The following is a 576,716-nucleotide window of genomic DNA, read 5'->3' as shown; positions in this document are numbered from 1 at the left end:
CACACACATCAGGGGAACAGCTGACGTTACTGAACCCCAATAACAGAGGAGGGACTGTTGACTGTGCGTACAGCACTTCTGGACGGCAACTGGCGGTGTTGGAGCCCAGGGACAGGTGGAAAAGCAGAGGAACACAATGTAGGCCGAAGCCTGAGAAAGTCGAAAGGGAACCTTTAACCCCCCCCCCAAGGCGTTTGTAGCTGAAAGAGCCAGCTTGTGCAGCACAAAAGATGCAAAAGGAAAAGGTGGCTCTTTTCATCATGCTCCTTGCAAACACAGAACTAAACACTTATAAAATGTGTCCCCTGCAACCGTAAAACCGTCCCGGAGGTGGGACTTTCCTTCGTAATGTGACGCAGCACAGCCGTCATTCCTACCCCCCCGGCGCCGCGCACCGGCTCCTCAGCGTTGGTTTATTCCGTCCCGGAGCCTGCGCTGTTATGTTATCCCGTGGCCAGGCACACTTAGCGCTGCCCGTCTTCTGGCATCATTTGGTGTCAGGATGGCTGCGCCTGTGCGGCCGCACTGGCAGAGAGCCCGCCTCGCAGTGTCTTCTGATTTAATCCCACTGGGGGCCTGGGATCCATGGACATGCGCAGTGCATATCCTCGCCTCTCACTCCCCTCCCTACGGCTTCTTAAGACTGTGCGGTGTCACGGCCGTGGCATGCTATTAGGGACCAGCTGACACCGAACAGTCTGAAGAAGCCATAGGGAAATGAGTGAGAGGTGGAGGTTCAGATATGCACTGCGCATGTCCATGGATCCCAGGCCCCCAGTGGGATTAAATCAGAAGACACTGCGAGGCGGGCTCTCTGCCAGCGCGGCCGCACAGGCGCAGCCATCCTGACACCAAATGATGCCAGAAGACGGGCAGCGCTAAGTGTGCCTGGCCACGGGATAACATAACAGCGCAGGCTCCGGGACGGAATAAAACAACGCTGAGGAGCCGGTGCGCGGCGCCGTGGGGGTAGGAATGACGGCTGTGCTGCGTCACATTACGAAGGAAAGTCCCACCTCCGGGACGGTTTTACGGTATCAGTGGACACATTTTATAAGTGTTAAGTTCTGCGTGTGCAAGGAGCTAAACAAAAATAGCTACCTTTTCCTTGTGCAGCATTACTGCTGCACAAGGTGGCTCTTTCAGTAACAAACGCCTTGGGGGGGGGGGGGGACAGATTCCCTTACATTTCAGTTGTTGTGTCAGCGTGGCGGTCGCATGACACATTGCCGGCTACACAGCTGGGGATCAGCTGACGTTACTGAAACCCAATAACACTGGGTCGTATGTTTTGACTGTGCAGACGGCACTTCTGAGCCTCAACTGGCGGTGTTGGAGCACAGGAATTTAAGTTCAGGTGGTAGAAAGATGAACACAACAGGAGACCTGGATAACGTATACAGTGACCTAATTATTTAATCAGGAGGAGGAGTGGCAAATTCCTGCGAGATCCAGGCCTTGTTCATTTTCAGGAAAGTAAGCCGGTCAACGTTATCGGAGGATAGTCGCATGCGACGGTCAGTTAGTACACCACCTGCAGCACTAAAGACACGTTCCGATAATACACTGGCCGCAGGGCAAGACAGCACCTCCAATGCATACTGGCTTAGCTCTGGCCATGTATCCAGCTTTGAGACCCAAAACTTGAAAGGGGAAGAGCCGTCTGGGAGTACAGCAAGAGGGCAAGACATGTAGTCTGTCACCATCTGACGGAACCGTTGCCTCCTGCTGACTGGAGCCGTCTGTGATGGTGTAGACTTTTGTGGGGGGCACAGAAAACTGTGCCACAGTTGGGCCATACTGGTCTTGCCTTGGGCAGAGGCACTGCTTCTGCTCCCTCTTTGTGCAGAGCCTCCTCCACTGCCTGGACGCACTGAGCTGCTTTGTAATGCACTAGCAGCACTTCTCTCAGTTGGAATGGAGAAGATGATGGAATTGACCAGTGTGTCTTGGTACTCCCGCATTTTTCGCTCCCGGTTCAACGGTGTGATGAGGCTTTCTACGTTGTCCCGGTAGCGAGGATCGAGGAGGGTGAACACCCAATAATCAGACATGTTGAGAATGTGGGCGATGCGGCGGTCGTTTCTCAGGCACTGCAGCATGTAATCCACCATGTGCTGCAGACTGCCAACTGCCCAAGAAACGCTGTCCCCTGCTGGAGGCGTGATCTCTGCCTGCTCGTCATCACCCCACCCTCGCTGTACACACTGAGTACTGGACAATTCGGTAACTCCCTCCTCTGGACGGACGTCTTCCTCCTCCATTGACTCCTCCTCATCCTCCTCACAAACTGTCCCCTGCCTACGCGTTTGTGAGGAACCACGTGGCGCTGACTGTCCAGAAGATGATGGAAATGGTGAATCCTCATCCTCCACCTCTTCCACAACATCATCCCTTAGCGCTTGCAGTGATTTTTCAAGCAGGCAGATAAGGGGGACAGTCATGCTGACTAGTGCATCATCTGCACTCGCCATCCGCGTGGAATAATCAAAGGGATGCAAAACCTCGCAGACGTCATTCATAGTGGCCCACTCTGTGGTTGTGAAGTCTGTACGGCGCTGACTGCGACTTTTTTGCGCCTGAAGCAGCTGGTACTCCAATACAGCTTGCTGCTGCTCACACAACCGCTCCAACATATGTAACGTGGAATTCCACCTGGTAGGTAGGTCACATATGATGCGATGTTCCGGCAGGCGGTGTCGGCGCTGCAGAGCCGCAATGCGCGCTTTTGCCGTGCTGGAACGCCGCAAGTGAGCACACTCTAGGCGGACCTTGTGCAGCAGTGCATCAAGATCCGGATAGTCCCTCAAAAAGCTCTGCACGACCAAATTGAGCACATGTGCCAGACATGGGATGTGAGTGAGGTTGCCGAAGCCCAGAGCTGCCACCAGATTTCGGCCATTATCACACACTACCATGCCTGGCTGGAGATTCGCTGGCACAAACCACACATCGCTCTCCTGCTTGATGGCATTCCAGAGCTCCTGCGCTGTGTGGCTACGATTCCCCAAAAAAATTAATTTCAACACGGCCTGTTGACGTTTGGCCACGGCTGTGCTCATGTCGGTCGTAACAGGTACACGTTCATCACGGGTCCATGTGGAGGTGGACTGTGACGGCTCCTGCAGCGATGATTCTGAGGAACTGGTGTAAGAGGAGGAGTCAATGCGTACAGAATGGATTCCTGCAATCCTTGGAGTGGGCAGGACACGTCCTGCGCCACTCGCACGGTCTGTACCTGGCTCAACGACATTAACCCAATGGGCAGTGAGGGAAAGGTATCGCCCCTGTCCATGTTGACTGGTCCACGCATCGGTGGTGAGGTGGACCTTGCTACTGACGGCGTTCAGAAGCGCGTGTTTTATGTGTCCCTCCACATGCTTGTGCAGGGCAGGGACGGCTTGCCTGCTGAAGTAAAAGCGGCTGGGCACATTGTACTGTGGGACTGCCAATGACATCAAGTCACGGAAGCTGTCAGTCTCCACCAGCCTGAATGACAGCATTTCCAGTGACAGCAGTTTGGCAATGCCTGCAGTCAGAGCCTGTGCTCGTGGGTGGTTTGACGAGAAAGGCCGCCTTTTCTCCCATGCCTGTACTACCGATGGCTGTAGACTGGGCTGGGAGTGTGTGGATGACTGGGAAAGTGGTGCTGCGGGTGGAATTACAGCGGGTCTCTGGACAACAGGGCCAGAGGTTCTTACACGGCGATCCTGGGAGGAAGCCGAACCAGCTGCGTGTGAGCTAGAGGAAGAGGCAACACGAGCTGAAGAGGTGGTAGCTGCCGCTGTTGGTTGGCCTACCTCTTCAGTGTGTTTTTCTAACTCCGCCGGGTGCCTGTTGCGCACATGTTTCCACATGTTGGAGGTATTGAGGTTGCTGACATTTCGACCTCTTTTGACTTTTTGATGACACACGTTGCATCTGACATAGCAAATGTCATCTGCAACTGTGTCAAAAAAGGACCAGGCACTGCAAGTCTTGGGAGCGCCCTTTTTGGCTTTTGGAAGAGACATGCTCCTAACGGGTGCCAAAGCGGAGGCTGCAGGATCCGCAGTCTTCCCCCTCCCTCTCCCTCTTTGGGCCGTACGGGGAATCTCTTCCTCAGAGCTGCTCCCACCACCTTCCTGTCCCTCACGCCAAGATGGGTCGAGGACCTCATCATCTACACTACCCTCTGCCCCCAACTGCTCCTCCTGGGTAGTCTCAGCAGCAGAGCACGCACCAGTAAGTGGCACCTGAGTGTCATCATCAGCTGATGCGGCCTGCGATGTGGTGACCGGAGCCACTGGCCCACCCGCCTCTTCAGAGGAAGACAGAAAAAGCTGTTGGGCATCACTGCACCCTGCCTCTTCTTCCATTTCTCCAATGCTGCTTGGCTGGCCCCCTGTTTCCAAGCCAAGAGATTCAGAGAACAGAAGTAGAGACGGCTCCTGTCCTGGGCTCTCTGTCTGCCTGGGCAATTTGGCAGGTGGTGAAGAGACAGATGGCTGCTCTCCAGTGCTCTGTGTCTGAGAGGATGTGGCACTAATGGAAGTTGATGCATTAGCTGCCATCCATCCGACAACAGCTTCAATTTGGTCTTGACGCAGCAGCGGTGTACGACGCTCTGACACAAAGCTGCGCATGAACGACTGTTGCCTGGTGAAAGTGGGTGCTGATGAGTCACCGGTGCCCGCAGCAGGCACAGAATCCCCACGTCCCCTCCCTGCTCCGCGCCCACGCCCACGCCCACGTGCCTTACTCACTGCCTTCTTCATCTTGGTTGACTGATAAAGATAAGCAGAAAAGTACTAACGGATTTGTGTGCTTATTCCTGAGCAACTCCTCCTAACAGGTATAAGAAACACTAATTTTCTAAAGTGTGGACTAGACTTTAATATGAGCTAATGTGGCCTACAGAAATGTAAAGTGGTGTCACTGGTGTGTTTGGTGAACTTTATTATTTATTTCTTTTTTGGGGGCTGAACTGACAACAGATAGAGCTGCAGTCACACAGAGACCGTGCAGACAGCCGTAAACGGCGCTGCAAGGCCCAAAAACCCTCCTCTACTTTATCCTATGTAGTGTTTTTCCACAAATTAGCTGGAGACGGGTGGAAAGACACTAATAGGATTTTTTTAAATTAATTAGCAGCAGACTACACTACTTGAAAAAAAAATTAAAATTGATTTGGCGGTATGACGCAGTGAACAACCCTGAGCTGGAGACAACCAGGCTACGGCTGCTCACAGACTACAGGGCGAGCTGCAGTCACACGGAGACTGTGCAGACAGCCGTAAACGGCGCTGCAAGGCCCAAAAACCCTCCTTTACTTTATCCTATGTAGTGTTTTTCCACAAATTAGCTGGAGACGGGTGGAAAGACACTAATAGGATTTTTTTAAATTAATTAGCAGCAGACTACACTACTTGAAAAAAAATTAAAATTGATTTGGCGGTATGACGCAGTGAACAACCCTGAGCTGGAGACAACCAGGCTACGGCTGCTCACAGACTACAGGGCGAGCTGCAGTCACACGGAGACCGTGCAGACAGCCGTAAACGGCGCTGCAAGGCCCAAAAACCCTCCTCTACTTTATCCTATGTAGTGTTTTTCCACAAATTAGCTGGAGACGGGTGGAAAGACACTAATAGGATTTTTTTAAATTAATTAGCAGCAGACTACACTACTTGAAAAAAAATTAAAATTGATTTGGCGGTATGACGCAGTGAACAACCCTGAGCTGGAGACAACCAGGCTACGGCTGCTCACAGACTACAGGGCGAGCTGCAGTCACACGGAGACCGTGCAGACAGCCGTAAACGGCGCTGCAAGGCCCAAAAACCCTCCTCTACTTTATCCTATGTAGTGTTTTTCCACAAATTAGCTGGAGACGGGTGGAAAGACACTAATAGGATTTTTTTAAATTAATTAGCAGCAGACTACACTACTTGAAAAAAAATTAAAATTGATTTGGCGGTATGACGCAGTGAACAACCCTGAGCTGGAGACAACCAGGCTACGGCTGCTCACAGACTACAGGGCGAGCTGCAGTCACACGGAGACCGTGCAGACAGCCGTAAACGGCGCTGCAAGGCCCAAAAACCCTCCTCTACTTTATCCTATGTAGTGTTTTTCCACAAATTAGCTGGAGACGGGTGGAAAGACACTAATAGGATTTTTTTGAATAAATTAGCAGCAGACTACACTACTTGAAAAAAAAAAAAAAAAAAAAAAAAAGAACAGTATGAGGCAATGAACCACCCTCCCTGAACTGAATACAACCAGCTATGGATGGCCTATGTGGCTGCACTCAGACTAGAGAGTGGGCTGCACTCACACACACACACACACACAGACCTTGCAGATCGCTGTGAAAACAGCGCTACAAGGCAAAAGCAAGGTGAATAGTAGGTGAACACAGCGGTTGCTAAATTAGCCTTTGGAAAGCACAAAGAAGCAAATCGCTATCTCTAAACTGTCCCTCAGTCAGCAAACAGCGTCCTGTCACTAACTGAATTCACAGCAGAGTGATCGGAAAATGGCGCCAGCGACTTTTAAACTGCATCATGACATCATTTCAGCAGCCAATCACAGCCTTGCCAGTAGTTTCATGCCCTCCATGCTAAACAGGATGTGCCCACACTTGGAATCATTCTCATTGGCTGAATTTCGGAATTTTGAATCTGGGAACTTCCGATTCCGGTATCCGATACGCGGCAAGTATCGGAATCCCGGTATCGGAATTCCGATACCGCAAGTATCGGCCGATACCCGATACTTGCGGTATCGGAATGCTCAACACTACCTAGCAGGTACAAACAATCTGTCAGGTGGACAAGAGTCAGGCCTACCAACCTGAAATCTCTGCAACACACGTCGCAGATCCGGAGAAATAGCTGACAAAATAACTCCTTCCTTAAGAATACCCACAGGTTCAGCGACTCCAGGAGCATCAGGCACAAAGCTCCTAGACAGAGCATCGGCCTTCACATTCTTCGAACCTGGTAAATACGAGACCACAAAGTCAAAACGGGAGAAAAACAATGACCAGCGGGCCTGTCTAGGATTCAGGCGTTTAGCAGACTCGAGATACATCAGATTTTTGTGATCAGTCAAAACCACCACACGATGCTTAGCACCCTCAAGCCAATGACGCCACTCCTCAAATGCCCACTTCATGGCCAACAACTCCCGATTGCCCACATCATAATTTCGCTCTGCAGGCGAAAACTTCCTAGAGAAAAAGGCACAAGGTCTCATAGTAGAGCAACCAGGACCTCTCTGAGACAAAACGGCCCCTGCCCCAATCTCCGAAGCATCCACCTCAACCTGAAAGGGCAGTGAGACATCAGGCTGGCACAAAACAGGCGCCGAAGTAAACCGGCGTTTCAACTCCTGGAAAGCCTCCACGGCAGCAGGAGCCCAGTTAGCTACATCAGAGCCTTTCTTGGTCATATCCGTCAAAGGTTTAACAACGCTAGAAAAATTAGCGATAAAACGACGGTAAAAGTTAGCAAAACCCAAGAACTTCTGAAGACTCTTAACTGACGAGGGCTGAGTCCAATCATGAATGGCTCGGACCTTGACTGGGTCCATCTCCACAGCAGAAGGGGAAAAAATGAACCCTAAAAAGGGAACCTTCTGTACACCAAAGAGACACTTTGAGCCTTTAACAAACAAAGAATTTTCACGCAAAATCTTGAAAACCATCCTGACCTGTTCTACATGCGAGTCCCAATCATCAGAAAAAAACAGAATATCGTCCAGATAAACGATCAAAAATTTATCCAGATACTTCCGGAAAATGTCATGCATAAAGGACTGAAAAACTGAAGGCGCATTAGAGAGCCCAAAAGGCATCACCAAGTACTCAAAATGACCTTCGGGCGTATTGAATGCGGTTTTCCATTCATCTCCCTGCTTAATGCGCACAAGGTTGTACGCACCACGAAGATCTATCTTGGTGAACCACTTGGCACCTTTAATCCGGGCAAACAAGTCTGACAACAGCGGCAAAGGATACTGAAATTTGACAGTGATCTTATTTAAGAGCCGATAGTCAATACAAGGCCTCAAAGATCCGTCCTTTTTGGCCACAAAAAAGAATCCCGCACCAAGAGGGGAAGAAGAAGGACGGATATGCCCCTTCTCCAGAGACTCTCTAATATATGAACGCATAGCGGTATGTTCAGGTACCGACAGGTTAAATAATCTTCCCTTAGGAAACTTACTGCCTGGAATCAACTCTATTGCGCAGTCACACTCCCTATGAGGAGGCAGTGCACTGGACCTGGACTCGCTGAAAACATCCTGATAATCAGACAAATACTCCGGAACTTCCGAAGGCGTAGAAGAAGCAATAGACACGGGCAGGGAATCCCCATGATTTCCACGGCATCCCCAACTTGACACTGACATGGCCTTCCAATCCAAGACTGGATTATGGGTCTGCAACCATGGCAACCCCAAAACAACCAAATCATGCATTTTATGCAAAACAAGAAAACGTATAACCTCCCGATGTTCAGGAGTCATACACATGGTAACCTGTGTCCAAAACTGCGGTTTATTTTCTGCCAACGGTGTAGCATCAATACCCTTAAGAGGGATAGGATTTTCTAATGGCTCAAGAACAAAACCACAGCGCTTGGCAAATGACAGATCCATAAGACTCAGGGCAGCACCTGAATCTACAAACGCCATGGCAGGATAAGATGACAGTGAACAAATCAAAGTTACAGATAGAATAAATTTAGGTTGCAAATTACCAACGGTGACAGGACTAACAACCTTAGTTAGACGTTTAGAGCATGCTGAGATAACATGTGTAGAATCACCACAGTAGTAACACAAGCCATTCTGGCGTCTATGAACTTTCCGCTCATTTCTAGTCAGGATTCTATCACATTGCATTAAATCAGGTGTTTGTTCAGACAGCACCATAGGTGAATTTGCGGTTTTTCTATCACATTGCCTTAAATCAGGTGCCTGTTCAGACAACACCATAAGGGAATTTGCGGTTGTGCGCTCCCGCAACCGCCGGTCAATTTGAATAGCCAGGGCCATGGAATCATTTAGACCTGTGGGAATAGGGAAACCCACCATCACATTCTTAATGGCTTCAGAAAGGCCATTTCTAAAATTTGCGGCCAGTGCACACTCGTTCCACTGAGTCAGCACGGACCATTTCCGAAATTTTTGGCAATACACTTCAGCCTTGTCCTGGCCCTGAGACATAGCCAGCAAGGCTTTTTCTGCCTGAATCTCAAGATTGGGTTCCTCATAAAGTAAACCGAGCGCCAGAAAAAACGCATCAATATCCGCCAATGCTGGATCTCCTGGCGCCAGCGAGAAGGCCCAATCCTGAGGGTCGCCCCGTAAAAAAGAAATAACAATTTTCACTTGCTGAGCAGAGTCTCCAGATGAACAGGGTCTCAGGGACAAAAATAATTTACAATTATTCCTGAAATTTCTAAACTTAAATCGGTCTCCGAAAAACAATTCAGGAATCGGTATCTTAGGTTCTGACATAGGATTTCTGGTAACATAATCTTGTATGCCCTGCACACGAGCAGCAAGCTGGTCCACACTTGTAATCAAGGTCTGGACATTCATGTCTGCAGCAAGCTTGAGCCACTCAGAGGTAAAGGGGAAAAGAAAAAAAAAAATGAGAGAGAGAAAAAAAAAAACTCAGAATTTTCTTTCCTATAATCCCGCTTCTGCAATGCATATAACATTTAATACGGGCCTGGCAAACTGTTATAACCCCAATGGCGAGGGTCTCAGAGAAATAGGTAAGTCTGCGAAGTACAAAAATCCAGCTCATAGGGCAGTGGTAACTGGGTTGACCATATATCTACTCCTAACGCCAACACTAGAAGTAGCCGGGGAACATGCCTACGTTGGTCGCTAGATGTCTCGCGCCAGCCGGAGAACTAACTACCCCTAGAAGAGGAAAACAAAGACCTCTCTTGCCTCCAGAGAAAGGACCCCAAAAGTAGGATACAAGCCCCCCACAAATAATAACGGTGAGGTAAGAGGAAATGACAAACATAGAAATGAACTAGGTTTAGCAAAGAGAGGCCCGCTTACTAATAGCAGAATGTAGTAAGATAACTTATATGGTCAACAAAAACCCTATCAAACATCCACGCTGGAAATTCAAGAACCCCCGAACCGTCTAACGGCCCGGGGGGAGAACACCAGCTCCCTAGAGCTTCCAGCAAGGACAGGATACAGATTAAGTACAAGCTGGACAAAAATGCAAAACAAAAACAAATAGCAAAAAGCAAGAAAGCAGACTTAGCTTAATCTAGCAGGAACCAGGATCAGTAGACAAGAGCACAACAGATTAGCTCTGATTACAACGTTGCCAGGCATTGAACTGAAGGTCCAGGGAGCTTATATAGCAACACCCCTGAACTAACGGCCCAGGTGAGCATACAAGGGATGACTGACATACCCAGAGTCAAATCACAAGTAACCACTAGAGGGAGCCAAAAAGCAAATTCACAACACCTCCCCTTCCGAGCCTTGCCGTGCACCCAAACAGTGGTTTACCCCCACATATGAGGTATCGGTGTACTCAGGAGAAATTGCCCAACAAATTTTAGCATCCATTTTATCCTGTTGCCCATGTGAAAATGAAAGAATTGAGGCTAAAATAAATTTTGTGTGAAAAAAAAGTACTTTTTCATTTTTGCGGATCAATTTGTGAAGCACTTGGGGGTTTAAAGTGCTCACTATGCCTCTAGATGAGTTCCTTGGGGAGTCTAGTTTCCAAAATGCGGTCACTTGTGGAGGAGCTCTAATGTTTAGGCACACAGGGGCTTTCCAAACACGACATGGTGTCCGCTAACGATGGAGATAATTTTTCATTCAAAAAGTCAAATGGCACTCCTTCCCTTCCGAGCCTTACCATGTGCCCAAACAGTGGTTTACCCCCACATGTGAGGTATCGGTGTACTCAGGAGAAATTGCACAACAAAATTTAGGATCCATTTTATCCTGTTGCCCATGTGAAAATGAAAAAATTGAGGCTAAAATAAGTTTTTTTGTGAAAAAAAGTACTTTTTCATTTTTACAGATCAATTTGTGAAGCACCTGGGGGTTTAAAGTGCTCACTATGCTTCTAGATAAGTTCCTTGGGGGGTCTAGTTTCCAAAATGGGGTCACTTGTGGGGGAGCTCCAATGTTTAGGCACACGGGGGCTCTCCAAACGCGACATGGTGTCCGCTAAAGATTGGAGCCAATTTTTCATTCAAAAAGTCAAATGGCGCTCCTTCCCTTCCGAGCCCTGCCGTGTGCCCAAACAGTGGTTTACCCCCACATATGAGGTATCAGCGTACTCAGGACAAATTGTACAACAACGTCCGTGGTCCAGTTTCTCCTTTTACCCTTGGGAAAATAAAAAAATTGTTGCTAAAAGATCATTTTTGTGACTAAAAAGTTAAATGTTCATTTTTTACTTCCATGTTGCTTCTGCTGCTGTGAAACACCTAAAGGGTTAATAAACTTCTAGAATGTGGTTTTGAGCACCTTGAAGGGTGCAATTTTTAGAATGGTGTCACTTTTGGGTATTTTCAGCCATATAGAACCCTCAAAATGACTTCAAATGTGAGGTGGTCCCTAAAAAAAATGGTTTTGTAAATTTTGTTGTAAAAATGAGAAATCACTGGTCAAATTTTAACCCTTATAACTTCCTAGCAAAAAAAAAAAATTGTTTCCAAAATTGTGCTGATGTAAAGTAGACATGTGGGAAACGTTATTTATTAACTATTTTGTGTCACATAACTCTCTGGTTTAACAGAATAAAAATTAAAAATGTGAAAATTGCAAAATTTTCAAAATTTTTGCCAAATTTCCGTTTTTTTCACAAATAAGCTCAGAAATTATCAACCTAAATTTACCACTAACATGAAGCCCAATATGTCACGAAAAAACAATCTCAGAATCGCTAGGATCCGTTGAAGCGTTCCTGAGTTATTACCTCATAAAGGGACACTGGTCAGAATTGCAAAAAACGGCAAGGTCATTAAGGCCAAAATAGGCTGGGTCATGAAGGGGTTAATTTCGCTTTTCATATATCTATATATATAATTTTCTAAGGGTTTTTCCGTCTGTCTGTCTGTCTATCTGTCTTTCTGTCTGTCTATCTGTCTGTCTGTCCTGGAAATCCCGCGTCTCTGATTGGTCGAGGCTGCCAGGCCTCGACCAATCAGCGACAGGCACAGTATCGACGTAGGTGTCATAATGGTTGCCATGGCGACGATGATGTCATAAAGGTTGCCTCGACCAATCAGCGACGGGCAGTCTGCCGCGAATTCTGGAATCATCATTGTCCATATACTACGGGGACATGCATATTCTAGAATACCCGATGCGTTAGAATCGGGCCACAGTCTAGTATATATATATATATATATATAAAACTAAACCCGACTTTGGATTACAGATCGTGTACCGCCGACCCGATCCCAGAGTGGGATCGGGTCGGGTTTCATGAAACCCGACTTTGCTAAAAGTCGGCGACTTTTGAAAAGTGCCGATCTGTTTCGCTCAACCCTACTGATCACATTACAACTTGAAGATCGTGGACCAAAGCAAACAAAGCAAAATGTTCAGCAGGGCCCCATCTATTAAAGGTCATTAATAGAATTGGCCTTTTCATATGGGCTCTATCAACCTTGTGCAACAGTATCCCCTGCACCCATTATAGATGTGCTGGCCCTACGCTGATCCCCCCTCACTCCACATCCACAGTGTAGAAGAGAATGGAACAGGGGTCAAATATGTTCCTTGCTGTACCATTCAATTTATATGGGGCAGATGGAAACAGCTGAGAAATTTACTCAAAAAACTAATTGACTATGGAGCGACACACCATAAAGTTGACGATAGATAGATAGATAGATAGATAGATAGATAGATAGATAGATAGATAGATAGATAAAGTGTAGAAAATAAATATTTGATACACTGTCGATTTTGAAAGTTTCCTCACCTACAAAGAATGGAGAGGCCTGTATTTTTTTCGTAGGTACACTTTAAGTATGAGAGACAACATCTTTAAAAAAAAAAACAGAAAATCACATTGTATGATTTTTAAATAATTAATTTGCATTTTATTGCATGAAATAAGTATTTGATCATCTACCAACCAGTAATAATTCTGGCTCTCACAGACCTATTAGTTTTTCCTTAAGAAGCCTCATGCTCCGCACTCATTACCTGTATTAATGGCACCTTTTTGAACTTGTTACCTGTATAAAAGACACCTGTCCACACACTCAATCACACTCCAACCTCTCCACCATGGCCAAGACAAAAGAGCTGTCTAAGGACACCAGTGACAAAATTGTAGACATGCATAAGGCTGGGATGGGCTACAGGACAATAGGCAAGCAGCATGGTAAGAAGGCAATAACTGTTGACACAATTATTTAAAAATAGAAGCACAAGTTGACTGTCAATCTTTCTTGGTCTGGGGCTCCATGCAAGATCTCTCTTCTTGGGATAAGGATGATTTTTAGAAAAGTCAGGAATCCGCCCAGAACCATACAGGAGGACCTGGTCAATGACCTGAAGAGAGCTCAGACCACAGTCTCAAGCATTACCATTAGTAACACACTACACCATCATGGATTAAAACATGCAGGGCATGCAAAGCCACCCTGCTCATGCCAACACATGTCCAGACCCTTTGATGTTCACTAATAACCATCTGGATGATCCAGATGAGGCATGGGAGAAGGTCATGTGGTCAGGTGAGGCCAAAATTGAACTTTTTGTTATCAGTTCCACTCGCTTGGAAGAAGAAGCATGAGTACGACCCCAAGAACACCGTCCCAACCATAAAGCATGGTGGGAAAAGCATCATACTTTGGGGGTGCTGTTCTGCAAAGGGGACAGGACGACTGCACAGTATTGAAGGGAGGATGGATTCATATATGTCAAGATTTTGGCCAGCAACCACCTGTAAGAACACTGAAGATGGGTTGCGGATGGGTCTTCAAGCATGACAGTGACCCAAAACACACAGCCAGGACAGCAAAGGAGTGGCTCTGTAAGAAGCATTTCAAGGTCCTGGAGTGGCCTAGTCAGTCTCCAGACTTGAACCCAATAGAAAATCTTTGGAGGGAGCTGAAACTCCATGTTTCCCAGTGAAATCACTGAAACCTGAATGATTTGGAGAAGATCTGTGTGGAGGAGTGGGCCAAAATCCCTGTTGCAGTGTGAAAACTTCACCAAGTTTGACCTCTGTTTGACCTCTATATTTGCAAAGGTTTCTATACCAAATATTAAGTTCTGCTTTTCTATTGTATCAAGTACTTATTTCATGCAATAGAAGTCTAATTAATTATGTAAAAATCATACAATGTGATTTTCTGGATTTTATTTTTAGATTCTGTCTCTCACAGGTGAATCGTACCTATGACACAAATTACAGACTTCTCCATTCTGTGTAGGTGGGAAACTTGCATAATTAATGGTGTATCAAAAGCTTATTTTCCCCACTCTATCTATCTAGCTATTATCTATCTATCTATCTATCTATCTATCTATCTATCTATCTATCTATCTATCTATCTATCTATCTATCTACTGTATATATAGTGCTCAGCATAAATTAGTACACACCCTTTGAAAGGTAGGATTTTAATCAATATCTCACTAAATACAAAAACAATTTCCAAAAATGTGACAAAATTGAGTCTCATAGACTTTGCTTTAACCCATTTCATAAAAGTAAGTTTAATAATATAATTATACTTAGAAAATCTTCAATTTTACTCAAATTAGTCTTCTCGGCCTGAAATGAACATGTTGGTGACATATTACAACATACAGCATTTTTCTAATCTGCAAGAACGACCTCTGTTAGAGCCTGGATGCTGGATGGAGAGTGCAACTTGTGTCATCCAAATTCCCCATAGGTGTACAATTGGGTTCAGGTTAAGAGACACTTGGCCACTGAATCACTTTCACTTTGTTCTTCTTTAGAAATACAACAGTGGCCTTAGATGTGTGTTTTGGATCATTGTCATGTTGGAAAAGTGCACGTCTACCTAGGACATGGAGTGATGACCGCATCTTCTCTTTCAATATTGAGCAGTACATCTGTGAATTCATTATACAATTAATGAAATGTAGCTTTCAGACACCTGTAGTACTCATGTAGCCCCACATAAAGACACTGACACTATCCTGCGTCACTGTAGGTACAATGCAGTTTTCTTTGTACTCCTTATCTTTGTGACACCATACAGTTTTGAAGCCATCAGTTCCAAAAACATACATCTTTGTCGTATCACTATGGAATATAGCCTTTCAGCAGTTTCCATATTTTTCAGCATGGGCCATGGCAAATTATAGGCAGGCTTTCTTTTGTATGGTCTTTAGGCTGAGGTTTCCTTTGTGGACAACACCAATGCATGTCATTCCTCTGTAGTGTATTCCACACTGTGTCACAGAAAACACTCACCCCAGTTTGGCTTTTTACTTCTTTAGCTAACTGTAGTGAACTTGAATGTTAATTTTCTTCAACCCTTCTCATTGTAATACTTATAGGGGATAACTCAGGAGACTCTTTGCGTGGAACAAGACAACTACAGGACACAGTTTTATAAGTGGTAAAGTCTATATTATCACACGGTGATTCAAACAGGTGCAGAGAGAAACTCAAGTCCACAACACTTGGTGCAAATATCAAATGCAGCTCAGCAGTCTATAGGAAACCTCAGAGGAAAATGCAATCACACAGAAAGTCTATGAAGCACAATTATTCTTGAGGATACTTGACACGAATAAGTCCTTGCTTAGTCCAAAACACAGATAGATATGCTTATAAGGCAGGTCAAATAATATTTTAGCTCAACCAGGGAGGCCTGGGTAATAGTCTCAGGTTTAAGCAAAGCAGCAAACAGCTTACATGTCCAGCAAATGCAGATGGAAGTAAACACGAGCAGCAGATGAAGGAGGATTACTGGAACTGGTGTATGCAGCAGGAACTCAAAGCAGAGTAGCAGGATAACCCCACAGGTTCACAGGAGCAGGTATATAGTCAGGGAGTCACCAGAGGTCAGGAGCTGGATGCAAGGCAGAATACTCTAGCACAGACTGAAGGCTGGGGTGGAGTTTTATAGCAGGAATACGCCATCTTGGAAAAGGGCAGTAATGAACAAAAAGGTAATAAAAAATGTTCAGAGTCCTGACACTCATAAGAAAATTCTCCAGTTTAAGTGTTAATGAGTCGGCTTAGATGTTTCTGTGAGATGGTTTCAGTTCCAGCTTATTAAACCTTTGAATCACTTTTGGTCCAGTATTCTGACTGATAAATAAAGCTTTGCTGATATTCTTGTAGCCTTCACTTTTCTTGTGAAAAGAAATTATTGTGACATTTCTTTTCCATGTGGTACCATTGCTGACAGCATGAAATTGGAAGAGGTTTTATATGTTAAGTAACACCCTTTTGTAGTCACCTTTCTACTGCTTAATTAATTAGACTTAGCTGTGGTTTAACTCTTGTTGCTTAGAATTTTATAGTCTGAACATTAGCTTTGTTCCTAAGACTTTCATTGGAGTGTATCTCCTGGGACACTTTAGAGAAATGGTTGTACCACTGGTTGCATAATTTATCCATTCTGTACTGCAAGTGAAATTGGATATCAGATACTAGCCTAAGGTGTCAGTGTCTACACAAACCAAGAAAAGGCATTTGCATGACATTGGGGTACGAGCCAGACATCCAACTACAAGTGTTCTATCGACCTCACGCCACCACTCTCAGAGGCTATCATGGTATGAAGCAAGATGGCAATAGAGACTGGAATGGAGGTCTATCCTCTTGAACAATAAGTCCTGCCTTTATCTTGGATGCAATGATAGCTGGAGATTGATCTGAAGTCCACATGGACAATACCATAAAGAGACATTCACAAAAGAACATCACACTGGTCATTTTTCTGGGATTATAATAGTTGATAGCGTAAAGCATGGTAGCAGGACCCATCTAGCCTTCAATTCAGGTACACTAACAACTCAACTTTTAAAATGTTTCAGTTGTGGAAAAGTTGTATGTCCATGTCTGTAGCTCATGCTACTTGTGTTGCTCTTGCTACTATGTGCAGCCTGCATGGCGTAAAGGTGCTATCATGGCCTGCAGTGTCTCTGATCTTGTCTCCCACTGATCATCATCATTGGCCAGTAACTGCAAAGGGAGCTGCAAGAAGTGGATCTTGATGATTTGTCCAAGTGCATTCAGTGTGACAGAACAGTCCTAAGACAACCATTAATAACCTCACTGATAGCAGCTAAGTCCGGTAACTGCATGTATTTTTGTGCGTTGTGCTCATACTGAATACTGAATAAATTGAAATACTTTGGAAATTTTGTTTGCATTTTTATATCATTTGCATATCATTAACAAGTTTAGCGATCTTGTAATTTTCATAATTCCACAATGTAAATGTTGGGAATTGTCTATCTATCTATCTATCTATCTATCTATCTATCTATCTATCTATCTATCTATCTATCTATCTATCTATCTATCTATCTTTGTAAACAGTATATATACAGTATATATATATATATATATTGTGGTGCAGTGACCCACGTTACAGCCAGGGGGCGCTGTGTGTGCGCTTCAAGATGTGCTTGGAGGCATAATGGTGATGAGAGAAAGTCCGGCAGGATTATAAATGGCCGGTATGTGTGTCGCAGAGGAGGTCACTCTGCGCTGTCAATCTGCAGTTAAGTTGGGGTGCTGGGACCTGTAGTTCCACGTGTAGTTGTGTAATGCTAATGGGAGATTGGCAGGGCTAGTTGTGTGAGATGGGCAGGACAAACTAGCCACACACACCCTCACTCCCACCCAGGGGAGTGGTTACAGGTATGTAATGTGACCAGGTTGTGGGTCACATGTACCTGGGAGGTTCCTGTGCAAGGTCCTGGATGGTCAGTGTTGGATTGTCCTGGTATGGGCTGAAGTCCTGGAAGCACTGAGACCGTGGACCTGATGTATGGTCAGTGTTGGAGGCTCCTGGCTGGTGGAGTCGTCCTGGAAGCACTGTGAGACCATCGACCTGGACGGTTCTGTTGTGGACCTTGGTCTGATGTGGAGTCTACCTGTGGAGCAGGAGTTCCTAAGAGGTAACCCCTGGTATGGGGAAAAAGAACTATTGCTGAACTGTGCAGTCACCCGGTAACTGCAGGGATACCAGTGTGACCACTGAAGGATTTGTAAAGCCATATATAATGAACTGTTTGTGTTATGGTTTATGACATTTAATAAACCAGAATAGACTGTTTAAAGTGGAGAAATCGTGCCTGAGTGCTTAAATCCCATGCTAAGCGAGTGTCCCCGAACACACTCAGGTAGCGTATCACCACATTTGGTGTTTCGAATGCGGGCACGGTCCAAGAAGCACATGTTGCAGCGCTGGCTGATCTGAGCTAGAGGAGTAAACGGTCTGAGGACCATGTGTAACAGACAGGAGTCTGTGCTGACTGGGGTCAGTGAGAGACTGTGAAGTTTTCTTTCTATAGTCAGCTGGCTGTGGCTCGGCGGGGTCACGAAGGTGACAAGCGGCTTGCTGTGGATCGGCGGGTCCACGAAGGTGACAAGCGGCTTGCTGTGGATCGGCGGGTCCATGAGTTTGCGGTGGAGCCGTGCGGAGCCTTGTGGAGCGTAGCTGCAGTTGCAGCAAGAGGTTCAGCAGCAGCGGCTTGTGGTTGCCAGCAGGAGCTGGTGAACAGTTGAATAAAAAAAAAACCACATTTTTTTTTGTTTGCAGACTCTTAAAGGGCCAGTGCGACCCAAAGAGATTTGTTTTTCCTGTACTGTGTGAACTGGTGCCGGAGAATACCGTTGTGTGGTGTCCCTAAAAGGGGTAGTGTCCCAAAAATGGGGCGTAAAACCCAAAAAGGGATGGTTGCCCAAAAGGGGGCGGAGTCCCCAAAAGGGGCGGCACCCAACAAGGGAGTTGGTGTCCAAAAAGGGGTAGAGTCCCTTAAGGGGGTGGTGACCCTAAAGGGGGCAGAGGCCCAAAAGGGGGTGGAGCCTCCTGAAGTTAAAGGGGTGGCGCAGATCAGTGGGCCCCAGGTGCAGTTGTGCTATCCAGGTCCAGGCTGTGCTGTGAATTACTCAGCTAATGTTTTGCCACGACAGTGCTCTTTTTCTTTGGATGGAGAAAGTGTGGTGGGACTGATAGACCCAGGGAGTAAGGCGACTTTACTGAGAACCCCTTCTGAATGCACTGTGTCACCTGGGTTAGGGACAAGAGTGAATGACACAGGTGGGGACGTTAAACGACATTTGACAGCCTGCCTTTACATTGACACGACAGAGGAGACCCTGTACCATGAAGTAAGGGTAGTCCCGGACTTACGGTATACTATTGTAATAGGGCGAGACTTGGAAACCCGGTGGGACTGGTGGATAAAAGGGAAAGTGTCTGTGGGGTTAATGTGTATGAAAACTGTTGCAGAGAATGCACCCCCGACAGTTGACAGTCCTAAGGTGGGCGTGACCAAGGAAAATGGTGAACGGGCCCAACTTAGTGACACGACGTTGGCAGTAACACCTCCCAAAACTGACGGGTCAGATAAACTGGTGACCAAAGGAAGTCGTGGATGGGCCCAACTTACGGACATGATGTCACCTGATGTGTACCCCAATATGACGGTTTGTAATGTGGTAAATAGAACCTGTGGAGCTGACACCCAGTTAGAGAGTGACTTGGAAGTTCACCATACTGTGGAGTGTGACACAGACTATGCGGGTGACTGTGACTCGGAGGAAGCAAGAGAGTACAGTAAAGAGCCCCACTAAAAGAAAAAATCTTCCCGTCGCTGGAGACGTAAAAGGTGCAAAGAAATGGTACCAGTTGCACGTTGTGAAGAAGTGCAGAAGGCCACCAAAGGAGTGGGGTCTGAAGTACAAACCCAGTTAAAGCAAGAGGAGCTACAGAGACGGGCTGCTGAGTGCCGGGTGAGTGCCTTAGAGAAAGATGTGGCGGAGCTCAGAGGTCACCTGGAAGAAAGCCAGTCAATGCATAAAGCAGCCTGGGAGCAGGTGGAGCGGCAGGTGTCTTTCCTGGCCAAACATCTGGAAACTGGTGATGTTCAGAGGAAGTTGGCTCTGAAAGCTGAACAAGATGGGTGTCTAATGACAGCAGAAGAAAAGAAGAGTTCCTTGTTCAAGTGCATGATAGACGTACCTGAAGACCTGAGAGAGGCGTGTGCTAGGGAGTCTATGCATGAAGGGTTCAAGAAGGCTGTCGGAGCGTGTAAGGTGAGCTGGACCCCGGAAACAAGTCAGTTAGTGATACAGCGAAGAGGGTAGCTACCCTGAGTGACATGCACTGGAGATATGTGCGCACAAAATGGATGATCCAACTGCGGAATGAAGACGCTGCTAGACGACTGGCGCATGTGAGAAAAGCTCGGAGTCGTCAGGAAACTGTAATACAGATACCCGTCTCTATGGTAAAAAGAGTCATTGGAAGGAATGGTCAAGCCATGCAAGAAATGGTGGATAAATCTGGAGTGGTAAGGTTGAGAGTACCTGGTGTCCATGAAGACCAGTTACCTCGAGAAAAGGGTATGGTTCCTTTCCTAGTTGTGGGAACAGAGGAGAGCCTTGGCAAAATACGGACTCTGCTGGAATATCGTATGGTATTTCTGAATGAAATGGAGCAGTTAAGGGTTGAAGGACGGCGCCTTACAGGACTGCTGCGCCCTGTTGATGGAAGATGGCTGCCACGTTTGACCCAAAATGTGGACACACAGAGGGATGGAAGTACCCAGCCTAATAAAAGCGGTAGTGTCACCTCAGTTGACTTAGGGATGAGTGACTTGAGGGCTAAAGCTCAAAACCGACAAACTGACCACTGGGGGAGGCCTATCAAAGGTGACGTAGGTTCCCGGTATCGGAACCCCGGGTTTGTGTCATGTGTCCACCCCAATAGGGTTGAACAAAGGGGAGAGGTATGTGGTGCAGTGACCCACGTTACAGCCAGGGGGCGCTGTGTGTGCGCTTCAAGATGTGCTTGGAGGCATAATGGTGATGAGAGAAAGTCTGGCAGGATTATAAATGGCCGGTATGTGTGTCGCAGAGGAGGTCACTCTGCGCTGTCAATCTGCAGTTAAGTTGGGGTGCTGGGACCTGTAGTTCCACGTGCAGTTGTGTAATGCTAATGGAAGATTGGCAGGGCTAGTTGTGTGAGATGGGCGGGACAAACTAGCCACACACACCCTCACTCCCACCCAGGGGAGTGGTTACAGGTATGTAATGTGACCAGGTTGTGGGTCACATGTACCTGGGAGGTTCCTGTGCAAGGTCCTGGATGGTCAGTGTTGGATTGTCCTGGTATGGGCTGAAGTCCTGGAAGCACTGAGACCGTGGACCTGATGTATGGTCAGTGTTGGAGGCTCCTGGCTGGTGGAGTCGTCCTGGAAGCACTGTGAGACCATCGACCTGGACGGTTCTGTTGTGGACCTTGGTCTGACGTGGAGTCTACCTGTGGAGCAGGAGTTCCTAAGAGGTAACCCCTGGTATGTGGAAAAAGAACTATTGCTGAACTGTGCAGTCACCCGGTGACTGGAGGGATACCAGTGTGACCACTGAAGGATTTGTAAAGCCATATATAATGAACTGTTTGTGTTATGGTTTATGACATTTAATAAACCAGAATAGACTGTTTAAAGTGGAGAAATCGTGCCTGAGTGCTTAAATCCCATGCTAAGCGAGTGTCCCCCAACACACTCAGGTAGCGTATCACCACAATATATATATTCATTTATCTTGCATCTGTCACGTACAAATGCTCCTTATATGTTCTATATTCTGACTTACTTCCTTTGCTTTTCATCACTTTTAGCTCTCTTTTATCTTTCCTCATTGACCTTGTATCTCTCGAAACCTTATGATAGTAGTCTGTCATCTGAAACACCGTGCCTGAGCCAGCGTTGGCGACATTTTCAATCAGGAGCAATTTCAATTAATAAAACATTTGAGCAAAGGTCAACAAAGTACATTTCGTGATAGTAATAAAAAGTGGTCAAAACAGAAAAGTCATGAGAGAGGGACACGGAGGGTAATTTATGTTCATTCTGCTATTAAAAAAATGTAATGGTGGCTATGAATTGCTTGATTAATCTTCTGTGATTAATGATAATGACTGTGAGATTTAAAAGAATAAAGTCTTTAATACATAGGGAAATACTGTGATGGTAAATTTATTTCTTTGGTCAATGACTGATTTATTAATTAATTTTGGAACATTTAGATGAAAAATGTATTGGGTGTGATTACCGATGGGTCAATGTGCTCAAAATTTGAATTCGGCAGTTGGCCGAATTAAAAAAAAATATATATAATACTCATCGCTTGACAGTCATCATCTTTTCTGCGCGACACCCCACCCAGAGACGTGAATAATACTTTGCTTTATTTATTTATTTTTTCCAGCCCTTTTGAATTAAACAAAATTGTGGCCTCCAGAATAACTTTGCACAAATTGAATCCTAAAAATGTGGATTCTGGCAAATCCAATTTTTTTTTGTTAAATCCTTTACAAATTTGATTCACCACAAAGTGATTCGCTCATATCCAAGTGAGAACAATTGAACAAATTAGTAATTTTATGGTTTTTAGCTAAATATTACCTCCAGTAGTTTGCTCATTGTAAAGGCTCATTCATATGCCAGTTTTTCATGTTCGAGTTCTATCCACGTTTTTCATAGATAAAGTAGCGTTCACACCTAATATAGTCTATGTAGCTGATACTTTATCTCTCCGTGTTTTTTTTATTGTCATTTTATTTACTAGATAAAAAAACAGATACACTGGCAATCAGTGTTGGACTGGGTGCCAAGGGCGCACAAGTGATCAACTCCAGGGCCCCACTTTTCGGCTACATATAAATGTGACATTATCCTCAATGACAAATTGAATTTTTGGCATCTGATTTTGTGTACTCTCTTTTAATACATCCCAATGAAGGTCACTGATTACTTTTAGAGTCCTGAAATTGAGATAATTAGATACTACAGGTGGTTTTATAGCCTGTGACTGCCAAGCGCACTGCGCCTGAACTCGGGACTGCCAGAGGTACGATTATTATCGGGTAAGACCCTATTGCGCTTTTGGCACCTCAGCTTTTTCCTAAAATAGGAGATCAGGCCTGTGATCAAATGATAGTGTGGGTTCCATAAATTTGAACACCAGTAATCAGAAGTTTTCCAAGATAGGCAAGAAATGTATTTCGCAAAACAGCACTTTACAGAAAAGGGTCCCTTGCATGCAAGACTACGTCTCCTACATCTGGATGGTATAAGGGTCCTGTTGAGTCTAGGTTCCAAGTTTGATATTTGGACCCTTTCAATGTTATTCCAGTCTTGGGAAAAAAATGTTAGTTGTAAAAATACACTTACTTATTAGCCTTGGAAAAAAAAATTCCGGTTAAATTTTTATTCTTTGACATTATTTTACAAAGTTAATTTTAGAAAGTTGTTACACTGCAATTTATGAGGAAAACATATTAACATGTTATAGTCAGTTCAGGTGTATAGTAAATTATAGAGTGAGGACGCATTTGGAAATACACATTAGGATCAGCAGAATGTCTTTACAGCAAATCAATGTAATGGCTTTTATGGTGAAGGCACATATTTCAATATGGCAGTGTCTTCCTCATGTCAGCTGCACAAAGGGGGATAATTTTAGGTAAAGGGCTGAGCAAATGTCACATGTGAAAAATTGCTCCTGATGTGCTCAGGCATTTAATGTGACTTTTCTTCTATGGTGAGCTAATTGTAAGCTGTGTAAAATAATGTCATGCCGTAGGTTTAACGATGGGAAATTTGTAACAAAGAGACAATTTCATAAACCACATTTCTCCTTGAAAATAATTTCATTCTTCATCTAGATTTAAAGAAATAATGTTACCAAAAATAAGCCTTTACTTTAAAGGAATTACACAGGGCTCCACATTTCTTCAAAGACTTTGGCTTCGATATATCAAAGCTTTTAAGCCAAAAAGGTGGCGTAAAAGCTTTGAAAAGTCACAAAATGTTGGCTCACCTTGACGTTGTGCCCAAATTATGCCGCTTTTACTCCAGTTTCTCCCAGCTTTGCCAAATGAATATTGGAAATACATGATGAGCTGTGGCATTCTGTACTCTAGAAATCTTACTCCAGTCTGTGACTGGAGTAAGATTTTTGGCATAGTGCGTGAAGGCACATGCCACTCCTCAGACTCTCCAGATTCTTAAAGAAGCAATCACATGTAAAGCGCCATGAAATAAATGGCGCTATAACAATAAATAATAATAATAATAATCACTTATTCATGAATCGGGTTATGATTACTCAGAGCCATAGAGTTAAATGCTGAAGATCTGTTAGTCTAAACCTTCAATATGAGGGTCCTTAGTAGCTTACTGCCTACTGGACATATATTGATTTCAATAATAAAACAGTATGCAATATGCTCTCAAGCTCCCCCTATTGGTATCTTCAGGGAAATACAATTAACTCTTTGGGCCTAATGAGTACTTTGAGCTTGGGATATTATTTTATTAATATTATTTTTATGTAAAATAGCACCTTTCAATTATTTTATGCTTCATCTTTAGCATAGGAAGTCCCGTGAGATGGAGACTCTAATTTAATCGGGTTGTTTACTCTAGGCAACCCTGTACTTACAGTGGACAAAATAAGTATTTGATACATTGTCAATTTTGCTAATTTTTCCACCTAATTTTTATCGTAGGTACACTTCAACTGTGAGAGACAGAATCTAAAAATAAAAACCAGAAAATCACATTGCATGATTTTTAAATATTTATATTGCATGAAATAAGTATTTGATCACCTGCCATCCAGCAAATAGTCTGGCTCTCTGTTAGTATTTCTTTAAGAAGCCCTCCTACTCTGCACTCATTACCTATATTAATTGCATCTGTTTGAACTCGTTACCTGCATAAAAGACACCTGTTCACACACTAAATCAATCACACTCCAATCTTTCCAACATGGCCAATGCCAAAGATCTGTCTAAGGACACCAGGAACAAAATTGTACACCTACCCAAGGCTGGGAAGGGCTACTGGACAATAAGCAAGCAGCTTGGTGAGAAGGCAACAATTGTTGGCACAATTATTAGAAGATGGAAGAAACACAAGATTACTGTCAATCTTCCTCAGTCTGGGGCTCCATGCAGGATCTCACCTCGTGGGGTAAGGATGACTCTGAGAAAGGTCATGAATTAGCCCAGAAAGACATGGTCAATTAGCTGAAGATAACTGGGACCACAGTCTCAAAGACTACCATTAGTAACCCACTATGCTGTCATAGGTTAAAATCCTGCAAGGCACGCAGGTCCCCTTTCTCATGCTAGCACATGTCCAGTTCCATTCGAAGTTTGCCAGTGACCATCTGGATGATCCAGAGGAGGCATGGGAGAAGGTCATTGTAATGCTGCTGCAGTGCAGTATAGAGCAACCTCCACCAGGGGATGCTGGTTAGGGAAGAGAGGTTGCACACACAGCGTAACACCACTGAGCAGCAGCACAAGTGTCACCAAGTGGCGAAAGAGTAGCCAGATGAGCTGAATCAGAAATCATCAGGACAAAAAGTATTAGAGGTCACAGCAATACACATGGTCTAATACAAGCCAGAAGTCAAAGCCAGAAGGGAGCAGAAATAACCGAGAGGAGAGACAGTAAAACAGGTCAGAAGACAAGCTGGGTCGTATACCAAGAGGTTCAAGAACAGGGAGGGAATGCTAAGACAAAGTGGGATGGCAGGAATGGGAAGTCACGGGAACAGAGTACACGGGCCGAGGACAACATACGGTATCAAGGGGTCAGCTGCTCTAGCCTGGGAGCATGAACTATCACTGTTATGACCCCAATGGCGAGGGTCTCAGAGGAACGTGGAAGTCTGCCGAATACAAAAATCCAGCTCATAGGGCAGTGGTAACTGGGTTGACCATATATCTACTCCTAACGCCAACACTAGAAGTAGCCGGGGATCATTCCTACGTTGATTCTAGATGACACGCGCCAGCCGGAGAATCTAGCTACCCCTAGTAGAGGAAAACAAAGACCTTTCTTGCCTCCAGAGAAGGGGACCCCAAAGCTGGATAGAAGCCCCCCACAAATAATGACGGTGAGGTAAGAGGAAATGACAAACACAGAAATGAACCAGGTTTAGCACAGAGAGGCCCGCTTACTGATAGCAGAATAAAGAAAGGTAACTTATATGGTCAACAAAAACCCTATCAAAATCCACACTGGAAATTCAAGAACCCCCGAACCGTCTAACGGTCCGGGGGGAGAACACCAGCCCCCCTAGAGCTTCCAGCAAAGGTCAGGATAAAGTTTTGGAACAAGCTGGACAAAAATACAAAACCAAAACAAATAGCAAAAAGCAAAAGGCAGACTTAGCTGATATAACTGGAACCAGGATCAGTAGACAAGAGCACAGCAGACTAGCTCTGATAACTACGTTGCCAGGCATTGAACTGAAGGTCCAGGGAGCTTATATAGCAACACCCCTAACTAACGACCCAGGTGCGGATAAAAAGAATGACAGAAAAACCAGAGTCAAAAAACTAGTAACCACTAGAGGGAGCAAAAAGCAAATTCACAACAGTACCCCCCCCTTAGTGAGGGGTCACCGAACCCTCACCACGACCACCAGGGCGATCAGGATGAGCGGCATGAAAGGCACGAACTAAATCGGCCGCATGAACATCAGAGGCGACCACCCAGGAATTATCCTCCTGACCATAGCCCTTCCACTTGACCAGGTACTGAAGCCTCCGCCTGGAGAGGCGAGAATCCAAGATCTTCTCCACCACGTACTCCAACTCGCCCTCAACCAACACCGGAGCAGGAGGCTCAGCAGAAGGAACTACAGGCACAATGTACCGCCGCAACAAGGACCTATGAAATACATTGTGAATAGCAAACGACACAGGAAGATCCAGACGAAAAGATACAGGATTAAGGATTTCCAATATCTTGTAAGGCCCAATAAAACGAGGTTTAAATTTGGGAGAGGAGACCTTCATAGGAACAAAGCGGGAAGAAAGCCATACCAAATCCCCAACGCGTAGTCGGGGACCCACACCGCGGCGGCGGTTGGCAAAGCGCTGAGCCTTCTCCTGTGACAACTTCAAGTTGTCCACCACATGATTCCAGATCTGCTGCAACCTATCCACCACAGAATCCACCCCAGGACAGTCAGAAGGCTCCACATGACCCGAAGAAAAGCGAGGATGGAAACCAGAGTTGCAGAAAAAAGGTGAAACCAAGGTGGCGGAACTAGCCCGATTATTAAGGGCAAACTCAGCCAACGGCAAGAATGTCACCCAATCGTCCTGATCAGCAGAGACAAAACACCTCAAATAAGCCTCCAAAGTCTGATTGGTTCGCTCCGTCTGTCCATTAGTCTGAGGATGGAAAGCAGACGAAAACGACAAATCAATGCCCATCCTACTACAAAAGGATCGCCAGAACCTGGAAACGAACTGGGATCCTCTGTCAGACACAATATTCTCAGGGATGCCGTGCAAACGAACCACGTTCTGGAAAAACACAGGAACCAGATCGGAAGAGGAAGGCAGCTTAGGCAAAGGAACCAAATGGACCATCTTGGAGAAGCGATCACATATCACCCAGATAACGGACATGCCCTGAGATAGCGGAAGATCAGAAATGAAATCCATGGAGATATGTGTCCAAGGTCTCTTCGGGACAGGCAAGGGCAAGAGCAAACCGCTGGCACGAGAACAGCAAGGCTTAGCTCGAGCACAAGTCCCACAGGACTGCACAAATGACCGCACATCCCTTGACAAGGAAGGCCACCAAAAGGACCTGGCCACCAGATCTCTGGTGCCAAAAATTCCCGGGTGACCTGCCAACACCGAGGAATGAACCTCGGAAATGACTCTGCTGGTCCACTTATCCGGGACAAACAGTCTGTCAGGTGGACAAGACTCAGGCCTATCAGCCTGAAATCTCTGCAACACACGTCGCAGATCCGGAGAAATAGCTGACAAGATAACTCCATCTTTAAGAATACCAACAGGATCAGCGACTCCAGGAGCATCAGGCACAAAGCTCCTAGAAAGAGCATCGGCCTTCACATTCTTTGAACCAGGTAAATACGAGACAACAAAATCAAAGCGGGAGAAAAACAATGACCAGCGGGCCTGTCTCGGATTAAGGCGTTTAGCAGACTCGAGATACATCAGATTTTTGTGATCAGTCAAGACCACCACACGATGCTTAGCACCCTCGAGCCAATGACGCCACTCCTCAAATGCCCATTTCATGGCCAACAACTCCCGATTGCCCACATCATAATTTCGCTCGGCAGGCGAAAACTTCCTAGAGAAAAAGGCACAAGGTTTCATAACAGAGCAACCAGGGCCTCTCTGCGACAAAACGGCCCCTTGCCCCAATCTCCGAAGCATCCACCTCAACCTGAAAGGGAAGTGAGACGTCAGGCTGGCACAAAACAGGCGCCGAAGTAAACCGGCGTTTCAACTCCTGGAAAGCCTCCACGGCAGCAGGAGCCCAGTTAGCTACATCGGAGCCCTTCTTGGTCATATCCGTCAAAGGTTTCACAATGCTAGAAAAATTAGCGATAAAACGACGGTAGAAGTTAGCGAAGCCCAAGAACTTCTGAAGACTCTTAACTGACGAGGGCTGAGTCCAATCAAGAATAGCTCGGACCTTGACTGGGTCCATCTCCACAGCAGAAGGGGAAAAAATGAGCCCCAAAAAGGGAACCTTCTGTACACCAAAGAGACACTTTGAGCCCTTGACAAACAAAGAATTTTCACGCAAAATTTTAAAGACCAACCTGACCTGCTCCACATGCGAATCCCAATTATCAGAAAAAACCAAAATATCATCCAGATAAACAATCAAAAATTTATCCAGATACTTCCGGAAAATGTCATGCATAAAGGACTGAAAAACTGAAGGCGCATTGGAGAGACCAAAAGGCATCACCAAGTACTCAAAATGACCTTCGGGCATATTGAATGCGGTTTTCCATTCATCACCTTGCTTAATGCGCACAAGGTTGTACGCACCACGAAGGTCTATCTTGGTGAACCACTTGGCACCCTTAATCCGGGCAAACAAGTCAGACAACAGCGGTAAAGGATACTGAAATTTGACAGTGATCTTATTTAAAAGCCGATAATCAATACAAGGTCTCAAAGATCCGTCCTTTTTTGCCACAAAAAAGAATCCCGCACCAAGAGGGGAAGAAGACGGACGAATATGTCCTTTCTCCAGAGACTCCTTGATATATGAACGCATAGCGGTATGTTCAGGTACCGACAGATTAAACAGTCTTCCCTTAGGAAATTTACTGCCTGGGATCAAATCTATAGCACAGTCACAGTCCCTATGAGGAGGCAGTGCACTGGACTCAGACTCACTGAAGACGTCCTGATAATCAGACAAATACTCCGGAACTTCCGAAGGCGTAGAAGAAGCAATAGACACAGGCAGGGAATCCCCATGAATACCATGACAGCCCCAACTTGAGACTGACATAGCCTTCCAGTCCAGGACTGGATTATGGGTCTGTAACCATGGCAGCCCTAAAACAACCAAATCATGCATTTTATGTAAAACCAGGAAACGTATCACCTCGCGGTGTTCAGGAGTCATGCACATGGTAACCTGTGTCCAATACTGCGGTTTATTTGCAGCCAATGGTGTAGCATCAATACCCCTAAGAGGAATAGGATTTTCTAATGGTTCAAGAGTAAAACCACAGCGCTTAGCAAATGAGAGATCCATGAGACTCAGGGCAGCACCTGAATCTACAAACGCCATGACAGGATAAGATGACAGTGAGCAAATCAAAGTTACAGACAGAATAAATTTAGGTTGCAAATTACCAACGGTGACAGGACTAACAACCTTAGCTATACGTTTAGAGCATGCTGAGATAACATGTGTAGAATCACCACAGTAGTAGCACAAGCCATTCCGGCGTCTATGAATTTTCCGCTCATTTCTAGTCAGGATTCTATCACATTGCATTAAATCAGGTGTCTGTTCAGACAACACCATGAGGGAATTTGCGGTTTTTCTATCACATTGCACCGAATTAGGTGTCTGTTCAGACAACACCATGAGGGAATTTGCGGTTTTGCGCTCCCGCAACCGCCGGTCAATTTGAATAGCCAGTGCCATAGTATCATTCAGACCTGTGGGAATGGGAAAACCCACCATAACATTCTTAATGGCTTCAGAAAGGCCATTTCTAAAATTAGCGGCCAGTGCACACTCGTTCCAATGTGTCAGCACGGACCATTTCCGAAATTTTTGGCAATACACTTCAGCCTCGTCCTGCCCCTGAGACATAGCCAGCAAGGCCTTTTCTGCCTGAATCTCAAGATTGGGTTCCTCATAAAGTAAACCGAGCGCCAGAAAAAACGCATCAAGATCAGCCAATGCCGGATCTCCTGGCGCCAGCGAAAAAGCCCAATCCTGAGGGTCGCCCCGTAAGAACGAAATAACAATTTTTACTTGCTGAGCAGAATCTCCAGATGAACAGGGTCTCAGGGACAAAAACAATTTACAATTATTCACGAAATTCCTAAACTTAAACCTGTCTCCGGAAAACAGTTCAGGAATCGGTATTTTAGGTTCTGACCTAGGATTTCTGATAACATAGTCTTGTATGCCCTGCACACGAGTAGCCAGCTGGTCCACACTTGTAATCAAGGTCTGGACATTCATGTCTGCAGCAAGCATAGCCACTCTGAGGTAAAGGGGAAGAAGAAGAAAAAAAAAAAAACTCAGAATCTTCTTTCTTATAATCCCTCTTCTGCAATGCATTAAACATTTAATACTGGCCTGGCAAACTGTTATGACCCCAATGGCGAGGGTCTCAGAGGAACGTGGAAGTCTGCCGAATACAAAAATCCAGCTCATAGGGCAGTGGTAACTGGGTTGACCATATATCTACTCCTAACGCCAACACTAGAAGTAGCCGGGGATCATTCCTACGTTGATTCTAGATGACACGCGCCAGCCGGAGAATCTAGCTACCCCTAGTAGAGGAAAACAAAGACCTTTCTTGCCTCCAGAGAAGGGGACCCCAAAGCTGGATAGAAGCCCCCCACAAATAATGACGGTGAGGTAAGAGGAAATGACAAACACAGAAATGAACCAGGTTTAGCACAGAGAGGCCCGCTTACTGATAGCAGAATAAAGAAAGGTAACTTATATGGTCAACAAAAACCCTATCAAAATCCACACTGGAAATTCAAGAACCCCCGAACCGTCTAACGGTCCGGGGGGAGAACACCAGCCCCCCTAGAGCTTCCAGCAAAGGTCAGGATAAAGTTTTGGAACAAGCTGGACAAAAATACAAAACCAAAACAAATAGCAAAAAGCAAAAGGCAGACTTAGCTGATATAACTGGAACCAGGATCAGTAGACAAGAGCACAGCAGACTAGCTCTGATAACTACGTTGCCAGGCATTGAACTGAAGGTCCAGGGAGCTTATATAGCAACACCCCTAACTAACGACCCAGGTGCGGATAAAAGGAATGACAGAAAAACCAGAGTCAAAAAACTAGTAACCACTAGAGGGAGCAAAAAGCAAATTCACAACAATCACTGACATTGGTCTGCAGGCCACAGCCGACTGAAATAGCCACACAGAACCCAAAATGAGGCAAAGAAGGTTAACCCCCACATGACCAGACTGGGGAGAAAATAACAAGAAACAAATCCAGCCTGGGTCATCACAGTCATGTGGTCAGATGAGGCCAAAATAGAACTTTTTGATATCAAGTCCACTCGCCATGTTTAGAGGAAAAAGAAGGATGACTACAACCCCAAGAACACTGTCCCAACTGTGAAGCATGGTGGAGAAAACATCATACTTTGGTGGTGCTTTTCTGAAAAAGGGACAGGATGACTGCACCATGTTGAAGAGAGGATGGATGGGGTCATTTATAGCATGATTTTGGCCAACAACCTCATTTCCTCAGTAAGAGCATTGAAGTTGGGCTGTGGCTCGGTCTTCCAGCATGACAATGACCTGAAACACACAGCCAAGGGAACTAAGGAGTGGCTTCATAAGAAGCATTTCAAGGTCCTGGAGTGGCCCAGCCAGTCTCCAGACCTGAACCCAATAGAAAATCTTTGGAGGGAGCTGAAACTCAATGTTGCCCAGGGACAGCCCTGAAACCTGAAATATCTGGAGAAGATCTGTATGGAGGAGTGGGCCAAAATCCCTGCTGCAGTGTGTGCAAACTTGGACAAGAACTACAAGAAATGTTTGACCTTTGTAATTGCAAACAAAGATTTCTGTACCAAATATTAAATTCTGTCTTTCTATTGTATCAAATACTTTGTTCATGCAATAAAATGCAAATTAATTATGTAAAAATCATACAATGGGATTTTCAGATGTTTTTTAAGATTCTGTCTCTCTCAGTTGATGCATACCTACGATAAAAATTACAGACCTCTTCATTCTATGTAGTTGGGAAAACTTTCAAAATCGACAGTGCATCAAATACTTATTTTAATCACTGTATGCCTCCAATTTGGAGATGTCAAGGGAGAGATGTTCTTTCCTTTCTATATTCGCAGAAGAATGCCACAACAAGTTCAACTCAATGTGTCTGTGCTTAGTCTGTGATTAACATGAATGGTTAATGGATGCTAAGGAGCCCCATGTAAATTTTCAATCACAGCAAAAATATTAACATTCATCAAAGAATACAATTTTAACTTTGAGGACTTGGGTAAGTATTTTTAGATATATTAATTTGTCAAAAAGTTCTATTAATCTACATCATCACCTGAGTGTGCTAAATTTTCATAGCTTTACTTTAAATTAATTTGGTATTCATTTTATTCATTGATTTTAATACAAATTAAAAAGATAACAGCAATATAAAGAGAGATCTAAAATACATATCCCACAATCTGAACTTTAGAGTAACATCTATAAGATTTTCTCCATCCAAAAACTGTACAATCATTCATATTTCCTCATTGTTTATCTTTGGTTTACTTAGCAGCTATTTTAAAGGATATCCTCAATTAGAAAACTTAAATTTAATATCTCTATTAAGACATTTTGGCCCTGATTCATTAAAGAGAACCTGTCTCCAGGTTTTCCCAATATAAAGTATGACACCACGGGGATGGGTTCCCTTTAACTAGTTTTTACGAGAAATCTGTCATAAATTAGTTTTAAAATTTGAAAATGTATTACCTAAATATTTTCCAACAGCTGCACAAACACAGGCATTTTTTGACTTTTGCTGTTTTTTGGGGGCCATTCCCAGACAGCTTTTCCAAATTTTTGAAGATTGGGTGGAGAGTATCCTAAGGTGGTGTGGTCAAGAGCAGACAATAAAGTGATCATATTTCACTCCACAAAAAATTATAGCAGAAAAATAATGAGTACAGTTCTTTTGGTGCATACCAGGTAAGAGATGCTTGAAATTCATTAAAGCATGAATGCATTTTACCCCTACAAACTCTATATCAAGACTGGCCTACAAAACGGTGGTCTTGATGAATCAGGGTCTATGAGTTTTTAGATGTGTGAGAATCTGACATTTACTACCGCTAACTTAATATATACTTACCTTGTAATGTCTTCACATCTTGTTCCGTCCAGATGTGTACGGATCCCAGAATTCCAAGAGGCAGAAGTTCACCAACCCCCATATTGGGACACCAAAGTGATGGGTGTCTCAATATGGAAACTGCTGGTGGTACCAGCTACCGTCGCACCACACACACACGCACACTGACTCACACTGTATATGCTGTATATACACACACACCCTGTATATACCATACACACTACACACACACACACTGTATATGCTGTACGCATCACACACACACACACAAACACACTGAATATGCTGTATGCACCACACACACTGTATATGCCGTATGCACCACACACACACAGTATACGCCGTATGCACCACACACACACACACACACACTGTATACACCGTACGCAGCCTCTTGCGTGGTACCACCAGCAGAACACCATCGTGAACACGCCGCCGCCAGGATCAGCTGAATGATTCACTGACCGCCACCATCTTTGTACAGGAGGAGCGCATAGCACATGGAGTAGACAGGTCAAAGAAGAGAGCACAGACAGGAGAAGTCAGCAAATGGGGAAAGAGAGAGTGGATAGGTAGGTGAGCACATGGGGGGCAGAGATTCTCAACGCTCCAAAGCCTGCCCCCATCGTGATATTACCGCCCTCCCAATGCGATAGCATTGGGTCTCCATCTAGTTAATTAGGAGAGTGGAGAGAAGATACAAAAAATATATTTTACAGTGAGGTACTTTTAATTAACAAACCATAAGGCAGATAAAAGTGTATTTGCAGAATCAGACAACAGAAGGTTTGTTTGTAGTCTGTTGCTATGGAGATATTTTTAAACAAGACTAATTGTTCAATGATTTTTTTTATTGTAGATGCATTTGAGTCAAAAAGAGCTATGGTGGAAAAGTCTTTCAATGTTTGCTTGTAGAATAATTAGGTATTTAGCTTTGCAATTCAAAAGTAAATGACCCCCATCTTGCCTGTGTCTACCGTGAATGTCTACTTTATCATCACTTACCATCAGGCAGTCTTGTTTTTAATTAACTGTCTAATGTGGTTATGCCTAAAAGCAAACAGTTTCTTTTTTATGTATAATAAAACATAAACACAGTGATAGAATGTCTCTACTGGTGCAAAGGGCAGATGATTTAATAGTTTGCTGTATTGAAGCCTGTACGCTTAAAGTAAATTGTTTTAGAAATTCTACGACATTGTATAATTAAATCTGTATGTGATCTGATCTCAATTATTGTTCGACGTTTCACATGTCTGACCTATATCTTTCTGTTCTTCAACGCTGTTTGATAAATATGCTGAATACAAAAATGTTCAATACGGAATATTGTTCATATAATATACAATTTTGAATTTATTTAATAGGAGAACAAGCTCTTATTGCAAGAGGTTGGCAATGCTATTGGTAAAGGTCATAACTTGGTGCCAATAAACAGTGGAATACCATTGCTTCTAGGAGTGGAACGTGAAAGAACAGCCTAACCAAGACCAGTCAAAGTGACAAATGCACTGACAGGATGCAGGCGGCCTCCATTATATAGGCACAGGTGCAACCTACTGATATAACCAAAATTATGGAGGGGTGGCTGCCTGGTAGGAAAAACTGCACACTGATAGGGCATGCATAGTTCACCATTCACATAGATATGTGTGATGCAGGTGTCTGATTTGCAGCCAATTGATGATGCCCAAAAGTTTATAACAGGCAGGCTGCCCAGGAATGATGCCCCAGTGTGCCCAGCCATCAAAAAGCATAAGAATGGTAAGTGGAGTGACAGGTACAAATCACAACAACTGGTGCCATATTTTAAGAATTTGTGCTATTTAAAGCATTGCATAATATGCTAATGGACATAATTCATTAATTTGCTTTGTGATTAAGCATTGCAATAACATAACATTATGGCAACCCTATTAATATACAGTATGTGAGTTAGGAATATCTTGTAGTGAGAAAATAGTATCCCTCAAAATTTACTGACCACAGAAAAAGTTGGTTTTCTACAGTTTGTATAAACCCCTTATATATAGAAGCTAAATGTTACTAATACAAATGGTAAGTAGAAGAGTTTAGGGAAGAACAAGATGTTTCATGAACATCATCTAAAGATGAGGAGACACAAAAGCCTGTATCGTATCTCCATCTGCCTCTCCACCCCCATATGATAAAATTCCTACATACTGGGAACTTTTGATGATATCTAAGCAAATATCTAGTGAAAATAAAATGAGTCTGACAATAAAAAGGGAAAATACTTCCATCTGCTGAGGGATTTTGCTGAGGCAAAGCCTTGATTATAGAGAAATATTTTATTTAGACTCAAGATTTTAATGTAAGATTTGGGACATAACATATTGGTTAATACAGGTAGGGAAGGCTCAAAAAAGGAAAGGAATACAATTTGCTAAATTTTCTGACTAAAATAAGCCAGAATTCTAGCACCGCAGCCATGTACTATAATTATAAATCAATAACACAAGTGAAAGATAAACCAGGGCACTGAGAATTGGTAAATTTCATTCCATTTATTTGTGCAGCAACATCAGAACGTGGACAAACATTAGCATGCCCAAATATATATACCAGATTTATCATAGTATGAGTTCCAATTATTGATTTGGTGCATTTTTGGACACCCTAGGCTGGCAAAAAGTGTACATTTGCTAACTTACTGTAATGGCTCGATTTGAGCTATTGCTTATTTCCTTACCTAGCCAAATGCTGATTGTGTTTTTGTCTTTATTCTCCCTTCTTGGTTCTCTCATTTTCAGATGTTTTACATTTTCCCATTTTGGTTTACCCTATCCTATTTTGGGTGGGGGTCTATATAGTATCCCTTCCCTGCACTTCCTTGCTGGCTATTTTTCCTGGTGGATGCATATTTAAGAGTTTCATCTCTTTATCTTAGGGGTTTACCTTGCTGGATAAACTCCAGTGTTATTCTTGCAGTAAGTTGGTTTGGTTTCCCTGCTAGAATCTTTTCCTTTTATCACTGTTATGTTCTTGGGTGTAGAACAACAAATGGCGGATTTTAGAAGGAGCGCTAGCGGCCGTCCCAATGAGGAGGAAATCAGTGTGTAGGTCCCCGCATCTCCAGCCAGATACCCCACAACAGGGGAGAAAGACTTGCAAAAGGAACAGAATAGCCGGTCTCAGGAGTGCAGAAGGAGAACAAAGACACCAGTTAGGGTAAAACCATAACTCGTTTCAACGGCGTGCGCCGTCTTCTTCAGGTGGATATTTCACCTGAAGAAGATGGCGCACGCTATTGAAATGTGTTGCGGTTTTACCCTAACTGGTGTCTGTGTTCTCCTTCTGCGCTCCTGAGACCGGCTATCCTGTTCCTGTTGCATGTTCTTGGGTGGTCTTACTTGTTCCTTTATTTTTGGTACTCCTTAACCTTCACTCCTTCACTTTATTTGAATGTGTCTTAGTTTCTCAATCTGGGTTCTCATTTTATGAGAGGAAGAACACTTGCTCTCCAACCCCATTGGTTCCCTGCATTGTCATATCTGAGAGCAGGTGATTATCATTGCAGGAGTTGGATGTTATATAAGCACCTTGGGGTCTTGTTAAAGTTACTTTTGAGGCCCTGACATAGATATTGTCTTCAAGGTGCCCCTCTTAGTGCAATACTGCATTGCTGACAGGTCTAATAGCCAGCAATCCAGAGGTTTTTCAGTGTATTACACCATCACTCAGGCAAAAAAATATTCAAGTCGCACAGAGAGACTAAGTAAAAAAAGTTTTGTAAAAAATTGGGAAATATATATACCTCCACACAAAATAAAGAACATAAAAATAGCAAAAAAAGTTGCACTAATAAGAATGCAGTTTTTGCTTAACAACAAAAATAAACAAAATAAGTACACATCCATCACATCCAGAATTATCCAATCTCTAAAGCTTTTGCACTGTTTAACTCCTACAGTGAACACCGTTAAAAAATAATCACAGAAAACCTGCTTCTTTTTCATTATTCTGCTGCACAAAAAATGTAATAAAAGGTGATAAAAATGTCATATACAACTAAAATTTGTATAACTGAAAATGTCATCTTGTCACACAAAAACTTCTCAATCAGCTGTATGTGAAACAATAAAAAAGTTCTAGCAAGTTATAGTTATGTAGAAGCAATTTATTTTTCTACAAAATTGTTCTTGCTATGATAAAGGTGAGAAAAAAAGACCTAAATACATCTGTTGCAACTGTATTGTAAACTGCTGTAAGAAAAAAATATAAAAAGCAGTTCTTGAACGGCTGTTCATTTGAGCATTCCGATTCCAAAAAGTGGAGTAGAAAGTGATCAAAAAATGTACCCTAAAATTGTGAGATCAAAGACTTACACACATCATGCAAAAAAATTCTCCATCAGCAGAAAAATTAAAGTATAGCTCTCAAAACATGCTGATGCAGAAAAGGAAAATTGCGTAAAAAAAGCGGTTTTAATGTGTAAAGGAAGAAAACCCTGAACTAGCTATATATTTTTTGTTCTCACTGTAATCGCAGTGACTTGAACAGAGATGCGCTATCACTGATACTGCACAGTGAATAAATAAAATCAATTCTTGAATTGATGCTGATTTGTTTACTCTGCCTCCCAAAAGTCACAATAAAGGCCAGTTCACATTCATTTTGTGCTTTACTCTGATCAATCATGTTGAAGCTTCTGTTTAAATCTCAGAAAAACAGGATTGAAACAAAACTCCTAATGGAACTACTCAACGTAGAGACGAGGGTATCGATCCACAGAGGATCAAGCTCAAGTCATATTTCCTGAAATGTGTGGTTCCATGCTAAGTCACATGCTCTGCAATTCTATTAATAAGGATCGGTAACAAATATATCTACAGTATTTGCCAGGTGCAATTTCTCACAATGCTGAAGATTCACTGAGCATGTTAATGGCATCAGGCGCACTGATGTGGGCTTCCATATAATGCTAACCTTAGTAGCAAAGCCACAAAAAGCGGACTAAAAATCCTCCATAAATTCAAGAATTTGTACAGCAGAAAAGAGGCAGCAGTGCTTACCTGCCCAGATCTCCGAACGAATGTACTCTCAGGATGCAGAAAATCCATGTAGTAAAAATGGCGGAAGCACAAGTGCAAAATACTGATGAGACAACCACTCACAACAACCTGCCAATTCATGGAGGTGGTGATTGCTTAGTATTAAATTGCAAAATTGCACAAAAACGGCTTGTATAGGGTGCTGGTCACACACAGATAATGCATATGTCTGGCTTCCCCATAATGTTCTGTAGAAAATGCTGCCAAGTTCTGTAAGCCATGGAAGAAGGGACACTGCCTTTGGTTGTAGAACTGTAAACAAGGACAAACATTGGGTTGTGAATAACGCTACAGGGGTCAAGGAGCTCTGGCCATTTCACACATGGAATCATATGTCAGACAAATCAGGGATAGTGATAAAGATGATGATGATTTGTGATGGGCCAAAAAGGGGTGACAAGGAGGTCAGACATTCAAAAGAGGAAATTGATAGCATTGGTAATACAGAATGCAAGTGACATGAGTGAAAAAGACCCTCTGGGGAAAAAAAGTTTTTCCAACTGTCAACTATGGAGCAAGTTGTGCCACACATGTTGTTGGAGGAGTGGTCTCTCAGCACAGGGCACATAGTTGATTCCCCTCACTGAACACTTTTCGCTCATGCAAAATAATTAGCACTGTCTCCAGATCATAAGATGTACCCCAAATTTTGGGGAGGGAAAAGGAAACATTTTTTTTTTTACTAAAGCAGGGGTCCATCTTATAGTCCAAATTTACAGTAGCTGACCAGGTGAGGGGCGGCGGTGGTGGAGCAGGCTCACAGGAAGCTGGCGGCAGCAGGAGTGGGGTGATGTTGCAAGCCACTGGCTGGGAGGAGGAGTGGTCATGGCGGTGTGAGAAGCTTTTGCAGAAGAATTTTGGTTTATGTAGATTTTGGCAAGTTGCAGTCTAGCTTTTCTGTTCTGTGTCAGCAGTGGGGTCTTACTGAGTCTCCCGCCATAGTGTTTCATTTCATTGAAATGTCGATGGATAGTTCATGCTGACACTAAAGCACCCTAAGCCTGCAGGACAGCTTGATTTTCTTTGTAAGTTGATTGGGGCTGCTTTTCCACAATCTGGACTATCCTGAGTTGCAACCATTCATTAATTTTTCTCTGCGGTTCACGTCCAGAGAGATTAGCTACAGTGCCATGGATTGTAAACTTCTGATTATATTGTGCACTGTGGACAAAGGCACATCATGATCTCTGGAGATGGATTTGTATTCTTGAGATTGTTGTTATTTTTCAACAATTTTGATCATCAGTAGTGTTGAGCGATACCGTCCGATACTTGAAAGTATCGGTATCGGAAAGTATCGGCCGATACCGGCAAAGTATCGGATCCAATCCGATACCGATACCCGATACCAATACAAGTCAATGGGACTCAAGTATCGGACGGTATTCCTGATGGTTCCCAGGGTCTGAAGGAGAGGAAACTCTCCTTCAGGCCCTGGGAACCATATTAATGTGTAAAAGAAAGAATTAAAATAAAAAATATTGCTATACTCACCTCTCCGACGCAGCCTGCACCTTACCGAGGGAAGCGGCAGCGTTCTTTGTTTAAAATTCGCGCGTTTACTTGGTTACGTGAAGTCCCGGCTTGTGATTGGTCGCGGCGGCCATGTTGCCGGGACGCGGACCAATCACAGCAAGCCGTGACGTAATTTCAGGTCCTTGCAGGATTTTAAAATTACGTTCCGGCGTTGTGATTGGGCGCGTCGTGGTCACATGGGCGACGTATTTTAAAATGCGCGCTTGTCCAGCCTCCCGTGACGTCACGGCTTGTGATTGGTTGCATCGCGGTCAACCAATCACAAGCCGGGAGGCTGGACGTGCGCCGCATTTTAAAATGCGCGCTTGTCCAGCCTCCCGTGACGTCCCGGCTTGTGATTGGTTGCATCGCGGTCAACCAATCACAAGCCGGGAGGCTGGACGCGCGCATTTTAAAATGCGCGCTTGTCCAGCCTCCCGTGACGTCCCGGCTTGTGATTGGTTGCATCGCGGTCAACCAATCACAAGCCGGGAGGCTGGACGCACGCATTTTAAAATGCGCGCTTGTCCAGCCTCCCGTGACGTCCCGGCTTGTGATTGGTTGCATCGCGGTCAACCAATCACAAGCCGGGAGGCTGGACGCGCGCATTTTAAAATGCGCGCTTGTCCAGCCTCCCGTGACGTCCCGGCTTGTGATTGGTTGCATCGCGGTCAACCAATCACAAGCCGGGAGGCTGGACGCACGCATTTTAAAATGTGCGCGTGTCCAGCCTCCCGTGACGTCACGGCTTGTGATTGGTCGCGGCGGCCATGTTGCCGGGACGCGGACCAATCACAGCAAGCCGTGATGTAATTTCAGGTCCTGCAGGATTTTAAAATTACGTTCCGGCGTTGTGATTGGTCCGCGTCCCGGCAACATGGCCGCCGCGACCAATCACAAGCCGGGACGTCACGGAAGGCTGGACACGCGCGCATTTTAAAATGTGCGCGTGTCCAGCCTCCCGTGATGTCCCGGCTTGTGATTGGTTACGTCGCCCATGTGACCACGACGCGCCCAATCACAACGCCGGAACGTAATTTTAAAATCCTGCAAGGACCTGAAATTACGTCACGGCTTGCTGTGATTGGTCCGCGTCCCGGCAACATGGCCGCCGCGACCAATCACAAGCCGGGACTTCACGTAACCAAGTAAACGCGCAAATTTTAAACAAACAACGCTGCCGGTTCCCTCGCTGAGGTCCGGGCTGCGTCGGAGAGGTGAGTATAGCAATATTTTTTATTTTAATTCTCTCTTTTACACATTATTACATTAATGTTGTTTCGATACCCGATACCCGATACCACAAAAGTATCGGATCTCGGTATCGGAATTCCGATACAGCAAGTATCGGCCGATACCCGATACTTGCAGTATCGGAATGCTCAACACTAATCATCAGACAATTCATTTCTCCTCTTTCTGTTCTCCATACTTAATGTGGCACACACAGAAACTCAGTGCAAATATGGAGTCAACTTATCCCCTTTTTATCTGGTTTAATGTGTGATTTTCATATTGCCCACAGGTGATTTGCCCACTGTTGCCCACTGTTACTTGCCACAGGTGAGTTTGAATGAACATCACATACCTGAAACAAAATTGTTTACCCACAATTTTGGAAAGGTGCCCACAATTTTGTCTGACAAATTTTGGGGCTTTTGTGTAAAATTATGTATAATTTGCCTTTTTTTCTCTGTTTGTGCTGTTCCTATACACGCAAAGGAAATAAGCATGTATTTAACAAAGCATGAGTAATTGCAATACGTTTCTGGGAGAAATACTTCATTTTCTGAAACAATTTCAAGAGTGCCAGCACTTTCAACTATGACTGTATGTGTATTGAGTCCAAACAAAAACAAACATCTAAAAACAATTAAAAACAGCCATATGGTAAAAAGCAATCATACAGTAAACAACTCAGACCTCTGGTCTGGACAAATATAAACCAGAAGGTTCACCCCATATGGGCAAAAAATATAAGAAGGATGCCAAGGATATAAATAGAAAAAAAGACGAAGCAAAACTATACTAAGTGATACACAATGGAAATACAAACCTGTGCATAAATATTATATCAAATGGAAAATTATAAAGAACCCTGAAAAAATAAATTTCAGTGGATAGTTTGCAAGGTATAAATAGTATGAAAAACAATTTATTAAAGCGTAAGTTTTACTAATTATTCAATAAAATGGAACAATTGACAACCAACAAAGGTAGGTTAACCAGTGTTACCTACATACTGACCAGCGCACTACATGCCTTAAACCACATATGGTGAAGACGTAGCAATTGAAAAGGTGCCAGTGCATGTAAAAAATATTTAGATATCATTCATTTGAGCCAACAGACATTTGGTTCTATAGGAATCCAGGGGAAGATGAGTTCAATTTCTCCTTTTGTCTACTCTGTCATGCCCCGTATGTTTGCTCCCGCCCTAAACAAGGGCAGTACCCAAGTCGGCTCTAATAGTAACCCCAGAAAAAAATCCCTCCCAAAGTGTTTCTTTCTCAATAGTGAGATGCCATCAGGTATGTGTTGGGAAAAAGAAGAACGAGGCATATAATTCTTCATAGAAAAATTGCCTCCAATCCAATAAAGTGCTAATTGACAAAGAATGTGTATTTCCTCCAGAGGAGTGTCCTATAGTGGTAGGTATCTATTGAATAGAGTGCAGAGTGTTGTACTTTTCTTGTAGAAAAAATGGAGATACTTAGCAAGGAACATAAACTGCATCCATGTATCTAATACTTGTGAGAGAACAAATTGGTGCACACGGTTCATGAATTTTGGAGCAAAATAAAAAATACTCTTTATTTTTCTCTTTGTTTTTTCCAAGTTTTTAGGACCAAATGTCACAAATTTAATTGAAAACTCCTGCAGATACCTTTCTCCAGTGGGAGACGGCAAAAAAAATGGTGACATTTGGCAAAAGTCACATTTCAGAAATCTGTCTTAGGCCTCATTCAGATATTTATTTTACTCAGGTACGAGAAAAAATGAAATGGATGATTATTTTGTTAAGACTTTGATCAGAGTTTGATCAAAGTTTGGTCGGAATGTCATCAGTTTTTCTCATATGTTGAGAAAATAAAAGTTTCTCATCCTTCTACTTTGTGACAGAACGTGAAAATCAGACAGCACTCAGAGTGTGTTCCAATTTTTTCTGTGAACCCATAGATCACAAATCTTGGATCAAAATTAGATATGGCACTTCTGCTTTTTCAACAGACAACTTAGTCCGAGAAAAAAAAACAGACATATGAAAAGCCCCTTAGGTCTGTTTTATGAAATCCTGACTCCACTATGCATGCCCGCTCAATTTTTGTTGTTCACACTATGCATGCGAACACGCATCCGGCGGCCCTGCGTTTCCAGACATGCGGCGTGGCTTTTTAGACTGCAGCATGTCTATTTACCATACGGCGACGCTCCGTCTCCACAAGGTAAATAACACACTCCTATGTATAGGGTGCGGCGATTCCGGATGTGTTCAATGAACACATCCAGAATCACCATGTGTACAGAAAGGGGTGGTGCTTTGGGAGGAGCGGGGTTTCCACTCCGGCCAAAGCGCCAACAATCCAGCCCGTGGAAACATACCCTTAGACTTTCAAGGTGCAATATGTGAAAAACAAGCATTACACTCTTATGACCAAAACTAACCTCTGAATGAGGCCTTAACCCCTTTCTGACCTCGGACGGGATAGTACATCCGAGGTCAGAACCCCCGCTTTGATGCGGGCTCCGGCGGTGAGCCTGCATCAAAGCGGGGACATGTCAGCTGTTTTGAACAGCTGACATGTGCCCGCAATAACGGCGGGTGAAATCGCAATTCACCCGCCGCTATTAACTAGTTAAATGCCGCTGTCAAACGCTGACAGCGGCATTTAACCGGCGCTTCCAGCCGGGCAGCCGGAAATGAGCGCATCGCTGACCCCCGTCACATGATCGGGGGTCAGCGATGCTTCTGCATAGTAACCATAGAGGTCCTTGAGACCTCTATGGTTACTGATCCTGGCTAGCTGTGAGCGCCACCCTGTGGTCGGCGCTCATAGCACACCTGCATTTCTGCTGCATAGCAGCGATCTAATGATCGCTGCTATGTAGCAGAGCCGATCGAGTTGTGCCAGCTTCTATCCTCCTATGGAGGCTATTGAAACATGGCAAAAGTAAAAAAAAGTTTAAAAAAATGTGAAAAAAATAAAAAAAATATAAAAGTTTAAATCACCCCCCTTTCGCCCCATTCAAAATAAATCAATAAAAAAAAATCAAACCTACACATATTTGGTATCACCGCGTTCAGAATCGCCCAATCTATCAATAAAAAAGCATTAACCTGATCGCTAAACAGCGTAGTGAGAAAAAAATTTGAAACGCCAGAATTACGCTTTTTTGGTCGCCACGACATTGCATTAAAATGCAATAATGGGTGATTAAAAGAACGTGTATGCACCGTAATGGTATCATTAAAAATGCCAGCTCGGCAAACAAACAATAAGCCCTCAACCGACCCCAGATCATGAAAAATGGAGACGCTACGGGTATCGGAAAATGGCGCAATTTCTTTTTTTTTAGCAAAGTTTGGATTTTTTTTTTTACCACTTAGATAAAAAATAACTGAGTCATGTTAGGTGTCTATGAACTTGTAATTACCTGGAAAATCATAATGGCTGGTCAATTTTAGCATTTAGTGACCCTAGCAAAAAAGCCAATCAAAAAACAAGTGTGGGATTGCACTTTTTTTGCAATTTCACAGCACTTGGAATTTTTTTCCCGTTTTCTAGTACACGACATGCTAAAACCAATGATGTCGTTCAAAATATCAACTTGTTTCACAAAAAATAAGCCCTCACATGGCCATATTGACGGAAAAATAAAAAAGTTATGGCTCTAGGAAGGAGGGGAGCGAAAAACAAACACGGAAAAATGGAAAATCCCAAGTGTTGTGAAATATGTGTATATACATATATATGTGTGTAGGGACCTATGTCTAGGGTTATATGTGTGGCTACTGATAATATAACATCTGTCCTGAAGGCAAGTTGCACCTAGATGTTAATAGGTACTTCCTTGGGACTAGTAGGAATTGTGTCTCCATATCTCACCAGGAGGTCTAGCTAGAGCCAAGAAGAAGGTAACATTTGGCACCTCTTAGGTCTTGGAGGGGAGATGCTAATTGCGGCCGGAGGGCATCTATTCCTGAGAACCTTTTCACACGTATCTCAAGAGAAAATAATGTTAATGCAGTTATGATATTGACCTGAGGGGTTGGTCTAGAAACCTGACCTCCAGACCAAAGTTATAAATTTAGGCTGCAGACAGAGAATTGTGTTCACATGTGGGGGCAGCCTGAGAAGCTGATGTATTCCACCAACTCCATGTCTTTATATTATCATATTTTTATACCTTTTTCTTATTGTAAGTATTGAACCTTTTGTTATTAAAGTATAAAACTTTAACAAGTTGAACCTTGAATGTTCTAAAAGAATCCATAGCCTAAGGTGTGTGAGCCTTATCAGTGATAGACATATTTTTATTAGTATTATTATTATTTTCCGGGACTCATCGCCCGTGTATTCGATGAGTGGTGGCAGCATGTATGAGCGGGTGTGTGGCCTGGGTCGGTGTGTGATTTATGCTCCCATTACAGCATAGGACAGAGGTTGAATGCTGGACTGAGAGAGGGGAGATAGTTTAACCCTTGCAGGCACAACCTTAAGTCATGTGTGAGAGCGGGCACGTGACGAATTAGTGACACCACGGAGTAGGGATTTGTGACACCAAGGTCATGAAGGGGTAAAACATCAGGGTAAACAAAGTTGTCAAGAAAAAATTAAAAAAGAAAGCAAATTAAATAGTGGCACAAAACATTTAGAGAATTACAAAAAAAATTACAAAAGCCATTAAAAAAGAGAAAATTACTCCCGAAAATTTGAGAAACAGCAATGATGAATTGGGTTTTAAGTGTACTAAAGAAGATGATTATTTTGTTATTTGATCGTTCCTTGAAGGTCATTTAAAGTGTTAATTAATATATATATATTAATAAAATATATGCTTTGTTTGTTTTTATTTGTTATTAATATAACATAAGAATACTTATTTTTTACAATTTTGGAAAGAAAAGCAGCAATTATAATCCTAACATTGGATGACTGTCATAAATTTTATTGAGGAATAGTAATCCTTCCAGGTATTCTTATTATCATAGATTTCATACATTTCGCATACATTTGTGTCAGATTCAATACATTCATGCTATGTTTATTCATGTGAGAAATAATTTCACACTCTATTGTACATGGTATAGGAAGCCATAGACAACATGTTCTTTTTTTTTTAATTGGAGAAGTCATTCATACCTGAGAATCGTAGAGGCTGTAGGGTGATACTTACAGTTAGAGGCATCAACAACATACAATTTATAAAATACACCATATTATAGTTCTGCTGTCCACTATATCATCTAAAAGTTTTAATCTTTAACACCTATGGGACCGTCCAATTTTTCATTTTCATGCTCATGAAATGAGTTATAGTTTTGAATTACACCATTAATTCAAAATGATATGAATTGACATACAGGAAAAAAAAATTCCAATTGAAATTATGAAAAAAATATATCTACCAATGTTTTTTAGGATTTGTTTTTATGGCATTTATTGTGTAGTAAAGATGACCTGCCAAAATGGTTCTTGAGTTCAGTACAGTTATGGCGATATCGATGCCAGTTTTTTTATATATTATAGCAGTGAAAATTTTCTTTGACATTTGTGAAAAGAAAAAATTGTGTTACCGATTTGAGATGCATAACTTTTTAATTATTCTTTTGGAGCTGGGTGGGGACATGTTTTTTTTTTTTTTGCTGAGCTGACTTTTTTATTGATACTATATTGGGTAGATAGAGCATATTAATCCCTTTCTTTTGCATTTTTTTGAAGGAACCGTGATGACTGAAAAAGAAAATCTGGTGTTATGATTCTTTTTCCCTTTGGTGTGCAATATATATTGTAAATAGTTTTATATTTTGATCGACTGGACTGCTATCGTTGCGGTGATATCAATTATGTAAATGTTTCCTTTATTTCTATATTTTAAAACTGGAAAAAGGGAATTATTTACATTTTTATATTTTTATCATATTTTCTAAAACTTTTTTGTTATTTTTTGCATTATTTTTTATTCCCCCTAGGATACTTGAAGAGATCGTTTGAACGCGTAAATTGCTTATATTATTTATTGCAATACCACAGAGTTCCAATATAGAGCATAAATCGAGTTCTTCTTTGAAGCCCAGCCTATAGCTGAATTTCATTAGGCAACCGAGATGGCAGATAAGAGGGCCGACAGTAGGCCCCTGGCTGCCCTGGTAACCCATTGGTACCAGATGATTGTGTCAAGGGGCCAATGGAAGCTGGTGCATGTACAGATGCCAGTTCTATATTTCAATTGGCATCTTCTCTTTATGGAGTTGGTACAGCTTCTGAGCTTGCTATATACACTCACCGGCCACTTTATTAGGTACACCTGTCCAACTTCTTGTTAACACTTAATTTCTAATCAGCCAATCACATGGCGGCAACTCAGTGCATTTAGGCATGTAGACATGGTCAAGACAATCTCCTGCAGTTCAAACCGAGCATCAGTATGGGGAAGAAAGGTGATTTGAGTGCCTTTGAACGTGGCATGGTTGTTGGTGCCAGAAGGGCTGGTCTGAGTATTTCAGAAACTGCTGATCTACTGGGATTTTCACGCACAACCATCTCTAGGGTTTACAGAGAATGGTCTGAAAAAGAAAAAAAATCCAGTGAGCGGCAGTTCTGTGGGCGGAAATGCCTTGTTGATGCCAGAGGTCAGAGGAGAATGGGCAGACTGGTTCGAGCTGATAGAAAGGCAACAGTGACTCAAATCGCCACCCGTTACAACCAAGGTAGGCCTAAGAGCATCTCTGAACGCACAGTGCATCGAACTTTGAGGCAGATGGGCTACAGCAGCAGAAGACCACACCGGGTACCACTCCTTTCAGCTAAGAACAGGAAACTGAGGCTACAATTTGCACAAGCTCATCGAAATTGGACAGTAGAAGATTGGAAAAACGTTGCTTGGTCTGATGAGTCTCGATTTCTGCTGCGACATTCGGATGGTAGGGTCAGAATTTGGCGTAAACAACATGAAAGCATGGATCCATCCTGCCTTGTATGGAGCATCTTTGGGATGTGCAGCCGACAAATCTGCGGCAACTGTGTGATGCCATCATGTCAATATGGACCAAAATCTCTGAGGAATGCTTCCAGCACCTTGTTGAATCTATGCCACGAAGAATTGAGGCAGTTCTGAAGGCAAAAGGGGGTCCAACCCGTTACTAGCATGGTGTACCTAATAAAGTGGCCGGTGAGTGTATATACGTGCACCCTGACTGGTTCGCTCATTCCTAGTTAGGATGCAACAAGGAATTACATACTTAAAGGCAACCTGTCACCAGAAATTACCCTGTTAACCTGCAGATATGTAGTTCATCTGCAGGTTAACATTGTTATGATGCTGCCTGGCACCTGCATGTAGACAAACACAGCGGGAAGAAAATGATCTTTGTTCTCCACACCAGCATTCGGTATTCAATCATGGAAGCGAGGGTGGTGCCAGTTCAGTCATGCTCCTAGTATACAGTGACTGTACCCCCGACCCTGACTGACAGCTGAAGCAATGTAAAGCCAGTGTCAGTCAGGGCCGGGACGTGGTTATATAGCGGCTGCTATGTACATTCAGAGCGGTGAATGTTAACTGGTGGGATTTTTTTAATCCTATTATTAAAAACTTTACGACACCAACTTTATAACTTTACAATGACAGCTGCATATTTCTTATTGATCTTTTTACTGTTCTCTGTAATAAATTGTCATGTGGTAATAGGATATAAAGGATAACTTTAATTACAAATGTGATAACTAACTTGGCAATATTCTTTTTGTCACTTGTGTGCACTGCATATCAATTGATTATTAATTTTTCACAAGTATTTTAAATAAAAGCAACAGAAAACAATATTTCCAGCTATGTTATCTTTCTAAGCTTCAGTCTCCTGCTTGTAATATGTTTCTCCCAGTATGCTTTTTCAATCAGAATGCAGGCAGAGCAATGTGCAGCTCAAGTTCAAATGAATATACAGGGAATTATACAGTAGGAATTTAATAACTAAAAGGCAGCAATTCTATTTTGCTGTTGTTTTACTACTCTCTTTACATTGGACCTGGAGCAGTGCAAATGCAGTGTTATAGAGTTCTGCCCTCACTGTGTCTGGAACATTCTAAAGGCTTTTTATCTTCAATAGAAAAATAATCCAAAGACACAATGTCTTGTAAAGGGATTCATATTCCAAACAATTAGGTGTGGAAAACACCTAAATAACACATGATACCTATACAAAAAGTGGAATATCTAAACTCCAAATGAAGTAAACAAATTAGTATGTAAAAATGACAATTTCTATTCCATATACAAAATGAATAAGAGATACACAAAAGTAAAAATAGTTAGTAGCTATCAATGGTGAAGGCTCAAAAAATGCACAGTTACACACATATCCGGTAACAATTGTATGCCGGTGGCAAAAATATTAGGAACTGCTAAAAAAATCCATGAAGTAAAGCATGTCTCTAAAAGTACAATTGTGCCTCAAAGTAGAGTTAGAAAATAACATAAGGACTGAAGTGAGTTCTAGTAATTGGATCTAATAGGAGCATATCACAATATAAATAAGTTATACTGCTCAGCCATTTGAGAGTATGTCCCAGTATGAATGTCCGCAGCCCCGACGTGCATTTCGAGTGGGCTTGCTTGGGGGGCTGTATTGTGATGTGTGAAGAGTCTAACAAAGATATACACCTTCCCGCAGTTGCACAAGGTTTAAGCCATCTTGATTGGGCTAATGTGTCCAAACAGTCCATTGCCTGATTGCCAGGCTATCTCGGCAGCATCACAGGTCAAAGGACCAGTGTCCTGTGATGTCAACCCATGCACACACCATAAGGATGCCTTCATAAGCAGAGGTGGTTTGGATTATCAGAGGGCATGTGCTCCCGTGGCCGCAATATTTAAGAAGGTATGCAGTGTGGGCATATAAAACGAAAGGAAAAAAATAATTTTAATTAATATTGAGCATGTGCGTAATATGTGTAAAAACAATAAAGAGAGTGTAATAATGTACAAAGTGTGAATGAACAGTGTAAAGTTAAGCATGCTGTATGTCATTATGTAATCTGTGTGATAGAGTGAGCGTCAATACAGTACGAATTACGGTAATCATAAATCTTATTAAGCAATGTAAATACAAACACATGAAGAAAATTAATAAGAATAGAGTTGTACTGAAACAGTAAATAAAAAGAAAAATATATTTAAAAGTAAATAAAAGAATGTGAAAAATTATTTTCTGGACTATTGTAACTCTCTACTAATCTGTCTCCCTCTTACCAAACTCTCTCCTCTCCAATCTGTCCTGAATGCTGCAGCCAGAATCATATTCCTTATCAATCGTTATACTGATGCCTCTACCTTGTGCGAGTCATTACACTGGCTACCCATCCACTCCAGAATCCAGTACAAAACTACTAACCTCATCCACAAAGCACTCCATGGCTCAGCACCACTCTACATCTCCTCCCTCGTCTGTCTACCACCCTACCCATGCCCTTCATTCTGCTAATGACCTGAGGTCAACATCCTCAATAATCAGAACCTCCCACTCCCGTCTCCAAGACTTCTCATGTGCTGCACCAATTCTTTGGAATGCACTGCCCAAGTTAATATGGTTAATCCCCAATCCCCATAGTTTTAAGCATGCCCTAAAAACACATTTCTTCAGACTGGCCTACCATCTCAACACAATAACCTAACTATCCCTGTGTTGCCCATTCAATTTTTTTTACCATAACCAGGTTCCTCGAATCATGTTCTCACATGCTTCATGCATTTAATAGCCCTCTGTGTCTGTATTGTTACATACATAGACTGATAACCGGTTCATGTCGCATTACATGAACACCCGATTCTAACATTATGGCTGGTCCGAACAACGAAAGCAATTGTTACCATCCACCTCTTGTGTCTCCCCTTTTCCTCATAGATTGTAAGCTTGCGAGCAGGGCCCTCATTCCTCCTGGTATCTGTTTTGATCTATGTGTTTATTGTGGTGCTGTAATGTCTATAATATTCTATTGTCCATTGTATGTACAAGTCCCATCTAAAATGTAAAGTGCTGCGGAATATGTTGGCGCTATAGAAATAAAATTATTATTATTACTATTATTATTAATAATGAATTAACATATAAAGGAAAAATTAAAAAAAATAAAAATGAAATAAAAATGGGGTAAAAACTTAGAAAAAAGGAAAAAGAAAAAATGCCCAAACAATTACATAAACCCAGACAGGGCGGTTACACTACAGTGTATAATCCTAAAAATATGTGAAGGAATCCTGTCATCAGAATGTCAAAGGTCATCAGATCGATGTCCAGCTACTGATACTAAAATTAAAATAAAAACATATAATCAGACACACATAATTAAAATCCAATATACAGGGAAAACTACAGAAAAGGTGCAAAGCTAAGTTTTTCATTTTTAACCAGAGGTTGTTACTGTAACTAAGGTTTCAATTAATAGGCATTCAAGCTGTGCCAGAATGCATTTAGAATCACCTACCCTAGCATCACAATGAACCAGGCCAATGCCGCATATTTTTTAACTGTTGGTGCTGCAATTGTGGCACAGCTTGAAGTATCTCAGAACAGTTTTTAGGGATGCAATATCCTCTTTTGCTGCCAAAATATCCTTAACATGCTCCCTGGTTCATGTGCGAAGTTCCCGTGATGTCAAGCCAACATAAATTAATTTACAGGTTTAGGTAGCATAGTAAACCACAAATGTAGTACTGCAGAAAATGTAATTGGAAATGTTATATTCCTTGAAACCATCAGATAATATGGAGGATGTTGTGGAAAGTTTATTCTTACAGGCCATACAGTAGCCACATAAAAAACAGCTTCATTTCTGTCTGCTGGAGCCAAAGAACTGCTGTGGTTTAGCCACATACTGGCTTCTGACCAAAATATATTTTTAAGATTTTGCTTCTCCTTGCAGTGAGTAATGGATGGCCTAGAAGTACTCAGCCCAGGGTAGGTTCTGTTTTAAGTACAGGCCAATGTTTATTTAAAATCTTACGTATGGCTTGCCACTGGTTGCTGAAAGTGGAAATATATCTAATAGGCGGATTTAACTCAGATTTTTTTTACAAGCATTGATCAGTAGGGCATCATGAGATGTAGACTTCACCGGATAGAAACCTGTTTTGATATTTCTATTGTTATATCCCCTTGAACAATAACCAATCCCAGAGATCATGCTTATAAAATTGAAATTCTGTTGAGCAAATCCGTCTCGTTCTTAAAAATTGGCCTACTGAGACAGCTCTTATTGTTGAAGCTGGATGGGCAGATGAACCATGTAGAAGAAAGTTGACTGATGTTTCCTTGCGGTAAACATGAATCTGTAATGAATCATCTGTCATCACTTCTATTTTAATATCTAGAAAATCAACTTGTCACCTATGGCATTTGAAAGTTAATCTGATATTACTGTCATTGTTGTTTAATTAAGAAGAGAAACCTCTGAGTTAATTCTCAGTGCCTTGTCAGACAATGAACAAGTCATCAATATATCTGTACAAGCACTAAGCCTGGGAAGTGGCGTGAGCACCATCACCAAAAACCTCCATCTCCCAGTAACTGAGAAAGAGGTTTGCATTGTAGGCGCACATGTCGTGCCCATTGCAGTGCCAAAATTTTAAAGAAAAAGTCTGTTTTTAAAGACAAAAAAAGACTCAAAGTAAATTACAAGACCTCCAAGATCATGGAGCACAGCAATTTATCTAAAATTGTTCATCTAGAGGTAAAACCGTACAGCTTCCATACCATCAATGTGATTAACGAAATTCCACATCCACAGACACTAGGAGCATACCTGATTCCAGGGTAAGTCCATCAACTTATTGAAGGATGTCTGCAGTGTGTCTGACATATGAGGGTAAGGTTTCAATCAACAGGTGCAGATAATACTGTATACATTTACAAACAGGATCACATAAGCCTCCTAGGCCAGAGACAATCGGACATCCAGACTTTGTATCTTTGTTAGCACATAAAGGCTTCCATGTAAACATAGTGACTTTACTAAAAAATAAAAACGTGTTTCAGCACAAGGTTTGCACCTTCATCAAGTTCAATATCTGTCTCTGGAGAACAGGAAGCACAAGGAGAAATTATGCCTGCTGGGCTGTCAATCAGATAACTTTAGCGGTATCACATGTAAAGGCATACACAAGAGCCTTTACATTATTCTTTGACAAAAATCTGAAAAGCTTTTTTGCATTATCTTGCTAATTAATCATAGATGAAAGGGTTGAATAAGATTAGAATACGATTCAGAAATAGTGCCACTCTTCTCCAGACCCAAATAAATTCAATACTTGTATATAAATCATAGGATTACAGTAAAAATGTGAAACTATAAGGACTCCTCAAATATACATTTTTTAATTTTTTACCATGTATGGAAAACAATATTTGATTGTTATGCTAACAATACATAATTACATAATTATAAAAATGATGCACTTGACAAAAATAAATAACAACATGCCATTTCTCAGAGTTAATGTCAGCAGCTTGCAGGCACTCATAAAACAATACGATGACATTATGCTATATTTACATATTACAAATCATGTCAAAATAGTGCATTTTTGTCTTGATCATGTCACAAAAAAAGTGTGAATCCAGCCGTAGGGCTTGTGCAGATGACTGTAATAAATGGATGCATGCTAATCGTCATTTTGAAGGATAGCATTCATTCCCACGCTATTCTATGGGGCCATGCAAATGCATAGGGTCCATCTGGGGGAAAAAATCACATCCATGCCCGAGTTTGATCAGATATTCCAATCTCACTTGGCCATGCAAGTCAATGAGTCAGTGGAAACCATCTAACTGCATTCGAAAAACAAATGAGTGCAGTCTGATTTTCATGGACTGCCAGAATAGAAGCGATGAAGACATTTTATTCTCCATCTTCTCCGCATCCAACAGAATTGGATCTCAGCTTGATCAGAGTGTGATTTCAAAATAGACCTGATTCCCTTGGATGAGATAATTTGCGCTTATGTGACCCTATCTTTATGATCAAGGCTGCCCCTCCTTTTAACAAAGTGAAAATACATCATTTTTTGTTACATTATTGTAAAATTAATTTATTTTAATATTCGCTTTTATACAATTTTGCTGCATAAATTAAGCTTCAATATTAATATTACAACATGTTAAATGTAATAAATGCTATACATTTGGTGCACTTACTTTTTCACATAGCCACTATTATATGTGCTATTAAATTTATGCTTTTTTTTTGTTTTTTTTGTTTTATATTTATCCAAAGTGAAATCCTGGATTTATTTTCATATAATGAATGATTTTAGCCTTTAACATTTCATTTTAATACAGCTCACTGGCTTCCCAGGCTGGTGGAATCTTGTCATTATTGTAATGTGATTCCTCCAGCTTTCCAGCTGCTAGTTCAACAATGAGATGTATCCTATTATTACAGTGTTATTTACTGGGCAAAGCTTTTAGATTTTAATGCAACTTATACATGTTCTAGATTATCACTATAAAAGCAAAGTAAAATCAGCTGGGAAGAATTATCTGACCTCTCCGGCAAACCACAATGAAGTCATTCTATCGAGAATACAAGAAGGGAAGCAGTTAAGTCCCAATGATGTTGCCATAGAGACTGGAGACTTGACAAAATGTTCTAGGAAGGGTAGTGAAATGGATGAGGTATTATTTGGCTGACATACCTTTAAAAAGGTATAATTCCTTCATCAATAGCATTTGTATCTGGAAGGGGTTTTTACATTTGGAAATCTCTTTCCACAAAGATTTGCAAATCGGTGGACAACAAAGAGTGTTGCTTGCTGCCACAATGTTTCATTTGGGGTTTACAGGATAAGTGGTAGTGTGATTTATACTTACATGTTCTGGCAGCAGCATTAACACTTCAGTAATTGCACATAAAGGCGATTTTGTGTGTCATTCTAAATGATAGGATAATAACTTTCTCATGCTTGGAATGTTGGCTTTTTGGTGAACGATATTACTTTTAGCTTTTATGTGAACTAATAAAATCTGAATATATAGAGCATGGCCCTTCAGACCATGTGGGGTCATCACTAGGGTTGAGCAAAACAGATCGGCCAATCTCAAAAGTCGCTGACTATTGGGAAAGTCGGGTTTCGTGAAACCCGACCTGATCTCACTGTGGGATCGGATCGGCCATCGGCGATCTTCGCTCCAAAGTCGGGTTTCGTTTTTTATATATATATATATGTCATTGAGACACATATATATATATATATATATATATATATATATATATATATTTATATTTACTTCAGCGCGATAGATGTAAAAAAACAGTAATTCAATTGCCGGCTTTTCATTTCTCCTGCCTAAACCTGACATGATATGAGACATGGTTTACATACAGTAAACCATGTCATATCCCCCTTTTTTTTGCATATTCCACACTACTAATGTTAGTAGTGTGTATGTGCAAAATTTCGGCGCTGTAGCTATTAAATTTAAGGGTTAAATCGCGGAAAAAATTGGCGTGGGCTCCCGCGCAATTTTCTCCGCCAGAGTGGTAAAGCCAGTGACTGAGGGCAGATATTAATAGCCTAGAGAGGGTCCATGGTTATTGGCCCCCCTGGCTACAAACATGCCTTGTTTTTGCCGATCCCCGACCCTGACTTTTCAAGAAGATCGGCCGATTTCACTCGACTCGACTTTTGAGAATGTCGGGTTTCGTGAAACCCGACTCGACCTAAAAAAAGGAAAAGTCGCTCAACCCTAGTCATCACAACAGAACCAGACCCCAATCAGAGGACAATAAAACATTCCCTATCTAAGAACTGGTCCAATATTTATGGACATATCTGTTTATCACCCATGGTAATTCTGCTTCATGTCACCTGTCTTATCCATGTTTTGTTTTTTTTCTATGATGTTTTGTGCATAAATATGTGATTCTCCAGAATTTCTTTTAGTCTATGCCTGATGAAGAAGCCTGAGTAGTTTCGAAAGCTTGCAAATTGTTACTATATTTTCAGTTAGCCATTAAAATGTATCAACCACTGAGGACTCTCAATTCTAAATATTTTTGCATAGAGCATGGAAGTAATCATCAAAACAATTTGTGTCTTGTCCCAAGATGCCAAAAAAGCCTACGGTAATGCATGCTCTGACAGCTAACCTTCATGAATGGTTTTCAACCTGTAGCTTCCAGCTGTAGGGAAGCTGCAATTCGAAGCATGCTCTGACAGACAACCATCATCATAGTTCCTCTCCAAATTTGGAAGAGCTACAACTTCCAGCCCTAAAAACATACAGTCACTAGTGATCTACAAGCCCATAATACTCTTCAGTTGTTGAATTGTTAAAACTTTCAGCATCACATGAGTATCTATGACCATTTGTCTCAAATCTATGGCCTCTCAGCTGTTGGGAAGCTAGAACTTTAAGCATGCTTTGACAGCTAGCCATCATCAGAATGTTGAAAAGCTACAACATTAAACTCTGAAAGCCTACAATCTCCGGTGATCTACAAGCCCCTTAAACTCTTGACTTATTGAAGAATGAATATAGGAAACATGGTGGCTCAGTGGTTGGCATAGTTGTTTTGCAGTGCTTTGGGCCTGGGTTCAAATCTCACCCATGAAATCTGCAAGGAGTTTGTATGTTCTCCTCATGTTTGCGTTGGTTTCCCCTAGGTAGTTTGGTTTCCTAACACACTCCAAACACAAACTGATCAGGAATTTAGATTGTGAGCCCCAATGAGCACAGTGATGATAATGCCTGTAAAGTGCTGTGGAATATGATGGATCTTCATAAGAAATGCATAATGAGTTAATAATTAAAATGCCTTGAGTACCTACCATAGCTGGTCTCCAATCCATTGCTTCTCAGCTGTTGTGAAACCATACCTCCCAGTTTACAGCTTGGAATACCAAGAGTAGCAATTTTACATTTGCAAAGCAATAGGTTTGAGACCACTGATGACAATTCATACAAGGTTCTAGCTAGACCCCAGGGTAACTGATTAAGTTATCTTCAGTTATATTAAGCCACTTTATTTTGAGTATTCTATCTTTTTCTTATAAAATCAATCATAGACCTGCAAGTTTAAATTCAGTGAGTTACTTATGGCTCTTTTCTGATGTAGATTTATAAGATTCAGTATATTCTCAGTACAGAAAAGATGTACACACCATAGATTAAGCCTATATTGCTAAGATTTTGCATCCTAAGGCAGATTGGCTTCATATGGACATCCAATATTTTTATAATTTTAGGATACAAGGAGGTAGTGTCTAACCAAACGATTATGGAAGGGTAGTAGGGCAAACAAGCATGAAGTTTGTATTTCCAATTGGTAAAAAGTGTGAAGAATTTCGTGAAGGGGCCCTTTGCTACGTGGCCCTCTCATTGCTATTTATGCTTCTGACCTGACATAGGCAGGAGCAGCATGCACCTTATATGATCTGATACAGTTGGAAAGGTCTATCAGTGGGATTGACTGTAATGTATTTTTTGATTAGTGCACTTTATATTTGTAATTATATTTTATGCCAATTGAGTATTTTGTATTTTTGGACCCTGACTGAACACTCATATAGACCTACATACCAACCTCTTCGGACGTGGCACTTAGGTGTCGCCACCCCTTTGATTTTTTACGTGATATTTTTTGTTGTGAACTCTGTTTTCGGGCTCCCTCTTGTGGTCACAGGTGGTATTGTGTGAGTTTTGTTTTTGGGCTCCCCCTGGTGGCTTTGTTTGTTATCCTGCGGATCTGTGGCTGGATCAGCTGCCTCGTTATGCACTAGGGAGTATTCTATTTAGCTCTGCTTCACCTCCACTTGTTGCCGGCTGTCGATGTATTCAGTGCTATTCTGATCTCCCCTGATTATCTTCGTTTTCAGTCTCTTCTGGAGAAGCTAAGTTTCTGTTTGATTATTTTTTGCTCATCAGTCTGCAATATGATTTCAGTGTATGATGAGTTTAGTCCAGCTTGCTAATATGTGAGTTCTTGCTGCTGGTAAGCTCTGGGGTACGGAGTTGCTTCCCCGCACCGTTAGTTGGTGTGGGGGCTTGAGCAATCTCTGCGTGGATATTTTGCTTAGGGTTTTCTATTGACCGCACAGCTCCCTTCCTATTTTCTGCTATCTAGTGTTAGCGGGCCTCATTTGCTAAATCTATTTCATCTCTGCGTTTGTACTTTCCCCTTAACTCACCGTTAATATTTGTGGGGGGCTTTTCTATATCTTTGGGGTCATTTCTCTGAGGCAAGTAAGGACTTAACTTTCCCTCTAGGAATAGGTAGTTTCTCAGGCCGTGAAGAGACGTCTAGGATTTCCAGGTAACGTTCCACGGCTGCCTATAGTTGTTTGCGGATAGGATCAGGTTGCGGTCAATCCAGATACCACTTCCCCAGAGCTGGTCGTCGGTTTAGTTACTTAGCTAGTCAAACTTGCGATCCTTGCCACTAGGATCACAACAATTTTTACCCTATATGTCTTGTTATCTATGTATTGCTTATATCTATATGTATAAATAAAATTTGAACTTAATTATTTTCTATCATTTCTCTGATGTCCATTTTTTCTTTGGTTATTTATGTTTCTGACTGGACTTAGGCAGGAGCAGCAGTAATGCAGTACCTCACACCTATTAGCCCTCTCTCAATACTGTCCGTTCCTTTCCACATTGACTTCACCCTAGTATAGAAATACTAGGAGTTTGGGTGCCGGTGATAATTTGTTCTGTTTGGGACTATTAAATTGACACTAGGTCTTGCACAGTATTTAGGGAGCAGTAGGAAGTCTTATTGGCGTAGTATAGGCGTAATCTTTGTGCCATTTTATACAGGGTTCATGGGCAGTCACTGAATATAGGAGTTTTTTTCCATTGGTTTAGTAATGTACTCATGAATTTACGCTGTTTTTAGTCTATCTCTCATATGGTCTTTAACTATTTTTCATCTTTTGGCCAGGAGAGCAACTACAAGTTGCAAAAGACTTCAACCTAGTCGGATCAATGATCACTCAAGATGCAGCGATGACACTGGAAATCAATTGGAGAATAGCTATGGGCAAATCAAGAATGAAGTCACTGAAAAAGGTCTTCAAATCGAGTACAAAGGCACAGCTTGAACATAGTTTTGTTTTTTCAATAGTAACATACAGATGCAGAATCTGGATGATAAATAAGCATGACAATAGAAGAATCGTTGCTTTCGAAATGTGGTTCTGAAGAAGGATGTTATCTATACCATGGGTGGCAAGAGGAACAAACAAATAAATTTTGGAGCAAATCAAGCCTGACATGTTACTCGAAGCAACTATCGCCAAGCTAAGACCCTACTTTGGACACATCATATGAAGAGAGCAATCACTGGAGAAGGACATCATGGTCAGAAGAAGAGAAGGAACAAAGAGAAGGGAAAGATCAACAACCTGATATCTTACTATCAAGATAGTGGCAGAGAAAACCCTGAAAGACCTATCTAGTAGGGTTGAGCGAAACGGGTCGGCCATTTTCAGAAGTCGCCGACTTTTGGCAAAGTCAGGTTTCATGAAACCCGACCCGACCCCTGTGTGGGGTCGGCCATGAGGTCGGCGATCTTCTGAATCTGGTATCGGAATTCCGATACCGAGTTCCGATATGTTTGCGATATCGGAAATCGGTATCGGAATCCACATTTAAATGTAAAATAAAGAATAAAAATAAAAAATATTGATATACTCACCTCTCCGACGCAGCCTGGACCTTACCGCTGGTAACCGGCAGCCTTCTTTGCTTAAAATGAGCACGTTCAGGGCCTTCCATGACGTCACAGCTTCTGATTGGTCGCGGCCGCCCATGTGACCACCACGCGACCAATCACAAGCCGTGACGTAATTCTCAGGTCCTAAATTCCTAGAATTAGGAATTTAGGACCTGAGAATTACGTCACGGCTTGTGATTGGTCGCGTGGCGGTCACATGGGCGGCCGCGACCAATCACAAGCCGTGACATCATCTAAGGCCCTGAACGCGCTCATTCTTAAGAAGGAAGGCTGCCGGAAAGAAGCAGGGCGCGTCCGAGGGTGAGTATATATCTAATAGGAATATACTCACCCTCGGCTTCTTTCCGGCAGCCTTCCTTCCTAAGAATGAGCGCGTTCAGGGCCTTAGATGACGTCACGGCTTGTGATTGGTCGCGGCCGCCCATGTGACCACCACGCGACCAATCACAAGCCCTGACGTAATTCTCAGGTCCTAAATTCCTAGAATTAGGAATTTAGGACCTGAGAATTACGTCACAGCTTGTGATTGGTCGCGTGGCGGTCACATGGGCGGCCGCGACCAATCAGAAGCCGTGACGTCATCTAATGCCCTGAACGCGCTCATTTTAAGCAAAGAAGGCTGCCGGTTACCAGCGGTAAGGTCCAGGCTGCGTCGGAGAGGTGAGTATATCAATATTTTTTATTTTAATTCTTTATTTTACACATTAATATGGATCCCAGGGCCTGAAGGAGAGTTTCCTCTCCTTCAGACCCTGGGAACCATAGTATCCCATTGCACTGCATTGGGTTTCGTGTTTCGGCCGACCCCGAACCCGACTTTTTTATAGGATCGGCCGATTTCACTCGACCCGACTTTTGAGAATGTCGGGTTTCGTGAAACCCGACCCGATCCTATAAAAATAAAAGTCGCTCAACCCTACTATCTAGGCTTCGATCTTCAAGATTGATCTTCCTACAGAGTGTTCATCCATCAAATCGCCATGGCTCAATATCGATCCAAAGGCCATTAAATAATCATAACTCTCATACACTGCGAGCAGAATTATTAGGCAAGTTGTATTTTTGATCACATGATACTTTTTATACATATTGTCCTACTCCAAGCTGTTCAGGCTTGAGAGCCAACTACCAATTAAGTAAATCAGGTGATTTGCATCTCTGTAATGAGGAGGGGTGTTGTCTAATGACATCAACACCCTATATAAGGTGTGCTTAATTATTAGGCAACTTCGTTTCCTTTGGCAAAATGGTTCAGAAGAGAGAGATTTGACGGGCTCTGAAAAGTCCAAAATTGTGAGATGTCTTGCAGAGGGATGCAGCAGTCTTGAAATTGCCAAGCTTTTGAAGCTTGATCACCGAACTATCAAGCTTTTCATGGCCAATAGCCAACAGGGTCGCAAGAAGCGTGTTGGGCAAAAAAGGCGCAAGATAACTGCCCATGAATTGAGGAAAATCAAGCGTGAAGCTGCCAAGATGCCATTTGCCACCAGTTTTGCCATATTTCAGAGCTGCAATGTTACTGGAGTATCAAAAAGCACAAGGTGTGTGATACTCAGGGACATGGCCAAGGTAAAGAAGGCTGAAAAACGACCACCTTTGAACAAGAAGCATAAGATAAAATGTCAAGACTGGGCCAAGAAATATCTTAAGACTGACTTTTCAAAGGTTTTATGGACTGATGAAATGAGAGTCACTCTTGATGGGCCAGATGGATGGGCCAGAGGCTGGATCAGTAAAGGGCAGAGAGCTCCACTCCGACTCAGACGCCAGCAAGGTGGAAGTGGGGTACTGGTATGGGCTGGTTTCATCAAAGATGAACTTGTGGGACCTTTTTGGGTTGAAGATGGAGTGAAGATCAACTCCCAGACCTACTGCCAGTTTCTGGAAGACAACTACTTCAAGCAGTGGAACAGGAAGAAGTCGGTATCGTTCAAGAAAAACATGATTTTCATGCAGGACAATGCTCCATCACATGCCTCCAACTACTCCACAGCGTGGCTGGCCAGTAAAGGTCTCAAAGAAGAAAAAAAATGACATGGCCCCCCTTGTTCACCTGATCTGAACCCCATAAAGAACCTGTGGTCCCTCATAAAATGTGAGATCTACAGGGAGGGAAACAGTCCACCTCTCGGAACAGTGTCTGGGAGGCTGTGGTGGCTGCTGCAAGCGATGTTGATCGTAAAAAGATCAAGCAACTGACAGAATTTATGGATGGAAGGCTGTTGAGTGTCATTATAAAGAAAGGAGGCTATAATGGTCACTAATTTTTTTGGATTTTGTTTTTGCATGTCAGAAATGTTTATTTCTATATATTTTGTGCAGTTATATTGTTTTACCTGGTGAAAATAAACAAGTGAGATGTTAATATATTTGGTTTTTATTAAGTTGCCTAATAATTCTGCACAGTAATAGTTACCTGCACAAACAGATATCCTCCTAAGATAGCCAAATCTAAAAAAAACCCCACTCCAACGTCCAAAAATATTAAGCTTTGATATTTATGAGTCTTTTGGGTTGATTGAGAACATAGTTGTTGATCAATAATAAAAATAATCCTCTAAAATACAACTTGCCTAATAATTCTGCACGCAGTGTAGATGCAAAGCAGCTAAAATTAGTTGATTTTAGCAGTTTTTGTATTATAATTATAATAAAAACAGAGGGATGCTGCACATTGTGTATGGAAAAGAATATGGTTATTAACTGCACCACATGCGTATAACCTCCTATCTAATGTATTCACTGCAGTTAATTATTGCATGGAAAATAATGATTGCTTCAAAGTAGTTATTTAACAAAAAATATGTACACAAGAAAATATAGTTATTAATAAATGGGTTGACAAGGGCTTAGACATTTAAAACCTTTCCATGTGATAAGGCGTTACAATCAGATCAGTAAGGGTCCACCAATAGTAACTTGGGCACTGCAGCTAAGCTCCCAATCACTTGCAGCCCAGCAAAATGTTTATTTTTTTCTATCCCTACGCACCCTACATGTTTATTATGATTTACATTTCTCTTGCACATGGTGTACTTACTTCCATGTAGTTTATCCTCCTTTTTCTTCTTTTATTCATCTATCTTGATTCCCATATTTCAGCCTTCATTTTATTTTTTTATGCTTCTCTATCAATCTTGGGGGGCATGAATACAGTATCACATAGGCAGCTAAAGTCAGTGCCAACTCTGCCTGCTGTTGGTACAGTGTGATTACTGATTATCCTTCTCTACCTACATTCCCAACTAATCTAAGGAAGATGAATTCTAATTGAATAATCCAACATCCGCATTCGTTAAAATGATTTTTTTTATTTGCTTCCACATGGCTGCAGCAAAGCTGATCGCCATTTGGTTAAACTGTAAAGAGTCATCAAATGGTTAAAAAATTACTTATTCAGACAGTTGGCTGCCATTTTGCTGAACCGCAAAGGGCTATAAAATGGTTTAAAAAAAATACTTATACTCAACTTACTGCTCACCCCTCACAATGTCCTTTGTGAGCTTGTGTGCAATTGCACAGATATGTCCCAAGCCTCAGAGCCAAAACTCTCAATTAAGGCTTCTTTCACATTACCGTCTTCTGGGGGCCGTCGCAATCCGTGGTTATGGCAAAAAAACGGATCTTGCAAATGTGCCCGCAGGATCCGTTTTTTTTTGCTATTGACTTGAACTAAAGACGGATTGCGACGGATGGACACACGTCGCATCCGTCGTGCGACGGATGCGTCGTGTTTTTGCGGTCTGTCGAGACGAAAAAACGTTCAGTGTAACGTTTCTTCGTCCGTCGAATCCGCCAGTTCCGACCACACATGCACGGCCGGAACTCCGCCCCCTCCTCCCCGTAACTCACAATGGGCAGCGGATGCATCATAAGACTGCTTCCGCTGCCCACGTTGTGCACAATTGTGCACAACATCCGTCGGTACGTCGGGCCGACTGTTTGTGACGGCCCCGTACCGACGGAAATGTGAAAGAAGCCTAAGCGTGGTGAGTCTCATAGATTCAGCACTCTGTGGTGGTGACAATCATCTGTGCAAAGGAACAAAATGGGGGATGGTGAGGGGCAGAGTGGAGAGTCTTAAGGAGGTGTGTATAATTATATTTTATTTTCTACATTTTATGTTTATTATGCTCTTGAGACTGGAAAGATCCCAGGGCATAAATGATATTCAATTTGCTGCAAATCAAATTTCCTGGGAAAATTACACGATTTATCGGATGCCCTCATCACTAGTGGTTAGTTCCCCAAGATGTTTGGAACAACCTCTCTGCTGATTTTTTTCAAAAACTGTGTGTAAGTCTACCTAGAAGATTGTTGCTTTTTGGAGGTCAAAAGGCAGTCACACCAAATATTGATTTTATTTAGATTTCTCTTTTGTTCATTTATTTTAAAGTTTTCTAATTGATAAAAATAAACTATTAACACTTCTATTTTTAAAGACATTCTCACTTTGCAGCATTTTTTGACACACTTTTAAAATATGTTTTACTCACTACTATATATATACCAAATAGGTGATACATATCACCATTTTATGATAATGTAAGTTGAAATACAGTGCGACAAAGTCACTGGCACAGTACTAGAGGGGAGATATGTAGCTCTGAGGTTGTTAGCTTCAGTAATATAAACCTAGGAAAAATCATCCAGCACACTAAGCGATGAGAGGGGTTAATCAGCCATGTTTAGTGCTAGGATGATTGAAGAGCTGTAGAGTGGGAGGAGTCCAGAGGATAAGCACCCAGCTTTCTAGAGCATTTGAGTGTGGGTGGGTCTGGAGGTGCAATCTCTGGAGATGTGCTTTTGAAAAACGGACATGGAAGCTAAAGGACATGGAAGCTGGAATCTAAACCAGGTGGGCTAACCAGCACTATTGTATGGACTTGTTATTTTATGTTTTACCTTCTGCCAGACAAAGGCTGTATTTTCACTTTTTGTTGACGTGGTTTATGAGGATTGCCATAAACCAGGCGTACTTTAAATAGAAACGGTTCCTGTGTCTACCTCTTTAAGAAGCAGAGTGAGTTGACCTACCACAACAGTTATTCTATAAAAGGAATATCCATGTAGGAGGGTAAATACTCGAGGAGAAACAGTCAAACTGTACAAAGGTGAGGTTGTGGAAGACAATTTCATGTCAAATGTTATATACATCATGGCAAGACTGAGCGCACAGCAACAAGACCCAGGGTAGTTATAGTGCATCAGCAAAGTGTCTTCCATGCAAAAATTTCAAAGCAGACTGTGATTTATTACACATTTTATTCAGAGTAAATGCACACAGACATAATTTGGTGTCATCGGCAAAAATAGAAAAGAACACTATTAATCCCATATTTTATATAATTAATAAGTTAAATACTAGTGGACCCTGAATTGATCCTTAGCATCACCACTTATAACCAGAGCCCATTCAGAGAAGAAGTAATTCACCATAATTCACTGGGTGCTGCCATTGAGACATTTTTCGATCCAACGACAAACCTTACTTTCTAAGCCTATGGACTTATAATTTATCTGTTAGACATCTATGTGGAACAGTGTTAAATGTCTTTGGTTGCTGTTTTCTGTCATTTTGTTTGATAATTTTTCTGCAGCTATTTTCTGTTGTGTGAACATCTGTTTCATTGAGACATTATATGGTATCATTCATGGTTCTTGCATACTGAAACAAGCAACCATTACTTTACTAGGACAAGAATACTTTAGGCAATGGATTTCTCCTACAGCATGAACATCATCTTTTACTTTATTGTAATATAAGCTGAAAGGATCTAAAATTTAACAACAAATTATTTTTGTAATCATCTATATGAATATTTCATTTCTGGAATCAACATTACATTATGTTACCGCATTGCATTGCTACTAGCCCATCATATAATGCTGCAATATTGAGGTTATGGATCGTTTCAGTTTGTATTGTTGGCTTGACTTGTAAAAGAAAATTTGTTTCATATAAATCATGGAACACACAGTCCTAAGAATAAGCAATTTGCTAGAAATCATTTCCAACAGTTAATATCCTTCTTTGGAAGGTGTTCAGCAGTTCTTATTCCCTAATTTTGCAATGTACTCACATATAACAAAAGAAAACAACAAAAAAAATACAGAAAAATTGACTCTGGGTAGAATGGGATGAAAATTGAAAAAGAATAAGGTTAAGCGGATCAGGCAAAATTCACTTGTTTGTGCTGTATTTTCCAGGAAGATTGAACTTAATTTACCTTGGTATGTATGTTCTGGGGTCTCGAAAGACATAATAAGGGTAATGTGTTCAAAATAAAACAAAAAATACTTATACTCACCTTACTGCTCACCTCTCCAACTCCTCTTCTCCTCACGATCACCTCCGATCCTTGTCACATCTTTAGATTCTCACCAAGCACATTGAATTCCCCAGGTCTCTCACGCTGGGCCTGGATTTCCAAGTTTGATGAGGGACTGGAGATTTCTTTGTAAGTGCACTCCTAAGGTCATGGCCTAATGCGCACATTCGCAGAACCCATCCGGTGATAGTGAAACCTCAAATCCCAGTGTGAGAGGCCTGGGGAATTCAATAAGGGGGCCGGCAATCTGAAGATGCTACGAGACAAGCAGATGAATGATGGTGAGGAGCAGAGAAGCCAGAGAGGTGAGCTGTAAGGTGAGTAATAGAATGTTTATGTTTACTTTTTCTGAATCTGCATGGAAGTGAATTACAAAAATTCAGCATTTTGGCAAATGCTGAAATTTTGTAATATGCTAATAGAATACAATTCCACTTTAATTTTTTCGCTCATCTCTAGAAAAGGACAGTGAGATATCAGATTACAGAGCCTATTGTACTCTATGTAGATGCAGAGTGTAAAGACCAGAGGTCCAAATAAGATCCAGTGGGTCACAAACCGAGACTGAGGCAGAAATAACAATACTGTCTTTACTGACATGACAGTTTGAGTGTGGTTTAGTATTGAAGGAAACAGACTGAAATTCCCTTTCAATTACACTCATTCAACCAGAGCTGAAATCAATGTGCCAATCCCAAAGTTCCTGCTTTGAGTGTGTTACACTGAGGTTTAGAATAAATTTACCTGTCCAAAAGGTCAAACAAGGTACTAAGAAAACAGGTATAAATTGGATGGGGTGCTATTTTGGGACCGACTGGGATGGCACACTGAGTATAAACCGTTCAGAACCCACAATAACAATACATATAAATATAACAGAAATTCTTAAACACTTAATCTGGGGATACCCGGGTATCTGTTATTATGGTACCGTTAACCTGAGGTGATTCTCTACTCAGGCATATTTGCATCGGCTGTAGCCAGTCCCAAATTCTTTGGCACCAAAATAGCTACAGCAAAACAAGGCTCCGTGTCTTGTCGGCCGATGCCGAGCCCACACACTGGGGACTTACAGTTCTGTAGCCTCAGGATACGGTACGGGATAGCACTTCAACGGGGCTTGTCCGCATCCCTCTCAATACGGATAGTACAGGATATCGTCTCTCCTCCAGCAGTCACTCACAATTTCTCTGAAAGGTAGCCGCCTGGGTCTGCACAGGATCAATGTCTTGTTGCTTTTCAGCTCAGCACAGCAGGGATTCCACAGCGCTCCAAAGTCACACAGCTCTCATGAATTCTCTGTACTTGTTTCACAGCAGAACCACAGGTTCACAATAGGAAGGGGTTAACACCCTCACAAACACGTTGGCAGCAAACAGTCCTTACAGAGTCCAAATTTCTCACTTCTTATCAGCTGCCTCACACTGTGTTTCACATGGCAGCCTCTCTGCTTCCAGAAGCATCACCTTTCAGTGTCCTATACAGCAGACACTAGGCCCCACCCCCAGCACACACTCTTTCTCAAGCTTTTTCTCTCAGCTCAGACATGCAGCAGCAGGGTCTTAATGTTCTCCTGATGTTATCATAGTTCATCCTCTTACAAGATGAAGCAATAAGGCTATGAGTGAGAAAACATGTAGATGGAGACACAAAAAGACCAAACAGCGCTTACTAACAAGTATTTTTCCTCACCGCAAAGCTGGATTCACATCTGCTTTGATAAGTACTGCTGCATATTGTCCTCCATGATGTTGCTGATTCTTTTTATGTACTAACTAAGGAATGAAGAGCAGGAATCCATCTCTGTGTTCTGTGCAGTGTATGAGAGATATTATAATAGCTAGTCTCCTCACATCACCTGAGCATCAACTGAAAATTAGAGATTGAGCCTGCAGAGGAAAAAAGTGAAGTAAATGCAGGATACAGGTCATATAATGACCATAAATTGTGTTATTCCTCATGTATGCATCCAGGAAAGTTATTTTGAAGAGTAATTTGAAAATGCAGTTACCCTTTGAAAGTGAAATAAAAGGGGAAGGTAAAGAAAAAGAAAAGGCAAAAGAAAAAAGAAAATGGAAAATTGGCTGAGTAGCAAGAAAAATGTAAAAGTGAAAAACAAAGATTAAGGAAGACAAGAAATGAGAAAAACAAAATACAGTGGGAACAAACCTATGAGAACATAGAAATACAAAAATTTACTATATAACAAAAATAAAAATTTTGCATAAAGGTTACATGAAAATATATTTGTATATGGAAGCAAATACAACAAAAAATACAATACTTTTATAGCTGCCTGTTACAAGGCATGCTGAATATTTATTGTTTTTTTTTTCCTTCCTATCTGCTAGAGTTTAACAAAAAAATGCATTTTATTTTATTTTAAGCCTAAAACCCAGATGGGATATTTGTTACTTGTGTGAAAAAGATGCTGCATTTGTTGCAAAAATGACAAATATAATAACCTTTACATTTTCTCTGACCTTGCAGGATGAACCGTTCGTTGTAGTTGGTCTTTATTACAGTTGTTGTCTTTGCAGATTTCTTGGCAAAAAAAAAAAAGAAAGCTTTTTCCTTAGAGTTTTACAAACAAAACAAGACATTTACTGGAAAAAGCGTGAAACATACAGATGATTGTCATAGGGCAAAATAACTAGGTGATGCAAGCCAAGCATGCAAATGTCATGTACTGTGTTTTTATTGTTACAATAAGAGTAGAGATTTGTAAAATATCGTTATTTTCTGAAGAATAGTCAGACACTGAGCTCTAAATCTCCTGCTTAGACAAAACATTAAATAATAAAATGTTGTTTCCTTGTAATCACCACTTCAGAGAGCAAAGACGCTTGGTAGATGTAGTGAAAATGAGCAATCTGAAATTAAAGGGGTGATGTGAAACAAACATTTAATGGCATAATCTAATCTTTTTTCGAATGTACTTAACAAGTGACGTCACTTACAGGGTCTGGGTTTGTCTCCTTACAATGTGCACTGACAGTGCGCTCTCTTGCCGGCTCGTGACTACTCATCAGACATAGAGAAAGAGCGCACTGTCACTGTGCATTAAAGAGAATACTGCACAGTGGCAAGATCCTACTAAGCATACATCAGAATTGACAACCTCCACACGCTCAGCAAAGTAAGGACTAGTCCAACCCCTGAATTGGACACCACTAATGATGCTTCGTTTCAGGGTTGGGGCAGAGGCTGTGGCAGTGCCCGCAGCCTCTGACCACTGATGACGACTCGTTTGAGTATGCCGTCTAGTACACCATAAAACTAGCAATAAATGAGAGGCCTATATCTCTGGAAAAATATAATTACTCAAGTAATCAGTGGGAATATCATAAGAGCATAAATTAGCTGCTTTTGACCTAGAAACAGGTTCTCTTTAAAGGTGTTTAGCCATATAAGTAAATTCTGGATAATTCATAGGATATATCATAAATGTCTCAAAGTAGGGAGAATGTCAAGGCTGTGGCAAGGGACACATGCAGCAGTGCACTAGATCAGTGGAAACCAGTAGACGAGTGTGTGTTCTTGGTTGTTTTAATACCATTGTGATTATTGTTTTATTAAAGAAAAAAAGCATAAGAGGTGCAACCCTTAAAGTTATAAAAAAAACAATATGTACTTAATGAATTGTTCACAGTTTTCTAAGACTCTGGTTGTAATAATTACCGGTCTATCCACAGGTAGCAAATATTTGAAACTTGAAAGCATTTATCATTTTAAAGACATATTTTTTATATTATAGCACAATCTCTAAACTTTATCTGTTAATTTATTTTTAAATTAGAATTTACCCCCAAACATTTCTGAGACATAATAATAGAAAAATCTAAAAGCCCCTGTATACATCAGACAAACCTATTCTAGCAAGTTTGTATAGGGGCCCCCGGCTCCTCCCGACTGACAATAATGGGGGCTAAAGGGGAAAGGATGAGTATTTTTTACTTTTAAAGCCCAATTGTTTTTTTCTCCTAGTAGAAAAATAGATATCTGACAGCTGCCTACTCTCCCCTCCCCATACCCGAAGCTGAGCATTCGTATATATGGGGGGAGAGAGTCCATTTGAGCTGATTTATATTGTGTATGGCCACCTTAAAGTTATCTTATTTTTTTGCTTTATCAATATTTCCACCATAATAATCTTCAGCTATGTACATAATTTCTTATTTTACTATTAATTACATGGTTATCAGCATCTGAACATCTAACAAACATCTACTAATTTTACGTCTAAACTTAAAAAAAAATTGACAATATTATGAATATGCCACATTACTTTCCCCAATTAATTTAGCCTTTTTCTATTTTCCAATTTTTTCTTTTTAAAAACTTCAATAGATGTACAACCAAGAGAAAATAAATATCTGTACACGACAATTATGAATTCAAAAAATATAAAAATAAATGAAAATAAAACAAAGTTCTCATTAATATAATCTGTTAATGTCAGCTAATTTGTATTTATATATTTGATGTTATTTCCTAGCCAATGTGTTAAAATAAATCATTGTGAACCAAGTGACACCAAGCATTGAAAATGTAATAAAATGCTTAAAAAAAAATCTGTTTTGTATGTGGCTGCATTGAACACCTTTCCAGAATAATTAATGTCAGCAAATACATTGAACTTTAAATAATGAAGGCAACCAAACATGTCTGATTTGTTGTTTTGCTGAACATGAATTAATGATTGAATGATCAAAGCTGATGCTGATTTCCATAAATCGCATCCTGAAAATAAGCACAGCTCAATACAAAATACAAATAAATGCAGGTATTCAGATGCTCAGTGGTGTCCTATCTGGGGGAAGTATGCCAATATCATTATTTACAGTAGTTGGGCAAATAATGTACTATCTCTTTACTTGACCAACTGAGAGGTGGATTGTTCCCTGGTAGCAGAGAATATGAATGAACCAAAAAATGGATATGGATTCTATATGTTGTTACATTTTAACCCCTTCGGGCCGCAGCCCTTTATCATTTTTGCGTTTCTGATTTTCGCTCCCCTTCTTCCCAGAGCCATAATTTGTTTATTTTTCCATCAATTTAGCCATGTAGGGGCATTTTTTTGTGGGATGAGTTGTACATTTGAACGACACCATTGGTTTTACCATATTGTGTACTCAAACGCTGGAAAAAAATTCCAAGTGCGGTGAAATTCAAAAACAGTGCAATCCTACAACTGTTTTGGGGATATTTTTTTTAACATATTCATTAAATGGTAAAACTGACCAGCCATTATGATTATGCAGGTCATTGCAAGTTTACAGACACCAAACATGTCTAGGTTTTTTTTTATCTAAGTGTGAAAAAAAATCCAAAGTTTCTTAGGGAAACCTTAGGGGACCTGTAGCATCTCCATTTCATGATCTCAGGTTAGGTGAGGGCTTATTTTTTGTGTGCTGAGCTGACATTTTTAATTATACCATTTTGGCGCAGATACAATCTTTTGATCATCCGTTATTTTAATGCAAATATGTGTATGTTTGATTTTTCTTTATTGTTTTATTTTGAATAGGACAAAAGGGGGATGATTTAAACTTTTATATTTTTAAAATATTTTTAAAAACATTTTTATTTTACTTTTGGCATGCTTCAATAGTCTCCATGGGAGACTAGAAGCTGCCATAACCCTATCAGCTCTACTACATACAGGCGATGATCAGATCACCTGTATGTAGCAGAATTGTTGACTTGCTTTCACAGCGGCATTTAACTGGTTAATAGCCATGGATGGATCGCGATTCCACCCACGGCTGTTCCGGATACATGTCAGCTGACATGTGCCGGAAAAGAGGTGTGCTCAGCGGCAGAGCCCACATCAAAGGAGGAGACATGATATTTGCAGTACTAGTACGTTGCATGTCGTGAAGGGGTTAAATATTGTCATATATGAAGCTAAACTGTTCAAAATAGCTAAATAACAGTATAAATTACAATTGCTATTAGGTGGTTCTAGAAGTCAGTTGTTCCAGGCCAAAGGTATAGATGGACAAGAATCGAAGTTGCAACACAGAGCCATGGGGAACAACAACAGAGAGATGGCAGAACGATGAGGTCATATGGATATGGAAGTTGGTACACTTTCAGTTAGTATGGTATGAGTGGATCCAAGACAGTGCAGAGACTTTAACACAAAGGGAAGAGAGGATCTGTAGTAGGAGGGAGTGATGGACGGTGATGAAGGCAGAGAAGTTTAGAAGGAGGAGTATAGAGAACTGTTTATTCGCTTTGGTGGTAATTTGTTAGTAATTTTGGTTAGAGCAGTTTCAGTGGAGTGGTGGGGGGCTGAAGCCAGATTGTAGGTTGTCAAAGAGTGAGTTAAATGTGCGGTGGGCTGACAGTTCAGTGTAGACATACTGTTCAACAAGCTAGGAGGTCGGGTTGAGGGATGGTTTCTTCAGAACAGGTGAGATTGTGGCATGCTTGAAGGAAGAAAGGAAGATACCAGAAGTTAATGATAGGTTGAAGAGATGGATTAGAACAGGGATAAGCATAGTAGTAAGATTGCAGAGAAGGTGGGATGTAATGGGCTAAAGTGGTGAGCTGGTGTGATTTGGAGGAAAGATGAATAACCTCTCCTTCAGTGGTGGTGGGGGGGAAGTTATGTGAAAAGGCAGTGGTGGTTGAGCAGTACCAAGACTTGCCTGATTTAGTTAATCTTATTTTTGAGATGTGCAGCAAAGTCTTCTGCAGAAATTAGGGAGATAAGAAGGAGGCTATGGTGGACAGAAGGGGAAGTCAAAACTTTAAATAACTATTTGGGGTCATGGGATATAGAAGATATGAGGATTGTAAAGTAGTCCTGTTTAGCAGAGCTGAGGATCGATTTGAATATGAAAGTTGCTTGTTTGAATGTGGTGAAGTATTCCTGTGAGTGAGTTCTCTTCCAGCTCCGCTCTGAAGCCCTGGACACTTGCTGAGGCTTTTTAGAGAGGCTGTTGTTTCAGTGTTGTCTTTTGCTTCTTTGCACTCTGCCATGCTAGTGTGGCGTTGTAGAAAATGGTGGCACTCTCTGAGTCATGGAGTGAAGATATGGAGGACAAAGGTAGAATAGAGTCAGAGAGCATGTGGAAGTCTAGGTATGTGAGGTTTCTGTGGAGGTGCGCTAGTCACTGGATATGGGGGGCAGGGTGAAGAGTAGCGAGATGTGAAAATGAGTAGATAGTTGTCATATATGGGGTGAGGTTGTGAGGATAGATAGGGAGTAGAGACAGATAAAGACAAGGTCTAAAGTATGTCTGTGTGTTTGTCTGTGGAGGACCGCTGAGTAAGACCAAAGGATGAAGTAAGTGACTATATATATACATATATACTGCACAGAAAAAATAAAGGGATCACTAAAATACCACATAATAATAATCTTTATTTATATAGCGCCAACATATTCCGCAGCGCTTTACAGTTTCAAACACAACAGTCATAGGTAACAACGTTAACAATACAATAATTAAAGCGAAATAAGACGACCCTGCTCATCAGAGCTTACAATCTACAATGAGGTGGGGGGGAAACAAAGTACAGGTGTGTATTTACAATGATGTATTTACAATGATGGTCCAGCCCTCTTCAGGGGGTAGATGGAGATAGTGAATGGGCTACACACACACACAAACATAAAATGATTTTGATTAGTGAACGTGGTAGGCCGCTCTGAACAAATGTGTTTTGAGCGAGCGCCTAAAACTATGCAAATTGTGGATGGTCCTAATATCTTGGGGTAGAGCATTCCAGAGGATTGGTGCAGCACGGGAGAAGTCTTGGAGTTGGGAGTGGGAGGTACGGATAAGTGCAGAGGTTAGTCGAAAGTCATTTGCAGAGCGCAGCGGTCGGTTAGGCCGATAGACAGAAATGAGGGAGGAGATGTAAGGGGGTGCTGCACTGTGCAGAGCTTTGTGGGTGAGACCAAGTACTTTGAATTGTATCCTGTAATGAATGGGCAGCCAGTGTAATGACTGGCAAAGAGCGGATGCGTCCGAGTAACGATTAGCCAGATGGACGACCCTGGCTGCTGCATTAAAGAAGTTGTCCACTACTATAACCTTTTTTTTTTTTTTTTCATAAATCTTGCTATTATGTGCCACTAAAAACATCTACTGTGTTTATTTTAGCAATATTACCTTTTATCATGCAGTAGCAGCACATCTTTAGTGCTGGATTCAGCTCTCATGGGGTTAATCGACAACTTCCTTTCTCCTGAGATATTGTGCTCTAATTCTACAAGTTCCATGATGCATTGCACTGGCCTCCAAGCCCGAACATACCACACCCACTTCAAAACACACCGAAACCCCTCCCTCCTCTCCCCCCTCTAGCTTCAAAAAGATTTGTGATGTCATTTCTGTCCAACCTCCTCTTTTACATTTGTCCAACCCACACTCCATTACACACAGATAGAGAGATAGATAGATAGATAGATAGATAGATAGATAGATAGATAGATAGATAGATAGATGGATAGATAGATACATACAGATATATCTATATATCTATGTCTATTTCCATAGATATGTCCATATCCATGTTTCTAAACCCCTTCACCCCTGGAGCTTTTTTGTTTTCGTTTATCGCTCCCCTTCTTTCCAGAGCCATAATTTTTCCGTCAATATGGCCATGTGAGGGCTTATCTTTTCCAGGACAAGTTCTACTTTTTAACGACATCATTGGTTTTACCATGTCGTGTAACAGAAAATGTGAAAAAAATTCAAAGTGCAATGAAATGGCAAAAAAACTGCAATCCCACACTTGTTTTTTGCTTCGCTTTTTTGCTAGGTTCACTAAATGCTAAGGCTGCGTGCACACGTTGCGGATTTGATTGCAGATCCGCAGTGTTTTTTGCTGCACTGAATTGCATAAAATCCGCAGTGTAGTGCACAACCAATGTAAGTCTATGGGAGCCGCAGACTTGTTGTGCACATGCTGCGGAATAAGCCGCACCGAAACGCAGCTTTTTTTTCTCACAGCATGTCACTTCTTTTGTGCAGAACTGCATCATTTCTGCAACTTTACACTTTCATTGAGTTGGGCACATCCGCAGCAAAACCGCAGATGTAAAAAAAATCTGCAGTTTTGCTGCGGATGCGGGTCCGAGAAACGCTGCAGCTCGGGAGGATGGAAGTGTGTGGGCGGTGACGGTGTGCGTGTATGTGTGTGCGGGCGGGGTCTGCAGGCTGTTCGGATGTGTGCGACGCTGTGCGGGACTGTTCAGGTGTGTGCGGGGTCTGCGGGCTGATCGGATGTGTTTGGGACTGTTCAGATGTGTACAGCCCTGTGCGGGACTGTTCGTGTGTGTGCGGGACTGTTCAGGTGTGTGCAGGGCTGTGCAGGGGGTCTTTTGGGGTGTGTGTGCAGGCATCATCCGATGGGACTACAAGTATGCAGCATCCAATCTGCAGCTCATTCAGATGTAATCCGGACAGTGGACACACACCCTACGCTATCCATACATCTATCAATAGATATATCTATCCAGACACATCTACAGATAGATATATGAATAGATAGATGTATGCATCTATAGATCTATCTATATGTAGATCTGTCTATCCATTTCATCTATCATCTATCTATCATCTATCTGTCTATCTGTGTGTTTAATGGAGTGTGGGTTGGACAAATGTAAAAGAGGAGGTTGGACAATAATGACATCACAAATCTTTTTTTTTTTTGTTCAATAATACATCTTTATTTTGCTTTCAAAAATGCACCAAAACGCCTAAAAACCGTGCAAAAAACGCAAAAAAACGCATCAAAACTGAAAAAAACCGCATCAAAACCGCACCATAATTGCATCAACACTGCACCAAAACCGCACCAAAAACTGCATCAAAAATGCACAAAAACCGCACCAAAAACTGCATCAAAACCGCACCAAAAACTCCATCAAAACTGCACCAAGAACTGCATCAAAACCGCACCAAAAACTGCATCAAAACCACACCAAAACCGCAAACTGCACCAAAACAGCAAAACTGCACTAGGTTTTGATGCAGTTTTTGGTGCAGTTTTGATGCAGTTTTTGGTGCAGTTTTGATGTTTTTTTTGGTGCGGTTTATGCGCGGTTTTAATGCCGTTTTTTTAAATAAGTAAATAAACGGAAAATGTGCATGATTTGAATGGAAACATGCATGAAAAAACGGATTCCAAGCCTGGATTCATAATTTCACAGCTCAGTTTCATACGTTTTTTTGCTGGATCCATCGCTGTGCGTTTTTTCGCTGGACAGAAAAAACGTTCCTCTGTATGTGTTTTCCGTCCGGCGGAAACAGCTTTTTTGACGGATCCGGCAAAAAACGGATGAAACGTGTGGCCATCAGGTGCAATCCGGAGCTAATACAACTCTATGAGAAAAAAACGTATCCTGCGGAAAAAAATGGATCCGTTTTTTTCAAAACTCAACGCATTGTGCCTCATGGCAAAAACCTGATGTGTGAAAGCAGCCAAATATATGGATAGATACTAGGGTTGAGCGAAACGGGGCGGCCATTTTCAGAAGTCGCCGACTTTTGGCAAAGTCGGGTTTCATGAAACCCGACCCGACCCCTGTGTGGGGTCGGCCATGAGGTCGGCGATCTTCTGAATCTGGTATCGGAATTCTGATACCGAGTTCCGATATGTTTGCGATATCGGAAATCGGTATCGGAATCCACATTTAAGTGTAAAATAAAGAATTAAAATAAAAAATATTGATATACTCACCTCTCCGATGCAGCCTGGACATCGCCGCTGGTAACCGGCATCTTCCGTTCCTAAGAATGGCGCTTGAAAGACCTTTCGATGATGTCACGGCTTGTGATTGGTCGCGGCCGCCCACGTGACCGCTCAGCGACCAATCACAAAGCCGTGACGTCATCGAAAGGTCCTTCACGCGCTCATTCTTAAGAAGGAAGGCTGCCGGGAAGAAGCAGGGCGCGTCCGAGGGTGAGTATATACCTAATAGGAATATACTCACCCTCGGCTTCTTTCCGGCAGCCTTCCTTCTTAAGAATGAGCGCGTGAAGGACCTTTCGATGACGTCACGGCTTGTGATTGGTCGCGGCGGCCCACGTGACCGCTCAGCGACCAATCACAAGCCGTGACGTAATTCTCATGTCCTAAATTCCTAGAATGAGGAATTTAGGACCTGAAAATTACGTCACGGCTTTGTGATTGAGCGGTCACGTGGGCCGCCGCGACCAATCACAAGCCGTGACGTCATCGAAAGGTCTTTCAAGCGCCATTCTTAGGAACGGAAGATGCCGGTTACCAGCGGCGATGTCCAGGCTGCGTCGGACAGGTGAGTATATCAATATTTTTTATTTTAATTCTTTATTTTACACTTAAATATGGATCCCAGGGCCTGAAGGAGAGTTTCCTCTCCTTCAGACCCTGGGAACCATAGTATCCCATTGCACTGCATTGGGTTTCGTGCATCGGCCGACCCCGACTTTTTTATAGGATCGGCCGATTTCACTCGACCCGACTTTTGAGATAAAAGTCGCTCAACCCTAATAGATACATCTATGTATCTATAGATATATCTATCTATAAATATATCTATGGATAGATATATCCATAGATATATAATAGAAAGGCCGATGTTTCTAAGGCCTCTTTCACACTAGCGTCGTGCACTGCACGTCGCAATGCGTCGTTGTGGAGAAAAAACGCGTCCTGCAAAGTTGTCTGCAGGATGCGTTTTTTCTCCATAGACTTTTATTAGCGACGCAGCACGACGGACCCTTGCCGATGCTAGTGTGAAAGCAGCCTAAGGCTACTTTCACACTTGCATTTTTAGCAATCCTTCTTTTTGGTAAAAAAACGGATCCTATAAATATGCTCGCAGGATGTGTTTTTTACCTATAGACTTGTATTAGTGACGGATCGCGACGGATGGCCACACGTCGCGTCCGTCGTGCAACGGATGCGTCGTGTTTTGGCGGACCGTTGGCACGTCCATTGCGTCTGCCATTTTCTACCGCGCATGCGCGGCCAAAACTCCGCCCCCTCCTCCCCGGACTTCAGAATGGGCAGCGGATGCGTTGAAAAACTGCATCCGCTGCCCACGATGTGCACAAATTTCACAACCTGCGTCAGTATGTAGGCCCGACGCATAGCGATGGACCCGTACTGACGCAAGTGTGAAACAGGCCTTAATGAGCGTTTAATTTAATAAAAAAACGGAAAAAAAATGGCGTGGGCTCCCGCGCAATTTTCTGCACCAGAGGGGGAAAGCCGACAGCCGGGGGCCAATATTTGTAGCCTGCTATGAATATCAGCCCGCAGCTGTCTGCATAGCCTTTACTGGCTATTAAAATAGGGGGACCCCCCCCAAAAAAAGACGTGGGGTCCCACCATATTTTATAGCCAGAAAGGCTACGCAGACAGCTGTGGGCTGATATTCATAGCCTAGAGAGGGGCCATGGATATTGGACCCCCCCGGCTACAAATACCAGTCCGCAGCCGCCCCAGAAATGGCGCATCTGTAAGATGCGCCAATTCCAGCACTTAGCCCCTCTCTTCCCACTCCCATGTAGCGGTGGGATATGGGGTAATAAGGGGTTAATGTCACCTTGCTATTGTAAGGTGACATTAAGCCGGGTTAATAACGGAGCGACGTCAATAAGACGCCTATCCGTTATTAATCCAATAGTAAGAAAAGGGTTAATAAAACACACACACTTTAGGAAAAAGTATTTTAATATTCTTCATTTCACCATACTTACCATACTTCAGCCCCTGCAAAAAATTTAAAATAATAAACTGCATACTACCTGTCCGCCGTAGTCCAATTAATAACGAGTGTCCCACGACGATCTCCCCTATAGAACAGTGACATCAGGTGATGTCACTGCTCTATAGGACCTCTCAGTGACACACTGACAGGAGACAATGGCTCCTGCAGTGCATCACTGAGAGGTTACTATAGTTCACTGGTCTCACTTTATGGCAAAAAGCTGCATGGGAACTTCCTCACACAGCAATGCCATAAAGTGAGACTAGGGACTATTTTCTCACAGGGGCGTAGGAATACATTGTGGGGAATACATTGTGGAAGGATACCTTCCTCCCCTCATTGTGTTCCTGGAGCCCCTGGAGAGTGGTTGCATCATCTGATGCTCCTGCTCTCCATGGAAGATCGTCGAGGGACATTCGTTTTAATTGGATTTCTGCGGATCAGGGAGTATAGTGTTTATTATTTTAATATTTTTTACAGATGACACTGGCTTTGGGGATCAAAGTGACAAGTGATGGTGAGTATGTAATCTATGTTATATGTACTGTATGTCTGTATGTATGTATGTACTGTATGTATGTACTGTATGTGGCATGTCGCATGATGTTGCATGTCGTCGCATGGTGCATGTTGTCACATGCCACATGTCGGCACATGGCGCATGTCGTCGCATGGTGCATGTCGCATGCTGCATGCCGCCGCATGCTGCATGTCGCATGTTGTCACATGCTGCATGTCGTCGCATTTCGCATGTCGTCGCATGCTGCATGTAGCATGTAGTCGCATGGCGCATGTCGTCGCATGGTGCATGTCGCATGCTGCATGCCGTCGCATGCTGCATGCCGTCGCATGCTGCATGCCGTCGCATGCTGCATGCCGTCGCATGCTGCATGCCGTCGCATGCTGCATGTCGTCGCATGGTGCATGTCGCATGTCATCGCATGGTGCATGTCGTCGCATGCCACATGTCGTCGCATGGCGCATGTCGTCGCATGGTGCATGTCGCCGCATGGTGCATGTTGTTGCATTGAGCATGTCGTCGCATGGTGCATGTCGCCGCATGGTGCATGTCGCCGCATGGTGCATGCCGTGGCATGGCGCATGTCGTCGCATGGCGGATGTCATTGCATGGTACATGTCGCATGCTGTCGCATGGTGCATGTCGCCGCATGGTGAGTGTCGTCGCATGGTGTGTGTTGTATGTATGCATATACTGTATATGTATATGTGTTTGTTTGTTTTTTACATTCATCACATTACTACTGTCCCATCATTGGCTAATGTGTCACTCACTGCCACTGTAGCAGGCAGAGCCCGATGGGACTTGTAGTCCCATCGGACGATGCCTGCACACAGAGACACACACACACACACAACACACACCCCAAAGACCACCCCCCCAGCACATACCGGCGCCGGTCCGCACAGCGCCGGAGCCCGGGACCGCACAGCACCGGCGCCGGGGACCGCACAGCACCGGCGACCGCACAGCACCGGCGACCGCACAGCACCGGCACCGGGGACCGCACAGCACCGGCGCCTGCTCACACATCCCTGCCTAGCCCCGCCCGCCCCCAGCACAGCCCCGCAGGCAGCCTAAGCCCCGCCCACAGCCCAGTCACTCTTTATGAATGACTGCTGTCTGTGGAGCCTGGGGTCACGCCTGCTACTGACGTCATGCCAATTTCCAGAGTCTGGAAATTGAAGTGACATCGGCGGAAATGAGCAGCGGCTGAAGCCTGGGGGTCACGTGACCTGGACTCAGCCACCAGCATAGCGCCGCTCACAGGCGAAAACGGCTAAGGAAGGTATTTACACAATTCATCAGGGGCCCCGGGGGGATACATTGGGGGGTTAATTGAAAGTAGTGGACAACCCCTTTAAGGATAGACTGGAGAGGGGAAAGTCGAGTGAGGGGGAGGCCAATTAATAGAGCATTGCAGTAGTCCAGGCGGGAGTGGATCAGGGCAACAGTGAGAGTTTTTGTTGTTTCCATGGTGAGAAAAGGGCAGATTCTAGAGATGTTCTTTCCACATCATAGATATCACTGAATGAAATATTGCAGTTGCAAATCTTTATTCATTACATCATTACATAGTGGAATGCAAGAACAATAAAACATAAAAATAATCACTGTAAATCAAAATGAATATCTCATGGAAGTTTGGATTTTGAATGATACTCAAAATCAAAGTGGAAAATGAAATTACAGGTTGATCCAACTTCAGTGGAAATGCCTCAAGACAAGGAAATGACAAGGATGCTCAGTAGTGAGTGTATCCTCCTCATGCCTGCATGACCTCCCTACAATGCATGGGCATGTTCCTGATGAGACGGCGGATGTTCTACTATGGGATCTCCTGCCAGACCCAGATTAAAGTATCAGTTAACTCTTGGACAGCCTGTGGCGCAACGTAGCGTTAGTGGATGGAACGAAACATGATGTCCCAGATGTGCTCTATTGGATTCAGGTCTGGGGAACGGCCATTCCAGTACATAGCATCAATGCCTTCATCATGCAGGAACTGCTGACACACTTCAAACACATGAGGCCTAGCATTGTCATTGTCACGGGAGACCTAGGTAGGATAGAGATAATAACTCGGGCCCCTGCGATTTCCCTCAGACTAGGGAAACCCTGACTGACCCTCTACCCAGAGTTTACACTGATCGTGTGCATGTCTGAGCCTCCACCCTCGCCCTATCTCCTGTTTCAACCCTAGGCTGAAACCACCACCCAGTGAAGAGATATCACTCCAATACCCACAGTTAGCACAGACAAGGATAAAGTAAAAATAAGCTCCACGCCGCAGTCACTCAGGAATACACTAAAGTGCAAAGGGCAACACAAATACTAATATGAGAAGGAGAAAATAAGACAAAGGGAAATACACTACCAGCAACGATACTCCAACTACTAGCTCACCACTCCAGACCGAGATAGCAATGCACAAGACAGAAGCTATAATCGGCGATGCCCAATGTTCAGGAGAACTATTTAAAGGCAGTGGGCATGGCCCAGCTTCCAATCCGAGCACCAGGTAAATTAACCCCGGACCAGCTAGATAAAATCTAGCCGACGCCAATGAGCGCATAGTGGACAAAAGCGGAATTACTGCTGTCTGTTGGATGACCTGGTCTGAACAGCGTCCGACATGACAGTACCCACGCCTTCTACGAGGGACCCCAGGGCCCTCACGGCTTATAGGACCCGGTTTGTCCGGATGGCGGCGGTGAAACAATCTGACCAGCCGATCCACATGAACATCCAAGGCTGGTACCCAGGACATTTCCTCAGGCCCATAACCACGCCAGTGTACCAAGTACTGTAAAGTGCGGCGCACTACATGAGAGTCAACCACCTTGGAGACATCAAATTCCAAGTTACCATCCACCAAGACTGGAGAAGGCATTGGTGTCACGTCCACAAGACCCACCACCTTCTTTAACAACGATCTGTGGAATACATTGTGTATTTTATACACCGTAGGAAGCTCCAATCGGTACGCTACTGGGTTAATGACAGCGGCGACCCTAAATGGACCAATAAACCGTGGACCCTATTTAAGGGATGGTATTTTGAGTCTTATGTTTTTTGTGGATAACCACACCCAGTCATCCACACTCAGGTCCGGACCTGGCACACGCCTACTGTCAGCCACACATTTGTACCTAGCACCCACACTCAACAGGCGTTGTTTAACTCTCCTTCAGACTGATGATAATTGTGCTCCTAACTGGTCTTCCTCCGGGACCCCGGAAGAGCCCCCTGACTCAAAGTACAAAATTGAGGATGAAGCCCATAAACACAAAAAAACGGAGACTCCCCAGACGACTCCTGGCGGTGATTATTGATGGCAAACTCAGCCAAAGGAAGGAACTTCGACCACTCCTCCTGGTTATCCGAAACAAAGCAGCGTAAGTACTGTTCCAAATTTTGGTTCATACGCTCAGTCTGACCCTTTGACTGAGGATGAAACGCCAAAGAATGAGACAACTTGATCCCCAGCCGTGAACAAAATGCTTTCCAAAATTTTGCCACAAACTGAGACCCCCTATCAGAAACGATGTCAAACGGAACCCCATGAAGTCTGACCACCTCCTGCACAAATACCTGAGCCAGAGTCTTAGCGTTAGGCAATGAAGGCAAAGACACAAAATGCGACATTTTTGAGAATCGATCAACAATCACCAAGATGACCGTGTTCCCAGCTGAGGAGGGCAAGTGAGTGATAAAATCCATGGAGATTTCCGTCCATGGCTTACTAGGTACCTCGAGAGGAAGTAGTCTGCCAACAGGATGGGAGCGGGGCGTCTTAGTCCTAGCGCATGTGACACCAACTCCAAAGTACCCCTAACCCCTGGATGACCAGCCAGCACAGTATCATGATGCTCCGCCAAAACCTTTAAGCGGAGATGAAGCGGTACAAATGTTTTGTTGATGGGAAGCTCAGATGGTACCTCCTCCTGGGCCTCGGCAATCTCAGCCTCAATCTCGGTAGTGAGAGCCGAAACCACAACACCCTTTTGGAGGATGAGTACTGGATCTTCCCGAGGCTCTCCCCCCGGAAAACACCTGGACAGAGCATCCGCCTTAGTGTTTTTAGAACCAGGTCTGTAAGTGACAACAAAGTTGAACCGCGTGAAAAACAATGCCCAGCGAGCCTGCCTGGGAGACAGACGCTTGGCAGACTCCAAATAAAGCAAATTCTTATGGTCGGTAATAACAGTAACCTGATGAATCGACCCCTCCAAGTAGTGTCGCCATTCCTCAAAGGCCAATTTGATTGCCAACAACTCTCTGTTGCCGATATCGTAGTTACGTTCGGCGGGCGACAGTTTCTTGGAAAAATAGGCGCATGGACGCAAACCGCTCAAGGATGAGCCTTGTGACAGCACCGCCCCCACACCAACCTCAGACGCATCGACTTCCACAACAAAAGGTTTCGATACATCTGGCTGCACAAGAATGGGAGCCGAAACAAATCTGTTCTTAAGAGATTCGAATGCGCACACAGCAGCCTCAGGCCAAATGGAGAAATTGATACCCTTTTTAGTCATGTCAGCTAGCGGTTTAGCAATGATAGAAAAATCCTTGATAAACTTCCTATAGTAGTTAGAAAACCCAAGGAACCGCTGAAGTGCTTTTAGGTTATCAGGCCGTTCCCAATGCAACACCGCTTGCACCTTAGCGGCGTCCATTTTAAACCCTGAAGCAGACACAATATAGCCCAAGAAAGGCAACTCCTGTACCGAAAATACACATTTCTCCAGTTTTGCATATAGCTTATTCTCTCTGAGAAGCTGTAACACCTGCCTGACACGATCTAAATGAGTATCACGGTTGCAAGAATATATGAGGATGTCATCTAGGTACACAATAACGAATTTCCCCAAAACATGCGAGAACACATAATTTATGAAATGTTGAAACACTGCAGGTGCGTTTGTCAACCCAAATGGCATCACCAAATTTTCAAAATGACCCTCAGGGGTATTAAAAGCCGTCTTCCACTCATCACCTTGACGGACTCTTATGAGGTTTTACGCCCCCCTGAGGTCAAGCTTGGTAAACCACTTAGCACCTGCCACCTGGTTGAACAAATCCGGTATCAATGGCATACAATATGGATCACGAATCGTAATCTGGTTTAACTCCCTGAAATCCAGCCGTAGTCCACCATCTTTCTTCTTAACGAAGAAGAAACCTGCTACCACAGGTGAGGATGAAGGCCTGATGTGCCCTTTGCTCAAACTTTCAGCAATGTAATCTTTTAGCGCTTGTCTCTCCGGACCGGAGATGTTAAACATCCTTGCTTTAGGCAATTTAGCCCCTGGTTTAAACCTGATAGTACAGTCATAGGAGCGATGTGGTGGCAACTCTGAACAACCCTTCTCAGAGAACACATCCACAAAATCCAGAAGTGACTCAGGAACGCTTGAAGTCACAGCAGCAATACATGTGGCCAAGCAATTCTCCTGACAGAAATCACTCCACTGAATCATGTCCTGAGTTTTCCAGTCGATCACTGGGTTGTGTGTAGACAACCATGGAAAACCCAGAACCAATTGTGCCGGAAGTCTCTTGAGCACCTTACATGTAACCTGCTCGAAATGAAGAACCCCAATGTGGAGTTTAACCTCAGCCACAAACTCAGTAATCTCCCCCTGTGGGAGAGGAGCAGAATTGATGGTGACCACGCGGATAGGATGAGGCAGTTTTTCGATCCTAAAACCAGCAGTGCGCGCAAACTCCTCATCAATGAGATTTTTGGCAGAACCACTATCCACAATAGCAGTGATTGGCAGCTCTCTGCCAGCGACAACAACTTTGGCAGGGAGCATGCACTGAGAAACCATCATGGAGGATATACATAAGCTCAGATTGGACTCCTCCACACCCTCTGAGCTTAAATGTTTTTCCGCCGTTGCGTTTTTCTTAGACAACAGAGGACAGATATTAATAAAATGACCAGTTTTACCGCAGAAAAAACAGGCTCCCTGCTTCCTGAGTACAGGAGCATGATGCTTAACATGTGATACCCCTGCGATTTGCATAGGTTCCATGGGCTCATCTGCAGCAACCTCACGTGAACCTAAACCTCCACCCACAGGCGGCGTCTCATGCTCCTCCAAACTCAAACGGCGATCAATGCGGACAACAAGACTCATAGCGGAATCTAGTGAAGTAGGGGTCTCGTACATCAGGAGGGCTTTTTAAACCCTATCAGAAACTCCATGAATAAAGTGACTCTGCAGCGGGGAATCATTCCACTGAGTGTCGACCACCCAGCGGCGAAATTCAGAACAGTAATCCTCTGCAACACGCTCCCCCTGGCGAATAGTGCATATCTTAGATTCTGCTAGCGCCATTCTGTCAGGGTCGTCGTAGATGTGTGCAAGAGCAGAAAAAAAACTCTCCACTGAGTTATATGCAGCAGAATCAGATGGCAAAGAAAACGCCCATGCTTGTGGATCTCCACTTAATAATGACAACACCAGGCCCACACGCTGAGCCTCATTACTGGAGGAGATCGGACGCAAGCGAAAATACAGTTTGCAAGCTTCACGAAAAGTAACAAATTTATTGCGTTCCCCAGCAAACTTTTCATGCAAAGGAAACTTAGGCTCAGCAACTTTATCTGTAACATCGGCTTGCACATTAGATACTGCTAGTCCCTGTTGCTGCACTGCCCCCCTCAACTCAGTGACCTGTAGGAACAGCGCCCTCAACTGGCGGGTTATGGAAATCATGGGATCCATGAAAATAATGTTGGCCGATTATAATGTCACGGGAGACCTAGGTAGGATAGAGCTAATAACCCGGGCCCTGCGATTTCCCTCAGACTAGGGAAACCCTGACTGACCCTCTACCCAGAGTTTACACTGATGGTGTGCATGTCTGAGCCTCCACCCTCGCCCTATCTCCTGTTTCAACCCTAGGCTGAAACCACCACCCAGTGAAGAGATATCACTCCAATACCCACAGTTAGCACAGACAAGGATAAAGTAAAAATAAGCTCCACGCCGCAGTCACTCAGGAATACCCTAAAGTGCAAAGGGCAACACAAATACAAATATGGGAAGGAGAAAATAAGACAAAGGGAAATACACCACCAGCAACGATACTCCAACTAATAGCTCACCACTCCAGACCGAGATAACAATGCACAAGACAGAAGCTATAATCGACAACGCCCAATGTTCAGGAGAACTATTTAAAGGCAGTGGGCATGGCCCAGCTTCCAATCCGAGCACCAGGTAAATTAACCCCGGACCAGCTAGATAAAATGTAGCTGACGCCAATGAGCGCATAGTGGACAAAAGCGGAATTACCGCTGTCTGTCGGACGACCTGGTCTGAACAGCGTCCGACATGACAGTCATACATCAAAAGGAACCCAGGGCTCAATGCACCTGTATGTTTGACAATCTTATCCCTGTACCTAATGGCAGTCAGGGTACTTCTGTCGATCACATGGAGGGCTGCTTGGCCCTCCAAAGAATTTTCTCCTCACACCATTACTGACCCACTGCCAAACCAGTCATGCTGGAGGATGTTGCAGGCAGAACACTCTCCACTGCATCTTCAGACTATATCATGTCTGTCACATGTGCTCAGTGTGAACCTGCTCTCATCCGTGAAGAGCATAGGGCACCAATGTTGAATCTGCCAATATTCATGTTCTCTGGCAAATGCTAATCACCCTGCACAGTGATGGGCTGTAAGCACATCATCCACTTGTGGATGTCAGGCCATCATACTACCCTGATGGAGTCTGTTTCTAACAGTTTGAGCAGATACATGGATGTTAGTGGCTTGATGGAGGTCATTTTGCAGGACTCTTACACTGCTCCTCCTTGTTTGCACAAAGGAAGAGGTAGCACATCCTGCTGCTGGGTTGTTGCCCTCCTATGGCCCCATCCACATCTCCTGGTGTACTTGCCTGTCTCCTGGAATCTTCTCCATGCTCCTGAAACTGTGCTGACAGACACATCTACCCTTCTTGCCACAGCTCACATTGATGTGCCATCATGGATGGGCTGCACTATCTGAGCAACTTCTGTGGGTTGTAGACGCCACCTCATGCTACTGTACAGTACCTTTAGGGGTAAGAGCAATGACAAAATGTAAAAGTGACCAAAACAACAGTCAAAAAGGATGAGAACAGAGCAATGGTCTGTGGTCACCCCCTGCAGAACCACTTTTTATAGGGGCTGTGTTGCTAACTGCCTATCATTTCTACCTGTTATCTGTTCCATTTTGCCAATAGCAGGAGAAATTGATTCACAATCAGTGTTGCTTCATAATTGGACAAGTTGATTTCACAGAAGTGTTATTGACCTGGAGTTGCATTGTGTTGTGGAAGTGTTTCCTTTATTTTTTTGAGCAATCTATACATATATTTATATATATATATATATAGAGAGAGAGGGAGAAACACACATATACATATGCACTCACACCCTGTAAAGGTTTGGGCACCCCTAGTCAAAATTACTGTTATTATGAACAGTTAAGGAAGTTGATTATGAAATTATCTCTAAAAGGCCTAAAGTTAAACATGACACTTTTCTTTTGTATTGCAACTTGAAAATGCTTTGCTATCTTCTTACAACATTCTCCTGATTTGTGGGTCTCCACCATTTTCATTTTCAGAGCGCTAGGCAGCTGTTTAGAAGAACCCATGGCTGCTGAACCATACTGTCAAGAAGTCGGCATAGGGTTATAATTAGTGTTGAGCATTCCGATACCGCAAGTATCGGGTATCGGCCGATACTTGCGGTATCAGAATTCCGATACCGAGTTCCGATACTTTTGTGGTATCGGGAATCGGTATCGGATCCATATGAATGTGTAAAATAAAGAATTAAAATAAAAAATATTGATATACTCACCTCTCCGGAGGCCCCTGCACCTTACCGCTGTTAACCGGCAGCCTCCTTTGCTTAAAATGAGCGCGTTTAGGGCCTTCCATGACGTCACGGCTTCTGATTGGTCGCGTGCCGCTCATGTGACCGCCACGCGACCAATCACAAGCCGCGACGTCATTCTCAGGCCCTAAACTCCTCATTCTAGGAATTTAGGACCTGAGAATGACGTCGCGGCTTGTGATTGGTCGCGTGGTGGTCACATGAGCGGCACGCGACCAATCAGAAGCCGTGACATCATGGAAGGCCCTAAACGCGCTCATTTTAAGCAAAGGAGGCTGCCGGTTAAAAGCGGTAAGGTGCAGGGGCCTCCGGAGAGGTGAGTATATCAATATTTTTTATTTTAATTCTTTATTTTACACAGTAATATGGATCCCAGGGCCTGAAGGAGAGTTTCCTCTCCTTCAGACCCTGGGAACCATCAGGATACCTTCTGATACTTGGTGTCCCATTGACTTGTATTGGTATCGGGTATCGGTATCGGCGATATCCGATACTTTTCGGGTATCGGCCAATACTATCCGATACCGATACTTTCAAGTATCGGACGGTATCGCTCAACACTAGTTATAATTATTCACAATGTGCCACAGGGCCGGATTTAAGAGGTGGGTGGCCCGGGACCCATTTTGGGCATGTTGTTGCAATATGTAATGCAAAAACACAAAATGAAGCGAACGCAAGTTTATTTACAAAAATTATTTACGCAGAGTAATTCAGGTAAAAGCATTCATTTTTTACATTCCAGGCACTTTCCTTGATTTTCGAGCTGCAAAATCACTAATGATGTCACTAAAGTCCAATTCATGCAGTATATCTGACTCGATGCTCATGATAGCCAAATTTACAAGTCGTTCCTGCTTCATGGATGTCCTTAATCGGTTTTCAACTAATTTGAGTTTTGAGAAGAAATGCTTACCACTGCAGTTTGTTACCATCAAAATTAGATATATTCTTAGAGCTATCTTAATATTTGCTGTATATCTCAGAGGCTGTTTACCTGTATATATCAGAGGCTGTTGCTGTGCTGGCTGTATATAGAATAGAGGCTGAGGGGCTGTATAAAGTGTATACACAGCACTATACTGTAAACAGGTCCACACTATATGCTGTATATACAGTATACACAGACACACTGTAATGCAGGATATAGTGTGGACCTGTATATACAGTATGGTACTGTGAAGAACAGGAGTTGCAAGAAAGATACACAGACAGACACACACAGACAGACAGAGATCATACTAACTCACCCACCACGACACTGTGAAGACTGAACCACTTCACCTCTGGATAGTGTTGAGCATTCCGATACCGCAAGTATCGGGTATCGGCCGATATTTGTGGTATCGGAATTCCGATATCGAGTTCCGATATTTTCAGTATATCGGATACCGTAATCGGAAGTTCCCACAATTCAAAGCGCCTGAATTCAGCCAATGAGGAATAATTAGAAGTGTGGGCACATCCTGATCTGCATGGTGGGCATGGAAGTACTGGCATGGCTGTGATTGGCTGCTGAAATGATGTCATGATGCACTATAAAAGTCGCTGCCGCCATTTAGGGCTCACTCTGCTGTGAATTCAGTTAGGGACAGGACGCTGTGTTCTGACTGAGGGCCAGTTTAGAGATAGCGATTTGCTTCATTGTGCTTTATTAAGGCTAATTTAGCAACCGCTGTGTGAGATCCTTGCTTTTGCCTTGCAGCACTGTTTACAGCTGTCTGCAAGGTCTCTCTGTGTGTGAGTGCACATCGCTCTGTAGTCTGTCTGCAGCCACAGCCAGTTGTAGTCAGCTCAGAGTGAGTCACTGCCTCATACTGTTCTATCCATTGTCCTTTTTTTGCAATTAGTGCAGCCTGCTGCACATTTTTTAAAATATTTCCTATTAGTGGCTTTCCATCTGTATCCAGCTAAATTGTGGAAAAACACTACATAGGATTACATAGAGCAGCTTTTTTGGCCTTGCAGGGCCATTTACGGCTGTCTGCATGGTCTCTGTGTGAGTGCACATCGCTCTGTAGTCTGTCCGCAGCCACAGCCGGTTGCAGTCAGCTCAGGGTGCATGACTGCCTCATACTGTTCCATTGTCTGTTTCTAAATTAGTGCAGCCTGCTGCACATTTTTTCAAATTTATCCCATTAGTGGCTTTCCCTCCATATCCTGCTAGATTGTGGAAAAACACTAAATAGGATTACATAGAGAAGCTGTTTTGGCCTTGCAGCGCCGTTCACGGCTGTCTGCACGGTCTGTGTGTGAGTGCAGCTTACTCTGTAGTCAGTTCTGCAAAAAATAAAATAAAATTAATAAAGTTCACCAAACACACCACTTTACAGTTGTGTAGGCCACACTAGCTCATATTAAAGTCTAGTCCACACTTTAGAAAATTAGTGTTTCTTATACCTGTTAGGAGCTGTTCAGGAATAAGCACACTAAGCCCTTAGTACTTTTCTGCTTATCTTTATCAGTCAACCAAGATGAAGAAGGCAGGAAGTAAGGCACGTGGGCGTGGGCATGGGCGCGGAGCAGGGAGAGGACGTGGGGATTCTGTGCCTGCTGCGGGCACCGGTGACTCGTCATCGTCACCCAGTTTCAGCAGGGAACAGTCCTTCATGTGCAGTTTTATAAGAGATCGCCGTACACCGCTGCTGCGTGAAGAACAAATTTAAGCCGTTGTCGGATGGATGGCAGCTAACACATTGACTTCAATTAGTGCCACATCCTCTCAGGCACAGAGCACTGGAGAGCACCCATCTGTCTCTTCACCACCTGCCAAATAGCCCAGGCAGTCAGAGAGCACAGGACAGGAGCCATTTCTACTTCTGTTCTCTGAATCTCTTGGCTTGGAAACAGGGGCCAGCAAAGCAGCATTGGAGAAATGGAAGAAGAGGCAATATGCAGTGATGTCCAACAGCTTTGTCTCTCTGACTCTGAAGAGACGGGTGGGCCAGTCACCACACTGCAGTACGCATCTGATGATGAGACTCAGGTGCCACTTTCTGGTGCATACTGTGCTGCCGAGACTACCCAGGAGAAGCAGTTGGTGGCAGAGGGTAGTGTAGATGATGAGGTCCTTGACCCATCGTGGCGTGAGGTACAGAAAGGTGGTGGGAGCAACTCTGAGGAAGAGATTCCCCAAACAGGTCAAAGAGGGAGAGGGAGGGGGAAGACTGCAGTTCCTGTAGCCTCCACTTCGGCACCCGTTAGGAGCATGCCTCTTCCAAAAGCCAAAACGGGCGCTCCCAAGACTTGCAGTGCCTGGTCCTTTTTTGACACAGTTGCAGATAACATTTGCCTTGTCAAATGCAAGGTGTGTCATCAGAAAGTCAAAAGAGGGAAAAATGTCAGCAACCTCAATACCACAAATATGTGGAGACATGTGTGGACCAAGCATGCGGTGGAGTTACAAAAACACACTGAAGACCTAGGCCAACCAACAGCGGCACCTACCATCTCTTCAGCTCGTGTTGTTGCCTCTTCCTCCAGCTCACACACAGTTGGTTTGGCTTCCTCACAGGATCACTATGGAAGAACCTCTGGCACTGTTGTCCAGAGACCCACTGTAATTCCACCCACAGCACCACGTTCCCAGTAATCCTCACACTCCCAGCCCAGTTTACAGCCATCGGTAGCACAGGCATGGGAGAAAAGGTGGCCATTCTCGGCAAACCACCCCCAAGCACAGGCTCTGAATGCTGGCATTGCAAAACTACTGTCCCTTGAAATGCTGTCATTTAGGCTGGTGGAGACTGACAGCTTCTGTAACTTAATGGCACTGGCAGTCCCACAATACAATGTGCCCAACCGCTTTTATTTCAGCAGGCAAGTCGTCCCTGCCCTGCACAAGCATGTGGAGGGACACATAAAACACGTGCTACAGAACGCCGTCAGTAGCAAGGTCCACCTCACCACCGATGCATGGACCAGTCACCATGGACAGGGGCGATACCTTTCCCACACTGCCCATTGGGTTAATGTTGTTGAGACGGGTACAGATCGTGTGAGTGGCGCAGAACGTGTTCTGCCAACTCCAAGGATTGCAGGAATCCAGTCTGTACGCATTGACTCCTCCTAATACACATGTTCCTCAGAATCATCGATGCAGGAGCCATCACAGTCCACCTCCACATGGACTCGTGAACGTTTACCTGTTACGACCAACATGAGCACAGCTGTGGCCAAATGTCAATAGGCCGTCTTGAAATTAATTTCTTTGGGGAATCGAAGCCACACAGTGCAGGAGCTCTGGAATGCCATCAAGCAGGAGAGCAACGTGTGGTTTGTGCCAGTGAATCTCCAGCCTGGCATGGTAGTGTGTGACAATGGCCGAATTCTGGTGGCAGCTCTGGCCCTAGGCAACCTCACTCACATCCCATGTCTGGCACATGTGCTCAACTTGGTTGTGCAGAGTTTTTTGAGGGACTATCCAGATCTTGATGCACTGCTGCACAAGGTCCGCCTAGAGTGTGCTCACTTGTGGCATTCCAGCATTGCAAGATCGCGCATTGCAGCTCTGCAGAGCCGATTCCACCTTCTGGAACATCGCATCATATGTGACCTACCCACCAGGTGGAATTCCATGTTACATATGTTGGAGCGGTTGTGTGAGCAGCAGCCAGCAGTAATGGAGTACCAGCTGCATCAGGCGCAAAGAAATCGCACTCTGCGCCGTTCAGACTTCACAACCACTGGGTGGGCCACTATGAAGGACGTCTGCCAGGTTTTGCGTTCCTTCGATGATTCCACGTGGATGGCGAGTGCAGATGATGCACTAGTCAGCATGACTGTCCCCCTTATCTGCCTGCTTCAACAAACACTGCAAGCGCTAAGGGATGATGTTATTATTATTATTATTTATTGTTATAGCGCCATTTATTCCATGGTGCTTTACATGTGAGGAGGGGTATACATAATAAAAACAAGTACATTAATCTTAAACAATACAATTCATAACTGGTACAGGAGGAGAGAGGACCCTGCCCGCGAAGGCTCACAATCTACAAGGGATGGGTGAGAATACAGTAGGTGAGGATAGAGCTGGTCATGCAGCGGTTTGGTTGATCGGTGGTTACTACAGGTTGTAGGCTTGTTGGAAGAGGTGGGTCTTTAGGCTCTTTTTGAAGGTTTCGATGGTAGGCGAGAGTCTGATGTGTTGTGGTAGAGGGTTTCAGAGTAGGGGTGATAGGCGAGAGAAATCTTGTATACGATTGTGGGAAGAGGAGATAAGAGGGGAGTAGAGAAGGAGATCTTGTGAGGATCGGAGGTTGCGTGTAGGTAAGTACCGGGAGACGAGGTCACAGATGTATGGAGGAGACAGGTTGTGGATGGCTTTGTTGTGGAAGAGGTGGAGGATGAGGAGTCACCAATTCCATGAGCTTCTGGACAGTCAGCGCTACGTGGTTCCTCACAAAGGCCTAGGCAGGGGACACTTTGTGAGGAGGATGAGGAGGAGTCAATGGAGGAGGAAGACATCGGTCCAGAGGAGGGAGTTACACAATTCTCCAGTAGTCAGTGTGTAGAGTGAGGGTGGGGTGATGCAGAGCAGGCAGAGATCACGCCTCAAGCAGGGGAAAGTGTTTCTTGGCCCGTTGGCAGTCTGCAGCACATGGCTGATTACATGCTGCAGTGCCTGAGAAACGAACACCGGATCTCCCACATTCTCAACACGGCTGATTATTGTGTGTACACCCTCCTAGATCCTCGCTACCGGGACAACTTACAAAGCCTCATAACACCGTTGAACCGGGAGCGTAAAATGCGGGAGTACCAAGACACACTGGTGAATTCCATAATCTTCTCCAGTCCAAATGAAAGCAGTGCTGCTAGTGCTTTACAAAGCAGCTCAGTGCATCGAGGCAGAGGAGGAAGCTCTGCACAAAGAGGGAGCAGAAGCAGTGCCTCAGCACAAGGCAAGACCAGTATGGCCCAACTGTGGCACAGTTTTGTGTGCCCGCCACACATGTCTACACCATCACAGATGGCTCCAGTCAGCAGGAGGCAACGTTTCCATCAGATGGTGATAGACTACAGGTCTTGCCCTCTTACTGTACTCCCAGACGGCTCTTCCCCCTTCAAATTTTGGGTCTCTAAGCTGGATACATGGCCAGAGCTAAGCCAGTATGCATTGGAGGTGCTGGCTTGCCCTGCTGCTAGTGTATTATCGGAACGCGTCTTTAGTGCCGCAGGTGGTGTACTAACTGACCGTCGCATGCGACTATCCTCCGATAACGTTGACCGGCTTACTTTTCTGAAAATGAACAAGGCCTGGATCTCGCAGGAATTTGCCATTCCTCTTCCAGATTAAATAATTGGTTGGCTACAGTATCCAGGTCTCCTGTTGCGTTCATGTTTCTACCACCTGAACTGTAATCCCTGGGCTCCAACACCGCCAGTTGATGCTCAGAAGTGCCGTCTGCACAGTCAAAACACATGACCCAGTGTTATTGGGTTTCAGTAACGTCAGCTGATCCCCAACTGTGTAGCCGGCAATGTGTCCTGCGACCACCACGCTGACACAACTACTGAAATTTAAGGGAACCTGTCCCCCCCAGGCGTTTGTTACTGAAAGAGCCACCTTGTGCAGCAGTAATGCTGCACAAGGAAAAGGTAGCTCTTTTAGTTTAGCTTCTTGCACATGCAGAACTTAACACTTATAAAATGTGTCCCCTCATACCGTGAGACCATCAGCAGTAGGGTTGAGCGACTTTTACTTTTTTGGGGTCGAGTCGGGTTTTGCGAAACCCGACTTTGTCAAAAGTCGAGTCGAGTGAAATTGGCCGATCTTCTTGCAAAGTCGGGGTCGTTGTTCGGCCGAAACACGAAACCCAATGCAAGTCAATGGGGAAGCACAGTCGGCAGTGAGTGGAGGCCAGGAAAACACCTACAGTGCCCATTTTAATGCCAAAAACATCAATTCTTGTTACTTAAGCTTGTCAATCTTTATTTACCTTACAATAATAGGTAGCCATTGAAAATTGGGGGGTCATTTGGCTAAAGTTGTGGGGGGTAGGGCTGGTTCAAGTTTTCAGTGGGCCCTGGAAACGTGGAGTACGTCACGGCGGTGGAGCAGTTAGAGGTAAGTATTGCAATGTTGCAAGTGCTGTGATCCTGAGCAAGCAGGGGGTCCCACTCGTTCGCATTGGCACTGGCACAGGGCCCCTCACAGTACGGCGGTGTGTTTGCACGGTGGGGGCGCCTCCCACTGGCAGCGACACTTTGCGTACTATGAGGGGCCCTGTGCCAGTGACGTCGCCAACGAGTGTGCCCCCCCACCTGATGAAGGAACCTGCACTTTCACCTGCACCTTCCTCTTTGTCCCCGTGTAAGGTGGTATAGTATGCGGGAAGAGGAACCTGACTTTCAGCAGGGTCAGATTCAGGCTGTGTAGAGTGCAAGGGGAATGTAGTGGTCTGGGTCAATGTACCAGTGGGCTAATCTAGCAGTGGCTGGGCAATGGGCAGGATGAGGAGGAAACACAGATCTAGGCCCAAATAATAGAGTGGCCTAAATGCAGTTCAAAATTGGTAACAGGACTAACCAGGCGGCATTGCTTTGTTCAGTGGAGGACCACTGTAATGAGAGGCTGACAGAGTGAGTAGGGCCAAATAAGTAACTAGGCTAAATGCAGTTCTAAATTGCTAACAGTAGGAAACAGGCGGCACTGCTTTGTTCAGTGGAGGAGAACACCAAGGAGCGGCAGACCCCGTTACTAGGCCCCAACCCAAGTAGTATGGCAACTGTAGTGTTACATTTAAAAATACTTAATGAGAGCCGGAAGATTGAAGCTCAGACAAGGAAACCCTGAGGAGAACACCAAGGAGGAGGAGAACACCAAGGAGCGGCAGACCCCGTTACTAGGCCCCAACCCAAATAGTATGCCAACTGTAGTGTTACATTTAAAAATACTTAATGAGAGCCGGAAGATTGAAGCTCAGACAAGGAAACCCGGAGGAGAACACCAAGGAGGAGGAGAACACCAAGGAGCGGCAGACCCCGTTACTAGGCCCCAACCCAAGTAGTATGGCAACTGTAGTGTTACATTTAAAAATACTTAATGAGAGCCTGAAGATTGAAGCTCAGACAAGGAAACCCGGAGGAGGACACCAAGGAGGAGGAGAACACCAAGGAGCGGCAGACCCCATTACTAGGCCCCAACCCAAGTAGTATGGCAACTGTATTGTTAAATTTAAAAAATACTTAATGAGAGCCGGAAGATTGAAGCTCAGCTTTTTCAGAAAAACACTTGCCACTGTGTCAGTGGGGTTCAGTAACATCAGCTTTTCCCCTACACTCTGCTCCTCCTGCTGTCGCTGGGCTCTAACACGGCCAGTTGGTGCTCGGAAGTGCTGGCTACACAGAGAAAAACACTCGCTACTGTGTCAGTGGGGTTCAGTAACGTCAGCTGTTCACCTGCTGTGTAGCCGGCAACGTGTCCTGCAAACACCACGCAGACACAACAGACACTATGCTGCCTCATGTGCAGGCTTCGGCCTACACTCTGCTCCTCCCGCTGTCCCTGGGCTCTAACACCACCAGTTGGTGCTCGGAAGTGCTGGCTGCACAGAGAAAAACACTCGCCACTGTGTCAGTGGGGTTCAGTAACATCAGCTGTTCCCCTGCTCTGTAGCCGGCAACATGTCCTGCAAATGCCACGCAGACACAACAGGCACTATGCTGCCTCCAGTGCAGGCTTCGGCCTACACTCTGCTCCTCTGCTCCTCCTTGATTCCCTCGGCTCTAACACCGTCAGTTGGTGCTCGGAAGTGCTGGCTGCACAGAGAAAAACACTCGCCACTGTGTCAGTGGGGTTCAGTAACGTCAGCTGTTCCCCTGCTGTGTAGCCGGCAACGTGTCCTGCAAACGCCACGCAGACACAACAGACACTAAGCTGCCTCCAATGCAGGCTTCGGCCTACACTCTACTCCTCCTGCTGTCCCTGGGCTCTAACACCGCCAGTTGGTGCTCAGAAGTGCTGGCTGCACAGAGAAAAACACTCGCCACTGTGTCAGTGGGGTTCAGTAACGTCAGCTGTTCCCCTGCTCTGTAACCAGCAACTTGTCCTGCAAATGCCACGCAGACACAACAGACACTAAGCTGCCTCCAGTGCAGGCTTCGGCCTACACTCTGCTCCTCCTGCTGTCCCTGGGCTCTAACACCGCCAGTTGGTGCTCGGACGTGCTGGCTGCACAGAGATAAACACTCGCCACTGTGTCAGTGGGGTTCAGTAACGTCAGCTGTTCCCCTGCTGTGTAGCCGGCAACGTGTCCTGCAAATGCCACGCAGACACAACAGACACTAAGCTGCCTCCAGTGCAAGCTTTGGCCTACACTCTGCTCCTCTGCTCCTCCTTGATTCCCTGGGCTCTAACACCGCCAGTTGGTGCTCGGAAGTGCTGACTGCACAGAGAAAAACACTCGCCACTGTGTCAGTGGGGTTCATTTATGCCAGCTGTTCCCCTGCTGTGTAGCCGGCAACGTGTCCTGCAAACGCCACGCAGACACAACAGACACTAATCTGCCTCCAGTGCAGGCTTCGGCCTACACTCTGCTCCCCCTGCTGACCCTTGGCTTCAACACCGCTAGTTGGGGCTCTAGGAAGACAACCTTGAATAGGTCCCCCAGGTTCCAGTACCGTCAGCTGGTTCCGGGCAGAGCCTTTGGCTTAGGTGCCTCCTTCTGGGTATCCGAGTTCCACCAACGTCAGGTGGTCCTTGGTAGTGCTTTCTCGCATGGGTACCTCCTGCTTAGTAACTGGGTTCCAGTAACGTCAGCTGGTACTCGGTAGTTCCATTGGCTCTTGGACCTTCGGCTACCCATCCGGGTTCCAGTACTGTCAGCTGGTTCTCCGCAGTGTCTTTTGCTTTTGTACCTTCTGCTCCCCATCCTGGTTCCAGTACCGTCAGCTGGTTCCAGGCAGAGCCTTTGGCTTAGGTGCCTCCTTCTGAGTATCTGAGTTCCACCAATGTCAGGTGGTCCTTGGTAGTGCTTTCTGGCACGGGTACCTCCTGCTTAGTAACCAGGTTCCAGTAACGTCAGCTTGTCCTCGGTAGCTCCATTGGCACTTGGACCTTCGAGTAGCCATCCGAGTTCCAGTTCCATCAGCTGGTTCTCGGCATTTTCTCAGCCTTCTTGTACCTTCTGCTACATTTCCACGTTCAAGACCCTAAAGACGACGACCCGGAAGACCGAGAAGCAGAAGAACAAGAGGCTGCAGAACAAAGCAGAAAAACATTAAGCATAAGACTAAACATCAGAGCAAAATATATTATCTAAATTATAAGCAGAAGAAGGCTAAGCAGTGTATGGGGGTGAGTCCGTTCCTCCTCGTGGTGCCCCTGGAAAAAGCCTGCTGCTGCAGGCCTAACTGAACGCGGACAAATCCTGTTGTAACTCTTTTGTGACAGGCAGAACGTAAGGTGTAATCTTCAAATTTTTATAGATAACAACTACAGGAATGCCTGTCACAAATAAGAATATGATGAAGAAGTAGAATATGAAGAAGAATAATAGTTTAATAAAAAGAATATGAAGAATGTAAAAAAAAAAAATAGGTAGAAGATGAAGAAGAAGATGAATAAGGTGAAGAAGAAGTTGATGTCAAAGATGCTGCTGCTGAGGATGATGAAGAAGAAAGTGTGGGAGAAGTAAAAAAGAAGGTGAAGGGCATGGAAGTAGTGAAACATCAATATCTGACAAAATAAAAAAAAATCTTAACATAGTCAATATCTTTGTAACTCCGAACGTCTTAAAATTTTTTTTTAAATTCCAGCTATTCTATTTGATTGGGCTAAACCTATATGCCTTTAATGTCTCCGCCACCTCCCCCAATACATCCTATATTATTCTTAGTTGTTTTCCTTCATGTAGAATGAACCTACAAGGAAAGAAAGGGTTTATTTTAATTCTGATATTTTGGTCCCATTGACTTGCATTGGTATCGGGTATCGGTATCAGCGATATCCGATATTTTTTGAATATCGGCCGATCCAATCTAATACCGATACTTTCCGATATCGGAAGGTATCGCTCAACACTACCTCTGGATCTTCAGTGACTGAATATCCAGAGTGAAGTCCTGCCGCTCTCCGCGGTGGTGAATCCTCTTCTCACGCCGACATCGTGCCTCCGCCTCCTTCCTCGAAGGTAGCTGAACAAACTGTCATCTGATCTAATCAAGGGAGCGATCATATAGCTGAACAGGTAGTGCCTAGAAGCTTCTGTTGGGATCGGAGAAGGCTGCTGCATGCCATAAGCTAAGCATTAGGTACAGGGAGGGTACTAAGGAAGTCTGGCTAGCCAGGACAGTGGATGCTGACACAGGTCAGGTGCCATCACTCTGTCGCTCTGCGCCAGCCACTGAGATGTAGGACCGTAGCCAGGTCCCTACACTTTCAATAGTTTCTCTTTTGTTAAATGTTCCTTATCATTAGAAATGGTTCACAGTAGGGTTGAGCGAAACGGTTCGGACATTTTCAAAAGTCGCCGACTTTCAGCAAAGTCGGGTTTCATGAAACCCGACCCGATCCCACTGTGGGATCGGCCATGCGGTCGGCGATCTTCGCGCCAAAGTCGCGTTTCATATGACGCTTTCCTCGCCATTTTTTCAGCCAATGAAGGAGTGTGGGCAGCGTGATGACATAGGTTCCGGCTTGCTTTGTGCGGCGTCACAGGGGGTAAAACCGCCATCTTAACGTTTGGGATATAGCGATTTGCACAGGGAGGAGGAGGAGGAGGAGGAGGAGAGGGGAGGGGAGGAGGAGGAGGAGGAGGAGGGGAGGGGAGGGGAGGAGGAGGAGGAGGGGAGAGGGGAGGGGAGGAGGAGGAGGAGGAGGAGGAGGAGAAAAAAAAATCCCCATTGACCTGCATTGGGTTTCGTGTTTCGGTTGGCCCCCGACTTTTCACAATAATCGGCCGATTTCACACGATCCGACTTTCGAGACAGTCGGGTTTCACGAGACCCAACTCGATCCTAAAAAAGCAAAAGTCGCTCAACCCTAGTTCACAGCAAAGAGATGTGTATTTTACATGTTTTGACATATTTATCCCTATATTGGTGGGAGGCCCCCGCTTAGTGGGTGGCCCAGGGCCAGGGCCCCTTGGGCCCCCCTCCTAAATCCAAGCCTGATTTGCCAAATGCAACTAAAGATCCCTTATTCAAGACCTGGTTAAAACATAACTTTTTTATTAAAAACACAAAAAACTTAGGGAGGGAATAATTGTGGTCACTCACTCCTATTCGTAGGTATGCAGTATAGAATTATCTCACTTCATGACAGTCTCTTATCCGATCATATTAAACACGAAATGATCAAGAACGGACCTATTTATCAGCTGCTAATGCATGCCGATCCCAGAACTTAAATGCAATGCGTCACACCTATTGATAGGAAAGAGTATATCACAATTCTTACATTGTGTTAATCTATTATCTGGTTCTATTTATCAGAATGTAATCAGAATAAAGATACAGCTCTGATCTCCTGGTCTAAAGGCCCCGTCTCACATAGCGGGATCGCTAGCGAGATCGCTGCTGAGTCACTAGTTTTGTGACGCAACAGCGACCTCAGTAGCGATCTCGCTATGTGTGACACGTACCAGCGATCAGGCCCCTGCTGTGAGATCGCTGGTCGTGTCGGAATGGCCTGGACCTTTTTTTGGTCGTTGAGGTCCCGCTGACATCGCTGAATCGGTGTGTGTGGCACCGATCCAGCGATGTCTTCACTGGTAACCAGGGTAAACATCGGGTTACTAAGCGCAGGGCCGCGCTTAGTAACCCGATGTTTACCCTGGTTACCAAAAAAAACAAACAGTACATACTCGCCTTTCGGTGTCCATCAGGTCCCTTGCCGTCTGCTTCCTGCTCTGAGTGCCGCCGTACAGTGAGAGCACAGCACAGCAGTGACGTCACCGCTGTGCTCTCACTGTACGGCGGCTCAGTCAGAGCAGGAAGCAGACGCCAAGGGACCTGATGGACACCGAAAGGCGAGTATGTACTGTTTGTTTTTTTTGGTAACCAGGGTAAACATCGGGTTACTAAGCGCGGCCCTGCGCTTAGTAACCCGATGTTTACCCTGGTTACCCGGGTGCTGCAGGGGGACTTCGGCATCGTTGAAGACAGTTTCAACGATGCCGAAGTCGTTCCCCTGATCGTTGGTCGCTGGAGAGAGCTGTCTGTGTGACAGCTCCCCAGCGACCACACAGCGACTTACCAACGATCACGGCCAGGTCGTATCGCTGGTCGTGATCGTTGGTAAATCGCTATGTGAGACGGGGCCTTTACCTCCTGCATGATTAGAAAGAGTAGCTAATTTTAACTACTATATATCACATTACAAACGATTTTGTCAGCTCCCTTCCTCTCATAGCACTGTCACCTCTGTTGCACTGCACCTCCACACTGAATGTCCAGAGTAAAATCACAGTTTGCTTTTCAAACTAACAAAGCCTGGGTACAGGGGCTTTTTTGAGAGTTGAAAATTACTTTAAATTTACAGCAACCCTGTTTAGGCAAGTGGCATGCTCTTCTATAGTTTTGCTCTCTCCTTTTGTGTTGCTTGCTGGTATTTTTTTTGTACAAGTAAAATATATACTAATTAAATAAAAAAATATTTAAGGCAGAATAAAACAAAATTTCTTTCATTTATTATATAACAACAGACATAATATTTTTGTAAATAGATATATATTGCAAGTAAGCCTTCATATACATTTTGAGGTGATTATGTGGCTCAGTTTCTTTGCAGAAAAATAAAATTTGTTAATCGTGATTTTTTTTCTTTGTAGGGTTGGGGGAGGGGAAAGGACAGCTTATCCTTTCAACTAACACAAACACAAAAAGAATTGTATCTATATAAAATTCATTTTTATTTAGACTATATGTAGATCTGAAAATTGTACATGATAAATCAAATGTGAAATATGTTATTATGTTTCAGATAGAATTACTGCACACACAACTTACAACTGGGAGGAAAAGTAAATATAATAATGAATACCAAGAATAAAAGTAGAAGTAATGTACTCCAAATATTAATTCAATAAATCAGTTTAATGTCAGAGAAAATAAAAAAAATAAATTAAATAAAAATTAAACAAGCAAAACTGTATGTGATTTTTATGTTATAGCATTTATAACTGTGCTTTATAAAGTCATTTTAATGTACACAGAATTAAATAAAAGTGCCCTTTCTATCTTACAATATAAACTCACAGTATATAATATCTAAAATCCCCAAATTTTGGGCATCCCTGTAGGTAACATACAGTAGGCTGGGATATGTCTTTTTGAGTTCAGTCCTGCTATAACTTATTAAGCAAATAATAACACAAGAGTTCTCCTTTAAACATTCAGTCACGCTATGATTCCGTACACTGCTGCATGAATAGCAAATTCTTATGAAATTTTGTGAACTTTAGTAATTTGCTGAGATTATTCTGAAAAAATAATTTTCCGTATTTTTTAATTCCCTAAATTATTGAAAAATTCAACTTCTTCCTTTTTGACTTTACAAATAGGGTAACCTGGTAAAGTTTTCACTAAGTTAATTATTAAAAACAATGAAAAATCTCTTTAAATATTTTGCTAGGATATAATAACAGTTGGCAATGTTTTAGAGTTTAACATTTTGTAAAAATGTAATTTTTGGGGTAATTTTAATTTTATTATTCAATCATTCTATAATATCTAAAATGGCCCAATAATCATTTGTCGAATTCTGTTATTTTTTAATTGAGTAGTCTAACATTTACGTAAATGTGTGTTACATATATATATATATATATATATATAATTGTACTTATATGTTTATGCAGTAAATATCTGTCTGTATATAGAGCTATATATATTTATATAAATATACACGTGTGTGAATATATATAGATCTATTTATGCTTCTAAATTTGTATATATATATATATATATAAATAACTATATAGATATACTGTATACATATGTATATATACGCATATATATTTACTTAACGTTATATTACTGAATAAAAAAATAACAGAATTTAATATTAGAAAAAAAAAATATATATATATATATATATATATATACATACATATGTATGTTTATGAAGTACATTTTTTTTATATATATATATATATATATATATATATATATATATATATATATACATATATATATATTTGTATTTTCAGTTATTAGGTCACCGTATATTTTTTATATTACTTTAATAAAGGGGAACCAATTGTTATTTATATCTTGTCCACTGTCTCCAGAGGAAAACACAAAAATAAAGAATCAATATTTTTCCCTCACAATAAAATTAATAAATAAAGGTAATACAAAGTATTGTTGCATATTATAGTTTTTCAGTATTACAGTATTAAAAGGCAATTCAATACTTTAAAGAACAATTAAAATATGGATTCCTTATAAAAAGTCATATTTTCACATGGATATCTTTGATTACTTGCTTAATTTAAAGAAGTAGCAATGAATTTTTTTAAAATTATATTTAAAAGTCTGAATCTAATAAAAGAATTGCGTTAAACAAAACAATAGCCGTTAAAATGCTACACCACAAAAAAAATGTAGCTTTTATGTCTCTATACAATGTTTAATTCCCTATAAACAGGTCTCCAAATTCCTTTTTTGCCGCTACTCAGAGGTGAATTCACTTAACTTCATTTTCAATGGAAGCTTCCCACATCAACTCATGGCACATATTGGTATTATTGGCACAGGTTCAAAAATCACAGTCCAATTCCAAAAATTCATATGATCAGTCTTTTTGCTTGATAATTTCTTCAAATCATTGAAATGTGTTTTTTTTTCTTCGTTTGTCTTTTATCCAAAACAAACCAAAAACAAACAAATTGTTTGGAGGAAAAAAATTACAGTGTCTGTAGTTTTTACATATTATAAAAATATATTTGTCCGGTAGAGTTCTGCTCTGTGAGTCCCATTCGTAAACAAAAATAGTAGACACCTGTTACATTTTTTACAGGTTCACTAAGGGAATCCTGAAGGAAGATGGAAGAAACAAACAAAAAATAAAGTTATTACAGTGAAATCAATCAACACTTTTGTTATAGCTACATAGTATTTATTGCTAGATTTATATATTTTTCAAAGAGCAACAATTATTAACTACTGTAAACATGCAGGCATATTGATAACAATATTATTCTAATAATTGTAGTGAGATGACACATGAGGCCACTTGATAGTCACAATAATTTGCATAATTAAATGTTGCTTTAGCCCTTTAGTCTTATTCTTTACTGATTTGTTTTGCTTGTATCTAGGAGCAGAAGAGAAGATGCACCAAGTTAGGAGGATGTCAATGCCACACAGGTGGGCAAGATTACAGTGTGTAAAACCAGACAGCTCTCGTGAAGAAATGCCTCCCACCTACTGACTATTCAGGTCCATTTTCATCCATGGTGCATCCATTCAGGTCCATGACGGCATTAAAAGGTTATTTTTGTGATAATAATGGGTATTTTCTCGTGTATCAATACAAATATCTCTCAGAGGATCTTTTTATACCAAGGAATGTGATGGTCACAAGGGGGCATTCTCTCCGACTAGAGGAGAGAAGGTTTTTCCAACAACATAGAAGAGGATTCTTTACCGTTAGGGCTTAGGGCAGTGAGAATGTCACGGGGAGACTAGGTGAGCGAGAGCTAATAACCCGGGCCCCTGTAATTTCCCTCAGACTAGGGAAATCCTGACTGACCCTCTACCTGGAGTTTACACTGATGGTGTGCAAGTCCAGGCCTCGAACCTCACCCTGTCTCGTGTTTCAACCCTAGGCTGAAACCTCCAACCACCACCCAGTGAAGAGGTAATACACCAATACCCACAGTTAGCACAGACAAGGATAAAGGAAAATATACACCACCAGCAACGAATCTCCAACAACCAGCTCTCCACTCCAGACCGAGATAACAACGCACAAGACAGAAGCTATAATCGGCGACGCCCAATGATCAGGAGAACTATTTAAAGGCAATGGGCATGGCCCAGCTTCCAATCCGAGGATCAGGTAAATTAACCCCAGAAAAGCTAGATAAAATCTAGCCGACGCCAATGAGCAAATAGTGGTCAAAAGCGGAATTACCGCTGTCTGTCGAACGACCTGGTCTGAACAGCGTCCGACATGACAGTACCCCGCCTTCTATGAGGGACCCCAGGGCCCTCACGGCTTATAGGACCCGGCTTGTCAGGATGGCGACAATGAAAAAACCTGATGAGCCGATCCACATGAATATCCGAGGCTGGTACCCAGGACCTCTCCTCAGGCCCATAACCACGCCAGTGTACCAAGTACTGTAAAGTGCGATGCACTACACAAGAGTCAACCACCTTGGAGACTTCAAACTCCAAATTACCATCCACCAAGACTGGAGGTGGCATAGGCGCCACGTCCACAGGACCCACCACCTTCTTTAGAAGAGACCTGTGGAACACGTTGTGTATCTTATACACCATAGGGAGCTCCAATCGGTACGCTACTGGGTTAATGACGGCTGTGACCCTAAACGGACCAATAAACCGTGGACCCAATTTAAGGGACGGTATTTTGAGTCTTATGTTTTTTGTGGATAACCACACCCAGTCATCCACACTCAGGTCCGGACCTGGCACATGCCTACTGTCAGCCACACGTCTGTACCTAGCACCCACACTCAACAGGCGCTGTTTAACTCTCCTCCAGACTGATGACAATTGTGCTCCTAACTGATCCTCCTCCGGAACGCCGGAAGAGCCCCTCTGACTCAAGGTGCAAAATTGAGGATGTAGCCCGTAAACACAAAAAAACGGAGACTCCCCAGACGACTCCTGGCGGTGATTATTGATGGCATACTCAGCCAAAGGAAGAAAGGTAGACCACTCCTCCTGGTTATCAGAGACAAAGCAGTGTAGGTACTGTTCCAAATTTTGGTTCATACGCTCAGTCTGACCATTTGACTGAGGATGGAACGCCGAAGAAAGAGACAACTTGATCCCCAGCCGTGAGCAAAATGCTTTCCAAAATTTTGCCACAAACTGAGACCCCCTATCAGACATGATGTCAGATGGAACCCCATGAAGTCTGACCACCTCTTGCACAAATACCTGAGCCAGAGTCTTAGCGTTAGGCAACGAAGGCAAAGACACAAAGTGCGACATTTTAGAAAACCAATCAACAATCACCAAGATGACCGTGTTCCCAGCTGATGAGGGCAAATCAGTGATGAAATCCATGGAGATTTCTGTCCATGGCTTACTAGGTACTTCAAGAGGAAGTAGGGTGCCAACAGGACGGGAGCGGGGCGTCTTAGCCCTAGCGCATGTGGTACAAGCTGACACGTATGAAACAACGTCCTGTCGGATCTTAGGCCACCAAAACCGATGTGACACCAAATCCAAGGTACCTCTAACCCCTGGGTGGCCAGCCAGGACAGCATCATGATGCTCCGCCAAAATCTTTAAGCAGAGATGAAGCGGTACAAAAGATTTGTTGATGGGAAGCTCAGGTGGTACCTCCTCCTGAGCCTCGGCAATCTCAGCCTCAACCTCGGTAGTGAGAGCCGAAACCACAACACCCTTTTGGAGGATGGGTACTGGATCTTCCCGAGGTTCACCCCCCGGAAAACACCTGGACAGAGCATCCGCCTTAGTGTTTTTAGACCCTGGTCTGTAAGTGACAACAAAATTGAACCACGTGAAAAACAATGCCCAGCGAGCCTGCCTGGGGAACAGACGCTTGGCTAACTCCAAATACAGCAGATTCTTATGATCGGTAATAACAGTAACCTGATGTATTGACCCCTCCAAGAAGTGTCGCCATTCCTCAAAGGCCAGCTTAATTGCCAACAACTCCCTGTTGCCGATATCGTAGTTACATTCGGCGGACGACAGTTTCTTGGAGAAATAGGCGCACGGACGCAAACCACTCAAAGATGAGCCTTGAGATAGTACCGCCCCCACACCAACCTCAGACGCATCGACTTCCACAACAAAGGGTTTTGATACGTCTGGCTGCACAAGAATAGGGGCTGAAACAAAACTGTTCTTAAGAAACTCAAATGCGCGCACAGCAGCCTCAGGCCAAACGGAGAAATTGGTACCCTTTTTAGTCATGTCAGTTAGCGGTTTAGCAATGATGGAAAAATCCTTGATACATTTCCTATAGTAGTTAGAAAACCCAAGGAACCGCTGAAGTGCTTTCAGGTTATCAGGACATTCCCAATGCAGCACCGCTTGCACCTTAGCGGCGTCCATTTTAAAACCAGAAGCGGACACAATATAACCCAAGAAAGGCAACTCTGGAACAGAAAATACACATTTCTCAAGTTTAGCATACAGCTTACTCTCTCTGAGTAGCTGTAACACCTGCCTGACATGATTTAAATGAGCATCACGGTCGCTAGAATATATGAGGATGTCATCTAGGTACACGATAACGAATTTCCCCAAAACATGCGAGAACACATCATTGATGGAATGTTGGAACACTGCAGATGCGTTAGTCAACCCAAAAGGCATCACCAAATTTTCAAAATGACCCTCAGGGGTGTTAAAAGCCGTCTTCCACTCATCACCTTGACAGACTCTTATGGGGTTCTATGCCCCCCTGAGGTCAAGCTTGGTTAAGCACTTAGCACCCGCCACCTGGTTGAACAAATCTGGTATCAGTGGCATCGGGTAAGGATCATGAACCGTAATCTGGTTCAACTCCCTAAAATCCAAACACGGACGTAATCCGCCATCTTTCTTCTTCACGAAGAAGAACCCTGCTGCCACCGGTGAGGATGATGGCCTGATGTGCCCTTTGCTCAAGCTTTCAGCAATAATAATCTTTTAACGCTTGTCTCTCCGGACCGGAGATGTTAAACATCCTTGCTTTCGGCAACTTGGCCCCTGGTTTAAACCTGATAGAACAGTCATAGGGACGATGTGGTGGAAACTCTGAACAACCCTTTTCAGAGAACACATCCACAAAATCCAGAAGTGACTCCGGAACGCTTGAAGTCACCGCAGCCACACATGTGGCCAGGCAATTCTCCTGGCAGAATTCGCTCCACTGAATTATGTCCTGAATTTTCCAGTTAATTACCGGGTTGTGCATGGACAACCAAGGAAAACCCAAAACCACCTGAGCAGGAAGATTCCTGAGCACCTTACATGTAACCCGCTCGGAATGTAGAACCCCAATGTGGAGTTTCACCTCAGCCACAAATTCAGTATTCTCCCCCTGAGAGAGAGGAGCAGCATTGATGGTGACCACGCGGATAGGATGAGATCCTATTCAATCCTAAAACCTGCTGTGCACGCATTCTCCTCATCAATGAGATTTGTGGCTGAACCACTATCCACAAAAACAGTAATTGGCAGCTCACTGCCAGCGATAAAAACCTTAGCAGGGAGCAAGCATTGAGAAACCACCATGGAGGATATACAAAAGCTCAGATTGGTCTCCTCCACACCCTATGAGCTTAGAAGTTTTCCGCCGTTGAGTTTTTCTTAGACAGCAGAGGACAGATGTTAATAAAATGACCAGTTTTACCACAGTAAAAACAGGCTCCCTGCTTCCTGAGCTCAGGGGCTCGACGCTTCACATGTGACACCCCTGCAATTTGCATAGGCTCCGTGGGCTCACCTGCAGCAACCTCACGTGAACCTAAACCCTCTCCCATAGGTGGTGTCTCATGCTCCCCCTGACGCAAACGGCGATCAATGCGGACAACCAGACTCATAGCGGAATCTAGAGAAGCAGGAGTCTCGTACATCAGAAGGGCTTTTTTAACCGTTCCAGAAACCCCATGAATAAACTCACTCCACAATGCTGGATCATTCCATTGTGTATCGATCGCCCAGCGACGAAATTCAGAACAGTAATCCTCTGCAACTCGCTCCCCCTGGCGTATCTTAGATTCTGCTAGAGCCATTCTGTCAGGTTCATCGTAGATTTTTCCAAGAGAGGAAAAAAAACTCTCCAAAGAGTCAAATGCAGCAGAATCAGATGGCAAAGAAAACGCCCATGCTTGGGGATTCCCACTTAACAATGACAACACCAGGCCCACATGCTGAGCCTCATTACCCGAGGAGATTGGGCGCATACGGAAATATAGTTTGCAAGCTTCACGAAAAGAAACAAATTTACTGTGTTCCCCAGCAAATTTTTCAGGCAAAGGGAATTTAGGCTCAGCAACTCTTCCTGTCGCTGGCGGGTTATGAAAGTCATGGGATCCATGACAAAAGAAAAAAACAAAAACCTTTTTTTTTCTTTTTTGTTGTTGGGCCGATTATAATGTCACGGGGAGACTAGGTGAGCGAGAGCTAATAACCCGGGCCCCTGTAATTTCCCTCAGACTAGGGAAATCCTGACTGACCCTCTACCTGGAGTTTACACTGATGGTGTGCATGTCCAGGCCTCGAACCTCACCCTGTCTCCTGTTTCAACCCTAGGCTGAAACCTCCAACCACCACCCAGTGAAGAGGTAATACACCAATACCCACAGTTAGCACAGACAAGGATAAAGGAAAATATACACCACCAGCAACGAGTCTCCAACAACCAGCTCTCCACTCCAGACCGAGATAACAACGCACAAGACAGAAGCTATAATCGGCAACGCCCAATGATCAGGAGAACTATTTAAAGGCAATGGGCATGGCCCAGCTTCCAATCCGAGGATCAGGTAAATTAACCCCGGAACAGCTAGATAAAATCTAGCCGACGCCAATGAGCAAATAGTGGTCAAAAGCGGAATTACCGCTGTCTGTCGAATGACCTGGTCTGAAAGCGTCCGACATGACAGAGAATCTGGACTTCCTTGCCTGAGGAGGTGGTGATGGCGAACTCAATCAAGGGGGTTCAAGAGAGGCCTGGATGTCTTCCTGGAGTGTAACAATATTATATCTTACAGTTATTAGGTTCTTTTGAACGACGTAGATCTGGGGATTTATTCTGACAGAATATAGGCTGAACTGGATGGACAAATGTCTTTATTCGGCCTTGCTAACTATCACATTGTAAATTGTGCTAAGGTTGCTTCTGAGGCTTCAGGGATATGATAGGTTTCCCTTAAAGAATAAACCTCATTTTAATTTTTACTTCATAAACCAATAGTACACAAAAAATAAGAAACTTTGTAAAATATCTTATTAGAGAAATCTGCTTCCATTTCCCGTAGAACTGATAATTCATTCTCCAAATTTTCAAATTCTGGTTAAAATCTGAATTCGGTGAATATAGACTTCTACATACCTCAGCTAGGAGATGGCAATTGATACTGATGAGATTCTATGGAGAGGTGAGGAGACAGGAACTAGAGATAGAGCTCCTCCCTCCTTCTATCCCCTTATGGTTAGAATATTAGCAATAGTCATCTCTTGTCTCAGTAATGTAATAATCTGCTTACTCTGAATACAGATGAGATCTTACCTGTGATTTAAGAATTTTAAAACTTAATAATCAGTCCTAGAGGAGAAAGAAGCAGATTTATCTGATAATCTCTGGTACAAAGTATCTTATTTTCACATTTGCTGTTGTTTGATAAAAAAAAATAATAGTTTGATGGCTACTCTTTAACCCTTTCACCCCCGAGTCCATTTTCACCTTCAGGACCAAGCCAAATTTTACAATTCTGACCAGTGTCATTTTATGTGGTAATAACTCATAAATGCTTCAATTGATCCCACAGATACTGAGATTCTTTTTTCATGGCATATTGTCCTTCATGCTAGTGGTTACATTTATTTCATATGATTTGCACTTATTTCTGAAAAAAATTGGAAATTTGAAGAAAATTTTGAAAATTTTGAAATTTTCAAACTTTTAATTTTTATGCCCTTAAATCAGAGAACTAAGTCACACAAAATAGTTAGTAAATAACATTTCCCACATGTCTACTCTACGTTAGAACAATTTTTGAAACATAACTGTTTTGTTAGGAAATTAGAAGGGTTAAATTTGGTCAGCCATATCTATTTTTTGCAACAAAGTTTACAAAACCATTTTTTTTAGGGACTACATCACATTTGAAGTGACTTTGAGGGGTCTATCTGACAGAAAACACCCAAAAGTGACACCATTCTAAAAACTGCACCCCTCAAGGTGCTCAAAACCACATTCAAGAAGTTTATTAACCTTTTAGGTGCTTCAGAGTAACTGAGGCAATGTGGAAGGAAAAAATGAACATTCAACATACTTTTTTCACAAAAATTTTAAATGTAGACCAATTTTTTTATTTTTACAAGGGTAAGGCTGGTTTCACATTAGCATATGGGAGTGCTGCGGATGGCAACGTACTTCCTCCCTTCTTCCTCCATGAAACCATGTCTCTGCATACCCAATGATAAAGATAGGTACGCAGTGCACTGCAGGAAGCAAGGAGGCATAGGAGGAGCGTAGGCATGGTTTCATGGAGGAAGAAGGGAGGAAGAACACTGCCATCTGCAGTTTCTCCCATACGCTAGTGTGAAACCAGCCTTACAGGAAAAAATGGACCACAAAATTTGTTGTGCAATTTCTCCTGAGCACGCCGATACCTAATATGTGGGGAAAAACTACTTTGGATGCACAGCGGGCTCGAAAGGGAAGGAGCGCCATTTTACTTTTTGAATGAAAATTTGCTGAAATCAGACACGTCTTGTTTGGAGATCCCCTGAAACAGTGGAAACAAGTGACCCCATTTGGAAATTAGACCCCTCAAGGAACTTATCTAGATGTGTGGTGAACACTTTAGTGAGCACTTTGAACCCCTCAATGGTTTCTCAGGGCTTTATAACTTTGAGCCGTAAAAATGAAAAATCTAATTTTTGCCCCAAAAAATGTTCTTTTAGCCACAAATTTTGCATTTTCATTTCATAATGGTAACAGGAGCAATTGCACCATATACTTTGTTTTGCAATTTCTCCTGAGTACACCGATACCCAACCTAACAATTACTGTTTGCTTGCACGGCAGGGCTTGAAATGGAAAGAGCACCATTTGACTTTTTTAATGCAAAATTTGCTGGAATCATTAATGGATGCCATGTCACATTTGGAGAGCCTCTGATAAGCCTAAACAGTGGAAACCCCCCACATGTGACCCCATTTTGAAAACTAGACCCCTCAAGAAACTTATCTATATGTGTGCTGAGCACCATAAACCCCAAGGTGCTTCACAGAAGTATAAAACGTTGAGCCATGAAAATAAAAAATCACATTTTTTTAAATATTCGTTTAGCCCCATTATTTTTTATTTTCACACGGGTAACAAAAGAAAATGTGCCATTCAAATTGTTGTGAAATTTCTCCTGAGTATGCTGGTACCCAAAATATGGAGGAACTACTGTTTGGGCACAAGGGCTCAAATAAAGAGTGCCATTTGAATCTTTAAATGCAAAATTTACTGGAATCAAAAGCGAATGTAATATTGCATTTGAAACGCCCCTGATATGCCTAAACAGTTGAAACCCCCAACAAATGACCCTGTTTTGGAAACTAGACTCTCAAGAAACTTATTTAGATGTGTGGTGAGCCCCTTGAACCCAGTCGCTTCACAGACGTTTATAACACTGAGCCGGGAAAATAAAAAATCTAATTTTTCCTACAAAAAAATGTTCTTTCAGCCCCAATAAATAAACCCAATAAAAGGTAACAATAAAAAAGGGCTCCAAAATTTGTTGTACAATTTCTGTTTAGTAATAACACATATGTGAGGGAAAACTACTGTTTAGGCGTACAGCATGGCTCAGAAAGGAAGAAGTGATGTTTTGGAACTCAGATTTTGATGGAATGGTGAACAGGTGTCATATCTTATTTGGAGACCCCATGATGTGCATAAACAGCAAGAAAAAAAACCACATCCCATTTTTTAAACTAGAACTTCAAGGAATTTATCTAGATGTGTGATGAACACCTTGAACACACTGTTAGGTGTCGAGTTCCTGCCGCTGCACAGGGGGAACCTTGAGCCACCTCCGCTGCGGTCTCCCATTCTCCTCCAGCTGCAGTGGAGTCTGCTCAGCGGAGACGTCTGTCCCAGCGTCTGGCTCAGGCTGATACTCTGCGCTTGGTTACTGCTGCTCTTCCAGGCTCAGCCATTGTAGCCAGTACTGCTCTGCGGCGAACAAACATCTCTGGGACTAAGTCCTGCTTTTTCCCTTCTGAGCATGCCCAAGGTAGGACCTCTCATTGGAGGTCGGGGGTCACACGCTCAGGTGCTGTAGCAGCTCCCATTGGTCCTCTAAGAAGGTCCTGAAGTTGCTAGTCAGATCCGTCGAAAAAACTGATCCGTTGCATCAGTTTTTCACAAGCTGCAACGGATCCGTTTTTTCCAACATTCTTCGGAATTGTGCCAGATGCAAAAAACCTAATGTGGGAAAGTAGCCTATTCTGACAACTTTTACTATACTGTCCAGTAAGAAGGAGCCATGTTGTAATTTTTTGTAGTATTAAGAACTATGGTGTACAGAGGAGGAACATTTGTGGAGCCATACAAGGGTACAGCCTTCTTATTTTGCATGACACTAGTAGAACTATTGGAAAGCAGTAAAGGAATTTATATATGAAGAAATAAAACAGGTCTAAACAGACAAATCTAGTAAATAATAAGCAATCATAAGGCTTAAAAACAGATTAGGATAATGCAATAAAGGAGTAAATCCAAGGGCTTTATTTTGTAAGTATATTTGATATTTTATTTTACTATTCTATAAATATCATTATATAAATATGAAGCAATATGTATATAAAAAAATAAAATATTCAGAGTACTAAAATGTAAAATTGTCTACAATAATTTTATCATTTTCAGTTCTTATATTCCGATTAATTGGATTGTTGCATGGATTCTTATACTTGGCAGAAGTAAAAAAAGCAAAAAAAAAATGAAAATCAGAACTCTCCACAAGTCAAGTGAGATTTGCGCAGAAAGATTTGAAATAGAAGAGAAAATAACTTGACAGGGGGTGGACACTTTGACATGAATCAGAAAATGTTGACGAATTAGGTCAAGTAGAAATATGAACAGGATCTTAACAATGGCAAAGGACAATACTGAGGGTCAGAATTTGCCACTGGGATGCAGGAAAGAACAGTAAACTTAATCTTTTGTGATAGCTGAAGAGTAAATTTAATAAAAGTAGTGTAAATAATAAGGACAATAACATGGCATTGTGGGATTGCAGGTTTAGGGCTGCAGTAATTTCTGATAACTGAGAGGCAACCTCCCACCAACTCCCTCATCGGCTGCCAGATGATCTGCCTTTTATGTGTTGCCTTAGCAGCTGCAATAACAATAAGGTGTTAAAAGCTGTCAAACTAGGTTTTCCATGACTTCTGACAGCCTGTTAAGAGGGAAGGAGTGAGATTCCAAAATTCCATCAGCATCTGTGCACATAAAACAAGAGTGATGGAGTATTTTATGATTCACAAGGTTATAAATATTGATAAGTTTGAAGGGATTAAAAGCTATACTTTAGGTCAGTGTCCCTTGTTTTTTTTTTAAACTTGAATACCTTCTATTTTAAGAAGTTGTCAGCTATTTTATTTTTTATTTGCTTTACGTTGTTATTGTCTCACCCTTCATCTGTGGTGCTGGTTAGGCAGTGTGGAGGTTGTACCAGAAATGTCTATGTCCAGACCTGGTCAACCTTTATCTGTGCTTGCCCTTTCTGGAGCCATAGGAGTGATTCAGAAATGCTTCAGGTACAGCTTGCATTTAATGTGGTCTTGCTTTTAATACATTTTGGAGGCTGTAATGGCACAGCGAATATAAAAAACGTAGTGTAGGACTGCCCCATTATGAGAATGCTGTGACGTGGCGGGGTGGCTCAAAGAATTGATCAATTGTTCGTTGAATGTCTCATTTTTTAAATACAGTTAGAAATCAATATGTTTTGCGTTCTGACTATAAGCACCGCTGGCTTCTCCCCTTTTTTACTTTGATACTTTGTTATTGTAACATGTTGTAGAGAAAGGGAGAAGATGATTTTTAGTATGCAGGAGGTGAGCAGAGCGAGCAGTCTGTGAGGTACTCCAAATCCCATAAATATGCCATACTGTGCAAAGTTATAGGCAGATGTAAAAATGCTGTAAAGTAAGAGTGATTAAAAAAATAGAGGAACTCAGTATTGAAGTTGTTCCAAACATCTTGAAAAACCATCCACAGATCTTCTTGTACAAATCCTTCTGTCTCTTCGTATAATTCCAGATAAGTATCTCCCTGCAATTCTAAGCATTGAGTACACCATTAATCTTCTATAATCTGCTATTCAATTTGATAAATTGCAGCCCTAAACTTGCCAGGATCCTCCACTATGTTTAACTGTTCCAGCAGACTCATTATTGTGGTGCTCTCCAGACCTTCGGCAAACAAACTGCCTTCTGTTACTTGTTGTGAACTCTATTTTTGGGCTCCCTCTAGTGGTCACAAGCAATACTGTGTAGTGTTGTCTTTCTGCAGGTTGGCAGCATCAGCTGGTTCGTTATCCTTGGTTGGTTTCCTATTTAGCTCACCTGGATACTCAGTTCCTTGCCTGCTATCAATGTATTCAGTGCTCTTCAGATTCCTTGTGTCTACCTTGCTCCCAGTCTCTCCAAGACAAGCTAAGTTTTTGTTTGATCATTTTTTGATTAGCAGCGTTCATTATGTTTTTAGTCCAGCTAGCTAAAATGTGATTTCCTCGCTTGCTGGTTGCTCTAGGGGACTGGGTTTCTCCCCCCACACCGTTAGTTGGTGTGGGGGTTCTTGAAATCTCAGAGTGGATATTTTTTGTAAGGGTTTTTTACTGACCGCATAGATTCCCTTTTCTATTTTCTGCTATCTAGTATTAGTGGGCCTCATTTGCTGAATCTGCTTTCTCCCCTGTGTATGTGCCTTCCTCTTACCTCACCGTTATTATTTGTTGGGGGCTTCTATATCTTTGGGGATTATTTCTCTGGAGGCAAGAGAGGTCTTTCTTTCTCTCTAGGGGTAGTTAGTTCCTCAGGCTGGCTCGAGACGTCTAGGATTTTTAGGCACGTTCACCGGCTACTTCTAGTGTGTTTGGATAGGTCCAGATTTGCGGTCAGTCCAGTTTGCCACCTCCCTAGAGCTTGTCCTATGTTTGTTACTTAGCTGGAGTAATTTGTGATCCTCAACCACTAAGGATCATAACAGTATAGCAGGCCAAAAAGTGTTTAATGCATCGCAGAAGTGGGATAAAAAGAAGACCTGCGTACATTTTTTTTTTCCTCCCGCTTTTCCTTTGCTGCAGTCTGTTTAGCTTCTTTCATCCCCTTGAACTCTGGGTGGTTTTGAGCTCAGCTGCAGACATGAATGTTCAGACTCTGACTTCTAGTGTGGATCATCTTACTGCACGGGTGCAAAGTATTCAGGATTTTGTTATTCATAGCCCTATGTCAGAACCAAAGATGCCCATTCCTGAGTTGTTTTCTGGAGATAGATCTAGGTTTCTAAATTTTAAGAATAATTGTAAGTTATTTCTATCTCTGAGACCTCGTTCCTCTGGTGATTCCGCTCAGCAAGTTAAAATTGTTATCTCCTTGTTGCGTGGCGACCCTCAAGATTGGGCTTTCTCTCTGGCGCCAGGAGATCCTGCATTGCTTAATGTAGATGCATTTTTTCTGGCTCTTGGACTGCTTTATGAGGAGCCTAATCTTGAGAATCAGGCAGAAAAAGCGTTGCTGGCTATCTCTCAAGGTCAGGATGAAGCAGAGGTGTATTGTCAAAAATTTCGGAAATGGTCGGTGCTTACTCAATGGAATGAGTGTGCCCTGGCTGCAAATTTCAGAGAAGGTCTTTCTGAGGCCGTTAAGAATGTTATGGTGGGGTTTCCCACCCCTACAAGTCTGAGTGATTCTATGGCTTTAGCCATTCAGGTTGATCGGCGTTTGCGGGAGCGCAAATCTGCTCATCCTTTGGCGGTATTTTCTGAACAGAGACCTGAGTCTATGCAATGTGACCGAACTCTGACCAGAATTGAGCGACAAAGTCATAGACGTCAAAATGGGTTGTGCTTTTACTGTGGTGATTCTACTCATGTTATCTCAGCATGCTCTAAATGCTTAAAAAAGATCGCTAAACCTGTCACCATTGGTACTATACAGCCTAAATTTATTTTGTCTGTTACTTTGATTTGTTCTTTGTCGTCCTACCCGGTTATGGCTTTTGTGGATTCGGGTACTGCCCTGAATCTGATGGATTTGTCGTTTGCCAGGCGCTGTGGTTTTGTCCTGGAGCCTTTGGAATTTCCTATTCCTCTGAGGGGAATTGATGCTACGCCATTGGCTGAGAATAAGCCTCAGTATTGGATGCAAATGAGCATGTGCATGACTCCCGTACATCAGGAGGTGATTCGCTTTCTTGTTCTGCATAATTTGCATGATGTTGTCGTTTTGAGTCTGACATGGCTGCAAACTCATAATCCAGTTTTAGATTGGAAAGCTATGTCTGTGTCAAGTTGGGGTTGTCAGGGAATTCATGGCGATACTCCGTTGGTGTCTATTGCTTCTTCCACTCCTTCTGAGGGCCCTGAGTTTTTGTCTGACTACCAGGATGTATTTGATGAGCCCAGGTCCAGTGCCCTGCCCCCTCATAGGGATTGTGACTGTGCTATAAATTTAATTCCTGGTAGTAAATTCCCTAAGGGACGAATTTTTAATTTGCCTATACCAGAGCATGCCGCGATGCGGAGTTATATAAAGGAGTCTTTGGAGAAGGGACATATTCGCCCATCCTCTTCTCCTCTTGGTGCAGGATTTTTTTTTGTGGCCAAGAAGGACGGTTCTTTGAGACCTTGTATAGATTATCGTCTTCTGAATAAAATCACAGTCAAATTTCAGTATCCTTTGCCACTATTGTCCGATTTGTTTGCTCGGATTAAGGGTGCCAGTTGGTTCACCAAGATAGATCTCTGAGGTGCTTCTAACCTTGTGCGCATTAAGCAGGGAGATGAATGGAAAACAGCATTTAATACGCCTGAAGGCCATTTTGAGTACTTGGTGATGCCTTTTGGACTCTCTAATGCTCCTTCTGTGTTTCAGTCCTTCATGCATGACATCTTCCGAGAATATCTGGATAAATTTATGATTGTTTATCTGGATGACATTTTGGTCTTTTCTGATGGTTGGGAGTCCCATGTGAAGCAGGTCAGGATGGTGTTTCAGGTCCTGCGTGCTAATGCTTTATTTGTGAAGGGCTTAAAATGCCTCTTCGGAGTACAGAAGGTCTCCTTTTTGAGTTTTATTTTTTCTCCTTCTACTGTGGAGATGGACCCAGTCAAGGTCCAGGCTATTCATGACTGGACTCAGCCCACGTCTGTTAAGAGTCTTCAGAAGTTCTTGGGTTTTGCTAATTTTTACCGTCGTTTCATCGCTAATTTTTCTAGCGTGGTTAAACCTTTGACGGATTTGACCAAGAAGGGTTCTGATGTGACTAATTGGTCTCCTGCGGCCGTGGAGGCCTTTCGGGAGCTGAAGCACCGGTTTTCTTCAGCTCCAGTCTTATGTCAGCCAGATGTCTCTCTCCCCTTCCAGGTTGAGTTTGATGCTTCTGAGATTGGAGCAGGGGCTGTTTTGTCGCAGAGAAGCTCTGATGGCTCTGTGATGAAGCCATGTGCTTTCTTTTCAAGAAAATTTTCGCCTGCCGAGCGGAATTATGATGTTGGTAATCGGGAGTTGTTGGCTATGAAGTGGGCATTTGAGGAGTGGCGACATTGGCTCGAAGGAGCTAAACATCGTGTGGTGGTCTTGACTGATCACAAAAATCTGATTTACCTTGAATCTGCCAAGCCCCTGAATCCTAGACAGGCTCGTTGGTCGTTGTTTTTCTCCCGTTTCAACATCGTGGTCTCATACCTGCCTGGTTCGAAGAACGTGAAAGCTGATGCACTTTCTAGGAGTTTTGTGCCTGACTCTCTGGGAGTTTCTGAGCCGGCTGGTATTCTCAGAGAGGGAGTGATTTTGTCTGCCATTTCCCCAGATTTGCGACGAGTGCTGCAGAAATTTCAGGCAGATAGACCTGACCGTTGTCCACCAGAGAGACTGTTTGTCCCGGATAGATGGACCAGCAGAGTTATTTCCGAGGTTCATTCTTCGGTGTTGGCGGGTCATCCTGGGATTTTTGGTACCAGAGATTTGGTGGCTAGGTCCTTCTGGTGGCCTTCCTTGTCACGGGATGTGCGTTCCTTTGTGCAGTCTTGTGGGATTTGTGCTCGGACTAAGCCTTGCTGTTCTCTTGCCAGCGGTTTGCTTTTGCCTTTGCCTGTTCCGAAAAGGCCTTGGATGCACATTTCCATGGATTTTATTTCGGATCTTCCAGTATCTCAGAAAATGTCTGTCATCTGGGTGGTGTGTGATCGTTTTTCCAAGATGGTCCATTTGGTGCCCTTGCCTAAGTTGCCTTCTTCCTCCGATTTGGTTCCTCTATTTTTTCAGAATGTGGTTCGCTTGCACGGCATTCCTGAAAATATTGTGTCTGATAGAGGATCCCAGTTTGTGTCCAGGTTTTGGTGGACTTTTTGTGCTAGGATGGGCATTGATTTGTCTTTTTCGTCGGCCTTCCATCCTCAGACTAATGGCCAAACCGAGCGAACTAATCAGACGTTGGAAACTTATTTGAGATGTTTTGTTTCTGCTGATCAGGATGATTGGGTGACTTTTTTGCCATTGGCCGAGTTTGCCCTTAATAATCGGGCTAGTTCTGCTACTTTGGTTTCGCCTTTTTTCTGCAATTCTGGTTTCCATCCTCGTTTTTCCTCGGGTCAGGTTGAGCCTTCTGACTGTCCTGGGGTGGATTCTGTGATGGATAGGTTGCAGCAGATTTGGAACCATGTGGTGGACAATTTGAGGTTGTCACAGGAGAAGGCTCAGCGCTTTGCCAACCGCCGCCGCGGTGTGGGTCCCCGACTTCGTGTTTGGGATTTGGTGTGGCTGGCTTCTCGGTATGTTCCTATGAAGGTCTCCTCTCCTAAATTCAAGCCTCGCTTCATCGGTCCTTATAAGATCTTGGAAATCCTTAACCCGGTGTCTTTTCGTTTGGATCTCCCAGCATCGTTTGCCATTCATAATGTGTTCCATAGGTCTTTGTTGCGGAGGTATGTGGTACCTGTGGTTCCTTCTGTTGAGCCTCCTGCTCCGGTGCTGGTCGAGGGCGAATTGGAGTACGTGGTGGAGAAGATTTTGGATTCTCGTATCTCTAGACGGAGGCTTCAGTATTTGGTTAAGTGGAAGGGCTATGGTCAGGAGGATAATTCCTGGGTTGTCGCCTCTGATGTTCATGCGGACGATTTGGTTCGTGCCTTCCACACGGCTCATCCTGATCGCCCTGGGGGTCTTGATGAGGGTTCGGTGACCCCTCCTCAAGGGGGGGTACTGTTGTGAACTCTGTTTTTGGGCTCCCTCTAGTGGTCACAAGCGGTACTGTGTAGTGTTGTCTTTCTGCAGGTTGGCAGCATCAGCTGGTTCGTTATCCTTGGTTGGTTTCCTATTTAGCTCACCTGGATACTCAGTTCCTTGCCTGCTATCAATGTATTCAGTGCTCTTCAGTTTCCTTGTGTCTACCTTGCTCCCAGTCTCTCCAAGACAAGCTAAGTTTTTGTTTGATCATTTTTTGATTATCAGCGTTCATTACGTTTTTAGTCCAGCTCGCTAAAATGTGATTTCCTCGCTTGCTGGTTGCTCTAGGGGACTGAGTTTCTCCCCCCACACCGTTAGTTGGTGTGGGGGTTCTTGAAATCTCAGAGTGGATATTTTGTAAGGGTTTTTTACTGACCGCATAGATTCCCTTTTCTATTTTCTGCTATCTAGTATTAATGGGCCTCATTTGCTGAATCTGCTTTCTCCCCTGTGTATGTGCCTTCCTCTTACCTCACCGTTATTATTTGTTGGGGGCTTCTATATCTTTGGGGATTATTTCTCTGGAGGCAAGAGAGGTCTTTCTTTCTCTCTAGGGGTAGTTAGTTCCTCCGGCTGGCTCGAGACGTCTAGGATTTTTAGGCACGTTCACCGGCTACTTCTAGTGTGTTTGGATAGGTTCAGATTTGCGGTCAGTCCAGTTTGCCACCTCCCTAGAGCTTGTCCTATGTTTGTTACTTAGCTGGAGTAATTTGTGATCCTCAACCACTAAGGATCATAACAGTTACTGCTTGCTGGGATTTTTCTAGTTGCAATGTTTGTGTGCAGTTGCATCACTAGGTCTTGTTTCCATGTCGAAGGTATGGTTTTTGGCTACAATTATGGCCACTTTTTGACAGAATTCTCCGAACAGTAGTTGGATGTAACGAGATCTCACTGGTTGCTGCCAGTTCTGAGCTGTTAACACTGCTGGACATCAGATTTCATAGGGAAGTTTGATGTGTCCTTCATCTGCTGCACTAAGACTTGGTCAACCCCTTCGTCTATTGTCCTTTACATTGCCCATTTCTTGCTGTCCTCAATATTGAGAAATACATATTTCCAGGATCTTACCATACAATGGACTGGAGACAGGAGAAAAAAAATCCAAGTGCAGTGGAGTCACGAGAAAATGCAGTTCCACCTTTGCTTTATGGCTTTTGTTTTAAAGAATTCATTGCACACAAAAGATGACTTATTGTGGGATAAAAATTATTTTCCAGATCATTACAATTAAAGTGATACTAAACTTATATACTTTGTTTTTATTTTAATGGTAAAAAAAATACCTCATTTGTAAAAAGACATATTTGTTTTGTTTTGCCATTTTAATTTATATTTTTCCATATGTTGAGCTGGGTACGTATTAAGTGTCGAATTCCTGCCACTTCACAGGGGGAATCTCGAACCATGTCCTCTGCGGTCTCCCATCCTTCCTCAGCTGCAGTGAAGTCTGCTCAGCAGACATGTCGGTCTCAGCGTCTGCTCAAGCAGATACTGTGCTGCTGGTTACAGCTGCCGCCCCAGGTTCGGCCTTTGTAACCAGCATTGATCAGCAGCGAGCAGATGTTCCAGGGACTAAGTCCTGCTGTTCATCTACAGAGCATGCCCGTGGGATGACTTCTCATAGGAGGTCGGAGGTCACATGCTCAGGTTCTGTAGCGGCTCTGATTGGACCACTAGGAAGGTCCTGGAAGGTTACATCTATAAAAGGCTCACATGGCGCTCGGCCATGCGCTAGTATAAATCTGTAATCATGTGTTTGTGGATGTATGCCTGAATCTGGTGAAAACTCCCAATCATACCCATTCCTAGTGTTATTGAATGTACTTGAGTGATTGAACTTCATAGCGCCAGATTGTGCCATCCAGCACCAGGCACGAGATTACTGAGTCAATTTGCAGCGACCGCCAGTGCGGCGCCATGCGCAACTTGTGCGCTTTCCTAGCCCTAGTTAGGGTGGTTAGTGGCGTCTGCCAGTGCGGCGCTGTGCGCACTCTGTGCGGTAAACCTTTATTTAGTCCTTACTAGTATTGAGCGATACCGTCCGATACTTGAAAGTATCGGTATCGGATAGTATCGGCCGATACCCGAAAAGTATCGGATATCGCCGATACCCGATACCAATACAAGTCAATGGGACACCAAGTATCAGAAGGTATCCTGTATGGTTCCCAGGGTCTGAAGGAGAGGAAACTCCTTCAGGCCCTGGGATCCATATTAATGTGTAAAATTAAGAATAAAAATAAAAAATATTGATATACTCACCTCTCCGACGCAGCCTGGACCTTACCGATGTAACCGGCAGCTTCCGTTCCTAAGAATGAGCGCTTGAAAGACCTTAGATGACGTCGCGGCTAGTGTTGAGCATTCCGATACCGCAAGTATACTTGCGGGTATCGGAATTCTGATACCGAGATCCGATACTTTTGTGGTATCGGGAATCGTTATCGGGATTAATATCAATGTGTAAAATAAAGAATTAAAATAAAAAATAGGGATATACTCACCTCTCCGGCGGCTCCTGGACTTTACCGCCGTAACCGGGAGCCGTTGTACCTAAGAATGCGCGCTTGAAGGGCCTTAGATGAGGTCACCGCGCTCTGATTGGTCCGTAGCGGTCCTACAGTGCATGTGCCGCTACGTGGGTTGTTTGTCATCGTTACTTTGATTGGATGTTGTGCCCTATAAAACGTTCACCATATCCCATGATGCCATACCCCCCGGAAGAAGGCACGTGGCCGAAACGCACGTTGGGGTGGGTGGCATCGTGGTCCCGCAGGTAAATCTCTTGTTATTTTTACTGGTCATGCGCCATCACTACTTGTGTGTTTGTTATGGACATTTTTGCATAAGGTCGTATGGTACTTGATATACTTTATATCTATTGGTGAACATATACATATGTGCATACTCTTATCTAACCTTTTTGCAACCTATGTATAAAGCACCAGTGGGCTGACCGTTTACTTAGCATACCTTTCGTTTGCCTGTGGGGTACCACTCTGCCACCTGTTTTGGCGAGATCCTTTGTCATTTTCCTGTTTTTTCTAACTTGTCATGTTTGTCATTATCTTTTTGACTTAATAACAATTTTTACTTTTATAAAGATCTGGTTCTTTTGGTGCTATTTTTCTTGTTCTGGTTATTCTATATGCATGCACTGAACCCCTTTATTATATTCCAGCACCTTTTGATTTATCAGTGCTTATGTGGTTTGGTATTTATGATTTAAACTATTTTTATATTAGCCTAATCACTTTTTGTGATTGTGGAATGATATTGAACGAGATGGCAACTTTCTCACATAATTGAATTTCCCGCACTTGTTAATTGCACTCTTCCTCTTCCCTTCTATCTGTCAAATATTTACTGATTGAGTCTTAAATTTAGGTTTACGCCAACATTCTAAATTCCTTCAATCTGATTGGTATTAGGGATAAATAACAGAAACTCGTGTATGGGACAGATCTTTAACATGATGGGGTCCAACCAGCACCAGAAGGGCTTCATTGACTTAAAGGAAATCTGTCATGTCTTTTTTTATATTAAACTGCCTCCAATTTCTTGCTAGTGATGCAAAGTGCATCTCTATCATGGTCTTCTCAAGCAAAACTTCCCATTATTTATAAAAAAAAAATAACCTTTCTATCCTTAGGTGATTGCATTACATATCTTCTCTTTAGTCATATGGGTGACGCCTTCCATTCTTCCAGTCAATGTCAGTCATGGTCCCCTTCAAATTTTCACCCCCATCGTACCCTGATTGATTGCTTGGACTGCCCTGATGTTGCGGCAATCGCCCTCTAGATTTCACGCTTGTGCATTGGCTACTGTGTCCCCGTGCATGCGCACTGAATCTTGTTGTACGCCCCCCTCTGCATTTCATATCTGCGCATGTTCTGGAGCAGCAGGAATAGAGTGGTGCACATTGCATGCGCCCTCACAACGCATATGTCACCTAGCCACTGACTCCCTGTGACTCCAGAGAATGCGTGGATATGAAATGAAGCTGGGGACATACACCTAGATTTATTGCGAAAGCATGGGGACCAGATGGTCAGTGTGCAAGAGTGGGATTTACTGAGCAATTGCCATGACATCAGGGCAGTCCAGGCAATCAATAAGGCCGAGATAGGCATGAATAATTGGAAGACGACCGGAAACTGACCGTGACTGGAAGGAGAGAAAGAGCCACCACTATGATTAAAGGAGAAGGTATGAGATGCATTCACCTTAAGATAAAAAGTGTTTTTTTGAGCTAGATGGAAGTTTTGCTCGAGTAGACCATGTTAGCGACGCACATTGCATCACTAGCAAGACATTGGGGCAGTAAAATATTGAAAAATATTTTTGACGAAGCCGTCCTAGTAACGGCGATACGCGTGGGGTCCTTACCCGCCTTGATCCTGGACACTTGCTTCCTGGTATGTTGTACCCCTGACGGCCAATTCATTCTGGGCCTGCTTGGCTGGACCTGGGAGATTTTCTCCTATACTTTGGGTATGTGGCTATTATAGCCTGACACGTTTGGATACAGTTGTTGCCCACTTTCTTTTGTCCAGCTCTTTTGGGCATTATACATTCATGCAGGAGGCATTAGGGCTATAGCTATGTGTCATATTCGTGCTATACTTGGGCTTTATTTAGTCTATTAGCTTTACTTTTATGTGTTTTTTATATTTCTTGATACGGACATTACTTAGATATATGATACTTCATTGTATATGCACAACTATTTATTATAAGACATCTGCCCATGTTTGACCATTGTCACCACTATGGATCATTGCGGGGATGTGTGGTGTGTTACGTGTTTTTAATGTTTTTTTATTGTGTCAATAAAGTTTGCCTTTTATATTATTGATACATATTGTGGTGTGCAGCATTTTTTCAGTGGTTCTTTTTCTTGGTTTTGCTTGACCATGTTAGCGACGCACATTGCATCACTAGCAAGACATTGGGGCAGTAAAATATTGAAAAAGGATGTGATAGGTTCCCTTTAAATTCATTCTGAAAGGTTTCCATTAACCCATTGCTTGCCAAATTAGCAATTTTCTTTTTTTTTTTTTAATGACAGATTTTCAATGATTAGGGTCCTAATGAATCAGAAACATAATTTGCAAAATTTTTGTCAAGTACGGATTTTTCAGAAAAGGGCATCCCAATATTCAATTAAAAATGACAATGACATGATTTCCTATTTTGTAAACATTCATTTTGCAAACACAACACAAAAAATTGGACCTAATTATAAAAATTATAAAATCTTAGTTGCTAGAAGCTAAAGATTAGGCGTCCCAAAAATAGGACATTGGTAGATAATGGGTTAAGGTGTCCATCATTTAATTGTAAAAATAGAGCAGCATACTGCACTATTGATTCGAGTGGAGATAATGGAATATGCAAGTTTTCCAATGGACACTACAACACCGATACTAGCCTGAACTAAAATATTTTGGAGTACTAAGGAGATTTATGAACAGCCTGCAGGCCAAAAGTGGGGAATTATAGTTTTCTAGCAAATGTAAAAATGGTAGTTTGCCCAAATAAGATATTCATGTATACTGTTTTTTTTTTTTAATACAATGCATTAGATCAAATGCATAATAATATAATGACCTTTTGTAGAATTGGGTTTTTTGTTGTGATCCGCTTTTTGGCTCCCCTGGTGGTGGCTGGTGGTACTGGAGACTTCTGTGTGCTTTTCTGCCTCAGCTCACCTGCTTCCATCAGTTTTGGGAGTTCCCTATTTAGCCTAGCTCTCCAGTCACTTCCTTGCCGGTCATCATTGTAACCTGAGTCATTCAGTTGCATGTTCCTGCTACTAGTCTGCTGATCAGCTAAGTGGACTCTTGTCCTTATTGTTTTGTTTTTCTTGTCCAGTTTACAGTTTGTCATTTCCTGTTACTGGAAGCTCTTGTGGACTGAAATTGCCACTCCTGTGTCATGAGTTGACACAGGAGTCTTAAAGTAATTTCAGGATGGGTTTTTTGAAAGGGTTTTTCAGCTGACCGTGAAGTCCTCTTTTGTATTCCTTCCTCTACCTAGTAAGTGGACCTTGCTTTGCTAAATCTACCTTCATACTGTGTATGTCTTTTCCTCTGCACTCACCGTTAATATACGTGGGGGCTACTATCATCTTTGGGGAATTTCTCTAGAGGTAAGCCAGGTCTGTTCCTTCCTCTTCCAGGCGTAGTTAGTTCTCCGGCTGGCGCATGGCATCTAGGCAGCCGTAGGAATGCTTCCTGGCTACTGTTAGTTGTGTGGTAGATTTAGGTCACGGTCAGCTTGAGTTTCCATCACCCGAGAGCTAGTCTGTTATTTTTGTGTTTCTGATGTTCCCATGCCATTGGGGAATCATGACAGTATGACCGGCCGCTGTTAAAGTAATTGGCAGAAGAAAGGAGAGTAAAAGAAGTCTGTAGATTTTTTTTTTTTTTCCTCTCATGTTTGCTACTTAGTTGGCTCAGTTGTATTTCTGCTCTATTTACAGCCTTGCCTTTCTCTCCTTCTAATCCTTGAATGGCTCTGATCTCTCCGGTTTAAGGATGGACCCTCAGAGTTTGGCTGCAGGTTTAAATAATCTTGCTACGAAGGTTCAGAATTTACAAGATTATGTTATACGTACTCCTATTTCTGAACCTAAGATTCCTACACCAGAGGTATTTTCCGGAGATAGATCTCGGTTTCTGAATTTCAAATGTAATTGTAAATTATTCCTTTCTCTCAGACCTCACTCCTCTGGAGATCCTGTTCAGCAGGTTAAGATTGTGATTTCTTTGCTGCGAGGTGACCCTCAAAATTGGGCATTTTCATTGACACCAGGGGATCCTGCGTTGCTCAATGTGGATGCGTTTTTTCTGGCTTTAGGGTTGCTGTATGAGGAACCTAATTTGGAGATTCAAGCTGAAAAAGCTGTAATAGCCCTGTCTCAAGGGCAAGATGAAGCTGAGATATACTGCCAAAAATTTCGTAAATGGTCTGTGCTTACTTAGTGGAATGAGTGTGCCCTAGCGGCAAATTTCAGAGAGGGCCTTTCTGATGCCGTTAAGGATGTCATGGTGGGGTTTCCTACGCCCACAGGTCTGAATGAGTCCATGACAATGGCGATTCAGATTGATCGGCGTTTGCGGGAGCGCAAACCCGTGCACCATTTGGCGGTATCTTCTGAAGGGACGCCAGAGAAAATGCAATGTGACAGAATTCTGTCAAGAAGCGAGCGGCAGAATTATAGGCGCAAAAATATCTTGTGCTTCTACTGTGGTGATTCCGCGCATGTTATATCAGCATGCTCTAAACGTACTAGGAAGGTTGACAAGTCTGTTTCTATTGGCACTTTACAGTCTAAATTTCTTCTGTCTGTAACTCTGATTTGTTCATTATCAGTTATTACCGTGGATGCCTATGTGGACTCTGGCGCCGCTCTGAGTCTCATGGATTGGTCCTTCGCCAGGCGCTGTGGGTTTGATTTGGAGCCTCTGGAAGTTCCTATACCTCTGAAGGGTATTGATTCTACACCTCTGGCTTGTAATAGACCACAGTTCTGGACGCAAGTGACTATGCGTATGACTCCAGACCATCAGGAGATGATTCGCTTCCTCGTGTTGTATAATTTACATGATGTTTTAGTGCTTGGATTACCATGGTTACAATCTCATAACCCAGTACTGGACTGGAAAACTATGTCTGTGTTAAGCTGGGGATGTCGGGGGGCTCATGGGGACACACCTTTGGTTCCTATCTCGTCATCTATTCCCTCTGAGATTCCTGCATTTTTGTCGGATTTTGGGGATATTTTTGAAGAGCCTAAAATTGGTTCTCTCTCTCCCCATAGAGAGTGTGATTGCGCCATAGATCTGATTCCAGGCAGTAAATTTCCAAAGGGTCGTTTGTTTAACCTATCTGTACCTGAGCATGCTGCCATGCGAGAATATGTTAAGGAGTCCCTGGAAAAGGGACATATTCGTCCTTCTTCATCACCTTTAGGAGCTGGGTTTTTCTTTGTCTCTAAAAAGGATGGCTCGCTGAGGCCTTGTATTGATTATCGACTCCTGAATAAAATTACTGTCAAATATCAGTATCCGTTGCCGCTGCTTACTGATTTGTTTGCTCGCATAAGGGGGGCTAAGTGGTTCTCCAAGATTGATCTCCGTGGGGCGTATAATTTGGTGCGAATTAAGCAAGGGGATGAGTGGAAAACCGCATTTAATACGCCTGAGGGCCACTTTGAGTATTTAGTAATGCCTTTCGGCCTTTCTAATGCGCCTTCAGTTTTTCAGTCCTTTATGCATGATATTTTCCGTGAATATCTGGATAAATTTATGATTGTGTATTTGGACGATATTTTGATTTTTTCTGAGGACTGGGAGTCTCATGTTCAGCAGGTCAGGAGGGTTTTTCAGGTCTTGCGGGAGAATTCTCTGTGTGTAAAGGGTTCTAAGTGTGTTTTTGGGGTTCAAAAGATTTCCTTTTTGGGGTACATTTTTTCCCCTTCTTCTGTTGAGATGGACCCTGTCAAGGTTCGGGCTATTTGTGACTGGACGCAGCCTACTTCTCTAAAGGGTCTTCAGAAGTTCTTGGGCTTTGCTAATTTTTATCGTCGATTTATAACTGGTTTTTCTGGTGTTGCTAAGCCTCTTACGGATTTGACTAAGAAGGGTGCTGATGTTGCCAATTGGTCCTCTGCCGCCGTGGAGGCCTTTCGGGAACTTAAGCGCCGCTTTTCGTCTGCCCCTGTGTTGCGCCAGCCCGATGTCTCTCTCCCCTTTCAGGTTGAGGTCGATGCTTCCGAGATCGGAGCGGGGGCGGTTTTGTCGCAGAAAAGTTCCGATTGCTCAGTGATGAGACCTTGTGCGTTCTTTTCTCGAAAATTTTCTGCCGCCGAAAGAAATTATGATGTCGGTAATCGGGAGCTTTTGGCCATGAAGTGGGCATTTGAGGAGTGGCGTCATTGGCTTGAGGGTGCTAGACATCAGGTGGTGGTTTTGACTGATCACAAGAATCTGATTTATCTTGAGTCTGCCAGGCGCCTGAATCCTAGACAGGCGCGCTGGTCGTTGTTTTTCTCTCGGTTTAATTTTGTGGTCTCATATCTACCAGGTTCTAAGAATGTGAAGGCGGATGCCCTTTCTAGGAGTTTTGAGCCTGATTCCCCTGGTGATTCGGAACCTACAGGTATCCTTAAGGATGGGGTGATATTATCCGCTATTTCCCCAGATCTGCGACGTGCTTTGCAAGAGTTTCAGGCGGATAGACCTGATCGCTGTCCACCTGGTAGACTGTTTGTTCCTGATGATTGGACCAGTAGAGTCATCTCGGAGGTTCATTCTTCTACGCTGGCGGGTCATCCTGGAATTTTTGGTACCAGGGATTTGGTGGCTAGATCCTTCTGGTGGCCATCTCTGTCTCGTGATGTGCGTGTTTTTGTGCAGTCTTGTGATGTGTGTGCTCGGGCCAAGCCTTGTTGTTCTAGGGCTAGCGGGTTGTTGTTGCCCTTGCCTATTCCGAAGAGGCCTTGGACGCACATCTCGATGGACTTTATTTCTGATCTTCCTGTCTCTCAGAGGATGTCTGTTATCTGGGTGGTGTGTGACCGTTTTTCTAAGATGGTTCATTTGGTGCCATTGCCGAAGTTGCCTTCCTCGTCTGAGTTGGTTCCTTTGTTTTTTCAAAATGTGGTTCGCTTGCATGGTATTCCTGAAAATATCGTTTCTGATAGGGGTACCCAGTTCGTTTCTAGATTTTGGCGGGCATTCTGTGCCAGGTTGGGCATTGATTTGTCTTTTTCGTCTGCCTTCAATCCTCAGACTAATGGCCAGACGGAGCGAACTAATCAAACTTTGGAGACGTATTTGAGGTGTTTTGTGTCTGCGGATCAGGATGATTGGGTTGCCTTTTTGCCGTTGGCGGAGTTTGCTCTTAATAATCGGGCCAGTTCTGCCACTTTGGTTTCCCCTTTCTTTTGCAATTCGGGGTTTCATCCCCGTTTTTCTTCTGGTCAGGTGGAGTCTTCGGATTGTCCTGGAGTAGATGCTGTGGTGGATCGGTTGTATCGGATTTGGGAACAAGTGGTGGACAATTTGAATTTGTCCCAGGAGAGGACTCAGCGGTTTGCTAACCGCCAGCGTCGGGTTGGTCCTCGCCTTCGTGTTGGGGACTTGGTGTGGTTGTCTTCCCGTTTTGTCCCAATGAGGGTTTCTTCTCCTAAATTTAAGCCTCGGTTCATCGGTCCCTATAGGATTTTGGAGATTATTAACCCTGTTTCCTTTCGTTTGGACCTTCCGGCATCTTTCGCTATCCATAATGTGTTCCATCGGTCGTTGTTGCGGAGATACGAGGTGCCGGTGGTTCCTTCTGCTGGGCCTCCTGCTCCTGTGCTGGTTGAGGGTGAATTGGAGTACGTTATAGAGAAGATCTTGGACTCCCGTATTTCCAGGCGGAGACTCCAGTACCTGGTTAAATGGAAGGGCTATGGTCAGGAAGATAATTCTTGGGTAACTGCCTCTGATGTTCATGCCTCGGATTTGGTTCGTGCCTTTCATAGGGCTCATCCAGGTTGCCCTGGCGGTTCTTGTGAGGGTTCGGTGCCCCCTCCTTAAGGGGGGGGTACTGTTGTGATCCGCTTTTTGGCTCCCCTGGTGGTGGCTGGTGGTACTGGAGACTTCTGTGTGCTTTTCTGCCTCAGCTCACCTGCTTCCATCAGTTTTGGGAGTTCCCTATTTAGCCTTGCTCTCCAGTCACTTCCTTGCCGGTCATCATTGTAACCTGAGTCATTCAGTTGCATGTTCCTGCTACTAGTCTGCTGATCAGCTAAGTGGACTCTTGTCCTTATTGTTTTGTTTTTCTTGTCCAGTTTACAGTTTTGTCATTTCCTGTTACTGGAAGCTCTTGTGGACTGAAATTGCCACTCCTGTGTCATGAGTTGACACAGGAGTCTTAAAGTAATTTCAGGATGGGTTTTTTGAAAGGGTTTTTCAGCTGTCCGTGAAGTCCTCTTTTGTATCCTTCCTCTATCTAGTAAGTGGACCTCGCTTTGTTAAATCTACCTTCATACTGTGTATGTCTTTTCCTCTTTTCCTCTGCACTCACCGTTAATATACGTGGGGGCTACTATCATCTTTGGGGAATTTCTCTAGAGGTAAGCCAGGTCTGTTCCTTCCTCTTCCAGGCGTAGTTAGTTCTCCGGCTGGCGCATGGCATCTAGGCAGCCGTAGGAATGCTTCCTGGCTACTGTTAGTTGCGTGGTAGATTTAGGTCACGGTCAGCTTGAGTTTCCATCACCCGAGAGCTAGTCTGTTATTTTTGTGTTTCTGATGTTCCCATGCCATTGGGGAATCATGACAGTTTTTACTGTTATTTTTATTTTTTTTTTGCAATGTTTTAGTTTTTTCACACTCCAAACTGTATTAAAATAAAACTGACATCTTGCAATTTTTCCACTGGCCTCTAGGGCTATTTTAGACTAATACTTCCTGTTCTGCACAGAAAACTTTTCAGTAGTTTCACTATCATCAGAGGCAGGATTACAATAACAGGCAACACCATCTCTACACAGCTGATAACACACAAGATCTACCATTTACAAATGGTGAAGTATCAGGTCCTCCTCCTTTTACAATGACCTTTGCACACTCTCATTAGATGCTTTAATAGAAAAGATAGGGTCAGTTTATTGCTGCTAATGTACATGTGCATTTCCTGAAACAACAAGTACTTTGAAATTGCAAGATTTCTAGTTTTTTATATACAAATCTGAAAAAAAAATTAATTTAACACAAAAACGTTAAGTCATTTTCTGAAGATAGCCTGCGATATAGATAATTGTGCTTTGTTGTTTTTTAATCAAGTCTTAAGTTTAATGTTTTAAAAATACTAATTTTTATTTTAACTGGTTATTATAAATTATAGATAATAAGATTCTCCCTTTAAGTTCTATGGCAATTAAATCTTCATGGCAGGAAAGATCCTGGGACTTAACTGGGCAACCTTTACACATTTTATGTCACCAGTTTCACAGTCCAAATACTGACAGTATAATTCCCACTTAGGACTTTAATATTTATACCTGTCACATTTATTTCAACACAAGAATTCAACTGGTAATCGTAAACTTCCAAAACTTTAAGATAGTTTCCTAAATTAGCTGAATTATATACAGTAATGTTATTATATATTTTTTTGCTTTTTTTAGAAAACGATTACTATGTTATCAAATATTATTATCACTTTAACCCCTTAACGACCGCCGATACGCCTTTTAACGGCGGCCGCTAAGGGTACTTAATCCACAGCTCCGTTAATTAATGGCGCTGTGGAAAAAGTGAATAGCGCCCCCCAGAGTCGGATTTTCTCTGGGGTCTCGGTTGCCGAGGGTAGCCGAGACCCCAGAGAACATGATTCGGGGGGTTTTTACCGACCCCCGAGTTGCGATCGCCGGTAATTAACCGTTTACCGGTGGTCGCAACAAAAAAAAAAAAAACGCGATTTGCCGTTTAATATCTCTGTCCTCCGATGTGATCGCACATCGGAGGACAGAGAAATGTGGTCCCCGATGGCCCCCAATAGCCCCCCAATACTTACCTACCTCCCCCGGTGCTCCTCGTGTCTCCCCATGGGCGCCGCCATCTTTTTTCCGGGAAAAAATGGCGGGCGCACGCGCAGTGCGCCCGCCGCCCGGCACCCGGATGTTCTTTGGGGTCTCGGCTGCCGGGGGTAGCCGAGACCCCAAAGAACATGATCGGGGTCGGTTTGCACCGACCCCTGCTTTGCGATCGCCGGTAATTAACAGTTTACCGGCGACCGCAAAAAAAAAAAAAAAAAAAAGCGATCAGTTATTTCTCTGTCCTCTGATGTGATCGCTAGTGTTGAGCATTCCGATGCTGCAAGTATCGGGTATCGGCCGATACTTGCTGTATCGGAATTCCGATACCGGGATTCCGATACTCTTGTGGTATCGGGTATCGGGTATCGGAACAACATTAATGTTAAAATGTGTAAAATAGAGAATTAAAATAAAAAATATCGCTATACTCACCTGTCCGACGCAGCCGGGACCTCAGCGCAGGAACCGGCAGCGTTGTTTGTTTAAAATTCCCGCTTTTACATGGTTACGCGAAGTCCCGGCTTGTGATTGGTCAGGGCGGCCATGTTGCCGGGCCGCGGACCAATCACAGCAAGCCGTGACGAAAATACGTCACGGCTTGCTGTGATTGGTCCGCGTCCCGGCAACATGGCCGCCATTAACCAATCACAAGCCGTGACGTCACGGGAGGCTGGAAACGCGCTCATTTTAAAAAGGGCGCGTGTCCAGCCTCCCGTGACGTCACGGCTTGTGATTGGTTGCGTCGCGGTCAACCAATCACAAGCCGGGAGGCTGGACACGCGCCCATTTCAAAATGAGCGCGTCCAGCCTCCCGGCTTGTGATTGGTTGATCGCGGCGCAACCAATCACAAGCCGTGACGTCACGGGAGGCTGGACACGCGCCCATTTCAAAATGAGCGCGTCCAGCCTCCCGGCTTGTGATTGGTTGATCGCGGCGCAACCAATCACAAGCCGTGACGTCACGGGAGGCTGGACACGCGCCCATTTTAAAATGAGCGCGTGTCCAGCCTCCCGTGACGTCACGGCTTGTGATTGGTCAGGGCGGCCATATTGCCGGGACGCGGACCAATCACAGCAAGCCGTGACGTAATTTCGTCACGGCTTGCTGTGATTGGTCCGCGTCCCGGCAACATGGCCGACCTGACCAATCACAAGCCGGGAATTCACGTAACCAAGTAATAGCGCGAATTTTAAACAAACAACGCTGCCGGTTCCCTCGCTGAAGTCCCGGCTGCGTCGGACAGGTGAGTATAGCGATATTTTTTATTTTAATTCTTTCTTTTACACATTTATATGGTTCCCAGGGCCTGAAGGAGAGTTTCCTCTCCTTCAGACCCTGGGAACCATCAGGAATACCGTCCGATACTTGAGTCCCATTGACTTGTATTGGTATCGGGTATCGGTATCGGATTGGATTCCGATACTGTGACGGTATCGGCCGATACTTTCCGATACCGATACTTTCCGATATCGGAAAGTATCGCTCAACACTAGTGATCGCACATCAGAGGACAGAGAAATAGGGGGATTCGGGGACCCTATCATACTCACCCGGGGTCCCTGGGTCCTCTTCTGCCTTCTCCTGCCAGCCGGCTTTTTCATCATGGCGGGCGCATGCGCAGTGCGCCCGCCATCTGCTGCCATCTGCCGGCCGGCAGGAGAAGACAAGTTGGGGCTAAAATTAGGGTTAGGGTTAGGGTTAGGGTTAGAGTTAGGGTTAGAGTTAGGGTTAGGGTTAGAGTTAGGGTTAGGGTTAGGGTTAGAGTTAGGGTTAGGGTTAGGGTTAGAGTTAGGGTTAGAGTTAGGGTTAGGGTTGGGGCTAAATTTAGGGTTAGGGCTAGGGCTAGGGTTAGGCTACTTTCACACTAGCGTTTTTTGGCTTCCGTCGCAATGCGTCGTTGGAGAAAAAACGCATCCTGCAAAAGTGCTTGCAGGATGCGTTTTTTCTCCATTGGCTTGCATTAGCGACGCATTGCGACGGATTGCCACATGTCGCATCCATCGTGCGACGGATGCGTCGTGCTTCGGCGGACCGTCGACACAAAAAAAACTACATGTAACTTTTTTGTGCGACGTGTCCGCCATTTCCGACCGCGTATGCGTGGCCGGAACTCCGCCCCCGCCTCCCCGCACCTCACAATGGGGCAGCGGATGCATTGAAAAAACAGCATCCGCTGCACCCGTTGTGCGGCGCTTACAACGCTAGCCTCGGTACGTCGGCCCGACACACTGCGATGGGCCGAGTACGACGCTAGTGTGACAGTAGCCTTAGGCTTCTTTCACACTTGTGTCGGTACGGGGCGGTCGCAATGCGTCGGCCCGATGTACCGACGCACGTTGTGAAAATTGTGCACAACGTGGGCAGCGGATGCAGTTTTTCAACGCATCCGCTGCCCAGTCTATGTCCTGGGGAGGAGGGGGCAGAGTTACGGCCGCGCATCCGCGGAAATGGCGGACGCGACGTACAAAAAAAAGGTTACATTGAACTTTTTTTGTGACGACGGGGGCTAAAGTTATGGTTAGGGTTGGGGCTAAAGTTAGGGTTGGGGCTAAAGTTAGGGTTAGAGTTGGGATTAGGGTTAGGGTTTGGATTAGGGTTGGGATTAGTGTTACGTTTGGGATTAGGGTTGGGATTAGGGTTAGGGTTGGGATTAGGGTTAGGGGTGTGTTGGATTTAGGGTTTTGATTAGGGTTATGGTTAGGGTTGAGATTAGGGCTGTTTTGGGGTTAGGGTTGTGATTATCGTTAGGGTTGTGATTAGGATTATGGATCGGGTTGAGATTAGGGTTAGGGCTGTGTTGGGGTTAGGGTTGGAGTTAGAATTGGGGGGTTTCCACTGTTTAGGTACATCAGGGGGTCTCCAAACACGACAGCCAATTTTGCGCTAAAAAAGTCAAATGGTACTCCCTCCCTTCTGAGCTCTGCCGTGCGCCCAAACAGTGGTTTACCCCCACATATGGGGCATCAGCGTACTCGGGATAAATTGGACAACAACTTTTGGGGTCCAATTTCTCCTGTTACCCTTGTGAAAATAAAAACTTGGGGGCTAAAAATCTTTTTTGTTGGAAAAAAATATATTTTTTTTATTTTCACTACTCTGCATTATAAATTTCTGTGAAGCACTTGAGCTTTCAAAGTTCTCACCACATATCTAGATAAGTTCCTTGGGGGTCTATTTTCCAAAATGGGGTCACTTGTTGGGGGTTTCTACTGTTTAGGTACATTAGTGGTCTGCAAACGCAACATAACGCCCGCAGACAATTCTATCAAAGTCTGCATTCCAAAATGGTGCTCCTTCCCTTCCGAGCTCTGCCGTGCGCCCAAACAGTGGTTTACCCCCACATATGGGGTACCAGCATACTCAGGACAAATTGGACAACAACTTTTGGTGTCCAATTTCTCTTGTTACCCTTGTGAAAATAAAAATTTGGGTGCTAAAAAAATCTTTTTGGTGGGAAAAAAAATATTTTTTATTTTCACTACTCTGCATTATAAACTTCTGTGAAGCACTTGGGCATTCAAAGTTCTCACCACATATCTAGATAAGTTCCTTGGGGGGTCTATTTTCCAAAATGGGGTCACTTGTTGGGGGTTTCTACTGTTTAGGTACATTAGGGGTCTGCAAAGGCAACATAACGCCCGCAGACAATTCTATCAAAGCCTGCATTCCAAAATGGCACTCCTTCCCTTCCGAGCTCTGCCGTGCGCCCAAACAGTGGTTTACCCCCACATATGGGGTACCAGCATACTCAGGACAAATTGGACAACAACTTTTGGGGTCCAATTTCTCTTGTTACCCTTGTGAAAATAAAAACTTGGGGGCTAAAAAATCTTTATTGTTAAAAAATATATATTTTTTATTTTCACGACTCTGCATTATAAACTTCTGTGATGCACTTGGGCATTCAAAGTTCTCACTACACATCTAGATAAGTTCCATGGGGGGTCTAGTTTCCAAAATGGGGTCACTTTTGGGGGGTTTCTGCTGTTTAGGCACATCAGGGGCTCTCCAAACGCGATATGGCGTCCGATCTCAATTCCAGTCAATTTTGCATTGAAAAGTCAAATGGCACTCCTTTGCTTCCGAGCTCAGCCATGCGCCCAAACAGTGGTTTACCCCCACATATGGGGTGTCGGCGTACTCAAGACAAATTGTACAACAGCTTCTGGGGTCCATTTTCTCCTGTTACCCTTGGTAAAATAAAAATTTGGAGGCAAAAAGATCATTTTTGTAGAAAAAATGCGATTTTTTTATTTTCACGGCTCTACGTTATAAACTTCTGTGAAGCACCTGGGGGTTTAAAGTGCTCACCACACATCTAGATAAGTTCCTTAAGGGGTCTAGTTTCCAAAATGGTGTCATATGTGGGGGGTCTCTACTGTTTAGGCACATCAGCGGCTCTCCAAACGTGACATGGCGTCCGATCTCAATTCCAGCCAATTCTACATTGAAAAAGTAAAACGACACTCCTTCTCTTCCAAGCTCTGCGGTGCGCCCAAACAGTGGTTTACCCCCATATATGGGGTATCGACGTACTCAGGAGAAATTGTACAACAACTTTTGTGGTCTAATTTCTCCTGTTACCCTTGTGAAAATAAAAATTTGGGGGCAAAAAGATCATTTTTGTAGAAAAAATGAGATTTTTTATTTTCACGGCTCTACGTTATAAACTTCTGTGAAGCACTTGGGGGTTCAAAGTGCTCACCACACATCTAGATAAGTTCCTTGGGGGGTCTAGTTTCCAAAATGGTATCACTTGTGGGGGGTTTCCACTGTTTAGGCACATCAGGGACTCTCCAAACGCGACATGGCATCCGATCTCAATTCCAGCCAATTCTGCATTGAAAAAGTCAAACGGTGCTCCTTCACTTCCAAGCTCTGCGGTGCGCCCAAACAGTGGTTTACCTCCACATATGGGGTATCGACGTACTCAGGAGAAATTGCACAACAACTTTTGTGGTCTAATTTCTCCTGTTACCCTTGTGTAAATAAGAATTTGTGGGCGAAAAAATCATTTTTGTGAAAACAAATGCGATTTTTTATTTTCACGGCTCTACGTTATAAACTTCTGTGAAGCACTTGGGGGTTCAAAGTGCTCACCACACATCTAGATAAGTTCCTTGGGGGGTCTAGTTTCCAAAATGGTGTCACTTGTGGGGGGTTTTCACTGTTTAGACACATTAGGGGCTCTCCAAACGCGACATGGCGTCCGATCTCAATTCCAGCCAATTCTGCATTGAAACAGTCAAACGGTGCTCCTTCACTTCCAAGCTCTGCGGTGCGCCCAAACAGTGGTTTACCTCCACATATGGGGTATCGGCGTACTCAGGAAAAATTGCACAACAAAATTTGTGGTTAAATTTCTGTTTTTACACTTGTGAAAATTAAAAAAAATGGTTCTGAAGTAAAATGTTTGCAAAAAAAAGTAAAATGTTCATTTTTTTCTTCCACATTGTTTTAGTTCCTGTGAAGTACGTAAAGGGTTAATAAACTTCTTGAATGTGGTTTTGAGCAGCTTGAGGGATGCAGTTTTTAGAATGGTGTCACACTTGGTTATTTTCTATCATATAGACCCCTCAAAATCACTTCAAAGGTGATGTGGTCCCTAAAAAAAACATGGTGTTGTAAAAATGAGAAATTGCTGGTCAACTTTTAACCCTTATAACTCCCTAACAAAAAAAAAATTGTTTCCAAAATTGTGCTGATGTAAAGTAGACATGTGAGAAATGTTATTTATTAACTATTTTTTGTGACATATCTCTCTGATTTAAGGGCATAAAAATACAAAGTTTGAAAATTGCAAAATTTTAAAAATTTTCGCCATATTTCCATTTTTTTCATAAATAATCGCAAGTAATATCGAAGAAATGTTACCACTAACTTGAAGTACAACATGTCACGAAAAAACAATCTCAGAATCAGCGGGATCCGATAAAGCGTTCCAGAGTTATAACCTCATAAAGTGACACTGGTCAGAATTGTAAAAATTGGCTCGGTCATTAAGTACCAAATTGGCTCTGTCACTAAGGGGTTAAAGAACATCTCACAAGTTACCGTATATTTTAATCTTATACGGTTATTGTCACGTGCTAAGTCTTTACTTAAGAAAACTTTTTCTACATTGTTTCTACCACTGATATTTTTTTTTATTATGCCATGATACTTTGAGTTGTTTTTTGTTTAGATCTGTTATACCTCATTTTTACTGTGATGATATATGGGACACTTGTGGTACTTAGTAAAAAAAGGCCCACCTTAAATGGGTTAATTAATATCCACCTTTTTGCAAACCTTTGGAACAACGCATTAGGATTATTGGTTGACCAGCTTTATAACTAAAATTTACTTAATTTTAAAGACTGAAGCCCTTGCTTCCATAAACCACTCGCTAGACCCATATGTAGCATTTTTTTTACTTGAAACACACATTAACTAAACCCTGACGCCAAAGGTAAAGATCTTGATGCAGAAAATTGTAACTTGATAGTTAACGCCTTCCCAACATGGCTATTTTCCATTTTTGCATTTTTGTTTTTTCCTCTTCTTTTTTCGAGAGCCATTCCTATTTTATTTTTACCCGGACATAGCCATATGGGGGCTTGTTTTTTGTGGGATGACTTTTACTTTTGAATAACACTATTCATATCATGTGATGTACTGGAAAACGGGAAATAAATTCCCAATGCACTGAAATGGGAAAAATGTGCAATTCCACAATTCTTATTTTTTTAATGTACCATGTTCACTATTTGGTCAAACCAACCTGCTAATATCACTATCAGGGTCAGTACGATTTCACAGATACCAAACATATATAGTTTTGTTTTTATTTCAGTGAAGAAGAAAAACACAAAAGTCTTTTAAAAAAAGTGCTTTTGTAGCCCACAACGTTTTCAATTTTTGGTCAACGGGGGCTGTGTGAGGGATTTTTGACATTTTGATTTTGATTGACAATTTTGAGGTAGATACTATGTGTTTATTACCTCCTATTGCATCCTCCTGCAGTGTTGTGGCAGCAGAAAAAATGTAATTCTATCATTTAGATTATTTTTCTAATTACATCAATTACCAGTTGAGTTTATTAATTTTCTCTTTTGGTAGATTGGATGTTTAAAGGTGTAATGATACCACATATGTGTATTTATTTAATTAATTTATTTATTGATATATTTATAATGGGGCAAAATTAGATTGACTTTAAGTTTTATATTTTTAAAAACTTGTTTTTACTTTTCACTGTATTTGTTGGTCCCCTTAGGGGACTTGAGCCTGTGATTGGCTGATCGCTTGTGTTATATACAGCAATAGCACAGTATTGCTCTATATATCAAAAATCATGGTCCTATTAACATCAGCCAAAAGCTGGCATTCACAGGACTACCATTATGACAGGCACAGAGATCTTCAGCAGACTCCTAGCTGTCATGGCAACCCATTGGTGCCTCATGATCACATCATGGGAGCAGCGATAGGTGCATGTAATGATACGTCCCCCGACAACACGCTATAAATGACGCTGTCAGAGATTGCACCCAGCATTTAATAGCAAAACTCCACCCACAGCTGTTAAATGCAGATGATGACTGAATATCACAGCCATCATCTGCATGTATCAAAGTCTAGGAGCTGACATATGACATAATTCTCTCAACAGAATTTTGTGATGTTGCTAGATAACACTGATTTAATACATAATTAGAATATAAAATTCAGTAAAGATAATATAACATTGAGAAGATGATGAAGAAGGAAAAAGGGAGAAGGAGGAAAAAGGGATAAGAAGAACAAAGATAAAGGAGGAAGGAGAAAAAAGAAGGAAGATGAAAAATGAATAAGATGGAGAAGAGAAACAAGAAGGGAGAAGAAGACTAAGAAGAGGACGAATGAGGAAGAAACAGAAGAACAGGAAGAAAAAAAGGAACAAGAATTCCATAAGATCTATGTGAACTTGGCTTTGTTCACCCAAATCCATTCTAGAGATATCTGTGGTCACATTGGGGACTGAGTCTACGCCATTGAAGCTTGCACCCACCTGTAAAGTAACTTAGAGTACTGGTTTATCTTCTTTTGTTACTGTTAATTGGGTTGTAAATTATAGTTGTAACAGATCAACGCACCGATTGCTCAAACACAAAATGCATAGTGCTAATGCTCCAGGTAAACGAGTGACATCTCTATGCTGTTTGTGTAGGCACGCTTTGATAAGGACTGAGGGGAGCCTGCATGTACTTTTAACAATGGTTACATATTTTTAGCAGATATATACTGTATGATAGATTGAAAAAAATAAAGTAAAAATTGTAAAGTAATAATGTAGGTCACATCACCTCCTCCAAGATTGCACTGAACACTAGAACTTTGTTATAAGCTAAATTTAGTCTCTCTTTCATGTGACGCATTTGTACTTGCACAGCGCCTAAAACTGGTTACTCTCAACTTCTAGGAAGACTGTAGTAGAACACTTCAAAGGTCATGTTCTACTACTCACTTTACATTCTGTCACTTGTGGTATAAATTAACTATGACTAGTGCTAAAAATAAATTTTCTTTCTCTATTCAATGAAAGTGAGTTCCGTGTGAAATTTGAATTTTCAAAAAAATATTGTCTGATGTGTTCAGTTAATCATGAGGTTTACGTGTGGAAATCAATCAGCAATTAAAAAAAAATACATACATATCTGGTTCACTTAAAATCATGTAACTTTTGCAATATATATTATCAAGTGATTTCTTTTTCACCTTCCAACAGTCTGTAGTCCTAGTTTATTTGCTTATAGGCTCTATGTAAAAGTTAAGAAAGCTTTATCAATCAGCATAGAATGTGTCTAGTATAAAACATTGAAAAGAGTACGGGGAGGAGAGGGAGGCAGAGGCAGGTGTAGTATCTCTTCACAGTGAGTTAGCTTTATTTTGGAGACGAGAGAGGCAAAAGAGATATCTGATTGGTTTAGAGCACAAAGTACAACTACAGGGTGGGCCATTTATATGGATACACCTAAATAAAATGGGAATGGTTGGCGATATTAACTTCCTGTTTGTGGCACATTAGTATATGGGAGGGGGAAAACTTTTCAAGATGGGTGGTGACCATGGCGGCCATTTTGAAGTCAGCCATTTTGGATCCAACTTTTTTCAATGGGAAGAGGGTCATGTGACACATCAAACTTATTGAAAATTTCACAATAAAAACAACTGTGTGCTTGGATTTAACGTAACTTTATTCTTTAATGAGTTATTTACAAGTTTATGACCACTTCTAAAATTTGTTCAAAGTGCTGCTCATTGTGTTGGTGTGTTGGATTGTCAATGCAACCCTCTTCTCCCACTCTTGACACACTGATAGCAACACCGCAGAAGAAATGCTAGCACAGGCTTCCAGTATCTGTTGTTTGAGATGCTGCAAATCTCGTATCTTCACAGCATAGACAGTTGCCTTCAGATGACCCCAAAGATAAAAGTCTAAGGGGGTCAGATCGGGAGACTTTGGTGGCCATTCAACTGGCCCACAGTGACCATCATGATGTGCTGCCCTCTTTATGCACTGAAGGCATGTTCCCTGAATTTTTCCAGCAAGATGGTGCACCACCACATTATGGGTGTCTGGTCCGAGCATTCCTACATGAACAGTTTCCTGTAATATGGATTGGTCATTGTGGCCCAGTTGAATGGCAACCAAGGGCTCCCCATCTGACCCCCTTAGACTTTTATCTTTGGGGGTCATCTGAAGGCAACTGTCTATGTTGTGAAGATACAAGATGTGCAGCATCTGAAACAATGGATACTGGAAGTCTGTGCTAGCATTTCTTCTGCGATGTTGCTATCAGTGTGTCAAGAGTGGGTGAAGAGGGTTGTATTGACAATCCAACACAATGGGCAGCACTTTTAACACATTTTATAAGTGGTCATTAACTTGCAAATAACTGATGAAAGAACAGTTATGTTAAAACCAAGCACACCATTGTTTTTCTTGTGAAATTCTCAATACGTTTGATGTGTCACATGACCCTCTTCCCATTGGAAAAAATACAGTTGATCCAAAATGGCCGACTTCAAAATGGCCGCCATGGTCACCACCCATCTTGAAAAGTTTTCCCCTCCCATATACTAATGTGCCACAAACAGGAAGTTGATATCACCAACCATTCCCATTTTATTTGGGTGCATCCATATAAATGGCCCACCCTGTATATCATTACTACAAGAAGAGCCCACCCAATCAGCTCTCACTTCCTCAGGAATACTTATTCGCTCGAAGGCAGGGACAGTGAAGCTGGTGATGATTGTGTTCAGGGCTCACATGAAGAAAGAACCTCATGTGAATGCTAAGATTGCTGGAACAGCATAGGAGGTGAGTATAATTCTTTTTATTTTAATGGGGTCAAACATTCATATTTAGAAGGGGTTGTCCTATTAGAGAACAATCCTATTTATTAGGTCTAACAGTGTAATTGTGAAATTAAGCGCCAAAATGAAGAAAAGTGAGAAAAATTGGCAGTTCGAATGGTAAAATAATAAATCTTTATTTTACACACATTAAAAAAAATCCATATAGTATAAAGTTTTTCTTTTTTCAACGTATTAGGATTTTTTTTCCCACTTTCCAGTACATCACATGATAAAATGAATAATGTCCTTCAAAAGTACAACTCGGTCATATGGACAGAAAAATAAAAAAAAAATATGGCTCTTGGAAGAAGAGAAGAAAAAAAGGAAAACGAAAAAAAGGAAAATAGCCCAGTCAAGAAGGGGTTAATGTATCCAAAATAAATATTTATTATTCCACCAGAGGAAGTGCCATTTTTTTTTCGTTTTCTTCAAGATTGCTGATCTTCAAAAGTGGGATTTCGCAACTATGGTATAAGATGGATTCAAGCATCAATGCCATTGAAACGTTGTAAGCTCACAATTTTTTCTTTCAGGGCCAAAATGGATTGTTTTTTAGCTGAACCATTGGGGCAGGAAAGTTGGACAACAAAATGGAGGAGTAGATCCATGACTAAGTACGTGCAATTTGCATTTTTTAGAGCACATTCAGGTCATGTGCTGATTTAAAGAAAAAGGCAGAAAACCTCTTAGAGTCTCAACCTACATTTGAATATAGAACATCAAAATGTCTGCCTTTCGAAGAGCGAAACGGTTAGCTTATTGAAAAGTGCAAAGATTATATTTATGATTAAAGAAATACAAATAATTATTATGATTTCGCTTTCTTACTAATGTCAATACTATGTTTCTTTTCATCAGGGGCAGAGCTACATTATAACACATAGTCTATGCTTAACATTATAATTTTCATGGAATAGCACACAAAGGAAAACAACAAAAACAAAACATAACCTATTTGTTGAGCTAAAACTATACACAAGAAAAAATATTTAAATGACAATTTAACATTTTCTAAGTTACGTTCAGTAAATAGATTCTATCACTATGAGGTAATAAATTTAGCAATGTTTTTAGCCAAACCAATATCCTTATAAAATGAATTAGTTAATTTAATTAATTTTTATAGCTCATAAACCAAATGACAAATCACACTGACATCAGTACCACATCTGACCACATGGAGTGCTGTTAAGAAAACATTTGTATATGAGCCATACTATAATATTGACACCAATGTTCTAAAATGGTATTTACTGGTAGAAACATTTATTGTAGTACATTTTTTGTTTTCCAATTGACAAATTATGCAACAATTCTGAAAACAAGCAAAGTTAAAGCAAAATTGTATATTTTGTAAGAATTTGATATTGGTTTAGCCCCCTCAAAAATACCCTTCACTCTAATTAGAAATCAGATACACATGAAATGCACAAATATTTATAATTGTAAAATGTTAGAATATTTGACTTGCATTAATCGTAAACCTTATGTTTTTTTGTAAAGCGGTACGTACCAGTATTTAGAAACATGGCGTCTGCCCTGCCCTCAGGAAGAAAAACAGACTTCAGCCAGTCAGCAGGAGATTTCAAACCATTTCTCAGACACAAAGGCCACAGGAATTAGATGCCGATCAGAAGAAGTAGGTCTGCAGCGAGCAGAAAAAAGGGCTTGCGCGTGCTGGTACGTAACACACAACAAGCAAGCCTGGTCAGGCCTGCTGCAAAAAAATTGCTAATTAAAAGACACATGCTCTAAACAAATGCTTTACTGGAAAGTTGGCCTCTCATTTATATATATATATATATAATAATGGAGAATTGTTGGCAAATACTTTTAATTTTCATGAGAACTACAGAAAAATTATACCTATTAGGAACTTGTTGCTTGCTCACAATGGAGACAACTAGTTTGTCCATTTATGGCATATCCAATAAGCTACTGCCTACAAATTCAATATATTTTGCTTTCAGACACCATGGCTATTCAGTTTTATGCTTCCAAGTACTTCCGTGTGGCCTAGCTAAAATAAGTGTTTACAGTGTTTTGTGGAGGGGATATCTTTGTACAGCAGATAGGACATGAGCAATATGTTTCAGTAGATTTTCTGGAGTGCATAAAGAATACACCATGTACCATAAATCACTGGATAGATAAAGGTGACCGGCCTTAGGCTACAATTCTACAGTCACTCTGTGTGACTGCTGCAAACTTGTGAACCCTCAGATCGCGCATACTGTTCATTGTGAGAATTCTACAGGAGCGGCAGGTGCGTGACCACAAGTATGCGATTTGCATTCATACGGTCACGTGCCAACTAGACGTACCCTGCCTCGCTCAATGCAAGTGTATTGAGCGAGGCTAGACACATCTAGTCAGAATGTGGCTGTAAGTATGTAATTCATATACTGTATTTTTCTGATTATAATGCTCACTTTTCCCCCCAACTTTGGGAGGAAGGGGGTGCGTCTTATAATCTGAATGTAGCTTACTTGTTGAGGGGTAACCGCTGTGGTAGAACAGGGTCACAGGAGGAAGGATCACTGCTTCAGGAAGCTGGCAACAGGAGTGGGCCAAGGCTGCAGGTCCTGGGCTTGGAAGATGGGGGTTGTCCCGGCTCTGTGAGGCTGTAAGCCCTGAGTTATCCTAAGATGTCGGAGCTGAGCAGAGTCCTACTCCCCGCTGATTTCCCTGCGATGAGCTTTGAGAAAATTGCCGCTGGAGGCTGTGCATGCTCAGATTAAGATATTGGGCAACAACTATGCCTCCTGTGACCCCGTTCTACCACCACTGATTCCCCCGGTAAGCTACTGTAAAATGGGACTAAAAGATGCACCACCATTTTATTTTAAACATTTTTTTCTTTTTTTCTCCCCAAAATTTAGGCTGCATTTTAAACTCTTTTTCAATTACTAATGGGTTTCTGATTCTCTTGGTTCATTTACACAAGGTGCAAATTGCACCTACTTAGTCAAACAGGCTACCAATTACCAGATAGAAGAGCAAAATATTTGCTCAGCTGGTGAAAAAATTGTTAAGCTTGTTGCTCATTTTCGGCAGTCCATTGTCCTGTGTAAACAGTACATTGTGCTGGCGAGAACAATGGCAGTCTATGCACACAGAATGATCTTGTTCGTCTGAACAAGCTGCTAAATGACTGCTGATGTGCTTTCATGTAGCCAATCGGCAGTCATTTAATAACAGTGGGATGGCCAATCTAATTCCACCCCTAGTGGATCACTGCTTCTTTAACGTCACCCACATGGAGGATATCAAAAGAGAAAATTGCATCTGCCTATGAATTTTCCTTGTAGCAACTATAAATGAATAGTTGACATAAGGTAATAACAAGCTGATAATCCAATGTCTATGGCTCATCAAAGACATTAAATTTCTAGAAGGTCGAGATGTAATTAGTAAACTCATTAACTTACACATTCAGGTATATAAAGTTATTATTGAAAAGAAACCCATAAGAAATACACCATAATGGCAGGTAAATGGCTCCACATTTGTCATTCTTGAAAGCCCATTATTGCTTTAGAATCTGGGACTTTTGGAGGAACGTTGCTTACTCTGGTTGGTCAGTCCGATTTTGATTATTCCCAGAACATGTTACACTATATTGATACTACATATGTATCTATTTAAAAAATGTTAATTGCATTGATTATGCTGAGGATTTAATTATATATTTGATAATAAAGTATTTTAGCATTTCATCATTTGAATACTTGGTCTAATGAAATGTATTTCTGCCACCTTCAACTGACTGACTTCATTAAAATGTAATTGTAACTGAGGCTGCTGATTTTCTTTTTTACACTCCTGGAATTTTAATAAAACTTGCCATAACAGAAATTACTTTCTTTTTTTTCTAACTTGTTCAAAAAATTATTTGCTGTCACTTTATGCTAAAATGAACACGAGAGAAATGTACAAACACATGTCAAGCAAGTTTATTGAATTTGAAATATATTTCAATGCAAAATAGCATATAAGAGGCAAATAAAGATTTTGAACATTAAATTCTGAACAAAAAGAGTGGAGCAAACCTCCCTTAGAGTAGAAATATTTTTGTATAATAATATGTTGTTTTATAGGCAGCCAATTTATTCTGCAAGGCTTCAAAGGAAAACCATTACCATTGCTGTAAAATCTGGAATATTGCACCTCAACATTTTATAAGGTTGAAAGACTTAAAGAGGGCCGGTCACAATCTAAAAAGTGCCTCTTATTTCATTCTTGCTGCTCCCCTGAATATACTGTTTTTTTTATAATTTATATTACGGATCCAGATTTTTTTTTTATTTAGTGCTAACTTTATGGTCTTTTCCAAGGGGTCGTTGCAGATAGCATTTTCTGGGACCATGTTATTAGGCTGCTCTGTATAATAACCCCATGAGCAATGCCCTTTTGGTAAAGGCCATAAATAAAAAGGTCCATATCACTGACAAAAAAAAAATCAGGGGAGCAGAAGGAATAACATAAGAGAAAAATATTAAGCAACGTTTGACCTTGTGACAGGTCCTCTTTAAATGATCATGAAACCTTTTATAAAAATCAATTATCATGGTCATGAAAATTCTGATACCCAGAACTGTTGTGAATTTGGATTCTGGGCTCCCCCGGTGGCCGCTTGTGGAATTGGACTTGTCATCCTCTTTCCTGTTTCACCTGGTTCCATCAGTAGTGGGTGTCGCTATTTAAGCTCATTTCTCTGGTGGTTTCTTGCCGGTCAACAATGTTATCTGATGCCTCTCAGTGCTTGTTCCTGCTTCTAGACAACTACTAGATAAGTTGGACTTTTGTCCATGTTTTGTTTTGCCTATTTGTTCCAGTTCACAGCTGAAGTTTTGTTACTGTGTCTGGAAAGCTCTCGTTGATCAGGGATTGCTACTCTGGCGTTATGAGTTAATGCCAGAGTTTAAGGTAATCTCTGGATGGTGTTTTGTTAGTGTTTTTCTGCTGACCATGAAAGTATACTATCTGTCTTCTGCTATCTAGTAAGCGGACCTCAAATTTGCTAAGACTATTTTCCTGCTGCGTTTGTTGTTTCATCTGAACTCACCGTCATTATATGTGGGGGGCTACTGTCTTCTTTGGAATATTTCTCTAGAGGTGAGCCAGGTCTTATATTTCCCTCTGCTAGCTATTTAGGTCTTAGGCCAGAGCTGGGCATCTAGCGATAAATAGGAAATGCTACCTGGCTATTTCTAGTTGCGCGGCAGGCTTAGTTCATGGTCAGTATAGTTCCATCTTCCGAGAGCTTGTCCCTCTATAGGCTTGCTATGATCTCTGCCTGCAGAGATCATGACAGTTTGACCGGCCGTTAAAGTGTTAAAGACCCAGGTTGAGAAAGGAGAGTTATAAGAAGTCTGCTGGAATTTTTTTTTTTTTTTTTTTTTTTTTTCCTCCAGTCTGCCTTGCTGCAGTCTTTTTTCTCTCTCTCCTCCTAATCTCTGTATGGCTCTGTGTGCACCTGACAATAATGGATCTCCAGAGTGTAACTGCGGGTTTGAATAATCTCATCACGAAAGTACAAAATTTACAAGATTTTGTGGTACATGCTCCGGTATCTGAGCCGAGAATTCCTTTGCCGGAGTTCTTCACAGGGAATAGAGCTAGCTTCCAGAATTTCCGAAATAATTGTAAGCTTTATTTGTCCCTGAAGTCTCGTTCAGCTGGAGACCCTGCTCAGCAGGTTAGGATTGTGATTTCCTTGCTCAGGGGTGACCCTCAAGATTGGGCCTTCTCATTGCCAGCAGGGGATCCTGCGTTACGCGATGTGGATGCCGTTAGGGATGTTATGGTGGGGTTCCCTGTGCCTGCAGGTCTGAATGAGTCCATGACAATGGCTATTCAGATTGATAGGCGTCTGCGGGAGCGCAAACCGGTGCACCATCTGGCGGTGTCTATGGAAAAGACGCCAGAAAGTATGCAGTGTGATAGAATTCTGTCCAGGAGCGAGCGACAGAATTTTAGACGGAAGAATGGATTGTGTTTCTATTGTGGGGATTCTACTCATGTTATATCAGCATGCTCTAGGCGTACAAAGAAGCTTGATAAGTCTGTTTCCATTGGCACCATTCAGTCTAAGTTTATTTTGTCTGTAACCCTGATTTGCTCTTTGTCATCCATTGTCACGGACGCCTATGTTGACTCTGGCGCCGCTCTGAGTCTTATGGATTGGTCCTTTGCCAATCGTTGTGGTTTTGATTTAGAGCCTTTGGAGACTCTTATTCCTCTGAAGGGGATTGACTCCACCCCATTGGCTAATAATAAACCACAATACTGGACACAAGTAACCATGCGTATCAATCCGGATCACCAGGAGATTATTCGTTTCCTGGTGCTGTATAATTTACATGACGATTTGGTACTGGGATTGCCATGGTTGCAGTCTCACAACCCAGTCTTGGACTGGAGAGCAATGTCTGTGTTGAGCTGGGGATGTAAGGGTATTCATGGGGACGTACCTTTGGTTTCTATTTCGTCGTCCATTCCCTCTGAAGTCCCTGAGTTCCTCTCTGATTATCAAGACGTCTTTGACGAACCCAAGCTTGGGTCGTTACCTCCGCACCGTGAGTGCGATTGTGCCATAGATTTGATACCGGGTTGTAAATATCCAAAGGGTCGTTTGTTTAATTTGTCTGTGCCGGAACATGCTGCTATGCGGGAATATATAAAGGAGTCTTTGGAAAAGGGACATATTCGTCCATCTTCTTCTCCCTTGGGAGCTGGGTTTTTCTTTGTCTCAAAAAAAGACGGCTCTTTGAGACCATGTATTGATTATCGGCTTCTGAATAAGATCACTGTTAAGTATCAATACCCATTGCCATTGCTTACTGATTTGTTTGCTCGTATAGAGGGTGCTAAGTGGTTCTCTAAAATTGATCTTCGTGGGGCGTATAATTTGGTGCGGATCAGGCAGGGGGATGAGTGGAAGACCGCATTTAATACGCCCGAGGGCCACTTTGAGTATTTGGTCATGCCTTTTGGTCTTTCTAATGCCCCTTCAGTTTTCCAGTCTTTTATGCATGATATTTTCCGCGATTTTCTGGATAAATTTATGATAATATATCTGGATGATATTCTGATTTTTTCTGATGACTGGGACTCTCATGTCCAGCAGGTCAGGAGAGTTTTTCAGGTTCTGCGGTCTAATTCTTTATGTGTGAAGGGGTCTAAGTGCGTTTTTGGGGTCCAGAAAATTTCCTTTTTGGGGTATATTTTTTCTCCCTCTTCCATTGAGATGGATCCCGTCAAGGTGCAAGCTATTTGTGACTGGACTCAGCCCTCCTCTCTTAAGGGTCTTTAGAGATTTTTGGGCTTTGCCAACTTTTACCGCCGATTTATTGCTGGTTTTTCGGATGTCGTTAAACCACTGACTGATTTGACCAGACAAGGCGCTGATGTTGCTAATTGGTCCCCTCATGCTGTGGAGGCCTTTCAGGAGCTTAAGCGCCGTTTTGCCTCTGCCCCTGTGTTGCGTCAGCCTGATGTGAATCTGCCTTTTCAGGTTGAGGTTGACGCTTCGGAGATCGGAGCTGGGGCAGTGTTGTCGCAGAAAGGTTCCGACTGCTCCGTCATTAGGCCTTGTGCCTTCTTTTCTCGCAAATTTTCGCCCGCAGAGCGGAATTATGATGTTGGGAATCGGGAGCTTTTGGCCATGAAGTGGGCGTTTGAGGAGTGGCGCCATTGGCTCGAGGGGGCTAGGCATCAGGTGGTGGTATTGACTGACCACAAAAATTTGATTTATCTTGAGACTGCCAGACGCCTGAATCCTAGACAGGCGCGCTGGTCTTTATTTTTTTCTCGCTTTAATTTTGTGGTGTCATATCTACCGGGTTCTAAGAATGTTAAGGCAGATGCCCTTTCTAGGAGTTTTGACCCGGACTCTCCTGGTAATTCTGAACCCACAGGTATCCTTAGGGAGGGAGTAATTTTGTCGGCCGTTTCTCCTGATCTGCGGCGGTCCTTGCAAGAGTTTCAGGCGGATAGACCGGATCGTTGTCCGCCTGATAGACTGTTTGTTCCGGATGATTGGACCAGCAGAGTCATCTCTGAGGTACATTCTTCTGCATTGGCAGGTCATCCCGGAATTTTTGGTACCAGGGATTTGGTGGCAAGATCCTTCTGGTGGCCTTCCCTGTCACGAGATGTGCGAGTCTTTGTGCAGTCATGTGACGTTTGTGCTCGGGCCAAGTCTTGTAGTTCTCGGGCTAGCGGACTGCTGTTGCCCTTGTCTATTCCTAAGAGGCCTTGGACACACATCTCGATGGATTTTATTTCAGATCTGCCTGTTTCCCAGAAGATGTCTGTCATCTGGGTGGTCTGTGACCGTTTCTCTAAAATGGTCCATTTGGTTCCTCTGCCCAAGTTGCCTTCTTCTTCTGAGTTGGTTCCTCTGTTTTTTCAGAATGTTGTCCGATTGCACGGTATTCCTGAGAATATTGTTTCTGACAGAGGTACCCAATTTGTGTCTAGATTTTGGCGGGCATTCTGTGCTAGGATGGGCATAGATTTGTCTTTTTCGTCTGCTTTTCACCCTCAGACTAATGGCCAGACCGAGCGGACTAATCAGACCCTTGAGACATATCTGAGGTGTTTTGTCTCTGCTGACCAGGATGATTGGGTTGCTTTTTTGCCATTGGCAGAGTTCGCCCTCAATAATCGGGCCAGTTCTTCCACCTTGGTGTCCCCGTTTTTCTGTAATTCGGGGTTTCACCCTCGATTTTCCTCCGGTCAGGTGGAATCCTCGGATTGTCCTGGAGTGGATGCGGTGGTGGAGAGATTGCATCACATCTGGGGGCAGGTTATGGACAATTTGAAGTTGTCCCAGGAGAAGACTCAGCGTTTTGCCAACCGTCATCGTCGTGTTGGTTCTCGGCTTTGTGTTGGAGATTTAGTGTGGTTGTCTTCTCGTTTTGTCCCTATGAGGGTCTCTTCTCCTAAGTTTAAACCTCGGTTCATCGGCCCTTATAGAATATTGGAGATTCTTAATCCTGTTTCTTTCCGTTTGGACCTCCCTGCGTCCTTTTCCATTCATAACGTTTTTCATCGGTCGTTATTGCGCAGGTATGAGGTACCTGTTGTACCTTCAGTTGAGCCTCCTGCTCCGGTGTTGGTTGAGGGTGAGTTGGAGTACGTTGTGGAGAAAATTTTGGACTCTCGTGTTTCCAGACGGAAACTCCAGTATCTGGTCAACTGGAAGGGTTACGGCCAGGAGGATAATTCTTGGGTCAATGCATCTGATGTTCATGCTTCTGATCTTGTTCGTGCCTTCCATAGGGCTCATCCTGGTCGCCCTGGTGGATCTGGTGAGGGTTCGGTGCCCCCTCCTTGAGGGGGGGGTACTGTTGTGAATTTGGATTCTGGGCTCCCCCGGTGGCCGCTTGTGGAATTGGACTTGTCATCCTCTTTCCTGTTTCACCTGGTTCCATCAGTAGTGGGTGTCGCTATTTAAGCTCATTTCTCTGGTGGTTTCTTGCCGGTCAACAATGTTATCTGATGCCTCTCAGTGCTTGTTCCTGCTTCTAGACAACTACTAGATAAGTTGGACTTTTGTCCATGTTTTGTTTTGCCTATTTGTTCCAGTTCACAGCTGAAGTTTTGTTACTGTGTCTGGAAAGCTCTCGTTGATCAGGGATTGCTACTCTGGCGTTATGAGTTAATGCCAGAGTTTAAGGTAATCTCTGGATGGTGTTTTGTTAGTGTTTTTCTGCTGACCATGAAAGTATACTATCTGTCTTCTGCTATCTAGTAAGCGGACCTCAAATTTGCTAAGACTATTTTCCTGCTGCGTTTGTTGTTTCATCTGAACTCACCGTCATTATATGTGGGGGGCTACTGTCTTCTTTGGAATATTTCTCTAGAGGTGAGCCAGGTCTTATATTTCCCTCTGCTAGCTATTTAGGTCTTAGGCCAGAGCTGGGCATCTAGCGATAAATAGGAAATGCTACCTGGCTATTTCTAGTTGCGCGGCAGGCTTAGTTCATGGTCAGTATAGTTCCATCTTCCGAGAGCTTGTCCCTCTATAGGCTTGCTATGATCTCTGCCTGCAGAGATCATGACACAGAACATATTATTGTGATATGAGCGGATCTAACAAAATTTGAATTCAGCAAATCACTCGGACTTTCCCGGGAAATTTGATATACAGTGTAGTTAAACTCCATGAATTGAATATCCCTCATTATGCTCTGGGGTCTCTTTGGACCCCAAAGCATGATAAATGTAAGATGATGAAAACAAAAAAAATACTTATGCTCACCTTATCGCTCAACTCTTCGGCCCCTCCGCTCTTCGCCAACCCTTGTCCAGTCCTCAGTGCATCTAATTATCACTGCCATAGAGTGCTGAATCTCTGTGCCTTTTCACAATAGACCTGGACTTTTGTCCCTGTTGAGGCACAGGAATGCTCCACGAATAAGCATGCACAAGGCTGCAACATCATGGCATTACAATGTGCTCCAGGACCTTGTGTGGGAAAGTCCTGGGCCTCATCAGTTCTGGGCTTGCATGAAGAGACTTGGGGATCAAGAGCTTGATGATGGTGATAAGATGTGCCAAAGACCGGACAAGGGATGGTGAAAAGTGGAGGGACCGGAGAGGTAAGCAGTAAGGTGTGCATAAATATTTTTTTTAACTTTTTAAAAGTTGGTTAGCTCTTAAAGACACTCATCTTATTTTGTCATGTCATTTATTAGTTGGGCTGAACGATAACTAATTTTTGAGGCGTAAATTTGCACTAAGCATTTGTCACTTCCACAATGATTACTTGTGATATTCATGAGAGCATGACATATATAAACAAGTTTTGAACTTCCCTGGAAGACTGTTTCTGATGACCCACTTGCCCAAGTGTTGTAGTCATTCAGGTAGTCATAGTGAGGAAGTTGGCAGCTTTGCTTGGCAGTAATACAAGATTCCAAAACCCGTTCAATATGTATTATGACAATCAGTTGAACATTAGGCTTTCTTCAATGTGGGGCATATGGAAGTTAAAGACAGTATATCACCACTTAGGACTCACCCCCAAAGAACTCTGGAATGCAACAGCTTTCCCTGGCCAAAATAATAACCCCATTTGCCTTTCAATACAGTTTATGAGTGAATGCTAAATGTTGACCTTGCTCCAGTAGATACAGAGTTTTTGAGATAATACAATGCTGACAAAGCTCAAGGATTTTTCAATTTTGTAAATGTTAACTTTCATAAAAAAGCTTTTGAACAAACTCTAAATATATGGCCATTGATTGTAAACCAGCAAAATAACATAAATATTCTTTCCTTCATGTTTTTGTAGCAACCATAGTGAATTTATTTGTCTACATCTCATTTTAAAACTCTTTCTTAGAGGCCAATGGATCCAAAAAAGCATTAGTTTAAGGCAACATAAAAAAGCAATGAACTATATTCAACAAATGCAATACAGTAATGGAAAAAGAACAGTGATTTACAAAAACAATGCTTACAATGATACACGAATGGGCCCTAAAAAAGAAAAGCCGTATTAAAAATGAAATACCTAACACCCATCATTAACTGATCAAGACATATTTCTAATGTTATTACATACATGTACGAAATGGTTTGAAAATTCTTGCCAATTTTGTTTACTGCAAAACTGCAATAATTCCAAATTGAAAACTTTTGTAGTTTCTATTCAACGGAAAATTGTGTCAGGGCCCTTTTTCCTAACATACAAAAATACCTAAAAAGAGTCACATCATGTTTTAGTATTTCATAGAATTTCAATATTGAAATTATTACATTTAATACAAATTACATAAAACCACTTCAAGTGCAAAGAAAAGACAATGGAAACCACAGATTTATGAAAGCAAGTAGAATAATTTTTAGAACTCAAAATAAAAAAATTGAAGGCAAAAAAATAAAAAAGAGTATATTTATTTAAATAAACAAAATAAAAGTTTATAAAAATATAACAAAATCATGTAGTAGGATATTTTGTTTGGTATAATGTTTATGCCAATACTTAGTTAAAAAAATAGTTTCTTTGGAGAAAAAAACTTATCAAATGAAGCCCCCAAAGAAGAAGTTGTTTGTTGGATGTCCTGTTATTTAGAATTCAAATAATGAACTTTGTGGGAACTTTGAAATACTGATTCTGCAGTGGCACCACCGGAAAAATGAAAGAGTAATCCTTGTCTTACGGTAATTTTTATTTTATGAATCAATAGTACACTGGAAAATAAGCAACGCTCTAATATATCTTATATTAGAAATCTTCTCCTTGCTCTGCCAGGATGGATATTTCTCTCTGAATCCATGGGTAAAATATGTAAAATCTGTCTTCAGTGAAGACAGATTTTCAACTTTTTAAGATAGAATTTTAAAAGCACCAAATGTCCTTTCATAAGAGTAGGAGATGGAAGAGATACAGACATTCTGCTGCAAGTTCTCCTAAAAAGATAGTTAAAGTTCTCCAAAGAACTTTGAGCCCCAAATATCATCTCCTATCTTAGAAAAAGTCAAATGTTGCAATCCTTTACTGTATTTTTTAGTTTCTTCCTTGTACATTCTGTCCATTCCTTTAGTTAAGCTTTTCTGGAGCTTAAAATGTGAAAATGAATCTGAAAGTTATCCTGTACTTTTATGCTGACTTTTATTTTATGTTCTCCACATCGCATATGATTTCTCACATTTTCCCAGATGATCCGACAACTTTGCTATTCTGTTTTTATTTAGCACAAAAATGTCAAATTATAGTGAAGGATTACAAGAAAATGACTGTACTTTGCTGCATTTATTATTCACGAGTACAAGTAAAATCATGCATAATTTCAACCCGATGCTCATTTAAAAGTAGACCGTCCTTCGATGGAAAAGTGAAGACAAATATATTCATATTTCTGGATAACGTTAGAGAATAAAGGTATGAAAAAATCACACAAAATCGGGTATCTGAGCAGAATAATGGGTGATATTCATTGAAATGCTTGCAAACTCTTCAGCCTGTACCTTAACGAGGCAATAGAGCTAAGAATTAGGAAAGAAAAGAAAAACAGAAATACTTTTTTTTAGATCTTGTCAGAATAGAATATGAGAAAGAGGAATTGCTTCTGTAAAGGGGATTTCATTTTACTGGGTGGAAGGTTTCTACTACAACAACCACAAAGGGTGATTGCTATTACATCAATGAAGGTCCAACTGCTGAGGACCTCACCAATTGCAAGAACAGGGGATTTATGTCTTGTTTTGGAATAGAGAACTTCTGTTGCTTCATTCATTCTATATGGTGCTGCTGGAGAAAGCAGAGCTCTCAACTTGGTTATTGCAGGTAGCCACACAGAGATTAAATGAAGTGGAATTTTTACTATGCAAAAAGGTAAAATTCGAATTTGGCAGTTCGTTCCGATTTTACGAGGAAATTCGATGAATTTAATATCACTTATTATCCTCTAGGGTCACTTTAGGTTCCAGAGTGTAATAAATGTAATATGTAACAAAAAAGTAATAAAAATCTTTTACTGACCTTACCACTCATTTCTCCCGCCCCTCCACTAGTCATCGTCACCGGTCTGGTCCTCATCGGATCTACTGATCCCTCACTGCTTGCACTGGATTGCCCTGGCCTCTGATACTGTGCTGGATTTCCGGCTTTGATTAGCCTCAGAGGTCACAGCGTAATTTCATCTAGGAATGTGCCTTGACAATCCTCGGTGCATGTTCAGAATTCCCCCAGGCCCCATGAAAACCGAAAGATTCCAACGAGAACAGTGTGGGATTAAATCCTTCACCGTGGACCGGATGAGTGGCAGTATGTAGTGGAAGGGCCGGAGAGGGGAGCTGTAAAATGAATATAAGGAATTTTTTGACTTTTTAAAGGCCCATTATGGTTTAGAAAAATGGCAGCCAATGGCAGAAATTTTAAAAATTTTGGCGAAAGCTTTTTTTTTTTTAGAATTTGAGTAGAGTTCAATTAAATTCTAATTTATTTGCTCAGTTCTATATGCAATTAAATGGATTACACAAGTTCCTCTTTCTGGTGAATTCTATCTATCTATTTATCTATCTACCTAAAAGGAAGAAACAGAATAGTACCATAAGTATATGGGTGCAAAGCCTCCCTGGCAAGGACCAAACCATCCAGATAAACAACCAAAACTGAAGACAACACTCCAAAAACTGTGGAAAAAAATGAGTGGTTTATTTAGCCCATAGTAGCAGTTTCATTGTGTCTGCCTATCTATGTATCTATCTATCTGAAACATTTAAAGAGCAAAGCTAATTTTAATAAATGAATTGCCCAGGCAATCCTGCTGGTTTAATAACATCTATTGTTACAACATGCCTATGGCATTTCATTAAATTGTAAAATCTATAGACTATCTTAGATCATTCTAGGATCTAAACGTGTTATCCATTGTCATTATACTTTTAAGGGATTGATTGTTGCCACATCCTGTTTGCAGATGCAATGAAATTTTTCTTTTTTTGGCATCACAGCAAGAACAGAGGCAGTAGCTTCAGGGAGATAGACAGATGGTGCTCTTGATATGATCTCTCAAGCATAGTACTCAGTGCTATATCACAACTTCTGAGATTAAATATCTGCCATAAAAAACCCTAAATATTTTGTTTAGTTGTTTTTTTTTATAATTTATATTTTTTTTGTTAGCAGAAATTAGCTAGTTTTTATTATCTTTTACATACTTCATGTCACATCATGTTTCAAGTATCAACTTTATTGAAAATGTACTGTTTTTTTTCTTTTTAATGAATTGTTTAGTTATTTTATATCCCTATAATATCAGTTCCAACTAACTCTTATTTTTTGTGTAATACAGAAACTATGACAATCCCCTACCTCTTACAGGGGTTTCCCATTCAAGAAAAGTGACTGCAGACTTGTGAATTCTCACATATCGTGGACTACGTGCTGTGGGGATACTCCAGTCCCGGCCTTCGGGAATGGGGCGCTTGTGATCGCAAGTATGTGATTTGCCTACATGCGGTAACATGCCAACAAATAATAATCTTTATTTATATAGCGCCAATATATTCCACAGTGCTTTACAATTCAGAAGATATCAGCGGCCATGCTCAATGTACGTGTTTTGAGCAAGGCCAGACATGTCTATTTGGAATGTGGCTGGAAGCATACAAATCACATACTTGCAGTCACTTGACTGCCTCATCCCAGTGCCGGCACTGGATAATTTTCACGCATGATGAGAGGATTCACAAGTCTGCAGTCACATAGAGTGACTGCAGACTTGTAGCCTAAGGCCGGACAACCTCTTTTAGAAGCGAAACAGTAAAGCTGATTTTTGAAACATGAAACATTATAAAGTGCATTAAATGTGATGGAAAACAGCTGAATGCTGCTAATATTATAAAAATCTTAAATTTTAGACACTATTAAATCGGAGACCTGGCTATCAAAAGAGGAGGGTGAGTGCCTGCTACTATTAGTTATTTTATGTAGATGGAAGCATTTGGGGTCCACTTTTTATTAAATTGAAAAGCCCATTTAAAATCGGGATAGTGTTGTTTGTCCAAACTCAATGACTTCCTTAGGTTTTGAAGAGACTTCCGTGAATCTATTGCTTTATACGTCAAGTCACTTGTAAAATTGCTGAAATACTACAACTCACTCATGGCCTTAATGTTTCATTACTAGAGTCAATGGATGCTAAAAAGATGGGTGTTGAGTAGTGATGAGCGATACCTTCCGATATTCAAAAGTATCGGTATCGGATTGGATCGGCCGATATCCAAAAAATATCGGATATCGCCAATACCGATAGCTGATACCAATACAAGTCAATGGGACACAAATATCGGAAGCTATCCTGGATGGTTCCCAGGGTCTGAAGGAGAGGAAACTCTCCTTCAGGCCCTGGGTCCATATTCATGTAAAAAATAAAGAATAAAAATAAAAAATATGGATATATATACTCACCCCTCCGACGGACCCTGGCTCTCACCGGTGCAAGCGTCTGCCTCCGTTCCTAAGAATGCAGTGAGTGAAGGACCTTCGATGACGTCGCAGTCACATGAGCGGTCACGCGACCAATCACAAGACCACTCAAGACATTCTTAGGAATGGAGGCTGCCAGTTGCACCGCTGAGGTCCAGGGTCCGTCGGAGGGGTGAGTATATCCATATTTTTTATTTTTATTCTTTATTTTTTACATGAATATGGATCCCAGGGCCTGAAGGAGAGTCTCCTCTCCTCCAGACCCTGGGAACCATACACACCGCACACGCCTGGGAACTTATAGGAACTTCCGATTCCGATTTCCGATATTACAAAAATATCGGAACTCGGTATTGGAATTCCGATACAGCGAATATCGGCCGATACCCGATATTTGCAGTATCGGAATGCTCAACACTAGTGTTGAGCCACAGAAGAGAATCATTTCATAGAATGGCTTGTGCTTTGGTAAACTCAAACTTACCGTACAAGTTGACCAATTGACTTGAATAGGCCCATGTCATACTACACTGTCTTATAATTGGATACATGTAGTTGGAGAATCTAGACCCGCATGGGGTATTTGATTGCTGGAGTAGATGTAATTTAAAAAAATATTTGGGGGAAAATTTAGAAAGAGAGACATAAAAGGTTGAAGACTATAAAAGGCTACCTGGTCTTTCTAGTTTGACTTTTTACTATTTCCATTTTATTTTTAACTTTAGATAGAAATAATGATCCCGATTATTGCATTTGCGTATTTTTTTTGTCTAATTTTTAGTGCTTTGTGCTCTGTTTTTGTTTGAACTATATTCATTTTTCCATTTTCATCTTTTTAAAGTCTCTTTTTTATTTATTATGTTTTTATTTTTAGTTCACCACTGTGGATGCAGGGTTTCCAAATATTTTCATCTGATTCATCATATGAGACTTTTCAAAAAGGTGCAAATTTTGTGGCATATGTACTCCAGCTACCATGGAGAGACTATATGTACGCCATGAGTTTTGGCACAATGTTTTAAATAAGTTATCAATATTGATGGGGTGGAAAACCTCTATGAAACACCCACAGGGAATGCCATAAGCTGCTGGCTAATTTTAGTGCACCTAACTTTGGGACAATGTAGACCCCCCCTAAAACTTATCATGCAAGCAGAGGTAGATCGTGCTGGCCCTGATGTCAAGGGAAGCATAAGCTTGCTTCTTTTTGCTGATAACATTGTCATTAGTGGTGAGAGCCATACGAATGCATAACCATTAGTGTTGAGCGATACCATCCGATACTTGAAAGTATCGGTATCGGAAAGTATCGGCCGATACCGGCAAAGTATCGGATCTGATCCGATACCAATACCCGATACCAATACAAGTGAATGGGACTCAAGTACTGGAAGGTATCCCTGATGGTTCCCAGGGTCTGAAGGAGAGGAAACTCTCCTTCAGGCCCTGGGATCCATATTAAGGTGTAAAATAAAGATTTAAAATAAAAAATATTGATATACTCACCTCTCCAACGCAGCCTGGACCTTACCGCTGTGAACCGGCGCCTTCTTTGCTTAAAATGAGCGCGTTTATGGCCTTCCAAGACGTCACAGCTTCTGATTGGTCGCGTGCCGCTCATGTGACCGCCACGCGACCAATCACAAGCCGTGACGTAATTCTCAGGTCCTAAATTCCTAGAATTAGGAACACACTCATTTTAAGCAAAGAAGGCTGCCGGTTACCAGCGGTGATGTCCAGGGGCCTCCGGACAGGTGAGTATATCAATATTTTTTATTTTAATTCTTTATTTTACACATTAATGTTGTTTCGATACCGATTCCCGATACCACAAAAGTATCGGATCTCGGTATCGGAATTCCGATACCGCAAGTATCGGCCGATACCCGATACTTGCGGTATCGGAATGCTCAACACTAATAACCATCACAGTTAATCTAACTTGCCCAACTGGGATCAAGGGATCCTTTACAGTAATAGGTCAGAGTCCAAGAGGTGGACCTCCACTTAAAATACTCCATGAATTTCTAAAGTAGGAAAACCACTTTAATACCCACTTGGCCAAACCTTTATTAATATGGAATTAAGATGACTACACATTAATAACAAATGTATTATATTTAGTAGTAGGTGTGTGTCCCTTATTAAATTGACAACAATTTACTGTAAAATTCTTCTGTTTAAGATTTGTGCATGAAATGCCAGACTTGATAAATATGAGTTAATATCTCTAATTCAGTAATTATAATTGTTGTTTCAAAAATTGCCTTAAAGATGCCAAGTGTGTTCTTAAAGCCTAAATGTGCTTTCAAGCAGCTTATCAGAATTAACTGCCCTGTATCTACAGGTCCTTCTCAAAAAACTAGCATATAGTGTTAAATTTCATTATTTACCATAATGTAATGATTACAATTAAACTTTCATATATTATAGATTCATTATCCACCAACTGAAATTTGTCAGGTCTTTTATTGTTTTAATACTGATGATTTTGGCATACAACTCCTGATAACCCAAAAAACCTGTCTCAATAAATTAGCATATCAAGAAAAGGTTCTCTAAATGACCTATTACCCTAATCTTCTGAATCAACTAATTAACTCTAAACACATGCAAAAGATACCTGAGGCTTTTAAAAACTCCCTGCCTGGTTCATTACTCAAAACCCCCATCATGGGTAAGACTAGCGACCTGACAGATGTCAAGAAGGCCATCATTGACACCCTCAAGCAAGAGGGTAAGACCCAGAAATAAATTTCTCAACAAATAGGCTGTTCCCAGAGTGCTGTATCAAGGCACCTCAATGGTAAGTCTGTTGGAAGGAAACAATGTGGCAGAAAACGCTGTACAACGAGAAGAGGTGACCGGACCCTGAGGAAGATTGTGGAGAAGGACCGATTCCAGACCTTGGGGAACCTGAGGAAGCAGTGGACTGAGTCTGGTGTGGAAACATCCAGAGCCACCGTGCACAGGCGTGTGCAGGAAATGGGCTACAGGTGCCGCATTCCCCAGGTAAAGCCACTTTTGAACCATAAACAGCGGCAGAAGCGCCTGACCTGGGCTACAGAGAAGCAGCACTTGACTGTTGCTAAGTGGTCCCAAGTACTTTTTTCTGATGAAAGCAAATTTTGCATGTCATTCGGAAATCAAGGTGCCAGAGTCTGGAGGAAGACTGGGGAGAAGGAAATGCCAAAATGCCTGAAGTCCAGTGTCAAGTACCCACAGTCAGTGATGGTGTGGGGTGCCATGTCAGCTGCTGGTGTTGGTCCACTGTGTTTCATCAAGGGCAGGGTCAATGCAGCTAGCTATCAGGAGATTTTGGAGCACTTCATGCTTCCATCGGCTGAAATGCTTTATGGAGATGAAGATTTCATTTTTCAGCACGACCTGGCACCTGCTCACAGTGCCAAAACCACTGGTAAATGGTTTACTGACCATGGTATTACTGTGCTCAATTGGCCTGCCAACTCTCCTGACCTGAACCCCATAGAGAATCTGTGGGATATTGTGAAGAGAAAGTTGAGAGACGCAAGACCCAACACTCTGGATGAGCTTAAGGCCGCTATTGAAGCATCCTGGGCCTCCATAACATCTCAGCAGTGTCACAGGCTGATTGCCTCCATGCCACGCCGCATTGAAGCAGTCATTTCTGCCAAAGGATTCCCGACCAAGTATTGAGTGCATAACTGAACATTATTATTTGATGGTTTTTTTGTTTGTTATTAAAAAACACTTTTATTTGATTGGACGGGTGAAATATGCTAATTTATTGAGACAGGTTTTTTGGGTTATCAGGAGTTGTATGCCAAAATCATCAGTATTAAAACAATAAAAGACCTGACAAATTTCAGTTGGTGGATAATGAATCTATAATATATGAAAGTTTAATTGTAATCATTACATTATGGTAAATAATGAAATTTAACACTATATGCTAATTTTTTGAGAAGGACCTGTATATGAGAAATAACGTTATTTCTGACCATTGGATTTCTTGCATCCTTTTTTTTATCAGTTTTCCTTTTGCAGGCTTTATCTCTTAATTTGTAGTTAGCTCTGAAATCTACTATAATTTCTCCCAGACAAAACATAGCACACAGATTTATTCTGAAACGCGCTTTGGGGTGCGTTCCTGCATCCACCCACCTGACCACACAGGTAATATCCCTGATTCTCTCATGCCATGTTAGTACTTAACCGCTTATATTTTTCAACATAAGACTGGGACAGAGTTTGTATATCTGAGCACTGGGCTACTACATCGTTGCACAGTACAATATGATCTAACCAGACAACTATCTCCACCCATTGTGGACTTATATACTGCACAGTGTTGAAATTGATCAAATCTCCTACTGCCATCCCAGCACTGTTTATAGTATATCTCACTCACTGATTCCTCTTTGATTGTAGGGATCTACTATATACAGCTCTGGCAAAAATTAAGAGACCACGACATCAAAACCCTGTCATGGGCAGCCCAATCTCCAGACCTGAACTCCATTGAAATCCTCTGGAATGTAATCAAGAGGATGATGGATAGTCACAAGCCATCATACAAAGAAGAACTGCTTACATTTTTGCCCCAGAAGCAGTGTGAAAGACTGGTGGAAAGCATGCCAAGACGCATGAAAGTTGTGATTAAAAATCATTAAAAATTATTCCACAAAATATTGATTTCTGAACTCTTCCTGAGTTAAAACATTAGTATTGTTGTTTTTAAATGATTATGAACTTGTTTTCTTTGCTTTATTTGAGGTCTGAAAGCACTGGGTCTTTTTTTAAAAAAATTTTGACCATTTTTCTTTGTCAGAAAAAAATACAAAATGTATTGCTTGGAACTTCGGAGACATATTATAGGCCAGTAGGCTTAACCTCTACTGTGGGTAAAATCCTGGAGGGCATTCTAAGGGATGCTATACTGGAGTATCTGAAGAGGAATAACCTCATGACCCAGTATCAGCACGGGTTTACTAGGGACCGTTCATGTAAGACTAATTTGATCAGCTTCAATGAAGAGGTAAGTTCCGAACTGGACCAAGGGAACCCAGTGGATGTAGTGTATATGGACTTTTCAAAAGCTTTTGATACGGTGCCACACAAAAGGTTGATACATAAAATGAGAATAATGGGGATAGGGGAAAATATGTGCAAGTGGGTTGAGAGCTGGCTCAGGGATAGGAAACAAAGGGTGGTTATTAATGAAGCACACTCGGACTGGGTCGCGGTTAGCAGTGGGGTACCACAGGGGTCAGTATTGGGCCCTCTTCTTTTTAACATATTTATTAATGACCTTGTAGGGGGCATACAGAACATAATTTCAATATTTGCAGATAACACTAAACTCTGCAGGGTAATCAATACAGGGGAGGACAATTTTATATTACAGGATGATTTATGTAAACTAGAAGCTTGGGCTGATAAATGGCAAATGAGCTTCAATGGGGATAAATGTAAGGTCATGCACTTGGGTAGAAGTAATAAGATGTATAACTATGTGCTTAATTCTAAAACTGTGGGCAAAACTGTCAATGAATAAGACCTGGGTGTATGGGTGGATGACAAACTCATATTCAGTTGCCAGTGTCAGGCAGCTGCTACAAAGGCAAATAAAATAATGGGATGCATTAAAAGAGGCATAGATGCTCATGAGGAGAACATAATTTTACCTCTATACAAGTCACTAGTGCGACCACACTTAGAGTACTGTGCACAGTTCTGGTCTCCGGTGTATAAGAAAGACATAGCTGAACTAGAGCGGGTGCAGAGAAGAGCGACCAAGGTTATTAGAGGACTGGGGGGTCTGCAATACCAAGATAGGTTATTACACTTGGGGCTATTTAGTTTGGAAAAACGAAGGCTAAGGGGTGATCTTATGTTAATGTATAAATATATGAGGGGACAGTACAAAGACCTTTCTGATGATCTTTTTAATCATAGACCGGTGATAGGGAAAAGGGGGCATCCTCGACATCTGGAGGAAAAAAGGTTTAAGCATAATAACAGACTGTAAGAGCAGTGAGACTATGGAACTCTCTGCCGTATGATGTTGTAATGAGTGATTCATTACTTGAATTTAAGAGGGGACTGGATGCCTTTCTGGAAAAGTATAATGTTACAGGTTATATATATTACATTCCTTGATAAGGCGTTGATCCAGGGAACTAGTCTGATTGCCGTATGTGGAGTCGGGAAGGAATTTTTTCCCCATGGTGGAGCTTACTCTTACCACATGGGTTTTTTTTTGCCTTCCCCTGGATCAACATGTTAGGGCATGTTAGGCTATGGGTTGAACTAGATGGACTTAAAGTCTTCCTTCAACCTTAATAACTATGTAACTATGTAACTATGTTGTCAAAAGTTTATAGAATAAAAGAACAATTTACATTTTACTCAAAAATATACCTATAAAGAGAAAAATCAGACAAACTGAACATTTTGCAGTGGTCTCTTCATTTTTGCCAGAGCTGTACATATACATTTCTCTTTACCCATCAGACACAGTGTTCTTGTCTTTTCTGTACAATCATGTTGTCTTTATGCCAACACTATGAAGCTTTCTTAATATGGAAAATTGTGAGTGCCGAAACTAGTACTTTTTTGATTTTGTTGATTTTGTATCACTTACTTACTGTGTTTCCCATGTGATTATTGCTCCTTACATTTGTGGTCTTTTCAGTGGTTGCAGGTACTTTTATGGGCTGTAAGTGCCATTATTTGCCTACCTTTTTACGGTTTGTCTCAATAAATATTATATATTTTTAATATCTTCAATTTTTTTTCCTACCATTTGTTATGACCTTGTTGTTCATTTTTTTCCTTCCCATGAATGTGTAAAAAGGCGGTGAGCATTTTTTTGATGATTCACATGACTCGAATGACAGATTTTTTGTATTTGTAGGGACATGCAAATTTCCTAAAATTCGACTCAAATTCGATTTGCAATCAAATTGATTTAACCATCTTTCAATTTCTCTTTTTCATCTGCATATGTGTTATAGACTCAAGAAACATGTTTTACATTTATACCCTACACATCCAAATTTTACACTGCACCTGGTGCTCTAGCCTTTAAAATAAGTTAAAAAAGGACAAAATATAATCCAAAACTAGATCTCCATAAGATCCACTTTATTATATTTTTACGTGTTTATGCCATAAATTTTCTGCCTTTGCATTTGCACAGTAACCTAAAAGACAGTTGTTAGTGGGCACATCTACACATAATAAATGTCCCATGTATGCTAAAGTTTTTGGAGATGTTTAATGTCTAGACATGTATCTGTTGACTGGGATTTTTTTTCATATCTGATATGAACCATTATTTCAATGAACCTAGAACTTCTCAATTTTTACATAAATTTAATATTTAGATTTTCATCCTAGTTCTTAACAACACTTAAAATGTTATAACTATATATAAGTGGAACACACAAGCGCTAACTCGTAAGTAATACCCTCAGCAGCTGGAATCAAGACAGGTAGGTGCCAACACTGTCATCAATATAACCACTAGTTCTAGTGAAACTGAAACCACACTTTCAGTTTCACTAACACTTAAAATGTTCTTTAAAGGCATTTCTAACGAATACAATAAGGTTTCAGTTACTTATAGTGATTGTAGTTTTGCTTATCCACATCAACTAGAGATGAGCAAATCTTTGATATTCAAATAAAAAAATTAGATTACTGACAAATCGATTTGTAAAAACTTCAATTGTCTTAAACAGATTAAGAATAGAGTTGGGCGAATTTATGAGAGTGGAATTTAATTGAACTCAAATTTTAGAAAAATCTGTATTCATCAGAATGCATTTTTTGTAATTTGCTCCTCATAAATGTCATGAAAATGGTGGTGATTTGAGCCTCTGAGAGCTAGCAAAAGGTTGAAAAACAAGAAAATTAATACTCAGTTACCCACTCACGTCTCCAGCCACCTCCATTGCTAACTCTTCCCGTATAATTCTCTGCACCTTTTCTTACTGCCACTATACACCAAAACCGCAGGTATCTTTATGCTAATCTGGGACATCCAGCTGCAACTAAGACTGAGAGGTCCCTGAGCAACCTACAGGGATATCGAGGCCGGAAGTTTGGGTCTACAGCTCGCAGCAGAAGGTTGAGGCTTGAGGTTTAGAGTGGGCGTAAGGCTATGACTAGTCCCGGTATGTCTCATTGCATGCTGTAATGTTTTGACATCCAGGCTTGTGCCACAATCTCACGATGTGCACTCTATTCCAAAATTTCTAGGTGCGACCTTATAAGGCACATGAATGGAGGCAACAAGGACTGTACGGGGGACTGCGAGCAGCAAAGGTGAGAAGTGAGATGAGTATTAATTATTTTTTTCTACATTTTACTTATAAATTGTTTTGAGGTCTCTCCTGACTCCTAGGCATAATAAGGGGCATTCACTTCACGGAGAATAAATCTGCTGCAAATAGAATTTCCCAGTAAAATCCGAGAAATTTGGCAGCTTCAAATCTCATCAGATTAGCTCATCAGTAACTATGTTTATCCGTCCTTTTTAAGCTCTTAAATGCAAATATAGCCTTAAAATGTCAAAGTGACTTTACCATATATTTATATATTATATATAACATATTGGTAAGTGGATGGTCACTGCTCTTCATTATTGTGCTGTCACACACTATCTGCACAGTTTTTTAGTATTTTACAGCTTACTTTCCCTATTTCTATGGCTAATCTGTGAGCTGTTTTGTCCGCTCACAATCCATATTAAACACAAAATAGCTGCTGCATTCCCTTTATTCTATTTATACAGGATAAGAATGTCCCTTGTGATTGGCTGTGCTATACCCTGTGATGTTTCATCTGCAAGTCAATATGAAGGAACCTGGCTGACCACTCCTGAGGTGATGGGTAAAATGGAAGTGGCAATTTTAGGCTATTCTTCCACAGTAAGCACCTCCCCTTGAAAAAGCAGTAGCAAAACGCGCATCGGGACTGGGTGGGGATTTCCATCTTCACCACAATATGGGTAAGTGGCAGACTTTATTTATGTTCAATGACTAGTGGTCGCTTTTGGGATACATGCGGGAGTCTGGGCATTAAATTTTTGCCTAGTCTAACTGGGCATTACCTAATTCATGCTAGTACACTTGTCGACAGCATCTCCTCTCACTTCTTCTGTGTCCCTCCATGCATTTGAAGCTTTTATATGAACTGTTGAGTCTTATCCATCACTTAGCACCTATATAATTTATCATTACTTGGTGTTTTTTGATCCTATACATGACATATTCTCATGGTATATCCCCTTTCTGTTTGTTCCTCTTTTGCCTCATAACGTATTGTTTGGTATTTGATATTTTATGTATTTTTCAATAAAAATGCATCTTTTATCTCACTCTGTGGTTCATGGTTACTCTATTTTTTCTCCTTGGTATTCATTTTTAGGAGTACTCCACTCTCGTATTCTTTCTATAATGGGGGGATGGCATTACATTGAATACATTTCTGACCCCATAGATTCATTGTGTGTACTTTGAATATTTGGTTAATATTCATCCACAGTGAATTGCAAGTTGCCAAGTTCAGCAAATTCCTAAAAATGAAACACAAATTTCATTCTTATCAAATCAATTCACTCATCTCTAATAGTCAATATTATATTTGGTCTTAAAGCAACTAAAGCGCCAGTCCAATAAAAAAAACTTTAAACAGTAAAATATAAAAAGATAAGTAATAATCTTACTTTAAAAAAATTATCAAACCACAAGCCAATTTACTAAGCATATCTGTACCTCAAATTTTCCGTTGAATAGACACAATAGTTTTACCAATTCACTGTAGGAGGATCTTTAATTGTTGGTATAAAAGTTTCTTTTAATGCAAGAATATATATCCAACCCAAAATCTTAAGGAAGAAGCATTCATATTCTGTATATGTGTATTTATCCTATACTCAGACTAATGAAACATATTACATGGAAAATGTCACTGTGAGAAATGCTATTTCCCTTCAGATATTGTGATAATTTGCAGGTAAAATTGTGATTAAATTCTGAAAAAAGGCTGACTGGATCAGTAGCTACAGAGAGAAAATGAAGTTTTATTCTCCCTGTAGCCACTTGCTTCCAGTCACTGGGGCCATGCAGGGAGCGGGTATAGTCACCACTCACTGTACATTGAGTGCAGCTGTATTCAATCTCCAGTACTTTGATTGACAGCTCACTCTGCAGCATTTGTGTGCAGTGAATGTGTACAGAGCAGGCTGTCAATCAAAATATTGTAGAGAGATTGCAGCAGTGCTCACCATATACTAAATAGTGACTGTATTCACTCCCTACAATACTGCAATGACTGGAAGTTAGCAACAACAGGGAGAATAAAGCTTCATTTTCTCCCTGTAGCCACTGCTCCAGTAAGCCAGCTATTCAGGATTTATATGTTATTATCCTGAAGATTACCACTATATCTGCAGGTAGATAGCATTTCTCGAGGTAATAGTTTAACTTTAATTTTCACACATTTTTTAAAAAAAGCTGTAATAAACAATTTGAGCATTGGCTGTTGCACCTAGTAGGACAACTTTTTTTTTAATCTGAGTGCAGATTTGGAAAAAGAAAAAACAAAATCTGATTGGTTGCAACAAGCAAATCCAATACTTTTTGTGAAAAATTTGCATTTTGTATCGGGTCCTGTGTGTCCAAAAAACATAAAAGTAATTGTCCAAAATTTGCTTTATCTTGATCAACAAATATCAGTAAATATTGATAAATAAATTAATAAAATAATGTAGTATTGTGACAAACTAAGAAAATAACATGTCTTCTGGCAAAAACAATGTAAACTTTTTTTGGGGAGGAGACTGGCTCTTGTGTTGTATGAAAAGTGCCTTGCGATCCTAGTGACTAATAGATATGTGTCCAAAAAAACATAAAAATAATTGTCCAAAATTTGCTTTATCTTGATCAACAAATATCAGTAAATATTGATAAATAATACAATAACAATTAAATTTTCTATTGTGACAAACTAAGAAAGGAACATGTAAAAAAAATTGGGGGAGGCGACTGGCTCTTGCGTTGTACGAAAGGTCCCTTGTGATCCTACTGACTACTAGATAGTTTTTGCTGCAATAAATAGCATATTTATACCAATATTTTTTCACAAAATTCTAACTTTAAAAATAGTGAAGGTATAAAAAAAGAAAAATATTCAGTTCTGAAAAGCTCAGGTTATGCCAGAAAATAACTGTCATGAACATTTCAGAAAGAACAATTTATTTGCTGCTGAGCACAGTGCTAGACCTACATCAAATCTATATATATATATATATATATATATATATATATATATATATAAACTCTTCGGGAACATTTTTATTTCTCAGACTCAATCTTATATTGAGTTTATTTTTCATGTACCACACACTGGAAAGCTCGTCTGTAACAGCAAAATTCAGGAAAGAATCAGCTGATTGTCAGGATGGAAAATTCTGTTGATGGGTTCTTTATCAAATGTTAGTGTTTACGTTATATCTGATGGCATTTTTCTACAATCATACAAACAGTTGAGGATCTTATTACATATTAGGACTAGCACCTTTTCACTAAGAAAAATATTTTTTTTGGTAAAGGACTCAGAGTGGTTTAAGAAAAAAATCAATAATCACCTGACTGATGCCCCATTGCCCCTTTTCCAACGCATAATGGTTTGGTTACTGTACGTCTTAAGTTCTTAAGTAGAGCAGTTCATTCTCCCACAATATCTCAGTATTGATCATTTAACTGAAAGCGGAAATCCGCAACAGGTTATGGGCCCAGATAGCACACACCACAGCTTGTTAAACAGACTGATATAAGGAATCTTCCAAAAGTTCACATCTTTTCTATAAAGTAAGAAACTCAATAAACCTGATTCACTAAGACTGCCATTGTGCATGTTAAGAAAAAGTTAAAAAGAGTGTAAGTCCAGCACCCTAGATAAAATTCCAATATTTTATTTAGACAATTCTAAAATATTCCATTGCGATTAAAAGCACAAAATTAACAAAAAGGAGTGAAAGCAAAACGTTTTGATCACAGACTACTCTAAGATTCTAGTCTGGGATCGAAACGCATCGCCTTTCTTTCTTGTTTGTTAATTTTTTCCTGATTTTGTGCAATTGAATTATTTATAATTGTCTAAAAAAATAAAAAATGTTCTCAAAGGAGCTCGAACTATACCTTTTTTTTGCTTTTTCTTGACTTGTTAAATCCGTATGGAGTTCCATGCGCCTGGACACATTGAACTTCAATGGTAAGCTGGCTGTTTTACTATCATTGTACATATTAGTCTTAATCATGGGCATGATGGAGTAATATGCGCCTAGTTCATTAAAAGGCATACAACGCTTAATGATTTAGGCGCATCTTACAACTGGTGTGTAATTCCACTAAAAATGTTAACATTAATAACATTTCTGGAGTAGTTATACTACAACTTTACTCAAACTAGTTGGGTGAACTTTGCCATGTCCTGTACTTATCCATCTCCACCCAAAATTGAAGTTAAAATGCGGATAGTTGCAAAATGTTTGAGTAACTTCATGTTTTGCAAAATTTAAAGGTGTTTTACACCAGAATTTTGGTAAAAACATCTTCTTGAACTAGGACCAATGTATACATACAAAGGAAAGAAGGAAAATGTCAAGCAGCTCAGGAGCTCAGCAACTTACAGTGGCCAAACTAATAATTATCAGCTATGAAATTTTAAGTGAAAACAAAATATGTGCATCAGCGCTCACCAATAGTATGTTATTAAAGCTGCATGTAAGCGCATTTTAAATCCAATAAATGATATTACTAATAAATAAACTCTTATATGCCCTAAAAATAACTTGTACTTGTCAGGTGCCTACCTGTGCATCCATATGCCTGTAATGTGGTGTGCTTTCCTGGATCCACCCAAAAGTACTAAACCAGCTGTCCTGGATCTGTGCCTGATCCCCCGCAGACCATGTAGACAACATGCTGGCCAGTCATGTTTGTTCTAACACTGGATTGAAGAAATCTGCCATCGTGTGCCTGTGAGACGTTACTAAACCTGCAAGCTTTCCTTCACAAAAGGAGAGAAAGTGCATTAGGTTCATTCAATGCGTTTCTGAGGCTCCCACCTCCTTCGTCAGGGATCCCTGTGGCTTTAGTGACGTCACACAGGAACAGGATGATAGATTTTTTTTCAAACCAGTGTTAGAACAGACGTGACTGGCTAGCACATTTTCTACAAAGTCTGCGGAGGATCAAGCACGGATCCAGGATAGCTGTCCTACTGCTTTTGGGTGCATCCAGGACAGTTGAATCATCACATTTTAATACCTTCGGGTGAAATTCACGACAGCATGCCACAGTACAGGCATATAGAAGCACAGATAGTCTTCTGACAAGTACTACTTATTTTTATTGCATATAAAAGTTTACTATTAGCTATGAAAGTGGAAATTATACTGTCCAGAGATCATTTGTGGAAGTCTATTACTCAAGAGAGACCTTGTATTAATGATATAAAATGAGACAAGAAAAACAGGCAAGAACCACTATAAACTTATCACTGAAGACAAAATGATCCACAAAAGACATGAGAACACTGAAAACCTTAATCAAAGATCCATGCTAAACAGCAAGCTAACTCTGCTAGGGAAACTTGCAAAAAGATTCAATGTGCAGAAGCACAAAAACACAATGCTAGAAGTGATCACACAACTGAGATCAATGGGTGAGGATTTAAAAGACAGCCATCGTGCAGCCTTATGGATATGCAGCTTAAATGATATATACAGTCCACTGCATTAAAAATGAGACATACCTGATACTAGAAATTGCTAAGAAATTGCGAGTAGATAAATACCAAATAAGAAAGGAACTTGAGCAGGACTTCGTAGAAACCAGAGGTTTCTTCAGATTCACAAAAAGGGACACAAACTGAGTAGCATGGATATAAGAGTGCAGAAACAATTTCTAAAGCTACAATCTCTGGTCCATGTGTAAATAACTAGAATAATGCATTTAGAGTGAGAATCGATGCCATCACAAGGATGGTGCATCGACTCCAGATCATCAAGTTATTTGCCCAGTGATAGATGCTTTTTACCGAGAACTTAACTTAAATAACAAGAAAACAATTCACTTGCTCATGGAAGCAGAAAAATGCATAAGGTACTAGACATGGATTCCACAGGTGCCCTAGTGAAAATAGACAGAATGTAGTCATACCAATAAAGGACATATTGTATGTTCCCAGTCTAGAAGAAAGGGTGCCGGAGTGTACAACACCTGAAGGCTTGTGCCTTAGTGACTGTACTATGCAGACCGCAGATGGTGCTGTGTTATTAGAGTTAGTTGACAATGTTTGTGCAATTTCTCTGCTGTAATCCTACATGATGTTGTAATGAAGATGAGGGTTGCTGCCCGTTTCTAATACAACAGTTAATTCTCTCTGAATATCTGAGTGCTGATGATTCTGGTAGAAGCTGAAATATGCAACCATCAGATCCTCACCGCACTCCACTCAGTCAGCAACTGGCTGAGCGGCATTTTCTGGGACCAGAATGGAGAAATCAGTGGGTTTCCAGGCAGAGTTGAAACAAGTGCATTGGGGAATCGATTAGGTACGTATTCATTCTTTGATATTTTTTTAACCACTCTGAGTGCTTTTTCCAAAACATTTTCCTTGCTGGACAACCTAGAGAGAATTTATAATTAGTGTTGAGCGATACCGTCCGATACTTGAAAGTATCGGTATCGGAAAGTATCGGCCGATACCGGCAAAGTATCGGATCCAATCCGATACCGATACCCGATACCAATACAAGTCAATGGGACTCAGGTATCGGACGGTATTCCTGATGGTTCCCAGGGTCTGAAGGAGAGGAAACTCTCCTTCAGGCCCTGGGAACCATATAAATGTGTAAAAGAAAGAATTAAAATAAAAAATATCGCTATACTCACCTCTCCGACGCAGCCGGGACCTCAGCGAGGGAACCGGCAGCGTTGTTTGTTTAAAATTCGCGCTATTACTTGGTTACGTGAATTCCCGGCTTGTGATTGGTCAGGGCGGCCATGTTGCCGGGACGCGGACCAATCACAGCAAGCCGTGACGAAATTACGTCACGGCTTGCTGTGATTGGTCCGCGTCCCGGCAATATGGCCGCCCTGACCAATCACAAGCCGTGACGTCACGGGAGGCTGGACACGCGCTCATTTTAAAATGGGCGCGTGTCCAGCCTCCCGTGACGTCACGGCTTGTGATTGGTTGCGCCGCGGTCAACCAATCACAAGCTGGGAGGCTGGACGCGCTCATTTTAAAATGGGCGCGTGTCCAGCCTCCCGTGACGTCACGGCTTGTGATTGGTTGCGCCGCGGTCAACCAATCACAAGCCGGGAGGCTGGACGCGCTCATTTTAAAATGGGCGCGTGTCCAGCCTCCCGTGACGTCACGGCTTGTGATTGGTTGCGCCGCGGTCAACCAATCACAAGCCGGGAGGCTGGACGCGCTCATTTTAAAATGGGCGCGTGTCCAGCCTCCCGTGACGTCACGGCTTGTGATTGGTTGCGCCGCGGTCAACCAATCACAAGCCGGGAGGCTGGACGCGCTCATTTTAAAATGGGCGCGTGTCCAGCCTCCCGTGACGTCACGGCTTGTGATTGGTTGCGCCGCGGTCAACCAATCACAAGCCGGGAGGCTGGACGCGCTCATTTTAAAATGGGCGCGTGTCCAGCCTCCCGTGACGTCACGGCTTGTGATTGGTCAGGGCGGCCATATTGCCGGGACGCGGACCAATCACAGCAAGCCGTGACGTAATTTCGTCACGGCTTGCTGTGATTGGTCCGCGTCCCGGCAACGTGGCCGACCTGACCAATCACAAGCCGGGAATTCACGTAACCAAGTAATAGCGCGAATTTTAAACAAACAACGCTGCCGGTTCTCTCGCTGAAGTCCCGGCTGCGTCGGAGAGGTGAGTATAGCGATATTTTTTATTTTAATTCTCTCTTTTACACATTTTAACATTAATGTTGTTGCGATACCCGATACCCGATACCACAAGAGTATCGGAATCCCGGTATCGGAATTCCGATACAGCAAGTATCGGCCGATACCCGATACTTGCAGCATCGGAATGCTCAACACTATTTATAATAGTTTATACATAAAACAATGGCCGGCAGGCAGCTGACACCATTTCTATATATTTCAAGGACCACTCCACTCAAAGCTTTTATCTTCTTAATATATTGCTATCATCATGATGTACAACACTGTTTACTTAAAATTGCTAATTTTGCCTTTCTTCCCAATTAATTCTTCTCTTTTCTCTGCTCTACATAGAAACAGGAAGTCTCTTCTCCCTGCATGAGTCATCTCCCCTTCAACTCCTGACCCAACTGCTCCACTCCTCCCCTTGCCACGGACTTTTTCATTGATGACTCATGCAGGGAATGGAGCTAATCTGTTTTTAATCAAGTGATATAGAAAGCCAGGAAATGTGGCTGCACAGAACAGCCATATATCTAGAGTGTAGCTCTGCATGTGGAGGAGTCGGATTTGACTCTGAAACCACTTTGAATTTATTTTGTCTTCGGATCCGTTTGTGAATCAGCAGAGCATGTGAAGTCCACGATTCCTGGCTTTCTATACATCCCTTCTGTGAATGATGCAGCACCTGACTACTATGCAACAAAAATAGTTGTGTCACACACAACCCTAATAAGTGAGCAGATTAAATAAGGTTGATACCAATGGTACTTGGATAAGACCCTATTGCGCTTTGTACATTTGCTTCATTTAATCACATGATGTCATAGCCCTAATAGAAAAGATAAGAATTAACTGGGTAGAGAGGCAAAATGAGCAATTGTAAGTACACAGTGTTATATAATATGATGATTGCAGTATATTAAGAAGATTAAAGTTTTGATGGGAGTGCTTCTTTAATCTTTTTATCCTGCTTTGTATAACTTTTGTGTATAGAGTTCCTATGCTAAGACATCTGCGGATCAGCTGAAATTCCTGAGGAAACTCATCATCAAGCGTTCAGATTTAAGTTACAAATTTGAGAAAGTAGTTTTTTTTGTTAAGCACTACAACCATTTCAATTAAAATCAATGTAAAATATGCAACACGCATGGCAATGACGAAACTAGAAATTTATGAGGTAGTATATATTTTGGGTAAACTGATTTTTTTTCTTTATTAAATGTATATACCACGGCATATGATAGAGCACATTTGACATTGAAGGGAACCAGTCATTAGATCCATGCTGTCCAAACTATTGGCAGTGTGACTCAAACACTGGCTCAGATACTGGCTGCTCGATTTCAGCCAAGTATGTCTTACTTTGCATTTTTACTGTTTGTTTTGGTTATTTTTCAGTTTTGCCTTCAAATTTATGCCAATTTTCCTAAAAAACAGAAAACTGTTTAGCTCCACAACACAGACAGTTCTCATAATGCAATGATCATTTTTAACGGGAATTTAGCAGTCAGCAGCATTTTTAATTATGTTTTTAGGAATTGTATGTAATATACAAGTGCTTCTCACACAATTAGAATATCAGCAAAAAGTTAATTTATTTCAGTTCTTCAATACAAAAAGTGAAACTCATATAATAGATAGAGTCATTACAAACAGATTGATCTATGCCAAGTGTTTATTTCTGTTAATGTTGATGATTATGGCTTACAGACAATGAAAACCCAAATGTCATTATCTCAATAATTTAGAATAATAAACAAAAAACACCTGTAAAGGCTTCCAAAGCATTTAAAAAGGTCCCTTAGTCTGTTTCAGTAGCTCCGCAATCATGGGGAAGACTGCTGACTTGACAGATGTCCAGAAGGCAGTCACTGACACACTCCACAAGGAGGGTAAGCGACAAAAGGTCATTGCTAAAGAAGCGGGCTGTTCACAAATTGTTGTATCCAAGCATATTAATGGAATGTTGAGTAAAAGGAAAAAGTGTGGTAGAAAAAGGTGCACAAGTGACTGGGTTAACCACAGCCTTGAATGGATTGTTAAGAAAAGGCCATTCACAAGGAGTGGACTGCTGCTGGAGTCATTGCTTCAAGAGCAACCACACACAGACGTATCCAGGACATGGGCTCACATTCCTTGTGCCAAGCCACTCATGACCAATAGACAATGCCAGAAGCGTCTTACCTGGGCCAAGGAGATAAAGAGCTGGACTGTTGCTCAGTGGTCCAAGGTGTTGTTTTCAGATGAAAGTAAATTTTGCATTTCATTTGGAAATGGAGTGGAGAGGACACAATCCAAGCTGCTTGAGGTCTAGCGTGCAGTTTCCACAATCAGTGATAGTTTGCGGAGCCATGTCATCTGCTGGTGTAGGTCCAATGTGTTTTATCAAGACCAAAGTCAGCGCAGCCGTCTACCAGGACATTTTAGAGCACTTCATGCTCTCTTCTGCTGACAAGCTTTTTGGAGACAGAGATTTCATTCTCCAGCAGGACTTGGCACCTGTCCACACTGCTAAAAGTACCAATACCTGGTTTAAAAGCAACAGTATCACTGTGCTTGATTGGCCAGCAAACTCATATAACCTTAACCTATGGGGTGTTGTCAAGAGGAAGATGAGAGACACCAGACCCAACAATGCAGATGAGCTGAAGGCTGCTATCAAAGCAACCTGGGCTTACATAACACCTCAGCAGTGCCACAGGCTGATCGCCTCCATGCCACACCACATTGATGCAGTAATTGATGCAAAAGGAGCCCCGACCAGGTATTGAGTACATTTACTGATTTATACATTTCTGGTATGGACTGACCTGGTTTGGAGTAGTCATATTGCAACCACTAGGGGCAGCACCAGCAGCGTACTCAGAGATATCCAGAGGTCATTATCAGGAACAATGTCGTTTGATGAAATAAGCAGGAATCGCAGTCGATCAAGCCAGCAGTCGATATCAGGAGCAGCAATGTCGTTTGACAAAACAGCAGGTGGAAGGAAGCTTGACTAGAAGCTGGTAGCTCAATAATCATGCAAGGTAGAGAGCAAGGCCAGAGTTAAAAAGGGTGTGCAATTAGGATGAGCCAATTGGGAACTCAAAGTGGTGACCAAAAGTATTTGGATTAGCACAGAACTGTCCAGTGAGCTGAATAGCTCAGAGAGGAGAGCTGCTGTCTGGTGCACAGGAGATGCTGCGTTCGATTCCTAACAATTTCAGTAGGCCAAGATTTTGGATTTTAAAATAATTTTTCAAACTGGTGTTATAATATACTGAGATAATCACTTTTGGGTTTTCATTGGCTGTAAGCCATAAGCATCAACATTAACAGAAATAAACACTTGAAATAGATCACTCTGTTTGTAATGACTCTACAGAATATATGAGTTTCACTTTTTGCATTGAAGAACTGAAATAAATTAACTTTTGATGATATTCTAATTTAGTGAAAAGCTCTTGTATAAGAATAAAGAAACTACTGCTCAAAAACGCAGAAACAAAATTTACAATTATTAAAAAGAAATCATGTAAATTTTACTGTGAATTTTTGATTCAGCAGTTTCCCATATGGTTTATTAGACTTTTTTATTATTTGTATAAATCTTTAAAAATTAAAATAAAAAAACAATCTTACAAACGGTAGCAAGTAAAAATTTCCTTCAGCTCTTATGCTGTCATTTGTGTCTTTATGGTTACAGTCAAACTCGTTGGGTAAAGCCTCAGCGTATGCGAGGACCTTTTGTATTTAGGACATACCAATAACAGAAGCTCAGTCATCAGTTGCTCCTGTTAATTTAGGGATCACTGAAATGTATTTGTTGATCAAGAAACAAACAAAGGTATAAAATATAAAAATGAAATAATATATAAAATTGTAGAAATTATGGTGTGTAATAAAAATTACAAATAGTATTATAACTACCTTGTTTCTAATACGAATTTCCCTCCCAAATTATCATTTCAATATAACGAATAATGTTTAATGACTTGATATAGAAATTAATATTACTGTGTTAGAATAGTAATATTATCTTCTCATCATTAAAAAAATATTGTGTCCTATATCAAAAGCATTTATACCTTTTATCTCAGCTCTAAACTCACATTTATGGTCTTGCATCGATAATAATGAAGCTTATATGCTGACTAGGAAAACTAATTGTATTTGCGTTCAGTTTATTCATTATCATTTAGATGGCTTGAATTTCTTATGTTATCCTTTATTTCTAAATCTTTTGACAATGCACATTATTTTTTATTTTAAGTGGCAAAAAATATATATTTTAGATAGGATGGATAGATAGATAGATAGATAGATAGATAGATAGATAGATAGATAATAGATACTTGAGATAATTATTTTAACCTAATTTATGCTATATTTTATTTTTTTATATTCTATTTTATTTACTTGTTTTCTTGTTTTAAAAAATCCAATCACATTTACCAATTATTAAATTGCTATGATATAATAATAATAAAAATAATAATAGTAACAGTAATAATAATAATAATAATTAATTTAAACCTTTAAAATTTCAATTATTATTATCTTTTTTTTAAACAGCATTTTTTTTCTCATACGGCGCTCATACAGAGCTAAATCCTACGGACTGACATGGCTAAATAATAATATTCTGCAGTCATCACTAGGGGGAGCTAAAGACTTTATTGTGTACTGTTTTAGTAAAATGTCAAAACAGTCTGCAGTGAGCTCCCTCTAGTGTTGGCTGAAAGTAGACTTTTTTAATATAAGACTGTGAGTGCAGGATATTTGAAGCTCTATATCACAAAAACAAAGTTCCAATCCCAATAAAAAATATATTAAGAAATTAACCAACAGAGAATTTGAGTTCTATTTTAAGTATGTAAAAAAGTGTAAAAAAAAATCTTTGAGAGTGCAGTGATTTACACCAATGCCCTAAACATCAAAGTGGCCTGCCTGGGTCTATATGGGGACACAACACTGAACACAAATCATAATACACATACAATAAAATAGAACATGATACAACATCCTGGCATTGATTTAAAATGAGCAAAGATGGAAATTTCTGTTTTCAATCAGTGAACAGTTTGTCTCTCACCTATTGCCATTGAATGTTGTTTTATACGCTCCGGTCTGGTGTAACACCTCATCTGTGTAGACAGGTACGGGAGTCCTTACACATTCATGGGAACATTGCAGAGTTTCATTGTATGCGGTGAATATATCCATGTTGCTGGGCACGCGAGCTGGGGTGAAGTCTGTCAGGTTTTGGCAGCTCTCTTCTTGTTGAGTAATTTTCCGCTGGTGGCTGTTCCTCCTGGCATTTCCACTTTGTGCACAGCTACAGAAGAAGGCAAAGAACATAGTAATTAATAATGATTCTATTTTCAGGCATACATAGTAGCTAAAATTTCATCTATAATGTTGTTGCAGTTAAGTAGCCATACAATAATGGGGGCAGTGATGCATCACGCAGGCCCATAACCAGAAGATGCCGAATTTGAGTGGTCTATGGTGATTTCAGTATGCATCTTTTTCACTTGTGAGGCTAAAATGAATTCGGTCAAGGTTCACATTTTATTGGACTGAAACATTGCCAGATGGGCAATTAAACTGTACGTGATTTGATCCTATTTTGGTGTGCTGCTTCCATTTTTTATATATTTATTAAGGGTTGGTGCATACCTGGGAAGCTTTGCGCCCTATGATTATATTTTTGTGCTGCTCTTTTTCTTCTTTTTTTTTCTATATATACAGCTCTGGCAAAAATTAAGAAACCACTGCAAAATTTTCACTTTGTCTGATTTTTCTCTTTATAGGTATATTTTTGAATAAAATGTAAATTGTTCTTTTATTCTATAAACTTCTGACAACATGTTTCCGAATTTCCAAGCAATACATTTTGTATTTTTTTTCTGAAAAGGAGAAATGGTCAAAATTTAAAACAAAACAGTGCTTTCAGACCTCAATTAATGCAAAGAAAACAAGTTCATGATCATTTAGAAACAACAATACTAATGTTTTAACTCAGGAAAAGTTCAAGAATCAATATTTTGTGGAATAACCATGATTTTTAATCACAGCTTTCAGGCATCTTGGCATGCTTTCCACCAGTCTTTCACACTGCTTCTGGGGCAAAAAGGTAAGCAGCTCTTCTTTGTTTGATGGCTTGTGACTATCCATCATCCTCTTGATTACATTCCAGAGGTTTTCAATGGGGTTTGAGTCTGGAGACAGGGTGGTCCATAACAAGGTTTTGATGTGGTGGTCTCTAAATTTTTGCTAGAGCTGTATAGTATACATATACAGTGTGTCTGTAAGGTCATGGTGCACTTTTGACCAGTCACAGGATGTATTTCTGGTTTACATTTTGGCACCCTTTCTCTGGCCCAATCATATCAGACCTGTTCATGAGGAGAGATAACAAGAACCAATCAAACAACACAAACTCATTTAAGATGTTGCTGAGCCCCCAGTCAGATTAACCCCTGATAAACTGAACTCTGATTAATACACTGCCGGGTCAATGACATCATGCAACCACAAGATTATGCCAGCTATGTGGTTTTCCATGCCAGTCGAGATGTGGATGGTACAGAGGAAAGTTCAGTGTGTTCTGTTCGCTAAATTCGAATCCATGACCAAGGTGTTATGTGAATATTGACACGTTTATAATGAAGCGCCACCATATAGGAATAGGGATAAGCAGTTGAAGGAAACTGGCAGTTTGGTGGCGAAGCCCCGTGATAGGACCATTTTTTTTGCAGAGCAGTCTTTGATGGCAAACACGTATTTTGACAGGTTGGAACTGTATGCAGTGCCACAATTTCCAGAAGGTGTCATCTTTCAACACAATGGCGCTCCTCCACACTACACCACCTTTGTTCATGAGTTTCTGGATAGAACATTCCCCAGGCAGTGAATAGGCAGGGGTTCTGTCAAGCCATGGCCATCACGATCCCCGGATCTGAGGCCCTTAGACTTTTACTTTTGGGGTTATGTGAAGCAACATGTGTACATTGAATTTAAAACAGAGAATCACAGATGTAATTCACTCTGTTACACCAGGCGTCCTTACTAGTGTTGAGCATTCCGATACCGCAAGTATCGGGTATCGGCCGATACTTGCGGTATCGGAATTCCGATACCGGGATTCCGATACTTGCCGCGTATCGGATACCGGAATCGGAAGTTCCCAGATTCAAAATTCCGAAATTCAGCCAATGAGAATGATTCCAAGTGTGGGCACATCCTGTTTAGCATGGAGGGCATGAAACTACTGGCAAGGCTGTGATTGGCTGCTGAAATGATGTCATGATGCAGTTTAAAAGTCGCTGGCGCCATTTTGCGATCACTCTGCTGTGAATTCAGTTAGTGACAGGACGCTGTTTGCTGACTGAGGGACAGTTTAGAGATAGCGATTTGCTTCTTTGTGCTTTCCAAAGGCTAATTTAGCAACCGCTGTGTTCACCTACTATTCACCTTGCTTTTGCCTTGTAGCGCTGTTTTCACAGCGATCTGCAAGGTCTGTGTGTGTGTGTGTGTGTGAGTGCAGCCCACTCTCTAGTCTGAGTGCAGCCACATAGGCCATCCATAGCTGGTTGTATTCAGTTCAGGGAGGGTGGTTCATTGCCTCATACTGTTCTTTTTTTTTTTTTTTTTCAAGTAGTGTAGTCTGCTGCTAATTTATTCAAAAAAATCCTATTAGTGTCTTTCCACCCGTCTCCAGCTAATTTGTGGAAAAACACTACATAGGATAAAGTAGAGGAGGGTTTTTGGGCCTTGCAGCGCCGTTTACGGCTGTCTGCACGGTCTCCGTGTGACTGCAGCTCGCCCTGTAGTCTGTGAGCAGCCGTAGCCTGGTTGTCTCCAGCTCAGGGTTGTTCACTGCGTCATACCGCCAAATCAATTTTAATTTTTTTTCAACTAGTGTAGTCTGCTGCTAATTAATTTAAAAAAATCCTATTAGTGTCTTTCCACCCGTCTCCAGCTAATTTGTGGAAAAACACTACATAGGATAAAGTAGAGGAGGGTTTTTGGGCCTTGCAGCGCCGTTTACGGCTGTCTGCACGGTCTCCGTGTGACTGCAGCTCGCCCTGTAGTCTGTGAGCAGCCGTAGCCTGGTTGTCTCCAGCTCAGGGTTGTTCACTGCGTCATACCGCCAAATCAATTTTAATTTTTTTTCAAGTAGTGTAGTCTGCTGCTAATTAATTTAAAAAAATCCTATTAGTGTCTTTCCACCCGTCTCCAGCTAATTTGTGGAAAAACACTACATAGGATAAAGTAGAGGAGGGTTTTTGGGCCTTGCAGCGCCGTTTACGTCTGTCTGCACAGTCTCTGTGTGACTGCAGCTCTATCTGTTGTCAGTTCAGCCCCCAAAAAAGAAATAAATAATAAAGTTCACCAAACACACCAGTTACACCACTTTACATTTCTGTAGGCCACATTAGCTCATATTAAAGTCTAGTCCACACTTTAGAAAATTAGTGTTTCTTATACCTGTTAGGAGGAGTTGCTCAGGAATAAGCACACAAATCCGTTAGTACTTTTCTGCTTATCTTTATCAGTCAACCAAGATGAAGAAGGCAGTGAGTAAGGCACGTGGGCGTGGGCGTGGGCGCGGAGCAGGGAGGGGACGTGGGGATTCTGTGCCTGCTGCGGGCACCGGTGACTCATCAGCACCCACTTTCACCAGGCAACAGTCGTTCATGCGCAGCTTTGTGTCAGAGCGTCGTACACCGCTGCTGCGTCAAGACCAAATTGAAGCTGTTGTCGGATGGATGGCAGCTAATGCATCAACTTCCATTAGTGCCACATCCTCTCAGACACAGAGCACTGGAGAGCAGCCATCTGTCTCTTCACCACCTGCCAAATTGCCCAGGCAGACAGAGAGCCCAGGACAGGAGCCGTCTCTACTTCTGTTCTCTGAATCTCTTGGCTTGGAAACAGGGGGCCAGCCAAGCAGCATTGGAGAAATGGAAGAAGAGGCAGGGTGCAGTGATGCCCAACAGCTTTTTCTGTCTTCCTCTGAAGAGGCGGGTGGGCCAGTGGCTCCGGTCACCACATCGCAGGCCGCATCAGCTGATGATGACACTCAGGTGCCACTTACTGGTGCGTGCTCTGCTGCTGAGACTACCCAGGAGGAGCAGTTGGGGGCAGAGGGTAGTGTAGATGATGAGGTCCTCGACCCATCTTGGCGTGAGGGACAGGAAGGTGGTGGGAGCAGCTCTGAGGAAGAGATTCCCCGTACGGCCCAAAGAGGGAGAGGGAGGGGGAAGACCGCGGATCCTGCAGCCTCCGCTTTGGCACCCGTTAGGAGCATGTCTCTTCCAAAAGCCAAAAAGGGCGCTCCCAAGACTTGCAGTGCCTGGTCCTTTTTTGACACAGTTGCAGATGACATTTGCTATGTCAGATGCAACGTGTGTCATCAAAAAGTCAAAAGAGGTCGAAATGTCAGCAACCTCAATACCTCCAACATGTGGAAACATGTGCGCAACAGGCACCCGGCGGAGTTAGAAAAACACACTGAAGAGGTAGGCCAACCAACAGCGGCAGCTACCACCTCTTCAGCTCGTGTTGCCTCTTCCTCTAGCTCACACGCAGCTGGTTCGGCTTCCTCCCAGAATCGCCGTGGAAGAACCTCTGGCCCTGTTGTCCAGAGACCCGCTGTAATTCCACCCGCAGCACCACTTTCCCAGTCATCCACACACTCCCAGCCCAGTCTACAGCCATCGGTAGTACAGGCATGGGAGAAAAGGCGGCCTTTCTCGTCAAACCACCCACGAGCACAGGCTCTGACTGCAGGCATTGCCAAACTGCTGTCACTGGAAATGCTGTCATTCAGGCTGGTGGAGACTGACAGCTTCCGTGACTTGATGTCATTGGCAGTCCCACAGTACAATGTGCCCAGCCGCTTTTACTTCAGCAGGCAAGCCATCCCTGCCCTGCACAAGCATGTGGAGGGACACATAAAACACGCGCTTCTGAACGCCGTCAGTAGCAAGGTCCACCTCACCACCGATGCGTGGACCAGTCAACATGGACAGGGGCGATACCTTTCCCTCACTGCCCATTGGGTTAATGTCGTTGAGCCAGGTACAGACCGTGCGAGTGGCGCAGGACGTGTCCTGCCCACTCCAAGGATTGCAGGAATCCATTCTGTACGCATTGACTCCTCCTCTTACACCAGTTCCTCAGAATCATCGCTGCAGGAGCCGTCACAGTCCACCTCCACATGGACCCGTGATGAACGTGTACCTGTTACGACCGACATGAGCACAGCCGTGGCCAAACGTCAACAGGCCGTGTTGAAATTAATTTTTTGGGGGAATCGTAGCCACACAGCGCAGGAGCTCTGGAATGCCATCAAGCAGGAGAGCGATGTGTGGTTTGTGCCAGCGAATCTCCAGCCAGGCATGGTAGTGTGTGATAATGGCCGAAATCTGGTGGCAGCTCTGGGCCTCGGCAACCTCACTCACATCCCATGTCTGGCACATGTGCTCAATTTGGTCGTGCAGAGCTTTTTGAGGGACTATCCGGATCTTGATGCACTGCTGCACAAGGTCCGCCTAGAGTGTGCTCACTTGCGGCGTTCCAGCACGGCAAAAGCGCGCATTGCGGCTCTGCAGCGCCGACACCGCCTGCCGGAACATCGCATCATATGTGACCTACCTACCAGGTGGAATTCCACGTTACATATGTTGGAGCGGTTGTGTGAGCAGCAGCAAGCTGTAATGGAGTACCAGCTGCTTCAGGCGCAAAAAAGTCGCAGTCAGCGCCGTACAGACTTCACAACCACAGAGTGGGCCACTATGAATGACGTCTGCCAGGTTTTGCGTCCCTTTGATTATTCCACGCGGATGGCGAGTGCAGATGATGCACTAGTCAGCATGACTGTCCCCCTTATCTGCCTGCTTGAAAAATCACTGCAAGCGCTAAGGGATGATGTTGTGGAAGAGGTGGAGGATGAGGATTCACCATTTCCATCATCTTCTGGACAGTCAGCGCCACGTGGTTCCTCACAAACGCGTAGGCAGGGGACAGTTTGTGAGGAGGATGAGGAGGAGTCAATGGAGGAGGAAGACGTCCGTCCAGAGGAGGGAGTTACCGAATTGTCCAGTACTCAGTGTGTACAGCGAGGGTGGGGTGATGACGAGCGGGCAGAGATCACGCCTCCAGCAGGGGACAGCGTTTCTTGGGCAGTTGGCAGTCTGCAGCACATGGTGGATTACATGCTGCAGTGCCTGAGAAACGACCGCCGCATCGCCCACATTCTCAACATGTCTGATTATTGGGTGTTCACCCTCCTCGATCCTCGCTACCGGGACAACGTAGAAAGCCTCATCACACCGTTGAACCGGGAGCGAAAAATGCGGGAGTACCAAGACACACTGGTCAATTCCATCATCTTCTCCATTCCAACTGAGAGAAGTGCTGCTAGTGCATTACAAAGCAGCTCAGTGCGTCCAGGCAGTGGAGGAGGCTCTGCACAAAGAGGGAGCAGAAGCAGTGCCTCTGCCCAAGGCAAGACCAGTATGGCCCAACTGTGGCACAGTTTTCTGTGCCCCCCACAAAAGTCTACACCATCACAGACGGCTCCAGTCAGCAGGAGGCAACGGTTCCGTCAGATGGTGACAGACTACATGTCTTGCCCTCTTGCTGTACTCCCAGACGGCTCTTCCCCTTTCAAGTTTTGGGTCTCAAAGCTGGATACATGGCCAGAGCTAAGCCAGTATGCATTGGAGGTGCTGTCTTGCCCTGCGGCCAGTGTATTATCGGAACGTGTCTTTAGTGCTGCAGGTGGTGTACTAACTGACCGTCGCATGCGACTATCCTCCGATAACGTTGACCGGCTTACTTTCCTGAAAATGAACAAGGCCTGGATCTCGCAGGAATTTGCCACTCCTCCTCCTGATTAAATAATTAGGTCACTGTATACGTTATCCAGGTCTCCTGTTGTGTTCATCTTTCTACCACCTGAACTTAAATTCCTGTGCTCCAACACCGCCAGTTGAGGCTCAGAAGTGCCGTATGCACAGTCAAAACATACGACCCAGTGTTATTGGGTTTCAGTAACGTCAGCTGATCCCCAGCTGTGTAGCCGGCAATGTGTCATGCGACCGCCACGCTGACACAACAACTGAAATGTAAGGGAATCTGTCCCCCCCCCCAAGGCGTTTGTTACTGAAAGAGCCACCTTGTGCAGCAGTAATGCTGCACAAGGAAAAGGTAGCTATTTTTGTTTAGCTCCTTGCACACGCAGAACTTAACACTTATAAAATGTGTCCACTGATACCGTAAAACCGTCCCGGAGGTGGGACTTTCCTTCGTAATGTGACGCAGCACAGCCGTCATTCCTACCCCCACGGCGCCGCGCACCGGCTCCTCAGCATTGTTTTATTCCGTCCCGGAGCCTGCGCTGTTATGTTATCCCGTGGCCAGGCACACTTAGCGCTGCCCGTCTTCTGGCATCATTTGGTGTCAGGATGGCTGCGCCTGTGCGGCCGCGCTGGCAGAGAGCCCGCCTCGCAGTGTCTTCTGATTTAATCCCACTGGGGGCCTGGGATCCATGGACATGCGCAGTGCATATCTGAACCTCCACTTCTCACTCATTTCCCTATGGCTTCTTCAGACTGTTCGGTGTCAGCTGGTCCCTAATAGCATGCCACGGCCGTGACACCGCACAGTCTTAAGAAGCCGTAGGGAGGGGAGTGAGAGGCGAGGATATGCACTGCGCATGTCCATGGATCCCAGGCCCCCAGTGGGATTAAATCAGAAGACACTGCGAGGCGGGCTCTCTGCCAGCGCGGCCGCACAGGCGCAGCCATCCTGACACCAAATGATGCCAGAAGACGGGCAGCGCTAAGTGTGCCTGGCCACGGGATAACATAACAGCGCAGGCTCCGGGACGGAATAAACCAACGCTGAGGAGCCGGTGCGCGGCGCCGGGGGGGTAGGAATGACGGCTGTGCTGCGTCACATTACGAAGGAAAGTCCCACCTCCGGGACGGTTTTACGGTTGCAGGGGACACATTTTATAAGTGTTTAGTTCTGTGTTTGCAAGGAGCATGATGAAAAGAGCCACCTTTTCCTTTTGCATCTTTTGTGCTGCACAAGCTGGCTCTTTCAGCTACAAACGCCTTGGGGGGGGGTTAAAGGTTCCCTTTCGACTTTCTCAGGCTTCGGCCTACATTGTGTTCCTCTGCTTTTCCACCTGTCCCTGGGCTCCAACACCGCCAGTTGCCATCCAGAAGTGCTGTACGCACAGTCAACAGTCCCTCCTCTGTTATTGGGGTTCAGTAACGTCAGCTGTTCCCCTGCTGTGTGTGTGGCAATCCCTCCTACCTCCTCCAACCTCCTCCTCCTCCACCTGCCCCTGGGCTCCAACACCGCCAGTTGCCGTCCAGAAGTGCTGTACGCACAGTCAACAGTCCCTCCTCTGTTATTGGGGTTCAGTAACGTCAGCTGTTCCCCTGCTGTGTGTGTGGCAATCCCTCCTACCTCCTCCAACCTCCTCCTCCTCCACCTGCCCCTGGGCTCCAACACCGCCAGTTGCCGTCCAGAAGTGCTGTACGCACAGTCAACAGTCCCTCCTCTGTTATTGGGGTTCAGTAACGTCAGCTGTTCCCCTGCTGTGTGTGTGGCAATCCCTCCTACCTCCTCCAACCTCCTCCTCCTCCACCTGCCCCTGGGCTCCAACACCGCCAGTTGCCGTCCAGAAGTGCTGTACGCACAGTCAACAGTCCCTCCTCTGTTATTGGGGTTCAGTAACGTCAGCTGTTCCCCTGCTGTGTGTGTGGCAATCCCTCCTACCTCCTCCAACCTCCTCCTCCTCCACCTGCCCCTGGGCTCCAACACCGCCAGTTGCCGTCCAGAAGTGCTGTACGCACAGTCAACAGTCCCTCCTCTGTTATTGGGGTTCAGTAACGTCAGCTGTTCCCCTGCTGTGTGTGTGGCAATCCCTCCTACCTCCTCCAACCTCCTCCTCCTCCACCTGCCCCTGGGCTCCAACACCGCCAGTTGCCGTCCAGAAGTGCTGTACGCACAGTCAACAGTCCCTCCTCTGTTATTGGGGTTCAGTAACGTCAGCTGTTCCCCTGCTGTGTGTGTGGCAATCCCTCCTACCTCCTCCAACCTCCTCCTCCTCCACCTGCCCCTGGGCTCCAACACCGCCAGTTGCCGTCCAGAAGTGCTGTACGCACAGTCAACAGTCCCTCCTCTGTTATTGGGGTTCAGTAACGTCAGCTGTTCCCCTGCTGTGTGTGTGGCAATCCCTCCTACCTCCTCCAACCTCCTCCTCCTCCACCTGCCCCTGGGCTCCAACACCGCCAGTTGCCGTCCAGAAGTGCTGTACGCACAGTCAACAGTCCCTCCTCTGTTATTGGGGTTCAGTAATGTCAGCTGTTCCCCTGCTGTGTGTGTGGCAATCCCTCCTACCTCCTCCAACCTCCTCCTCCTCCACCTGCCCCTGGGCTCCAACACCGCCAGTTGCCGTCCAGAAGTGCTGTACGCACAGTCAACAGTCCCTCCTCTGTTATTGGGGTTCAGTAACGTCAGCTGTTCCCCTGCTGTGTGTGTGGCAATCCCTCCTACCTCCTCCAACCTCCTCCTCCTCCACCTGCCCCTGGGCTCCAACACCGCCAGTTGCCGTCCAGAAGTGCTGTACGCACAGTCAACAGTCCCTCCTCTGTTATTGGGGTTCAGTAACGTCAGCTGTTCCCCTGCTGTGTGTGTGGCAATCCCTCCTACCTCCTCCAACCTCCTCCTCCTCCACCTGCCCCTGGGCTCCAACACCGCCAGTTGCCGTCCAGAAGTGCTGTACGCACAGTCAACAGTCCCTCCTCTGTTATTGGGGTTCAGTAACGTCAGCTGTTCCCCTGCTGTGTGTGTGGCAATCCCTCCTACCTCCTCCAACCTCCTCCTCCTCCACCTGCCCCTGGGCTCCAACACCGCCAGTTGCCGTCCAGAAGTGCTGTACGCACAGTCAACAGTCCCTCCTCTGTTATTGGGGTTCAGTAACGTCAGCTGTTCCCCTGCTGTGTGTGTGGCAATCCCTCCTACCTCCTCCAACCTCCTCCTCCTCCACCTGCCCCTGGGCTCCAACACCGCCAGTTGCCGTCCAGAAGTGCTGTACGCACAGTCAACAGTCCCTCCTCTGTTATTGGGGTTCAGTAACATCAGCTGTTCCCCTGCTGTGTGTGTGGCAATCCCTCCTACCTCCTCCAACCTCCTCCTCCTCCACCTGCCCCTGGGCTCCAACACCGCCAGTTGCCGTCCAGAAGTGCTGTACGCACAGTCAACAGTCCCTCCTCTGTTATTGGGGTTCAGTAACGTCAGCTGTTCCCCTGCTGTGTGTGTGGCAATCCCTCCTACCTCCTCCAACCTCCTCCTCCTCCACCTGCCCCTGGGCTCCAACACCGCCAGTTGCCGTCCAGAAGTGCTGTACGCACAGTCAACAGTCCCTCCTCTGTTATTGGGGTTCAGTAACGTCAGCTGTTCCCCTGCTGTGTGTGTGGCAATCCCTCCTACCTCCTCCAACCTCCTCCTCCTCCACCTGCCCCTGGGCTCCAACACCGCCAGTTGCCGTCCAGAAGTGCTGTACGCACAGTCAACAGTCCCTCCTCTGTTATTGGGGTTCAGTAACGTCAGCTGTTCCCCTGCTGTGTGTGTGGCAATCCCTCCTACCTCCTCCAACCTCCTCCTCCTCCACCTGCCCCTGGGCTCCAACACCGCCAGTTGCCGTCCAGAAGTGCTGTACGCACAGTCAACAGTCCCTCCTCTGTTATTGGGGTTCAGTAACGTCAGCTGTTCCCCTGCTGTGTGCGTGGCAATCCCTCCTACCTCCTCCAACCTCCTCCTCCTCCACCTGCCCCTGGGCTCCAACACCGCCAGTTGCCGTCCAGAAGTGCTGTACGCACAGAGCCAAACACCTCGCCAATGTGTTAGTGGGGTTCAGCACCGCCAGCTGTTCCCCTGCTGTGTATACGGCAACGTGTACTGCGACCGCCACGCAGGCACAACAAGTTAAATTTAAGGGAACCTGTCCCCCCCCCCCCAGGCGTTTGTTACTGAAGGAGCCACCTTGTGCAGCAGTAATGATGCAAAGGGAAAAAGTGCCTCTTTTCGTGGTGCTCCTTGCAGATGCTGAACCTAACACTTATGAAATGTGTCCCCTCACAGTGTTCAACCGTCCGGTAGGTGGAACTTTCCTTTGTCATGTGACGCAGCACAGCCGTCATTTTTACCCCCTTGTCGCCGTGCGCCGCCTCCTCAGCGTTGTTTGAATCTGTCCCGGAGCCTGCGCTGTTAGGTTACCCCTTGGCCATGCACACATTTTGCGCTGCCCGTCTTCTGACATCATTTGCTGTCAGGCTGGCTGCGCCTGTGCGGGTGCGCTGTCCGAGATTCAGCCTCGCGGTGTCGTCTAATGTAATCCCACCGTGGGCCTGGGATCCGTGTCCATGCGCAGTGCATATCCTCGCCTCTCACTCCCCTCCCTACGGCTTCTAAAGACTGTTCGGTGTCAGCTGATCCCTAATAGCATGCCACGGCCGTGACACCGCACAGTCTTAAGAAGCCGTTGGGAGGGGTGTGAGAGGCGAGGATATGCACTGCGCATGGACACGGATCCCAGGCCCGCGGTGGGATTACATTTGACGACACCGCGAGGCTGAATCTCGAACAGCGCACCCGCACAGGCGCAGCCAGCCTGACAGCAAATGATGTCAGAAGACGGGCAGCGCAAAATGTGTGCATGGCCAAGGGGTAACCTAACAGCGCAGGCTCCGGGACAGATTCAAACAACACTGAGGAGGCAGCGCACGGCGACAAGGGGGTAAAAATGACGGCTGTGCTGCGTCACATGACAAAGGAAAGTTCCACCTACCGGACGGTTGAACGCTGTGAGGGGACACATTTCATAAGTGTTAGGTTCAGCATCTGCAAGGACCATAATTAAAAGAGCTAAGTTTACCTTTTCCAGCATTAGTGCTGTACACGATGGCTCTTCCAGCTACAAACGCCTGGGGGGGGGGTTAAAGGTTTCCTTTCAACTTGCTCCAGTGCAGGCTTCGGCCTACACTCCGCTCCCCCTGCTCCTCCTGCTGACCCTGGGCTCTAACACCGCCAGTTGGGGCCCAGATGTGCTAGCTGCACAGAGAAAAACACCTCGCCAATGTGTCAGTGGGGTTCAGCACCGCCAGCTGTTCCCCTGCTGTGCAGCCGGCAACGTGTCCTGCAACAGCCACGCAGGCACAACAGACCCAAAGCTGCCGCCAGTGCAGGCTTCGGCCTACACTCTGCTCCCTCTCCTCCTCCTGCTGACCCCGGGCTCCAACACCGCCAGTTGGGGCCCGGTACTGCTAGCTGCACAGAGAAAAACACCTCGCCAATGTGTCAGTGGGGTTCAGCACCGCCAGCTGTTCCCCTGCTGTGCAGCCGGCATCGTGTCCTGCAAAAGCCACGCAGACACCAGAACTGAAATTGAAGGGAACCTGTCCCCCCTCCCCCAGGCGTTTGTACGTTTTTAAGGCCACCTTGTACAGCGGTAATGCTGCATGTGTGCAAGGTGGCTCATAAACGTATTCTCCTCGCACATGTGGAACGGAAAACACGTCTAAAATGTGTCCTCTGTGTGACCATTTAACCGTCCCGGTGGTGTGACTTTCCTTTGTAATGACACGCTGCAACCCCCTTGGTAGCGCTGCCCGTCTTCTGGCATCATTGTTTGGCTGCCTGCGCCTCTGCGGCCGCCCTGACCCACACAACGCCCCTCGGTGTCTTATTTTTTGGGACTGCGAGGGTGTGATTGACGGGCATGATCAGTGCATCAGTTCGCCTGTCCCTCATCTCCTTCCGCCTTCTGCGGACTGTGCGGCTTCATGGCCGTGGCATGCGATAAGGGATCAGATGACGCCGCACAGTCTGAAGCGGGTGTAAGGACCCGAGTGTGAGAGGCGAACATATGTGCTGCGCCAGGCCCTGCATCCCAGCCCCGCAGTGTTTTAACAATGTTAAGACACTGCAGGGCTGGGATTCATGGTCATCGCGAACCGCACCGGCCGACATTAAATGATGCCAGAACATGGGCAGCGCTAACAGCGCTAGGCCAGGGGATAACACGACAGCGCAGACTCCTGTACAGCAAATAACAACGCTCAGGAGGCTGCACCCAGCACCAAGGTGGGATTCTTGACATCTGTGCTGCGTCTCATTACAAAGGGAACTCGCGCCTCCAACACAGTTTGACTGTATAAAGGGCTAAATGTTATACGTGTTCCATTCAGCGTGTGCAAGGAGCCAAATTAAAAGAGCAACCTTTGACTTGTGCACCACTACTGCTGCATAAGCTGTGGCTCTTCTACTTTGTAACCCCTGAGGGGGGGTTAAAGGTTACCTTTGAAATTGGTTCGATTAGGCTTCGGCCTACACTCTGCTCCCCCTGCAGAGCCCGGGCTCCAACACCGCCAGTTGGGGCCCGGTACTGCTAGCTGCACAGAGAAAAACACCTCGCCAATGTGTCAGTGGGGTTCAGCACCGCCAGCTGTTCCCCTGCTGTGCAGCCGGCAACGTGTCCTGCAACTGCCACGCAGGCACAACAGACCCAAAAGCTGCCGCCAGTGCAGGCTTCGGCCTACACTCTGCTCCATCTCCTCCTCCTGCTGACCCCGGGCTCCAACACCGCCAGTTGGGGCCCGGTACTGCTAGCTGCACAGAGAAAAACACCAGCCAATGTGTCAGTGGGGTTCAGCACCGCCAGCTGTTCCCCTGCTGTGCAGCCGGCATCGTGTCCTGCAAAAGCCACGCAGACACCAGAACTGAAATTGAAGGGAACCTGTCCCCCCTCCCCCAGGCGTTTGTACGTTTTAAAGGCCACCTTGTACAGCGGTAATGCTGCATGTGTGCAAGGTGGCTCATAAACGTATTCTCCTCGCACATGTGGAACGGAAAACACGTCTAAAATGTGTCCTCTGTGTGACCATTTAACCGTCCCGGTGGTGTGACTTTCCTTTGTAATGACACGCTGCAACCCCCTTGGTAGCGCTGCCCGTCTTCTGGCATCATTGTTTGGCTGCCTGCGCCTCTGCGGCCGCCCTGACCCACACAACGCCCCTCGGTGTCTTATTTTTTGGGACTGCGAGGGTGTGATTGACGGGCATGATCAGTGCATCAGTTCGCCTGTCCCTCATCTCCTTCCGCCTTCTGCGGACTGTGCGGCTTCATGGCCGTGGCATGCGATAAGGGATCAGATGACGCCACACAGTCTGAAGCGAGTGTAAGGACCCGAGTGTGAGAGGCGAACATATGTGCTGCGCCAGGCCCTGCATCCCAGCCCCGCAGTGTTTTAACAATGTTAAGACACTGCGGGGCTGGGATTCATGGTCATCGCGAACCGCACCGGCCGACATTAAATGATGCCAGAACATGGGCAGCGCTAACAGCGCTAGGCCAGGGGATAACACGACAGCGCAGACTCCTGTACAGCAAATAACAACGCTCAGGAGGCTGCACCCAGCACCAAGGTGGGATTCTTGACATCTGTGCTGCGTCTCATTACAAAGGGAACTCGCGCCTCCAACACAGTTTGACTGTATAAAGGGCTAAATGTTATACGTGTTCCATTCAGCGTGTGCAAGGAGCCAAATTAAAAGAGCAACCTTTGACTTGTGCACCACTACTGCTGCATAAGCTGTGGCTCTTCTACTTTGTAACCCCTGAGGGGGGGTTAAAGGTTACCTTTGAAATTGGTTCGATTAGGCTTCGGCCTACACTCTGCTCCCCCTGCAGAGCCCGGGCTCCAACACCGCCAGTTGGGGCCCGGTACTGCTAGCTGCACAGAGAAAAACACCTCGCCAATGTGTCAGTGGGGTTCAGCACCGCCAGCTGTTCCCCTGCTGTGCAGCCGGCAACGTGTCCTGCAACTGCCACGCAGGCACAACAGACCCAAAAGCTGCCGCCAGTGCAGGCTTCGGCCTACACTCTGCTCCATCTCCTCCTCCTGCTGTCCCCGGGCTCCAACACCGCCAGTTGGGGCCCGGTACTGCTAGCTGCACAGAGAAAAACACCAGCCAATGTGTCAGTGGGGTTCAGCACCGCCAGCTGTTCCCCTGCTGTGCAGCCGGCATCGTGTCCTGCAAAAGCCACGCAGACACTTGCTCTTGTACCTTCTGCTCCCCATCCTGGTTCCAGTACCGTCAGCTGGTTCCGGTCAGAGCCTTTGGCTTAGGTGCCTCCCTCTGGGTATCCGAGTTCCACCAACGTCAGGTGGTCCTTGGTAGTGCTTTCAGGCACGGGTACCTCCTGCTTAGTAACCGGGTTCCAGTAACGTCAGCTGGTCCTCGGTAGTTCCATTGGCTCTTGGACCTTCGGCTACCCATCCGGGTTCCAGCACCGTCAGCTGGTTCTCGGCAGTGTCTTTTGCTCTTGTACCTTCTGCTCCCCATCCTGGTTCCAGTACCGTCAGCTGGTTCCAGGCAGAGCCTTTGGCTTAGGTGCCTCCCTCTGGGTATCCGAGTTCCACCAACGTCAGGTGGTCCTTGGTAGTGCTTTCAGGCACGGGTACCTCCTGCTTAGTAACTGGGTTCCAGTAACGTCAGCTGGTCCTCGGTAGTTCCATTGGCTCTTGGACCTTCGGGTAGCCATCCGAGTTCCAGTTCCATCAGCTGGTTCTCGGCATTTTCTCAGCCTTCTTGTACCTTCTGCTACATTTCCAAGTTCAAGAGACTAAACACGATGACCCGGAAGACCACCCCTAAGATGACGACGACACCAGAGACGACAACCACCGTGATGACGACGACCCTGGAGACGATGACCCCGAAGACCACCCCGATGACGACGACCCCGGAGACGACGACCCTGAAGACCACCCCGATGACGACGACCCCGGAGACGACGACCCTGGAGACGACGACGACCTGGAAGACCGAGAAGCAGAAGAACAAGAGGCTGCAGAACAAAGAGCAGAAGAACATTAAGCATAACACTAAATATCAGAGCAAAAAATATTATCTAAATTATAAGCAGAAGAAGACTAAGCAGTGTATGGGGGTGAGTCCGTTCCTCCTCGTGGTGCCCCTGGATAAAGCCTGATGCTGCAGGCCAAACTGAACGCGGACAAATGTAACTCTTTTGTGACAGGCAGAACGGAAGGTGTAATCTTCAAACTTTTATAGATAACAACTACGGGAATGCCTGTCACAAATAAGAATATGATGAAGAAGTAGAATATGATGAAGATAATAGTAAAATAAAAAGAATATGAACAATGTAACCAAAAAAATAATAGGTAGAAGATGAAGAAGAAGATGAATAAGGTGAAGAAGTTGATGTCAAAGAAGCTGATGATGAGGATAATGAAGAAGAAAGTGTGGGAGAAGTAAAAAAGAAGGTGAAGGGCGTGGAAGTAGTGAAACATCAATATCTGACAAAATAAAAAAAAAATTAACATAGTCAAAATCTTTCTACCGCCGAACGTCATAAAAAAACCCCAAAATCCTGCTATTCTATTACATTGGGCTAAACCTCTGTGCCTTTAATGTCTCCGCCACGTCCCCCAATACATCCTACATTATTCTTAGTTGTTTTCCTTCATGTAGAATGAACCTACAAGTTTATAAAGGGTTTATTTTAATTCCGATATTTTCGTCCCATTGACTTGCATTGGGATCGGGTATCGGTATCGGATTGGATCCGATATTTTGACGGTATCGGCCGATACTTTCCGATACCGATACTTTCCGATATCGGAAAGTATCGCTCAACACTAGTCCTTACCCTTGTGTGGCAAGAACTTCACTTTCGTTTGGATGTGTGTAGGGCAACAAATGGAGCCCACATCGAACTATACTTAATAGGTATGAAACTGTGAGAGTTTTTCTTTTGTTTGGAGCAGATTTCACATTTCTATTGTTATTTTTTGCTCACCAGTGACTGGTCAAAAGTGCACCATGATTTTACGGACACACTGTATATAATTTTAAGGGTAGGTTAATTGAAGTTCAGAGTTGCCAAGTGACAGCCTCAAAATCTTAATGATTAAGAGATGATCTGCAAAGAGGAGTGGATCAAAATTCCTCCTGGCATGTGCACAAACCTCATCATCAACTACAAAAAATGTCTGACTGCTGTGATTGCCAAAAAGGGTTTTGCCACCAAGTATTAAGTCTTGTTTTCCAGAGGAATCAAATACTTGATGTTTTATATTCTATCTCTCAATGTTAAAATTAATCTACCCTTAAAATTATAGACTGTTCATGTCTTTGTCAGTGGGCAAACTTACAAAATCAGCAAGGGATCAAATACTTATTTTCCCCATTGTATATACTTGTAAATAGATTCTCTTTGTGTGTTAGACAAATAAATAGTGTTGGTTAAGTGCCACGGTCTCCTCATTGTCTCTGCTGTTGCATCCAAGTACTCTGTTTACAAGGGAACAAAAGTAAAAGCACGGAGTAATGTATGACACATATGATTTTGCTTTGTAGTCTTAATTTTAAGGAAAGCAGTGAACATATCCCTAAAAAAAATTGGACAGACTGCATGCATTTTGGGATGTTTAGAGCATCCAGTGGAAAAAATTTAATATTAAATTTTGGGGGATTTTTTGGTAATTTTTGGATTCACACTACAGTAACTGGTTCAATAGTGTGGACCACAGGTTATATATAGACATTTTTAGGAGATTTAAAAAAGATTAGTGTTTCCCTGAAGAAATAGAAATTGATTCATAACCTAAGGATGTGATCTTTTCAGCAATTCTGCAGTTCGAAGATGTCTAACAGCAGGAGCAGATGACTATCCCTTGGCCATGAAACTGGAAAAACAAAAGTTCATTTTTGAAGCAATCACAAACACTGTATCTCCTAGTTTCCTTCTCCAGAGATGTTGGCTGCACAGTAAAACCATTTATTTCAAAGTGGTCTTCAGATATTTTATGGCATTCTGGGACAGCAGCGCTTCCTGTTGTGGCAGAGTCTAAAGGTACCTTCACACGAAACGACATTATAACGATATCGCTAGCAATCCGTGACGTTGCAGCGTCCTCGCTAGCGATATCGTTTCGTTTGACACGCAGCAGCGATCAGGATCCTGCTGTGATGTCGCTGGTCGCTGAATAAAGTCCAGAACTTTATTTGGTCGTCCGATCGCTGTGTATCGTTGTGTTTGAAAGCAAAAACAACGATACCAGCGATATTTTACACTGGTAACCAGGGTAAACATCGGGTTACTAAGCGCAGGGCCGCGCTTAGTTACCCGATGTTTACCCTGGTTACTAGCGTAAAATGTAAAAAAAACAAACAGCACATACTCACATTGCGTCCCCTGCAGTCTGCTTCCTCCTCTGACTCAGCGCCGCAAAGTGAAAGTGAAAGCAGCACAGCGGTGACGTCACCGCTCTGCTCTCACTGTACGGCGCTCAGTCAGTCAGGAAGTGGACGCAGGGGGACGTGAATGTAAGTATGTGCTGTTTGTTTTTTTTAGATTTTACGCTGGTAACCAGGGTAAACATCGGGTTACTAAGCGCGGCCCTGCGCTTAGTTACCCGATGTTTACCCTGGTTACCAGGGGACCTCGGCATAGTTGATCGCTGGAGAGCGGTCTGTGTGACAGCTCTCCAGCGACCAAACAGCGACGCTGCAGCGATCGACATCGTTGTCGCTATCGCTGCAGCGTCGCTTCGTGTGAAGGTACCTTAAGAGATCTATTCTGTTGATTTATAGAAATGTAAAAGTAATTCTACTTGAATTGTGTCCAGTAACTCAACTGTGACTAGTAGGACTAAAATGATGGTGTTTTTTGTTAAGTTCTAAAATAGATAATGTTGATAAAAACTAGTGTTTGTAAAGTTTATCTATATATTTATCTATCTATGAAAATAGAAATAAAAGCGAAAAAAAGAGAAAAAATTAAAGCAGCACCAGCCATATATCAAAAAGTAAATGAGGCTGCAGAGTTTCCCAGACAATAACCCGACCTGAGTATCAGATATATAAAAATTGAATTGGTACTCCAAAACTAATGCAAATTACTGGACTTTCTTTGTCCATGTGGTGAAGTTTTGGCTCATAGTGTGAACTGTTCTCAAGTAGTTAGACAATTGCACAAACCATATATTTAAATATGCAACAATCAAATACATAATTATTTATTAATCATCATTAAAGGGATTGTTCACTACTTGGAAAACCTCTTCTCATTTTCCATGTTTGCCTCTGTTAAAATAAAAAAGCTTCTTTTCAGTACCCATGCCGCTGTTATTCAAACGGTGTCGGCACTCAATCTCCCATGGCTCGAATGAGGTTCTTATGTCACGCAAACCCTGCACCCAATCAGCGCCAGATTTATGGTCTCCTCTTTCGGACGTATAACTATTCAACAAGAAATTAGAGCTGCCTGTTAATAACTTAAACATCTAAAGGCAGGGAAAAGCTCTGATAGGGTGCAGGGCTGGCATGACATAACAACCTAATGGGAGAGCGAGTGCCAACACCGGCGTAAGGACACCAGCACGGGAGTTGAGTATAAGCTTTGTTATGTTAACTGTACCAAACATAGAGAAAGAGAAGAGGTTGTCCATGTAGTGGACAACCCATTTATTGTGAAAAAATAATCATTATGACAAGATCTAAGACATACAAAGTGGACCAATAAAGTCCAGTAAATTGCATTATTATTGGAGTGCTACTGACATTTTTTATCTATATATCTCATATTATCTATCTATCTATCTATCTATCTATCTATCTATCTATCTATCTATTTCCAATCTAATCTGTCTCTTTCTCATACCTACCTTTGATATTATTATGTTATTATGAAGCGGCTATAAGTTCCACAGTACTATACATTATTTATAGTATTTGACAAATGCCTTAAAGCAAGAAAATGGGAAGACATCTTCCTGAAAGACTTTTCAATGTAATAAAATGCCAATAACAATATTAGTCAGTTATGAAAGTTGATCCAATGAAATAAACTGATTTGAAAAAATAGTTTAAACAATTTAAATATTTTGATAAATATGGGGCAGAAGAGGAGATCGCAGCAGGAAAGTAGCACAGGAAACGTCATGTAACTTCGTACTGGGCAAAGCCCTGTCCAGCAGCAAAAATGCATGCTCCATTATGAGTAGTGTTGAGCGATACCGTCCGATACTTGAAAGTATCGGTATCGGATAGTATCGGCCAATACCCAAAAAGTATCGGATATCGCCGATACCGATACCCGATACCAATACAAGTCAATGGGACACCAAGTATCGGAAGGTATCCTGATGGTTCCCAGGGTCTGAAGGAGAGGAAACTCCCCTTCAGGCCCTGGGATCCATATTAATGTGTAAAATAAAGAATAAAAATAAAAAATATTGATATACTCACCCTCTGACGCGCCCTGGTTGTAACCGCCAGCCTCCGTTCATAAGAATGAGCGCTTGAAAGTCCATAGATGATGTCGCGGCCTGTGATTGGTCGCGGAGCGGTCACGTGACCGCAATGCGACCAATCACAAGCCGTGACGTCATCTAAGGTCTTTCAAGTGCTTGAAAGTCCTTAGATGACGTCACGGCTTGTGATTGGTCGCGTTGCGGTCACGTGACCGCTCCGCGACCAATCACAGGCCGCGACGTCATCTAAGGACTTTCAAGCGCTCATTCTTATGAACGGAGGCTGGCGGTTACATCGGTAAGGTCCAGGCTGCGTCAGAGAGGTGAGTATATCAATATTTTTTTTTTTTATTCTTTATTTTACACATTAATATCGATCCCGATACCGATTCCCGATATCACAAAAGTATCGGATCTCGGTATCGGAATTCCGATACAGCAAATATCGGCCGATACCCGATACTTGCGGTATCGGAATGCTCAACACTAATTATGAGTAGAGATGAGCGAACCTTTCAAGGTTTGTTTTGGTTTGGTTTGCCGAACATCCAGATGTTCGCCGAACGTCCGGATTTCGCCAAGCGTATCCGAGCCCCATTAAATTAAATGGGAGGCCAAACTGTTGTGAATTCCGTCTGGGTTCCCTCTGGTCGCCTTTAGCGATACTGCGGGTCTGGAGCTGGGCTCAGCTGCCTCATTTCCTGTTATGCTGGTTCCTATTTAACTCCACCTGGACCTTTACTTGTTGCCTGCTGTCGTTGTATTCAGTACTGGTTCTGAACTCTCCTGGATTTTCCTGGTGACCTGTCTATTTCTGAGAAGCTAAGTCTTGCTAGTTCTTTTTGCTCATTGTTTCCTTGAATATGTTTCTCAGTATATGATGTGTTCAGTCCAGCTTGCTTATATGTGATTTTTTGCTTGCTGGTACCTCTGGGGAGCAGAAGTGCGCCCCTCACATCGTGAGTCGGTGTGGGGGTTCTTGTACTTTCTACGTGGATAGTTTTTGATTTAGTGTTAGCGGGCCTCATTTGCTTAAACCTGTTTTTCATTCCTACGTTTGTATTTTCCCCTTAACTCACCGTTATTATTTGTGGGGGGCTGTCTAAACTTTGGGGTTATTTCTCTGAGGCAAGTGAGGCTTTGCTTTCTCTCTAGGGGTAGCTAGTTTCTCAGGCTGTGAAGAGGCATCTAGGTTTTTAGGTAACGCTCCACGGCTGCCTTTAGTGTGTGTGGATAGGATCAGGATTGCGGTCGGTATAGTTCCGCATTCCCGGAGCTTGTCCTACTATTCAGGTTTACCTATCAGGTCAGTTTGGTGATCCTACCAGCGGATCATAACACCAAACCAAATGTATACACAACACCTTAAAGGGTGACAAAAAGCTTTACAAGCAGCAAAAACTATGGGCTGACACCATGAAAAGTGGCATAAATTGACCCATAGTAGAAATTTGCTAAAGGCACAGCAGCAGTCGGGCATGGGCCATGCATGAATTGAAGTTTCAATGAGGACCTGGTTGTTAAGGGAGCGGTGTTATCCTTCTTTGCTGGGATCCCTGATACCTTATGCAACAGCTCCAATTATTTGTTTTCCCAGCCACACTCAGATTGCACAAACATCAGTTTCATAGCGTGCTATTGGTATAAAAATGCAAGGATAGCAACACGGGTAGTTGAGTGAAAGCAAGTGCAGGCCTGCCTGTCTGGGAGCCCTACTTACACTGGCAACCCACCAGATGGAGACCCAACTTAGAGCCTCCACATTTCAAAAATTTGTTTGTAACATCAGTGGCAGTAGCAACAGCAGGCACAAAAGCCATGACAAAAGTGGCACAGACTGCAATAATGAGAGACCATTGCATGACACTAAAAATGACAACATCACCTAGTCTACCCAGTCTGAGGTGCAAAAGTCATTGGAGTTCCATGACTGGGGACAGCCAGATGAGCTTATTTGGAGCTAGACACCACCAGCAGCTCTGAAGACACGTTCTGAGAGAATGCTGACTGCTGGGCATGACAAAACCTCCAAGGTGTGAAAGGCGAGCTCCGACCACTCTTCTATTTTTGAAGACCAAAATGCAAAAAGATCCAAAGCCCCTGATGGCATTTATATAGAACACAAGATACTCCTGCACCATCCTCTCCAGTCGATCACAACGTGTCAGACTTTTACTCTGTTCTCCCAGTGGACGAGTTGGTCTAAAAAATGTGTGAAATGACTCACAGAAATTGCTTATGCCATTAAAACTGCTGCTGCTGCTATTGTTTTTGCGTTGGCACCTTGATGTTTCTGGAGTTGGAAGTCTAGAACTGTGATGCACACTGTGTTCCTCTCTGCTGTCTTGGGGAAAACTACTTTTAAGATTGTCTAGAAGCGTGTTTTGATACTCCAGAATGCACGCATCCCTTTCCAGGGGGGAAGCATCTGGCAAAATGTACTCTTGTACCATGGATCTAACAGAGTAGCATGTCATGAATCCCAATGGCTAGGGATGGCACAGGACAAGCAAAGTACAAATATATTACGGACGAGCTCTAGGGTGATGGAACCTGGGCTGACCGCTGCCCTACTCCTGACAAACGCAACTAGAGATAGCCAGGGAGCGTGCCTACGTTGGTTCTAGACGCCACGCACCAGCCTAAGAGCTAACTAGCACTGCAGAGAAAATAAAGACCTCACTTGCCTCCAGCGGAATGAACCCCAAAAGATATAGTTGCCCCCCACATGTATTGACGGTGAAATGAGAGGAAGGCACACACATAGAGATGATATATATAGTTTTAGCAAATTGAGGCCCGCTGTAAACTAGAAAGCAGAACGATACAAAAGGGGACTGAGCGGTCAGCAAAAAACCCTAATCAAAAAAACCATCCTGAGATTACAAGAACCCATGTGCCAACTCATGGCACATGGGGAGAACCTCAGTCCACTAGAGCTACCAGCTAGCATAGAGACATAATAAGCAAGCTGGACAAAAAACCAAACAACTGAAAATCAGCACTTAGCTTATCCTGAAAGATCTGGGAGCAGGTAGGCAGGAACCAAACAGAGCACATCTGAATACATTGATAGCCGGCAAGGGAAATGACAGAAAGGCCAGGTAAAATAGGAAACACCCAGTCACTGATGGACAGGTGGAAACCAAAGGCCGCAACCCACCAAAGTCACCCAGTACCAGCAGTAACCACCAGAGGGAGCCCACAAACAGAATCCACAACAGTACCCCCCCCTTGAGGAGGGGTCACCGAACCCTCACGAGAACCCCCAGGGCGATCAGGGTGAGCTCTATGGAAGGCGCGGACCAAATCAGTCGCATGAACATCGGAGGCGACCACCCAGGAATTATCCTCCTGACCATAACCCTTCCACTTAACCAAATACTGGAGTTTGCGTCTGGAAACACGAGAATCCAAGATCTTCTCAACAACATACTCCAATTCTCCCTCCATCAGCACCGGAGCAGGAGGCTCAACCGAAGGAACAACGGGCACCTCATACCTCCGCAACAACGACCGATGGAACACATTATGAATAGCAAACGATGCTGGGAGATCCAAACGAAAAGATACAGGGTTAAGAATCTCCGAGATCCTATAAGGACCGATGAACCGAGGCTTGAACTTAGGAGAAGAGACCTTCATAGGGACAAAACGAGAAGACAACCACACCAAATCCCCAACAAGAAGTTGGGGACCCACGCGGCGACGGCGATTAGCAAACTGCTGAGTATTCTCCTGAGATAACTTCAAATTGTCCACCACCTGATTCCAAATCTGATGTAGCCTGTCCACCACCATGTCCACTCCAGGACAATCCGAAGGCTCCACCTGACCAGAGGAAAAACGAGGATGAAACCCCGAATTACAAAAAAAAGGAGAGACCAACGTGGCCGAACTAGCCCGATTATTAAGAGCAAATTCGGCCAGTGGCAAAAAAGCAACCCAGTCATCTTGATCAGCAGAAACAAAACACCTCAAATAAGTTTCCAAGGTCTGATTAGTTCGCTCCGTCTGGCCATTCGTCTGAGGATGGAATGCAGACGAGAAAGACAAATCAATGCCCATCTTGGCACAAAACGTCCGCCAAAATCTAGACACAAACTGGGATCCCCTGTCAGAAACGATATTCTCCGGAATCCCATGCAAACGAACCACGTTCTGAAAAAATAAAGGGACCAACTCAGAGGAGGAAGGCAACTTAGGCAAGGGCACCAAATGAACCATCTTAGAAAAGCGGTCACACACAACCCAGATAACGGACATTTTCTGTGAAACCGGGAGATCAGAAATAAAATCCATGGAAATGTGCGTCCAAGGCCTCTTCGGGATGGGCAAGGATAACAACAACCCACTGGCCCGAGAACAGCAAGGCTTAGCTCGAGCACACACTTCACAAGACTGCACAAAGGTACGCACATCCCTAGACAAGGAAGGCCACCAAAAAGACCTGGCCACCAAGTCTCTAGTACCAAATATTCCAGGATGACCAGCCAACACAGAAGAATGGACCTCGGAGATGACTCTACTGGTCCAATCATCCGGAACAAACAGTCTTTCTGGTGGACAACGATCCGGTTTATCCACCTGAAACTCCTGCAATGCACGTCGCAAGTCTGGGGATACGGCGGACAATATTACCCCATCCCTAAGGATACCAGTAGGCCCAGAGTCTCCAGGAGAGTCAGGCACAAAACTCCTGGAAAGAGCATCTGCCTTCACATTCTTTGAACCTGGCAGGTATGAAACCACGAAATTGAAGCGAGAAAAAAACAACGACCAACGAGCCTGTCTAGGATTCAAACGCCTGGCAGACTCAAGGTAAATGAGATTCTTGTGATCAGTCAAGACCACCACACGATGTTTAGCACCCTCAAGCCAATGACGCCACTCCTCAAATGCCCACTTCATGGCCAAAAGCTCCCGATTACCCACATCATAATTGCGCTCGGCGGGCGAGAATTTTCTAGAGAAGAATACACATGGCTTCATCACCGAGCCATTAGAACTTCTCTGTGACAAAACCGCCCCCGCTCCAATCTCGGAAGCATCAACCTCAACCTGAAAAGGAAGTGAAACATCTGGTTGACACAACACAGGAGCAGAAGAAAACCGGCGCTTAAGTTCCTGAAAGGCCTCCACGGCCGCAGGAGACCAATCAGCAACATCAGCACCCTTTTTAGTCAAATCAGTCAAAGGTTTAACAATACTGGAAAAATTAGCAATGAACCGACGATAAAAATTAGCAAACCCCAAGAACTTCTGAAGGCTCTTAACAGATGTAGGTTGTGTCCAGTCACAAATCGCCTGAACCTTGACGGGATCCATCTCAATAGTAGAAGGAGAAAAAATGTACCCCAAAAAAGAAATCTTCTGGACTCCGAAGAGACACTTTGAGCCCTTCACAAACAGAGAATTGGCCTGCAGAACCTGAAACACCTTCCTGACCTGTAGAACATGAGACTCCCAGTCATCAGAAAACACCAAAATATCCAAATACACAATCATAAACTTATCCAGATATTCACGGAAAATATTGTGCATAAAGGACTGAAAGACTGACGGAGCATTGGAGAGTCCAAAAGGCATTACCAAATACTCAAAATGGCCCTCAGGCGTATTAAATGCGGTTTTCCACTCATCACCCTGTTTTATCCGCACCAGATTATACGCACCGCGAAGATCTATCTTAGTGAACCACCTAGCCCCGTTAATGCGAGCAAACAAATCAGTCAATAATGGCAATGGATACTGATACTTGACTGTAATCTTATTCAGAAGGCGATAATCTATACAAGGCCTCAGGGAACCATCTTTTTTTGCCACAAAAAAAAAACCTGCTCCCAGAGGGGACGAAGATGGACGAATATGTCCCTTTTCCAAGGACTCCTTAATATAATTCTGCATAGCAGTATGCTCTGGCAGTGACAGATTAAATAAACGACCCTTAGGGAACTTACTGCCAGGAATCAATTCTATAGCACAGTCACAATCTCTATGCGGAGGGAGCGAATTGAGCTTAGGCTCCTCAAAAACATCCCTATAGTCAGACAAAAATGCAGGGATCTCAGAAGGAGTAGATGAAGCGATTGAAATCGGAGGTGCATCATCATGAACCCCCTGACATCCCCAGCTTAACACAGACATTGTTTTCCAGTCCAGGACAGGATTATGAGTTTGTAACCATGGCAGACCAAGCACTAGTACATCATGTAAATTATAAAGTACAAGGAAGCGAATCACCTCCTGATGAACGGGAGTCATGCGCATGGTCACTTGTGTCCAATACTGCGGTTTATTCATAGCCAATGGTGTAGAGTCAATTCCCTTCAGAGGAATAGGAACTTCCAGAGGTTCCAGACTAAAACCGCAGCGTTTAGCAAATGACCAATCCATAAGACTCAGGGCAGCGCCCGAATCCACATAGGCATCGACGGAAATGGAAGACAGTGAAAAAATCAGAGTCACAGACAAAATGAACTTAGGCTGCAGAGTACCAATGGCAAAAGATTTATCAACCCTTTTTGTGCGTTTAGAGCATGCTGATATAACATGAGCTGAATCACCACAATAGAAACACAATCCATTTTTCCGCCTATAATTTTGCCGTTCACTTCTGGACTGAATTCTATCACATTGCATAGTCTCAGGTGCCTGTTCAGAAGACACCACCAACTGGTGCACGGGTTTGCGCTCCCGTAAACGCCGATCAATCTGAATGGCCATAGCCATAGACTCATTCAGATCTGTAGGCGTAGGGAACCCCACCATAATATCCTTAATGGCCTCAGAAAGACCATTTCTGAAGTTTGCAGCCAGGGCGCACTCATTCCACTGAGTAAGCACCGACCATTTCTGAAACTTCTGACAATATATCTCCGCTTCATCATGCCCCTGAGAGAGGGCTAATAAAGCCTTTTCAGCCTAAATCTCCAGGTTAGGTTCCTCATAGAGCAATCCCAATGCCAGAAAAAACGCATCCACACTGAGCAATGCAGGATCCCCTGGTGCCAATGCAAATGCCCAATTCTGAGGGTCGCCCCGCAGGAAAGATATTACAATCTTGACCTGTTGAGCAGGGTCTCCAGAGGAGCGAGATTTTAGGGAAAGAAACAATTTACAATTGTTCCTGAAATTCAGGAAGGTAGATCTATCTCCAGAAAAGAACTCTGGAATAGGAATTCTAGGTTCAGACATGGGAGTGTGAACAACAAAATCCTGTATGTTTTGAACTTTTGTCGCGAGATTACTCAGGCTGGAAGCCAAACTCTGGACATCCATGTTAAACAGCTAAGATCAGAGCCATTCAAGGGTTAAGAGGAGGTAAGAAGCAGCTAGACAGCAATTAAGGGCTAGGCAGCAAAACTCTGAAGGGAAAAAAAAAATAAAAAATTTCCCTTAAACACTTCTCTATCTCCTGCTTCAGCCCAAACAATTAACACTTTGTGGGCCGGCTATACTGTCATGAATCCCAATGGCTAGGGATAGCACAGGACAAGCAAAGTACAAATATATTACGGACGAGCTCTAGGGTGATGGAACCTGGGCTGACCGCTGCCCTACGCCTGACAAACGCAACTAGAGATAGCCAGGGAGCGTGCCTACGTTGGTTCTAGACGCCACGCACCAGCCTAAGAGCTAACTAGCACTGCAGAGAAAATAAAGACCTCACTTGCCTCCAGCGGAATGAACCCCAAAAGATATAGTTGCCCCCCACATGTATTGACGGTGAAATGAGAGGAAGGCACACACATAGAGATGATATATATAGTTTTAGCAAATTGAGGCCCGCTGTAAACTAGAAAGCAGAACGATACAAAAGGGGACTGAGCGGTCAGCAAAAAACCCTAATCAAAAAAACCATCCTGAGATTACAAGAACCCATGTGCCAACTCATGGCACATGGGGAGAACCTCAGTCCACTAGAGCTACCAGCTAGCATAGAGACATAATAAGCAAGCTGGACAAAAAACCAAACAACTGAAAATCAGCACTTAGCTTATCCTGAAAGATCTGGGAGCAGGGAGGCAGGAACCGAACAGAGCACATCTGAATACATTGATAGCCGGCAAGGGAAATGACAGAAAGGCCAGGTAAAATAGGAAACACCCAGCCACTGATGGACAGGTGGAAACCAAAGGCCGCAACCCACCAAAGTCACCCAGTACCAGCAGTAACCACCAGAGGGAGCCCACAAACAGAATCCACAACAGTAGCAACCCAGTAGTCAGCACTATTTCTAACCCCAAGAATTTGGGCATCATGTTGAATAAAGTGCAGCAAGAACGCACTCATGTGTTGAGCGCTTCCATAAGGTCCAAGTCCATGGCATATTCTTGGCGGGTTAACACTCAAGGTTGCTTCCTCCATCTCCTCCCACCAACCACGGACATCACAGAAGAGATCATTATCCTCTTCATCTCCTGACTGTCACGCATTTATCATCTCATCCTCCTCCATTTGTTAATCGGCTCCTTCACCTTCACCAACAGTTTGCCTGGTACCAAGAGCCCCCCACAATTGCTGTAAGCCACCCTCCCATAGCACTCGCCTGTGCAACAACAGTCCGGAACTTAGAGATAGTTATCTCTTCTGCATTCTCCTCTGCCTCCACATCTTCCTCTGGGACCACAACCTCCCCATGCAGATAATTACTGCACAAGTGCTCCTTGCTGCTCCCACAGTCATTGCAACATGTGCAGAGTGGAATTCCACCATGTTGGAACTTCACAAATCAAACTGTTAACTGGTAGGCCGAAAAACCTCTGTAGTGATGCAAGTCAATGACCTGCGGGGGTGCGGAAGTGAGCACACAGTTACCGTGCTTTATGAAGCAGCGCATGCAGGTCAGGATAGTGGCTGGAAATTGCTGTACCATCAGCTTGAGGATGTGAGCCATGCAAGGCACATGTATGAGGTTGCCATGGTGTAGGGCCATCAAAAGGTTTGCACCGTTATCGCACATGGACTTCCCTGGCTACAAGCTCAGTGGAGACAGCCATTGCTCTAACTCAGCCTGGATAGCTGTCCACAACTCTTGAGCTGTGTGACTGTGATCTCCAAGGCATATTAATTTTAACACTGCCTGATTGCGGTGAGACCCGGCTGCGCAGTGTGGAGGTAGGGGGATTCTCTCTGCACTATTGGAATGCATGTCTCATTAAGGGAGAGGTTGAGGGCACAGGTGGAGGCCCTAGAGGAGGTGGAAGAGCCAGAAGCAGTGGGGGAAGTGTTACATACAAAAGTTTTGTCCTACAAACCTTGGGAATTCCAAGACTTGTGGAGCAGCCTCTTAAACGCCTGCCCCCACATCCACCAGAGTCACCTAGTGCCCAGTCAGGGAGAGTTATCGCCCCTGCCCATGTTTGCTAGTTCAGGTGTCAGTGGTGAAATACACCCTGGCAGACATAGATTTTTTCAGGGAATGGATGATGTTGTCTATGACATGCTGGTATAGCGCAGGTACAGCTTTCTTAGAAAAGTAATGGCAACTCGGCAACTGATACTGCGACAGCCATCAACTTTCTGAAACCTTCTGTATTCACAAGGCGGAAAGGCAGCATTTCCATAGCCAATAGATCGGAGAAGCTGGAGTTCAAGCTCTTAGCTTTGCTATGTGTAGAAGAAAACTTTTTTTACGTGACTATAACTGTGGTACCGAGGGCTGGCTGCTGTGCTGAGAGAGGATGGAGTAGGGTGAACATGACAAACTGCTAGACTGTGAGTGAGGTGCAGGCGGAGATGTTATGGTGGATTGAGAAAGATGTGTTGCTCTAGGTGACACAAAAACAGCAGGCATGTACTCTTCAGTAAAAGGTGACAAGTTCTCACTCACCACAACTGTAGAGGGTAAACAAGTGGAGTTTCTGTAGCTGGAGACCTGTGTGAAAATACTTGGCACAGTGATGGAGGAGTAAGAAGCAGCATTTTAGCGCAGCGAGATTCCAAGAATAAGGCATGTTGATTGCATATGTGCCGGTTAGGTTGTAGTTTTCAAATTATTGCAATTTTTGCCTCTACTGAGTTTTTTTTGCAAATTTGGCAGATAACATAAGTTGGGTCATCCTCTACAGTTTTAAGAAAGGACCATGCTAGACATCCATTTCCATCCCTGCGAACTGCAGACTTGTGTCTGGTGCTAGCCACAGCCAGAGTTGTGGTTGAGGATGCAGTGCTTGACATAATTGCATCAGATTGTGTCTGTGCTGTAAGCCGCAACGTAACCTCCTCACATTCCTCTTCAACCTAGTCTGCTGAGCTACTCAGCTGCATACCTCTGGGTTCACACCAAGTGGGATCTACAACCTCATCATCATTCTCACAGTGAAGTGACCCTGGGAACGCACCTTCTATGACCAGCGGTAAGCTCTATGACATCACTGCTTATCACTGAAACTGCGCTCATGGCACATTCTTGTTTCATGGTTTTCAGCCTGGACGGTTGCATCATGGCACTGTTCAAATTGTAAGTCAGATATCGCAGAGATGGAGTACAGTGTGGGACAGTATTGCCAATCTTTAGTTCAGACAGGTGAGGGATATGGTTGTTTATTTTTATTTTTTTTTACAGGGGACAAGGGCTTCAATCGATTAAGTGTAAGGTGAGTATAAATTTGTTTCTTATTTCTAAATAAATGTGTAAAATAAGGTGTTGCCTTTCATTTCAAATGTGTGTTTATTTCCAAATTTACCTGGGATAAGTAATGGGGGTGTCTTATAGACGCCTCTCTATTACTAACCCCTGGGCTTGATGTTATCTGACAACACAAAAGCCACATCAACCCCAACCCTATTACCCCACTTGCAACCTCCACAGGGCAATTGGGAAAAGCGAGGCTAAGTGCCAGATTTGGCACAACTAACGGATGCGCCATTTCTACAGTGGTTGGTAGCCTGAGGGGCAATGTCTCTAACCCCTACCCAGGCTATTAATATCAACCCACCGCTGTCTATTTAGCTTTTGCTTTTTTGAATTTATAGGAGGACCCTACATAATTCTTTTCTGGGTTCCCATGTAAATTCACCAGTAAGGGCTAAACAAACAGCTGTGAGCTGTTATTAATAGCCTGGGAACCTTTGGGGATATTGCCCTTTTTCCCAGACTATTAACATCAATCCCCAGACATGGGCTTTTCCTCTGCTGGTTATGAAAATTCTGCAGGAGCCCAGGCCTTTTTTTATTGAATTCTTTATTTTATGCAGGATGTACATAGTGGGTGCTGAATACAACCCCCATCACTGTCGCCAGGTCGCGCTGATCTCCTCTTGACAAGGAGACAATGATGAGACCTGCCTTCCGCCGCCGGTGCCTGGGATCAGCACAAACTGTACTGCTTTGCCCATGCGCCAGTACATATGCCAGGGACACACCGACGGCACACGGATGAGAAAAATGGATACGCAAACAGCAAATGGACACACTGATGTCACATTGATGTCACACACATACATACGGATGGATATGGACATGGGCCACAGATCTCACTAGTACTGATTTTTCCTGTACAAGAATCACCAGGACGTTTGAAGGAGGTTTTAACATAAGTCTATGAGAGCTTTGTCCTGGGTCTCACAGACGAATGTTGAGAAGAGACTTCCATTGGCCACATGGTGATAAACGCCAAACAATGACTGGTCCTGGAAGTCCGTTGCAATGTTTGGCGTTCTGGTAAAGTTTGAGAGAGAGGAGAGAGGGTTGAAATAAAGTTCAAGTTGGGTGCCAGAACCCAAACTTGGTCCAGGCAACCCCCACAAGTACTTATGCTGGCTAACAGATGTAAATCATTTAGCTGTGGTAAGAAAAACGAAATCTCCGAGCACTAAAAAATACACCGAGGACCCTCGAGAATGCTCGAGAAATCTTGAGTAACGAGTATATTCGCTCATCACTACTACCAATACTACTTGTATTATTACTACCAATACTACTACTGTTACCATCAACACTTCAGGTGGTGATCTGTATACTGTTTAAAATGTTACCACTAGGGGGAGATATTTTGTATTCTGTGACAGCTTTTAGTTGTGGGTTTCACATAGTTCTGAGCCATCAGGTATACATTTCTCAGTGTGGGCCATAACATCTTTTAGTTTTGCATATTTTTTATTTTAAATGTATATATGCTGCTGAGCACATTATTTGATAGGCACAGCAATCTACTGTATAATTACCACTTTCATCAGTCTCTGCACTTAACCTTTTTGGCTTTTTAGTTGTATTTTATTGTCTGTGAATTTGTACTGAATACAATTTATTAGTGTTTTCCCATGGAGTTTTCCTTTTTAGGCTCATTTGTGACTCCTATTTATTATTATTTTTTGGACCTCATTAGGCTAAATATAGTACTATTGCTACCAATACTACTACTATTACCAATACTACAACTATTACTACTACTACAATTACTACCAATATTATTATTACCAATACTACTACTGTTATTACTATCAATACTACTACAATTATTTCCAATACTACTACTATTATTACTACCAATATTACTTAATACTAGAGTTGAGCAAATTTCTTCAGTTCCCTGCTTATTCGGCAAGCTATAGCGCTTACCAAATAAGCTGCAGAGGGAACCCAGAAACATGGAGCGTGCCGGCTGATCGGCGTCGCAGCTGCATGGGTCACGGCTGTGTCACAGTCACAGCACATGCATGGAGAGCCCAACAAATAGGCTCTTAATGCATGTGCCATGACAGTAACACAGTCGCGACACATGCAGCTGCGGCGCCGATCAGCCAACGCACTCCATGTATCCGGGTTCCCTTTGCAGTTTACTCGGTAAGAGCCATAGCTTGCTGAATAAGCGGGGAACCGAAGAAATTCGCTCTACTCTACTTACTACTACTAATACAACTACTACTATTGCTACCAATACTATTACTACTAACAGAACTACTACTATTACTACCAATATTATTACCAATACCAGTACTACCAATACTCCTATTTTTTACTACCAATACTCAACTACTATTACTAGCAATACTACTCTTACCACTAATACTACTATTATTACTACCAACAACACTACCACTACTATTAGTACCAATAATACTACTATTACCACCAATACTACTGTTACTACTTCTTTTACACACTACGACCTACAAAAATATTAGTACTTAAAGTTATCATACAACTATCATACAACAATGGACAGTGTGCGACAGAGTTATTTCAATAGATCAGCCAGCCACGTTTCAATAGGAGGGAGAAGCACATTGGCTTAGCTGTTAAAATAAGAATCAATCAATCTGTCTTACATATCGTCTTGGTCACATTCCCAAACCGGAAATACTAACCTGTTTCGAACACTGGGCCAAAATGTCATGCTACCTGGACCCAGCATGGATTGGCTTCCATAGGATCAGAGCACGAGGACAACATTAGCTATTTACCTTAATATTTACAGTTAATTTTATTCTATTTTATCCCTGGAAAAATCCCCTTAATTATAATAACAACCGTGAAATCCTATCCTAGGTGCACATTCTCGAAATGATTCTGAATTGATGGCATTGTATCTGTGACACATATACAGTATGATGATGATAATTTTATATTTGATACTTTTACTATTTTACTTTTATTCCCAAATAATATCGCCCTGCAGTTCAGACTCCGAGAAAAGTTCGGCTCACTCGCACTGTAAGGGAAATGGATTGCGTGACAAGTACAGCAGCCAGTTTTTTTATTTCGAGTCTGGAAAGTAAAGCTGCAGAGATGTCTTGGCAATGTGACATCTGTTGGCAATTATGCCATTATCATCCTTTATAATGCTCCAGCTTCCTGCTCTTCCTGTTTCCTGTTGCTTGTCTGTTGTTTACTTCTATGCGCGGAGCATGTATTATTCGGATAATTCACTAGCGTGTGACTTTCACTTGCTTGAACATTGTCTTGCTCCCTTCCACAAGCTATTATAGCTTCATTTTACTATAAATTGATCCCATGGCTCCTGACCACTGATTGTTTCCTATTTCTCTGACCACTGGCCCTGACCCGATTCTACTTGTTGGCTTCCGTCTTCCTGACTGTGCTTATTACTCCCGCTGCAGTAATCAGCGCCCGCCATGATCTGCGTCCATCGTTTCAATAGCTGCAGATAAAGGCACAGAGAGAATTGCTTCTGACAAAAATACAGCGTGAACCCAAAGCTTTATTCTCCAGGCAAACAAAGCATTAAGAAGGCGACAGTCAGCAGGGATAAAATGGGGCACTTGACAATGACAGAGGACTTTATAAACTATATTAGTAATGTTGACATAAAGTTTAAAGGAGTTTTTCACTTTTAGAAAAGTGGACTCTAAACATTTTCGGCTTTGTAGATTAAAACAATCAGATAATAAACAAAAAAGGAGTCCAATTCAAGCGCTTGTCAGTGGGGGCAGTTTATTCACAATGCATTTCGAAGTATTCTTACTTCTTCAGGAAAATCCACATAAATTAATAGAAGTTAAAGTGGTATTCCCATCACCAAAATCCTATACCAATATGTAGTAGGTGTAATAATAATAATATTAGCAAATACCTTTAATTAGAAATGTAGTATAGTTTTTCTGATTCACGAAGTCTCTTTCCTCATGTGCAGGCATTGCAGGACCATAAGTATCCATGGTTACAACCACTGATATAGTGACAGTTAGCTAGCTAATGGTCGTAACCATGGATACCTAAGGTCCTGCAATGCCTGCAACATGAGGAAAGAGACATAGAGAACAGAAAAACTAGACTACATTTCTAATTGGAGGTATTTGCTAATATTATTATTATTACATCTACTACATGTTTGGATGGGATCTTGAAGATGGAAATGCCCCTTTAAGAATATTTCAAAACATGTAGGGAATAAACTGCAGTAACGTTTTCTAGGATTTGACTCCTTTATTGTTACAATACCAGCACCCCAGACACCCACTATCCCCAAACTGTTCGAATACTACATTGAACATGCCAAGCTGTGGGGCTGCAGCAGCTGGGAATCATGTATAAAACTTTTTCAGCATTGTGCCTGGCAAAACCGCATCAGAGGAGCGGTACCACCTTTTCCCCTTAAATTGTAATATGGATAACACCCTATTGTACTTTTATTGTCTGCCCAGCCACTTTCTAAAATTAGAAAGCAATGATCCTCTTTGTGATCTTCTCTTTAAAGGGGTTGTCCAGGCTTGGGGTACAAGTTTGCAGTCACTCTATGTGACTGCAGACTTGTGAATTCTCACAATGCGCACACTGCACTCAGTCAGGATTCTCCGATGATGGCAACAGGAGCTGGTGGTCATGTGACTGCAAGTATGTGATTTGCATACGTCCTGTCACATTCCGACTAGACGTGTACTGCCTCGTTCATTACACTTGCATTGTTACATCTGTTACACTAGGAGGAAATCAGAAGTATTCCCTTTCTCCTTTAAATCGTTAAAATAGTGAATTTTAACATTCAGTTAAAAAAAAACTTTTACTTTTTGTTCCAAAGTAATGTTATATAAACTGCTACTTTTTAAAGGAACTCTAGTCTCCAGGCCTTCCAGATATTACAAGCAAACTGCGGTCTATAATTACTGTAACGTTATGTTTATTCATGTTTGAGAAAATACTGCAATTTCCAATAAAAAGCTCCACAGGTAGCCTTCGAGAACACTGTTGAGGAAAACGATAATTTATTTTTCCCTACAGTATTTTTGCAAAATCAAAGAGCTTATTTAAGGATGCGTAAAAAAAAGAAGAAAAAGCAATGGATTGGATAGAATTAAATCCCTGATGTATCCGAAAGCGCACATGAACTACTTAATATCATTTTACAGAAAATGGAAAATCCTGTTCACTGCAGAAGGTTTTCTACAAAATACACCATGCAAGGTGGAATGTATGGACAACCGCCAAGGATGGTGCCACTTACTACTGTATCATTGGTAAGGGGCTGTGATGGCTTCATCCCTGTTAGATAAGTAATTGAGGAAATCTTATCAATGCCGTTACTCCAGGTCATGGTGAATGCCTTAAGCTGGCAACACACATTAGATGACTGTCGGCCGAAAAGATTGTTCGGCCGACAACCATCTCAGCTGACTCTCCCAAACACAAGAACGCTTGTTCAGACGAATGCTCCTGTGTTCTCTATGAGAAAGCCAATGACTGGCACGTCGGCCAGTGGCTAGGCTTATCTCAGGGACAACAATGTGTCATGTCAGATGCTATTCACACTAGGGTGTACGACAGACAGTGGTAATTCCACATTCGTCCACTATACGCTCAGTGGCGCCGGCTAGACTTTATCCAGGCTGTCTGGGGTTAATCTAGCTGGTAATCGGGTTGGAGGCTGGGTCACGCCCGTGGCCTTTAAATAGTCATTCTCGACTTTGGGCGTCGCCGATTATAGCTTGTGTCTTGTGCCTGGTGATATCGGTCTGGAGTGGTGGTCTAGGAGAAGAAATATCGTATCTGGTGGTGTATTATCCTTTGTCATATTTCTCCATCCTATATTTGTATTTGTTTTGCCCTGTGCACATTATAGTGTTTTCCTGTGAGTCTGCGGCGTGGTGCGTTTTTAGTTTTCCCTGTCTGTGCTTTCTGTAGGGGTTGGTGTGTGGTCTAATCACTGGGTGGCGGGTGGAGGTTTCAGCATAGGACTGAAACAGGAGTCAGGGTCAGGCCTGGTGGCCCAAACAACCACACCATCAGTATAAATCCTGGGAGAGGGACAGACAGGGTTTTCCCTAGTCTGAGGGATATCGCAGGGGCCCGGGTAATCAGCTGTAGTCTACCCAGTACCCGCATGACATTATAATCGGCCCAAAATAAATTTTGGATGCCATGGATCCCATGATTTCCATAACCCGCCAGTTGGAGGCGCTGTCCTTACAGGTCACTGAGTTGAAGGGGGCAGTTCAGCAACAGGGTCTTGTAGTATCTAATGTGCAGGCTGAAAATGCAGGTAGAGTTGCAGAGCCAAAGATTCCGTTACCTGAGAGGTTTGCTGGGGAACGCAGTAAATTTGTTGTTTTTCGTGAGGCTTGCAAATTATATTTTCGTATGCGCCCGGTTTCCTCAGGTAATGAGGCTCAGCGTGTGGGCCTGGTATTGTCATTACTGAACGGAGACCCCCAAGCATGGGCATTTTCATTACCATCTGATTCAGCTGCATTTAACTCAGTGGAGATTTTTTTTTCTGCTCTTGGGATCATATATGATGATCCTGACAGATTGGCTCTAGCAGAATCTAAAATATGCGCTCTCCGCCAGGGGGAGTGAATGGTGGAGGATTACTGTTCTAAATTTCGCCACTGGGCGGTGGACACACAATGGAATGACCCGGCGCTGCGGAGTCAGTTTGTACATGGGGTTTCGAGAAGGGTTAAACAAGCCCTCCTGATGTATGAGACTCCTGCTTCTCTAGAGTCTGCTATGAGTCTTGTTGTCCGCATTGATCGCCGTTTGCGTTAGGGGGTGCAAGAGATGCCGATTATGGGTGAGGGCGTAGGTGCACGTGAGGTTGCTGCAGGTGAGCCCACGGAGCCTATGCAAATCGCAGGGGAGTCACATCATCGAGCCCCCTCACTCAGGAATCAGGGAGCCTGTTTTTGCTGTGGTAAGGAAGGGCATTATGTTAATGCTTGTCCTCTGTTTTCTAAGAAAAGCGCAACGGCAGAAAACTACTAAGCTCAGAGGGTGTGGAGGAGGCCAATCTGAGCTTATTCATATCCTCCATGGTGGTCTCTCAATGTATGCTTCCTGCCAGAGTTATTGTCACTGGCAGAGAGCTGCCAATCACTGTTTTTGTGGATAGTGGGTCGGCCACTAATCTCATTGATGAGGAGTTTGCACGCACGGCTGGGTTCACGGTCAAAAAACTGCCTCATCCTATCCATCAGTGCTACTCCACTCTCACAGGGGGAGATTACGGAGTTTGTGGCAGAGGTTAAACTCCACATTAAGGTCCTACATTCTGAGCAAGTTACATGTAGGGTGCTCAGTAATTTTCCTGCACAAATGGTTCTGGGTTTTCCATGGTTGTCTATGCACAACCCGGTGATTGACTGGAAAACTCAGGACATATTTCAGTGGAGTGATTTCTTCCAGGAGAATTGCCTGGCCACATGTGTGTCCGCTGTGACTACTAGCATTCCTGAGTCACTGCTGGATTTCGCAGATGTGTTCTCTGAGAAGGGTTGCTCAGAATTGCCAGCACATCGACCCTATGACTGTACTATTATGTTTAAACCTGGGGCCAAATTGCCGAAAGCTAGGATGTTTAACATCTCTGGTCCTGAGAGGCAAGCTTTAAAAGACTACATTGCTGAGAGTTTGAGCAAAGGGCACATCAGGCCTTCGTCCTCGCCGGTGGCAGCGGGGTTCTTCTTCATTAAGAAGAAAGATGGCAGACTACGCCCGTGTCTGGATTTCAGGGAGTTAAACCAGATTACGGTTTGTGATCCATACCCTATGCCACTGATACCTGATTTGTTCAACCAGGTGGCTGGTGCTAAGTGGTTTTCCAAGCTTGACCTCAGGGGGGCATACAACCTCATAAGAGTCCGTCAAGGTGATGAGTGGAAGATGGCTTTTAATACCCCTGAGGATCATTTTGAAAATTTGGTGATGCCATTTGGGTTGACAAACGCACCTGCTGTATTTCAACATTTCATAAATGATGTGTTCTCGCATGTACTGGGGAAATTCGTTATTGTGTACCTAGATGACATTCTCATTTATTCATGCGACCGTGATACTCATTTAGAACATGTGAGGCAGGTGTTACAGCTACTCAGAGAAAATAAGCTCTATGCAAAACTGGAGAAATGTGTTTTTTCGGTTCAGGAGTTGCCTTTCTTGGGTTATATTGTGTCTGTTTCAGGGTTTAAAATGGACGCCGCTAAGGTGCAAGCGGTGCTGCATTGGGAACGGCCTGATAACCAAAAAGCACTCCAGTGGTTCCTTGGATTTTCTAATTATTATAGAAAATTTATCAAAGATTTTTCTACCATTGCTAAACCGCTTACTGACATGACGAAAAAGGGTACCAATTTCTCCGCCTGGCCTGAAGCTGCTGTGCACGCATTTGAATTTCTGAAGAACAGTTTTGCTTCGGCCCCCATTCTGGTGCAATCGGACATATAAAAACCATTTACCGTGGAAGTCGATGCGTCTAAGGTTGGAGTGAGGGTGGTGCTGTCACAAGGCTCATCCTTGGGCGAGTTGCGTCCATGCGCCTACTTTTCCAAGAAGCTGTCACCCTCCGAACGTAACTACGATATCGGCAACAGGGAGTTGTTGGCTATCAAGTTGGCTTTTGAGGAATGGCGACACTTCTTGGAGGGGTTGGTCCACCATGTTACACTTATCACCGACCATAAAAATCTGCTTTATTTAGAGTCAGCCACGCGTCTGTCCCCCAGGCAGGCTCGCTGTGCAATGTTTTTCACGCGATTCAACTTTTTTGTTATGTACCGACCGGGGTCTAAGAACACTAAGGCAGATGCTTTATCCAGGTGTTTTCCGGGGGGAGAACCTCGGGAAGATGCGGTACCCATCCTCCAAAAGGGTGTGGTGGTCTGGGCTCTCACGACAGAGGTTGACGCTGAGATTGCCAAGGCTCAGGAGGAAGTATCACCAGAGTTTCCCATTAACAAATCATTTGTACCGCTCCATCTTCGCCTAAAGGTGTTGGGTGAGCATCATGACGCTGTTCTGGCTGGCCATCCAGGGGTTAGGGGTACCTTGGAGTTGGTGTCGCGTCAGTTTTGGTGGCCCAAAATCCGACAGGACGTGGTCTCGTACGTATCAGCATGTACCACGTGTGCTAGAGCTAAGATGCCTCGCTCCCGTCCTGCTGGCTCGTTACATCCTCTAGGGGTACCCAGTAGGCCATGGACGGAGATCTCCATGGATTTTATTACTGACCTACCCTCCTCAGCTGGGAACACGGTCAACTTGGTGGTTGTTGATCGGTTCTCAAAGATGTCGCACTTTGTGTCCTTGCCTTCATTGCCTAACGCGAAGACACTGGCTCAGGTTTTTGTGCAGGAGGTGGTCAGACTTCACGGAGTCCCATCTGACATAGTCTCAGATAGGGGTACTCAGTTTGTGGCAAAGTTTTGGAAAGCAGTTTGCTCACGGCTGGGGATCAAGTTGTCACATTCTTCGGCGTTTCATCCTCAGTCAAATGGTCAGACCGAGCGTATGAACCAGAATTTGGAGCAGTATTTACGCTGCTTTGTTTCTGACAATCAGGAGGAATGGTCGATGTTCCTTGCTTTGGCTGAGTTTGCCATTAATAATCACTGCCAGGAATTGTCTGGGGAGTCCCCGTTCTTTTGCGTTTACGGGTACCATCCTCAATTTTGTACTCTGCGTCAGGGTGGCTCTGCTGGCGTTCCAGAGGAGGACCAGCTAGGAGCACAACTGTCATCCGTTTGGAAGAGAGTGAAACAGCGCTTGCTGAGCGTGGGTGCAAGGTACAAACGAGTGGCTGACAGTAGACGTGTGCCAGGTCCGGACCTGAGTGTGGGTGATTGGGTGTTGTTGTCCACAAAAAACATAAAACTCAAAGTACCATCCCTGAAATTGGGTCCAAGGTTTATTGGTCCATTTAGGGTCGCCGCCATCATTAACCCGGTAGTCTACCGATTGGAGCTTCCTACGGTTTATAAGATACACAATGTGTTTCACAGATCTCTTTTAAAGAAGGTGGTGGGTTCCATGGACGCGGCGCCGATGCCACCTCCAGTCTTGGTAAATGGTAATTTGGAGTTTGAAGTCTCCAAGGTGGTTGACTCTCGTATAGTGCGCCGCACATTACAGTACCTGGTACACTGGCATGGTTATGGGCCGGAGGAGAGGTCTTGGGTACCAGCTTCGGACATATATGCGGACCGGCTGGTCAGTATGTTTCACCACCGCCATCCGGACAAGCCGGGTCCTATAAGTCGTGAGGGCCTCGGGGTCCCTCGTAGAAGGCGGGGTACTGTCATGTCGGACGCTATTCACACTAGGGCGTCCGACAGACAGCGGTAATTCCACATTCATCCACTATACGCTCAGTGGAGCCGGCTCGATTTTATCCAGGCTGTCCGGGGTTAATCTAGCTGGTAATGGGGTTGGAGGCTGGGTCACACCCGTGGCCTTTAAATAGTCATTCTGGACTTTGGGCATCGCCGATTATAGCTTGTGTCTTGTGCCTGGTGATCTCGGTCTGGAGTGGTGGTCTAGGAGAAGAAATATCGTATCTGGTGGTGTATTATCTTTTGTCATATTTTTCCTTCCTATATTTGTATTTCTTTTGCCCTGTGCACATTATAGTGTTTTCCTGTGAGTCTGCGGCGTGGTGCGTTTTTAGTTTTCCCTGTCTGTGCTTTCTGTAGGGGTTGGTGTGTGGTCTAATCACTGGGTGGCGGGTGGAGGTTTCAGCATAGGACTGAAACAGGAGTCAGGGTCAGGCCTGGTGGCCCAGACAAGCACACCATCAGTGTAAATTCTGGGAGAGGGACAGACAGGGCTTTCCCTAGTCTGAGGGATATCGCAGGGGCCCGGGTAATCAGCTGTAGTCTACCCAGTAACCGCATGACACAATGCAATCGGCAGTCCAAAATCAGACATGTATGATCAACATCTCTTCCAACCATCAGTAGGCCAGCACCAGCATACACATCAGACCTTTGATCAAACTTGTCGATATTGGAGGGTTCAACTGACTAAAGTCTAATGTGTAAACCCAGCTTTAATTAGTCTGCACCTTTATCATCTAGGCCAAACTTCAAGTTAAGCTGTTACATAATTAAGCAGGACATTTTGGTGTGATCGTAGTCTAATCATAGCTCATGTCTACCACCCAGGACTTCCTCTAGGCCAAGGCCTACTGTGCCTATAAGTAAATCCATTTAGGCACATGATAGATACAATGAAACACATACAATAATTAAAAGCCCAAATATGACCTTAGAGTACATGAAGGTGACACATATTACTTAATCTGCTGAGCCACATATATGCTATACACTTCCATAACATTAAGTGGAAAATGAGTAGAAGTCATCCTTACCAATTTTTCAAGACGAGTGTTGTTATCAAGGCTGCAATGACCATAATTAGGGAGACAGTGATGGTAATTATCTGGTGTACTGCTAGACCTGTACAGAGAAGCAGAGACAGAAGCAAAAGCCATGTGATATATGAGCAAAAAAACAAACAAAGTCAATAATAAGTAATAAAATAGCAGGAAATGTAAGTAAAATGTGGAAAAGCTCTGTCGAGGCAACAATAAAATCCCTAAAATGTAGACTGGTCCATGCTGGTGTTGTGGGCCACTGACATTGTGTGCCCTTGCTCTAATGAATTACTTAGTAACATGTTGGTTCCTAAGGAGATCAATTAATCCAGGACTACAGCTCCTCATTGCAAATAAAATTTATATTTGTTATCAAATCTTACAAACTGTCTACGTTTGCAAAAAAACAATCAAACAAGAAAAATTTAACACAAGTAACATAACAAGTGATTTCTCCAAATTCAACACAAAACACCATTTTTTTTACTCCAGTCTCAGATTTATATACCCCCTGAATAAAATTAATTATTTACGTTGGTGTGCTTTAGATTAAAACATGTCACATACTTAGACTAGCCACGGGGTTGTTAACAGTGATGTTTGTTGCATGTTTGAAAATGTTAAGTCAAGAAAGTGGTGCAAAAAGTTTTAGAGAAGAGATCATTGCTTTGCACAACCAAGCAAACAGATAAAAAAAGATCAAAAAATATTGCATTTTCTAAACAATACAGTTAGAGGCATAATTCACAAATTCAAACTTATTGAAACCTTGGCTGCACTATTTGGACATGGCAGGAAAAGGAAGCTTTCACCAGCTGCCACCAGATTCCTGAGGAGGCAAGAGATGAAAAACCATGGCGTGACTGCAACAGAGGTGCACCAACATTCACTATAAAGTCTCAGTCTGCACATGGTAAGTGCTGAAGGTGCTAAAATGTCAAGATGTCACCTCCACTGACCCAAAAGAACAAGAAAAGTTGGCTTCAATATGCTGAAAAATATATAAATAAGCCACATGAGGTTTGGATTCTGTTCTGTGGAGTGATAAAACCAAACAAGAGCCGTGGGGGTCTAGGAATCAGAGGTATGTCCAGAGAAGGAAGAATGAAGTACACAATGAAAAGAACATCCTGTGTTCAATAAAGCATGGTGGTGGTCTGGTGATGCCTACTGCGAAGCCTGGTGGTGGCTTTGGGCTTTGTTTCCTCTGGCACTTGAAACCCTCAGTGTATGGAGGACAGTATGGATTCAATCAAGTGTCAGGAAATTCTAGGAAACTGTTATGCCTTCTCTGACTATGCTGGAGCTTGGATGTTTTTGGATTCCAAGCATATCTCAAAGACCTCCAAGATTTTATTTTACAACAGGTCCTGGAAGATTCTAGAGCGGCTTTCCTAGTTGCCTAACTTGAACCACATAGAAAATCTTTTTTGTGGGAATTTGAAGAGTGTAGTTACTTTCAACAACTCAAGATTATTAGTGACCTGGAGACCAGTGTCCATGAGGAATAGGCTAAGATCCTTTAGAAATATTACCAGAAGTTGATGTCTGGTTATGCATCACATTTTCAGAAGGTCATAACAGGCTAAGTACTAAAGAGTCAAAAAGCTTTACAAGCAGGGTGTGAATAATTTTGAATTTGTTGTGTTGAGCTACGGTATTTATATTATTCTTGTTTGATTGGTTCATTGCAAACAGCATAGTAAGTGATTTAATGATGGCTTTATTGTACTGATGTAGATCAAGATAAATCAGAATAACACCCCAGCACTATACTCACAAGTGAGGTTGTGTATGAAGCTCTTATGTCACTTCCAAGGGGAAGGGGCTGGACTACTGAGAGTGTCTCAATATATGACATTTCTCTAATAATTGCATTTATTACAGCTGCTACAAACCACATTCAGTAGTACACTGAGATGTGAAACTCAAATACACAGAGGGCCAAAATTAAAAGATTGGTCAAAGTTGAAGACCAACTCTGATATTTATTTTAAAAAAATGTCTACAATACAGGAAGTTTTTCCTTATCATCAAATATAATGATGAACCTTTTTTATATGGTAACAAATTTAAAGGTGTTGCCCCATGAACAAAGTACATTTTAATTAATAAATCTTAAAATAAAGTATTGCAATAATATGTTATGTAAGAGCAGTAAAAAGCATATGGCCCAATAGCCTAGTTTAAACATGTAGTAATAAATGATAAAAAAAAATCTTGACTAATACAGACAATAAAGTATGATGCCAATAAAAAGCCCCCAAACACAGTAAGAAACCCCCTCAGTGAATTCCTCCACACACATGAAATTATTACCCTACCATACCTCCCTGACCACCATGGAAAAGTATGGTGACCCCATCACAGTATGATTCCCCAACTGTAATCCCCACACAGCCCTCCACACAATATAATTAACCCCACATAGAGCTCTATACAGTATAATGGACCCCACATAGTCCTCCATACAGTATAATGGGCTCCATGGCCCCATATAGTCCTCCATACTGCATATTAAGCCCTGTATTGCCTTCCATACAGTATAATGAGCCCTACAGAGAGCCCCATGCAATATAATTGGCCCCACATAGTCCTCCACACAGTATAATGGGCTCCATACAGTAAAATGGCCCAACATATTTCCCCATGCAGTATAATGATCCCACATAGTGCTCCATACAGTATAATGGTCCCACATAGTGCTTCATACAGTATAATGGGTCCCACATAGTTCTCCATGCAGTATTATAGGCCCAACATAGTGCTACATACAGTAAAATGACCCACATAGTCCTCTATGCACTAAAATTGCCCCTCACAGTGCTCCATACAGTATAACGGGACCCTGCATTGTCCTCAATACAGGTTAATGGGTACCACATTAAAAATAAGTAAATACTCATGTCTTTTAGTTCCCTCACTGCTACAGTCTCAGCACCGAGCGCTCTGAAGCTCTTCACTACTTGGCAGAGCGGGCCCGCTGCAATGGCATCATCACGTCCGCTGCCCTGAGATGTCATATGCAGACCAATAATGAAGGTGGAGCGAGCGTCAGTGTCCCTACTCTATCATTGCTTTCAACTATATCGGCATCCAGGTGTCACAGGGGTACTGGGTAGACTATAGCAGATTACCCGGGCCCCTGCAATATCCCTCAAACTAGGGAAACCCTGTCTGTCCCTCTCCCAGAGTTTACACTGAAGGTGTGCATGTCTGGGCCGCCAGGCCTGACCCTGAGTCCTATTTCAGTACTAAGCTGAAACCTCCACCCGCCACCCAGTGATAAGAACTCTCACCAACCCCTACAGAAAGCACAGACAGGGAAAACTAAAAAACGCACCACGCCGCAGACACACAGGAAAACACTATAATGTGCACAGGGCAAAACAATACAAATATAGGAGGGAGAAATATAATGAAGGATAATACACCACCAGGTACAATATTTCCTCTCCTAGACCACCACTCCAGACCGAGATCACCAGGCACAAGACACAAGCTATAATCGGCGACGCCCAAAGCCCAGCAAAACTATTTAAAGGCAATGGGCGTGACTAAGTCTCCAACCCGAGTACCAGCCAGATTAACCCCGGACAATCTGGATCAATCTAGCCGGCGCCACTGAGCATATAGTGGACGAATGAGGAATTACCGCTGTCTGTCGGACGCCCTAGTGTGAACAGCGTCCGACATGACACCAGGATGCCAATACATACACTAGAAAGTACGATGCCAAGCAAGGGGGTTGGGGGTCGGCCCAGAATTGCAGGCCAACTAAACCCACCCCATGGGCCAGCTTTGGCCTTCTGGCCAGAGTTTGACACATTTCAGGCAAAATTGGAAGGAAAAATAAGCCCCCACTATAGGGTTGAGCGAAACAGATCGGACAATTTCAAAAGTCGCCGACTTTTGGGAAAGTCGGGTTTCGTGAAACCCGACCCGATCTCACTGTGGGATCGGGTCTGCCGTCGGCAATCTTCGCTCCAAAGTCGGGTTTTGCTTTTTATATATATATATATATATGTCATTGAGACACATATATATATATATATATATATATATATATTTATATTTATATTTACTTCAGCGCGATATATGTGAAAAGTCGGTAATTCAATTGCCGGCTTTTCATTTCTCCTGCCTAAACCCGACATGATATGAGACATGGTTTACATACAGTAAACCATGTCATATCCCCCTTTTTTTGCATATTCCACACTACTAATGTTAGTAGTGTGTATGTGCAAAATTTTGGCGCTGTAGCTATTAAATTTAAGGGTTAAATCGCGGAAAAAATTGGCGTGAGCTCCCATGCAATTTTCTCCGCCAGAGTGGTAAAGCCAGTGACTGAGGGCAGATATTAATAGCCTAGAGAGGGTCCATGGTTATTGGCCCCCCCTGGCTACAAACATCTGCCCCCAGCCACCCCAGAAAAGGCACATCTGGAAGATGCGCCTATTCTGGCACTTGGCCACTCTCTTCCCACTCCCGTGTAGCAGTGGGATATTGGGTAATGAAGGGTTAATGCCACCTTGCTATTGTAAGGTGACATTAAGCCAGATTAATAATGCAGAGGCGTCAATTATGACACCTATCCATTATTAATCCAATTGTATGAAATGGTTAAAAAAAACACACACACAATATTGCAAAGTATTTTAATGAAATAAACACACAGGTTGTTGTAATATTTTATTGTTCTCTCAATCCACCTGAAGACCCTCGCTCTGTAACAAAGGAAACATAATAAACCAACAATATACATACCATCCGTAGATCTGTAACGTCCCACGATGTAAATCCATCTGAAAGGGTTAAAATATTTTACAGGCAGGAGCTCTGCTAATGCAGCTGTGCTCGTGCCTGTAAACCCCGGGGAATGAAGGAAATGTAGGTCAATGACCTATAGTTACCTTCAGTCGTGGTGATGCGTCCTCTGCTGGATGTCCTCATGAACTGCAGCCTGGGAACTTTTTCCCACGCTCGACGTCATATGAGGACATCCAGCAGAGGGCGCATCACCGCGACTGAAGGTAACTATAGGTCATTGACCTACATTTCCTTCATTCCCCGGGGTTTACAGGCACGATGACAGCTGCATTAGCAGAGCTCCTGCCTGTGAAATATTTTAACCCTTTCAGATGGATTTACATCGTGGGACGTTACAGATCTACAGATGGTATGTATATTGTTGGTTTATTATGTTTCCTTTGTTACAGAGCGAGGGTCTTCAGGTGGATTGAGAGAACAATAAAATATTACAACAACCTGTGTGTTTATTTCATTAATATACTTTGCAATATTGTGTGTGTGTGTTTTTTAACCATTTCATACAATTGGATTAATAATGGATAGGATTGACGCCTCTCCATCATTAATCTGGCTTAATGTCACCTTACAATAGCAAGGTGGCATTAACCCTTCATTACCCCATATCCCACCGCTACACGGGAGTGGGAAGAGAGTGGCCAAGTGCCAGAATAGGCGCATCTTCCAGATGTGCCTTTTCTGGGGTGGCTGGGGGCAGATGTTTGTAGCCAGGGGAGGCCAATAACCATGGACCCTCTCTAGGCTATTAATATCTGCCCTCAATCACTGGCTTTACCACTCTGGTGGAGAAAATTGCGCGGGAGCCCACGCCAATTTTTTCCGCGATTTAACCCTTAAATTTAATAGCTACAGCGCCGAAATTTTGCACATACACACTACTAACATTATTAGTGTGGAATATGCAAAAAAAAGGGGGATATGACATGGTTTACTGTATGTAAACCATGTCTCATATTATGTCGGGTTTAGGCAGGAGAAATGAAAAGCTGGCAATTGAATTACCGGCTTTTCACATATATCGCGCTGAAGTAAATATAAAAATATATAGATTTTCCATTACTTTGCATTGGGTTTCGTGTTTCGGCCGATCCCCGACCCCAACTTTTCATGAAGATCGGCCGATTTCACTCGACTCGACTTTTGAGAAAGTCGGGTTTCGTGAAACCCGACTCGACCTCAAAAAAGGAAAAGTCGCTCAACCCTACCCCACTATGGTCGCCACCAGGAAACTGTTTAAAACTTAGATGTAATTATCTGCAACATATAAAATAATACAACCCTCTTCCAACAAAGACAGCAAGAATGCAATAGGCATAATTTATTCACAACAGAACATAGAACACAGATCAGAAGGTGAAAATTAGAAATTTTTCTATTTCATTTGAAAAACAATAACTAATTAAAAACTGATGGCAGCTACCCATCTCATAAAAGTTGGGCCCAGGCCAAGTTTACCATTGTTGAGCATCCTCTCTTCATTTTACAACATTTTCTAAACATGTGGGAGGTGAGGAGACATTGTTAGAGTTTTTGGAACATTGTCCCATTCTTGTCTGATGAAGGATTCTCCCTGCTAAACAGTACAGGGTCTTTTTTTGTTTTATAATACGCCAAATGTTTTCTATGGATGAAAGATTTGGACTGCAGTCAGCCAGTTTATCACCCAAAACTCTTCTTCTTCAACACTATGCTGTTGTCATGGTTGCAGTATGTGTTCTACAATACAGTTAGGTTAGCATATTTTGTTCTAAAACCTCTATATAATGCTCAGCATTGATAGACTTTCAATACGTATGCAGGAACTGTTCTTTGATAACAAGTTAGATGGTCCCTCTCCTTTTGAGTCTGCAGGACATTGAATCCATAGTTTCCATAGAGAATTTAAAATTTGTATCATCTGACCACAGAACAGTTTTCTATTTATCCTCAGTCCATTATAAATGAGTTTTGGCCCAAAGACAAGGGCAGCGTTTCTGTATTGGATTGACTTATGGCTTCTTTGCATGATAGAGCTTTAACTTGCATTTGTGGTTTGCACGGCAAACTGTGCTGATAGGCAATGATTTCTGAGAGTATTCCTGAGCCCATGCAGTGATTTGCCTGACCAAATCACGTTGTTTTTAATATTCCTGATGATGACCCGTAGATCACGAGCATCCAGAACTAACTGTCGGCCTTGTTCCTTATGCACATAGATTTTTCCACAGTTTCTTAATATTTTGATGATATTATGTACTGAAGATGTTGAGATATTCAAAGTTTCTGCAATTTTATGTTGAGGAAAATTTTTCTGAAATTGTTGCACAATTTTTAGACCCAGTTGTTCACAGATTGATGAACTTCTGACCATATTTGTCTCTGAGAGACTCTGCCTCTCTAACATGCTCTTTTTTACACAGTTACATGACTTAGTTGAAAATTGATGCTCCAGCTGCTTTTCATTTGTACCACTTACTTTTCCAACCTTTTGTTAACCCTTTCCCAACTTATTTTTACATGTGTCGCTGCCATCAATTTCTAAATGAGATAATGCATCATGCTACTGCAGTGCAGTATAATGCAACCTCCACCAGAGGGAGCTTGAGAGAGAAGTGAGACTGCGAACACAGAGAAGCACCACAGAACAGCAGCATAGGCGCCACCAAGTGGCAAGAGAGTGGTCAAACAAGCTGAGTAAAAAAACAAAAATAGGCAGAAGTACTAAAAGGATCAGCAGTACACGTGGTCAGGAAAAAGCTGGGAGGTTCAGCAACGGTCAGAAGCGGATAAGACAAAGTCAGAAGGCAGAAGCGAGTCCAAATACGAGCCAAGTCAGGAACCAGAGAATCAACAGACTAACAGGGAAATGCTGGGAAAAGGGCAGACAGAGGGAGTCAACAGACACAGGGCATCACAGCAGGACAAATCAAGAGTTACCAGAGTCAGGTTCACACACCGAAAACAGAACTATAGCTGACACCACCAGCAGGATGCATCGGAGCTAAATAGCAAACCTGAACCCAGCATGAGGCGGAGCAAAGTTAACCCTTGACATGATCCACCTGGAAAAAGAGCAGACAGGATTAAACCCTGGAACAGATCATGACAGTACCCTCCTCTCAAGGGGGGCCACAGGACCCCCAGGTTTCCCAGGATAACGTGCGTGAAATGCCCGGACCAATCGATCAGCATGAACAGATCGCGCCGGGATCCAAGATCAATCCTCAGGACCGTAACCCCTCCAATGGACCAAATACTGAAGTGAACTACGCACCATGCGAGAATCCACAGTCCGTTCCACTTCATACTTGGTCTGACCATCCACAGAGACAGGAGGCGGAGGGGATGGAGGCCCAGCAGAGGATGGTACAAATTACTTAAGAAGGGACTTATGGAACACATTGGGGATCCGAAGGGCTGGAGGAAGCCGTAAGAGAAAGGCAACTGGATTTACCACATCAATGATCTTGCAAGGACCAACAAACCTGGGACCTAGCTTAGCAGAAGGAACCTTAAGACGAATGTTCCTGGTAGACAGCCACGCTTTATCTCCTACCAGGAATATGGGTCCTACAGACTGTCTCTTAGGGCTGGCGGAACGCACCAAATAATTATAATGGTATAAGGTGCGTTCGCAGCCCGAGGTCCACCGTGCAGGGATGACACCTGCTGCTCTGTAATGGCAGACAGTATATGGCGGTATAATGTAAACACACATGGGTTAGCTTCACCTGGTATGTAAGGAAGCGAACCTTGCTGCGTCACAGGGCCGCCATACCACAGAGTGAACGCTAGTATTGGGTCACAGGACTCTGCCCCAAGGACACAGGGTTAGAGTCCCTCTAGACCACTAGCGCTCGGCATCGCAACTGCGGTGCCAGGGAAAAACCTAAATAATGATTTACTGCACTGAGTGTGTGGAGCACCGCTCTGGCGAACACGACTAAACACCTTAACTAGGGACAGGTAAGCGCACTGGTTGTGTACGGTGCCTCACTGGCTAACGTTGCTGTTAGACACTATAGATTGTGCCTGCTGCTGGATGGCACTAACTGGCGCTAGACAGCACCAACATTCACGAGCATTCATCAACACTAGGGATGGGAATGATTTGGAGCTTTCAACAGAACAGGCACACATCCACACACATAATAACTGATTTATACTAGCGCATGGCCGAGCGGCCATGCTAACCTTTTATATCTGTAGCCTTCCAGGACCTTCCTAGTGCTCCAATCGGAGCCGCTACAGGACCTGAGCATGTGACCCCCTACCACCAATGAGAGGTCGTCCCGTGGGCATACTCGGTAAAAGAAAAGCAGGACTTAGTCCCTGGAATGTCTGCTCGCCTCTGATCAACGCTGGTTACAAAGGCTGAGCCTGGAATGGCAGCTGTAACCAAATGCACAGTATCTGCTTGAGGCAGACGCTGGGACCGACGTCTCTGCTGAGCAGGCTCCACTGCGGCTGAAGGAGAATGGGAGACAGCAGCAGACATGGTTTGAGATTGACCCTGTGGAGCAGTGGGAACTCGACACCTAACCCTTCGCTTATCTGCAAAAAGTTTATGTTTGCCCTGAGCCTCCCCAATGTTCTTCTGGACCTCCCTCCACACCTCCCCCAATTGATCCACTGCCGTATCAGCCCCTGGATATTCTGAATCCAGCCTAGAAAATTATCCAAAATGGGGGTGAAACCCATATTTACAGAAGAATGGAGATGTGCCCGTGGACTGGTTATTCCGATTGTAAAATGCAAACTCAGCCACGGGCAACAAAGAGCACCAATCATCCTGCTGAGAAGTAGCAAAGGAGAAGGTCAGCTATAGTGTCATGCTGCTGCAGTGCAGCATAACACAACCTCCACCAAAGGGAGCTTGAGAGAGAAGTGAGACTGCGTACACAGAGAAGCACCACAGAGCAGCAGCATAGGTGCCACAGAGTGGCAAGAGAGTGGTCAAACAAGCCGAGTCAAAAAACAACAATAGGCAGAAGTACTAAAAGGATCAGAAATACACATGGTCAGGAAAAAGCCAAGAGGTTCAGGAATGGTCAGAAGCAGATAAGACAAAGTCAGAAGGCAGAAGCGAGTCCGAATACAAGCCAAGTCAGGAACCAGAGAATCAAGCAGACAAACAGAGAAATGCTGGGAAAAGGGCAGACAGAGGGAGTCGACAGACATGGGGCAAGTCAGGAATCACACCAGGACAAATTAAGAGCTACCTGAGTCAGGTTCACATGCCGAAGGCAGAACTATAGCTGACACCACCAGCAGGATGCATCAGAGCTAAATAGCAAACCTGAACCCAGAAAGAGGCAGAGCAAAGTTAACCCTTGACATGATCTGCCCAGAAAAAGTGCAGACAGGATTAAACCCTGGAACAGATCATGACATAATGTTTTCAAATGAAATGGAAAAGCATTCACCTTCTGATTTGTGATCTATGTTCTGCTGTGCATGCAATATGGCTATAAGAGATTTCCAAATAATTGCATTCTTGTTTTCTTTACATTTTACACCGCTTCCCAACTTTTTTTGGGGAATTGGGGTTGTAATAATGGACGCATTATTTAGTTTCTTGAGACTTCCATCTAGTGAAACAAGACTAAAATTTCATATATGAGACATTCCCCTTAAGTGCGAACACCCAAATAGACACATCTATGGTGTTATTTGAAGATAGCACAAGTACTTTCAATAGTACATTATGCCTATCCTGGCCCCGATATATTTTCCTCTAACTTTCAGAAATAAATCTCTGTCAATTAGATTTCCTATGATGTGCAAATCTATATCTATAATCCAATTGCGGAGGAAAATTACACATAGATGCCAAGTGTCCTAAACATTTTGTAGAATCTACTTTACAATTTAAAAAGAATCAATTCGCAGACGATGATGAAAGGCTGGAATTGCTTATCCAGAAATTGACTCTCAAGCCTCTTTTGCTCTTGCTTTCTCTTTTTCATTGGCTCATGTTTTAGATAGTGCAGTAGATGAACATGGATTGGCTTATTTTATCTTCTCCTCTAATGACATATGCTATTATAAGCCTCTTCATCATTGATATGATCTTATGGAAATTTTCTTATGTTCACCATTCTAATAAACATTACCGAGAATATTGAGTCCGGTATTTCTATTTCTACCGAGTATTTGGTTTATCTTATGACTGGCAAAATATTCAGAAACATATAGTAAGAGGTCAAGAAAAAGGAAAAAATATTTTCTGCTATTATCTCAGCACTGATATGTGATTATAGAGCTGTGGTCCTTGAAAGAAATATTATAAGCCTACTTTAAACTTATTCAGACCAAGCGCAGATGAAGCAAGTTTCATTATGGAATTTAATTAATAGAATTTTCTGATGGAGTTGTCCATGCATTACACAATTTGGAGGTTAACCTTTCCCACTTTTTTGAAGACTCAATTTGTTCAAAATTCAGATTAATACATTATTGCAACGTGCTAGCGAAAACCTCAAAAGACTGCGATTCCTATTACAGACAATTATATATAGACATGTACCATATAACAAAAATATCTGAGCAGAGTATCGCCAAATATTGTCTTTTTTTTAAGTTGGTAATCTTGTGCCAGTCATCATGGCATGTGTCAACATAGGAAACAAAGGAAATACACATCTGTAAAAGTGTATTTACACTGAAAGATTATTTTAAATGAGCGTTCTTAAGAAAAACAACAAGCTGCCAATCACCTGATAAAGGATCAAAATGCTTGTTCATCAAGTGAAATTGTATTTTGTGCAGCACACAAGATCCTCATTCTCATCAGCGAATTGTCCTGTGTAAATAGGTCTGCCTGTGTACACTACTAAACGGCCGCTGGTAGGTAAATGTTTTCCATTTGGCGGTTGTTTAGTGCCACCAGACAGAAAGTATAAACGTACCTTAAGTCATCGTTGATGTGGGTGATAGCAACAGATTTGCAATGTAGTCAGTCATGTGCATTGTATAGATGTAAGGTGGACCTAAGGGGTGAAACTGGCCGATAATTACTTCTGCATCTTAAAACACCCTACATAGGGGTCTCTCGATGTGTGCACATATACTGGTTCTGCTGATGGCACCTTCAGACTATGTTCTGCCACTTTATGAGATACTGGGAACCTTTAACTCTGCGATGAAGAAGACAGACAGGTTTGCAAAAATAAACTCTCGTTTACTAGGTCTGAAACATATATACAATGGGGTAGCAGAAATAATGCTTAAGCTTTTCATTTGTACAATATGACAGAGGTTCACAATTGACGATTGCGGATGGTGGCACATTACTTGTGTAGAATATTGCAAATAAACAACAAGCTATGTTGGGGGCCTCCATCTTCCCAGTACATGGCAACACAGATCAATGTGTTGTGCTGTGACCACTGTACCCATTGCTACACATTGTGAAAGGGAGCTCTCCTATCTACCAAACCTTATGGACATGCTCCAGCCTGGCTGATCCAGTATTTCTTCACAAAGACCTCCAGGTCTGGCTAACAGAGACTTGCTTAAAATTCTCTTTCAGTAGGTGCCCCAACTTGCTTGCTATGAGGAGAAACTGCAGCCACTGTTGCTTGAATGCTGAAAACATGCCACCTTGCAGATCTGCTCTTTGCACACACCCAGTTATGGCTAAAACTGACTAAGGGTATCCTTTCTTCTCTATAGACTAACTTTAAAAACAGGAACTAACTCCTAGTGCCCATTTACTCTTCCGCAAACTATGGGCAGGCCCTACAGTTAACCTTGTCCACCCCTGTACACAGGAAAACTGCAGCTTACACAAGGGTTAAAACATAAAACCACAGGTTGCATTAACTATATAGTGAGGGGTCTTCAGAGAGGGTTTTCGGACATCTTCTCCACTTTCACAGACTGTCAGGACTCTGAACATTTTTATTACCTTTTGTGCATTACTGTCCTTTTTCAAGATGGCGTCTTTGGTCTCATGTGCACTGTGTCTTCCTGCTATAAAACTCCACCCCAGCCTTCAGTCTGTGCTAGAGTATTCTGCCTTGCATCCAGCTCCTGACTCTGATGACTCCCTGGCTATATACCTGCTCCTGTGAACCTGTGTGGTTATCCTGCTACTCTGCTCTTAGTTCCTGCTGCATACACCAGTTTCCAGTAATCTTCCTTCATCTGCTGCTTGTGTTTACTCCCATCTGCATTTGCTGGACATGTAAGCTGTTGCTGCTCTGCTTAAACCTGAGATTATCACCCAGGCCTTCCTGGTTGAGATAATACATTGCTTGAACTGCCTTATAAGCATATCTATCTATGCTTGGACTAAAACAAGGACTTATTCATGTCAAGTATCCTCAAGAATAACTGTGCTTCATAGACTTTCTGCGTGATTGCATTTTCCTCTGAAGTTCCCTATAGACTGTTTAAGCTGCATTTAATATTTACACAAAGTGTTGTGGACTTGAGTTTCTCTCTGCACCTGTTGGAATCACCGTGTGATAATATAGACTTTACCACTTATAGCTGGGCTGAGTGGTTGCATTTTATGTGACCGCTCAGCAAAGCATCCAAATGCAGCTGAATGGTTCTCGTTGCAGGACAAATGAATTATCGGAGGACATGTGAGGATTTCTTGTGGTTCATTTCATGTGTTTTGGGAATTTTTATTTTGAATATGGGACTTTGTGTGTTTATTTCAATCAAAGGACTTTACTCTGTGTTTGCATTTATTACATTTGCCTATGGGATTAGTAATGGGGGTGTCTTATAGATGCCTCTCTATTACTAACCACTGGGCTTGAAGTCAGCTGACATTACAAAGTTGACGTCATCCCCAATACTATTACTTCACTTGCCACCACACGAGGGCAAGTGGGAAGGGCAGAGGCTAAGTGTCAGAATTGGCGCATCTAATGGATGCACCATTTCTGGGGTGGTTGATGTTCTTAGTCTGGGAAAGGACTAGCCTTTGCTGGTTATTAATAATGGGGGGGCAAACATCTTTTTTTGTTAATCACCAGTTAAGGCTAAGTAGACAGCTGTGAGCTGATATTAATAGCCTGGGAAGCTTCTTTCTTATTACTCCCTTTCCAGGCTAAATAGCCTGGGAAGCTCCTTTTTTATTACCCCTTGACAGAACATAAACTTCAGCCTCCAGCTGTCAGCTTTCTCTCAGCTGGTTAAGGATAATATGGGTGACCCCATGTCATTTTTGTCTTTTATTCCATCTATATAGCTCTTGTATTGTATTTTGACAGTTCAAGCTGTGAATTTAGTGCACTTGGCTGATGAAATATTGTGTTTCCTATGAGAAGGGTGTGTAAAAATAGCACGGCACACCCATAGTCCGTGTGTCATGCCATTTTCTTCTTGCACCCATTGACTTTCATTGTTGAGTCTTGCTGTTTCACAAGGCTATACACATCATGCTACAAATTTTTCCTTACCCCAATTCCATGTGAGTAAAACCTCACAGATGAGCACTGCCTCATTGCCTAACATTGTAGCAAGTGCAATGCAAGGTTTTATCATATTGCACTCTCTGAGTTTAAACGTTGATGTGAGCTAACTCTTAGTGCAACTTCCAATCTGGTGAATCTGGGGTTGTAATACTTATGTAGAAGTTCTCACTTTGCAATATTTTAAGAAAAAAATGTTAATTTGTTCTTTGACTAAAAATGCTTGTTGGCAAAACCCTCAACAGGCTGCACATTACAAATACTTGGTGGCCTTATAGATGCATACAGGATAAACCTTTCCTGACAAAGTATCTTTAAATCATGGTTTTTTTTCAAACCTTGCTCATGTCTCACCGCTCATCCAGTGAAATGTGGGGAAAAGAAGAATGTTATGGAAAGGCACATCTGTATCACCTGGGGGAAAGATCTGCATCAAGAGAAGGGTACTACATCAAGTATAGTCACCTTGCCACATGGTAAGTACCAAGAAAGCAAGAACACTGGTTAAACATATGATAAGTACCAAGAAAGGAAGAATAATTCTTAAACAAGAGTCTGTTTTTTTGTGGAATAAAACCAGGAGAACGAACAGCTGTGCATTGTCTTCTAACCTTTTCGCTTTAATTATTCATTTTCGAAACCTCCCATGAAGTGGTTCAAAGCTGACTTTTTTTTTATTTCCAGCCGTCTGCATCTTACACCTTCAAATATTTTCTGCTGGAATATTTTTAAACGGAATATATCATTAAAACCAAATCTAATCTATTATTCACACAACCATAATAAATACGTGTCCTAAGAAACAATCATCCACTTAAATTTTGTGAGTAGCTGCATAAACCTCTGACCCTACGATGCTCTGATCTGTACTGACTCAATTTCCACCATAAATTGGCGTGAGAGTAATTGTGTGACATCACTGCACTTAGTGTAGCTGATGTGTGTAAGTAAATTAATGCAGTGAAGGGTATAAAAGGAAATTGTGCTATTGGAAAAAAAAATGGGCAATATATAGAGATTGTATTTCTTTTATTTTTTTTGCATTTAAAAGCTTAGTTGAGTTAAAAATAACTAGAAAACCAAAAATGTTTTGTTTTCTTTTTTCAAAAAAACAGCACCCTACTTTTCCACAGGCTAAGAGTGGAATTGCAGATCAGACCCATTCACTTTAACTAAACTTAGCTTCTATACCAGACACAGCCTCTGGACAGATGTGGTGCTGTTTGCAGAAGAAAGCAGACAATTGTCTAATCTTGTGCAAAACCTTTAAAGGGAACTGGTCACCAGGTTTGCTCCATATGGGATACAGCCACCACCTTTCAGCCCTCATATACAGCATATTAATAAGCTGTGTATATGCCTAAGGCCGGAGACACACTGGTGCGAGAGACGGCCGAGTCTCGCTGGTTAAAAGCAAGCTGTGGCACCTGCACTCCGGAGCGGAGCGTGCGGCTCCATAGCAATACATGGAGCTGCACGCTCAGCTCCGGAATGCAGGTGCCACAGCTTGCTTTTAACCAGCGAGACTCGGCCGTCTCTCGCACCAGTGTGTCTCCGGCCTAAGTAAGGACTGCAACAAAAAGAAAACAACTTTTATTATACTCGCCCGGGGGACGGTCAGGTCCGAGGGGGGTTGCTAGTCCTGATCCTTTTTATTTTGATTCCGTCCTCCTTCTGTGCTTTGTGTGGATGGAGAGTGCTAATTCATCCACACAGTGTTTCCCGGCATCACGCTCCTACGCAGGTGTACTTCTCTGACCCAACAAGGGCAGAGCAAAGTACTGCAGTGTGCATGCGCTGAAAAAGGTCAATAAGCCCCGGCACATGCGCGTTGCAGTACTCTACTCTGCCTCAGTCAGGGCAGAGAAGTACGCCTGCGTAGGAGCGCGATGCCGGGGATCACTGTGTGGATGACATAGCACTCATTATCCACACGAAGCACAGAAGGTAGGCGGCATCGAAAGAAGGAAGGTGCCGGACCAGGACTAACGACACATCTCAGACCCGACCGCCCACCAGGTGAGTGTAATAAAAGATGCTTTTCTTTTGTTGCAGACCAGATCGTGGGCATATACACAGTTTATAAATATGCTGTATATGAGGGCTGAAAGATGGTGGCCGTATCCATAAGGGGCAAACCTGGTGTCTGGTTCCCTTTAAACATAAATGAGACTCATAACAGAAATATGTCTACTTAACCCCCCCTAATGACCAAATGAAATAAGCCCAAATCATAGAGGGCATTCACCTCTAACAACGACTAGAGTCACCTCCGATCACTGCTGTTAGCCCCATAAATGCAGCTGTCAATCTCTGATGCAAGCATTTAAGGCGTGCAATTCTTGTGCCGTTTTAATCACACATAGGCCCCCTTAAATCAAAGGATAGTAAGTTCATGTCCACTACAGAAAAAAAGTTTTAAAAAAATATAGAAAGTTGGCTCCCCAGCTTTAGGTGAGACATGCTCTCCTTTTACATGCATCTTCAGATCCACCAGACCGGGTGTATGATACGGCGGTACCTCTTATAATTACTGGTGGTATGTGGAATGCGCACACCCGTGGGTTACTACAATTGTTGGTTGTTGCCACAATGACCCTGGTTCAGATTAATGAGGGTGGTGTGCATATGGTACATTTTTAGGAGGGCATTGTCTTAACCGGATATAACTGATATTAGAACTGTTATGATTGGATATGTGATATCGTACTGAGGGCCATCTATTTCTGGTGTCTTTGATTACCAACACTTTCATCACTTTGTTTGTGTTTTTAATTGTTTGTTATGGGTTTATAATAAAGTTTTTTGGTATTTTTTATAAAAACTCCCAGTTTGTCTCCGTTTTTTTCTATTGGTTTATTATGTGGAGGTATACGTATTGATTTAGTGACTACTTGCAGTCACAAATATGAATCTGGAAAATGTCTTATTAATGCTGCATACATGCTACATACATTCTACATACATACTACATACATGCTACATACAATACTACATACATACTACATGCTACATACTTGCTACATACATACTACATACATGCTACATAGATACTACATACATACTACATACAATACATTCATACATTACATACATATAGACATACAGTACATATAACATAGATTACATACTAACCATTACTTGTCACTTTGTTCCCCGAAGCCAGTGTCATCTGTAAAAAAGATTAACATAACAAACAACCAATATACTCCCTGTCCGCAGAAATCCACGAGTGTCCCACGACGATCTCCCATGGAGAGCAGCAGCATCAGCTGATGCGACCGCTCACCAGGGGCTCCAGGAACGCAATGATGGGAGGAAGGTATCCTTTTGCACTGTATTTCCTGTAAAAAAAAATAGTCCCTAGTCTCAGTTTATGCCATTGCTGTGTGAGAAATTTTCCCAGGCAGCAATTGATATAAAGTGAGACTTTGTCCTAAGGTAACCTCTCAGTGATGCACTGCAGGAGCCATTGTCACTCGATGTCACTGTTCTATAGGGGAGATCATCGTGGGACACTCGTTATTAATTGGACTACGGCGGACAGGTAGTATACGGTTTATTATTTTACTTTTTTTGCAGGCGCTGAAGTATGGTAAGTATGGTTAAATGAAGAATATTAAAATACTTTTTTCCTAATGTGTATGTTTTATTAACCCTTTATTACTATTGGATTAATAACAGATAGGCGTCTTATTGACGCCTCTCCGTTATTAACCCGGCTTAATGTCACCTTACAATAGCAAGGTGTCATTAACCCCTTATTACCCCATATCCCACCGCTACATGGGAGTGGGAAGAGAGGGGCTATGTGCTGGAATTGGCGCATCTTACAGATGCGCCATTTCCGGGGCGGCTGCGCATTGGTATTTGTAGCCAGAGGGGCAATATCCCTGGCCCCTCTCTAGGCTATGAATATCAGCCTGCAGCTGTCTGCGTAGCCTTTCTGGCTATAAAATATAGGGGGACCCCACGTCATTTTTTGGGGGGTCCCCCTATTTTAATAGCCAGTAATGGCTACGCAGACAGCTGCGGGCTGATATTCATAGCAGGCTACAAATATTGTCCCCCAGCTGTCGGCTTTCCCCCTCTGGCGCAGAAAATTGCGCGAGCCCACGCCATTTTTTTCAGTTATTTTTTTAAATTAAACGCTTATTAAGGCCTCTTTCACCCTTGTGTCGGTACGGGTCTGACATTGTGAAATTTGTGCACAAAGTGGGCAGCGGATGCAGTGATTCAATGCATCCGCTGCCCATTCTGAAGTCCGGGGAGGAGGGGGCGGAGTTTCAGCAGCGCATGCGCGGTAGAAAATGGCGGATGCGACGGACAAAAAAAGTTCACTTGAACGTTTTTTCGTGCTGACGGTCCGACAAAACACGATGGATCCGTTGCACGACGGACGCGATGTGTGGCCATCCATCGCGATCCATCGGTAATACAAGTCTATGGGTAAAAAACGCATCCTGCGAGCACATTTGCAGGATCCGTTTTTTTCTGCCGGATCCGTTTTTTACCACCAGATCCGTTTTTTTCCCCTGGATCCATTTTTTCTCATTGTATTTCTCGTCGGATTGCGCCTGATGGCCACACGTTTCATCCGTTTTTGCCGGATCCCTCAAAAAAGCTGTTTCCATGATTTGAATGGAAACATGCATGAAAAAACGGATTTGGAGGCCGGATTCATCATGTCACATCTCAGTTTCATACGTTCCTCTGTATGTGTTTTCCATCTGGCGGAAACAGCTTTTTTGACGGATTTGGCAAAAAACGGATGAAACGTGTGGTCATCAGGCGCAATCCGGCGTTAATACAACTCTATGAGAAAAAACGGATCCAGCAGAATAAAATGGATCTGGCGAAAAAAAATGGATCCGGCGGAAAAAACGGATCCAGCGGAAAAAAATGGATCTTGCAAATGTGCTCTCAGTATGCGTTTTTTACCCATAGACTTGTATTAGCGACTGTTAGGTGTAGAGTTCCTGCCTCTGCACAGGGGAATCTCAAACCATCACTGCTGCGGTCTTCCATTCTTCTCCAGCTGCGTTGGAGTCTGCTCAGTGGAGACGTCGGTCCCAGTGTCTTGCTCAGTCTCACTCTGTGCATAGGGTTACTGCTGGTTTTCCAGCTTCTGCCATTGAAACCAGTGCTGGGCAGCGGCGAGCAGACGCTTTTGGGACTAAGTCCTGCTTTTTCCCTTCTGAGCATGCCCAGGGCAAGATCTCCCGTTGGAGATCGAGGGTCACATGCTCAGATACTGCAGCAGATCCCATTGGTCCTCCAGGAAGGTCCTGAAGGTGCTCAACTTCTGTGGCAGCTTCCCATTGGTCCTTCTGGGAAGGTCCTGTACATGCTGCAGCTATAAAAGGTTTGCATGACCGCACGGCCATGCGCTAGTGTACATTTGTATATGTGTTTGTTGATGAGTGCAAGTCGTCCTTAAATATCCCATCCCTATTGAATGACTGCTCGCGTGAGGTGGATGATTGATATCTAGCGCCCGACTTAGCCATCAGCACCTAACACACAATACAGCGTCTATTGCTGTGACCGCCAGTGCGGCGCCGTGCGCTTTCACAGCGCTTTCCTGACCCAAGCCTGGGTGGTTAGTGGCGTCCACCAGTGAGGCACCGCATGCACTCTCGTGCATCTTTATTAATATTATTTCTTTCTCTCTGACACCCCGGTTGTGGTGTCGAGCACAAGAGGTCTATATGAACTCAAATCCTGTGTCTTGGGATTGAGTTCTGGGACTCCTTGCTTGTGCTCTTGGTGCGGTACCGCGGCCCTGTGACGCAACAGGGTTTGCTTCCTCCACACAGGGTGAAGTTAACAGGTGTGTGTATCCACATTGTACCGCCATATAGTCTGTCATTACTTAGCAGCAGGTTCCATCTCTGCACGGTGGACCCCGGGCTGCAAAGGCACCTTACTCTATCCTCCTAATTATTTGGTGCGTTCCACTAGCCCTAACAGGGACGGATCGCGATGGATGGCCACACGTCACGTCCATCGTGCAACGGATCCATTGTGTTTTGTCGGACCGTCAGCACGAAAAAACGTTCAAGTGAACGTTTATTGTCCTTTACATCCGCCATTTTCTACCGCGCATGCACGGCCGACACTCCGCCCTCTCCTCCCCAGACTTCAGAATTGGCAGCAAATGCATTGAAACACTGCATCCGTTGCCCACGTCGTGAACAAATTTCACAACGTGTGTTGGTACGTCGGCCTGACGCATAGCGATGGACCCGTACCGACGCAAGGGTGAAAGAGGCCTTAATGAGCGTTTAATTTAAAAAAAAACGAAAAAACGTTGTGGGCTCCTGCGCAATTTTCTGTGCCAGAGGGGGAAAGCCGACAGCCGGTGGCCAATATTTGTAGCCTGCTATGAATATCAGCCCGCAGCTGTCTGCGTAGCCTTTACTGGCTATTAAAATAGGGGACCCCCCAAAAAAATGACGTGGGGTTCCCCTATATTTTATAGCCAGAAAGGATACGCAGACAGCTGCGGGCAGATATTCATAGCCTAGAGAGGGGCTAATTCCGGCACTTAGCCCCTCTCTTCCCACTCCCGTGTAGTGGTGGGATATGGGGTAATAAGGGGTTAATGACACCTTGCTATTGTAAGGTGACATTAAGCCGGGTTAATAACGGAGAGGCGTCAATAAGACTCCTATCTGTTATTAATCCAATAGTAATAAAGGGTTAATAAAACATACACATTAGGAAAAAAGTATTTTAATATTCTTCATTTAACCATACTTACCATACTTCAGCGCCTGCAAAAAAAGTAAAATAATAAACCGTATACTACCTGTCCGCCATAGTCCAATTAATAACGAGTGTCCCTCGATGATCTCCCCTATAGAACAGTGACATCGGGTGATGTCACTGCTCTATAGGACCCTCAGTGATTCAGTGACAGGAGACAATGGCTCATGCAGTGCATCACTGAGAAGTTACCTTAGGACAAAGTCTCACTTTATGGCTATTGCTGCCTGGGAAGATTTCTCACACAGCAATGGCATAAAGTGAGACTAGGGACTATTTTTTTTACAGCGGCGGAGGAATACAGTGCGGAAGGATACCTTCCTCCCGTCATTGTGTTCCTGGGGCCCCTAGAGAGCGGTCGCATCAGCTGATGCTGCCGTTCTCCACGGGAGATCGTCGTGGGACACTCATGGATTTCTGCGGACAGGGAGTATATTGGTTGTTTGTTGTTTTAATCTTTTTTACAGATGACACTGTCTTTGAGGAACAAAGTGACAAGTAATGGTGAGTATGAAATCTATGTTTAATGTACTGTATGTCTGTATGTATTGTATGTAATGTATGAATGTATTGTATGTAGTATGTATGTAGTATGTATGTATGTAGTATGTATGTAGTATGTAGAATATATGTAGCATGTATGTAGCATGCATGTAGCATGTATGTAGCATGTACGTAGTATGTAGTATGTATGTAGCATGTAGCATGTATGTAGTATGTAGCATGTATGTAGCATGTATGTAGTATGTATGTAGCATGTATGTAGCATGTATGTAGTATGTAGTATGTATGTAGCATGTAGTATGTATGTAGCATGTATGTAGTATGCAGCATGTATGTAGCATGTAGTATGTATGTAGCATGTATGTAGTATGTATGTAGCATGTATGTTGTATGTATGTAGCATGTATGTAGTATGTAGCATGTATGTAGCATGTATGTAGTATGTATGTAGTAAGTATGTAGCATGTATGTAGTATTTATGTAGTATGTATGTAGTAGGTATGTAGTATGTATGTAGTATGTAGCATGTATGTAGCATGTATGTAGTATGTATGTAGCATGTATGTAGTATGTATGTAGCATGTATGTAGTATGTAGTATGCATGTAGCATGTATGTAGTATGTGTGTAGCATGTATGTAGTATTTTTTTTTTTACATTCGACACATTAGCCGGATGATGGGACTACTACTGTCCCATCATTGGCTAATGTGTTAATCACTGTCATTGTTGCAGGCATAGCCCGATGGGACTTGTAGTCCCATCGGACAATGCCTGCACAGACACAAAGACCCCGGCAGGCCGCACAGACCCTCCGGCTGGCCGCACAGACCCCCCGGCAGGCCGCACCGACCCCCCAGCAAGCCGAACAGACCACCCAGCTGGCCGCACAGAGCCCTGAGAGGCCGCACAGACCCCCTGGCAGACCGCTCAGACCCCCCGGCAAGCCGCACAGACCCCCTGGCAGGCTGTACAGACCCCCCGGCAGGCATACACAGACCACCCACGGTCCCGCACAGACCCTGCCTGCACAGAGACACGCAGTCTCCACCCACACACCGCCCACACTCAATTATACTGCATTATTGCACTGTGGGAACTTCCAATTCTGGTATCTGATATCGCAAAAACATCGGAACTCGGTATCGGAATTCCGATACAGCGAATATCGTCCGATACCCGATATTTGCAGTATTGGAATGCTCAACACTAGTTATCACATCCACAGGCAATCTCTGAAAATGAAAATAAAATTCAAATTTCAGAATTGCTGTTTTTTAGTTACCATGCCTTCCCCCCAAAAAGGGCAATAAAAGGTGATCAAAATGTCATATATTATGTACCTCAAAGTGGCACCAATAAAAAGGTCAGTTTGAGACTCAAAAAACAAGCTCTCAGACAGCTCCATCGACAAAAAGGAGAAAATGCAACGGGTCTCAGAAAATAGAGACATAAACGAAAATTATATTTTTCATTCACCACTGAAGTAAAAAAAAAAAAAAAACTTTACAAGCCTGATATATGTTTTCCTAGGTCAGTTTAATTTTGCAATACATGCAGTAAAAGCAAAACCACAAAATAATTGCAAAATTAAGGTTTTTTTGCTAGTCTATTGCACTTGTCATTTTTCCCATTTTTGAGTACATAGTATAAAAAAATTAATGGTGTCAATCAAAACAAAAACTATTCCCACAGCAGAAAAGCTATTAAACAACTATACTTGATAGAAAATTTAAAAATGTGTGACTCCTGGAAAAAAGGATGAAAAAAACAAAAGTGTAAAAAACAAAAATATTCTGAGATGGCAATGTGTATAAAGAAGCACTCAAATCAAAATTTGTATCCTCTTAATATATTGCAGACATTACATTTTACAGCACTGTTCACTTACAATTGCTCATTTTTCCTTTCTACCTTCTACCCAGCTAATTCTTCTCTTTTCCAGTAGGTCTATGACAAACAGACTAGCTGAATCTTTCTAAGCTCTATGTAGATATAGGAAGTCTCTTTTCTATGTATGAGTCATTAGGCTACGTACCCACGATCGGGAATAACAGTGCCTTAAACGCAGGGTATATTTGCATGTTCTCAGTAAACTGTGAGGATTTAACGCACCTAATGACTGACTATGGGGGAAACTATGTAGCGGAGACAGTCTCCGAACTGCCAAAATTAACATGCTGCGGCCCATAAACCCGCACCATGGGTGAGTTTACACAGCGTTAAATAGAAGCTCAGTGGGCACAGAATTTCTGTAAATCTCATCCACTGTGCTTGTAATGTAGTTTTGCACGCAGCACAAATGCACTACGTCCAAAATGCTGCTATTTCTGATCGTGGGCACGCAGCCCTACTGCAAATGAAGCTGAAGAAGAAGATGACTCATGCAGAGGAAAGAGACTTACTGTTTCTACATTGAGCAGAGAAAAGAGAAGAATTAACTGGGTAGAAAGGCAAAATGAGCAATTGTAAGTAGAATTAATATATTGCAGTCATCATATTATATAGCACTGTGTACTTACAGTTGCTCATTTTGCCTTTTTATCCAGATAATTCCTCTCTTTTCTTTGCTATATGTAGAAATAGGAAGTTTCTTGTCCCTACATTTATCATTTCTCTCTTCACTTCCTGATCCAGCTGATTCGCTTCTCCCTCTGACAGGGGAAGTATGGAGAGACATGAGGCAGAATGGGAGGACACGTGGGGTCCAAAATGGGAGGACACGTGGGGTCCAGAATGGGAGGACACGTGGGAGCAGGATGTGGGACATTATTACTGTAGGGCAAATTAAAGGATATTATTTTTGAGGATACAGTTTTCATTGTCAGGGAGGAGAGGTCCTGCAACTATGCAAGATGACAGTGTCGCTTTATTTCTTCACCTGGCGTAATGTAGAAGTTGGGGAAAAATTATGGCATGTGCTCTAGATAACTGTGCTATTTTCTACAGAGACGAGTCCTGGCTGCAAGAAATGATGGCGGTCTCTGCTGGATGACGTCACCAGTGAATCAGTGTGTTACCTGTACACTGACATTATACACTGTGTACTATATACAGAAGTCCTGTGTATAATGTCACTGGTGATCACTGTACTATTTTTGCAGTGACACTATATGCAGAGCTCCTGTGCATAATGTCACTGGTGATCACTGTATTATTTGTACACTGACACTACAGGTCCCTCTCAAAAAATTAGCATATAGTGTTAAATTTCATTATTTACCATAATGTAATGATTACAATTAAACTTTCATATATTATAGATTCATTATCCACCAACTGAAATTTGTCAGGTCTTTTATTGTTTTAATACTGATGATTTTGGCCTACAACTCCTGATAACCCAAAAAACCTGTCTCAATAAATTAGCATATTTCACCCGTCCAATCAAATAAAAGTGTTTTTTAATAACAAACAAAAAAACCATCAAATAATAATGTTCAGTTATGCACTCAATACTTGGTCGGGAATCCTTTGGCAGAAATGACTGCTTCAATGCGGCGTGGCATGGAGGCAATCAGCCTGTGACACTGCTGAGATGTTATGGAGGCCCAGGATGCTTCAATAGCGGCCTTAAGCTCATCCAGAGTGTTGGGTCTTGCGTCTCTCAACTTTCTCTTCACAATATCCCACAGATTCTCTATGGGGTTCAGGTCAGGAGAGTTGGCAGGCCAATTGAGCACAGTAATACCATGGTCAGTAAACCATTTACCAGTGGTTTTGGCACTGTGAGCAGGTGCCAGGTCGTGCTGAAAAATGAAATCTTCATCTCCATAAAGCATTTCAGCCGATGGAAGCATGAAGTGCTCCAAAATCTCCTGATAGCTAGCTGCATTGACCCTGCCCTTGATGAAACACAGCGGACCAACACCAGCAGCTGACATGGCACCCCACACCATCACTGACTGTGGGTACTTGACACTGGACTTCAGGCATCTTGGCATTTCCTTCTCCCCAGTCTTCCTCCAGACTCTGGCACCTTGATTTCCGAATGACATGCAAAATTTGCTTTCATCAGAAAAAAGTACTTGGGACCACTTAGCAACAGCTTCTGCCGCTGTTTATGGTTCAAAAGTGGCTTTACCTGGGGAATGCGGCACCTGTAGCCCATTTCCTGCACACGCCTGTGCACGGTGGCTCTGGATGTTTCCACACCAGACTCAGTCCACTGCTTCCTCAGGTTCCCCAAGGTCTGGAATCGGTCCTTCTCCACAATCTTCCTCAGGGTCCGGTCACCTCTTCTCGTTGTACAGCGTTTTCTGCCACATTGTTTCCTTCCAACAGACTTACCATTGAGGTGCCTTGATACAGCACTCTGGGAACAGCCTATTTGTTGAGAAATTTCTTTCTGGGTCTTACCCTCTTGCTTGAGGGTGTCAATGATGGCCTTCTTGACATCTGTCAGGTCGCTAGTCTTACCCATGATGGGGGTTTTGAGTAATGAACCAGGCAGGGAGTTTTTAAAAGCCTCAGGTATCCTTTGCATGTGTTTAGAGTTAATTAGTTGATTCAGAAGATTAGGGAAATAGGTCGTTTAGAGAACCTTTTCTTGATATGCTAATTTATTGAGACAGGATTTTTGGGTTATCAGGAGTTGTAGGCCAAAATCATCAGTATTAAAACAATAAAAGACCTGACAAATTTCAGTTGGTGGATAATGAATCTATAATATATGAAAGTTTAATTGTAATCATTACATTATGGTAAATAATGAAATTTAACACTATATGCTAATTTTTTGAGAAGGACCTGTATATATAAAGCTGCTGTGTATAATGTAACTGGTGACCACTATTACCTGTACACTGACACTATATACAGAGATTCTGTGTATAATACCACTGATGATCACTGTATTACTTGTACACTGACACTATATACAGAGCTGCTGTGTATAATGTCACCGGTGATCACTGTATCATTTGTGCAGTGACACTATATACAGAGCTCCTGTGTTTAATGTCACTGGTGATCCTTGTATTACGTGTACACTAACACTATATACTGTGTACTATATACAAAGCTCCTGTGTATATTGGCACTTATGGTAATATTAACATTGTGTTTTTTTTATTAATGATCATTATTGTAGTATTTGGTCACTATGTGGTGGTAATATGTGGTCTGGTCATGCTGTGGCCGTATCTGTCCCTTGTATGTGGTATTAATTTCATTTAAAAAATTAAAATATACCTAAAAAGAGTATTGGATATTTTTACAATTTGTTAATAGTTTAAAGTAGAGTAGGGCCCGGCCAAAAGAGTCTACCTTGTCATGTTGGCAGTTAAAAAAAAATCTTTTAACCAAAACAAAAGCTGCTGGATACGTACGTGATGTGGTGTTCGATGGGAACTGATAATGTTTGTTTGGTAAGAACGTGGTGCACATGTGGAGTTTTTCCATGAGTGGGCAGTGGGATTGTGGAAGGTTCGAGTGTTGGAGGCAGAGCTGGGGTTAAGCCTGGGCAGAGTCTCAAGGGGACTCAAAAATTTAGCCAATATGGGGTCCTGAAGTTCCTGATGGCAGCCCTGCCCTGAGTAATATTTTTTTTTTAATCCGCCATACAGTTCCAGAGATATAGGTCTTTATATTTAGCACTACTGCTTGGGTGTAGCTCATGGGGTAACTATGCAAAATAGTTTTAAATAGATTTAAAGGGAACCTGTCACCACCAAAATCGAAGGTGAGCTAAGCCCACCAGCATCAGGGGCTTTTATCTACAGCATTCTGGAATGCTGTAGATAATCCACGATGTATCCTAAAAGATGAGAAAAAGAGGTTAGATTATACTCACTCAGGGGTGGCCCTGGTCCTGGTCCGGTCCAATGAGTGTCGCGGTCCGGGGCATCCTATCTTCATCAGATGACGTCCTCTTCTTGTCTTCACGCTGCGTATCCGATGCAGGCATACTTTGTCTGCCCTGTTGAGGGCAGAGCAAAGTACTGCAGTGCCCAGGCGCCGGACCTCTCTGACCTTTCCCGACGCCTGCGCACTGCAGTACTTTGCTCTGCCCTCAACAGGGCAAACAAAGTACACCTGTGCCGAAGCCGCAGCGTGAAGACAAGAGGACGTCATCATAAGAAGATGGGAGGCCCCGGACCTGACCGCAACGCTCATCGCACCGGGACCGCCCCTGGGTGAGTATAATCTAACCTCTTTTTCTCATCTTTTAGGATACATCGGTGGCTTATCTACAGCATTCCAGAATTCTGTAGATAAGCCCTTGATGCTGGTGGGCTTAACTCAACTTCGATTTTGGGGTGACAGGTTCCCTTTAAAGGCTCAACCCCATATAATATTGTGAACATTGCCCCTTAGCAAAGCCACTAAAAATGTCACACTAAATTAAACGGCCCATATCTCTGGAATTATATAGCGGTGAAGCGATGGCCGGGGGACCACCACTGTGCAGGAAGACTACTGTACACAAGATGAGGTGCAAACAACAAAGGGTAGATTTATTGGGAGACAAGGAATGAAGGGAATGAGGAAGATGCAAACAGGGGTTAACAATAGCAAAAGACAATATAAATGAGTAATCTTGTCTGTAAAATAGCACGGTGCTCCAACAATTACAGACTCAGAATTTGTCTCACAAGCAACTTTAAACAATACAACCAATAACGAAGCTACTCTATGTATAACCTCCCTGGCCTTTACTAAGCAGGCCACACGGCTCCTGTGTTCTGACTACTGAAGCCTACACTAGGCCCTAACAGGTGCACCATACAGGAACAGACTCACGGTGATGTTGGGGACTCAGGTCCAGTCCCAAGGGGGCCTGTTATGGACCTGGTGGTTAGGAGCACCTGAAGTGACCTGATGGTTAAAACAGAAAACTTGGGACAAGCTCTGAGGGAGTGGTAACTCTACTGACCGCAATCCCTAATCCTATCACACACTAGAAATAGCCGTGGAGCGTACCTAACTCTCCCTAGATGCCTCTTCACAGCCTAAGAGCTAACTACCCCTAAAGATAGAAATAGGAGCCTACCTTGCCTCAGAGAAATTTCCCAAAGTAAAGGTAGCCCCCCACAAATATTAACTGTGAGTTAAGAGGGAAGTGACAAACACAGGAATGAAACAGATTTTAGCAAAGGAGGCCGAATCTTCTCTAGAAAGACAGAGGATAGGAAAGGGAACTATGCGGTCAGTATTAAAAACTACAAAAACCACGCAGAGTGTGCACCCCCAGAGCTTCCAGCTAGCAAGGAAATATCATAAGAGCAAGCTGGACTGGAAACATAGCATGTACTGAAAAATATATTCAAAAACCGATTAACAGCAAATGACTAGCAAGGACTTAGCTTCTGCTGGAGTAGACAGGTCATCTGAGAAATCCAAGAGAGATCTGAACCAGTACTGAGACATTGACAGCTGGCATGAACTAACGACCTGGGCAGAGTTAAATAGGGAAGCGAGCAGAAGCAATAAACGAGGGCAGCTGAGAAAGCCAACCTCAAAGATCAGCAGTTCCACTCAAAGCCACCAGAGGGTGTCCAAGGACAGAACTCACCAAAGTACCATTCACGACCACCAGAGGGAGCCCGAGAACGGAATTCACAAAAGGGGCCCCCAGCAGTCTATACAGTGGTGCGCACGGCTTTCTGTCAGCTCTGTGAAGCGTGGTCTTCTCCTTGATTCTGGATCTAGGGATGCTTCTGGAAATTGCAAGTCCCTTTCTCAGTATCTTCGTGGCTTCACAAACTAGCACAGAACAGCCACCTTTGCTGCAACCCGGAAAAGTCTTGCACATTTCAGAAGTAAACTCTGTCCCAGCCTGGGATCTTACTTGTAGCAAACAGCACACAGTTCTCTGTCTCTAGAAGCTTCTGCTCACACACGCAGTCCAGGCTCAACTCCTCCTCTAAAGCTAGGGCAGTTCATCTTCACAGCCTAAAGCAGGGGAAAAGCAGAACATTCCATCTCACACCAGACAAGGGGGTGCAGTCTCTTAAAGTGACAGCGTGTTCCTTACTGTCCATAACAGCACCACCCTCTTACATGCCTCCCTTCTTAATGATGGTCGTCCTCGGCCATCACAGCATCAGGGTCAAAGTGCAATGGAGGAACGTGTAATGCGGAAACAGCACCTATAGGGGAGGCAACAAAGGTTTAAAAACAGACAGAGCACACTGTTCTACATATCGGACTGGTGGAACCCCTGCATTAGACCTCTGGGATCTCCGAAGCTCTTGGCTGTCAGGCAAGGCTTGACTATCTTCCAGAGGAACACTTGCTGCAGGGAACATTGTGAGCTCTTGTCTGGTCTCATCCTCGCATGGCGGTACTGGTACATCCATGGGATTACCATTTCTGGGCGGCTGAGGACCCCCTACTGTGTCAGGGACGGTCCACCACTCCTCATCGATTTGGCCATCAGGCATGACAAATTCAGGAAGTGGAGTGGCGCCTTCAGGCGACAATGGCGTAGAACAGACCTCAGACCGGCAAGGCCGCAGCATATTTCTGTGAAGTATTCTAGGGGCGGATGCCCCATTCTCAATCTGTACCTTGTAGACAGGGCCATTAGTATACACTTGCTCGATAACCTTGTACGGCTGTACTTCCCATCTCTCACTTAGTTTTCCCTTAGGGCATTTCTCTCTGACCAATACTCGGTCTCCAGGTTGGAGCGGTAACTCTTGAGTCAGTTTGCGGGCCGTATGTTCTTTTTCTTGCAGTTGCTGACCTGCCAACCGCCGTATCGTTTGCAATCGTTGCCGATGCTCTTTCACCCATGAGGTGACAGTTCGCTCCATCAGCTCCTCTGGCTGTTCCAAATTCAGCTCAATGATCTCTCGTCCAGCTCTTCCAAACAACAGTAGATAGGGGGTATAACCCGTGGTGGAGTGGACCCAATTGTTGTAGGTCCAGACCAATTCAGGCAGATAGTCTGGCCAACATGCCTTCTTATCCTCCTTCAACGTTCTCAGCATCTGAAGCAAGGTCCTGTTGAAGCGTTCACAAGCTCCATTGCCTTGAGGGTGGTAAGGGGTGGTCCGGGACCGCTCGATGCCATACATGCGATACAATTCTTCCATCACCTTGCCTTGAAAACATGCGCCTTGGTCAGAGTGGATGCGCTTTGGGCACCCATACACCCGGATGACAGGCTCGCGCCGCCGATTCCGCAGTCTGGTCTCTAGTCGGAGTGACTACTGCGAACTTAGAGAAATGATCGGTCATCACCAAACAGTATTGCAGCCCCCGGGCCGAGTGTCCCACGAGGAGATAGTCGATCATCAAGACTTCTAGCGGTTCCTTAGTTTGTATGGTCTGGATGGGTGCCCTCTGTTCAGTACTCTTAATGAGGTCACATACTCGACATTGCCGGCAAACCTCTTCCACCACAAGCTCCAACCGGGGGCAATACACATACCGCTGCAACCATTGGTAGGTCTTTGCGGGACCGAAGTGCGCTCCGAATTCATGGGCTTCTTCAGCTATTTCTTGAGCCATTCTTCCTGGAATGACCACTTGCCACCTTACTTCCATATCTTTTGGCTGTTGCCTCTTACGATATAGTACTAACTCTCGCACTTCCAGTCTATCCCACTGGTGCAACACACTCCTCATTTTAGAGTCCAGATCATCACTCTCTTGTTTGCCAGGCTTCCGCTTTTGCGTTACCCACCATTTCATCTGTCTCAGTCCTTCGTCGTCGTCCTGAATGTGTCCCCATTCCTCATTGGTTCTCCCCAGGGACTGGGGTAATGCGCAGGCCTCCCTTCTTGACCGGGCCACAACCATTGGGGGCTTAAACTTATTAAAGTCTGGGGTTTCCTCCTCTTTGAGTTGCTCATCAAGATCCCCCACTGGAGTCTCCACAGGCACTCTTGACAGCCCATCCGCATTTGCGTTTTCGGTAGCAGAGCGATAACGGATGGTAAAGTCGAACTTGGCTAGGCGAGCCATCCACCGTTGTTCTAAGGCCCCCAATTTAGCATTCTCAAGGTGGGCCAGGGGATTATTGTCTGTTCGAACTTGAATCTTGGTACCTGTCAGGAAGCCTGCAAACTTTTATGTCATGGCCCACACCAGAGCCAGGAGCTCTAACCGGAAGGAGCTGTAATTGTGAGGGTTTCTTTCGCTGTCTCGCAGGGACCTGCTAGCATACCCGATGACTCTCTCATGTCCATCCTGTATCTGAGAAAGTACTGCACCGAGTCCATGAAGGCTACCATCGGTGTACAACAGGAACGGTTGATCGAAGTCTGCGTAGGCCAAAATCGGGGCCGAAGTAAGGGTACTCTTTATAGCCTGGAAGGCCTCGTGTTGTCCCTGTGCCCAGGGGATGCGCTGGGTCTTCGGCACTCCAGCGGTCCCCCTCAGCAACTCATTGAGAGGACCTGCCACCTTCGCGAAGTCTTTAACAAACCGGCGGTAGTACCCAGCAAGTCCCAGGAAGGCCTGGAGTTCTCTCACTGTTTGAGGGACTGGCCACTTCTGGATAGCAGACACTTTTTCTGGCCAGGGTAGGACTCCATCTTGTGATACTATGTGGCCTAGGTATTCGATATCCCTCTTGAAGAGGTGGCACTTCTTTGGCTTCACCTTCAGATTATGGGCCCGCAGTCTTCCGAGTACCTGTCCAAGCCAGGCAAGGTGTTCTTTGAATGAGGCTGAAAACACAATGATGTCATCCAGATAGATCAGGGTAGCCTCAAAATTTAAATCTCCCAAACACTTTTCCATCAGCCGTTGAAAGGTGCCTGGAGCATTGGAGAGCCCGAAGGGCATCCGGTTAAACTCGAACAGCCCCATATGGAGGATGAAGGCGGTTTTCTCTCTGTCTTTCTCTGTCACGGCTACTTGCCAGTATCCGCTTGCTAGGTCCAGGGTGGAGAAGTACTTGGCTTTCCCCAATGCTGTCAAGGATTCCTTGATGCGGGGCAACGGATACGAGTCTCGAACAGTGCAGGCATTGAGTTTCCTGTAATCTACACAGAACCGGATGGTCCCATCCTTTTTCTTGACGAGCACCACCGGGGCTGCCCAAGGGCTCTGACTACTCTGCACCACTCCTGAATCCAGCATCTGCCTCAGTAATGTCTTCACCTCTTGATACATCTTGGGCGGGATCTGCCGGTATCGTTCTCGAATTGGATGAGCTTCCCCAGTCGGTATCTCATGCGTGATGGCTTCAGTACAGCCGAAATCTTTGGCGTGACGGGCAAATGCGGCCTGATTTTCCCACAGCATAGTTTCTATTGCTTGCACACGCTCAGGGCCCAGAGCCTTCACATCCACTTCCATTTGATCAAGGATGACCCGTCCACTCCACTCCGGGGATGGTGTCTCTTCGTCTCCTGCAGCAACTGCTAGGGTCCACCCCACGCCTTCTTTCGGTGATAAAGACAACTCCTTCTGACTCACCACTTCACCCTTATGTAGGTACACCAGGGCCAGATCTGTCCCTCGTGGCAAGGTGACCTCCCTGGGGCTCACATTCAAAGCTCTTATGGGGACATGTCCTCGCTGGACCACAGCTATCGTACGAGCTATCATGACTTCTTGGTCCACTCCTCCGCCTACCACAGGCTGAACAACCACTTCCAACCCATCAAGGTTGCGGTGAGTCCCCACTGGAAGGTATACTATAGTTTCTCGCTCGGGAGGTAGGATTACAGGTCCTTTACCAGGAGCCCTGATGACCCCTACCGTCTGATAAGATGGCACACTCTTCTGCGTCCCACAGACGCGGATCAGTCGTTGAAGGGCTTCCTGAGTAGGCTTATGTGGAGTAGCCTTCTTCCAATATCCAGGTCCCTGTTTGGTAAACATAATCTGATCGAATTCACGTAGGATATTCATTCCCAGTACTACAGGCACATCTTCCTTGATAGGCTCAGGGACTAGCAGGATCCCTTTTTTCCCAACTTCTTGCCCACAGATTCGAATATTCATCCACACGACCCCTGTGACCGGGATCGGTTGTTGGTTGGCAGCAAACAACCGGATCAATGTCTCTTTTTCTGGCTTGGCCAGGTCCTGGAAATGCTGCTTGAAGTACGCTTCTGGCATCGTTGTCACTTGTGACCCGGTATCTACCAGGCAATCCACTAGAACTCCCTCAAATTCAGCATGTAGGATGGGACTCCCAGCAATCAAGTGTTCGTTATGATATGGGGCGGCCTCTCTCCTCGCCTCCCCCGCAGAGTGCCGCACTACTGCGGGGGTTGGTAGTTTAACGGCGGCTTCTGCTGGACTTGAGTATAGTTCCGACAGTCTCTAGCAAGGTGCCCCCATCCTCCACATTCCCAGCATTGGATGCCTCCTCCTCGCTGGGGGGCACCTCGAGCCTGTCCTCGTGCCTCCGATACCTGACGGGAGGGGGCTTGTTCCCACTGATCCCTTGTCGATCGGGTTGAAGAGTGGTTGCATGAGTATGGTGGGTCAGGCTCTCATAGTTCCCCCACTCTTCGCTCCATCTGGGTCAGTTTCTCTTGCACGTTAACCAGGGACCGCTGCAAGTCTTGCACTACCTGGACCAGCACCTCTTGATGGTTTGGGTCCCCTCTGGAATTGGCGCCCCGAACACGCATCACCCCAGATGCATAGCTCTCTTCTTTACTGCGGACCACTGTTTCCGCCAGGATTTGACGAAACGTAAGGGCCGGATCTGCCCGGACCCGTTCTGACAGTGCTCACCTCAAGGATGTGCTGTGTAGTCCCAGAATGAATTGCTCCCGGAGTATCCGGTCTTTAGAGCCCATGCCGCCAAATCCGTCTGCCTCCTTTCTCTGCACCTCTGCGAACACTTCTTGCAGTGCTGTTGCATACTGAGAAATTCCTTCTTCTTCCTGTTGCAGCCTAGAGAAAAATTTGGCACAAAGGTGTCCCACGCTAGCAGTCTTGCCGTAGATCTCCTCCAGGAACTTCACTAGCTCCTTTAGGGTACTGCGGGTGATTTCTGGTTGTAGGCAGACATTTCTGCGGGCTTCTCCCTCTAGGGCAGTTAAAGCGATGTCTGCTTCAAGGTTTGGGCTGATGTTATAAATCTTCAGGGTGCTTTGCAGCCAGGACACCCAGTCGGACAGTGGCATAATCTTGCCGTCAAACTTTGGTAGCACACTAAATATGGTGCCCATAGGGAGTGTCCTTGCAGGGGTTCCACCAATGCCCACAGCATCCCCATTAATGTTAGCATTCCCACCATTTCTGTCTGCTGCCTCCATCTTGGTGACAGCACCCTGCTCGCAGCGCCACTTGAAGCGATGGCCGGGGGACCACCACTGTGCAGGAAGACTACTGTATACAAGATGAGGTGCAAACAACAAAGGGTAGATTTATTGGGAGACAAGGAATGAAGGGAATGAGGAAGATGCAAACAGGGGTTAACAATAGCAAAAGACAATATAAATGAGTAATCTTGTCCATAAAATAGCACGGTGCTCCAACAATTACAGACTCAGAATTTGTCTCACAAGCAACTTTAAACAATACAACCAATAACGAAGCTACTCTATGTATAACCTCCCTGGCCTTTACTAAGCAGGCCACACGGCTCCCGTGTTCTGACTACTGAAGCCTACACTAGGCCCTAACAGGTGCACCATACAGGAACAGACTCACGGTGATGTTGGGGACTCAGGTCCAGTTCCAAGGGGGCCACCAGCAGTCTATACGGTGGTGCGCACGGCTTTCTGTCAGCTCTGTGAAGCGTGGTCTTCTCCTTGATTCTGGGTCTAGGGATGCTCCTGGAAACTGCAAGTCCCTTTCTCAGTATCTTCGTGGCTTCACAAACTAGCACAGAACAGCCACCTTTGCTGCAACCCGGAAAAGTCTTGCAAATTTCAGAAGTAAACTCTGTCCCAGCCTGGGATCTTACTTGTAGCAAACAGCACACAGTTCTCTGTCTCTAGAAGCTTCTGCTCACACATGCAGTCCAGGCTCAACTCCTCCCCTAAAGCTAGGGCAGTTCATCTTCACAGCCTAAAGCAGGGGAAAAGCAGAACATTCCATCTCACACCAGACAAGGGGGTGCAGTCTCTTAAAGTGACAGCGTGTTCCTTACTGTCCATAACAGCACCACCCTCTTACAGCGGATTTAAAAAAATAAATAAAATTAATTACTCAAGAGAGCAGTGAGAACAAAATAAGAATAAAAGCTAACCATACTTAACCTGGTGACAGTTCCTCTTTAAGTCCCATTTATTGTAGTTGCTACAAAACACACAACCAGCTGAACTGTATACAATGAGAGCAAAGTGGAACTCCTGTGTTAAAGAGGTTGTCCAATACTTTTTCACTGATGACCTTTTGCACTGATGACCTATCCTTTAGATAGGTCATCAATGCCTGATCGGTTGGGGTCTAACACCCGGCACTACCACTGATCAGCTGCTATCTTTGTGTTGTCGGCGACTGGTGGGAAGAAATGCTAACTTGTCGAGCTGCTCTATCTACTGATAGAAGCCATGGCAGGGTACTACACATCTGCCTTGTACTCAAATCAATAGGAGGCGGATGTGTAGTACTTTGCTGTGGCCGTCAGTAGACGGAGCAGCTTGGCACGTGAGCATTTCTGACCAGCGGCCGCCAACACAGCTAATAGCTCATCGGCAGGGGTGCCGGGAATTGGACCCAGACCAATCAGACATTGATGACTTTTCTTGAGTATAAGTCATCAATCAGAAAGTTGTGGACAACCTCTAACTATAGCCATCTTTTGTTCATTTGGGCATTGATGCTAATTATGGTGGCTCCTAGAATGGGAAATTTTTTCTGAAATATTAGAGCTGGCCACTGCTGAACAGCCTCATCTTTGACAACCTTTTGAGAATAATACGCCATACAGCAGTTCTCTTCATGATCCTTCATATCACTTTTATTAGTAGCAAACTTAAGATCTAAGATGATGACAACCCAGAAAATGTGTCAGTTTCTACAAAAGTAATGACAAATACATTGTAACTTCTCTTCGAAGGTTTGTCTTTCCCGAATAATAAGACAATCGACAGTAAGCACAACGCACGGCTGTAAGAGTGAAGACAACAATTATTTTCCAATCAACGCTAATTGCATGATTGAGAATTCCTGTTGTAACTTTATACAAATGAAGTCAATTTATTTTGAAAGGATGATTAAAAGTAAATGTATTGGAAACACGAAGACTTACAGGAAATATTCAAATAAGGTAAAAGCTTCAGATTTGCTTGTGTATTGTCGGGAACAAAGTCAAATAAAGTCAATGACTGGGGAGCGACAAAACTACCAAAATTGTTGAAGCGAAATTTTGGCCAAGTTTTCACAAGTTGTAAAATGAGTGTAGTAGGGTGATGTAATGACATAGGCTTTTTAACTCTGATCACCCATCTGCAGGACGCTCTACTGATGAGGTCTATCTTGGAATTTTCCATGGCCTATTTATCTCAGTTGGAAACTTTGTGTATCACATTCATAATATTGTTTACGTGTCTTGTGCAATCCATTTCTACCAGTAACGATAGGTGGATCAAAGGTAGGGACTCCCAGCAAGCAATAAGTACTTCATTACCCTGTAGTGCCTCTGCAGGAGAAAAGAGAAATTACATGGTGCCCGTTAAAATCAATAACCTGTATGAGTAATGAATGAACATACTGACACCTTTTGAAGTCACTCTCCCCTTTAGCTCCTGTAAAGTGGGAACACCCAAAAATTATCTCTGAATTTAGGCTATATGGAAATACGTTATTCTATATATATACATATATACAGCTCTGGCAAAAATTAAGAGACAGTGGGGGATTAGTTTTCAGCTAAACAAAGTTCATAGAAATACTCCTTTTGTGCTATTATTTTTAAATAAGTGCGTGGCATTCAGTATCTTTGTCCTCTTTCTAGCTGTTACACATTGCTACAGTCAGATACAGCGCTACTATAGTCCTTTTATATACAAATAAGGGGCTGCTGGTGACATTAACATCAATTCGGTTTAACTTACGGTGTTGTATAATTACCATACAAACTGTTGATTTTTTGCTTAGGAGTCTTTACTATAGTTGGAATTTATTCTGGGAATAGTGCAAGCTTATATCTGTAGATTGTCTGTGTACAGGTTTATGTATTTATTGTTCTATTAAACTTACGTCCACTTTATCTTTGATCTCGTTGTGCGCGAATTTATATAAATTTTTTATATTACATTTTTTGACAAATAAGTGGTTATTGTCTAAATTCGCAGCAATACGAGACCTGTATACTCAGCGCCGCAGTAATTTTTTATAAAAATTAAGAGACCACTGCAAAATGTTCAGTTTGTCTGATTTTTCTCTTTATAGGTATATTTTTTAGTAAAATGTAAATTGTTCTTTTATTCTATAAACTTCTGACAACATGTCTCCGAATTTCCAAGCAATACATTTTGTAATTTTTTTCTGAAAAAGAAAAATGGTCAAAATTAAAATATAACCCAGGGCTTTCAGACCTCAAATAATGTAAAGAAAACAAGTTCATAGTAATTTAGAAACAACAATACTAATGTTTTAACTCAGGAAGAGTTCAGAAATCAATATTTTGTGGAATAACCATGATTTTTAATCACAGCTTTCATGTGTCTTGGCATGCTTCCACCAGTCTTTCACACTGCTTCTGGCGCAAAAATGTAAGCAGTTCTTCTTTGTTTGATGGCTTGTAACTATCCATCATCCTCTTGATTACATTCCAGAGGTTTTCAATGGGGACCAGGTCTGGAGATTGGGCTGCCCATGACAGGGGTTTGATGTGGTGGTCTCTTAATTGCCAGAGCTGTATATATATATGAGTTCTAGCAGTATAAAATCCCATATTAAATTGTGCTGAACTTAAAATTATTGACGATTTTCTTTATTACTATTGCACTATTTCTGAGGAACAAATCAAAGTAGATTTGAAGTGTTGGATAGTAATAGGATAGAAGAAGGTAAAAAATGAAACAAAAGAAGAAGAAACAAGCTCCTTGTAAATCCTAAATTGCCTGAATTCAAACCTACGGTCACAGTAGTAAGGCAGATATGCAAATCACCGCGGGATGGAAATTGAAGCAATCTTTTTTACATCTGGAAGCAGAAGTTTCACGCTCACACAAATGAGAGCGCAATACAATTGTGGTTAGTATTACTCCTCTGTGACTGTTATATTTTGTGGGCATTAATACAATGAAGCAAATGAAAGAGACTGGTGCTGGTGCCATATGGAGAAATGTATTGGGACATATCTCTTAATCAATTAATTGAGGTTTTTTCATTTCCATTGGCTCTGATGTATTACATATGGCCCCTCTCATGCCGTCTGCCTGCACTAATATGTGAGTGCAAATTGACTGTATGCGAGTTGGTGACTCTAGGTTCAGCACCTGTTCACACTTAGTCTATGTTTGGATGTGATGGTCAGTTTTTTGAAATTTGTATTCAGTAGCCTTCTGACCGAGCACTCTGCCTCTTAGCCACAGGTGTTTTAATCGCAGCACGTCCATTACCCCTCCACAGAGAGAGAGAATTTTAGTCTAAGAAGAGGTTTCACAGGTACCCATTCAGATGAAGACGTTTATTCTCAGTGAGGAAAGGAAAGTGTAGGACCTGGTATACGAGAGATGCCCTAATGTGGCTACCAGGTACACATAAATTGGCCATTTTATGCGCTAAACACTCTTTTTTTCATATTTCTAGTGCAGTAATGCAGTTCAATTTTCATGTTTCATGTTTGCATGTTTTAGCGCCGCAGTGTGCTGCCTTGTTTATTTGACTAATATGTGAGTGAACGGCCGGTGGTGCAGAGCTCACTGATACCAGCGCAGTCTTTAAAAGGAGTCACCGGTGTAACAAGTCAGATCATGACATTTCTTCCTCGTAAATCTTCCCTCATCACATATTATTGAGAAATGGAAGGAACCGCAGCAACTTAGTCACAAAGTGGACACCCCGTAACGTTACAGAGAAGGGTTATCGCGTGCAGAGGAGCAGAGGGCAGATAAGTCACCAACGCTCTACTGACTCCATAACTGCAGAGTCAAGACGTCCTATGGCATTAACATCAATACAGACACTGCCCCCGCCAGGAACTTCATTGCATGGGTTTAATGAATTCTAGGAGAATGTTATCTGTCTCACTGCATTGTGCCAACTGTAGTTTTTGGTGGAGGAGGGATAATTCTATACAGTTTTTTTTTTCAGGGGTTGGCCTCTGCCCCTTAGTTCCAATGAAGAGAAGCTCTAATACTTCAGCAGACAAGACATTTTGGACAATTGTACCTTCCAACTTTGATGGATTAGTTTGGGGAAGACCCTTTTCTTTCCCCCTGACTGTGTTCAAGGCATAAGGTTCAAAAAGAAATGGTGAGGGGAGTTTGGTGGAAGAACATGACCAACCACACAAAACCTGAACCTCATCCAATACCTTTGTGATGAACTAGAACAGAGATTATAAGCCTGGTCTCTCCTCCAACATCATTGTCTGACCTCACAAATGCACACCCGGATGAATTTGCATCTTGTAGAAAGTCTTCCCAGAAGAGAGGAGTCTGTTATAGCTGAAAAGAGTAGGGTTGAGCGACTTTCATTTTTTTAAGATCGAGTAGGGTTTTGGGAAACCCGATTTTGTCCAGAGTCGAGTCGAGTGCAGTCGGCCGATTATCGCTAAAAGTCGGGGATCGACCGAAACACGAAACCCAATGCAAGTCAATGGGGAAGCATAGTCGGCAGTGAGTGGAGGCCAGGAAAACACCTACAGTGCCCATTTTAATGCCAAAAACATCCATTCTTGTTTCTGAAGCTTGTCAATCTTAATTAACTTTATAATAATAGTTGGGCATAGGGAATTGGGGGTCATTTGGCAAAAGTTGTGGGGGGAGTAGGGCCGGCTCAAGTTTTTCGTGGGCCCAGGAAATGCGGACTACGTCACGGCGGTGTTGCAGGGAAAGGTAATTATTTAAAAGTTGCAAGTGCTGTGATCCTGAGCAAGCAGGGGGGGGGCCCACTCGTTCGCATTGCCACTGGCACAGGGCCCCTCAAAGTACGGCGGTGTGTTTGCATGGCGGGGGCGCCTCCCACCAGCAGCGACACTTTTGCGTACTCTGAGGGGCCCTGTGCCAGTGACGTCGCCAACGAGTATGCCCCCCCACCTGATGAAGGAACCTGCACTTTCATCTGCACCTTCCTCTTTGTCCCTGTGTAAGGTGGTATAACATGCGGGAAGGGGAACCTTACTTTCAGCAGGGACAGATTCTGGCTGTGTAGAGTACAAGGGGAATGTAGTGGTCTCGGTCAATGTACCAGCAGACTCATTTAGCAGTGGCTGGGCAATGGGCAGGATGAGGAGGAAACAGATATAGGGCCAAAGAATAAAGTAGGCTACATGCAGTTCAAAATTGGTAACAGGACTAAACAGGCGGCATTGCTTTGTTCAGTGGAGTAGCAAACCCAAGAGCAGCAGACACTGTTTCAAGGGCCTAACCACACTAGTAGGCCAAATGCAGTTTAATATCTGATAGTATAGGGCGAAAGCCAGAATGTGGAAGCTCAGCTTTGTTCAGTTGAGGACAACACCAGGGAGGGGCAGACACCTTTAGTAGGCCGGAAAAGCCTATTGCATTTTTTAAAATGGTAATTTGGAGCAGAAGGTTGAAGCTCAGCTTTATTTAGTTGAGGGCAACACCAGGGAGGGGCAGAAGCCGTTAGTAGGCCCTAACCACCATTTTTTTTTTAAAACCACTTAATGAGAGCCGGAAGGTTGAAGCTCAGCTTTATTTAGTTGAGGACAACACCAGGGAGGGGCAGAAGCCGTTAGTAGGCCCTAACCACCATTTTTTTTTTTTAAAACCACATAATGAGAGCCGGAAGGTTGAAGCTCAGCTTTATTTAGTTGAGGACAACACCAGGGAGGGGCAGAAGCCGTTAGTAGGCCCTAACCACCTTTTTTTTTTTAAAACCACATAATGAGAGCCGGAAGGTTGAAGCTCAGCTTTATTTAGTTGAGGACAACACCAGGGAGGGGCAGAAGCCGTTAGTAGGCCCTAACCACCTTTTTTTTTTTTAAAACCACATAATGAGAGCCGGAAGGTTGAAGCTCAGCTTTATTTAGTTGAGGACAACACCAGGGAGGGGCAGAAGCCGTTAGTAGGCCCTAACCACCATTTTTTTTTTTAAAACCACATAATGAGAGCCGGAAGGTTGAAGCTCAGCTTTATTTAGTTGAGGACAACACCAGGGAGGGGCAGAAGCCGTTAGTAGGCCCTAACCACCTTTTTTTTTTTTAAAACCACATAATGAGAGCCGGAAGGTTGAAGCTCAGCTTTATTTAGTTGAGGACAACACCAGGGAGGGGCAGAAGCCGTTAGTAGGCCCTAACCACCTTTTTTTTTTTTAAAACCACATAATGAGAGCCGGAAGGTTGAAGCTCAGCTTTATTTAGTTGAGGACAACACCAGGGAGGGGCAGAAGCCGTTAGTAGGCCCTAACCACCATTTTTTTTTAAAACCACATAATGAGAGCCGGAAGGTTGAAGCTCAGCTTTATTTAGTTGAGGACAACACCAGGGAGGGGCAGAAGCCGTTAGTAGGCCCTAACCACCATTTTTTTTTTTAAAACCACATAATGAGAGCCGGAAGGTTGAAGCTCAGCTTTATTTAGTTGAGGACAACACCAGGGAGGGGCAGAAGCCGTTAGTAGGCCCTAACCACCTTTTTTTTTTTTAAAACCACATAATGAGAGCCGGAAGGTTGAAGCTCAGCTTTATTTAGTTGAGGACAACACCAGGGAGGGGCAGAAGCCGTTAGTAGGCCCTAACCACCATTTTTTTTTTTAAAACCACATAATGAGAGCCGGAAGGTTGAAGCTCAGCTTTATTTAGTTGAGGACAACACCAGGGAGGGGCAGAAGCCGTTAGTAGGCCCTAACCACCATTTTTTTTTTTAAAACCACATAATGAGAGCCGGAAGGTTGAAGCTCAGCTTTATTTAGTTGAGGACAACACCAGGGAGGGGCAGAAGCCGTTAGTAGGCCCTAACCACCTTTTTTTTTTTTAAAACCACATAATGAGAGCCGGAAGGTTGAAGCTCAGCTTTATTTAGTTGAGGACAACACCAGGGAGGGGCAGAAGCCGTTAGTAGGCCCTAACCACCTTTTTTTTTTTTAAAACCACATAATGAGAGCCGGAAGGTTGAAGCTCAGCTTTATTTAGTTGAGGACAACACCAGGGAGGGGCAGAAGCCGTTAGTAGGCCCTAACCACCTTTTTTTTTTTTAAAACCACATAATGAGAGCCGGAAGGTTGAAGCTCAGCTTTATTTAGTTGAGGACAACACCAGGGAGGGGCAGAAGCCGTTAGTAGGCCCTAACCACCTTTTTTTTTTTTAAAACCACATAATGAGAGCCGGAAGGTTGAAGCTCAGCTTTATTTAGTTGAGGACAACACCAGGGAGGGGCAGAAGCCGTTAGTAGGCCCTAACCACCTTTTTTTTTTTTAAAACCACATAATGAGAGCCGGAAGGTTGAAGCTCAGCTTTATTTAGTTGAGGACAACACCAGGGAGGGGCACACAGACAGACTCCTTTAGTAGGCCTGAAAAGCCTATTGCATTTTTCAAAATGGTAATTTGGAGCAGAAGGTTGAAGCTCAGCTTTATTTAGTTGAGGGCAACACCAGGGAGGGGCAGAAGCCGTTAGTAGGCCCTAACCAAAGTTGAAGGCCAAATGCAGTTTAATTTCTGATACTATAGGCCGAAAGCCAGAAGGTGGAAGTTCCGATTTAGACAGTGGAGCACAATTTGAATTAGGGACTGCAGACAGACTTAGTAGGCTGTCCCCTGTGGACCATGCATCCACCACATTAACCCATTGCGCCGTAATGGACACGTAATCTTCCGTGGCCATGCCTACAGGTCCATGCGTCTGTTGTCAGGTGCACCTTTGTACTCACAGATTGCCAGAGTGCATGGACAATGCGGTCTTCTACATGCTGGTGGAGGGTTGGGATGGCTTTTCTCGCAAAAGAAGTGTCGACTGGTTAGCTTGTAGCGTGGTACAGCGTAGTCCATCATGGCCTTATTAATAGTAAATAAAATATATAACTAGGCTCTATGAACTTTTAAATAGGTTCCAGGGGTACACGGGCAGCATTGGTGTGGTCAGTGGAGGAGTATTGCAAGTAGGGGCTGCAGACAGGCTATCAAAGGCCTAAAATAACAAACATTAGGCAGTCATGGCAGTTTTACATCGGTTACATGGATACACAGGCAGGCACTCCAGGCAGCATTGTGGTCAGTGGAGGAGTATTGCAAGTAGGGGCCGCAGACAGGCTATCAAAGGCCTAAAATAACAAACAATAGGCTCATTGCAGTTTTACAGCGGTTACATGGATAGACGGGCAGGCAGCTTGGTGGTGGTGAGTGGAGGAGTATTTAAAGTAGGGACCGCAGACAGGCTTCAAAGGCCTAACATAAGAAAATGGGCTGGCTGTAGGCACTTTATAATTGGTTCCAGGGGTACACGGGCAGCAGTGGTCTGGTCAGTGGAGGAGTATTTAAAGTAGGGACCGCAGACAGGCTTCAAAGGCCTAACATAAGAAAATGGGCTGGCTGTAGGCACTTTATAATTGGTTCCAGGGGTACACGGGCAGCAGTGGTCTGGTCAGTGGAGGAGTATTTAAAGTAGGGACCGCAGACAGGCTTCAAAGGCCTAACATAAGAAAATGGGCTGGCTGTAGGCACTTTATAATTGGTTCCAGGGGTACACGGGCAGCAGTGGTCTGGTCAGTGGAGGAGTATTTAAAGTAGGGACCGCAGACAGGCTATCAAAGGCCTAACATAACAAACAATAGGCTCATGATGGCAGTTTCACAGCGGTTACATGGATACACGGGCAGGCAGCTTGGTGGTGAGTGGAGGAGTATTTAAAGTAGGGACCGCAGACAGGCTATCAAAGGCCTAAAATAACAAACAATAGGCTCATGGCAGTTTCACAGCGGTTACATGGATACACGGGCAGGCAGCTTGGTGGTGGTGAGTGGAGGAGTATTTAAAGTAGGGACCGCAGACAGGCTTCAAAGGCCTAACATAAGAAAATGGGCTGGCTGTAGGCACTTTATAATTGGTTCCAGGGGTACACGGGCAGCAGTGGTCTGGTCAGTGGAGGAGTATTTAAAGTAGGGACCGCAGACAGGCTTCAAAGGCCTAACATAAGAAAATGGGCTGGCTGTAGGCACTTTATAATTGGTTCCAGGGGTACACGGGCAGCAGTGGTCTGGTCAGTGGAGGAGTATTTAAAGTAGGGACCGCAGACAGGCTATCAAAGGCCTAACATAACAAACAATAGGCTCATGGCAGTTTCACAGCGGTTACATGGATACACGGGCAGGCAGCTTGGTGGTGAGTGGAGGAGTATTTAAAGTAGGGACCGCACACAGGCTATCAAAGGCCTAAAATAACAAACAATAGGCTCATGGCAGTTTCACAGCGGTTACATGGATACACGGGCAGGCAGCTTGGTGGTGAGTGGAGGAGTATTTAAAGTAGGGACCGCACACAGGCTATCAAAGGCCTAAAATAACAAACAATAGGCTCATGGCAGTTTCACAGCGGTTACATGGATACACGGGCAGGCAGCTTGGTGGTGGTGAGTGGAGGAGTATTTAAAGTAGGGACCGCAGACAGGCTTCAAAGGCCTAACATAAGAAAATGGGCTGGCTGTAGGCACTTTATAATTGGTTCCAGGGGTACACGGGCAGCAGTGGTCTGGTCAGTGGAGGAGTATTTAAAGTAGGGACCGCAGACAGGCTTCAAAGGCCTAACATAAGAAAATGGGCTGGCTGTAGGCACTTTATAATTGGTTCCAGGGGTACACGGGCAGCAGTGGTCTGGTCAGTGGAGGAGTATTTAAAGTAGGGACCGCAGACAGGCTATCAAAGGCCTAACATAACAAACAATAGGCTCATGGCAGTTTCACAGCGGTTACATGGATACACGGGCAGGCAGCTTGGTGGTGAGTGGAGGAGTATTTAAAGTAGGGACCGCACACAGGCTATCAAAGGCCTAAAATAACAAACAATAGGCTCATGGCAGTTTCACAGCGGTTACATGGATACACGGGCAGGCAGCTTGGTGGTGAGTGGAGGAGTATTTAAAGTAGGGACCGCACACAGGCTATCAAAGGCCTAAAATAACAAACAATAGGCTCATGGCAGTTTCACAGCGGTTACATGGATACACGGGCAGGCAGCTTGGTGGTGGTGAGTGGAGGAGTATTTAAAGTAGGGACCGCAGACAGGCTTCAAAGGCCTAACATAAGAAAATGGGCTGGCTGTAGGCACTTTATAATTGGTTCCAGGGGTACACGGGCAGCAGTGGTCTGGTCAGTGGAGGAGTATTTAAAGTAGGGACCGCAGACAGGCTTCAAAGGCCTAACATAAGAAAATGGGCTGGCTGTAGGCACTTTATAATTGGTTCCAGGGGTACACGGGCAGCAGTGGTCTGGTCAGTGGAGGAGTATTTAAAGTAGGGACCGCAGACAGGCTATCAAAGGCCTAACATAACAAACAATAGGCTCATGGCAGTTTCACAGCGGTTACATGGATACACGGGCAGGCAGCTTGGTGGTGAGTGGAGGAGTATTTAAAGTAGGGACCGCACACAGGCTATCAAAGGCCTAAAATAACAAACAATAGGCTCATGGCAGTTTCACAGCGGTTACATGGATACACGGGCAGGCAGCTTGGTGGTGGTGAGTGGAGGAGTATTTAAAGTAGGGACCGCAGACAGGCTTCAAAGGCCTAACATAAGAAAATGGGCTGGCTGTAGGCACTTTATAATTGGTTCCAGGGGTACACGGGCAGCAGTGGTCTGGTCAGTGGAGGAGTATTTAAAGTAGGGACCGCAGACAGGCTATCAAAGGCCTAACATAACAAACAATAGGCTCATGGCAGTTTCACAGCGGTTACATGGATACACGGGCAGGCAGCTTGGTGGTCAGTGGAGGAGTATTTAAAGTAGGGACCGCAGACAGGCTATCAAAGGCCTAAAATAACAAACAATAGGCTCATGGCAGTTTTACAGCGGTTACATGGATACACAGGCAGCTTGGTGGTGAGTGGAGGAGTAGTGCAAGGAGTGTCTGTCCCAGTACTCCCAAAATATAAATAGATGTTAATGTCTCGCAAAACAACCAAAACAAAAAAAAAAGGTGGCATACTTAGGTACAGGGGTGGGCTCATCTACTGAGTTTCTGACATTGTAATTTGGCAGTAACTATTTAATGGTGCCAATATAGGACACAGACACAGACTACTTTAAGTTGCATCATAGATGTCTACAAATTTGTATTGTCAGTGCCAGACATTGAATGATGTCAGCGAATAGACTAAAGATTGGTGGAGCTGTGCGACATAATTTTGCACGTGGTAGAGCACATTTTGAGCTGGGGTAGGGGGGAACTCTCTTGAGGCCGGCGGGACCGCCCCAGGGCCCCTCATGTTACAACGGTGTGTCTGACGTTGGGTGCGCACCACCACCGCCAGAGACACTACATTGTACTATGAGGGACCCAGTAGCAATGCCGTCAACCAAAAGCGAGCACACCCACCTCTTCAGACAAACAGCAGTCTCACGGGTGCTTGCGCCAAGTCGCGATACCACGGCCCCGTGTGGGGAGTTTTGCCATTTAGGGAGGTGTAAACATGTCGTATGCTGTACAATCAGCTGCAGCAAATTAGACATTAGAAAAGTAATTCACAGGCAAGAGCTTTTCATAGGAAAGCTAGGTGTCGGCCGGGCAAGGTGGGGCAAAAGATTTCGAAATCCAGTTGTGGTTCATTTTAATGAATGTTAGATCGTCAACATTTTGGGTAGCCAGACGAGTCCTTTTTTCGGTTAATATTGAACCTGCAGCACTGAATACTCTTTCTGATAGGACACTTGCTGCCGGGCAAGCAAGCTCCTGCAATGCATATTCTGCCAATTCTGGCCAGGTGTCTAATTTGGAGGCCCAGTAATCAAATGGGAATGACGGTTGAGGGAGAACATCGATAAGGGATGAAAAATAGTTAGTAACCATACTGGACAAATGTTGTCTCCTGTCACTTTCAATTGATGCAGCAGTACCTGTCCTGTCTGCGGTCATAGCAAAATCACTCCACAACCTGGTCAGAAAACCCCTCTGTCCAACGCCACTTCTGATGTGTGCACCCCTAACACTCCTAGTCTGCTGCCCCCTGGAGCTTGTGTGAGAACGATCACGTGCGCTGTGTGCTGGGAATGCCTGAAGCAAACGGTCAACAAGAGTTGATTGTTTGGTTGCTAATATTAGTTCCAAGTTCTCATGTGGCATAATATTTTGCAATTTGCCTTTATAGCGTGGATCAAGGAGGCAGGCCAACCAGTAATCGTCATCGTTCATCATTTTCGTAATGCGTGTGTCCCTTTTTAGGATACGTAAGGCATAATCCGCCATGTGGGCCAAAGTTCCAGTTGTCAAATCTCCGGTTGTGATTGGTTGAGGGGCAGTTGCAGGCAAATCTACGTCACTTGTGTCCCTCAAAAAACCAGAACCCGGCCGTGACACGCAACCAATTTCCTGTGCCCCCGTGAAAGTTTCCGCATTAAAAATATACTCATCCCCATCATCCTCCTCGTCCTCCACCTCCTCTTCGCCCGCTACCTCGTCCTGTACACTGCCCTGACCAGACAATGGCTGACTGTCATCAAGGCTTCCCTCTTCCTCTGGTGCAGACGCCTGCTCCTTTATGTGCGTCAAACTTTGCATCAGCAGACGCATTAGGGGGATGCTCATGCTTATTACGGCGTTGTCTGCACTAACCAGCCGTGTGCATTCCTCAAAACACTGAAGGACTTGACACATGTCTTGTATCTTCGACCACTGCACACCTGACAACTCCATGTCTGCCATCCTACTGCCTGCCCGTGTATCCTCCCACAAATAAATAACAGCACGCCTCTGTTCGCACAGTCTCTGAAGCATGTGCAGTGTTGAGTTCCACCTTGTTGCAACGTCTATGATTAGGCGATGCTGGGGAAGGTTCAAAGACCGCTGATAGGTCTGCATACGGCTGGCGTGTACAGGCGAACGTCGGATATGTGAGCAAAGTGCACGCACTTTGAGGAGCAGGTCGGAGAACCCAGGATAAGTTTTCAATAAGCACTGCACCACCAGGTTTAAGGTGTGAGCCAGGCAAGGAATGTGTTTCAGTTGGGAAAGGGAGATGGCAGCCATGAAATTCCTTCCGTTATCACTCACTACCTTGCCTGCCTCAAGATCTACTGTGCCCAGCCACGACTGCGTTTCTTGTTGCAAGAACTCGGACAGAACTTCCGCGGTGTGTCTGTTGTCGCCCAAACACTTCATAGCCAATACAGCCTGCTGACGCTTGGCAGTAGCTGGCCCATAATGGGACAACTGGTGTGCAACAGTGTCATCTGCCGATGGAGTGGTTGGCCGACTGCGTTCTGTGGAAGAGCTGTAGCTTCTGCAGGAGGACGAGGAGGAGGAGGAGGGGGTGCGAACGCCTACAGCCAACTGTTTCCTAGACCGTGGGCTAGGCACAACTGTCCCTAAATTGATGTCGCCTGTGGACCCTGCATCCACCACATTCACCCAGTGTGCCGTGATGGACACATAACGTCCCTGGCCATGCCTACTGGTCCATGCATCTGTAGTCAGGTGCACCTTTGTACTCACAGATTGCCTAAGTGCATGGACGATGCGCTGTTTAACATGCTGGTGCAGGGCTGGGATGGCTTTTCTGGAAAAAAAGTGTCGACTAGGTAGCTCGTATCGTGGTTCAGCGTACTCCATCAGGGCTTTAAAAGCTTCGCTTTCAACTAAACGGTAGGGCATCATCTCTAACGAGATTAGTCTAGCTATGTGGGCGTTAAAACCCTGTGTACGCGGATGCGAGGATAAGTACTTCCTTTTTCTAACCAGAGTCTCATGTAGGGTGAGCTGGACTGGAGAGCAGGAGATCGTGGAACTTTCGGGTGTGCCGGTGTGCATGGCAGACTGAGAGACGGTTGGAGACGGTATTGTTTCCGCCGGTGCCCTAGATGCAATATTTCCTCCTACTAAACTGGTGATTCCCTGACCCTGACTGCTTTTGGCTGGCAAAGAAACCTGCACAGATACTGCCGGTGGTGCGGAAAATGGTGGCCTTACAGTGACGGAAGGGATGTTGCGTTGCTGACTAGCTTCATTGGCCGAGGGTGCTACAACCTTAAGGGACGTTTGGTAGTTAGTCCAGGCTTGAAAATGCATGGTGGTTAAGTGTCTATGCATGCAACTAGTATTTAGACTTTTCAGATTCTGACCTCTGCTTAAGCTAGTTGAACATTTTTGACAGATGACTTTGCGCTGATCAGTTGGATGTTGTTTAAAAAAATGCCAGACTGCACTCTTCCTAGACTCGGATCCCTTTTCAGGGATTGCAGACTGAGCTTTAACCGGATGGCCACGCTGTCCTCCAACAGGTTTTGGCTTTGACACGCGTTTTGGGCCAGATACGGGCCCGGCAGATGGAACCTGTTGCGATGTTGATGCCTGCTGCGGCCCCTCCTCCACCTCCGCTTCTGAACTACTGCCGCCTGCACCCTGTTCCCCCAATGGCTGCCAATCGGGGTCAATAACTGGGTCATCTATTACCTCCTCTTCGAGCTCGTGTGCAACTTCGTCTGTGTCACTGTGTCGGTCGGTGGTATAGCGTTCGTGGCGGGGCAACATAGTCTCATCAGGGTCTGATTGTGGATCTGTACCCTGAGAGGGCAATGTGGTGGTCTGAGTCAAAGGAGCAGCATAGTACTCTGGCTGTGGCTGTGCATCAGTGCACTCCATGTCAGAATCTACTTGTAATGGGCATGGCCTGTTAAATGTTTCACTTTCTAAGCCAGGGACGGTATGTGTAAAGAGCTCCATGGAGTGACCCGTTGTGTCGCCTGCTGCATCCTTCTCTCTTGTTGTAGTTTTTGCTGAGGAGGACAAGGAAGCGACTTGTCCCTGACCGTGAACATCCACAAGCGACGCGCTGCTTTTACATTTACCAGTTTCGGAAGAGGAGGCAAAAGAGCTAGAGGCTGAGTCTGCAATGTAAGCCAAAACTTGCTGTTGCTGCTCAGCCTTTAAAAGCGGTTTTCCTACTCCCAGAAAAGAGAGCGTTCGAGGCCTTGTGTAGCCTGACGACGAAACTGGCTCCACAGCTCCAGACTTAGGTGGAATATTTTTATCCCCACGACCACCTGATGCTCCACTACCACTACCATCATTACCAGCTGACAATGAACGCCCACGACGACCTCTTGCACCAGACTTCCTCATTGTTTAAAAATCGTAACCAAACTAACTTTATTTGTTGCTGTCAAACAACTTACACGGTGAGCTATAACTTCAGTATGATTTCAATATCCCTTAACAGGTTGGTGAGACCACAAGGAAAATCAGGCACAATGTTACACACTCTGTTTTCTGTGACACCAAATCACAGAGATGACACACACGCAGGACTGTCACTCAAGCACTAATGTCAATATTAATCTCCCACCTAATTTATTTATTTTTTTTTCTCTGTGAGACTTTAGAAACCAAATAATATTTAAAAAAAAAACAAAAAAACAAGGCTTTCTATGGCCCACTGAATGAGAGATGGCACGCACAGGAGTGGCACACAAGCCCTGACTGAGGCCAATATTTTTCTCCCACTGATTGATGTAGTGTTTTTGTGTTGAGGTTGATTTTAAAACACAAATGAAGGAAAAAAATAAAAAGGCTTTCTATGGCCCACAATTAGAGAGAGAGGTGGCACACCCAGGAGTCAAGACTGGCACACAAGCTGAAATGGCAATATTACTCTCCCACTGTTTTTTTATGTATTTTTTTTTTATTTTCAGGGAGACTTTAGAAACCAAATAATATTTAAAAAAAAAAAAAAAAACAAGGCTTTCTATGGCCCACTGAATGAGAGGGACAGAGGTGGCACACCCAGGAGTCAAGACTGGCACACAAGCTGAAATGGCAATATTACTCTCCCACTGTTTTTTTATGTATTTTTTTTTTTTATTTTCAGGGAGACTTTAGAAACCAAATAATATTAAAAAAACCAAAAAATAAATAGGCTTTCTATGGCCCACTGAATGAAAGGGAGAGAGGTGGCACACCCAGGAGTCAAGACTGGCACACAAGCTGAAAGGGCAATATTACTCTCCCACTGTTTTTTTATGTATTTTTTTTTTTTATTTTCAGGGAGACTTTAGAAACCAAATAATATTAAAAAAACCAAAAAATAAATAGGCTTTCTATGGCCCACAATTAGAGAGAGAGGTGGCACACCCAGGAGTCAAGACTGGCACACAAGCTGAAATGGCAATATTACTCTCCCACTGTTTTTTTATGTTTTTTTTTTTTATTTTCAGGGAGACTTTAGAAACCAAATAATATTAAAAAAAAACAAAAAAACAAGGCTTTCTATGGCCCACTGAATGAGAGGGAGAGAGGTGGCACACCCAGGAGTCAAGACTGGCACACAAGCTGAAATGGCAATATTACTCTCCCACTGTTTTTTTATGTATTTTTTTTTTTTATTTTCAGGGAGACTTTAGAAACCAAATAATATTAAAAAAACCAAAAAATAAATAGGCTTTCTATGGCCCACTGAATGAAAGGGAGAGAGGTGGCACACCCAGGAGTCAAGACTGGCACACAAGCTGAAAGGGCAATATTACTCTCCCACTGTTTTTTTATGTATTTTTTTTTTTTATTTTCAGGGAGACTTTAGAAACCAAATAATATTAAAAAAACCAAAAAATAAATAGGCTTTCTATGGCCCACAATTAGAGAGAGAGGTGGCACACCCAGGAGTCAAGACTGGCACACAAGCTGAAATGGCAATATTACTCTCCCACTGTTTTTTTATGTTTGTTTTTTTTATTTTCAGGGAGACTTTAGAAACCAAATAATATTAAAAAAAAACAAAAAAACAAGGCTTTCTATGGCCCACTGAATGAGAGGGAGAGAGGTGGCACACCCAGGAGTCAAGACTGGCACACAAGCTGAAATGGCAATATTACTCTCCCACTGTTTTTTTATGTATTTTTTTTTTTTATTTTCAGGGAGACTTTAGAAACCAAATAATATTAAAAAAACCAAAAAATAAATAGGCTTTCTATGGCCCACTGAATGAAAGGGAGAGAGGTGGCACACCCAGGAGTCAAGACTGGCACACAAGCTGAAAGGGCAATATTACTCTCCCACTGTTTTTTTATGTATTTTTTTTTTTTATTTTCAGGGAGACTTTAGAAACCAAATAATATTAAAAAAACCAAAAAATAAATAGGCTTTCTATGGCCCACAATTAGAGAGAGAGGTGGCACACCCAGGAGTCAAGACTGGCACACAAGCTGAAATGGCAATATTACTCTCCCACTGTTTTTTTATGTTTTTTTTTTTTATTTTCAGGGAGACTTTAGAAACCAAATAATATTAAAAAAAAAACAAAAAAACAAGGCTTTCTATGGCCCACTGAATGAGAGGGAGAGAGGTGGCACACCCAGGAGTCAAGACTGGCACACAAGCTGAAATGGCAATATTACTCTCCCACTGTTTTTTTATGTATTTTTTTTTTTTATTTTCAGGGAGACTTTAGAAACCAAATAATATTAAAAAAACCAAAAAATAAATAGGCTTTCTATGGCCCACTGAATGAAAGGGAGAGAGGTGGCACACCCAGGAGTCAAGACTGGCACACAAGCTGAAAGGGCAATATTACTCTCCCACTGTTTTTTTATGTTTTTTTTTTTTTTTCAGGGAGACTTTAGAAACCAAATAATATTAAAAAAAAAAAAAAAAAAAAAAATAGGCTTGCTATAGCCCACTGAATGAGAGATAGCACACACAGCAGTGGCACACAAGCCCTGACTGAGGCCAATATTTTTCTCCCACTGATTGATGTAGTGTTTTTGTGTTGAGGTAGATTTTAGAACACAAATCACGGAAAAAATAAATAGGCTTTCTATGGCCCACTGAATGAAAGGGAGAGAGGTGGCACACCCAGGAGTCAAGACTGGCACACAAGCTGAAAGGGCAATATTACTCTCCCACTGTTTTTTTATGTATTTTTTGTTTTTTCAGGGAGACTTTAGAAACCCAATAATATTTAAAAAAAAAAATAAATAGGCTTTCTATGGCCCACTGAATGAGAGGGAGAGAGGTGGCACACCCAGGAGTCAAGACTGGCACACAAGCTGAAAGGGCAATATTATTCTCCCACTGTTTTTTTAGGTTTTTTTTTTTTTTTTCAGGGAGAATTAGAAACCAAATAATATTAAAAAAAAAAAAAAAAAATAGGCTTGCTATAGCCCACTGAATGAGAGATAGCACACACAGCAGTGGCACACAAGCCCTGACTGAGGCCAATATTTTTCTCCCACTGATTGATGTACTGTTTTTGTGTTGAGGTAGATTTTAGAACACAAATCACGGAAAAAATAAATAGGCTTTCTATGGCCCACTCAGTGAGAGATGGCACACACAGGGATGGCACTGTAGCAGAAATGCCAATCTTAATCTCCCACAAAAAAAAAAAACAAAAAAAAAAAAAAAACTGTCCTACAATTACTATCTCCCTGCAGTAATGTAAGCCAGGTATGGCAGGCAGCAATAGGAGTGGACTGATGCACAAATTAAATAAAAAGTGTGGAAAAACAGAAAAGATAGCTGTGCAGAAAGGAAGGAACAAGAGGATATGTGCTTTGAAAAAAGCAGTTGGTTTCCACAGTGGCGTACACACAGCAATACAGCTATCACGGAGCCTTCTAGGGCAGCCCAATGAGCTACAGCGCTGAGGGGAAAAAAAAAAAAAAATAGCTTCCACAGTCCCTGCACACCGAAGGTGGTGTTGGACAGTGGAAATCGCTGCAGCACAAGCGGTTTGGTGGTTAGTGGACCCTGCCTAACGCTCTCCCTGCTTCTGATGAAGCGGCAGCAACCTGTCCCTAAGCTCAGATCAGCAGCAGTAAGATGGCGGTCGGCGGGAACGCCCCTTTATAGCCCCTGTGACGCCGCAGACAGCAAGCCAATCACTGCAATGCCCTTCTCTAAGATGGTGGGGACCAGGATCTATGTCATCACGCTGCCCACACTCTGCGTTCACCTTCATTGGCTGAGAAATGGCGCTTTTCGCGTCATTGAAACGCGACTTTGGCGCGAAAGTCGCGTACCGCATGGCCGACAAGCACAGGGGTCGGATCGGGTTTCATGAGACGCCGACTTAGCCAAAAGTCGGCGACTTTTGAAAATGATCGACCCGTTTCGCTCAACCCTAGAAAAGAGTAGTCAAAGCAGTTTTAAAGGTGTTGTCAAGGTTTGGGATGAACGTCTACAGTCACATTCTGTTACTGTAGACTTTGGAATCTTCATAGAGCGCACACTGCACACTGTCATGATTCTCTGGTCTGATTTGCATATATGCAGGCACTTGCCAACCAGACATGTGTAGCTTCACTCAATTCACTTATATTGAGCAAGCTTACACAAGACTAGTTGGAATGTGGCAGGAAGTATGCAAGTCACATAACTGTGATCACAAGATCAGCCTCTCTTGCCGCTGGCTCCGGAGAATCCTGACAGCGTGTGATGTGTATACTGTGAGTATTTAGAAGTCTGCAGTCACATAGTGTGATAGCAGACTTCAATGACAAATCTGGACAACTCTTTTCATGCCTATGGATTTAGAATGGGATGTTATAAACATTTCTGAATGTGTAATGTGTTGATGTCCCAATACTTTTATCTATACATTGTATTTATACAGCTCTGGCAAAAATTAAGAGACCACTGCAAAATGTTCAGTTTGTCTGATTTTTCTCTTTATTGGTATATTTTTGAGTAAAATGTAAATTGTTCTTTTAGTCTATAAACTTCTGACATGTCTCAGAATTTCCAAGCAATAAATTTTGTATTTATTTTCTGACAAAGAAAAGTGGTAAAAAAACAAACAAAAAACAGTGCTTTCAGACCTCAAATAATGCAAGGAAAACAAGTTCATAATAATTTAGAAACAACAATACTAATGTTTTAACTCAAGGAAGAGTTCAGAAATCAATATTTTGTGGAATAACCATGATTTTTAATCACAGCTTTCATGCGTCTTGGCATGCTTTCCACCAGTCTTTCACAGTGCTTCTGGCGCAAAAATGTTAGCAGTTCTTCTTTGTTTGATAGCTTGTAACTATCCATCATCCTCTTGATTACATTCCAGAGGTTTTCAATGGGGTTCAGGTCTTGAGATTGGGCTGCCCATGACAGGGATTTGATGTAGTGGTCTCTTAATTTTTGCCAGAGCTGTAAATGATCAATTACTGACAGCAAGCAGAGGCAGGGGGGATAAAGAGATTGGGTTATTTTGCATGAACAGGTAAATAGGAAAATAATTTTTTATTCAAATGATGGATTGGAGTAGCTTTGTAAAGCCAAACCATTGATGCCAGTTTTTTTCATAAATCCATGGAAGTTGCCAGAATACTTTAATTTGTCCTTAGAAAATCTTATCTCTGGCAATGTCGGAGCCTTTTACTATTAATCACTGTCATTGTTCTCTGCATCCTGGACCTGATTCAAGCATTATTGAATCCCTTGCTTTCTCCAATATGTGTATTGTTGTATACTGTAGACATAGATGGCAGAATGCATTGAAAACTGAAGTGCCATAAACCAGATTAAGATGTCACGGTCAAGTCATGTCCCTGTTACAGGAAGTCAACCTGATCACAAAACTGGCAGAACACACTGACTATTCCAGCCCCGTAACCATTGTTCTGTATTTTTATGGTTTAAATAAAATTGTCTGTGTTATAGGGAATAAGGCAAAATACCTGTATTACCTGCACTTCCACTTTTATATTCCACATAGGACCTTGTGATAGATTTTAAATGGCCTTTTACTAATAGAACCCTACTTTTGCTATATTTATGCCTGACAATGCAGGGAAGACACTGGTCGCGTTTTTCACGCGTTTTCCTGTAATTCCATACCGGTACTGTGCCTGTTGTAGGTATTACTTCTCCAACACAACTCGTGTTTGTTCACAGTGAGCCAACTTGTTTTTATATTTTTTCTGGACCGCTTATCAAAAAATTACAAACAGATAATATTTTTTTTACAGACACATTAGAAAACTATAATAAATTGTAACAATTTTCAGTGATGCGGGTCTACAGCCCATAATTGAAAACATCAGCTGCTTATTTTTGTGAATTATAAAATGTGCAGATTATTAGGACTAAATAAATATCATTAAGTTTGTCTGGTTTAAAAAAAAAAATCATGAATGCGTAAACAACAATTTTACGAAAAGGGGAGAAAAAAGTGTCCAATTTTTACAGGCTGTTCAGGAATTTCTGAATGGCTGCTTACCCTGCAGTGTTTTTGACTTGTTGGTAGGGCCGTTAAGAGCAGGCAAAATAGGCATTTACCTAGGGCCTCCACTCCTCCTTTGCCCCATAGGCAGTGACGTGCCACTAATAGCGGCACACCATGTGGCTGCTGTGAGGTCTGTGAATCAGGGGGGCTTGGTGCCAGCGCTGGCTCTGCCCCCCTGCATATTGCTGCCAATATAGTTGAAATCAATGATGAGGAGAGAGCATCAGGTGAGTGTATTATACTATATAGAGGACTATGTAGAGTGCATTATACTGAATAGAGGACTATGGGGTGCACAATACAATATGGAAGACTATTGAGTGCATTATACTATAATGAGGGCTATGGTAAATGCATTATACTTTATGAAGGACTATGGGGAGTGTATTATACTATATGGAGGACTAAGGGGCCCATTATACTATATACAGGACTATGAAGTTTGCATTATATTATATGTAGGACAAAGGGGCCCATTATACTATAAGGAGGACTATAGGGAGTGTATTACACTATATGGAGGTCTATGGGGATTGTACTTAACTATATGGAGGTCTATGGGGATTGTATTATACTATATAGAGGACTATGACGTTTGCATTATACTATATAGAGGACTAAGGGGCCCATTATGCTATAAGGAGGACTATAGGGAGAGTATTATTCTATATGGAGATCTATGGGGATTGTGTTATACTATATAGGGGACTATGAGGTTTGCATTATACTATATAGGGGACTATGAGGTTTGCATTATACTATATGGAGGACTATGAGGTTGCATTATACTATATGGAGGACTATCATGTGCATTATACTAAATAAGCAAAATGCTGCCTATTCATAAAGTGATTTGGTTGTTTATGCTGGAAAATAAATCATTGTTCTCAGCAGCACATCACCTGGTGGATACTGCAGATATGCTGCTGATAACATAATACTATAGAGGGACAGATTGCACATCACGTCAGCACAGGCAGCTGATTCCCCAGCAAGAGCCGTCTGTGACCTCTGTGTGCCAGGGAGGAACGGTGACGTGCACGACAGGCAGGTAAGTTGCAATTACCTGCCTGTTAGTGCTTAGATACATTTTTTTATTTCTGCAAAGTCACGGATATATGCTTAAAGGGTTTAAAACCTCCTTAATCACATGACATGTAAAAGCTACTGAACTACTGTGCATAGGCAGAAAGCTGTCAATGGACGGATGGTTGTGGGGATAGACAGAGCTCATGAATATCAAGGACCCCATTGCTGCAGGTTTGTTTTTCTTCTCCTGATGATATAAAACATTGTTTTATCCAAACTACAGCATGTAACCCAGTAAATGACACATTGCTGGAATTACAGTCTCTGCCTCTACATTATGCTGTTCTCAGATGACATAGAAAAAAACTGGTTGCACATTCACTTTAAATGAGATTATAAAATTGATGACTTAACCTTCCGATAGGTCATCACAATGAGATCGGTGAAGGTCGGACACTCGGTACTCCCACCAATCAGCTGAAATCTGCTCCAAAAGTGATGAATGGGACGAAACACAACAGCTCTGTATCTCTAAAAGTTTAATCTTTCCGCATGTCCCCTCTGCTATTGTCTTCACCTGCATAAGATGATTACATTAATTTTCTAACTACTTCAGCTTGGAAACAGCAAAGCAATAAAAAATACCATGAAGCTAATTCCACTATCTGCAATGCACAACAGCATCAATACAAAAACAGCTAATTGTGTGATAAATCAGGAGGCTCGGCTTTAGCACCAGGACTGGTGTAGGAATCAATGTCTTCTTCTTGTTAATATTCATTACTAGTGGTGATATTTTATGGATCATATATAATTCATGTTTAATTAGCGTTTACTGTCTTTAGCATTTCATGAAATAACATTTCATAGACTTCTCATGATTACTCATTAGCAAAAGAAAATAAAAAACGAAGGCTGTGTAATAAAGATCCTGCATTGTAACTCAGACGTGAGACATCATTAGTGCTGAGCGTCATAAAAAATTCACAATGGTAAACATGCGGTAATCTCATAAAGATCACTGATTACAGGGGTAACTTTTTGTGGCTTAGGCTCAGGACCATGTATGAATTGACATACTTTGACATTATTCTGATATCTTGTCATATTGCACTAGGACCAAAAATACATCCGTCTGCACCTGTCTTTAGAGACGCGTTTTGAAGCATATCTTTACTATCGATAAAAGATGAGTGTCTGAAGCATGGGATAATCTCTATTAACCCCTTAACCCCCAAGGGTGATTTGCACATTAATGATCGGGCCAATTTTTACAATTCTGACCACTGTTCCTTTATGAGGTTATAACTCTGGAACGCTTCAACAGATCCTGATGATTCTGACAGTGTTTTCTCGTGACATATTGTACTTCATGACAGTGGTAAAATTTATTTGATATTACCTGCGTTTATTTGTAAAAAAAAAATGGAAATTTGGCGAAAATTTGGAAAATTTCGCAATTTTCCAACTTTGAATTTTTATGCCCTTAAATCAAAGAGATGTGTCACACAAAATACTTAATAAGTAACATTTTCCACATGTCTACTTTAGATCAGCACAGTTTTGGAACCAAATTTTTTTTGTTATGGAGTTATAAGGGTTAAAAGTTGACCAGCAATTTCTCATTTTTACAGCACCATTTCTTTTAGGGACCACATCACATTTGAAGTCACTTTGAGGGATCTATATGCTAGAAAATACTCAAGTGTGACACCATTCTAATATTGCATCCCTCAAGGTGCTCAAAACCACATTCAAGAAGTTTATTAACCCTTCAGGTGTTTCACAGGAATTTTTAGAATATTTAAAAAAATGAACATTTAACTTTTTTCACAAAAAATTGACTTCAGCTCCAATTTGTTTTATTTTACCAAGGGTAACATGAGAAACTGGACCACAAAAGTTGTTGTACAATTTGTCTTCAGTATGCTGATACCCCATATGTGGGGGTAAACCACTGTTTGGGCGCATGGCAGAGCTCAGAAGGGAAGGAGAGCCTCTGATGTGCCTAATCATTGAAACCCCCCACAAGTGACATCATTTTCGAAAGTAGACCCCCTAATGAACTTATCTAGATGTGTGTTGAGCACTTTGACCCACCAAGTGCTTCACAGAAGTTTATAATGCAGAGCCGTAAAACTAAAAAAATCATACTCTTTCACAAAAATGATATTTCACCCCCAATTTTTTATTTTCCCAAGGGTAACAGAAGAAATTGGACCCCAAAAGTTTTTGTGTAATTTGTCCTGAGTACGCTGATACCCCATATGTGGGGGTAAGCCACTGTTTGGGTGCATGGCACAGCTCGGAAGGGAAGGAGCGCCGTTTGACTTTTCAATGCAAAATTGACAGGAATTGAGATGGGACACCATGTCGCATTTGGAGAGCCCCTGATGTGCCTAAACATTGAAACCCCCCCAAAATTGACACCATTTTGGAAAGTAGACCACCTAAGGAACTTATCTAGATATGTGGTGAGCACTTTGACCCACTAAGTGCTTCACAGAAGTTTATAATGTAGAGCCGTAAAAATAAATAATCATATTTTTTCACAAAAATGATCTTTTCGCCCCCAATTTTTTATTTTCCCAAGGGTAAGAGAAGAAATTGGACCCCAAAAATTGTTGAACAATTTGTCCTGAGTACGCTGATACCCCATATGTGGGTGTAAACCATTGTTTGGGTGCATGGCAGAGCTCGGAAGGGAAGGAGCACCATTTGACTTTTCAATGCAAAATTGACTGGAATTGAGATGGGACGCCATGTTGCGTTTGGAGAGCCCCTGATGTGCCTAAACATTGAAACCCCCCACAAGTGACACCATTTTGGAAAGTAGACCCCTTAAGGAACTTATCTAAATGTGTGGTGAGAACTTTGACCAAACAAGTGCTTCACAGAAGTTTATAATGCAGAGCCGTAAAAATAAAAAATCATATTTTTTCACAAAAATGATCTTTGTGCCCCCAATTTTTTATTTTCCCAAGGGTAAGAGAAGAAATTAGACCACAAAAGTTGTTGTGCAATTTGTCCTGAGTACGACGATACCCCATATGTTGGGGTAAACCACTGTTTGGGTGCATAGCAGAGCTCGGAAGGGAAGGAGCGCCATTTTACTTTTCAATGCAAAATTGACTGGAATTAAGATGGGACGCCATGTTGCATTTGGAGAGCCCCTGATGTGCCTAAACATTGAAACCCCCCACAAGTGACACCATTTTGGAAAGTAGACCCCCTAAGGAGCTTATCTGGATGTGTGGTGAGAACTTTTAACCTCTAAGTGTTTCACTACAGTATATAACGCAGAGCCGTGAAAATAAAAATAAAAAATTTTCCACAAAAATTATTTTTTAGCCCCCAATTTTGTATTTTTCTAAGGGTAACAGGAGAAATTGGACCCCAAAAGTTGTTGTCCAATTTCTCCTGAGTACGTTGATACCCCATATGTGGTGGAAACCACTGTTTGGGAGCATGGCAGAGCTCGGAAGGGAAGGAGCTCCGTTTGGAATGCAGACTTAGATGGAATGATTTGCAGGCATCATATTGCATTTGCAGAGCCCCTGATGTACCTAAACAGTAGAAACCCCCACAAGTGACCCCATATTGGAAACTAGACCCCCCCAAGGAACTTATCTAGATGTGTTTTGAGAACTTTTAACCCCCAAGTGTTTCACTACAGTTTATAACGCAGGGCCGTGAAAATAAAAAATCCTTTTTTTCCACAAAAATTATTTTTTAGCCCCCTGTTTTATATTTTCCCAAGGGTAACAGGAGAATTTGGACCCCAACAGTTGTTGTCCAATTTGTCCTGAGTACGCTAATACCCCATATGTGGGGGGGAACCACTGTTTGGGTGCATGACAGAGCTCGGAAGGGAAGGAGCGCCATTTGGAAGGCAGACTTAGATGGAATGGTCTGCAGGCGTCACATTGCGTTTGCAGAGCCCCTGATGTACCTAAACAGTAGAAACTAGTGTTGAGCAATACCGTCCAATACTTGAAAGTATCGGTATCGGAAAGTATCGGCCGATACCGGCAAAGTATCGGATCCAATCCGATACCAATACAAGTCAATGGGACTCAAGTATCGGACGGTATCCCTGATGGTTCCCAGGGTCTGAAGGAGAGGAAACTCTCCTTCAGGCCCTGGGATCCATATTAATGTGTAAAAGAAAGAATTAAAATAAAAAATATTGCTATACTCACCTCTCCGACGCAGCCTGGACCTCAGCGAGGGAACCGGCAGCGTTGTTTGCTTAAAATTCGCGCGTTTACTTCCTTACGTGAAGTCCCGGCTTGTGATTGGTCGCGTGCCGCCCATGTGGCCGCGACGCGACCAATCACAGCAAGCCGTGACGTAATTTTAGGTCCTTCAGGATTTTAAAATTACGTTCTGGCTTGTGATTGGTCGCGTCGCGGTCACATGGGTGGCACGCGACCAATCACAAGCCGGGACTTCACGTAAGGAAGTAAACGCGCGAATTTTAAGCAAACAACGCTGCCGGTTCCCTCGCTGAGGTCCAGGCTGCGTCGGAGAGGTGAGTATAGCAATATTTTTTATTTTAATTCTCTCTTTTACACATTATTACATTAATGTTGTTTCGATACCGATACCCGATACCACAAAAGTATCGGATCTCGGTATCGGAATTCCGATACCCGCAAGTATCGGCCGATACCCGATACTTGCGGTATCGGAATGCTCAACACTAGTAGAAACCCCTCACAAGTGACCCCATATTGGAAAGTAGACCCCCCAAGGAACTTATCTAGATGTGTAGTAAGAACTTTGAACCCCCAAGTGTTTCACTACAGTTTATAATGCAGAGCCATGAAAATAAAAAATAAAAAAATTTTCTACAAAAAATATTTTATAGCCCCGGTTTTGTTTTTTCCCAAAGGTAACAGGAGAAATTGGACACCAAAAGTTGTCCAATTTGTCCTGAGTACGCTGATACCCTGTATGTTGGGGTAAACCCCTGTTTGGGCACACGGGAGAGCTTGGAAGGGAAGGAGCACTGTTTTACTTTTTCAACGCAGAATTGGCTGGAATTGAGATCGGACACCATGTCGCATTTGGAGAGCCCCTGTTGTTCCTAAACAGTGGAAACCCCCCAATTCCAACTTAAACCCTAACCCAAACACACCCCCTAACCCTGATCCCAACCCTAGCCATAACCCTAACCACACCCCTAACATTAATATGCCCCTAACCCTAATCCCAACCACACCCCTAACCCCAACACACCCCTAACCCCAACACACCCCTAACCCCAACACACCGCTAATCCCAACCCTAATCCCAACCCTAACCACACCCCTAACTCCAACACCCCTAACCCTAATCCCAATCGTAACACTAACCACACCCCTACTCCTAATCCCAACCCTAATCCCAAACGTAAATGTAATCCAAACCCTAACTTTAGCCCCAACCCTAACTTTAGCCCCAACCCTAACTTTAGCCCCAACCCTAACCCTAACTTTAGCCATAACCCTAACTTTAGCCCATCTCTAACCCTAACTTTAGCCCCAACCCTAACTTTAGCCACAACCCTAACCCTAACATTAGCCCCAACCCTAACTTTAGCCCCAGCCCCAACCCTAACATTAGCCCCAACCCTAACTTTAGCCCCAGCCCCAACCCTAACTGTAGCCCCAACCCTATCTGTAGCACTAACCCTAACTTTAACCCCAACCCTAACTTTAGCCCCAACCCTAACCTTATCTTTAGCCCCAACCCTAACCTTATCTTTAGCCCCAACCCTAACCCTAACTTTAGCCCCAACCCTAACTGTAGCCCTAACCATAACTTTAGCCCCATCCCTACCCCTAACTTTAGCCCCAACCCCAACCCTAACCCTAATTGGAAAATGGAAATAAATACATTTTTTTATTTTATTATTTTTCCCTAATTAAGTGGGTGATGAAGGGGGGTTTGATTTACTTTTATAGCGGGTTTTTTAGCAGATTTTTAGGATTGGCAGCTGTCACACACTAAAAGACGCTTTTTATTGCAAAAAATAGTTTTTACGTCTGCACGTTTTGAGAGCTATCATTTTTTCATATTTTGGTCCACAGAGTCATGTGAGGTCTTGTTTTTTGCGAGACGAGTTGACGTTTTTATTGGTACCATTTTCGGGCATGTGAAATTTTTTGATCGCTTTTTATTCCTATTTTTGTGAGGCAGAATGACCAAAAACCAGCTATTCATGAATTACTTTTTTGGGGGGCAGTTATACCGGTCCATGTTTGGTAAAATAGATAAAGCAGTTTTATTCTACTGGTTAGTACAATTACAGCGATACCTCATTTATATCTATTTTTATGTTTTGGCGCTTTTATATGATAAAAACTATTTTATATAAAAAATAATTATTTTTGCATCGCTTCATTCTGAGGACTATAACTTTTTTAATTTTTTCGCAAATGATGCTGTATGGCAGCTCGTTTTTTGTGGGACAAGATGACGTTTTCAGAGGTACCATGGTTATTTATATCCGTCTTTTTGATCGCGCGTTATTCCACTTTTTGTTTGGCGGTATGATAATAAAGCGTTGTTTTTTTGCCTCGTTTTTTTTCTCTTTTTTTACGGTGTTCACTGAAGGGGGTAACTAGTGGGACAGTTTTATAGTTCGGGTCGTTACGTATGCGGCGATACTAAATATGTGTACTTTTATTCTTTTTTTATTTAGATAAAGAAATGTATTTATTGTAACAGTTTTTTTTCTTTATTCAGGAATTTATTTATTTTTTTACACATGTAAATATATATTTTTTTTACTTTATAACATTGCATCGGGGGGACATCACATTACAGTGTCAGATCGCTGATCTGACACTTTTCAATGCACTGTGCCAGATCAGTGATCTGACAGGCACTGCAGGGAGGCTTGCCGGCGCCTGCTCTGAGCAAGACCCGGAAGGAGCCCCGTGGCCATTTTGGATCCGGGGCCTGCAGAGAGGAGACGTTCGGTACAACGCAATCGCATCGCGTTTTACCGAGGGTCTCAGGGAAGAACACAGGGATCCCCCTCCCTGCATGATGCTTCCCTATGCCGCTGGAACACTGCTCATGTTTGATCACAGTGTTCCCGGGGTTAATGTGTCGGGAGTGGTCCGTGATCATTCCTGACACATAGTGCAGGATGTTAGCTGTAATAATCAGCTTACACCCGGCGGCGATTAGCCGCGCTCCCCCCGTGAATGCGGCCGATTGCCTTTGACGCACTATCCCATCCCTGGGAATCAAGTCCCAGGTCACCTCGATGGGATAGTATGTCATATGGGATTAAGGGGTTAATCAACTATTCTGGCTAAGAAGTAGCCATTTTATATTTGTTCAGATGGACAAAAATTGACATGAATTTTAAATCTGTCACTAGGTTTTTGCTGCTTCTTCTGAGAGGAGCATAATGTAATGTAGGTTAGACTTTGAGTCCAGCGATGTGTCACTTACTGGGCTTCTTGCTGTAATTTTGATAAAATCACCGTTTTAATCTGCTTCAGTTCTCCTAATTCCTCAGTGATGAGTTCACTCGTAAGATATATTTAATTTAATTTCTGTCTACGCTGTGCATAGGCAAAAAGCTGCCAATTAATGATGAGTGACAGGGTTAGAAAGTGGTCATGCTGCAGGTTTGCTCATCGTCTCCAGCTCATAAAACACTGTTTTAACCAAACTACAGTAAGTAGCCTAATAAATAAGTACTTCTGCAATCAGCATCTCTACACCTACATTATGCTTCTAATAGAAATAGCACATTCTGTGTAAATGGGTTGTTTGGGAATTTTAAAACTGATGACCTAGCCGTTAGCCATGGGTGAGTGTGCTTGGCGCTGCTCGATACTCAATTGAGAATCAGGGTGCTCGATCTAGTTTCGAGCAGTGCCGAGTATCGCTTGGTGCTTGAGTGCTCAGGTCCCTGTATTAAGCTCGTATGAACTATTTGAGCTGCGCACCACACTGAAGCTGGGCATTCCCCAGCTGGGAGCTTAGAGTTTCCTTTGTCAGCCAGACTCTTTACAAGTTGAAGAACTCAGGAGATGTGTTCATTTTCTCTCGCCGTAAAAAGCTTATTTGAATCATCAAAGCCGCGCACCCGCGCTAAAGCCGAGTGTCTCTCTCCTATCCAGCCATCGAGTACGTGCCTCCCAGAACAATGCTCTCTCTTTCTCACTTTCTCTCTCTCCTACTGAATCATCGAGTACAGGTCTCCTGGAAAAATGCTAGAGTCCTTCATTGACTTACATTATGCTCAATACTCAAGCCAACCAAAGTGTCCGACCTGGTCGATTCAAGTATTCCAGGCATTCGATTATCACTACTAGTCGTATGATAGGTCATCGCTATAAGGCTGGAGTCACACACAACATATAAAAAAGGTCCATTTTACACGGACGAGAATCGCACAGTGATCCATATGTTATCCGTTTGCAGTGCGAGGATGTGATTTTTTCTCCAAAAAATATCCATATGGCATATCCGTATGGTGAGATTTTCTCTCTGGCTTGCAAAATGGACATATAATGGATTCATGGGCTCAAATATTTGTGAAAACATATATATATATAATCTATATGTGTATATATATATATGTCATTGACAAACATACAGTATATATACGGTATATATATTAATACAAAGCTAGATAGCAGAAAAGCAGTTAATTCAATTGCCGGCTTTGGCTAAGTCCTTACCGAAACCGACAGGATATGAGACATGGTTTACATACAGGAAACCATTGCATATCCATTAGATTTTTATATGAAATTTGGGAGCTGTAGGTGTTAAAGTAAAGGGTTAACTCACAGTAAAAACTGGCATGGGCTCCCACGCAATTTTCTACACCAGAGAGGGAAAGCCAGTGACTGACAACAGATATTAATAGCCTATCCCATACCGAAGCTGCGCCCCCTGGTGGCATGAACTCATATAAACTGTTGCGTGGGAAAATATTCTGAAACTTTCCCACGCTACAGTTCATATGAGTTCATGCCACTAGGGGGCGCAGCTTCGGTGACGGCACCGCTAGTCACCGAAGCTCCGTTCCCTGCATTTCATTCATTCCCCAGTCTTTTACTGCCGGGAGCAGCCCCATTAGCAGCGTTCCCGCTTGTAAATTATTTAACCCCCTTGAGATGGATTTACAGCGTGGTACATGACTGTATGGCGGACAGGTATAGGGTATTGTTGCTTTTTTATTTTGGATTCTTTTTACAGGAGAATGAGGGCTTCGCTTTGGATTGAGTGTACAATATATTAAAACCTGTGTGTTTCTTTCTTTCATTAAAATACTCTATTCTTAATGAGTGTGTGTATTTTTAACCCTTTCAGACTAGTGGCTTAATAATGGATGTGTCTTATTGACACCTCTCCATTATTAACCAGGCTTAATGTCACTTTACAATAGCAAGGTCCATTAACCCCTTATTACCCCATATCCCAATGCCACAGGGCAGTGAGAAGAGAGAGGCCAAGTGCCAGAATAGGTGCATCTTATAGATGCGCCTTTTCTGGGGTGGCTGGGGGCAGATGTTTTTAGCTGGGGGCCAATAACCATGGTCCCTCTCTAGGCTATTAATATCTGCCCTCAGTCACTTGCTTTCCCTCCCTCAGTGCCTGTAGCACTGCTGAGGTGTTATGGAAGCCCAGGTTGCTTTGATAGCAGCCTTCAGCTCGTCTGCACTGTTTGGTCTGGTGTCTCTCATCTTCCTCTTGACAATACCTTGGTCTTGGTCAGGTGAGTTTGCTGGCCAATCAAGCACAGTGATACTGTTGTTTGTAAACCAGGAATTTGTACGTTTGGCAGTGTGGACAGGTGCCAAGTCCTGCTGGAGAATTATATTTCCATCTCCAAAAAGCTTGTCAGCAGAGGGAAGCATGAAGTGCTCTAAAATTTCCTGGTAGACGGCTGCATGGACTTTGGTCTTCATAAAACACAGTAGACCTACACCAGCAGATGACATGGCTCCCAAAACCATCACTAATTGTGGAAACTTCAAACTAGACCTTGGAAATCAAGGTCCCAGCATCTGGAGGAAGAGTGGAGAGGCACAAAATCCAAGCTGCTTGAAGCCTAGTGTGAAGTTTCCACAAGTTTCTTGAAATCCTATCCACTATGCTGTAATATCTGGATGCGGCGGGTTGGATGACGCAGCATTTACTGATCGTTGGGACATACCCTAAAGGCCCCGTCTCACTTAGCGACGCTAAAGCGATCCCGACAACGATACGACCTGTCAGGGATCGTTGCTGCGTCGCTATGTGGTCGCTGGTGAGATGTCAAACAGTGAGATCTTACCAACGATCGCTCCTGCGATCTCACTGTTTGACATCTCACCAGCGACCTGTAGCGACCTGTACAACGATATCACATGGGAGCTATTATGACGATTCAGTGTCTGAGTCGTCAACGAGGTCATTGGTAAGGTGTCAAACACAGCGATGTGTGCTACCCAGCGGGACCTCAACGATCAAAAAAAGGTCCAGGCCATTCCGACACGACCAGCGATCTCGCAGCAGGGGCCTGGTCGCTGGTACGTGTCACACATAGCGAGATCGCTACTGAGGTCGCTGTTGCGTCACAAAACTTGTGACTCAGCAGCGATCTCGCTAGCGATCTCGCTATGTGAGATGGGGCCTTAAGAGTCAAACATTGATTTTCAGGCTTACATCTAATAAGTGGCACAAAAGAAAGGTTTTTTTTCCCTCTGCAGAAGATCTACTTTGAAAAACATGGCAAGTAATTATTACAGAGTTCAATTGTGTGAGTTTTAGGCTGTAAACATTACACATGAATGTAACCTGGTTTACAGGGATAGTAGACATCCCACTGGGACCACAATCAGGGCACTGATTGCTCGCTGATAGCAGAGGCTTCACACATTGGGAATATTCTTGCTTTTACAGGGCCACAAATTAAAGCCATCATATTATCTTTATGTAGTTTGGATAATACTGTGCAGTTTCGGTAATTGACATATTGTACGGGGCCTAAATATCGGCTTAGCTTTGTTATGATGCTCGCTGTGATTATGTCAAAGTATTTAAAAGGAGGTTGAAAGCAATTTAGGTAACACACTGTGTCAGTGACAAAGGATGGAAAGCAATGGGGGTGCTGGAACAAGAAGAATATGATCCGTCCATGGGTGGTAAAGCTGCCGTATTTATATCATCCAAGCAATATGTGCATTGTCTGAATGGCTGTGACAGATACGATAAAAAACAGGTTTAATGTTGATATATCGTTCAGGCATATAGAGATGTTGCAAAGCTGGTTCTGTATTTTGGCACTGCTTTTTGTGATATCACTATGTGCTATCTGAAATTTTTCATATGACCGACTTTATTTACCGTCGCTCTTAGACTTTATTAAAATAAGGAGGAAAGAAGAACGTCAGCACTGCTACATCTGTAGGAACACAGATTTGTTATATGGCATTACTAGGTGCTACGATATTTAGACCATGTCAAATCCACGCTCGGTAAATCAGCGCTTATAAGCATGAAACTTGATGCTCATTTGCTATCATTATTATGCTAGACCAGCTGCCACTCTGGTAATTAATTGGCATGTGGTTGTGTATATGGCACAAATTTGTGAATTTAGATCCTGCCAGCTTTTGAGAACTTACAGACTGGGAGCATTTTTCACTCCAGGCTTGTTAAAGAACATACTTGGAATTGTTTCATGCAAAGATAGATTTATAAGAGTTCTTGAAATTCGAAAAGATACATTTATTACAATTAGATGCAGCCACAACAGGCTGAAATCGATGATTGATAACAAAACCTTTTACAAAATTTTTCATGCTGAGTTGGACACACAATGTAATAGTGGCTGCAGAGTGGAATATAAAGATTTTGTTTGTTTTAAATTTTGCCTTTCTATTGCAGAGATATTTGCAATCAAAGTATTTGGTGACTAATGAGTTAACCTTAGTTATTTCTGGGTGGGTAATTATCAATTAGTTTTCACTGGGGGGGGGGGTGCACTTCTTATATGAGTTGTTTTTACTGGGGGTGAACTTTTTCTGCCTGTATGAATTATCACTGGAGGTGAGCACTTCTTCTCCTTATAAGAAATGTTTTCGCTGGGGACGTGTGCTTCTTCTCCCTATATGAGTTGTTATCACTGGTTGTGAGCACTTCTTCTCCCTATATGAGTTGTTATCACTGGGGGCGAGCACTTCTTCTCCCTATATGAGTTGTTATCACTGGGGGTGAGCACTTCTTCTCCCTATATGAGTTGCTATCACTGGGGGTGAGCACTTCTCCCTGTATGAGTTGTTATCACTGGGGGCGAGCACTTCTTCTCCCTGTATGAGTTGTTATCACTGGGGGCGACCACTTCTTCTCCGTATATGAGTTGTTATCACTGGGGGCGAGCACTCCTCCCTATATGAGTTGTAGTCACTGGGGGTGAGCACTTCTTCTCCCTATGTGAGTTGTTATCACTGGGGGCGAGCACTTCTTCTCCCTATGTGAGTTGTTATCACTGGGGGCGAGCACTTCTTCTCCGTATATGAGTTGTTATCACTGGGGGTGAGCACTTCTTCTCCCTATATGAGTTGTTATCTCTGGGGGTGAGCACTTCTTCTCCCTATGTGAGTTGTTATCACTGGGGACGTGTGCTTCTTCTTACTATATGAGTTGTTATCACTGGGGGCGAGCACTTCTTCTCCCTGTATGAGTTGTTATCACTGGGGGTGAGCCCTTCTTCTCCCTACATGAGTTGTTATCACTGGGGGTGAGCACTTCTTCCTATATGAGTTGTTATCACTGGGGGTGAGCACTTCTTCTTCCTATATGAGTTGTTATCACTGAGGGTGAGCACTTCTCCCTTTATGAGTTGTAATCACTGGGGGCGACCACTTCTTCTCCGTATATGAGTTGTTATCACTGGGGGCAAGCACTCCTCCCTATATGAGTTGTAGTCACTTGGGGGTGAGCACTTCTTCTCCCTATATGAGTTATCACTGGGGGTGAGCACTTCTTCTCCCTGTATGAGTTGTTATCACTGGGGGTGAGCACTTCTTCTCCCTTTATGAGTTGTTATCACTGGGGGCGACCACTTCTTCTCCGTATATGAGTTGTTATCACTGGGGGCGAGCACTCCTCCCTATATGAGTTGTAGTCACTTGGGGGTGAGCACTTCTTCTCCCTATGTGAGTTGTTATCACTGGGGACGTGTGCTTCTTCTTCCTATATGAGTTGTTATCACTGGGCGCGAGCACTTCTCCCTGTATGAGTTGTTATCACTGGGGGTGAGCACTTCTTCTTCCTATATGAGTTGTTATCACTGGGGAGAGCACTTCTTCCTATATGAGTTGTTATCACTGGGGGTGAGCACTTCTTCTTCCTAAATGAGTTGTTATCACTGGGGGAGAGCACTTCTTCTCCCTGTATGATTTGTTATCACTGGGGGAGAGCACTTCTTCTCCCTGTATGAGTTGCTATCACTGGGGGTGAGCACTTCTTCTTCCTATATGAGTTGTTATCACTGGGGGCGAGCACTTCTCCCTGCATGAGTTGTTATCACCGGGGGTGAGCACTTCTTCTCTCTCTATGAGTTGTTATCACTGGGGGCGAGCACTTCTTCTCCCTATATGAGTTGTTATCACTGGGGGCGAACACTTCTCCCTATATGAGTTGTTATCACTGGGGGCGAGCACTTCTTCTTCCTATATGAGTTGTTATCACTGGGGGCAAGCACTTCTTCTCTCTCTATGAGTTGTTATCACTGGGGGCGAGCACTTCTTCTCTCTGTATGAGTTGCTGTTATCACTGAGGACATGTGCTTCTTCTCCATCTATGAGATACAATCTGATAACACCCACTTGGTCTTAACAAAAATTAACTCTTTAAATCTACTATATAATCGTCTAATTCTGTCTGTCTGTAACGGAAATCCCACGTCTCTAATTGGTCGCGCCTGTCCGTCCGTGACCAATCAGCCACATTGGCGTGGAATTTAACCCCCATTCACAGCACGACGTAGTTCACTCACGTTTACTGAACAAGTTCTGTCAGTCACAGTGTGATGTAGTTCAGTCACGTTTACTGGACAAGTTTTGTCAGTCACAGTGCCACGTAGTTCACTCATGTTTACTGAACAATTTCTGTCAGTCGCAGTGCCACATAGTTCAGTTACGTTTACTGAACAAGTTCTGTCAGTCACAGTGCCACATAGTTCAGTCACATTTACTGAATAAGTTCTGTCAGTCACAGTGCCACGTAGTTCAGTCACGTTTACTGAATAAGTTCTGTCAGTCACAGTGCCACATAGTTCAGTCACGTTTACTGAAAAAGTTCTGTCAGTCACAGCGCCACGTAGTTCAGTCACGTTTACGGAACAAGTTCTGTCAGTCACAGTGCCACGTAGTTCAGTCACGTTTACTGAATAAGTTCTGTCAGTCACAGTGCCACGTAGTTCACTCACGTTTACTGAACAAGTTCTGTCAGTCACAGTGCCATGTAGTTCAGTCACGTTTACTGAATAAGTTCTGTCAGTCACAGAATATAATGATAATGTATATATTTTACCCGGATAATCTTGTGTTTTCATTGCATTATTCTTAAATCTTCATAAATAAACTACATACATATTCTAGAATACCCGATGTGTTAGAATCCGGCCACCATCTAGTGTTAAATACTTTGCTAATATTTCTGTAACTGAAAAATTAAAAAAAAGTTCTATTCCACTCTGCAGTCTCTATTACATGATGTGTACAACTCAATATGAAAAATGTGGTGAACGGTCATCTTTAAATGCAAAATCTAAAGGGAAATATTTGAGCACAGATGAATGGTCATTATCGTTTCAGACTTTGCATAAATTAACAGTGCACACAAGTAAAAGAAACTTTGTAATATATTTACATAGAAATGAGAAGGAAGAGAGAGGGAGTGAGAAATAGATGGTGCTACTGATTTCTAGTTAGTATTTTCTCTCAATCCAGAGTTGGATTCACAGCTTTGCTGCCAAGTACAGCTGTATAATGTCATAAAGACAGGAGAGCAGGACTCCTGAATTTCTTTCTGCATGGTTCGTGGGAGACAATGCAGCAGCTACTCTCTAGTCACTAGCGCAGAGGCAACTGAAAATTAGAGATAAAGCATAAACAGGGGAAAACTGGTGAAAATGCAGGATATAAGTCATATAATAATAAGAAAATCATTTTGGAAAACTCACTTAATTCATTTTTTCAACTGTTATTTTTCAACCCCTATCCAGCTCCTACAATTTTGCAAAATAGCAGCTGGGCGACAGTCATGTTATAGGATTTTCACTCAGCAAACCCTCCAAAAATCAGATTTTTTTAAAAAAAATTTGTAGCCAAATTAATGCTTTTCGAGTTTATTTGCTCATTACTGGTACACACATGACAGCATATTTTGAAAAGTCATGGGAAAATGGAGGTACATTAAAAAGGCTAAAATTCTGGCTGCCTGCAGCCACCACTAGAGGGAGCTTCAAAGCTTACTGTATACATTACACATAACAACAACAATAATAATATTTATACTATATTTATTATTTACTGTATATACTCGAGTATAAGCCGACCCGAGTATAAGCCGACCCCCCTAATTTTGCCACAAAAAACTGGGAAAACTTATTGACTCGAGTATAAGCCTAGGGTGGAAAATGCAGCAGCTACCGGTGAATTTCAAAATTAAAAATAGATGCTCCATACCGTTCATTATGGCCCCATAGATGCTCCACATAAAGCTGTGCCACATATAATGCTCTGCACCGTTCATTATGGCCCCATAGATGCTCCACATAAATCTGTGCCATATATACAATGCTCTGCACCGTTGCCCCATAGCTGTGCCATATATATAATGCTCTGCACCGTTGCCCCATAGCTGTGCCATATATATAGTGCTCTGCACCATTGCCCCATAGCTGTGCCATATAGTGCTCTGCACCGTTGCCCCATAGCTGTGCCATATATATAGTGCTCTGCACCATTGCCCCATAGCTGTGCCATATAGTGCTCTGCACCGTTGCCCCATAGCTGTGCCATATATATAGTGCTCTGCACCATTGCCCCATAGCTGTGCCATATAGTGCTCTGCACCGTTGCCCCATAGCTATGCCATATATATAATGCTCTGCACTGTTGCCCCATAGCTGTGCCATATAGTGCTCTGCACCGTTGCCCCATAGCTGTGCCATATAGTGCTCTGCACCGTTGCCCCATAGCTGTGCCATATAGTGCTCTGCACCATTGCCCCATAGCTATGCCATATATATAATGCTCTGCACCGTTGCCCAATAGCTGTGCCATATAGTGCTCTGCACTGTTGCCCCATAGCTGTGCCATATAGTGCTCTGCACCATTGCCCCATAGCTGTGCCATATAGTGCTCTGCACCGTTGCCCCATAGCTGTGCCATACAGTGCTCTGCACCGTTGCCCCATAGCTGTGCCATATAGTGCTCTGCACCGTTGGCCCATAGCTGTGCCATATAGTGCTCTGCACCGTTGCCCCATAGATACTCCACATAAATCTGTGCCATTGCTGCTGCTGCAATAAAAAAAAAAAAACACATACTCACCTCTCTTGCTTGCAGCTCCTCAGGTCCCGTCCCGGCGTCTCTCTGCACTGACTGATCAGGCAGAGGGCGGCGCGCACACTATATGCGTCATCGCGCCCTCTGACCTGCACAGTCAGTGAGGAGAGACGCCGGGAAGACAGAGCGGCGCCCGGCGTGTGGAACGAGGACAGGTAAATATGACATACTTACCTGCTCCCGGCGTCCCGCTCCTTCCCCCAGACAGCTGGTCTTCGGTGCCGCAGCCTCTTCCTCTATCAGCGGTCACCGGCACCGCTTCATTAGAGAAATGAATAGGCGGCTCCGCCCCTATGGGAGGTGGAGCAGCCTATTCATTTCTCTAATGAGCGGTCCCACGTGACCGCTCAGGGGAAGAGGCTGCGGCACCCGGAGACCGTGGGACGGGCAGGGGGAGCGACAGGAACGCCGGGACTAGGTGAGTATATGACAGTGCTCACCCGCCGACCCCACCACCGATCATGACTCGAGTATAAGCCGAGAGGGGCACTTTCAGCCCAAAAATTTGGGCTGAAAATCTCGGCTTATACTCGAGTATATACGGTACTTGATTTTTAAATATTACTAAAATAGTGGTTGATTACAGAAAATATCTGTTGTTATTATTATTATTATTATTGTATGATCATTGTCATAATTTTCATTGCCATCTGATTGAATAACCATTGAAACCATCTTAACACAGTTTTAATGTTTATTTAAGCTTCTTTAGGATATCATGTTTTCTAATATGTGAAAATAAACCTCGGGGTCTTTTTTGATGATGCTTGATATGATACATACTTAAACATAGAGAGACAGACAGGAAGCCAATGTTACAGTGAGGGGCACTAAATCTTGGCAGTGATAGTTAGTCCAGATGGCCCGCTATAATATCTGACTCAAAGACGTGTTATTTCACCCTCTGGTATCTGTCAGCAGGTACTGTACATTAACATGTGCCATATTATGATCTGTGCCTGGCAAGTAATGCAAAGAAAAAAAAATATTAAACATACTAGGGAATACACAGCTTTATTCTGTGGGTCAGCATGATTATGGTGATAATAAATACATTCTTAAAAAAGAAATAATTTGTTTTTGTGTCACCATATCCTGAGACTCACAAGTTGTACAATTTTCCATAAACTGAGTTATCTGAGGGATTATGTTTGCGCAACAAGCTATAATTTTTATTTATACTATTTTGTGATACATGCAACGTTTTGCTCATTTTTTATTACACTTATTGAGTGACAAAATTAAAAAAAATAGCAATTCTGTATTCTGTTTATTTTTTTCTCACGCTGTTTTACATGATGATTATAATATTACAAGTTTTAGGTTATTTTTGTTTTATTAGTGTGAGGCAGTGACCCCTGTTACAGCTAGGGGGTGCTGTATGTGCTCTGCAGAATGTGCATGGAAGCGTAGTGAGGCCGTACTACAGACACAGGTGTGGCTGTGATTAGAATAGTGAAGCAGTGACTGATTTAAAAGCCCTGGAGTAGTGGGGGAAGGTGTCAGTGTGTTCTTGGAAGCAGACAGGGCAGTTGTCTGCAGAGCTCTCTCTGTGTGGAGCAACACAGATGATAAAGGAACCAGAGAGACTGACACCCTGCATCTTGGGCCGTCTTATGTGTACCCGGCTGCACTCCAGAGGATAAAGAGTGCAGTGTGCTGAATGAGTACAGAGACTTTGTTACCGGCGTGCGATCACCCAGGGAAACTGGACAGAGGGAAGTTCGGCCTGTGTATTGACTGCGTCATATAGCCATGCATTATTAATGGACTGTATGAAGAAGCCGTATACTATATTGACTGTGTGAAGTAACACAATAAAAGAATGTTTTGTTTGAACTTGTTTGGGTCACTGCCGTTTCACTGTGTCTGGTCATACCGCTGCATCACATTAGTTTTACACAAAAAAATTGCTGCTAAAAGAAAACAAACATTTTTTTACCACATAATTTTGATATTCATAACATTTTTATTTTTCTGTAATGTTGTTTCTGTAATTTATTTGCAATGTCAAGTATATGTAATTTTTTCAGGGTTTGTTTTTGTCACAAAATAAACCTTTTTTAGTATTAAAACTGAGATTTGAGTTTTTATATTTACTTTTTTACACTTAATTACAAAAAATACTAGTCTCACAAGGGTACTTGTACAAGCAATCTTTTGATCACATTGATAATGCATTGAACTACCTAAATAGTGCAGTGTCCCACCTAGATTGCGAATGTTTGCCTATTATACCTCACCTCCGGCAAGATTTGACAGCGTGAGGTATTTTGCAGACAAAATGTAATGTAATGTATATATCCCAGTGTCAGCCCTGAGCTCTCGTCTCCCAAGATCTCAGGACGACATCTCGCTGCCGAGATCTCAATCTGAGCATGCACCGCCCTGGATGGCCATTTACCCGGAGGCCACCGCATTGCAGTAATGGATGTGCGGGGGGGCTCCGAGCTTTCACAAAATTCTGGCGAAGCCCCCAGCACCACAGAGCACAACCGCCGCACCAGCGCACCTGCCTGGGATGGGATTTTCCTGAGGCCACCGCACCTGCTGCACCAGCCTGGGATGGGAGTCATATCGCCGGATGACCGAACACCCCCTGTGACCACACTCCACCAGCACTGCTGATCCCCCTCGGTAAGCTGAATTCAGACTGTAAGATGGACCGTCATTTGACACATTAAATTTAATTAATTTACCCTATTTTCCTTCTGAAAATTTGGTGTCATGATTAGTGTTGAGCGATACCGTCCGATACTTGAAAGTATCGGTATCGGAAAGTATCGGCCGATACCGGCAAAATATCGGATCCAATCCGATACCGATACCCGATACCAATACAAGTCAATGGGACTCAGGTATCGGACGGTATTCCTGATGGTTCCCAGGGTCTGAAGGAGAGGAAACTCTCCTTCAGGCCCTGGGAACCATATAAATGTGTAAAATAAAGAATTAAAATAAAAAATATCGCTATACTCACCTGTCCGACGCAGCCGGGACCTCGGCGATTGTAAGCGGCAGCGTTGTTTCTTTAAAATTCGCGCTTTTACTTGCTTACGTGAATTCCCGGCTTCTGATTGGTCAGGGCGGCCATGTTGCCGGGACTCGGACCAATCACAGCAAGCCGTGACGAAATTACGTCACGGCTTGCTGTGATTGGTCCGCGTCCCGGCAATATGGCGCCGTGACCAATCACAAGCCGTGACGTCACGGGAGGCTGGACACGCGCGCTTTTCAAAATAAGCGCGTGTCCAGCCTCCCGTGACGTCACGGCTTGTGATTGGTTAATGGCGGCCATGTTGCCGGGACGCGGACCAATCACAGCAAGCCGTGACGTAATTTTGTCACGGCTTGCTGTGATTGGTCCGAGTCCCGGCAACATGGCCGCCCTGACCAATCAGAAGCCGGGAATTCACGTAAGCAAGTAAAAGCGCGAATTTTAAAGAAACAACGCTGCCGCTTACAATCGCCGAGGTCCCGGCTGCGTCGGACAGGTGAGTATAGCGATTTTTTTTATTTTAATTCTTTCTTTTACACCTTTTTACATTAATGTTGTTTCGATACCGATATCCGATATTACAAAAATATCGGATCTCGGTATCGGAAATTCCGATACAGCAAGTATCGGCCGATACCCGATACTTGCAGCATCGGAATGCTCAACACTAGTCATGATCCACGTTTGGATCTGTGGCAGATCTGGCCTCTCAGATTAAAACTTTTTTTCCTTTGAGGCTATCGGGGGTTAATGCAGTTTTTCCCCGGATGCATCAGCTGACTGTTGGTTATACAGGTCCTTTTGGATATCAATCATGCCGAAGACTGGAGGTTGCTGGTTTAGTGGTGCTTCAGTTGAATGCAGTAATTTGGTGCCTTTCTCTGCTGTGCGGTTCGCCGTTGTGTGGGGGAATGTTTTTACTGTGGGCAGACTGGTCATTTCATAGGTGTCTGCCCAGCTCGCGCCAAAAATACCTGTACCACCTAAGAAGTGATGTCCCTCTGATCATGTGGAGGGAGGCGACCAGGGAGTGTATATTTCCTCCATTTCTTCCCCTCAGTTTACCTTGTCTGTTGAAGTGGTAGTTGGCGTGGGTAACTGAGTGTATACCGATGCTTGTGGTCAGTGGAGCAGGTGTTAATCTGGTGGATGCTCATTTTGTCCAGACCCATGGCCTGAGGTGTAGGACACTAGCTAAACCCCTAGCCATCCATTGACTCTGTACCACTCAGTCAGGGGTGGGTGACCATGATATACACCTGCATATAGGGACTCATCATGAGGAGTTCCTGTCATGCTATGTCTTGGGGGGGAATGCCAACACCCATTGTTTTAGGACTCCCTTGGTTGAAAAATACAACCCGGTCATAGATTGGCGGTCAAGGGAAGAGGTCAGCTGGGATCAGTCTTGTGAGGGCTGCTGCAGGGGGCTACTGTCTCTGCCATCCTTCTACAACCCACCCCTTCTTCTCCAGTGGGGCAGCAAAGGTGCTGCTAGGGAGAAGGGGCAGGACTCAACCCATACCACAAGCTAACCTTGAGTGTTGGAGTCCTCTTAGGAGGAGGGGTCAGGGGAGGGTGGCGGGTGTGAGTGTGGTGACACAGGGGGACGCCTCTGTTGTCAATTCCTCAAAGAATGCACCGTCTTGTGGCAAACGTATGCATGGAAATAAACGTTCAGGTCCGGACCAGTGTGTGAATGAGTACGTATGGGTGTCCACCAAAATCATCAGGTGGAGGGGTGCAAATGGGACCTGGAATTCCAGGGTGATTGGGCATTATTGGGTGTCGGCCATTCTCAGCCTGGGGACTTTTCTGTTGGAGTTACCCCCAGTTATGCATGTTAACAACTCATTCCCCGGTCAGCGTTCTGGAGATTTGTGGCACCTCCAGAGCCTAAGTTGTTGGCTTTCCTATCAGGGGTCAGGTGATTGCCGAGGTGAACATTGGTGGATCAAGGCGTCCTCACCATAGGTTATTTTCTGGTGAGGTCCGGGGTTGAGGGTCCAGAGGCCCCTCATTGAAAGGGGGTACTGTCATGATCCATGTTTGGATCTGTGGCAGATCTGGCCTCAGATTAAAACTTTATTTACTTTCAGGTTATCGGGGGTTAATGCAGTTTTCCCCCAGTGGCCGCTGGTGTAATTACATTGCTGCCTACTTTGCTGGTGACCACTCCCACCTTCCTTCAAAAGGTCACCTGATGCATCAGCTGACTGTTGGTTATACAGGTCTTTTTGGATACCAACCATTCTGAAGACTGGAGGTTGCTGGTTCAGTGGTGCTTCAGTTAAATCCAGTAATTTGGTGCCTTTCTCTGCTGTGTGGTGCATTTCAGCAGAGAAAAGCTAAGTGTTGTTTTGTGTTTCCTTTTCCCCGTGACGTTTGTCTAAGGCTAGTTTCACACTAGCGTTTACCTGATATGCGGCAGGCTGCGGACTTCCTCTATGAAGCCCCGCCCTAGGCCGCACCTCCGCCTACTTCTGCATGCGGCCCGCATGCGACCTCCGTACCTATCTTTAACATTAGGTACGCAGGTTGTGCTGCTGTATGTGGATGCTGCCGCATGCGTCGTTTTGACGATGCGGCGACCAGCGTAGGACGCAGCCTGTAGCATTTTTTTTTTTTCCGCTTCATCAAAACGACGCATGCAGCAGCATCCGCATACAGCGGCACGACCTGCGTACCTAATGTTAAAGATAGGTATGGAGGTCGCATGCGGGCCGCATGCAGAAGTAGGCGGAGCTAGCGGTGGAGGTGCGGCCGAGGGTGGGGCTTCACGGAGGAAGTCCGCAGCTTGCCGCAGATCAGGTAAACGCTAGTGTGAAACTAGCCTTACCTTGTTTTGTTTTAGTGCAGTGGTGGGACGTGGGACAAGTGTCTTCTCTTGCCAATTCCCTACTTAGGGATAGGAGCAGGGCAAGTGAGGGTTTAGTTATCCTGCTCGATGACGGGGTGAAAGAACCCATATAGGGACGTCAGAGAGATTAGGGTACAGCTTCAGGTGAGTGCAGGAGATGTTCATTTCCCTGTTCCCTATTGTCAGGGACCATCGTTGTTATTGTGTCCCCGGTGTACCCTTGTGTGTTTTGCCGTTTGGTGACCGGCCACTCGTCGGGTCGTGTAATGCTAGGACAGTCACTTTGTGACATTTGGGGTGCGTCTTATGGTCTGGTGTTTCTTATAGTCCAAAAAATACAGTATGTCTTTTTGCGAAAATGGGTAATTGTATTTTATTCATTGGTTACTTCTGATTAACAAGTTTCTTAGCTTCACTTATTTTCAAAGGGGTAAAGGTCTCTATTATTTCTAGGCCATTCAAGCAGTGTAATACGATTCTCCTGAAACCACTTTTTGCAGCAGTAACATGGCATGGAGCTGACTCCTGTTAAAATATAAATGATTAATTATATTGAAAAAGTTGCGGATCAAGCATTACTTTTATGTATTTTTTGGCTTTTACATCCCAATTTATCAAACAAATTCGGTACACACCTTTTGTGGTAAAATATTCCCAGATCAAACAGTAACTGGAGGTTTCATGACAGGTGTAATGCAATACTGATTCAAGCCTACACCAATTCTTCACCTGGTTTAAAATAATTTTCTATCTGTTTCTCTGTCTATTAAAATGGATTTTAGTGCACTTTAATCATTGCAATGTTTGTTTGAGCAGTATTTTTAGTAGAATTTTAACATTTAGACAAAAAATGTTGAGCATGTGCCAAAGGGTCTATCACGACGACTTGCACTCATCAACAAACACACGTATACAATTGTACACTAGCGCATGGCCGTGCGGTCATGCGAACCTTATATAGCTGCAGCATGTACGGGACCTTCCTAAAAGGACAAATAGGAAGCTGCCACAGAAGTTCAGGACCTTCCTGGAGGACCAATGGGATCCGCTGCAGTATCTGAGCATGTGACCCTCGATCTCCAATGGGAGATCTCACCCTAGGCATGCTCAGAAGGGTAAAAGCAGGACTTAGTCCCAAAAGCGTCAGCTCGTCGCTGCCCAGCGCTGGCTTTAACACTAGAAGTCCCGGGAATTTCAAGATCCCCCTGAAGTCCTGAGAGAGGGTCAAATGACCCTCAGTGTTGTGAATTCCGTTCTCGGGCTCCCTCCTGTGGTCATGAGTGGTACCTTGTGAGTTCTGTTCATGGGCTCCCTCTGGTGGCTTTTAGTATTACGGCTGGTCTGTAGCTGGACTCCAGCTGCCTCGTTTCCTGCTAGGCTTGCTGCCTATTTAACTCCATCTGGACTTTTACTTGTTGCCTGCTGTCGTTGTATTCAGTACTGGTTCAGATCTCTCTGGGACTTCCCTGGTGACCTGTCTCCTCGTGGAGAAGCTAAGTTCATGCTAGTCCATTTTTGCTCATTGCTATTTGAAAATGTTTCTCAGTATGTTATGAGTTCAGTCCAGCTTGCTTATATGCTATTTGATTACTAGCTGGAAGCTCTGGGGTGCGGAGTTGCGCCACTCACATCGTGAGTCGGTGTGGGGGTCTTTTTGTATTCTCTGCGTGGATAACTTTTGTAGTGTTTTATACTGACCGCACAGATTCCTTGCTATCTTCTGACTATTTAGTTATTAGCGGGCCTCATTTGCTAAAACCTATTTTAATTTCTATGTTTGTGTTTTCCCCTTAACTCACCGTTATTATTTGTGGGGGCTGCCTACACTTTGGGGAAAGTTTCTCTGAGGCAAGTGAGGCTTTGTTTCTCTCTAGGGGTAGCTAGTTTCTCAGGCTGTGAACGAGGCGTCTAGGCCGAGTTAGGAACGCTCCACGGCTGCCTATAGTGTGTGTTGATAGGATCAGGATTGCGGTCAGTAAAGTTCCCACATTCCCAAAGCTTGTCCTTATTTTTGGGTTTACTTATCAGGTCAGTTCATGTGTTTTAACCACCAGGATCATAACACCTCAATCCATATTGACACCTTAATTAGGCTCCTTTTATTTGTAAATGTGCTCTTGCCTGAGGAATCTGCAGGGGGGGATTATCTAAGATAAGAGTGTGTAAACAGAAGAATGCAAGCTATTCCTGAGTGTGGGGGTTGCTTGTGAGAATGTGAGCTGCTCCTGAGTGTCTGCCCACCCCCCAGCTGCATTGCATTAGCATTGCATGCAGCTTTATGTGCTGTGGGGGAGAAACCTATTTTGTTCACAGGAAAGAAAATGGAGAGAAGGCACACCATTGAAGAGGCATTGGAACTGATTCTGAGCAACACAAACCCTTCTGACTCAGATGGAGAAGACATAGTCCTTCAACCAGATTCGGACTCTGAGCTGTCTTCAGGTTAGGCTGGCTTCACACTCCCTTTTTTGCCTGTTCATTTGGATCCTATGTTTTGCAGGGGTTGGTGCAGATAAGGGTCGGTGACTTCCGTGTGCACGGACCACGGAGGAAAGTGAAAAGCCTAAAAATAAAGAATTTCATATTCACCTCAGTCCAGCGCTGACAGTTCCTCTCACTTCTGGTGCCGCTCATTAGGCTTATGAATATTCCCTTCACTGAGCCCAAGAGTGAACTGGAAGTGAGAGGAGAAGAGGCGCTGGAGGGAGGTGAGTATGTGGTGACAGCGCCATCTGTGGATTCACAGATAGCACGCGGACATCACCCACGGTGCATGGGGGCCAAAAGGGATCCTGTTCTGCTTGTTTCAAAAACGGACAGAACAGGATGCCAAAAAAGGCAGTGTGAGTTACCTATTTTATTTCCTGACTATCTTTTTTTATTTTGAACCAAAACAAAATGCTTATTTGAAATTATTTATCTTGCAGATGAGGAGACTCCGCCTCTACCAAAAAAGAGAGCTCGGTTGGCGAGTGAGCCGACAGAGACCGCAAAAGATGGCACAGTGTGGCATGAAGTACAAGTGGGGAAACATCTCCATTTGACCCCAATAGAACCGTACCCTACAGATGGAGAGCCAAGTGCTAAGGCCAGATGAAGTGTCCAGAGTCGCCTTCAGAGCTTCCTCTGTTTTATCAGTCTTGACATGCTTCGTAGCATTGAAGAATGGACTACTCAACATGTACGTCACACGGAGCAGGTGGATTGGTTCATGGGTCTCCCGGAACTAATGGCATTTATTTCAGTCATTATCTTGCGGGGGGTGACCAAGTTTCCATCACTACGTGACAGCTGGTCAGCAAACCTGGGAAACCCGAGGATCATTGCCACTATGACCCGAAGCCGCTTTCAAGACATCATGCAACACCTACGCTTTGATGACATGTTCACGCGCAGTGAGCGAGTGGAGACCGATAAGTTTGCTGCAATCTCCGATGTGTGGAGATCGTTTGTCACCAACTGCATCGCATCCTACAACCCTGGTCAACACATCACTATTGATGAACAGCTTTTCCCGTCAAAGACTCGCTGCTGTTTTCTGCAATACATTGCAACAAAACCAGACAAGTTTGGCATCAAGTTTTGGGTGGCTTGCGACTTGAAATCAAAGTACATCTGTAATGTCCTCCCATATCTTGGCAAGGACCCCAGTCGTCCCAGCGGGAAGAGACTGTCCGAAACTGTAGTGATGAGGCTGATGGAACCATTCATGGACAAGGGCAGAACTGTAATCACGGACAATTTCTTTACATCATTGTCACTTGCACAACGACTGCTTAGCCGGGAAATCACTATCCTCGGCACAGTCAACAAGAGTCGCCGGGAAATTCCTCAATCCGCTAGACAGATGGACCACACTGAATTCACCACTCAGGTGTTTTCAACCACTGGTGCCACACTGACAGTGTATGCACCCAAACGAAAGAAGGCCGTCTACATTCTCAGCAGCATGCACAGCATGGTTGAGACTGAGGATACCAACAAAAGGAAGCCAAACACGGTCACACAATACAACCACACAAAGTGCGGTGTGGATGTAATGGACCAAATGGTGCGGGAGTACAGCGTGCGTGCAGGAACACGGAGATGGCCAGTCGCCGTGTTCTACAACATGATTGACATGGCAGCACTCAATGCTCATGAGTCATGTTCTTTATCAGGCATGCACTGGGGTGCGGGAGAGACGGGTGGACTTCCTGGTTGAGCTTGCAAAAGAGTTAGGTGGTCGTCATGTGACTGAAAAGAAGGCACGCAAGGAGAAACTCCTTTGGCAACTTCCTTCCACACCCAGCCCTGGCAAAAGGGTGAAGTGTCAGGTCCACCATCGATGCACGAACAATTGTGCAACTGAGAGATGTGTTGACTGCTACAAATACACGTGTGGCAAATGTACCAGGGACATACCCAGGCAGTGCCAGGTATGTTCCGACATGTTCAGACAGACTGCTGAGTGAGTGCTGAAATGCTAGTCACACAAGGACATGCCACTCACACACACACAGCCCCCCAGTGCAGCCTATTGAAAATGTGTGGAATTGTTTTATTCCTTGTATTTTTTTAACATTTTTATAACAAAAATAAAAAGCATCCTTTACTCTTTCCCCCCTCCCCTCTTCCCACTCCTCCACCAACATCCCTCCCTGTTGTATAATTTGATTATATTGTTTTCTTGTTCACCGTTTTATCGCATTTGTTTGGCCATGCCGCTTATACACTGCTCAGCTTGAAAATGTGACTATTTGTTTGATGTTGGTGTGAAATAACCCTTTAGTGAAAAAAACATCTTATAGGCTTTTAAAACAAATAAATAAAAAGCATCGAAACAAATAACAGTTGTTCTTTTGTATATTTTTCACACTAAAATTTCAGTCCTCTTGTGCGAATTTTTTTCGCGCCAAATTTGCACAAGAATGAACATGCTGCAATTTTTTTTCGCTAGTGTGATTGAGGCCTAAAGGTACAGTTACACGTTATGATCTCGTTGACGATGTCGTTTGAAAACGTCACGTGATCACGTCGTTCATGCGATGTCATTTTCACATAATTGCGTGTAACGTGAAGATATCGGACGAACACATCGTTGGATCGCTGATCGCAGATTTGAGGTCAGGATCTCAAATCTGACGATCCTCGTCCAATTATGTGTCAGAAGATGTGCAGCATCGTTCAGTGTAACGCTGAGATGAACGATGTCGGTCTAAATTCTCCTATTCCTGCAATTGTGAAAAATCGTTCTGCAAACGTTTGCAATGAGGCTAACGCGGAGCCAAAATTTACATCGTTAACAAGATAGTTGCATGTGACGCCTCTTGGACGATGTGAAACTGATTGCACGAACGATGTGATCATGTAACGGTACCTTTGACCGCTGCGGATCCGCAGCAGTTTCCCCTGAGTTTACAGTACAACGTAAACTTATGGGAAACAAAAAACGCTGTGCACATGGTGCGGAAAAATCCACGCGGAAACATTACATTACATTTCACAGCACGTAACTTCTCTTCTGCGGATTTTTACCTGCTCCAATAGGAAACTGCAGATGAAAATCGGCAGAAGAAACCGCAGTAAAAAACGCGATAAATCCGCATTAAAAACCGCAACGGGTTTTCACTGCGGATTTTAGAATTCCGCTGCGGAAAAATCCGCAGTGGAATCCGCAAAGTGTGCCTATAGCCTTAGACACAAATGCTTCTGGTCATTACTCACAGCTGTACCTTGCTCTAAAATTTCTAATTCTCTATTTAAAATATATAAAAAATGATTCATTGTTTCAGCGCTTTTTTGCTCAGTTAAAACTAAACTAAATACAATATGTATAGTCTTTATATTATCAAATACAATAAACTGAACAGAACTAACTTGAAACTTGAAACTACATGGGTAAACTCGATGGAAAACAGCAAACAACCTCCTGTGGTGCAACAGTAATGGCCTTAATTACAGAACAAAAGACAGTGAATAGAGATAAGATAAGCTATAGATAAAATCCTTTAGGTCATTTGACCCTTCTCTGGGTTTCAAAGGTAGAAATGTCAAATGACCCATCTCTGGGACTTCTAGTGTTAAGGGCAGAAGCTGGGAAAGCCGCAACCCTCAGCACAGAGCGAGACCGAGCAAGACGCTGGGACCGACGTCTCCGCCGAGCAGGCTCCACTGCGGCAGAAGAAGAATGGGAGACCACAGCAGAAACGGCCTGAGATTCCCCCTGTGCAGAAGCGGGAACTCGACCCCTAACACACACAATTTCAGTTCTATACTAGTGCATGGCTAGCCTTTTATAGATGGAGCCTTCCGGGACCTTCCCAGTGGTCCAATCGGAGCCACTACAGGACCTGAGCATGTGACCTCTGACCTCCAATGAGAGGTCATCCCACAGGCATGCTCAGTAGATGAAAAGCAGGACTTAGTCCCTGGAACATCTGCTCTCCGCTGATCATTGCTGGTTACAAAGACTGAACCTGGGGTGGCAGCTGTAACCAGCTGCACAGTATCAGCTTGAGCCAGATGCTGGGACCAATGTCTCTGCTGAGCAGACCACTGCGGTTGGAGGAGAATGGGAGACCACAGCAGACAGGGTTTGAGATTCCCCCTTTGCAGCGGCGGGAACTCAACACCTAACAAGTGAAGCCTTGTTCATGCAAAATAAAATGACTGTATTTCTCCAAAAATAAGACAAGGTGTTATATTATTTTTTGTTCTGAAATATGTAATGGTGCTTATTTTAAGGGGATGTCTTATTTTTTTCTTTCAACAACAATCCACATTTATTCTTGAACCAAATAATTCTATTTATTCAAATATAATCATATCATCACATACATACTGCACACACACCTCTATATACACACACAAGTACAGTCGCATATAAAAGTTTGGGCACCTCTGGTCAAAACTACTGTTATTGCGAACGTAAGTAAAGTAAGTAATCTCTAAAATGCCTAATATTAAAGATGACACATTTCCTTTGTATTTTATGCAAAAAAATATATATATTGTCATTTTTGCATTTTAAAAATTACAAAAAGAAAAATGGGCAGATGGAAAAATGTGGGCACCCTTCGAAATTTGTGTGCTCAGATAGCTTTGACCAAGGTTTCAGACCTCTAAGCAGCTGCCAAGCACTGTAAAAATGAAAATGGTGAAGGCCCACAAAGCACAAAAAAGCCATAAGAAAGTCATAAGAAAATAGCAAAGAGTTTTCAAGTTGCCTTTTCCTCAGTTCGAAATGTAATTAAGAAACTGCAGTTAACAGGAACAGTGGAGACCAAGATAAGGTCTGGAAGACCAAGCAAAGTTTCAGTGAGAGCTGCTTATAAGATTGCTAGAGAGGCCAATCAGAACTCCTGCTTGACTGCAAATTACCTTCGCAAAGATTTAGCAGACTAGAGTTGTGGTACATCATTGTAATGTTCAGAGACACCTGCACAAATATGGCCTTTACGGAAGAGTCATCAGAAGAAAACCTCTCCTGCATCCGCACTGTAACATTCAGCATCAGAAATATGCAAAAGAACATCTAAACAAGCCTGATGCATTTTGAAAACATGTCCTGTGGACAGATGAGATTCAAATAGAACTCTTTGACCACAATGATCAAAACCCCGGTAGGAATTAATTAATTTGCATCAAGAGTGTAGTAAATTTACTGGGAAAGTATACTGAGAACAGTGTTGAATGGCAGGTCAGTCCGGCCAGCGGGAGAGGAAGAGACACGAGAGCTCTCGGGGTTCCACTATATGTACCATTCTCCCTACATTTAGCACACTGATGAAGGTCCATTGCAGACCGAAACATTTGTGACTACTGTATGTATATTAAACACCCCCTTTGCATCACATCAATTGGAGTGTGCTAGTTGTAACTATTCCACGTATTAAGGTTTGGGAACCTATATCTATGCACCTTCCCTTTTAGGCTGTGCTGAACATTTTCTATACCGTGTTGTGGTAAATGGCACGGGGAACATTTCATGGGTAGAAGAAACAATGAATTCAATAGAGTTTCAACAAATTCTTGATGCCAATATAACACCATCTGTAAAAATTTTGAAGTGGAAAAGAGGATGGCTTCTAGAAATCCACAATATACTACCTCAAAAGGAGCAAGCTGAAGGTTTTACAATGGTCCTCACAGTCCTCTGATTTGAACATCATTGAAAATCTGTGGATGGATCTCAAAATAGCAGTGCATGCAAGATGACACAGGAGTGTCACAGAATTGGAAGAATTTTCAGAGGAAGAATGGATGAAAATCCCTCAAACATTCAAATTGCCTCTTCTGTAGTGTTGAGCGATACCGTCCGGAGAGGTGAGTATATCCATATATATCCATATACTCACCTCTCCGGCGGCCCCTGGACCTTACCGCTGTAACCGGGAGCCTCCGTTCCTAAGAATGAGCCCGTGAAGGACCTTCGATGACGTCGCGGCTGACGTCGCGGCTTGTGATTGGTCGCGTGAGCGGTCACATGAGCGGTCACGCGACCAATCAGAAGCCGCGACGTCATCGAAGGCCCTTAACGCGCTCATTCTTAGGAACAAAGGCTCCCGGTTACAGCGGTAAGATCCAGGGGCCACCGGAGAGGTGAGTATATTCATATTTTTTATTTTAATTCTTTATTTTACACATGAATATGGTTCCGATACTGATTCCCGATACCACAAAAGTATCGGAACTCGGTATCGGAATTCCGATACCGCAAGTATCGGCCGATACCCGATACTTGCGGTATCGGAATGCTCAACACTACTCTTCTGAGAAAAAGAGGACTTAAACTCTATAGCGCCACCTGTTGGAATTAGCAATCCTACAAGTCACAATCAACCCTTTAACGAGTCGTGCAATATGACTTAGGATAAAAGCCAAATCAGTATCTCAATTCGCAGACATGGTGTTTCGGGCTGTTGGCCCTCGTCAGTGCGAAGCATGAGAACTGAATTGGCTAGGTGAGAGGCTCTGGACTGGGGTGCGCTATAGAGTTGAAGTCTTCTTTTTCTCAGAAGAGGCAATTTGAATATTTAATTTCCCAGAGGAGCATTGCACGGCGAATAAGCCTCGTTACCTTGACAAGCCAGATGGTATGTCACTCTCCCTAAGGAGAAACGCTACCCCTTAGACCCCAATCCCTCAAACAAGAATTGAAAGACTCTCGTCTGGCTACAAAAAGCGTTTAACTTTTGCACCAGCCTCTTTTCCTTTTTGTAATTTTTAACCCCTTCCCGACATTTGACGTACTATCCCGTCGAGGTGGGGTGGGCCCCCATGACCGCCGACGGGATAGTACGTCATACGCGATCGGCCGCGCTCACGGGGGGGGCGCGGCCGATCGCGGCCGGGTGTCGGCTGCATATCGCAGCTGACATCCGGCACTATGTGCCAGGAGCGGTCACGGACCGCCCCCGGCACATTAACCCCCGGCACACCGCGATCAAACATGATCGCGGTGTACCGGCGGTACAGGGAAGCATCGCGCAGGGAGGGGGCTCCCTGCGGGCTTCCCTGAGACGATCGGTACAAGGTGATGTACTCACCTCGTACCGAACGTCTTCTCCCTGCAGGCCCCGGATCCAAAATGGCCGAGGGGCTGTATCCGGGTCCTGCAGGGAGCACTTCCGGGTCGGAGCAGGCTGCAGATGAAAGCTGCAGCCTGCTCCGATGAAAGTATGATCGCGGATCTGATAGAGTGCTGTGCACACTATCAGATCTGCGATCTGTGATGTCCCCCCCTGGGACAAAGTAAAAAAGTAAAAAAAAAAATTTCCACATGTGTAAAAAAAAAAAAAAAAAAAATTCCTAAATAAATAATAATAAAAAAAAAAATATTATTCCCATAAATACATTTCTTTATCTAAAAAAACCAAACAAAAACAATAAAAGTACACATATTTAGTATCGCCGCGTCCGTAACGACCCAACCTATAAAACTGGCCCACTAGTTAACCCCTTCAGTAAACACCGTAAGAAAAAAAAAAAAAAAAACGAGGCAAAAAACAACGCTTTATTACCATACCGCCGAACAAAAAGTGGAATAACACGCGATCAAAAAGACGGATATAAATAACCATGTTACCGCTGAAAACGTCATCTTGTCCCGCAAAAAACGAGCTGCCATACAGCATCATCAGCAAATAAATAAAAAAGTTATAGTCCTCAGAATAAAGCGATGCCAAAATAATTATTTTTTCTATAAAATAGTTTTTATCGTATAAAAGCGTCAAAACATAAAAAAATGATATAAATGAGGTATCGCTGTAATCGTACTGACCCGACGAATAAAACTGCTTTATCAATTTTACCAAGCGCAGAACGGTATAAACGCCTCTCCCAAAAGAAATTCATGAATAGCTGGTTTTTGGTTATTCTGCCTCACAAAAATCGGAATAAAAAGTGATAAAAAATGGTCACGTGTCCGAAAATGTTACCAATAAAAACGTCAACTCGTCCCGCAAAAAACAAGACCTCACATGACTCTGTGGACCAAAATGTGGAAAAATTATAGGTCTCAAAATGTGGAGACGCAAAAACTTTTTTGCTATAAAAAGCGTCTTTTAGTCTGGTTTCACACTTGCGTTTTTATCTGCATGCGTTTTTTAAAAAAACCACGTGTGAAAAAATGCATGTAAACGCGGTAAAACGCATGCGTTTTTATAGAAAAACACAAGAAAACAAGAAAAAAACTAAAAACCCTAACCCTACCCCTAACCCTACCCCTAACCTGAAATACGTGGCACTGAAATACGTGGCACTGAAATATACGTTTATATACGTATATAAGTGCCACGATATTTCAGTGCCACGATATTTCAGTGCCACGTATTTAAGTGCCACGTATTTAAGTGCCACGTATTTCAGTGCCACGTATTTCAGTGCCACGTATTTCAGTGCCACGTATTTACGTGCCACGTATTTTTCAGTGCCTGAAATACGTGGCACTGAAATACGTGGCACTGAAATATCGTGGCACTGAAATATCGTGGCACTGAAATATCGTGGCACTGAAGTATTTACGTGCCACGTATTTTTCAGTGCCTGAAATACGTGGCACTGAAATACGTGGCACTGAAATATGTGGCACTTAAATACGTGGCACTTAAATATGTGGCACTTAAATACGTGGCACTTATATACGTGGCACTTATGACTGTCAGAAAATGTTCAGTAAACGGTTAGGGGTGAGGTTAGGGGTAGGGTTTCAGGTAGAATTGGGGAGTTTCCACTGTTCAGGCACATCAGGGGCTCTCCAAACGCGACATGGCGTCCAATCTCAATTCCAGCCAATTCTGCGTTGAAAAAGTAAAACAGTGCTCCTTCCCTTCCAAGCTCTCCCGTGCGTCCAAAAAGGGGTTTACCCCAACATATGGGGTATCAGCGTACTAGGGACAAATTGAACAACAACTTCTGGGGTCCAAGTTCTCTTGTTATCCTTGGGAAAATAAAAATTTGGGGGGCTAAAAATCATTTTTGTGGGAAAAAAAATATGTTTTATTTTCACGGCTCTGCGTTGTAAACTGTAGTGAAACACTTGGGGGTTCAAAGTTCTCACAACACATCTAGATAAGTTCCTTGGGAGGTCTAGTTTCCAATATGGGGTCACTTGTGGGGGGTTTGTACTATTTGGGTACATCAGGGGCTCTGCAAATGCAACGTGACGCCTGCAGACCAATCCATTTAAGTCTGCATTCCAAATGGCGCTCCTTTCCTTCCGAGCTCTGTCATGCGCCCAAACAGTGGTTCCCCCCCACATAGGGGGTATCATCGTACTCAGGACAAATTGGACAACAACGTTTAGGGTCCAATTTATCCTGATACCCTTGTGAAAATACAAAACTGGGGGCTAAAAAATCATTTTTGTGAAAAAAAAAAATAATTTTTATTTTCACGGCTCTGCGTTATAAACTGTAGTGAAACACTTGGGGGTTCAAAGTTCTCACAACACATCTAGATAAGTTCCTTGGGGGGTCTAGTTTCCAATATGGGGTCACTTGTGGGGGGTTTGTACTGTTTGGGTACATCAGGGGCTCTGCAAATGCAACGTGACGCCTGCAGACCAATCCATTTAAGTCTGCATTCCAAATGGCGCTCCTTCCCTTCCGAGCTCTGTCATGCGCCCAAACAGTGGTCCCCCCCCACAAATGGGGTATCAGCGTACTCCAGACAAATTGGACAACAACTTTTGAGGTCCAATTTATCCTGATACCCTTGTGAAAATACAAAACTGGGGGCTAAAAAATCATTTTTGTGAAAAAAAAAATAATTTTTATTTTCACGGCTCTGCGTTATAAACTGTAGTGAAACACTTGGGGGTTCAAAGCTCTCAAAACACATCTAGATAAGTTCCTTAGGGAGTCTACTTTCCAAAATGGTGTCACTTGTGGGGGGGTTTAATGTTTAGGCACATCAGGGGCTCTCCAAACGCAACATGGCATCCCATCTTAATTCCAGTCAATTTTGCATTGAAAAGTAAAATAGCGCTTCTTCCCTTCTGAGCTCTGCTATGCGCCCAAACAATGGTTTACACCCACATATGGGGTATCGTCGTACTCAGGACAAATTGCACAACAACTTTTGTGGTCTAATTTCTTCTCTTACCCTTGGGGAAATAAAAAAATGGGGGTGAAAAGATCATTTTTGTGAAAAAATATGATTTTTTATTTTTACGGCTCTGCATTATAAACTTCTGTGAAGCACTTGTTGGGTCAAAGTGCTCAACACACATCTAGATAAGTTCCTTAAGGGGTCTACTTTCCAAAATGGTGTCACTCGTGGGGGGTTTCAATGTTTAGGCACATTAGGGGCTCTCCAAACGCAACATGGCGTCCCATCTCAATTCCAGTCAATTTTGCATTGAAAAGTCAAATGGCGCTCCTTCCCTTCTGAGCTCTGCCCTGCGCCCAAACAATGGTTTACACCCACATATGGGGTATCAGTGTACTCAGGACAAATTGCACAACAATTTTTGGGGTCCAATTTCTTCTCTTACCCTTGGGAAAATAAAAAATTGGGGGTGAAAAGATCATTTTTGTGAAAAAATATGATTTTTTATTTTTACGGCTCTGCATTATAAACTTCTGTAAAGCACTTGTTGGGTCAAAGTGCTCACCACACATCTACATAAGTTCCTTAGGGGGTCTACTTTCCAAAATGGTGTCACTTGTTAGGGGTTTCAATGTTTAGGCACATCAAGGGCTCTCTAAATGCAACATGGCGTCCCATCTCAATTCCAGTCAATTTTGCATTGAAAAGTCAAATGGCGCTCCTTCCCTTCCGAGCTCTGCCCTCCGCCCAAACAATGGTTTACACCCACATATGGGGTATCAGCGTACTCAGGACAAATTGCACAACAATTTTTGGGGTCCAATTTCTTCTCTCACCCTTGGGAAAATAAAAAATTGGGGGTGAAAAATCATTTTTGTGAAAAAATATGATTTTTTATTTTTACGGCTCTGCATTATAAACTTCTGTAAAGCACTTGTTGGGTCAAAGTGCTCACCACACATCTAGATAAGTTCCTTAGGGGGTCTACTTTCCAAAATGGTGTCACTTGTTAGGGGTTTCAATGTTTAGGCACATCAGGGGCTCTCCAAATGCAACATGGCGTCCCATCTCAATTCCAGTCAATTTTGCATTGAAAAGTCAAATGGCGCTCCTTTGCTTCCAAGCTCTGCCATGCGCCCAAACTGTGGTTTACCCCCATATATGGGGTATCAGCGTACTCAGGACAAATTGTACAACAACTTTTGGGGTCTATTTTCTCCTGTTACCCTTGGTAAAATAAAACAAATTGGAGCTGAAATAAATTTTGTGTGAAAAAAAGTTAAATGTTCATTTTTATTTAAACATTCCAAAAATTCCTGTGAAACACCTGAAGGGTTAATAAACTTCTTGAAAGTGGTTTTGAGTACCTTGAGGGGTGCAGTTTTTAGAATGGTGTCACACTTGGGTATTTTCTATCATATAGACCTGTCAAAATGACTTCAAATGAGATATGGTCCCTAAAAAAAAATGGTGTTGTAAAAATGAGAAATTGCTGGTCAACTTTTAACCCTTATAACTCCGTCACAAAAAAAAATTTTGGTTCCAAAATTGTGCTGATGTAAAGTAGACATGTGGGAAATGTTATTTATTAAGTATTTTGTGTGACATATGTCTGTGATTTAAGGGCATAAAAATTCAAAGTTGGAAAATTGCGAAATTTTCAAAATTTTCGCCAAATATTCGTTTTTTTCACAAATAAACGCAAGTTATATCGAAGAAATTTTACCACTAACATGAAGTACAATATGTCACGAGAAAACAATGTCAGAATCGCCAAGATCCGTTGAAGCGTTCCAGAGTTATAACCTCATAAAGGGACAGTGGTCAGAATTGTAAAAATTGGCCCGGTCATTAACGTGCAAACCACCCTTGGTGGTGAAGGGGTTAAAATGCAAAAGATGAAAATATTAAAATATATATGCTTTGCCTAAAATACAAAGGAAATGTGTCATTTTTAATGTTACACCTTTTAGAGATTATTTAATCTTCAAATTGCTTAACTATTCACAATTACAGTAATTTTGACCAGGGGTGCCCAAACTTTTAGTTCCTGTAGAGTCTTGCAGTTAAAGGACCTTTAGTGACATCATTGTCACATGACTGTGATATCACCAAAGGTTCATAAGCAGTTTTAAGATAAAAATAGAAATGATGTGGGCCCTGGACAATTAACTAGGTTGCCCTCCCCAAAAAAATGCCTGTCCTGACTGTAACTAGGGCTTATTTATAGATTAGGACTTATATTTCAAGCATACTCCAAAAAATCTTGTAAAATCATGCTAGATCTTATTTTTGGGTTAGGTCTGATTCTTGGGGAAAAACGGTACCGTTTCACATCATTTTATGGGTGACCAGTCAGCCCCTTTCACAGTTTTTTTCATGTTATTAAGTTTTATAAGTTTACTGCACAAAGAAAAGCAAAAATGCAGCCAACGTGATACCAATCAAAATCATGCACTGACAGATGTTTTTCTGGCAGTTCTAATATATGACCTTGAGAGCTGGATTTTATTGTGACCTCACTGGATCATTGCCAAAACAGCTAATTAAAATAATTGAACAAAATTAGATTTGTTGCATTACATTCTAAATTAAATTATCTTTCTGATGATATATGATCTTATGGTTTTATTAGAAAAAAATTGTGTTAAAAGCAATCAAATGTTAAAATTAATGTTTGTCAAAAGTTATTGATTATTTGTGGAAATCAATGAAGTCCAATGGAACTTTGTTTTTGTAAAGTATTGCATATTGTGCAACTATGGGTTGGGCCGTAAGAAATAGATAGGGGAGAAGGCAGAAATGGTCAGTCTTCCCTGCCGCTCTATATTTATTCAAAGCAATTAAATGAGTAAAGGAAAGGCAATAAAAATGCTTGAATCATTGATCCCAGTGACCACATGATCATGGGGTAAAAGGTCATATGATCTAACTATGGTGGATTTTAATTGCAACAGGGTCCCACCTACCCATAAAATCAGACTTGGAAGAGAAGTATTTTGCATCTACCCAGGAACTCAGATTTCAGTCTTACAGAGGTATTCACACTAGACACGTAAGACCCATCAGTTTTGAGACCACCTTGTCGTTGGTTGCTGGGCAGGCATGAATTGACCAAATTATGTGCTAAGCGTCTCATTTTTTCCTAGTATCCAGAATCAGTATTGCTATTCACAGGGGCGTAACTACCACAGACGCAGCAGTCGCCACTGCGCCCAGGCCCAGGGGAGTCAGGGGCCCGGCAGGTCAGACGCACGCCAACACCAGCAAAAAGTTAAAAACTGTTGCCATGCAGGTGATTCCTTCAGCACTGCAACAGATAGACCTGCCCTCCACCTGACCTGCCGGGTGCACACATCAGATCAGCAGCCAACACCTGAACTGCTAGAAAGGAAGGGCTGAAGGACCTGTAGAGACATCATAATTATCATAGGTCCTTTACCATTTATCAGCTCCGCCTCCTGATCACATGATGATGACGTCACCACAGGTCCTTGAGCTCTCAGCAGCAGCTCAGTCCTGGTTGTGTGCAGCTCGTGTTCTCTGGTATCAGCCAGCAGCAAATTTACGGTTCCTGCTGTTTCTGTGAGATGTGGAGTCAGATGGGCAGAATGTGGAGTCAGATGGGGCAGAATGTGGAGTCAGATGGGGCAGAATGTGGAGTCAGATAGTGCAAAATGTGGAGTCAGATGGGCAGAATGTGTATTCAGATGGGGCAGAATGTGTAGTCAGATGGGGCAGAATGTGGAGACAGATGGGGCAGAATGTGTATTCAAATGGGGCAGAATGTGGAGTCAGATGGGCAGAGTGTGGATATAGATGGGGCAGAATGTGTATTCAGATAGGGCAGAACGTGGAGTCAGATGAGACAGAATGTGGATTCAGATGGAGCAGAATGTGGATTCAGGTGGGGCAGAATGTGTATGCAGATAGGGCAGAATGTGGAGACAGTTGGGGCAGAATGTGGAGTCAGATGGGGCAGAATGTGGAGTCAGATGGGGCAGAATGTGGAGTCAGATGGGGCAGAATGTGGAGTCAGATGGGGCAGAATGTGGAGTCAGATGGGGCAGAATGTGGAAGTAGATGGGGCAGAATGTGGAGACAGATTGGGCAGAATGTGGAGGTAGATGGGGCAGAATGTGGAGACAGATGGGGCAGGTGTTGTGAATTCTGCTTTTGGGTTCCCTCCGGTGGTAGTAGGTGGTAATGCTGTTGTCCCTGGGTTGCAGGCCTGGTCAGGTGTGTCTGCTGATTGCAGTTCTGACTGGGGTATTTAGGTGTGCAGGATTCATTAGTCCTTGCCAGTTGTCAATTGTTGTTGGGAGGTTTTGGACCTCTGCCTGGTTCCTCCTGCCTTTCTGCCAAATCAGCAAGGATAAGTGTCTGTTTTTTTTTTCCTGTGGCACACATGCTGTGTGCTTCACAATTCAGTGCTATTCTTTGTGTTTTCTTGTCCAGCTTAGATTGTGTCAGTATTTTCTCAGTCTTGTTGGATTCTCTGGAGTGGCAGATATACATTCCATGTCTTTAGTTAGATTGTGGAACTTTTTGTATTATCTGTTGTGGATATTTTTGGAAGGGTTTTAATACTGACCGCCTAGTAATCTGTCCTATCCTTTCCTATTTAGCTAGAGTGGCCTCTTTTGCTAAATCCTGTTTTCTACCTGCGTGTGTCTATTCTTCTCCTACTCACAGTCATTATTCGTGGGGGGCTGCCTATCCTTTGGGGGTCTGCTCTGAGGCAAGATAGCATTCCTATTTCCATCTATAGGGGTATTTAGTCCTCCGGCTGTGTCGAGGTGTCTAGGGTTTGTTAGGCACACCCCACGGCTACTTCTAGTTGCGGTGTTAGTTCAGGATTTGCGGTCAGTACAGGTTCCACTGACTTCAGAGAAAGTTTTCATGCGGCTCCAAGGTCACCAGATCATAACAGGCAGGATTATGGGCAGGATATGGATTTGGGTGGAAAATATTTTGGCGGGGAGGACCATTTGAAAGTTCGCACCGGGGCCCATAACTTTGTAGTCACGCCACTGACTATTCATATTTCATATATTTCATATTGACATGCTTTAGCACTACAAAGTGCAACTTTTTTTTGTTTATTGTATATGGAGGTAGCTGCTCCTAGTATGCACCTGTTCACGCTAGCTTGGAAGCACCAGTCAGTCTTTTTATCATGTAATCTAACTAGACCCAGTACAGTATTGAAAGTAAAAAGTTGTCACTTATCAGGAATGTTTTCACTTACTATGGCAGCTCCCATTTCAACGAAGTTACATAATAAAAAAATAGTAAAAAATAATCAATACATCAATTAGAGCAACAACTATTCATAAAACAAAACAATACAACAAACAATACATATAACAAAATATAATACAACAACAAACAAAACAATACAACAAACAATACATACAGCAAGCAATACAGCCAACAACGCATAAAGCAAACAATATAATCAACAACCATTTCAATAGAACAACAAACAAAACAATACAGCAATCATTCCCACACAGCTTTTTAACATTTTTAGGGCATAAAAATAAAAAAAATAAAAATTAAAATAATTATAGTGCAGTTGATGACTTTTTGGGGCAATGCTCTTCTTGGACCAGATCAAACGCCAAAGAATACAAGGAGCAATATTGTTGTATTAAGTTTAAAACAGACAAAGCATTTGGGCTTGTAAAAATCTTTGTCAGTTAATAAGAAATATCAATTAAATGCTTACCAAAGCTCAGATCTATTGAATGGTAAACCCCAACAATATTCAAAGCCCCGATCCACTTTAATCACCCTAATTGGATCATGCCATACTGTATATAAAACAACTGATGCACAATGGTAGAAAAAAGCATTTATATTTTATCATTAAAAATAATTTGTATGTGAATAAATTGTATTATTACTTTTTTTACATAACAAAAAGTCAGTATTGCTAAAAAATAACTGCATTTTGGTCCAAGAAAGCAACAAATTTCAACTTTATTCAACAAAAAGTGAAAATGTTTTATCCTTATTAAGTCCATAAAAGGAAGAAAGTATTAAAGTGTTATTATAAAAGATTTTATGTATGCATGTTTACCATACAATATATTGTTTGCTTTTTTTTAAGGTGCAGGAATGGGAGTGATATATTTCTATGGGTACCCTGTTCCTTTCTGCACAGTAGACTTCTACCTGTAAAGGGAATATGTTTCAATGCAAATTCACAGGAACCAGTGAGAGGTAATAAAATAAATCGTTTCTACTTTCCAGAAGAAAGTCTTTGATTATTCTTGCACTAGAGTCCTCCATACTCGCTACAGTTTTCCTTCCTGTGTCTAAATCTAACACCTTCATCTCTCCTCTAAGCGTGAAGGATTCGAGTTGCTCGGTTATGACAGTGAGAGTAATTCAAGAAGACATACATCAAGGAAAAATATACATCTACTAAGAGTCCCAGAAGGACTTTATAGATGGATTCATTCAACATCTGGAAGCTTATTTTAAGTACCACTAAGGGCATAGACACGGTAAGGTCTTTGTAATGCAATCTTCTGAGATAAAAATTATGTCATTTCTTAGAATCAGTCCTTTTGTTTTGGAATATAATTCCACAATTATAACAAGTTTGGATAATTGGAAAATTTATATATTTTTAAGCTTTCTACATACAGTATTGTTATTATTAAGTGTAGACATATTATTTAGTGAGCTCCCTCTAGTGGTGACTGCAATGAGACAGAGCTTTATTATTCACCTCCTATTCCTGTACAGGTAATTTGGTGCAAAGTCAAGTCGTGAATCCCGGAATGATAAAAAATGAAGTTAAATTAGCACAAAAGTTTGGACCTATTTATATTATAACAGAATAAGACAGTGTTTATGATTGGATTTACTTTCAACCATTTCCCACATGAACTCACCCAATAAACGGCAAGTGCTGGCTGTGTAATTCAGCCTGCATCAGCTTTTAATGCAAGGTAATAGTATATAGCATGTGCCAGTTTACGAAGCAGGCTCAGCTTCAGAGCCAGCATCATGTTGTCACGGGAGACCTAGGTAGGAAAGAGCTAATAACCCGGGCCCCTGTGATTTCCCTCAGACTAAGGAAACCCTGACTGACCCTCTCCCAGAGTTTACACTGATGGTGTGCATGTCTGGGCCTCCACCCTCGCCCTATCTCCTGCTTCCACTTTAGGCTGAAACCACGACCCACCACCCAGTGAAGAAACCACACTCCAATACCCACAGTTAGCACAGACAAGGATAACAGAAAAATAAGCACCACGCCGCAGTCACTCAGGAATACACTATAAATGCAAAGGGCAAAACAAATACAAATATGGGAAGGAGCAAATAAGACAAAGGGAAATACACCCCCAGCAACGATACTCCAATTACCAGCTCACCACTCCAGACCGAGATAACCACGCACAAGACAGAAGCTATAATCGGCGACGCCCAATGTTCAGGAGAACTATTTAAAGACAGTGGGCATGGCCCAGCTTCCAATCCGAGCACCAGGTAAATTAACCCTGGACCAGCTAGATAAAATCTAGCCGACGCCAATGAGCGCATAGTGGACAAAAGCAGAATTACCGCTGTCTGTCGGACGACCTGGTCTGAACAGCATCCGACATGACAGTACCCCGCCTTCTGCGAGGGACCCCAGGGCCCTCACGACTTATAGGACCCGGTTTGTCCGGATGGCGGTGGTGAAACAAATTGACCAGCCGATCCGCATGAACGTCCGAGGCTGGTACCCAGGACCTCTCCTCAGGCCCATAACCACGCCAGTGTACCAAGTACTGTAAAGTGTGGCGCACTACACGAGAGTCAACCACCTTGGAAACTTCAAATTCCAAATTACCATCCACCAAGACTGGAGAAGGCATTGGTGTCGTGTCCACATGACCCACCACCTTCTTTAACAACGATCTGTGGAACACATTGTGTATTTTATACAATGTAGGAAGCTCCAACCGGTACGCTACTGGGTTAATGACAGCGGCGACCCTAAATGGACCAATAAACCGTGGACCCAATTTAAGGGATGGTATTTTGAGTCTTGTTTTTTGTGGATAACCACACCCAGTCATCCACACTCAGGTCCGGACCTGGCACACGCCTACTGTCAGCCACATGTTTGTACCTAGCACCCACACTCAACAGGCGCTGTTTAACTCTCCTCCAGACTGATGACAATTGTGCTCCTAACTGGTCTTCCTCCGGGACGCTGGAAGAGCCCCCCTTACTCAAAGTACAAAATTGAGGATGAAGCCCATAAACACAAAAAACGGAGACTCCCCAGACGACTCCTGGCGGTGATTATTGATGGCAAACTCAGCCAAAGGAAGGAACTTCGACCACTCCTCCTGGTTATCCGAAACAAAGCAGCGTAAGTACTGTTCCAAATTTTGGTTCATACGCTTGGTCTGACCATTTGACTGAGGATGAAACGCCGAAGAATGAGACAACTTGATCCCCAGCCGTGAACAAAATGCTTTCCAAAATTTTGCCACAAACTGAGACCCCCTATCAGAAACGATGTCAGACGGAACCCCATGAAGTCTGACTACCTCCTGCACAAATACCTGAGCCAGAGTCTTAGCATTAGGCAACGAAGGCAAAGACACAAAGTGCGACATTTTAGAAAACCGATCAACAATCACCAAGATGACCGTGTTCCCAGCTGAGGAGGGCAAGTCAGTGATAAAATCCATGGAGATTTCCGTCCATGGCTTACTAGGTACCTCGAGAGGAAGTAGTGTGCCAACAGGACGGGAGCAGGGCGTCTTAGTCCTAGCGCACGTGGTGTAAGCTGACACGTATGAGACCACGTCCTGTCGGATCTTGGGCCACCAAAACCGACGTGACACCAACTCCAAGGTACCCTTAACCCCTGGATGGCCAGCCAGGACAGCATCATGATGCTCCGCCAAAACGTTTAAGCGGAGATGAAGCGGTACAAACGTTTTGTTGATGGGAAGCTCAGATGGTACCTCCTCCTGGGCCTCGGCAATCTCAGCCTCAACCTCGGTAGTGAGAGCCGAAACCACAACACCCTTTTGGAGGATGGGTACTGGATCTTCCCGAGGCTCTCCCCCCGGAAAACACCTGGACAAAGCATCTGCCTTAGTGTTTTTAGAACCAGGTCTGTAAGTGACAACAAAGTTGAACCGCGTGAAAAACAATGCCCAGCGAGCCTGCCTGGGAGACAGACGCTTGGCAGACTCCAAATAAAGCAAATTCTTATGGTCGGTAATAACAGTAACCTGATGAACCGACCCCTCCAAGAAGTGTCGCCATTCCTCAAAGGCCAATTTGATTGCCAACAACTCTCTGTTGCCGATATGGTAGTTACGTTCGGCGGGCGACAGTTTCTTGGAAAAATAGGCGCATGGACACAAACCGCTCAAGGATGAGCCTTGTGACAGCACCGCCCCCACACCAACCTCAGACGCATCGACTTCTACAACAAAAGGTTTCGATACATCTGGCTGCACCAGAATGGGAGCCGAAACAAACCTGTTTTTAAGAGATTCAAATGCGCACACAGCAGCCTCAGGCCAAACGGAGAAATTGGTACCCTTTTTAGTCATGTCAGTTAGCGGTTTAGCAATGATAGAAAAATCCTTGATAAACTTCCTATAGTAGTTAGAAAAGCCAAGGAACCGCTGAAGTGCTTTCAGGTTATCAGGCCGTTCCCAATGCAACACCGCTTGCACCTTAGCGGCGTCCATTTTAAAACCAGAAGCAGACACAATATAGCCCAAGAAAGGCAACTCCTGTACCGAAAATACACATTTCTCCAGTTTTGCATATAGCTTATTCTCTCTGAGAAGCTGTAACACCTGCCTGACATGATCTAAATGAGTATCACGGTCGCAAGAATATATGAGGATGTCATCTAGGTACACAATAACGAATTTCCCCAAAATATGAGAGAACACATCATTTATGAAATGTTGAAACACTGCAGGTGCGTTTGTCAACCCAAATGGCATCACCAAATTTTCAAAATGACCCTCAGGGGTATTAAAAGCCGTCTTCCACTCATCACCTTGACGGACTCTTATGAGGTCGTACGCCCCCCTGAGGTCAAGCTTGGTAAACCACTTAGCACCTGCCACCTAGTTGAACAAATCCGGTATCAATGGCATAGGGTATGGATCACGAACCATAATCTGGTTTAACTCCCTGAAATCCAAACACGGCCGTAGTCCACCATCTTTCTTCTTAACGAAGAAGAACCCTGCTGCCACTGGTGAGGATGAAGGCCTGATGTGCCCTTTGCTCAAACTTTCAGCAATGTAATCCTTAAGCGCTTGTCTCTCCGGACCGGAGATGTTAAACATCCTTGCTTTAGGCAATTTGGCCCCTGGTTTAAACCTGATAGAACAGTCATAGGAGCGATGCGGTGGCAACTCTGAACAACCCTTCTCAGAGAACACATCCACAAAATCCAGAAGTGACTCAGGAACGCTTGGAGTAACAGCAGAAACACATGTGGCCAAGCAATTCTCCTGACAGAAATCACTCCACTGAATTATGTCCTGAGTTTTCCAGTCAATAACCGGGTTGTGTGTAGACAATCATGGAAAACCCAGAACCAATTGTGCCGGAAGACTCTTGAGCACCTTACATGTAACCTGCTCGAAATGAAGAACCCCAATGTGGAGTTTAACCTCAGCCACAAACTCAGTAATCTCCCCCTGTGGGAGAGGAGCAGAATTGATGGTGACCACGCGGATAGGATGAGGCAGTTTTTCGATCCTAAAACCAGCAGTGCGCGCAAACTCCTCATCAATGAGATTTGTGGCAGAACCACTATCCACAAAAACAGTGATTGGCAGCTCTCTGCCAGCGACAACAACTTTGGCAGGGAGCATGCACTGAGAAACCATCATGGAGGATATACATAAGCTCAGATTGGACTCCTCCACACCCTCTGAGCTTAGATGTTTTCCGCCGTTGCGTTTTTCTTTGACAGCAGAGGACAGATATTAATAAAATGACCAGTTTTACCGCAGTAAAAACAGGCTCCCTGCTTCCTGAGTACAGGGGCTCGATTCTTAACATGTGATACCCCTGCGATTTGCATAGGTTCCGTGGGCTCACCTGCAGCAACCTCACGTGAACCTAAACCTTCTTCCACAGGCGGTGTCTCATGATCCCCCTGACGCAAACGGCGATCAATGCGGACAACAAGACTCATAGCGGAATCTAGTGAAGCAGGAGTCTCGTACATCAGGAGGGCTTTTTTAACCCTATTAGAAACTCCATGAAAAAAGTGACTCCGCAGCGCGGGATCATTCCACTGTGTGTCGACCGCCCAGCGGCAAAATTCAGAACAGTAATCCTCTGCAACTCGCTCCCCCTGGCGAATAATGCGTATCTTAGATTCTGCTAGAGCCATTCTGTCCGGATCGTCGTAAATGTGTCCTAGAGCAGAAAAAAAACTCTCCACAGAGTTAAATGTAGCAGAATCAGATGGCAAAGAAAACGCCCATGCTTGGGGATCCCCGCTTAATAATGATAACACCAGGCCCACACGCTGAGCCTCATTACCGGAGGAGATCAGGCGCATACGGAAATACAGTTTGCAAGCTTCACGAAAAGAAACAAATTTACTGCGTTCCCCAGCAAATTTTTCAGGCAAAGGAAACTTAGGCTCAGCAACTTTACCTGTAACTCAGATTGCACATTAGATACTACTAGTCCCTGTTGCTGCACTGCCCCCCTCAACTCAGTGACCTGTAGGGACAGCGCCTCCAACTGGCGGGTTATGGAAATCATGTGATCCATGGAAATAATGTTGGCCGATTATAATGTTACGGGAGACCTAGGTAGGAAAGAGCTAATAACCCGGGCCCCTGCGATTTCCCTCAGACTAGGGAAACCCTGACTGACCCTCTCCCAGAGTTTACACTGATGGTGTGCATGTCTGGACCTCCACCCTCGCCCTGTCTCCTGTTTCCACCCTAGGCTGAAACCACCACCCACCACCCAGTGAAGAAACCACACTCCAATACCCACAGTTAGCACAGACAAGGATAACGGAAAAATAAGCACCACGCCGCAGTCACTCAGGAATACACTATAAATGCAAAGGGCAAAACAAATACAAATATGGGAAGGAGCAAATAATACAAAGGGAAATACACCACCAGCAACAATACTCCAACTACTAGCTCACCACTCCAGACCGAGAGAACCACGCACAAGACAGAAGCTATAATCGGCGACGCCCAATGTTCAGGAGAACTATTTAAAGGCAGTGGGCATGGCCCAGCTTCCAATCCGAGCACCAGGTAAATTAACCCTGGACCAGCTAGATAAAATCTAGCTGACGCCAATGAGCGCATAGTGGACAAAAGCGGAATTACCGCTGTCTGTCGGACGACATGGTCTGAACAGCGTCCGACATGACACATGTCCGGGGAATGCCAGCTTACTGTAATAGAAGTGACCAGAACTAGCTCTAATCATGTCTGTTTAACCATTTAAATGCCCTGTCACTGTCAGTGGCATTTAAAGGTAACCAGTCACCAGGTTTTACCAATATGAGATATGGCCACCACCTTTCAAGCCTGATATACAGCAAGAAAAATACCCTGACTAGAGAAGAGAAAAGTATTGCAGTACTCCTGTGCAGGAGCGCGATGCCGGGGAGCCTGTGTGGATGATGCAGGGACATATTATTCACATGAAGCAAGAAGGAGGACAGCATCACAAGAGGAAGGGACGCACAGGACCAAGGCCAGCCACACCCATCAGACCAGACTGCCTTGCAGAAGAGTATAATAAAAGGTCTTTTTCTTTTCTTGCAGGTTGAGTTAGAGGCAGATACACGGCATTATAGAATGCTATATATCAGGCCTAAAAGGTAGTGACCTTATCTCATATCAGTCAAACATGGTGACAGGTTCCCTTTAAATAGCACGATTGTCAGTGTGCCTATGTACCAGGTACCATTGCCCTCCTCCCACAAGAATGCAGTGTACCAATGGGTTATTATTAGGGATGGGCAAACCTGAACAGTAAAGTTTAGGGTCCGTACCAGACACCTGAAAATAGACTTCTTCTGGAAGTCTGTGTTACTGTTCGGGTTTGGAAGACTGAACAAAGCTTGTTTAAAGGCTGCAGCACAGCCATTCTACAAACTCTTCCGGTGTGGGCACTTCTAGCTCAATCACAGCCATGCCAAATATTGGCATATCTGTGATTGGCCAGCGCAACATGTGAAAAAAAAAAGATGGGATCCACTCTATTTTTGATAACAAGTGCAGGTAAAACAGATAGCTGTGGGCTGCAGCCCTCAGCTGTCTGGTTTATCTTGGCTGGTTATCAAAAATAGAGGGGCCCCACACCATTTTTTAAATTATTTAAGTACATAATTTAAAAAGTGGCCTGAGTCCCCCCTATTTTTAATAATCAAATCAAGTAAAGCAGGCAGCTGGAAGCTGATATACTCAGGCTGGGAAGGTTCATGGATATTTGGCCCTCTTCAGCCTAAAAATAAAAGGAAGCAGCTGCCACAGAAAAGGCGCATCCATTAGAAGTCAGCTGTGTAATGTCCGCTGACATCAAGTCCAGGGGTTTGTAATGGAGAGGCATCTGTAAGACACCCCCAATACCAATCCCATAGTGAAAAGTAATAAACACACACGGAGAAAAGTCCTTTAATTGTACAAAACTCTCCCACACCCCTATTTTACACATTTATTATCTTTTAAAAATAAAATAATCCAAAGGGATCTGCCGTAAATCCATCCCACATCCCAGGATGATCCCCAACTCTGCTACATCTAGATGCAGTGCTGAGCGGTGACATCAGTAATGTGACTGCTCAGTATGGCGTCCAGAGCACACTGACATCAGTGTGTGAATCTGACTGCTGCAAAGAGCGCCGAGGTCTGTAAAGGTATCACCGTTCATAGCCGATGAACTGAGGTAACCTTACTGATGTCACCGCTCGTAGCTTGAGAATTTTCTAATGGATGCACAATTTCTGGGGTGGCTGAGGGCTGGTGTTAGTAGTCTGCAAGAAGGCCAATATTCATGGCCCATTCCCAACCTATTAATATTAGCCTGCGACTCTCTGCTCAGTCTTTTCTGGTTATTAAAAATAGGGGGGACCCCACATCATTTTTTATGGCGTTCCCCTTTTTACTAACCATTGAAAATTACGAAGACAGCTATGAGTTTATATTAATAGCCTGGGAAGCTCCATGTTTATTGCCCCCTTCCCAGAATAATAACACCAGCACCCAGATGTCTTCTTTCCCTCAGCTGGTTATTAAAAATATGGGGGACCCCAGGCCATTTTTTTCTTTTACTTCTTTATTTATTGGCTAAATACATATACAGTAAGCTACACATGCACCGCATTAATTACATATCTCACTGAAATCTGACGCCTGACCGATGGTGACCGTTTCAATGCCAGTCACAGCTGCTGCCTCACCCCCTGTCTTCTGTGTGACAGGGTGGGAACCATGATACTTAGTGGCTGTGACTGGCAGTAACTTAAATAATGTTACCCCTGCTCAGAGCCGGTGTTTCTCATGCTGTGACACAGATCACAGAGTGGGAATAGCATGATGTTTGGGGTCCGGGTTTGGTATCAAGTTTGGGTACCATTGTGGTACCTAAGCCAAACTTTTTTATAAACTTCGACTGAACCCGACAGACCCGAACTTCCATGGGTCCGCCCATACCTAGTTATCATGGCATTTGGAAGTCAGCTCAAGGCCACTATGGCACTGGAGAATGACATTTTAACTATATGCTGCACTATAATGTAGTTCAGTATATAGATTCATCGAGGTTCAAAAATCCCTTAGGGGATTACAAAATAATATCATAATATGTAGAAGATTTTTTTAAAAAATATGAAAATTCAAAGCACCTTTTTTTTACCCCTTTTTAAGAATAAAAAAATAAAAATTAATTAAAGTCGTAAGCAAATTTGCTATTGCCATGTTCATAAATGTCAGCTGTATCAAACTATAACATTAATTAACAAATTTGGTAATCGCCGGAAAGCTCATAAAAAAAAAAACGCCAGAATTGTGAGTTTTTCGTTCACCGCACCTCCCTAGAAAATGACAATAAAAAGCTATCAAAATTTCTGATGTACACAAAGTGGTATAAATAAAACTTGCAAAAAGGATCAATACAAAATTTAAACAAAAAAAACCTATAAAAATAAAAAAAGGCAATATAACACAAACATGTTTTAATATTATTATATTAAATATTATACTATACTTTCAACATTGTTTAACAGTTATTAATTTTTGTTAGTGGGTGTTACGTGTTATGGAACCACTCAGCACCCAGCATATGTTGTGCAGTTATATGCATGTAGAATATGTTCCATGTGAGAGGCATGTCCCTTATGCATCGGCCCACAGGCTGCACCCCTGGGCAGAGGGGACAAGATATCCCCCTTCTGACCTCCTCCACCTTTGTAATTCCCACAGTAAATATCGGCAGGCTCCGGCCCCCTGCGGCTATTGTAATGTATGTCTGGCCTGCCGCTTTTCTATTGGCCTGCCCTCTGTATCTGTGGGATATATTCTGTGTCCGGTGAATAAAGTGTTGTCAGACTGGAAATACGTGGGGAAGCAGTGAGATTTTATATGCGCCCATGTAATCATGGAATTCCAGCCAGCGTCCTTCATTCAGACTCCAGCCAAAGCAGACTGGACCTCTTGAAACACGGGGTGGTACTGAAGAAGGTACCCCAGCTCAGTAGACCCCGATACAGTGGGTAATATTTTATTGGAACACAGACTGCAGGTTGTGCTAAAGGAAGTCTTAAAGTGGCAATAATAATGCAATTTTACATCATTTTAAAATCTCTTAGAAATAAAAGCAGAAAACGTAGTTGTATAGAAACAACTTCCAAAGCCAGTACTGGAAACTTCCAAAGCCAGAACTGGAATATATACGAACATATTAGAAATAAGCCAAAACTGCATTTTTTTTTAATAATAATAGTTCTGGCAGTATTTTTTTTATCACCCTGCCTCCTCCAAAAAATAAATGTTACAATGGTTAGTAGCCTATATTATTGATTAACCTATATTAAAGAAATATATGTTAATTGAGTATTCTCAAATTTGGAAGTTTCCCTTATCCCATGACTCCTCGATCACTGGTAGTCCAACCATTGGGACTTCACAAGAGGAGCACTGATCGATTAGGCGCACTACAATCATCCTTAATGCGACCATCGATGATAGCCAAGTTGGTCTACATTCTTCTGGTCTTCCACTAAGAATTAATGATCGACCACAGCTAAATTCACATGAAACTCTTCAGAGCCCCAGTTCTTGGGATTCGTGGAGACAACTTCCAAACTTGATAATATTTCTTTAAATATTAAATAAAACTATAAAACTGGTATCACTTTAATTTGATCTGAGCCACAAAATGTAGTCTCCAGCTCATTTTTAACACACTGTTAAAACAAAACCATTGGAACCATGGCAAAATAGCTTTTTTTCACAATTCCACCTCATCTTGTTTTTCAGGACATTATATGCTCCAGGGAACTGCAACGTAGCTCCATTCGAGTGAACTCTAGTTCCCTGCACAGTGGGTGGTCATCAGCATTGCTGTGCAGGATGAAATGTAAAAGAACCACAGCTCATAACTAGCAATGCTGCACCTTTATTTGAGGGCCAATTGGTTAGTGAGTAAACCACAATAAGACTGTTTTAGGACAACCCGCAGTCTGTATTCCCCTAATAAGTTACTGACTACCAAAGATGATTATTTTTGTTCTCTTAACATGGAGTCTGATTAAGGCGTTATATGCCGGAGTTGCTCTTTATGCAGTTTTCAGATATAGATTTCTCACAAATGAAATAAATTCAGCATGAATTGTTAGACGAGAACGTTCTACAATGGTCTATTTAAAACGATCAGGCAATTAGAAAATCGAAGAGCACTTTGACAAGCCCCAGCGCTTTGCTGATGGGCAGTCTTTGTTACACTGTTTCACATCTACATGGCTGAAAAAACACAAACTGATGGAATGTTTGTCTTCATTTGGAAACATAACTTTTACATATGGAGTAAAAAACTGTGCCGTGATGGAGATTGGCTATATTGACTCAATTACGTCAATCAAAGGGGTGGTCTCCCAAGGAGAGACCTTGGTAGGTGTCTGATCACAGTGATCACTGATGATCTCTCAAATGAAATTGGAGCAGAACTAGGAAATAACAAGACCATTTTGTTCCCCATTGGGTACAGTCAGCTTTCTATGGAGCTAACCCTGGAGATCAATTATAGTTATTGGTTGACCATGTAGTTGACCAGAAATAGCTGATTTCAGTTCAATTAGAATACTGTCATAATTATCCATCAAATTGAAGTGTATGGTAAAAAAAACAGACAACTGTTTCATTAGAGGCTCAGTCTGCCATATAATTTCCCAACACTTTATACTGCACAGCTGCTTTATCTGATTGGCTATTATATGTAAGCATCTGCATACTGATAAGCCTATGTAAGCCCTGCACTAGACTTAGAACATGGAGATGAACGAGCACTAAAGTGCTTGGATGCTCATTATTCGAGTTGAGCAATTCCTAATGCTAGGAAGCTTGATATGAGGAACGAATATAATGGGAATCAATGGGCAATCCAAGCCTTTTTTACGACAAACCCTACAAGGAGGTCTGGGGAGCAGTGAAAATGTTGAAATGGTTGGAAAAAGTGCTGAATGGAAGGAGAACAGCATGGGGAAGTCTCCTGGCAGCATATCTGACACCAAGATCGCTGATGAGAATAATAGTGTCACACTTTTGCTCCACTTTAAGGACTGACAATAAAACATTCAAAATTGATGAGAAATTGGAGTTTACAGGAAAATTTTTTTTAGAAACATTCAGTCCTTTATTGACTTGCATATAAGGCACAAATTTAAAAGGATATAAATAGTGTTGAGCATTCCGATACCGCAAGTATCGGGTATCGGCCGATATTTGCGGTATCGGAATTCTGATACCGAGTTCCGATATTTTCGTGATATCGGAATCGGAAGTTCCAAGTGTATGGTTCCCAGGGTCTGGAGGAGAGGAGACTCTCCTTCAGGCCCTGGGATCCATATTAATGTAAAAAATAAATTATAAAAATAAAAAATATTGATATACTCACCCGTCCGGCGGCCCCTGGACCTTAGCGGTGTTAACCGGCAGCCTCCGTTCCTAAGAATGCAGTGTGTAGGGCCTGCGATGACGTCGTGGCTTGTGATTGGTCGCATGAGCGGTCACGCGACCAATCACAAGCCGCGACATCATCGAAGGTCCTTCACCTGCTCATTCTTAGGAACGGAGGCTGCCGGTTAACACCGCTAAGGTCCAGGGGCCGCCGGACGGGTGAGTATATCCATATTTTTTATTTTTATTCTTTATTTTACTGTTGTGAATTCCGTTCTGGAGCTCCCTCCTGTGGTTGCTAATGGTATTTTTGTGAGTTCTGCCCTTGGGCTCCCTCTGGTGGTTTCGAGTGGAACTGCTGCTCCTTTAGGTAGCTGTGGCAGCTGCCTTCACTAATCGCCTTGCCTGGGTTTGTTATTTAAACCTGCTCTGGGCTTTAGTTCATGCCAGCTGTCAATGTTCTTGGTTGGATTTGGTTCTCTCCTTGGATTTCTCATATGGCTTGTCCTTGTCAGCAAAAGATAAGTTTTTGCTAGTTTTGTTTGTCCATTTGCTTGGACTCTATTGCTTTGCAAATATGTCTCTTTTTGTCCAGCTTGTCACTATGTCATATTCAGGCTAGCTGGAAGCTCTGGGAAAGCAGATTTGCCCCTCCACACTGTGACTCGGTGTGGAGTTCATTTTTGTAAACTCTGCGTAGATTTTGTAGTTTTTAATACTGACCGCACAGTATCCTTTTCTCTCTGTCTATCAAGTTAGTATTGGCCTCCTTTGCTGAAATCTGATTTCATTTCTGTGTACGTCATTTCCCTCTTCACTCACAGTCAATATTTGTGGGGGGCTGTCTTTCCTTTTGGGGTTTTCTCTGAGGCAAGATAGCTTTCTATTTCCTTCTTTAGGGGTAGTTAGTTCTTAGGCTGTGAAGAGGTGTCTAGGGAGAGTCAGGAACATCCCACGGCTATTACTAGTGTTGTTGTTAGGATTAGGGACTGCGGTCAGTAGAGATACCACCTTCTCAGAGCTCGTCCCATGTTGCGTTTTAGCCACCAGGTCATATCAGTGTGGCCTCTTAACCACCAGGTCATAACAGTACAGCTGGCCCCAAATGTGTTAAATGCATCTCAAATGAGGGAAAAGAAAGTTCTGAGCCATTTTTTTTTCCTTTGCAGCTTGTTTTGTCTTTTTTTCCCCTTAATCTCTGGGTGGTTCAGGATTTTGGTGCTGATATGGAGGTTCAGGGTCTGTCCTTGCACTGCAAGGGTACAGAGTATCCAAGATTATGTTGTCCAGACTCCGGTATTAGAGCCTAGAATTCCTATTCCTGATTTGTTTTCTGGGGATAGATCTAAATTTTTGAACTTTAAAAATAATTGCAGATTGTTTTTTGCTCTGAGACCCAGTTCCTCTGGTGACCCCATTCAGCAGGTGAAGATTGTTATTTCTTTGCTGCGTGGCGACCCGCAGGACTGGGCATTCTCCCTTGAGCCAGGAAATCCTGCATTGCTTAATATTGATGCATTTTTTCAAGCGCTCGGATTGCTGTATGACGAGCCTAATTCTGTGGATCAGGCAGAAAAAACTTTGCTGGCTCTGTGTCAGGGTCAGGAAGCAGCAGAAGTATACTGCCAGAAATTTAGAAAGTGGTCTGTGCTCACAAAATGGAATGAGTATGCCCTGGCAGCGATTTTCAGAAAGGGTCTTTCTGAAGCCCTTAAAGATGTTATGGTGGGGTTTCCTACGCCTGCTGGTCTGAATGAGTCAATGTCTTTGGCCATTCAGATTGATCGGCGCTTGCGCGAGCGCAAGGTGGTGCACCATATGGCAGTGTCCTCTGAGCAGAGTCCTGAGCCTATGCAATGTGATAGGATTTTGACTAGAGCAGAAAGGCAGAAATTCAGACGTCAGAATCGCCTGTGTTTTTACTGTGGTGATTCTGCTCATGCTATTTCTGATTGCCCTAAGCGTACTAAGAGGGTCCCTAGGTCTGTTACCATTAGTACTGTACAGCCTAAATTTCTCTTGTCTGTTACCCTGATTTGCTCATTGTCGTCCTTTTCTGTTATGGCATTTGTGGATTCTGGCGCTGCCCTGAACTTAATGGACTTAGAATTTGCCAAGCACTGTGGTTTTTCCTTGGAGCCTTTGCAGAGTCCTATTCCCTTAAGGGGGATTGATGCTACGCCATTGGCCAAGAATAAACCTCAGTACTGGACACAGTTAACCATGTACATGGCTCCAGCACATCAGGAAAATATTCGCTTTTTGGTGTTGCATAATTTGCATGATGTTGTTGTGCTGGGTTTTCCATGGTTACAGGTACATAATCCAGTGCTGGATTGGAGATCTATGTCTGTAACTGGTTGGGGTTGTCAGGGGATACATAGTGATATTCCTTTGATGTCCATTTCCTCGTCCCTTTCTTCTGAAGTTCCTGAGTTTTTGTCGGATTTCCAGGATATATTTGATGAGCCCAAGTCCAGTTCCCTGCCTCCTCATAGGGAAAGCGATTGTGCCATTAATTTGATTCCTGGATGTAAGTTCCCTAAGGGCCGACTTTTCAATCTGTCTGTGCCAGAGCATGCCGCTATGCGGAGTTATGTAAAGGAGTCCTTGGGGAAGGGGCATATTCGCCCGTCTTCGTCACCATTGGGAGCGGGATTTTTCTTTGTTGCCAAGAAGGATGGCTCCTTGAGACCCTGTATAGATTATCGCCTTCTCAATAAGATCACTGTCAAATTCCAGTACCCTTTACCTTTACTTTCTGATTTGTTTGCTCAGATTAAGGGTGCCAGTTGGTTTACTAAAATCGACCTTCGAGGGGCGTATAATCTCGTGCGTATTAAACAAGGTGATGAATGGAAAACAGCATTTAATATGCCCGAAGGCCATTTTGAATATCTTGTGATGCCATTCGGGCTCTCTAATGCTCCATCGGTATTTCAGTCCTTTATGCATGATATCTTCCAGAATTATCTGGATAAATTCATGATTGTGTATTTGGATGATATTTTAGTTTTCTCCGATGATTGGGAGTCTCATGTGAGGCAGGTTAGGATGGTATTTCAGGTCCTTCGTGCTAATGCATTGTTTATGAAGGGGTCTAAGTGCCTCTTTGGAGTTTAGAAGGTTTCTTTTTTGGGTTTCATTTTTTCTCCCTCGGCTATTGAAATGGACCCTGTTAAAGTCCAGGCCATTCATGATTGGACTCAACCTACATCTGTAAAGAGCCTTCAGAAATTTTTGGGCTTTGCCAATTTTTATCGCTGCTTTATTGCTAATTTTTCTAGTGTGGTGAAGCCTCTGACCGATTTGACGAGGAAGGGCGCTGATGTGATGAATTGGTCCTCTGCGGCTGTTGAGGCCTTTCAGGAGCTTAAACGTCATTTTACTTCTGCCCCTGTGTTGCGTCAGCCAGATGTTTCTCTCCCTTTTCAGGTTGAGGTTGATGCTTCTGAGATTGGAGCAGGTGCCGTTTTGTCTCAGAGAAATTCTGATGGCTCTTTGATGAAACCATGTGCTTTCTTCTCCAGAAAGTTTTCGCCTGCTGAGCGTAATTATGATGTCGGCAATCGGGAGTTGTTGGCTATGAAGTGGGCATTTGAGGAGTGGTGACATTGGCTTGAAGGAGCCAAGCATCGCGTGGTGGTCTTGACTGATCATAAGAATCTGATTTACCTCGAGTCTGCTAAGCGGTTGAATCCTACAAAAGCTCGGTGGTCTCTATTTTTCCCACGTTTTGATTTTGTGGTCTCGTATATTCCGGGATCTAAGAATGTGAAGGCTGATGCCCTTTCTAGGAGTTTTTTGCCTGATTCTCCGGGAGTTCTTGAGCTGGCTGGGATCCTCAAGGAGGGGGTGATTCTTTTTGCCATCTCCCCTGAATTGCGGCGGGTACTTCAGGAGTTTCAGGCTGATAAACCTGACCGCTGTCCTGTGGGGAAACTGTTTGTTCCTGATAGATGGACTAGCAGGGTAATTTCTGAGGTTCATTGTTCGGTGTTGGCTGGTCACCCTGGGATTTTCTGTACCAGAGATTTGGTGGCTAGGTCCTTTTGGTGGCCTTCCTTGTCGCGGGATGTGCGTTCGTTTGTGCAGTCCTGTGGTACCTGTGTTGTGAACTCTGTTCTCGAACTCCCTCCTGTGGTCAGGAATGGTATTTCTGTGAGTTCTGTCCGTGGGCTCCCTCTGGTGGCTGAAAGTGGAACTGCTGGTCTTGAAGTGGCTTCCTCAGCTGCATCGTTTAGGACTGGGCTGGTTCCTCTATTTAACTCCGCTCAGATCGTTACTTGATGCCAGCTGTCAATATATCAGTACTGGTTCAGATCTCACTTGGATCTCCTGATGACCTGTCTACTTCAGCAGAAGCTAAGTCCCTTCTAAGCTCTTTTGTTGTTCATTTGTGTGCTGAATATATTTCTTAGTACCTGCTAAGTTTCTGTCCAGCTGGTTATCATGATATTGTCTCGCTAGCTGGAAGCTCTGGGTTGCAGAGGGGCACCACCGCACCGTGAGTCGGTGCGGGGGTTTTTTGCCCACTCTGCGTGGCTTTTTGTAGCTTTTGTGCTGACCGCAAAGATCCCTTTATCTATCTTCTGTCTATTTAGTAAGAATGGCCTCCTTTGCTGAAACCTGTTTCATTCCTGTGTTTGTGCCTTCCTCTTAACTCACAGTCAATATATGTGGGGGGCTGCCCTTTACCTTTGGGGAATTTCTCTGAGGCAAGGTGAGGCTGTATTTCTCTTTAGGGGTAGTTACCTCTCAGGCTGTGAAGAGTTGTCTAGGCAGAGTTAGGCACGATCCACGGCTAATTCTAGTGTGTGTGATAATAGGATTAGTGTTGCGGTCTGCAGAGCTCCCACTTCCCAGAGCTCGTCCTATTTTGCAGTTTAACTATCTGGTCTTTCCAGGTGCCCCTAACCACCAGGTCCATAACAGACCTGTGCTCGGGCTAAGCCTTGCTGTTCTCGTGCCAGTGGGTTGCTTTTGCCTTTGCCTATTCCTGAGAGGCCCTGGACGCATATTTCCATGGATTTTATTTCTGATCTTCCTGTTTCTCAGAAGATGTCTGTCATCTGGGTGGTTTGTGACCGGTTTTCTAAGATGGTCCATTTGGTACCGTTGCCTAAGTTGCCTTCCTCCTCTGATTTGGTTCCATTATTTTTTCAGCATGTGGTTCGTTTGCATGGTATTCCGGAGAATATTGTGTCTGACAGAGGTTCCCAGTTCGTTTCTAGGTTTTGGCGGTCCTTTTGTGCTAGAATGGGCATTGATTTGTCTTTTTCTTCAGCATTCCATCCTCAGACAAATGGCCAAACGGAGCGAACCAATCAGACCTTGGAAACCTATCTGAGATGCTTCGTGTCTGCTGATCAGGATGATTGGGTGACCTTTTTGCCATTGGCCGAGTTTGCCCTTAATAATCGGGCTAGTTCGGCTACCTTGGTTTTGCCTTTCTTTTGTAATTTTGGTTTTCATCCTCGTTTTTCTTCAGGGCAGCTTGAGCCTTCTGACTGTCCTGGTGTGAATTCTGTGGTGGACAGGTTGCAGCAAATTTGGACTCATGTGGTTGACAATTTGACGTTGTCTCAGGAAAAGGCTCAACGTTTTGCTAACCGTCGTCGGTGTGTTGGTCCCCGGCTTCGTGTTGGGGATTGGGTCTGGTTGTCTTCTCGTCATGTTCCTATGAAGGTTTCTTCCCCTAAGTTCAAGCCTCGCTTTATTGGGCCTTATAAGATTTCTGAAATTATCAATCCGGTGTCTTTTCGTTTGGCCCTTCCAGCTTCCTTTTCCATTCATAATGTGTTCCATAGATCCTTGTTGCGGAGATATGTGGTACCTATGGTTCCCTCCATTGATCCTCCTGCTCCGGTGTTGGTTGAGGGGGAATTGGAATATGTGGTGGAGAAGATTTTGGATTCTCATTTTTCGAGGCGGAAGCTTCAGTATCTGGTCAAGTGGAAGGGTTATGGCCAGGAGGATAATTCTTGGGTTGTGGCCTCCGATGTTCATGCTGCCGATTTGGTTCGTGCTTTCCATTTGGCTCGTCCTGATCGGCCTGGGAGCTCTGGTGAGGGTTCGGTGACCCCTCCTCAAGGGGGGGTACTGTTGTGAATTCCGTTCTGGAGCTCCCTCCTGTGGTTGCTAATGGTATTTTTGTGAGTTCTGCCCTTGGGCTCCCTCTGGTGGTTTCGAGTGGAACTGCTGCTCCTTTAGGTAGCTGTGGCAGCTGCCTTCACTAATCGCCTTGCCTGGGTTTGTTATTTAAACCTGCTCTGGGCTTTAGTTCATGCCAGCTGTCAATGTTCTTTGTTGGATTTGGTTCTCTCCTTGGATTTCTCATATGGCCTGTCCTTGTCAGCAAAAGATAAGTTTTTGCTAGTTTTGTTTGTCCATTTGCTTGGACTCTATTGCTTTGCAAATATGTCTCTTTTTGTCCAGCTTGTCACTATGTCATATTCAGGCTAGCTGGAAGCTCTGGGAAAGCAGATTTGCCCCTCCACACCGTGAGTCGGTGTGGAGTTCATTTTTGTAAACTCTGCGTGGATTTTGTAGTTTTTAATACTGACCGCACAGTATCCTTTTCTCTCTGTCTATCAAGTTAGTATTGGCCTCCTTTGCTGAAATCTGATTTCATTTCTGTGTATGTCATTTCCCTCTTCACTCACAGTCAATATTTGTGGGGGGCTGTCTTTCCTTTTGGGGTTTTCTCTGAGGCAAGATAGCTTTCTATTTCCTTCTTTAGGGGTAGTTAGTTCTTAGGCTGTGAAGAGGTGTCTAGGGAGAGTCAGGAACATCCCACGGCTATTACTAGTGTTGTTGTTAGGATTAGGGACTGCGGTCAGTAGAGATACCACCTTCTCAGAGCTCATCCCATGTTGCGTTTTAGCCACCAGGTTATATCAGTGTGGCCTCTTAACCACCAGGTCATAACATTTTACACATGAATATGGATCCCAGGGCCTGAAGGAGAGTTTCCTCTCCTTCAGACCCTGGGAACCATAAGGGATACCTTCCGATACTTGTGTCCCATTGACTTGCATTGGTATCAGGAATCGGTATCGGCGATATCCGATATTTTTCGGATATCGGCCGATACAATCCGATACCGATACTTTCAAGTATCGGAAGGTATCGCTCAACACTAGATATAAAAATAATAATTAAAGTAAAACAAAATGTATTTGTTTTTGTTAATGTTAATATTTTTTTTATTAAAAAATTTAAAATTTCAGTGTATTTTATGAAGGAAGCAAGAACTGCTATGAATTAGATGAAAGAGCGACTTAGATACACCCTGTATTAGCCATAAAGGAGGGACTCACACACATTATGTTCAAATTGTCATGTAGTGGTACTCCTAGACTCAATAAAGGCTATGCACTAAGTGCAAAGCCTGCCAAAAAATACAAGCAGGCTCAGGCTAGTTTCACATTTGCATTTAAAAACGCAGCGTTTAAAACGCAAACGCAGGTGGTGAAAAAACGCATGTAAACGCATGCAAACGCTGCATTTTTTAGACGCATGCGTTTTCTCATGCGGTAAAAAAATGTGGCGTGTATATATATATATATTTATATTTACTTCAGAGCGATATAGCAGAAAAGCCGATTGCCGGCTTTTCATTTCTCCTGCCTAAACCCGACATGATATGAGACATGGTTTACTTTTTTTGCATATTCCACACTACTAATGTTAGTAGTGTGTATGTGCAAAATTTCGGTGCTGTAGCTATTAAATTTAAGGGTTAAATCGCGGAAAAAATTGGCGTGGGCTCCCGCGCAATTTTCTCTGCCAGAGTGGTAAAGCGAGTGAATGAGGGCAGATATTAATAGCCTGGAGAGTGTCCACGGTTATTGGCCCTCCCCTGGCTAAAAACATCTGCCCCCAGCCACCCCAGAAAAGGCACATCTGGAAGATGCGCCTATTCTGGCACTTGGCCACTCTCTTCCCATTCCCGTGTAGCGGTGGGATATGGGGTAATGAAGTTTAATGTCACCTTGCTATTGTAAGGTGACATTAAGCCAGATTAATATTGGAGAGGTGTCAATTATGACACCTTTCCATTATTAATCCAATTGTATGAAATGGTTAAAAAAACACACACAATATTGCAAAGTATTTTAATGAAATAAACACACAGGTTGTTGTGATATTTTATTGCTCTCTCAATCTACCTGAAGACCGTCATTCTGTAACAAATTAAAAATAATAAACCAACAATATACATGCCTTCCGTAGATCTGTAACGTCCCACGATGTAAATCCATCTTAAGGGGTTAAAATATTTTACAGGCAGGAGCTCTGCTATAATGCAGCGGTGCTCCTGCCTGTAATCCCCGGGGAATGAAGGTAATGTAGGTCAATGACCTGTAGTTACCTTCAGTCGCGGTGATGCGCCCTCTGCTGGATGTCCCCATATTACCTCGAGCCTGGGAACTTTTTTGCGGCAAAGAAACGCCTCTAGAAATTACTACATGTTGCATTTCTGCAACAAAACGCAAGCATAGAAAAGATGCATGCGTCGTCAAACGCGGCAAAACGCATACCAAAAAAACGCATGCGTTTTTAATGTTGAATATAGAAAAAAAATGCATGCTTTTTTTGCGCTAAAACGCAGCTGCAAAAAACGCAAATGTGAAACCAGCCTTATCCATACACCCTTGAAGGTGCCAACTCTAGTGCCTCATGAAAATATTGTGAACAAAGTGTAGTTGTGGTACTCTTACACTCATAAAAGCTCTGCATACAGTGCAAAGCCGGTCAAAAATTACAAGCAGGGTTGTCATCCATACACCCTTGAAGGCATTAAGTGGAGTGCCTCATAAAAAATTAACAAAGTGTAGTTGTGGTACTCCTACACTTATGAAAGCCTTTCACACAGTGCAAAGCCAGCAAAAAATATAAGCAGGGTCATCCATACACCCTTAAAGGCACCAAGTGGAGTGCCTGATAACATAAGTGTAGTTGATGTACTCCTACACTCATAAAAGCTTTACACAGAGTGCTAAGCTTGAAAAAAAAATTGTATGTAGGGTCATTCAGTCATCCATAGACCATTGAAGGCAATAACTTGCAGGTCTCATTCAAATATTGAAGTTTAAAAACAGTGTTTGGGCTGCTGTCATCTGATGGTGTGGATAAGTCAGGGCTAATGCAGGCTTTGTTCATTTTTATCAGAGTAACCCTGTCAGCATTTTCTGCTGACAGCCATAAGTGCATGTTTGTTATGACCCTCACGAAGGCACTAAAAACCCGCTCAGACAAGACGCTAGCGGCAGGGTAGCACAGCACCTCCAAGGCATAGAGAGACAGCTCAGGCAAGGTGTCCAGCTTTGAGACCTAATAGTTGAAGATAGCAGAGGAGTTAGGGAGTATGCTGGTTTTGTCACCCAGGCATTGCTTGGCCATCTTTAAAAACTTTTCCCTCCTTGTCAAAAATACCTGAGCATCAAGGCATGGATGTTGGGAGGTTGCTATGAAATGAGCATAAACTTTTGACAGTGTACCCCTGCCTCTGCTGTACCTAGTGTGTGTCTCACTTGCCTCTTCTCCTTGCTTATGCAAAGAAGCTTGCCCCCTGCTGCTAGCATTGTCTGATAAGAATTTTTTCAACATATTTTTCACAATGGCCTTCTGGTAAAGCACCATTTTAGTAGACCTCTCCACCTCAGGAAGGAGAGATACAAGGTTTTCCTTGTACAGTGGGTCTTGCAGGGTAAACAACCAGTACTCTTTCTTGGCCAAAATGAATGTAATGTGAGGCTCAGGGAAAAGACAGCAGTTCATAAAGTTGGCCACATGTGCTAAATTACCTACAGCTAACACTTTCCTGTTTCCACCATGATAACTACTCTCATCTCTTCCTCCTCCATCTCTTCCTTCTCATTCCCCTCCTCAGCTCATCTATGTAGGAGAGACAGGACAAAGCTTTGTGGATACTATCCTCTGTTTCTCCTCCTCCTCAGCCTCAACCTCTTCATTGTTACCCAATCCATGCTGAACAGATAAGATGAGGGTGGGCTGAGCAGTATCTACCTGTCTCATGCCTTTCTCCATCTCCACCTGATACAAATGCAAAGCTTCAGCTTTAATTGTGATCAGCGACTGTTTAATTAAGCACACAAACGGAATCACTGCACTGATTATGGCATTGACGCCACTGACTAACTTTGTAGAGTCCTCAATATCTTGGAAAACTGCATAATTGTCATATATCCATGCCCACTCTTCAGTTGTTATGTGCGGAGACTTCCCAGAATACCGACGTGTGTGTTGGAGCTGGTACCCGAAAACTGTCCTCTGCTGCTCACAAAGCCTTGCCAGCATGTGCAATGTTGAGTTTGAGCCTGTGATGATGTAGCACACCAGTCAGTTGAGCTGGCACTCGCATGCGCTGCTGCATCACTGCCAAAGTGGCGGCAATTGTATCCGACTTGCCAAAATGGCCACTGACATGACGTACCTTGACCAGGGTGGGTTTCTGGGTGGGTCTGGGTGGGCTTTTAGAAACCGCTGAATCACCAAATTGAGCATGTGTGTCAAGCATAGTACGTGAGTGAGCTTTCCAAGCTTCATAGTTGCCACCAAGTTACACCCATTATCACACATGATCATGCCTGGTTGGAGGTTCAGTGGTGAGAGCCACAGATCTGTCTGGTCTATTATTCCTTTCCATAACTCAGCCGCAGTGTGTGGTTTGTTTACTAGATAGATCAGCTTCAGCAGAGCCTGTTGCCGTTTTGCTGAGGAAGTGCTGCAGAACTTCCAGCTTCCGGCTGACGAGGAAGACGTGATCTGAAATAACAACTTGGAGATGGAGAATGAGGAGGAGCAGAAGGCTGTGCAGGAACTGCTGGTGGAGGTGAAGGGAACGCTGATCAGAGTAGGGCCAGTATTCCTTGGCATCAGTAGCACGGGTGGGACTCAACCTCCCCGATATTCAGCTAATGTGCCATCAGAGAATTGTAGTGTTCCTGGCCACAAGCCCTTGTCCACATGTCAGTTGTTAAGTGTACAATTCCAGTAACTGCATTGGTAAGGGCAAAGGGGATGTTCCAGGACATGTGTTGGTACAAGTTAGTGACGCCACATAGGGAGAAAAAGTTGTGGCTGGAGACCTAATACTAAAAGACATGCTGTCACCATGAGTTGGCCAGAATCTTCCTTGTCTACAAGCCTAAACAGAAATATTTCCTTGACTAGCAGCCTAGAAATGCACTCATTTATGTTAGGTGCCGAGTTCCCGCCGCTGCACAGGGGGAATCTTGAACCATGCCTGCTGCGGTCTCCCATTCTCCTCCAGCAGCAGTGGAGCCTGATCAGCGGAAACGTCAGTCCCAGCATGTGGCTCAGGCTGATACTGTGCAAATGGTCACTGCTGCCTTTCCAGGCTCTGACTTTGTAGCCAGCACTGATCAGCAGCAAACAGGCCTTTCTGGGACTAAGTCCTGCTTTTCCCATACTGAGCATGCCCACGGGATGACCTCCCATTGGAGGTCGGGGGTCACATGCTCAGGTCCTGTTGCGGCTCCTATTGGACCATCAGGAAGGTCCTGGAGCGCTACTGCTATAAAAGGTTTGCATGGCCGCTCTGCTATGCGCTAGTGTAAACTGATTTACTTGTGTGTGTGTAGATAAATGCCTGTTGATGGATGAAAGCTCCAAATCATTCCCATCCCTAGTGTTGTTGCCTGCTCACGAATGGTGGAAGCTACCTAGCGACAGACAGTGCTACTCTGCACATCCACCACACAATGCAGCATCTCTCAGCAACGACCACCAGTGCGGCGTTGTGCGCTTAGTGCACTTTCCCGGCCCTGGTTAGGGTGGTTAGTGGCGCCCGCCAGAGCGGCGTTGTACGCACGCACGCACTCTTGTGTGATAAATTATTAGTTTAGTTCTACCCCTGACACCACAGTAACGGTGTCAAGCGTACGACGTCTAGAGGAACTCTTTCCCTGTGTCTTGGGACAGAGTTCTGTGACCCTTTACTTGCGCTCACTGTGCGATATAGCGCCTTGTTATGCAACAGGGCTCGCTTCCTTCATGCCAGGTGAAGCTAACCCGTGTGTGTATTCACATTATACCGCCATCTAGTCCACCATTACCAAGCAGTAGGTGTCCTTTCTGCACGGTGTACCCTGGACTGCAAACGCACCTCATATACTCTCTAAATATTATTTGGTGCGTTCTGACAGTCCTAGCAGTTTATCATTTGGGCATGTGGGTGGGTGGGTGGCTGGGAACTTTCTGTTTTGTTCCAAGGCACCTGGTAGACTGTGAGCGATGTGCTGGGGCAAGTTTTTCTAGGTACCTGATGATGGTGCCTCAGAAACTGCAAGGACAAGTACAGGGCAGAAGATATCTGTGTCAGTGTCATGGACAGGGGATTTGGAAGCACCTAGCACAAGGGGAAGAGGCAGTGGAGTCTCCCACTAGCATCAATCATGGACCAAGGCACCTAGTCAGGTGCTTGTACATGTGCCCATGTTGCAAATTATATTTTTTTTGTCTCAGAACATCAACAGAGTCAGAGTGTTTACAGACAGACTGGGAAATAGATCCCTGAAGAGATTTAACTGTCTCAGGAAGCTCCCTCTGCAGTTGGTGATGAGACATAGTCAGAGCCCTATGTTCCACAGACAAATCCTGTACCATCCTGTATGAAGCAAATCCATAGACAGAGAAGCAGAGACAAAAAGCTGTCTGTTTGGGTTATTTATAATGTCACGCCGCTGCTATACAGATAACTGCAAGCTCCACTAGGTGGCAATAGAGTGGAGGGAGGACTGCACACAGCAGGACCAGACCTGCAATGCAGCGGTGAGGCCACCAACGGATGGCAGCAGAATAGTCAAAACACGCCGGGTCAGTATAAGACTGTAGCACAGTACAAAGGGAATAAGCAAACACAGAGTCAATAACAAGCCAAATGGGTCAGTATCAGTCAGGAGCAGATATGTCAGAGACAAGAGACAAAACTACAGGTCAGGGTCCAAGCCGAGTCAAATAACCAGAGACTCAATACACGAAAGGGGAACACAGAGTCAGAAAGGGAAGAGGGGATAAACAGACATGGGTTCAGAAAGCAAGCAGCAGAACTAATATATCACAGGCAGTGGGTGAGGAATATTCCGATCATCAGCTCATGCTGTTACTGTAATTAGTGGCAGCAAGTGTCGGATGATGCGAGTAATAGTCCCAAAAGGCCACCACCTGCTGTCATACAGTACAGACCAAAAATTTGGACACACCTTCTTATTAGATTTTTCTGTATTTTCATGACTGTATTGAATATTCACCCTGAAATCATCAAAACTATGAATTAACACATGTGGAATTATATACTTAACAAAAAAGTGTCAAACAACTGAAAATATGTCTTATATTCTAGGTTCTTCAAAGTAGCCACCTTTTGCTTTGATGACTGTTTTGCATACTCTTGGCATTCTCTTGATGAGCTTCAAGAGGTAGTCACCGGAAATGGTTTTCATTTCACAGGTGCGCCCTGTCAGGTTTAATAAGTGGGATTTCTTGCCTTATAAATGGGGTTGGGACATCAGTTGTGTTGTGCAGAAGTCTGGTGGATACACAGCTGATAATCCTACTGAATAGACTGTTAGAATTTGTATTATAGCAAAAAAAAGCAGCTAAGTAAAGAAAAACAAGTGGCCATCATTACTTTAAGAAATGAAGGTCAGTCAGTCCGAAAAATTGGGAAAACTTTGAAAGTGTCCCCAAGTGCAGCTGCAAAAACCATCAAGTGCTACAAAGAAACTGGCTCACATGAGGACCGCCCCAGGAAAGGAAGACCAAGAGTCACCTCTGCTTCTGAGGATAAGTTTATCCGAGTCACCAGCCTCAGAAATCGCAAGTTAACAGCAGCTCAGATTAGAGACCAGGTCAATGCCACACAGAGTTCTAGCAGCAGACACATCTCTACAACAACTGTGAAGAGGAGACTTTGTGCAGCAGGCCTTCATGGTTAAATAGCTGCTAGGAAACCACTGCTAAGGACAGGCAACACGCATAAGAGACTTGTTTGGGCTAAAGAACACAAGGAATGGACATTAGTCAAGTGGAAATCTGTACTTTGGTCTGATGAGTTGAAATTTGAGATCTTTGGTTCCAAACACCGTGTCTTTGTGCGACGCAGAAAAGGTGAACGGATGGACTCTACATGCCTGGTTCCCACTGTGAAGCATAGAGGAGGAGGTGTGATGGTGTGGGGGTGCTTTGATGGTGACACTGTTGGGGATTTATTCAAAATTGAAGGCATACTGAACCAGCATGGCCATCAGAGCATCTTGCAGTGGCGTGCTATTCCATCCGGTTTGCGTTTAGTTGGACCAACATTTATCTTTCAACAGGACAATAACCCCAAACACACCTCCAGGTTGTGTAAGGGCTATTTGACCAAGAAAGAGAGTGATGGGGTGCTACGCCAGATGACCTGACCTCCACTGTCACCAGACCTGAACCCAATCGAGATGGTTTGGGGTCAGCTGGACCGCAGAGTGAAGGAAAAAGGGCCAACAAGTATTAAGCATCTCTGGGAGCTCCTTCAAGATTGTTGGAAGACCATTCCCGGTGACTACCTCTTGAAGCTCATCAAAAGAATGCCAAGAGTATGCAAAGCAGTCATCAAAGCAAAAGGTAGCTACTTTGAAGAACCTAGAATATAAGACATATTTTCAGTTGTTTCACATTTTTTGTTAAGTATATAATTCCACATGTGTTAATTCATAGTTTTGATGCCTTCACTGTGAATTTACAATTTCCACAGTCATGAAAATACAGAAAAATCTTTAAATGAGAAGGTGTCCAAACTTTTGGTCTGTACTGTAGTTCTGACTTTATTATAACTCTCATCCTTCTCTTCTGCTTGCGCCGATCGCTGGCAGAGCCTGGAATAATGATGAGAGCCACGTTCAGCACCCGCTGCCGGGGAATAGTGCTTACTGTAGCGCTTCTTCCCCGACTGCCATCCATGTGGTACTGATGCAGCACACAGACGGCACACGGTTGCCACATGTGTACCGCAAGTATTACACACACGGACATGGATATCTCCGGTGCAGGTTTTTCTGGTACCAAAAATATCACGATGTGTGAAAGAGGCCTTAATCAGTCTATGAGGTAACAATAACAAGAGTCAAAGACATAACTTGAAAAGAAGTTTAGACGGATTCTCCATTTTGCATGCTACATTTTTATCAGATTGATCTTCTAAAAATTGACACCAGAGGGAAATTACGCATTTCATTGTGCCTATTACAAGTGTACATTGCATGTTCTTTGCATATACGTGCTAAAGTCTTTTTGTAGTTATTCCTCTCTCTTTGGTTATTGATGGGGGCCTTGAATTACCTATTAATTTTTATGAATACTAAAGTCCCAAGCAATATACATGTTTTCTATCCCTCTAATGTATGTAGGTTACTTACAGTGCCTTGTGAAAGTATTCACCCCCTGGAACTTTTCAACCTTTTCCCACATATCAAGCTTCAAACATAAAGATACCAAATGTACATTTTTGGTGAAGAATCAACAAGTGGAACACAACTGTGAAGTTGAACGAAATTTATTTGTTATTTTAAATTTTTGTGGAAATTCAAAAACTGAAAAGTGGGGTGTGCAATATTATTCGTCCCCTTTAACTTAATCACCACCTTTTGCTGCGATTACAGCTACAAGTCGCTTGGGGTATGTCTCTATCAGTTTTGTACATCGAATGACTGAAATTCTTGCCCATTCTTCCTTGGCAAACAGCTTGAGCTCAGTGAGGTTTGATGGAGATCATTTGTGAACAGCAGTTTTCAGCTCTTTCCACAGGGTGATGAGCTATGTTGCCTTTACGCCAAACATATCGTTTGGTATTGTTGCCAAAAAGTTTGATTTTGGCTTCATCTGACCAGAGCACCTTATCTTATTCCACATGTTTGGTGTGTCTCCAAGGTGGCTTGTTGCAAACTTTAAATGACACTTTTTATGGATATCTTTGAGAAATGGCTTTCTTCTTGCCACTCTTCCATAAAGGCCAGATTTGTGCAGTGTACGACTGATTGTTGTCCTATGGACAGACTGTACCACCTCAGCTGTAAATCTCTGCAGTTCATCCAGAGTGATCATGGGCCTCTTGGCTGCATCTTTGATCGGTCTTCTCCTTGTTTGAGATTAAAGTTTAGAGGGACGGCCGGGTCTTGGTAGATTTGCAGTGGTATGATACTCTTTCCATTTCAATATGATTGCTTGCACAGTGCTGCTTGGGATGTTTAAAGTTTTGGAAATCATTTTGTATCCAAATCCAGCTTTAAACTTCTCCACAACAGTATCTCGGACCTGCCTGTTGTGTTCCTTGGTCTTCATGATGCTCTCTGTGCTCCAAACAGAACCCTGAGACTATCATAGAGCAGGTGCATTTATACGGAGACTTGATTACACACAGGTGGATTATTTTTATCATCATTATGCGTTTAGGACAACATTGGATCATTCAGAGATCCACAATGAACTTCTGGAGTGAGTTTGCTGCACTGAAAGTAAAGGGGCCGAATAATATTGCACACTCCACTTTTCAGTTTTTGAATTTCCACAAAAATGTAAATTAACCAATAAATTTCGTTCAACTTAACAATAGTGTTCCACTTGTTGTTGATTCTTCACCAAAAATTTACATTTGGTATTTTTATGTTTGAAGCATGATATGTGAGAAAAGGTTGAAAAGTTCCAGGGGGGGCGAATACTTTCGCAAGGCACTGTAAGTCTAAGGTCAAGGATAGAATGGAGTCTCCGGATATTAGATCATATTTTTGGACTTTAGATGCAGATATGAATCCAAGATTAACCCATCACATGAGTCTTAGGGAAACTTAGATTGTTTTAGGCATCTACATTGGTCACATTGATTACATCTGTATTTGATAACAGACCAGTTCTCATGAGGGAAATTTTGTTTTTAGGGGGTGTTTTTGCTCCACTTTGAATTATTTATATTGGGGAATAAGGGGCGGTGTCACCAAAATTATAAATGTCACAAAAATGGTGTAAAACATTGAAAAATTGCAAAATTCTTGGGCAAACCTTGGTATCACAAAAATGTAGCAACTTTTGGCATTTATTACGCTGCTTTAGGAGGAGGAGGAGCAGGGCAAGGCCATGACTATGTGCTCTCATCCCCCACTAAAATAACAAAATCTGTCTGCGTTTTCGAATCCAGAATTGTTACTCCAGCCCTAGGCTAGAGTAGCATTTCTAGTGCAGCGCATGGAGGCGCTCACCACCCACTAGGGTCACCATCTTCATTAAGTGATGTGCATTTCTAATAAATCCGGCACGGTGTACTTTGTCAATAATGGCATAGTGCGATCTTCCCCAATGCCAATCTAGACTAAGTGGCCCCTAGCAGTTTCTGGTCAGGTTGCATGGGTGTAATTTGGATTTGGGGTTGTAAACTCTAAATGAAGGGTTATTATAATACCTAGCTCCATTATTATAGTGATCTGTGGTCATATAAATTTTTTTTATTTTGGCATGGATGAATGGTCCAATAGCATGCAGATCTTCTGAAAAGGACATATACAGTTAGGTCCATATATATTTGGACACAGACAACATTTTTCTAATTTTGGTTATAGACATTACCACAATGAATTTTAAACAAAACAATTCAGATGCAGTTGAAGTTCAGACTTTCAGCTTTTATTTGAGGGTATCCACATTAAAATTGGATGAAGATTTTAGGAGTTTCAACTCCTTAACATGTGCCTCCCTGTTTTTAAAGGGACCAAAAGTAATTGGACAGATTAAATAATTTTAAATAAAATGTTCATTTCTAGTACTTGGTTGAAAACCCTTTGTTGGCAATGACTGCCTGAAGTCTTGAACTCATGGACATCACCAGACGCTGTGTTTCCTCCTTTTTGATGCTCTGCCAGGCCTTCACTGCGGTGGTTTTCAGTTGCTGTTTGTTTGTGGGCCTTACTGTCTGAAGTTTAGTCTTTAACAAGTGAAATGCATGCTCAATTGGGTTGAGTTCGGGTGACTGACTTGGCCATTCAAGAATATTCCACTTCTTTGCTTTAATAAACTCCTGGGTTGCTTTGGCTTTATGTTTTGAGTCGTTGTCCATCTGTAGTATGAAACGACGACCAATCAGTTTTGCTGCATTTGGCTGGATCTGAGCACACAGTGTGGCTCTGAATACCTCAGAATTCATTTGTCTGCTTCTGTCCTGTGTCACATCATCAATAAACACTAGTGACCCAGTGCCACTGGCAGCCATGCATGCCCAAGCCATCACACTGCCTCCGCCGTGTTTTACAGATGATGTGGTATGCTTTGGATCATGAGCTGCACCACGCCTTCGCCATACTTTTCTCTTTCCATCATTCTGGTAGAGGATGATCTTGGTTTCATCTGTCCAAAGAATGTTCTTCCAGAACTGTGCTGGCTTTTTTAGTTGTTTTTTTTAGCAAAGTCCAGTCTAGCCTTTTTATTCTTGATGCTTATGAGTGGCTTGCACTGTGCAGTGAACCCGCTGTATTTACTTTCATGCAGTTTTCTCTTTATAGTAGATTTGGATATTGATACGCCGACCTCCTGGAGAGTGTTGTTCACTTGGTTGGCTGTTGTGAAGAAGTTTCTCTTCACCATGGAGATTATTCTGCGATCATCCCCCACTGTTGTCTTCCGTGGGCGCTCAGGTCTTTTTGCAGTGATGAGTTCACCAGTGCTTTCTTTCTTTCTCAGGATGCACCAAACTGTTGATTTTGCCACTCCTAATATTGTAGCAATTTCTCGGATGTTTTTTTTTTCTGTTTTCGCAGCTTAAGGATGGCTTGTTTCACCTGCATGGAGAGCTCCTTTGACCGCATGTTTACTTCACAGCAAAACCTTCCAAATGCAAGCACCACACCTCAAATCAACTCCAGGCCTTTTATCTGCTTAATTTAGAATGACATAACGAAGGGATTGCCCACAACTGTCCATGAAATAGCCTTGGAGTCAATTGTCCAATTACTTTTGGTCCCTTTAAAAACAGGGTGGCACTTGTTAAGGAGCTGAAACTCCTAAACCCTTCATCCAATTTTAATGTGGATACCCTCAAATGAAAGCTGAAAGTCTGAACTTCAACTGCATCTGAATTGTTTTGCTTAAAATTCATTGTGGTAATGTCTATAACCAAAATAAGAAAAATGTCGTCTCTGTCCAAATATATATGGACCTAACTGTAGTTCATCATACCCTTGAACACACTATCATTTGACTGTGCAATGAATTCTCATTACCAATCTATCCTCATGTGTCAACTTCCATATTGCAGCCGGGCTCAGATTTTCTGTTCAAGATCCACTTCTGAGTGAATGCGCTATTTGCTCTATATCAGTCATTCATCATTATCTCTCTAAACTGAGATGAGTAACACAAGCAAAAGCCATAACCGCTAAAGGCGACATATTTACTCCCAGGAAAGTTATTTCTACACATAGAAAAAGACAGATGTGGTTTGTTTCACACTCGACTCGTCTACATTCATCAGAATTTTACCGAGACAGAAGGGCTAAAAATGCAATGAACTGTTCAGTAGAACCGGCGCTCGTCTGGACTGCAGGTCAATGCAAGGAGGTCTGCGTCCTACCAGGGTGGGAATAAATGGAGATGTAATATAAAATATGAGAGAGGTTTGAAAACGTGTCCATATCAGCACTGAAGGCATTTCAGAAAAATATAAAAATGTCTGCTTTCTTCCTAGAAGAATACATGGGTTGAGTCTTTTATTTTAGCAATACTGCTTTTCTATTGATGTAAATGGGGATCATCATGACTATCATACACAATCCGTAGACCAGTGTTCCTCAACTCTGGTCCTCAAGAGCCACCAACAGGTCATGTTCTCAGGATTTCCTTAGTATTGTACATGTGATAATTGCATCATTTGGGCAGGCAAGCATTCAATCACCTGTGCAATACTAAGGAAATCCTGAAAACATGCCGTAGACAATGATGGCACTGTTTTTTGGAAGAAGAAAGCAGCCATGGTTTCCAAGTTTGGACTAACTCTTAAAGGGAAAATGTCAACAGTGTTTGCTAAATCATCTGACGTCGACAAAGAGACCCTGAAACCAATGATGTATTACTTAGCTTATTGGGTGCAGTGGTTCTGCCATAATCAGAGTTCTTAGATGCAGCATGTAGCAGAGCTCAGAAAGCTGACCCTACTCACAACACAGATTTCTATGTACGTTGTCTATTGACATTGAGCTGCTTATCACAGGAAGGGGTGGAGTCAGATGGCTTAGCACGTGCCAGCTAGTCACATCAATGATAATGTCCTAGTGATAAAACCTTCATTATAAGTAAATAACAGCACACAAATCGATAAAAAACAAATGAAAAGAGGATAGGTTGGCATTATTACTAATTGCGATCAAATTAATGAAGTAACATATGGAGATAAATATCATTGTTTAAGTTCTAAGTCAGTTATAACATAGACACATGTGGCACTCAACAGGAGACAGGTAATACCCAAAATAGGAACAGAGAGATAAGTGACTAAGAAGATATTTCTTTATTACAGACAGAGTGGAAGATACAGACAGACAGACAGAAAAAAAAGAGTGACGGCCATTTCACGCTGCCAAGTGCTTCATCCAGGATTTTATGTTTCTCTGTTCCTATTTTGGATACATCCTAATAAGTGTGACACATCATTAAATTCAGTGTTTTAACCCCTACCTCATGCTGTTCTCAGATTACATAGCAAAAACCTGCTGACGGATTGCCTTTAAAAGTGGAAAATGATTAAGACATCTATATACACAATAAATATATCTGTAGCAAATAATAAATACACATTGTGGTCCATTCTTATGTCCAGAATGACCATTGAGAAGAAGGAAGAAAAATGACAAAATATTTTAAACAATGTGAATCATTTCTTAGGAAACGTATAAAAAAACACTTTTAAGCACATCATTGTTAGATTTCATATTATAATATTACATAGTTCTAACTATTCCGGGAATAGACAAATCAAACATCTCACCCACTTGTATCTTATCTGCAATGATTTGAACATTGATAATGAACTTGAAAATGAAGGAAACCAACATCCGTACAGAGTTAAAACCATAAAAGCTTTATTTTTCTTCATTGAAATTGAAAAAAAAAAAAAAATGGCCACAAAAGATACGTTTCTAATTATTATAATTGATATTTTAATTTCCAGGCATTTAGTTAACTTTAACAGTTTAATTTTCATTCTTTTTTTATTGATTTTTATTTACATTATTTATATTGTTATCATGGCAAAAGTCATAAAGCCTTAAAGGGAATCTGTCAATAGGACCAACCCTCCTAAGCCATCTCTGAGGGCATGTAGGTCATAGGAAGTTGATCTGATGTCTTATTCCAGAGATATCTACATTTTTATTTATATGTAAATGATCCATTAAGATCTATAAGCCGGACATAGATCTCCCTGAAAATTTGCCTTTAGAGCTTATTGTAAATGAAAGTACATGTACATGTGAGACATGTAATGACTAACAGTGTGCTCTCCTGATCTACATATCTCACACTGGTGACGACTGCTTTCAAATAAAATAATCTCTGGAGGCAAATTCTGTACGTCTAGCCCTTAGATCTTAACAGTGAAATAACAAAAGACTGACTGACACTTCCAAGCTAGTGTGAATTTGTGCATACTAGGAGCAGTCACCTCCATATAAAATATACAAAAAGGTTACACTCTATTGTGCTAAAGCATGTAAACATGGAATATATGAAATATGAATAGCAATACTGCTTCTGAATGCTAGGAAAAAATGAGACGCTTAGCACATAATTTGGCCAATTCATGCTGGCCCAGCAACCAACGTCAAGGTGGTCTCAAAACTGATGGGTCCCTCCCTACATATCTAATGTAAATACCTCTCTCTTAGATCTTAACAGCTCTGTTATGATCCGGTGGCCTTGGAGCCGCATGAGACCTTCTCTGGAGAAGGTGGTACCTGTACAGACCGCAACCCTAAACTGACACCGCAACTAGAAGTAGCTGTGGGGTGTACCTAACATATCCTAGACACCTCAACACAGCCGGAGGACTAAATAACCCTATAGATGGAAATGGGAATTCTATCTTGCCTCAGAGCAGAAACCCCAAAGGATAGGCAGCCCCCCACAAATATTGACGGTGAATATAAGAGTAAAGACACACACAGGCTGAAAACAGAATTTAACAAAAGAGGCACTTCTAGCTAAATAGTAAAGGATAGGACAGAGTACTAAGTGGTCAGTATTAAAACTCTGAAAATATCCACAGCAGAAAATACAAAAATTCCACATCTAACTAAAGACATATAATGTATATCTGCATCTCCAGAGAATCCAGCATGACTGAAAAAATCCAAACAAGTCTAAGCTGGACAAGACAAAACAATGAATTGTTCTGAACTGAAAAGCACACTGCATGTGTGCTGCAGGAAAATAAACCAGACACTTATCTTGACTGAATTGGCAGCAGAGCAGAAGGAACCAGACAGGGATGTAAACCCTCCAAGAACAATGGACAACTGGCACTGACTAATGAATCCAGCACACCTAAATACCGAATAGAGCTGCAATCAGCAGAAACACCTGCCCTGGACTACAACCCAGAGACAACTGCACTATCACAAACAACCACCGGAGGGTGCCCAAGAGCAGAATTCACAACACAGCTCATATGCATAGCAAGAAAATGTGTATTTCTCCGTAATAACACATCGGATCTCAGATATCAAGATATCATTTTATTCAACTTTCTATGACTTACATGCACAAAAAGACAGCTTAGGGGGGTAGTTCATGTTGACAAATTTCCGTTTAAAGGGGTTATTCACCCCGATTTTTTTTTTTTTAAATGACTGCTATATTCACATTACCATTCTCCACGCTTTCTATTTCTTAGTTCACTATGCTTCCCGTTCAGTCCAAACATGCATTTTACTTATACAGTCAATCATGGGAACCAATTTGACACCACTGTGGCCAGTAATTGGAAACATTGTGAGCTGAGAGGCAGTAGATTTGTTAGGTAGGTATACTTTATTTTTAATTATTATAGAGCATCCTTGTATTAAAAAAATGGGGATAGCAACTTCTTAAAAGGGACCCTGACAGGTCCCCATGTCTCCCATACCACCAGTATTTCTATTTTCTGGTATAATTCCCTGCCTAACAATCACTTTATTACATTTGACACATATACAGATCTGTAGACAAAGTATGTCTAAAGTTTGCTAATCATATGCAAATTAATCGTTAGATTAGTTGATGGGACATTTGTTTCCCCAGACTACTAGTCCCACTTATGATACAATCATGAACCTGTGGGCGTGATAACCTGGTTTGCAACAGTCGGTATCATTGCGAGCTTTCTGCAAAACTGGCACATGTGCAAAATTTTCTATTATACAAGCCATTGAGCCTCTGAAGCCGGGTGTACACTTCCAAGCTTCAGAGGCTCACTGCTCATGTCCAAAGTCAGAGACGTCAGCAGAGGAGCTAAAGAAGAAGCTTCTCTGTGATAACATGATAAGTAGGGCCACTAGTTTGGGCAAACAAACTAATTTGCATATGATAAACAGACTTTAGAAATACTTTTCTAAAGATTTGCTTTTGTGTCAAATATAATATATGGTCTGTTTAGCAAGGAATTTATTCTGGAAAATACAAATTGTGTATGCAGCTCCCATGTAGACACATATACTCAGTGAGTGATGTACAAAGTGTAAGGGAGAGGGTCAGAAGGAGAAAAATGGCATATGACTATGGGATCTGACTACATAGGGTGAGCTTGTAGTCTGTTACCATGGAAACACACAAGAGAATTGTACAAACTGAGTTTGAGCCTTTACTCTCTAAAAGCTCGTTTGTAGCTGTAAAGTCTGTCTGTATGATAAGTATATCTTTGATTGACATCCATAAATTACAAAACAAGAGGAATTTTAACAAATACTATATAAGATTCAGGTCTATCGACACTCTTAGTATGATAACTTCATAAACTACAGTGACGTTTTGGCATCTTCAATCCATATACTGCCATCTAGTGAATCTGTAATCAAGTTCTGTGTGTAAATATATATATATGCAAAATGATCCGCCGGACTCTTTGAAGAAGTTTTATTGAGCTTACATTTCAGAATTGCATAAGGAAGAGCATCATTAATAAATCTCTTAAATTAGGTTTAATGTGGATTAGCATTTCTTTGATATGCTTCAAAGCGCTGGAGCTTTAAACATAGCCAAAACATATTTTTTGCAGGCCCACAATACATATCTAGATGGAATGTGTCACTGGATTACCTGTAGACACTGTAAGGCAAGGGAGCAAGAAGTATGAGAAAGCCTGGGCCAATGGCATTGTATCAGCCATTACTTTTATTGTTTATATATTTTTCTTTTCTATAGAATGTGTAGGAAATAGGAAAGAAAATGTAAGTTTTGATTTTCTGTTGCAGTGATACAAGCAGTCCCTGACCAGTTATGAATGAAACCCAAAAGCTAATCCTCACCTCTCCGGTTGCCTCGCAGCCCGCCGTCCAGTCCTCTCCTTTTCACCATCTCGCACCGCATCTCTGGTCTCCATATTATAGGTCAGGACTTCCAGCCGGAGGCAGATCTCAGAGGTCACTGCGTGTTCTAAGGTCGCGATATTGTGTGCCGTGACTTTATGAACTCATTATCTTTATTTATTATTATTTATTTAGTTTATTTTATTTAAACTGATCGCCAGCATTTAAAACTGACTAGCTAAATCCTTCTAAGCTCTATGTAGAAACAGGAGGTCAATTTTATCTGCACAAGTCATGAGTCACTGCAAAAGTAAATGGTAGGGGCGAGGAGGGAGCTGCTACGTCAGGAGTTGAAGAGGGGAATGATAAATGAAGGGACAAGAGACTTCATGTTTCTACATAGAGCAGAGAAAAGAGAAGAATTAGCTGGGTAGAAAGGCAAAAGGAGCAATTGTAAATGCACAGTGGTATATAATATGATTGCAATAAATTAAGAGGATAAAAACTTTGCTGGGAGGAGTAATTCTTTAAGTAACTGCGTCTGTCTGTTATAGACCTAAAACCTCTCCAGCTCTAGTTGTAGGCTTCTGTTGGTCTGAAGTACCACATGGTTTAAAGAGTTAGTCCAGGACTATGATATTAATGATCTATGCATTGGATAAGTCAACAAATGAGACTAGTGGAAGTCTGACATTCGGGACAACACCAATCAGCTAATATCTATTCCAGCAAACGTAAGCAGTGTTGGCGGCTCCATACATTTTTTAGTGGTCGCTACCAAGTTCTTGAGTTTATCTCCAATTCACTTTCAGACATTACAGATGTCATATAATTAAATGTCTTAAAGTGGTTGGTCAGATGAATAAAAGGTGCCCTAGATGTGTTTCAAAATATTATTCATACAATTTTCCAATATATTTTTTTTTAGAAATGAGCCTCCGATGTCCCATTTGTAGCCCATTCCCTTGAATTGGATATAAACTGCAGTAATTCAGCAGCAGCCACTAAATGTATGGAGCTGTGGAGTTCCACTCCCTACATTGCCTACATCTGTCCACTAGTGGAGCAGACACCAGCTGATCGGTGGGGTTACCTGGAGTGATCCAGGCAACTGATCTTATACTGATGACTAGTGTTGAGCGATACCGTCCGATACTTGAAAGTATCGGTATCGGAAAGTATCGGCCGATACCGGCAAAGTATCGGATCCAATCCGATACCGATACCCGATACCAATACAAGTCAATGGGACTCAGGTATCGGACGGTATTCCTGATGGTTCCCAGGGTCTGAAGGAGAGGAAACTCTCCTTCAGGCCCTGGGAACCATATTAATGTGTAAAAGAAAGAATTAAAATAAAAAATATCGCTATACTCACCTGTCCGACGCAGCCGGGACCTCAGCGAGGGAACCGGCAGCGTTGTTTGTTTAAAATTCGCGCTTTTACTTGGTTACGTGAGGTCCCGGCTTGTGATTGGTCAGGGCGGCCATGTTGCCGGGACGCGGACCAATCACAGCAAGCCGTGACGAAATTACGTCACGGCTTGCTGTGATTGGTCCGAGTCCCGGCAACATGGCCGCCATTAACCAATCACAAGCCGTGACGTCACGGGAGGCTGGACATGCGCGTATTTTGAAAAGCGCGCGTGTCCAGCCTCCAGTGACGTCCCGGCTTATGATTGTTCACGGCGCCATGTTGCCGGGACGCGGACCAATCACAGCAAGCCGTGACGAAATTACGTCACGGCTTGCTGTGATTGGTCCGCGTCCCGGCAACATGGCCGCCATTAACCAATCACAAGCCGTGACGTCACGGGAGGCTGGACACGCGCGCTTTTCAAAATACGCGCATGTCCAGCCTCCCGTGACGTCCCGGCTTGTGATTGGTTAATGGCGGCCATGTTGCCGGGACGTCACTGGAGGCTGGACACGCGCGCTTTTCAAAATACGCGCATGTCCAGCCTCCCGTGACATCCCGGCTTGTGATTGGTTAATGGCGGCCATGTTGCCGGGACGTCACTGGAGGCTGGACACGCGCGCTTTTCAAAATACGCGCATGTCCAGCCTCCCGTGACGTCACGGCTTGTGATTGGTTAATGGCGGCCATGTTGCCGGGACGCGGACCAATCACAGCAAGCCGTGACGTAATTTCGTCACGGCTTGCTGTGATTGGTCCGCGTCCCGGCAACATGGCCGCCCTGACCAATCACAAGCCGGGACTTCACGTAACCAAGTAAAAGCGCGAAATTTAAACAAACAACGCTGCCGGTTCCCTCGCTGAGGTCCCGGCTGCGTCGGACAGGTGAGTATAGCGATATTTTTTATTTTAATTCTCTTTTTTACACATTTTTACATTAATGTTGTTGCGATACCCGATACCCGATATCACAAAAATATCGGATCTCGGTATCGGAAATTCCGATACAGCAAGTATCGGCCGATACCCGATACTTGCAGTATCGGAATGCTCAACACTACTGATGACCTATCTGAGGGATACTAGTTCTGTACAACCACATTAATAATGCTTTATTGTACATACATCTTATTTAGGCCAAGATTGAAAATAAGATGTCTGATCGCGAGAGCTTGGTATTGGAGATTTTGCATCACAGTGCCAAGGAAGTTTAGATGCATTCCTGAACTCTACTTACTACTGATCCTTATGTATGACGTACTGTGTGGTATGGTGTAGAACATCTCAAGGCTATGTCTTTAGAAGTTAAAAAACCCTTTGAAAGGGACTCTATTGAGGTATATTTTCCTCTTGGCTCCACATATCCTGAGACGTTCTGGCAGGAGATGTTCATGCTATATGTGTCTATAGTTGCCCGCCATATTCTTGCATCCAAAGGAAGGCTATTGTGTCAAAAATATTGATATCTATTCCATCACATATATTTCTAAATATAGTCTCAGATCTGTGTAGAACTTCCAGAATAATAGGATCTTGACACACGTTTTGCATCTAAAAAGCTTCATCAGGAGGTACTTCATATTACAAAGTAGGAATTTATCAGGAAATATATGTTACCTTCTGTATTATGCTGATTTTGATTACTGCTACTCTTTTCTAATATATCAGACCCTATGCTCTGAAACTGATGCTAAAATATTATGCAGATACATAACTGTTACAGCTATTAGTATGATATCTCGTGAACCTTATTTTATCATGCCTTATCAGGTTTCTAATATTGCCTCTTTTTATATGTTACTCATTTCACAGGCATTGGTTAAGCAAACGCTCAAATAATTTTCTCTCTATTTTTGTATAATGGACATAGAATATATATGACTTTTGGTATTTAATAATATGGATATTTTGTACACTATGGAACTGGTTTGTCAAGTGTTGTATCTCATTCTCATAGTATGTTTTCTATTGTAATGAAACATGTAGCACCGGCCGCTACAGAATGTCAAAAACTACAATACGCATTGTGGACATTAGTGCTTCTTCAACTGTTTAATGGAACTGCTGCTCCTCATCAATAGCAATAATGGTATTTCACTAAAGAGCTGTCCAACTCCAATATACTTTGCTGTAAATGGATTGATAATGAACCAAATAGCTTATCACACATGGGCCGGGGTCTACCTGTTCAAGATGAGTGCACAGATATAGACCAAAGGTTTCTTCAAAACTAAATAAAAAGGAAATGATTAATTTTGATAAATAATTGCAATACAATTAATTTAAGCATATAGCTACAAGGGGTTTTCCCAATATTTCCAGAGGATAGAGGATAAACTGCTGATCCCTAGGGATCTGACTTAGAAGAGAACTCCGGAATCCCAAGAATGGGGCTCCAGTACTGAGAGAACAAAGCCCTGTATTGAATCGAAGGGAGGTGCATATGCTCAACCTCTTCCTCACTAATTGTTTATGGAGCTGTTGGAGAAAGCTGAGTGCATTGCTTGACTATTTACAACAGTCACATTGACAATGAATAGAGTGGAGGTCAAACTTGTGTATGTCTGCTCCATTCAAGACAAGGATCTGTAAAGTCATGCTCTTGGGGTACAGGAGCCTTGTTCTGAGTATCTCAAAGATTGGACCTTGGCGATCAGCAAGTATCATGTATAAGAGATAACTTGTGATTTTGGGGAAAACCTTTTTGAAAGGGTGGTCTCATATTGAGAGTCCAGTGTGGGGAACCACCGATTAACGCCACTTCTGCTCTGGTAGTCCAGCGATGGCTACATTTTATATGGTATATGGTCGGTCATTCATTCGATTGGAAAGCATGTAATTTTTTTTACTGCAAAACAGTCTGTTTTGGTTGGAATCCTGTGCAAAACATTTTATTCACATCCCAATGTACAACTAGTACAATCATCCAGTGCTTAAATAACATCCAAATAACACGGCTACATAGTTGACTAAACCCAGTCTAAAGGGATGTACAGACTTTAGGATAAGTGTGGGTATCAACATTGCAAGCTTTGGCGACCCAGGTCATTACAGCTAGTAACCCCCCCTGAGGTGATGTGCTCCGTGCATCCATAATAAGCATTATTTTCAGACCTCTAGCATGAGATAATGAACCTACCATGAAACCAACTTGACCCAAGATCCTGTAGCTATGGGTTATGTTTCACATTTACATTCTTACACAGTCTACAGCTTACTTTTAACGTACCTGAGGTTTCATTAGGTATCTTCGGTCTTGCAGCCTTCCCGTTCCCTGGAAAGGGTTCAGTTGTGCTAATCCTCCCGGGGGGCTTTTTACCTCTATGTACCCCTGGGTTTTGAGAAGTCATGTCTTTACTCTGTGTTGTTGTGGAAGTAGTAGTGGATGTGGTAGTTCCTGACAATGTTGTCCTTCCTTGTGTCGTAGAGGTTCTTGTGATCTCATAAATCCCAGGGATTGTGCTAGTTTCCACCAAGTCATCATCCCCTGTTGGACCCCATATAATAATTTCTGATATCGTAGTCGGCTGACTTTTACTGTCCAAAAACGGTGTAATATTCCAACTTCTCCTTTGGACTTGTCTTTTATCCCTTTTCAAGTGAGTACTTTTAAATGAGTCTCTTACTCCATGTGTTGAGGGAACTGTTTTTGCTCTGGAAGAGTCCTGTAATGGCACCATTCTAGAAAACTTTTGGCCCACATTGTCTTTGAGATATATCTGTTCATAATTTGTAAACGGACTCAGAAAATAATTCTGACTTCTTGGCTTCTGCCTCCCCTTTGGGTTCCATAATGCTGTGTGATGTATCCTATGTTCTAGTGATGGTCTTTGCAGGTATTTGTATGCAGTACTTGGAGGTCTTGATTCGCAAACAATGAAATCCATGGCTAGTTGAAAAATGGCTATCAATATCCAAGCATGGCTTCCTATCGAAGGGCCTGATCTGTAGATAGACATATAAAACATATTAGGAAGACTATTAAAAAGTTTTATTTTGGGCTTCTCTACAGCTATTTCTTTAATAATTGAACATATCCCAATAGAACACAACATCATCTAAATATTTCATGCTATTTAATGAAAACTATGTAACATCATGTTGTGACACATTACACAAGAGAGGGAAAGCTCATTTTACAAAAATAATTGAGAAAATGAATTCATACTCTAGTACTCTTGCAATTGAGAAACGAAATGCACATAAATACAGCTTCATGCATGGTGGATGTCAAGGACTTTCAAGCCTGTTCATATCACATTTTCTCACTCAGTTTACCATATTAATGCTCTCAGCGAATACGTTAAATGAAGGCTGTGACGTATGCCATACAATGCCATCCATTAGGCTGATGTCACACTTGAGAGTGTAATGCGAGAACATCGGGTGAGTCTCTTGCATCAATTCCTGGCACTGCCGCTGGCACTCGGACCGGGTATTGATGGGAGACTCGCGCGAGTTTCCTGCATCACACTTGCAAGTGTGACCCCGGCCATACTTATAGTCTTCATTGTTAAAATGTAACTATCATTTCAGAAGAACTTGCAGCAGAATATCTGTATCTGCATCTAGCTCCACTCTTCTCCCACCTTTCTTCCTTCTCCATAAAATGTTATGAGCAGCAACTATCATCTCCGCGCTCTGTAATGGGACAGTTTGTGCTCACTGAATTATACTACCTTTATGTTTTACTGCGTTCTGACATATACCTGCCAGAGAGAGGCCAAAAAGACACTATTAGCTCCACACTCTAAGAACATGCTAACATTGACGCCAATGACTGGCTACAGTGGTTATGTGAATGTATGGCAGATAACTGCTACAGCAACAGAATTAATAGGGGAGTATTGCTTTTTTGTTGTATTTTATAGCTTTCTTTTCACTAGAAAAAAAAACAACTCCTGGATATTCCCTTTAAGAGGAATCCGTCAGAAGGATTAGCCCTCTTATATGGGAATGGAGGTCATAGAAAGCTGAATAAATTAATATATTGATGTCTGCGATCTGGTGTTTTAGTCCAGAGAAATCCACATTTTTTCTTCATATGTAAATGAGCTGTTAAGATCTATGGGCAGGACATAGATCTCCCCTAGGAGTCTGTCTCTGGGAGCATGTGCTTTTTCTATCTGTATGACATTGATCAATCATGAGCAAGCAACAACTTGCAGGAGAAATAAGAACTCGGCCCACAATAGCTGAAAGCAGGTTTCTCAGTGTGATGCATGCAATGACAGTCTGCTCTACTTACTGGTCTCACTGCTGAGATTTGAGCAATTACATAGCACCAGGGGAAGAACAGAGATGAATGTAATTATAGACACCTTTCTTCTTTCATCATGACAGCCTGTGTGGGGGAAGGGCAGGTACAGCAGAGCTGACAGCAATTTGAGTGGAGGGTTAATAGTAGTGTTTGTAGTGAGACAAACATCAGCTCTGCTGTACTTCTCCTCACCCATACTGACTGCCACAGAATGAAAGCACAAAGGTGTATGTAATTGCGCTCATCTCTGCAGTACTCCATACACTATGTAATTAAACACAGTTTTGTAGGAAGATTAGTAAGGAGAGCAGAATTTTTGCCATGACATATCTAACACAGGAGAAAGCCTGCCCTATGCTATTATGGGGGCGTGTTCTTCTTTCCCCTGTATGTTGCTGACTGCTTACTATTGGTTAATATCATACAGGGTGAAGAAGTATTTGACACTTGGGAAGAACTATGTCCTGCAGATAGATCTTAAGTTAACAGCTCATTTTCATAGTTAAAACAAATGTGGATTTCTTGGGAATTAGACATCAGATTGCAGATATAAATATATCATTTTATTCAGATTTCTATGATGTACATGCTCATATAGACGGCTTAAGAGGTTTGATCTTTCTGACAGATTCCCGTTATGTCCATGCTGATGATTTGGAGCTTTGTATTAGAAGTGAAGCTGTGACCTCTCATGATCCCACAATGTTAATTAGTGCTGTTTTTTATCCACGTTTTCTGCAGGTGTCCGTACCAAGGAATAACAATCTTTTCTGTGTTTTTGCTGCATTTTTTCATGCATTTTTCCATTTGTTTGATACATTTTGTGGCAGATTTGAAGCAGCTTTTTTGATACATTTTTTTTTAATCCAGAAAAGCTATTATTCTGAACTCCAAACCCCAACAGTGTTTTTTTTACACACGGTTTTACATACGTATTTTACATTGACTTTTTACATGGCACTCCATAGGAACCTGTAGAGAAAAATCACTGTAAAAAATTCACAGTTTAACAAAGACTTTAGACACAAAGTGGGTGCAGATTTCATAAAATCCCATTCACTTTGCTTGGAAAGTTAATTTCAGCGGATTTTCTGCACACAATAGAAGCAATGGAGAAAACAAAGTACCGTATTTATTGTGTACATAATGTAGGATCATGGCCTTAAACCTTTTTACCCAGCAAATGGTGTTGGCCAGCCTCTGAAGGTTCCTGATAACTATTGGGGAGATATTAGCATTGGTATACAGAACTCATTCAATTGTTGTCAGGTAGGTGGGATAACTTCATCTAAGAAAGACGTCACCATGCAAATGAATATATTTGGTCCACTTTAATGAAACCCTGAACTACAATTTTTTTTGATAGGGAATGTTACTCGCAGCAGGAAAAATGTAGCATAACTTGCCCCCAATTAATGTAAGACCATGTTATATGGGGTCATGGAAGACTCCAAAACACAATCCAACACATATATGAGTTAAATTCCTTATTTATTGGTTTAAATGGGACAAAAACAGATCACGGACTACAAAACGTATTCAGCAAAAGTTGAAAACTATGTGTCTCGGACAGTATTCTTCTTAATTATGGCAGGATTTTCCACTTCGACATATAAAGTGTAGTCCTCAGTCCTGACGTACGTTTGCTTTAATAAGATCAATGGACTGTGGTTGTCCAACCCCTTTAAAAATAAATAATTCCTGATAATGTAACCAAGTATTTAATTATGTTACTGGTAACTATTTATTTGACTTTGTGTCCCAATGGTTAGTTTCCCCTTTCAAGAACAAAGCTCTTTACACTTGCAGAATCCACTGCAATTAGCAAAACACCAAAAGAATGGAACTCAATGCATGAATAATCTGTTCCAAAAGGCAGGATTCAATAGTAATAATGAACGTACATTAGCACAAGTAATGGTCTATATCTAAATAATGCCTAAAAGAAAGAAAAAAAAACATCACACAGAAGCAAAGAAATAGCTATTTTCCACGCATTGTCATAAAACAATATTGTGCTAGCAGCTTTCTTCTGTGTCTCCCCTTCGTCTTTGATCTACTCGTCATGCTGAGGCATGTTATAGTTTTATTTTTCAAAGCCGCGGATTCCATTTATTGTCTCTGTTCTCCCATCGTTTACATTCAAAACGCGAAATATTCGCAAATACAATTTTAACACTTTGTCTACAAGAAGAAAAGCAAATACAATACAAATTCTACTTTTAGTAAAAAATAAATGACAAAAAGAGTATTCCAGACTTCATGGATAAGTTCATGTTCCATCAAGGAGGCTTTATTTCTTGGTACGTTTTTTCAGAGGTCATCAAAGATACTCAGGAAACGTTTTGGGCACTTTGCATTAACAGGTCCAGAAGGGAAAAAGATGACCAAATATTTTAGATAAATTTATGTTAAGAAAAATTGGGGCACATGAACTTCATTAAATTCATCATCGAAGGAACTCTGTCAACAGGTTCTTGCTACCTCATGTGACACCACAGGTCCGGTGTCTGAACAACCAGCAATCAGCTGGTTTTAGTTGAAGCCATTGGTAACCATACATTCTTGAAGAAGCAAAAGAAAATAAATGGACTTTAATAATAGAGAGAGACAGGAGAGATAGAAGAATGGTGGTTAGAACTGTTGTTTTGCACCACAGGGCACCTGGATCAAATCCTACCAAGGACAATATCTGCAAGGAGTTCGTATCTTCTCCCCATGTTTGCATGAGTTTCTACAGGTTCTCCAGTTTTCTCCCACACTCACTCACGGCGACAGTGATGTGGAATATAATGGCATTATATTAGTAAGTCAAATAAATGAGAATAAATGAATAGAAAGTTTAGACCAGTCTTTTTCAGAGGAACACTTAATAATTCAAATGATTTATACCCACAGGAACAAGCAGTGGTAGCCAAACATCTCCGGGTCTCACTGTTTAGAACTTGTTCCAAGAAATTCATGTTCCTGGCTCCGAACCTGTGTTGGACAAATGCAGACTCACGTCTATCATTTGTATGTTGGTTATAGTTCCCATATTTTTCATCTCTCTGTTAGCAGTTTCAGCCTAGAGATGTCCTATTTCTATTTAAAGGGAAACTGACACATGAAAAAATGTTAGTAATCTGCAGGTTATTTTTACAATAATTTATGCTTTAAGTAGAATTTGTAGCTAATTATCATATAATACTTAATGGAACCAATTTATTAAATAACGTTTAAAAACCACCAACCTGTGGTAACACCAGTGATAGATAGGTGCAGCTTCCCATATTAAATATCGATATCCGACCCATATTAGGCCTTAAACTGGAAGGGGCCAGCATAGTGGGTAAATCTGGTTAGAGAAAGCATGTAAATGACTGTTGTTCATTAAGTCCCCTTGGGGACATGGTATCCATTCTAAATGTCCATTCACATTCCCTTTGGAGAATGGTCCTGTCCCAATTACCCCCCCTTGGATTGGGTTTCACAACTTCAATGATGGTAAAATTAATATTCATCATGTCATTCGGATGTTGTACTCTCATATGGCTAGCAAGGCTGCTCTCCCTCCCTTTCCTTATATCACCGATATGCTCACCCACCCTCCTCCGAAATTCCCTTCTTGTCTTCCCAATGTAATCTTTGGGGCAAGGACAGGTGGCCATATAGACTACTCCTGCCGATTTACAGTTTGAGAAGTCCCGTTGGTAGAAGACCTTCCCTGTACAAGAGCTCACAAACGATTTATTAGGCTTCATCCACTTACACAGCTGACAATCGCCACACCGAAAGAAACCACATGGCTTTCTAGCTAGCCAGCAATCTTTTGCCATTGGTTTCCTATAATGGCTATGAACAAGGGAATCCTTTAACGATTTTCCTTTTCGAAAAGTGATGTCCGGACGGGCACCCAGAAACCCCCTGAGGTCTGGGTCCATCATCAAGACATCCCAATGTCTATTTATGGCCTCCCTCACCTTCTGATGTTGGTGATCAAAGGTCCCAATGATCCTAGTGATTTCATTATCACCTGCCGACGCCCCTTGTTTATACAGTAGCTGTTTTCTATCAGTATTGGCAGCAGTTTTATAAGCTGCATTTAAGACCTGTGGCGGATAGTTTTTCTCTCTGAATCTATACATCATGTCTCTTGCCTGACAATGAAAGGTATTCACATCCGAGCAGTTTCGCCTCAACCTTAGAAACTGGCCCTTTGGGATGCCCTTCTTAAGAGGCACAGGGTGATGACTATTCCAGTCCAGGAGGCTGTTTGTGCTAGTAGGTTTACGATAAATGTTAGTCGTCAGCTCTCCATTTAATGTCTTCTTGATCTTTACATCAAGGAAAGCTAATTCCTCCCTGTGGATCTCAAAAGTAAACCTTAGGTTGATGGTATTAATATTCAACTCAGCCACAAACATGGAGAACTGTTCTCTTGGCCCCAACCAGATAATGAAAACGTCGTCAATGAACCTTGACCACATGGCTATCAAGTCATGCCACCACTTACTGTTTTCCCCAAAAACAACCGTCTCCTCCCACCAGCCCAGGAACAAATTTGCATACGATGGGGCACAGGGATACCCCATCGCCGTGCCCCTGAGCTGGTGGTAGTGCTTGCCATTGAATTTAAACGCATTGTGCGTTAATACGAATTCAAGTAAGGAAATGACAAAATCATTGTGTCCTTTACACGTTATCGATCTTTGTTTTAGATAATGTTGGATCCCTCTGATACCCACTTCATGTGGTATATTACTGTATAAGGCTTCGACATCAATTGATGCCAGGCAAAAGCCGCCATCAAGCTGTAGACCCTCCAGCTTCCTTAGTAAGTCTGTTGTGTCCCTCAAATATGAGGGAATAGAAGTCACAAATGGTCGAAAAATTTCCTCTAGATAGAGGCCACAATTTTGAGTCAGCGATTCAACCCCGGACACAATGGGTCGTCCCTTGAGGGGGTTTAACCCCTTGTGTACTTTGGGTAGTGTATAAAAAGTGGCTTGCAATGGAAAAGAAGGAAGGAGGAATTCGAATTCAGACCTTGATAGCAGATTTTTACCCAAAGCATCTTCTAGAATATCATTAAGTGCGTTTTTATATTCATTTAGGGGATCAGACCTAAGAATCTCATACGTGTCCCTGTCCTGAAGGATGTTCTGACACATGTCACAATAAACCTGGTGGTTCATGATGACAAGATTTCCACCCTTATCGGATGCCTTTATTACCAGCTGATCATTATCTTTAAGGGTTACTAACGCTTGTCTTTCCCTTTCCGTGAGATTATATTCTATTTTGGGGTCATGGCTCTTAATTTTTCTCAAATCCCTCTCTACTAGTTGCAAAAAAATATCAATGTTACTGGTTTCACCTAATGGTGGCATTCTGACGCTTTTATTTTTCAACTTAGTAAATGGTCCTCTCCCTGTGTTTGACCCCTGTTCATTCTCTCCAAGAAGTCCTACCAGAGCCTGAAAGCTCTCCAGGTCTTCCTCTTGAAGTCCCTGTTGAGCGCATTCTTCCTTATCATTATGCAAGAAAAATTTCCTCCATTTAAGTTTTCTACAGAAAAGGTTCAAGTCCTTCACCCACCCAAAGCAATTATATCTGTTTGTGGGCACAAAATTCAACCCCCTCTGCAAGATACTGTACTCATCTCTAGTAAGGGTATGGGTAGACAAATTAATAATTTGACCTCTAGCTAATTTGCCTTGGTTCTGAGAAAATATCCTGTTTTCATCCCCTGCTCTAAAAAAGAGGATGATGAGGATGAGGAAGAGGGTCCTGATGCATCCCTTGGGTTGGGAAGCGAGGTCCTTGGTAAATCTCCTCCATTCCTGAAAGGGGCCTTTCCTCGCCTTCCATATTTCCCTCTCGGATGTTGCCATCTCGATTGTCTAAATCCGTATCCCCCCCGATTGAAGGCCCCTCTCCCGGATCCCTCAGTTCTTTCAGTATCTGAGGTGTCAATATCCGAGGAGGAAGCCTCCGAAGCTCTGTCCCTCTGGAAATCAAATGCCAAATTATCCGCAAAGTTTTTCAGATCTTTCTGGAATTGTATCTGTTTTCTTTCTTTCAACAGAGCCTGATATTTTTCCACCGAGGTCTGTAAAAGACCCTCCCTCCTGTTGAAATCTGGGTCAGATTTGAATTTCAATACTTTTTCTATCAAACTGTTCAAGCTGGTGGTAGATTTATCAAGCAATTTTTTCTCCTCCACCAATAGCAGTTGCATGAAACGTATTGAAGAATCAATTGACTCTTTTTTCCAGAGATCCAGGAGTTCTGGGGAGGACGTTCTTGGTGATGGGGTAATGTTAATTCTTAGTCCTCTGGGAATGATTCTATTCTTAATGTAATTCTCTAGCGTCCTAATTTCCCACCATGCTTTTAGAAATGCCTTATATCCCATATATACCTCATTGAATACGTTCTTTAGAGTTATGGGCCCTGTGCCTGTATCTTGGGCACCCTCTACATTGAAGGCCTGTATAGCATCCTCCAACCAAAAGTTCTGATTTACTGGGCCTGAAAGGAAGCTGGCCATACTACCACTGTCTGAATAATTTAAATTTTTACAATAATTTATGCTTTAAGTAGAATTTGTAGCTAATTATCATATAATACTTGATGGAACCAATTTATTAAATAACGTTTAAAAACCACCAACCTGTGGTAACACCAACAGAAAACATACAAACAAACACACCGTGAAAAAACTAGTGTGGAGGGACTAAAAGAACCCCTATGCTCCGTCTATGCTGGAGGCTGCCTAGCTGCGGGGGTTGGCGCCCTATGGGATACGTATTGGCGCCCCCGCTCAACGTAGGCTGTCCCTGGGGTCCCTGATACACCCTTATGAACTAGTTGGGCCCCACTACCCACACAATAATGGCTGAAGGACCTCTATGAGCTAGACAAAGACCAATCCTGTGTCTAAGGAGTCCTATACCCCACACTGTGAAATTAAAAACATATCTGAGCACATGAGAAAAAGGCTGTCGGTGGCAATTGCAGAATGACTAAAAAGAACTTCTCCTCGATGGAATGATATTAGTGCGGTTTCATTAATAAATAATTTCCAAGATAATAGCCGCACTCTTCTGAATAAAAAACCGTCATGAGGAAGTAGCCACAAACAGAGTCTTGCTGCCTCTTTGCAGCTTAATGATGCAGACCATATTGATACTTATCGCAATATTCATATGCCACCCGCCCTGTGCCTGTGTAGCCTCAACGCGTTTCGCCTCTCTGGCTCATCAGGAGGCTCGATTCGGTGTCATGTGTCTCGATGTATAATGATGCTAAAGTGTCAGATGTTCATTACCTCAGTTTTATAACCGCCCATCCGGTACACACGCCGCACATTCTTCCTGTAACCAGACCGGAATTTGCGTCAGAGGGCACTCCCCTCGTGAAGACAGCGATGTCACAGTGCGCATGTCTCAAGTGGAACGCACAATTGATTTCCTGCGTCTCACCCTAGGCCTTCTGCGCTTGCGCCCTATTGGCGCACATATTTCCTGTTGTCGGTGCAGAGGCCGCATGTCACGGACCTCCGCCCATGACACTCAGGAATAGATCAGTGCGCATGCCCAATGCGGCACGCTGAATAGCTCTCTGTGCCTCACCATGGGATTTGTACGCATGCACCCTGCTATCCGCGGTAATAATCTCCGCACCGGCGGCGCATGCGCCGATTATATCAAGCGGGCCTATATCGGCCCGGCAGTCTGCTCATAACTGCGCAAGCGTCAGATGACATTTCATGCTGTCTGCAATCATACTCTTAGTGCAGGCGGCCGCAAAGTAAGATACGTCCGCACTAATTAAATCAAAAGGGCCTCAGACGTACCGGCAGCCTGCTAATATCTGCGCATGCGTTGGGTGACATTCAAAATCGCCTGGCATGCAATTAGATAACGTTTGCCGGGCAGACTTAATGAACAACAGTCATTTACATGCTTTCTCTAACCAGATTTACCCACTATGCTGGCCCCTTCCAGTTTAAGGCCTAATATGGGTCGGATATCGATATTTAATATGGGAAGCTGCACCTATCTATCACTGCCGCAAAGCTCCCCTTGGTATAGGGGTGTACATAGATTGATATGTGTTATCCGGGAATAGAAATCCTCAGTGGCTAACTGAACCTTATGATTAAAATGGGAGACATAGGGACATTAGGGGATATTACGGTATTCTATCTCCTGTTGCAGCAAGGATATTTGTTGCTGATTATGCCTTTTTTATCCTTGATTAATTGTCTTTATGCTGGATATCATTGTTTTTTATTGCTGCACATAGGCATCTGCCCGGCAAACGTTATCTAATTGCATGCCAGGCGATTTTGAATGTCACCCAACGCATGCGCAGATATTAGCAGGCTGCCGGTACGTCTGAGGTCCTTTTGATTTAATTAGTGCGGATGTATCTTACTTTGCGGCCGCCTGCACTAAGAGTATGATTGCAGACAGCATGAAATGTCATCTGACGCTTGCGCAGTTATGAGCAGACTGCCGGGCCGATATAGGCCCGCTTGATATAATCGGCGCATGCGCCGCCGGTGCGGAGATTATTACCGCGGATAGCAGGGTGCATGCGTACAAATCCCATGGTGAGGCACAGAGAGCTATTCAGCGTGCCGCATTGGGCATGCGCACTGATCTATTCCTGAGTGTCATGGGCGGAGGTCCGTGACATGCGGCCTCTGCACCGACAACAGGAAATATGTGCGCCAATAGGGCGCAAGCGCAGAAGGCCTAGGGTGAGACGCAGGAAATCAATTGTGCATTCCACTTGAGACATGCGCACTGTGACATCGCTGTCTTCACGAGGGGAGTGCCCTCTGACGCAAATTCCGGTCTGGTTACAGGAAGAATGTGCGGCGTGTGTACCGGATGGGCGGTTATAAAACTGAGGTAATGAACATCTGACACTTTAGCATCATTATACATCGAGACACATGACACCGAATCGAGCCTCCTGATGAGCCAGAGAGGCGAAACGCGTTGATACTACACAGGCACAGGGCGGGTGGCATATGAATATTGCGATAAGTATCAATATGGTCTGCATCATTAAGCTGCAAAGAGGCAGCAAGACTCTGTTTGTGGCTACTTCCTCATGACGGTTTTTTATTCAGAAGAGTGCGGCTATTATCTTGGAAATTATTTATTAATGAAACCGCACTAATATCATTCCATCGAGGAGAAGTTCTTTTTAGTCATTCTGCAATTGCCACCGACAGCCTTTTTCTCATGTGCTCAGATATGTTTTTAATTTCACAGTGTGGGGTATAGGACTCCTTAGACACAGGATTGGTCTTTGTCTAGCTCATAGAGGTCCTTCAGCCATTATTGTGTGGGTAGTGGGGCCCAACTAGTTCATAAGGGTGTATCAGGGACCCCAGGGACAGCCTACGTTGAGCGGGGGCGCCAATACGTATCCCATAGGGCGCCAACCCCCGCAGCTAGGCAGCCTCCAGCATAGACGGAGCATAGGGGTTCTTTTAGTCCCTCCACACTAGTTTTTTCACGGTGTGTTTGTTTGTATGTTTTCTGTTGGTGTTACCACAGGTTGGTGGTTTTTAAACGTTATTTAATAAATTGGTTCCATTAAGTATTATATGATAATTAATCTGCAGGTTAACAGCGTTCTAAACCTGCCCGACGCCCACACTGAAAGCCCCGCTTTCGGGAGGAAATTAACTTTTTTCCTCACAGAAGCAATAAATGTTCAGTCATAGGAGTGTGGCAGTCACCACTGTGTATATATGCCACTGGCACTAACTGACAGCGTGGCCTAATGCCCATCTGGCTGTCAGTCACTGCCGGTGGCATGGTTACAGATGCCGCTCTCTATTCACAGGGAGATAACTGAAGCCATGGCGGCACCCCCTCTATGACTGAATGTTGAACGCTGCCTGGAGGAATAAAGTTTATTATGTTACCTCCCGTAATGAGGCTCCAGGCAGGTTCAGATTAACACAATATCTGCAGGTTAATGCAATTTTTTCATGACAGGTTCCTTATAACTTCTTTATGTAAAAGTCTGAGTGTTTTTGCTTTTCTATTTTCTGTGTATTGCGTTGTATCTTGTGTATTTTGTGTTACAATATTAATAATCCGCCTTTATATCTGTTATATTATAGAAACAAAAAACAATACTTGAACAGATTCTAATAAATGCAATGTTGCATTTTGGGGCTGGAGCAACTCCTTTCATCTGAATACGATGTGACAATTTGGTCAACAGTGAAAAAACATATTTATTCGAGAAAACATTTAATGGAGATTTTTTTAATCTTACCTTTTAGTACAGCTCATAATGGGCTTCACTCATGGGCCTTAATCATGTGCTTTAATTAATTTTATAATATTCTTGTATTGGGCTGCTCTGTTTTTCTCACTTAGGCTACGTTCACATTTGCGGTGTGCGCCGCAGCGTCGGGCGCCGCAGCGTCGCCGCATGCGTCATGCGCCCCTATATTTAACATGGGGGCGCATGGACATGCGTCGCACTTGCGTTTTGCGCCGCATGCGTCCCTGCGGCGCCCGCGTCTGGGCGCAGAGGACGCAGCAAGTTGCATTTTTGCTGCGTCAAAAATCAATGAAAAAAAGGACGCATGCGGCGCAAAACGCAGCGTTGTGCATGCGTTTTGCTGTGTTTTGGTTTGCGTTGTGCGTTGCGGCGCCGACGCTGCGGCGCACAACGCAAATGTGAACGTACCATTAAAGGGGTTTTCCTGAATAAATCCATAAACACTGGACTCAAGGAGGGTGACCAACAGTTCTTATTCCTTGGCTAATGGGGGTCAAAATTGATTATGGATACTCGGAACACTCCTCTAAAAAATGATGAAATACTTCTTGCTTGTTGCTACCACTAGGTGGAGCTAACACTCACTTGAGGAATACCAGATGCTTCTGCTGTTTGTGACTCCAGTAATTCATTGTTATATATAGGATATTTACAGGAAGCGCATTTTAATTTTCCCTGCAGCACTTCTGCAGGAGAAATAAAGCATTATACAGATACCTTTCATATAAATAAGCATTTATTAAGGACATAGACATACTAAGACCTCCCAAGAAGAAGTCCGGAACTATTTATACAAACGTTTTGCCTTTTAATAATTGAATTCAAGTTTTTAATTCAGTCCCATTACCACAAGTATATAACATCTGGCCCTTTGGCATGCCATTTCAGACAGAATTGCTCATTCTAAGGACCTTACTGATACCAGCGCGGTCCTATAAAAAGAGCCAACGAGGTAATAATTCAGATCAGAAATTTCTTCCCTCTTACATATTCCTCCATCACCTGTGAGTGATATTATTGCAAAGTGGAAGGAACTGCAGCAACTCGGTCCCAAACTAGAGACCATGTAAAGTTGCAAAGTGGGGTCATCAAGTGCTGAGGAGCAGAAGGCAGAAAAGTCATCAATGCTCTATTGACCCCATAACTGCAGAGATCAAAGCCTTTTCTTGAATGAACATCAACACATAGCTTTTTGCCATTAGCTTCATGGCATGGATTTCCATTAATGGAAGAACATGACTGGCCATAAAGAGCCCAGATCAACCTCATTTAGCTTTAGGGTGTACATCGGTGTCTGACTTTGAGCTCACAAATGCTCTTCTGGATAAAAAGGCAAAAATGCTGACAGATACCTCCAAAATCATGTAGAAAACCTTCCTATAAGGGCCGGAGCTGTTTTAGCTGTGAACTGTAAGCTGTGGACACTACATTGACGATTATTGATGTAGAAAGGAAGGTCATAAAATCTCCTGTAAATGTAGTGTGGAGGGGAACATACTTTTGTCCATATTTTCTTTCTTTACATGGGGCTTTAAGTTTTAAAGGCAAAAATGCTGACAGATACCTCCAAAATCAAGTAGAAAACCTTCCTATAAGGGCGGGAGCTGTATTAGCTGTGAACTGTAAGCTGTGGACACTACATTGACGATTATTGATGTAGAAAGAAAGGTCATAAAATCTCCTGCAAATGTAGTGTGGAGGGGGCACATACTTTTGTCCACATTTTCTTTCTTTATATGGGGCTTTAAGTTGGTTTTGTAACAAGACAATCCTTAATAGCCAGATTGCAGCTCTTACAATGAACTATATGAGAAGTTGATGTGTAGATGCAGTAGATGAGTCTCCGCACATCTGGCGGTCTAGCTCCGGACCTGCTCAGCGGCAGGAGATTGTGTCTTATGTTTTACTAACAAATTATAATTGTCCAGGACAGCGCTGTAGAATTATTTTTGCTTTGCGGTTACATTATGCTTCTTATACATTGTGATTCAGAATGATGATGGTCCCGAGCACATTAAACACTGCTGTGGAATCGCTGAGTGGCAGCCGATTTCATCTAATTAAACAGCAGTCGATTTTCTGTTGAAAGTGCCATTTCCTTCGCCGCTCACTGGTGGCTACTGAGAAATGACTTGTCATGTATGCACATGCTGATCCAGAGCCTCCAATACATAGCTGGGAAGGAGGCATCTTAAATGTTAATTGCGAGTATGTCTCTATTATACGGTATAATGTTCATCTAAAACATCACAAGCAACAAAATCATTGCATCCAATGTAAGAAGATTACATTGTGTATATGAAGATGATGTTCTGAAGACAATCTTAGCCAGTAAATGGCCTCCTACTGTATAACACTGGGAAAGTTCTCATACAAAAACTAATAGAAATCGTTCTAACTCAAATGTACACACATCTTCCATATTTACACTGCCCCCACCACATAACCTGTCACATTATCATATAACAGAAAGGACTGGAGCTATGATAGCAGTGCCACTGACAATGCCCTCTACCATTGTGACTTTGAACTGCCATAGCAGTGCCACCTACAGAGTCCTCTACCAATGTAACATAGTAACATGACATAACATAGTTAGCAAGGCTGAAAAAAGACATTTATCCATCCAGTTCAGCCTATATTCCGTCAGAATAAATCCCTAGATCTACGTCCTTCTAAAGAACCAAATAACTGTAAGATACAATATTGTTACACTCCAGGAAGACATCCAGGCCTCGCTTGAACCCCTTGACTGAGTTCACCATCACCACCTTCTCTGGCAAGGAATTCCAGATCCTCACTGCCCTAACAGTAAAGAATCCTCTTCTATGTTGGTGGAAAAACCTTCTCTCCTCCAGACGCAAAGAATGCCCCCTTGTGCCCGTCACCTTCCTTGGTATAAACAGATCCTCAGCGAGATATTTGTATTGTCCCCTTATATACTTATACATGGTTATTAAATCGCCCCTCAGTCATCTTTTTTCTAGATTAAATAATCCTAATTTTGCTAATCTCTCTGGGTATTGTAGTTCCCCCATCCCCTTTATTAGTTTTGTTGCCCTCCTTTGTACTTGCTCTAGTTCCATTATAGCTTTCCTGAGCACCGGTGCCCAAATTTGTACAGAGGCAGTATAATGCTCTCATCATGTGTATCCAGACCTCTTTTAATGCACCCCATGATCCTGTTTGCCTTGGCAGCTGCTGCCTGGCACTGGCTGCTCCAGGTAAGTTTATCATTAACTAGAATCCACAAGTCCTTCTCCATGTCAGATTTACACAGTGGTTTCTCGCTCAGTGTGTAATATGACCTGTAACTGCAATAGCAGTGCCACCTACAGAGCCCTCTACCAATGTGACCTGGAACTGCAATAGCATGGCCACCTACAGTGCCCTCTACCAATGTGACCTGGAACAGCCATAGCATGGCCACCTACAGTGCCTTCTACCAATGTGACCAATGTGACCTGGAACTGCAATAGCAGTGCCACCTACAGAGCCCTCTACCAATGTGACCTGGGACTGCAATAGCATGGCCACCTACAGTGCCTTCTACCAATGTGACCTGGAACTGCAATAGCAGTGCCACCTACAGAGCCCTCTAGCAATGTGACCTGGAACTGCCATAGCATGGCCAACTACAGTGCCTTCTACCAATGTGACCAATGTGACCTGGAACTGCAATAGCAGTGCCACCTACAGAGCCCTCTTACCAATGTGACCTGGAACTGCAATAGCAGTGCCACCTACAGAGCCCTCTACCAATGTGACCTGGAACTGCAATAGCAGTGCCACCTACAGAGCCCTCTAGCAATGTGACCTGGAACTGCCATAGCATGGCCACCTACAGTGCCTTCTACCAATGTGACCAATGTGACCTGGAACTGCAATAGCAGTGCCACCTACAGAGCCCTCTTACCAATGTGACCTGGAACTGCAATAGCAGTGCCACCTGCAGAGCCCTCTACCAATGTGACCTGGAACTGCAATAGCAATACCACCTACAGAGCTCTCTACCAACGTGACCTGGAACTGCCATAGCATGGCTACCTACAGTGCCTTTTACCAATGTGACCAATGTGACCTGGAACTGCAATAGCAGTGCCACCTACAGAGCCCTCTACCAATGTGACCTGGAACTGCAATAGCAGTGCCACCTACAGTGCATTCTACCAATGTGACCTGGAACTGCCATAGGATGGCCATCAACAGTGCCATCTATCAATGTGACCTGGAACTACCATAGGATGGCCACCTACGGTGCCCTCTACCAATTTAACCTGGAACTGTCATAGCAGTGCCACCTACAGTGTCATCTACCAATGTTACCTGGAACTGCAATAGCAATGCCACCTACAGTGCCTTCTACCAATGTGACCTTTAACTGCAATAGCAGTGCCACCTACAGAGCCCTCTACCAATGTGACCTGGAACTGCCATAGCATGGCCACCTACAGTGCGTTCTACCAATATGACCTGGAACTGCAATAGCAGTGCCACCTACAGTGCCCTCTACCAATGTGACCTGGAACTACCACAGGATGGCCACCTACAGAGCCCTCTACCAATATGACTTGGAATATCTATAGCAGTGCCCCCTACAGTGCTCTGTACCAATATGACTTGGAATATCTATAGCAGTGCCACCTACAGTGCTCTGTACCAATATGACTTGGAATATCTATAGCAGTGCCACCTACAGTGCTCTGTACCAATATGACTTGGAATATCTATAGCAGTGCCACCTACAGTGCTCTGTACCAATATGACTTGGAATATCTATAGCAGTGCCACCTACAGTGCTCTGTACCAATATGACTTGGAATATCTATAGCAGTGCCACCTACAGTGCTCTGTACCAATATGACTTGGAATACCATCCACCTCTTGTGTCTCCCCTTTTCCTCCTAGATTGTAAGCTTGCGAGCAGCAGGGCCCTCATTCCTCCTGGTATCTGTTTTGAACTGTGATTTCTGTTATGCTGTAATGTCTGTTGCCTGTATAAGTCCCCTCTATAAGTTGTAAAGCGCTGCGGAATATGTTGGCGCTATATAAATAAAATTATTATTATTATTATTATTATTATTATTATTATTATTATTATCTATAGCAGTGCCACCTACAGTGCCCTATTCCAGTGTGACAGATGTGAATGTCTTCAAAACTGAGAATCCTCTGACAGGTTGCATATGTAATTGCCTATGGATGAAATGTTGGCATGAAGCATCTTCTGCTCACACACAATACTATGTGTCACATTATAACGTGTGTAGATGAGCAATTATTGGAATATTCTGCCGGCACATACCCATGCAGCTCCAAATCTAGCATCGGTGTTACAGCTTGTAAGATGCCGCCTCAGGATGAGCAAAGTGTGTTTATCGCTGAATAATCACCTACTAGAGGAATAAAGGTGTTACTCTTCAGGAATTTGGCTGGTTGTAAATGTAAAAACTTGTTACTAGCTGACTGTGAGAGAAATGAGAAAATTACTTTTGTGAAATTTCTGTAGCTATTTTACACAAGGGCATGTGCAAAGGCATATGGCGTCCATGATGGCCACATGTGCTACCTGTGGCGCTGCATGTGGGTCCAGTAGATCGGTAAAGGGGAGCACTGCATCTTTAACCCCTTAACCCCCAGAGCTTTTTTTCGCTTTTTGTTTTTGTTTTTCGCTCCCCTTCTTTCCAGAGCCATAACTTTTTTATTTTTCCATCAATATGGCCATGTGAGGGCTTATTTTTTGCAAGATGAATTTTACTTTTGAATGATACCATTGGTTTTACCATGTCGTGTAACAGAAAACGGGAAAGAAATTCCAAGTGCGATGAAATTGCAAAAAAAGTGCAATCTCACACTTGTTTTTTGTTTGGCCGGGCCAATTTTTACAATTCTGACCACTGTCCCTTTATGAGGTTATAACTCTGGAACGCTTTAACGGATCCTGATGATTCTGACACTGTTTTCTCGTGACATATTGTACTTCATGATAGTGGTAAAATTTCTTTGATATTACCTGCGTTTATTTGTGAAAAAATGGAAATTTGGCGAAAATTTTGAAAATTTTGCAATTTTCCAACTTCTAATTTTTATGCCTTTAAATCACAGAGATATATCACACAACATACTTAATAAGTATCATTTCCCACATGTCTACTTTACATCAGCAAAATTTTGGAACCAAATTTTTTTTTTCTTAGGGAGTTATAATGGTTAAAAGTTAACCAGCAATTTCTCATTTTTACAACACCATTCTTTTTAGGGACCACATCACATTTGAAGTCACTTTGAGGGGTCTATATGATAGGAAATACCCAAGTGTGACACCATTCTAAAAACTGCAAGGTGCTCAAAACCACATTCAAGAAGTTTATAGACCCTTCAGGTGTTTCACAGGAATTTTTGGAATGTTTAACATAAAATGAACATTTAACTTTTCTTCACAAAAAAATGTAGTTTAGCTCCAATTTGTTTTATTTTACCAAGAGTAACAGGAGAAAATGGACCCCAAAAGTTGTGCAATTTGTCCTGAGTATGCTGATACCCCATATGTGGGGGTAAACCACTGTTTGGGTGCATGGCAGAGCTCAGAAGGGAAGGAGCGCCATTTGACTTTTCAATGCAAAATTGACTGGACTTGAGATAGAGCGCCATGTCGCGATTGGAGAGCTCCTGATGTGCCTAAACATTGAAACCCCCCACAAGTGACATCATTTTGGAAAGTAGACTCCCTAAGGAACTTATCTAGATGTGTGGTGAGCACTTTGACCCACCGAGTGCTTCACAGAAGTTTATAATGTAGAGCCGTAAAAATAAAAAATCATATTTTTTCACAAAAATGATCTTTTCGCCCACAATTTTTATTTTCCCATGCGCAGATGGAGTGCTCTGCTTCCAGGGGCTTCAGGAAAATGGCTTCGGGATGCCACGCGTGTGCAGATGGAGATCGCGGCGGCCATTTTCCTGAAGCAGAGATGCGAACTCGGCTTCAGGAAAATGGCCGCCGCGATCTCCATCTGCGCACGCACGGCATCCCGCGGACATTTTCCTGAAGCCCCGGGAAGAAGAGCACTCCATCTGCACACGCGTGGCCTCAGGAAGATGGCTGCCGCCACGGAAAAGCCGGTGAATAGCGCAGATCGCTCTCTTTGTCTGCCGCTGCGCAGTGCATTCAGCAGTTGCGCATGCGCAAAACACTACGCCAACGCCGGGAAGATAAGCAAGAGGTGGGGGAGAAACAGCCATTTCACCACGCCCTTTTGACCAGACCAGCGTGATTGACAGGCGAAAACGGCGACTTTGGTAAGGTATTTAGGCAGCATAGGTGGGGAATCAGGGTACAAAAAAAAAACTATTGTAAAGCACAGCTCAGGCCCTATTTAACGGTATTTTTATCTCATACTGAAAAAACAGGGTGACAGGTTCCCTTTAACCCTAACCACAACCCTAACTCCAACACACCCCTAACCCTAATCCCAACAATAACCCTAACCACACCCCTCACCCTGACACACCCCTAACCCTAATCCCAACCGTAAATGTAATCCAAACCCTATCCCTAACTTTAGCCCCATCCCTAACTTTAGCCCCATCCTTAACCCTAACTTTAGCCCCAACCCTAACCCTAAATTTAGCCCCACCTTGGAGGGATAGTACGTCATATGTCAGAAAGGGGTTAAACAGGTTAAACACTTTTTTTAACTTTTGGCATGCTTCAATAGTCTCCATGGGAGGCTAGAAGCATCCACTACTCGATCACCTCTGCTACATAGAAGTGATGCACAGATCACCTCTATGTAGCTGAATTACAGCATTGCTATGAACGCCGACCACAGGGTGCTGCTCATTGCAATCTGTCATCAACAACCATAGAGGACTTCAGGAGACCTCTGGTTGTGATGGCAATGCACTGATGACCCCCATCATGTGACGGGGTCAGCGGTGTGTGTATATCTAGCCACGCGGCTGGCAGCGCTTGTTAAATGCCGCTGTCAGCGTTCGACAGTGGCATTTAACTAGCTAATGGGCACGGGCGGATCGCGATTCCTCTCACGCCCATTGCGGGCACATGTCAGCTGTTGAAAACAGCTGACATGCCATGGCTTTGAGGTGGGGTCACCGTCGGAGCCCACCTCAAAGCCGGGGATACTGCCAGCTGACGTACTATCCAGAAAGGGGTTAAAGGTAGTTTTCCACTGTTTATTGGATTTCATCTAAGGGGCTGCCCTAATGAAAGTCATGACTCACAATTATTGGGGTGGTGTTCTCCCTGTGTTTGCATGGGTTTCCTCCAGGTTCTCCGGTTTCCTCCCACACTCCAAAGACATACTGATAAGAAATCTAGATTGCGAGCCCCAATGGGGACAGTGATAAAAATTGACAATATTTTTGCTTGCAGTACTAATCACCAGCCACAGGAGGCCACTGTTTTCCCCTGTAACTGCTGGATGATGCCGGTTTAACTGGTTTATGCAGGATTTTGTCTCTGAGGCGGTGACCCCAATTCTGTGAGGAGAAATAAAAACAGCGATTCTGTTGGCAGAGACTGGTGTTATGTTAAATTGACTCTGTTTTGCTGGTTTGAACTGCAGTTTGGACAGAAGCAGACAGAGCCCCAGGGCAGGCGGCAGTACAAGCAGTTGGAAAGAAGTGTCTGACAAGAAGGGGTTGGTTTGGTGGCCATTTTGGGACATTTGGTGTGAGCTGGAATAAGGAGGACATGTGACGTCTCCATTGAAAGCCATCTGAGGAGCCAAAATCCCCAGGATTCGACATCCATGACACACCTGGAGGGTCCTCCAGCAAGTCAGCTGCGGTACCACACAGCGGTTAGAAATGATCATTCCTTGTTCAAACAGCCGTCGTCCAGTTTGGCTCATCTCTGCAATGACAGAGTGACCAGGCACACGTCTGTAAAACCTGTGCTTAGGCCCACCGCAAGGATTATGGTGGGAGCGTGCACACACAATTAGTTTGGCGCCAAACTTAGACAAGCAGATGCTCAGTGCCCATCAGACTCAGCTTGCTGAACCACTAGAGACTTACAGAGACTACAGTATTAAAGGGGATCTACTGAAGTATACAGAGGTGATCTGAGGAGCGGCCCACTGCACTCACATGGTCCTTAAAGTGAACACGATGGCGTATAATTTCATAACTGGGTTCTACCTAGTGGGTTTAGAGCCATCTTGTTAAGTTTGTAAGCTGCTGTGCTGCATCACCAATAGGCCGCCCCTGGCATTCATTTGCTTGATCCAGTTTTCCAGGTAAATGCTTGGTAGCCGCACGAGGTGGCTGCACAATTAGAGTTATCAAAAAGGAACTAGCTTGTAAAGTTAAATAATGTAGGACTTTGGGTCATGCACGAAAATATAACACAATATAGAAAAAATAATGCAGATATAGACCATAACAAGAAAGTGTATATAATAAGATACAATATTTTATTGAGATGAAAAAATAACAAGGATAAAATTCAGCTGAACCAAATAATGGGACACGTCACAAAGAGGGGGTAATTGTAGGTATAATATCTCCAAGTAAAATAATATGGGTTCATAAATGCAAAGTCCCAAGGATAATCAAAGCCAACTTGCATAGTAATGCAGAATTATACAGAGGTTTACATGAATCAGCAACCTTATAGCAAACAAATAATATGATATGATTTTCATTTTTTTTGTGTTTCATGTCTTTACATTTTTACTTTATCGCCTTCTAATGAATGTCAACGTGTTATTTCAACAGATAAAAACACCAAATTACACAAAATTAGTATAGTTGACCAGTAAAATACTGAAATGATAAAAAGTAAAATTTCCTAGGAATTTTCAATAAACATATTAATAAATATAGATAAAATAAATATTAGTGATGAGCGAGTATACTCATTGCTCGGGTGGTCTCCGAGTATTTGTTAGTGCTCGGAGATTTAGTTTTTGTTGACGCAGCTACATGATTTATGGCTGCTACGCTGACAAAAACTAAATCTCTGGGCACTAACAAATACTCGGAGACCACCCGAGCAACAATGCTATTCGCTCATCACTAATAAATATGTAAAACATTATCATTATTTTTATTATTGATTATAAATGCTAGTTCTAAAAATAATTTATAGTAGTAGTAACAGTAATAATAATAATAATAATAATAATAATAACAATTAAATAAAGAAAATAAATTGCCGTATAAAATAATCAATTACCATTATTCGTATTATTATTTATAAATGCTAGTGCTGAAAAAAGTAATAGTAGCAGTATTAATAATTATAATAATAATTTTAGTGGAAATAAATAGAAAATAAATGTAATAAATACAAATAATAAACAATACAAAAAAAAATACAAAAAATCATTAAATGTACATTTATGTTCAGTTATTTATCTTCATTAAATAAATATATTTTAATTGCTTTTATATATTTTTCATTTTACAGTGTTTCTCATGTTTTTACATTTTTCTTTATTGCTTTTTAATTAATGCAATGTGTTATCTTAGACGTCAAAAACAGCAAAGAAATAACACAGGACTAGTGTAGTTGACCAGTAAAATATTGAAACAAAATATTAAGTAAAAGCAATTTTTCTAATAATATAGAATATATTCTATATAATTATCTATATTATAATATAGACAAATAATAATAGCAACAATATAAAGATAGCAAATTAATCTATAAAATAAACAATTATTATTATTATTACTATTAAAAATGTTAGTGCTAAAAATCAGTGGTAGTAGTAAAAATAATTATAATTTGAGTGCAAATAACTATAAAATAAACTCAATAAGCAAAAATAACAAATAAATAAAAAAATATAAAAAAAATCTTTAAATGTACATTTATATTCAGACTAGATGGCAGCCCGATTCTAAAGAATCGGGAGTCTAGAATCCATATATACTTTATTTATTCAAATGTAAGAATAATTTGGTGGGCGGGGACCCTCGGCCTCCGATTTGGTTGGCGGGGCCCCACGGCCTCCGATTTGGTGGGCGGGGTCCCTCTGCCTCCGCTTTGGTGGGCGGGGCCGCTCGGCCTTCGATTTGGTGGGCGGGGCTCCTCGGCCTCCGATTTGGTTGGAGGGGCCCCTCGGCCTCCGATTTGGTAGGCGGGGCCCCTTATCCTCCGATTTGGTGGGCGGGGCCCCTCGGCCTCCGATTTGGTGAGAGGGGCCCCTCGGCCTCCGATTTGGTGGGCAGGGACCCTCGGCCTCCGATTTGGTGGGCGGGGACCCTCGGCCTCCGATTTGGTGGGCGGGGACCCTCGGCCTCCGATTTGGTGGGCGGGGCCCCTCGGCCTCCGATTTGGTGGGCGGGGCCGCTCGGCCTTCGATTTGGTGGGCGGGGCTCCTCGGCCTCCGATTTGGTTGGAGGGGCCCCTCGGCCTCCGATTTGGTAGGCGGGGCCCCTTATCCTCCGATTTGGTGGGCGGGGCCCCTCGGCCTCCGATTTGGTGAGAGGGGCCCCTCGGCCTCCGATTTGGTGGGCAGGAACCCTCGGCCTCCGATTTGGTGGGCGGGGACCCTCGGCCTCCGATTTGGTGGGCGGGGACCCTCGGCCTCCGATTTGGTGGGCGGGGCCCCTCGGCCTCCGATTTGGTGGGCGGGGACCCTCGGCCTCCGCTTTGGTGGGCGGGGACCCTCGGCCTCCGATTTGGTGGGCGGAGACCCTCGGCCTCTGATTTGGTGGGCGGGGCCCCTCGGCCTCCGATTTGGTGGGCAGGGACCCTCGGCCTCCGATTTGGTGGGCGGGGACCCTCGGCCTCCGATTTGGTGGGCGGGGACCCTCGGCCTCCGATTTGGTGGGCGGGGCCCCTCGGCCTCCGATTTGGTGGGTGGGGACCCTCGGCCTCCGCTTTGGTGGGCGGGGACCCTCGGCCTCCGATTTGGTGGGCGGGGACCCTCGGCCTCCGATTTGGTGGGCGGGGACCCTCGGCCTCCGATTTGGTGGGCGGGGCCCCTCGGCCTCCGATTTGGAGGGCGGGGACCCCCGGCCTCTGATTTGGTGGGCGGGGACCCTCGGCCTCCGATTTGGTGGGCGGGGCCCCTCGGCCTCCGATTTGGTGGGCGGGGACCCTCGGCCTCCGATTTGGTGGGCGGGTACCCTCGGCCTCCGATTTGGTAGGCGGGGCCCCTCGGCCTCCGATTTGGTGGGCGGGGACCCTCTGCCTCCAATTTGGTGGGCGGGGACCCTCGGCCTCCGATTTGGTGGGCGGGGACCCTCGGCCTAAGATTTGGTGGGCGGGGACCCTCGGCCTCCGATTTGGTGGGCGGGGACACTCGGCCTCCGATTTGGTGGGCGGGGAACCTCGGCCTCCGATGTGGTGGGCGGGGCCGGGCCCCTCGGCCTCCGCTTTGGTGGGCGGGGCCGGGTCCCTCGGCCTCCGCTTTGGTGGTCGGGGCCCCTCGACCTCCGCTTTGGTGGGTGGGGCCGGGCCCCTCGGCCTCCGCTTTGGTGGGCGGGGACCCTTAGCCTCCGATTTGGTGGGCGGGGACCCTCGGCCTCCGATTTGGTGGGCGGGGCCCCTCGGCCTCCGATTTGGTGGGCGGGGACCCTCGGCCTCCGCTTTGGTGGGCGGGGACCCTCGGCCTCCGATTTGGTGGGCAGGGACCCTCGGCCTCCGATTTGGTGGGCGGGGCCCCTCGGCCTCCGATTTGGTGGGCGGGGACCCTCGGCCTCCGATTTGGTGGGCGGGGACCCTCGGCCTCCGATTTGGTGGGCGGGGACCCTCGGCCTCCGATTTCGTGGGCGGGGCCCCTCGGCCTCCGATTTGGTGGGTGGGGACCCTCGGCCTCCGCTTTGGTGGGCGGGGACCCTCGGCCTCCGATTTGGTGGGCGGGGACCCTCGGCCTCCGATTTGGTGGGCGGGGCCCCTCGGCCTCCGATTTGGTGGGCGGGGCCCCTCGGCCTCCGATTTGGAGGGCGAGGACCCCCGGCCTCTGATTTGGTGGGCGGGGACCCTCGGCCTCCGATTTGGTGGGCGGGGCCCCTCGGCCTCCGATTTGGTGGGCGGGGACCCTCGGCCTCCGATTTGGTGGGCGGGGACCCTCGGCCTCCGATTTGGTAGGCGGGGCCCCTCGGCCTCCGATTTGGTGGGCGGGGACCCTCTGCCTCCAATTTGCTGGGCGGGGACCCTCGGCCTCCGATTTGGTGGGCGGGGACCCTCGGCCTAAGATTTGGTGGGCGGGGACCCTCGGCTTCCGCTTTGGTGGGCGGGGCCCCTCGGCCTCCGATTTGGTGGGCGGGGTCCCTCTGCCTCCGATTTGGTGGGCGGGGACCCTCGGCCTCCGATTTGGTGGGCGGGGCCCCTCGGCCTTCGATGTGGTGGGTGGGGCACCTCGGCCTCCGCTTTGGTGGGCGGGGCCGGGCCCCTCGGCCTCCGATTTGGTGGGCGGGGCCCCTCGGCCTCCGATTTGGTGGGCGGGGCCCCTCGGCCTCCGATTTGGAGGGCGAGGACCCCCGGCCTCTGATTTGGTGGGCGGGGACCCTCGGCCTCCGATTTGGTGGGCGGGGCCCCTCGGCCTCCGATTTGGTGGGCGGGGACCCTCGGCCTCCGATTTGGTGGGCGGGGACCCTCGGCCTCCGATTTGGTAGGCGGGGCCCCTCGGCCTCCGATTTGGAGGGCGAGGACCCCCGGCCTCTGATTTGGTGGGCGGGGACCCTCGGCCTCCGATTTGGTGGGCGGGGCCCCTCGGCCTCCGATTTGGTGGGCGGGGACCCTCGGCCTCCGATTTGGTGGGCGGGGCCCCTCGGCCTTCGATGTGGTGGGTGGGGCACCTCGGCCTCCGCTTTGGTGGGCGGGGCCGGGCCCCTCGGCCTCCGCTTTGGTGGGCAAGGCCGCTCGGCCTTCGATTTGGTGGGCGGGGCCCCTCGGCCTCCGATTTGGTGGGCGGGGCCCCTCGGCCTTCGATTTGGTGGGCGGGGCCCCTCGGCCTCCGCTTTGGTGAGCGGGGCCGGGCCCCTCGGCCTCCGCTTTGGTGGGCAAGGCCGCTCGGCCTTCGATTTGGTGGGCGGGGCTCCTTGGCCTCCGATTTGGTTGGCGGGGCCCCTCGGCCTCCGATTTGGTTGGCGGGGCCCCTCGGCCTCCGATTTGGTGGGCGGGGACCCTCGGCCTCCGATTTGGTGGGCGGGGACCCTCGGCCTCCGATTTGGTTGGCGGGGACCCTCGGCCTCCGATTTGGTAGGCGGGGCCCCTCGGCCTCCGATTTGGTGGGCGGGGACCCTCGGCCTCCAATTTGGTGGGCGGGGACCCTCGGCCTCCAATTTGGTGGGCGGGGACCCTCGGCCTCCAATTTGGTGGGCGGGGACCCTCGGCCTCCGATTTGGTGGGCGGGGACCCTCGGCCTCTGATTTGGTGGGCGGGGACCCTCTGCCTCCGATTTGGTGGGCGGGGCCCCTCGGCCTCCGATGTGGTGGTCGGGGCCCCTCGGCCTCCGCTTTGGTGGGCGGGGCCGGGCCCCTCGGCCTCCACTTTGGTGAGCGGGGCCGCTCGGCCTCCGATTTGGTTGGCGGGGCCCCTCGGCCTCCGATGTGGTGGGCGGGGACCCTCGGCCTCCGATTTGGTGGGCGGGGACCCCCGGCCTCCGATTTGGTGGGCGGGGCCCCTCGGCATCCGATTTGGTGGGCGGGGACCCTCGGCCTCCGATTTGGTGGGCGGGGACCCTCGGCCTCCGATTTGGTGGGCGGGGACCCTCGGCCTCCGATTTGGTAGGCGGGGCCCCTCGGCCTCCGATTTGGTGGGCGGGGACCCTCGGCCTCCAATTTGGTGGGCGGGGACCCTCGGCCTCCAATTTGGTGGGCGGGGACCCTCAGCCTCCGATTTGGTGGGCGGGGACCCTCGGCCTCCGATTTGGTGGGCGGGGACCCTCGGCCTCCGATTTGGTGGGCGGGGCCCCTCGGCCTCCGATGTGGTGGTCGGGGCCCCTCGGCCTCCGCTTTGGTGGGCGGGGCCGGGCCCCTCGGCCTCCGATTTGGTGGGCGGGGACCCTCGGCCTCCGTTTTGGTGGGCGGGGACCCTCGGCCTCCGATTTGGTGGGTGGGGACCCTCGGCCTCCGAATTGGTGGGCGGGGCCCCTCGGCCTTCGATGTGGTGGGCAGGGCCCCTTGGCCTCCGCTTTGGTGGGCGGGTCCCCTCGGCCTCCGATTTGGTGGGTGGGGACCCTCGGCCTCCGCTTTGGTGGGCGGGGCCCCTCGGCCTCCGATTTGGTGGGCGGGGCCCCTCGGCCTCCGATTTGGTTGGTGTGGACCCTTGGCCTCCGATTTGGTGGCGGGGACCCTCGGCCTCCGATTTGGTGGGCGGGGTCCCTCTGCCTCCGCTTTGGTGGGCGGGGCCGCTCGGCCTTCGATTTGGTGGGCGGGGCTCCTCGGCCTCCGATTTGGTTGGTGGGGCCCCTCGGCCTCCGATTTGGTGGGCGGGGCCCCTTATCCTCCGATTTGGTGGGCGGGGACCCTCGGCCTCCGATTTGGTGGGCGGGGCCCCTCGGCCTCCGATTTGGTTGGCGGGGACCCTCGGCCTCCGATGTGGTGGGCGAGGCCCCTCGGGCTCCGCTTTGGTGGGCGGGGCCCTCGGCCTCCGCTTTGGTGGGCGGGGCCTGGCCCCTCGGCCTCCGCTTTGGTTAACGGGGCCGCTCGGCCTTCGATTTGGTGGGCGGGGCTCCTCGGCCTCCGATTTGGTTGGCGAACCCCCTCGGCCTCCGATTTGGTGGGCGGGGACCCTCGGCCTCCGATTTGGTGGGCGGGGACCCTCGACCTCCGATTTGGTGGGCGGGGACCCTCGGCCTCCGCTTTGGCGGGCGGGGCCCCTCGGCCTCTGATTTGGTGGGCGGGGTCCCTCTGCCTCCGATTTGGCGGGCGGGGACCCTCGGCCTCCGATTTGGTTGGCGGGGCCCCACGGCCTCCGATTTGGTGGGCGGGGTCCCTCTGCCTCCGCTTTGGTGGGCGGGGCCGCTCGGCCTTCGATTTGGTGGGCGGGGCTCCTCGGCCTCCGATTTGGTTGGTGGGGCCCCTCGGCCTCCGATTTGGTGGGCGGGTCCCCTTATCCTCCGATTTGGTGGGCGGGGACCCTCGGCCTCCGATTTGGTGGGCGGGGCCCATCGGCCTCCGATTTGGTGGGCGGGGCCCCTCGGCCTCCGATTTGGTTGGCGGGGCACCTCGGCCTCCGATTTGGTGGGCACGGACCCTCGGCCTCCGATTTGGTGGGCGGAGCCCCTCTGCCTCCGATTTGGTTGGCGGGGCCCCTCGGCCTCCGATTTGTGGGCAGGGCCCCTCGGCCTCCGATTTGGTGGGCAGGGACCCTCGACCTCCGATTTGGTGGGCGGGGACCCTCGGCCTCCGCTTTGGTGGGCGGGGCCCCTCGGCCTCTGATTTGGTGGGCGGGGTCCCTCTGCCTCCGATTTGGTGGGCGGGGACCCTCGGCCTCCGCTTTGGTTGGCGGGGCCCCACGGCCTCCGATTTGGTGGGCGGGGTCCCTCTGCCTCCGCTTTGGTGGGCGGGGCCGCTCGGCCTTCAATTTGGTGGGCGGGGCTCCTCGGCCTCCGATTTGGTTGGTGGGGCCCCTCGGCCTCCGATTTGGTGGGCGGGGCCCCTTATCCTCCGATTTGGTGGGCGGGGACCCTCGGCCTCCGATTTGGTGGGCGGGGCCCCTCGGCCTCCGATTTGGTGGGCGGGGCCCCTCGGCCTCCGATTTGGTTGGCGGGGCCCCTCGGCCTCCGATTTGGTGGGCAGGGACCCTCGGCCTCCGATTTGGTGGGCGGGGCCCCTCTGCCTCCGATTTCGTGGGCGGGGACCCTCGGCCTCCGATTTGGTGGGCGGGGACCCTCGGCCTCCGATTTGGTGGGCGGGGACCTCGGCCTCCGATTTGGTGGGCGGGGACCCTCGGCCTCCGATTTGGTGGGCGGGGATCCTCGGCCTCCGATTTGGTGGGTGGGGACCCTCGGCCTCCGAATTGGTGGGCGGGGCCCCTCGGCCTTCGATGTGGTGGGCAGGGCCCCTTGGCCTCCGCTTTGGTGGGCGGGGCCCCTCGGCCTCCGATTTGGTGGGTGGGGACCCTCGGCCTCCGCTTTGGTGGGCGGGGCCCCTCGGCCTCCGATTTGGTGGGCGGGGCCCCTCGGCCTCCGATTTGGTTGGTGTGGACCCTTGGCCTCCGATTTGGTGGCGGGGACCCTCGGCCTCCGATTTGGTGGGCGGGGACCCTCGGCCTCCGATTTGGTGGGCGGGGACCCTCGGCCTCCGCTTTGGTGGGCGGGGCCAGGCCCCTCGGCCTCCGCTTTGGTGGGCGTGGCCGGGCCCCTCGGCCTCCGCTTTGGTGGGCGGGGCCCCTCGGCCTCCGATTTGGTGGGCGGGGCCCCTCGGCCTCCGATGTGGTGGGCGGGGCCCCTCGGCCTCCGCTTTTGTGGGCGGGGCCAGGCCCCTCGGCCTCCGCTTTGGTGGGCGGGGCCGCTCGGCCTTCGATTTGGTGGGCGGGGCTCCTCGGCCTCCGATTTGGTTGGCGAAGCCCCTCGGCCTCCAATTTGGTGGGCGGGGACCCTCGGCCTCCGATTTGGTGGGCGGGGACCCTCGACCTCCGATTTGGTGGGCGGGGACCCTCGGCTTCCGCTTTGGTGGGCGGGGCCCCTCGGCCTCCGATTTGGTGGGCGGGGTCCCTCTGCCTCCGATTTGGTGGGCGGGGACCCTCGGCCTCCGATTTGGTGGGCGGGGCCCCTCGGCCTTCGATGTGGTGGGCGGGGCCCCTCGGCCTCCGCTTTGGTGGGCGGGGCCGGGCCCCTCGGCCTCCGCTTTGGTGGGCAAGGCCGCTCGGCCTTCGATTTGGTGGGCGGGGACCCTCGGCTTCCGATTTGGTGGGCGGGGCCCCTCGGCCTTCGATGTGGTGGGCGGGGCCCCTCGGCCTCCGCTTTGGTGGGCGGGGCCGGGCCCCTCGGCCTCCGCTTTGGTGGGCAAGGCCGCTCGGCCTTCAATTTGGTGGGCGGGGCTCCTTGGCCTCCGATTTGGTTGGCGGGGCCCCTCGGCCTCCGATTTGGTTGGCGGGGCCCCTCGGCCTCCGATTTGGTGGGCGGGGACCCTCGGCCTCCGATTTGGTGGGCGGGGACCCTCGGCCTCCAATTTGGTGGGCGGGGACCCTCGGCCTCCGATTTGGTGGGTGGGGACCCTCGGCCTCCGATTTGGTGGGCGGGGACCCTCGGTCTCCGATTTGGTGGGCGGGGCCCCTCGGCCTCCGATGTGGTGGTCGGGGCCCCTCGGCCTCCGCTTTGGTGGGCGGGGCCGGGCCCCTCGGCCTCCGCTTTGGTGGGCGGGGCCGCTCTGCCTTCGATTTGGTGGGCGGGGCTCCTCGGTCTCCGATTTGGTTGGCGGGGCCCCTCGGCCTCCGATTTGGTTGGCGGGGCCCCTCGGCCTCCGATTTGGTGTGTGCTCTGCCTGGGGCCACTGTGCTCTGCCTGGGGCCCCATATGCTGCCTGGGGCCCCTGTGCTCTGCCTGGGGCCCCATATGCTGCCTGGGGCCCCTGTGCTCTGCCTGGGGCCCCTGTGCTCTGCCTGGGGCCCCATGTTCTGCCTGGGGCCACTGTGCTCTGCCTGGGGCCACTGTGCTCTGCCTGGGGCCCCATGTTCTGCCTGGGGCCCCATGTTCTGCCTGGGGCCACTGTGCTCTGCCTGGGGCCCCATAGGCTGCCTGGGGCCCCTGTGCTCTGCCTGGGACCACTGTGCTCTGCCTGGGGCCCCATATGCTGCCTGGGGCCCCTGTGCTCTGCCTGGGGCCACTGTGCTCTGCCTGGGGCCCCATATGCTGCCTGGGGCCCCTGTGCTCTGCCTGGGTGTAGGACACTGGTGACGTCACTTATCTCCGGACATTAGCTCCGGACATTAGCTCCGGACATTAGCTCCGGACAAAGCCACGGAAGTTGGCACAAATTGCAGGAAGTAGTATTCTAGGCAATTATATATTAGATATTTATTTTCTTTGTAAGGATTTGTAAAAAAAAAAAATCTAATTTAATTGTGGGGTGAAACACACCTCTCACATAACATAGCATGTTCACAACTCCCACGTAAGGTGCCAAAGCATGCCCCAAGCCTCAGTGTAATACTTCTCCATCTGTACCCGACAGCATAAGCATTAAAATAATGCTCATTAAAAATGCCTGCTCATGTTGGAGATCTACAGTGGTAATTAGGTTCAATATTGCAATGATGAGTCGCCAATTAAATTTTAAAGAATACTCCAACATTTTTTTGGCAGAAACAATATCCATGGCGATATAACTTTTAGCAATTTAATAAGTACAAGTATCACTGCTGAAATTCATTACAAAATAATAAACTGATTGTCTGAACCTTTCTAAGGTAATTAATTGCTTTACCAATAAAGTAGAAGCGATTGGTTATTTATTTTCTCTTTTTAATGACATTTTCCACTATTTTCCAGATTGAAAATTAAGAATTTAAATTGGCCAAAATCAGTCCAACCTACATAAAAAGTAAATTACGTTTTGATTTAGACTATTATTTTAATAATAGTTTGCTCATACTGGCATATAAATCTGATGAGTGCAATCTGATAAAAAAATCGGATTTCACCGGGAATAATGTTATTCAATGGGGTAGTGCACATCTGCGATTTTTTTCCCATGAGGAAAAAATCGCAGTATGCGATCCATACACGAAAGCTGGCAACTGTGAAGAGCGGTGACGTCAGTAGGGTTACTGCTCTTCACCGTCGCCGGGTCTCGCGGGAAGCAGCAAGCGCCTGGAGTAGCTGCTGCTAAAAGCTTCATACGAGGCTCCATAGGCTTGGGACGACGGAATCGGGGAATGTCGTGGGAAGCGCTGGATTACATCGGACTTGCGTGGAGCCTTTTATTTATAATAAATTGGTGAACAGTGTCTTGTTTCTATGTATCTCTCTTTATGTTTTTCAGATTTCCAAAGGTGGACTACGTCAGATTCCCTAGACTATGTCGGACCTTCCCTTTTTTTTGTTGCTTTAAAATGGTGAACAAGGAGAAAAGTTGGGAGTGTTTCTTAAAATTATTTTTGCTTGTGTTTTTTACTTTTTAGTACTCGATTAGAGTTAGATACTAACATCAAGGCATGATGTCAGCTGTGTTTTTGGACAATTCACAGCTTATATCAACCCCAAGTCTATCTATCTATCTATCTATCTATCTATCTATCTATCTATCTATCTATCTATCTATCTATCTATCTATCTATCATATTTACCAGGATACCAAAGATATATCTTTGTCTCCAAGAAGATTTGGCATATCTTTCCACTTACTTTCAGACAATGGCCTCATGCTTAGCGTCATCAGAACATTATCTACCATGATGACCAGAAGCACAAGAAATGATACAGTGCTGAAATCAGGGTTCTCTGTCACCATAATGCTGCTCGGCTTTACTTAATTTAGGGAATTTGAGAGAATCTGTGTTAATTTATGGATCTTTATTTGTTTAGACCTGTTTAGAGGTTTGTATGTGGGTTGTGGTGAGTGGTCGGGGGTATGCAAAATGATGTCCAATGCCCTATTTGTGATTCGAATGCCTTACGTCTTACACAAATTGTCCAGACAAAAATCCCAAACATTTTGTTACTTTTTATTCCTTCCTTTAAAATCTCCCTGAAGTCCCTTATTATTCAATGTTGTACTATTTGAAAACATTTTGCCCTGGGCCTTTAAAAAAAATAAAAAATAAAAATTCCTGGGTTTCATTTGAAACTTCAAAAAAATTAAACTGTATTCCGATGGGAACGTCAACAGGGTCCTGACAATGCTATTCACTGGAATGGAGCTGTGGTTAACCACATTTTTTGTGTTTGTCTGAAAAAGGCAAATACTATGAGGACAGAGAGTGTACACACACTGACTCTGTTGGCTTTATCCAAGTGAATGCCTACATCACCTCTGTTGAGGTTCCTGCCAGAATACAGTTTTTCAGTGATTACAATAAAAACCTTGACATAGTACTCGGCTAAGGCTACTTTCACACTTCCGTCTTTTGTCTCACGTCGAAATCCGTAGATTTTTGAAAATGACTTGTATTAGTGACGGATTGTGATGGATGGCCATCCGTTTCATCCGTCGTGGACTGGATCCGTCGGAACATAGCAGTCCGTCATGGAGAGAAAACGTTCAGAGGAACTTTTTTTCTGCACGCCGGAAAATCGGTCAGCGTCGGGTCATGCGCGGTCCATCGTCGGTTATAATGGAAGCCTATGGGCGCAGGATCCATCACTGAATGTCACACACAGGAATCCAGCGACGTATCACATTTTATCAAGTCTCTCTCACTCTCTCTCTCTCTCTCTCTCGTCCCCAGACATTTGAATCCCGGAAATTTCTCCACTGAAACACAAAAGACGCATCCGTCATTACACTGGATGCGTCACACAGGTTTTTCACTATTTTTGTCACATCCGTCGATACGTTATTTTACTGCACAATGACGCACAGCAGAAGACGGAAGTGTGAAAGAGGTCTTAGAGCACTGTATAAGTGTGAACCTAGCCTAAGACATGTTACGAGGTATTTTTCTTGGGAACCCACAGAATGGATGCTATATGGACATATGGCCCTCCAGAAAACCAGAGGGTTTGTGGTGGGCTCAAGGTTTAATGTAGACTTCAATACCTAAGGCTAGCAGAAACTGAGTAGAGACACCATATTTTTGATGCTTTTCAATTTAGAGGAGAATTTCTGCTCAGCTTCTGCTTAGTTTTTGCTCCAAATGAAAATAGCCAGTGTCTATTCTAAAAACTCCTCCTCGAAAAACTTGAACGTTTTGAATACTCCTATTCATTTCAATATTAAATGCTCATTGCTGTTCATATAAAGAGTTTTTTGTTAGTTTTTTTTTAACCAATCTTGAAAAACACCTGGTGGAAAAAAATAGATACCACTTCTTTGAAGTAGATCCATAATGGAGTTTTCCAGGACTATATTATTTTTTTTTTACTATGATCCCAAAAAACTAACAGGCAGATAATTGCTAACTACCTGCCTGTTCTATCCAGTGCCTGGATGGAGAATTCGCTGACCACTCCTGCCAGCAATTCTGCTATTCCACATCAACAGTGCAGCTCTTCCTCTTTCAAGCTGCTCTGTCAATGGGACATGACTGTCAATGTCATACCGATTGATAGCCGGTAGTATTGAGCGAGGGGATTCCCTAACAAACAGGCATTCCTAACATGTATTCAGCCTGTCCAGCAGCTGTAAATTATGCAGCTGAGGCGATGAAAACTAAATGTCCAAGCACTACAAAATACTCGGAGACCACCCGAGCATGCTCTGGGAAACCCGAGCAACGAGTATACTCGCTCATCACTAATAGCCAGCTCCCCGCAAGTCGGTAGCAGGGAACTATATGTCAATCAATATGACATCAGCAGTTATGCCACATCAACAGAGAAAAGTGTAAGAGAAGCCACGGCTGTGTTGAAGTGAAGTCAGTGGAAGCCACAAAATCACCAACAGGAACAGTCTGTGACTGCTCTGTGCCAGCAAAGATCTGCACTGGGTAGAACAGGCAGGAAGTTAGCAACTACTTGCCTGTCATCTCTTAGTCTCGTAGTAAAAAAAATATAGTCCTGGATATCCCCTTTATTGAATTTACTCTAAAAACAATATAGTCCTGGATATCCCCTTTATTGAATTTATTCTAAAAACAATATAGTCCTGGATATCCCCTTTATTGAATTTGCTCTAAACTTACTCTGTCCAATCAGAAGACTGCAAAAAAAGCTTCAGAAAAAAACTTTTAGGGTATGTTTCCATGTTACCGCATAGTGGAGGGGATTTTATGAAATCCCGTCTCCACTATGCGTGCCGGGCCGCATCTGGTGGCCCTGCATAACCGGACATGTGGCGCGTCTTTCCAGACTGCAGCATGTCTATTTATAAATATCACAGTCTATGAATACGATGCGGTGACTTCGCATGTGTTCAAATAACACATCTGATCTGGAATCACCATGCGTACAACAGGGGGCGGCACTTTGGGCGGAGCGGGGTATCCGCTGTGTCCAAAGCACTGGGTTTCCTGAATGTGGAAACATACCCTTACAATCCTCTTTTGCTTCAGAATATTCCTTGGGTAAAGATAAACTTCTCAAGAAAACACTCAAAAGGGTTTGTGCACTTAGCATCATTTAGATGCCAGCGGTCATTTCCCTAAGGCAACTTCGCCAGAAGTTTAGCTTTTGTTCTTCCAGTGGCTTCGCTGCTGGCATTTTTTACCCTATATTTCTAAGTATAGAGTGCGGACAGCTTCCGAGCAAAAAATTGTCTGCAGAATGAGAATGTCACATCTTTTATCCACTTCAGGGTTTCTGTTGCTTTGATATTGCTGTGCATTATTGTCATTTTATGTTGTGCTTTTTGAGGCAGATTTTGAGTGGAATCTGTCTGAAAAGGATACAGTCTGCACATATACACCTTGAGGTTTTTTTAGGAGTTTTTTTGAGCAAAAACTGAACAGAAACTTTCCAAATCATTCTCGAAAACTCAAAACTCTTTAAAAATTTGAAATTTTGATTCCAAAAACTTAGTAAAAAGACTTAATGTGCACATACCCAAAAAAAGAACTTTTCCTGATGTGGCTTCTGCTGAAAAACATGTCAAGTTTTTCTGCCTCAAAATTATCTAATTATCTGTGTGAATTTTATCCTAACTGGTATGTAACTTCACAGGATATACCAATAATTTGACCGCCCTATACTGCATAGCTTCAAACCTTCGGTCATGGCCTGAATGTGTTTTGTAGAGATTGTTGGTGGTGCATTTTTTTTTTTTAATGGTGAACCCGCAAAATAAATTCTCCATGACGATCCAATTGCCCAATTTGATGCAGTGTTTAAACAGATAGTAAGAAGTGTTTGGAGTAATATTTACTGACAGCAGGCTCATTCAGTCCTGGGAGTGACTCACGAAAGCAGCAGAAGCAGCAGCGCTGGATTGTTACGACTCAATAAGGTTGCTCATTCCCATTATCTCTGCTCTGTTTCGCCTCTGACTCAGTGTCTTTTACTGCCTGCTAACAATTAGCATGCTTCACTAATCATTAAATGCATTCAGGTCAATCTTTAAAGCAAAATATCCCTTTTGTTTTGCTGTTTTAGGCCAGTTTCACTCATCAGTGTCTCTGGTATGTGTGGTGACAGTTTTGTCACATACCGGAGACACTGACACACATAGATACATTCAAATGAATGGGTCTATGCACATGTGTGTTTTCACGGACCGTGTGTCCATGTGCAAAACATGCAGACATGTCAGTTTTCACCCAGACACACGGGCCGCAAAACGTGCCACACACATGCACACGGAGAACAGTGCACACTGTCCTTCATGTGCATGGATGGCCGCCGGGGAAGTAGCGCTACTGTAAGACGCTGTTCCCCTGAGTGTGTTGCTGAATGCGGTTTTCATCCATTCTCCCTTGCTGTGCCGGTGAGCAGCGTGAGCAGGAGAGAATGAATGAAAAACCCAACATGGGGTCCCCCTATGTTTTCAAACCAACCAGGCAAATCTCACAGGTGTGGGCTGCTATTCTCAGGCTGGTAAGGGGCCCCTCCAGCCTAAAAACAGCAGCAGCACAGAAAAGGCACATCTATTAGATGCGCCAATTCTGGAGCTTTGCCGGGTTCTTCCCACTTGCAGAACAAACCCATAATTGCCCTGAAAAGGAGATTTGCCAGTAGACTGATTAATACGACAATTGAACACAAATTCTGCCATGGGTAAAACCTCACACCAGTCCTCCTGTCTGGATGAGGCCAGGCATCTCAAAACGACTGGTTGGTGCATTCAGCCTGTCCATTAGATTCCGGGTGATAAGCAGAGGAGAATGACAATGTAACCCCCAACTTCTTACAAAAAGCCCTCCAAAACCTGGCCACAAATTGCACACCCCTGTCAGACACCACATTCACAGGGACCCCATGCAACCAAACTATAAGTTGAATAAACAAGCAAGCTAAGGTTTCAGCAGAAGTTAATGCAGGGAACGGCACAAAATCTTCGAAAACCTATCAACCACTACCCAAACTGCAGAGTTGCCCTTGGAAGACGGAAGATTAGTGAAAAAATCCATGGACAGGTGTGTCCAAGGTTTATCCGGAATTGGCAAAGGTACCAATTCCACAGCCGGCTGGCCTAGAGAGCTCTTAGAATGAGCACACACCCCACAAGTAGTCACACACTTTTTGATATCAGTACCCACAGAGGGCCACCAAGAATTCCTAGCAACTGCCCCCCGGGTAGCTGCAATCCCAGGGTGTGCACTCAACACAGAATCATGAAATTCTTGCAGAAGTGTGAGATGGAAATGATCAGGTATAAACAATTTGCCTGGGGGTTTATTCCTGGGAGCTTGTGCTTGTGCTTCTAAAATCTCTCTCTTTAACTCAGATGAAACTTCTGCCACAATTACTCCCGGTTGAAGAATGGAGGAAGGGGTTCTGGAGGGGACACAGAATCAAACCTTTGGGATAGGGCATCCGCCTTTACATTTTTAGACCCTGGTCGGAACGTAGTGGTAAAATGAAAACGAGAAAAAAAAGTGCCCACCGAGCCTGTCTGGGGGTCAATCTCTTAGCGGACTCGATATAGGCCACATTTTTATGATCAGTGATGACCGTATCAGGATGAACAGCCCCCTCCAGAAAATGCCTCCATTGTTTGAAGGCTAATTTAATTGCTAACAATTCCCTGTTGCCGACATCATAATTTCTCTCGGCCGAAGATAATTTTTTAGAGAAAAAGGCACAGGGTTTAAGGTTAGTAAGGGTGGACGGGCCCTGAGACAACACTGCTCCCACCCCCACCTCCAAAGCATCGACCTCCACAATAAAAGGTTTCGATGGATCAGGTTGTATCAACACAAGTACTCAAGTGAAACATTTCTTCAGTGTCTGGAAAGAATTTTTTGCGGCCATGGACCAATTTTTTAAATCTGGCTCTTTGAGTGTGAGGTTCGTTAAGGGTTTCACCACCTGCGAAAACCCTTTAATGAACTTCCTATAATAATTAGCGAAGCCAAGAAATTGTTGCAACCCCTTCAGGTCATCAGGTTGCACCCAATCAGAAATGGCCTGAACCTTCCCCGGATCCATGCGGAATCCCTCCCGATACAATTAAACCCAGAAAAGACAGTTCTTGCATAAAGAATGAACACTTCTCCAGCTTAGCATATAAATGGTTCTCTCTGAGTCTCACAAGAACCGTATGTAGATGGTGTAAGTGTGACTGACTGTCCTCTGAGTATATCAAGATGTCATCCAGGTAAATGACAACATAGCGCCCAATCAGGTCTGAAAAAACAACATTAATGAAACTCTGGAAAACAGCAGGGGCGTTAATGAGACCGAAGGGCATAACCACATTTTCAAACAAGCCCTCAGTCGTCAGAAACTCTGTTTTCCATTCATCCCTCTCAGATCCTTATCAGGTTATAAGCCCCTCCTAAGTCAAGCTTAGAAAACCATTTGGCCCCCGTGAGTTGATTACATAAATCAGGAATCAGAGGAAGAGAATGCGTGTTTTTTACAGTAATCTTATTCAGTTCCCGAAAGTCAAGGCACGGTCGCAAACCTCCATCTTTTTTCTTCACAAAGAAGAACCCCGCTGCCACGGGTGAGACAGAAGGCCGAATATGCCTCTTGCGGTGACTGTCTGTGGTGTACTCATTTATGACTTGGCGCTCAGGCCCAGACAAATTGTATAGACAAGCCTTGGGTAATTTGGCTCCTGGGATTAAATCAATAGCACAATCACCTGGTTGATGTGGTGGAAGCGCCTCAGCCTCCCTTTCAGAAAACACATCTTTGAAGTCTTTCAGGTACTCCGGGATACAGACTTTACCGGGTTAACAAGAGGTCCCAGGTTACAACATGGACCATTACCCTTAGATCCCCATTGAGTGATCTCCTCTGCCACCTAATCAATGACAGGATTGTGGCGTTGCAGCCAGGGCATTCCCAGAAACAGTCCTGCAGGCAGATTATTCATCACAAAACAACTTAATTTTTCAACGTGAGTGGAACCCACTTTCAGAGAAAAAACATCAGTCCTGAAACAAATTACATGCCAGGTGAGAGGGGATGAATCAACAACCAGAACTTTAACAGGGTCTTTCAGCCTGACTGTCCCTATCTTATTACGAGTCACAACTTGGGAATCGATCAAATTAATGGAAGAACTGCAGTCAACAAAGGCGGTGGTTACAACAGGACCACCAGCAAGTTCCAATTTCACTTGAAGCACAATTTTGGCAAGCGAGAAAAAATGTACCTGGTGTCTGGACAACCTCCTCAATTGTCACCCAGACTCAGTCATTTCTCAGACGGTTTCACAGAAGAAGGGCAGGAGGGGCAATTCCTTTTCCAATATCCAGAGGTTCCACAGTAAAAACACAGTTGGTTGTCTCTACGGCGCCTCCTCTCTTTCTCCATAACCGAGACTGACCCAATATCCATGGGCTCCAATACAGGTGCAGTGTCACACAATTTGGAGAACAAGTCTCTTGCTGCATCACTCCTCTAGCACGGAGTCTCCGGTCCCTTCAAACTGCCAGAGCGTCCTTCAGCCAGTCAGATAGACCCTTGCGGAAGAACCCTCTCAGGGCTGCGTCTTTCCAAAAAACTTTGGCTGCCCAATGCCTGAACTCGGAGCAGAACCATTCAGCGGAGTGCTTCCCCTGTGTCACACTTATCACCATATCCTCTGCCAGACGTACTCTATCAGGCTCATCATAAATGTGCCCCAGAGCCTCGAAGAACAGGTTCACAGACATGCATTTAGGAGCAGAAGAAGGTAGAGAGAAAGCCCATGCTTGTGGAGAACCCCTTACAAAGGACATTAGGACCCCCTACCCACTGCCTTTCATTTCTAGAAGCCCGGGACGCAACTCAAAAAACATATAGAAAAATAAGGCTAAAAGCCACAGCCAGCTCACCGACAGACCGAAGGAGCACGGAGATTTCGTCCCGACCAAGACGTGCCGCAATGGAAGATGAGGAAAAGGTGTGTACTCCAGCTCCTAAAATCTTGAAATTCTTTATTGGTGCATATAAATATAGTGTGATTAAAATCCTTGCTCAAAGGTGGATGCAGTCATGAGGATAGACTATCCTCATGACTGCATCCACCTTTGAACTCAAAGAGCAACCTGCATCCATCTCTAAAAACCCTGAACAACTTTTTATCCCCAGAAAAAGTATTGGGTAACTTTACTGGTGGTTCGGGGTCTGCTAGAGATACATCAGTGAGGCTCCCCTCCCGGAACCCCAACGGAGCAGACATCCGTGAACCACCTGCAACATCTCTCTCCACCTGCTGGTGTGAGTGAACCAGGGCTTGTTGTTCCACGGACAGCTTATGCTGGGAGAGCTCATTAATCTGTTCTGAGAGAACCTGTACCGGATCCATGGCATAGCAACACACCCCCTACCAGGGAAAAAGTCTGTGCGGTCAGCTATAATGTCACGGCGCCCGGGTATTACTGCTGCAGAGGAAGCTACACACAGTAGCAAAGGAGCTAGGCTAGATGCCTAGTTACTAACCTGATCACCAATGGGACCTTACACATGTGACAGAGTGACCAGGTAAACAACAGGACCTTAGACATGTGAGAGTGAAAGGAGGTCAGGGGGCAGAACCAGACGCCGGGAAACAGAGAAGGGACAAGTATAAAAGAATAGTAGAACAAGCAGAGGTCGTAGCCAGGAGATCATGAGATACCAGTAGGGAGAGTCAGAGAATAGTCAGAAGCATAGCCAGAGGTTAGTAATCCAGGAAAACAAATAGAGTAACACACGGAAAACAAGAACACTATGCAAGCCGGCACACACTCCAGAGGTCAAGCATACAGACTGAAGTAAACCTATAGCTGACCGGGACACCAAGTTAGGAGCGAGTATAAATAACCCTCCCATCTTGAAAGAGAGGCCAACAACATTAAGTCTAGGAGAACAGGACATTAACCATCTCCTAACTATGACAGAGCTGGACCATACATGGCTGGACCATACATGACTGGACCATACATCACAAGCATTTTTTTAACTATTGTGTCCCCCTGTTTCCTTATAGATTGTAAGCTTGTGAGCAGGACCCTCACTGCTCCTGTACCTTTTGAACGGTGTGTTACTTTGTGATTTCATTATTCCCTCCTTACTGGTGGACACATTTTTCTCTATCTTGGACTGTCACAGAGGCAATCTGCCTTCCACAATCGGTGGTGAAACACCACTTTATATGTCTTTCCATTAACAAGTTGCTTGCTCTAACAGGCAGTGCAGCTCCTACCTGTTCTACATGACCACCACAACTATGTCAGGATGGAGGTAAGACAACCTTTAAAGCACCACTCCAGAGTTTATTTTGCTGCAGCAAAATAAATTGACTGCAGCAGAAACAAAGTAAAGGTTCTGGAGTGGCCATCTCAGTCTCCTCAATATTATTGAGCCACTCTGGGGAGATCTCAAGTGCGCAGTTTATGCTAGAAAGCCTAAGAATTTACAGGAACTGGAGGCTTTTTGCCAAGAAGAATGGGCAGCTTTACCATCTGAAAAAATAAAGAACCTCATCCAGAACTACCACAAAAGACTACAAGCTGTCTTTGATATGAGAGGGGGCCAATACACGGTGTTAAGAAATGGGGTATGTGACTATTTGATCAGGGTCATTTGGATGTTGTGGGTTGTCATTATGATTTAAAAAGAGAAAACACAATATTTTGACAATAAATGGCTTCACCCAACCACTAACCATGAGTGTAGAAAAGAAAAAGTCTTGGTGTTATCATTCATATTCTCTGAAAAAAGCCCAACAAAGCAAAGATTATGCCAGGAAATGTAAACTTTTAAGCACAACTATAGATAGATAGATAGATAGAAAGATAGATCGATAGACAGACAGACAGATAGATAGATAGATAGATAGATAGATAGATAGATAGATAGATAGATAGATAGATAGATAGATAGATACTGTATATACTGCTGGTATACAAAATGCTGTGATCATCATTTTGACCTGCCAGTCCATGGTTTCAATCTCGCTGAATCCTATAAAGAATAAAAATAACTATCCAAAAATAAGCAAAGCAGAACAAATTCCAGATGACACAGAAGAGACTGACCTTTAAACAATCAGTTTTCTGCTATCAGTGTATTTTGGAAACCAACAAATCAAATAGCCAAAGAATAAAGATGTAGCGTAATAGATTAGTCATTGTGACGATTCAGCGTCAAATGAGGAAAATCTGGCCACTTGTGCAGCGGTGAACTTTTATTAATTATGCCAGACGTACTATTCCTTTGTTCAGTAAGTCAAGGGACATGAGCCATTGTTTCATATGAGACTGTCTGGTGCCCTTTCTTATATGCTAATTTGTGGATTGCCTGCTGACTACGGATTGCATCAGCCCCCCTGCGGTGTACTAGTCTGCATCATCTGAAGGACAAATATGCAGACTAAATGAACTAATGAACAATAAGGAAACAGCCTCCCCCAATCTTGTGGGGCACAATGCCCTGAGATATATAAAAAGGGTCCAATTCCTGTTACCGGTGTGATTCTACGAGACTTCAGCCTAGGGACCATGGTCACAGCTGGTGCACTACAGAACTGTTCCACTGCCCAACACTGAGTCCACAAATTTGTTTCAATAATCCAGGTTGGGACAATCCTGTCACCTGGCCACATACCTCGCTGTGCTCTGGCAGCTTCCTAAGCTTGCTGCTATCTCCTCTTAGTGGGGGCCTATCAAAAGTGGGGTGCTACTGCATTGGGTAGTTTGTCATGGAGATTCTAATACCTGGTGAGCCAGCAAAAGGATTAAACTCTGTCACTTGCATTATCTTGTGTCCTTGCTGGGAGTGTTTTATATGCTGATAAATGTTGCTGATTCAATAAAGACTTCTCAGAGTGTGGCAACCTTACCCTATGTTTTCTGAGTAGTGCTGTACCCACAGAGAAGGAGTATGGGCGTTCAGTGGGATGAGCTTCAGCGCATGAGGTCTTTCTAAAGACAGCCAGGCCAGCGGACGAGAGCACCCACTAACCCTTGTGTCTCCACAGTAATCATCCACCAATGACGATGATGAAATATAGTGATATACAGGATATTAAGTCCCACACCTGTAAATTGTATAAAAATATTACCAGCTACAATTTCATTGACCACATAAAAATGTGAGCATGCAGACCAAATACATATACACTGAACTTTAAGGGGGCCACTGTGTCACATACACACTTCTCATCGCATAACGTGGAGTGCAACTGCCAGGGTTAATTTATCTCCTCTCACTCAATCCAGCTATCAGCCTCTGTTTTAGGCTATAAAGTGAACATAGATCACACCCCAATACATTCAGCACACCCTGATTTCTTAGCACACTGCCACCACTCATCGAACACATGGAGTGATGAGCCACCAAAATATGCTACTGTCAGACAATCAAAAGGTCACTCGCTCTCTCAAGGGCTATAGATTTTTTTAGCGCATGCATGTGCAGCGCCCCAGAGTTCAGTTCAGTAAAGGTAAAGAGACTGCAACCTTTGTGTCCTCGTTATTCACTGCGCCTTACATCATCTACCATCACCACCTACACTCTGGGAAGCCCTGGGGATACACTTCACCTGTGGGAAGGTATACCATCTAGCTGCCATCACATCACCCCAGCGGATCCCTAAGCAGCGTCAGTCACCCTGACCGAATACCACAGGTGGCGTCACGAACACTTCCCCTTTAAAGACCTTTCCCAAAACCATAAAAACTCTATTCCTTTATTGGACGTCCCTCAAAGGGCCACGGACCGGGTCGGGCCACCGTGACATCCCCCGAACCGAAGGACCCGGTGCCGAGTACCCCATTGCCCTTACGTGGGGGCGATCCATCTTTGGCGTCATGAACAGGATCTACTTAAGCCTGAGAATCGGGTCATGTGTGCCTAAGGACTGTGCCAGAATTGTATTTGAACTGTGATTTGCTTAAAGACTGTGTACTGCCATTTGCCGCCAAAATTCCCGCCAAAACCGCCGCCATTACAGCGCCACGAGGAGCGCAGGAGAAGAAGAAGGGCGTGGAGTTGTGGGCGTGAACGAACTGAGAAGCCCGAAAAACAATGGCCGCCCAGTCTAAATATCTCTGTACCTTGAGGACATGTCCGTCAGCAGCTGAGATCCGCCTCCTAATCCTCAATGGCGGGCGGAGACAAAGGAAACTAAACCGCCCCAGAAGAAGAGAGCGGGAAAAGGACCAGGAAGAAGCCAGCCACGTGGAGGATGCCATGGCCCGCCGCCCGGGACCAGAGCGTGGGGTCGGAGCAGAGGACTCCCCCAGCCACCTGGAGAGACACCGCGGCCAGGCATGACCTGTTGGCCCTGACTTCCTGCAGGCCGGCATGGAAGAGCTCAAAGACAAACTCCTGCAGACGCAGCTGAGCACTGAGGCCGGGTGGAAGAAGACCTTCATCGGGAGCCTCACCAGAGACCTGTTAGCAGCCTCGTCTGGTCAGGGAGCAAGAAAGAAGTTCCAGCGCTCCGAAGCCAGAAAGCAAGGCCCTGCTGGAAAGCGAGATGCTGCAGACAGAGATGACAACGCCGCAGCACAAGGCCCTGCAACCAGCGTTCCAGACCCCAGCAGAGACAGAGCAGACCGGCACCGGAGGGACCGCATCTGAAGCAGGTATGAAGAACGACCCTGCCCTGATGACCGACACCACTCCAGCGACTGCTCGTGCCACCGCTACTGACTCCGTTCCAGTGACTGATCTTGCAGCAGCCGCTACTTCTGCTGCAGCAAATGCCCATACTCAAGCTATGCAAACCCCATCTGGAGTGAGGGAGCCCCCTATGTAGCACCTGGTAGCCACCAGTATCCAACCGGGCTGCCTCCGCCGGTGCTACCTCCAGAGTGGTTTAAATAAGACTCGAAACACTGAAGAGTATGTAAATAGTTAACTGTTTTTCATTTGCTGCTTGAACCCGTCCAGGGTTAACTCTTAAAGGGATCCCCTGTTTAAAGGGATCCTAAGTTTTGCACAAGTTCATCACTGTTTTAAAAGAACATTTGAATCATGGACGGTGAATGGTTCACAAACTGCTTGTAAATAGTTTGCACCTTCTTAAAGGTGCTCTCTACTGGTTTTACATATGAGGCTTTTACAGAGACTGCCTCTTAACAGAAACTGCTGTTAATTATGCTGTAAAAATAATTGCTTTGCCTTACAGACCTGAAGAAAAACCCATTGGTGCGGCAGAATTCCGGGTCAGGATTACACGTCTTGTAGCCCACCGAAGACCAACGTTCGGGGGTTCGTAACGGGTCCCTCATATTGCATCACGTCACCTTTGAACTGACTTGAGTATTGATGATGTGATTTAAATGCTTTACCTCAGAAAAGACTTGGGTGTACCCTTAAAGGGAATGTTTAATTGTTGCACTTTGCCTCAGCAACATAATGTTGTTTTAGATAGTTAGATAGTAATAATGTTCATACATAGCTGATAGTATGTAGTTAAGAATAGGATATGTTAGATGATGTACTTTGAATAAAATTGAGGATAAAGAAATTGAAGAAGGATACAGTGAACCTGTAGGGGGGTGAAACCTGTTCTGCATTTCAATACAGTGAACCCATAGGGGTTAGTGAGTCCACTAGTGAGCCTTAAGAAGTTAGTTAAAAGATTTTGCACTTAGAGAAGAATAACGGATTTATGCTTTAATAAAGAAAATGTTAATTTATTGTTTTGAACTTGCACTAAGTAGTTAATAGATAGTATACCTGTACGGGTAATAGTATATCATAGTTAGTTAGCGCATCCATAATTGGTCAATCTACAGAAGTAAGCTGACAATGTAAATATGTTCTTGTTTTGCAACGTTCAAGTGTTCTCACCTCCCATAAAGGGAAGCATTGTTATATTAACTTGTTCCATAGCATTCCAAAAATTTTGTATGTCTTTTTGCTAATGTATTGTTTCTTTTCCCAGTCCGGGAGTACTGGATTTAACGGGGGGGGGGGGGGGGGAGTGCAGCGCCCCAGAGTCCTGGTCGTTGCAGTAGTGTCATTCTTCCACCAGGAGGAGTGATATTACGTCTGATGGCAATAAAGGAGATCTTCCTACCAGGTATCACAAACCATACACCACACTTCACACTCCAGACCACCAGGGGGAGCCTTGCTCCTATCTACTAGGGCACTCCTCACAGAAGGGTAAAACTGGTGGGCTGGATAGAAAGTTAGAGGGATGCTGACTGGGCTTTGCCCAGGCAACACCTGTCAGGCAGACAGGGGGAAAGGAGGAACATCTGAGCTGCAGACAGAGGGTCTCTGTCAGGGGTGGGATCCTGACAGAGGCCTAGCGGGACAGAAAGCTTCGGAGCTGCGCCTGCCCCACATGCAGCAGCATCCTAAGAAAAGACACAAAGAGAATTGTATTGTAGAGGGTGAGAAACGAAGTCATAGCACAAGGAGAAAACACCAGGAGTTCTGCCCTGAAATAGGCTGCCTCCTTCTGAGGCGCGTAACTGGTGGCCGGAACACCGAGGGAGTAATTGACTCTACGCATTACTTCAGAGACCGGCAGGAGAGTCAATTCCAAGTTGGCTGCCCGACCTTAATACCTAAGAAGACACAGTGGCAAATTGTGGGGGTCGGGGTGTCTCTAGGGTCCCTATAAACAAGCCTCAGGCCATCAGTCATACGGGTTTGTCCTATCCACACCATCTGGGGGACAGAGAGGAAGAAATAACATCTAGAACATCTACAAGAGTTGTGAGGACCTTACCGAGAAGCTCAGCAGGGAGGTACTACAACACACAGGCGCTAGTAGGAAGGCTACTGATTTCCACCTGGATAAGGGGACTCTGGATTTGCCTTCGGACCGGCCAGGCTCTGCCTACCCTGTGGTCTGTACCCTGGACTATGGATGCTGAAGCCTCCAGTAAAGGTAAAGAGACTGCAACCTTGTGTCCTTGTTATTCTCTGCGCCTTACATCATTCACCATCACCATCTACACATCTGAGAAGCCCTGGGGAAACACTTCACCTGTGGGAAGGTATACCATCTAGCTGCCATCACATCACCCCAGCGGACCCCTAAGCAGTGTCGGTCACCCTGACCGAATACCACAGGTGGTGTCACGAACACTTCCCCTTTAAAGACCTTTCCCAAAATCATAAAAACTCTATTCCTTTATTGGACATCCCTCAAAGGGCCATGGACCAGATCGGGCCACCGTGACATCCCCCGAATCGAAGGACCCGGTGCCGAGTACCCCATTGCCCTCATGTGGGGGCGATCCACATGGGTCAAACTTTAAAGATTTTAAACTTTAATATAAAAATATACTGTGCTTACAATAAATACATAAAAAGTGAAAAATAAAACACACAAATATGCAAAACAGTTATAAAATAAAAAGGGAGAAACAACAGAAATATCTAAACATTTCCGTTTACAGTTATCTTGTTTCCTTGAGGGAAGGAGAAGGGAATTACGGATGGCATCAGTCTCTTATGCAGCCCTCACATGTGAAAAACGGTGACCAGAAAAATGCACACAGGAAAATTGCACACAGGAAAATTGCCCACATGAAAAATGCACACAGGAAAATTCCCCACACGGAAAATTCCCCACACGGAAAATTCCCCACATGGAAAATTCCCCACACGGAAAATTCCCCACATGGAAAATTCCCCACACGGAAAATTCCCCACATGGAAAATTCCCCACATGGAAAATTGGCAATTACAGCATCACAAAAGTTTCAGATCTATGATATTTCAGGTGCAATTTGAGGATGTTCACATAATATGTGATCAACTTGTGATTTACAGTTGACCTAGTGCAAAACTGCAAAAATGATGATCTGTGGTTTGCAGCAGTCTGTCATTCTCAGCACTAGATAGATCTAGTCTGCTCTCTTCTCTCACTGATTCTGCCTTACTCCTCCCACCAGCCAAGAGCAGCAGCACATGCAGAACCAGCAGCAGTGTGATCCAGAGGAGCCATAACTGCTATCAGTGCTCACAAAAGAATCACTGCTGCTGGCAGAGATATTTGGTCCTGGAAGCCCAGAAGGCACCGCAGAAAGGTGAGATTCTGTCACTTGTACCACTTTGTGTTCTTGCTGAGAATGTATGATGTGCTTTTGCAGTGGAGTTCGATGGGCCCCAGTGCGAAATTTGGCCCTTCCCCCCCCCCACACACACGTTGGTCAGATGTATGGGCCCCTGTAGTGTTCTAAATTCTATAAAGACTTATGAATTGCCCCCCCCCCTTCATTATGTAGTAATGTCCCCCATACTGGTATATATGCCCATCATCCTGGTGAATATGTCTGCATCCTGGTATATATGTCCTAATGCTGGTATATATGGTCCCCATCCTAGTATGTATGGTCCACATGATCCATCCTGGTATTTATGCCCCCTTTCTGGTATATATGACCCTATCCTGGTTTACGTGGTCCCCAATCCTAGGCTATGTGCACACGTAGGAAATGTGGTGCAGAATTTTCTGTACTAAATCTGCATCTCCTGGCAGAATCCACAGGTGCGTTTTTTATGCGTTTTTAGTGCGTTTTTTATGCGTTTTTTGTGCAGTTTTTACCACTGCAGATTTCTATTAATGGAGGGGTGCAGAAACGCTGCAGAAACGCACAAAAGAAGTGACATGCACTTCTTTGAAATCTGCAGCATTTCTGCACAGATTTTTCTGCACCATGTGCACAGCTTTTTTTTTTTCACATTGATTTACATTGTACTGTAAATCACCAGCATTAGGACATATATACCAGGATGCAGACATATTCACCAGGATGATGGGCATATGTACCAGTATGGGGGACATTACTACATAATGAAGGGGGAGGGGGGCAATTCATATGTCTTTATAGAATTTAGAACACTACAAGGGCCCATACATCTGACCAATGTGTGGGGGGGGAAGGGTCAAATTTCGCACTGGGGCCCATCGGACTCCACTGCAAAAGCTCATCATACATTCTCAGCAAGAACACAAAGTGGTACAAGTGACAGAATCTCACCTTTCTGCGGTGTCTTCTGGGCTTCCAGGACCAAATATCTCTGCCAGCAGCAGTGATTCTTTTGTGGGTACTGATAGCAGTGATGGCTCCTCTGGATCACACTGCTGCTGGTTCTGCATGTGCTGCTGCTCTGGGCTGGTGGGAGGAGTAAGGCAGAATCAGTGAGAGAAGAGAGCAGACTAGATCTATCTAGTGCTGAGAATGACAGACTGCTGCAAATCACAGATCATCATTTTTGCAGTTTTGCACTAGGTCAACTGTAAATCACAAGTTGATCACATATTATGTGAACATCCTCACCTTGCACCTGAAATATCATAGATCTGAAACTTTTGTGATGCTGTAATTGACAATTTTCCATGTGGGGAATTTTCCGTGTGGGGAATTTTCCATGTGGGGAATTTTCCGTGTGGGGAATTTTCCGTGTGGGGAATTTTCCGTGTGGGGAATTTTCCATGTGGGGAATTTTCCGTGTGGGGAATTTTCCGTGTGGGGAATATTCCGTGTGGGGAATTTTCCGTGGGGAATTTTCCTGTGGGCATTTTTCCTGTGTGCATTTTTCCTGTGTGCAATTTTCCTGTGTGCATTTTTCCTGTGTGCAATTTTCCTGTGTGCATTTTTCAGGGAACCGTGAAAAACTTCTCTTTGTGTCACCCAGCTTTTTATAGTCCTCAGCATTGGCCCATATTTACAGGATGACCCGGATTGGCCCTTTTAAAATGTGCTGTTTGTGAGTGGACGACAGACTAAGCCCTCTAATATGAAAAGCACTCATATTTCTCAAAAAAAGTCTACAAAAATTGATGTTCTGCAGCAAATTTGCATTTTTTTTAAGTTTACATGCTTATTTAGTGCCATTAATGTCACAGCGATTTACAGACATCATCATCACCACTGTCCCCATTGGGGATCACAATCTAGATTCCCTATTAGTATGTCTTTGGAGTGTGGGAGGAAACCGGAGAACCTAGAGGAAACTCACGCAAACACGGGGAGAACATACAAACTCCTTACAAATGTCCTTGAAGAGATTTGAATCTTGCTCCCCATTGATGAGGAAGGCTACAGTACTAACTGCTGAGCTTTGCTGAGGGGCATTATGAGGTTCTGAAACAGCTGAGATGTGTTATGAGGTTCTTCAGCAGTAGAGGTGTGCATTATGATGCTTTGCAGTAGATTATGTGTGTTATGATGTTCTGCAGCAGCTGATATGTGTTTTATGTTGCTCTACCTCAGCTGAGGTGTGTATTATGTAGGTATGCACAAGATGAAGTGCTTATTGTGAGGTTCTGCAGCAGCTCAGGTGTGTATTATGTTCTACAGCAGCTGAGATGTGTATTATAGTGCTCTTCTTCAACTGAGGTGTGCATAACGATGTTCTACATCAGCTGTGGTGTGTATTGTGATGTTCTGCAGCAGCTGGGGCACAGTATTATATAATACACACTGTCCTTGCTGAAGAAGCAAATTGAGTTACAAGTATATTAAGAAACTTGACCATTAGGTTGGGGTCGCACTTGCGAGTGTGAGGCGAGAAACTTATGCAAATCTCTCTCATCAATACCCGGCACTGCCGCCGGCACTCGGGACCGGAGTGTGTGGCTACATGTATTTCTATGCAGCTGAACGCTCCGGTCCTGAGTGCCAGCGGCAGTGCCGGGTATTGATGAGAAAGATTTGTGTAAGTTTCTCGCCTCACACTCGCAAGTGCGACCCCGGCCTTACTCTGAAACCTGGCCACTACTCTAGAGATGGAGCTCCTATCATTGATCTCTGGTATCTGTTCATTCCTATATGGTTATTAACTTCTAGGGAATCTATTGCAGTGCTTACTGATGAAAATCGCCTCCCAGTATTGCTCTCTGTGGAGAAACACGCAGACAACCAAGTACATGATGATAGAAATGGCAGGGGAGAGGAAACTAGAGCGTGTTCTGTCATCTACTGTACTGTGGGAGAACCTGTTCACTTCACTCAGAAATGTTCATAGAGATCAATGATTTCTTCTGCACAATCTTTGCTTTATTCCCTTTACCTGTCAAAAGTGGAAGGGAGGAGATCCTGTGCCTGTATGCATAATTGCTGAGCCTTCAAAGGCTTGTATTAGCGATATAGGAATAGTGAGATCTTTCACCGCACTGTTCTAGTCTACAGGGAGGAAAAGATATTGAAATTGCAAATAAAGTAAGGTAATAATATCAGTAGTCACGTATCTAAGCACTTCATGGAAGGTTTAACTAGCTTGAACAGAAGTCTGAGAGGCTGGCCAGTAATTCTCAGCAAACAGATAGTTATTCTATAGATAGATAGATAGATAGACAGATATGGGATAGATGATAGATAGATAGATAGATAGATAGATAGATAGATAGATAGATAGATAGATAGATCGTAGATAGACAGATAGATAGATAGATGTTAGATAGATATACACTCACTGGCCACTTTATTAGGTACACCTGTCCAACTTCTTGTTAACACTTAATTTCTAATCAGCCAATCACATGGCGGCAACTCAGTGCATTTAGGCATGTAGACATGGTCAAGACAATCTCCTGCAGTTCAGAGCATCAGTATGGGGAAGAAAGGTGATTTGAGTGCCTTTGAACGTGGCATGGTTGTTGGTGCCAGAAGGGCTGGTCTGAGTATTTCAGAAACTGCTGATCTACTGGGATTTTCACGCACAACCATCTCTAGGGTTTCCAGAGAATGGTCCGAAAAAGAAAAAAAATCCAGTGAGCGGCAGTTCTTTGGGCGGAAATGCCTTGTTGATGCCAGAGGTCAGAGGAGAATAGGCAGACTGGTTCGAGCTGATAGAAAGGCAACAGTGACTCAAATCGCCACCCGTTACAACCAAGGTAGGCCTAAGAGCATCTCTGAACGCACAGTGCGTCGAACTTTGAGGCAGATGGGCTACAGCAGCAGAAGACCACACCGGGTACCACTCCTTTCAGCTAAGAACAGGAAACTGAGGCTACAATTTGTACAAGCTCATCGAAATTGGACAGTAGAAGATTGGAAAAACGTTGCTTGGTCTGATGAGTCTCGATTTCTGCTGCGACATTCGGATGGTAGGGTCAGAATTTGGCGTAAACAACATGAAAGCATGGATCCATCCTGCCTTGTATGGAGCATCTTTGGGATGTGCAGCCGACAAATCTGCGGCAACTGTGTGATGCCATCATGTCAATATGGACCAAAATCTCTGAGGAATGCTTCCAGCACCTTGTTGAATCTATGCCACGAAGAATTGAGGCAGTTCTGAAGGCAAAAGGGGGTCCAACCCGTTACTAGCATGGTGTACCTAATAAAGTGGCCGGTGAGTGTATAATAGATAGATCATAGATAGATAGATAGATAGATAATAGATAGATAGATAGATGCTATGTAATGATGTAGATCTACAGGAGGCATTAGCATAATTTGAGTTGGTCAATGGTATTATGAGACAATAATGATATTACAATGAATATTTTTACGTTTTATTTCAATCGATTGAAATAAAACAAGAAAAAAAACATTTTATTACAAAACACATAAATGAAAGATGGACAAGACTTACAAAGAAATGTTGAACATGGATGTAGCATGGTGGCACTGCTTAGAATTACTGAAGATTATGGAGAAGTCTGTGTCCTGTAGAAAGTAAAAACAAGCTACTGGGTGATAATGAAGACAAATTATTTCAGCAAGTTAAGTAAAAAATGCAGACATAACGAAATGATAATGAAATGATTGCGCAGTTTAAAGGAACTGTAGCAGAACATACAGTAGCTGCAAGTCTTAGATGTCGCTCATAGATTATCTAATACGCTGAGTTATGGTTTGTGTAGAGGCCAATGATAGGGGCTCCCTCCATGGTGTTTCCTAGATTCATAGTTTTAAGAATGATAGAAGGAACAAGTCATTTGAGCTTAACCTATAAATCAATAGTTTAATCCAGATGAAGGCAAAACCCCATGAGACAGATACCAATTTCCAAAATTAGGAGAAAAATACCTTCTCGGTAGCAGAATAATCATAAACACCATAAATTACATGAATAACTTTTATGTTTCTAAAGATAAAGACCCTTTAAGTGCTAGTAATCATCAAATGCAAAAGTTTATAGTGTTTGACCCAACTCAGGCATTTATGGTATATCCGCAAGATATCTCATAAATGTCAGCCTGATGAAGGTTCCACAGATGGAACTGGAATCTGCTTCAATCACAGGGTGTGCTATCCAGAAAGGAGAGTTGGCCTCACTGGTAGAGCTCACTTCATTCATTAGTATAGGAGTTCTGTGACTGTCAAGCAAGTGTTTTTGGAAGTCCTCTCCAAATGTACTGCGAGAGGCATGCATAGTTAGCTGCCTGTCTGGATAGTCCACAATGGGGCCGTATTTTTGAACTACATTGGATACAGATTCCATGAGTGAGAAGCACATCTCCATCATCTGAACTTTTGCAGGACTTCCTTTTGTAGAAAAACTGGATTCCTTACCAAAAATTAGATGGATAATTGATCTAAGTGGCCTGTAACGACTCCAGGGCTACGGCCGCTACTATTTTCTGTGTTCTCCGTCAAATGTCATAAGTCACCTGACGTAACTCTCTGATATCATCACCAAAAGCCTTTTAAGGTCAAATGAGACGAGATACATCTGAGTATTCAGTCAGTGTTGTATTCAGTTGCTGTTTGTTTTGGAGATTGCTAACATCCATTTTTTTTCAGCTACAATCATCTCATCAAACTCCTGTGGTATTTACAGCCAGCATCTCCTACTCATCAGACCTGCTGATTAACCCTGCTATCTGTTGATTATCCAATCGTCTGCTGTAGGCATTACGAACGGCTAATAAGAGTTTGTTCACATTATGCTGCAATAATCTCTGCAAATTCTACAACCTGTGTCTACTTCCTGATTCAGACCTGTCATTCAATCCTTCATCTGCTCTCATGTGTTTGTCTACACTACTTGCTCTGTGGTTTTCGGCGTGTCTCACTCCACTTTTTTGCTTGCCTTTCAGGTGCCATTGACCTCGGTCCTTGTGTGCACCCTGGCCAAGGGTCACGGAAAGAGGCTTCTTGGCAAAATCAACTATTCTAATGGCCTGGCATTGTTTTCAGATTTATGAAAACCTTGAGACTAAGTTTTGACTATTCCTATGACAACATCTTACTTTATACAGTATGAACAAACCCTTTACTTGTACATTCTGTGCTAGTTTAATAATAATAGAAAAAATAATAAATATACAGTAAAGTACAAAGATTCCTAACAGCTTCAAGATAAGGGCGGTAAAGACCGATGCCTGAACTTACGTAGAATTTGACTGCACAGATGAAGTACAGTATAAAGGACCGGCATTACTAGGTAACCTATGGTATTTCTTGTTGTTAGTGGGTTAAATGTGGAATTATTTTTAGTTCTGCATTAAGGAAATTTTCTGGAACTTTTATTTTTCTTATGATGCGATACCTAAATATATCTTCTTTAAATGGTTATTGTCGATATCACTAATAGATAAAATAGCGAAGTGTTTGTGAAAATCAACAACTTTTCTATTTAATTGTTACTAAAACTCCTCCCAAGAAAATCACTGTAAAATCATGTGCCGTACATTTAGTTTATGACTTTATCTTGTGGACAGCATTTCCTAACATAGTGGACATCACGATAATGGGCAATTCTTTTGAGCATCTTAAAAACTCGGGGAAACCCCTTTTCTCATTAGTTGTTGGATGTCCCACTGAAATGATACCAACATGCAGTGTCATATATGTCTCGTTACACCGAGAAATGCCCCATATGGTGCTAGAAATGCCCCTTTGCAATGTTTGTTACATATGTCTCCCAGATCCAAGCCTAATGTGTGTTCACCTCGTGAGTAGAGAAGGAGCGAATCTGCCAAGATTCTAATTCATGAGATTCAATCGAATTCAGATGGGAAATAAAATTTGTATAAAATTTATTGAATGAGAATCGAAAAATGCTGATAGCCTATATCAGACGTTTATAATATATTGAGATCTCTCCAGACCTCAGAGTGTCAGATATGGAGGGCTGGAAGGGCCTAAAAGATAATATTGTACTTTGTACTCACCTCGCCCCTCACCTCGACTGCATCTCTCCACCTGGTCTTCCGTCTAGAGGATTGCCTATAGAAGACGTTTATATTACACTGAGATCTCTCCAGACCCCATCCATCATCCTCTTGATTACATTCCAGAGGTTTTCAATGGGGCTCAGGTCTGGAGATTGGGCTGCCCACGACAGGGTTTTGATGTGGTGGTCTCTTAATTTTTGCCAGAGATGTATATACAATTGTAATAAAGAATTATTATAGTATCATTTATACCGCTAGAACTATGTAATCCGCATAAATACTGTGAAACAAACCAATATAGACATCCTCTAGTCTCTCTTTTACGATGAGACTCTATATTTTGCTATGACCATAGAACTGTTATCTGAAAATGACACAATATTCTGCTTGATTGTGGAAGTGCCATTAGGGCTTGCATTGTATTCAGGCCGTGGGGAATAGGAGATAGGAGAGCTGTAAGGGGAGCGCTCACAATGCTACTACAATATTGATGGGTGATAAAACCAGGCGCTCCAGAGTAGATAAAACACGTGGTCCATTCGTTCTGTTTTCTGTTATAATATGTGAGTATTAATGATCAGGACTCTCGTGACAACTGCAATAACCCTACAGGGGATATTATCATCATCAGATCTTTTTAGCGCTAGGAGCTGGATGATATCGAAGGCTCCAAGCTGTGGACGTCTCCATGAAGCTCCTCAAGCGAGTCTTTTAGGCCACCGGCCACTGCCATGGATAGGCCATCAGTGCTATAGTAGTGGATAACCTCTTTAACCCCTTCATGACCAGAGCTTTTTTTGTTTTTGCGTTTTTGTTTTTTGCTCCCCTCCTTCTCAGAGCCGTAACTTTTTTACTTTTCCATCAATATGGCCATGTGAGGACCTAGTTTTTCAGGACGAGTTCTACTTTTGAACGACACCATTGATTTTACCATGTCGTGTACTAGAAAACGGGAAAAAAAATTCCAAGTGCGGTGAAATTGCAAAAAAAGTGCAATCCCACACTTGTTTTTTGTTTGCCTTTTTTTCTAGGTTCACTGAATGCTAAAACTGACCTGCCATTATGATTCTCCAGGTCATTACGAGTTCATAGACACCTAACATGTCTAGGTTTTTTGTTATCTAAGTGGTGAAAACTTTGCTAAAAAAAATGTGCCATTTCCCGATACCCGTAGCATCTCCATTTTTCGTGATCTCGGGTTGGGTGAGGGCTTATTTTTTGTGCGCTGAGCTGACGTTTTTAACCCCTTCCTGACATCCGACGTACTATCCCGTCGAGGTGGGGTGGGCCCGTATGACCGCCGACGGGATAGTACGTCATACGCGATCAGCGGCGCTCACGGGGGGAGCGCCGCCGATCGCGGCCGGGTATCAGCTGATTATCACAGCTGACATCCGGCACTATGTGCCAGGAGCGGTCACGGACCGCCCCCGGCACATTAACCCCCGGCACACCGCGATCAAACATGATCGCGATGTGCCGGCGGTGCAGGGAAGCATCGCGCAGGGAGGGGGCTCCCTGCGGGCTTCACTGAGCCCCCCGCAGCAACGCAATGTGATCGCGTTGCTGCGAGGGTCTTACCTCCCTCCCTGCCTGCTCCAGACCCGGATCCAAGATGGCCGCGGATCCGGGTCCTGCAGGGAGGGAGGTGGCTTCACAGAAGCCTGCTCAGAGCAGGCACTGTGAAGCAGCCTGCACTTTCCTCAGATCGGTGATCTGTCAGAGTGCTATGCAAACTGGCAGATCACCGATCTGTATTGTCCCCCCCTGGGGCAAAGTAAAAAAGTTAAAAAAAAATTTTTCCAAATGTGTAAAAAAAAAAAAAAAAAAAAAAAAATTCCAAAATAATGAAAAAAAAAAAAAAATATTATTCCCATAAATACATTTCTTTATCTAAATAAAATAAAAAAAACAATAAAAGTACACATATTTAGTATCGCCGCGTCCGTAACGACCCAACCTATAAAACTGGCCCACTAGTTAACCCCTTCAGTAAACACCGTAAGAAAAAAAAAAAAAAAACGAGGCAAAAAACAACGCTTTATTACCATACCGCCGAACAAAAAGTGGAATAACACGCGATCAAAAAGACGGATATAAATAACCATGGTACCGCTGAAAACGTCATCTTGTCCCGCAAAAAACGAGCCGCCATACAGCATCATCAGCAAAAAAATAAAAAAGTTATAGTCCTGAGAATAAAGCGATACCAAAATAATTATTTTTTCTATAAAATAGTTTTTATCGTATAAAAGCGCCAAAACATAAAAAAATTATATAAATGAGATATCGCTGTAATCGTACTGACCCGACGAATAAAACTGCTTTATCAATTTTACCAAACGCGGAACGGTATAAACGCCTCTCCCAAAAGAAATTCATGAATAGCTGTTTTTTGGTCATTCTGCCTCACAAAAATCGGAATAAAAAGTGATCAAAAATGGTCACGTGTCCGAAAATGTTACCAATAAAAACGTCAACTCGTCCCGCAAAAAACAAGACCTCACATGACTCTGTGGACCAAAATGTGGAAAAATTATAGGTCTCAAAATGTGGAGACGCAAAAACTTTTTTGCTATAAAAAGCGTCTTTTAGGCTGGTTTCACACTTGCGTTTTTATCTGCATGCGTTTTTTTAAAAAACGCATGTGTGAAAAAACGCATGTAAACGTGGTAAAACGCATGCGTTTTTAGACGCATGCGTTTTTATAGAAAAACACAAGAAAACAAACAAAAAAAAAAAACCCTACCCCTAACCCTACCCCTACCCCTAACCTGAAATACGTGGCACTAAAATATACGTTTATATACGTATATAAGTGCCACGATATTTCAGTGGCCACGTATATAAGTGCCACGTATATAAGTGCCACGTACTTAAGTGCCACGTACTTAAGTGCCACGTACTTAAGTGCCACGTACTTAAGTGCCACGTATTTACGTGCCACGTATTTACGTGCCACGTACTTAAGTGCCACGTACTTAAGTGCCACATACTTAAGTGCCACGTATATAAGTGCCACGTATATAAGTGCCACGTACTTAAGTGCCACGTACTTAAGTGCCACGTATTTACGTGCCACGTATTTACGTGCCACGTATTTACGTGCCACGTATTTAAGTGCCACGTACTTAAGTGCCACGTACTTAAGTGCCACGTACTTAAGTGCCACGTACTTAAGTGCCACGTATTTACGTGCCACGATATTTCAGTGCCACGTATAACCACATAGTTATAGTATTTATAGTACGTGGCACTGAAATACGTGGCACTGAAATATCGTGGCACTGAAACACGTGGCACTGAAACACGTGGCACTGAAACACATGGCACTTAAATACGTGGCACTTAAATACGTGGCACTTAAATACGTGGCACTTAAATACGTGGCACTTATGACTGTCAGAAAATGTTCATTAAACGGTTAGAGGTGAGGTTAGGGGTAGGGTTAGGGTTACCGTTGGGATTAGGGTTAGGGGTGTGTTTGGGTTAGGGTTTCAGGTAGAATTGGGGAGTTTCCACTGTTCAGGCACATCAGGGGCTCTCCAAACGCGACATGGCGTCCGATCTCAATTCCAGCCAATTCTGCGTTGAAAAAGTAAAACAGTGCTCCTTCCCTTCCGAGCTCTCCCGTGCGTCCAAAAAGGGGTTTACCCCAACATATGGGTTATCAGCGTACTCGGGACAAATTGAACAACAACTTCTGGGGTCCAAGTTCTCTTGTTATCCTTGGGAAAATAAAAATTTGGGGGGCTAAAAATCATTTTTGTGGGAAAAAAATATGTTTTATTTTCACGGCTCTGCGTTGTAAACTGTAGTGAAACACTTGGGGGTTCAAAGTTCTCACAACACATCTAGATAAGTTCCTTGGGAGGTCTAGTTTCCAATATGGGGTCACTTGTGGGGGGTTTGTACTGTTTGGGTACATCAGGGGCTCTGCAAATGCAACGTGACGCCTGCAGACCAATCCATTTAAGTCTGCATTCCAAATGGCGCTCCTTCCCTTCCGAGCTCTGTCATGTGCCCAAACAGTGGTTACCCCCCACATAGGGGGTATCAGCGTACTCAGGACAAATTGGACAACAACTTGTAGGGTCCAATTTATTCTGTTACCCTTGTAAAAATACAAAGCTGGGGGCTAAAAAATCATTTTTGTGAAAAAAAAAAGAATTTTTATTTTCACGGCTTTGCGTTACAAACTGTAGTGAAACACTTGGGGGTTCAAAGTTCTCACAACACATCTAGATAAGTTCCTTGTGAGGTCTAGTTTCCAATATGGGGTCACTTGTGGGGGGTTTGTACTGTTTGGGTACATCAGGGGCTCTGCAAATGCAACGTGACGCCTGCAGACCAATCCATTTAAGTCTGCATTCCAAATGGCGCTCCTTCCCTTCCGAGCTCTGTCATGTGCCCAAACAGTGGTTACCCCCCACATAGGGGGTATCAACGTACTCAGGACAAATTGGACAACAACTTGTAGGGTCCAATTTATTCTGTTACCCTTGTAAAAATACAAAGCTGGGGGCTAAAAAATCATTTTTGTGAAAAAAAAAAGATTTTTTATTTTCACGGCTTTGCGTTACAAACTGTAGTGAAACACTTGGAGGTTCAAAGTTCTCACAACACATCTAGATAAGTTCCTTGGGAGGTCTAGTTTCCAATATGGGGTCACTTGTGGGGGGTTTGTACTGTTTGGGTACATCAGGGGCTCTGCAAATGCAACGTGATGCCTGCAGACCAATCCATTTAAGTCTGCATTCCAAATGGCGCTCCTTCCCTTCCGAGCTCTGTCATGTGCCCAAACAGTGGTTACCCCCCACATAGGGGGTATCAGCGTACTCAGGACAAATTGGAAAACAACTTTTAGGGTCCAATTTATTCTGTTACCCTTGTAAAAATACAAAGCTGGGGGCTAAAATATCATTTTTGTGAAAAAAAAAAGAATTTTTATTTTCACGGCTTTGCGTTACAAACTGTAGTGAAACACTTGGGGGTTCAAAGTTCTCACAACACATCTAGATAAGTTCCGTGGGAGGTCTAGTTTCCAATATGGGGTCACTTGTGGGGGGTTTGTACTGTTTGGGTACATCAGGGGCTCTGCAAATGCAACGTGACGCCTGCAGACCAATCCATTTAAGTCTGCATTCCAAATGGCGCTCCTTCCCTTCCGAGCTCTGTCATGCGCCCAAACAGTAGTTACCCTCCATATATGGGGTATCAGCGTACTCAGGACAAATTGGACAACAACTTTTGGGGTCCAGTTTATTCTGTTACTCTTGTAAAAATACAAAAGCTGGGGGCTAAAAAATCATTTTTGTGAAAAAAAAAAAGAATTTTTATTTTCACGGCTCTGCGTTATAATCTGTAGTGAAACACTTGGGGGTGCAAAGCTCTCAAAACACATCTAGATAAGTTCCTTAGGGGGTCTACTTTCCAAAATGGTGTCATTTGTGGGGGGTTTCAATGTTTAGGCACATCAGGGGCTCTCCAAACGCAACATGGCGTCCCATCTCAATTCCAGTCAATTTTGCATTGAAAAGTCAAATGGCGCTCCTTCCCTTCCAAGCTCTGCCATGCGCCCAAACAGTGGTTTACCCCAACATATGGGGTATCTGCGTACTCAGGACAAATTGCACAACATTTTTTGGGGACCAATTTCTTCTCTTACCCTTGGGAAAATAAAAAATTGGGGGCGAAAAGATCATTTTTGTGAAAAAATATGATTTTTTATTTTTACGGCTCTGCATTATAAACTTCTGTGAAGCACTTGGTGGGTCAAAGTGCTCACCACACATCTAGATAAGTTCCTTAGGGGGTCTACTTTCCAAAATGGTGTCACTTGTAGGGGGTTTCAATGTTTAGGCACATCAGGGGCTCTCCAAACGCAACATGGCGTCCCATCTCAATTCCAGTCAATTTTGCATTGAAAAGTCAAATGGCGCTCCTTCACTTCCGAGCTCTGCCATGCGCCCAAACAGTGGTTTACCCCAACATATGGGGTATCTGCGTACTCAGGACAAATTGCACAACATTTTTTGGGGACCAATTTCTTCTCTTACCCTTGGGAAAATAAAAAATTGGGGGCGAAAAGATCATTTTTGTGAAAAAATATGATTTTTTATTTTTACGGCTCTGCATTATAAACTTCTGTGAAGCACTTGGTGGGTCAAAGTGCTCACCACACATCTAGATAAGTTCCTTAGGGGGTCTACTTTCCAAAATGGTGTCACTTGTAGGGGGTTTCAATGTTTAGGCACATCAGGGGCTCTCCAAACGCAACATGGCGTCCCATCTCAATTCCAGTCAATTTTGCATTGAAAAGTCAAATGGCGCTCCTTCCCTTCCAAGCTCTGCCATGCGCCCAAACAGTGGTTTACCCCAACATATGGGGTATCTGCGTACTCAGGACAAATTGCACAACATTTTTTGGGGACCAATTTCTTCTCTTACCCTTGGGAAAATAAAAAATTGGGGGCGAAAAGATCATTTTTGTGAAAAAATATGATTTTTTATTTTTACGGCTCTGCATTATAAACTTCTGTGAAGCACTTGGTGGGTCAAAGTGCTCACCACACATCTAGATAAGTTCCTTAGGGGGTCTAATTTCCACAATGGTGTCACTTGTAGGGGGTTTCAATGTTTTGGCACATCAGGGGCTCTCCAAACGCAACATGGCGTCCCATCTCAATTCCAGTAAATTTTGCATTGAAAAGTCAAATGGCGCTCCTTCCCTTCCAAGCTCTGCCATGCGCCCAAACAATGGTTTACACCCACATATGGGGTATCAGCGTACTCAGGACAAATTGTACAACAACTTTTGCAGTCTATTTTCTCCTGTTACCCTTGGTAAAATAAAACAAATTGGAGCTGAAATAAATTTTGTGTGAAAAAAAATTAAATGTTCATTTTTATTTAAACATTCCAAAAATTCCTGTGAAACACCTGAAGGGTTAATAAACTTCTTGAGTGTGGTTTTGAGCACCTTGAGGGGTGCAGTTTTTAGAATGGTGTCACACTTGGGTATTTTTTATCATACAGACCCCTCAAAATGACTTCAAATGAGATGTGGTCCCTAAAAAAAAAATGGTGTTGTAAAAATGAGAAATTTCTGGTCAACTTTTAACCCTTATAACTCCCTAACAAAAAAAAATTTTGGTTCCAAAATTGTGCTGATGTAAAGTAGACATGTGGGAAATGTTACTTATTAAGTATTTTGTGTGACATATGTCTGTGATTTAAGGGCATAAAAATTCAAAGTTGGAAAATTGCAAAATTTTCAAAATTTTCGCCAAATTTCCGTTTTTTTCACAAATAAACGCAAGTTATATCGAAGAAATTTTACCACTATCATGAAGTACAATATGTCACGAGAAAACAGTGTCAGAATCGCCAAGATCCGTTGAAGCGTTCCAGAGTTATAACCTCCTAAAGGGACAGTGGTCAGAATTGTAAAAATTGGCCCGGTCATTAACGTGCAAACCACCCTTGGGGGTGAAGGGGTTAATGATACCATTTTGGTGCAGGTACAATTTTTTTTTACTTTTGCCATGATTAAATAGTCTCTATAGGCGACAAGAAGCTGGCACACCTCGATCGGCTCTGCTACATAGAGGTGATGGTCAGATCGCCTCTATGTAGTTAAATTGCTGACTTGCTATGAGCGCCGACCACTGGGTGGCGCTCCCAGCAATCCGGCAGTGACAACCATAGAGGTCTCCAGGAGACCTCGGGTTGTCATGCCGACAAATTGGTGGCCCGCGACGGGTCACCGGTGTGCGTATTTCCGGTGTAATTGCGGGAAGCGCCATTAAAATGCCACTGTCAGCATTTGACAGCAGCATTTAACTAGTTAATAGTCACGGGTGGATCGCGTTTCCACCCGCGGCTATTACGGGCACATGTCAGCTGTTCAAAACGGGGGATACCGACATCGGCGTACTATTACGCCCGATGATGGTAAGGGGTTAAATTACCATGTCTATAGCAATTTTTTGCAACAAATTTTTGCACAACATTTTCTAAGAGGTAATCACTGAGATCTCTTTTACCCCCAATATTGATTTTAAGAATGAAAGCATTAGAGGCAAACCCAAAAATATATTATTATTATTATTATTATTATTATTATTATGTAACAATACTACTACTACAATTACTAATAACACTAATAATAATACTAATAATAACAATAATAATAACAATATTGTTATAATTTTTTTTCCCCACTAACATGACCACTTAAGGTAAAAATCTTGGGTGGCATCTTCAGTAGTTGATCCCACAGGCCTCTTCCAATACTTCACTTTGTTTTTTTATTTGTGTCTTTCAGTAAAATATTTACTAGAACTTCCTGAATATTAATCCCCTGCTAGCCGCTTCTTTTCTATAATTATAGCCAAAGGCAATCACTAGATTAGAGTCTACAAAATAAACCATGTCAACTGTGTCTGATCTACCAATAAAGACTCCACAAAGACCCTTAAATACTTGTTTTCCCACGTACAGTGATGGCCTCTGGCAAGTTAAAGGGATCACTTCTTCGCTTTTTACCTCTACACTTCCACACAGGTTCCAATTCTGGTAATGTTATTTATTAACAATTATGGTAATGAGCATCAGTTTATGCTAATTACCTGCTATTAACCCTACTTCAGTGCATTTCTCTTCATTTATGGTAAAAGTGGAAATTAATATCTTATGGCATAATTCTTGCAGACAGAGATCTATGGCTGTGAATAGCTTAAAGGGGTATATCCATGAGAATGCCTTTGTCTATGCACTTGGTACAATTGGTTAGATCTATGGAAACAGCCAAGTGGGCAGAGCTACAATGTTTCTATAACTCCCATTCAGAAAAAGTATATCATATCTGTGACCAATGAATAGAGACCAAAATTCAGATGAGCATAGCTGAGAACTGCAAATCAGATAGATGCTCCAATCCTATTAAATGTGATCTGAACTGCATCGCTAGACATTAAATGGAGCTGGGTGTACAGTTCCATTCTACGTTTACATCCAGGCACTGCCCGAGGTGATAACAGCTGATCGATGAGGTTGCCGTGTGTCAGCCCCCACTGATCTGATATTGATTATCTATATATGCCCAGACAGTAATTTTAGTCTCTTTCTTCTGGTACGTATCCCACTTGCTTAGATCTATATTTCCTTCATCTATCAAACACGCTCCGACTGTCTGAAACTAAATCTTTCCAAAGTTGAACTCCTTGTGTTTCCTTCCTCTACAATATTCCCTAAACCTGACATTTCCATTTTCTTGTGCAGTACTATTGTGGCGCCCCAGGGTCCTGGTCGTCACAGTAATGTCGCTTTCCTCACGGGGAGAGTGATGCTACATTTAGAGGCAAGAAAGGATAACTGTAACCAGGTACCACAAACATGCAACACATTCACACTCCAGGCCACTAGGGGGAGCTTTTGATCCTATTTACTAGGTGACTCCCCATATATATAAAACTGGTAGTCTGTAGGGAAAGTTAGTTAGTTCCAGACATCAGTCTGAGGACGGAGGGTTTACGGAGCTGTGCATGCCACAGAGCTACAGCTCCTGGAAAGAGACACTTAGAAGGCAGAATTGATTGCAGTGAGCGTGCAGAAGAGAAAGCACAGGAGAGGATACCAGAAGGGAACCAGCCCCGAGCAGGCTACCTCCTTTTGAGGCGCAGAAATCCGGTAGCTAGAACACCGAGGTTGTAAGGACCTCCATGCCTTACATCAGAAACCGGCAGGACAGCTGAACTTCAAGTTCCCTGTCCGACCCAACACCCAGGAGGCATGGTGACACCCTTCAGAGCAGGGTCATTCTAAGAGACCCTATAAACAGGCTCAAGTCACCAGTCATACGGGTTTTGTCCTATCCTATCCGGGGGGACAGAGAGAAAGGGATAACACCTGTGAGGACCTTATGTGAAGCTTCTAGCAGTAAGAGACTACACCACTACAGTGCAAAGGAAGGCTTTTATTCTCCACCTGGATAAGGGGACTCTGGACTTGCCTCCAAACCGACTGGACCCTACCTGCCCTGTGATCCAGTGCCTTGGACTGTGGATGCTTAAGTCTTCAGTAAACGAGGTAAAGAGACTGCAAACATGTGTCCTCGTTCCTTACTGCACCTCTCACCAGTCTACCATCTACACACTAGGAAGCCCTGGGGACATACTTCACCTGTGGGAAGTTATACCATCTAGCTGCCATAACATCACCCCAGAGGACCCGTTAATGCAGCGTCGGTCCCCACTGACCGAATACCACAGGTGGCGTCACGAACATAAACTTCATTCCCTTTTAACCCCTTAACGACCGCCGATACGCCTTTTAACGGTGGCCGCTAAGGGTACTTAAACCACAGCGCCGTTAATTAACGGCGCTGTGGAAAAAGTGAATAGCGCCCCCCAGAGTCGGATTTTCTCTGGGGTCTCGGTTGCCGAGGGTAGCCGAGACCCCAGAGAACATGATTCGGGGGGGGTTTACCGACCCCCGAGTTGCGATCGCCGGTAATTAACCGTTTACCGGCGGTCGCAACAAAAAAAAACCAAAACGCGATTTGCCGTTTAATTTCTCTGTCCTCCGATGTGATCGCACATCGGAGGACAGAGAAATGTGGTCCCCGATGGCCCCCAATAGCCCCCCGATACTTACTTACCTCCCCCGGTGCTCCTCGTGGCTCCCCATGGGCGCCGCCATCTTTTTTCCGGGAAAAAATGGCGGGCACACGCGCAGTGCGCCCGCCGCCCGGCACCCATTAGATCTTTGGGGTCTCGGCTGCCGGGGGTAGCCAAGACCCCAAAGAACATGATCGGGGTCGGTTTGCACCGACCCCTGTTTTGCGATCGCCGGTAATTAACAGTTTACCGGCGACCGCAAAAAAAAAAAAAAAAAAAGCGATCTGTAATTCTCTGTCCTCTGATGTGATCGCACATCAGAGGACAGAGAAATAGGGGGATTCGGGGACCCTAACATACTCACCCGGTGTCCCTGGGTCCTCTTCTCTCTTCTCCTGCCAGCCGGCTTTTCCATCATGGCGGGCGCATGCGCAGTGCGCCCGCCATCTGCTGCCATCTGCCGGCCGGCAGGAGAAGACGAGTTGGGGCTAAAATTAGGGTTAGGGTTAGGGTTAGAGTTAGGGTTAGAGTTAGGGTTAGGGTTAGGGTTAGGGTTAGAGTTAGAGTTAGGGTTAGGGCTAAATTTAGGGTTAGGGTTAGGGCTAGGGTTAGGGTTAGGCTACTTTCACACTAGCGTTTTTTGGCTTCCGTCGCAATGCGTCGTTGGAGAAAAAACGTATCCTGCAAAAGTGCTTGCAGGATGCGTTTTTTCTCCATTGGCTTGCATTAGCGACGCATTGCGACGGATTGCCACATGTCGCATCCGTCGTGCGACGGATGCGTCGTGCTTTGGCGGACCGTCGGCACAAAAAAAGCTACATGTAACTTTTTTGTGCGACGTGTCCGCCATTTCCGACCGTGCATGCGTGGCCGGAACTCCGCCCCCGCCTCCCCGCACCTCACAATGGGGCAGCGGATGCGTTGAAAAAACAGCATCCGCTGCACCCGTTGTGCGGCGCTTACAACGCTAGCGTCGGTACGTCGGCCCAACACACTGCGATGGGCTGAGTACGACGCTAGTGTGAAAGTAGCCTTAGGCTTCTTTCACACTTGCGTCGGTACAGGGCGGTCGCAATGCGTCGGCCCGACGTACCGACGCACGTTGTGAAAATTGTGCACAACGTGGGCAGCGGATGCAGTTTTTCAACGCATCCGCTGCCCAGTCTATGTCCTGGGGAGGAGGGGGCAGAGTTACGGCCACGCATGCGTGGAAATGGCGGACGCGACGTACAAAAAAAAGGTTACATTGAACTTTTTTTGTGACGACGGGGGCTAAAGTTATGGTTAGGGTTGGGGCTAAAGTTAGGGTTAGGGTTGGGGCTAAAGTTAGGGTTAGAGTTGAGATTAGGGTTAGGGTTTGGATTAGGGTTGGGATTAGTGTTACGTTTGGGATTAGGGTTGGGATTAGGGTTAGGGTTGGGATTAGGGTTAGGGGTGTGTTGGATTTAGGGTTTTGATTAGGGTTATGGTTAGGGTTGAGATTAGGGCTGTTTTGGGGTTAGGGTTGTGATTATCGTTAGGGTTGTGATTAGGATTATGGATCGGGTTGAGATTAGGGTTAGGGGTGTGTTGGAGTTAGGGTTGGAGTTATAATTTGGGGGTTTCCACTGTTTAGGTACATCAGGGGGTCTCCAAACACGACAGTCAATTTTGCGCTAAAAAAGTCATATGGTACTCCCTCCCTTCTGAGCTCTGCCGTGCGCCCAAACAGTGGTTTACCCCCACATATGGGGCATCAGCGTACTCGGGATAAATTGGACAACAACTTTGGGGTCCAATTTCTCCTGTTACCCTTGTGAAAATAAAAACTTGGGGGCTAAAAATCTTTTTCGTTGGAAAAAAAAATATTTTTTTATTTTCACTACTCTGCATTATAAACTTCTGTGAAGCACTTGAGCTTTAAAAGTTCTCACTACATATCTAGATAAGTTCCTTAGGGGGTCTAGTTTCCAAAATTTGGTCACTTGTGGGGGTTTCTACTGTTTAGGTACATCAGGGGCTCTGCAAACGCAACATAACACCCACAGACAATTCTATCAAAGTCTGAATTCCAAAATGGCGCTCCTTCTCTTCCGAGCTCTGCCGTGTGCCAAAACAGTGGTTTACCCCCACATATGGGGTACCAGAATACTCAGGACAAATTGGACAACGACTTTTGGGGTCCAATTTCTCTTGTTACCCTTGTGAAAATAAAAATTTGGGGGCTAAAAAAATCTTTTTTGTGGGAAAAAAAATATTTTTTATTTTCACTACTCTGCATTATAAACTTCTGTGAAGCACTTGGGCATTCAAAGTTCTCACCACATATCTAGATAAGTTCCTTGGGGATCTATTTTCCAAAATTGGGTCACTTGTTGGGGGTTTCTACTGTTTAGGTACATTAGGGGTCTGCAAACGCAACATAACGCCCGCAGACAATTCTATCAAAGTCTGCATTCCAAAATGGCGCTCCTTCCCTTCCGAGCTCTGCCGTGCGCCCAAACAGTGGTTTATCCCCACATATGGGGTACCAGCATACTCAGGACAAATTGGACAACTTTTGGGTTCCAATTTCTCTTGTTACCCTTGTGAAAATAAAAACTTGGGGGCTAAAAAATCTTTATTGTTAAAAAATATATATTTTTTATTTTCACGACTCTGCATTATAAACTTCTGTGATGCACTTGGGCATTCAAAGTTCTCACTACACATCTAGATAAGTTCCTTGGGGGGTCTAGTTTCCAAAATGGGGTCACTTTTGGGGGGTTTCTACTGTTTAGGCACATCAGGGGCTCTCCAAACGCGACATGGCGTCCGATCTCAATTCCAGTCAATTTTGCATTGAAAAGTCAAATGGCGCTCCTTTGCTTCCGAGCTCAGCCATGCGCCCAAACAGTGGTTTACCCCCACATATGGGGTGTCGGCGTACTCAAGACAAATTGTACAACAACTTCTGGGGTCCATTTTCTCCTGTTACCCTTGGTAAAATAAAAATTTGGAGGCAAAAAGATCATTTTTTTTAGAAAAAATGCGATTTTTTTATTTTCACGGCTCCACGTTATAAACTTCTGTGAAGCACCTGGGGGTTTAAAGTGCTCACCACACATCTAGATAAGTTCCGTAAGGGGTCTAGTTTCCAAAATGGTGTCATATGTGGGGGGTCTCCACTGTTTAGGCACAACATCGGCTCTCCAAACGTGACATGGCGTCCGATCTCAATTCCAGCCAATTTTACATTGAAAAAGTAAAACGACACTCCTTCTCTTCCAAGCTCTGCGGTGCGCCCAAACAGTGGTTTACCCCCATATATGGGGTATCAACGTACTCAGGAGAAATTGCACAACAACTTTTGTGGTCTAATTTCTCCTGTTACCCTTGTGAAAATTAAAATTTGGGGGCAAAAAGATCATTTTTGTAGAAAAAATGAGATTTTTTATTTTCACGGCTCTACGTTATAAACTTCTGTGAAGCACTTGGGGGTTCAAAGTGCTCACCACACATCTAGATAAGTTCAACCAAAAAATAAAGCAGTGCGGCACTAGGTATACAAATCTTCACAGGCAACACAGTTCAATGGTAATCACAGACCTTTTCACCATGTCCAGCAAAACGCATATCAGCGGTGGTGCTACTCAAAATGTTTCAGAAGCATTCATCTGTACCAAAATGAAGGAAGAAGGAAGATGAGGCACTCACCAAGATATTGCTGTGTAAGATCCTTTATTCGCTACTTGCTGCGGTTCAGGAATACATCAAGGCAAAGCAGGTACAGGCAAGAGAGAGTGCGGGGACAGGACTGAGGACTACGGCCGTTTCGCGCGAGGCGCTTCAACGGGTCCACGTGCAAACAACACACATGTCACTTCCTTTTGAAGGGATAGACAATCACGTGATAAAATGTAAAACATTAGTGAAAAAAATATATATAAAAAACATTCAGTTTGCAAAAGGAAATGCGTACACAGACAACCTATCGCTATTAAATTGGTATCCAATTCAATGAAATAGAAAATATGGCGACAATTTTTTTTTAAAAAGTAAAGACACTCTATACTACAAGAATACTGCCATGTCCAATTTATCATTTAACCCTAAAGGGCCTTGGGCGTTGGTATCAAGAATCCATCTCGCTTCATGCTGAAGCAGGATTCTGTTGCGGTCACCTCCGTTATGAGGAGTATTCACCACCTCAAGACCTGCAAAACGCAAAACGTCAGGATTCGCCTTATGTTCATTTCTTATATGCTCGATCAACCTTAACGAACCCTTTCCTGTCAAAATTGATCTATAATGTTCCCTAAATCGGGTAACCATGGGACGTATGGTTTTGCCAATATAGAAATACTGACATGGACAAAAAATCGCATAGACAATATATTTACTTTTGCACAGAATAAAATCGTTAACCATATGAGTTATTGCACCCAAACGTAAAGGATTTAGTGTTAAATGGAGCTGACAAAAATTACAGTTGCCACATTTGCGATTTCCTTTAGGAAGAGAACGTTCTATCCAATTTTGACTTTCTGGCACTAATCGATTATGCACTAACAAATCACCTATATTTTTGGTGCGTTTATATGCAAATTGTGGTGGTATAGATGCGATTTTAACAAGATCTCTATCATTGTGCAGAACGTGCCAATTTTTTCTGATGGTGGAATATATTTCCTTATCCATTAGACTATGAGCAAATGCGAACGTGAATCTTTGATCTTTAACTGTAGAAGTTTTATTTCTTTTCCGATTTTGTAATAGATCATGTTGAGATAATTTGACAACTTTAGATTCGGCTTCATTTAACAAATGTACTGGATAATTTCTTGCCAAAAAATCTGATTTTAACTCATTTAATTGCTCTTGAAGAATAGAATCATTATTATTAATTTTTCTATAACGAATCATTTGGCTATAAGGGATGCTTTTTCTTGTGCGGAACGGGTGGGCGCTATTAAAGTGGAGGAGGTTATTAGTTGCTGTTGTTTTTTTATGCACCTGCGTGATCAATTCTTCATTAATAATCTTGATTTTTACATCGAGAAACTCTAACTGATTGTCACCGAACGTGGAGGTAAACGACATATTTTCATTGTTGTTACAATTAATATGTGCAACAAAATTGTCAAAATCATTTTTTAGACCATCCCAAATTATAAAAATATCGTCAGCAAATCTTACATAAAATTTTATATGTTTTAAGAACGGGTGCAATAACTCATATGGTTAACGATTTTATTCTGTGCAAAAGTAAATATATTGTCTATGCGATTTTTTGTCCATGTCAGTATTTCTATATTGGCAAAACCATACGTCCCATGGTTACCCGATTTAGGGAACATTATAGATCAATTTTGACAGGAAAGGGTTCGTTAAGGTTGATCGAGCATATAAGAAATGAACATAAGGCGAATCCTGACGTTTTGCGTTTTGCAGGTCTTGAGGTGGTGAATACTCCTCATAACGGAGGTGACCGCAACAGAATCCTGCTTCAGCATGAAGCGAGATGGATTCTTGATACCAACGCCCAAGGCCCTTTAGGGTTAAATGATAAATTGGACATGGCAGTATTCTTGTAGTATAGAGTGTCTTTACTTTTTAAAAAAAATTGTCGCCATATTTTCTATTTCATTGAATTGGATACCAATTTAATAGCGATAGGTTGTCTTTGTACGCATTTCCTTTTGCAAACTGAATGTTTTTTATATATATTTTTTTCACTAATGTTTTACATTTTATCACGTGATTGTCTATCCCTTCAAAAGGAAGTGACATGTGTGTTGTTTGCACGTGGACCCGTTGAAGCGCCTCGCGCGAAACGGCCGTAGTCCTCAGTCCTGTCCCCGCACTCTCTCTTGCCTGTACCTGCTTTGCCTTGATGTATTCCTGAACCGCAGCAAGTAGCGAATAAAGGATCTTACACAGCAATATCTTGGTGAGTGCCTCATCTTCCTTCTTCCTTCATTTTGATCTAGATAAGTTCCTTAAGGGGTCTAGTTTCCAAAATGGTATCACTTGTGGGGGGTTTCCACTGTTTAGGCACATCAGGGACTCTCCAAACGCGACATGGCATCCGATCTCAATTCCAGCCAATTCTGCATTGAAAAAGTCAAACGGTGCTCCTTCACTTCCAAGCTCTGCGGTGCGCCCAAACAGTGGTTTACCTCCACATATGGGGTATCGACGTACTCAGGAGAAATTGCACAACAACTTTTGTGGTCTAATTTCTCCTGTTACCCTTGTGAAAATAAGAATTTGTGGGCAAAAATATCATTTTTGTGAAAACAAATGCGATTTTTTATTTTCACGGCTCTACGTTATAAACTTCTGTGAAGCACTTGGGGGTTCAAAGTGCTCACCACACATCTAGATAAGTTCCTTGGGGGGTCTAGTTTCCAAAATGGTGTCACTTGTGGGGGGTTTCCGCTGTTTAGGCACATTAGGGGCTCTCCAAACACGACATGGCGTCCGATCTCAATTCCAGCCAATTCTGCATTGAAACAGTCAAACGGTGCTCCTTCACTTCCAAGCTCTGCGGTGCGCCCAAACAGTGGTTTACCTCCACATATGGGGTATCGGCGTACTCAGGAAAAATTGCACAACAAAATTTGTGGTTAAATTTCTGTTTTTACACTTGTGAAAATTAAAAAAAATGGTTCTGAAGTAAAATGTTTGCAAAAAAAAGTTAAATGTTCATTTTTTTCTTCCACATTGTTTTAGTTCCTGTGAAGTACATAAAGGGTTAATAAACTTCTTGAATGTGGTTTTGAGCAGCTTGAGGGGTGCAGTTTTTAGAATGGTGTCACACTTGGTTATTTTCTATCATATAGACCCCTCAAAATCACTTCAAAGGTGATGTGGTCCCTAAAAAAACATGGTGTTGTAAAAATGAGAAATTGCTGGTCAACTTTTAACCCTTATAACTCCCTAACAAAAAAAAAAATTGTTTCCAAAATTGTGCTGATATAAAGTAGACATGTGAGAAATGTTATTTATTAACTATTTTTTTGTGACATATCTCTCTGATTTAAGGGCATAAAAATACAAAGTTTGAAAATTGCAAAAAGCACAAGCACTATCTCCCCCAGTATAGATGATGATGAGATCGTGCATGTATGTAAATGTGAAACTGCAAAAGAAACTTGCAAACTTCAAAACAGACTACCAGGTAAAGCTACTGAGAAAACTCCATTTTAGCAGTGGAACACCAAGAAGCCTGATCTACAACACATAAGAATATTTTTGAAGTAAAATATTTAAAGTATTTGTACACATTCCCAAAGAAAAATGCACCAAGTGAGAATCTCATGCAAAAAAAGGTATACTGGTGGGCTACAGTGAAACCCAGAGAGAATACAGAATCCTGCAACCCAGAAACGTACAAGGTCATAATAAGCAGAGATGTAATGATTGATGAGAACTTTGTGTTGCGCAAGTTTCATGACATTCCTAGTAGTCCATCTGAAGCAACAACAATCTCAGTCACAATTTCATAATAAAGAAAGGGATGTAGAAGTTTGGCTAGGTTCTTCAACCACTGAAAAAGCAACAGAAAAATCAGATAAACCTGAATTCAGGAGATTGTCGAGATCAAACAAGGGTATACCAGTTAAGCGTATATCCTACTTTGGCAAAACACTACCTGAGTCAGAGCCTCAGTCATGGGATGAGATGCAACAAATAGCTGGTCATGAAAATCTGAAGTGGGTTAATACTAGTAATGAGGAAATGAAGTTCATTCATCAAGTTTAAACTTGGAAAGTCACCAAACTACCATAAGGAAAGAAAGCAATCAAATGCAAAAGGGTTTTTAAGACCAAGTATGACTCTGAAGGCAAGGTTCACAGATGTAAAGCAAGATTAGTTGCAAAAGGATATTCTCTGAAATATGGTTGCTAAGGAGACCACATTAATGACTAATGGCTATAGCTGCTGTACAAAGGATGTTGTCTTTTTAAATGGTAACATTGAAGAGTTCATGTACATATCTCAACTTTAAGGTTGTATTAAAGAGAGTGAAGAGAATCTCTACAAACTACAACAATCTCTCTGTTGTCTTTAGCAATCAAGAGGAAACAGAAATTGCAAAGAAGACTAAAATTCTGATAGATGACAGATAGGTAATAGATAGATAATAGACAGATAATAGATAGATAGACAGATAGGTAATAGATTGATAGATAGATAATAGATAGATAGATAATAGATACATAGATAGATAGATAGATAGATAGATAGATAGATAGATAGATGATAGATAGATAGATAGATAGATAGATAGATAATAGATAGATAAAGATAGATGATAGATAGATGATAGATAATAGATAGATAGATAGTACAGTAGATAGATACTAGATAATAGATAGATAGATAGATAGATAGATAGATAGATAGATAGATAACAGATAGATATATAATAGATAGATAATAGATAGATAAAGATATATGATAGATAGATGATAGATAATAGATAGATAGATAGATAGATAGATAGATAATAGATAGATAGATAATAGATAGATATAGATAGATATTGAATACTAGATTGTGGCCCGATTCTAACGCATCGGGTATTCTAGAATATGCATGTCCCCATAGTATATGGACAATGATGATTCCAGAATTCGCGGTAGACTGTGCCCATCGCTGATTGGTCAAGGCAACCATTGGTCGCCATGGCAACCATTATGACATCTACGTCGATACTGTGCCCGTCGCTGATTGGTCGAGGCCCAGGCGGCCTCGACCAATCAGAGGCGCGGGATTTCCATTATGACATCAACGTCGCCATGCTGTGCCCGTCGGGTATTCTAGAATATACATGTCCCCGTAGTATATGGACAATGATGATTCCAGAATTCGCGGCAGACTGTGCCCGTCGCTGATTGGTCGAGGCAACCTTTATGACATCATCGTCGCCATGGCAACCATTATGACATCTACGTCGATACTGTGCCCGTCGCTGATTGGTCAAGGCGAATTCACGGCAGACTGTGCCCGTCGCTGATTGGTCGAGGCAACCTTTATGACATCATCGTCGCCATGCTGTGCCCGTCGCTGATTGGTCAAGGCGAATTCACGGCAGACTGTGCCCGTCGCTGATTGGTCGAGGCAACCTTTATGACATCATCATCGCCATGCTGTGCCCGTCGCTGATTGGTCGAGGCCTGGCGGCCTCGACCAATCAGAGACGCGGGATTTCCAGGACAGACAGACAGACAGATGGAAAAACCCTTAGACAATTATATATATAGATTAATAGTACACCCAGGTTATATATACACTAATGGTCCCTTGCAGTATATATGATTATGATTTAGCGTTAGGTCCTGAGCTCTTGCCGCCTTTTGTCATAAGTGAACACATTAGAAGGGCAATTGAATTCCCGACCTCTCTTTTGCCGTTACCTCCTGTTATTATTTTGTATTCCTCGGGGGCTGCACATATTGTGGGGGACGGCTGCTGCATTTCATAATTGGGTAAAAGTAAAGGCTTCTCTTCTGGGATCTGTAAGACTTCATGACTTGCTAAATGCTCGGATTTACTGTAAGAAGAGAAATTCTTGCGCTGAACTGGAAACTAGGCCATGTTTTCTATACCCTCCAACAACAGCTTAACTTTGTTTACTAATGCCTTCAGCCGAGACACCGGTGGGACTGAAGTCAAGCGGCAGACAGCGCAAAGTACTGGTCCACGGATAACATGTCAGCGGTGTAACATACGGGGGATTAAACCTCCCGCACCGGATCCCATTTGCTTACTTAGCATCAATTTCTTTTGCAGATTTTCAGAAGTGAAGCCCCTGGAAACTGAAAATTAGAATTCCATTATTAGCTTTGGGTCCGGTGTGCTCTACTATTGGCAGCTGTATGGGACCTTTTTTTTTATTTTTGCTAACTACTGGTGCAGCAGAACTGAGTTTGTTACATGAAAGGTGTAGAGCTGTGCACCCAAACTTTAACATTCATATTAACCCCTTAACCCCCCGCGGAGTTTTTTTTTTGGTTTGCGTTTTCGGTTTTCACTCCCCTTCTTCCCAGAGCCATTACTTTTTTATTTTTCCATCAATATGGCCATGTGAGGGCTTGATTTTTGCGGGATAAGTTGTACTTTTGAACAACCTCATTGGTTTTACCATGTCATGTACTAGAAAAAAGGAAAAAAATTTCAAGTACGGCATCTGAAGAATGTAGAAAATGAGAAGGAGAGGGCTTAGAGAGGAACTGTGACCGGACACCCTCTGAGCCGAAGCGCAGGAACCGGGCACCGGGAGCCTGAGGTTGTGTTGACCTCTAGGTCGCACAGCAGAACCGGAGGGCAAAGGACTTTATTTAATTTGCCCGCACCCACACCTGAAGGTGCAGCAGTACACGAAGAGCCCGGGTCGTGATAGAGACTCTATAGAAAGGCTCGCACTGCCCATCACAGGTAACTGTCCCAAGACAGGAGAGAGAGGACTTTGTCATGGAGCCACAAGCAGCAAGGACCTCGCAAATGAGCGTGAGCAGGAAGGCTTACGGACCTCACCTGGGAGAGGAAACTACCACTGCCTCCAGGCCAGCCAGACCACATCACCACCTGTTGCTGGTACCCTGGGCAGTGGCCTGATTCAACCAGTAAACCAGGTAAAGATGTTACAACCCTGTGTCCTCCCTTTATTTGCTGGCATCCACCACACCATCCCTGCCCAGCACACCGGGAGACATGGGGGCCCAGCTTCACCTGTGGGAAGCGCCACCATCTTGCTGCCATACCATCACCCCCAGAGGACCCCTTTAAGCAGCGTTGGTCACCCAATGGCCGAGTACCACAGGTGGCGTCACAAACTTTTATTGCTTTACAACTCCCTTTAAAAACTATCCCTTTTACTTGGGCCCAGGCCCATGGACCGGGTTGCAGCCACTGTGACCACCCCTTTAACGACGACCAGACCTAGTACCGATTACCCCTAGGCCCTGGCGGGCGACTCAACTTTGTCGCCACAAACAGGATGGACCGACCCATTGAAATGGGTCCTGTGCGCCATGGATTGTATTGGACTGTGTAATGGCCGCCAGTATTGCACCATGAAGCTGATAAAGAAAAGAAGATGTATTGCCATGGGTGGAGTTCAAGAACCAGCGCAAAAGCTGGACCCACCCACTACAGAGACTTTTATACAGACAAAATATGTTCGTCAGGAGGACGGGTCCGTCAGGAGGACGGATCCGTTCCCGGAGATGGCAGGCGGGAAAGTGGAGCAGAGACCGTCCATGAAGCAAAAAGAAGGAGGAATATGCGGGAAAGTGTGGCCGCAGCATGGCTGCACGCTACCCGGTGAGAGCGATGGCGGACAGTAGTGAAGACCCGCCGGGACCTGCCGACATCAGAGAGGGTGTCCCCGGTCAGCCACAAGAAACCCCAGATCTGATGACCACTTTGGATCCGGAGCTCCTCGGTGCAGAAAAGGAGGAGCTGGCCCGACAACTCCTGCGGCCCCAGATAACAGCGGTGGCCACATGGAAGGAGTCCCTGATCAGGAGGATGGCGACCACACAGCCTCAGACCTCACCACCAGCGCTCAGAACCCAGCCAGAGCCAGAAACTGAGGCACTGCTGAAAAAGATGACGGCACCGACAAAAGACCCGGACCCCTCACCTTTAACCCCAGTGGAGCTGGAAAGTGAGATGCTGATGAAGGAGATGACAACACCGCAGCACCAGGCCCTGCGATCAACACACCTGACCCCAGCGGAGGCAGAAAATGACACTGGCACCGAAGAGACAGGTATGCAAACTGCCCCGGTAGCTGAGGAAACTCTGGTGGGACCCCTAGCACTCCCACCAACCTTAACGCCTGGCCAGGCAGCAATAGCTATAACCAGGGACTGCATAACAGACCTGGGGGATGCACTTACTGACCCAATGGTACCTGAACCCTTGCCCCTGAAGGCGTGCAGAGAAAAAGAAACCATACGCTGGAGGCATCCTAAAACTGACCTTATGGGATTCCCCGTAGAGGCCAAAGCAGCAGCCAATAGTGTAAAAATAATAGAAAAATAAGAGTACTGTAGACAACAAATATTAAAACTTGCCACAGAAGAAAAGGAACATAGAGCTAAATGGGAGGCTATGGAGGAACGCAATATACTAGCTAAAGCCAATTCCCGCAAAGTTAAACCCGCAAAAAGGGGACAGGAGCTGTGGTCACCTTTAACCTGGACAGAGGATGGGGATTCATAAAAGAACATGGTGAAACTACAGAACTGTTTGTGAATCGCAGAGACCTTGAGTCACACTTCTTAAAGGGACACCCTGACCGTGACCTGTACCCAGGAGAAAAAGTAACCTTTACCTGGCACCATGGTGAAAGGGGATACTATGCTTTACATGCAACCAGGTGCACAGAGAAACATGCTAATACCCGTGTAGCCACTGAAAGTGGAGTACATAACCAGGCTACACAAACCCCTGTTGATGGACTCTTTTTAGCAGGGTCACCAGCTGTGGCACATAACAAAGAACTTCCCCAGTCAGAAAGCAGTGGACACCAGGACCTGCCCTGGAAAATAAAATAAAGAGACATTTACCTGCTTTGAAAATGTTGGAATGGAAGGGTTGGAATGTAGTGAGCATCTGAGGAAAGGAGCACAGGTGAAGGAAAGGGCTTGGAGGGGAACTGTGACCGGGCACCCTCTGAGCCGAAGTGCAGAAACCGGGCACTGGGAGCCCGAGGTTGTGTTGAACTCTAGGTAGCACAGCAGAACCGGAGGGCAAAGGACTTTATGCAATTTGCCCACACCACACCTGAAGGTGCAGCAGTACACAAAGAGCCCGGGTCGTGATAGAGACCCTATAAAAAGGCTCGCACTGCCCACCATACGGGTAAGTGTCCCAGGACAGGAGAGAGAGGACTTTGTCGGGAAGCCACAGGCAGCAAGGACCTCGCATATGAGCGTGAGCAGGAAGGCTTACGGACCTCACCTGGGAGAAGGATTACCATTGCCTCCAGTCCGGCCCAACAACATCATCACCTGTTGCTGTTACCCTGGATTGTGGCCTGATTCAATGAGTAGACCAGGTAAAGGCGTTACAACCTTGTGTCCTCCATTAATTAGCCAGCATCCACCATACCATCCTTCCCAGCACACCGGGAGTCCTGGGGACCCAGCTTCACCTGTGGGAAGCGCCACCATCTTGCTGCCATACCATCACCCCCAGAGGACCCCTTTAAGCAGCATCGGTCACCCCCTGACTGAGTACCACAGGTGGCGTCACAAAGTTTTATTTCTTTTCAACTCCCTTTAAAAACTATCCCTTTTACTTGGGCGCCCAGTGCCATGGACCGGGTCGCAGCCACTTTGACCACCCCTTTAAAGACGACTGGACCCGGTACCGAGTACCCCTAGGCCCTGGCGGGTGACTCAGAAGCAATATGCAGGGACAGAAGCCCGGATTTCAGCTGAGCCACTTACTGGGCTGCTTGCTGCAGTTTTAATAAAATCATTGTTTTCTCTGCTGCAGATTTAACGGTGCTCAGAATGCTGAACCCTGTATAACTCCGCCCACAACACACTGATTGGCAGCTTTCAGTGTATACTGTGCATAGGCAGAAAGCTTTCAATTAGTGGTAGTGGCAGGATTGTACAGCACACGAGGACTACATGTCATGAGACACATAGTCCTCTAGTGATGATCTCCTGCTGATAAAACACTGATTTTATTGAAACTACAACACATAGCCTAGCGACGCGTCGCTGGAATCAAGGTCTCTGCCCCTAAAACAGCAGACAGATTCTCTTTAAAGAGCCAATTTATCTGGATTCGGCCGTCATTTTACAAAAAAGTAGTTGGAGCTTCTGAAAAAAAAAAAAAACAGAAACCATGCCAATATATTTGTGCAATTAAAAGTCGTACAAAAATGCTGCGACATTTCAATCAGTTTTATGGTAAAATTCTGACACAGAAAAAAGTCAGCTGAGCACATACACAATAATATGGAGACAAGGATGGGGGCACATACTTTTCATGCCATTATATAACATTTCTTTGAGTATTTGTCTTCCTCGAGCATTACAGAAGGGAAACCTAAGCTCCTACTGACTGCAGAGAAGGCGCTGTCGACGTGAACACACTTCAAGCCAAATGTCTTCTACATCTGTTACCCATCATAAAATGTTTTGCCCCGTGCCAAGCTTCATCTTGGTTTTGTTTGTTTTCTCCGAGATCTTCTCATCCACAAATGCTAATGCAGCTTTGCATTAGTCTCAATTTGCCATGTAGGACTTCTCGCCTGCTGGTGTGTGCTGGCACCCGTGGGTCACTAGGATGCTGCCCTAGTGCACGTTACCTCGACGCGCGCTGCAATTGGCATCATCCTCCGGGGCTTCACTGTTTACAGGAACAGCTGACATGAGCGAGAATGAAACAGAGCAAAGCTGCGACTTTGATACTGACTAAGTGCTGCGCCGGCTTCTGCTGTCCTGTAGGTGACGATCGCTCCATGCCAGATTCATGCTTAGGAACAAGGAGCGTGGGATTATTTGGAGCTGAATTTCTTACAAAAAGAGATGCACATAGAAGCGAAATGAAGCTGCCGCTTCTCCACCTACGGATATCTACTCATCGGGATTCGCTAACCTGTTGTAGAAAGTGATCGTCATCTAAGTATCTAGGCACCATCTTATGGACAAGGGTGTGACTATAGTGGGTGCAGGGGTCACAGGTGCACCGGACCCTGGAGCCTCGGAAGTTCCGAAAAGTCACCTTGCACCATATGAGAAGACGAATACTATTAAAAACCCATAAATTGTCGCGCCTGTGAGAGATTTTGCATTGAGACCCACGAGATTCAAGGTTCACCACCACTGCTCAGACTGATAAACCTTGTGCCATCCAGTTATACAACAACAACTCCCAGCATTCAGGCTGTAATGTGCAGTGCTCCTGAAGACAGCGACTTTATTGTATTCCGTATTCACTGTGCAGCACGTAATGCCTCATTTCCCCTGCAGAGTGCGCTACATTTGTATTTCAGATCAACATGGCTCTGCTACATTTATATTAAATGGAAATTTTGCTAAATGTAAATGCTAAATATATCATGTTCTGCTGCATCAATATTCTCCATACATCCAGCCCTGATTAATACATATGCTGGATACATTAATCTCTGCGTCGTCTGTTCCCCAGATACATTCATTTCTGCTACATCTGCTGCATATCCAACGCATGGTGTGTTCAGCTCTGCTTCATCTGCATCCTCAGTACACACCATATGGTCACATCTATATTCTATATGCATTCAGTCCTGGATATCTATAACCTGCACATCCTCTGCTGCACCACAGCTATATCCCAGAAACAGTTAGCTCTGCTACATCTGACTCTTTGCATTGTAGATCATGGGTTTGTCTTGGCAAAATTTAGACTGTCAGCAAATATGCAATATATTACATACAGTTAGCTCTGCTACATTTATTCTAAGAAGCATTTTTTTTTCATTCAGCCATGCTATATCCAGATTCTAGATACATTGAGCTCTGATTAATTTATAGTCTAAATGAATTCAGCACTGCTACATCCATATTCTAGATAAAATCAGCTCTGCTACATCCATATTCTAGATATAATCAGCTATGCTACATCCATATTCTAGATATAATCAGCTCTGCTACATCCATATTCTAGATATAATCAGCTCTGCTACATCCATATTCTACATATAATCATCTTTGCTACATCCATATTCTAGATATAATCAGCTCTTCTGCTACATCCATATTCTAGATATAATCAGCTCTGCTACATCCATATTCTAGATATAATCAGCTCGGCTACATATATATTCTAGATATAATAAGCTCTGCTACATCCATATTCTACATATAATCAGCTCTACTACATCCATATTCTAGATATACTCAGCTCTGCTACATCCATATTCTACATATAATCAGCTCTGCTACATCTACATTCTAGATATAATCAACTCTGCTGCATCCATATTCTGCATATAATCAGCTCTGCTACATCCATATTCTAGATATAATCAGCTCTGCTACATCCATATTCTGCATATAATCAGCTCTGCTGCATCTACATTCTTGATATACTCAATCCTGCTGAATCCATAATCTAGATATACTCAGCTCTGCTACATCCATATTCTAGATATACTCAATCCTGCTGCATCCATATTCTGGATATAATCAGCTCTGCTACATCCATAATCTAGATATAATAAGCTCTGCTACAAACATATTCTTGATATAATCAGCTCTGCTACATCTATATTCTAGATATAATCAGCTCTGCTGCATCCATATTCTAGATATAATCAGCTCTGCTACATCTATATTCTACATATACTCAAATCTGCTATATCCATATTTTAGATATAGTCAGCTCTACTACATCCATATTCTAGATATACTCAACCCTGCTACATCTATAATCTATATATACTCAGCTCTACTGCATCCATATTCTAGACATAATCCACTCTGCAACATCCATATTCTAGAAATAATCAGCTCTGCTACATCTATATTCTAGATATACTCAACCCTGCTACATCCATATTCTATATATAATAAGCTTTGCTACATCAATATTCAAGATATAATCAGCTCTGCTACATCCATATTCTAGATATAATCAGCTCTGCTACATCCGTATTCTTGATATAATCAGCTCTGCTACATACTCTACATATAATCAGCTCTGCTACATCTATATTCTAGATATACTCAACCCTGCTACATCCATATTCTAGATATACTCAGCTCTGCTGCATCCATATTCTAGATATAATCAGTTCTGCTGTATCCATATTCTAGATACAATCAGTTCTGCTGCATCCATATTCTAGATATAATCAGCTCTGCTACATCCATTTTCTAGATATACTCAGCTCTGATACATCCATATTCTTGATATAATCAGCTCTTCTACATCCATATTCTAGATATACTCAGCTCTGCTACATCCATATTCTAGATATACTAAACCCTGCTACATCCATATTCTAGATATAATAAGCTCTGCTACATCCATATTCTATACATAATCAGCTCTGCTACATCAATATTCAAGATATAATTAGCTCTGCTGCATCCATATTCTAGATATAATCAGCTCTGCTACATCCATATTCTAGATATAATCAGCTCTACTACATCCATATTCTAGATATACTCAGCTCTGCTACATCCATATTCTACATATAATCAGCTCTGCTACATCCACATTCTAGATATAATAATCTCTGCTACATCCATATTCTATATATAATAAGCTCTGCTACATCAATATTCAAGATATAATCAGCTCTGCTACATCTATATTCTAGATATACTCAACCCTCCTACATCCATATTCTATATATAATAAGCTCTGCTACATCCATATTCTATACATAATCAGCTCTGCTACATCAATATTCAAGATATAATTAGCTCTGCTGCATCCATATTCTAGATATAATCAGCTCTGCTACATCCATATTCTAGATATAATCAGCTCTACTACATCCATATTCTAGATATACTCAGCTCTGCTACATCCATATTCTACATATAATCAGCTCTGCTACATCTACATTCTAGATATAATCAACTCTGCTGCATCCATATTCTAGATACAATCAGCTCTGCTACATCCATATTCTGCATATAATCAGCTCTGCTACATCCATATTCTAGATATAATCAGCTCTGCTACATCCATATTCTGCATATAATCAGCTCTGCTGCATCTACATTCTAGATATACTCAATCCTGCTGAATCCATAATCTAGATATACTCAGCTCTGCTACATCCATATTCTAGATATACTCAATCCTGCTGCATCCATATTCTGGATATAATCAGCTCTGCTACACCCATAATCTAGATATAATAAGCTCTGCTACAAACATATTCTTGATGTAATCAGCTCTGCTACATCTATATTCCAGATATAATCAGCTCTGCTACATCTATATTCTAGATATAATCAGCTCTGCTGCATCCATATTCTAGATATAATCAGCTCTGCTACATCTATATTCTAGATATACTCAACTCTGCTATATCCATATTTTAGATATAGTCAGCTCTACTACATCCATATTCTAGATATACTCAACCCTGCTACATCCATAATCTATATATACTCAGCTCTACTGCATCCATATTCTAGACATAATCCACTCTGCAACATCCATATTCTAGAAATAATCAGCTCTGCTACATCTATATTCTAGATATACTCAACCTTGCTACATCCATATTCTAGATATAATAAGCTCTGCTACATCCATATTCTATATATAATAAGCTTTGCTACATCAATATTCAAGATATAATCAGCTCTGCTACATCCATATTCTAGATATAATCAGCTCTGCTACATCCATATTCTTGATATAATCAGCTCTGCTACATACTCTACATATAATCAGCTCTGCTACATCTATATTCTAGATATACTCAACCCTGCTACATCCATATTCTAGATATAATCAGCTCTGCTACATCCATATTCTTGATATAATCAGCTCTGCTACATACTCTACATATAATCAGCTCTGCTACATCTATATTCTAGATATACTCAACCCTGCTACATCCATATTCTAGATATACTCAGCTCTGCTGCATCCATATTCTAGATATAATCAGTTCTGCTGTATCCATATTCTAGATACAATCAGTTCTGCTGCATCCATATTCTAGATATAATCAGCTCTGCTACATCCATTTTCTAGATATACTCAGCTCTGATACATCCATATTCTTGATATAATCAGCTCTTCTACATCCATTTTCTAGATATACTCAGCTCTGCTACATCCATATTCTAGATATACTAAACCCTGCTACATCCATATTCTAGATATACTCAACCCTGCTACATCCACATTCTAGATATAATAATCTCTGCTACATCCATATTCTATATATAATAAGCTCTGCTACATCAATATTCAAGATATAATCAGCTCTGCTACATCTATATTCTAGATATACTCAACCCTCCTACATCCATATTCTATATATAATAAGCTCTGCTACATCCATATTCTATACATAATCAGCTCTGCTACATCAATATTCAAGATATAATTAGCTCTGCTGCATCCATATTCTAGATATAATCAGCTCTGCTACATCCATATTCTTGATATAATCAGCTCTGCTACATCCATATTCTAGATATAATCAGCTCTGCTACATATTCTACATATAATCAGCTCTGCTACATCTAAATTCTAGATATACTCAACCCTCCTACATCCATATTCTAGATATAATCAGTTCTGCTATATCCATATTCTAGATACAATCAGTTCTGCTGCATCCATATTCTAGATATAATCAGCTTTGCTACATTCATATTCTTGATATAATCAGCTCTGTTACATCCATATTCTAGATATAGTCAGATCTGCTACATCCATATTCTAGAAATAATCAGCTCTGCTACATCCATATTCTGGATATAATCTGCTCTGCTACATCCATTTTCTAGATATACTCAGCTCTGCTACATCCATATTCTAGATATAATCAGATTTGCTGCATCCATATTCTTGATATAATCAGCTATGCTACATCCATATTCTTGATATAATCCGCTCTGCTACATCCATATTCTACATATACTCAGCTCTGCTACATCCATACTCTAGATATAATCAGCTCTGCTACATTCATATTCTAGATATAATCAGCTCTGCTACATCCATATTCTAGACGTAATCAGCTCTGCTACATCTATATTCTAGATATACTCAGCTCTGTTACATCCATATTCTAGATATAATCAGCTTTGCTACATCCATATTTTTGATATAATCAGCTCTGCTACATCCATATTCTAGAAATAATCAGCTCTGGTACATCCATATTCTGGATATAATCCGCTCTGCTACATCCATATTCTAGATATAATCAGCTCTGCTACATCCATATTCTACATATAATCAGCTCTGCTACATCTATATTCTAGATATAGTTAACTCTGCTATATCGATATTTTAGATATAGTCAGCTCTGCTACATCCATATTCTAGATATATTCAACCCTGCTACATCCATATTCTAGAAATAATCAGCTCTGCTACATCTATATTCTAGATATACTCAACTCTGCTATATCCATATTTTAGATATAATCATCTCTGCTACATCCATATTCTAGATATACTCAACCCTGCTACATCCATATTCTAGAAATAATCAGCTCTGCTACATCTGTATTCTAGATATACTCAACCCTGCTACATCCATATTCTAGATATAATAAGCTCTGCTACATCCATATTCTATATATAATAAGCTCTGCTACATCAATATTCAAGATATAATCAGCTCTGCTACATCTATATTCTAGATATACTCAACCCTGCTACATCCATATTCTAGACATAATAAGCTCTGCTACATCCATATTCTATACATAATCAGCTCTGCTACATCAATATTCAAGATATAATTAGCTCTGCTTCATCCATATTCTAGATATAATCAGCTCTGCTACATCCATATTCTTGATATAATAAGCTCTGCAACATCCATATTCTAGATATAATCAGCTCTGCTACATCCATATTCTTGATATAATCAGCTCTGCTACATATTCTACATATAATCAGCTCTGCTACATCTATATTCTAGATATACTCAACCCTGCTACATCCATATTCTAGATATAATCAGCTTTGCTACATCCATATTCTTGATATAATCAGCTTTGCTACATTCATATTCTTAATATAATCAGCTCTGCTACATCCATATTCTAGATATAGTCAGATCTGCTACATCCACATTCTAGAAATAATCAGCTCTGCTACATATTCTACATATATATCTAAACAAAATGCGGATTTAGATGCCATTAACCGCAAAAAGAGAACCATGATATAAAAACATAATATCTTTATTAAATAAATGTATAAAACAACAAGACAATCAAATAAGACTTGATATAATCACAGAGTGTCCTGAGGAATAAAGAGACCCGCATACTATCCCCCCATAGGAAATATACTTGCTATTACTAATATAACAGTCTGATATGCTAGACAAAAGAAGACTAAATGGGTTGCTGTAATATATCAAATGAAAAATATAAAATGTAGGATATATTGTGGATATACGGGGAAAAGTAGTTCTCCTTACGATTAAGGTAATTGCCTCGTCCACATCTCTCATACATTTAACCAATATTTTAAACACCCATTAGTTTGTTAAGCATACAAAGGTATAGAGTATATATATACCCACCGGGTAGTGTATTAGTAGCGCAGGTCCCATCCTCCTCGTGCGCCCCGACGCGCGTTTCGCCCAGAGCTTCTTCACGCCCCCGGAAGAAGCTCTGGGCGAAACGCGCGTCGGGACCTGCGCTACTAATACACTACCCGGTCGGTATATATATACTCTATACCTTTGTATGCTAGATATATTATTTATATATATATATATTGTTCGGTCAGTTGATCTATTTTACTATATACTATTTTCTGACTTGAACGTCCCGCCCTTCTCCAGGTTTTAATTACATCTCAACACAGTTGGTTCTGAGCCTCCTATATAAGTAGGCTTTATCCTGTTATTAGCCATAGGTAAGTGTTCACATTAGGCAGTCAGCTCAGATACCATAGGTAAGTGTTCACACCAGGCAGTCAGTGTAGTTACCCATTCGATCTGAGATTACCTTGACGTTTTGGTGAATGGGCTCACAACGTTTGCAAATCTTGTGCTAAAAATCTCATGTGTTTGTTCATAAAGTTCATAAGCCAGTATGCTATTCACATTTCACATATTTCACATTTCCTTAGTTTTTAGCACAGACAAATGTGGCCATTGATCTATTTTTGTTTTTTACATCCATATTCTAGATATAATCAGCTTTGCTACATCCATATTCTTGATATAATCAGCTTTGCTACATTCATATTCTTGATATAATCAGCTCTGCTACATCCATTTTCTAGATATACTCAGCTCTGATACATCCATATTCTAGATATAATCAGCTTTGCTACATCCATATTCTTGTTATAATCAGCTTTGCTACATTCATATTCTTGATATAATCAGCTCTGCTACGTCCATATTCAAGATATAGTCAGATCTGCTACATCCATATTCTAGAAATAATCAGCTCTGCTACATCCATATTCTATACATAATAAGCTCTGAAACATCAATATTCAAGAAATAATCAGCTCTGCTAAATCTATATTCTAGATATACTCAACCCTGCTACATCCATATTCTAGATATAGTAAGCTCTGCTACATCCATATTCTATACATAATCAGCTCTGCTACATCAATATTCAAGATATAATTAGCTCTGCTGCATCCATATTCAAGATATAATCAGCTCTGCTACATCCATACTCTAGATATAATCAGCTCTGCTACACATTCTACATATAATCAGCTCTGCTACATCTATATTCTAGATATACTCAACCCTGCTACATCCATATTCTAGATATACTCAGCTCTGCTGCATCCATATTCTAGATATAATCAGTTCTGCTGTATCCATATTCTAGATACAATCAGTTCTGCTGCATCCATATTCTAGATATAATCAGCTCTGCTACATCCATATTCTAGATATAATCAGCTTTGCTACATCCATATTCTTGATATAATCAGCTTTGCTACATTCATATTCTTGATATAATCAGCTCTGTTACATCCATATTCTAGATATAGTCAGATCTGCTACATCCATATTCTAGATATAATCAGCTCTGCTACATCCATATTCTGGATATAATCCGCTCTGCTACATCCATATTCTAGATATAATCTGCTCTGCTACATCCATTTTCTAGATATACTCAGCTCTGGTACATCCATATTCTAGATATAATCAGCTTTGCTACATCCATATTCTTGATATAATCAGCTCTGCTACATCCATATTCTAGATATACTCAGCTCTGCTACATCCATATTCTAGAAATAATCAGCTCTGGTACATCCATATTCTGGATATAATCCGCTCTGCTACATCCATATTCTAGATATAATCAGCTCTGCTACATCCATTTTCTAGATATACTCAGCTCTGCTACATCCATATTCTAGATATAATCAGCTCTGCTGCATCCATATTCTTGATATAATCAGCTTTGCTGCATCCATATTCTAGATATACTCAGCTTTGCTGCATCCATATTCTTGATATAATCAGCTTTGCTACATCCATATTCTTGATATAATCAGCTCTGCTACATCCATATTCTAGATATACTCAGCTCTGCTACATCCATATTCTAGATATAATCATCTCTGCTACATCAATATTATAGATATACTCAGCTATGCTACATCCATATTCTAGATATACTCAGCTCTGCTACATCCATATTCTAGATATAATCCGCTCTGCTACATCCATATTCTAGATATACTCAGCTATGATACATCAATATTCTAGATATACTCAGCTCTGCTACATCCATACACTAGATATAATCAGCTCTGCTACATTCATATTCTAGATGTAATCAGCCCTGCTACATCCATATTCTAGACATAATCAGCTCTGCTACATCTATATTCTAGATATACTCAGCTCTGCTGCATCTGTATTCTAGATATAATCAGCTCTCTACATCCATATTCTAGATATACTCAGCTCTGCTACATCCATACTCTAGATATAATCAGCTCTGCTACATTCATATTCTAGATATACTCAGCTCTGCTATATCCATATTCTAGACATACGATAGTCAGCTCTGCTACATCCATATTCTAGTTATTCTAAGCTCTGCTACATCTATATTCTAGATATACTCAGCTCTGCTACTTCCACATTCTAGATATACTCAGCTCTGCTACATCCATAATCTAGATATACTCAGCTCTTCTACATCCATATTCTAGATATACTCAGCTCTGCTACATCCATATTCTAGATATACTCAGCTCTACTACATCCATATTCTAGATATAATCAGCTCTGCTACATCTATATTCTAGATATAATAAGCTCTGCTACATCCATATTCTACATATAATCAGCTCTACTACATCCATATTCTAGATATACTCAGCTCTGCTGCATTTATATTCTACATATAATCAGCTCTGCTACATCGATATTTTAGACACATTCAACCCTGCTACATCCATATTTTAGATATAATCAGCTCTGCTGCATCCATATTCTAGATATAATCAGCTCTGCTACATCTATATTCTAGATATAATCAGCTCTGCTACATCCATATTCTGCATATAATCAGCTCTGCTGCATCCATATTCTAGATATAATCAGCTCTGCTACATCTATATTCTAGATATAATCAGCTCTGCTACATCCATATTTTAGATATAATCAGCTCTGCTACATCCATATTCTAGATATAATCAACTCTGCTACATCTATATTCTAGATATAATCAGCTCTGCTACATCTATATTCTAGATATACTCAATCCTGCTGAATCCATAATCTAGATATACTCAGCTCTGCTACATCCATATTCTAGATATACTCAAACCTGCTGCATCCATATTCTGGATATAATCAGCTTTTCTACATCCATAGTCTAGATATAATAAGCTCTGCTACAAACATATTCTTGATGTAATCAGCTCTGCTACATCTATATTCTAGATATAATCAGCTCTGCTACATCTATATTCTAAATATAATCAGCTCTGCTGCATCCATATTCTAGACATAATTAGCTCTGCTACATCTATATTCTAGATATACTCAACTCTGCTATATCCATATTTTAGATAGATTCAGCTCTGAAAAATCCATATTCTAGATATAATCAGCTCTGCTACATCTATATTCTACATATAATCAGCTCTGCTACATCTATATTTTAGATATACTCAGCTCTGCTGCATCCATATTCTAGATATAATCATCTCTCCTTCAAACATATTCTAGATATAATTAACTCTGCTACATCTATATTCTAGATATACTCAACCCTACTACATCCATATTTTAGATACATTCAGCTCTGCTACATCCATATTCTAGATATAATCAGTTCTGCTAAATCCATAATCTAGATATAATTAGCTCTGCTACATCCATATTCTATATATAATCAGCTCTGCTACATCCATATTCTAGTTATAATCAGTTCTGCTACATCCATAATCTAGATATACTCAACCCTGCTACATCCATATTCTAGATATAATCAGCTCTGCTACATCCATATTCTAGATATAATCAGCTCTGCTACATCCATATTCTAGATATATTCAGCTCTGCTACATCCATATTCTAGATATAATCAATTCTGCCACATCCATAATCAAGATATACTCAACTCTGCTACATCCATATTCTAGATATACTCAACCCTGCTACATCCATATTTTAGATATAATCAGCTCTGCTACATCCATATTCTAGATATACTCAACCCTGCTACATCCGTATTCTAGATATACTCAGCTCAGCTACATCCATATTCTAGATATACTCAGCTCTGCTACATCCATATTCTAGAAATAATCAGCTCTGCTACATCCATATTCTAGATATAATCAGCTCTGCTACATCCATATTCTAGATATAATCAGCTCTGATACATCTATATTCTAGATATAATCAGCTTTGCTACATCCATATTCTTGATATAATCAGCTTTTCTACATTCATATTCTTGATATAATCAGCTCTGCTACATCCATTTTCTAGATATAGTCAGATCTGCTACATCCATATTCTAGAAATAATCAGCTCTGCTACATCCATATTCTGGATATAATCTGCTCTGCTACATCCATTTTCTAGATATACTCAACTCTGCTACATCCATATTCTAGATATACTCAACCCTGCTACATCCATATTTTAGATATAATCAGCTCTGCTACATCCATATTCTAGATATACTCAACCCTGCTACATCCATATTCTAGATATACTCAGCTCAGCTACATCCATATTCTAGATATACTCAGCTCTGCTACATCCATATTCTAGAAATAATCAGCTCTGCTACATCCATATTCTGGATATAATCCGCTCTGCTACATCCACATTCTAGATATACTCAACCCTGCTACATCCATATTCTAGATATAATCAGTTCTGCTGTATCCATATTCTAGATACAATCAGTTCTGCTGCATCCATATTGTAGATATAATCAGCTCTGATACATCTATATTCTAGATATAATCAGCTTTGCTACATCCATATTCTTGATATAATCAGCTTTTCTACATTCATATTCTTCATATAATCAGCTCTGCTACATCCATATTCTAGATATAGTCAGATCTGCTACATCCATATTCTAGAAATAATCAGCTCTGCTACATCCATATTCTAGATATAATCTGCTCTGCTACATCCATTTTCTAGATATACTCAGCTCTGCTACATCCATATTCTAGATATAATCAGCTTTGCTATATCCATATTCTTGATATAATCAGCTTTGCTACATCCATATTCTGGATATAATCCGCTCTGCTACATCCATATTCTAGAAATAATCAGCTCTGCTACATCCATTTTCTAGATATACTCAGCTCTTCTACATCCATATTCTAGATATAGTCAGATCTGCTACATCCATATTCTAGAAATAATCAGCTCTGGTACATCCATATTCTGGCTATAATCCGCTCTGCTACATCCATATTCTAGATATAATCAGCTCTGCTACATCCATTTTCTAGATATACTCAGCTCTGCTACATCTATATTCTAGATATAATCAGCTCTGCTGCATCCATATTCTAGATATAATCAGCTCTGTTACATCTATATTCTAGATATAGTTAACTCTGCTATATCGATATTTTAGATATAGTCAGCTCTGCTACATCCATATTCTAGATATACTCAACCCTGCTACATCCATATTCTAGAAATAATCAGCTCTGCTACATCTATATTCTAGATATACTCAACTCTGCTATATCCATATTTTAGATATAATCATCTCTGCTACATCCATATTCTAGATATACTCAACCCTGCTACATCCATATTCTAGAAATAATCAGCTCTGCTACATCTGTATTCTAGAGATACTCAACCCTGCTACATCCATATTCTAGATATAATAAGCACTGCTACATCCATATTCTACATATAATAAGCTCTGCTACATCAATATTCAAGATATAATCAGCTCTGCTACATCTATATTCTAGATATACTCAACCCTGCTACATCCATATTCTAGACATAATAAGCTCTGCTACATCCATATTCTAGACATAATAAGCTCTGCTACATCCATATTCTATACATAATCAGCTCTGCTACATCTATATTCTAGATATACTCAGCTCTGCTACTTCCACATTCTAGATATACTCAGCTCTGCTACATCCATAATCTAGATATACTCAGCTCTGCTACATCCATATTCTAGATATACTCAATCCTGCTGAATCCATAATCTAGATATACTCAGCTCTGTTACATCCATATTCTAGATATACTCAAACCTGCTGCATCCATATTCTGGATATAATCAGCTTTTCTACATCCATAATCTAGATATAATAAGCTCTGCTACAAACATATTCTTGATGTAATCAGCTCTGCTACATCTATATTCTAGATATAATCAGCTCTGCTACATCTATATTCTAGATATAATCAGCTCTGCTGCATCCATATTCTAGACATAATTAGCTCTGCTACATCTATTTTCTAGATATACTCAACTCTGCTATATCCATATTTTAGATAGATTCAGCTCTGAAAAATCCATATTCTAGATATAATCAGCTCTGCTACATCTATATTCTACATATAATCAGCTCTGCTACATCTATATTTTAGATATACTCAACCCTGCTACATCCATATTTTAGATATAATCAGCTCTGCTGCATCCATATTCTAGATATAATCATCTCTCTTTCAAACATATTCTAGATATAATCAACTCTGCTACATTTATATTCTAGATATACTCAACTCAACTACATCCATATTTTAGATATATTCAGCTCTGCTACATCCATATTCTAGATATAATCAGTTCTGCTACATCCATAATCTAGATATAATTAGCTCTGCTACATCCATATTCTATAAATAATCAGCTCTGCTACATCCATATTCTAGATATAATCAGTTCTGCTACATCCATAATCTAGATATACTCAACCCTGCTACATCCATATTCTAGATATAATCAGCTCTGCTACATCCATATTCTAGATATAATCAGCTCTGCTACATCCATATTCTAGATATATTCAGCTCTGCTACATCCATATTCTAGATATAATCAATTCTGCCACATCTATAATCAAGATATACTCAACTCTGCTACATCCATATTCTAGATATACTCAACCCTGCTACATCCATATTTTAGATATAATCAGCTCTGCTACATCCATATTCTAGATATACTCAACCCTGCTACATCCGTATTCTAGATATACTCAGCTCAGCTACATCCATATTCTAGATATAATCATCTCTGCTACATCCATAATCTAGATATAATCAGCTCTGCTACATCCATATTCTAGATATAATCAGCTCTGCTACATCCATATTCTTGATATAATCAGCTCTGCTACATCCATATTCTAGATATAATCAGCTCTGCTACATATTCTACATATAATCAGCTCTGCTACATCTATATTCTAGATATACTCAACCCTGCTACATCCATATTCTAGATATAATCAGTTCTGCTGTATACATATTCTAGATATAATCAGTTCTGCTGCATCCATATTCTAGATATAATCAGCTCTGATACATCTATATTCTAGATATAATCAGCTTTGCTACATCCATATTCTTGATATAATCAGCTTTGCTACATTCATATTCTTGATATAATCAGCTCTGCTACATCCATATTCTAGATATAGTCAGATCTGCTACATCCATATTCTAGAAATAATCAGCTCTGCTACATCCATATTCTGGATATAATCTGCTCTGCTACATCCATTTTCTAGATATACTCAGCTCTCCTACATCCATATTCTAGATATAATCAGCTTTGCTACATCCATATTCTTGATATAATCAGCTTTGCTACATCCATATTCTGGATATAATCTGCTCTGCTACATCCATTTTCTAGATATACTCAACTCTGCTACATCCATATTCTAGATATACTCAACCCTGCTACATCCATATTTTAGATATAATCAGCTCTGCTACATCCATATTCTAGATATACTCAACCCTGCTACATCCATATTCTAGATATACTCAGCTCAGCTACATCCATATTCTAGATATACTCAGCTCTGCTACATCCATATTCTAGAAATAATCAGCTCTGCTACATCCATATTCTGGATATAATCCGCTCTGCTACATCCACATTCTAGATATACTCAACCCTGCTACATCCATATTCTAGATATAATCAGTTCTGCTGTATCCATATTCTAGATACAATCAGTTCTGCTGCATCCATATTGTAGATATAATCAGCTCTGATACATCTATATTCTAGATATAATCAGCTTTGCTACATCCATATTCTTGATATAATCAGCTTTTCTACATTCATATTCTTGATATAATCAGCTCTGCTACATCCATATTCTAGATATAGTCAGATCTGCTACATCCATATTCTAGAAATAATCAGCTCTGCTACATCCATATTCTAGATATAATCTGCTCTGCTACATCCATTTTCTAGATATACTCAGCTCTGCTACATCCATATTCTAGATATAATCAGCTTTGCTATATCCATATTCTTGATATAATCAGCTTTGCTACATCCATATTCTGGATATAATCCGCTCTGCTACATCCATATTCTAGAAATAATCAGCTCTGCTACATCCATTTTCTAGATATACTCAGCTCTTCTACATCCATATTCTAGATATAATTAGCTCTGCTGCATCCATATTCTAGATATAATCAGCTTTGCTACATCCATATTTTTGATATAATCAGCTCTGCTACATCCATATTCTAGATATAGTCAGATCTGCTACATCCATATTCTAGAAATAATCAGCTCTGGTACATCCATATTCTGGATATAATCCGCTCTGCTACATCCATATTCTAGATATAATCAGCTCTGCTACATCCATTTTCTAGATATACTCAGCTCTGCTACATCTATATTCTAGATATAATCAGCTCTGCTGCATCCATATTCTAGATATAATCAGCTCTGCTACATCTATATTCTAGATATAGTTAACTCTGCTATATCGATATTTTAGATATAGTCAGCTCTGCTACATCCATATTCTAGATATACTCAACCCTGCTACATCCATATTCTAGAAATAATCAGCTCTGCTACATCTATATTCTAGATATACTCAACTCTGCTATATCCATATTTTAGATATAATCATCTCTGCTACATCCATATTCTAGATATACTCAACCCTGCTACATCCATATTCTAGAAATAATCAGCTCTGCTACATCTGTATTCTAGAGATACTCAACCCTGCTACATCCATATTCTAGATATAATAAGCTCTGCTACATCCATATTCTACATATAATAAGCTCTGCTACATCAATATTCAAGATATAATCAGCTCTGCTACATCTATATTCTAGATATACTCAACCCTGCTACATCCATATTCTAGACATAATAAGCTCTGCTACATCCATATTCTAGACATAATAAGCTCTGCTACATCCATATTCTATACATAATCAGCTCTGCTACATCTATATTCTAGATATACTCAGCTCTGCTACTTCCACATTCTAGATATACTCAGCTCTGCTACATCCATAATCTAGATATACTCAGCTCTGCTACATCCATATTCTAGATATACTCAGCTCTGCTACATCCATATTCTAGATATACTCAGCTCTACTACATCCATATTCTAGATATAATCAGCTCTGCTACATCTATATTCTAGATATAATAAGCTCTGCTACATCCATATTCTACATATAATCAGCTCTACTACATCCATATTCTAGATATACTCAGCTCTGCTGCATTTATATTCTACATATAATCAGCTCTGCTACATCGATATTTTAGACACATTCAACCCTGCTACATCCATATTTTAGATATAATCAGCTCTGCTGCATCCATATTCTAGATATAATCAGCTCTGCTACATCTATATTCTAGATATAATCAGCTCTGCTACATCCATATTCTGTATATAATCAGCTCTGCTGCATCCATATTCTAGATATAATCAGCTCTGCTACATCTATATTCTAGATATAATCAGCTCTGCTACATCCATATTTTAGATATAATCAGCTCTGCTACATCCATATTCTAGATATAATCAACTCTGCTACATCTATATTCTAGATATAATCAGCTCTGCTACATCTATATTCTAGATATACTCAATCCTGCTGAATCCATAATCTAGATATACTCAGCTCTGCTACATCCATATTCTAGATATACTCAAACCTGCTGCATCCATATTCTGGATATAATCAGCTTTTCTACATCCATAATCTAGATATAATAAGCTCTGCTACAAACATATTCTTGATGTAATCAGCTCTGCTACATCTATATTCTAGATATAATCAGCCCTGCTACATCTATATTCTAGATATAATCAGCTCTGCTGCATCCATATTCTAGACATAATTAGCTCTGCTACATCTATTTTCTAGATATACTCAACTCTGCTATATCCATATTTTAGATAGATTCAGCTCTGAAAAATCCATATTCTAGATATAATCAGCTCTGCTACATCTATATTCTACATATAATCAGCTCTGCTACATCTATATTTTAGATATACTCAACCCTGCTACATCCATATTTTAGATATAATCAGCTCTGCTGCATCCATATTCTAGATATAATCATCTCTCCTTCAAACATATTCTAGATATAATCAACTCTGCTACATTTATATTCTAGATATACTCAACTCAACTACATCCATATTTTAGATATATTCAGCTCTGCTACATCCATATTCTAGATATAATCAGTTCTGCTACATCCATAATCTAGATATAATTAGCTCTGCTACATCCATATTCTATATATAATCAGCTCTGCTACATCCATATTCTAGATATAATCAGTTCTGCTACATCCATAATCTAGATATACTCAACCCTGCTACATCCATATTCTAGATATAATCAGCTCTGCTACATCCATATTCTAGATATAATCAGCTCTGCTACATCCATATTCTAGATATATTCAGCTCTGCTACATCCATATTCTAGATATAATCAATTCTGCCACATCTATAATCAAGATATACTCAACTCTGCTACATCCATATTCTAGATATACTCAACCCTGCTACATCCATATTTTAGATATAATCAGCTCTGCTACATCCATATTCTAGATATACTCAACCCTGCTACATCTGTATTCTAGATATACTCAGCTCAGCTACATCCATATTCTAGATATAATCATCTCTGCTACATCCATAACCTAGATATAATCAGCTCTGCTACATCCATATTCTAGATATAATCAGCTCTGCTACATCCATATTCTTGATATAATCAGCTCTGCTATATCCATATTCTAGATATAATCAGCTCTGCTACATATTCTACATATAATCAGCTCTGCTACATCTATATTCTAGATATACTCAACCCTGCTACATCCATATTCTAGATATAATCAGTTCTGCTGTATACATATTCTAGATACAATCAGTTCTGCTGCATCCATATTCTAGATATAATCAGCTCTGATACATCTATATTCTAGATATAATCAGCTTTGCTACATCCATATTCTTGATATAATCAGCTTTGCTACATTCATATTCTTGATATAATCAGCTCTGCTACATCCATATTCTAGATATAGTCAGATCTGCTACATCCATATTCTAGAAATAATCAGCTCTGCTACATCCATATTCTGGATATAATCTGCTCTGCTACATCCATTTTCTAGATATACTCAGCTCTCCTACATCCATATTCTAGATATAATCAGCTTTGCTACATCCATATTCTTGATATAATCAGCTTTGCTACATCCATATTCTTGATATAATCAGCTCTGCTACATCCATATTCTAGATATAATCAGTTCTGCTACATCCATTTTCTAGATATACTCAGCTCTGCTACATCCATATTCTAGATATAATTAGCTCTGCTGCATCCATATTCTAGATATAATCAGCTTTGCTACATCCATATTCTTGATATAATCAGCTTTGCTACATCCATATTCTTGATATAATCAGCTCTGCTACATCCATATTCTAGATATACTCAGCTCTGCTACATCCATACTCTTGATATAATCAGCTCTGCTACATTCATATTCTAGATATAATCAGCTCTGCTTCATCCATATTCTAGACATAATCAGCTCTGCTACATCTGTATTCTAGACATAATCAGCTCTGCTACATCTATATTCTAGATATACTCAGCTCTGCTGCATCTGTATTCTAGATATAATCAGCTCTGCTACATATTCTACATATAATCAGATCTGCTACATCTATATTCTAGATATACTCAACCCTGCTACATCCATATTCTAGATATACTCAGCTCTGCTGCATCCATATTCTATATATAATCAGCTCTGCTGCATCCATATTCTAGATATAATCAGCTTTGCTACATCCATATTCTTGATATAATCAGCTTTGCTGCATCCATATTCTTGATATAATCAGCTCTGCTACATCCATATTCTAGATATACTCAGCTCTGCTACATCCATACTCTTGATATAATCAGCTGTGCTACATTCATATTCTAGATATAATCAGCTCTGCTACATCCATATTCTAGACATAATCAGCTCTGCTACATCTATTTTCTAGATATACTCAGCTCTGACACATCCATATTCTAGACATAATCAGTACTGCTACATCCATATTCTAGATATAATCAGCTCTGCTACATATTCTACATATAATCAGCTCTGCTACATCTATATTCTAGATATACTCAACCCTGCCACATCCATATTCTAGATATACTCAGCTCTGCTGCATCCATATTCTAGATATAATCAGTTCTGCTGTATCCATATTCTAGATATTATCAGTTCTGCTGCATCCATATTCTAGATATAATCAGCTCTGCTACATCCATTTTCTAGATATGCTCAGCTCTGATACATCCATATTCTAGATAAAATCAGCTTTGCTACATCCATATTCTTGATATAATCAGCTTTGCTACATCCATATTCTGGATATAATCCGCTCTGCTACATCCATATTCTAGATATAATCTGATCTTCTACATCCATTTTCTAGATATACTCAGCTCTACTACATCCATATTCTAGATATAATCAGCTTTGCTACATCCATATTCTTGACATAATCAGCTTTGCTACAGCCATATTTTTGATATAATCAGCTCTGCTACATCCATATTCTAAATATACTCAGCTCTGCTACATCCATAGTCTAGAAATAATCAGCTCTGGTACATCCATATTCTGGATATAATCCACTCTGCTACATCCATATTCTAGATATAATCAGCTCTGCTGCATCCATATTCTAGATATAATCAGCTTTGCTACATCCATATTCTTGATATAATCAGCTTTGCTACATTCATATTCTTGATATAATCAGCTCTGCTACATCCATATTCTAGATATAGTCAGATCTGCTACATCCATATTCTAGAAATAATCAGCCCTGCTACATCCATATTCTGGATATAATCCGCTCTGCTACATCCATATTCTAGATATAATCTGATCTTCTACATCCATTTTCTAGATATACTCAGCTCTACTACATCCATAGTCTAGATATAATCCACTCTGCTACATCCATATTCTAGATATAATCAGCTCTGATACATCCATATTCTAGATATAATCAGCTTTGCTACATCCATATTTTTGATATAATCAGCTCTGCTACATCCATATTCTAGATATAGTCAGATCTGCTACATCCATATTCTAGAAATAATCAGCTCTGGTACATCCATATTCTAGATATAATCAGCTCTGCTACATCTATATTCTAGATATAGTCAACTCTGCTATATCGATATTTTAGATATAGTCAGCTCTGCTACATCCATATTCTAGATATACTCAACCCTGCTACATCCATATTCTAGAAATAATCAGCTCTGCTACATCTATATTCTAGATATACTCAACTCTGCTATATCCATATTTTAGATATAATCATCTCTGCTACATCCATATTCTAGATATACTCAACCCTGCTACATCCATATTCTAGATATACTCAGCTCTGCTACATCTATATTCTAGATATAATCAGCTCTGCTGCATCCATATTCTAGATATAATCAGCTCTGCTACATCTATATTCTAGATATAGTCAACTCTGCTATATCGATATTTTAGATATAGTCAGCTCTGCTACATCCATATTCTAGATATACTCAACCCTGCTACATCCATATTCTAGAAATAATCAGCTCTGCTACATCTATATTCTAGATATACTCAACTCTGCTATATCCATAGTTTAGATATAATCATCTCTGCTACATCCATATTCTAGATATACTCAACCCTGCTACATCCATATTCTAGAAATAATCAGCTCTGCTACATCTGTATTCTAGATATACTCAACCCTGCTACATCCATATTCTAGACATAATAAGCTCTGCTACATCCATATTCTATACATAATCAGCTCTGCTACATCAATATTCAAGATATAATTAGCTCTGCTGCATCCATATTCTAGATATAATCAGCTCTGCTACATCTATATTCTAGATATACTCAACCCTGCTACATCCATATTCTAGATATAATCAGCTTTGCTACATCCATATTCTTGATATAATCAGCTTTGCTACATTCATATTCTTGATATAATCAGCTCTGCTACATCCATATTCTAGATATAGTCAGATCTGCTACATCCATATTCTAGAAATAATCAGCTCTGCTACATATTCTACATATAATCAGCTCTGCTACATCCATATTCTAGATATACTCAACCCTGCTACATCCATATTCTAGATATACTCAGCTCTGATACATCCATATTCTTGATATAATCAGCTTTGCTACATTCATATTCTTGATATAATCAGCTCTGCTACATCCATTTTCTAGATATACTCAGCTCTGAAACATCCATATTCTAGATATAATCAGCTTTGCTACATCCATATTCTTGATATATTCAGCTTTCCTACATTCATATTCTTGATATAATTAGCTCTGCTACATCCATATTCTAGAAATAATCAGCTCTGGTACATCCATATTCTTGATATGATCCGCTCTGCTACATCCATATTCTAGATATACTCAACCCTGCTGCATCCATACTCTAGATATAGTCAGATCTGCTACATCCATATTCTAGAAATAATCAGCTCTGGTACATCCATATTCTTGATATGATCCGCTCTGCTACATCCATATTCTAGATATAATCAGCTCTGCTACATCCATTTTCTAGATATACTCAGCTCTGCTAAATCTATATTCTAGATATACTCAACCCTGCTACATCCATATTCTAGATATAATAAGCTCTGCTACATCCATATTCTATACATAATCAGCTCTGCTATATCAATATTCAAGATATAATTAGCTCTGCTGCATCCATATTCAAGATATAATCAGCTCTGGTACATCCATATTCTAGATATAATCAGCTCTGCTACATCCATATTCTTGATATAATAAGCTCTGCAACATCCATATTCTAGATATAATCAGCTCTGCTCCATCCATATTCTAGATATAATCAGCTCTGCTACATATTCTACATATAATCAGCTCTGCTACATCTATATTCTAGATATACTCAACCCTGCTACATCCATATTCTAGATATACTCAGCTCTGCTGCATCCATATTCTAGATACAATCAGTTCTGCTGCATCCATATTCTAGATATACTCAGCTCTGCTACATCCATTTTCTAGATATACTCAGCTCGGATACATCCATATTCTAGATATAGTCAGATCTGCTACATCCATATTCTAGATATAATCAGCTCTGCTACATCCATATTCTGGATATAATTTGCTCTGCTACATCCATATTCTAGATATAATCTGCTCTGCTACATCCATTTTCTAGATATACTCAGCTCTGGTACATCCATATTCTAGATATAATCAGCTTTGTTACATCCATATTCTTCATATAATCAGCTCTGCTACATCCATATTATAGATATACTCAGCTCTGCTACATCCATATTCTAGAAATAATCAGCTCTGGTACATCCATATTCTGGATATAATCAGCTCTGCTACATCCATATTCTAGATATAATCAGCTCTGCTGCATCCATTTTCTAGATATACTCAGCTCTGCTACATCCATATTCTAGATATAATCAGCTCTGCTGCATCCATATTCTTGATATAATCAGCTTTGCTGCATCCATATTCTAGATATACTCAGCTTTGCTGCATCCATATTCTTGATATAATCAGCTTTGCTACATCCATATTCTTGATATAATCAGCTCTGCTACATCCATATTCTAGATATACTCAGCTCTACTACATCCATATTCTAGATATAATCATCTCTGCTACATCCATATTATAGATATACTCAGCTATGCTACATCCATATTCTAGATATACTCAGCTCTGCTACATCCGTATTCTAGATATAATCTGCTCTGCTACATCCATATTCTAGATATTCTCAGCTATGATACATCAATATTCTAGATATACTCAGCTCTGCTACATCCATACTCTAGATATAATCAGCTCTGCTACATTCATATTCTAGATGTAATCAGCCCTGCTACATCCATATTCTAGACATAATCAGCTCTGCTACATCTATATTCTAGATATACTCAGCTCTGCTGCATCTGTATTCTAGATATAATCAGCTCTCTTTATCCATATTCTAGATATACTCAGCTCTGCTACATCCATACTCTAGATATAATCAGCTCTGCTACATTCATATTCTAGATGTAATCAGCCCTGCTACATCCATATTCTAGACATAATCAGCTCTGCTACATCTATATTCTAGATATACTCAGCTCTGCTGCATCTGTATTCTAGATATAATCAGCTCTCTTTATCCATATTCTAGATATACTCAGCTCTGCTACATCCATACTCTAGATATAATCAGCCCTGCTACATCCATATTCTGGATATAATCCGCTCTGCTACATCCATATTCTAGATATAATCTGATCTTCTACATCCATTTTCTAGATATACTCAGCTCTACTACATCCATAGTCTAGATATAATCCACTCTGCTACATCCATATTCTAGATATAATCAGCTCTGATACATCCATATTCTAGATATAATCAGCTTTGCTACATCCATATTTTTGATATAATCAGCTCTGCTACATCCATATTCTAGATATAGTCAGATCTGCTACATCCATATTCTAGAAATAATCAGCTCTGGTACATCCATATTCTAGATATAATCAGCTCTGCTACATCTATATTCTAGATATAGTCAACTCTGCTATATCGATATTTTAGATATAGTCAGCTCTGCTACATCCATATTCTAGATATACTCAACCCTGCTACATCCATATTCTAGAAATAATCAGCTCTGCTACATCTATATTCTAGATATACTCAACTCTGCTATATCCATATTTTAGATATAATCATCTCTGCTACATCCATATTCTAGATATACTCAACCCTGCTACATCCATATTCTAGATATACTCAGCTCTGCTACATCTATATTCTAGATATAATCAGCTCTGCTGCATCCATATTCTAGATATAATCAGCTCTGCTACATCTATATTCTAGATATAGTCAACTCTGCTATATCGATATTTTAGATATAGTCAGCTCTGCTACATCCATATTCTAGATATACTCAACCCTGCTACATCCATATTCTAGAAATAATCAGCTCTGCTACATCTATATTCTAGATATACTCAACTCTGCTATATCCATAGTTTAGATATAATCATCTCTGCTACATCCATATTCTAGATATACTCAACCCTGCTACATCCATATTCTAGAAATAATCAGCTCTGCTACATCTGTATTCTAGATATACTCAACCCTGCTACATCCATATTCTAGACATAATAAGCTCTGCTACATCCATATTCTATACATAATCAGCTCTGCTACATCAATATTCAAGATATAATTAGCTCTGCTGCATCCATATTCTAGATATAATCAGCTCTGCTACATCTATATTCTAGATATACTCAACCCTGCTACATCCATATTCTAGATATAATCAGCTTTGCTACATCCATATTCTTGATATAATCAGCTTTGCTACATTCATATTCTTGATATAATCAGCTCTGCTACATCCATATTCTAGATATAGTCAGATCTGCTACATCCATATTCTAGAAATAATCAGCTCTGCTACATATTCTACATATAATCAGCTCTGCTACATCCATATTCTAGATATACTCAACCCTGCTACATCCATATTCTAGATATACTCAGCTCTGATACATCCATATTCTTGATATAATCAGCTTTGCTACATTCATATTCTTGATATAATCAGCTCTGCTACATCCATTTTCTAGATATACTCAGCTCTGAAACATCCATATTCTAGATATAATCAGCTTTGCTACATCCATATTCTTGATATATTCAGCTTTCCTACATTCATATTCTTGATATAATTAGCTCTGCTACATCCATATTCTAGAAATAATCAGCTCTGGTACATCCATATTCTTGATATGATCCGCTCTGCTACATCCATATTCTAGATATACTCAACCCTGCTGCATCCATACTCTAGATATAGTCAGATCTGCTACATCCATATTCTAGAAATAATCAGCTCTGGTACATCCATATTCTTGATATGATCCGCTCTGCTACATCCATATTCTAGATATAATCAGCTCTGCTACATCCATTTTCTAGATATACTCAGCTCTGCTAAATCTATATTCTAGATATACTCAACCCTGCTACATCCATATTCTAGATATAATAAGCTCTGCTACATCCATATTCTATACATAATCAGCTCTGCTATATCAATATTCAAGATATAATTAGCTCTGCTGCATCCATATTCAAGATATAATCAGCTCTGGTACATCCATATTCTAGATATAATCAGCTCTGCTACATCCATATTCTTGATATAATAAGCTCTGCAACATCCATATTCTAGATATAATCAGCTCTGCTCCATCCATATTCTAGATATAATCAGCTCTGCTACATATTCTACATATAATCAGCTCTGCTACATCTATATTCTAGATATACTCAACCCTGCTACATCCATATTCTAGATATACTCAGCTCTGCTGCATCCATATTCTAGATACAATCAGTTCTGCTGCATCCATATTCTAGATATACTCAGCTCTGCTACATCCATTTTCTAGATATACTCAGCTCGGATACATCCATATTCTAGATATAGTCAGATCTGCTACATCCATATTCTAGATATAATCAGCTCTGCTACATCCATATTCTGGATATAATTTGCTCTGCTACATCCATATTCTAGATATAATCTGCTCTGCTACATCCATTTTCTAGATATACTCAGCTCTGGTACATCCATATTCTAGATATAATCAGCTTTGTTACATCCATATTCTTCATATAATCAGCTCTGCTACATCCATATTATAGATATACTCAGCTCTGCTACATCCATATTCTAGAAATAATCAGCTCTGGTACATCCATATTCTGGATATAATCAGCTCTGCTACATCCATATTCTAGATATAATCAGCTCTGCTGCATCCATTTTCTAGATATACTCAGCTCTGCTACATCCATATTCTAGATATAATCAGCTCTGCTGCATCCATATTCTTGATATAATCAGCTTTGCTGCATCCATATTCTAGATATACTCAGCTTTGCTGCATCCATATTCTTGATATAATCAGCTTTGCTACATCCATATTCTTGATATAATCAGCTCTGCTACATCCATATTCTAGATATACTCAGCTCTACTACATCCATATTCTAGATATAATCATCTCTGCTACATCCATATTATAGATATACTCAGCTATGCTACATCCATATTCTAGATATACTCAGCTCTGCTACATCCGTATTCTAGATATAATCTGCTCTGCTACATCCATATTCTAGATATTCTCAGCTATGATACATCAATATTCTAGATATACTCAGCTCTGCTACATCCATACTCTAGATATAATCAGCTCTGCTACATTCATATTCTAGATGTAATCAGCCCTGCTACATCCATATTCTAGACATAATCAGCTCTGCTACATCTATATTCTAGATATACTCAGCTCTGCTGCATCTGTATTCTAGATATAATCAGCTCTCTTTATCCATATTCTAGATATACTCAGCTCTGCTACATCCATACTCTAGATATAATCAGCTCTGCTACATTCATATTCTAGATATACTCAGCTCTGCTATATCCATATTCTAGACACACGATTGTCAGCTCTGCTACATCTATATTCTTGTTATTCTAAGCTCTGCTACATCTATATTCTAGTTATACTCAGCTCTGCTACTTCCATATTCTAGATATACTCAGCTCTGCTACATCCATATTCTAGATATACTCAGCTCTGCTACATCCATATTCTAGATATACTCAGCTCTGCTACATCCATATTCTAGATATACTCAGATCTACTACATCCATATTCTAGATATAATCAGCCCTGCTACATCTATTTTCTAGATATAATAAGCTCTGCTACATCCATATTCTACATCTAATCAGCTCTACTACATCCATATTCTAGATATACTCAGCTCTGGTGCATCCATATTCTACATATAATCAGCTCTGCTACATCGATATTTTAGACATATTCAACCCTGCTACATCCATATTTCAGATATAATCAGCTCTGCTGCATCCATATTCTAGATATAATCAGCTCTGCTACATCTATATTCTAGATATAATCAGCTCTGCTACATACATATTCTGCATATAATCAGCTCTGCTGCATCCATATTCTAGATATAATCAGCTCTGCTACATCTATATTCTAGATATAATCAGCTCTGCTACATCCATATTTTAGATATAATCAGCTCTGCTACATCCATATTCTAGATATAATCAACTCTGCTACATCTATATTCTAGATATAATCAGCTCTGCTACATCTATATTCTATATATACTCAATCCTGCTGAATCCATAATCTAGATGTACTCAGCTCTGCTACATCCATATTCTAGATATACTCAAACCTGCTGCATCCATATTCTGGATATAATCAGCTTTTCCAGATCCATAATCTAGCTATAATAAGCTCTGCTACAAACATATTCTTGATGTAATCAGCTCTGCTACATCTATATTCTAGATATAATCAGCTCTGCTACATCTATATTCTAGATATAATCAGCTCTGCTGCATCCATATTCTAGACATAATTAGCTCTGCTACATCTATATTCTAGATATACTCAACTCTGCTATATCCATATTTTAGATAGAGTCAGCTCTGAAAAATCCATATTCTAGATATAATCAGCTCTGCTACACCTATATTCTACATATAATCAGCTCTGCTACATCTATATTTTAGATATACTCAACCCTGCTACATCCATATTCTAGATATAATCATCTCTCCTTCAAACATATTCTAGATATAATCAACTCTGCTACATCTATATTCTAGATATACTCAACCCTACTACATCCATGTTTTAGATATATTCAGCTCTGCTACATCCATATTCTAGATATAATCAGTTCTGCTACATCCATAATCTAGATATAATTAGCTCTGCTACATCCATATTCCATATATAATCAGCTCTGCTACATCCATATTCTAGATATAATCAGTTCTGCTACATCCATAATCTAGATATACTCAACCCTGCTACATCCATATTCTAGATATAATCAGCTCTGCTACATCCATATTCTAGATATAATCAGCTCTGCTACATCCATATTCTAGATATATTCAGCTCTGCTACATCCATATTCTAGATATAATCAGCTCTGCTACATCCATATTCTAGATATACTCAACCCTGCTACATCCATATTTTAGATATACTCAACCCTGCTACATCCATATTCTAGATATACTCAACCCTGCTACATCCATATTCTAGATATACTCAGCTCTGCTACATCCATATTCTAGATATACTCAGCTCTGCTACATCCATATTCTAGAAATAATCAGCTCTGCTACATCCATATTCTGGATATAATCCGCTCTGCTACATCCATATTCTAGATATAATCATCTCTGCTACATCCATAATCTAGATATACTCAGCTTTGCAACATCCATATTCTAGATATAATCAGCTTTGCTACATCCATATTCTTGATATAATCAGCTTTGCTACATCCATATTCTTGATGTAATCAGCTCTGCTACATCCATATTCTAGATATACTCTGCTCTGCTACATCCATATTCTAGAAATAATCAGCTCTGCTACATCCATATTCCAGATATACCCAGCTCTGCTACATCCATATTCTAGATATACTCAGCACTGCTACATCCATATTCTAGATATAATCCGCTCTGCTACATCCATATTCTAGATATAATCAGCTCTGCTACATCCATTTTCTTGATATAATCAGCTCTACTACTGTTATGACCCCAATGGCAGAGGGTCTCAGGAATAAATACCAAGTCTGCAAACACAAAAAAAAACAGCTCATAGGGCAGTGGTAACTGGGCTGACCATATATCTAATCCTAGCACCACAAATAGAAGTAGCCGGGGAACGTGCCTACGTTGGTTCTAGACGTCTCGCGCCAGCCGGAGAACTAACTAACCCTAGAAGGGAAAAGAAAGACCTTTCTTGCCTCCAGAGAAAAGACCCCAAAAGTTGGATACAAGCCCCCAACAAATAATAATGGTGAGGTAAGAGGAAAAGACAAACATAAGAATGAGCTAGGTATTTAGCAAAGAGAGGCCCACTAGCTAATAGCAGAATATAGTAAGATGACTTATATGGTCAGCAAAAACCCTATTAAAATATCCACGCTGGATATTCAAGAACCCCTGAACCGTCTAACGGCCGGGGGGAGAACACCAGCCCCCTAGAGCTTCCAGCAAGGTCAGAAATCACATTTAGTACAAGCTGGACAAAAATAGAAGCAAAGCAAGTAACTCAAAAAACAAAGAAGCAAGACTTAGCTTAATTTTGCAAGAGCCAGGACCAGCAGACAGGAGCAACAGAAGGATCTGATTACAACGATGCCAGGCACTGGACTAAGGATCCAGGAAGTTAATATAGCGACACCCCTGGACTAACGACCCAGGTGAGTGCCAAACAGAAAAAAGACAATCCCAGAGTCATACCACTAGTGACCACAAGAGGGCGCCAAAAAGTCTAATTCACAACAGTACCCCCCCCTTAAGGAGGGGTCACCGAACCCTCACCAAGACCACCAGGGCAATCAGGATGAGCAGCGTGAAAGGCACGAACTAAATCGGCCGCATGCACATCAGAGGCAACCACCCAGGAATTATCCTCCTGACCATAGCCCTTCCACTTGACCAGATACTGAAGCCTCCGCCTGGAGAGACGAGAATCCAAGATCTTCTCCACCACGTACTCCAACTCGCCCTCAACCAACACCGGAGCAGGAGGCTCAACAGAAGGAACCACAGGTACAACGTACCGCCGCAACAAAGACCTATGGAACACGTTGTGAATGGCAAACGACACAGGAAGATCCAAGCGAAAGGACACAGGATTAAGGATTTCCAATATCTTGTAAGGACCGATGAAGCGAGGCTTAAATTTAGGAGAGGAGACCTTCATAGGAACAAATCGAGAAGACAGCCATACCAAATCCCCTACCCGAAGTCGGGGACCCACACCGCGGCGGCGGTTGGCAAAACGATGAGCCTTCTCTTGTGACAACTTTAAGTTGTCCACAACATGATTCCAGATCTGCTGCAACCTATCCACCACAGAATCTACCCCAGGACAGTCAGAAGGCTCCACATGTCCCGAGGAAAAACGAGGATGGAAACCAGAGTTGCAGAAAAATGGCGAAACCAATGTAGCGGAACTAGCCCGATTATTAAGGGCAAACTCAGCCAACGGCAAGAAGGTCACCCAATCAACCTGATCCGCAGAAACAAAACACCTCAAATAAGCCTCCAGAGTCTGATTAGTTCACTCCGTTTGTCCATTATTCTGAGGATGAAAGGCAGACGAAAACGACAACTCAATGCCCATCCTAGCACAAAAGGATCGCCAGAACCTGGAAACAAACTGGGATCCTCTGTCAGACACAATATTCTCAGGAATGCCATGTAAATGAACCACATTCTGAAAGAACACAGGAACCAGATCGGAAGAGGAAGGCAGCTTAGGCAAAGGTACCAAATGGACCATCTTAGAAAAGCGATCACATACCACCCAGATGACAGACATGCCCTGAGACACCGGGAGATCTGAAATGAAATCCATGGAAATGTGTGTCCAAGGCCTCTTCGGGACAGGTAAGGGCAAGAGCAACCCGCTGGCACGCGAACAGCAAGGCTTAGCTCGAGCACAAGTCCCACAGGACTGCACAAACGACCGCACATCCCGTGACAAGGAAGGCCACCAAAAGGACCTAGCCACCAGATCTCTGGTGCCAAAAATTCCCGGATGCCCTGCCAACACCGAGGAATGAACCTCGGAAATGACTCTGCTGGTCCACTTACCAGGAACAGTCTGTCAGGTGGACAAGAGTCAGGTCTACCAGCCTGAAATCTCTGCAACACACGTCGCAAATCCGGAGAAATGGCTGACAAGATAACTCCCTCTTTAAGAATACCAACTGGTTCTGCGACTCCCGGAGAGTCAGGCACAAAGCTCCTTGAAAGAGCATCAGCCTTCACATTCTTTGAACCTGGTAAATACGAGACCACAAAGTCAAAACGGGAGAAAAACAATGACCAGCGGGCCTGTCTAGGATTCAGGCGTTTAGCAGACTCGAGATACATCAAATTTTTGTGATCAGTCAAGACCACCACACGATGCTTAGCACCCTCGAGCCAATGACACCACTCCTCAAATGCCCACTTCATGGCCAACAACTCCCGATTGCCAACATCATAATTCCGCTCAGCAGGCGAAAACTTCCTCGAGAAAAAGGCACAAGGTCTCATCACAGAGCAACCAGGGCCTCTCTGCGACAAAACGGCCCCTGCCCCAATCTCAGAAGCATCCACTTCAACCTGAAAGGGAAGTGAGACATCAGGCTGGCACAAAACAGGCGCCGAAGTAAACCGGCGCTTCAACTCCTGGAAAGCCTCCACGGCTGCAGGAGCCCAGTTAGCAACATCAGAACCTTTCTTGGTCATATCCGTCAAAGGTTTAGCAGTGCTAGAAAAATTAGCAATAAAACGACGGTAGAAGTTAGCAAAACCCAAGAACTTCTGAAGACTCTTAACTGACGTGGGTTGAGTCCAATCATGAATAGCACGGACCTTGACTGGGTCCATCTCCACCGCAGAAGGGGAAAAAATAAACCCCAAAAAGGGAACCTTCTGTAGTCCAAAGAGACACTTTGAGCCCTTAACAAATAAAGCATTCTCACGCAAAACCTGAAACACCATCCTGACCTGCTCTACATGCGAGTCCCAGTCATCAGAAAAAAACAGAATATCATCCAGATAAATGATCATAAATTTATCCAGATACTTCCGGAAAATATCATGCATAAAGGACTGAAACACTGAAGGAGCATTAGAGAGCCCAAAAGGCATCACCAAGTACTCAAAATGACCTTCGGGCGTATTAAACGCGGTTTTCCATTCATCTCCTCGCTTAATGCGCACAAGGTTGTACGCACCACTAAGATCTATCTTGGTGAACCACTTGGCACCTTTAATTCGGGCAAACAAGTCTGACAACAGAGGCAAAGGATACTGAAATTTAACAGTGATTTTATTCAAAAGCCGATAGTCAATACAAGGTCTCAAAGATCCGTCCTTCTTGGCCACAAAAAAGAATCCCGCACCAAGAGGGGAAGAGGAAGGACGGATATGCCCCTTCTCCAGAGATTCCTTGATATACGAACGCATTGCGGTATGCTCAGGTACAGACAGATTAAATAGTCTTCCCTTAGGAAATTTGCTACCTGGAATCAAATCTATGGCACAGTCACAGTCCCTATGAGGAGGCAGAACACTGGACCTGGACTCGCTGAACACATCCTGATAATCAGACAAATACTCAGGAACTTCCGAAGGAGTAGAGGAAGCAATAGACACCGGCGGGGAATCACCATGAATACCCTGACAGCCCCAACTTGACACAGACATTGCCTTCCAATCCAAGACTGGATTATGAGTCTGTAACCATGGCAAACCCAAAACGACCAAATCATGCATTTTATGCAGAACAAGAAAACGAATCACCTCCCGATGTTCAGGAGTCATGCACATGGTTACCTGTGTCCAAAACTGCGGTTTATTTTCCGCCAATGGCGTAGCATCAATACCCCTCAGAGGGATAGGATTAACCAACGGCTGAAGAACAAAACCACAGCGCTTGGCAAATGACAGATCCATAAGACTCAGGGCAGCACCTGAATCCACAAACGCCATAACAGGGTAGGAGGACAATGAGCAAATTAAAGTCACAGACAAAATAAATTTAGGTTGCAAATTACCAATGGCGACAGGACTAACAACCCTTGTTAGGCGTTTAGAGCATGCTGATATAACATGTGTAGAATCACCACAGTAAAAACACAACCCATTCTGACGTCTATGATTTTTCCGCTCATTTCTGGTCTGAATTCTATCACATTGCATCAAATCAGGTGTTTGTTTAGACAACACCACCAGAGGATTAGCGGTTTTGCGCTCCCGCAAACGCCGGTCAATTTGAATAGCCAGCGCCATGGAATCATTCAGACTTGTAGGAATGGAGAAACCCACCATCACATTCTTAATGGCTTCAGAAAGGCCATTTCTGAAGTTTGCGGCCAGAGCACACTCATTCCACTGAGTAAGCACGGACCATTTCCGAAATTTTTGGCAATACACTTCAGCTTCATCCTGGCCCTGAGAAATAGCCAGCAAGGCCTTTTCTGCCTGAACCTCAAGATTGGGTTCCTCGTAAAGCAATCCGAGCGCCAGAAAAAACGCATCAATATTTGCCAATGCCGGATCTCCTGGCGCTAGCGAGAAAGCCCAATCCTGAGGGTCGCCCCGTAAAAAAGAGATAACAATTTTAACTTGCTGAACTGAGTCTCCAGATGAACGGGGTCTCAGAGATAGAAACAATTTACAATTATCCCTGAAATTCCTAAACTTAAATCGGTCTCCAGAAAACAGTTCAGGAATAGGTATTTTAGGTTCAGACATAGGACTACTGGTAACAAAATCTTGTATGCTTTGCACACGAGCAGCAAGCTGGTCCACACTTGTAATCAAGGTCTGGACATTCATGTCTGCAGCAAGCTCAAGCCACTCAGAGGTAAAGGGGAGGAAGAGAGGAAAAAAAAAAAAAAAATTCAGAATTACCTTTCTTATATCCCACTTCTGCAATGCATTAAACATTCAATGTTGGCCTGGCATACTGTTATGACCCCAATGGCAGAGGGTCTCAGGAATAAATACCTAGTCTGCAAACACAAAAAAAACAGCTCATAGGGCAGTGGTAACTGGGCTGACCATATATCTAATCCTAGCACCACAAATAGAAGTAGCCGGGGAACGTGCCTACGTTGGTTCTAGACGTCTCGCGCCAGCCGGAGAACTAACTAACCCTAGAAGGGAAAAGAAAGACCTTTCTTGCCTCCAGAGAAAAGACCCCAAAAGTTGGATACAAGCCCCCAACAAATAATAACGGTGAGGTAAGAGGAAAAGACAAACATAAGAATGAGCTAGGTATTTAGCAAAGAGAGGCCCACTAGCTAATAGCAGAATATAGTAAGATGACTTATATGGTCAGCAAAAACCCTATTAAAATATCCACGCTGGATATTCAAGAACCCCCGAACCGTCTAACGGCCGGGGGGAGAACACCAGCCCCCTCGAGCTTCCAGCAAGGTCAGAAATCACATTTAGTACAAGCTGGACAAAAATAGAAGCAAAGCAAGTAACTCAAAAAACAAAGAAGCAAGACTTAGCTTAATTTTGCAAGAGCCAGGACCAGCAGACAGGAGCAACAGAAGGATCTGATTACAACGATGCCAGGCACTGGACTAAGGATCCAGGAAGTTAATATAGCGACACCCCTGTACTAACGACCTAGGTGAGTGCCAAACAGAAAAAAGACAATCCCAGAGTCATACCACTAGTGACCACAAGAGGGCGCCAAAAAGTCTAATTCACAACAACTACATCCATATTCTAGATATACTCAGCACTGCTACATCCATATTCTAGATATAATCAGCTCTGCTACATCCATATACTTGATATATTCAGTTCTGCTACATCCATATTCTAGATATACTCAGCTCTGCTACATCCTTATTCTAGTTATAATCAGTTCTGCTACATCCATAATCTAGATATACTCAACCCTGCTACATCCATATTCTAGATATAATCAGATCTGCTACATCCATTTTCTAGATATACTCAGCTCTGCTACATCAATATTCTAGAAATAATCAGCTCTGCTACATCCATATTCTAGATATACTAAGCTCTGCTACATCCATATTCTAGATATACTCAGCTCTGCTACATCCATATTCTAGGTATAATCAGCTCTGCTGCATCCATGTTCTAGAAATTATCAGCTCTTCTACATCCATATTCTAGATATACTCAGCTCTGCTACTTCCATATTCTAGATATACTCAGCTCTGCTACATCCATGTTCTAGAAATTATCAGCTCTGCTACATCCATATTCTAGATATACTCAGCTCTGCTACATCCATATTCTAGATATACTCAGCTCTGCTACATCCATATTCTAGATATACTCAGCTCTGCCACATCCATATTCTAGATATAATCAGCTCTGCTGCATCCATGTTCTAGAAATTATCAGCTCTGCTACATCCATATTCTAGATATACTCAGCTCTGCTACATCCATATTCTAGATATACTCAGCTCTGCCACATCCATATTCTAGATATAATCAGCTCTGCTGCATCCATGTTCTAGAAATTATCAGCTCTGCTACATCCATATTCTAGATATACTCAGCTCTGCTACATCCATATTCTAGATATAATCAGATCTGCTACATCTATTTTCTAGAAATACTCAGCTCTGCTTCATCTATTTTCTAGATATACTCAGCTGTGCTATATCCATATTCTAGATATACGCAGCTCTGCTTCATCCATATTCTAGACCTATTCAGCTCTGCTACATCGACATCCACCACACTTTCCTGCCTTCCATGTATTGTGCATTAGTTGTGAGGCTGAACCTTGTAGCTGGCAATAATACAGAATGCATAAATGAGCGTTTTCTCTGTAGTGTTAAGTGCACATCATTTGTCCTTTAGCACTTAGCTCTGCTTTACCTACTAGGTAGAAAGGGAGGAAATATTTCGCCTGGTAAATGATCCTGAATTAAGTGAACTATTGATCGGACGCTGATCGATCCTCTTAGGAGAACATTTCTAGACTCGCTGCAAAGTTTGTTTTAAAATAATGGTTGCACTCGCTGGAAAAGTAATAAAAACACCGAGCAACATCTAACTGCCGAGAAGTGCAGCTATATGGAGGGAAACATTTACCCTAGAACAAAATGGAAGAAAACATATCTGGTAAATGTGGGACCCTATTTCGGAGCTCCATCTAACACCTTTGTCTCTGGCTCTTGCGAGGAATCTTAGAATTTACTGACCTTATAGCGCCAGCATATTCGGAGGCTCTGTACTGGGTTTTCCATCACTTACATTAGATGGGTCGCCATCTCATGTCCCCTATATCTCAAAACAAATATTTAATCGGAGGTAACATATAGAAAATGGGCGTGTAGCCTATATATGAGCACGAGGTGCTCCATCATTTATCAATAGTAAACAACAAAGACAAGAAGAAGAAATACAATTCAGATGCACACACCAAAAATCTGACAAACTGTATTAATGTACAATCCATAAAAACTATAAAATGTAAATATAAAACCTGAAACACATCTAATAAAGGTGCAAAAAAATGGCCAATTTCTCATGGTCAGAACTGCATGACCTATGCAATTTAGTATCATTCATTATATACTGTATATATATATATATATATATATATATATATATATATATATATATATGTATATATATATATATATATATATATTATATATATATATATATATATATATATATATAATATATATATATATATATATATATATTTATATATATATATATATATATATATATATTTATATATATATATATATATATTATACACACAAGAGAGCACACACCATGCACTGATCGCAAACAGTATAGTATATTATCCTGGTAGGAATAGATAACATAGTTGTTATATGCAAAACCGATACACCAATATGTAGAATGTCACGTAGAATATACAATAATGCTGAAATTGGGATAGTAATAATAAAAGGAGGCTATAACTTAATATGCAATATAATGGAAGAGATCATGACATTCGGTCTCTCACAGTATTGGCAGCAATAATAATATAAAATTGACAACTACGCAATAAAACATAGTATGGCCCCCTGATATGCAAAGAAATCCAGAATAATTATGTTAATAAACCCATAGGTGTGCTATAGCAATAAAGGCTGAGTGGGTATAATGCATTGCGATAGGTGTGGTGCCCTATACCAGCAATAAAAAAATCAAAACTAGCAAGCCAGCCATGGCTAGCATTGATGTGAGTAAGGTCACCGGAGTTCACAGCTGATGAACCCCGGTGACCTTACTGATGTCACCGCTCGCATCGTGAAAACAAAAAGAAAAAAAATGTTTACAGTTGTAGGAAGGTTGTTTACATGAATTATTGCAATCCCTCAACAAAAAATAGACAAGTGATTGGTAATTAAGTAATTGGTCTCTTTTCCTTGTGAACTGCCAAGATGTGACATATTTCACGCTTCAAGAAACCATTGCTATAAAGTCAGCAAATCCATATCTTCATTGTGCTTGTTATTACTTAATTTTTTAAGTATAATTTTAATTAATTAATTATTATATTTAATTTATGCATTGTAGAAAAAATCTGTTGACACATGGAAACTGTCAACATGTAGGCTTCCTACTGTACAGACAGTGCGGCTTTAATTATTTTTTTATTATGACTGGGTTAGCTCAATTAGCACATAAATATCCAAATGTCCCGGCAGCCCCTCCAGCTATAGGTTATACCATATATCGTTCACTTACTATGCCGCAAACAAAAAAAATGTACTACCACCAGAGACTGACGGAATTTACCCCATTTTTTGGCGTAAAATACTTTGAATTTGTCGGCCACATCCCCTGCAGGCAAAGTTCTAGCCGTCTTTCTAAAGGTTGTCGGAGACGGTAAATACACCGAAACATCGCAAATCTTCCAAACTGGGCTAAAAATTCTGCAACATTTGAAACAAAACCAAAGAAATGTCCACAAACACATCCAAAATATAAAGGGGCTTTAAATATTATAAATCAGAATCCCCACTATATGATCACAAATATAACTGGGTGCGTTATTACCATATATCAACAAAAAGCAGATAACATGTATCCAATAACACCACTCCAAAAAGCAATGATAAAAATAAATACATTTTTTATTAAACAAAATACACATTAAAAAGGTAACCATGAATCAGGATTACCTATGAAACGTGTGAGGAATCAAAAGGTAGAGGAAAAATTCAAGTCCATATAAGTGGTGAAGCAGACCAGTGTGTCAGGCTGCAGGTATTTAGTTGTAGCCATGCAAAAAATTAAAATAGCCAGAAATATTTTAATTAGTAAGCAAGTGCATAGAGTAACGACATATTAAAACCTGACCTAATGAAAAAAAATGCAAAACGCATTTTACCCATATTGCTGTAAGCCACCCGTCCATGACACCACAAACGCCCCGACGTGCGTTTCGCAGATGTGCTTTCTCAAGGGGATTTGAAACAGTTTTACATCAGAAAATTGGCCAATACTGATCGCTGAAGAAGGGTGAATGACTCTACTGTTATTTTACGACTTGCGCATTTCATATCCGGAGTCTCATTATAAGAGGATCATTTAAATATCCTGATTAGCATATCAGTACATGATATTTACATCAGAGACAGATATGCTAATGAACAAAGCAGCTTTTATTAAAGGGATGGAAAGTAGTTATTGCTTCAGTTTACCAGTGATTACACCATTATAAGGCTTATTACAATTACCTACTTTCACAACTACAGACGGAATCTATATATAACATCGTACTAAAACTCTCAGCAAGTAAACAGTTTAGCAGGATGGTGACCTGCAGCCTTCTGACAAGGTGACTCCATTGTGTCCTGTATAAATGCTAGATAAAACAATAATTAATACTAAATAGAGCTGAATAAACAGATTCTTAGGACCGTGTTCCAGCAACCTCATCAGTAGTCCATGGCGGCCAGACAAGAGCCTTGTGAACCTCCTCCTTCCTGTTAGCATCTTCTGATTGGTTGGCCTAGCACGACGTCATGCGTACATCACACCACAATAATAACGTACTACCGCCGCTTTAAAGAGGACCTGTCCCAAAGTCAAAAGTAGCCAGTTATCTGCTCGTTTTATTCCCCCTACTTCCATGAGTATTCTGTTTTTTGTCTTTTTTAAATCTGACATGCGGTTCCAAAGATATGAGGCTTTTTATTTAGTGCTGATTAAAATGGTGTTTACAAGGGGACGTGGTTCACCTGACTCCTCGGGGGCGTGTATTTAGGATGCTCTGCTTAATTATCCCGTGAGCCACGCCGCCTTGGAAAAACCATAAAATTAGCACAAAGTAGCTTAGTAGTTAAGGGGAAGTGGTCCTTAACTCTTCGCCCAGATGGCTAAAAAGCCTAGATTATATACAGAAAAGAAGGGGCCATATCACAGAAATGGAGAGGTGCAGGAACAAAAGAAAAACAAAGCCGGAGTCAGGAGAAGAGCGGCATTTACACTAGGTAAAAGAAATATATATTAATAGAAAGTGACATGTCCAATTTAAAGGGGTAGTGTCTAGTTTCTTAATTATCCCCAATCCCGAGAACCAGTGTGAATGGAGCGGTGATCGATCATGTGCACTGCTGCCTAATTCATTCTTACATGGGACCCCACTCCATTCACACCAGTTCTTGGAATGGGATCAACAATTGGACCCCCATCAATCAGGAAGTTATCTCCTATCCCATAGTTAGGGCATAACTTACAAACTTGAGAATACCTCTGTAAAGGGGTTGTCCACGACTGTACGACCCAAGCTTGATCAATTCAAGAAGACCCCAATTAAAATAAGAAGCAATCTATACTCATCTCCTACAGTGGCGCCATTTCAGCAATGTCAATGCCTTTGTTTCTGGGGCAGATGTGGCATGTGATGGCTGCAGTCAGTGATTGGTTGCTCTTTTGCTGCAGCCTTCTCCTATTTTATCAGAACGAAGGTCTGCCCTGACGGAGGATTGAAGAGCTGCTGCTGTCGAGTGGCAGCTCATTGGCCCTGGGGACACCGGCACCGACATCGCTGGAACAGTTCTGCTGCGGGAGGCCAGGATAGATTGTCCTATTTTAGTTGTGGTCTTGATTGACGCAGCAGGGGTTGGCCACTAGTAGACAATCCCCTTAAAGCTTTGTAAGTCATTATCAAAATACTTTGCTAAAAATTCTGCAGATCATTGGGGCAGCACGAGTAAGATTTTGTGTTCCTCCGCCTGCCATGTAAATCATGGAAGTCCTTCAGCTGATGGAGACAAGTGTTTCCGGAATCAAAGTTCTCAGCTCTTTCTTCACTCTCCACATAACACTTCCAAGCAGACATTTTTATTATGGTCATCTTACTGCTCTGTCTGGGTTTCCACAGTTCCTCCCCATAAGTCAGTTCTCCTCGGGGTAGACGTTAATATCTGTAACCTTTAAACATTGGTTCATTGCCACTATGCATTATAAGCGTGCAGTGCCGAGACACCCTCAGGCCAACACTGAACTTTTTATGACTTTCCTAAACTTGCAAAATTATTGCACTTTCACTTAGCCAAAGGTGCGATGACTTACCACCTCTGCTATTCTTTTTCCCCAGAAACAGTACCACCTTAGTTCACAGGTCATGACTCGTATTGCAGATCAACCATCAGATTAATGTTAAATGATGATTAATTTACGAATCAGCGGGAAGGTTTTATTGTTATTAGTAATATTTTATTTAAATAGACATCCGTCAGTTCCTTGTAAGACGAGGTCCTGGGTTGTTATGATTGAAGCTGCACTGACCAGAGGTGATGAACTAAAAAATGTGAAATCTCAGCAAGGAAGACAGAGGCAAGAAGAGATGACAGACACAAGCCTGGGAATGTGATTGGAATACGAAAGCAGTGGACAGCAAGGACTCGTATGTGATATTAGGTATCAAAGTCACTGGTTCAAGGCATGTCTATATACTATACGGAGAAAAGTACTGAGACACTCGTCTAGATCATTGGGTTCAGTCCAATTGCCCCTGTTTTATTATAACATCTGGCTCCATCACATCAGGTGTATAACTTTCAGCCCCTCGTTCCCCGTTGTAAAACATCTGGCCCCTTACTCCTCGGAGTATAACATTCTGTTCCTTGCCCCCCAGTGTATAAAATCCTGCCCCTCGCCCCTGAGTATAATACCCTGCTCCTCACATCTGGTGTATAACATCTGGTCCCTCGATCCCCGTTATATAACAATCAGTCACTCACCCCCTGGTGTATAACATCCTTCCCCTTGCCCCCTGTGTATAACATCCTGCTGCTCGCCCCTGGTGAATAACATCTGGCCCCTCAAACCCAGTTGTATAACATTCGGTCCCTCTCCCTCTGGTGTATAACATCCTTCCCTTCGCACCCCAGTAGATAACATATGGCCCCTTGCACCCCAGTGTCTAACATCTGGCCTCTCACCCCCTATGTATAACATCCTGCCCCTCATTTCCACAGTGTATAACATCCTGCCCCTCGCCCTTGGTGTATAACATCTGGCTCGTTGCCCCGGTGTATAACATAAGCTACGTCACACTCCAGTGTATAAACTCCAGCCCCTCACCCTCAATGTATAACATCCAGCCTCTCACCACCGGTATATAAAGTCTGGCATCTTGCCCCAGGTGTATAACATTCTGTCACTTGCCCCAGTGTATAACACCTTGCTTCTTACCATCAGTGTATAACATCCAGCCCCTCGCTCCCAGTGTGTAACATCCTGTCTTTCGCTCCCACTGTATAGCATCCTTTGCTCCTAAGTATTCTATAATCATTTGTACTACTGCAAAGGAGAAGCAATTAGGAACCGCAGCAACTCGTCTATAAAGTGGAGACTATGTAAAGCCAATCTCAGCACGATCCACAAAAAATCTAGAAATTCCAAGTTTGGGCCATATTTGAAGACATTCAGTCCACATTAAGGTTTTTTTTCTACCGGCCAAACACGAAGATTTGGAGTTGTGCAATGGCTGATACAGGTGGGGAGCAAAGTTCTAATGGGGCACACCAAAGCTATACTTCTGTGGTTGAGAGACTAATGGGTGCACACCTATGCCTGTGGCACTTATAAAACTCAACATTTATAGAAGCACTTTTGTTTCATACTTGTTTGTGGAAAACTGAACTTGAAACACTTAAAGAGATGGGGAGGCACCTACAGGGGGAAACAACAATCCTGTTGGTAATCCTGTGGTTGAAGAATTAATAGGGGTACACCTGTGGATAAGTCACTTATGAAGCTCTAGATTTGAAGAAGCACTTATAGGGTGATACTTTTTTGGGGGAAACTGAATCTTAGACAATTCGAGAGATAGGGAAACACTTTTATGGGGGCATACCTATGGCTGCTACACTTAGGAAAACATGTGGCTACGGTACTTAGATATTTATTGGGGCATCTCCATGGGCTCCCCTATTCCCTGGCCTTTCATACTTCATTCGATGTATTGGTCTGTATCATCGGCTCACAGTGGTACTATAGTATGATAATGGCCATTTTTTCCTGCTGAATCATTGGGCACTGGTTTTGTGCCAGCTATTATTCCTGTTGTTTCCAATATCCCACTGCATGGCCACTTCTTTCAGTGGGATGGTAGACTCTGTAGTATAGGGGTTATGGTACAATGTGATATTGTTCTTTGCCATGTATATACCTTCATAATACTTTTGGTTCTTTGTCTACATCATATTATACGCAGGGTGATTCACTAGATACTGTTTTGTGTGTGGCTATTATCACATGGAATTTTGTACTGTAAAATTTTGTTTATTGACAGCTATATATACTGTGTACAGTGACCTAGGGAGGGGTTGCTCTCAGCTTTATTATAAGCTATCTTGGGTTTAGATCTGTCATGTTGGATGACTTTTAATTGTTTTTATTATGTATGTTGGTCTTGTATTCAATAAAGAACATTTTATATCTATCTTGGAGATCCCCAGTTTATGATCTACAGCTTTTTTTCACTTTGTATTTTCTGTGTTATTGTGTTGACCCTGGGTGTATCCCTATTTATTGGCTGTTGTGCCCTCCCAAACCACGTTTTGTCACTTATGTGTGGCTAAGGTACTTAGATATTTATTGGGGCACACTTATGGCTGAGATACCTATGGGGTCACATTCCTGGTGTTTGGGCATTTTGTGGGAACTCCTGTGTCTAGCTCAAACTTTTATAGGGGCTTCTGTGTCTAACTTTCCAGAATTTTTTCAGGTAACTATGAACAGTATAGTTAAAAATCTACAGGATGCTCATAAAAACAGATTGGGAGAGGAGGGATATATCCTCTTGGTGGAAAAGTTACAACTCATCATTTCATACATATGAAGTTGAAATATAATAAGCAGCTGAATTTATCCATACAGTAAAGAATCAGAGATATATTTTTATACAGATAACACAAGTAAAAAAAAAGTAATGCAAGGAATCTTAAAGATGTTCTATTAAACATGATAAAAGGCTGAAGAAGCTGGGAAGCTGATAAATGCAGCACAATTATAGAGGCTGCCAGGAGGCATTTTGCAGCATTAATGAGGAGCCATCTCGCTAAGTGTACATAAACACATTTATGACTTCCATAAGAAAGCAGATTTAATAAAAATCCAGCTTCGAATGTAAATGCACAAGATAGTGAAGAAGAGACCCGCAGAGTGGAAATGAGAGTTCTGCAAAGGAATTCAGAGGGGATTATGGTAACTTTAGATACTTAGTGATAATAAATGACACTAAAATATCCATACCAGGGCAAAAGCCAGAGGGGCAATCCTCAATCCAGACTACATTTTGTGGTATAAATCCTCCTTGTATCTTATCTAGATATCAATTCTTTCTATTTACAGTACATGTCTAATACTACATCTAATGGACACTAATCCCTTCTGATTCTACAAAATCTTTCCAAAACTGAACTTCTTGTGTTTCCAACCTATGCTAATCTACTGGATCACTCTATGGCCTTTTAGGGAGCCAAGTCCGAGCTGGTGTTTTTGAGTTGTGCAGCTAGGGTCTTTCTAGTCTGTACAGGTACCAGTTGGGTGCAGTGCCTCCCGGTGTGAGGTATTCTCTTTTTTCATTACCCATGACTGAGTAAGTTTTAATTTCATAACACTCTGGTCTTGTTATCAAAATGTGAAATATTTGACTAATAGAAAGCAGTGCATTCGCCAAAAGGCTGGAGAGTGATCCTGAATTCAAATAATGAATGTCTGCAGGCAGACAACGTGAAAGCAGAGAGAAGTGCATTAGTAGGAAGGAACCTAAAAGTGAAGTGCATGTTACCTTGGGAAAGAGATTGGAAAAGACACCAGATCAGGTGACACCTGTGGCGCGTTTAGTAGTTATAAAAAGGTCCAAGAGAGAAGTGAAGTTGCGAAGTTGGAGCCCAAACCTGTAGCAGAATGGACGTGCAGTACAGTTGGCTTATAACTGTCATTAGGAGAGACCACATGTGAGTAAAGAGCCACCCCGAATAGTCAGATGCGAGTGGAGAACTGAAGGATTGAACCTGAGCGATCAGACGCTATAGACGAGAGACCAGATCCGAGAGATCCGAACTGAGTGGGCCAAGCCAAGGCCACAGTTGAGAGACCAGATCCTGTAGATCCAAGCCGAGTGGGCTGATCAGAGGCCAGAGACAAGAGACTAGATCTGGGCGATCTGTGCCTGGTGGGCCGAGCCAAGGCCACAATTGAGAGACCAGATCCTGTAGATCCAAGCCGAGTGGGCTGATCAAAGGCCAGAGACAAGAGACCAGATCTGGGTGATCTGAGCCTAGTGGGCCGAGCCAAGGCCAGAGATGAGAGACCAAATCCGGGAGATTTCAGCCTAGTAAGCCGAGCCAAGGCTGAGAGAGGGACCAGGCCAGAGAGAAAGGGCCTGTTCCCTCTCTCGGCGTAGACGCCGGTACAGAGTAGGAACCGGGGCTGTGCTTCAGGGGATGAAGGCATCCAGTGTGACGAGAGTACCATATACAAAGCAACTCACCTATCTGGGACTTGCGACCTAGTGGGTAGTATCGTTGACCCTCGTTAGGGCTCGTCTGACATTTTCAGCCTTCTAGAGGAAGACAGCGGTGATTGGACCAGTAGTGAGAGTGACGCGCACTAGGTTGGGGGCTTTAAGACTAAATAATACTTATGCTAACAGTCCCTTAATTATAGAAATAAAGAACAGTGTGCAAATAGATATTGCTGTGTAGATATCCAGTTTAATTGTATTACTGTATTCTAATTATGTTATATTTTACTGTACTGCCACTGCTCACTGTTGCCCTTGACACCATCCCTACATTTCTATAGATATTCGTGTTAGCTAAATAAATAGTTGATTGTTAAGTACCACTGTCTCGTCATTGTCTGCGCTGTTGCATCCACGTACCTCTTAACATTTCCATGGCTACATACTACAAACATGCCCTATAACTTGACCCTGCCATTTTTCTACTCCCTTGCTTCTCTTCTTCTGACAGTAAGCAACCAAGGAAAGAGGACAAAGAAAGTGAGCTGCAAGTTCAGACCACACAGGCTTCGTTTTTAGTCTGTAGTCAGGGACATGCATACAAGTAGGTTGACGTAACAGCTCTATCGATAAAATGGTGAGATATTTGTAATCTAAACTATTTACAAAACATTTTTTATTTTATTTTAGATGAACTAAAAGATGAAAAAGGACAGCAAATGTGTATACTGCCTCTATCTTATGGAGTAGGTACCATTTATGGTGCATATACGAACTAAACCATGCACAGTTTGCTTTTAGAGGGGGCCAATGCCGTTATAAAAGTAGTCAGTGTAGGAGATTTCCCAAAAACACTATGGATAGGGGATATCCACATTTCCAAGCCCTTGCCTCCTCCTGCCATCTCAAACTCAAAAATATTTCCTGGATCTGTTCATTTCTTGACCACGAAACCACAAAAACACTAGTGCACGCCCTTATAATCTGACTACAGCACCCATCTACTCTATGGCCTCCCCTCTAGCACTCTCGCACCCCTCCAATCCATCCTTCACTCTGCTGCCCAACTAATATACCTGTCTCCCCTCTATTCTCCAGCCTCTCCCCTATGCCAAGCCCTTCACTGGCTTCCTATCATCCAGAGACGCCCTTACAGTGACATACAAAGCCATCCACAACCTGTCTCCTCAATACATCTGTGACATGGTCTCCCGGTACTTACCTACACGCAACCTTCGATCCTCACAAGATCTCCTTCTCTACTCCCCAATACATCAGACTCTCACCTACCATAGAAACCTTCAAAAAGAACCTGAAGACCTACCTCTTCCGACAAGCCTACAACCTGCAGTGATCCTCAACCTACTGAACCGCAACACAACCAGCTCTGCCCTCTCCCAGTGTATCCTCACCCATCCCCTGCAGACTATGAGCCCTCGCGGGCAGGGTCCTCCCTCCTTCTGTACCTGTTAGTGCCTTGTTTTTTGCTCATGTTTATTGTATTTGTCTATATTTGCCCCATTTTTCATATGTAAAGCATCATGGAATAAATGGCGCTATATAAATGTATAATAATAATAATAACTTGCTCATCGCTGGTGGTCCAACCGCTGGGAACCCCAACTGCTTCAAAAACACGGCTCTGGATCCTGGAAACTATACTCTGAAGAGAGAGCCCCATCATAATGGTGCAGTGGACAAGACTGGTGCGGATTATTATAGAATGCAGCCATGCTTTTTTATCTTTCTTTTTCTCCTATTTTCCCTTGATATAAAGGAAAATACCTTAATTCCTGATTAGTTGTTTTTTTTATCGTTAAGGTAATTAGCCGCTCAGACAATACCTTTTCCTCTTTGTATGATTTGTATCCACCGAGGTTCAACGTCTGGTATCTGGAAAAGACGCACGTTTGCCCGAAGAGCTTGGCTTTCACACTCAAGCAAAATCTATACGTTTCCCATGGGCACCTGATAATTTGAAGAAGTGTAAGTTAAGTAAATAAGAAAAATCAAAGCTCCGTTGAAGAGGTAAAGTAAGCCAAGGAGGTAGCCATTCCCCATTGGTTAATATAATCAAGGCTCTTAATTGAATTCGGTGTATTGGCTCAGTAGATGCCGCGTCTCCGTGTTGATCAGAATGAGCGCCCGCATTTGCATTTAGATAAGCAAACAGTAAAATGTTGAATCATTTTTAAAGGTTACTTCCACGTGTACAGTCGACAGGAGGAAATGTCACCTTTTCTCTCCGCAGGGGCTCGCACTGAGCTTTTTGGGAGAATCGATAAAATGGAGATGCTAATTATACTTGGAACTTCATTTTTAGATTATAAAAGTCAAATGTTTAACACTAGGAACCGACGGTGATATGATTGGCCACCTTCCGCCACGGAAAGATAGAGAATTGTTGCCGGCATCTTCTAGCGGTTAAGAGACGGTACATTTGGTAGAAGATCTATTAACTCCTTAATATCTGTGCTACAAATACTAACTATAGGTGGTAGAAAGAATCCTAGAATGTTAGAAATGGAGGGACCTTCAGGGTCATAGTGTCCAACCCTCTACAGGACTCACTAAATCATCCCAGACAGATGTCTGTCCAGCCTCTGTTTGAAGACTTCCATTTAAGGAGAGCTCACCACCTCTCGAGAGCTTCGAGACACATTGCTGGTTTCTTCCAAAATCCAGAACCGCTCTTACTCGGATGGGTGCTATCTGCTGTTTTATTGGATAGCACTAGACCCAATGTTATACTATGGGGCATTTTTTCCTCATACCTAATCAGCTCGAGAAAAAAAATTGCAGCATGCTGTGAGTGGCGCCGCAATTTGGATCAGGCACACCCTTAGTCTATAGGTGAGTGTATAACATCTGACTGCACTCAGATGTCATACGAGTGCAGTCCTATTTACGCAGTCACAGATAATGGAGAAGATGGAGAAATTAAGTTATCCATCTTCTGCGCACCTGTGCTCCAATTCTCTTACCCAAAAGAGTCTGATCACACTAAGATGACACTTGACTCAAACTCCGATCAGTTAGAGCCACATGACATTAGCATAATTGTCCCAATTCTCTTAACTAAATCAATGTTTGTGTGAGCCCAGCCTTAGATTGATAAGTCATTGCTTACAATGATAAACGTGCACTGTCATGTTCAGCCATGGGTTACAGCAAAAAAGGGCGCTGCTTCTCATCCCCTCTCCAACCATGGATTTGACATGGACATTTAAAGGGGAGGTACGGAACCACTTTACTCTGCATTGGGAGGTAAGATGTGCAGATTATCTTATGTGTACACATACCTGTCAGCAGGCACGTGTAGACACAGTAATTGACAGAGCTCGCATTCATAGTGCGGGAGTGAGCATCATCACACAATCCCTTCAAGGAGTTAAAGGGAACCAGTGATGCCCTCAAAAATCAATTAACCTGCAGATATAGGGTTAGGCTGAAGGTTAATATCATTACAATGCTGTCTGGCTGATGTACTGAAAGCGCAACTGCCAGGAGAAAATGAACGTCCTTCCAGGAGACACCGGCTTTCAGTCATAGAGGCGTTTTCGGAACGTCTACAGCCATGCAACACCCTGGCATATTGATTGACAGGTCATGGTGCAGCACATCTGTGCAGAATAAGCTGTCAGTCAAAGTGCTGGGCCGCTGCTCACAATGCTGAAAGTGATGACTATCAATGAAACATGACTGAAAGCCGGCGGCTCTCGGGAGAAATAAAGTTAATTTTCTCCTGTGACCTGTGTTATTCAGTGAGGTGGCCAAACATCAGTGTAAGGCTATTAACCATCGGATTAACTTTATATTTGCAAGTTAATAGCATTTGGAGACATGACAGATTCCCTTTAAGCTGAATTTGCAGCCCCATCCTGTCCGCACCTTCTTGCCCGTCATTACTGTTCTACACTGGAATATTTCTAAGGTTCCGGAACATTTACAAACTGGCAGAAAAAGAGAAACTTCAGTCTCCTGAAAGATGTAAGATATAACATAATGTTTCATATATTTGCTGTTGTATATAACTCCCATTTATTTCTATGAGAGGTAAGGAAACAGTGTAGATCAGCTGTAGCCCCACTTCCTGTAGATGCAGTGATTCGCTTATCTGAGTCATATTAAAATAGTCCTTTAAATATTCTGTGATATATCATTTCTGGATAGGATATAGAATTTGGGGTTATTCCGGGCTAGGAACTTATATGAAGAGGAACAATAAAGTTTCACAGCTTCTGTTAAATGGGACTTCTGTGAAAATAAAGTAGAACTCGCATCAAAGTATTTATCCTCTTAATATATTGTGGTCATCATATATAGCACTGTGTACTTGCAATTGCTCATTTTGCCTTTCTATCCAGATAATTCTTCCCTTTTCCTTAGGTCTGTGAGATCTCGTAATTGATAACTGACAAGCTGAATCCTTCTAATCTCTATGTAGAAACAGGAGGACAATTTTCCCTGCATGAGTCATCAGCCACTGCAAAAGTCAATGGTAGGAGGGAGGAGCTGAGCAGCTGGGTCAGGAGGTGAAGAAATGGATGACTCATGCAGGGAAAAGAGACTTCCTCTTTCTGCATAGAACTTAGAAGGAGCAGCTAGTCAGTATTTGATCACATGATGCCATAGAGCTAATGGGAAAGACAAGAATTAGCTGGGTAGAAAGGAAAAATGAGCAATTGTAAGTACACAGTGCTATATAATATGATGTCCGAAATATATTAAAAGGATAACATTTTGATGTGAGGAAAAGTGCTTATTTAGTAGAAATTAAAGTCTTAGGCTGAAGAGTCACAACACTTAATAAAGGAAACAAAAAGGAATATTCCAATTATTAAAGGGTAGTCTTCTGATATAATCAAGTGATGACATATCAGTGGGAAACGGTATTGCTCTATGATAAAGGGCCAATTTCATCTTTGGAACAACCACCAGTCCTGGAGATAAAGATTCACTTGGCTGTGCAGAGGAACGGCAGCTGGCTGTATTCACGTGAATGGATTGATGGAGCAGTTTCCCTGCACAGCGGTTAGCTAGGAGCCACTGTAAAAGTGGAATTGCAGGGCCTTAAGCTCCAATCTGCATCCACCGGAAGCCAGTGGCCATGTGACTGCAAGAATGCAATTTGCATACTTCTGGCCACATTCCAGCTAGACTGTATCCGGCCTCACACAATGCACTTACGCTGAGCAAGCCCGCGCATGTCTAGTCGGCATGTGACCTCACATATGCAAATTTCATACTTGCATGTGGCCATGTGACTGGAAGAATGCAATTTGCATACTTCTGGCCACATTCCAACTAGACTGTATCCGGCCTCGCTCAATAAACTTGCGCTGAGCAATCTCGCTCATGTCTAGTCGGCACGTGACCTCATGTATGCAAATCTCATACTTGCGTTCACTCACCCGCCACCAACACCGGAGAATCCGCATAGCGCCCAGTGCATGGTATGTAAGGATTCACAAGTCTGCAGCCACATAGAGTGTCTGCAGACTCATAGCTTAAGGATGGCCAACCCCTTTAATGCTCAGATCGGTGAGGGTCTCTGAGGCTGTTGCCCCACCTATCCTATATAAAGAAGGAATATTGATCACCAAGTCAAGGGATGAACGTTAGATTGATGGGGTGTCCAAGTGCTATGACTTCTCCCCGATCCCTAGAACAGAGGAACCCAGTGCTCGTTCCTTCTTGCCGGGAGTGTCATTTTCACTCACGTAATATAAATTATCAACATTTTTACAATTTCTTAGGTATATTTGCTTCTATGAAGACTTCCCTCTAAGCCTGACTTTCAGTGTATGGTAAAAGGAAGCGAGAAGACCACGTGATAACCCTTGTGGGACTTATCATGGTGGCCATATTGACTGTCACTCTGCTGTCCCAAGAGCAGATATTATTCATGGTCTGGTAGCTGTTTGTCTGCTAATATAATGAAATATTATAATTTATTTACTGATAAGTGTAAACAGCCGAAGCCTCGGAATTAAGATTATGAGACTATTTACATAATATCGCTATTCTCTCTATAGACGATGCAATGCTATCAGCGACTCACTCAAGAAGTCTATTTCAGGAAGAAAAGAAGAAAGGCCCTTGAGATGTCTCTTGTTAATTTGCTCTATTAAAATTCATCTTGTAAGTCTTCAGATCAGTGAACTGAATATACATCCTCCAAAGCCACTGGGACCAGGTAATAAGTATTAGCCGAGGACTACTGAGGAAAAGCAGCAACTGCAGTCAAATATTATTCTTGCATATTTAGTTTGTCAGCAGAATCATCTGAAATAATTTTCTTTGTATGTCGAACCTAAGACATGTTATAAATGGTGGAAAGTTCTGAATTACTTGATGCTAAAGTCTATAAAACTTACTTTCAGCAGCGTTTGAGAAAAAAATCCGTTGTCAAATGGAAACTATCAGCATGCATGTGACGTTTTACAATGAGGCCCTTGGTTGGTGCCATTCTTATCGTCTGCGATCCTACATATGGTCATACCATCTGCCTGCCACTAGAGGGCTCCCTGCATACATTTATTTTACACCTCTCATTGGTTTATATGAACTGTGCTCCATCTAGTGGTGGCTACTTACAGGAATCGTGATAATTTCCTGTGTGACATTTTAGGCCGGAGTCACACTACAGCGAGATACGGCCGAGTCTCGCAGGTTAAAAACAAGCTCTGGCACCGGCACTCTGGAGCGGAGCGTGCAGCTCCATGTATTGCTATGCGGCTCCGCTCTGGAGTGCCGGTGGCAGAGCTTGGTTTTAACCTGCGAGACTCGGCCGTATCTCGCTGTGTTTGATCCCGGCCTTACAATGAGGCCCCTGATGCCAGTCTTAGAGTTGATTAATAGTCTTGTTTTAATAGTCCTATTCCATAGTTAGAGAGGATAGTAAATAATATCTTCTGTGTTCCTAAATATAGTCATAGCATCTGCCTGCCACTAGAGGGAGCACATTGCATACATTTTTTAAACCTCTCATTGGATTTATATGCACTGTGCTCCCTCTAGTGGTGGCTACTTGCAGGAAATATTTGATTATTTCCCAGGTGACGTTTTGCAATGAGGCCCCTGGTACCAATCTTAGAGTCCTTTAAAATTCCAAATCCAGAGTGAGAGGGGATAGTAAATAATATCTTCTGCTTTCCCACATATAGTCATAGCATCTGCCTGCCACTAGAGCAGTGTTCCCCAACTCCGGTCTTCAAGAGCCACCAACAGGTCATGTTTTCAGGATTTCCTTAGTATTGCACAGGTGATAATTGCATCACCTGGACAGGCAATCATTCAATCACCTGTGCAATACTAAGGAAATTCTGAAAACATGACCTGTTGGTGGCTCTTGAAGACCGGACTTGGGGTACACTGCCCTAGAGGGAGCACACTGCATACATTTTTTACACCTCTTATTGGATTTATATGCACTGTGCTCCCTCTAGTGGTGGCTACTTGCAGGAAACATTTGATCATTTCCCACGTGACATTTTACAGTGAGGCCCCTGGTGCCAATCTTAGAGTTGTTTAAACACCTTGAGTGTCTCTTAGTCTCAGTGCATTCCCCTTTAAATATTAATCCAGGTGGACGCATCGATTAATGGCTTTCTGTACTGCAGAGACCTAAGAAACCGACTAATGCAGGAGGTTTACAATAAATCTCTTGAACGTTAAATATTCACAAGGGGCCAGATCGCTTGTATCCATTTAATCACATCGCGTAGCGCTCACCTCTTAAAAAACAACCTTCGTTGCATCTGGAGGAGTCATTTTTTTGTCACAGCATCTTAGCAATGGACATTGGGTAATTAATACACGTGTTGCAATTGGTGTTATAGATCCAATTAATCATTGCCACTGGCAGTCGGCTAACACAATCTTGCTTCTTTTGCTCATGGTATGATAATTAATCGTTCCACTTGTAATTAAGTTAATTGCCTCTTTCAGTTCCTGTGTTTTGATCAGTCCTACCTACAGTGACAGCAAGCACAATATTGCAGAGCGCACTGTATATTACCGTGTAACCATTTGTAAATCTCTGGTAAAGTCAGGAAGCGTTATCCAATCCTCCACTTCTAATTGGCCACCCGCTAAGACGTAAAGCCTTTACATAATACCTTTATTTCCTTCTTAGAGGGTGATCTCAGCTCTATGTAGCCAGCTTTATTTTATTTTTTTATTTTTTATTATTTACTTATTTATTTTTATAGAACACTTTTGGCAACAATCTTTCTGCATTGAATTTTTTTTTTTCATGCTCCAATACTATACCAAGACATTACTGCCATACACACAGTGTCGGACTGGAGCACCCTGGGCCCACCAGAGAAAATCAATTTGGGGCCCACTATGTAGCTACATAGAAATAGATACAAGGCCACCAATTGTGTGGTAAAAAGCGCTAATATCAGGGTATAATATAAGGTAATCCTCTAATAATATAATAATATATAATTAATATCATATAATAATATAATCCTCCGGTTCTCCGGTGGGTCAGTTCACACACAAGTCCTATACTAGCACCAAACAATATACCTTATTAATTATCCCAAATTATCTCACCCTATTGCTGCCACAGAAATATACTATTTACTATAGTTTCTTGCCATCTAATATATAAAGCTGAATGTGTGTGTGTGTATGTGTGTACGTCCGGGATTGGCATCTGAACCGTCGCAGCTACAGCCACAAAATTTTGCCCAGTCACACGTCTGGACCCCGAGAGCGTCATAGGCTATGTTGTGAGGCGAAATTTTAACCCCGCACATTCCAATTCACCAAACAATTTTGCCCCTATCTACATAGTGGGGAAAAAGTGAAAGGAAAAGTGTTGGAGGCAAATTTACAGCTGCCAGATGTGAACAAAGGGGACTTAAAGAGTAAGGCTACTTTCACACTAGCGTTGTACTCGGCCCGTCGCAGAGCGTCGGGCTGATGTACCGACGCTAGCAGTGAATGCGCCGCACAACGGGGGCAGCGGATGCATTTTTCCAGCGCATCCACAGCCCCATTGTGAGGTGCGGGGAGGTGGGGGCGGAGTTCCGGCGTGCATGCACGGTCGGAAATGGCGGTCCGTCGGCAGCAAAAAACGTTACATGTAACGTTTTTTGCAGCCGACGGTCCGCCACAACACGGCGCAACCGTCGCACGACGTTTGCAACGTGTGGCAAAGCGTCGCAATGCGACGCTAATGCACATCAATGGTGAAAAAACGCATCCTGCAAGCACTTTTGCAGGATGCGTTTTTTCAACCAAACGACGCATAGCGACGTGCAGTGCACGACGCTAGTGTGAAAGTAGCCTAAGAGCGATTGCGCCAAAGAGTATATACCGTACAGTTGCTAAGGTGGGGCCCCAACATGGGATACTCACCACACACAGGGATATGAACACACACACAAAATGCGCCACACACTACCACGTGCTTGAACACATATATCACCCTCAGCACACATTTCACCACACATACACCAACCTCGCCACATAAAAGTCGAAACACAAAAGTCGCCGTTCAAAACTCGCCACGCGCAAAACTCGCCACATGCAAAACTAGGCTCACGTGCAAAACTCACCTCATGGAAAACTCGCCACACGCAAAACTTGCACACGTGGAAAAATTGTCACGTGCACAAAAGTTGCAACACATGCAAAAGTTGCCTCACACAAAACTTGCACATACTCAAAACGCACCACACATAAAACTCGCCACGTGCAAAACTTGCCGCACACAACTTGCTACACTAACCTGTCACATGCAACTCGTCACACATAAAGTTGCTACACACATGTCACCACACAAAACTCATCTCACAAAAGTCGCTACATGCATGTCGCCACACGCAACTCAACACACACAACTTGACACATGAAACTCGCCCTAAAACACACACAAGTCTGGTATTATCCTTCAAAAATAAAAATCTGATTAATAAGCAGACAAACTACAAGAGCAACAAATGTACGATATAGGAAATACGGCAGCTGTCAGTCACATGACCTGTCTATTCTGTGTATTTGTGAGCTAATATATACTGCCAGGGGGGAGGGCTTCCTGTTGGCTGGGGATTTATCAGGCTGCCAATAACAACCAATCACAGCTCAGCTTCTATTTTGCTACAGTTAATTAATCTGAGCTCTGATTGGTTAATATAGGCAACAAAGGACATTCTCAGTACAACAAAGCTTGTGTGAGGTAATAGCATGTTGTTAGGGTGTGTTGGTGGAAAGGCTGATGTCAGTCACATTGCCTCTATGTGAGAGGATATAGAAACTGCCAGTTACAGACTATTTTTACCACAATAATGCCTCAAAAGAAAAGGAATTCCATGGCACGAATGTCAGCTGATGCGAAAAGAAATGCTGCATTACGGGCCAATGAAAAATGTGAAGACGGAGAAACAAGGCTGACACACATGAGAACAGCAGCTGCTTCCTCAAGAGCCATATCCAACTGAGTTCCTCAATTCATTGGAGCCAGAAGGACTTCCTCCTCACAACATCTTTCTAAAACCTGGAGCACCTATTCTGCTATTGAGAAATTTGGATCCACCAAAGCTGTGTAATGGAACAAGACTCTTGGTTAAGAACCTGTTTCCACATGCAATTGAGGCAACCATTTTGACAAGAAGTGCCACAGAAGAAGATGTTTTCATTCCAACAATTTCTCTCATTCCATCTGATTTGCCTTTTGATTTTAAACGCCTCCAGTTTCCTATTCGACTGGCATTTGCAATGTCCATCAACAAGGCTCAGGGACAGTCCTTGAAAGTAGTTGGAATCGATTTGCAATCTCCATGCTTTTCTCGTGGTCAACTTTATGTGGCCTGTTCAAGAGTTGGAACAGCCAAAAATCTGTTTGTCTTTGCACCTGAAGGAAAAACTAAGAATGTTGTTTATCAAAAGGCTCTCGAATAAGTAGTAGAAGATTACTTCATATTACTTGGCCAATTTAGTTAAATCTGTGTGGAATATCTCTGGTGTTGAAATATATGTTGTGAAATGCTTCTATTAGCTTAGTTTTTGCCTTTTAATAATTACATTTCTATCTATTTGTTTTGTGGTTTTAGTGTGCAGAATACATTTTTGTTAACACATTCTATTTTGCTAACAGCAGTTATTAACCCGGGCAAAGCCGGGTAGTTCAGCTAGTATATATATATTTTTATTTATGAAATGGTCTAAATGCCACAAGTTTAAATTCCCCTGAATATTATTGTCGTAGAGAAAAATTAAAATCCATACAGACATCTCCAGAGAGTGGACGTCACCCTCATATTGAATATATGGCGTTAATTACAACTGGAGAAGTGAGAAAGAGCTGACACTTTAGCCTCCATTGAAGTAGGACTTCACATTGAACATATTAGATTAATTAGATCTAGGGAAGTGCAAAACAAATTAAAACTGGAGAAGTGAAAAGGAGCTGACACTTCAATCTCCATTGATGGAGGACCTCCTGCAGTGACCAGGTCATTACAACAAGAGATTTGCTCTGACAGACAGACACCAAGCTTTGGATTCATTTATCAGTGATTTGTCAGTGATGAATATTGGGCTTTGCGTTGATCCGATATTTATGGCAGATATATCTTCAGTGTTGTAGTGAAGGGACAAACATAACACATTCACTCACAATACTGTAAGGCCATTCTAAGCCCTCCAACTTAGTATTGGTCCGATGGATGATGCTATCCATGCCATGTTTCGCCTGTATAGGAAGGTAAAATCACGATAGAAAACATGACGACAATATGTGCCGCCTGGGACCTCCAGGGGCATATATATCATGAAAATTAGGGATTTCATAAAATTTTAACAGACCTAGCAAATTCAACAACCAGTCCCCATACGAGCTCACCAAAGGGAGTTATATACGCATAACCTTTATCTAATAAAAAGTAGAATTTAAGTTTTTTATATTTTTTCAGTCCTGGAAGGTACTCCTTTCTGTGGGTTCTGTCTGCTGTCTGTTTTCCTAAATAGTACCTCCCTCCGCTATGCTTTAAGCTATTTCTATTACATCAGATTTAGCACATTTCTTTAGTTATCCCTTTAATATCTTATTCTACGTAATTGCTTATACCGTATTATTTGTTCCCATTCTGTATCATCTTTTGTTTCTTTTTATAAACACTGCCTACCTTTCTGGATTAAATACATTAAATGTAATAGCTCTATTCCTCTTGCTCTGTAAACCGCACCCTTAAAGCCATACACTACCAGTAATGGGTGTCTAAACAGCCTGTATAAATAATTGGTGGTGTCAACTAGTTCTTTTTTGTTATTGTGGAGTTTGGCAGTGATTGTACAGGGATATATACATATATTCTATGAGTTTGAATTGAAGGTGTATATACCCTACACTCACTGTGAGTTCCCCAATAACTGGCCTAGTAGAGGAAACAGCTGCCGTCTCATGAATCACTCGTCAGTCAATTGTGTAATTGTCCTGACGATTGAGGATAGCGAAGTTGCGCCTCCTTGACAACTGGTGACAGCAGTTGGACCTGCATGATCTCCATGGTGGTAACCCTCTATTTAAACTGGATCTTGTTAGTTAAGGGAGCGTGTTCCTCAACTCTACTTTATGAGAGCCTTCTTGAGGACCACGCCCACTTGGCTAACAAGGCTAAACTTATATACAGGAAAAGGTAGAAATAGATTTATGTGCATGAAAGCTTAAATCTGTGAACTTGATTTTGGAGAGGGTCCCCCATGCAAATACAATATATGGGCTCTTTACAAGACACTAACTCATCATAATAAACAATTTCACTTGCCACATTTCATATAACCAAGCAATTTTACCAGCAGTTAAAAAATTATAAAACTACACACAAATGAATGAAAAGGCCACTGGAGTTGTAGAAGTTTCCTTTATTTTATTTTTTATTTAGATTTTTTTAAACAGCGCCCCTCTTCCCCTTGAGTTTTGTCAGATATTACAGCTCTGCCTAATTAATTTTAAAGAATCTGCTGCAATACCAAAAACAGCCTGTAGACAAGAGTAGCGCTATTTTTACTACTCCATCTTTACCAAGTTATTTTCTTTTTTTTTTTTTTTTTTTAACGATTGGGCTACTATTGTGGCAAATATAGTTTTATTTGCATATATGGTCATTCTGAAGCATGGCCTTTCTGAAAGACCTACTGGCTGCGGTTAGCGTGGAGCCGAACAGTGGAGCATTTTATCAAACTGTCTCAGAACACTGTACGGCTGTCTCTGGCAGACAAAAGCTTTATTGTATATGTTTGTCTGTTTCCACTAAGAGCTGCACCTGCCTTGTTGATTTCCTTCCCTAAAATGCTAAACTAATCAAGCTCACAAACCGACAGGACAAAAGACTCCGCTAGGAAATGTCAGATGCTCCGCGACATGAGCCCAACAGAGGCTCGTATTCTGCACTGTACGCCCGAGACGCCATATGTAAAAAGGACTTTGTGTCACTTCGGGGATCTCACTTGCCAAGTGACAGATGAGATTTAGAGGTGTTCACACACAACCAACGCTGAGTCCTAAAATACAGGGGAAAAAAGCTGATTCCACGCATTCTCCAATCCAGGCAATGACAAGAGATAGATGGGCACAAAGGATTGGAAATATGAACGACATCACTGAAATATGGAGAGTATATTTTAAGGGATAGAATGTCACTGCCATCTATATAAAATGGTTTGATTTTTATTGTATGAAATTGGTAATAATCTTTATTTGTTTATTTCCCAAGAAACAGCGCCACCCATAGGCTATATCTGGTATTACAAGTGGATATAACTGGATTCTTATACGAGACACAGCCTATGGATAAAAATGCCAAATTTTCTGGGTAAAATAAGAGACTTTTTCCAATTTAAAGGGGTTGACTGGGACTTTAACATTGATGGACTATCCTTAGGAAATGTGATCATGCCTCGTTAAGTGGGGGCGAGACAAGCAGCACTCCGGATCAGCTGTTCCTGGTGTCAGTTATGGAGCTGCACAGCACAGGTTTGTCGACAGAATAGTGGCCACAGCCAGGTACTGCACATACTCCCCTTATTGATTTGAATAGGTGGCGGATGTTCAGTACCTGACCATTTTGTCAATGTGACTGTGCTGTACAGCTCTGTAACTGAGGAGCAACTGATCAACCGTGGTTGCTGGTGTTGCACCCCCACCGATCAGATATTAATGATCTATCCTAAGGATAGGCCATCAATGTTAAAGTTCTGAACAACCCATTTAAAGACTCCCATACAAATTAGACTAACATTGGCTGAATATTGGCCGACAGTAATGTTTATGGGGGCCACCTTGCTCTCTTCCGAGAGGTGATCTTGAGGGAAATAAGGTCTCGGCAGGACTAATTTCACACTATTGATCCTTTTGTTCTTGGCGCCGCCATTAGTCCTGCTGAATACTGTCTGCTCCTGTGTAAGGCAGAGTCAGGAGAAATAGTTGCAATGCAAATGATCGGCCTAACAATCTTATGGTCCACAGTCTCCTATTATGTATGGGGTCGCTTATGCAAATCCTTTAATATTTACTTTAACCTGGCAAATCTGATAATCCGGTACCTGATTCCCAATTTGTAACTAATTCTGTATTTTAAAAGCCTTTTTGGAAAAAAATAGATTAAGATACAATGTGATCAATTTTCAGATTTTTGGCCTACTTTTACACATGAGGTTTATAAAATTTGTGTGCCTGTCTGATTATCCAGCGTATTCGATAATGCAGGCCAGATTACTGCAGACATATGCGGCAGCCACCATTTCCTTGCCTTTGCCTCTTTGATCATTGTCTTTTTTTGCTGTTGCACATTACTTGTTCAGTGAATTTCCTCATTTCCTCATAATGCATTGTATCTCTCTCTGCCCAACAAGGCCATATTTCTTTCTTCTCAGAAACAACAAAAACAATAGAGTTGAAGCTCTCTCAGGCTTAATGACCCTTCCAATAAAAGTTATAGCTGCAAGGGCTCATTAGGAAACTGATCCGGAGCTATTTAGAAAGTTTTCTATGTAGAAAGCATAGTAAATATTTTCACTTGGTTTCACTAGTGATATATTACTCTGGTGGTTGTATAGATTTTCTCAAGACTTTCCAAATTCAATGTGCAAAATTGGAAATGACTTATTTGCCTGACAGTTAAATATTTGTGAATATTGCCCACATATGACAATTTAAAATTAATTGTATTCATTAAATCTTTTAGACCTGTGATTCATAAGGGACGGTTTTCTAACTGTTTGGAAACTTCAACTCACAACATTTGCTGACAACTGGAAAGCTACAGGTCTGACACCACTGTTCTGGAAAGTATTTAACTTTTCTTAGCTCCTCAGGGGAGGGGCAGGAAGCTTTAGAGACACGCCTATGAGGATCATCAAATTCCTTTTCTTGGTCGTTGTGTCATGTCAATCAAATCATATCTTTTAATATGTTGAATAAAGGTAAATCTGTAGTTTAATAAAGAAATTGTATGTTACTCAACAGCACTGCAATTAATTGAGTTGCAATATCAGACACTGTCCATAGGCCTACATGTTCTTGCTTCTGGATTTTTTTTTAACCATGAAAAAACAATTCAAAATTCATAAGTAGCATCTTGAGCTCATTGTAGGAACTGATCATATTCATGTTACGTGATCAGACTATTAACTTGCTAACTTATATACAGATGTGGAGAAAATTTCAACCTGTGAGTTTCCATCAGTCATATCAGTTGTTTTGGACCCTCAGACACACCAACACGAAGAATACATATACAACGGATCGGAGAGAGATGAACATCCTTTTCATGTATGAAAAAGGCATGAATGTGGAGCAAGTCTCCTACCAGACCAGCTCATACTCCTTACAAAGTAAGACCATTACATTAGAAGGGTAGTCCAAAGAACACGGGCTCGGACTGGCCCACAGGAGAACAGGTGAATCCTCCGGTAGGCCCTCTGCGAAGACGTAAACGAGGGTAATGTAATATTTGCTTGTAGCATGTGGTTACTGGTTAACCTTCAGAGTCAATGTTACTGGTGGGTCTTGAAAGGAGATATCTCCTTCAATTTGAGGCTCAAAAAGTGACCTGGCAGGAAACGAAATGTGACCATGGTTGTAGTTATCTCAGCTGGAAGAGCTGATGTGAATGATGACAGTGTTGGGTATTGAGAAGGAGCAACTCCACGTGGTTACATATATAAAGAGTACATAAGCTTTCAAAGCATGATTCTGGAGGCAGCAAAGGCGATGAATCAGCTGGTTAAACCAGCAACCAAATCAGATACTATTGCTGATTTCCATCAGCTCCTTGAGGACTGACATCAAACACTGCATGAGCAAGTAGATGTTTTATCGGGAAAGGATCAAGTGCTGGATATTTTACAGAGGGAGCTGGAGAATAAACATGATGAGTGTGCGGAGGTGAATGATAAGTGTAAGCTTTCCCTTCCACACAAGATTGCCATCCAATGCCTTATACAACAATTTAAGGAACGAGATTTCAAGTAACAGAAAATTTCCAGCCATCACATAATTTTACACTGATGGTACCAAGGGCCTTCAGGAAATCATACAATTACCGTAAATATTACAATTACTTATTTAATAAAACCTATAATAAAACCTCTTTTTTATTATTTTTACATGACTTAAAGAAGAAACCAACAGTATTCCAATTACCAAAAGCTAAGAGAATAAATACAACAGAACACAACATCCTGGAATTTTTTGTTTTTTAAAAAATTGCTACTTAAATTTTCCATTTAGACCAAGGCTATGTTCTCTTGTCCGGCGATGATCCGTTAGGATGGATCCAGCAGAAATCCGTCAGGGGAAAAAAAAAGTTTGCTGACACAATTTTTTAACCCGTTATTTCCTAACTAATCTCTGCCAGATTTTAACATTGGATTCAATGGACAACGGATTTGTTAATGTGGCATCTATTGTCGTCTATATGTAACGGATCCGGCCAGACATGTGAACGTAGCCTAAGACAGAGCCAACAAAGTCATTGCATTATGAGTAGAGGGCAGGGGATTATCTAATGGCAAACACTTTATATATATTATTACAGTTACAGGTCATTTATACAGGATAGAAGAGGGAGACCCCTACCCGAAATCAAAATTTATGTGCTATTCTGTATTCCCAAAACATAAAATCTTGTATATTTTTATAAAGAATTTTTCTGTTTTACTTATTTTTCAGTCAATGAAAATTGACTGTTGCAACTTAGAAGCCATCAATAAGCTATGTTTCACAGATCTATTTTTTTTCTTAGTCTGTGATCCGTAAGGTTGATTCAAATGCAGATTTTTTTATTAATGGAATAACAGACTGGCCATGTGATGGTATTGCTGGACTTGTCTTTGAAAGAGTTACATGTGCATATAAAAGTGAGACCTTTTTGCTCTTACTCTATTCCTTCAGCGTCTATGAGTATCATGATATTTTATGGTATTTACCAAGGAAATGGTGTTCACAGGATCCTCGGGGGGGTGTCTTTAGGCTGCTTAGCATAATTACCCTATGAGCCACGCCTCCTTGATAAGACAGTAAAAATTAACACTCAACTAAAAAAAACCACATCTCTGGAACCATATGGTGGATTAAAAAAAAAAAGAGTAAAAAAAAAAAGAGTAAAAACTGGACACTTTTCACCTGGTCACAGTTCCTCTTGAAATGGGTTACTGCGTCTTTTCAAATGGGTAAAATTAAATAATGATTGTAAAAATGAGAAATTTTGCAATTTACATCTTTTCAAAAATTGTCTAAGTTTTGCAGAACAGATGAGTTTTTCATTCTAAGGCTTATTGCTCGTTGCCGGCCACCGCTGCAGTGTGTTCTGTTCTTCCATTAACTTCATAATGAGCTGGTAAATATTCAAGCATGAGTTGGGGGTCTAGTCCAAAGATTGCAATGGGGCAGAACTTCTTCTAGGTACTGTCTGCATGATTTTATTGTTTAGGATTTGCTATAGTAACTGGACTTTTTTTTTCTATGGTCAGTGCGAAACGGTGGCTTCATCATAAGGGTTTTGGAGGGCAAATGTCCTTTCATGAAGTTGACTTTGTTTTGTTTTTAATCCATGGATTATTTCAGGTAACGGAATCCCAGGTGTTTCGGAGAAGCTCAAGATATATTTGACTTGTTTGTTGAGGAAAAGCAGGGAACTTGGCTCCTTTTAAATGCATGAAATTACTGAGTGATCTAATGGTAAACAAAGCCTTGTCTACAGCAAAGCAAACAGACAAATTGTACTCGCCTAAAGCCAACGCTGCAGTCAAAGCTAAAGCATCCTCCCTAGACGAAACGAATGTTCCCATGCAGTCGGCTTGGAGGGCAAAAGGCAAATACTGTGCCCTTTTATATCTGCTCAACTACTCAATCATTAATGAGAAACTGATGCAGCAGAGCTAGACTTCGCTATCAGCACAACTTATCTGTGTTTTTTTTCCTTAGAAGACAATTAACCTACAGGAATAAAACTATTAAGTGTTATTCTAAATAAGAAAACTTGAGATGAAAAAATCTTCTGAACTTCAAATTTGCCAAATATTTCAGAAATTTTTTCATCAAAAGTACAGCAATTGCCCTGAAAATATACATATAACACTCTGAAATCTCCTAGAAAAGCATCCAACTCCAGCTTTAGTAATGTCAAAGTAAACTCACGGGATGGTAACTTTTGCTTACTGCTGTGATTTCACACACTATATGTACAGTTTATTCAGTGTTCTATGACTTTCTATCCTTATTGCTGTGGTTAACCTGTGATGTCATATTCTCCCTAAAATGGATGCTGCATTCCCTGCTTTGGTTTGTATACAGTCTAGGATAATACATCCTCATTATACCTCATAATACCTTTCCCCCAGAAAGTCATTTTATTTTTTGCTTTTCACAACATTAGATAGGTGGCAAAGACTAAATCTTACCCTGTAGATTAAGATAAACACAAAAATGGATCAAATTATTGAAGTAAGAGCTCTGTTAAACATCCAATTATTTTTCACGTGCGAGAAAATCAGACGGACTATTCTGATCAGAATTTGATCAATGGGGTACAAGCGTCATCCGATTTTCTCATCAATGTAAAAACTAAATTTTTTAAACCTTCTCCATTCTCATAGCCCATGAAAAAATGATAATACCTGAGTTTGGTCTGATTTGTTTCGTGGATCCATTGACATGCATTGCTGATTTGGAATGGACCCTTGAATGAAAATCAGACACGACTCTGAAATTTTCTGTGGACCATTCATTCCCAGGAAAAAATTGGACATGTGTATAGCCCCATAGAGTATTTTCGATATGAATGCTATCCATGAAAACCACCGATAGAACTCGTACCCAAAAATCGGACGTCTGAATGAGCCCTAGCACATGATTGCCGGATAAGATTGCACCTGATCTTGTTCTTGGTCTGGAACCATGTAGACGGATTAGTCTACATATGAGATGTTCGATAAGGATTTATTTTAGATTTTTCTAAGAAATAAAACAAACTTGGTTGCAAAAGTGTTCATCCCTTTTAACCATTTGCATTTTTCGGCATTATATGGCTCGTCTCATATTGTTTTCATTGACACAGACCATCAGTGGTTTTATTCCAGGCAAGTGTACGATCTATACTACCGCAGGTCAGCAATAATAAACGGTGAGCGATTTGCTGATTTACAAGGCAGCAGTGGTTAATTACTGTTTTACTGTGCTACAAATTTGCTGCATGGATGTTTTTTTTTATTTCAGTCCTTTGTTGCTCTCGGTTTATTATATCCAAGGGTCCGTATCTGAGTACAAAATATAATACTACAAGTGCAAATTAGAAGCAGCCATTGTCGGGGACTCTAGATGATTAAAGAATTTATAAAAATGTAACTGAAGTAATTAATTAGAGGGGATTTCCAACTTATCAGATTCAATATCTTAAAGGCAAGGTGTTTTCCACAGCATAATGTAGAGATAGAGTCTCTGATTCCTGCAATGTGTCACTTGCTGGGCTGTTTTCTGTAGTTTTTATAAAATCACAGTTTTATCAGCAGGAGATTATCACTAGAGGACTAGTAAACCTGCTGCCATGTAGTGCAACCCCGTCGTCATCACTGAATGGCAGCTTTCTGCCTATCTACAGTTTACATTGAATGCTGCCAATCAGTGGTGTGGGCGGGGTTATACAGAGCTCAGGATTCAAAGAACTGGTAGATTTTCAGTTTTTAATCAAAATTGCAGCACCCCATAAAGATAGTGACACATCACTGAAGTACAGCACCCCATACAGTAAGTGACACATCACTGAACTACAGCACCCCATAAAGTAAGTGACACATCACTGAACTACAGCACCCCATAAAGTAAGTAACACATCACTGAACTGCAGCACCCCATAAAGGTAGTGGCACATCACTGAACTGCAGCACCCCATAAGGTTAGTGACACATCACTGAACTACAGCACCCCATAAAGTAAGTGACATATTACTGAAATACAGCACCCCATAAAGTAAGTAACACATCACTAAACTGCAACACCCCATAAAGTTAGTGACCAATCACTGAACTGCAGCACCCCATAAAGTAAGTGACACATCACTGAACTACAGCACCCCATAAAGTAAGTGACACATCACTGAACTACAGCACCCCATAAAGTAAGTAACACATCACTGAACTGCAGCACCCCATATAGGTAGTGACACATCACTGAACTGCAGCACCCCATAAGGTTAGTGACACATCACTGAACTACAGCACCCCATAAAGTAAGTGACATATTACTGAAATACAGCACCCCATAAAGTAAGTGACACATCACTGAACTACAGCACCCCATAAAGTAAGTAACACATCACTAAACTGCAACACCCCATAAAGTTAGTGACACATCACTGAACTGCAGCACCCCATAAAGTAAGTGACACATCACTGAACTACAGCACCCCATAAAGTAAGTGACACATCAATGAACTACAGCACCCCACAAAGTAACACATCACTGAATTACAATATCCCATAAAGTGACACATCACTGAATTACAGCACCCCATAAAGTAAGTGACACATCACTGAACTACAGCACCCCATAAAGTAAGTGACACATCACTTAACTGCAGCACCCCATAAAGTAAGTGACACATCACTGAGTTGCAGCACCCCATAAAGTAAGTGACACATCACTAAACTACAGCACCCCAAAAAGTAAGTGACACATCACTGAATTACAATACCCCATAAAGTGACACATCACTGAATTACAGCACCCCATAAAGTAAGTGACAAATGACTGAACTACAGCACCCCATAAAGTAAGTGACATAGCACTAAACTACAGCACCCCATAAAGTAAGTGACACATCACTGAATTACAATACCCCATAAAGTGACACATCACTGAATTACAGCACCCCATAAAGCAAGTGACATAGCACTAAACTACAGCACCCCATAAAGTAAGTGACACAGCACTAAACTACAGCACCCCATAAAGTAAGTGACACAATTTGGTACAAACGTATTGTTTGTGGGAGCTCACAACTTTAAATAATAGAACATAACTATCAATTATATTTTGCTTTCGATGTTTGAAGTGCTGTCATTTATACCTATATGCAGGCAATAAATCTCTATGAAATCCAATGACTGACCAGTCCTGATTGATATTTGCAGTTTTAACCCCTTCATGACCTTGGGATTTTCCGTTTTTCCGTGTTCGTTTTTCGCTCCCCTCCTTCCCAGAGCCATAACTTTTTTATTTTTCCGTCAATTTGGCCATGTGAGGGGTTATTTTTTGCGAAACAAGTTGTACTTTTGAACGACATCATTGGTTTTAGCATGTCGTGTACAAGAAAACGTTTGGCTTTTTTGCTAGGTTCACTAAATGCTAAAACTGACCAGCCATTATGATTCTACAGGTCAGTACGAGTTCATAGACACCTAACATGACTAGGTTATTTTTTATCAAAATGGTGAAAAAAAATTCCAAACTTTGCTAAAAAAAAAATGGCGCCATTTTCCGATACCCGTAGCGTCTCCATTTTTCGTGATCTGGGGTCGGGTGAGGGCTTCTTTTTTGCGTGCCGAGCTGACGTTTTCAATGATACCATTTTGGTGCAGATACTTTCTTTTAATCGCCCGTTATTGTATTTTAATGCAATGTCACGGCGACCAAAAAAACGTAATTCTGGCATTTCGTATTTTTTTCTCGCTACGCTGTTTAGCGATCAGGTTATTGCTTTTTTTATTGATAGATCGGGCGATTCTGAACGCGGCGATACCAAATATGTGTAGGTTTGATTTATTTTGAATGGGGCGAAAGGGGGTGATTTTTATATTTTTTTTATTTTTTTCACATTTTTTGTTACTTTTTTTTTTTACTTTTGCCATGCTTCAATAGTCTCCATAGGAGGCTAGAAGCTGGCACAACGCGATCAGGTCTGCTACATAGCAGCGATTATCAGATCGCTGCTATGCAGCAGAAATGCAGGTGTGCTGTGAGCGCCGACAACAGGGTGGCGCTCGCAGCTAGCCGGGATCAGTAACCATAGAGGTCTCAAGGACCTCTATGGTTACTCTGCAGAAGCATCGCTGACCCCCGATCATGTGACGGGGGTCGGCGATGCGCTCATTTCCGTCCGCCCGGCCGGAAGCGCCAGTTAAATGCTGTTGTCAGCGTTTGACAGCGGCATTTAACTAGTTAATTGCGGCTGGTGAATCACGATTTCACTCGCCGCTATTGCGGGCATATGTCAGCTGTTCAAAACAGCTGACATGTCCCGGCTTTGATGCGGGTTCACCGCCGGAGCCCTGCATCAAAGCGCGGTATCTGACCTCGGACGTACTATCCCGTCTGAAGTCAGAAAGGGGTTAATTGATCTCTTCACTATAAACATATTTTTGTAGTTTTTCTTTATAGTTACAAATTATGTAATATACATATATTTTTTTTTTCTTTGAATTCTAGATTTTATTTTTCATCTAAATCGCTGTCAAAATTCCTTCATTTATAATATGAGCAACTAAAAAAAGTCTGGTTTGAAAAATGACAATATTGCTGCGCATGAAGGATGTTTGTATCTAGGACTGTTCAGCAAACGACCAGGGAACATTAATAAAGCAATGGAAGCTGTAGATCCATCATAATATGCTGTAATATGGATATAAGCGTGCCAAAAGATAAATACATATAATTACACATATTAATAATATTATCCTAGCATGCCCCTATTCTACTCTGCCTGGAATACATAACACTTTAAAGGGATTTTTCTGGGACTTTCTGAGTCAGTTCGAGAGTTAATCAAAACATAGGCTACCCGATATGGCTTATGGGTCATGCAGTGCTCCCTGGTCAAAGGCTATGCAAATTAGCTGTTCTCCAACAGGATGATGGTCAGCTGTCTAGTACTATCTGTTGCAAGTAGCCACTCTAAAAGTCAGGACCTCTTAGACCACGGTCAGTTGCCTTTTGCCAGATAATCAATCCCCTACTCTGCAATGACAAAGGGCAAGAAACCTAAATCCTTTGCAAACAAAAGACTTTTTGTTTTGCCTAAATTTCCCAAGTCATGCGGCAAAGCTCGTAAAATACTCATACCTTGACATATAGGTTGGCATTATACAATAGGAGCCACTAGAACATGATGGTCTTCCTCTTGGATCTAAATGATAGTGGGATGGAGAACACACAGAGGAATTAAAGGGGATGACTCAAGAAGACGTAGGTGTTTCAATAAGAGGAAGTCCATATGTCCTAGTAGGGTAAATGGACATGATGGATGAGGGTTTGAAAGATCCCCACGTAACCATTCGCCACCTAGCTCAAAATGTCAAGATTAATGTGGGGTCCATGGAAAAAAGTCATCCATGACCATCTTCACATGTATAAGGTATCCGCTCTCTTGGTTCCCCGGCTGCTCCCACCTTTCCAGAAGCATGAACGAGTCGAATGCTCTCAGGCTCTATTGACGATGTGCCGTGGAAACCAGGAGGACTTTTTCAACAGACTGATCATGCAGGATGAAAGTCGGGTCCATCACTATGATCCCGAGACTAAAGTCCAGTCGATGCAATGGAAGCAACATGTCTGACCGCCTCCAAAGAAGGTAAGTGCCCAACCCGCGGCAGGCAAGGTCATGTCCACAGTATTTTGGGACTAGCACGGAGTAGTATTGATGGATTTCCTAGCAAAGGGTACCATGATCACTGGGGCATACTATGCTTCACTGCTGAGGAAATTGCAGGTGGCCATCAAAGCCAAGAGACGTGGCATGCTCACCAAAGGTGTCCGTCTTCAACAAGACAATGCAGCAGTTCACAACTCACATGTTACCCAAATGGAAGCATGCTCCTGTGGCTTTGAAAGACCTCGCAACATTGGACTTCCAAATCTTTCCAACAATGAAGGGCAAGCCTTTTCCAGATGATGAGACCTTGCTTTCCGAAGTCACAATATGGCTTTTGGAGCAACCTGTTGACTTCTACAAGCGAGGTGTTTACAGTTGCTTAAAAAGATGGGAGAAGTGTGTGTCCCTAGGTGTCCCTAGATGGCACCTATGTAGAGAAGGACTAATAACTGCGCCAAGTTTCATTGCTCTCAGTCCACAGGAAGTGAGTCAGGGGAAATCTTTAATAAACGCACCTCATATGTGACCTATTTACTACCGGCCACATTCCAACTAGACTTGTCCGACCTCACTCAATTCACTTGCATTGACGTCACGTCTAGTTGGCACATGACTGCATGTATGTAAATCGCTCCCTGACAGTGCGCACACTGACTATGAGAATTGACAAGTCTGCAGTCACATAGAGTGGACTATAGACTGGACACCTCTTTTAAGACCCCCAGGGACTATACATCTTAGCTGACTAGTCGAATGCCAGTCCCTGGTGGTTTCTCCCTGCCCTTTGCTCAATGACTGACAGGTCTCTCCCTATGTATGTGTATAGAGAGACCTGTCAGGCAGAGAGGTCGGGTTGGGGAGAAACCATTGGGCACTGACCTCGGAAGCATAGTCCTCGAGGACTTTTCTTAGTAAGGTTTCTGTGGAACACCATAGTGTTTCAGAGTAAAACATGAAGCGGATGTCCAATTTGTTTGAACTTTTCAATAGGAATAAAAATATCTTATTGTCATTGGAATGCAGATTTTATGCAGACCAATGTCTCCCCGATATTATAGATCTTTGGTTTCTAAAAAAAAATCTGTGTTGTAGAACTTTTTTCTTTTGCTTCTTTTAATGATTTACCATTTCTGTTTATAGCTTCCAAAGTCTATCTGAAAAGTCAAATTTGTATTCAAGTGTGATGAGTCGGGAAAAATTTGCCTTTCCGCATCTCTATAATTATAGCACTACAGGCCAAAAAGGCTAATATTGTGAATATAGCACATGACTGAGCAGAATCAATATTTAATTAGTATAACTACGTATAGCTCCCAACCATATGATGGACCTGACTCACTTATATAAGGTCAGCCATTGCCGTTATTTAGGGTTGTAGTGTGATCGCCTACTTAAAGTTTTTAAAAATTGAAAACATTTTGCAACTATTCCTAAAAGAAATAATATATTTCTGAAAACAAAACAATTAAAATAAATAAACAAATATATGTAAGCTATTTGAAAAGAAGAACTAAATCCACAGAGTTATCAAAATATATATTTTTAAATATAAGCAGAAACATTTCATGTTCCATTTTATAAGGAAAAAATTTAAATACTAAAAATAAAAGGAAAATAAAATAATGGGGTTGTCTACTACTTTTTAACTTATATTCTATGTGCCCAGAAAAAAACTATATTCGCATTTCAGACTGATGCCACTGTTGTATTCTCCCCTTGTCTGCTTGCATGAACATCCAGTGGGGGGCGTCATGTGACTGATACATCCAAGTAGGGGGTCACTAATTGACTGCAGTCGTCCCATCCTGTCCAAGCCAACTTCTTCTAATCAGACAGAATGTGAAGGCTAGCCATGATTTTGTCTCATTTTTATGACTGTACCACTGAGATTCTGGTGTTATGCTTCTAATGGTGACATCAAAAAATGTGGCAGAATTATGGCCATGTGACCCTAGCCTAAGCCTGTAGCAATAATTGCAAGTATCCAACCCAAAAGCTTTAAGCAGATTATTCTCAGTCTACGATGAGTCAATGGTTCTTATGGAAAAGTTTAGCAAATTCTTCAACAGCTTCAAATGCATTGAGGACATATTCAACTTATATAGTTTATTTAGATACAAATTTAAAGGGGACCTGTCACCAAGTTAAAAGTGTCTAGTTTTTGTTCTTATTTTGTTCCTGCTTCTTCCCTGAGAATTCATATTTTTTCTTTTTAAAAATCCACTATACGGTTCCAAAGATATGGACCTTTTTGTTAAGTGCTACTTTCTACGATCTAAAGACACTCCCCAGAGGATCCTGTGAGCCACGCCTCCTAAAGACCATATAAGGTAACTAAATAAATAATGCCGATATCTATGGAACTCTGACGGATTTTTAAAAAGAAAAAAAACTAAATACACAGGGGAGCAGAAGGAAGAAGAAAAAAAGGCAAAAACTGATCACTTATTATTGGGTAACAGGTCTTCTTAAAGATAATATTTATTTTCCCACTAATAAAAGTTGCCGATTTAACATAAGAAAAGTGAAAAAATGCAAAAAAAAATATATTTTACCTCCATGTTTTATTTTTTGAAATTAGTTGGAAAGAATATCTGACCAAAACCTTGGAAGATTTAGCAAAACTAGTGCAAGGGTAATGAAAACTGGAGCCAGGTTCATTGCTATGGGCATCTTTTTCTACCTTCGGTCTGTAAAATAAATAACTTTCAGATTTTTCCAAGTTTCCCTTCTCTCCTACGAGCCTGGATATTGACAAAGTTACCTGAGCTATTTCAAGGCTTCAACATATCCCGCAGCATCACCTTTATTTATTGTCTTTAAACATTTATTTTATTGGAACCTTTTGTTTTATACAATAATACCAGTAAAATCCATCAATATTGTTTGTTTCCTTAGCATTCCTGTCGGTACAATGCCGGAGTATTTCATCCAATATCACTGGAAATGTGCAGTACTTTTAGACCTAGTCTGGATTATTAAAGACCAATTCTCGGCTTCATAGTGGAAATAGTTTGTGAACCCTACAGGATGTGCACTGCAATGTAATATTAGGTGCATTTCAATGAAAAGTCTTCATCTATACCGAGCACTCCTGGTGCTCTGACCCAAAGACAAACTGCAAACCTCTCTGTCCTCATCTAATGTTGCTCACGGACGAATACTGTCTCCAGAAAGTATCGGAGAACAATCCCTTCCCAGAGACTAATCCACACTGATCAGTTATAACAGTATAAAATAGAAAGTCATGTAGGCTCTTTACGGGATAGATTGGTGAGTACCTATCAAAAGTGGTTTACTCATGGGCAACCAGAAAACCAGAGACTTGGTGCTAGACAGCCAAGGTAAAAGAAGTCTAGTCCACCTAGTTAATCCCACAAAAGAGCTGCTGCAGCGTCAGTTTCTGAAAAAGTTAACTATGGTTATGATAAAACTGCATTTCCTTTTACACCATGGAAAAGGAAACACATCATGTTGTGGGTAAGGAAATGAGACCAACAGGATCTATGTGAAGAAGGATAGGCGGTGGATGATCTGAAACATTGTTCTGTTGTGAATCTTTGGTTCCAGGCTCGCTTTGGATCCAATAACCTCTGGCTTCTAATCTTCTAACCACCAATCATTGGGTCTTCTGGTCTACATTCTCCCAGAGTGAACTGGGCCTCTGTCAAGCAATGCCTTGGGACTGTCGGAGCCAACCACGTCCCTAGAAATAGGGGCGTCCAAGTCTAACCCTGTCCAACGAATTACTCCTGAAGGTGAAGACGCTAGGTTCACTTGCCTTGCTATGTTCCTATATCAACCTTTATCTGTCCCCTCCCCCACCCAGGGAGGTGGGAAGCCAAAGTGTATAGGATAATACTAATCAGACAAGCAAGGAAGATGAACAGGGATAAATGAAAATAGCAATCATACAAAATACAATCACCAACCAACAGAGTGGAACAAAGGGGAGTAAAAGGAAGGAGAAACTAAAGAAGAGAGGATGAGGAAATGCACACAAACAAAACTCCAAACAACAATCTCTTGAACAAATCTCCAGATGCCAACTCCAACCACGAAATATACCTCCAACTCCAAACCAGGCAGTAGGAACTAACTTTGGCATTTCCTAAGTGCCAGAGGCAAACATATATAGCAGAGGGGAGTGGCAAACACTGACCAGCTTAGACAATCCAGGTAGGAAAGCTCCAGGAGCTTCAACTGAACAAATTAACCCTTGCACTGCTAGCAAGGAAAAAAACTGCACTGTATAATAAGATGGTGAAGCACTTCAAACCAGTGCAGGATTTTGTGAAACTGGAAGTCACGATCTTCTGACCCTTCTTTGTCACAGTATCCAGTGATAGCCTCATTGAGGCCATAAGATCCATAGACCCAAGGTAAAGAGCGGCAGACCAGGCGGGAAACTAAGGCAGAAGGACTATAATATTTTATTTTTAACCCTTTCTTGGCCCAATCAGTACTGTCATCACTGTCCTCTCCAAATTGAACATAATGAAGAAGTCAGAGATCAGCTGCAGTCCAGACTTGCTCTTCATGTTCGATTTGACTGAAGGGGAGGACAGTGACACCAGCACTGCTTGGCGCCGGCGTCACGTATCACAACACCACATGAGAGCCCAGGGGAAAGCGACTGCCGACAACGCTGGAACAGGACCAACATGAGAGATGAGTATAGGCTATATTATGGTATGGGGCAAACATTTTGATCAAGAAGGGGTTGTCCTAGTAGTGGACAACCACTCTAATTTATTTTACATCGTTTGGTACCCATTTTACTGAAAGTGGACAACCACTTTAAGTCAGAGCTGTTTCAAAGATGCACGGGTTCCTAGACAATATTAGGCAAGCGGTTGAATGTGAGGGACACAGACAGTTTTATGTGCTGAAGTATCTGTATGAACTCCTATTTGCTAATGGATCTCTGTTGTGATTCACCGTGGAAGATCCCTAGTGACCCTCCTCATATTTGTATGCTCTAATATGGCATATGGATGGGATTGTCCCAATGGAATAAATCTTTAAAGAATGTGTAGCATGAGTGTTGATTTATCATGGCCCAGACTATATAGAAATTACACTTTTTGATTCAGTGACCTACAACAGAGGGTAAATTAATTATAAAAACACCTTTTAAGCCTTCATTTAACAGGAATATTACACTGAATTTGTATGAATATTTATCATAATATTCTAAAGATTAAAAAGAAGATCAAGAGAAATCATGAAAGTTACCAGAAATTACAGAATCTTTAAAATACAATTTGCTGGCGCTGTGAACCACAGTTTCCTTTTATTATTTTTACATAATATATCAATGAGATTTTATTTTCACAAAAATGCATTAATTAGCATGTAAATCATTTCTAAGCTAGAAGATGATTTGAAAGATCTGCATGCTGAAAAAAATACATTAAATAACTATTTTTGTTGTAACCTCTGTAGGTAATGCTTTAAAACTGGGAAGGGGAGGAGTAGGAAGAGAAAGAGGAGGAACAGGAGGAAGAAGAGGAGGAAGAGGAGGTGGAGGAGGAAGAGGAGGAAGAGGAGCAGGAAGAGGTAGAGAATGCAAGAATTAAACTAATATCATATGTGAGTCCAGTGGAGTAACATGTACCAAGACCATTGAAAGCCACACATCCCTGAGTCTTCATACATTTTTTGCAACTGTTATCTACTCAATGAGCATTAGAAAATGTTCTCAATTTTCTCCACTTTTGTGGCATAAATTATAGCGATCCTATTGGGCTGATTATTACCATGCTTTCTTCTTCTTTAAGTTCCACCGACTATTTAAAAAGTTAGCAGAAGGCCAAAGTGCCAAAGGTTGCAAAAGTATTATGCAACTATGTGTTGCGCAAGAAATTATGACTTTTTAGCGCTAGTTAAATTGCAGTACCGCCCAGAGACAAATATGGAATAGTTCTGGAAGAAAGCAGATTTATTTCCTTTATCTCAGAAAAGGTAACACTTTAGCAAAATTTTAACATATGTTAAGTCTAAATATGACAAAAAAAATTTATTTTTATTTTTAGAGCAATTGTATGCACTTTCAGAGTTAGATACTTAAACACAACCTGTCACTTTGGAAAACTCAACTTTCCTGCAGATATAGGGTTCTTCTGCAGGTAAGTAGCATTACAATGCAACCCAACTGCCTTACCTACCAGGAGAAAATGAACTTTATTCCTCCTGGGAGCTCCCAGCTTTCAGTGAGAGGGGTGGAGCAGGAAGCAGCTAAAGTCATTGCTCAGAGCACTGCTGTCAATGCAATGCAAAATATAGAATCACGGCACTCCTTTGAGGAAATAAAATGATAAAGTAAATAATAATGGATTGTCCAAACATCAATTTTATTCAACATTTTGGTCAGACAAGACTTTCTTCAGAATAATGTTCAAGAGAACAGAATGCACAAAAATAAAAATATAATATACTGTATGCATTTGTCTCATAGAAAGTCACATGTTGACGTGACTGAAATGCAGATTCAAGAAATATATAACATACAGATATTATTCAAGACGTGTCATATCCAACAATAACCAAAGACCATAGGAAATATAAATAGAGAAAATAGGTCATGAAAATGAGAAATCAATAGGGAAGCCAGATATTGAAGAGCAATGGATGAAACAGACTGACTAAAATTCTATTCCCTGTGGCAACGGAAATTACCTTCACTCACCACTAGGGCTGAGCGACTTTTATTTTTATAGGATCGGGTCGGGTTTCACGAAACCCGACTTTCTCAAAAGTCGGGTCGAGTGAAATCGGCCGATCTTATAAAAAAGTCGGGGTCGGGGTTGGCCGAAACACGAAACCCAATGCAGTGCAATGGGATACTATGGTTCCCAGGGTCTGAAGGAGAGGAAACTCTCCTTCAGGCCCTGGGATCCATATTTAAGTGTAAAATAAAGAATCAAAATAAAAAATATTGATATACTCACCCTCGGACGCGCCCTGGTACTAACTGGCAGCCTTCCTTCCTAAGAATGAGCGTGTGAATGACCTGTGGTGACGTCACGGCTTGTGATTGGTCGCGTGAGCGGTCACATGGGCGGCCGCGACCAATCACAAGCCGTGACGTCATCTAAGGCCCTTCACGCGCTCATTCTTAGGAAGGAAGGCTGCCGGAAAGAAGCCGAGGGTGAGTATATTCCTATTAGGTATATACTCACCCTCGGACGCGCCCTGCTTCTTTCCGGCAGCCTTCCTTCTTAAGAATGAGCGCGTGAAGGGCCTTAGATGACGTCACGGCTTGTGATTGGTCGCGTAAGCGGTCACATGGGCGGCCGCGACCAATCACAAGCCGTGACGTCATCTAAGGCCCTTCACGCGCTCATTCTTAAGAAGGAAGGCTGCCGGAAAGAAGCAGGGCGCGTCCGAGGGTGAGTATATACCTAATAGGAATATACTCACCCTCGGCTTCTTTCCGGCAGCCTTCCTTCCTAAGAATGAGCGCGTGAAGGGCCTTAGATGACGTCTCGGCTTGTGATTGGTAGCGGCCGCCCATGTGACCGCTCAGGCGACCAATCACAAGCCGCGACGTCAACGCAGGTCATTCACGCGCTCATTTTTAGGAAGGAAGGCTGCCAGTTAGTACCAGGGCGCGTCCGAGGGTGAGTATATCAATATTTTTTATTTTGATTCTATATTTTACACTTAAATATGGATTCCGATACCGATTTCCGATATCGCAAACATATCGGAACTCGGTATCGGAATTCCGATACCAGATTCAGAAGATCGCCGACCTCATGGCCGACCCCACACAGGGGTCGGGTTTCATGAAACCCGACTTTGCCAAAAGTCGGCGACTTCTGAAAATGGCCGACCCATTTCGCTCAACCCTACTCACCACATATAACGCCGTTAAAGAGAACCTGTCAGCAGGATTTTGCTCAGTAAACTACAGGCAGTGTCATGTTGCTGCTGTTACACTAATTAACATGATACTTGGGGTGAAGAAATCTGTCTTGTGGTTCTTGTGTAATCAGTCTTAGAAGTTTGCAGCTAATGAGATGCCCGTGCTCTGGGGTGGGACTGTAGGCAAAGTCTTGTCTTCCTGCTCTAGGCCAGAGGATCCAAGAAAAGACCTGCCCACAGGACGCCCCGAAGCACAAACATGTTCCTCATCATAGAGACAGACTGTTTGTGCTTCGGGTGGGTCTGTAGGCACGTGTTTCCTTGGTTTCTCTGGCCTAGAGCAGGAAGATAAGACCCTGCCTACAGGCTTGCCCCGCAGCATGGGCATCTCATTAGCTTAAAACTTCTAACACTGATTACACAAGAACCACAAGACGGATTTATTCACCACAGATATCATTTCAATCAGTTTAACAATGACAACATAACAGTGTCTGTAGGTTACTTAGCAAAATCCTGCTGACAGGTTCACTTTAAGGAGCAGTAACTTGTGCCCTTCTCATCAATGCAACAAACTTGCTCTTTCCATTGTGCTGCATATCCATTCTCCTCTACAGTGGTCACTCTGTGTTTCTTGTATTCTCACAGCAATCTCTTGGTGTTTTATTCAGATTGGTGTTGCCTTTTTTGTCAGTCTGTTTCATCCAGTGCTTCCCTATTGATTTATCATTTTCATGACCTAAAAATACATATTATATTTTTATTTTTGTGCATTTTTCTGTTCTCGTTAGCATTTTCCTGAAGAAGGTCTTGTCTGATCGAAACGTTAAATAAAAGAGATGCTTTGGACCACCCATAATTATCTACTTCAAAATTTAATTTCCTCAAAGGAGTGCCATGATTCTGTGTTATTAAAGTGTGGAGTGATCTCCTCTCTGTGCACCCTTTTCTCAAATCAGGCAGAGTGACATGTTCTGTATGATCCCCTATACAGTGAGTGCTGGCTGTAAGTTGGGAGGAAAAAGAAGTGTTTTTTTCCTGGTAGCCGCACTTTCAGAAAGGCGGCCGGACGGTATTGTAATGCTACTTCCCTGCAGATTAACCCTATATCTGCAGGTAAATAGTGTTTTCCAAGGTGACAGGTTGCCTTTGAGTATATATCAAGTAGCCCTCATGTAAAGGCTTGGTTCACATCAAGTCTAAGCCCTTGGTCAGATCAAAGCCTTAAAAGAACATTGACCCACATAGACATCAGATGGAAAGCTCTGACAGTGAATGCATATCCAATATGTTCTATTAGTAAAAATGGATATAATTTTATGGCAAAACACTTTATTTTTACCAAAAAGCAAATCTACCCATATTTCATAAATTTTGGGTATTGGAATACCTCTTTAGGAAATGGTCACCAGAGACCATACCTAGCTGGAGTCCAGAAATTTTATGGATGTGTGAACGGCCCTAGGGAACACAGACAGAAGAAGCCCCTGAGCAAGAATAATATTTGGACCCTTGGCAGTCCAAGAGCATCATCATAATCCAATTCCACCTTCTTTGGAGGTCGTACTGGCCCCCTTAGCACTTGGGCCCCACTAATGATATGTCCACCACAAGTGAAGGGAAAATGAAAGTTGGAACACAATAAAGCCAACTTAACGTTTCTTCAGAATGATAAAATGTCTTCTAATTACTGTACATATGAAACAAACAGGATTCAATTAAGAAAAAGTTTACAATGATAAGTTTCGTCAGAACCGCAGAGAATAAAGACACGGACAATACTTGATAATGTAGTGTAACGCTTCTCTGCATCCTGTGCTATATATCATCCTGATCAGACAGAGTAAGCCATATACAGGCAAAGCACATCCGGGCTGTAATGGACCTGCTTCATTTGGCAGAGAGCTGGGATGGTGTAATATATCAAATGTATTTACAGTATGGAGAACGTGATGCTTCTCCCCCCACCCTACAAGCTCTGAAGCAGCAGAATATCGGAAGAGATAACCTAGCAAATATAACAGAAGGGCACAGCACGGTGAGGAATATTAGTAGAGAGTCATAACTGGGGAATATTTCAGGATTATGCCCCCACTATAGTGCTAAAATTAAAGATGACACATTTCCTTTGTATTTTAGGCAAAAAAAATATACAAGTTTATTATACAGTGGGGAAAATAAGTATTTGATACACTGCCGAAATTGCAAATTTTCCCGCCTACAAAGAATGGAGAGGTCTGTAATTTTTATCGTAGGTACACTTCATCTGTGAGAGACTGAATCTAAAAATAATCCAGAAAATCACATTGTATTATTTTTACATAATTAATTTGCATTTTATTGTATTAAATAAGTATTTGATCACCTACCAACCAGCAAGAATTCTGGCTCTCACAGACCTGTTATTTTTTTGTTAAGAAGCCCTCCTACTCTGCACTCATTACCTGTATTAATTGCACCTGTTTGAACTTGTTAACTTGTTACCTGCATAAAAGACACCTGTCCACACACTCAATTACTCTCCAACCTCTCCACCATGGCCAAGACCAAAGAGCTGTCTAAGGACACCAGGGACAAAGTCGTACACCTGCACAAGGCTGGGATGGGCTACAGGACAATAGGCAAGCAGCTTGGCGTGAAGACAACTGTTGGCACAAATATTAGAAAATGTAAGAAACACAAGATGACTATCAACCTTTCTCTGTCTGGGGCACCATGCAGGATCTCGCTTCATGGGGTGAGGATGATTCTGAGAAAAGTTAGAAATCAGCCCAGAACTACACAGAAGGACCTGTTCAATGATCTGAAGAGAGCTAGAACCACAATCTCAAACATTACTATTAGTAATACACTACGCCATCATGGGTTAAAATCCTGCAGGGTATGCAAGGTCCCCCTGCTCACACCAGTACATGTCCAGGCCAGTTTGAAGTTCACCAATGACCATCTGGATGATCCAGAGAAGGCACGGGAGAAGGTCATGAGGTCAGATGAGACCAAAACAGAACTTTTTGATATCAACTCCACTCGCCGTAATTGGAGGAAGAAAGATGAGTACAACCGCAAGAACACTGTCCCAATCATGAAGCATGGTGGGGGAAACATCATATTTTGGGGGTGATTTTCTGCAAAGAGGACAGAACGACTGCACGGTACTGAAGGGAGAATGGATGGGGTTATGTATTGTGAGATTTTGGCCAACAACCTCCCTCCCACAGTAAAAACATTGGGGTGTGGCTGGGTATTCCATCATGACAATGACACAAAACACACGGTCAGGGCAACTAAGGAGTGGCTCCATAACGAACATTTCAAAGACCTGGAGTAGCCTAGCCAGTTTCCAGATTTTCAAGTTTTGTGGAGAGAGATGAAACTCAATGTTGATCAGCCTTGAAAATGGAAAGATCTGGAGAAGATCTGTATGGAGGAGTGGGCCAAAATCCCTGCTGCAGTGTGTGCAAGCTTGGTCAAGAACTACACGAAACATCTGACCTCTGTAATTGCAAACAAAGGTTTCGGTACCAAATATTAATTTCTGTTTTTCTATTGTATAAAATACTTATTTCATGCAATAAAATGCTAATTATTATGTAAAAATCATGGAATGGGATTTTCTGGACATTTTTTAGATTCTGTCTCTTATAGTTGAAGTGTACCTACAATAAAATTACAGACCTCTCCATTATTTGTAGGTGGGAAAACTTGCAGAATCAGCCGTGTATCAAATCCTTATTTTCTCCATTATATTGTCATCTTTTACATTTTAAAAATTACAAGAAGGAAAATGGGGCGATGCAAACATTTGGGCACCTTTGGACATTTGTATGCTCAGATGACCCAGGATTCTCACGGAAATGGAAGAATTTTCCAAGAAAGAATGGATGAAAATCCCTCAAACGAGAATTGAAATACTCTTGTCTGGCTACAAAAAGCATTTAGAAGCTGTGATACTTGCAAAAGGGGGTGCTACTAGGTACTCACCATGCAGGGTGCCCAACCTTTGTGTCTGCCCATTTTGCCTTTTGTAATTTTTACATATACAAAATGAAAATATATATATTTAACTTTAAGCCTTTTAGAAATCATTTCATCTTCAACTTACTTAACTGTTCACAATAACAGTAATTTTGACCAGGGGTGCCCAAACTTTTACGTGCCACTGTAATATCCTGAAGAAAAAAGGACTTTACTACTTATATTTTCACTGTATGACCAAATCAAAGAATTTATGAGGAGTTTGCTCTCTGATCATCCAGCAATTGATGTTTGGTATGTTTGCTACTTCTTGTTCAGTTTGAGATTCCTCTTGACTATCAGATGTGATACTTTGTACAATTCTGTACGATTCCAGTAAAGGTAAGTTTGGAATCTGTCCCTAGTCCATGGGTTAGGGAGAGGGGATAACTTTCCCATCTCTGTGGGTCCAGCTGCTGGGACCCCAACTGATCCTGAGAATCAGGGTTCTGAAGAGCCCTGTGTGAATTCTGGACAATCATGTACATTGACACTTTTAGGATCGGTGATAGTCTTAGTAGTTGGATAACTTCCACACATAACAATACCCCTTTAAGACCACTGTCTGACTTGACCTAGACTAGAAAGCAAGTAAACAATTGCTATAATATTGTGAACAAAAATATACCAACGTTAAATCATTCGTGACTTGATATGAGTCATGTACAATGACATTACAACTATAACACTGCCCCTATGAAAAAGAATATGATTACTATAAAACTGTCCTCTATGTACAAGAATATAACTACTACAATACTGCTCCTATGTACAATAATATAACTAGTATAATACTGCCCCTATGTACAATAATATAACTAGTATAATACTGCCCCTATGTACAAGAATATAACTACTATAATACTGCTTTCTATGTACAAGAATATAACTACTATAATACTGCTCCTATGTACAATAATATAACTAGTATAATACTGCCCCTATGTACAAGAATATAACTACTATAATACTGCCCCTATGTACAAGAATATAACTACTATAATACTACCCCATGTACAAGAATATAACTACTGTAATACTGTCCCTATGTACAAGAATATAACTACTATAATACTGCCTCCTATGTACAAGAATATAACTACTATAATACTGCCCCATGTACAAGAATATAACTACTGTAATACTGCCCCCTATGTACAAGAATATAACTACTATAATACTGCCCCTATGTACAAGAATATAACTACTATAATACTGCCCCTATGTACAAGAATATAACTACTGTAATACTGTCCCTATGTACAAGAATATAACTACTATAATACTGCCTCCTATGTACAAGAATATAACTACTATAATACTGCCCCTATGTACAAGAATATAACTACTATAATACTGCCCCTATGCATAAGAATATAACTACTATAATACTGCCCCTATGTACAAGATCATAACTACTATAATACTGCCCCTATGTTCAAGAATATAACTACTATTATACTGCCCCTATGTACAAGAATATAACTACTATAATACTGCCTTCTATGTACAAGAATATAACTACTATAATACTGACCCTATGTACAATAATATAACTACTATAATACTGCCCCTATATACAAGAATATAACTACTATAATACTGCCCCTATGTACAAGAATATAACTACTGTAATACTGCCCCTATATACAAGAATATAACTACTATAATACTGCCCCTATGTACAAGAATATAACTACTATAATCCTGCCCCTATGTACAAGAATATAACTACTATTATACTGCTCCTATGTACAAGAATATAACTACCATAATACTGCTCCTATGTACAAGAATATAACTACTATAATACTGCCCCTATGTACAAGAATATAACTACTATAATCCTGCCCCTATGTACAAGAATATAACTACTATAATACTGCCCCTATGTACAAGAATATAACTACTGTAATACTGCCCCTATATACAAGAATATAACTACTATAATACTGCCCCTATGTACAAGAATATAACTACTATAATCCTGCCCCTATGTACAAGAATATAACTACTATTATACTGTTCCTATGTACAAGAATATAACTACTATAATACTGCCCCCATGTACAAGAATATAACTACTATAATACTGCCCCTATATACAAGAATATAACTACTATAATACTGCTCCTATGTACAAGAATATAACTACTACAGTACTGCCCCTATGTACAAGAATATAACTACTATAATACTGCCCCTATATACAAGAATATAACTGCTATAATACTGCCCCTATGTACAAGAATATAACAACTATAATACTGCTTTCTATGTACAAGAATATAACTACTATAATACTGCTCCTATGTACAATAATATAACTAGTATAATACTGCCCCTATGTACAAGAATATAACTACTATAATACTGCCCCTATGTACAAGAATATAACTACTATAATACTACCCCATGTACAAGAATATAACTACTGTAATACTGTCCCTATGTACAAGAATATAACTACTATAATACTGCCTCCTATGTACAAGAATATAACTACTATAATACTGCCCCATGTACAAGAATATAACTACTGTAATACTGCCCCCTATGTACAAGAATATAACTACTATAATACTGCCCCTATGTACAAGAATATAACTACTATAATACTGCCCCTATGTACAAGAATATAACTACTGTAATACTGCCTTCTATGTACAAGAATATAACTACTATAATACTGCCCCTATGTACAATAATATAACTACTATAATACTGCCCCTATATACAAGAATATAACTACTATAATACTGCCCCTATGTACAAGAATATAACTACTGTAATACTGCCCCTATATACAAGAATATAACTACTATAATACTGCCCCTATGTACAAGAATATAACTACTATAATCCTGCCCCTATGTACAAGAATATAACTACTATTATACTGCTCCTATGTACAAGAATATAACTACTATAATACTGCCCCCATGTACAAGAATATAACTACTATAATACTGCCCCTATATACAAGAATATAACTACTATAATACTGCTCCTATGTACAAGAATATAACTACTACAGTACTGCCCCTATGTACAAGAATATAACTACTATAATACTGCCCCTATATACAAGAATATAACTGCTATAATACTGCTCCTATGTACAAGAATATAACTGCTATAATACTACCCCTATGTACAAGAATATAACTAATACTATCCAAATCTTCAATATTGAAGATGGACAAGAAGATCTAGATGGACAACAACATTATTTGACCAGAACTACTACTGATAAAGGTAAATAAAATGTTCCTCGGCTTTCTGTGAGGACAGTGGGACATAGTATCATCAGATGCAGGATGATATCTCATCAAGGTAAAGATTCACCAAAGCGAGTCCTATGGCTTCTGAATATGTTGCTTAGTTATTGATGAAGATGATTAAGTATTTATGAATAGCCAAGTAATCTGCTCAGCCAGAAGTTACCTTGAAGAGTAAACATATAAAACATTTCAGGCTTTCACTATTCATAATGTGTGTCCTACAGAAAAGACTGGAAATCAATCCACAGAAGATTCAGTTCTCGTTACAATGGTACAAGGCCAGTGAGCAGCACTGTAGCTTCTGCAAGAGAATGTTGAAGAGGAGCATGCAATTCATAATGACTTACATCCTCCATCATGAGCTTAAAGTTAATACGTCTTCTCTTGGTTTATTGTCACTTCTATATGTTTGACCCACTTGTAAAATAGGAATTAATATAATTTTAAAAATTGAGTGTTAGAACTATCCTGACTGGTTCATCTTATTACCTGATCCTAGTACACACTAGTATTCTTCGTTGGGCGCCCAATTATATAATAATAATCTTTATATAGCGCTAATATATTCCGCAGCGCTTTACAGTTTGCACACATTATCATCGCTGTCCCCAATGGGGCTCACAATCTAAATTCCCTATCAGTATGTCTTTGGAATGTGGGAGGAAACCGGAGTACCCGGAGGAAACCCACGCAAACACGGAGAGAACATACAAACTCTTTGCAGATGTTGTCCTGGGTGGGATTAGAACCCTGGACTCCAGCGCTGCAAGGCTGCTGTTCTAACCACTGAGCCACCGTGCTGCCCATTATCTAGTTCCTATGTCCATCTCCCAGTTCTAGGCCACTTGCGTTGAAATAAGGACCTCCTTGTCTAATTGCACATCTTACAAAGTACTGAACAAGTTGCAACCCACATTCCTCCCACTGCCACAAGCTTACATGGTAATTTGTGGATCAACGTGGACTTTCAACTTCACTATGTTGAAGTCACCATCCCTATGGACTTTTAAATCCCATTGCTTTCCCCTTTCGTATATACAGTGTATCAATGATGGGCTGAATTTACATGGACCATCAGAAAAAACTAGTCTGAGGGTCCATCCTCCTTATATACAGTACATATTATGACCATGCTTAATTTTTAGCAAATTATTGCTTACCTGTCAACCTTCCGTATTAAGAATGAGACCATACATGGCCGAAACTCAGCCTTACATGGCAGCCAACGGAGACTTTGTTTTAGAATTATGCAGCCATTGGCCATCACAGTATCCCCAGTCGTGGCCACATGTAGCCAGCCATTTATAGTAAGTACATGTATAGTAGGGGTGATGAGTAGCTCATGAAAATATGAATGTTATCTTAGATAGGTATGAGGATATAAGGTCCTCCTATAAGATAGCAAAGGATTGCACATCCAATGGATGCAAAGTGTTAAGTACTTTGAACTCCAAAATGAAAATTAGATTTTTTACATATTTTATTGTAAGACAATCCAAACCAAAAATTGTAATGTTTTGATCCTATAATTATAGGACTTTCATCATACACACATTTCCATTGGAAAAAAAAAAGAGCGCAGAAAGGCATCCTATGTTGCAATGGGTGAGGCACTATAGTGAGGTAAGATACCCTAGATTCGATGAAAGTCCGATTATAGGATCAAAACGTTATAATATTTGGTTTGGATTGCCTAAAAAAAAAATTTGAGCGAAATTATCAATTTCATTTTGCAGTGTCAAATACTTTTTATTTGTTACCTTTGATGTACACCAATGCTCTCCAACTCTGGTCCTCAAGAGCCACCAACAGGTCATGTTTTGAGGATTTCCTTATTATTGCCCACGTGACAGAATTCTTGCCTTTCCAGGTAATGCAATTATCACCTGAGCAATACTTAGGAAATCCTGTAAACATGACCTGTTGGTGGCTCTTGAAGACCGGAGTTGGGGAACACTGATGTGCACCATTTGTGGAAAAAGTCTGATGTCGTAGTTTTAAAAAAAGTTATCAGGTGCGATTGTGGTCTCACTCTTGACAAATGTTCTAATTTCTACTTTTTTGCACAAAAGTGATGCCAATAAACAGTTGTCTCGTCATGGAGAAATGCAGGAAAGTCACAGATTGTTTTCCCTGTCTTTCTGCAATAGGATAATTAAAATGAAATCCCAATCATCAAAATATCACAAAAAGGGAACTAGTCATTAGCTTCACACGGCAGCCTTGGGCATCATGAATGAGAGCCTGGCTGCACATTTGGACGCAAGTATATTTTTCTTTGAAACTCTCCTGTGTTTCAAAGAAAACGTGATTTTCGATCAGGGAGAGAGTTGACTACTCTGGCATAGCCCCCGTCCATCTTCTACATGGCCAACATCTATGGATTGCAGATCTCTCCCTATGACATCATGACAGGTGCAGGAGCTGGAGACGACGTATCAGGTCTCTCCATATAGTCCCTGGTAGGATTTTCAAGCTATATTTTCTGTGTAAAGCAGTTTTTCAAAGAAAAACATATCGGGCTGGAATTGTGCACTCAGGCTCTGATTAATGCTGCCTGTAGTCCGGGCAGCATCAATCTCATAACAGTTCCCTTTTAGGGGGTAAAGAGGTAATAGCTGTACCAAAGATATGGTGCAAGAGACAGGCCCAAAGCTCATTCTGCAACCTGAAAATACACCAATTTTATCACCATAATATTGAATGGGGTCAGTTGACCAATTTTGTACTGGAGCCCAGAATTCCGGAACCTTAATGGGGTTGGATACTAGTTTTTTTATTGAGGGCTAAGCCATCAATATCTGATTGATGGAGGTGCGATACTCAGAGCTCCTACCAATCAGCTGTTACCGACATGAACAATGGCTGGAAGTTATGTCATGCTCTCAGAACAGAGTACCTCCATCATTTCTGTAGTGGTCACTGTCAGATACTTCAGAGCCACCTTCTATTCAAACAAATAGGGAGTGGTTCTGCGGTATCGGCTCTTGGCCGCTATAGTTTTGCCAGAGCTGTTGTGTTCCAGTAGCATCCGATAACTTCTGACAGCCGCCCTGGAACAGTCAACGGGAGTGTTGAGTGTTGCACCCCCACAGATCAGATATTGATGGACCATCTTAAGAATAGTTACAAGAAACTAAGTGTCCGCTAAAGCACTTCAAGTTTTAGAAGTTATATATAAAATTAGTGGTCAAAGATGGACATTCCATTAAAGTTCACCAAATTTGCCATAACTGATGTATTCCAGGATTTTAAAAATGTGCCTGAGAGTAGGGAGAGCTGGTCCTGCAGTAGTGACATTCAGTCCAGCATTTACATAACTGCTGCAGCCAATCACTTGACCCAGTGGTCACATTCTGTGCAGGCAAACATCACCCCGAGGCCAATGATTGGCTGCAGTGGTCAGGTGTAAACTGCAAAAATGTTAAATCCACCAGAGTGGGGGCGCTGGATTGGAGGGAGAGTCAATGACTGAGTAATGGTTCTTTTTTTTAATTACATTCTTTACTCTTTGGCACATTTTGTAAATTTCCAGGAAACTAAATCTTCTAAGTAGATAGCATGCTGCATACTAATTATCAAATTATGAAAACAAAACATTGATTTCTATATCTTATGTGCTCAACACCTGCAGTCATATGAATGAAGCAGCGCCAAGATCAAATCTACCTAATGGTCTGTAAAAGTATGTTCCCTCCATAACAGCTTCCATTATGCAAAGCTGCACAGAGAGCATTTTCCTGTTCTATCCCTAGGCGAGCAACCTACCTAGTAAATAAACGTTGCATATGCTACATGTATTATATATTACTGTTTATCCATAGCATTTACTGTACATTCCGGGAGACTTTGATATGCCAAAGTGCTTTTGTGCAATGTCGAAACCAAACATGGATCCAGCAGACAAAGCACGAGTAGGAAAAATCATCAAAATATGTTGATGATCTCTTCCTCAGCCCTGATTCAATGTTCTGATGGATACTATGGAAACCACTATGGAAACTATGGAAACTATCAAGAAATGAATAAAAATATAAAAAAAATAAGTATACATAAAAAGAAGACATGACATCAATTACCGCCTTCATGGGAAAGGCACATCCATGGGCGATGACCATGCCCCTCATCAAAATAATTGTAAAGTAAAACTTGTACCAAAACTTTTTGTTTTAGTGTAACTTTGTGCTACTAAACCAAGAATAAAAAAAAAAATAGCCCATTGGCGGGCACAGCGGTTGGATTCTCACCTATTAGCCCTACTACTATGTCAGGAAAATGTCTGATGGTCATGACTTACGGCATCAAGGATCATTTACAAATTTGTAGTAGGGTGTTAGAGCTTATGTATTGAAAACATAAAATAAGATTGGGCAAATTTCTGAAAAATGTAGTATTTAAAGGGAATCTGTCACCAGATTTTTGCCACTTAATCTGAGAGCATTATAATATAGAGACAGATACCCTGATTCTAGCCGTTTGACTCCTACTGGGGTGGTTGCCGCAGTCTTAATAAATTCACAGATTTATCAGCAGGAGATTATCGCAAGATGACTAGTAAACCTGCTAGAGCTTTGTATATCCTCACCCCCACCACTGATTGGCAGATTTCTGCCAATCAACAGTGTGGGCGGGGCTATACAGAGCTCAGCATTCAGAGAACTGGTAAATCTGCAACAGAGAAAATAGTGTATTTATCAAAACTACAGAAAGCAGCCCAGAAAGCAGGAGATGCTTATTTCTCCATACACATCACTGTATGCTACGTTAACCCCTTAAGGACCGTGCCACTTTGTAGGTTAATGATCAGGCCTGAATTTTGAAATCTGACCAGTGTCACTCTATGTGGTAATAACTCTGGAACTCTTTAACAGATCCCACTGATTCTGAGAACATTTTTTCAAGACATATTGTAATTCATGATTATGGTAAAATATCTTCAACATGACTTGCGTTCATTTGTGAAAAAAATCGTAAATTTGTCAAAGATTTTGAAAATGTCACAATTTTTCAAACTTTTAATTTTTATGCCCTTAAACCAAAGAGTTATGTCACACAATACACTTAATACATAACATTTCCCACATGTCTACTTTACATCAGCACAATTTTTCAAACATAATTTTTTTTTGTTAGGAAGTTATAAGGGTTAAAATCTACCAGCGATTTCTCATTTTTCCAACAAAATTTACAAAACCATTTTTTAGGGACAACATCACATTTGAAGAGACTTTAAGGGGCCTATATGACAGAAAATACCCAAAAGTGACACCATTCTAAAAAAAACTGTATCCCTGAATGAGTTCCAACACCACATTCAAGAAGTTTTAGAACCCTTCAGGAGCTTCACAGGAACTAAAGCAATGTGGAAGAAAAAAATAATATTTAACTTTTTTTCACAAAAATTTTACTTTAGGACCAATTTTTTTTAATTTTCACAAAGGCATCAGAAGATAAAGAACCACAATATTTGTTGTGCAATTTCTCCTGAGTAAGCAGATACCCCATACAGTATGTGGGGGAAAACCACTGTTTGGGCATATGGCACAGCTCAGAAGGGAAACCCCCCCAAGTGACCTCATTTTGGAAGCTAGACACCTCAAGAACCTTATCTAGATGTGTGGTGAGCACCTTGAACCCCCAGGTGCTTCACAAAAGTTTCAAAAATTAAAAATCAAATTTTTTCCACAAAAATCATCTTTTAGCCCCAAATTTTTCATTTTAACAAGGGTATCAAGAGAAAGAGACCCCAAAAATTATCGTACAATTTCTCCTGAATACGTCAATATGCCATTTCTGGAGGAAGACCACTGTTTGGGTGCACAGCATTGCTCGGAAGGAGCAAGGTTTGCCTTTTTGAACACAAACCACTGAGGTGCCAGAACAACAGAATCCCCCATAAGTGACCCAATTTTACAAACTAAACCTCTCAATGAATTCATCTAGGGGTGCAATGATCATATTGACACCACAGGTGTGTCACAGAACTTTATACCATTGGGCAGTGAAGAAATAATAACTACATTTTTACCACACAAATTTAGCTTTAGCCCCAGATTTTACATTTTCACACGGGAAAATGGATAAAAATGGCACCAAAATTTGTCAACAATTTCTGCTGAATGTAAAAATACCCCATATGTGGCTGTACAGTACTGATTATCCACACAAGGCGAGACTCGGTAGGGACAAAGCACTATGTGCCTCCTGGAGCCCATATTTTCCTAGAATAGTTTGTGGACTCCATATACACAGCCTCTAAATGCTATAGAGCAGAATTCCCCCCTCAAGTCACCCCATTTGGGAAATTATAACCCTTCCAAACATATGGACGATAAACATGGTTTAGGCACACCGAGGCTCAGAAGGGAGGGGGGCATTTAAATTTGGGAGCGCAGAATCTGATGAACTTCTTTTTTTGGACGAGGAGCCATTTTCACTTTTCCAGAACCTTTGTAAGGTGGAAGCCCTCTAGATATCTGTTAACAGATGATGGCCCTGAGTGGAGGCTTTTTTTGTGGATTGAGTTGAAGTTTTTATTGGGAACATTTTACAGAATGTTTGAGATAACATTTATCCTGTGCTCTACGCTGAGCACTTACTTTGGGGTTATCATCTAGATCTCTGATGTCCAATAACAAATTGTATTGTGGTATTGTGTCAGCCAGAAAAATAGAGGGGAATACTTTTCTGCCCAATGATGACAAAAGTATTCTAGGAGTGATACCTTTATTGGATAACCAGAAAATAATATGCTTGCAAGCTTTCAGAGCTCAGTGGCTCTTTCTTCAGGCAAGATTACAAATAGATTAATAAGAAAAAAGCACAACAGTAAAAGAATTCTACAGTAGGACATTTGCTCAGGGGGTGGGAAGTGTGATGCCTTCTAAAGATAAGCCAAGGAAGTCAAATTAGGCATTTTCTTTCAAATGGAGAGGCAGTGGGAATAATGTTCTTAGTTATCTGGAGTCCATCTGGTGAAGGTGCAAATTGTATCCATGTAGTAACTCATAAATCCAGGTGTTAAATTTCTTTCTCTGTCATCCTTAAAATCACCTTTTTGTGTTAAGACTTTTAAATCTTAATACTGTATGTTAGGAGTCGAGTTTCCTCTGCTGCACAGGCGGAATCTCGATCCGTGTCTGCTGCGGTTTCCCATTCTCCATCGGCCGCAGTGGAGCCTGCTCAGCGGAGACGTCGGTCCCAGCGTCTCACTGAGCCTGATTCTGTGCAAAGGGTTACTGCTGCCTCTCCAGGCTCTGCTTTGTTATTGTACCCTGCACTGATCTGCGGCGAGCAGGCTTTTCTGGGACTAAGTCCTGCTTTGCACACACTGAGCATGCCCAGGGTAAGATCTCTCAGTGGACATCAAGGGTCACATGCTCAGGTACTGCAGCCAAATCTATTGGTCCTTCTAGGAAGGTCCTGTAGGTACGCAGGCTCTATAGCAGTCTCTCATTTGTCCTTTTTAGGAAGGTCCTATACGTGCTGCAGCTATTTAAGGCTCGCATGACCGCACGGCCATGCGCTAGTATCTTCCAAAGTTACGTGCTTTGCGCCACTGTGGTCATGTGCTTGAATGTGTTCAGGGACCCGGCTGAAATAGGGCCCTAGAATGCTGGCACCTCCGTCAAGGAGATTGTGTATGAGTGTATTCAGGGACCTGGCTGAAATAAGCCCCTAGAATGCTGGCACCTCCGTCGAGGAGATTGTGTATGAGTGTATTCAGGGACCTGGCTGAAATAAGCCCCTAGAACGCTGGCACCTCCGGCGAAAGTGTAGTGTGCATGCATGACCACTGATGTTATGACCTGGTGGTTAAGAGGCCACACTGATATGACCTGGTGGCTAAAACACAACATGAGACGAGCTCTGAGAAGGTGGTATCTCTACTGACCGCAGTCCCTAATCCTAACAACAACACTAGTAATAGCAGTGGGATGTTCCTGACTCTCCCTAGACACCTCTTCACAGCCTAAGAACTAACTACCCCTAAAGAAGGAAATAGAAAGCTATCTTGCCTCAGAGAAAACCCCAAAAGGAAAGACAGCCCCCCACAAATATTGACTGTGAATGAAGAGGGAAATGACGTACACAGAAATGAAATCAGATTTCAGCAAAGGAGGCCAATACTAAACTTGATAGACAGAGAGAAAAGGATACTGTGCGGTCAGTATTAAAAACTACAAAATCCACGCAGAGTTTACAAAAATGAACTCCACACCGACTCACGGTGTGGAGGGGCAAATCTGCTTTCCCAGAGCTTCCAGCTAGCCTGAATATGACATAGTGACAAGCTGGACAAAAAGAGACATATTTGCAGAGCAATAGAGTCCAGGAAAATGGACAAACAAAAACTTAGCAAAAACTTATCTTTTGCAGACAAGGACAGGCCATATGAGAAATCCAAGGAGAGAACCAAATCCAACCCAGAACATTGACAGCTGGCATGAACTAAAGCCCAGAGCAGGTTTAAATAACAAACCCAGGCACGGCGATTAGTGAAGGCAGCTGCCACAGCTACCTAAAGGAGCAGCAGTTCCACTCGAAACCACCAGAGGGAGCCCAAGGGCAGAACTCACAAAAATACCATTAGCAACCACAGGAGGGAGCTCCAGAACGGAATTCACAACACACTGACTGCTCTCGTCTGGGTAGTTAGCCTGTGCCTCTGTGAGAGTCTAACAGGGCACAGAGCTTTGCTTTCTCGGCCGCTCTGTGAAGTTAACAGAGCTGTTTCATACAGCCATATTGTGCCGCCATTCACTTAGCAGCAGGATCTTTCCTGCACGTGGATCCCGGGTTGCGAACTCACCAATCGCATCAATAAATATATTTGGTGCGTTCCGCAAACCCTAACACTGTATTAATGAGATCTGGTTTGGCTCTTATCCTAAGTCATGTGATAAGGCTCGTTAAAGGATCGACATTGACTGTTAGGATTGCTGCTTCCAATAGGTGGCAGTAGAGTTCTAGTCCTCTTCCTCTCTGAGATACAATTTGCAGAGACTTACACAGAAACCCCTGTGTAAGCATTCAGCGTAGAGCGCAGGATAAATGTGAACTGAGCCTTACTGTGATCTTTGGGAGGCAGAATGAAAAAGATGGAGGTGCACAAAACTATGTTGGACTGCGTTTTTATGCAGACTTAAAAAGACAGACACCGCCGGATCACAGGCCATAATGTGTCCACAGTGCCTCCATCTGCCTCATTATAGGAAATCTTCTGCCATGGGTTCCATCTGTATCACGTATTTCAGAAATTTACACGGAAAACCCTGTGTAAGCGCTCAGCGTAGAGCACAGGATAAATGTGAGCCGAACCTTATTGCGATCTTTGGGAGGCAGAATGAAAAAATAAACAGCAGATGACGAATTGGTTTTATTTATTTTTTACTCCATGTGTCGTGTGGTATAAGTGATAAGACAACTTTATTCTTCAGGTCGGTGCGATTACTGCGATAACAGATTTATATATTTTTTGTGTTTCGCTGCTGTCACACACTAAAAGATGCTTTTTATTGCAAAAACTCATTTTTGCATCATCATTTTTTGAGAGCTATAATTTTTCAATATGTCAGCTGGCGGAGTCATGTCATGGTTTGTTTATTGCAGGATGAGTTGATATTATTGGTACCATTTTCGGTCACATGGCTTTTTTAATCGCTTTCTATTCCAAGTTTTGTGGAGGCAGAATGAACAAAAAAACAGCAATTCAGGAATTTTTTCCATTCCGCATATGGTAAAAATGGTAACGCAGCTTTATTCTTCAGATCAGTACGATTACAGTGATATCGCATTTATATAGTTTTTTTTATGTTTGGTGCTTTTATACAATAAAAACTTTTATAGCAAAAATAATTCTTTTTGCATCGCTTTATTCTGAGAACTATAACTTTTTTATTTTTATGCTGATTGAGATGTACAATGGCTTGTTTTTTGCAGGACAAAATGACGTTTTCAGAGATACCATTTTTATTTATAGTCATCTTTTTATCACGTTTTATTCCACTTTTTTCTAGCGGTATGATGATAAAGCATGTGTATTTAGTATTGTAATCTTTTTTATTATTGTTCATTTTTTTTACATATCTCTACTCTTTTTTTAACTTTTTTACTTAGTTCCTATATTGGACTTTCACTTTTTTTTTTTTTACTTTGATTGCAGGTATATTGCATTGCAATGCATCAGTGCATTATACCTATACTGAAAGCTTTCCGCAGATTGGTGACCTGGGGGTTGTCATAACGACCCCGGATCACCATGGCAGCAATTGGACCCTCGTGATGGCGTCCTGTGGGTGCCGATCTGAAGGCAGAGGGTGCTCCCATCCCTATGCCTGCCTCCTGAATCGTGCTCAATTGCAGCATTTCATGTGTTAATGGCCATGGGTGTTGCCGACACCGCTCCTGGCTGTTAGTGTAGGAGCTCGGCCACTGAGCGCTGAGCTCCTGCTGTGATCAGGCACAATATGTTGATATTCCAGCATCTCCTGCGTGATCATGCTGTGATCGGTCAGTCAAATTGACTGACTGATCACAGCGATCTGGGAGCGGGGACCGACGGAATGGGAAGAAGTGCAGGAGCCCATGCAATTGGTCCCCGCACCTTTCTATGACAGCTGTTAGCATGGAACTGTCACTGCGTGTTTACTCATAGTGAAATGCATGATGGACACAGTCTGTCATGGTGCTGGAACTGACACCCTGCCATGACGGGCTGTGTCCGTCATTGGACATTAAGGTGGTGCTCTAATTTATAGTTAATTTATAGTTAATTCTTAAAAGTAGATGAGAACAGAAAAAATAATATGACATAATTCGAGGCACTTTACAAGTCAGAGGGGACATGTAGAGACAATAAAAACATTGCAGAGTAATACATAATTCAGTAGATACCAAGAGGAATGAGGGCCCGGCTGATCACAAGCTTACAATCTATGAGGAAATAGGGGAGACCCGAAATATGAATGATCTTGTATTGTATAGTCAAGCCATCAATATAATAAATAAGGTATTTACATAAAGCTACATGAACCATTCACCAGTCAGGATCTGTATAAGTACAGGTACAGAAGGCTATTAAGTAGAAGGTCTAAAAACAGATGCTACGAGACAAGGGATCAGATTCGGAGGAAACTGTTGGATGGTCAAAATGGGAATCGTTAGACAAGTGAGGTGAGGCGATAGGCCAGTCCAGTCTAAAGAAGTGCATTTTTAGTAACTGTGAAGCACTTTGTGGGTGAGAGTGATAAGTTTATATTGTATTTTATAGAGGATGGGTAACCAGTGTAATGGCTGGCAGATGGAAGTAATGAAATGGATGTAACTCACAAAAGGTAGGTCAACTCTTTGCTGGTGCAAATCTAAAGAAGAAGTGCAAACAAGTGAAAGGGAGCGAAGGAGACGTGCTGGAAGCAGTGGCCATTTCACATTACATTACGCTTTTATGTATTTTTAAAGGCCCATAGAAGGTCATTGTACAGGGGAAGGAGGTGGTGAGCTGTGACCATTGGGAATGCTTTATCCATTGTGTTATCTATACAAAGGTGTCATTTTTTTAATTATAATCTTGCCTGCGATGATAATAAGATAACTGCTAAAATGTTCTGTAAAGAAGAAGAAATATTATCCTAAAATTGTGCCATAAGTTTTCTAAATTATGTTGCAAGATAATTCAGTACGTTCCTAAATTTTGGAGCTCAGTGTTATGGCAGAGAGAACCTTGTGGAGATGGTGCCTTGTAGTGATGAGCGAGTATGCTCGTTAGTCGAGTTTCTCCAAGCATGCTCGGGTGGTCTCCAAGTATTTTGGTGTGCTCGGAGATTTAGTTTATGTCGACGCAACTGCATGATTTGCAGCTGCTAGACAGCTTGAATAGATGTAGGAATTCCCTAACAAATAGGCAAACCCCACATGTATTCAAGCTGTCTAGCAGCCGTAAATCATGCAGCTACGTCGACAAACTAAATCTCCGAGCACGCCGAAATACTCGGAGACCACCCGGGCGTGCTCGGAGAAACTCAAGTAACAAGCATACTCACTCATCACTAGTGCCTCGTGAAAGGTTTGACATTTGTCAACTGTGGTAAGAGTTTGGGATACCTTTCCTTTTTTCCGGACTTTCTAGGATGCAGCAGGTATGTAATACTCTTAGTGGTCAGAGTATAAATTGCAAGATTACAGGTTATGGAAATTAGAAGATAGTAATATATAGGATTTCAACACATTTTTATAGCTTTCAAAATATAAAAACTTCTTATAGGCAATATGTCATTTTTCCAATGTCGCCTTTAGCTTTTTTTGTCATGAGGGCCATGGTGCAGCCACTGTGCTTTTAAAGCTAAACCGTGTGTTATAGTGATTTATTGATTGCAGGTTTTCAATTATTCAGGCTGTGGACTTGATCTGCCGAGTACACAACAAACTCGATGAGTATAAAACAGAGGACAGGGAGCCGGTGTAGTCTGTAAATAGTGTGCTCTCTACAAGTTCAGTAACTACAGAGCCTGAAACAAAAGCAAATCACGAGACCCCAAAGGACACTGAGCACATACAATATACATCCAGGATATAGGGCAGGAAGTAAATAGTGATGACGCCGAGCTGAGATTTTCCCATAAAGCACTGCCGGTAGCCCTGCGGCATCTAAGTTAGGGGTTATCATAAGGCACAACAATACAGTCCTCAGTGGGTATGGCTCAGTGGGTAGCACTGTTGCTTTGCAGCACTGGGGTCCTAGGTTCAAATTCCACCAAAGACAACATCTACAAGGAGTTGTTTTTGTTCTCCCTGTGTTTGTGTGGGTTTACTCTGGATACTCCAGTTACCTCCCATACTGGAAAGACAAACTGATAGGGAATCTAGATTGTGAGCCCCAATGGGGACAGTGATGGTGCTACATAAGAGAAAAATAAATAAATGTACATGTATGTATCTATATATTGGAGATAAGTGAATACAATTAGTGCCTAATTTTTAAAATTTTAGTGAACCTGGTGAATTTAAACAATATGCCACTTGCTTTGCGAGAATCGCCAAAAATCATCTCTGCCATTTTACACATTTCAATAGACTGCATCAGTTCGAGAAGGATCCCATGACCTTGAACATATCTCTGCCTACTTCCCTATAATAGTTTGTAGCAATTACATGACATGGCATAGCACATCCAATAATGAGGAACTATCATAGCCTGTATAAAAGCCGAGACAGGGAATGCAGCAGCCATAGAGATAAAGGAAGCCAGAAAACACTGAAGAAACCATTCAGATAGTGAGTGTAACAGCACAGTAGTAAAGATAAGTGAGTAAGGAAAAGAGAATATTCCCCTTTAGGTCTTAAAAAAGAAGTTAAATTATTATTGTTTTCCATTTTGCCTAATTCCTTTTTTTTAAATTAAGAAAAGTGTTTCTTTTTTGAAAATGATTAAAGAATGCTCTTCCTTTAAAGCAAAGCAGCCAAAAAGAACACTTCACTTGACTAAATGGCTGCCGTAATAGAGCACTTATCAGGATCTTCAGAAGCAATAGCATCCAACCTTCCTGCATCTCTAGCAATTATAAATGTCTGTACCTTATCGTGTTGTGCCAGTCAGCACTGACCTAAGGCACGTCTCCTAGTGACACAGTGACATGTGATGACATATTGTCAGGACTAAGCACGGGGTGGGAGGCATCACAGCCGGTGTTTCTGCTGAATCCGCACCTTCTACGATGCTACAACATGATGCCGGAGATTAAAAATAAAATTGGACTTTTTTTATGCAGTTGAGTCTTATGAATTGTAAGAAGTCTTGTAACTTTATTGAAGGACACAGAAGGATCTGCTTAACCAAATTGATTATATGCTAAAAAGGTTTCTGAGGTTCCAGGAATTTAACAGGTTTGACAGACCCCCCCATGATGGTCACAAAGAGTAAGAAAGGGGATGCATTTTAGATCAGCTTTTTTTTAGTTTGGTTTTCAGAAAACATCAAGTGAATGAGCTGCAATACCTGACACAAACTATAGACCTGAGTGGCACAGTTTCTGGGAAAAACTGTTGTTTCTAAAAGTATATTGTTATACAAGGTTATTAGAAATCATAAAGGGTATTTTTTTAATTAAAAGTCAAAAAGTGCCGTAGAAGCTCATTGTGTCGAGATTGGGAAAAGGACAATTCTATGGCAATAGGACCGAGGGACCATGATGAGGAGAACATCTTTACAAGCTCTTCAGATGACAGATAAGATCTAAACAGACATCATGCAAGGATAATCATTTTGTTTTGTTAGTGTCAATGGCCACAATGTAGGGGTGAGAACATCTTTATAAACTCTTGAGATGACTTCCAGGGGTGAAGCCCTAGAAGATACATATGGCAGAAGTTGCATCTAGAGACCCTTATGATTTAAGAAGCTAAAATGCCACCTTGCCACAAAGGAAGTCATTAGTAGAGTTGAGTGAATTTTTCAAAATTCGGTTCCGATTACGATCGACGGTGAATATTGTATTTGCAATATTCGTCAAATACAGATGAACGTCAATGGAGTCAATGGGAGTAGAAATGACCGAATATGTTCTGAATCGATCGTCAAACATAAATTTTGCACGAATAGGGTACCAATATGGCACGAATATGGCAAAATTCAGACTCTCCGATCATTTCCAAACATATTCGCTTAACTCTAGTCATTAGCATTATGATTAGTACATTTTTGCTGAGTGATTTTGTTACAAACTTTGCACTGGGGTCCATGAATTTGTAATTATGGCTCTGACTTAAGGTTTTAAGTAAAAAACTGAAAAATAAAGAGTTAAGTTTGCAGCTGACAGAAATAGATACCAAGGATAAAAGTTTTTGAATGTTGAAAAAATTTTAAAACTCATATGGTTGGGCTAGACGTGACTCGTACAAATGTTTTAAGGAGGTCTCCTACATAACAATCATAAGTTGTCACGTAGGGAAATAAGTTGTATGAGTTCTTGTTCCAACTCCCTTTATAATAACACAAATGCAATAGAGGAGGTATGACAATCATCAGAGCGGTCGGGTAAATTAACAGTTCGGACTGGCACTTATCAAATGACTAAAAAGGTTTCTACTAGTGATGAGCGAGTATACTCGTTGCTCGGGTTTTACTGAGCACGCTCGGTAGGTCTCCGAATATTTTGGCGTGCTTGGACATTTAGTTTGTGTCGACACAGCTGCATGATTTGCGGCTGCTGGACAGCCTGAATATATGCAGGGTTTGCCTGTTTGTTAGGGTATCCTCACATGTATTCAAGCTGTCTAGCAGCCGCAAATCATGAAGCTGCGTCGACACAAACTAAATCTCCGAGCACTAACAAATACTCGGAGGACACCTGAGCATACTCGGGAAAACCCAAGCAACGAGTATACTCTCTCATCACTAGTTTCTACCAAATCTATATACATAGAAAACATCCAAACTTCATGTTTTACCTCCTTCCTCAAGTATCACATATATAGACACCTGAGGAAGGAACTGAAGCGAAACACATACTATGTGTGCAATTGGAATAGATCACTTTGATGCTTTGGAGAGTACAAGTCGGAACTGTCCATCTATAGGCAATGCTGATGATGGTTTTACCTCTAACATTGCAATTTGCTTGAAAAGATGTCCATGTTGAAAGGACAATCCCGATGGATGACCAAACAATCAACTGGATATTTACATAGGAGTTGTTCAAATCTGGTGCCAAGCCTTTACAGTTGTTGTCCACTTCCTGGCCAACCCTTTCTAAATGAATCAGCCCTTGTAAAACAAGAATAGAATAAACTTACCTCTCGCACTGGTGCCGTTCCAACGCTATTGACTCTGGATCTCCCGAGGCTCACGTGACATTGATATGCCAGGTGAGCCCTGCAGCCAATCAGTGGCATTATTAGGTTTCTGTGCTTTCACTTTTTTCCACTTGCCCAAAATTTGTCCAAGTGAAGTGAGAGCACAGCAGCCCCATTACGCCCACTACTTGGCTGCAGGGCTCACATAGCATAACAGTGTCATGTGAGCCCCGGGAGACCAGGCATGGACATCGCTGGTATGGCACCAGTGTGGGAGATGAGTATATGTTATTTTTATTTTGCAGTCTGTCCTGCTTAATTTAAAAAGAGGCTGTCTAGATAGTAAACAACCCCTTTAAGACAATCTTTTCTTATTCCAGGACTGTTTTTTCTCTTATCTCCAATTTCCATCTATATTTCCTCTATAGTTAGGAGAGGTGAACAGGGAGAAAGGAAAGAAGTTAAAATAGAAGGAGTAAAAGATGAAGGTAAAAGAAAGTGTTAAAAAGAGGAGAAAGACAACAAAAAATAGAAGCGAAAGAAAAAACCGAGAAAAGTAAAAAAAACTAAGAATCTTAAGGAGAAGATACTTACAGCTCTGGCAAAAATTAAGAGACCACCACATCAAAACCCTGTCATGGGCAGCCCAATCTCCAGACCTGAACCCCATTGAAAACCTCTGGAATGTTATCAAGAGGAAGATGGATAGTCACAAGCCATCAAACAAAGAAGAACTGCTTACATTTTAGTGCCAGAAGCAGTGTGAAAGACTGGTGGAAAGCATGCCAAGACACATGAAAGCTGTGATTAAAAATCATGGTTAGTCCACAAAATATTGATTTCTGAACTCTTCCTGAGCTAAAACATTAGTATTGTTGTTTCCAAATGATTAGGAACTTGCTTTTCTTTGCATTATTTGAGGTCTGAAAGCACTGGTTTTTTTTGAATTTTGACCATTTCTTTTTTTTAGAAAAAAAACCAAAATGTATTGTTTGGAACTTTGGAGACATGTTGTCAGAAGTTTATAAAATAACAGAACAATTTACATTTTACTCAAAAATATACCAATAAAGAGAAAAATCAGACAAACTGAACATTTTGCAGTGGTCTCTTAATTTTTGCCAGAGCTGTATGTGTATGCCATTTTCTAAAGGTTTTGCTAACTCTATTGGCCGATTCTTTATTGTATTTTCTACAAATTCTTTAATTTGTGCTTTTTTTAATTTAAGCATTTGAATACATGTTTCTTTTGTTTTTATGTTTGCCTGTATGGGCGAGGTTTTTGCTTTCCAGCTGTTTCTGGCTAATTCATCAATTTGTAACTCTTTAAAAAAATTGCTAAATTTTTCTCAAATGTACTCCATTCCCTCTTCTGAGTGATTTTATATATGCATGCACCTTTAGCAGACATTTTTAAGACATTATAGTGAGACATGATCTAGAAAGGCATAAAAAAGGTAAAAAGACAAAAATAAAGAACATTTTTGATTGTGCACAAAACTCTTGAACCAGGGGGACCTTTTTGATTAATGTGGTGCAGGAAACGTAAACAAAAACAACAAGACAAAAAAAGTGAAGTGACTTAAAAAACACAAATGATGAGTTGAGCCCTCTGAGTAACCATTTATTTGCTGGAAAAAAAAATGTTCTGGACAGTCCTTTATTTTTACCTCCAAGAAAGGAAATAATGTCATAAAAAACAGACCTCCTTCGCTCATCATAAAATATTCTTGATGGAAGAAATTGGAGGTTAAACAACATCCAGTCAATTGTTATTACATGTCTATGGCCAAACACGATATCAAGCCTACTGAGATGTCTTTGAAGGCTTTACAGGTCAAGGTAATGGAGTTAGAGGATCAGTCTATAATCATCGTTGAACTGTAATCTGGATTTCCTCTATAAAGTTACAATTAACTTTCCTCAGTATTATTGGTCCCCATGTGATAAGTGACCTGGATACATCTTAAAGTGTCAAGTGTCTACCCTCTTATTATATTGAATAGAGCTGTCTCAGGTCTTGGAGGACCTAACATGGAGTTTGGACCTATTCTGCGCTCAATGCAATCCTTATTTCTTACCATCTAAAACAGCATTTAATTTTGGGAATTCAGAAAAAAACCTGTTTGAAGTATTCTAATATGGTTTTCTGGGGTTATCGAAACGAGACAACTAGTCAGAACCTTCAAGTGTCAGACTGAGAGAAGACCTACAAGGACATCAAGGATCTACCTCTACAAGGAATGCCTGCCGCTCTGAGTAACCTTGCCAATTGATATCAATGTGAATACGTGTAATGCCTTAGTTTAGGCAACGCCTATGTGCTAATAATCTGTTGCCTTTTTAAATATTTTGCATAGACGCTAAATAAAGGTTAGCGAATGTTTTCATAAAAATGGCGCCTGTCAATGAGCCACTTCTAACAACTTTTTCTTCATTTTAGCAATTGTGAAGCACATGTGACCTCAACATCTACAAGTAATTATCGCTCAATATATCATCGGGGCATGCTGCTGTATATGAGGATTGCTAGTGAAGTATATATATATATATATATATATATATATATATATATATATACACACTCACCGGCCACTTTATTAGGTACACCATGCTAGTAACGGGTTGGACCCCCTTTTGCCTTCAGAACTGCCTCAATTCTTCGTGGCATAGATTCAACAAGGTGCTGGAAGCATTCCTCAGAGATTTTGGTCCATATTGACATGATGGCATCACACAGTTGCCGCAGATTTGTCGGCTGCACATCCCAAAGATGCTCCATACAAGGCAGGATGGATCCATGCTTTCATGTTGTTTACGCCAAATTCTGACCCTACCATCCGAATGTCGCAGCAGAAATCGAGACTCATCAGACCAAGCAACGTTTTTCCAATCTTCTACTGTCCAATTTCGATGAGCTTGTACAAATTGTAGCCTCAGTTTCCTGTTCTTAGCTGAAAGGAGTGGTACCCGGTGTGGTCTTCTGCTGCTGTAGCCCATCTGCCTCAAAGTTCGACGCACTGTGCGTTCAGAGATGGTCTTAGGCCTACCTTGGTTGTAACGGGTGGCGATTTGAGTCACTGTTGCCTTTCTATCAGCTCGAACCAGTCTGCCCATTCTCCTCTGACCTCTGGCATCAACAAGGCATTTCCGCCCACAGAACTGCCGCTCACTGGATTTTTTTTCTTTTTCGGACCATTCTCTGTAAACCCTAGAGATGGTTGTGCGTGAAAATCCCAGTAGATCAGCAGTTTCTGAAATACTCAGACCAGCCCTTCTGGCACCAACAACCATGCCACGTTCAAAGGCACTCAAATCACCTTTCTTCCCCATACTGATGCTCGGTTTGAACTGCAGGAGATTGTCTTGACCATGTCTACATGCCTAAATGCACTGAGTTGCCGCCATGTGATTGGCTGATTAGAAATTAAGTGTTAACAAGAAGTTGGACAGGCGTACCTAATAAAGTGGCCAGTGAGTGTATATATATATATATATAGTATATAAATATTTGAATACATATACACAGCCGATAATTTGGCACTAGCTGCTGATACAGAACTATAATGTCATCTTGAATTTTACTGGACCCGATGTATAAACTTTGAGTATCTGCGATGAGACCAGCAGCAATGTGACGGCAGCATATTTCATGGAAGCATTGTACTATGCTCTGTCTCCCCGGAGTAAATGGCCAATGGTGTACAGCAATGTCTGATATTACAGCACCTGTCACATTCTGTTATTTGCAGAATAAAAGATTATTTCTCTATGTTTAATGTTGGGAGAAATGGACAAAAAATATACAGTGCAAGCCTGGATAGACAGACAGACAGGCGGACAGATAGATAGATAGATAGATAGATAGATAGATAGATAGATAGATAGATAGATAGATAGATAGATAGATAGATAATAGATGGATGATAGATAGATAGATAATAGATAGATAGATAGATAGATAGATAGATAGATAGATAATAGATAGATAGATAGATAGATAGATAGATAGATAGATAGATGATAGATGGATGATAGATAGATAGATAGATAGATAGATAGATAGATAGATAGATAGATAATAGATGGATGATAGATAGATAGATAGATAGATAGATAGATAGATAGATAGATAGATAATAGATAGATAGATAGATAGATAGATAGATAATAGATAGATAGATAGATAGATAGATAGATAGATAGTAGATAATAGATGGATGATAGATAGATAGATAGATAGATAGATAGATAGATAGATAGATAGATAGATAGATAGATAGATAGATAGATAATGGATGATAGATAGATAGATAGATAGATAGATAGATAATAGATAGATAGATGATAGATAGGTAGATAGATAATAGATAGATAGATAGATAATAGATAGATAGATAGATAGATAGATAATAGATGGATGATAGATAGATAGATAATAGATAGATAGATAGATAGATAGATAGATAGATAGATAGATAGATAGATAGATAATAGATAGATAGATAGATAGATAGATGATAGATGGATGATAGATAGATAGATAGATAGATAGATAGATAGATAGATAGATAATAGATGGATGATAGATAGATAGATAGATAGATAGATAGATAGATAGATAGATAGATAGATAATAGATAGATAGATAGATAGATAGATAGATAGATAGATAGATAATAGATAGATAGATAGATAGTAGATAATAGATGGATGATAGATAGATAGATAGATAGATAGATAGATAGATAGATAGATAGATAGATAGATAGATAATGGATGATAGATAGATAGATAGATAGATAGATAGATAGATAGATAGATAGATAGATAGATGATAGATAGGTAGATAGATAATAGATAGATAGATAGATAGATAGATAGGTAGATAGATAATAGATAGATAGATAGATAGATAGATAGATAGATAGATAGATAGAAAGATAGATAGATAGATAGATAGATAGATAGATAGATAGATAGATAGATAGATCGATAGGTAGATAATAGATAGATTTGATAAATGTCTCCTTTGGTAGCACACAGACAGTGACTGGTCTATGAGACACATTACAGGTTTCCCCTTGTTTATGAGTCTTGTGTTTCGGTTAGATGAGATTTTCTTTCCACCTGATACATATTTACCCCAAATTGATTTTTTTCACAATTTCCAAGTAATTCTTTACAGGAACCATCACTCCATGTGCAATAGGAAAACTATGTCCAAAGAGATGATCCCACTCCTCTGTACCTGGAGCCTCCACCATGAATCCCATAGTTCCAGATCTCTAATTGCCTCAGTTCACTGAATCAGGGCTGTTTAGAGGATAGCAGTCATTTGCTTTGGCAGTTGCACTTTTTGTCAGAGCATTTGTTCCCCTATTACGCAGCGCACAACAGAAATGGTTTCAAATTAACATAAATATATAAATATATATATATACAGAATTCAGAAAACTCAACACAAAAGAAATGGAGTTTCTGGGATGAGGGATATTATTTTTTTTCCTGGAGCCTAGCGCACCCTAGTGGCGATAGGAGGAACTACATGTTTGCTTTAACTGATATAACACAGTATCAAAAAAGAAAATAGCATTACCTTGTATTAAGATGGCAAGCATCACACCCAGCTTATATAATGGGGACTTTTTTTTAATTGTCAATGCATGAGCAATATCATAGCTATTCCTCCAAGCATCATATGGATAGCAGGTAGAGTGAAAACTTTACATTCACATTGCAATACACAACATTTTACAACACCAAGGTACTTCTCCAGACAGAATCTGAAGATGCTATGTATCATTCAACAAGGATATACAAAAGAATGTCATGTTTTAAGAATGTATCACAGTAAAGCAAAAAGGTAAACAAATAGAATGAAAACAAGTAAACAAAAGAATCTACTTATTGTGCAAGTCTGTATATACATTACAAGGTGTAGATGGGGGGGGGGGCACTTATTTTATGTATGCCACAGGTACACCCAGTCCTGTATGAGCCCATGTGACCTTGACAGAACATGGCATTATATGAGTCATTGTATAATCCATGGTATGTAATAATAACCAGTCTCATAGGATATTCCATTCTGCCCAAGTTCTCTATTACACAGAGGTCAAGGCAACTTAGCCCAATGCTAGTTCTCTATTACATCCCTATTGGCACAACTAATATTTAATAGCCAAATCTTGTCCTTTATAAGCCCCTAGAAGGGGGTAAAGCAACTTGCATTCAGTTCTAGACATAAAAAAGAGGTTAAGCATCAGCCAGTAGTGCAGAATACAGAGCAATCCTAATCTCTTGCAGACATCATTCAAATCTTTGCAAAATTCTACACTCCCCCCCCTTTCCTTTCTGCATTGCATAAGAAAAAAAATGTAGGTCCATTGGCATAAGATTCATCTTACCTGATCCCCAAAAGCTGTTTAATCCACATGGTCACGTTTAAATGGATCAGATCTTCATGCACTTATCCATCTGTGCTGCTTCCAGAACTGGATGTAATTATTATTACACAAGATGCAAGAAAAAAAATAAAAAATGACAATTCACTAAGATATCTTATGTAAAATATGTGCAAAAAAAATCAAGATATTCCTTAGAGATGTGGTAGCTAGGAGCTGTCTCTAGCTGTTGGGAGACAGAGAAGTAGCAGCTGGTTCCATAAAGGACATTCCTGCATAGGAAGCTTATGGGGACATGATAGGACCTTGTTTAGAGGAGGGATTGAGGAATGGGGAAAGGAGAAATTGGGGCAGCAGGCATGAGACAGAGGAAGGTCTTGGTCTTTAAATGCACATGTCCACATCTAGAGAGGCAGCCAGTTTGCATTTAATGCCAGGGAAGAAGGATGGAGAGGGAGAGAAGCTGAGATCCAGGAGCAGCAAGTTCTGGAGATGATGAGCAGCCTGGTCCTGATGATGAGGATGATGGTGGTGTTGATGCTTGTACAGATCTTTGCATCCACTTTTCTTTTTACAGGAGTCTCATATTTTGGGCTGCAAAAGAGAAGAAGAGAGAATGGGTGGAAAGCGTTGTGCTGAGCCACACAGAGCAAGATGCTAGCTGTGCCAGTGGCTGGTGATGCTGGGTGATCAAGGTAAGTGCTAAGTTATAGAACCCGTGCAAGATCCTGATATAATATCATACGTACATGAGAAATCTCCAGCAACAGCAGCAGCATGGACCCAGCACTGTGCTGTCTTCTGCTCTGCAAACCTCTATGCCAGGGAATTGCAATTTGGTCTCTGCTGTCTGTAACAGGCAAATGCATGCACAGTTAACCCCTCCTGCTCCAACATGGCTCGCCTTGCATGCTTATTATTGCATTGCATCCTGTCAGCTCTTTTTTTTACTGTCCCCTGTGAGCTCCCATTGTCCTCACCTGATCACACTTGTCTGCCAGTCTACAGTAACAGTGACCTCCCAGCTCTCACCTGATTGCTGCTCTTAAGCTCCCAGTTCTGACCCTCACCTCCCTCCTCTTATCTCTAATATAATGTAGTCCTATAAAACCCTCTAATATAATGTAGTCCTATAAAACCCTCCTTTCAGCACTTGTCCCACTTGTACCACTTGTCCCCCCTGTCCCACTTGTACAACTAGTGCCACTTGTCCAACTTGTTGCACTTTTGCCACTTGTGCCACTTGTCTCACTTTTGCCCCTTGTACTACTTGTGCCTCTTGTCCCACTTGTGCCTCTTGTCCCACTTGTGCCATTTGTCCCACTTGTGCCTCTTGTCCCACTTGTGCCATTTGTCCCACTTGTGCCTATTGTCCCACTTGTGCCTATTGTCCCACTTGTGCCTCTTATCCCACTTGTCAAACTTGTGCCTTTTGTCCCACTTGTCCCACTTTTGCCACTTGTACTACTTGTGCCTCTTGTCCCACTTGTGCCATTTGTCCCACTTTTACCACTTGTGCCTCTTGTCCCACTTGTGCCATTTGTCCCACTTGTGCCACTTGTCTCACTTGTGCCTCTTGTCCCACTTGTGCCATTTGTCCCACTTGTGCCACTTCTCCCACTTGTGCCACTTGTCCCACTTTTGCCACTTGTATTACTTGTGCCTCTTGTCTCAGTTGTGCCATTCGTCCCACTTGTGCCACTTGTCCCACTTGTGCCTCTTGTTCCACTTGTGCCACTTTTCCCACTTTTGCCACTTGTACTACGTGTGCCTCTTGTCCCACTTGTACCATTTGTCCCTGCTCTGTTGGATTTCCTGACATTTGTCTATTATTCCCCCCCAGTTAGGGGGGAATAATAGACTCTACCTGAGGCAAAAAAAAGGGAAATGTGCCCCTAATCTGATACGTAACGTGACTGTATATCTGCCAAAATGCTGCAAAATGCAACAAGGTAAAATTCTCTGTGCTCCTTATGGCTGGTGCACCCCTGCACATTACATACTGTACCACAGTGTGACAGATGTCCTCTCATCAATTCCGGTCCCTAATAGGGGATCTTTATCTAATTTCCCTATATTAGGCTTTAAGATTGACTTAAAGGACAACTAAGTGCAAACCAACCACTTTCTATATAGTTTTGGAGTATAAAAAGATGAAAAAGGGTTGGAGTTACAAGAGGAAATGTACGTATTGATGTAATAATAATAACAATAATAATAATAATAATAATAAAATTAGAAATAAAAATGAATACAAATATAACTCTAATAGTGAAATAATAATAATAATATGAGAAATAAAAAATATAATACAAATATAATTTTAATAGTATAATAATAATAATAATAATAATAATAAAACATAAAAATATAATTATAACAGTAAATAATAATAATACAAATATGAGAAAAATATATAATAAAAATAAAATTGTAGGAGTAAAATAATAATAATAATAATAATAATAATAATAATAATACACAAAAATATTGATACTACTACTACTACTACTAATATAGTCAAATATAATCATAGTAATAATAATTATATAGGCAAATATAATGATAATAATAATATAGTCAAATATAATGATAATAATAATAAGAAGATCAACAACAGCATATAAATATTTGCGTTGCTCACATCTGTTATTTACCATGTGATGCATACATTGATTTAATGTTTGCTGTTCTTTTCCAGCAAATAATTGTCGATTCTGCTCACTCATTGTATTTGTTAGTTTAGCTGATCAGCAAGTCAAACACATTGATTTGCCCATCTCTAGTAATCATGTTGTATGTGGCAGTAAGATATTCTGTATTATGAACATAAATCCGATATAATTAAAGTACACGAAGCATTGATTAGCCAGGAAACAGGAGTAGTGAGAGCACCGGCCATAAGAGCTTACAATCTGACGGTAGGTCAGAGTCCTGACTCCAGAGCAGGAGCAGCACAGTGAGGATCGGAGGCTGATCAGTACTTATGTCACATATCAGCAGGTGCTGGGACCAGTGCCATATATACAGTACTTGGTGTATCATAGTGAAGCTATGGGGACATTTTACTACACCATGGTATTAATATGCTCTTAATGCCTAAGGACACCAAAACCAGCACACATAGGTCACATAGGTTGAAGTCTAATTTGTGAGATGCTCATGTGTTTTACCTTTTATCAGTAGCGTCATGTCCATGGCCAAAATATCAGCCCCATCCCACCCAAGGACAGGCAACCAGCGTCTCCTTATAGAATATATTTTGGGGTGTTTTAAAAGGAATCTATCAGTAAGCCAACCCCTGGAAACCACATGTATGAGCATGCAACTCTTTGATATGGACAAAGCTAAAGAATCTATTGCCGGTCGGAGAAGCAACAGGCTCTGGATGTGCTTTGACACGCCCAGAGCACTTAAAGTGAATCTGTCACTTGAAAAAAAAAATGCTATTAACCTGAAGATATAGGGTTAACCTGCAGGTTAACAGTATTCAAAATCCTGTGCAGCCCTGGCACTTAGATCCCAGCTACCGGAAGAAGTTTAACTTTATTCCTTCCGGTAAATATTCGGCTTTCAGCCATAGGGGCGGCACTGCTGTGTATAAAGAGCAGCGGCTGTAAGTGCGCTCTCGGCACTAATTTACAGAGACTCAGCATTGGGGTTGGGTGTCTGTCAGTGCCGAGGGTGCAGTTACCGACGTCACTCTTTATACTCAGAGCGATGACAGAACCGGTGTTGCCCTTATGACTAAAAGCCGAACTTTACCGGGAAGAATAAGGTTAAATCCCTCCTGGCAGCAGGGCTCTAAGTACGGGCATCGGGCAGGTTTTGAACACCATTAATCAGCAGAATAACCCCATATCTGCAGGTTAATAGCCTTTTTTTCATGTGACAAGTTTACTTTAATATCTCATTTGCATATAAATAAGAACATTAATTTCTCGGAAATGCAGCAACAGTTAAAAGATATAAAGGTGTCCATGGATTTGTGTTTCAAAGACCCGTGAGCCTATATGTGTGGTTTTTAGCAGTTAATCTTGCTAAACGAATCTCTTTAAAGAGTTTCCTTTTTAGAAACCTCTGAAATGACAGATTGGTAACTTTCCAGCGTATGACAATGTACAGAAATGTTACTATGGGTAATAGATCTGCTTCTGATTCATGTAAAGTGGTTGGTAGTAAAGGCAGAGCTGAGAGTATCATCTGCTACAGCTCCTGGTTATAGTTTAGTTTATCTGTAGTTTTACATGGGACTGCCGGTAAACCCATAGCATTATCTTATACCTGACTTATACAGCTCTGCTACATCTGTATGATCTCCCACCCTCTCTATACAGATGCATACTGTGTACACTAGCGGTTTGCAGCCTGGGAACCTCCAGCTGCTGGGAGAATACAACTCTCACCATTCAGGGACTTGTAGTGCTGCAATATCTGCAGGGCTGTAGCTGTCACCTATGAATATTGTCAATGATTTAGGCTTTGCTCTCTGATCTGCAGCTCTCGCAAGGAATATGCACATATGATCGGCTATTACGGTCATGTGCATCTGGTCATGTCCACCGGAGCCCCTGGCAAATAATTAAAGGGAGCATGGAGGTTGTAGTTATATTCAGTCTCCGGGTTGCTAGGTTTTTAGCTCAGCCAATAGTGCTGTGCTAATGCTTGGAATTAGGTATCTAGGCAGATCTACATAAGAGGGATGCTGGTTGGTTGCTTGGTGCTGATTTTTAGGAAGATCACTTTAAATTAAAGGGGTTGTCAGAGAAGATATATATATATTTTTTACAATAATGGGTTAAAAAAATAAAACAAAATATTTGCATCTCACTGCACTGATCCTCTTTCTCTGCTTGGATCCTCCATATTTCTTACTTCCTCCTGCATTGATGATGTCCCATAACAAACACATGTGACCATTGCAGCCAATCACAGGGTGTGGAGGATCACCACTGAAGTCATTGATTGGCTGCAGCGGTCACATGTCCCTCTGATGGAATGTGATCACTGCACTGTTTGTGATTCCATGAAGTGAAGTTTCCATTACTGTACATTCGATGCAGCAGAGTTATTGTGACCGAAGGGTTTTCCCAATCTTTTATAAATTAATTATAATCTTGGAAGAATGAAAAGAATTTTAACTCAATGAGTTAATTTATTGTGATTGCTGCTTGCTGTCAGTGAATAAAAAACAGTAAGTACTTTAAGGGATTGTTCACATTAAAATATAATTGATCCCCCGCTTAAAAAAATAAACAAGCTGTACTCACCTTCCCCAGGTCCACCAGCAAGTTTCTGCTATTGCTTCCAGTGTCTGATATTGGTTGCAGTGCTTGGCAGCACGACAGTCAATCAGTGAGCTCAGCGGCTTGGAGCTGGGCATTCCATCTGCACTGAAACAACCCCTTTAAGCTTCATGTAAGTGACTTCATACATTAGATATCTGTCAGCTGTGTTTTCTATGAAATATCTGTTGCCAGAACCATCTGGCAATGGCTTATCTCTCTAACAGAGAAAAGGATAGGTGTTACACACCGGCATCCAGGGTGTCCTGGGCTCAGCCTCCTTCCCCTGGGTCCACTGCCCTCTGCTGCGCTCCACTTTGGGAGATGCCCAGTATGGATCAATGACATCATCTCTCTAGATCTATTTAAGGCTCATTACGACACAAACCTGTGTCTTGGGATTGAGTCTCTAGTCGTATGTTTGGTGTTTTCCCCCATCTGGGCTTTTGTGTTTGTGCTTGCCTTCATCCCTGCTGGACTCCATTCCATCAGTCCTACTGTTCCTCAGATTTATGTGTGGGCCAACTCCCTACTGCCCACATTGCTTCCTACTTGCTACATCAGCTCCTGGGGTTTGTTTTGCCAGTGGGACCTGAGGCTCAGACCTCTTTCACACTTCCGACTTTCTTTTTCCATCACAATCCGTAGTTTTGTGAAAAAAAACGGATCCAGCAAATGTTTCTGCTGGATCCATTTTTTTCCTCATAGACTTGTATTAGTGATGGATTGTGATGGATGGCCACACGTTTCATCCGTCGTGCGCTGGATCTGTTGTAAAATCGCTGTCTGTCGGGCGGAGACAACGCACAGAGGAATTTTTTCTGCACGTCAGAAAATCGCTCAGCGACGGATCCTGCGCTGTCCGCCATTGGCTGTAATGGAAGCCTATGGATGCAGGAATCCAGCGACGGATGCCGTCTTTTCCAACTGAACATGCGCGGAAGAATTTCCCGTCAGGGAAATTCTCTCTCGCTCTCTCTCTCTCTTTTCTATTGATGCTGCGTAGGCAAAAGATATAATGTTAAAAATATTAAATAAAATACAAAATAATGATATTCTTACCTTCCGGCATCCCCTGCAGCCTTCACGCGGCCCCCCTGATGCTCGCGATGCTGCCGGCAGCTCCGGTTCCCAGTGATGCATAGAGAAATGACCCGATGATGTAGTGGTCTTGCGAGACCACTATGTCATCACAGGTCATTGTCTCGCTATGCTTCACTGGAAACGGAGCATCACGAGCATCGGGAAGGCTGCGGGGGCTGCGCGGGACGCCGGAAGGTAAGAATATCACGATTTTTTTAAAAAAATAATTTTATCATGGGTTGTGTTGTGTATGCGTTTTCGCAGCGAAAAACTGTGGCGAAGACGCATACACAACGTGTGCACATAGCCTTCTAGGATGCACTGGAACTGTAAAAAAAACGGCTCCAGTGCATCAGTTTTTTACAATCAGCACAGGATCCGTCTTTTCAACATTTTGATGGATCCTGTGCAGATTGTAAAAACGGAAGTGTGAAAGAGGCCTTAGAGAATCTACCTCACCTGGTGAGCCTATCAACAGGAGAATTGATTTCCAACTGCCAATACTTACATAATCTGAAATTTGTGGGTTCAGTTGACTTTTGTCTAATGTCTGTGGAAAGTTCTTCTTTCCAACAGATTCAGATTGCTGCAGCTTAGAAATTTGCCCTCTATACTTACAGAGACACACATTGCTTACACTGACTGATACTATACTTTATAACTACTGATGACTAGTGTTGAGCGATACCTTCCGATACTTGAAAGTATCGGTATCGGATAGTATCGTCCGATACCCGAAAAATATCGGATATCGCCGATACCGATACCCGATACCAATACAAGTCAATGGGACTCAAATATCGGAAGGTATCCTGGATGGTTCCCAGGGTCTGAAGGAGAGGAAACTCTCCTTCAGGCCCTGGGATGCATATTAATGTAAAAAATAAAGAATTAAAATAATAAATATGGATATACTCACCTCTCCGGCGGCCCCTGGACCTTACCGCTGTTAACCGGCAGCCTCCGTTCCTAAGAATGAGCGCGTGAAGGGCCTTCGGTGACGTCGCGGCTTCTGATTGGTCGCGTGACCGCTCATGTGACCACTCACGCGACCAATCACAAGCCGCGACGTCATCAAAGGTCCTAAACTCCTCATTCTTAGGAACCGAGGCTGCCGGTTACAGCGGTAAGGTTCAGGGGCCGCCGGAGAGGTGAGTATATGGATATACTCACCTCTGTCTGCCGAGCCACAGCAGATACACCTTTTCTCCAGGTATTTAGTTTATGTTTTCCTTGCTCCAGTCTTTTTAGGGTAACAGGTGTTTTCATTTACTCATTTGTCTGTTCTGTCACCTTTTGAGTGCAGCTTTATATACTTCCCTCTACTGGTATTTCCTGCTGGTGATAGTCTCATTTTGTTGTCCAACCCTACAGCTCCAGTTTAATTCAGTCAGTGAAAGACAAGCTAGGGTTATCTCTTTGCTGTTTATGTTCTTTACCCTGCACATATCCTTTCTTTCTTTTTTGGAAATAGGCAGCATATTCTCTAACAGTATATACTACAGTATATCCCTTTATTTTGTATTTCAGAGTTTGTTTTACTCACTCTGGGATCTTTTTCTATTTCAGCACACTTTCCCTTCTCTAGGTAATTTACACTCTGCACTGTCCTCCAGTTTTCTGGGAGGAACAAGTTGCTCTTATTGGCCTTTCAGGCAACATAGGTCTGAGTTGACATCATCTAGTCTGTGGTTAGGGCTATCTCAGCTCACACTGAAACCACTAGGGACTGCTGGGTCAGGATCGCTAGTCTGTACAGGGTCAGTTGTAGTTTTTAATGCTACCTATTTTCCCAAGTGAGTTGCTACACTATCATAACAGTGGGTAGTCTATGGTGATTTGGGGTGTAATTTTGGTAAGTATTACCAGGTAAGTATTTGGTAAGTATTACCAAACAATTGAGGGAGAAATCATAAAAGGCTAAAGTCGAGCTTCTCACCTACGAAAGAAGGGAAGACGTTGGGACTAGTGATGAGTGAATGTGGTGCCCCTGAAGGTCCAGTTGCCACAGAGGTACTGCATCTCAGCCAGAGGTGTGGTACCCCAACTCTCTGGTAAGGAGGGAACACTGTACAGAACCCTAACACTTGTACCCAACACTAGACCTCCCCAGGCCAGGGAGGGATTAGATAGAAGGTGTGGGTGAAGAGTGAGGAGTTGAGCAGATGTGTGTGAGAGCAGGAGCTGGGGACTGGAGCTGGCAGAAGCTCGTCCCAGCAGCAGGAAAGAGAGAAAAGTGGGGAGAGAAGCTCTCAGGAAGAGGAAAGGGTTCTAGGGGCACGGGAAGTGCAGGAGCCACCCGTGGGGCCTGAATCCAGGCTGACCAGCATCAGGTGGAGGGACCAGGTCGCAGTAAGGGGAATCAGACCCTGATCTAGTGAAAGAACTTCAGGTCTCAACTAGGAACCCAGAGGCTGTCATGTTAGTAAGAGCGGCAGCCAAAATCACACTTACTTTGGCAAAAAGGTGGACAATGAGGGTCAATGGGACAGTGGAGACATCGCCCGACATGACCCACGTCTACCGGCTCGGGACACTGGGTGTGCAGCGCAGGGCAGGAGAGGGGGCAGCCAGCGCAGTGAGAAGGCCAGGAAAAGCATACAAAAAGGGGGTTCTGGACAGGAGCCCCAAATTGCTGGAGAGTTTCCTGGACCATTCACCTGGAGTACACAGCACCTCCCCTGGGGAAGTAACACCTGACTGTGAGTAAAACATGAATACTTCATTTTGCTGTGTCCTTTCAATTCTTTCCCTGCGGCACCTGCCCTGTACCACCACCACCAACAGAACTTTTCTACATCCCTTTGGCAGCCCTGGGGCCATGCTCCACCTGTGGGGAGCAGATCCACCTCAGCTGCATTAACATTGGCTCCCGAGGTCCCTTTAAGCAGCATCAGCTATCCCTGGCCGAATACCACAGGTGGTGTCATGAACAATTCCCCTTTTCCCCATAAACTTTATTCCCATTTCCCATTTTTCATTATTTTCAGTTCATCCCTTTAATTGGACAACCAGGGCCACGAACCGGGTCACTGCTGCCGTGACACATCCCTTTGAGAACTGACTGGCCTGGTACCGAGTATCCCCATGGCCCTCTGGGATGCTCCATGAATGTGCGTGGATAACGTGTAATCTGAGCATACTCTGGTGTTATCTAAATATCTTGGGCATGCTCGAATAATATGTTTGAGTCCCCACGGCAGCATGATTCGCAGCTGTTAGACAGACGAAACACATGCAGGGATTGCCTGTTTGTTAGACAGCCGCAATAAATGCAGGGATTGCCTAACAGCTGCGAGAAGTGGAGCCGCAGGGACTCTATCACATTATTTGAGCACACCCAAGATACTGGGATAACACCTGAGCATTCTTAGATAACATGTTACCCGAGCAAGCTCTCTCATCACTATTTGGGGCAGCAAGAACCAGCTCCTTTTGCACAAAGACAGTGGCGGTAGATGCTTTTGGAGCTGTCTTTGATTTCTGCCCGGTGTACTGGACTGGTCCAAGTCAATGAAAAATCAACAATCACTCTTAGACAAGAGTCTTTGAAGGTTGACTTGATCTTTCAAAGTGAACATCCCGTCCTGTGTTGATGCCAGTCAGCAGTGACGACCATGAACAATGCCAAGGATATATAGCCATTGTCATTTTCTTAAAATACGTTGGAAAGACAGAACCACAAAATTCAATCACAACACAATATCCTTAATTTCTGGTTTGTTTACTTGATGTATGTCCAGCAATGGATTTCCGAAGGTAAATGCTTGTTAATTTAGATTAGTAATGCACATCGTCAGACTCGGCAAAATCATATTTCAACAGTCTCTTGTGCTGATGCAGCTTTAATGCAGGTTTTCAGACTCGGCCATGGGAAAGTAGAAAGGTAAAAGTTGACATTTCAGGAAGAAATATTTACATTTAGTAAGAAATACACAGGCAAAGTTACTCTACCTGGCAACAATGTGGCAAGCTCCTGGCACAAGAACCACGGAGCGTTACATTGGATACGTTTATATTCCTTTGTACAGAACTTGGCTTACAACACAATATCATGAGAGGAAGTTCTAAAGTTTATTTCCAACCATGAAGTTTGTTTCACAGCTGTACATTTTATTTTGCTTATTTTATTTTTACTTTACACGGCTTAATTACAGTAGGAGACGGGCATTGCCAAGCCTATCTAACCTTTTCATGCTCTCAACTCTCTGCCAGATCAACCTTTATCTAAAGATATACCAGAGAGCTGCATCTTGATATAAAAGACTGATGGCAACAAGTTTGTCGTTATTGTCCCTGGTCTTGGCATTGTGTTGGAGAGATGGAAAGTTAAAAATACCCTTGTAGCAATCAAGTTAGGCGATAGTCCAGGGCTGGCTCAGGGTATATTTTTGCCCTTGGGCAACAGAATCACAGTGTCCCCCTCCGTACACTATCTTACCATCCACTAGCATGGAGATTATCACTTCAGTACTAGGTATCTCTATGCATAGGTTACACAGAAAACAGACAATCAATGGTGTGGGTGGGGTCATACACAGCTCAGCATTCAGAGAACACATTGCTCAGGCACCTCCCATCAGGTGGAGGTGCCTTAAATAGTAAGTTTCTCCCAGGCATTGGCTGGGGACGCTTTAGGATGGAATGTGATATCTCTTTAAGAAAGAGGAAGCACACATGCGCCCTAAGCACAGTACCTGGGGTCTGTGAGCCAGGCAGCAGCAGGAGGAGGAAGTGCGGGACGGGGGCAAGGGCAGTGATTGAATATGCGTCCAAGCCAGGGGAGGAGGGGAGCGTGTAGGGACAACATCTTATGTTCCTCAGAAATCATGCTGGATGAAAATGGAGAGATGAATGGTGAGAATACTTCATATAAAATGTTTGCGCATGTTCACTCTATATCTCTCTCAGACTATAATGAAGCCTTGTTATTGAAAATAAATATGGGATTCTTGATTGTTAGGGGTTGCAACGTTCATAAACCTACATATCAAACATGCATAACTTGAAGGACAAAAAACTGAGAAAAGTTCCCATTTGAAAATCCAATTTATTACTAAATATGCTTCCTTTATAGCTTTATTCAGCGTAGAATATGTGCATTATGCTTTTCCATAGCCGCTTGGCTCGGTGCTATCTGTTGACTGATGTTTGTTGCACGGTCCTTTCTTTTGACATGACATTGAAATCAATATTTTTCTGTATAGTTTTGCTGAAAACAAATCATTTGTTCTTTTGAACTAACTTGTCTAATAAAGACATAATTAGATGCCATATTCAGATTAAAGAGACGACCATCACATTTCTCAACTGTACAGTACCAGCTAACTCTATGCCCTTCCAAAATATTCTTTATGTATCCTTAAAGGGAATATGTCAGCAGGTTTTGCCATTTAATCTGAGGACAAGAGAGCTTGATTATATAGATATATCACTTACAAGACCGTATGTTGTAGTTTCAATACTAAAAGTGTTTTATCAGCAGAATATTAACACTACAGGACTACATCTCACGTGCTAGGCAGTCAGGCCAATCTGTGTAACTCCTCCCCCACCACTGATTGGTAAATTCATCATAAATAACAGTGTGAACAGCCAATCAGGTGTGTGGGCGGGATTGTACACAGCCCTGAAGTCTTAGCTGTGCTACATCTATCTCAGACAAACAAGGATTCTATCAGAACTACACCAAACAGTCCAGTAAGTGATACATCACTGGAATCAGACTTTCTTTTCCTATATTATGTAGCTCTCAAATTATATAGCAAAACATTATTGATGGATTCCCTTTAAAGTGTTATGTTAGTGCCTCAAAATCCCACAAAACTTTAGCTAAACCTTTTTGAGAAAATGGAAATGCAAATCGCCTACACACAGGACACCAGTCATGTACGAACACAGAATGTCATCAACTTTAGTGCACAACTGGCATTATTAGGCGATGTTAATAAATGCGTTGTCTCGAGCTCATACATGTGTAAATTTGTAAAGTTCTTGTAAAAAGAAAACAACTTTGCGATTTACTCCTGATTAAAAATTCTCTCCATTCTCAATAATAGAAGGATTTTTTTTATTTTAATTTTACCGCCCATCCTGCAGTCTTAGCCTGGCTGGTTACCAAGGTAAGGACCGAGCGCCATTAGACGGCTCCATGCTTCACAGCACAATCTGCAACAATCTCACTGGATAGGAGCAGTCTCAGCTTCACTGCCCACCTGCTGCAGACACAAAGGGGGAGAGCACACAGTTCGGAGGAGTGTTGTGCCCATGCCACCAGTTGGAGCTGTCAATCTTCTTTACACCCCTCTCTGCAAACAGAAAGCTGGGGGCCGGAATCCTGAAGATTCATGTTAAGAATACCCCTCTAAATTAACCTTTTAATAAGCTTTACTTAACAAAACGTTGTCGCCTCTTCCTACTAAATCAATTATTTTCTATTTATTAACAGATTCCCCTTTCAGGTCTGTTTGAAATATAATATCTCCATAAGTCAATTTCTGCCACTGTAGTACACTGATTCTATGTATCACCTGGATTTCCCTGTAGGCTTGTACAGTACTTTTCTGATTTCTTGCAGATCCCTTGGCTTAGATTGGAGAAACTTGAAACAATTACTGGGACCCTCCCAAGTATTGATGATGACCGAACGTGCTGGGATAAGGTGTTATATGAGCATGCTCGAGTGCTAACTGAGTGTCTTTGCCATACTCTAATACTATGTTTGAGTCTCCTGGCTGTTTGACAGACACAACACATGCATTGATAGCCTGTTTTTTAGGTAATCTGTGCATGAGTGGCAGCTGTCTAACAGCCACAGGGACCCAAACATAGTTTTAAAGCATGCAGCACCCAAGCATGCTGAGATAACGCCTTTTTCTGAGCACGTTCTCTCATCACTAATCCCGAGTACCACCTCAGGGGTGATGACAAGTTTATAATGATCACGTGAGCTGTCACTCCATATAGTAGAACTCCATCATATCATCATTTTAAAGTTTACTGCTAAATTATGACTTTTTTAAATAAAGCGCAAAAACAAAGAAAAGGCACAAAAAACAAAAATCTGTGCACTCCTTCTTTTCATTTCCTCCTTTTCTTTGATCCTAGATTTCTTCACATTACAAAGAAAACTGAAAATATAATGAAATCTTCACGTTTAAAAAAGGAGTCTTGCTGTAGAACAACTGTCTGCAGCAGAAGCCTCTCCCCACTGTTCTGTGTGCAGAAAGACAAGTTCAAAGCTACTTTCATATAGATTGTATTAGTAAAATGAGGGGTCCAGTGTGAGGGAACTCCAGCCTCACTTCTGAGACAACTGACAGACATGTAAAATAATGACATTGATGGGGATATAAATGTGTAGACCCCTTCTTCACCGGGGGCATCCAGACACAACAGGGGAGATTGCAAGCTAAATGTGCCAGAATTGGACCAAAAAGCTGTCTTTTATGAGCCGCACTATAAATATATGTTTAGACACTTCATGTTCCTTGTTCAGGAAGGTGGTCTGACCTCAGAAAGGGATGTGGCTTAGTGGAAGGGGGCACGGTATACCATGCAATATTTTCTGACCTCTCTATTTGATGCTAGCAGGGCTAGGACAAGAGGTGGGAAGATTTAGGGTCACTTATATGGGGTGGGAACCTTTTATAGATGAGAAAAATAAAAAAGTGGTCTGCGGTGGGAGCATGAGCAGAATTCATACCATGCATTATGGCACTAGTGAAGGAATTGCTTCTTTTACACAATAATAAACTTTCATTGTTTGGCAGGTGCCCACTGGAACTGGTATTCCCCAGTATGTGGAAATGGATGACTAAAGAAAGTGTTGGGTGGCAGCTACAGATGGGAGAATTGATTTACAGAACTCCGATCCAGTGGCCAGGTCACCAATCTGTCACCGCTAAAAAGGATTCTCACAAATCTCCTTCCCACCTCTTCTTTTTATTAGCTGGGCTGGAGCGACAGGGCGTGTGCGTCATGCAGTGAAGATAATGTCATTCCTTATTGATGATGTCATGCCATCCCGGCTAAAAAAAAAGAGCTGAGAATGCAGGGAGGTAAGGAGACTCAAAGGGCTCCCGTCCAGCCATCACAAATTACTGATCCAGCCGATGGACCAGAGTCCTGTGAAACAATTCTCCTACCTCAAGTGCCAGTGCATACGTACCTTACTTTTTAATATGTAAATAGAGGGTCCCCATGCTGTGTTTTTAGGTTATTTAAATAAATAATAACAAAAAATTGGGGTTGGGTCCTCCCTATTTTTGACAACCAGCCAAGCTAAAGCAGACAGCTGGGGGCTGGTATATTCAAACTGGGAAGGGGCCATGAATAATGACGCTTTGCCCGGCTCTTTCCACTTGCCTTGGTGTGGTGTCAAGTGGGGTTCATATTTGTGGGGTTGATGTCACCTTTGTATTGTCAGCTGACATCAAGCCCACAGGTTAATTGAGAGGCGTCTATAAGATACCCCAATTCCGAACACCATAGTCAAATGTAATAAAAACACACTCCCCTCTCCCTTTGATCCATTTATTACTGTAAAATTAAAAATAATAAAACATCGTATTCCTCACCTGTCCAACAATAATTCATACGTTCCATGATGTGCTCCAACTCTAGGACATTTGGATTGCATGGCATGATGCGACCATTCAGCCGTGAATCCAGGAGACTTTTTTTAAAATGTTCGTCCGTCCATCACTCGTTTACAAATTATTGTCTTTTATAAATTAATTTCTAATAAACACATCCAGTTAATTTACATGATCAAATGTTGTGTTCCTCAATGTATTACTAGCTGTGAAAAGTGAAAAGCTAAGAAAAAAAAAACAAAGAAAAGACTTATTTGTAGATCCATTTGATTAATATATCCTAGGGGATGAAATATAATTAAACAACGCATGAAAACATATCTTTGTGTTTTGATAAGCAAGTATTTATCTATAGAGGATCCTGAAGAATAGTCTAATCATTTGCCTTCTCCATAAAAAAGACATCGGGGAACATATGTCAAGCACAACTTTAATAAGTGTGAGGTGTGATTAAAAAGACTAATCCTGAAGCAATATGGCAGAAAAGCTGAGCCAGAAAATTAGCAGTCATTAGGTTTATGCCTATAGGGTATAGTATTGAGGGTAATGGTACAAGGAACAGTCATACTAAATGACAAGCAGTCGTCTTAAGATCTTGTCCTACAACAGTTGATGCAACCTCTGAAAGGGAAAAGAAGAAATATAGGGTTAATTTGCATAACTGGCTTATTAAAAGAAAAACATAAAATAAAATTATAAAGTATTGGAACTGTGTTGATCTCACTGGGAATTATTTGCCAGCAGAGAGATGTTTATCATATAGGGGGCACCTATAGATGGTAAAGATGGCAAATCGCTTGATATGAATCCAATGGAAATTAGAACTTATGGCATGAGTCCGGTGGCTAGAATGGACCATATGGAATATGTCCTGTGAAAATAATAAACTACACAAGATGACCACAGTGGAAATTGGATCTTTTAGTATGAATCCTAAAGAAAGAGAGGACTACACGATATTCAGTGAAAAGTGGGTTTCATGAGTCCTATGGGACCTTTTCGTATGAGTCCTGTGTTTAGGTTGGACCATATGGTATGTGTCTTGTGAAAAAATTACACAGCATGACATGATTTCAGTGGACATTCGACTTTATAGTATGAGTCCTATGGAAAGAATAGACTGTATGGTACAGTATGAATCCAGCGGAAATTGGACCTCATGGTTTAATTTCTATGGTAAAAGTGAATCCAATTGGTGGAGCGGACCACAGTGAATCAGTCCTTTGGGTGGAGTGGACCACATGGTATGAGTCTAATGGGTGGCTTGGACCACGGAGAATCAATTCTATTGGTGGAGTGGACCACATGGTATGAGTCTTATGGGTGGAGTGGACCACAGGGAATCAGTCCTATGGGTGGAGTGGACTACATGGTATGAGTCTTATGGGTGGAGTGGACCACAGGGAATCAGTCGTATGTGTGGAGTGGACTACATGGTATGAGTCTTATGGGTGGAGTGGACCACAGGGAATCAGTCCTATGGGTGGAGTAGACAACATGGTATGAGTTTTATGGGTGGAGTGGACCACAGGGAATCAGTCCTATGGGTGGAGTGGACAACAAAATCAGTCCTATGGTTGGAGTAAACCACATGGTACCAGTCCTATGGATGGAGGGTACCACAAGGAATCAATCCTATGGATGGAGGGTACCACAAGGAATCATTCCTATTTGTGCAGTGGATCACAGGGAATCAATCCTATGGGTGCAGTGGACCACAGGGAATCAGTCCTATGGGTGCAGTGGACCACATGGAATCAGTCCTAAGGTTGAAGTGAATTACATGGTATGAGTTCTATGGATGGAGTGGACCACATGGTATCAGTCCTATGGATAGAATGGACCACATATGTGTTGTCTGGATGAAGTGAACCACATATGTGTTCTATGAAAATAATGGTCCACATGACCTGACTTCAGTGGAAATTAGACCTTATAGTATGAATCTTATGAAAAGAGTGCACCAGATGATGAAACAAATGGTAATTGAACCCTGTGGAATGAGTCCTATGGAAAGAGCAATGAACTAGGTATGATTCCTTAACACAAGTTATATGTAGATAGAAGAAGCAAATTTTGGTTTACTTGGACTGACTGTACATGGAAACACAGATCTTAATCTTTACAATAAAATTACAAAATAAGTGAGAAGGAACCAGCAACAGGTCATCTTCGTGGGGATATACAGAGATCAGCATTCAGAGAACTGGTAGATCTGAAGACAAAAAAGGAATTTTATCTAAACTGCAGCTCCTACATCATGCTGCTCTCAGATTACATAGCAAAAACCTAGCGATAGATTCCGTTTAACTGGTTTATATAAGGGACATCATACTGAATTTTTCCCTAGGCAAAAGAAAGCCCCTGGGACTAGGAGGTTTGGTGCTCATTACCTTTTCATATGACTGGTTTTCACTCCGTTTGTGAAACGTGGATGAGGGATGGACACAGGACGAGGGGTGCAGCAACAAGCAGCAGACAGGCACAAAGGCTAGATAATATAATATAAATATTTACTAAACAGTTTATAAAACAAAGGAAAGGATGGTAGGCAAACAGCGTAAAAGTAACAAATACAATAACAGCAGTTCCTCTCAATAACACAAACTAAGAATATGAGCAGAAACACTTACACAGAATTAACAGTTACATGAGAGCAAAATACAAAGTGATTATCGCTTTCTATGCATAAATCAATGAAACGTCAGTATTATGCCAGTACTTTAGTAATCCTCTACTCGGAGCAGTTTTCGAAGTGTCTCTTACAGAAGAGGCCTTTTCTACTAACTAACTGGACCTCTATAAAGCTATTTATACTGTATATGCCCATATATATTCAGATGTAAGATGGTACCGATACGTCCTAAAACTGAAGTATAAGGATCCTTACTGGGCTGAGTAGCGAATAATCAGAAACGCCGTCTTGAAGCTCTTAGGAAATGCCGATCTCTCTAACACAGGGCTTCTACAAGACCTTACTGATGAGGCCTCACATGGCTTAGCACGAGATGCTGTGTACTTGGTTGTGATCACCGAGTTGGCTTATGTCAAACTGATCAATGAGTCCCAGAGTCATCAACAATAGATCCAGAATCGCACTGCCCTATCTAGACTTTCTCCAAGGATCCAGCAGCTTCACTTTCACTCGGACTCTCCTTCAACTCCTCCCAACTGCCCACCAACCACCAAAAATCCACGCTCTCCAACTCTGGCCTCTCGCCGCTGCCCTCCACTCACCAGATCATATATTACATCACAAATCTCCAACAATACAGTAAACTGTGATTAACCCTTACACTTGTACTGACACACTTGACGTTTTTCAGGCTCCTTTTAGAGGGTCTTATGCCAATGAGCAGCCACCACCCCTCTCCATGGACATAGTAGCTAATGGCACCACTATGTTTCATGGGGCCATAATTAATGATAATAAAGCCATCATAAAGAGCACTGGATCTTATGCAATTACAAAAACTATGTAGCCTCTAAAACTCATCTTTCCCTCATGAAGAGAACAGATATTTACAGCAAAGTGTGGCACTGTAAAACACAGAATGGAATAAAACACTTGGAGAATCTTCTGGGTAGCATCTGCTGTTAGTGGCAGAACGCGGAGATATCTCGCTGAAGCAGAAGATTTATCATGCATGCATAGAAGCAGAGCTCGTCTTTAGTAACACACAGTAATATTACACATCTGACAAGAAAGCTCTAGTGATGCATGGGGTTTTTAATGTATTTTTTTCTTTTTAATGATGTTTATAGTTTTGCTTTCAAAGAACGATTCTCTTTTTTTTCCGGACTTGCAAGTAATCAGTCGGGATCTTCATGTGCTGACTATGCCCCATCCATAATATTCTTCTTTAAGAAGTGATGAGGTCCTAGTTGTGATCATGGATGACCACGGTCCTCTTGGGCAGAGTTTATGCTTATTTGCATTGTAATGGGTTGGTCTGGAAGGTGAGGAGCCATCTCGATTGAAAGAGTGTGGCTCACAAATGTTAAATATAAGAACTATATCAGAAGATCAGGATTTTGGAAGAGCTTTTAGTGGCCATGCAGGAGACAGAAAAGTGCGAAGACTATGCCTACCTATAAGATAAATCCAGATGCTACACAACCTCTTTGAAGGTGGACCTTATCTTTAACCAGTGATTGACAAGATCCCTTTTTATACAGAATGCATTCCATTTGCTAATTCTACTGGACTTTGCCTCTGAACCTTTTTTTAAACATTAATGATGATGAAGCTTTCAATACTAAGATATTAGATGTGTTAAGTTCAGCATCCGTTGGACCCAGGTTCTTTGTGAAATATATTGAGCAGCTGCATAACCTCTTTGCAAGCTAAAACAAGGTATTCTTTCATTTAGGACAAATATTTGAATAGGTAACCCTGTACCCCGAAGTAATATACATATAAACCCCAGCAAGATGTTGGGCATTTATAAATTCACACACCTAGAACTAACAGTATATATCAAATTATTCTTAAAGGCATATCCTGAAGTCTCCTGATCCTCAAGGCAAAATTTAAGACAGGGCTCCATCAAAGGTGGAGCTATATACCTATAGCAGCCATTCCTGCTTGAGATCTCAGGGGGGCTTAGGTCGCCAGGAAGGAAGATAGAATAAATGTTCTACCTGGTGGCTGGCACTATGGAAAGGGGTGAAGCGTTGACATATGGGTGGGGAAAGGAGTTTTGATAGAGTGTAGGGCTGACACAATAGAAGAGGGCCCAGTGAGGACCCAAATGATGAAGAAGGGATCTGTTGCTGTCAAAGAGGGCAGCAGGCACAATGGTGGAGGGCCCAATGATGACCCATGGGAGCAGGAGGTAATTGGTTACTGTTAAAAAGGGCAGGACGCACCATGGAGGAGGGCTCACTGATGACCTGCAGGGGAGGAAGAGAATGATTATAGTCAAAGTGGACAGTTTGGCAAAATAGAGGAGGGCCCAGTGATGACCCAAAGGAGGAACAGGGGATTTGTTACTGTCGAAGAGGGCAGCTGGCACAGTGGAGGAGGGCTCACTGATGACTCATGGGGGAGGAAAAGACTGATTATGGTCAAAGTGGACAGCTAGCACAATGGAGGAGGGCACAGTGTTTACAACCATGGGGGTACTGAGTGGGAGGGCGCCATTTAAAATTTTGCTATGGCATCCTGGCTTTTTCAGCTACACCCTTGGTCCCCATCTACATTGTGCCATTTGTAATTTTTGTGGCTTCATATGGCAATGGGGCCGTTGGGCAGACACTAAGGTTCAGCGGCCACTTCTACATCGGTACTCCCTATAGCTTTGTCCCTCACTTCAATTGAGTCTTTGATTAACAATATGTTTTCACTTTGTTAAGTAAAAGATGTTCTGCAGCTGCTAGTGTGTGCATTATACAGTATATTGCTCTATTTTCTGCTAAAGATATGAAAAATGGGGCTTCGTGTCAGTCATTGCGGGGCTACACAGAATCAAGTTTCAGATGGAGAGGGTGAGCTATGGTTGGGGAGGGGGATGTGTAATCTATCAGTGAAGTTGAGTTGCTCCCCCACTGTTAAGCTTCATGTTGTCTTTCCATTCTATGCAATTACAACGTCCCGATGTCAGATATATTTGTATTTTTTTGCATGTTTTTATTACATATTTTTTCTATCATTTTATCAAAAGCTTCATCTTCTATAGCCACAGGAAGCAAGCCAGGATTTACAGTGCTACATAAGAAGCAATATATGGCATCCAGACTACCTCAGCATGCATTAAAGTCAAATGTTGCAGAGGCACTAAAGGCAATTTAGTTTCCCATATAGACAGAAATTCGTAGCGCATCTTGAAAGCAATGTCATATGGGTGACGGAAAAAAAGAACAGGTTTTTATTTCCGCTTTGTCCACACAATGCATCAATGTAAAGTTTGAAGTCAGTAAAAAAAAAAGAGAAAACGGTAAAACAGAAATGGGAAGAAATAAAGGGATAAAGTAATGTATAAATAATGGATATGTAAAGTCTCCAGAGCTTTAAATATAATAAATATGCTTTATATGTATTTGTGGCGTGATCTTCAATGCGGTGGTCTGGACTGTGTTTATGGCATCGTCTAAAATATGCAAACACAACAAACGAATAGAACAAAGCTGTTTACTTCTGCCGAGAATAAATAATGGATCGCTCTTCCCTTTAAAGTTCTTATCCCAAAAGAAACATTTGTCACATACCCACAATATAGCTGATAAATGTATTATTAGTAGGGATCCAACTGTTTGAACCCCCACTAGTCCTGAAAATGGGGAGGTGACGACACAGTGTCACACTGGCTGCTGGATGGGGGGTGAATTATTCTTAATTATGCTAGACGTTTTGTTCCTTTGCTCATTGTGTCCAGGGACATGAGCCGTTTCATCATATGAGCCTGTACCTTCACTCCTGTTGTATGGTAATCTGTGGGATGCCTGCTGATTAAGTATTGTATCAGCCCCCTGTGGTTTACTAGTCTACATAACTTGGAGGACAAATATCCATGTTACTTGAACAATCAAACAATGAGGGACTCCCCACCATTTCCACCAATCCTGTGGTTGAAGGCCCTGAATGAGAGCTGTGGAATATAAAAGACAACTGCCTCTGTTTCCAGAGAGACTTTACAGGACATCAACCCAGGGATCAAGGTTCCAGCTTGTGGAATACGGATCTGCTCCACTTCCCATTACTGAGTCCATGAACACGTTGGAGAACCCATGTTGGGCAATGACATCACCTGGCCACATACCTCAATGTACTCGGTCAGCTTCTTAAAGGGAAGGTGCCATCAAAAAAAATTTTTTTACCGCAATCGAAAAAATTTTAAGAATTAATGTTTACATTTTCTTAAAAAATATTATCATTTGTTTATAATTTAGTAAAATATGAAAAATAATTTGAAAAGTTTTGGAATTTCCACTTTTAAACACTAGGGGGAGCAGCTGCTGAAATTTCAGAAAAACCTCGTGTACAACTAGCTCACATTACTGCACTGCAGTAATTATGGGCGGAGTCTGCTGACCTGTGTGATGTCTCCTCTCCTTCCCTTCTGGGTGTCTGCTAAGGGATAAGAGCGGATGATATTCAGGAACCCAGTGAGCAGCCATTTTGTTGGTGACTGCAGAGTTAGGCTACTTTCACACTAGCGTCTTTTGACGGACGTCGCAATGCGTCGTTTTGGAGAAAAAACGCATCCTGCAAAGTTGTCTGCAGGATGCGTTTTTCCCCCATAGACTTACATTGGCGACGCATTGTAACATATGGCCACACGTCGCATCCATCGCACGACACGTAGTGTTTTGGCGGACCTTCAGCACAAAAAAACTTTACATGTAACCTTTTTTTGTGCATCGTGTCTGCCATTTCCGACCACGCATGCGCGGCCGGAACTCCGCCCCCTCCTCCTCGGACATTACAATGGGGCAGCGGATGCGTTGAAAAACTGCATCCACTGCCCCCGTTGTTCATTATTTTCACAACGTGCATCGGTACATCGGTCCAACGCATGGCGACGGCCCCGTACTGACGCTAGTGTGAAAGTAGCCTTATACTGACAAGTAGACAGTCACCGAGAATGGCAGGTAGCAAGGATTCTGGGAGATATATGGTGGAGGGAGCAGGGTGACAGCAGCACAGAGTATTTCAGGAGTGCAGTGTGCTGGTCTATGGGGGGCACCCTGTTCGGTGCGCGGAGCAGCTAGGGATTGTACATAGAGCGCTGTCTTTTATACACATGGATGGACCGTCTGCTTGTCTGCTCCACAGAAATCCAGGAAATATTTCTGCGGATTGATGGCCTGTTCTGATCCAGACTTTGCATGCAGACCCCATTCCCCTCCTCAGATCCTGTCTTCTCCATCCTGTCCTGGCGATGTGTGAAAGCGAGGCGACAGGCAAAGTACGAGGTGACGCTGGGAAGGAAATGTAGCCATGTAGTAATGATAAAAATGAGACCCCTCTCTTCAGCTGCCTCACCAGCCCTGACTGCACCTAACTGGAGGTCATGCTGCCCCCTCTATTACCCCAGACCCGTGTGCAGCTGCTCAGCCAGGACCAACCTAGAATGGCTCCTCTTTCTGAAGATAATACTGCCATAGTGTTCTCACATAATACCGCCATGTAGATCACACATAATACCACCATATAGATCACACATAATACCACCATATAGATCACACATAATACCGCCACTGTTCTCACATAATAACACCATATAGATCACACAATACCGCCACATACTTCTCACAATGCCGCCACATAGATCTCACATAATACAGCCATATAGATCACACACAATACCACCATATAATTCTCTCAATACTGATCAAGCATAATACCACCATACAGATCACATAATACCGTCATATATATCACACATAATGCCATAATACAGCATGACCCCCACAGCTCCTGTTATTGCACGCATTGAGTTGTGTGTGCAATGGGGAAAGACATGCAGGGGGGAGAGGTGTGCATAGGGAGGATTAGATACACGGTTCACCAGACAGTATCACACAGGATAGGATTAGATACACTATAAACATAAGGATGAATGACCTCGTGAGATCAAAACATCCAACACCGCGGAGACACCATCACGTGTTTCTCAAGGCAGTGATCCAGAACACTGCCCCCATTCCTAAAGGGAAATATGCAAATGCATGTTGAAAAGCCGCAGAGGCACCATCACGTGTGGTTTTTCTTTATTGGATGCTGCCCTTCCCGTGGTTGTTCCTTCCCGGTGAAAGACCTGGCTATTCATTGCTTGCGTTGAGAAACACGTGACGGTTTTCTACAAGGATTAGATTCACGGCTCAGCAGACAGTATCACACAGGATAGGATTAGATACATGGCTCAGACCATATCACACAGGAAAGAATTAGATACATGGCTCAGCAGTCAGTATCATACAGGAGAGGATTATTAGATACACGTCTCAGCAGTCAGTATCACACAGGAGAGGATTATTAGATACACGTCTCAGCAGACAGTATCACACGGGAGCGGATTAGATACACGGCTCAGCGGTCAGTATCACACTGGAGGATTAGATACACAGGTCAGCTCAGTATCTCACAGTATAGGATTAAATACACGGCTCAGCAGACAGTATCACACAGTATAGGATTAGATGCACGGCTCAGCATAGTATCACACAGGATAGGATTAGATACACAGCTCAGCAGACAGTATCATACAGGATAGGATTAGATACATGGCTCAGCAGACAGCATCACACAGTATAGGATTAGATACATGGCTCAGCATAGTATCACAAAGGATAGGATTAGATACACGGCGCAGCAGACAGTATCACACAGTATAGGATTAGATACACGGCTCAGCATAGTATCACACAGGATAGGATTAGATACACGGCTCAGCAGACAATATCACACAGGAGAGGATTAGATACACGGTTCAGCACAGTATAGTGATAGATACATGGTCTGATGTCCTGTGAGGAGCTGCAGTGAGAGGCAGGGTCGGAGCAGCACAGAGCCTCCCCCTCCCCGTGTTACCTCTCTGCAGCTCCTGATAGGAGGACATCAGACCGCAGCACTTCACCCTCTCTAGCGATTCTAGAGATTAGAGCCAGGGCACTAGGCAGCATAGAAGAGGACAGGGAATGGCCGCTGCTGACTGTGTGAAAGGAGAGGCAGATGGAGCTGTCCCTCCTATAACAGTGGAGCTCACAGGTACACTGTGGGCTGAAGAAAGATGGAGCCGACCTCCTGCCTCTGCTGTGATGTGAAGACAGCCCAGGGGGCATGGCCAGATCACAGCAGGGAGCAGCACAATGATAGGTATGGGGTCGGACGCCGACCGCAGCCTCCTATGCCCAGGGCTGCCGTATTTGCAGAGTGTAAGTGTCGTGATGGGACTCTTACACTCCTGCAAAGGAAAATGGCGGCGCACAGTGGCTGCAAAAATAATTAATAATAAAAAAGATATTAACCCCTTAATCCCACATGACGTACTATCTCGTCAAGGTGACCTGGGACTTAATTCCCAGTGACGGGATAGTACATCATATGCGATCAGCCGCGTGTCAGTTGACTATCACAGCTGACATCCGGCACTATGTGCCAGGAGCGGTCACGGACCGCCCCCAGCACATTAACCCCCGACACATTGCGATCAAACATGATATCAGTGTTCCAGCGGTATAGGGAAGCATCGCGCAGGGAGGGGGCTCCCTGCGTGCTTCCCTGAGACCCCTGGAGCAACGCGATGTGATCGCGTTGCTCCTAGGGTCTCTTACCTCCTCGCTGCAGCAGGCCCGGATCCAAAATGGCCACGGCATCCGAGTCCTGCAGGGAGGTGGCTTCACAGCGCCTGCTCAGAGCAGGCACCGGGAAGCCAGGAGCTATGCACATCAGATCGCCGATCTGACACAGTGCACAGCAAAGTGTCAGATCAGCGATCTTACACTATAACATGATGCACCCCCGGGGCAATGTAATAACACGCGATCAGAAAGACGGATCTAAATAACCATGAAACCGCTGAAAACGCCATCTTGTCCCACAAAAAACGAGACGAATACAGCATCATCAAAGAAAAAATAAAAAAAAAAAGTCCTCAGAATAAAGAGATGCAAAAATAATTATTTTTTCTATAAAATAGTTTTTATCATATAAAAGCGGCAAAACATAAAAAATGATATTGAAGCGCCCCCACACCGCCGCAGGGCCGAGGGGTACCCGGAGCCGGGCCTCTGGGTCTCAGTCCTGGGGTTGTCACGGTGGCTAGACCCGGTCCGTGGCCCTGTCTGTCAGTGGGGGACGTCCGGTGCAATAAGTGGTGGTGTAGCGGTGCAGTTGTGGGGTGCAGGTCGCGGTAAATAACGAGGACACCAGGTTGCAGTCTCTTTACCTCTTTACTGAAGATCTCTGGGTCCTCAGTCCGGAATACGGTTCACCAGGCTGCGCAAGTCCGGCCGGTCCAATGGCACCTCCAGAGTTCTCTTCACAGGTGGAAATCTGCGCCTTCCCCCTAGTGCTAGGTGTTGTGGTCCTTCCCTGCTGTGCTTACGGAAAGTACCCCACAAC

At 42.8% G+C, this 576,716-nt stretch overlaps 1 protein-coding gene across 3 annotated transcripts; it reads right to left on the bottom strand.

The window, feature by feature from the left end:
- Window positions 1-103,850: 103,850 nt before the first annotated feature.
- On the bottom strand, window positions 103,851-550,824 carry AJAP1 (adherens junctions associated protein 1). 3 transcript variants are annotated; one of them, XM_077250316.1, is made up of 6 exons: window positions 550,687-550,824; window positions 363,647-364,362; window positions 223,372-223,459; window positions 181,043-181,285; window positions 145,546-145,709; window positions 103,851-104,684 (listed from the first exon to the last, which is right to left on the bottom strand). In XM_077250316.1, exons 1-5 carry the CDS (start codon window positions 550,713-550,715, stop codon window positions 145,652-145,654), a joined length of 1,134 nt encoding a protein of 377 aa, XP_077106431.1. In that variant the 5' UTR covers window positions 550,716-550,824; the 3' UTR covers window positions 103,851-104,684; window positions 145,546-145,651. The 3 variants fall into 3 exon arrangements, with proteins under 3 accessions (XP_077106431.1, XP_077106430.1, XP_077106432.1); XM_077250315.1 differs by having other exon boundaries at window positions 145,546-145,677; XM_077250317.1 differs by lacking the exon at window positions 145,546-145,709.
- Between the last annotated feature and the right edge of the window lie 25,892 nt (window positions 550,825-576,716).

The sequence above is a fragment of the Ranitomeya variabilis genome, chromosome 4 (genome assembly GCF_051348905.1).
Source record: "Ranitomeya variabilis isolate aRanVar5 chromosome 4, aRanVar5.hap1, whole genome shotgun sequence".
Lineage (NCBI taxonomy): Eukaryota > Metazoa > Chordata > Amphibia > Anura > Dendrobatidae > Ranitomeya > Ranitomeya variabilis.
This window is presented reverse-complemented; position numbering and strand designations above follow the sequence as displayed.

Coding starts and splice junctions, on each gene's coding strand:
- AJAP1 (XM_077250315.1), bottom strand. CDS start 550,715: ATGTGGATTAAACAGCTTTTGGGGATCAG. Junction 364,363..550,686: donor AAACAGCTTTTGGGGATCAG/GTAAGATGAATC, acceptor GTCTATCTACAG/ATCAGGCCCTTCGATAGGAA. Junction 223,460..363,646: donor GATACCTAATGAAACCTCAG/GTACGTTAAAAG, acceptor TTCTCTGTACAG/GTCTAGCAGTACACCAGATA.